This window comes from Esox lucius, chromosome 8 (assembly GCF_011004845.1).
Source record: "Esox lucius isolate fEsoLuc1 chromosome 8, fEsoLuc1.pri, whole genome shotgun sequence".
Classification (NCBI taxonomy): Eukaryota; Metazoa; Chordata; class Actinopteri; order Esociformes; family Esocidae; genus Esox; species Esox lucius.
The window spans coordinates 17,202,890-17,779,605 of NC_047576.1; the positions used below are offsets into that span (position 1 = coordinate 17,202,890).

At 41.3% G+C, this 576,716-nt stretch overlaps 11 protein-coding genes and 1 long non-coding RNA gene across 38 annotated transcripts in view; 7 read left to right on the plus strand and 5 right to left on the minus strand.

Annotated features, from left to right (window-relative positions):
• Positions 1-15,170: 15,170 nt before the first annotated feature.
• nlgn1 (neuroligin 1) lies at positions 15,171-246,739 on the minus strand. 4 transcript variants are annotated; one of them, XM_020049326.3, is made up of 8 exons: positions 246,228-246,739; positions 195,829-196,679; positions 195,092-195,151; positions 139,667-139,729; positions 136,189-136,341; positions 23,412-23,624; positions 20,721-21,510; positions 15,171-20,210 (listed from the first exon to the last, which is right to left on the minus strand). In XM_020049326.3, the coding sequence occupies exons 2-8, from the start codon at positions 196,328-196,330 to the stop codon at positions 19,382-19,384; spliced, it is 2,610 nt and encodes an 869-aa protein (XP_019904885.3). In that variant the 5' UTR covers positions 196,331-196,679; positions 246,228-246,739; the 3' UTR covers positions 15,171-19,381. The 4 variants fall into 4 exon arrangements, with proteins under 4 accessions (XP_019904885.3, XP_019904886.3, XP_034149675.1 ...); XM_020049327.3 differs by lacking the exons at positions 195,092-195,151; positions 246,228-246,739 and adding an exon at positions 209,350-209,723; XM_034293784.1 differs by lacking the exons at positions 139,667-139,729; positions 246,228-246,739 and adding an exon at positions 209,350-209,723.
• Positions 226,390-318,680, plus strand: LOC105011714 (spermatogenesis-associated protein 16). Its single transcript, XM_034293785.1, has 12 exons — positions 226,390-226,604; positions 261,720-262,293; positions 263,468-263,613; positions 274,271-274,360; positions 292,816-292,900; positions 294,754-294,904; positions 294,998-295,111; positions 296,615-296,767; positions 300,403-300,515; positions 307,814-307,978; positions 314,708-314,791; positions 318,206-318,680. The coding sequence occupies exons 1-12, from the start codon at positions 226,591-226,593 to the stop codon at positions 318,476-318,478; spliced, it is 1,962 nt and encodes a 653-aa protein (XP_034149676.1). The 5' UTR covers positions 226,390-226,590; the 3' UTR covers positions 318,479-318,680.
• Positions 318,681-329,806: 11,126 nt separating this feature from the next.
• ect2 (epithelial cell transforming 2) lies at positions 329,807-352,507 on the minus strand. Of its 5 annotated transcripts, none has more exons than XM_010871942.4 (26): positions 352,176-352,505; positions 351,263-351,421; positions 351,034-351,113; positions 348,971-349,066; positions 347,371-347,553; positions 346,570-346,659; positions 346,310-346,417; positions 345,627-345,700; positions 345,352-345,482; positions 344,765-344,880; positions 344,380-344,442; positions 343,640-343,856; positions 342,861-342,985; positions 341,973-342,092; positions 341,801-341,869; positions 341,542-341,652; positions 341,074-341,170; positions 340,804-340,885; positions 340,593-340,671; positions 339,851-339,970; positions 338,921-339,059; positions 334,476-334,630; positions 333,621-333,728; positions 333,322-333,462; positions 332,421-332,778; positions 330,689-330,777 (listed from the first exon to the last, which is right to left on the minus strand). In XM_010871942.4, the coding sequence occupies exons 2-25, from the start codon at positions 351,390-351,392 to the stop codon at positions 332,446-332,448; spliced, it is 2,967 nt and encodes a 988-aa protein (XP_010870244.2). In that variant the 5' UTR covers positions 351,393-351,421; positions 352,176-352,505; the 3' UTR covers positions 330,689-330,777; positions 332,421-332,445. The 5 variants fall into 5 exon arrangements, with proteins under 5 accessions (XP_019904575.2, XP_019904576.2, XP_010870244.2 ...); XM_010871941.4 differs by having other exon boundaries at positions 351,263-351,471; XM_020049016.2 differs by lacking the exon at positions 332,421-332,778 and having other exon boundaries at positions 329,807-330,777; positions 352,176-352,507.
• A 3,861-nt stretch (positions 352,508-356,368) lies between these two features.
• On the minus strand, positions 356,369-444,195 carry mcf2l2 (MCF.2 cell line derived transforming sequence-like 2). Of its 9 annotated transcripts, none has more exons than XM_010871951.3 (34): positions 443,723-444,195; positions 420,479-420,562; positions 417,037-417,151; positions 411,262-411,352; positions 409,909-410,022; positions 409,067-409,183; positions 408,824-408,973; positions 405,836-405,960; positions 405,565-405,679; positions 404,857-404,976; positions 404,426-404,617; positions 398,957-399,148; positions 398,689-398,875; positions 398,166-398,272; positions 396,548-396,636; positions 386,131-386,197; positions 385,635-385,750; positions 384,371-384,440; positions 384,185-384,277; positions 382,151-382,243; positions 381,739-381,864; positions 377,747-377,971; positions 374,462-374,554; positions 374,015-374,093; positions 372,906-372,960; positions 372,698-372,795; positions 364,990-365,085; positions 363,995-364,081; positions 363,361-363,435; positions 362,861-362,944; positions 362,516-362,631; positions 361,891-362,006; positions 360,330-360,421; positions 356,369-359,608 (listed from the first exon to the last, which is right to left on the minus strand). In XM_010871951.3, the coding sequence occupies exons 1-34, from the start codon at positions 443,799-443,801 to the stop codon at positions 359,517-359,519; spliced, it is 3,750 nt and encodes a 1,249-aa protein (XP_010870253.2). In that variant the 5' UTR covers positions 443,802-444,195; the 3' UTR covers positions 356,369-359,516. The 9 variants fall into 9 exon arrangements, with proteins under 9 accessions (XP_010870253.2, XP_010870252.2, XP_010870254.2 ...); XM_010871950.3 differs by having other exon boundaries at positions 409,903-410,022; XM_010871952.3 differs by lacking the exon at positions 443,723-444,195 and adding an exon at positions 437,067-437,414 and having other exon boundaries at positions 409,903-410,022.
• b3gnt5a (UDP-GlcNAc:betaGal beta-1,3-N-acetylglucosaminyltransferase 5a) lies at positions 387,784-395,345 on the plus strand. 3 transcript variants are annotated; one of them, XM_010871948.3, is made up of 3 exons: positions 387,784-388,096; positions 388,290-388,366; positions 393,579-395,345. In XM_010871948.3, exon 3 carries the CDS (start codon positions 393,870-393,872, stop codon positions 395,007-395,009), a length of 1,140 nt encoding a protein of 379 aa, XP_010870250.1. In that variant the 5' UTR covers positions 387,784-388,096; positions 388,290-388,366; positions 393,579-393,869; the 3' UTR covers positions 395,010-395,345. The 3 variants fall into 3 exon arrangements, with proteins under 3 accessions (XP_010870250.1, XP_010870249.1, XP_010870251.1); XM_010871947.3 differs by lacking the exon at positions 388,290-388,366; XM_010871949.2 differs by lacking the exons at positions 387,784-388,096; positions 388,290-388,366 and adding an exon at positions 388,399-388,462.
• Positions 444,196-444,964: 769 nt separating the features above from the next.
• Positions 444,965-448,742, plus strand: rfc4 (replication factor C (activator 1) 4). The gene is made up of 11 exons (XM_010871958.3): positions 444,965-445,179; positions 445,412-445,528; positions 445,721-445,799; positions 445,901-445,980; positions 446,167-446,286; positions 446,444-446,587; positions 447,549-447,669; positions 447,788-447,913; positions 448,038-448,118; positions 448,229-448,342; positions 448,426-448,742. Exons 2-11 carry the CDS (start codon positions 445,416-445,418, stop codon positions 448,519-448,521), a joined length of 1,074 nt encoding a protein of 357 aa, XP_010870260.1. The 5' UTR covers positions 444,965-445,179; positions 445,412-445,415; the 3' UTR covers positions 448,522-448,742.
• Positions 448,742-450,927, minus strand: LOC105011708 (putative nuclease HARBI1). Of its 3 annotated transcripts, none has more exons than XM_013134969.3 (3): positions 450,743-450,906; positions 450,260-450,449; positions 448,742-450,120 (listed from the first exon to the last, which is right to left on the minus strand). In XM_013134969.3, the coding sequence occupies exons 2-3, from the start codon at positions 450,431-450,433 to the stop codon at positions 448,894-448,896; spliced, it is 1,401 nt and encodes a 466-aa protein (XP_012990423.2). In that variant the 5' UTR covers positions 450,434-450,449; positions 450,743-450,906; the 3' UTR covers positions 448,742-448,893. The 3 variants fall into 3 exon arrangements, with proteins under 3 accessions (XP_012990423.2, XP_012990424.2, XP_019904585.2); XM_013134970.3 differs by having other exon boundaries at positions 450,863-450,881; XM_020049026.2 differs by having other exon boundaries at positions 450,260-450,927.
• A 1-nt stretch (position 450,928) lies between these two features.
• On the plus strand, positions 450,929-460,322 carry LOC105011710 (fizzy-related protein homolog). Of its 4 annotated transcripts, none has more exons than XM_020049023.2 (14): positions 450,929-451,248; positions 452,175-452,386; positions 452,594-452,722; positions 453,154-453,217; positions 453,302-453,432; positions 453,513-453,595; positions 453,694-453,877; positions 454,150-454,215; positions 454,339-454,441; positions 454,546-454,730; positions 456,478-456,711; positions 456,804-456,908; positions 459,057-459,149; positions 459,660-460,322. In XM_020049023.2, the coding sequence occupies exons 2-14, from the start codon at positions 452,318-452,320 to the stop codon at positions 459,699-459,701; spliced, it is 1,488 nt and encodes a 495-aa protein (XP_019904582.1). In that variant the 5' UTR covers positions 450,929-451,248; positions 452,175-452,317; the 3' UTR covers positions 459,702-460,322. The 4 variants fall into 4 exon arrangements, with proteins under 4 accessions (XP_019904582.1, XP_019904583.1, XP_019904584.1 ...); XM_020049024.2 differs by having other exon boundaries at positions 450,929-451,216; XM_020049025.2 differs by lacking the exon at positions 450,929-451,248 and adding an exon at positions 451,271-451,673.
• A 417-nt stretch (positions 460,323-460,739) lies between these two features.
• On the plus strand, positions 460,740-468,774 carry haus5 (HAUS augmin-like complex, subunit 5). Of its 3 annotated transcripts, none has more exons than XM_010871960.5 (20): positions 460,740-461,040; positions 461,169-461,298; positions 461,476-461,538; positions 461,621-461,653; positions 462,909-462,933; positions 463,067-463,199; positions 464,469-464,628; positions 464,749-464,839; positions 464,923-465,014; positions 465,103-465,157; positions 465,242-465,369; positions 465,476-465,554; positions 465,658-465,806; positions 466,100-466,262; positions 466,412-466,492; positions 467,307-467,452; positions 467,558-467,654; positions 467,764-467,902; positions 468,080-468,212; positions 468,317-468,774. In XM_010871960.5, exons 2-20 carry the CDS (start codon positions 461,201-461,203, stop codon positions 468,420-468,422), a joined length of 1,971 nt encoding a protein of 656 aa, XP_010870262.2. In that variant the 5' UTR covers positions 460,740-461,040; positions 461,169-461,200; the 3' UTR covers positions 468,423-468,774. The 3 variants fall into 3 exon arrangements, with proteins under 3 accessions (XP_010870262.2, XP_010870261.2, XP_019904580.2); XM_010871959.4 differs by having other exon boundaries at positions 461,197-461,298; XM_020049021.3 differs by having other exon boundaries at positions 460,740-461,298.
• Positions 468,775-469,218: 444 nt separating this feature from the next.
• sin3b (SIN3 transcription regulator family member B) lies at positions 469,219-488,612 on the plus strand. Of its 2 annotated transcripts, none has more exons than XM_010871966.5 (19): positions 469,219-469,754; positions 470,804-470,910; positions 471,036-471,189; positions 471,454-471,810; positions 471,974-472,126; positions 472,219-472,341; positions 472,432-472,521; positions 477,743-477,861; positions 478,036-478,249; positions 478,599-478,715; positions 478,828-479,066; positions 479,165-479,348; positions 479,471-480,182; positions 481,004-481,173; positions 485,001-485,174; positions 486,715-486,807; positions 487,049-487,143; positions 487,548-487,746; positions 488,101-488,612. In XM_010871966.5, exons 1-19 carry the CDS (start codon positions 469,647-469,649, stop codon positions 488,332-488,334), a joined length of 3,642 nt encoding a protein of 1,213 aa, XP_010870268.4. In that variant the 5' UTR covers positions 469,219-469,646; the 3' UTR covers positions 488,335-488,612. The 2 variants fall into 2 exon arrangements, with proteins under 2 accessions (XP_010870268.4, XP_010870269.4); XM_010871967.5 differs by having other exon boundaries at positions 471,454-471,789.
• A 698-nt stretch (positions 488,613-489,310) lies between these two features.
• xpr1a (xenotropic and polytropic retrovirus receptor 1a) overlaps positions 489,311-576,716 on the minus strand; it is an 88,463-nt gene continuing 1,057 nt past the window's right edge. The window contains exons 2-15 of the mRNA XM_013135088.3: positions 571,049-571,100; positions 521,359-521,460; positions 513,321-513,538; positions 512,606-512,755; positions 511,970-512,053; positions 510,897-510,978; positions 510,540-510,727; positions 510,124-510,303; positions 508,379-508,547; positions 507,321-507,515; positions 495,991-496,157; positions 495,780-495,919; positions 495,460-495,681; positions 489,311-495,248 (exon numbers count right to left, since the gene is read on the minus strand). Coding sequence (XP_012990542.1) covers positions 495,191-495,248; positions 495,460-495,681; positions 495,780-495,919; positions 495,991-496,157; positions 507,321-507,515; positions 508,379-508,547; positions 510,124-510,303; positions 510,540-510,727; positions 510,897-510,978; positions 511,970-512,053; positions 512,606-512,755; positions 513,321-513,538; positions 521,359-521,460; positions 571,049-571,100 — 2,007 coding nt within the window. The 3' untranslated portion in view covers positions 489,311-495,190. The remainder of the gene's footprint in view (positions 495,249-495,459; positions 495,682-495,779; positions 495,920-495,990; positions 496,158-507,320; positions 507,516-508,378; positions 508,548-510,123; positions 510,304-510,539; positions 510,728-510,896; positions 510,979-511,969; positions 512,054-512,605; positions 512,756-513,320; positions 513,539-521,358; positions 521,461-571,048; positions 571,101-576,716) is intronic.
• LOC109616060 lies at positions 499,495-507,370 on the plus strand. Of its 2 annotated transcripts, none has more exons than XR_002197112.2 (3): positions 499,495-499,524; positions 505,613-505,719; positions 507,289-507,370. It is a non-coding gene; the product is annotated as an uncharacterized LOC109616060 (long non-coding RNA). The 2 variants fall into 2 exon arrangements; XR_002197111.2 differs by lacking the exon at positions 507,289-507,370 and adding an exon at positions 505,841-506,680.

Genomic DNA, 576,716 nt, shown 5'->3' on the forward strand with positions numbered 1-576,716 from the left:
CTCCTGCTTGCTGCTGACAATGGCCTCATCACCATCCTCATCCTCCTTGACCTATCTGCAGCTTTTGATACAGTATCCCATACTATTCTTCTCCACCGCCTCTCTGAACTCATTGGCCTCAGTGGCACAGCACTGTCCTGGTTTCGGTCCTATCTCACTGACCGAAAACAATTCATCACCCTAAATGGCTCCAACTCTGATTCTGCACCCACCAACCATGGCGTGCCCCAGGGCTCTGTGCTTGGTCCTCTGCTCTTCACCATTTACATGTTGGTCATATTATCCGTAAACATGGACTTAATTTCCACTGCTACGCTGATGACACCCAGCTTTATCTCAGCACAAACCCCTCCTCCCAGCTTCCACCCATACAACTTGTCAACTGCCTGCAGGAACTCAAATTATGGATGACCACAAACCTACTCAAACTCAACAGTAACAAGACAGAACTCATGGTGTTGGCTCCTGCACCACTGCTCAGGAAAGTTGGAGACCTGGCCCTGGTTGTGGATGGTTGCTCCATTTCCCTGTCACCGGAGGTGCGCAACTTGGGTGTCATCCTGGACTCCACTCTCTCCTTCCGGTCCCACATCAACAAAATCACCAAGTCTGCCTTCTACCACCTCAGAAATATTTCACGACTCCGGCCTTCACTCACATTCCTTAACCGAGACACTCATCCATGCATTTTAACCTCCCATCTGGATTACTGCAATGGTGTCCTGTCCGGACTGTCCACCAAGACCCTCAGCAGACTGTAGTATGTCCAGAACTCTGCTGCCAGGGTTCTAACCCACACAAAGCCCTGGCAGCTTATTACTCCCATTTTCAAACAGCTCCACTGGCTGCCAGTCAAGTCTTGCATTACCTTTAAGATCCTCCTGCTTACCTACAAATCTCTCCATGGACTTTCACCTAAATACCTCACAGAACGACTCCACCCCTACACACAGTCACGTTCCTTGCGGTCCTCTGACAAAGACCTACTGGACACCGCCCGTACCAGGTTGCAGACTTTTGGAGACAGGGCTTTCTCTTCCAATGCTCCAAAACTGTGGAACAGTCTACCACTCCACATCCGCTCTGCCCCATCCTTGTCCACATTCAAAAAGCACCTTAAAACATTTCTTTTCAATAAGTCCTTTGATCCCTAACCCCCAAGTCCCCCCTCCCCCCTCATTTGTTAAGTGACCTTGGGGATAATGGAAGTCGCTATGTAAGTATAAGTTATTATTATTATTATTATAACTAGTTGTATGTGTGCAACATAACTAGTTGTACATGTGGGAAGGTAGCCTGGCTGGCTACCTTCGCAAATGTACAACTAGTTATATGGTTAAATTGGCAATTGTCATGTGTGATTTTGTTTTTATATTATAAAAATGCATACAGTATATAGCCTAACGTATAGCCTAATAATTATAACAAGGACAATATTGCACACAGATGAGATTTGCAAATTATCTGCTTACCTAGACAGCTACATTATTTAAAATGAACAATGAAAAATACAATTTGCTTGGTGTTCATTTTTATTTACACTGCTCCAAAAATGTTGTGAACAGTGAAATCACACATGGGGTCTCGATGAACAATACTTATTCAAGTTCAAAATCTTTACAACAACTGAGGTCTGGATTCAAACGCACGATAGCAGTCATGGTACCGTTGGCTAGCACATGGAGGTCTGTGCGACCCTCCAAGGATATGCCTCTCCAGACCATCACTGACCCACCGCTTAACCAGTTATGTCAGATGATGTTTCAGGTAGCATAACATTCCCCACGGCATCTCCAGACTCTTTCACCTGGGCTCAGTGTGAACCTGCTCTCATCTCTGAAGAGAACGGGGCGCCAATGGGGGACCTGCCACTTCTGGTGTTCTCTGGCGATTGCCTCAGAAACATGCACACCAGTAGGCTGCTGAAGGTCATTTTGTAGGGCTTTGGCAGTGCTTCGCCTGTTCCTCCTTGCACAAAGGAACAGATACTGGTCCTGCTGCTGGAATGATGCCCTTCTATGGTCCAGTCCAGCTCTCCTTGTGTAACAGCCCAACTTCTGGTATCTTCTCCATGCTCTTGAGACTGTACTGAGAGAAACAGCAAACCTGTATTGGCTGCAGATACTGCCTCATGCTACCAGTAGTGACAAGGACACTAGCAAAACACAAAACCAGATAAGAATCAGTCAGGAAGGATAAGGAGAGAGCAATTATCTGTGGCCACCACCAACAATACTATTTCCTTTGTGGAAGGTGTCTTGCTGTTGCCTCTCCAGTGCACCTGTTGTCACTTTCATGTGCGCCAAAACAGGTGGCATTGATTCACAATCGCTTATGCTTCCTAACTAGACAGATTGATATCCCTGAAGTTTAATTTACTTGTTATACTGTGATGATTATAAGTTCCCTTAATTTTTTTGAGCAGTGTAATTTACAAAAACATAAAAGATCTGTTAAGTTATTTCTGGACGACATACCGCACCTAGCTTTGCCAGAGCATTGTTGTTACTATGGTAAGCCGTGATGGTTGAACTAGGAAGATTTTTCTTGTGGGTTCACTGTGCTTACCGCAACCCGTCTGCAAGTGTCTTAACGAGAAAGAAACCAGGCCCCGTAAGCTTTGAGGAACCGATTGGAAGCGGGTGGGGGGCTTGTTTTATATGGGCGGAGCTTCCCTGGGCGGCTCTTCCCTGCTGCAGGCCACAGACAGACTCTTCTCGTTCTAAAAGGAAATTGGTGACCCTACATTCCCACTATGATCGCAAATCAAATACAAATAAATCTAAATAAATCAAATACACAGTACAGCAACGTCTAAATCATAGCTACGTGGACACTGTTATCTATATGCATCTTTTCTACATTAATACCATGTTCCTGCAATAAAATCGAAGCGTTGATTAATAACTAGCAGTATACAAACTGCACAAATGCAATCTTTCTCTATACAACCCCATCTGTAAATCGACCGAACCGAACCCATTTTACCCGCACACTGTCATTAATTTCGAGAAACCAAGTCACCTGGCAACACTGGTAGGTAGTGGATTGTTAATAAGCGGCTCTCCCTCTTGGAGAGGTCAGCAAATGATAAATTCCTCTTTTAATGTTAAAAGTTCTGATATTAGAAAGATAGCATGGGTTACATGTGTCATTGTCATTGGTACAATAACTCCGATAGCAATCATTAATTGGTATGGTAAACCGGTGGCGCTCAGTAGGCATCAAGAACTGCGCGCTAGCGTGATTACAAATTATTTTATTGATCTCCTGCCAGCGGCAGACACTTTTACAGTGACAAGTAACCTATCAGTTACATGTCATTATTTTCCCACACCACAGCCACTGTCCCCCCAGCTCTTAAACTGCCACTCCAGCTGCATGTGAGAAGCAATTAATTGTTTTTTCCCCAGCTCCTGCTGCCACTAATTACCCTGATGAGCCAAAACATTATGACCATCTGCCTAATATGCTGTTGGTCCTCCACATGCTGCCAAAACAGCACCAACCTGCCAAGGCATGGACCCTCCATGATACCTGAAGGTGTCCTATTGTATTTGGCACCAAGGCATTAACAGCAGATCCTTCAGATCCTGTAAGTTGCGAGATGGAGCCGCTGTGGATCAGACTTGTTGGTCCAACACATCCCACAGATGGTTGATTCAGGTGTGCTAGCTCTGGGATACATCTAATAGATGGAATGGCTGGGGGGTCCCCAAGAGAGGGTTGAAGACCTATGCTCTATTGGATTGTGATCTGAGGATTTTGGAGGCCAGGGCAACACCTTGAACTCTTCATCATGTTCCTCAAACCATTCCCGAACTATGTGTGTAGTGTGACAGTGTGCATTGTCCTGCTGGAATTCCATTGTCATGAAGGGGTGTACCAGGTCTGAAACAATGTTTAGGTAGGTGGCATGTATGAAATTGACATCCACATGAATGTCCGGACCCAGGGTTTCCCAGCAGGACATTGCCCAGGGCATCACATTCAACTCCATTGGCTTGTCGTCTACCCACAGTGCATCCTGGAGCCTTCACTTCCCCAGGGAAACGTTGCATACATACAAGGCTGTCTATGTAATGTAAAACATTTTATTAGAACAGACGACCTTCTTCCACTGCTCCAAGGTCCAGTTCCAACACTCGCGTGTCCCTTGTAGCTGCTTTTGACAGTGTTTTGGCTCATCAGTTTATATTTTAGTATTATTTAACATATCCTTTTTGAAAAGCTTTGTGTGAAGAGAAAGATCAAATCAATGAATTCTATTAAAATTAACAATGTTTAATTTACAAGCTTTACAAATAAGTATATGTGACATTGCAACCCAAGTGAACACTAAGTGACAAATATAAAGTAAATTAAATCTGGATAAAACGCCACAGACCCTGTTTGAAACACACTGAAAAAGCATCAGAGAAGAATAATTGCAGTGCAGTAGCAGAATTATAATTATAACAAAAGATGACATAACTTGGCATTGTTCCAGTAGACTTACTCAACACCAATACATAAAAAATTGCCTACATAATTCATTTTAATCCCATCCAGATTAAAATGTATAATTAAGCATTATCATCAGCTGGCTATAATGCCATGTCGACTGACTGCACCAACAGTGCATACCGGTAGTAGGGAGGGAGGGCGGCTGATCGGTAACTTTTCTCCAACATCGTAGACTGCAGAGATGGATTGAATGCTTGGTGGGTTGCTGCCTTTTGTCTTGCTGAGCTAATGTCTAACAGCTTAATTCCTGTAGGTGTTTTATTAAATCTTAAACAGATATGGTTGCCAACGCTTGCATGAGCCTACTTCTCTAGTTATATAGCCTACTTGGCCAATTAAGATGTCGAAAGCAGAAACTGATAGGTTCATAACTATTATTTTATCAAAACAGTCAAACACCCAGTTTTAATTGTGAGCGACACAGGCCGCAATAGTTCTAACATTTTTCAATAAAAGGAATCCAGTCCACCCTACCACACCTCCATGCCTGTCAGAAATACAATATTTAAATATAGATCGCTTATATGATCAAGACACATGCCAACAAAGATGCATAAATCTCAAAACATCACAGCGAGAAAAATTACTTCCCTTGGTTTCAGTTTGTAAATACCATATCATACTCTTTTTACCTGGCAGCCTAAGGGTGGTGGGGTGCCATTGCTCTCTTTCAGATCATTTTCTCAGTGAGATATTTCAGACACTACCAAATTTACATTTGGCTGATAGACAGATGCTGGAATAATATATTTGACAATATGAAGAAAACATCAAGACTTGTCAAGTTCATGCCATAAAAAGTCAACATTTGTAAAAGTAGAATTTGTCTTTCCTTTGCCACCCATTTAACAATTTCAAAACTAAACATGTACACAAGCGTGTGCATGCAAATCAAATGCCTGTCCAACTTATTATTTCTGCAAAAATGCTTGGTGTATTGTCAAACCAAGATTTAGCTGTTGGATCAGTGGCTGGCTTTGAACAATCGGGATGTGCTCAGAGACTTGATGTGGACTTTCAAAGCAGTGGATCCCTGGCCTGTTACGAATGCCTCCTATACACCAAGAAAAAAAACATTTAGTTACATTTCAATTGCAAATGGCGTTGTACAACGAAAAAAAAGTGTATAACATTCAGTAATATATAAACTTACGGTGAAGTATAGTCTTTAGAAACATCCCAGAAACAGTATTTACCCTGTCCGGGTTGTAGAAATGGCAAGAATGACAGAATCTAAGGTAGCATACGCCACACTGCTGACTTCAGGTCCATGACATCATTCACAGCCAGAAACCTAAGATATAAATACAATGTTTTCAAAATGACTCTTCACATACTCCCCTCCTCCAGACCATATAATCTATGAAAGACTGTAAAGGCCATGTTAGATTTTAGGCCATGTGAAGTTTACATGATATATTCACCAACCACTTTATTAGGTAGTCACCTGCTTGTTAATGAAAACAGCCACAAAATACACCATGTGGCTGCAATGCAATATGTGAAGCATGCACATTGCACACATGGTAAAGGTTGAATTGTTTGACCCAACATGAGAATAGGGTAGATGCATGATTTAAGTGATTAAGCATGGTATGATTGTTCCAGCATCTCAGAAACACCTGACCTCATGGGATCTTCACCACACAGTCTCTAGAGTTTACAGAGAATGGTGAGACAAAAAGAACAGTTGTGTGGATGAAAACACCTTCATTTTGGAGGTCAGATGAAAATGGCCACACATGGTCAAATAACCACTCTTTACAACAGTGGACTGCAGAAAGGCATTTCTGAACGCACCTTGTGTTGAACCTTGAAGCAGAAGGGTCCTCAAATGGCGTCCTATCTGACATGACATAGGTATACCAAATGAAGACCCAACAACAGGAAGAAAGTTGAATGTCTCTTTCCCTTCCATAGTGAAGGCTAAATAAAAATGTATTTTCAGCAAATTTACAAATCCCTCTTTGAGCTCATGTCCTGGCTCAATCTAGTCTTAAGTAGCTCCAGATCTTGCAACCTATAGGACAAATAAAATAAAGAGCAGTTAATCACCGCCACATTTTAGTCCTTTAGGAAACAAATCCAGCATAGTGAGTGCATATATTTTGTACTGACCCCTGTGGGAAAAAAGAACAACACTGACATTGCAAGCCGGATGCTCTTCCATCCCATTACTGTTAAATTGAAAACTGAGTATAGACTCCATGAAAGTGTCTAGTTTCTGCATTGGATATACATGTAGTCACAGACCATGTCTAAACCAGATTGAAATAAAGTGCATACTATAAAAAAAAGAAAAATCGTTAGGCAGTCATCTAAGTTAAGGTATTGTACTACTGTATGTACCTCCATTCACCTGCTACTTAAATGATATTCAACATCATGTGCCTTGAAATTCCTCTTCCTCTTTGTGGGTTTTGGGAGGGCCTTAAGGGTCATGGTACACCAGAAAAAGAAACAGGCAAGCCTGAATCAGCCAGCCCACAATTAGAAATGATGTTTCCCAGTTGTCCTCACTGGATTTGAACCTGGGGTCTCTCAAATGAGAGGTTTTGTCTTCAACCACTACACCACAGAGCTACATGTTGGCTGTGTGTTGGTATAGCGTCTTGTCATTAGATCATTTTGTCACATATTAACATCACGCCAAGTTTGAATATTTAACTTTCACTGTTAAGCAGTGTGTTAAACTGACTAACATTTCTTATTACATTGACCTCCACCACAAATAGCATCTATGAGCTAATGGCTTTTTGCCACAGGCCATTTTAACAGCTACTTAGCCAGTAATAGGCTTACTTATTAGTATCTACTAACTTACTAATCGGAATAGTCATAAGAATTGAGCAGATGCTAGCGAGACTGAATATGTACTTTTTAGTCTATTCCAAATAAATCTTAATACATAATTTGTCTGGACTATGATGAGGCTAAAACACAGGATCTCTGGGTTCATAGTCCACATCTCTAACCACTAGGCTGTTTAACAAGGTCACTCAGTGTCTCTTCTTGGCCGGCTCCGCTCACATGGTCCGGCAAAGAAGAAAGACAAGCAAATCAGCTTTGTGAATCCCTTCCCTTCCCTAACCTTTCCATTTCATTCTCTTTTTTAGGAATTTCTTCAGATCTCACCTGTTGTGTAGACATTTCAGGAGTAAAGGCATAATATTTAATTCATACAATTTTAAGTAAATTCTAATTTCTTTGACATTCATTATTATTTAAAATGTGTAGGGCAGATGCTTAGTGCTTAATTTATTTCCAGATTTGTAATTGATTATCTCCAAAATAACATCCTCATGGCAGGCAATCTTTAGCAGGTCGAATAAAAGATTGTTGAAATTACTTGATGCTTTCAAATGAACAAATGACTATAGCTTGGATAGCTATTTTCATTTGTTTGTATAGGTTGGAAAGCTGGCGTATCTCCCATGAGGTATGAACCAATTAATTCAGTGGCAAACGTCAGTCCCCTTCCTTATGACACATACCAATAGCTGTGAGCATAGGGATGGTGGAAAATAGCAAGCAAGCAGAATTTTTTTGTTATCTGGGAAAGTGTGTTAAGTATGACAATAGGAGTGCTAGTTCTATCCAGTAACTGGAACCAGGCTGTTCTGCTGTATTGGAAATGTATGTCTGGATTAGACTTTGTTTAAGTGGAAAGCAGCTGGGTATTTTTGCATTGCTCATCTCATAACCAAGAGCATGGTTATGCATTATTTGCTTTCCTAATTCAATGTTGGTTCCGTGACTCTGATCTCTGTGGTCTGTAAAGACGTCAAATCGAAAACAAAAAAATCTGACTAGTCAAAACATTTCATGATTTCACCTGGTATTGTTAAAATTGTGTTGTTTGAAACCATTTAGATATTGTTAGATCTCGACATGGTTACAAACAGCCATGTCCTAGCATCAGCTCATATGGACTGATTCTAATCTACATTTATGTCATAAAACTGAGTCCTTCAAAAATCTATACCAAACCAGAAGCTTAATATGTGGAACATATTCTGCTCAATGGCCAACATTTTCTATATATCCCTTATGACTTATCATGTGAAGTGCCCCCAGTCTGTCTCACTTGATTTGATACCATCCACAGGAGTAGCTAAAATGTTATTTAGTGATATCCCAGGTATCCTCTGTCAGAGCAATCTTCTTCTAAAGCTTGTCAACACTGTAAATGACCTCCTCATGCAGTGAAGGATTTTAAAGAATGTGAGCATGTATCTTCGCTCCAAACTTATTTTAGCGGCCCCTTCAACACTCATCGATGTGATCAACACTTACTTTAATGTAACACATTTCAGTTCTTTGCTGCCAGTGACTGGTATGAAATCTACAGGCTGGAGAGCTCCTTCAAAACTAAACAAGCTGAAATCCAATCAATGCAACTGCTGAGTTCATCGAACCTATTTGTATAATGTCTCACTGTATTTAGTTTATTTGCATGCTCACTGTTTTAAGCAATAAGGAATGAGGGGTGTGGCTATATTGCCAATATAGCATTACTAAAAGCAGTTTATAGGCACGATGCATCACAGACTGTGGTATATTCACAATGTACAACAAAGCCCTGAGATGCTTTATTGCTATTATAAACAAGTTGCCAACACGAATAGTGTCACAATTTTATAGTTTACATTTTCCCAAGAGTTCATGCAAAGTTAAATGCTGATGAAGATGACACAGGCCAGGAGCGCAATATGAAAGGACTTTGCTCCTATTGATCACGAGGCCAATCCCACATGCCTGGCAGTTAGCTGAACATGCCCAAACACACATTCACCTGCATTTGCACACCAATGGCAGAGACGAAATACATGATTATGGTGACTAAATCAATGTACTGTGCTCTATATATATCATAGTAAACATATATTTTTGATCAATGGTTGTGAGGTTAAAAAGACAATTTGAGTTTGGTACCTAAAGCCTTGTTCATCAAGTACGTACACTCACATATGTGAGTAAACGTGTGCTATAATTTCTACCCAAAGAGTGGGATTCATGAATATTTGCTTGAAAATGTCTGTAAATTTACACAAAGCAAAAAAACATGCATAAGAACAATGCCAAGGGGTGCGATGAGGGAACTCCTTGTAAAAAGTAGACTTCTTAATGTTGAAAATATATTTATTTATCTAAATTTCTATTTCATGTCGTTTGACCAATTCGTTAATTTGTAGTAATAATAATGCAAAGTAAAGTCCCTTGTTAAATATAGACCTGTAAAACCATTGTTGAATTATAATAACAGACTGAGATAATGGGAAATCGGTCCTCCAATGGAAGATTACACATACTCTACATTCCAGAGAGCTAATTTTTTGAGACAGATGGGGCCGTCTTGCAGAAATGATAGTTACTCAGCAGACATCGTTTTGGTGTAAAATAAACCTTAAACAGATTCACAGAGACATATTTACAGAGATATATAGATAATAAATGAGGCCATTGCTTCTAGAACGGCTGAGGTGATTAAAGCCCGCAAAACAAAGTTTCATTCACTTTCATACACTCTATTGCTCAACAGGTTGGAGTCAAGAGAAGTTTGTTCATTTACATTTATGGGTTCTTTAAAATGATTGGAGACAATTACAGCACCAAGAACCAGTGAGAGACACCATGATCATTTGATAAATCACATTATTTCTGTTGGTACAAGCTTTCTCAATTCCATTTGTAAGTACTAATTTAGGATTGTTTCTAAGCACACTTGATAAATGATTCAGGTCAAGTAAATCTGTTAAATACATAGCAGCTATAACTTCCTGTCAAGTTTACTCACACAGGCCTTGCATACTCTAGACTTTTACTTTACAAGGTAAATTAAGGCAAGGCAAGTTTATTTCTATAGCACATTTCATACACAGGGCATTTCAAACTGTTTACTTTAGAAAAAATAATACAACCCTGTTTCCAAGAGAGTTGGGATGCTGCGGAAAATGTAAATAAAAACAGGATGTAATTATTTGCAAATAATTTCTTCCTATATTTAATAGAAAATAGTACACAGACAACATATCAAATACTGAAATTAAGAAATGTTATTGTTTTTGGATAACTACATGCCCATTTTGAATTTGACACCAGCAACATGCTTAAAAAAGTTGGGATAGAGGCATGTTAACCACTGTTGCATCACCATTTCTTTTAACAACACTCTGTAAGCGTTTGGGAATTGAGACCAATTGCTGTAGTTTTCCCCATTTTTGCTTTATATAGGATTTCAGCTGCTCGACAGTTCGGAGTCTTTGTCAAATATTTTGTTTCATAATGTTTTCAATGGTTTTAGCACCCAGACACTTACTAAGGAGCCATGCTGTTGTAATAAGTGCAGAATGTGGTTTGGGATTGTCCTGCTAAGATAAGCAAGGCCTTCCCTGAAAAAGACATTGTCTGGGTGGCAGCATATGTTGCACCAAAGCCTGTATATATTGTTCAGCATTAATGGTGTCTTCACAGATGTACAAGTCACCCATGCCATGTGCACTAATGCACCCCCATACCATCACGGATGCTGGTTTGTAAACTCTGCGGTGATAACAATCCGAATGACGTGGCGTCCTCTTTGGCCCAGATGACGCGGTGTCCATGATTCCCAAAAGACCATAGGAAACTTTTCCAATTTGTCTCAGTCCATCTTAAATGAGCTTGGGCCCAGAGAAGGTGAAAGAGTTTCTGGATCTTGTTTATATCTGGTTTCATCTTTGCATGGTAGAGTTTTAACTTGCATTTGTGGATGCAGTGACGTACTGTGTTCACAGACAATGGGTTTTGGAAGTGTTCCTGAGCCCATGCAGGATGTCCACTACAGTGTCATGTATGTTTTTAATGCAGTGTAGTCTGAGGGCACAAAGATCATGGCCATCTATTATTGGTTTTCGGCCTTGTCCCTTGCGTACAGAGATTTCTCCAGATTCTCTGAATATTTTAATGATATTATGAACCGTAAATAATGAGATCCCCAAGCTCTTTGCAATTTTACGTTGAGAAACGTTATTCTTAAATGTTTGCACTATTTCCCCCATGCAGTCTTTCACAAAGTGGTGAATCCCTCCCCATCCTCACTTGTGACAGAACCATCCTATCTGGATTGATTTTTTAATATCCAATCATGTATCTGACCGGTTGGCAAGTAGCCTAATTAGTTGAAAGATGTTCCAACAAGTTTGTTTTTAGCATTACACAACTTTTCCAGTCTTTTGTTGCCCCTGTCCCAGCTTTTTTTTAAATATGACAAAGGAGACCCCGAACTGTCGAGCAACTGAAATCCTATATAAAGCAAAAATGGGAAAACATTTCACTTTCAAAACTGCAGCAATTTGTCTCAATTCCCAAACACTTACAGAGTGTTGTTAAAAGTGGCGATGCAACAGTGGTTAACATGCCTCTATCCCAACTTTTTTAAGCATGTTGCTGGTGTCAAATTCAAAATGGGCATGTAGTTATCCAAAAACAATAACATTTCTTAGTTTCAGTATTTGATATGTTGTCTTTGTACTCTTTTCTATTAAATATAAAGAGAAATTATTTGCACATAATTGCATCTTGTTTTTATTTGTATTTTACGCAGCATACCAACTTCTTTGGAAACAAGGTTTAAGAAATAACAGACAAAAATGTAGCATAAAAGACAAAGCGGACAAAAAAAGATTCATGAAAGATTAATAATGGGCCAAAGAAAATAAAGCTTTTTAGCCTAGATTTAAAAGGGATCAATGTTGGAGCAGGTATAACATTTTCTTGCAGTTTGTTCCAGCTCTGTGCAGCATGATGACTAAACACTGCCTCACCAGCCTTTGTCCTTACACTCGGAATGGTTAGCAGACCAGACCCTGATGACCTGAGGGGTCTAGACGGTACATATTGAGATGTAACGTGGGCCTGAAGCATTCAGTGATTTATAGGCAAGTTGTAGTATCTTAAAATGTATTCTGAGATACAGGGAGCCAGTGCAGAGACCTATAAATTAGTGTATTGTGTTGAGCTTTCTTTGTTTTTGTTGGAAGTCGAGCAGCAGCATTCTGAATGAGCTGCAATTTTCTGCTGGCTTTTTAGAGAGACTTGAAAACAAGCTGTTACAGTAGTCCAACCAACTGTAAAAAAAAGGGTGGACACGTTTTTCAACTACTTGTCTGGACATGAATTATTGTACTCTAGCTATGTTTTTAAGGTGATAATAGGGTGATTGTGTTATTAATTTTATGTGGCTATTGAAATTCAGATCAGAATCGATAATTACACAAATATTTTTTACTTGGATTTTATTCTTAACGGACAGTGTGTCACGGTAGTTAACTGACTGTCAGTCTCTTGTTTTTGGCACCAAAGACAATTATTTCAGTTTAATCTTTATTTAGTTGCAGAAAGTCCTGGCACATCCAAACACTGATTTGTTGAAGGCACTGGTAGAGTGAATCTATGGGACCATAGTGGGCTACCACCGTAAATGCCCTAATGGGAACTTAATTGAGTTACACCATTTATTGTCCCGTCCACCATGCTTCAAGTTCATACTAAGATCTGTTAATTTTATGATAGAAAACTGCACAAACCTGCAGTGCCAAAGAAAATCTCATGGAGTGTTCAAGATCTGTTGGACTGTTAGTTGTTTTTCTTCAACATTGAAAGTATTCTTTAGTGATCCACAAAAGTGGTCTGACTATTGTGGATAACTATAATAAGACCACTATTAGGTTGTTTGCTTTTTCTATGTGTATCAATGTGTACCTGTGTACATGTAATGTAGGTCTACCAAACAATTGATTTTGGCATGCTTCTAATTACCGTATCTTGATTTATTTGTCTCATGGTGGCGGAATGATTTACATTGGCACTTTTTTATATTTGGTCCTCCTGTTGTCAGACACCAGGAACAGACTAATTTTCCCTCCCAATTTCATTATGAGGACCTCATTCTCCATCCAGCAGTAATGAGTGAGCTTGTAGGCACCCAATCTAACATAATTAGTCACCAGAGCTCGACGAGACAAGGCAATCCTGACTTCTTACCCATCCACACGGACTCACTGCCCTCTGTGTGATGAGGATTTACACTTTTGTCAAGCTGTACTGCGAGGCAGCACCAGAACACAGGAGGACAATAGTCTGAGCAGGTTAAAAAATACAATAATATTTATTAATGATTTTAAAAATGCTCATGGATGTCCACACACAAACTTAATTCACTGAAGTCAAACATAAGCCTTACCATTACATATAAAATGGTTCGGATTAAAGGAGGCTTTTAACTTTATTTTGAACCTTCTAAAGAGAACAAACCACAAGTAATGCAAATAACATTGTCTATTGACAGAGTCAGTTGCACTGGCTCACACAGAAGTGGATGATATGCTGTTGACTCTACATTGTTAATGAGCCATTTAAACAGAAATGTGACGCCAGCTAGTTTCCCACAGTCAATCAACTCTGGAATATACATCAGAACTAGTATAGGTAAACTCTTCTGTCCGGTTACCCCGACGCTCAGAGAATTTTGCACTTCTGACAGGATTTTTGATCTAATTCACAAAATATGCTACTACACTGTACTGTAGGTAGAACAAAGTTATGCAACAGTTTTATTTATAAAACATTGCTTAAGGACATAGCAATTATCTAATGTTATAAAAGGCTTGCAAGAAATGGCCCAGGGATAAGAAAGCAGATAGATCAAACAGGGCTGAGGAAATGAAAGACTGGTTATCAGAGGCAAAAGTGTTTGATGTTGTGAATTACTCCATAATAGGAAATGGCAAACCCTTATCAAAGAGGATTTGAGCTGCTCTTTGACAGGAGCATCTGTGCCCTTGGTCAAAACCACGTGGGGTAAACAGCTCTGTGTTTATCCTGTTCTCAGTCCCAAGGCTGAATCCCTTGTCTGCTCGCAAATGTCGAAGTAATGCAGTGATTGGTTTTGGTAATTGGTTTTTAATCATTGCCAGCAAGTATAAATGTCACCATTTCCAAAGTGGACGAGTCTCGATTGATTTCCGATTAGCATGAAAGGAAATGCCAAGTATTCAACAACAAAAAATTCTAATGTAAAATAAAACAGGGGTATATACCAGAAAAACACAGCAGTGTACATCAAGTTAATTAGCTTCCATCTCTGTCACTTAAAACGAGTGAAACGGTCTTACCCAAAGAATCCATCATTAGTCCTCGTTGACTGCTTTAAAAGGCCAGTTGAAAAAACATAAGTCACACAAAGAGCGCAAAAGAAATAAAGCATGGGAATAATACTACAGAATATGACACTACCCTCCATCATTGTGTAGTGTGAATACAAATATAAAAAAAAAAAACACAGGGCAAAGTGTTAAGGGTGCAATAGAGAAAGTGGTGCTTCCATGACAATTGAGGTATCAAACAGGTCAACTTTTTTAATCGTCCAGGTTGGATTTGTATGAATACATTTTGGCCATAATACATCTTTACGGATCAACATTGATGTAAGTCTGATACTCAAGCCATTGAAGGTCTAGTGCGGGGGTGTCAAACCGGTTCCATGGAGGGCCGAGTGTCTTCAGGTTTTTGGTTTTTTCCTTTAAATTGGTTCCCAGTTCAGACCTTTACTAACCAGGCCTAAACTAACCAATTAGTGACCTAATTAATCAAGTACAAGGTGAGAGCGAAAACCTGCAGACACTCGGCCCTTCGTGGAACCGGTTTGACACCCTGTAGTGATTGTATTTGTCACCTTGCATGATATGTTATAAAATGCAGCAGCTGAAATTATGGGATACCACTATCATTGTATTATTAAGCTAAATAGAGCGTTATACACAGAAATAAATAACAGATATTGCACCCACTGGTTCATTATAAATGCAAAAAACATGGCTGTGGATTCTAGGTGTTTTGTCTAAATTAGCTCAACACTGGCATTTTGTGGAACGTATGTATAATTTACTAGTTCACAATAACAAACATAAAGAGGTATTTTCTTAATTCAAATCAGCAAAAAAATATTTTTGACATCCTTTTCTTACAGAATGTCCATACTTTGCCCACCCTGCTGCACTTGATAGTTCCCCACATGAAACATGTAAGGAAGCACACCATTACAGCAATGGAAATTGCTTCTCTGTGTTCAATAATGACATTTCAAGTTCATCAAATTTGCAGCAAGCAAGGTGGAGTAAGAAAAGTATGGGTTTAAGTACAGTATGCCGGAAAATACTTTTTTACCTTTTCCCAAGCAGGTAGCAAATGAGAAACCATTTCCTGGTACATTTAATATTACATTATAATTTGAATGGATATTATATATTGGGCTTCTGTTACTTCACAAAGAAATACAAGGTATGTAAAAAAAAATAATAATGAAATTGTCACACGCAATAGCTAAATGTCTTCTGTGTAACTAATGTGAAAACAGTTTAAGTGTTTGTTTGTGTTTTGGTTTGTACATAACCCTTGAAAAGATTAATTGTTTTTTACATATTATTGGTTGAATTCAGTTGGCTGTTTAGCCATGCAAGAGTCCAATTTCCGAGGTTTTAAATCTAGGATACATCAACATGAAGCCCTATAGTCCTAGCGAAGAAGCCCAGCGGTGTGTGACAGACCACTTGATGTTCAGTCAAGCATTATTTAACTGTGTGTCTAGAATTGAATCAAATCAGACTATTGAACAAACATAATGGGTAAATAAAGAGTTGCAGCAATGCTAATTCAGCTTATTAAAATCATTTATTGTGCTCCAGAAGAGTAATTACTATATAACCAGAAAGAAAGACAAGTGACAAATAATCTACAATACAACTGTCATACCCACTCACATAGCGCCCTTTTCAGAGACATTTTGAAAGAGCAAAAACCCTTTTACAGATCTTAAAACTCTTCATGAATCTCAGTGATGCTGTGTGGCAATTTTTTTCTTCTACTTTTTTACAAAATGGCACTCATTGCATTACATTCATTCACAATGCTTGGCCCCCCTCTGTCCAGGCCTGGTTAACATGTCAGACCTGAGTCACATAGTCACGTTATAGTTTCAGGTACAACCCTTCTCTCTCTCACCTTCTTGAAGTCCTGCATGCAAATTTAGAGGGAGGAGCCCTCACTAGTTCTCTTTCACCATGGGCTCATTAAACCTTAACAGCACTCTGAGGGAGCATGGTGGAGAGAGAGTACAGCGAGCAGCAACTATCCATATTCATATGGCTATTAACTGAATAGAAAAGGTGGAGAGTGAGGGATTTTTTTTTCGGCGGGGAGTGGTCTCATTTTTAAGTGTTTACAGTCCCCCCTAGTACGGTACGCAGTGCCGAAGCTGTTTAGGACAGACTCTGTGTCAGAGGTCTTCTGTGCCTCAGAAGCAGCATTCGGTTCTCTGCCCGCATTTCTTAAACCCCAGTCATTTATCATGTGTGCTAGAGTAAGTGCTTTTTTAGCCTCTCCTGCCAAATCTCCAATGTTGGCATCCATTATCACTTGATCGTTTATCCGTAGTGCAATTACACGTTTAATTCGCTGGGCGGTTCTCTCCCTCCATGTGTCATTTATCGGTGAGTTGCCTTATTAAGAGGTCACACCACTGCATTATAGCCTGGTGAAACTGCTTCGGTGTTAGTTTTGGGCCATGCGATGTGTCATTACAATTCATCTTTACCTCCTCCAGTAAAGTATCCCTTGTCGACATATTGTTTGGCAGGGTTATGTTAATACTTTGCATTACTTTAGTGCAACAAAATGTAAAGGATTCAGAGGGAGTGAATCATCCAGGCCTTTTCTGAAAGGAAAATTAACTTGTTCTCTAAATGCTTGATGTCTTATGGGTCCTGTAAATGTTTTCAACACTCTCTGCTTGATTGCAGCAGCCCTTTTGTCTGTTTAGAGATAACTATTTTCCCCTCAACAGCTTCCTGTAAGCAAGTATGTCTGGTTTGAATTTGGGTGACACTGTTACTCCCCTGGCTTGAGCTAACTGGCAGAGGGAAGGTTCACTCTGGCAATGAGATGGAACAACCACTCACTAAGGGCAGTCTAGGGGTTAACGGGGCCGTCATGGTAACATGCCCACAGGCTTGTACAATGTGACAAAAAGGCGTGTTTCGTGAGTAAACCATGCTATGGAACGGCGAGAGCTTAAAGTCCAAATCTGAGACAATACAGCAGAGCAACTTCAGTAGAAAATTAAGGAGAAAACAAAACCAGAACTGAAGCTGACGGCAATTACTCTGTAAGAGACTAGGGTGTTAGCTGGCTGGTTCTGAGCAGTTCTACTGCAGTGAGGGAGAATCTGACTGATCACTGTTCACTCACTGGGAGAGCCCCTGCTCTCCTGTTTTCTCTCTCCCTCTCTCTCTGCTCTCCACCTGCTGTTAGGTTGCAGGCACAACACGATGAGAGGATCCCCTAATCCACGATGTCAGCTGAGGGCCTCCTCGCTTCAATTACACATTTATACGCATGAATCTTTAAACAGCGTTACGGAACATACTTTATGAAAGCATAATAGGAAGCAAGAAAATCTAGGCAGTCAAGTGGTTTCAACTGTTCCCTTTCCCTCACCTTCCTTCTTCATAGCCTTGGGCACGCTTTGTGTTCAGGGATCATTCATACGAAAAAAAAAAATACAACAAAATGAATAAACAGTGCAGATAATTACTTTTATATGACAAAGTGGCATTGGACTACTCAAGAGCAGTGATGAGAAACCCAATATGTATAATAGCAAAGAACATTGATCCAAACTAAAAGAGTACAATGAAAGGTCCCTCCATTCGGGGTCCCAAACTGCGAGTGATTCGCCGCTATCAAAAAGTTGTACCAACACACATTGTACAAAACTAGTCCTCATACCCATGTTTCACTCAAGCTATTGTGTACGTACTGTAATTACCATAAGCCCACCCACCCCATGGCTATCCCCAAGTACGAACCATTGCCTTCACCCATATAACATTTCCCAAAATCCGGTGGTTTGTTAGCCAATCTGTAGTGTTCCTTCAAACTAATCCAATGGGGATGAAAAATATTCTTAATTATGACTTAATCAGCAGAACAGCCATCAAGCAGATAAATTGTCATGCGCGTCGTGCTAAAAATATCCAGTATCCTTTGTCCTCCAGCTCTCGGTATAGACAGCACTTGTGTGATGAAGCTGTATCTGCCAGAAAGCCAGTGGATCCCTCCTATTTTGTTCTGCTGGCAGATTTGCGGTATTGACGCCCAAGAAGGACTTAAACAGCATTGGTGCTTTGTGTACATATCTAGATATGTAAATAGATTCTATACAATAAAACTGTTCCCCAAAAATAAATTGATGAAAAGATTCCAAGACATTTGGAAATTGTCTACATTGTGCATATTCTTTAAGAGTTTTTCCCCTTTCTCCAGATAGTTTTTTGTCATATCTTACATTGCCTCTACTTGTAGAGGAATACATGCCTAAATTGGTTGGGCAGCATCTCCTCTTGGCTCTAGAAAGAGTAATCTACAGTTAGATGCCTCAGGAAAACAATATGTTTTCTTTCATTTACAAAGCGGCCCTACTACTCCTCTGAGGGTTCGTTGAGGTTTCTCTCTTTTCCAAGATAACAGGATCAAGCAATCATTTAGAAAAATTCAGAAGGTGATATCTGCAGCTGGAAAAGTTGACAGTGTTTTGTTGCGATACCAGAAATAAAAAGTATCCTTCCCTTTGTTTATTTTTATGTATTTTTTCATTTCAAATATTTTTGTACTTTTATCTCATATCTTCTTTTATAGAAAATGAAATCCTTCTCCCGTCCCAGCAAAATCGCTATATTCCCTTCATATATTCACAGGAGTAGAAGTAATTCCACATCCGTTTTGAATTCGGGCTGGGTGTGAGCACTGGCGCGTGCTGCGTGTTTCAGCGGCCGTTTGGCTATACCCTGGTGGTGGAGTGTGAGTGTGGGTGGGGCAAGGTGTGAGGCAGGGTGTTGTTCTGTCCACTACTGGGGAAGGTGTTGAAGTTATGCAAGGACGGAAGGCCCTGCATGGTGTTGGGGATCATGGTGATGGTGTTGGGGGTCATGAGGGGGATGTCGTCGGGAGAGCGGCGCATGGCCAGCGTGTAGTCCGGCGGGCAGGAAGTTCTCAGGACCACCTCGTGCGGGTGCATGGCGTCGCATTCGTGGTCCAGGTCTGTGTGCTTCATCTGCAGGGACATGATCTCCTCCTCCTGTGTGTGCGCCAGGTCGTTGGCCGTGTTGCGCTGGGGGCTGCAGCGCCGGTGCACGTCATGCCGCCGCTTGTCCTTCTTGTAGTAGAGGGCGGCAAAGGCCAAGATGTTGAGGAAGAGCAGCGAGGCGCCCACGGCGATGGTGACACTCAACTCAGTGGAGTAGTCCCTCTGGTCCACCAGGAAGGGCTGGTTTTGACTATCCTGCGTCTCGGTGGGGAATGGCGTGGGGTTAGGCTTCTTGGTGTTGACCGGGATCTTCTTTGGCGTCCTGGGGGTGACATCTGGCGGAGGGACCTTGGTGGTGGTGGAGATGATCTGGGTGACCTCGTTCAGGCTGTGGAGGTGGGGAACCAGCTCCAGCCAGAGGTTGACTTTGTTGGCCCGGTAGTGTTCCTTGACACGGGGCTTCAGGCCGATGTGGAGGTATAGCTGGTCCTTCTGGTTGTAGCGCGTCCACGCCACCTCCTCAAAGCGGTTGGGCTTAGTATGGATGAACTTGGTGTCCTGGGGGACTGGCTGGTTGGGGTCACTGCAAGGGAAGAAGGAGCTTTAGTATGAGCACCACAACTACATGAAAAATGGAGGCTCATTCCAGCCAAACGAACACTATTGTCGGGGAATGCTATACAGAGCCAGTCAGAACACATCATAAACAGGTTTAACCATGCAAAATGAAGGCATAAATCTCAGAAGTGCTCTGTGTTATATGTCAATTTACAGTTCTATATGTAGATCATTTGTAACCTTATGGTCCCTTCAGGCTCTTTGGCTGCAGAGGGAAAGCCTTGGTAGCCCATTATGCTCCAAAAAACAATTACTTCCATGATTACATGCTTAAAGGCAAAAAAATATATTTAAATTTTGTCCTCTCCAGGCAACTGTCATTTGCCATTAATTAACAGCATGTCTTTGAATGTGGGATGAGCCAATGATATGCACTGATAAGCTGTCCAAGCTTTAAAAAACAAAAAAATGAACACAAATGATATTCAAACACACACACATAACAGCTTAAACTATCTCTCTGTACTACTCGTACCCAGTTTTGGCGAAATTTGTCCAGTAGGTCATCACCACAGCGCTGAGCATGACGTCATTCTTGGAGAAGTTACACGGGAACAGCTCTGTGGGGCCAATCATGGGCAGGCCAAACACATAGGGAATCTCATCACCGTGGGCTGCGTCAGCCCAGGGGGGCACCTGCTCCGTCTGGCAGTGATGGTAGAAGGCATAAAAGTATGTTGGCGATCCAAAGCTGGAGTGGAGGTCTGCTGTAGCCACGGCTGGAGCCACCCACTGGTGGTCAGTGAACAGGGCCAGTAAAGTCTTCCTCCTGGTTTCTGGGTTGTGCCTGTCAGCCCAGTCTGTGTACATGAACTTGATGGTCTCCCTCAGAATGTCCTTGCCCTCTGGGTAACCATACAGGTCGTCCACAAAGCTGGATACGGCGTAGTCAAAATCGTTGGCCTGGACGCCGTTCTCATTGTCTACGATGAGCTCCACGAACTTTAAGCCCTCACCTTGGTTGACACCCAGCATGATGTCATAGTTCAGGAACTCGCCCTGCTCCATAAGAATCTGGGGGTCGTCGGGGATCACGTCACCGTCAATAACAGGACCGAATGCAATGTGATACCGTGCAGGCTGGATGTCTTGGTCCACCAGCTCCTTATAGTGCTTCTTCTGCAGACATTCCACCAGCTCCACAGTGTCCGGCGTGTTGCAGCCCACCTTCTTGGCCAACATGCGAGCGTACTTAGCAGGCTGGAAACTGACAGCCCAGCTGGACAACGCAGTGCCGCTCTGCGCTATAGCTCTCTGAAAGAGCCCTGCAGAGAGCGACAAGATACAAGAGCACGACAGTCAGACAAAGCCTTAAAGAACCACAATGCATCACACTCACTCCCATGACATGCCGATCAAGAGGAACTACCACTGAATTCAAGTCATCACTAAAAATATCAAAACCTAACAGGAGGTTGTTCACACACATCAAAATACTGTTTTTTTATTTATTTCACTGAACAAAAGCTTTTTTAATGCTATTGATGTAGCTACAGTTTCACAATTGCTGACAACAGATTTAACACTCCTGACAACCTTGAAAATGTAAAGCTGCATTTATCTGGCTTAATTTATTGTACCATTCCTGCCTGAGCAGAAGGAAACATTTTGTGGTTTGCCTCGAAAGACGTCTGCAATGTCAACAGAGATTAGTGCCTTACAAACTGAAAGACTGCTATTTCAGGGCTTGTCCACCGAGGTTAGTAAACAAACATGTGACCAAATAGTATATACATTCCACTATGCATAGGGATGATATTGATAAAACATACTACTCTTTTTGGATTATCCTGATTCAACTACCCAATTGGCTAATTATTAAAAAATGTCTTCATGCTTTTGTCACACATGGTTCTCTTTGCTCATTAAAACTTGCTGTCATATAATCTGATAAAACACAAACCCACACAAACATGCGAACACACACACCACCACACCTCATACATGCCAGGTGGGAAGACCCCATTTAATGCACCAAGATAAGGGTTTGGATGGAGAGAGAGGTACAGGGAGATAACTAGTCTGTGTTACTATGACAACAGACAGTCTCCTCAGCACTGAGGAAACCGCAGTAGGTGTCCATTTTATTATCTAATTCATGCTTTTGCTCAATTCATCTCTTTATCATTCTAATTAGTGAAAGAAAAACAATTGAATTATGTAACACTCAAATACGATGACATAGAATCTCTCCATCAATCCAACCCACAGATTTGGAACATTAAAGAGAAGATAGAAATGAGGCGCATTCAGATAGCGGTGCATTGAGATGCCCTTAGGTGATGAACTCATGTGCACAGTAACATTTTAACATCTCCCATCAGCTATGTGTATCTCTACATGCATTTTAGGAACTGTGACAAAGTTGTTCGAGCAGGGCCCTCAGAGACCCTGTGATGAGGACTCAGAGGAATACATGGGAAACTATCATCGCTGTAGAAAAAATTACAATGTCAAATAATTTGTTTATGTGTAGGTGCTGTTGTTCACCTGCAATGGCGGTGGTGGATTAGATTTGTCATACTGTGTGGATTTGTCATACTGTGTGTGTTTTTGTAGGATGAACATGAATACTTTTTAGTGAATTCAATCCTCATCTCTGTAGACTACATGATTACAGGTAGCGACCCCCCAACATGGTAACATTTGCTGGGCCTTCCTTGGGATCGTGAATTACGAAGTGAAGGGGGGTGCACTTCAAATAAAGTGAGGTATTCTGGTTCATTGAATGTGTGGTGTTCTGAATGTGTGGAATAACATCAGAGCCTATGTGGTCAGTGCTTTAGTTAAATGTAACCTTCTCCTTAGGACAGTAAACCTTCAGGCGGTTTACACAATATAATGTCTTAGAAAATATGGGCTAAATTCAAATGCCAGCCTTATCCAACTGAAAGGTTGGAGGGAAAAGAATCAGGAAGCAGCAATGTCTATATAATAGTTTCTTGTGGTTGTGAGGTTAAGTGTCATAAGAAACATCGGTGAGGACTATATACGTGCAAACAAGTCTAAGAGGAGGGAGAGAAAAAGAGAGAGTACAGAATCAAACACATCTTTATATAACCATACCAGAACGGCAATGCAAGACAACATGAACTCAAAATCACACAGCAGTGAAATAAGCATGCGACATGGAAAATGTTCAAAAATTGCAACCTCTGCATTATACCTTTGGTTGAATTGCTCCAACGGTTACCTTCTGAATAATGAGACAGGGTCAAGAGGTTGACACAGGAGGCGCCAGCCCCTGATCCAAAAACAGTTATTCGTAAAGGGTCACCGCCAAAGAAAGCAATGTTCTCGCTAGTCCAGCGCAGGGCTTGGATCAGATCAAGAAGCCCGTAATTTCCCTTGGCAGCTTGGTCCCCTGTGCTTAAGAAACCTAGAAGACAGAGAGAACAAAACAGAGAAGAGATTAATAACCCGGGATGTCTCTCAGAGCATGAAGTGGTACACAGTTATGCAATGTTCATATGCAAACGTCTCTACAAATTTAGGCCTACACCCATTGTACATACCCTATTTTACATTTTGGAATGTAGTTTAAACATTATAAGGAAATAAACCTAAGTGAGAGAGCCATTTTCTAAATCCCTTTTCTGTTTTTTCATCGTGTTTGATGATTAAACATCTTGGTTCTACCTGGAATTGACTTACAGCATTCACATGGGCACAGCACACATCCAACAAGCTTGTGTGCATTTAATACTTTTAGCAATAAAACAGGAGTTATTACTCCAGCGAGTCAATCTAAGGGATGCTACGCTAAATATATTTCTGGAAATCCAATTTTGAGGCCGACAGATTTAAATCCATACCACATGAAAAATACAATATGGATAAAATAATAAAATGCACTCATGGATTAGATAACATAACATGCAGGCTGTCCCAGCCACAGACCTGCATAGGGAAACTCTTTAAGAATGTATCATATGGAGTCATTAAATGCCACATAGGCTAGGCCTAAGTCATAAATAGCTAATGCTATAAAATACCCAGCCAATTAGCAAAAAAAATTAACAAGTACATGCACCATGCAGTATGTTACCATATGAACACATCAGTGTTTTAGAAAAGTACTGCATTCAAACATTGTGATTTATATTTTTGGAGACATAAGTAACATATAATGTTTTATATATGACACTCAGGATTAATAAATCATTTAGAGTATTGCTTTTTGTTACATCAAGACCCTATTCTATTGCAGTGTCTTGATTATACTGCATTACATCTTATAAACCAGGACCCTTTGGACCCTGAATATTAATGAACTTAACACTGTGGTATATGTCAGCTGTATAGCACAAGGGGGTGTGGTATATATCAGCAGTATAGCACAAGGGGGTGTGGTATATTTCAGCAGTATGGCACAAGGGAGGGTGGTATAAGGCAATGTCAATGTATGACAATTAAGCGCTGTTCATAGGCACAGGGAGTGCCTGGATACAGCACGTAGTAGTGGCATATTGGCAATATATCACAAACCCCTGAGAGGACATATTACTTCTAAACCAGTTACCGATGCAATTAGAGCAGTAACAAGTGATGTGATGTCATACTTGTGGTATATGGTCTATATATGGTCATATACCACAGCTAAGTGCTGTTCTTAGGCATGATGCATAACAGGCACGAGTATAAGCCGTTCACCTCACTTAAAGCAGTAAAAAGGGATGTCATACCCATGGTATGAGGTTTCATATGAACTGGGGTGATTTGAATACTGAATGCTGATTAGCTGAGAGCCATTTAAAAACCCTAAATGCTTTGGTAACCGGTATTAAAAACACAATAAGGCATCTTGGGTGTTTTTTTCCGTGATGAGTTGTCTTGAAGAACAGCTCTTAGATGTGGTATACTGGCCATATATCACACCCACTCATGCTGTACATCTACCATGGCTATCAACCAATCAGCATTCAGCCACCCGGTTTACAAGAGACCTTATACCAAAGAATAATAAAAGGGAATTCTAACTCCTCCACCTGCATAAAGTACAATAGGTACTAGCTGTATGCAATCATTAATTTAAGCAAGTCACTCAGGATGAGACTGTCAACTACATGACTAAAACATAAATATGGCCAATATCCCACGGCTAAAGTCTGTATCCAAGCACTCTGCATTGTGTCGAGCATAAGGACAGCATTTAGCTGTGTTATAATGGCCATATGTCATACCCCCTAATGCCTTATTGCTTAAATAACCTATTTCTGTGCATGCAATATTAATGCATTATTTTGTTATGGGTGCAGAGATTAGTTTAGAAAATACACAGAAACATATCACCAGTTTAGTTACTTTTTTCAGTCTCACCTGAGGCAATGTCGGGCAATAGCTACGCTCTATCACTTCAATAAGTCCTCTGAGTGTTGTGATAGCAGAAAGAGACGGTACATTTAAAGGATTGAGGAATCATCATTCTTCCCTGCTGCTTTATTTCTGTCCTATCCCACATGGTTCTGTCTAATTAGGGACTTGCAGGACTGTGGATCAGTGTGGACCCATATATAAAAGATGGTGTCAGTGAAATATAACTGATTAAGTCCATGCATCCCAAAGGAGCAACAGTGGAGCCATTCAATGCCAGTCCTTATTCCCCTCACACTCAGATTTCCATGCTAAAAGGTCCATTACCTGGAAAATCACCTCAGGAGTACTTTCCCCTATAGCCCTGAGACATATTTCCTTGTATGGATCCCTTTCTATTAACTACTTCCTCTTTCTTATTGGATTTCATGTTGCTCAGAGTCACCTATAGAACTACACAGAGATGCCTAGGTTGTTATGATAAAATGACTAAATAGAGAAATTCTGCAGTATGAAAACGCAATCTCGGGCTCAGAACCATTCTCTCCTGCAGAAAGTGCATGCAAAGCATTGGGACCTGCAGTTTGGCCGACTTTCTAATGGACCTTTTCCATTCCATTCCAATTTATTTATTTATTTGTGTTCCTACATCAAAGACAATTTCCTGGAAGCAATAGTAATCTACAAGAGCGTGTTTAATGGATTCAGTTTAGCTGGGTTAGGATGGGGCAAGAATAAAAAAAGACATGTGGGCTAGAAAATGATTAGCAATGAAACGATGGGTCTTGCCACTGGTGGGGCCTGCCAATAACAATAGACAGCAGATCAGACTTATGTAAATGTATCCCAATGTCCACACGGAACACAACACTGTTCATGACAAGGAGCAAGGCCACCAGTGAGATGACGCAGATTTATGACAGTAGCTCAAGATCGAGGCACAAACTGCATTGAAACGTACTGGCTTAAAAATGTACAGCAACAGATCAAGCCAACGCCAGAGTGAAAATCCCTGAAAGTCATAGTAGGGACACCGTTTGCTTGTCGACCTCTTGTCTATTCTTCTCTCTGGTCTAACCCAAAAGAGGATTCTGTGAACTGTTCAACTTCGCATTAAAGAAACAATCCACAACAATCCCCAAGACTATGGCTTGGTGTTATGCTCTGTCTCTTTGGGGTAACTCACGGCCATCACATGATGTGTATACAATAATACTAATAACAACGTTAATACTGTAATATTATTAATACCAATACCTATGACAATGAGCAAGGTATGCAGTAGCAAACAACCCGCGGATGGAAACGCTGAACGAAAAAGGTGGAGGCTGGAGTGGTGGGTGGGTTTAGACAACAAGCAGAGCAGCGGACAGAGTACCCGGATTGACTTATAAATAAACCACCATATTAGATAAGGAATTTTTGTGACTGTGGTAGGAACAATCCTGACGTCAGCTGATGCTTCACTGCGCTAATGCCCACTCAGGTTATGCACTTCATTGCTTTGTGAATGAGTAAGCTAAGGTGAATGAACCAGAGAGAGAGGAGTCTCAATTCAATAATCCATATTAGAATGACTAAAATTGCTCTACAAATTGCATACTCTTAGATGGCGTGTTTTTACAAAACATGGAGAATTCTGTTTGGTGCAATCTCTCTGATTCCTCTTTCATATTGCTCTATGCAAGATTCCACAGTCAGGGCTTTGGACAGGGTCAATTCCATTTCAATTCAGGAACTACAGTACACCAAAATTCTTACTGTAATTCTCCTCAGTGATTTTCAATGAGAAAAAAATGCAATTTGAATAGTCTGACTTAAACTGACGAGAATGTAAATGGAACTGACCCCAACCCTGGTTACAATGTGTCTGGGGTTGGCTTTCATACGACCACAACGGAACTAAGAGAAAAGGCCGGCTATCTGCACCGATAAGCATTTGTTTTACAATCATATTCTGTAGCTGATAATCCACTCCACTGTCTTATGACTGTCAAAAGAGATAAAATAAATCCATCCATAACCGTCACACATAAACTACATAGTACTAAAAAACAAACCATTAGAGAAGGACCGTAACCTCATGGAAAGTAATTCATAATGAAAATAAAAGTTCTGGGTTGTCTGCCTCCCCGCTAATTGAAAAATCTAGAGCTTGTGTCAAAAACAAAAAAATGTTTTACTATGGAAGCTGCAGGGATATAACAAATAAGACAATTTGGTCCTAACTAGAAATTCTGATTGTGGGAAGAGTTCTTTGTATCTAATGACACAACACACACTACAGTAAGAGATCCACAGAAAACTGTGGGCCCAAATGTCATGTACAGTACTTTGATCATTTCATCTCTAAACACCAGCAAAAAGCAAAAAGGGCAAATTGATTTCCACTTTGGCTGGAGAGACAGAACGTGAATAAAGAGAAGGAAGAGGAAGACAATACAAGGCCTGATATAAAGGAAAAAGCTGTCTGAGACATTGTTTTTCAGTTCTTTCAAGGTAAAATTATTGGCATTTGACTGAATATTCTTGGTTTAAAAGTGCACCATTGTCCCACAAAGAGCACACTTGTGAATTACTTAATTAATTTCTCTAAATATGATTCCAGAATAGTCATTTTGTCTGTGGTGGAACTCTCCATCAAATTGTTACTTTTCTATGATGACATAATATAATTTTATTATAATAATATGAAACAAAATTCCAGTACTCTATTCAATTTCCACAGTATGGTGATATCAATACTTAAGTGTAAATGTTAGCAGTCCATCATTTTGAAGACAGAACAACAGTCACTACAGTACATCACCCAATTGAAATTGCAAAGCTGCTCCAAAAACACGCTCTTTTTTAAAAGTGGTTCAACAATGTCTAAAATTGAAATGGATGATAATGTAATAGTTGTTCCTCTTGAACACTATTTAGATTATGAGAGGGTGCCTCAGGTGGTTGGTGATTGAACTGTGTGGCGATATCCACATTTATCCCAAAGATTCCCCTGGTGGCCCCTCCTCTGTGCCCGTCCCTCCCTTGGTGGCCCCTCCTCTGTGCCACTCCCTCCCTTGGTGGCCCCTCCTTTGTGCCACTCCCTCCCTTGGTGGCCCCTCCTCTGTGCCCTTCCCTCCCTTAGTGGCCCCTCCTCTGTGCCCCTCTCTCCCTTGGCCCTCTCCATTTCCCTAGAAACCTGTCCACTCTGACGCTGAGGTTAACAAAAGTAAACCTACTCATTATCCTGCCGGTTTGTGACTTGACAGTCAACTGTTGCCCCAGGCAAAATACATGTGCGTTTGTGCACATCCACACGCACGCGCACACACACACACGCGCAGGCTCGCTCACACACTCACACACACACACACACACACACACACAATAATTTCCATCTTTTCAATGCACCATAAAAAGAGAGAAATCAACAGAAATTCAACGCTGCACTTTCCCTCATAACTACTTTCCCACATTTGTTTTGTCTTCTTATGTATTCACATTTTGGTATCTATTTGTATGCCAGTTTGGGTAGTGGGGCTAGTGTCTGACTGAATATGAATGGTAATATATTTTTTAATAACATGGAAAGGGGATGATTTTCACAGGCAAAATGGATGCACATTCAGTACATGGTTTGAGTGTATTAGCATATGAAAAGCCATTCTGAATGCAATCCAAACACAGGCAGAATTATCTTCCGAGGGTAAATGAGAGCGATGAAAGTTAAATGTACATTTCAATAATGAGGAAGATAACGTACAACGTAGAGTGAACATGCTGCATTATTCTGCATACATTAGCCATGTTGGATTGTTATCATGCTAACGTCCCTGTCATATCCCATTTCTGTAGACAGTGTGAGTCAAATGAACTTGGGTGAGGCTCTCTGTTTGCTGATGTGAATGAACACATCACAACTCCACGCTGGCCTTCCGCTCTATCACTCGCTCCATATTTCAATAAATGTAACTGGTAAGAAAACACATAGACTGGTTCAGATACTTGAAAACAATTCCTTCTATGTATTACCTTCAATTCTCCCAACCAAGCGTTAATGTATTCACATACAGAACCGTGTGTGTGTGTTTGTGTATGTGTTTGCTGTTGGTGGGGTTTGGTGGATCAGCTATACTTTAATTATATTCAGTCCCAGTTGAGGTGCACAGAGGAGACTAATGAAAGCTAATGCAAACACTTGCACTGCACTTATTCCACTTGGCTAACTTTGGTTAATGGATGCACAGGATCCAACAGAATGGAAAACAGAGGCGCTTGGGCAAGCCTGCATAGGCTGTAGCTATACAGTATCCATGTTTTCTTCTACCACAGACAAGAATAAAGCGAGGAACCAATCAACTACGGCAAGAGGATCAATATGTCTCTCTATCAGTCTAGTTTTTTTTTGGCCACAAACAGAATCAGTGACTACATACCATTTCTTGCTGAATTCTGGGCTTTATAAAATATTTGTACAAGAAGCCAAGTGACTGTAACACAGTGCAACAGGCCATAATGCAGCCCATCACAGTGCAAGATATCTTTCAATTACTATAAATATTTTATGGTAAATGCTGAATGTTGCGCCTTCGAGAGAGAGGGCATATTTCAAATTCCAATATTCTATGACACCCATTTAACAGTGTATGTCGAGCAAAAGGAGCCAAAACACGCATGCTGTACAAACATGGCAATTTCTCTCTCCCTGGGTTACTTGCTAAGGCAAATCAAATTACTCTGTCAGCCTCACATGAAGTAATGTACACGCATCGCTATGCATAAACACGTGTTAATTTGTGTTCAGTACTCACCCTGCAACCCACCCTTAAACAAATTCCTAACCAAGGCCATCGACTCAGTCTCGTTACTGGGTTTCTTGAGCTGCTGAGCCATATCCATGGGATGATAAGTAGTGTTAGTTATCCATCTAGCTAGGGCCCAGTCAATCTGGGCCGAATGCAGTGCAGCACTGTTAATGGGAGAACTAATGACAGCTTTGCTTTTGATCAGTGTGTGATTAAGCTGTTTCACAGGCCACAAAGGCATTGTTTATTTTGTCTATAATTAGTAGGTCTAGACTGGATTCTAATTCAGTGCCGGAGAAGAGAAATAAAAAGATGGTTGAAGAGGAAGTTTTCATCCATTCGAAACAGGTCCCATTTCTGGTATATTATTAGACGGCTCCTTCTGCGGTTGTTACATTAGAGTGATGTCATCAGGGAGAGACCTCACTCTGACTCAGCAAAATCTCAATCTTACAGAAGAATAAGCCTGGAGCTATCGCTTTCTACTTACTTTAATTGTAAAGTTAGAAAGAATCTACAGTAAGTGTTGTAAGATATATCATTTTTCTCTAAATGGGAGTAAGCAGTTAACTTTCAAACTTTCAACCGTATCGACATACAATAACAGCTACTTATGTACAACCCCATTTCCAAAAAAGTTGGGACACTGTGTAAAATGTAAATAAAAACAGAATGCAAATATGTGAAAATCATTTAAACACTATACTCAAATGAAAAAGGTACAAAGACAACACATCAAATGTTGAAACTGAAATGTTTTTTTTTTTTTTTTTTTTTTAAATTTTTTTTTTTTTTTTTATTGAAGCTGCAGGATATAAATACACATTTGGTCATATAGTACAGATTTTGATCTTGTCATGCAACATCGTCTTTTTTCCCCAGAACTAAATGAACCCCCCCTCCCTCCAACCACAATAAAAAAGAAAAGATTAAACTAAAATAAACTGGTAGCAATAGCAAACTGGGGGAGTGTCACAGGTATTCTCATTTACACAAAGTCCGATCTTATTGGCCTAATAAATTCCAAGAAATCCTTCCACAACCTCTCAAACTTATCCATTTGAAATCTAACAGTGTACGTAAGCTTTTCCATAATGTATATATCATGCATCACATCAACCCAATTTTCCTTTCTTGGCACCTCTACCTTTAGCCACTTCCTAGTAATTCCTTTTTTCCCTGCTAGTACCATAATTTTAAACAATTTACAATTCAGAGTTTTTTTGCCTTGCATATTAAGTCTTCCCAAATAAAATGTATCAAAATTGAACGGGAGATTAATCCGTAATATCTTGTCCATACATTGTTTGAGTTCCCTCCAATATTTCTCCACCAAAGGACAACTCCAGAAAATATGAACATAATTTGCATTCTGTTCCCCACATTCCCGCCAACAGCTTGTATCCCGATATTTTGTTTGAGCTGGAGTTCTAAAATATCTCACTAAATTTTTCCACCCATGTTCCCTCCAAGTTAAAGATGATGTCACTCTCCAAATTTGTTGAGTGAGATCCTCCCATTCTTCATCCATCAATTTTATATTTGCTTCATTTTCCCATTTTTGTTTTATGTAGTGTGTATTGTCTCCTTTTAATGTTACTAACCCTGAATATATCTTCGAAATTAGTTTCTTATTTAGTTTAGATTGGTACGCAGAAATAAAAAGTTTAATAATGTTTAACTCAACCTCAAAATTTTCATTTTTTATATCATGCTCTAAATAATGCCTCATTTGCAAAAATCTATAAAAATCTTGATTTACCAAACCATATTGTTTCTTGATTTCTTCAAAACTTTTACACTTTTTATTTTCTAATAGTTCCCAAAACATATGAGGGCCTTGTTCCCAATTTTTAAATCTATTATCTCTTTTATTCGGGGAAAAATCTGTATCATATCCTATCCACCTTAGCAGCTTATTTTTGCGTGTCAAGTTATTCTTTGTAACAATTTCAAACCACACTTTAAGTGAAATGTCAATCCATGGATTGGGTATATTTTCTGATTGGTGCCTGAGTTTGTTATCCCCGATAAAGGCCTGTATTGGAGCTTCCGTTGTCATTTTCAGTTCAATTTCTTTCCACCTAGCAGAGTAGGAGGGATTACATAAGTTTAACAAAGGCTTTATTTGCGCTGCCTGATAATAACTTTTTAAGCACGGGAGAGTTAGCCCCCCCTTCGCCTTAGACAGTTGTAATGTTTTATATCTTATTCTAGGTTGTTTTCCTTGCCAGATATATCTTGAAATAATTTTATTCCATTCTATAATTTCCTTGTCCAGTATCTCCACTGGTAGATTCTGGAATAGATATAACATTCTGGGAAGAACATTGGTTTTGATCACCTCTACTCTAGTTGTAAGAGTCATAAAGGGGATTAAATTCCACCTTGCAATATCTTCTTTAATTTTGGATATTAGCGGGTCGTAGTTTGCTGATTTCAATTGGCCAATTTCTTTTGTTAAATTTACTCCTAGATATTTAATTGATTTTAAATCCCACTTAATTTTATAATTTTCTTTAACAGCTTCAGCGGGGCTATAATTAAAAGTGAGGACTTGTGTTTTCTGTACGTTTATTTTGTATCCGGACATCTGACCAAACTTTGCAAATTCTGACATGAGTGCTGGCATGGACGTATCAGGATTAGACAAGAATATTAGAACATCATCTGCGAAAAGTGCAAGCTTCTGACATGTACCCTTTATCTCTATGCCTTGTATTTGTGCTTTTTGCTTTATGGATTGGCTAAGTGGTTCTAAAAAAATTGCGAAGAGAAGGGGACTAGCCGAACAACCCTGCCTACATCCGCGCTTTAATAAAATAGAACTGGATAAACTACCATTAATCTTAATCCTAGCCGTTGGTTCAGTATACAAGGCTTGTATTGTCCTAATTATTATTTCATGGAAGTTAAATTTTTCTAACACACTGTAAAGGAAATCCCACCTGACAGAATCAAACGCTTTCTCCGCGTCCATTCCCATAATCATTGCTTCAGTATGGTTTTCTTTAATATGCTGCAACACATGTAAGGCTCTTCTTATGTTATCTTGCGTTTGTCTTTCTTTAATAAATCCTGTCTGGTCCAGCTGAATAATACCCGGTAAGATGTTTTCAATACGCCTAGCTAATATAGCAGTGAAAAGTCTATAGTCCTGATTCAGGACACTAATAGGTCTATAACTGGAACAGTCCAATTCATCCTTGCCCTCTTTAGGGATTACTGAAATTATAGCTTCCCGCCATGAATATGGTATTTCCCCCTTCTTTAATACCCAGTTAAATGTTTTTCCTAACATTGGGATTAATGATTCCCTGAACAACTTGTACCATTCTGCAGAATATCCATCTGCTCCCGGAGACTTATTCACTTTGAGTTTAGAAATAGCAGATCGTATTTCCTGATCTGTAATCTCTGATATCAGGCATGAATTTTGTTCGTCCGTTACCTTTGGCAATGAAAGTGTATCTAAAAAGCCTTCCATATCTGCTTTATTGTCAATGAATGGTTGGTCGTAAAGTTGTTTATAATATAGTTCAAAACATTTTTGTATATCTTCTGTCTTATGTTTTATTGTTTTATTGTGAAAATCCCTAATTTTGTATATATTACTTCTAGCCTCCTGCTTTCTTAACTTATATGCCAGTAATTTTGTTGATTTACTACCTGCTTCATAATACTGTTGTTTTGTGAACATTAATTTTTTTTGTATATCTGCTGAGTAAATATCATTTATCTCAGCTTTTTTCTTCCTAATTTCCTGATAAATTGTGTCACTCGGCCTTTCTTTATGTTCCTTTTCTAATTTCTGTAGGTCCAACTGTAATGCAACAAGATTTTTTTGTCTCAATTTTTTTAAATAAGCAGATTTGGCTATTATTTTCCCTCTTAACACTGCCTTACACGCATCCCATAGTACTGGTGGGGACACTTCCCCATTATCGTTCTCCTCTAAATATCTTTGAATTTCCAATTTTAGTTCTTCTTTAATGTCTCCTTTTAATATACTGGTATTAAGTCTCCATAACGTCGTTCTTTTTTTAGATGTCAAAGTAAAAGTTGCATAAACCGGACTATGATCAGATAAGTCAGCCACCCCTATCTCACAATTCCCCACCATATGTCTATCTTTATTGTACATTAGGATGTAATCAATTCTTGAATATGTTTTGTGTGGAGATGAGTAAAAAGTGTAGTCTTTGGTTGTAGGATTCAGTTCCCTCCATACGTCCATGATACCTAATTGCCCCATCATATCTCTAATTTTATTTGGAATCACATTCTTTTTTACTTCCCTCCCTGTGGTATCTAATAGAGGGTCCAGCCTTTGGTTCAAATCCCCTCCAGCTATTAACACCCCTTCCCCCTCTGATGCCATCAAATCAAACATTTTTCTATAAAAGGACCAATCTGATCCAGGGGGTGCATATATATTCAGAAGACTGATTAATACTCCCTCTACTCGTCCTTTAACCCAGACATATCTTCCCTCTTTATCACTTACCACTGACTGTTTTTGAAATGGGATTTGATTTGATATTAAAATCGCTACCCCTCTCCTGTGACCTGATTCATATGAAGCAGCATATACCTGGTTATAACCATTCCGCTTTAATTTTTCATGTTCCTTTTCTGTCAGGTGGGTTTCCTGCAGGAAAACTATCCCCGCCCTGTCTCTCTTCATTTTACTTAGAATTTTACTTCTTTTAATTGGGTTGAGAACACCATTTACATTGTATGAAATTACTTTTATTACGTTTTTTTGTATAGCCATATTTTAGGTCTAATTGTTTTTATTACAGTCACCAATCCACCCCCTATGCTACCATATAAACCCACAACCATGAGCCTAACAGAACCAGCTCTAGAACAATTTTTCCCCAAATCCCAAAACAAAAACACAAGGACTTCCAATGTTAAGGTCATTCTCTCGACCTCAACTGAGCCTAGAAAAGACTCGGAGGGATAGCCTCTGGCCCTAACGGCCAGGGGGCCCTCGTTACAACCCAAATCTAACAAAAAGTGCATACCGTAACGACAGTTCGAAGAATACAGTTCCGACAATTGTACCTTAATTTGAGGGAATTATTTTTCTATCTCTCGCCTTGAAAATAAAATTAATAAATAAAATAAAAGAAGTCCTGGAAACAGCTGGAAATCCCTGGATCAGTCGTTTGCCTCCGGCGTCCTTCTAAAAGCCTGCAGTCTCTGCTTATATCCCGATCTAGCGTCCGCTTGTCTTCCGTCGTTCGCGCCTCGGTCACGGCGCCACGTCAATCGCTTAATCCTCTCCATCACGTCCTCAGTGGACTGCACGACCTTCACCTGATAGCCCCTGTCAGCCATGTCCTTCGTCGCCTCCTCCGCTGAATCATATGTGCGCGTCCCGTCAACATAAAATACTCGGAGACGTGCTGGAAATGGTGTTTGGAAGCGAATCTTCTTATCCCTGAGCACTTTCTTTGCCTCAGCGTATTTTTTCCGCTGTTTCAGGATCTCCGGTGCATAATCATGGTCTATAATTATCTTCTTGCCTTCATACTCAAATCCCTTTTTCTGCCACGCCGTCCTCACGATTACTTCCTTGCATCTGTAACTTCGAAACTTCACCACTACTGATCTCGGTGGTGCGTCTTTTGGGGGCAACGCACCTAACGACCGGTGAGCTCGTTCAATGGTGAGTTCAAGGGACGGCGGCAATTCGAGTTTTTCTCTCAGGAGGGTCTCGATGAAAGCAACCATTGACTGAGCCCCTTCTTCCGCTCCTTCTTTTAAGCCGTGAATCCTGATGTTGTCCCTTCTCAATCTGCCCTCCTGATCCGTCAGTTTAGCTGCAACTTGATTTTGTAACTCTAAAAGTTCCAAAGTGGCGTCCTCGATATTTTGAATCCGGTCTTCTGATTCCGTTATGCGCCGCTCTGCCTCATCCATCCTGTTATCTATTTTTTGAATGTCCTCCCGAATTATTCTGAGGCTTTCCACGTTCTCACTGCGAAAATCTCTGATTTCTTGCAGCACAATGTCCAGAGTTGTCATATTATTAGATGAATTATGCCGAACCAACGTTAGCTCGTCTGCTTTACTCGTAGCTTTGCTAGCATCGTCCTCGGCTAACGTTGGCCTCGTTGCTATTCCTGACTGGTTTTCTACGTCTCCCATATTTCCAGTATTGTTTCCAGTCTTCCTCGCTTTCCCTCTTGTCATGATCCTCCCCCCCCCTTCCTTTGATACACTAATTTTGATGTTTCTAATCTGAGACGAGGGGTATTTTTAAACTTCAATCGGAGAGCTGGTACTCTATGCTGCCGCCATTACCGACGCCAAACCGGAAGTCGAAACTGAAATGTTTTATTCTTCCTTGAAAAATATATGCCCAATTTGAATTTGATGCCAGCAACACGTTTCAGAAAAGTTGGGACAGAGAAAACAAAACACTGGAAAAGTTGTGTAATGCAAAAAAGAACCTGGTAGAAAATGTTACAACTAATTAGGTCAATTGGCAACAGGACAGTAACATGATTGGGAATAAAAAGAGCATCCCAGAGAGGATCAGTCCTTCAGAAGTAAAGATGGGGAGGGGTTCACCACTCTGTGAAAGACTGTGTGTGCAAATAGTGCAACAGTTTAAGAATAACATTTCTCAACATAAAATTGCAAAGTGTTTGGGGATCTCATCATCTACGGTACATAATATTATTAAAAGATTCTGAGAATCTGGAGAAACCTCTGTACGCAGGGGACAAGGCTGATATTAGATGGCCATGATCTTCAGGCCCTCAGGCGGCACTACATTAAAAACAGACATGATTCTGTAGTGGAAATCACTGCATGGCACAGGTAGACTTCTGAAAACCATTGACTGTGAACACAGTTTGTCACCAAGCAAAGACACCAGATATAAACAAGATCTAGAAACGCCACCTTGTTCTCTGGACCCAAGCTTATTCATAATGGACTGAGGTGAAGTGGAAAACTGCCCTGTGATCTGACAAATACATTTTTAAAATTATTTTTGGATACGTTTTTGAAAACCCTGTAACACTAATTGTATCATATTTGCTACATGAGTTTCTGAGACCTCTACGTCGTCATGCAATTATCTGTGAAAAAGTTTGCCAGTGGAAACGTTTAAAAAAAATTTAACTTGTCGATTAGTGGCACCCATTAATTAACCACTGTGGTTGAAAATGTTTTCAAAATCTTTGAAAACAATGGGAAATTACACTATCACCCCACAGTTCAAAAGCCAAAATCCAAGTACTTTATGCGGGTGCACTAGTGCACATGGCATGGGTGAATTGCACATCTGTGAAGGTACCATTAATGCTGAACAATATATACAGGTTTTGGAGCAACATACGCTGACATCCAGACAAAGTCTTTTTCTGGAAAGGCCTTGCTTTTTTCAGTAAGATAATGCCAAACCACATTATGCACATATTACAACAGCATGGTACAAAGTGTCTGAGTGCTAAACTGGCCTGCCTGCAGTCCAAACCTGCCACCCATTGAAAACATTTGGCGCATTATGAAACGAAAAACACGACCAACTGAACTGTTGCTGAGCAGCTGCAATCCTATATCAAGCATGAATGGGAAAACATTTCACTTTCAAAACCACAGAAATTGGTCTCCTCATTTCCCAAATGCTTACGGAATGGAGACGCAACACAGAATAAATATGCCCCTGTCATAACTTTTTTGAAACATGTTTCTGGCATCAAATTCAAAATGGGCATATGTTTTCCAAAAAACACATTTCTCAATTTCAAATTTAGATATTTTATACTATTTACAATTAAATATAGGAATTAAAAGATTTGCACATCATTGCATTCAGTTCTTATATGCATTTTACGTATTTTAAGAAATGGGATTGTATAATGTCAGGGGTCCGCTGGTAACAAAGATGTTTATCGATCAACCTAACCGCCAAACAAAACAGCTCCCCTTGCCGAAACTGCAGCAACAAAATTGTGGCCATGGCTTGACGTTTTAATTATGCCATGTCCTTGCATGTCTGTCATTTTGCCATTGCTTGACGTTTTAATTGCCCAATGTGGTGGCGTTTCTTTTGCCGTCACTCAACTATGTCCAAGTGAAACTGTCATTTTGCCATTACTTGACGTTTTAATTACGCCATGCAGTGGTGTTTCTATGCTGTCCATCACATTTTGCAATAGGGAAACCTACAGCACATGCACTGAGGTTAGGATTAAGGTTAGGGGTAGGGTTAAAACAGAAACAATTTGACAGTTAACGTTAGGTATTTTTGTCTGAATGGTTAAGTTGGAAACATTTTGAGGTGATGTTAGCAGCTTAAATGTCCATTCAGCATCCCCTAGCAAACTATGAGCCTACTTGAAAGTAATAGGCCCTCATGTTGCCCCTAGTGGAAAGTATAGCTTATGTGTTTCGCCAGGTCCAAGCCTAATCTAGTACCTGCAGAATCAGCAGGTCATGATGATTGACCGGGATCAAAATAGATTCTATTTGATGATTAAAATGTCTATGGGAATAACGGCTTGCATTATGTGAAACAAGCGCAGGATGTGAAACAAGGACAAAACTCACATTACATAGCACTGTCAAAGAGATTGTTCCCGAAAGTAACATTCAATCAAAGCCCAGAGACAAACCTGAAAAATAGAGTATGCGCGTCTGCAGAATTTATCTCCCATCTCAATGGAGGTTTATGCGTAAGCATCAGTGCATAGAATCTGTACAACATACATGCATCCCCCAAAAACTGGATCCCTGCTCTCTTTGAAATGTGCGTCTCAGTAGCAACACATTCTGAGCCTGATCTGAATTGTTAACCAGTTCCCTTTCTTAGGAAAAGAACAACATTTGCATACAGATAACAGGTCTCCACAGACTTACACATAGAGGCGAAAGAGGAGAGAGGGATGAAGAAGGGAGAGATGGAGGGAGCGAAAGATAGAAAAGTGTGATAGGGAGAAGGAAGACAGAGCAGAGAAGGAGAGCAAGGAGACAGAGAGAGGGAGAGCAAAGAGAGAGGGGGGAAACAAGAGGGGGAGGAAGAGAGAGGGAAAGAAATTGGATATAGAGAGAGAAAGAGAAGAGAGAGTGGGAGGCTATTGGAAGGAGTAAGAGAGTATGAAGGGAGAATACAGAAATCTCTGCATAATAAGCAAGCTTTATTTTAGCATAATAAAACCACACATATACAAAAACTAGAGTTCACTACAAAACATATTCCAAAGCCTCTGTTTAATGTAAGTGGACCAGTGGTGGTTAAGATGGTGGACAGGCAAGAGGTGGAAGGATGACCTGGAAACAGATCGACTGTCAACAGAGGACAGGCTGATATTAGAGACTTCACATGGGTAATGATCCCGGGGATGTCTGGGCGTCGCAGACATCACAGTGTCCGTCCCTGAGGAGAGCAAAGAGGCACTCCAGAAACCCTGGGAGTGAATGGAAGAAACCTGCAGGCTCCCGGCAAGGTGTCCCTAATGAGCCAAGGCAGAGCAGGAAATGATGTTGCGGTGCCTTCTCCCTCCAGTCATAAACAGCATGGCTGAAAATGTCACCAGGACAGCAGCATGGAGAGGCATCGGTGTGGGATTATAGTGAGGTTGGCAGGTCGGCATATGAAGGCAGTTCAAAGACGTGTTTGAAAGGTAATTCTGGATTGCGTACAAGGATGTCTTCCTGTCTACACAGACTTTCACTTAGTAAAGATTGTCTAGGCCATATGTCTTTCGTTTTGGTCTCCTGCACTGTTGATTTACATGGTCACTTGAGGCATTAGCCACAATGCCCTTTTCTGGCAAGAGACTTAGCGCCGTGACTAGTTTATCATGTTGAAATAGCAGATGCTGTAGTGTAGACAGACAATGGGCGCCATATTTCCTGACATGTAGCCAAGTAGCATGGAGGAAATGCGTCTCTGCCAAATAAGGAAATATCTCCGCAACAGAGTTTGAACAATGATTAAGGTAAAACCAGCAACACATCTGTTTTGGTTTTACAAAGCTCTCACCTGATACAACGAAAGGAACATTTGGTTGCATCCAATATTTACATGAGAATATTCTCGACAATGGACTAGAAATGTGTGCATCAATCTGCAACTGCCTGAGAGACATCAGAACATTTTCATTAGGTTATAGCTTAGTTCTCCATGTCTTTTTCCCAAGACCCAAGGTGACTAACAATTGGAGGCATTGAAAGAGAATCTATCCCACTTGGCATGACTGAGCAAATCTCCGCAGCTAGTCGCCTACACATTTGAGGAAAGATGCCAGAACAGAAAAACGGAACCAGCTTGTATCTGTTTGTCACCCCAGAGAGCCTACGTGACAAAGGCATGCACGTTTTTGCAACTAGTCTACTATGCTTTTCCCCTCAAAGTGAACAGTCGCAGCACTGCATTTAACTGTTGTTCACTACCCAGCTGGATGAAGCTACTAGAGTGAGGCGCCCGAGTCCCAAATGGCAGCCTATTACCCACTTTAGTTGTAGGTTCAGACTGAAACCAATGCAAGAAAGGTATTTCACTAAAATGATTCTTCCATAACTGGTGGCACAGTTATCGGAAACAGGGATGGCAAGGGGGAAGAAAAAGGGACGGAGAGGAATGTAGAGAGAGCGGTGTGACACTGCAAGTTAGCTAAAGTTCAATTTAAAGTCTAAAATCGAACATTTGCAATCCTGCTAAAATACACCAAATGAACTGTAGTCTGAAGTCCGTCCGTCCATCCGTCTGCCTGTATGAGGTCCGTTGGGGAGGAAATGAGAGGAGAAACCAGATGTAAGAGACAGGCAGGTAAGGGAGGTGAGCCAACGATACTGAGTGCAGTCTCAACGTCCGGAGGAGCTAACTGTGTTTGACAGCTGTGCCTGCCAGGGCCTACAACTGACATGGCACCTCCCAGTGGGAGGGGAAACTGTCTCTAAGCCACAGCAACCCCTGCAACACCACCAGACACCTGTTACTGTATTCACTAAGACCACCTTCTCTCTCCCCTTAGCTGACATCCTCTCATCTCTCTCTCTCCCTCTCCGTCTCACGAAATGTCACTGCCTCTTTGCGCTGCCTGTTTTCTCAGATACACACGCACAAACATCATTCATCGATCCGTTCCCCCCACTAATAACCAATAATGCTCTTCGTTATTCAACACTCTCGCTAAGCCCATTGACTGCCGCTGACTCACTCAATCCCGCTGTTGGCCTTACCTAGGATGCACTGCTTTCTCCAAGTTGTTTATTTTGTCAACAGCAAGGCACAGTTTTTTTCATGCGAGCTGCACTGAAAGTGTAACAGAGGCCTGGAAAGATTTTACTCAGATGAACACATAAATGTTATAGGACACAGCTATTTCTAGCACTGTCTGATATGCTTCATCAAGCATTTATTGCATCCCTTAGAACTAAACATTATCGTAAATTAAGCGACACATCGCATGAATTAAGCATGCTCCACCTTGCCTCTGTTTTAAGTTTGTTTCATTAATTTATTTCCTTGTGATCCTCTTGAAACATACATGAACTGAACCAATGCTGTTTGATTGCATTAGCAGGGCGAAGCTGAGATGGATCCTTGGTTGCTGTGCATCAACCATCAATGGGGCCCACCTCAAAGACAAGCGGGCCCACCACAAAGTTGAGTAGGCTTCCCAAAGAAATCCTAAATATTGCAAGCTATCAAAGATTTAAACAGAGAAGGAGCCTCTCTTCTGGGACTGGCTGGCTGTCAAACCTGTCTTGGTATTTGAGATGCACAAACAGCTTGCACTGCAGCAGCACGGTGAATGACGACTCACAAACCTACAAGAACAGCAGGTCTCTGTCTGCTTTCGGATTCTCTCAAAGTATTCAAACAGTGCAGCTAAAAAAAAAGCTAATTACAGTAAAACATACCCTAATATTTTGACAGTGGCAGATCATGTCACCCGTTCATTCTGGATGGTCAAATACTACTGTGGCAAGGTGGCAAAAAAGGAACCAGCAAAGCTACTGCTGGCTCAAAACAAAGTGGATCACATAGCCTTTACCTGCACTGGCAGAACTAGCATTAGCTTCTCATCCTTGGTTGAGAGTTATATTTGTATATTCTGCGTATTTTACCATTGCACTTTCTTCAAATTCACAAGTTGAAGTGACCAATGTATTTGTTCTCCACAATTCAGTATTTTAGGTTTAATATTACAGAACCTTTATTTTTGATTCAGGACCATATATATATATTTATTTTTTATTTTTAAATAAACAGCAATGAAATTGACATAATTATCAATACCTTAGGCTAAATATTTGGTAGCACCATCTTCAGCCAAAATAGCAAGCACTTCCTATAGCCATGGATGAGTTTCTTGTACCTCTGTATTGTCAGATTGAATAAAACTGCTATTTACAGATCTCTCTTTCAGTGGGATTTAAATCTCTGGCCATTTCAGAACAGTTCAATGTTTTGTTCTGGGTGCTTTTGAAGTGTGTTTGGGGTCATTGTCCTGCTTGAAGACCCATGAGAGCCCCCTTTGAAGGAAACCCAGGAGACATGCGGTCGACAATGTGCTCTAAAATGCCTTAATATTCTCCTAATTTTATGATGCCATGCACATGTTGAAAGCACCTAGTTCAAGGCATCCAAACATCCCTGAACCTCCTCTATGTTTGAGGTGTTCTTTTTTAGGGCTTCATTGTGTTTTCTGTAAACAAAGAGATGGCACGCTTTACCAAAAAGCTCTAATTTGGTCTCATCTATCCACAGAATATAAGAGATATTGTAGGTGGTTGCCCAAGACAATCTCCTAATACTTCCTGACTGATTCTTCTCTTGTTTTGCCAATGTCCTTGTCACTACTGGTAGCATGAGGTGTATGCAGCCCAATCAGGTTGCACAGGCAGTCCAGCTCCTCCTGGATGGAACATCCATTAGTGCCGTCGCAAGAAGGTTTGCTGTTCCACCCATTACAGTCTCAAGAGCATAGAGGAGATACCCGGAGGTGGGCCGTTACACCTGGAGAGATGGAGAGGGCCGTAGAAGGGCATCAACCCAGCAGCAGGACCAGTATCTGCTCCTTTATGCAAGGAGGAACAGGAGGAGCACTGCTAGAGCATTACAAAATGACCACCAATGGCTTACTGGTGTGCATGTTTCTGACCGAACTGTCAGAAACAGACTCCATGAAGGTGGCATGAGGGCCTAACATCCTCTAGTGGGACCTGTGCTCGCAGTCCAACACAGTGCAGCTCGATTGGCATTCGCCAAAGAACGCCATTGGCACCCAGTTCTCTTCACAGATGAGAGCAGGTTTGCACTGAGCAGATGTGACAGATGTGAAAGAGTCTGGAGACACCATGGTGAACGTTATGCTGCCAGCAACATCATCCAGCATGACCAGTTTGGTGGTGCATCAGTAATGGTCTGGGTAGGCATATCCTTGGAGGGTCACACAGACCTCCACGTGCTTGCCAAAAGTACCCTGACTGCTGTCAGGTACCGGAATGACCCATCATGAGACCTTACACTGGTGCAGTATTTTCTATTGGGTTCAGATCTGGAGACTGGCTAGGCCACACCAGGACCTTGAGATGCTTCTTACGGAGCCACTCCTTAGTTGCCCTGGCTGTGTGTTTCGGTTCGTTGTCATGCTGGAAGACCCAGCCATGACCCATCTTCAATGCTCTTACTAAGGGAAGGAGGTTGTTGGCCAAGATCTCACGATACATGGCCCCATCCATCCTCCCCTCAATACGGTGCAGTCGTCCTGTCCCCTTTGCAGAAAAGCATACCCAAAGAATGATGTTTCCACCTCCATGCTTCACAGTTGGGATGGTGTTCTTGGGGTTGTACTCATCCTTCTTCCTCCTCCAAACACGGCGAGCTGAGTTTAGACCAAAAAGCTCTATTTTTGTCTCATCAGACCACATGACCTTCTCCCATTCCTCCTCTGGATCATCCAGATGGTCATTGGCAAACTTCAGATGGGCCTGGACATGCGCTGGCTTGAGCAGGGGGACCTTGCGTGCGCTGCAGGATTTTAATCCATGACGGTGTAGTGTGTTACTAATGATTTTCTTTGAGACTGTGGTCCCAGCTCTCTTCAGGTCATTGACCAGGTCCTGCCGTGTAGTTCTGGGCTGATCCCTTACCTTCCTCATGATCATTGATGCCCCACGAGGTGAGATCTTGCATGGAGCCCCAGACCGAGTTAGATTGACCGTCATCTTGAACCTCTTCCATTTTCTAATAATTGAGTCAACAGTTGTTGCCTTCTCACCAAGCTGCTCGCCTATTGTCCTGTAGCCCACCCCAGCCTTGTGCAGGTCTACAATTTTATCCCTGATGTCCTTACACAGCTCTCTGGTCTTGGCCAGTGTGGAGAGGTTGGAGTCTGTTTGACTGAGTGTGTGGACAGGTGTCTTTTATACAGGTAACAAGTTCAAACAGGTGCAGTTAATACAGGTAATGAGTGAAGAACATGAGGGCTTCTTAAAGAAAAACTAACAGGCCTGTGAGAGCCGGAATTCTTACTGGTTGGTAGGTGATCAAATACTTATGTCATGCAATAAAATGCAAATTAATTCTTAAAAAAATCATACAATGTTATTTTCTGGATTTTCGTTTTAGATTCCGTCTCTCAAAGTTGAAGTGTACCTATGATAAAAATTACAGACCTCTACATGCTTTGTAAGTAGGAAAACCTGCAAAATCGGCAGTGTATCAAATACTTGTTCTCCCCACTGTACATTATGAGTTGCAGTGACGAAATTCACGCAAGTTGGAACAGCCTATGATGTCAACTGTTTACTTAGATTTTTTGTGTGAGTTTGAATCTAGCCTTCAATCAGTTGGTGATTTTAGATTCCATTGACTGTTGTTACATCATTTTGTTCTCAACAAATACACAATGTCGAGTAAAGACTTGGATCTTTAATATATTTCCTTCACCATGACCTCATGTGTGATTTAAGTGTGTTTTTTTTTTTAGCTGGTTTTACATTTGAACAGTTTTCCTGATGTTGAATTATTTGAATGATGTGCAAGGGTTCCAATGCTTTTGGCCATGCGTCTAGTTGTATTTTACATGATGTTTCACTCCTCATTCAGCAGGAGCTGATGGGGATCCAAAAGAACACAGGAAAGATACAGCTTTCAGTAAGAAATTATTGCTTAGAGCAGTCAAACACAAAAGGTTGTAATCACACCTCAATTTCAGAGATGTTTTTTTATTCTATTTTACTGAAACAATGGTTGGTTCTTAGTGTGGAGCAGCTGCAACGAGTCATAATGTCATGGTTCCTGTAAAGCGCTTGCTTAAAAAGCCCTGGGTGGAGTGTGTTTATAACTTGCCCTTTTCTACTCCACCATTATCTATTGTTACCCTTTTTCTATTGCCGTCACTTCAGAGCTCCAGAAGTTAGCCGGGGAAGACTTCTCAGATAAAATGCTTCGGGAATAAGCATTATGAAGTGTGGCTTTCAATTGATCTCTTCAGCAGGGAACATGTCTCATATCAATAACAATCAGAGCCGGGCTGCTATGGGTTAGACAGACAGACAAACAGAGTGTGTGCAGCAGGACTAGCTGCCATTTTCCTTTTTCTAAATTGAAGCCCTGTACCCAGTATCAATGATGCACTTGATTTAAGTGCCCTCAGACAGATAGATATTCAACCGCAACCAGGAACTATTGATATCTGGATACTGAGCAATAGCAGTGATTTTCCATGTCTACCTACATCCTGCTCCCAAGGACTGACTTTAAACGGTTTAACCTTCACAGCTCTTAATCCATTACACTGCATCGACATTAAAAAGATCACAATAAACCCAGAAAGTTCCTCCCCGTATCCAATGGCGGTGCAACTAAAACCAGTGGCGTCAACGGAGGCAACAGGCAATGGGCGGACCAGGGAGCCAGCTGATATTACCAGGGAGGATCGTAAAGTGAGCCATTAGCTTGACTGTTAGATCCAGCTCATGGCTTTCATTGAGCGTGACAGGATCTTTGTAGGAATGAGAATGCTGACAGACAGACAGCAGCACGTCCGAGCTGTTGTGTGGCTGCAGGCCTGGCTTCCATTTTCCTTTTCTTAAATCGGCCCTGTACCCTGTATCAATGATGCACTTGCTTTAAGTGCCCACGGGGGACTCTTAACCAAACCACAACTGCTGAGTGTGTGTTTGTGGGTACATGTGTGTGTATGTGCTTGTGTGTGTGTATGTGTGTGTGTGTGGGCATTCAAGTGTGGCATTTCTGCAGACCTCTGATGGGGAGCGTTCTTCTTCTGTAGGTACACTGGGCTAGGTTGTGATGAGTGTGTTTTTGTGTTTGTCCACACACCCATGAATGAACTCTCACATACTCGATTAGTCATTGAAAAGAATTCTGGGGAGGAATAAAAAGCAACCTGCAGAAGAAATATGGGCGGCGGCGTGCAGCCCGTTGAAATGTCCCCCAAAATGTTTTTTATGTGAATTTCAATGACCGTCTCAAACAACCCGTAATGACAGGATGTGTATGACTCGTTGCTTTAACAACTCCCTTCAGTGTGCCGTTCACAGGAAAGTAGCGCCATTACAGTCTAAATGTCCACACAGAGGAGAGAAACACCTGGCGCTGTAGGCAAACATCCCCAACCAAACCTCGGAAACAATGCAGCAGACCACCATCAGAGCCAGCCTGTGATGGAACACTTTGATGAAGGAGCCACGCACCAGGCTAGATTCCTCACAGACATCTGGGACTGGGATAAACTCGGTTTCCGCCGGCTAATTCCCTCATTCCCTTTCCCAATACAGCGGGAATGCAGTGACACTTTCTGGGCGAGTCTGCGAGGGTGCAAATTGACGATGTCTCAGAGGGATGACCCAGGAGTCCAGCGTAATGTCCGCAGGGTGGTATAGGTGACAGGGACACACCCAGCACAGGGCCGAAAACACACTTGGCATATACCATCCCTGGGTCCCCTTGTCTGAACTCTCCTCTAATTAGTGCTGCGATTTAAGAGAAAGACGTCGACAGCATCATTTTAACTCACTTCCCCATTAAGCTCTGTAAGATCCAATTCTCCAAGCGTGTATGGAGAATTAAGCCTGAGTAAAAGCACACATCTGCACTGTAATGGGTGAAGGGGCTTTCAGTGAGCTTACATTCGTATTCATATGAAATAGGATTGGGAACTGGCCGGCTCCCTATTCCCATCCACAACAAGGCGATTTGCGATTAGTAGGAAAAGAGAGAGGAAGAAACATTGAGAGAACGTCCTAATTGCATTATCCGTTGGATCATTAGGAGAAAATTGCATTTCTCCATCTAGGGCCTCTGAAAGGAGAGAAACCACACCTGTCTAATAACCTGAAGAATTCATCTGTTGACTCCAATGGGTTTTTCCACTAATCTACTCCGGTAATATCATTCCTGGCTTTGTCCTGATCTTGGGGGAGCTGAAACTATTTAATTGATGGTAGAAAACAAAAGCACAACAGAAAAAAGAAAAACTAAAAACATAAAGTAATGATTTATGCAGAGGTCTGGTTAATGACAACATCTGTAGAGATACGGCTTTGCTTCTTCTGTCTGTACTGGTGCATTAAGCCGGCTTCCAACAATCTGTTGTGCTGAATCCTGTACAAATCAAGCCGTAGACATCATATTGACCCACATAAGGGCCATAGAGCTCAACACTTATTTATTACCTCTGTATTCATTTCCTGCTGCCTGTTTGTTCATCTTGTACACTCCATTTTTCATCTCACTTGGTCATTACAGAAATCTATATGGCTCTGCTGTAATATGCTATGCATCACTCCTAATTGGGCAGATAAAGATAATGAAATCCACTCCATTAGGAGCAACTCCTATTGGTTTTTACTGTTGGTATGGTTACCAGTCAGACTATATGGTAGCATTCAATTCATGAGATGCTGCTTGAAAACATGTGTCTCTCACACTTTGAGCCCCCTCACAGATGAAAGCTTATATTGTAAATCTGACAGTGTTTTCTCTATCCATCAAATGTCTTTAGAATACAACAAAAGAGCCAAAAGACATCTGTGTATTCAGATAAGACACCAGAAATGGCAAAATTTAGCTTTTAAAAGGTTTGAGATTGCTATTGAAAACACTTTTAGACCAAATGAAGTAAGAACCAAATAATGGAGTCTAGTTGACATGGACATTTTCTGAAATTCTGTGACGCAGAAGCAATGCTTTGAATCTCATTTTAGGGGTTAGGCATAACAATGCTGTTATTTGACAGGCTTGAGCTTTGGATGCATCGATTTGAAGTGAAAAGGAAAACTTGCCTACACTCTGGGGGTATATAGGACTGTGAGCATTGCTTTTCAAAAGAGAATTTATTTTAAACCCTGAAATCAATTTTAGGGTAAACAATGCCAATGCTCGCATCGAAAACCTTTGTCATTTCTGTTTTATGATACAGAGAAGTGGCAATATCCAGCATCGTGGTAAAATAGAAAATATAACATCTGCTGATCAATCCCGTGTGCAGTGATTGACCTACAAAAGAAATAAAACATTAAATTATACATGCTTGCTATTTCATAAGAAGCAGACATGGCAGTTTGAAACCTATTGAGAGCTCCAACCCTTACAGAAAGTAAAAAAAAACACCTTAAAGAATACTTCTTCTGACATAAACCCAATCAACCCTCCTGTGAAATCTCAATTCCTTTAACAGACAAAAAAGGTACAGATTTGTCATGTGTGATGTTGAGGAGAGCTTTAAGCAGATCTTTATCACGTGTGCAATGCAGGTAATTGTGACTTCTTTCTCCCTGGAGAGGAATTCTCCTTCCCAATCCCGTTATGCAAATAAATCTGCCCAAAGTGGCTTCACACTGTCTGTTTATGATGAGGTTGACATGCTAGAAAACTAATCACAGCCCAGACATCTGGAGTGAACAGACATGTACGGTACAACTTGAGGATGACAGCTCTCTGACAGACGGCTCCAGCTTTGCCACATGCATACCGTACGCACACTCGGGCATGCGCTCGTGCATTCTCACTTTGCACACTAACACAGAATGCGACCCATGGCATGCAACACCTCAACCCTGTCTGGAGACTGACACAAAAGCTCCGACAAGTACACACACATTTTCGTTTATGTAAAGACACTCAAGCAGGCGGACATGCAACTACACACAGCCCTAAGTGAAGTGTTGACATTTTAAATGCCCCTATTCTCCTCCCCTCATCCATTATGCCACAGAATGTGACCAGATCTTCTCTGACAGCTTAATGTCATTGTTGAGATTTCCTCAAATGTACAGGTCCTCTGAAATATACAGCTTTCCAGTTGTAGTCCCTGACCTTTTGTACCTTTTTACACTGCTTGTGTCCTTGTAGTATACACAAAGAGTGATTGTAATACATACAAAGAGTAATTGTGTCCTTGAAGTGCACACTAAGTGTCCTTGTAACACACACTAACGTTTATAGTCTGCATCACGGACCTCTCTGACAGGCGCATTACAACACTTCGTCTGACATAATCCTGCAGCAACACTACCCCGGAATGAGAAACAGGCTTCAAAACCTACGACCTTTATGGAAAAGTACCATAACAGAATATGAAAACTGGATATTTAAAATCACGCCCGTATTCGCTGTGTTCTGAGGTGACGATCCATTGATTCTTTGTGGGCCAATATTCCCCTTCTAATGATCCCCCAGAATCTTATCTTAAACCAGTCGGTATGAAGGGACTTTTATCCACAACAAGCCCTATGTGCCACCTAGTGGAATGGTGGACGTGTGTTGATGCTGAAATCTGGTGATTTATGACCCTGTGTCAGAGGGGAGAGAGGCGGAAAAAGACTGTAACTAGTGATTTGGCAGGTTAAGGGTTTGCTTTAGCAAGGAACATTAAAAACATGTGTACAAGGTTTCGAAATGATGGAACTACAAAGATTATTATGATTAATAATTCAAATGAGGGCTACTGTAGTTCCTTCTACTAAACACAGACTTGTATACTGATCGAAATGTTTTGGGAAACTTTTGGTATCGTATGAATATAATGATTAAACGGGTTTCTTAGTTTGCAAATCGAAAAGTCAGTTAGGAGTTTTGAAAAGGATATAGGAATCAAAGTACTGATCAGTGTTTCCCAGAGGACTCTGATAGCATTTACGAGAGATGCATTGATTTTTCATTTAGACAAGGATTTTAGAATAGGCTTATTCTGAACATGTCGTTGCACAGACATGCTGATATACGCCAGCATCACATTAGAATTTAAGCTTGCATTGCCCTAGCTAGTGCAAAAGATAGAGCATTTAGCAAGCCAGATAACTAGCATTTAGCATAATTAGGCACATGCCAGCTCACGTTTTGCAGACAGCAAGATACAAAAGATATGAAGGAGAAAACATGGATTAATATCTTGAAGAAACGTTGAAAGCGGCATAACAGTTGTTTTGGAGAAGTCTGTTACGTGCTAGAGAAACAGGCACAGCACGGAGGAATAATCTGTGTGCTGTCTGCATGTGTTGAGTGACATGGGCGGACAAGCAAGGCTTGGTGTGTGTTACCCGGGCCCTGGCAGCCGCAGGAGCAATTGAAAGGACTCCCGGAGGCAGTGTAGAGAAGAGTGTTGCACTGAAATATTGTTACATATTAAATGTTTTATTGCACGGTGCTCCCAAAATAAAACTCTGAAATAAAAGTTGCATATACAACCAAATTGGTCGCACTTTGGTACTCTGTATGCGGAGACGCCGGCTGAGAGAGGACTAAGTTAAGGAATGTCAGATGAAGTTGGTATGGCCGCCGATAGTGAACTGTCTTCACAAAATGTAAGGTATGGGTAATCGGTTAAGATTAATTGTGTGGGCATTGACATTTCTGGATATGCAACACAATGTAACTGCAAATACATTTTTTGGCATTTAAACTGCCAAAATCCCAAACTATCCCTTCACAATACACAGCGTCTACAAACTACAAAACAAAAGTTGCAGAGCAACTGAGACAAAATAAAATCTATATTTCCTTGTTCATAAATTATCATCTGCTATATAGGGGGTTCGTTCTGGCTTTGTGTGCATTGGGGTTTTGAAATCCAGCTCTACAGACGTGTCCGTAGGTCTCAACATGACCCCTGTTTGCTGTAGCCCCAGCCTCATCCATCAAAACCAGACAGATCCCAGTGGCACCAAGGACAATGGCGCCTCGATGCGTCCCCTTTCACTGTAATAGTAATAGCCTGCAATTTACAGCTTACATGCTGAGAATTCTATGGCATCACATGTCGCATAAATACCAACGTAGACAAGCGGGCGGAGCCGCAGCGACGTGTCTGGAGAGGGGACTTAGCCCAGCTGAGTATGGAGCGTTGCATGAGGAAGGGTTGATTGCAGGGCTAATTACATACACGCACGGGTCAACCTTTATCTGACCCCCAAAACCGGACAGTCTCAGGCCCCCTATAGTTCGTCAGCAGCTCTGTCCCCAAGTAAATATAATCAGGGGATCAAACAAGCCTGTGCAAAGTGAGGCTGTTTCTGCAGAAACCCTGCTGGGAACGACCTGTGTGCGAATCAACAAAATCAAAGAGCGTCCGGCAGCTGAACACACTGGACACGTTAATAAAACATCAACGCAGCCCCGGCAGCATCTCTGAACATTATTGCTAGGCATGATGTGAAGCCCTGTTTCGGCAGAACACTCAGAGGAGCGAGCGCCATTTCCTATGGGAATCAATCACCAGCCACCACTAGCTCAAATAGGAACAAATCCCAAATGGTGATGAAGTGATCCTTTCATGTTTTATTAAAACACTGGCAGTGTTTTCTCATTCCTGGGTATATTTATGGTCAATTGGGCTCGAGAAAAAACCCTCGTAGGCTCCTGTGGTGAAAAATGTCCACCAACAGAGAGATCATGACTATAAATTGAAGCCGACTTATATAGATGACTGTTATTTCTTCTCTCAACTTAAATGATGGCGTGGGCTTGTCGAGAAAAAAGCTCAGAATTGTAGATTATGTGGAATGACACTGATCCACATGCATGGAGCGCTTTGACCCAAGCACATGAAAAGATACTGTGCCATCGATTCATTATAAATCGTCTTGGCAGAGAACAGAAATAAATGAATAGATCATCGCTCGCTGTGTCTTGTGCGTTTTGCAAGGCTCCCTCTACAGAAAGGTTAATTGGGTGGGGTACAGTCAGCTCTGAGTCAGACAGGATGGGTGATTTGGAACGGCTGTGACATTCCAGCCTGTTCCCCAGCACAGCCACAGCTTGTGCCTCGCTCGTCAACGGATTGAGGGGGAGGTAGGGAAGGAGGGAGAGGAGAGGGGCAGGAGAAAAAGAGCGTCCGAAAGGAAGAAGGTGGGAGAACATCGGCGAGAGAGGGAGTAGAGAGAGCAACAGATTGGGAGAAACAAGAGGAAGGCTGAGACCGAGGGGGCAGAGATGTGATAAGGGAGGAGGAGGTTTGGGCAGGGAGGAGTTGTGGCTGGCTGGTGGGGGTGGGGGGGGCAGAGCTCTCACGATTTTAGAAGGGGACGAGTTAAAAGCCTAGCAGTCCAGTCTGGGGTGGTTAACATGACGGGAACGCGATCCGGCCCGAGACCCACTGCCTCAAACTGCCAGCTTGAATGCGTTGTCATTTTCTCCATTATTCAGTACTGCGGAATCAGAATAAGAAGAGCTGGAAAGCTTATGGTCGCCAACCTGGAACCAATGTGATTTGGAAAATAATAATAAGGAATTGCTTTCGAAGTGACAGTTAATGTGGCCCAAGCCTCCGTAACATGTTTCACGCAATGCAATACTGTATGCATGGAAGGGAATCATTGGCTGCTAGTTTGTCCGTCTGTGATGTGCGCGCGGGCTGTGTTCATACCCTATGCCTTCATGCCAGTGTTAAGTCAGAAATTGCAAGGCCTTTTAACTTTCTAAGGAAAGAGCTGTCTCACAAGCTGTCCCTGGTCGACATTAAACAAATTGTCAGGAAATACACCCTCCCCTTTAGTGCCGGGAGCACACACCCACACCTCCCAAATAATACCACCCCCTTTATATGAGAAGGTCAAGTGCACCCTCCATAGTCGCACACATATGCAGGGGGAGTCATAAATTACAGCCAGGGAGAGAGCTCCACAATCAGCCAATTAACTCAGCCTCCAGAAAGGCCAATGTAATTTCATGTCCATAGTGCTGCACAGAGTCATTACTGCAGATCCTGCTTGCCTTTCCTTCCCAGGCTTCCTCCAGTCTGCACACACACACACACACACACACACACACACACACACACACACACACACACACACGATGCTCAGACAGAGCAGGGAGCACAGTCCACATCTTAATGCCCACGCCATTTCTATTTCTCTCTTCACTTTCTCCCTCTTTCCTTCTCAATGCCCTTCTTTAATACTCCTCTCCTCTTCTAATCATGCTGAGTATAGGCTGAAAGAAGACAGGTGCTTAATTAAATGCTGAAGAAATAGAAAGACTATGCACGAGGCTTTCTCCGTTCCACTGAGCCTCCCCTACACTCTCTCCTCATAATTGCCATTTCTTATGTGTAAGTGTACCATCAATGCATTAAGAATCACAAGAACAGACTTTCCATTCTGAGCAAATTTTCAAGTGAAAGAGCAGAAAATCAAAGGGAATTAAAGCCCCCATGCGGTCTTTGTAATTGTATTTAGAGAGCATTACTGTCTGTCTAATAAATCACTGTATGTGCTTATTTAATTGAAAAAAAGTTAAATATATTTTTCATCCACCTGAGCCTCCCTTGGCCCTTGAAATTTGAACGTATTTAAGGAGACAACCCTGATTGGTGAATGGAATGGAACCCACCACCTCACCCCCCCATAAAAGGCATGGGCCTATTATGAATGTGGAAACAATGTCAATGGAATGCAGACTATGGGGAATGGAAGGACAATGTTACTGTCAAAAACTATGTTGGTGATTCTCTCAAAATCTTCACTTTAAAGAGACTTTAAATCAAAATCTTTACAGTGATTTAGATTTTGTTAAAAGATACTGACTTTTTAATTTGTTTACAGCCATTTTTCTCAACAACTGAAAACTATCATTACCACAACAACATAATACATAATACAACAACATAAAATGGATAACTCCTTTAAAAAAAAAAAATTTGGTTCTAGCACACCAGTGCTCCCCTTCCCCAAACAGCATGCTGCACACTTGATCTTGAATGGTCTTCTTATTGGTGTGTAGATATCTAAAACAGATTGAGGTAACTTTTGGACAAGATGAGACCACTTTTTAAAAACTGTATTTTCGGAGGAGTTTGGCAAATTAACATTGGTGATCATGTGACCAGAGTGCACCTTTAACACTGTGACTATCTGAAAGGGATACTATATTGTTAATACGAATATTTACCAAGGTAACATTTTCTGATTGACTTGAAAGCCATTAAAATGGGGCCAGTAGGTTCTGATGTTAAAAAGCAGTAATGCTGTAATGAGCATTTGTATTGTCGAAATGAAAAAACCTAGCGAAAAAATGCTAAATATAGTTATTATGACTCATCAGATATGATTTCATAGTTAAATACTTTAATATTGAAAGAATTTTGTTTCATTGTCACTATTCTTTCACATTGTTAATACAATAACAGTAATGAGAATCAACAGTGTTGGGAACAAGGGGGGTAGAAAGAAATACTGTTTGTTAGTGCAACAAAGTAAAGAGGGTATATTACCTTGTGTCATTTTTGAACTTCTCTTTTTATTGATGCGATCATGGGAAACAACATCAATTACAAAATCCTTGTACGAGAGTGCAAACAAAATTACAAAGATGATACATTTCTGAATGGACACAATATATTTTCTTTATTGTATTTATATTTTAATATTAGATTTTGAAATGCATCCATCAACTGTTTCGAATAAGAAACAGAATGCTGTATGTTAAAAATATATTTTTTTATGTTAAATTTCATATAAAATAACATTTTAATCTGGACACATTGTGTAAAATAATTTGAGAAACTTTGAAGGGTCCCACCTTATATAAAGATTTGAAATTTGATATGGTTTGTTCTTATCCATATGGGAGTGTGGTAACAATACCAAGATCAAAAGACCTATCCAATACCCTCAGAGGAAAAACGATTGATGCCTATGAGCCTGGGAGGGATTACAAAGCCATTTCCAAGGAATTTGAACAAAATCATTCCTCTGTCAGACAAATCTTCTACAAATGGAGAAAATTCCAGACCACCAGCAATCTACATAAGACAGGTCATGCCACCAAATTCAGCCCAAGAGCTGACCTGACAACTGCTCACTGAAGTCTCTGAGCTCAAGGGATCAACAGGCCAACATTGGCACAATCAATGTTGAAGTGCATGCATCAACTGTCAGAAAGAGACTACACAAACTTCGCCTACAAGGGAGGTCAAAAAGGAAGAGGCCTCTGCTCTCAAAAAAAGTACCAAGACAAGAATAATATTTGCCATAAACAGCTGGGTAAAGACCAAAACTACTAGAACAATATGGTCTGGACAAATGAATGAGTTGATAGGCTGCAATGCCATGGCTGGTGAAAACAAAAGACTGCCTTGGAACAGAAGAACCTAAAACCAACCGTAAAGCAAATAAGCTGTGGCATTATACTTTGGGGCGGCTTTGCTTCCTGTATAATTTGCCATCATTGAGTCAACCATGAACCAGAGAATTCTTGAGGCCGTCTTTCAAAAAGCGCAAATCAAATGCATATACAGTTGTGCTCAAAAGTTTGCATACCCTTGAAGAATTGAAAATGTATGTACCATGTGTAAAGAAAACATGAGTGAACAGGTAAAATATGTATTTTATTTCTTATGGAATTCATATTCAACTGTAGGTCATAACAGAATGGCACAATCATAAAACAAAACATGGCAACAAAGAAAAATATGAACTGACCCCTGTTCAAAAGTCTGCATATCCTTAGTTCTTAATACTGTGCATTGCCCCCTTTAGCATCAATAACAGCGTGCAGTCTTTTGTAATAGTTGTCTGTGAGGCCCTGAATTCTTGCAGGTGGTCCATTGTTCTTGGCAAAATGCCTCCAGGTCATGCAAAGTCTTTGGTCATCTTGCATGAACCGCACATTTGAGATCTCCCCAGAGTGGCTCAATGATATTAAGGTCAGGATACTCTGATGGCCACTCCAGAACCTTCACCTTTTTCTGCTGTAACCATTGGAGGGTCAACTTGGCCTTGTGCTTAGGATCATTGTCGTGCTGGAAAGTCCAAGAGTGAACCATGCGCAGCTTTCGTGCAGAAGAATGCAAATTGCCTGCCAGTATTTTCTGATAACTTGCTGCATTCATCTTGCCATACATTTTCAAGATTCCCCCGTGTCATTACAGCTCACACACCTCTAAAACATCAGTGAGCCACCACCATGTTTCACGGCGGGGATGGTATTCTGTTCACTATTGGCCTTGTTGACTCCTCTCCAAACATAGCGCTTATGGTTGTGACCATGAAGCTTTATTTTGAAGCTGTGAGGCATGTCAAGGTGTTGTTGGGCATACTGTAACCAGGCTTTTTTGTGGCATTGGCAGTAAAGGCTTTTTTCTAGCAACTTGACCATGCAGCATATTTTAGTTCAAGTATCGTGGTATTGTGCTCCGTGAAACAACCAAACCATCTTTTTCCAGAGCAGCCTGTATTTCTCCTGAGGATTTTCTTTGTATCCCGAACAATTCTTCTGGCAGTTTTGGCTGACAACTTTCTTGGTCTACCTGACCTTGCCTTGGTATCAAGAGATCCAGAATTTTCCACCTCTTAATAAGTGATTGAACAGTACTGACTGGCATTTGCAAGGCTTTGGATATCTTTTTATATCCTTTTCCATCTTTATAAAGTTCCATTACCTTGTTACGCAGGTCTTTTGACAGTTATTTTCTGCGCCCCATGGCTCAGTATCTAGCCTGCTCAGTGCATCCACATGAAAGCTAACAAACTCATTGACTATTTATACACAGACACTAATTGCAATTTAAAAAACCACAGGTGTGGGAAATTAAGCTTTAATTGCCATTTTTACCTGTGTGTGTCACCTTGTGTCTGCAACAAGGCCAAACATTCAAGGGTATAATAAACTTTTGCTCTGGGCCATTTGGGTGATTTGTGTTACCATTATGATTTAAACAGAGCCAAACAACTATGTAATAATAAATGGCTTCATATGATCCCTATCCTTAAATAAAAGACAGTTTTTTGCATGATCAGTCATATTTTCAAAATCAGTGCCATAATTTCAAAATTTCTGCCAGGGTATGCAAACTTATGAGCACAACTGTAGTAAGTACATAATAGAATGAATACTAAAAACATGAATATACATAATAAAAATGAACAATAACATATTGTGAGGTAATTGATATCTTGTCAGCTGATCAGAAGAAATGTCATAAAGACATTTGAGGACAGTGGGCAAGTTGAAAACAGAAAACACAGGACTACTTGAAAACATTACGCAACAATCTAGTAAAGCAAATTACTTCATCATTACGACAGAAAATACTGGTTTGTATTAAAAACAATATATTTTTCTTAGTTGTCATTGTGTTAATATGTCTTTATGTTAACTGCAATGTTATACATTCCAAAAAAATTATGAGTTACTGTTTAGGGGAAATGGCTTTGATTGCCAGCTCTAGCCATTTGGGGTCCCTAAGCAAAAATTGATTTGGGGCCCCCTCTTTTGTATTGGCAGTCGGAGGTCCTAAGCGACCACTTATGTTGCTTATGCCTGGAGCAGGCCTTTTTAGAGTGGCCTAAGACTTTTGGACCGTACTGTAGGTGCACCAGATAATTTCCATTCAGAATGAAATTGGTTGCATACTGTACACAGTCGGGAAAATTACACTAGCAAAAGAAACTAATATGTCAAAATGAATTCAAATAATAATTAAATCAAATAACAATATCAATAATTTAAATGGTGATCCATGTGTTTAATTTTGAGTTAGATGAATGCAAGAGATCATAAGAATGACAATGGTGTACATGAGTGACATGCCAGGATATTGAACAACTATTTCATTGGACTACTTGATTACATATTACATTCAGTATTTTCCCATGCACAGTTTGACACTACGAATTAACCTGCCCCATAAGAAGCTGAAATACCAGACTTCAGAGAAAAACAAAAACAATATTGAGAAAGTCCTGAATTGTATACAATTAACCAACCCGTCATTTTAAGGATTGAATTAAGTATTACATTATCTTAGACATCAATTGCACACATGGTCCAACAAACACTTTACTTCCACTTCATGCCAGGGGAGCATAGGCTTAACTGCCTTGCTCAAGGGTGGAATTATTTTTATCTTGTTGGGTCTAGCAATCTCTGGGTCTCTGGCCCAATTCTCCTAGGGTCACTGAAATGCACATTTGCTTATGAGGCAATACCACTGAAATGGATAAACCATGCCACACGTACAGAGATGATGCCATGTTTAAAGGTACAAATTATTATTACTTATGACTTATGTGGATTATTTGGTTATTTTCTCTGGCAGTAATTTTTTTTTTTTCGTTTGTAACACTAATCCTATTCAAATCAAAGGATGGATGTGTAAAATAGCTTACCACTTACAATATATGTATATGATTTCAACATGATGCACAAAGAAATGCTAACATTGGTCCCGTTACTTGATTCGGGGCGCATGTGCAGTTAGCAGTTGAAAATAGCGGCAGCTGGTGCCAAACAAACTAAACCAATGATCGCTGTCATACCTTCTACATTGATTGCTTACAGTGTATGGAAACCAATTAGTCCTTTTGCAATTTGAGTGAACTACCCCTGAATAATAACGTGATTACACCATTAGACCAAACCGGATTACAGACAGTTTGCCATCGCATTGCTCATGCATTTTTTACAGTGGGTCCGTCTCACACTAAATAAGACAGTGATGAATAGTTTCACACAGTTTGCCAGCAAAAAGGGGAAAAGAAACACTGCTTTGAGTCTTCCGCTTCAACAGAGTGCCAGTTGTTCAGAAATTTTCCTTCAGCACTAAGGGGGGAAATCAGTGCTTGTGCATGGTAGGCATTCAGAGGGATCCTAAGTTTGTGGAGAGATTATTTCACATTTTAAGACTTTCTAGATTTGTGTAAAATAGAGCATTAAGATTCGTACTGTAGCTGTATTTCAATAGGTTCAGCTTGACTATGAATAGGGTTCACTTGTGCTTCTATGCCAAAACCCTTGGCCTGCCTTACAGCTAACTGGGAGAGATACTGTATGCCTGTTTGTGATTCCCACTTAGTTGTTACTCTGACACTATAATAAGGCTAACCAAATTTTGAGCTTAACCTTACATAAATAGTGACATAGAAATATTGCAATACAATGCACTAAATGTGGTATAAAAAAGGAAGTCACAAATAAAATGTAAATGACTAGTTGGCAAAATGGTACACAATCTATGGATTGCATTTAAAAAGTGGTAAAGAGCAACATAGTGCTCTCTCCTCATGAAAACCGGTCTGCTTCAATAGAGCTTGACTTCTTATTTAAGTGAAATGTATTACTAAACAAAACAACAAAGTGTTTTGCCTGCATCAGCCAGTCCCTTTCTTTAATCTCCATGTACACTACATCCATCTAGTTATTCACAGACAGTGAGTTTGATAAGGACCCATAGTTCTCTGGTAACACTCTATCCCCCATGTTCCACAGCCCAGCCAGGCATTTCATATACTTTTAATGTAAGCCATTTTGATCGTGTTCAGTATCTGATCTTGGAAACAACATTTACATTTACTATCAACTCTGTGGTTGGGGTGAACACGTCCTGATGGCTCTTACCTTGGTCCTAAAACGAAGCAGAACTTCAAAATCAACACAAGTTTTTATGAGTTAGCATTGATGATCATGTACGTATATCCAAATCGATAAATTGTTGTGTTGCCAACAAGAAGTAGGCTTATATATCTGCTTTAAACTGGCATCTTCATAACGCTTAAAAAAAAACGAAATAAAACTCACAATGCAGAAACGTGAATTATTACTTAGGAGCAACTAAGGAGAAAGTGCAGACAGAAAATGCAACTATCTGGATATTTACTGTCATTTCTCCATATCTTTGGATTCACCCCTGGTGGAGCAGCCAAGCAGATCTGTGTTTGGGCCTTATTTTCTCTTTAGTGCAGCCCATATCTGCCCATCAATAATTCCGTAAGATGCCTCCATAATTCCACAAGAGGAACTCTCTCCTGTTTTATTTCCTTTTAGAGCTCATTTCAATCATACCCAGATTGCAGTATTGATGCAGAAGCAATTTTTCCCCATGGTCAATTTAACTCACAGACTGGTTTTGGGTTCTGCATAAAAACTAGAACTACTACTACCAGCCCTAAAATGCGTTCATTTTTCAGATGTAGATGTTTGTGGGCATAGGATGAATATTGTAAATAAAGAGACAGGTTTGAATGAATCACAGCCTCCAGTTGGTTCCTCAGTACGGGCCTAAATGTTAGATTAATTACCCATGTGACATTTCTATGAAGGGGGCATGCCCACTTTAGTAGATTTTCTTGTTTGTTTGTTGGAAAGTCATACCATGAATCAAACATTTGTGCAGTTGCTCACAGAGCTGAAAATGAACGACGAAGTTCTCATTAGCCACAGTTGGAAGAAAATCTGCTTTTTGGGGAGTTCAGCACTATCTGTCACCAACAAGGTCTAATGGGTCCAACCACTACTCACTCTCACACTCTCTTTCCTCAACCTGACCTCACCTTTCACAGTTGGATGATCATTTTCAACCGCAAAGCATTATCTACTAAGTTAAGCATCACTTTTTCCTCTCAGTCTGCATTTTCTGGTGGGAAAACCCCTGCATTTGACGGTCTTCATAGAAGACAAAATCCTGTAAGAAGATTCTGTGAAACCCCACCCCAATTCGGCTCCTACTGCTCCTCATAGTGAGCTCAAAGAAAGGCAAGATGGCATGCCGCGTCCTCGTGCTTTGGGAGGTGTACGTTCTGGCTGTCTGAAACATTAAGCACACCGCTGGCTTGGATGCAGAGAGAGTCATCCGCGTGGCCAATTGGGTGCGTTGTGATGCCCGGCCAGCTCATGTTGAGAGAGATGTCTGCGTGTCCAATTGGGGGTGTTGTGATAGCGGGCCAGCTCTTAGGGCCACTGAGTGATGTCCCATGCTGGGAAAGGTAGCTCCAGGATAAAAAAAAAAACACCATGAAGAAAGAGGATTAGGGTTTCTGAAAAGCAGTTGTAACAGCAAAAATCCACCGTAAACAAAACGGCTGGCATTTGGCTGGAAGCAACCAACTACACCGCAGGTTTCTCCATTAAAGCAACATTTTCTCATGACCGGAGGTGACATAGAAGTGTTTAATAGGGGGGTGGTAAACAGTGTTTACGCTTCGGTCACATTATACAATACATTACTCAGATTTCCTTTCAGAGTCCAAGCAACTTGAAACGTGGGGTACCACGGCTGGGAAACAAACAGAAGCTTCCCCGTGGAGTCTTATCCTGCCGCTTGTGAAATTATTCCTAATTGCATGTGCATCATCCGACTCCTGTAAACTTTACACACACAAGGCTAGAATACATGATACCATAACGAACTCAAACCACAGTACACGGAAAGGGAAGCTATATGGCTCTAAAACAGTGTGGACCTTTTTGAAGTGAGGAAGAACATATCAAAAGTGCTCTCAAGTAACTTTTCTTCAAAGAAATTCCAGATAGTGTTTGAATTTGCAGGAATGAAAGAGAGTCGTAGGCTGGAGAGTCATAGTTACCATATTCCTGATGGAGACATGCAGACGTGGAAACCGTTGTTTTTTGAAATTGTCAGAAGGTTAACAAAGTGATAAAAAATGCAATACACATACTGTATTACTGAAGCGATTTGCATCAATATGTAATTGGGTATCAATTAGCATTATATTTCTATGCCAGCAGGCCTGTTGAGAATAGCTGTGTGCTTTTCTGACATCAAAACCTTAATATATCAGTCTGTTGAAGTGTTCTAGCTAAGAGAGACTGAACAATGACACAACTCTGAGGGCATTTAATGTGTAAAATAATGACATCAGCACCACTGAGAGATCTCGGCCACCCCAACCCCCCCCCCCCCCCAAAAAAGCTATTTTAAAACCAGAAAGGGGCGGGGACGTGTTCTCATGCCAGAGAAAGCCTGGGGTAACGTTTAATATTTCAACACGGAATGTAGGAGAGCTGGCCAGGCAGGTTAAAAGCACAGGTGTTGGCAGTGTAGCCATCAGAGTTTTTCTGGACCACGGCCAGATATATCCATGGAAAGTGCATTGGCACACATCGTAGCAGTAAAAGACAAGCAAAAAGTCCAGGCAAGCCTGACCTGTGCTCATTTAATAATGATGCTCAGTAGAGAACGTGGTTGATATAAGCTTTTACTGTGGCTATTAATCATGCATAACAGTAGCAGCAGTCACACCACTGGTGTCTCAGACACAGGCATTCCCTCTGTCGTAGAAATGTCACTTCATGCAGCTTTTGGTATTTTGGGGGAAATGAAGCAGTCTCTGGGGAAGAAAAACGCATTCATATTGTAAATATCAACCTTTCTTTAGAAGCTGCTCAGCCCTGTCACTAAATATAGGAGTCCAACAAAGCCATGGAAATGTGACTTTTTTCTCTTTGAGTGGGTCGTGTGCTGCCTTGCCCTATGTTAAAACACGTCAATATACTTGACTTGAAACAACACGAGAGAAAACCTGTAGAAGCATATGGGGTCTACTCTTGGTTTTACAGTAGCTAAGGGTTGCTCTTGACCTAAAAAGGCCTTGCAGGATATCCTAATTTTACAAGATGCTATGCTGATCCAAGGTGATTCCAGGCTGGGAGGTATATCAGTAGTGTGAGTCCTCAGTTTGTTGGTTGAACATGCACCAATCCCAGACGGCATTAGTGGCCCCTGCCAGGCTTGGGTTCTGTGGCTTCGTGGTTAAAGAGCACCATGTTGAGCCACTTTCAGGTCAAAACCTCCCACCCAAGTCCCAACCCAATGACCTTCTGTGCGTGTGCCGTATTCCCACTGCGCCCCCTGCTTTGCTTCGCTTTGTGAAATCAGGACAGTCAGGAGAGCTATGAGATCACTTCGCCCAGGGGACTGTTCGTGCCGATACACCAAAGCGGCTATGACAACGCCTCAGCAGTCCCTGTGATGTGGTGGGAGGCAACAAATGTAGGTGGCTTGTGCTAATGTCCTCCGCCTCACCGACGGGGCATCATTTCATCCTCACACGTGATGAGAGTGTGCAAGTGGCTGAGTTGATGAGGGTATGTTAGCCGGTGAGGAAGAAAAAGTGTCACTCCTTTATTTCTCTTTTTTTGCCTCACTAGTTAATCTGTGTTCAGAAGTGGTCCTCTAGGGAGACCTGGGAGCTTTTCTGTGAGGCACAGGCAGCCACAAATCACTTTAACCGTATCTGAACTCGAAGGCCTCCCTCTCCCCTTGTCGCGAGGAATCTAACAGAACTTAAAGGCCGACATACCGTATGGCTTCCTGCTGCATCACACGCCAGGCACACCAGCCAAGGGCAGGCAGGCTGTCGTCCCGGACCAAATGTTGATTTTCAACACGGAGGCTGAGTTTGTCTTGACAAACTCTCCCTGTGGATACCCTTCAAGAGGAGAGTAGGCTGAAGTCTTCAGAGTTTATGGAATTGTACCAGGGGCAGTGAACCTCCAGCTGGTAACAGACGGCTATGCATGCCTGCCGGGGGATTGTTTCTTTGCATTGGTCGGTGTGGGGGGGTTGGGGGGGTTGATAAAGAGGTTTCATTGTCTGTCAGCATGCCTTCTGGTGTGGGAGCTTCATCCACTGCTGGCTATCTCTGGCTTCTCATTACCACTTCAGTCCTGCGGGCCATCCCGGGTCTGGCAGCGCAGCGCGGCGGCCGCTTCATTAGCGGTTAGCAGGGCTGGCTGGCAGGGAGAGTGTGAGGCTGAGTTCCGGGTTGGGGATGCAGCGATGCGATAGGCTTCCCCTCTCCTCTTCCCCCTGCCCCGTGGACTCTAATAGACTATTGATTTTCCATCCACCGACGGATCAGACTCCACTTTTACCGTTCACTCATGATATTAGCTGTCCATTAACTCCAGGCTCCAAGGCCTAACAGCTTGTCAGCACATTGCCGGCCCCCCTCACACACAGCCCTCCAAATCCTGCGTTCCTTTCTCCAATCAACTGATTACTGTGGGACTCCAGCATTAGCCAGCCTGCGTAACCCCCCCAAACTCTAATCAGATGTCTTTGAACCTAAGACAGGAGCGGCTACAGTCAGTAGCATTGATTCACTCACCTGCAACGAACTGCATTACCTTTTTTTAAAGGGGCTAAAACCATAGGGGAAGAGAATAAGGCTGCTAGAGGCAAAGAAGAACATTTGAAAAGAAAGGCTCTCAAAATGGCAATTTCTTTCAGCAGTTAGGAGTTCATTACATTGCATTTAGAAGATCCAAATCTGCCGACTAATTGTGTCTTCCTCCTTGGCTCCCTTCGGCAATGATTCTGATCATAATAGAGATGGAATATTCCCCTTGCTGGTTCCTTAGAACTGCAGATCACGGTCTTTACCGTTTAATTAAAGATTTGCGTTTACAAGTCTTCCTGTATATATTGTGACTGTAATAATACAAGTATTAATATTTAAATAAAACTCTCATAAGACGGTAATGTGCCAAACTATGTTCATGTGCCAAAACGTCATCCTAGCATTATGAAGTCTATGTCATTACCCACGCGAAAGCAGGCCCAGTTGAGGGATCTTTCCAGGCATATTTTTCCTATATTTGATGGTTGCAAAGTCCACTTGATATTTACACCTCCCTAGTTTGATTGTTTCAGTCTCACTTGTATCCAATTTGTTTTTACAATTAATGTAACAACCAAGGAAATGTTATGATTGAAATGAACTCAATGGAAATTAAAACGTATTTGTTGCATTTATAAAAAACGACTTGGTAAAGAGTATAATGAATTCACAGTTACCTTTAAAGAACATTTTAACCCTTCTGTTCCTCACTCAAAACTTTCCTTTTCAACCTTTTTGGAAAGGAAAGAAAAAGGTGCAGTGGTCTCTTCATGTTTTACGGTGCTGTAAATCTGTTTAAAAATTAGATGAAAAAAAGTCACAAAATTTGACTATAGTGATTTATAGTAATTTCTAATCTCATTTAGCTTTTAATTTCCTTCTTTTTGCACATGCATTAACTGATCCAAGAAAACAAAAAAAGTTACAAAAACAATAATGAAGGCAGAGTTGAAACAGAGCAGGTATGTCCTGGCACTGCAATGTCCGTCTCCCTCGTTTGGAGCATGGACACCAGTTACATGTCGTTATTGCCCTCATCTGTTCCTGATCACCTTTACTATTCAAGTGCCTTCTTTCCTCTTGTGTCTTGTCGGTTCATGTTTCTGTTTTTATGTTCTGTTACGTTTTGGTTCTTGTCGATAAAGTCCTCCGTTCTTGCTGGGCCTGTGTCCTGCCTCCATGAACAATGATACAGCAGGTGACTACAGGAAGGCCCAGACAAAGCACATTTTTCAATGTTACACCCCTAAACAACACCCATAATTTCCTGTTATAAGAGCATATAGGTCCAATCTTAAAAATATCTAATTTAAATGTAATAACAGAATTACTTCCCATCCCAAATGATTAATCAGTGAATTCACAGTGCCAGTAAAATGTTTTATCTGCTATAATCCAGTTGATATCTGATAGACGTAAATATCTCAAAGTTGAAACTATCTCCATTCCTTCTTTTAATGTTGCATGTATTAGAAATGTTTTAAGAACCTTTAAAAAAATTCAATAGGCATCACTAATTTCATAGTTCCAAATGCAGTTGCCACATAAATGTTTTACATTTAACATCAATTAATAATGTGTATCCATTGACTGTTAAATAATATAATGTATAAATGCCTCATGAGCTTAGTTCAACTGTCGTACCATATCAGAACTCTGTTTGAAAATAAAGTAAATGTGAACTAAGTCTATATAGTCTAAAATCTAAACTTGGTTAAAACTCTAACTTCAGTTCCATGGTCTGTCCTTGCATTCATAGTTCTGTTTATAAATATGAGAATGGATCCATTTTCCAACTCTGTCCCTTAACTTTGCAACGAATCAAGCCAGGCAAAAAGCTTTGTAAATGTTTCACTGCTGAATGCCACTATAAATGTATAATATTCCTTGAAAATCCTGGAGAAACCCCTTCACTTTCGACTTGCCCTGCCCGCCCGTAAGGTGGGAGTGACAGCATGCCTTAATGCTCTCTACAGATGATGACGTCGGTCTGTCAACCGGGGCATACATCAAAGTATTGCACCAGCTGTGGCTACAGACATTTGTTCACCTTGTTATGCTTGAAAAAGTTCAACTAAGGTCTAGCTTGCTTGTGAGGCATTGGTCTCTCTGCAATTATCTGCTTTAGTAAGGTGTTTCAAAAGCGCAACCATGACAGATCCTCCTAAAACTCAGAGAGGCTACCGCTCATCTGTCTGTCAGTGAAACATAGCCAGGGTTAGAGTGACATCTTCAGAGGTCTTTCTCCTATAGACCACAAAGTACAGTACAAATCCCACCTCAGTATGGCAAGCTGTTCCCCGGGCCTGTGATGCCTCTGTCTCATCCCCAGTGCTCCGCACAGTCAGTATGTCTCACATGCCTCTGGGCTGGTGAGCATACCTCTTCGTGTGTCAGATTACCCAGAAACCCACAGTAGCCGTCACAACAGCCAACCAGCCGCGGGGACAAAGCGGCACTGCGGAGGGTGTGGTGTCCGACTAAAACCAGAGAGTGTCTTACTAAAACCAGAGAGTGTCTTACTAAAACCAGAGAGTGTCTTACTAAAACCAGAGTGTCTTACTAAAACCAGAGAGTGTCTTACTAAAACCAGAGTGTGTCTTACTAAAACCAGAGAGTGTCTTACTAAAACCAGAGAGTGTCTTACTAAAACCAGAGAGTGTCTTACTAAAACCAGAGTGTCTTACTAAAACCAGAAAGTGTCTGTCTTTGGTGTCAGTGATTACTGTGGGTTGCTAACATACACATGTTTACATTTTAGTCAATTAGCAGACACTCATATCCAGAGAGAATAACAGTTTGTGCATAAAGATACAGGATGACCACACAACCAAGGGAATGTATGTTTTAATCAATGAAGTAGATATCGCCAAAGTCAAAAAAGAAAATAAACAAATATATTTTAAAAAGTACATAATTAAACCAGGGCCAGTGTCAAATGCTTCAGAATTTTTCATAGTCCTCCATGACTGCGGAACTTGGATTCACATAGTGGTTGTTCTTCTTTTCTAGTGCACTGTGGATTGTTCTGATGAATGATACGCGACAGACAGGACATACAGATGACTGAATGTGCCAATGACAAGAGGGAAGATGCTGGAGGGATTTTCCGCCACTTTGCTAACATGAGGTAGCAGTCATGGCCATGCCACATCTTTTTATGTGTTGCTGACAACACCTTAGTACAACACTCTCCACTTCCAACCCGTTAATCAGACCTTCAGAATACAACCTGCAGAGAAATGCTTCAAATAGGCCCTTTAAGCCAAAAAAATTTAACCAATTCACATTAACTTGAAGGAAAGTCTTCCATACGACATATATATTATATATTAAAATCTGATATTTGTAATCATTCAGATGTAGTATCGGCTCATTCTGGAAATGGAGTCAGGAGGTAAGTGTTGGCGATACTCCAACTCAAAAACTACCAGTGATTGTTACTTATACCTGGCTGAGCTTCGTCTATTTCAAGCATGAGTTGTCAAACCTGATCAAATATAATACCAAAACAGTACAGTAATGATATTCTTAAAATCAACACATATTTTTCGAGTTGTATGAAAAGATACCGGCCCGAAATGGAGGAGAAAGAGGAGACGGATAGAGGAGAAAGTGTCAGAACAGGGGATTAAACCGCTGCCATCAGGGCCATGTATGGTCTGCCGCTGGACCTGCCCCTGGCACCTAATGATGTTCTTTGAGGAGCAGAAATAAAGCAACATGTAATGGCATGAATGATATATGTATTTCTACCTGATCTTGACATGAGCGTGAAGGCAACAATTCGGAACTGATTTCCCTCCAGATAAAGATGCTGCAGTACCATTGAAACTCTACAATGCCAGAAGCTTCTGAAAATCCATTTTTATTTTTTATCTCAGAGAGCAATTGATGTCGCTCTTGCTGTTCAGAAAGGTATCTCAGTCGGACCTGCAGATGTCATGTACACGCCTGAGGAGGGTTATCGATTTCTCTGGATGCCTTTCAGGGCCCAGACGTTTTTCTGACCACAGCTGTCACATAGAATGACCCCGCTTCAACTGCGCTTTTTGGCACAGCTTAACCTAATCCAAATAGCATGACAGAGGCACACTGAGCACCCCCTCTGAGTTTGTCTGTGGCAGACAGCAAAACACATCATGTCAACCGCCCAAACATCTGTCTGAAACAGGCAACTTAATAAAATCAAAATGCTATAGATTTCTCAAAGAGCAGAACTACTGCCAGGAGAATAGGTTTTGTTAGAGCTCCTTCATCCAAAACACAACAATTGCTTTATCCGCTCCTCCCAAAGACATCCAGAAAATTTTGGTTGGATAGTTTGGGATGAACAAACCCAAAAATGATTAGAGGTTATTGTTAGCTTCATTTAGATGGATGCACAACTAAATTGGGCCACCTGCAGGTGCAGATGCACGCAGCAGACATCCATTACAGGCGAGGCAATTGGAGACACACGCAGCAGATATCCATTATAGCACGACAGGAAATCTTAGTCTACCAAGACATCCGCTAACAGCTCATTATCATCAGCATACTATTCAAGATCAGTCATAATCGATTCTGGACCATAATATCATTGGCCAACTCAATGTACTTTTCGACTATCCAATCCAAAAATAGCATCTTTCTTTTGGTACCTGTCTGTGTTATTTGGCATACACGTCTGAGTGAATTGACCGTTAGGGAATCATTTCAGAAGCCGCCAGCTCCGAGGAGAACCATCACCACTGTGATCTTTAATCCAGCCAGGCAGTTTAGAGGCTGCCATGCAGGTACAAAACTGCAATATCACCTGCGGTTCAATGTTTATTTCAAGTAATGATCTACCTATTGATTTTTCAAGAACATCATTTGTAGATGCCTCTTTAGATTAATACCACTAATAATAAATGGTTTGCTTTACTCAAATCCCATTTGAGAAATTGTAAAACAATGTACAGCTTCAACATATGTTTAAAGCTATTGATCTTATGAAGTTTGGTGTTGGAAGGACTAGAGTCACAATCTTTTCTCCTTTTGTCTCCTATAGTTTCAAAAGGTGGGGGAGACTAGTGAAAGTCTATCATTCCAGCTGAAGCACTGTTAAAATGTCCTGTTCCAATCCAAGTAAATGATATCCAGATGAACATAGTTGAGAAGAAACTAAACACTAAACTGGTGAATTATTGGAAACTTGCCCATTTCTAACAAGCATGGGACTGCACCAAGAATTTCATTACACCTCTGTAATTACCATCATTACCACCAGTTAAGTGTTTTACTTTGAGTTGATACTACAATACTTACACTGTGTAATTATACTTATACTTACAGTATAATTACACATATACTGTACTTGTACAAACTGTTATTAGAACCACTTAAAATGATGTTTTACAGAAAACTCTTGAACTCCATAAACACCTACAAAGCCCTTCAAAGATCAGCTGGTTGCATTGTTGGGCTAAGAACAGAGGGAAACAATAGCATTATAAGAATATTTGTTGTTCTTTGTACTAAACATTCAGAGGATGCAGCAGAACAAAAGTGAAACGTAAGTCATGTAGGAGACACTCTTATCTAGATGGCCTTAAAGTATTGAATGCCTACATTTTCATCCTGGCCCTCCATGGGAATCAAACCCACAACCCTGGGAATGTGCCATGCTCAACCAACAGAGCTACATGGGACTGTATTCGCACTTGAGTTCAGTTCTCTCTGGCAGCGATTCAACATGGTCCAGCAAAAGAGACTCTCAGCAGCCTGGCTCGGCTCCTCTTTGCCCGTGACTTTTAGCCATTACAGGCCATGTTGTCACTTCTTTATTAGGACCTTGAAAGGAACGGAGCAGTCAGGAGATGGGCCATCGCACAGGAGGCTCGGTCTCACGCCAAGCCTAATTAGTTCCAACTTCAGAGGGCCGGCGTGGGAGGAAGGGGACAGCCCCCCCCCCGCTTAAAAAATAAAACGGATGAAAGGGAAAGACCCGCGGGACGGGAGCCACAAAACAAAAACCCCAATCTGTCCAGAGCATCTCTACCTGCACAGGGGAGGAGAGGTGTGTGGAGAGAGGCCGGCGGCGCAGGAGTGGCCAATGAGGCAGGCTCGCACACAGACAGACACATGCCAAAGCCTTTCCAATTTTCCACACACAGGCTAGGAAAGCAGAAGGTAACGGAAAGGTGGTGGAACTGGCCTGCTAAAAGGATCAGGGGGGACATGCCAGAGTTGGCAGAGCAACTTCCTTCCCTTGCCTGAAAATGTAATAAAGATTGAACAAACTGGTTGAAATACCTCCCCATCTCATGCCATCCATTTGTTAGTTAAGACTCTTCTGAGAGGAACCGACTACAGGTGAATTTATACTTGATGCGTGGTCACCGCTTGTGCATGGCTTGTGTACATTTGGTACGGTTTGAGGGGGTTTGTGCTTCGACGGGGTATTTGGGCAGATCGGTACAGCATTCCTTTCCCTCAGCGTGAAGCAACTGTTTACCGGATCAGCGTCCCCCATGGAGAATACCAGGTGAAATCCAATGAATGCTACACTAACAAGACCTGGTGGAAGCATCCATATTATCCGCCCCTCCCCTAAGACGCTCCCACATGGAGACAGCGGATCTTAACATGTGGTATATTTAAAGCTGCTACAATCCACTCAGATCTGTCTCATCCCCAAGGTGCGCGGGTTACTTACCATGAGATGTGCTCCCTCTTTTCATCATCTGTTCCTAATAACATAATCCACCTTTTTCAACCTTGTGAGCACGCACAGCGCCACCAAGACCCACACAATATCACAAAGTGAATGGATGAGGGGACATATTCCTGCTGAAATGTTTCTGCTACCTCCCCTGCTCCTTGTACCCTGATATGTGTGAGGCGCGCATAGTAGGTGGCCGAGTAACAAAAAAAGGAGCCTCTGTAACCCCCCCCCCCCCCCTCAGCTCTTCTCCCAGGCCTTTTCATAGTGAACAAAAAAAAAAATGCAATTTATGGCAGGAATCAGAATGTTTGCGGCTCAGCACTCTGGCTGGAGAGATGGGGTTATCACCTCCATCTAGACGCTGGTGGGGGATGCAATAAAATCATACCACAACAGGACCTAGGCAATGAGATTTGCAGGACAGTTGTAAATGTTCAATAGCTTTTTTTCCCCCATCCTATGCAAGGGCACTCTGGCATTTAATGTTGTTTTTAAGTCATCACTGTATGTCTACGAGATCACTGCATGTGTTTATTTAATGACAAAAACATCTTCTAGCGTTTATTTACTCGAGCATTCTTTGGTCCATGAAATTATCCTTCCTGATTGTTTCGCTTTCTGTTCCGGAGCCACAGACCCTTTTCCGATGAACAGTCATTAGTGTGTTACAATCGTATCAACTTTGTGACACAATAAAAAGGAATTAAATTCCAGGCAAGCAGTTACACACAAAGAGCATCATTTGAAAGTTCTAATTTTGAGATCAACTTTTGAACTGCACTGGCCTTTGACTGGACATGCTAAATAGCATGTAGTCCGATTTGGAATGCTGCACAAAAGCCACACAACATTGATACAATAAACAAATCAACAAAATATCATATTTAATTTGAACTATTACTCTGAAAGCATTAGGCCAATTGCATAACCTTATTCAGAGGGGTAAATAAACACTGATCAGACTAACTGCGTTGGCGCACTAAAGTGTTTATATCAGTAAATCTGCATAAACAGGGCGAAAAAGATGTGTACTCTACTTTCAATAGAGAGGGCAGAGCCAAGCAGGGAGCTCACAGCCAGACACAATGAGAGGAACACAGAGAACCGGAGCGCTCAGCCAAACATGGCCATTAAGGGAATTCAGCCCATCGGCGTGTCCAACTGATTCAGAAGCAGAGCAGATCAACCCAGGGAATCTTAGCTAGCTGAAGCATGCAGGGCTCAGGATGGGATAATCACAAACAACTGTACCAACAAGGAAAAAAAAACAGGGATTTATCGTGGATGTACGTATATGAGTAGTGGTGGATCAGAGCCAACATCTGTTTTGTCTACGTGCGTTGTACTGTATTATACAATAAACTAAGGAGGTGAGGACATGGAAGCCGACAACACTGACCTGCAGTATAAATGACCATTAGACAGATATTACAATGCTTCTCCACCTTTGCCTAACTGAACTTTTCCACTGAATTGTTGTTCAGACAGAAAACGCCACGTATTAGTTAAACCATTTATTGGAGAACAATGCACAACAATATAATAACAAGTCGAGGCATTAGGTTCTGCCCCTCCGGGCAACTCACTGGTATCACACGATTGTTCGCACAATACCACAACTAACAACATCAACACCATAATATAATTAATGTCAATCCCCACAAGCAATGAGCAAGGTTGCAGTACTGATCCACCCCATGAAAAGGAAACACAGTACCAAACAGGTGGAGGCGGGCGGTGGGTGGGTTCGCACCCCGCGTTCCAGTAAGACCAGCACCCATCAGACTGAGTGAGTAACCTGATGATTAAATAGTCAGTACGAAATCTGATATTGTGATTGGAGCGATCTCTGAAATCAGCTGATACATGACTGGCCAATGACCAGGGTTTCATGCACTTCGCTAAATATACAGGTCGAGACTCCTTCCACTGCAGTGATGTCAAAATGGGGTGTGTGCTGTTTAAAACCAGGCCACAATTGACTGTATCAACTCAAACCGTGGCCAAGCCAATGAGGAGCTTTTAGGATGTCGCTTTACCCATTCAACACGTTGCAAACTTTTTGGCAATCTAAAAGGTCGTGTCAGAGGTGTTCAAATACAAACTACTTGTGGAGGAGTAACTAACCTACATGGGTACGGCATAGCTTTTGGCTGGCACAAGGAGTTTGGGTAGCCAGACAACCTCTATATAGTGCTGGGGGGGGGAATCGTTATTGAAACACTAAAACAGTGACAACAAAATGTCACCACCCAAACTACTGTTCAGTTGCCAATCTCTGTTGACACGCCGAGAAAGTGAGAATGAAAAGCAACAAAAGGATTCTATATTAAGAAATGATTTATGCAACACCCAAAGAATAAAGAAATGTGATTGTGCTCAGTCTTACAAAGGCTGTCGGAGAAATGTATTTTCGCCTACTTTCCAGACAGTAATTTCCTTAGGCTCATTTGTTCCAGACTTCTGTAACTTGAATGGCAGCGCAGTTCTTCCTATAGAAGGATGTGTTTCATACACTGTTGTGCTGAAATTGCAGCCAATCGTCTTCTATCAATCAGGGCAAATCTAAGGTTTAAACTAACATGAATGGAATTGATTATCACTGGATACACCCTGTTCCGATGGCACTCACATTATGACATCTCACATTTCAGTGAACGCCACCCTTTCTCAGTCCCCCCTCCAGTTCCGTGCTGATGTATTGGACGCTCAAATGGGCCATTGGTCTGGGCATACGTCTGTGTCAATGGCCCGTTTTCGTTACAGCGATACGCCGGAGAGGTAAAGTGCTCAAAGATCAGAATCGAAATAAACAGCCCAGCATATAGGTATTGAGCCATCTGTCATAGGAAGTGGACGAGGTCCTGTGCATCATTCCATTCTAAAGAGTGGACTTAATCTCAATAAAAGGGCTGCTGTGCTGGTGCTTTTGAAAGAGGATGAATATGGAAATTCATTCGGGAAATAGGTCCCTTTTTTTATGGGTTTTCCAGGATGACACAAACGGTCTCAGCATCCCCCTATCTCAGCCTAATGAATCAGGCATGAGGAACGCAGCACTACATCTTAGAAATGCCAATGCATAAATAATGCAGGGGATCGGCCCTTCCTGTGCTGCCGTAGATCTGGAGAACGCACGTGGCACAAAATGGATGGTGTTGTGTCGTAACAAGGTCTCGCAGTCATAAAAAGCTTTCAGACAAATGCCATTCCGTCCTTTATAATAAATGATGTGATCCTGAGAAACAAGGCAGAGTGTGGCAACACAAATAGAGTAATGAATGGGGCCGATGTGTGCCGTGGCCTCTCCGTGGCGAGCCCATCCGACTTTGAATAATCACAGCAACGCATCGTCCCCCAGTCCAAAGTTAACAGGAATTATTTGGCAATGATACCTTGTTTTATTTCTTTCTTTCAAGACGGCCCGTGGCTCCGCACACCTCTGAGAGAGGGAGTGCCACGGTGAGCGTTTTCTTATTCAGCCCAAAGTGATGATTTTCCTCTGATTCATGGGGAGCCATTTCCTCCTCTCTTCATCTTTCCCCTTCAGCCTTTATCTTTTCCCTCTGTCTATTCTTTCTAAGTCTCTGCCTCTCTCTTTTTGGCCATCTCTCACGTCCCCTCCCTCTCCCATTCTTCTCTCTGCATCCGTCTCTCTTCTTCTATCTGGTCTGACACCTTTAGCCTCAGGGACGGAGAGACAAACAGCCAGCCAGACAGCCTGCTGCCTATGATTCCTGTCAGTTCGCTGTGGGGCGCACTGTAAATACCTGCCTCCCTCTTTCTCTGTTTTTCTGTTGTTGTTGTTGATGATTGGTTTGTATCCTCTCTTTCTACATTCGCATTTTTTATTGTTCTCATACTTTCCATCATTCTCGGTCTGTCCATTGATACCTACTGTAGCGGAAGGGAAAACTGAAAATACATTTGTGTGTCTTTAGCATCCAGCCCCATTGTAATGTTATATGTATGGCTGAGATGGCAAAAGAGAGGATGTGGGTGAGAAATAAGTGACATGATTAAGGGAATTCAAGTAGTCTCTGGCCAGTTATTTTTCTAATAACATACACAGGACCACTTCCTGTCCAATGACGTGAGGCAGTTTAGCTTGGTAACGGAACAACGCAAAGTCTAAGTTAATTGTCAGTCGGGATCGCAAATCTATTGTAAGATGACGATTTGGGGGAAATATTAGTACAACTCATCCTAATGATGTCAAGGGTAAGCATGGATTGGGAGCGGGGCTGAGAGACTTGACCAGCAGGATGAATAGAGAGGAATACATCTCCTGCCTATAATCCTTACAGTACAGCATTCACACAAGCACAACATTTTAGAAACTCCCATGAGAGTGTCTTCTGTTCATCAGTTTCATATGCTGAAGAACATGGACTTCCACTGAACCAACAATGGTGCTATTGATCTGAGTTTGTGACATGACAGCGTTGAATTTTTGGCAGGGTATTAATAATGAAGCCAGGGTCATTGCGTGTATTACCATTCAGGCTCTTGTGAATCTCGAAACAATTTAGTACTACTTAACTTAATGTGATCGACTGAATTCTATATCCAATAGTCACAACTGAAATGCATTGTTTTAGTTTCTATTGTGTTGTCGTTGGCAGTTATACATGGTCATTATAATACAATGACAGTGATGCTGAATGCTGCCCACACTGGTATTAAATACTGTTTGGATAATGCATGTAAGCCTCAATGTCTAATGCATTTAAGCCTTTATGATTTTGAATCCATTTTGAAGCGTCAGATGACTTCCTGAATGTCGTGGAATAATGTATTTACAAGTATGAATGAATCGGGAGGACATAAGACTGCAGTCTAAAATCATGAATCCTGATGGAGAATGATGTTGTTCGTTTTACTAATGAAGGCAAAAAAAAAAAAGCACAGAACTGCAGAATGCCCTCGACTCATTGCCATAATGGGATGTGCAGCGACGGAGGTTTCATTTTCTTCTGGCGATTTATTCAGACAATTTTGTCAACATGTACAAGTGCAAATCCCTCAGCATGATTGGTTTCTAGTAGGCAAAGAGCTTCCTTAGCTCCGACTCAGAGTCCATTGTCTCTCTCAGCAGCTATCCCTCAGACGGATTAGAGGAAAAGCAGAGTCTCAGCCAATTAAACAAAGGGGACTGGGACAGAGGCATGAAACACATCACAGAATGGATCCGGCGCATGCACAAAACTCACAAACCGTTTCCCAAACAGACCCCTGGGTGCCAAGACAAAAGCAAAGGGGCAAGTGAGAGGAGCTATGAGCTCTAAACAGAACACAGCCCTGGGTATGTCAACAGCCCAGGGCCAAGCCTCTGAGGCCCTGCCTCCGGCCGTACCGAGGCCCAATAGATCACCAGCACGGGCCACCAGGCCTGAATAATATACAACATACGATATAGCTGCAGTCCAGGCAAGCTCAAACAATCGCAGCTCTTTTGTTAGGATTCAATCCAGTATTTTAGGTTGTATGGGCCTTACTTGAGACATCACGTTTGAACTTGATGGAGAGCAATTGAAACAATCATTGGTGAGACCTTTCGCTTTCCGTTGCCACCAATACATGCAAAATAGTTATTTTCACCAGGTTTAGCAAGGATCCGGCGGTAGACAAAATCCCAGGGGACCTGGTCATTATTCTGTAGAGAACAGCTTTCTATCAACACCTCTAATTGATATCTCAATTGCATTCCAGCCTCCCTCCCAACATCTATGGCCCCAGCTCTGCTTGACCTTTAGCCACGAAACTTTACAAATCGCACTTACAGATGCATCGCACACTGCAGTGGAAGATAAATTAATAAGTAAAGAGGAGCAAGGTTGAGGCAGAACTGAAGACATACACTCACTGACATAAACACAATGGAAACACCGCATCCAGGCTAGAGTCTGGCACCAAAAAAAAATCGAACCAACACTTGGCAGGGAGATAGAAGTGTGAACGAGACAGACTCCCATTTTCTAGTCAGATTGGTATTCTCCTGGGCATGGAGGCTAAGCGGTTCCCCCCGCTGAGAAATGATTGTGGTTTTTTTCTACGAAAGGCTTGTATGTAGATGTTGACATTGCAGCCAGGAAGCAAGGGCAAAGGGACTGGGTCTGGAGTGGGGCTGATAATTCTGTTAGCGCGGACGCAGGCCCCTTTGCATTCAACCTGGTGCCCTTCAATTATCCCTCCGCGCCGGCCAAGTCCTTGAAGATCGAAAGGCCCTTCGGTGGTGAGGCAAAAAGAAACAATGCACAAAGACAGCCACTTCTAGAGGAAAGCATTCTTTGTCTTACCATTCTGCTTATCATAATCAATGTCTCCCCACTCAGTTGTGGACTAATATTAAACAATAGTCAGACTGGTAAGTTGATCAAAGCGTTAATATAGTTTTCTCTGCTCGAAGGTCAGCCAGAGTGTCCAAAGACTAGAAAAAGGAACTATTTAGAGTGTGTAATTCCTTAGTGTGAATTCAATTTAGTTCCAATTAAAGCTTCCATTTGCTGCTATTCTTGTTGGGCTTTGTTGAGAATAGTGTTTATCTTTGCTGGTAGAGTGGACCTCACTAGTGAAAAGGGCCTCATGCTTTACATGTTGTAACAGAAGGAGAAAAAAATGAGAACTGGAGACAATGACAAATGTATCATATTCCTGTGGCTCAATACTAACATGATCGCAAGACCAGCCATGGAAGGCTATCAATATTATCACTCGTCTGCCCATTATTACCATTTAGTGTGCTCTTGTAATATTGATAAACAGTAATTAGTCCTTTCTAACAGAATGACAGCGGCTCTGAGTGGGGGCCTTCAGTCTCTGGAGAGTTCAGAATGGAACCTCAGAGCAACCGATGAGTGCCAAAATGAAATCAAATGGCGACAGGGGAGTCATCATCCATCAGAAACAGCCGCATTACCTCAACACGTTGTCGGTGACACATAAAAGACTCAAAAGACTCCGCTCCCCATTCGACGCAAATCGGCGATGTTTGATGGCCTGTTTGGCAGTCCTATGTAGCGGACACACTGCGTGAGAAATGGAATGCAATTACAACATGTCAGGCGCCTTTGATGTGCACCTCTTCAGATTGTTTGATGAGCTTTCATATTCAGATTGGAGCCTTCAAGAAGTAAACAAAGTCTGTTCGGAATACATTGTATGTGTTTCAAGACGCACAGGCACAGCCCAGAATTTCTAAGAGGGGAAGAGTATGAGCTCGTTAGTAGAGCTACTGTAACATACAAATAATGCAGCTAAGCTAATTTTCTCATGAATTATCAACTGGGTTCATGAACTCTATATTCGGATGGAACCCAGTCCCAGCCTGAAATCTGATGTAGCATTGGTTTTTCCACCCACAACACATTCATATGCCCCCTTAACCTCCCACACACCCTCCCAAGACAGAGGAGGGGGTCATGGCTTGTCATGGATGACTATGTATTCTGTGAGAGAGCGATCACTCTGATTATTGTAATTAACATGGAAAAAGCAAACAAGCATGCATTACAATGCCCCTGACTGGCCACTAGACCATACGAGGAAGAAGCGGCACAAAGAAACACGTCTGTTTCCCAAGACACCGATAGAAGTTATCGCTCTCCCAAGAGGATTCCAGCATTACCAGATTAATTGAGTAACTTATTAAAATTCATTGGATGAACGGAGTGACTTTGTATGGTTACAGGTCCAAAGGTCACTTGAGATTATTTAAACGCCCTTCACCTTTATGAAGACATTTTCTGACAGAAGTGTCCGAAACAAAGAAAACACAGCCTGACAATGTGACGTAAGGCATCAATTACACCGGAGTGCAGCAGTGACACATTCATCTCCCCCCTAAAGAAAAGTGGTTGAACAGATTACTGTAAGTGTATTCCATCAGCATCCGTGATAGCGCAGTGTGAAGGAACAAAAGCGAGGGAAACACGTCAGGCAACCCACACAAGCAGCCTTCACACTTAGATTACATATTGGTTTAATAAGCCTGCGCTGAGTGTTTAAAACACAAAAAAATGTACGAGAGACCATTCCATACCGTAGCTTATCATGCACACATGTCCCATAACCTGTGTGGTCCTACACCATGCTACCGTCAAAGTAGCGCAAGGCCTTCGCGAGAAAGCTGCATCATAGTCCACTTCCTCCTCCGCCTCTCCCCACACAACAGAGCAAACATGTGTCTAACTGTTGGGCTGATGTAAAAGAGGGGCTCTCTGGTTAAAGTGTTAATTACACTTGTGTTCCAGTAGTTGAGAGGGTGACTTGAGTTTCTGTTCCAGAGAAAAATCACATTATTCAACTAATTAATAACTTAATTAAAGTCTCTCACATGTCAGGCCTGGTTGATTACATAATTATTTAAAGTAATTGGAGAGTTATTTAATGGCACCTTGAGAGGAGATAGAGGTGAGCCACACTGTGATTCACAGACACAAATTGCTCGTCTGATGCATGCCTTCATTCCCGCTTTATCCCGTCTGCTCTGGGTTTCGCTTTGTATCACAAATGAGAGAGAGAGAGAGACCGAGAGAAAGAGAGAGGGACAAATTGTGCAATACTCAGAGTGCAAACGAGAGACAGAAGTAAAGTGAGCGAGAGACCATGTCTATCACATGGCTGGTGGAGAAACAGAGTGAGAGAAACTGATAGAAACAAAGAGAGTGAAGGAGAAAAAAAAGGCAGAGACAGAGAGTGAGATATGAGAAGAGGTTCACTAGGCTTTACAGATGTGATCATATTTTCACTTGGCAGATTCGGGAATGGAATCACAATGCATACCATTGTGTATGGGGAAGTGTGGGTGGCAAACACTCAGTTCCATTTACTTTAATAACAGTAAATCATTCCAGAATTCACAGGTATCCTCTCCATATGGACTTCTAAGGCACATTTCATAAACACAACCATTTGGTACCTGTCTGTCCGTAAGTCCTGCTCCAGATTATTATAGGATGAGTTGTACAGTGCTTTATCTGTCCTGGGAATGATTAACTGCAGACAATGTTAATAAAATTAGCCAGACAAGTCGTTTAATTCTCTTTGGGCCTATTAAACTCTCTGCCGATTCTCAATTCACTAAATTTCTTTCAATAGATTTTTCTGGGTAATAGAATTTTCAATAAATCCTATGACTAAAATGAACCGAGTTGAAAAGAGGGAAATGCCCACATTGGCCATGGCCATTATAAATCATGTGTACAGGCTTCTTTTGTTTTTCAATTGAAGTGTGTGTGATTGTGTTCCCAGTCCTGGTTAAATATGGTTACAGAAGTGGGATGCAAGTGTGATTATGATTAGGGTGAGATTCATTGTACCATAACACATCCACGGACATTTAAAAGTAGCTCAGGCATTAAAATTAGCATTTGTGTAGGCGCGTGCAGTTAGGCTGCTAATGCAAAATTAATCCTTCACAAATGTTTATGGACCTTTCCAGACCCAGTTATTGTGATATGTTTCTTTATTTTAGACAGTTATTTCATATCATGTTTGAATAAATAAGCACAGATTGCTTCTGTGAGGAATTGCTCATTGAGTGTGAGGGTTGAAAGAAAGAGGACGCTTGACTAAACATGCCTAATCTTGAATAACTGAAAAATAATGCAACTTCATTGGATTGGAACTATTGACAGAGGTTTTGAGAAACAAATTCTCAAGGAAATGAAATTGCTGTTCATAGTCTCATATTGAAATTCTTGGGTGAAACATTTTAAATTAGAAATCAAATCATCTGTACAAATGTTGTGGTTTGAGTACTGGAAATAACGCCAAAAGAAAGTGGCCTTGGATAATAATTTTGTATAAAAGTCCACTAGAAAAACTCAAATTGGATGAAATGAAAGGAAAGAGAACATTGTCCTAATGAAATGTATTTCTGAGGCCACCGTCATTGTTCAAAGATTCGCACATTCTAGACCTCAGATTGGCTAAAGAATCCAGCAAGGCTGAAATAATGTGTGAGGCAAAACTCTTATCAGTCAATTTGAAATCATTTCTTGCTAAAGTATGTGCAATTACCAGCGGCTTTGCTTTCCCTGGACCTCACAATGTGGGTCACAACTTTCAACACACAGCTAGGTTAGCATGGATACCATCAGTTAATAATAGGTTGCTTTAAGGGAATGACTTATTCATGTTTTATAAAGATGAGAGAGAGAGAGAGAGAGTAGTAATACAGTTACTTTTCTCAAAGGGTCTGGCTGAAAATCAAATATTTCGATAATACCTGGAAACCTACAGTAGCATATCACTAGGTGTCCTAGGGAATGGCAAAGACATTCCGAATGAATGTGAGGTACCTAGATGGAGGATTTAAAAAAAGAAAACTGTGATCTACTCTAGTGCTTCCTTTGCCACTCTTCAACACAAATCACATATCCAAGTGTTCACAAGCCCATCCATGCCTCCTAAAACCAGCCATGGATTTCCATTAAGTAGATGTGTCCGCTACCAGCACGGTGTGCAAACATTTTTCTTCACTTCCTTCGACCAAGCTTTAAGAGGTCATTCCACCCGTCCGAACATTGCAGAGGGAATATGAGAACGCTAATAAATAACAAGATGGCTCAGTTGAGCCACGTCAGGCGAAGCCCCCACTTACTTATCAACATAATATTGCCAGCTTATCGCCCACTCTCCCCCACACTCCAGCTAGGCTCTATTTTCCTCAGATAACGGTCCAACAAGCAACACGTATGGCAAATAGATGAATATGTAGTGGCAAAAGCAGGAGCTATCACTGGCCGCCCACCCTCCCACCACCCCAGCTGTTTCCCTGACTCTAAAAGCAAGATCATTCATTAACTTTGACGTCTACTGTAGAGCACTACGAAGATCACATTCGTAGCCAAGGCAAACGCAACGCGTCGGACAGTGACGGGCTTCACCCTGTGAGAGATCGCGCCGTGACGCAACACATCTCCATCAGATGACGTGAAAACCGAGAATATGTGTGCCTCCACAGAGATTTGTGTCAGGCCCGGGCCTATTCAGAGAGCAGGCTATCTGTCACATGGTGTCCGTTGTCAGAATGGCAATAAGCATCCCTCACATCTACAAAGATCCGGGTAGAATCCTGGGGAGTGATCGGTTATATGGACCTGGCAGCACAATAACCACATCATATTCATGAATCTTTCCTGTAGGTGAACAGACCTTCTGTGGAGCGAGCAAGAGAAATAAAATCTGGTGTAAACTTGTAACCTTAGAAACAGTTCCCTTGGAAACAAGAGGGGAAAGTGGAAGTGCAAGTTGTGTGAAGAACGAATAGATGAGGAACACAAGATAATGCAGTTAACTTTGATGACAGTAAATTAAAAAAGTATATGTAAAATTGTAGCAGACACATTGTGAAAATAATATTTGGAACAAAGGCACATGCTAAAATGGCAGAGAATGCCATCATATAATCATAAAAGCATTGTCTCTTCAGAACTGACAGTGAAAATGGTAAAAGCAAGTTCAAGCAAACACGCCCACAGACAAACATGCACATAAACAATGTAAAATAAAGAACAAAAACGAATAGGAATCACTTTGTCATATTCTGCTATTCTGTCCAAAAAAGGAAAATATAAATATTCCCCTCTTAAAATAGACAAGCTAAAATGACAACTGTATCCCTCTCCAAGTAAGATAGAAAAGGAAAATACCTTGTTAAGTTGTTGATTAATATCCGTAGTCAGAGCAGTGTCATGTTGATGAACATTCTCTCTTAACTAGATTATTTTTAGCATGGCACGTGTAAACAATGCCCTACCATCTATGCCCTTTGGCACCCATCCATCCAGAGTTTTGTTGGAGAGTGAGAAGCAACTTTCAGGAAGAGACACATGAAGTCCACTCTTCGGGTTCATTACACACATTGGCCACCACAACGTTAATATACACTACCTCATATGTTTGTGTCTGTGTGCAGCAACAGAGACAGCGAGAGAAAGAGAGAGAGAGGCTGAGTTCTGGCTTTAAAATGTTTTCCATGTTTACCCATCCCTACTCTCATAAAAAAAATTGCTAACATCAGAAGCCAAAATGCCAAAAATATTATTTTTTGGCCACCAAATTTAATTGGCTTTTATTGCTGCAATGAATGAATGCACGATGCAAATGTGCATGAATAAGTTACTAGATAAACCCATTCACAGTCTAAGAGCTGGGAGTTGTTTCTCTAATTTCCATTTCAAATTGAAACGACATGAATGCACATAATTTGTGTTCAGCACCATCTTAGAGAAGGGTTAATATACCAGATAACCGTCGACCCCTCCTCACCAAACATGATTTCACTTTGGAGGATTGTCTCAAGAAGCATACAAAAGAATTCTAGGATCAGAAAATAAAGAGTTTGTAAACTCTACCGATTGGTTGCAAAGATCAGATAATCAAGAAGTAATATTCAACACTTGAAACACTGAGACAAATACACATACATTACCGTTTGATGTTTGATGTCACTTATAAATGTCCTTGTTGTTGAAAGCACCAAATGTTGTTGTTAATATCACCACATTTTTCAGAAAGAGTGTAGAAATGTTTTGTGTTGCAAATGACTATTGTAGCTAGAAACTGCAGATTTGTTATGGAATATGTACATACAGTGGATATAAAAAGTCTACACACCCCTGTTAAAATTCCAGGTTTTTGTGATGTAAAAGATGTAAAAGAATGAAACAAAGATAAATCATGTCAGAACTTTGACCACTCTCAATGTGACCTATAATGTGAACAATTCAATTGAAAAACAAACTGAAATCTTCGAGGGGGTAAAATGAAAAATAAAAAAACCTTATAATAACCGGGTTGCATAAGTGTACACACTGTTATAACTGGGGATGTGGCTGTGTTCAGAATTAACCATCAGATTCAAACTCATGTTAAATAGAAGTAATTACACACCTGCCATCATTTAAAGGGACTCTGATTCATCACAAATTAAGTTCAGCTGTTCTAGTAGGATTTTCCTGACATTTTCTTAGTTGCATCTCAGAGCAAAAGCCATGGTCTGCAGAGAGCTTCCAAAGCATCAGAGGTATCTAATTGTTGAAAGATATCAGTCAGGAGAAGGGTACCAAATAATTTCCGAAGCATTAGATATACCATGGAACACAGTGAAGACAGTTATCATCAAGTGGAGAAAATATGACACCACAGAGACATTACCAAGAACTGGACCTCCCTCCAGAAGTTATTAAAATAACTGGCCAGGGAGGCTTCCAAGAGGCCTACAGCAACATTAAAGGAACTGCAGGAATTTTTGGCAAGTACTGGCTTTGTGCTACATGTGACAACAATCTCCCGTATTCTTCATATGAATGGGCTATGGGGTAGAGTGGAAAGAAGGAAGCCTTTTCTTAAAAAGAAAAACATTCAAGGCCCGGCTGAAGTTTGCAAAAACAGACATTGAGTCCTCTCAAAAGCAGGTGGGAAAATGTGTTATGGTCTGATGAAACCAAGGTTGAACTTCCTGGACATAATTCCAAAATGTACTTTTGGCGCAAAAACAACACTGCACATCACCCAAAGAACACCATTCTCACTTTGAAGATTGGTGATGGCAGCATAATGCTTTGGGGCTGTTTTTCTTCAGCTGGAACCGGGGCCTTAGTAAGGATGGAGAGAATTATGAACAGTTCCAAATACCAGGCAATTCTGGCACAGAACCTTCAGGCATCCGTTAAAAAGCTGAAGATGAAGAGGAAGTTCTCCTTTCAGCACGACAATGACCCAAAGCACACATCCAAATCCACAAAAGCATGGCTTCATGCAAAGAAGAGTGGGCAAATATTAGTCAAGATGTGCCATGCTAATAGACTCCTACCCCAAAAGACTGATTGCTGTAATAAAATCAAAAGGTGCTTCAACAAAGTATTAGTTTAAGTGTGTGCACACTTATGCAACCAGGTTATTGTGAGTTTTAATTTTTTAATTTTTTTCCCTCAAAGAATTCAGTCTGTTTTTCAATTGAATTGTTCATGTTATAGGTCACATTAAAGGTGGAAAACATTCTGACATGATTTATCTATCTTACATCACAAGAACCTGGCATTTTAACAGGGGTGTGTAGACTTTTTATATCCACTGTAGGCGCACAGAGGCCCATTATCAGCAACCATCAGTCCTGTGATCCAAAGGCACGTTGTGTTTGCTAATCCAAGTTTATAATTTTAGAAGGTTTATTGATCATTAGAAAACCTTTTTGCAATTATGTTAGCATAGCTGAAAACTGTTGTGCTGATTAAAGAAGCAATAAAACTGGCCTTTAGTTGAGTATCTGCAGCATCAGCAATTATGGCTTCGATTACAGCCTCAAAATGGCAAAAAAAAAAGAACCTTTTTCTGAAATTCCTCAGTCTATTCTAGTCCTGAGGAATTAAAGCAATAGCATGTGATACATTGTCAAAAAACTGAAGATCTCGTATAACGCTGGGTACTACTCCCTTCACAGAACAGTGCAAGGCCCCGACGCACAACTGAGCAAATACATTAGAGTGTCATCATTTAACAGTACCTGCAAAACACCAGTCTCAAAATCAACAGTGAAAAGGCTCCAGGACGTTGACCTTCTCGGCAAAGTTGCAAAGAAAGCCATATCTCAGACTGGCTAATAAAAAGAAAAGACTAAGATGGGCAAAAGAACACACTGGACAGAGGAAGATTGGAAAAAAGTGTAATGGACAGATAAATTAAATTTTGAGGTGTTAGGATCACAAAGAAGAACATTGTGAGATGCAGACCAAATGCAAACATGCAGGAGTAGAGCTTGAGACCATCTGTCAGGCATGGTGGAGGCAATGTGATGGCCTGGGGAATGCTTTGGTGGTGGTAAAGTGTGAGATTTGTACAGGGTAAAAGGGATCTTGAAGAAGAAAGGCAATCACTCCATTTTGCAATACCATGCCATACCCTGTGGATGACGCTTGACTGGACCCAGTTTCCTACTACAACAGGACAATGACCCAAAGCACAGTTGCAAACTATGGAAGAACAATTTAAGGAAGAAGTATTCTGTGTGGCAAACACAATCAACGGATCTCAACCCTATTGAGCTGTTGTGAGAGGGACCTGACTGTATACATAAGAAGTGACAAACAAGCAAATCCAAATTGTGGGAGGTGGTTCAGGAAGCATGGGGTGAAATCTCTTCAGATTACCTAAACAAATTGACAGCTAGAATTCCAAAGGTCTGCAAGGCTGTAATCACTGCAAAGGGAGGATTCTTTGACGAAAAACCAGTTTGAAGGACACAATTATTATTTCAATTAAACAATGTCAATTAATATATTTTTTTATTCATTTTGTGATATTTCATATTCAAACTCATTTCATGTATGTTTTCATGTAAGAAAAGGACATTTATTAATCCCACTGACATTGCTGCTGATACTGCTTCCATATGTCAGATAGGTGCACAAACATCAGTGGCAAACTATTAATTAGAAGACAAACTTGTGCTATCTAGAGTGAAAAAGCTCCCTTACATACCTTTTCTCCATATACCGCAACAAAAAAGGGCATTGAAATCTTTTGAATTAATGGTTCACCACAGACATCAATGAGTGGCCACTTCATTTACACATCCATCTAGGGGGCGGAGCATGGGAGCTCTATTACTGCTGCAGATAATCAGGCGTTCAGAAAGCTGCCTGGCTGACTGTGTCTTGTGGGCTGTCACGCATTGTTTTGTGTGTAATCTGTGCTTTCAGCCACCTCCTCTTGTCAGTCCAGAGCCTTGGCCTAATCAAGCACCCATTTTGCTGTGGTGGCCCTGTAGGTCTCCTGTCAAGACATTGACAGTGGCACAGAGAGAGGCAGCCAGTGACTGCGCCATGCACCACACACCGCCATGCACTGCCTTTCTCTCTGACAGAAACATAGCCTTGATAGATCTCTAAAGAGTCCCCAGGAAATCTGCTCTCTCTCTCCCTCCCCATATTCCCCTCCCTGTCTTTCTCTTCATCTGTCTCCACCTCCCTCAATGCACAGCTGTCACTCATCTTTTTCCATCTCTCTCTTTCTGGAGCCTCTCTGTTGTTTTCCCCTGCTCCATCCTTCTCTCCGTTGCACTCTTTCCACAGCTGTCTGAAGGGACCAAGCCCAACTCTCAGTGTTGTTATTTCAGAAAAGGCACTCATTCTCCTCCAGCTCGATTATGGCTAAGGCAGAGAGTGTGGCGCGTGTTGTGTGGTGGCCCTGGCCTACATTTTACAGCTCATTTAAAAAGACAAGCTGCATAAAATATAGAGTTACATTCCACAGATCCATTATCGTAAACCTCAACGCCTCCCTCCCCACCACACAAAGAGCACCAACAGATTTACACTGACAAGCATGTAGCAATGTCAAACACAAATAACTGCACTAAACCTGATTTCTGCCTGTTTCTGGGAGCTGGTAATCACCATAATTTATTCTCAATTAGATCCCTCCCTCGAAGACAGTGTGAATGTGTTCCTCCACCCCTCATTTCATTCAAGGTGGCCTTCTACTTCACCTCTGCTAATGGCTAAGTCAACTGCCGTCTGTCGCCCCTCCACACGTTTATTCTTTTTTCCCCTTTCTCCATTGCTCTCTTCCCTTTTCTAAGAAGACTGTTGCTCCACCAGGTCCCCAGAAACACCCTTTTCACAGCCCAATCCCATCACCACACCTATATTTCTACTTCCATGTTCCACCTCTGCTTCTGTCCATACACAATGACCCATCTGGGATAACGAACGAACATAGCATGTTTTAACGTGACTCATTTCATTTGGAGACAGGTGAGAACCGTTCTCAAGAGGACGAGGGTGGAAGGGATTGATTTTTCGCTGACATTTTCCTCTGAACTTGTCATACATATAAAAAAAGCATGGCTAATATACCACCATACTTCAGTTCAGTTTCTTAGCAACAGTATTTTTCTCAGGCCAACTACTAGAGACAAAATCTGATCTCATATAAAACTGTTTGCTGAGACCACAGTACTATATAGTACATTTTGTATTTAGTTAATGTCAAGGAGGGTCTTGTGAAGCTTCGTAGGTAAAGCCTGGTTTTCGCAATTAATTGCAAATGTAGGTAAGTATCCCATGGTGAACCAGTACAAAAAAGTCTATAAAATTTTTAAGTAAGTGGCTCTGGATAAGAGCATCGACTAAATTACTTTAATGTAAATTTCACAACAATCCTAATCATAATGAAAAACCAACCAGACATGCTTATATTGTATACATTACACATTAGGGCTTAAATATTGTGTTTTCACCTTAGAGAAGCTTGGGTTTGCAAATTACTTTTACTGTAAGGACTCAGAACTACTTAAACTAAATCAGTGTTGGCATTCTACTATTTTGTATGTCTGGCCATTTGAGGACCATGCAGCGTGGTGGTTTGACATTTATTTTATTGCTTTTTCAAAGTATTTCAAACATCCTCTTTCATTAGTATTTTAATGGTTGAATATCAGGTTTAGACAGTCCCATTTAGGAGTAGCTGAAGTAAAGCTACAATAGCAATCAGTTCAATAGTGACCTATCTCATTTTAGGGTCTTTCCTTCAGGGTAGGACAGAGAATGAATGACTTTTCATTTTCTGACTTTCATTCTCTGAAAGTTTTTTCAACAAAATTCCTTTAATGCAAGGAAAAGCAGATCATTTCGCAATTGTCATAAATGATTTTACTAAATCTTACCTCAGGGCAAACAATTTCTTATACATTTTTTATACAAACTCAATCAGTATTCAGTCTGGCAGAGATTATGATTCTAATAATGTGATGTGCAAAACCACTGAAAATATATACATTTACTACTAATGGAGTTGTGGTAGATGCTGTTTACTAAATAAATCGAAGTGGTCAGACCAGAGTCTTGTTACAGCAGGTAGAATAAAGCAGGGAATCTTTTCCCCAACCTGCCTCCAACAATTCATCGCAGCATTCATATTCCTGAATTCTTTCTAACGTGCCTATTCCATCCTAGTACCAGGATGCTACTTTAAAGTACAATCCCATTTCCAAAAAAGCTGAGACACTGCATAAGATGCAAATAAACACAGAATGCAATGATGTGCAAATAATTTATCCCTATATGTAATTATAGTACAAAGACAACACAAATGTTGAAACTGAAAAATCCTATTATTTTTGAAAAAAGACATGATCATTTTGAATATCATGCCAGTAACATTTCAAAAAAGTTGGGACAAGGACATGTTTACCACTGTGTTGCATCACCTCTTCTTTTAACAACAATCTGTAAGCGTTTGGGAAATGAGTAGACCAATTGCTGTAGTGTTGAAAGTAGAATGTATTCCCATGTTTGCTTGATATAGGATTTCAGCTGCTCAACATTTCAGAGTCTCCTTTGTCGTATCTTTTATTCATAATGGGTGACAGGTCTGGACTGCAGGCAGGTCAGTTTAGCACTCAGACTCATACTATGGTGCCATGCTGTTGTAATACATGCGGAATGTTGTTTGTTTAGTCGCTTGATTTTAACCCTTCTGTTCCTCACTCAAAACTTTCCTTTTCAACTTTTTTGGAAATGAAAGAAAAAGTGGTCTCTTAATTTTTTCCAGAGCTGTATAATGTTCAGCATTAATGGTGTCTTCAGATGTGCAAGCTACCCATAGCGTGTGTACTAATGCACCCCCATGCCATCACAGATGCTGGCTTTTGAACTGTGTGCTGATGACAGCTAGATGGTCCCTCTCCTCTTTAGCCCAGAGGACATGGCATCCATGATTCCCCAAAATAAGTTCAATTTTGATTTGTCAGAACACAGGACAGTTTTCCATCTCACTTCAGTCCATCAAAAATGAGCTCGGGTCCAGAGAAGGCGGCGGCAGATTTGTTTTTAGCCCTTCTGCTTTTGTCCCAACACTGCTCTTTCAACCAGGAAGTACATGTCAGTGTACTCTAACTCATCTGACAACCTCATTTAGCTCTTTTAGGACCCAAACTTGGGCACAATAAAAACCAGGAATATCGCGATAATGATGTCTCATTGCTCCCCAGGCAATGCTGTCCAATTTGCATCACCTATTAGCCTTACCAACGACTCGCCAGATAGGGGCTCAATCAAACTCAAACTTAGACTGTGGTGGTCAGCTTGGTGTTAAAAAAGACAGACCACTATACCCCCTGGGAGACCCGTTAGGGAAGATTGCACTGTGTAAACCATTACATCTTGCCAGCACAAACATACATGGCCCATATTTGATAAAACAGGGATCAATTCGGTCTTACTGCCTCCAACAAATTGTGTTATATCATGAGGGATTTTATTAGCCTGCTAAAACTTCAGATCATTAACACTTCAGGAAAAGAGGAGGAAATTGAAACACTGCTTGAAACACTTTTAGAATTCTAATGGGAAAAATCCCCACCATCTTCATCTTTCTGCAGTCAGGGTTTGCTTTAAATTGAACTCCTGGAAACTACATTTAGCAAGATTAAATACCAGTTGGAATTAAAATATTACTTTGTACATATTTCAAGTTGAGTTGTGATGGAAGATGGCTGCCTTTCTTTTGACTCATTGGGATAAACATACTTATTATGCCCATACACCCTTTAAGCCCACTACCATTATTTGATTGATATTTTTTGGGGATGTTTAATGTCCCTACCAATATTAATGTTGGTTACATCATGTAACTTTTTGATTTCAAACAAATCAGATTTGCCAGAGGCACCCTCCCGTGAAGGCAGGGCTTCCAAGAGACCAGCGATTGCAGAACAAAGAGGTAGGGTAAGGATTCTATGGTTTGAGAATAGCCTGAAGGTAGGGAGGGGCAGTTTTTCTTGCTGCCCCGCGGGAAAGAACCAGGGTCTTATAGTGGATGCCACCTTTAACTGGTAACCAGCTGTGTCACTCTTTGTGAGAACAGACACATGACAATCTTCACCTGACCCTTCCCTTGCCAGTCAGATGACCCAAATCAACAAACCAAGTTTATTTTTCGGTGACTTTGAAGTAACCAGAAAGAAATTGAATAGTAATGTGGATTCCTTTTTAATTAGCACGACAGATACGACAGGTACGCGGCCCCTACCTTAGTGGCTTCTGAATGAAACAGCTGAGCTGAACTGAGTCTACACAGGACACTGTTGCAGATGACATCGTTTTTGAGGGATCTAATGTACGAGCCGAGAAAGATTCAGGGCCCGGGAATAAGAGCCGAACATGAAGACCCGTTTCTATTCTCCTCCAGAAACAGCAGAGTGCAATGCCTTCGTGAAGGGCAACCGTGAATAATGCATTCCATTCATTGTTGTAATAACTTGCCCACTCCCACCCTGCCCTTCACTCCACCTGCCTCAATCTGTCTTTAGTGAGGTGAAGAAAAAAAGACACCTTGTGGCCCTAAAACAAGGTCACTGAAATGAACACTCTTAAGCACATTAGCTACATTTTAAACAATACGCCCCCGCCCCCTGCCCCCCCCCCCCTTTTTTTGCATTAGCTTAGTGTGCTCCGCAATAAACACTGCAATTAAAATATGCATGAATCATCCATTGCAAGCTGCCATTAACGGTTGCCTATGTTACAGTATAGCTCCTAAACATCAGCCAATCTGGGTTTTGCAACTTAGAGACGGAAGACGACTGCCAAATGTGTTTCAGGGATGCCGCTGGACCCTACTCCCTCTACTGGCCAAGGAAAATCACTGCAAGACCTCAAAATAAATCTCCCACCCACACACACACACAATATTCCCCAGCCACTGTTTACTGAGCCAAGGGATGGTCGGGGTTGTGTTTTCTATTAAGTCTAATCAGGCGAAAAGGTGCTGAATCACAGTTTTTTTTTGTGTTGAAAATAAAGTGTTTCTTTTCTCCTGTGAATTACTTTGACAGCAGCTGACTTGCGGTGGAGTGTTCTTAAGTTGTCTCCATGGAGTCTCAGCAGGAAAGAAGTCTATGTGCGATATTATTTTAAGCGGAGTAAACCTAAACAGCCAATCACAATTCCATGGCCGTTCGCCATAATGAAGGTGCCCAGACATCAGCTCTTTAAATGTTTTGACATTTAAGCCACAATACACTCCCTTGGCGGGAGGTGAGGATGATCATTTGCGTACGGAAGTGCTGGCTAATTTTCTTTCGGGAAAACAAAGCGCAGTTTGGGGAGGGGTGAGGACGCTTCTAATGGGGGCCCCACAGATGCCAGATAATATACCCCAGGACCTCCCACAAAGCAAACGAGACAAACAGAGGCTCATTCTCCTTCCACAGCTGCCACCGCTACAGAGCTTTGCTTAAAGTGACACACACAGAGACCCACATGCACATAGAAATTCATCAAGGACACTGTTGCACAGTCATACGTAAACATGTACGATACGTGTGTTATAAAACATACGGACACCTACTATATCTATTGTACATAAATAGCGAGGCAGCTAAATAACGATGTCAGCTAGTGTAGTCTTTGTGATATAGGAAAACAAACGCACTTTTTAAACAGTATGCTGGACACTGATGGAAAATCAGGGGATCTAAGGTCAGTTTGTGTTCGTTTATGTGTGTTTTAATGAGGGGGCCAGATTCACCCTTGGTCCCCTGTTGGACTGGAACCTCAGCTGTTGATGCTACTCGGCAGACCCATCAAGGCTCAGTCCCTGGGCTCTGGCCCAGAGACACATGCTCATACAAGGTCAACGCTCACTGCCTCACTGCCGTGCTCCCACCCCCGCCTCGCCCTGGATGGACCTTACATGTCAGATTCACTCTCCACTATCCATCATATAGGCTATTCCAATAAAGGCTGTGAGTACAGTCAATTAAAATTCCCTCGCAAATGTTTGTCATTTGGGGTTTTCTTACTTCCAGTGAGTTATGTTAGTCAATTGTTTAAAAAAAAAAAATCGATTACAAAACAAACTGTCAGAAAAGGAATTTGAACTCTGAATTTAAATGGGGTTTTTCGTTTTCGATTTCATTTTTTTTGCCCGTTACCAATGCGATTAAAGTTGTACTAAGGGAGAAAATTCTCGGCCCAACCTGTTTGACAAATTTCAACCATGTTCATCATGGCCAAAAAGCTTTTTTTTTTTCATTAAGGTTGACTTTGTGGCCGTGGAACTGAGGGGAAACAGTTGCTCATGCACACAAGGGCAAAAATCGACCTCCCAGTTAAAGCACCTCCATCTCCTAATCCTGGTTTGTCCAAATAACTCATTAAAAAAGTAAATAATGCTGTAATCACACAATTCTGTATTCACTGGCTGATTTCTCTTGATGATCTGGATTGTATTTGGCTGATCCCTTCTGATTAGTCCAACTGGGTCTTCAGGCAACTAAGAACGGATCATCAGGAGGGATCAGCCAAATTATCAGTCCAAAATTGATAACTTGTACATAGAGATGACCTTGGCAGATTTGTCTGTGCTGTAATAGATGCTATACTACGGTGGCCACATTTCCAAAACCCCAAACCGGGACACTTGTGTAACCGCATGTTAATGCACGCGCACATGTATGAAAGGGGTATAATTCAGGGTTCTGGCAGGGAAACAATTTACCTGCTTTCATCTCCTACTAATCTGCGTTCAGAGATAGTTGCATTAGTGAATTTCTAACCAGTATCAGCACATTGAAATTTCATTGGAAAAGCTAGCAAGCTTCCAGACACAACTAGCTAGCATAGGATCACAGGACTATCTCTAACTTTGTTCACACCGGATTCAGAGACACAGAAATTGAATCGGTGAGTTAATCTCTCAGAGAGTTGAATAGAGGCATGAAACCAGATCTACTTCAAGACAGTTTGGGGAAAATGTTTGTAAATGACTTCTGGTGCTATTAGTTCTATTCGAATTAAAAAGATTGGTGGCCTTGTTGAGTGTTGTGTTTGGGGAAGATGAATATGAGGGTAACTTTTTTGCTTGTGCCTTCATCCTATTATTTTTGCTTAATTTTAATGTATATATGTAGCGTCTGGAGGCGGGAGAGGAAGTGAGCCTTTATCCTACTGTATTAGATGGAACTTTAACTAATGGTGATAGGAAGCCCAATTTATTCAAAGTTCAGGAAATGTCAAGATAATTTCTAATATGCATACATTCAAATTTTCCAAAGTCACTTGCACTGCTTGCACTTTGAAGTATGCAGTGTAGGGGGCAAATTCACTAAGGTGATAGACTGAGAGATCTGCCAATTAAAATCAGAGGTAGTCTGCTCCTGTCACAGGCTTCCATATTAGGTTCCATTCTGAGGCACTGTGAAACCAGACAATTTGACACAGAGAGACGGCAGGTGGACGAGATTACCATGGGCCATAAACAACTTTCAACGAGGCCGTGCAATATTTTAAATCTAAGTTATCGCCGAGAGCAGGTGGAACTGATTGAAAAGAAATGATGAAACTGGAGAAACACCATCTGCAGTACCTCAGTCAAGACATTGGCTCGAAAGATTGAATACAGATTATCGAATCGGGACCAGAATAAATCACTTTCATCAACCTCTCAAAGCCCACCCGGGACACAAAGAGAATAAAATAATGCTTTTAAATTAACCCTGGTTTGGCACGATCGTGTTTCTGCCCTTGTCACTACCTCCCCCTGACAGTCACGACTGCCTGTTGTTGCGGAGGCATGGGCTAGTAAACACCAGGTCGGAGCAGGCGTCACCGGGCCTCGTGACGAGATACCCACAGGCTCTCACAATTAGTCCCACACTTGTGTCTGAAGCAGGTATGGTAATTGTTGGAGGGCTTGACAGACATCTTAATGAGATAACGAGAGAGGAGAATTAAAGCGTCGCCCGTGATAGGAAGGGACAGCCAGGTACACGAACACAGAGCAAGCTGCTGTGCATGTTTACCTCTGAAATGAGCAGTCAGGGACGAAGATGTGCCTCAGTGTAGCTCAGCTGGTAAGATCACTGACTACTGTAACACCGGGGTGGTTGGTTCGATTTTCACAGGAGCCGGTACGAAAAGTATGAAAAATGGCAAGGCAGGATCCAGAACATGTGAAGCTGAGGGACATGGGTTACATAGGTCCAGGTTGGTGGTTTTGTGGCCAAGAACTCCTTTAGTTCCTTAGTTCCACTCCATTTCCCATCAAGCCTGGTGTCAGTGTTGCAAGTGTTACATTGTCTATCACATTTGCTGGGTCACATGCTTTATGACCCAGATGTGTTCTGGTCCAATAGCTGCCACGGCCTCACTTCAACTTTACTGACTGCGAGCATTGTTGAGTCTGCGAGATCATGCTTTAGTTGACCAGGAGCTCTCTTCTCTAAATAAGAATGTTAAGGAAAATACTGAGCCAGGGGGCAGCAATTTCTAAAAGAGACTTCTACAGATTGAGCAGAGATGAAAATACAAGGAGTCCCTTGCTCAAGCTGTTATCCTATTATGTTTTTTTTCTTCCCTTTTCGCCCTAAAACTCAGAGGGATGTAAACGGATAACATGTTAAGAGGGTCCTGGAGTAAACTAGGGCTCCCTGTACTCCACAGAACATTCACACCATAAGACAAACATGATGTTTTTGTCCTACAGTTGGTATTTTAATTAATCAAATTCACTATCCAAGACATATGTATCATCAACACATGAAAAGCACGACCATTTTCAGTATTGCTAAACAGTGTAAATCAGCCTCAACAGTACTGTGCCAATGATTCCCGTGAGAATGCCATTTTCCCTGCCAACACTGGAATGGTTAGACAGAGTATTACTAAATCCTCAGGGGACAAAAAATATTTAGTGCATATTATTCCATTCACCCTGTGATAAGACACACAAATATGACAAGGTGTAAGGCAGAATCAGGGAAAACATTTTCTCCTCACAAAACCCAGATGATGCTTAAAAAACTGAATACATTTGTATATATCCCGTAAAGTGTGCCATTATGAATTTCCTCAGGGGGAGAGGTGATGACCTAATACAGAGAGAAAGTCATTCAGCCATTTTGTCATCTCTCTCCCCTGCTAATGTCCACTCACAGAGCACAAACCAAAACCACCCCGGCAATCCATTTTTGATAGCTCGACCAGGGCATCGAAAATCCTCATTTTAAATGTAATCTCTCAGAAACAAAAGCGAGAGGCTGTATCATTTTAATCATAAAAATGCATATTCCAATATTTTCTAGATGTTTCCAAAGCCCGATCCTACTTTTCCCCAGTAAGAAATAATGAGGCTATTCGATTGTAGTGTCCCCTAAAGCAGAGCAGACGATTCAATGCCATCAACAAGCCCACACATTCACGTACCCTAGCTAAAACTTAATATCATTAGCATATTTGCATATCTGTAGGGTTGCGGCTGATGCATTGTGTTCAATACTGCTGAATACAGTCCCTGTCGGTGCAGCTCTGATCATAGCATCGATCATGATTTATTGTGGAAACCATATTCTTCATGGAGATGGATGCAGCACTCCTGGTATTTTAATTTATCATTTTCTGTGGCTGACCCACTTATTAATAACCAGTGGAGAGAAACAGGAAGGAGAAAGGCAGGAAGTATAGAGGAAGAGAGACTGAGAGGGAAGCAGGGAGGGAGCATGGTTAAAGAATAGAAGGAATCTTTTATAACCGCTCCCCACGTCCGCTGACAACAAGGGAAGTGCTGTGATAAAAATGAAACAATGACTTTCTTCCTTATCCCTATTGATGCAGTTATATGGTACAGTATGTGCATTCTTCATTCCTATATTGATTTCTGGCCTCACTTTTTGTCTCCCCTTCATCAGATGATGAAACAAACAATGTATCTGGACTGTTGTGTTTTCAGTAAGTGCATTATTTTTCTACCCCTGAACAGAGATTGGATTTCGTTGTTCGTCATGGCGTTATTACTGGTATTCCAATCTGCAGAGGCAAAAGGCAGGTTAAAACTAAAAGATATATAACATTAAACACTAAAGTGTTCCGTATACAAACACAAAGCATTCTACAGCCTCCAACAGTCAAACTTTAACTAGAAAGATTTTCCGCCATGACAATTTCAAGGTTAAGGACATCAACTTCTCTTTCAAATTAAGGGAAGGTGGTTTAGGAAGAAATAAAAAACAATAGGTGAAATGGAAAGTATAAAATAATCTATTAATATTTTACAGATTACCGACACTATACTTCACAGGGCTCCAGACTAACAATTTCTTTTTCAGTTGTTGGCAACAGCACATTGGTCAAACCACCAAACAATGATCTTATATAATAGAGTAAAATACATATTAGGAAATTCAGTTTATTTCTATATAAAAATGCAAGCCTCTTATTTAGAAGAAGGGCTATTGCTGATATGTTTCAGACTTATAAAAATGTGGTTTAAATTAAGTACATGTATAACTACTAGAAAAACAAAAAAGAGCATTTGCAACTACAATATGTCAAGTTGCAGCTTCAACACGAATAGATTGAAGTGTTTTGCTTGAGAGCTGCAAGGGTTTTGCACTGACATCACCTCACTGACTGGTTTCTCCTACCTCACGACCTGCACATAGTTTATTTAGCATACTGTAACGTTTGACAGGCAGTGTTCTGAACCTGCAAACTTTCAGGCAGTGTTCTGAACCTGCAAACTTTCAGGCAGTGTTCTGAACCTGCAAACCTTCGGACAGTGTTCTGAACCTGCAAATTGTCGGACAGACTACCAACTGCTCCAGATAGAGATATCCCTTTTGGAGGGGCAAGTAGCGGCCTTACCAAGGTCGCTACAATACGTTGGATGGCATGATAAACTGTAGACATGTTGAACTATGACAAACTTTCATCCTTGCTCGGTTTGCGCTATCATTCTGGCTCTTTTGACACTTCATTTCGAAAATGTTAATTGCATATTGCTGGCGGCCTGTTTCGCACGCCAACAGGAGGCTGTTTACAATCCCTCATAAGGAGTACGGGTAAGTGACGGGCATTTGGAGTCTTTTTGGTTCTCCTGTTAAAAATGCTTAAAAGTAACCCCATAACAATGAAAAACTGCAAATCAACAACGTAAAGGTAGAAAATGTAGGCAATTATTTAAAAAAATTGTGAAACATATGCACGTTCAAATATCTAACCAGTCCAAATTATTTGATCACCTTGCAGAATTATATGAATGTATGCTTGTTATGTTTAGATTACTTACCGAATTGCTGATTTCTTACAACGTTATGGGCAAATAACCGTGGTTTAAAAACATAAGGTAATCAAGGAGCCAAATGAATGTCTCCAATATTCATAACAAAATATTATTTCGCGAATGACCCATCAAAGTTATTAGTTGTTGAAGGTCAGGCTGGTGCAACCAATTAAAATATTATCCCGAAAAGCCATGAAAAAAGGTTACAGTCTGGAGTCCTGAGTATAAAAATATGGAATACTTTTGGCTTAATTATGCATATTTAACTTGAGTCCCCTCTGGCCAGTAACAATGTATTACAATTGAAATTGTAAAAAACAGGTTCTCTAAAACAGACTGGACAGTCATTAAGTAAGACCATACAACTAAACCGAGTAGATGTTGCAAAGTTTTAACAACTGATCTTTTTTCTACACAGGAAGTTCACAAAGATGTAAAACGTGTTTTCACAGGCACAGAATAATTAAACATTTAACAGCTAGTTTCTCAGACCATTCAATAATTCCAAAGATAAAACAAAAATCATCAAAAAGATAATGTCCAATATTCTTTTGACGGTAGGGGTTCTCAATTTATGAGCCATTTCCCTGGACCGCCTCCTAGGTTGAGTAATTGATATGCCAAATGGAGAAGGGATCTTAATGTCACCACCAAACCTCATTATAAGATAGGAGCAAGTTAGAAACCGGGATTCTGGGAAAAGAAAAGGACACTCCTTTATTGTCTCCCCACAGTTAAAAAGGTGAAAAGTATGAATGAAGTACTACGTCACATGTAGAATAAAAATTCAACTGGCTTAAAATAGCAGCAGCAATTCATTCAAGATATAGAAGCTAGCAAGGCTGGTCAACATCTTAAAAGGATGACCAATTGACTTCATTATTCCAGTATGGATTCCATCAGATTGTTGCTCTGTAGCTCACTTGGTAGAACATGGCGGATGCAAAACCAGGGTTGTATGTTTGATTTCTGGGGGGGGGGGGGGGCAGCAGTATGAGGAATAAAAACGCAGGAAAATATATTCCCTCACTACTGTAAGTCACACTGGAAGAGAGTCTCTGCTGAATGACTGAAATATAAATCAAATAGTACATTATCATACTAATGTAGAGGATAAGCTATCCCTCCCGCAAGGGGTGCCTACTAAGCAACTCTGTGAACGAGGCTTGCCTAATTGCTTTGTCACTGATAGGGTTTTAAGTATTCCGTAGAGCTCAGAGCTCTTACAGAAACACACCTTGGTAACACTGATCCACTCCGATCAGCTATGGCAGAGGTACGCCTTTGCCAATGGCAGCGTCTCCCATTGTGCCGAATCTGAGATCCGCAATCCTCACGGCACTTGGCTCTCTGCCTTCAAAAACTCAACTTAATGTAATGGCTCTTGCTCATCCACGCTGTTTGGCTTCTTTGGTTGTTGTCCAGTGGTACCAGAGTCAGACGTTATTTATTTTCTGCTACCCAACTTATTACCCCCAATTAATGCTACCGCGACTCACACCTGTGTTCTGGTGATGGGGGAAAACACTTGGCGAAGCCTGCCATCATCTCCCTTGTCCGGGAGAGACATTGAACCCCACCACCTCCAGGAATTTCATATTAGGTCTGGAGTGAAAATTAATGGGAATATCCAAAGATAATTAAGGGTTAACCTCAAGCCATTTGTGTTCCACAGAAATTAGAGAAGGTGCACTTCAACCCCCATCGTGTTGTTCATCTATTTTGGAGACACTGCTTTACCTCACAGCGCTGGCATCCTTAGCGATGTCATTTCCCCTTAAATTAACTGCCGTGTGAATGCACTGCTGCTGGGGATGGTAGGCAGCGAATTATAACACCCGTTCACTGTAAAAAGTCCCTTTTGCAATTTAATTTCAGGAAAAAACACAGTCTTTGTTTCCTCCTCCCCTACCCAACACCTAATCTTGAATATGTTTGGGGACAGCTTGTCCGGAAGCATTTAGCAAGCAGATTTTTCGTGACGATATTCAGGGACCCTTTTCTTGCGACCTAGCGTGCGGCTTCTTCAACTTCATATCTATGGAATATGATTAGCGGTTCTGTCAGTCAGTCACACAAAGATGCCATGGAGCCAATTTGAGCATATCTGGGCCCGGCTCCTTGTTTCCTGCAGACAAAGGCGTTTGTCTCTTTGATAAGGGCTCTTGTGCTAAGCAGGTTTAAAATGCTTTTTTTTCTAGTTGTGTGTTTTTCCCTGTTTGAGTGAAATGTCGTATACTACACAGATGCACACTGCCATTCTGCCCCCTCTAATTGGACTGCCCCCCGAAAAAAAATATATATATACATAGTTGGACTTTCAATGACAAGAGGAAGCAACTTGACAAAGGTCATGGCAAACTAACACAGAGGGCAAAAAAAAAAATCTCATGGAAGAAACGACAACTGTAAACAGTTACGGCTGAAACAGTATGTTCAGCAGTGTGGAGTCTCTTTTTATTTATCAAGGTGAAGTCCTCAGAACAAATTTGCTTCAAAAAAGAACTATCTGTAATTTATGTAAAATCCCATCAAAATATCCACAGAAACAAATAAAAGCACCTAAACAAAAAGCCCCTAATAAAGGAAGGCTCAAATAGTGTTTCCAAGGCCAACAACATGCCTGTGGCTGTATCCAGGCTGTTTCTAGGTACTGTGAAACTACCAGCAGAGTAACACTGGTGCGATAGCAGGAAACAAGCCAGGTCAATAAACTCCTCCCCATCCATCCATCCATCCATCATAGCCTAAAGGAGGAGTCATAAACCATCTGCTAATTGTAGGCTTTGATAAGATCCCACTCTGTTCCTGTCTATTTTCCTTGCTCTTCAGTGCCTTTTGGGTCTTTCTGCTGGCTACCCAAAGCTACTAAGGTAATACAGTAGCAGCCAAGGTGGTCCACGGGGCTTTGGTGAGTTGGATTGGCAGTTGTTGAGCAGAGTAGGCCTTTCCTGAATGGACATGCAAAAAGTGATTAATGCTGGGCCAGTGTAAACCCAGATTACAGCGCTGGCTTAAGCTGCCTGTCATGCAGACTAACCCAATTAAAGCATCATATTACATCCAGAGCACCACACAGGCCTCAGAGGCTGCTACCCTGTCCTTTCCCCTCATGCAGGCTAACAGCATCAACACTAACATGACAAAGGAGATCTGAAAGGAGCCATCAATTCAAGGATAAAAGTTCATTCCATGGATTATCCCTGTACCTGGAAACATATCGACGAGATGGGCGTTTGTTTTCAAATATCAAGGGGTGAAAGATGTCTGAATATTAATAGTGTGATTATCTGAACCAAAGGTAAGCCATGCAGTGAAGGACACTTGGCTGTGGAGTCGAGTTATGACCAAAAAAGGATTGAGGTAAGCAGAGAACCACAATGAATTAGGCTTAAGCATAGTTTGGCCTCTCAGTGAACCAAAAAAGTGTGTGTTCTATTTTCCGCAGTGTCTGACTTTCAACGGTAATGAAAATGAGTTTTAAATAGATGTTCTAATTTCCGTTAAATAACTTCAACCTTTTTTAATAACCTGGATCTTCATGCCATATTTATGCTAAATGTGCCGTTTGCCTTATGGTTATGCAAGGGTTGAGTTAGAGGAATGATTGGAAAACATGTTCAGGTGATATGACATATGAATCCAATATGACTGAATCCCTATCCCATTTACCAATTGGTTTATTTAGGATAAAGGAACTTTTTTAAATGCATCTTGTCCAAATAATTAGCCCATTTTACCATTCTTTGAAAATGAAGTCTAGGATCAATCCAACCCAGCATAACAAGTCAAACATAACAAATCTGATAGAGTATTTATCACTTCCACCATTTAGCCGCGTCAATGTTTGAGAGCTTCCCTCTTAAAGAGCATTATCGCTGAAGTGGCCAGATTCACAAGAGATCAAGTCTTTATACCCTGCAGGCAAAGAAACAAAAACAAAAAAAAATAACACCACCACTACGACTGCTCAGAGAGTCTCATTTAGTGAAACCTAGTATGCAAACACCAAATGAATAATTCTCTTTGAGCCGCCTCCACACCCCATAGGAGGCTCCAAGCTTTTGAAGAAAGAGACCATTTGGACTATGCTGTGAACTCCAGTCATGTTCTGCTTTAGGTTAAAATGGGTTCTAAGCTCATTACATGGCACCAAAACAAGTGGCTGAAGCAAATGTCTGTGTACACACCTGTTCTCAGGAGGAGGGCTGTTTGCTCTCGACATGCGCTCTAGGCTGTGTTAATACAAGGGGAAAATTCTGAAGCAGTGCTAAATTAGTATACCTCTATATGCTACTCTGCCAACTTCATCCTTAAATTATTCCTAAGGTATTTCGTAGGGCAATTTCTGTCTGCAGTGTAGCGATTTGGCCAAAGCTTTGGGATCCTAGCCAGAACTCAGCAAAAAGCTAAATAAAACGACAGCTCCCCAACACAATCCTAACACATCAGAGTGAATCTACACAACAACAGGAAGAGAAAGGCGAAAAAGCAGACAGTAGACAAATATTAGCAGGCATTGACACTTCCCCCACCACCTCTCAATGCCTGCATGCAGGGATGGAGCCGCTCAGTTACAGAAGCCAGGACCAAACCAAACCAAATGAGCAGACACAATCGCACCAGGGCTGTCTCCTGTGTGCCAGAGATCCTGCAAAAAAAAAATATATATATAGTGTCTGGAAATGTTGCTGCTTCACCGGTTTTAAACTAACCCATGGACAGGGGGACATGGAGCCTCTAAGCAAGTGTAGGGCACCAAGCCAGTTTTTCACAAAGAGAAAGTGTTGCGCGCTGCCCCGCGCTCTGATTTAAATTCATCTGCCGCTGACACCCAGGCGAACATGCACAACATGAGAGACTGTAAACACAGCATCCTATTGAAACGTTCAGTTAAGGAGACGTGTGGGCGATTTCCTCAGCAATCACAACAAATAAGGAAACAAAGACATAATATTTTTCATAGCAACTGACTCCACTCGTGTTTGGGAAAATGTCAGTATCCATCCTATTTTTTCCTCCTCCTTGCTGGTGGAAACAGAGGAGCCCCTCTCTTAAGACGACAGTCACTCAGAACTAGTCAACAGAAACTGCCTGGGATCATGTGATTCCCAAGAACTCCCGTTGCCTTAGCAACAGGACTATGATAAATTAGTATGTCAGCGCTAAGCATTCGGCTGAGAGAGCTGTCCTGCTTTTAGCTTTGAATGCTTTTTCTACTCAAATCTCAAGCTAATTTCTTTAATCCAAGTTATTTGTTCAGATCGGTGAAACCTCACATTGTAGAGAGGGAGAGCATCCGCATGTTACTTCCCCTGTAAGAGCACGTGCGCACTGGAAGATACTGAATTGAGGAGGTTCTACTTGCTCGCAGGCGTTTGGGGTTATTTCCAACAGGTTTCCATTTAGATCAAAACATTGGCCACTGACCAAAGGATTCATGTCTGTTCTTTGTCAAGAGGGCTCGGACTGTCCATCATTCCGTCCACGTGTGTGTGTGTGTGTGTGTGTGTGTGTGTGTCTGAGTGAGTGAGAGAGGTGCTGAATACTGTGAACACAGGGCTAATTCCTTCTGTTGACCCTCTAAGAATGAACTTCCATTCCCCCGTTTTTGTCAAATGAACTGGAGGGATAGTAAATATTGGTGCTGGGGTCGCGAGCCAGATGGCCGGCTTGTAAACAAGTCAGGTCCCTTGGAACTGTGCTGACGCAGGTGGATTCCACTTTTGAAGTCATATCCTTCTCATAGTTATATTAGCTATAATATTATATATAGAGAAAAAGTCATTATACTACCCACACCAACATATGAACCTGGAGAGACAACTGCTTTGATTGAAAAGACAATATAAACAGGACGTAATGCAATCCTCCTAGACTGCGCCCACACAACGCACCATTTGTTGGTACAACAATATCCTTGTTGTCTGACAACAACGGGCGACAAAGATAGTCTTGTCATCTGCTGTTACCACTACAGTGCTCTGAATTTCATCAAAATTCTTCTAAAGTCAAGGCGCCATGCCAATGACAAAACCAGGCATAAAATATTGTAAAACAGGTGATACATGCACGGGTACGTAACTGCCATTCTCTTAAAGACATACTCACCTTTAGTTAAGTGCTATGACTTCACTGTTAAAGCCCTTAGAGCACGACGAGTGCATAACCTTAATTAACATATTACATTGTGCAGGGGGAAGGACTGAATGAGCCACAGCCCGCTGCCCAGAGGCCTAACTGGGATCTATTTTAAACAAAAGCAACCACATAAAGCCTTTCTCCCCGACCTCCCACGTCTCCTATCGATTACCGCGTGTTTATTACCCGGGCAGAGAGAACAAGCGACGGATGGAAAATAACGAGGGGCCCTGCTTTTAATAAACAACGCGATGAGGCACAGTACCGCTCCATTAATTCCTGGAGCATGGAGTGCAGTGAAGCCAGGCGGGGGTTCTAAATCCCACCAGGCCCCGGGCGGCGAGCCCCGGCCTTAAACCCGCTTCTATCTATCTTGTTTCCCTCCAGCTGTCAACACAGGTCCTGACTGCACCGATGCACCCCACAGACCCTCTTTAAACACCTTTAAACACATTTAAAGGACAAGCTTGGACGGGCCGGAATTGCAGAAGAATATTGGCTCATAGATGGTTAGGGATGACCAGATGACAGTGGATTTCACATAAAAACATTGCTTGTTGTAGGATTTGGTTATATGCAGGGAAAATATTTTCTACTTTCTTCTTGAGCTAGACCGGTTTCTTGTGAAATTTGGATGGACAACTTCAGGATTTGATTAATAAAAAACAGTCTATACCTTCCAACCGCCTTAAAGTCAAACAATACATGATTGGAAATAACATTTTAGTACACTTAAAAATATACTCCAGATTTATTTGAAATATATTTGAAATAAAATAGGAGTATATTGTAAGTGTTCAAAAATGCTTTTTCCAATCACGTGTCATAAGTATACTCAAGTATTAAATAAGTCGATCCATTTTACACATTTCATTTTTTTGCTTGCGAATCTGGACTAGCCAATAACTAAATAACAACTAGAAACAAATGATCAACCATAAAGGGCCTAGCACCATTGGAGGGGGGTGGCATCTTGCCCTAATAATACTAACTTAACATATTACTTTAATTTGATGATATCAACAACTTTTTCTAAATAACAAAATGTGATAAACTTACCTAAAAATAATTTTGATATATATATATTTTTTTTATAAAACAAAATATATGTTTTGTGTCTCAAGTATATTGATAGCCATTTTTAGTTTTTTCAATAATAGTTAGTGTCCTTTCGGGATCTGTCTCTCACTTCCCTCAGCCTTAAGGACATCTCGGGCCAAGTGCCTGCATACATCCACTGATTCATCGAGAAGGGTCACAGCTACTGTGTCGGATGAAGGACCTGACGCCTTTAAAAGATTTCCTAATCCACAGACCTGTGAATGAGCACACCCAGACATGTGGACGCCCACACTTACAGGCACTGGTAGCCTGCACTAGCGCGCTCACAGTGCTAAGCGAAAGGCCTTGGCACAATAAATAACTGAGGCAAATTACGTCCCTGTCCGCCCCACCCTGCCTGCACTTCCCCTTGGCCTACTTGTAGCCTATACTGGTAACTAATGACACACACAGGGAATGAGGGAAACACTGTCTTCTTCCCTCTCTTTTTCTATCCATCTCTCTGGTGGCTATGCTTCTGCTCTCCATCTGACATAACACTGGCTCTCTCTCACACATTCTCTCTTCCGCTCTCGCTATATCTCTCTGGTGGCATTCTTTTTCTCTCTCTTTTTATTTCTCTATTTGGTGGCTCTCTGTCTACTTCCCTCTTTCCTTTGTGTATCTCTCTCTCTCACACACAGCCAAGTGGAGAGATGAGTGATGAACCCCAGCCCTCTGTTCTCCCAGCGCCGCTTTGCTAATTCATCACTGATCACGGCGACACGCACGTCAACACTGCTGATCTTCAGCCTCTGCCCACCAAGGGCTCTGTACACCACGGCCCCGGCAACCACGCCGCGCTTTGACAGAGGGAATTACACAATGAGATTCGTGACAAGCCAAGTTCATGCAGAGCCACTGTGGAACACTGGGTCTGTGGGCCCAGAAAGGGCAATAAGAGAGCCAGCTTGCTCCCTGTAAACAGTATTCTATGGTTCAGCTAGGATATGTATGTTATACGCATATTGTTACTATTAGAGCACAAGGAGCACTGGGACGAAAGCGTCTTTTTTTGTTTAGTCCTCAAGTCCGAATTATGACTGTCAGAGTCAGATCATGTGGAGGGCAGTTGCAAAGATATTGCATGTGACTGTGGTCTGTATCATCATATCAGGCTATCAAGATATCTATTATCCATCCGAAATGCCTGTTACCCCCCAAAAATGCTCTACACCTTGATTTGTAATCATACTGCGGTATATAATCATTCAAATCTTAGATTTACAAGATGTATAAAACTGTTTCCATTTAAATAGGCCACATTTGTGTATTTCGTCCTTTGTCCAGGTCTAAATACTGGAGATGGGGGGCGGTTGTACGATTGTAAACTGTCTTAATATCGTGCCGCACAGCAGGTTTAATGCTGGGTTGTTAACTCATCGGCCGCTTCCATTCATCAACACAATGAGTCAATAACATTAATTGCAGCGTGCAACTGGTGCATGATGGGACGGCAAGTGAAGGGTCATAAACTGTAAATCTGCTGTTGTTGTTTTTTATCTCTCTTCCTCCGGGACAACAATAACACTGAGGAGCCTCCGGTCACAGATTATCTTATCGGCAGGCAGTCGGCCATGTCTGTGTAAAAACTGTTTAAGCATCTTCCTAACAATCAGTCCCTGAACTCACCCTCTCTATCGTGTTTCATGGCCCCAAGGCTACATCGGAGTCTGTTGCTTTTTGTCAAATGTATCTACCTGGATTTTGCCAATCGGATAGGATTAAACTCATGCAAATAGAATGAATAGAACAGACAAATCCTTTACTTAAATGGGGCCTCCTGTTCTTTTCATCCTATTTCTATACATTTAATCCTATCCGATAGGCGAAAGCTAGATAGATAACTTTGAGGGGGAAAAAAGTATTCTGACTCAGGGTTGGAGAGATTTTCCCCTTTAAAGGGCCAGTCTCCTCAATAAGGACACCTTGCAGGCTGGTAATGGCATATCTGTTTAGGCAGGATTCATTTAGCATATTCATTCAGATGGGATTTTATCAACTCTCCTTTGAACAGAGAGGGTACGGATAAAAGGGGATGTGCTAATGGCCAAACAGGCCGAGCTCTATCTGGCAACGCATGGAGGGTAAATGTTCCGACATGACAAGCAGTGCCCCAGTGTGCTGAAATGATCGACTTCCAGTCCTCAGGAACAGTCAGAGGTCTCCAATTCCATTAGTAACTAAAGGCAACATTGGCAATGCCTGTTGCAACACTGGCCACATAGAGAGCCTATGTGTTCTTTGTTAGCCTTCTAGAGGTAACATTGGCGCATGACCTGCGGGTTTATTAGCACAAGGCCCTTTCTGACGGTAGGCTAATGGCAGGGTAGTTGTACATTTTAAACACATACGAGCAGAGGAAGGACAGCTATTATAGGTGCACTATGGCCTCAAAGGGGGCCCAACCATACCTGTGGGCAAAATGTCTCATTCACAGACGCTTTTACCATTCACTCAGCTGGAAGTACAATAAATTCCTAAATTGCCACTTCCCAATGGAAAGGACCGTGATGTATTTTGTTGGGCTTTTATGAGAAAAGGGGGAGAGCTGAATAGGATTCTAGTGGTGGTTTTTGGGGTTGTGTCACAATAAAGTTCTCATTTTCTTTATTGTGCAGGTGACAAATTGAACATTGAGACAAAAGCTTGGCTCTCAGTATTGAAAGGTAACAATTATTTCGAAATCACTTGGGGTTGGGGGTGAATGCTTAATCTATTCACAGAGCAAATGGACCCCATGGGTCCTCCACTTTACCTTTAGTCGAACAAATGTTCATAGAATCCAATTGATTCAACCCATTTTAGTGACTCATGCTTCAACAGTCCCTTTGAAACATTTTCGGACTGGCATGTTTTAGAATTTATCTTTATAGCTGAATATTGTACAAAGTAGAAAAACGATATCTGTCTTCAGTGTGGACCACTTGCAACATCATTTACAGTAAGAGCGTCAAAAAAATGGCGTCTGTGGATAAAACAACCGTAACGTCGAACCTGTGGTGGTATAAGAACAAAAACGGGACTTAATGAAGATGGATCCCGCTGCTTCCCTGTGGCTGAAGGCACTTTAATTAGAAGCCTGGCTTAAACACCCTGCACCTCCCTACAGGGGTAAGGCTGAGCTTGGGTAGGAAATTCACACCAACACTCATGTCTATACCATCATCTCCTAGTCTATCTGAGATCATCCTGATAAAAGGCCCTTAAGGCGATACTCTGGGATATGTTCAGAAAAGGCCAGTTTAATACCCTGAACCTAAACCAATAAAAGTGTGAGTATAAATGCAAACAAACCGTCAGCCTCGGTAATATGAAAGCATCAGGTCAAATGACCTATTCTAAATGTAAAACTCTTATTGAGGAGCCACAGAACAGCAAACATGAATTTCCAGTGGCAGTACCACGATGAGAATATCACTGTTCATGTGGAAATCATCAAGGAGTTATTAGGCACACACAGTGACATGCCAAAACTGTACCACATTCAACTGCTAGCATGACAATGAAATCAATAAGAACAGCAGCCAGTGCACAGGGAAGCAGGATGAGGTTTCCTGAAAACAACATCAACTACAGGAGGCCAATTGATTTCCATCTCAGCTTAAAACAGCCTTGTAGAACAGTTTATTTTCATGGGACACCATGCTGATGAACATGGCTGCATTGTGGTGTGTGAACCCTAAACATATTGTGTACAATGCTAATTCAAGCAGTATAATGCCAGACATTTTTCTTCATTGTCATTCTTAGACCCAATGAAGGTGATCTACTGTCTCAAGTGCCTAACTCTCTTCACGGACCTCAGGGGAAATCAATAATTCAAGATCAAATTGTTATTTCAATCAAGTCAAATATTACACAATGAATAAGACCTTTCAGTTTAGTTCCAAGAAATCCAACCAGCACGTTAACCCTGGCAGATGTGTGCCCATTCCTTTCACTCACATCTTTCTCCTCAGTCCTCATCACCGTGCCTGTGGTTTTGTCGACTGACATGCTCCCGGGCTTTGATTATTAAAGGAGCATTCTCTTCATACTGATAGAATAATCTAACTAAAACCATAACGGTCAAGCTTGTTCTTTCAGCAAATCATTCCAGGTGGATAAAGGGAGCTCGGCCTGAGAAGGCCAACGGCAATGATTTCAGAGTGAGGAATGAGGAGGCCTAGCCGACTCCTGGGAAATCGAAAAATCCTTGATTATTTTGCGCAGATCAATCTGCAAGTAAATCCAGTCCACGTAAACAATGCTCTGCACCGCACAAGTGAACAGAGAGCGATGTGGGGGGGTTTCTTTGTGACAGGCAACAGAAGAGATTCAATCAATGTTTTCACGCAGTCATGTTGCGGTGAATAATATGCCTTACAACCATATTGGATGGCAGATAATGAAACACAATGTTTGTAGCACAATTTGAGTCAAATTTACTTAGCTCTTGTACAAGGTCAAATGTTCAGCTGGAGCTGGTCCATTCAAGGCAACTATTCGGGGCAAATAAATAAAAAATGATTATCTTTAAAACTATTATTGATCAGCGTTGCACCGATGTTAGAACAGCCCGATTAAAGAATTTCAATGGGATTAGGATCTGGGCTTTGCCCTTCCATGATCCACCATTTCTTCTATTAGAGACATTGGGTGGTAGCTTTGTTGGTGTATTTAGGAAAGATTGCCTCAAAATCTTCTCAAGAATTCCCTGGAAAATTTTGAATCCATGGTTGACTCAATGATGGCAAGTTGCTTAGGCACTGAGACCCAAACCACAACATAAGTGAGTTCCTTGGTGCTTTACGGTTTGTATCGTTTTTGCAAATATGGAATCTGGCAGTGCGCCCAAACAACTCCACCTTTCATCTCTACAGAGCGTTCTTCAGTCAGGTGTTGTATTTTTCTGTGTGTAAATTGTTGAATTGGGTTACCTACTGTATGTCAATGACTGTGGTTAGAGTTTAGCTCAAATACCCATGAGTATGTAAAAAAGAAGACAACTTTCTTCCCTATTATCATCTGGTACAGTATAGCCGAGGTCTCTACAACATCAACCAAGGTCTATACAACTTAAACCATGCTCTCTAAAACGGGGTGTACATGCTTTTTTACATAACTGTACAGCAAGCCAATGATGTAAATACAGCAAGCCAATGAAGTGGACATGTCTAAAACTGTATTCCATATTAAATACTCTGAACCTTATGTTCAACCTTACTCACTTTAGAAATTCAAGGGTTTTTTGCAAAAAATTAAGGCTCCAAAAAAAGTATTTAAACATAAATCTCAGACATGGAGAACATTATTATGTTAAAATAAGTATTCACAGTATTCTGTCGTAGCGCTTCTTTTCTCTGAGTGAATCGCAACGGAAAATAACTACACTGAACAAAACTATAAACGCAACAAACAGCTGTTGCATAACCTAAGAATTTCTGCACAAATTGTAAAAAAACATCTGAGGGAAGCTCATCTGCATGCTTGTCGTCCTCATCAGGGTCTCAACCTGACTGCAGTTCGTTGTTGTAACCGACTTTGAGTGGGCAAAGGCTCACATTCGATGGCGTCTGGCACTTTGGAGAGGTGTTCTATTCACGGATTAATCCCGGTTTTCACTGTACAGGGCAGATGGCAGACAGCGTGTGTGGCGTTGTGTGGGTGAGCGGTTTGCTGATGTCAACTTTGTGGATCGAGTGGCCCATGGTGGCGGTGGGGTTATGGTATGGGCAGGCGTGTGTTATGGACAACGAACACAGGTGCCTTTTATTGATGGCATTTCGAATGCACAGAGATACCGTGACGAGATCCTGAGGCCCATTGTTGTGCCATTCATCCACGACCATCACCTCATGTTGCAGTATCATAATGCACGGCCCCATGTTGCATGGATCTGTACACAATTCCTGGAAGCTGAAAACATCCCAGTTCTTGCATGGGCAGCATACTCACCGGACATGTCACCCATTGAGCATGTTTGGGATGCTCTGGATCGGCGTATATGACAGCGTGTTCCAGGTCCTGCCAATATCCAGAAACTTCGCACAGCCATTGAAGAGGAGTGGACCAACATGCACTGCGTGAGGCAAATGGTGGTCACACCAGATAGTGACTGGTTTACGGACCCCCCCGGACCCACCCAATACAGTGAAACTGCACATTTTAGAGTGGCCTTTTATTGTGGCCAGCCTAAGGCACACCTGTGCAATAATCATGCTGTCTAAACAGCATCTTGATATGCCACACCTGTGAGGTGGATGGATTATCTTGGCAAAGGAGAAGTGCTCACTAACACAGATTTAGACAGATTTGTGAACAATATTTGAGAGAAATAGCCCTTTTGTGTACATAGAGAAAGTCTTAGATCTTTGAGCTCAGCTCTTGATAAATGGGGGCAAAAACAAAAGTGTTACGTTTATCATTTTGTTCAGTGTAAGAATCTAGCTTGATTAAATGGGTACATCTGATGTTGCACTAACCATCGTTGTCTGGAGTAGGCCTAAACACCACAAATTGCGGCTGTATGCCATTCCCAAAAGCACCCACTCTGGCTCTTCAAGATCTGAGTACACCAAACAAACAGGATTGGCACAAATAGCTAGGGCTTTCGGTTATGCACATCTGTGTTGTGCTGTGGCCAGTTGCAAATTTCCATTACAATTTGCTGATGCATTGGACAATCCTAGCATTGGACTCCCACTCTGATCTACTCTAATAGCTTTCGTTTGAGTGGCACAAGTACAGCGATGGGAGCTTATCGGACCCGCATCAACGTTAATATAGTGGATGACTGCCTGGAATTTGGGGCAGTTCCCTGTGAAGGATTCCACACGGCAGATTAACCCAGCCAGGATTAACCATCATTATAAAACTGGCGACTGGATGAGTACCCTTCCAAGCAGCAATGTATTGGCCTTCACAGGCAAACTTTGCTTGATAACGGTTCCTTGTTACTGTAGAGCCTCCATAAGAATATTCTCATTTTCATTATGCTGTCCCATGTTTCTTGTGTTTATTCCAAAACACAAGGCAACCTACTGCTGTCACATTGCTTAATATAAGTTTAGCGGTCTGTCAGTCCTATCACAAAAGACCTATCAGTCCTATTTACTTTAAAGCCTCCTTTTTAGTCTACTGGAGAGCAGATGGGTTGACAGATAAATTGGGAATATCTCCATTGCACTCATTAAAGTCAAAATCAATTGTACACTTTTGCATTAGGCCGAAAAATTATTGTTGTGCCTTACAGCTTAAGAAAACGTACAAATACTGTGGCTTTAGCATTAGTATATAAGTTGCTACAATAAATAGAGTCATTAACCAGAGCACAATTCCACCATTAAAATCACCTTGCACAGATGCAGAACCGATTCCCAGTTCTTCAGCAAGAAATGTAAAAGGATTAATCAAGTTTATGCAAATTAGAATTGAAACTAAACATTTTATTCTGATTGTTGTTGTTCTGATCCTATGCACTTGCAAAAATTTTTCTTTATGTTGTCTTTTGTGTTTTACTATTGTATTTATGCTGCTTTCTTGAATCTGAAATAAAGAAAAAATTAAACAATTGAAAAGATTTCAACCACCGACTATCATGACAATTATAAAACTCAGACGTAAATAACAAAACATTCACAGATAAACAGATACACTGGATTTAACAACTACATTTTTACTTAAGGTTCATTATAAGGATCTGGTGGAAAACACGCGTTGAGTTAACTTGTGTCTTGCTATGTTAGTAACTAAAATAAAATGACTGTTATTGACCAATCAAAATTCACATGGGTGTGGACATATATAAATCTTAATTAGTATCAAGGTTCATCATCATTGAATTAAGGCCACAATGACTGTAACGTTAATTGGAACTGCCCAAAAACATCCTTGTCCCAGTATATCAATTGAGTTGATGTTTCCGCACAATAGCCAAGCATCAGCAACACAAAAATAAAACCCAGCCTATTTCTTCTGCTCAACGCTGTAAACGCTGTCATTTATAACAACACAAAGTAATTCCCCTGTCTCGTTTTTCCAGTGCAATGCTGAACAATTTGACGAGCCAATGTATTTTCAAACATAACCTGTGAGTTCCGGGAACCTGCTGAGGTTCTTTTCTACCTAATAATTAACTGCACCCACCTTGTGTACCAGGTCTAAATCAGTCCCTGATTAGGGAACTAAGGACACGAAAATGCAGTGGGACTGCTTTGAATATGCTCCAGCGATTTGAATATAATGTCCCTTCAAGACGATAAACTCACCTTCAGAGCGATAGCCTAATCTGTTTCTGAAAATATTCCTGATGCTTTTCACACTACACAAAAGGGGAATTTGTCACTGCAGCCTGTCGCAGAGCGTCAGGGGTAAAAAAAGAGGGAGAGAGGGTTTCCAATTCCTCGTCTTGTAGGGCTTAGTGAGCACTAGTGTCATCCCCCAGGTGACTCCATCCAGCAGACAACTGTGATCCCCAGTTGGTAAGAGAGACCCAGGGACTATTAGAAGCATTACACATAAAGGTCCCTCTTCAGAAGCTTTAGTGGCACAGGGATCTAGCATAACACCCATTTGTCATCTGTCATAGGGAATTTACGTTCACGTGTCATGTGTAGAAGGTTACACAAGTTAAAGTCAGGCTAAACGACATCACGAGGGCTGTTGAAAAGACTGCCTGTGCATCCAACAAAGAAGACGATGGCACAGGAAAGGACGTGCCGCGACAGCCTACGCGTGTCAGAGCGTTTCGATAGCTATGGTAGCTTCATTTACTGTAGCGTTTTAGGAAACAGAACGAGCTAAGAGGCTCATTGACTGGAGTGTTATCTCCTCATAACACTAATCCTGTTTTGCTGGAAACAAGGGGACACAAACGCCTTTTCTTCTACTGTATCATTTAGTACAGGGTCATGTTTGCAAACACACGCAACAAAAGGGGATTTGAGACACACACCGTCTGTTTTAGTGAACAGCATGCACGGAGAATGGTTCATGAACGGAGATCCTAGTGCTGCTCTTGGAACGAGGTGGCATCCCTGTATGAGGGGGCTATATATTTAGCATTTGCCTCTTCAATGAAGTCGAATGAGGATAAGCGGTCGCAAGAAAGGCCACGGCGCGCGGTGCAACACACAGAACAATGCACGGTAGACCATACACACTCAGACACCACCACGCACACATCCATGTGAGCACACAGACACACACAGACACACACACGTACCCACCCAGGCGGCTCCCAGACAGGCGGCTCCAGGGGTCTGTGGTTGGAGCAGAGCACTACCATGACTTTGCCGAAAGGGAGAGAAGGATCTAACAGAGGTGTTGGTTGGGTGTTGGTGGGGGTAACGGCTTAGCTGAGGAAATTAATGAGCTGAAACCTGGTGTCTCTCATTCTATGTCCCACTCTTTCTCCCTTTTACTCTCCACCGCTATGTCTCTTTATCTCTCTCCCTCTCTCTCTCCCTTTTTTTCCATTGTTCTTTCTCTTCATCTCTCCCTCTCTCTGTCTCGTTTTTCTCTCTGTCTCTCTGAGAGTGGCAATAGCTTTAAATGATGCACCGGAGCCTTTTATCTCCTGAAGATTAGCTCGTTTACAGATGAAGGAGTATTTCCGCCCATTCCCCTCATCGGGGTGGATATGATTTGGTCAGATCAGGTGTGCATATCCTTGGAAAAAGCAATGCTGGAGCTAAGTAGGATGGCGCAAAGCAGGGTACCAGCGCCTCCTGTAGAGAGAGAGATTTAACCCCTATAGGACAATGGCTGCATCATCCCTGGACCTGGAATAGCACATAATTCCCACGCTACAGGAAGAGCATAAATAATACAAATTAAACAGCACAGAGTGGTAGTAATGTCTAATTTAATATAGAAATAGCTGATTTTGTTGTGAAAACCATTTAGAAATCCATTAAAGAGATGCATCAAGATAATTTGTGTTTGCTACAGAATAAAAGTAAAATGTAGTAAGCAGGACTATAGTAAATTATGATATACATGTATTTATATAAAGTGAGGGAAAAAAGTATTTGATCCCTTGCTGATTTTTTACATTTGCCCACTGACAAAGAAATTATCAGTTTATAATTTCAGTGGTATGTTTATTTGAAAAGTGAGACAGAATAACAACAAAGAAATCCAGAAAAACGCATGTCAACATTCTTATAAATTGATTTGCATTTTAATGAGGGAAATAAGTATTTGATCCCCTCTCAATCAGAAAGATGTCTGGCTCCCAGGTGTCTTTTATACAGGTAACGAGCTGAGATTAGGAACACAGTCTTAAAGGGAGTGCTCCTAATCTCAGCTTGTTACCTGTATAAAATACACCTGTCCACAGAAGCAATCAATCAGATTCCAAACTCTCCACCATGGCCAAGACCAAAGAACTGTCCAAGGAAGATTTTAGACCTATACAAGGCTGGAATGGGCTGCAAGACCATCGCTAAAAAGGTAACAACAGTTGGTGCAATTATTCGCAAATGGAAGAAACACAAATGAACTGTCAATCTTCATCGGTCTGGGGCTCCATGGAAGATCTCACCTTGTGGAGTTGCAATGATCATGAGAATAGTGAGGAATTAACGAAAACCTACACAGGAAGATCTTGTCAATGATCTCAAGGCAGCTGGGACCATAGTCACCAAGAAAACATTTGGTAACACACTACGCCGTGAAGGACTGAAATCCTGCAGCGCCCACAATGTCCCCCTGCTCGAGAAAGCACATGTACAGGTCAGTCTGAAGTTTGCCAATGAACATCTAAATGATTCAGAGAAGAACTTGGAGAAAATATTGTGGTTAGATGACACCAAAATCGAGCTCTTTGGCTCTTTTACATCATGTGGACAGCCGATCTGTGCACCATTTACCTGGGGAAGAGATGGCACCAGGATGCATTGTGGAAGATGACAAGCAAGTGGAGAGACTGTGATGCTCACAGCAATGTTCTGCTGGGAATCTCTGGGTTCAGGCATGTGGATGTCAATTTGACACGTGCCACCTACTGTACCTAACATCGCAGACCAGGTAAACCCCTTAATGACAATGGTATTGCAGCGCAGTGGCCTCTTTCATCAGGAATATGCACCCTGCTAAACTGCACACATTGTTCAGAAATGGTTTAAGGAACATGAAGAGATCAAGATGTTGCCCTGGCCCCCAAATTCCCTAGATCTCAGAAGGCCCCGGTGCACAACTGAGCAGGAGGATAAGCACATCAGAGGGTCAAGTTTGAGAAACAGACGCCTCACAGGTCCTTAACTGGCAGCGTCAATGAATAGTCTAAGATTAAATGAAATTATTAAGATGCACAAAAGAACACATACATTGGACAGAGGAAGATTGGAATACAGTTTGAGGTGTTCAGATCACAAACAACATTTGTGAGACGCAGACCAAATGAAAAGAGGCTGGAGGAGTGCTTGACGCCATCGGTCAAACATGGTGGGGGCAATGTGATGGTCTGGGGGTGCTTTGGTGGTGGTAAAGTGTGAGATATGTACAGGCTAAAAGGGATCTTGAGGAAAGGAAGGCTATCACTCCATTTTGCAACCCCATGCCATACCTTGTGAATGGCACTTGATTCTTAAAACGAAAGCAAATTTTGAAGGACACAATTATTTTTTCAATAAAAAAATCAGTCCTTCTTACCTTGTCAATGTCCTATTTATTTCTGCAATAATTCATATTCAAACTAATTTCATGTATGTTTTCATGGAAAACAAGGACATTTCAAAGTGACCCCAAACTTTTGAATGGTAGTGCATTTAATTTTATATAACAGGATAGCCATAGTTTATTAGTCTGTATACCATGGGTAACACATCATGCTACGTTTTACTGCTCTAATTGTTGGTCATCGTTTTTTTAAAAGCAAAACAACATCACAGGGGTTTGGCAATATACCACGGCTATGTGCTGTGTCCAGTGCCTCTGCAATGCACTGTGCCACAGAACAGCCATAGCCCGTCGTACACTCACCTAAAGGATAATTAGGAACACCATACTAATACTGTGTTTGACCCCCTTTCGCCTTCAGAACTGCCTTAATTCTACGTGGCATTGATTCAACAAGGTGCTAAAAGCATTCTTCAGAAATGTTGGCCCATATTGATAGGATAGCATCTTGCAGTTGATGGAAATTTGTGGGATGCACATCCAGGGCACGAAGCTCCCGTTCCACCACATCCCAAAGATGCTCTATTGGGTTGAGATCTGGTGACTGTGGGGGCCATTTCAGTACAGTGAACTCATTGTCATGTTCAAGAAACCAATTTTAAATGATTCGAGCTTTGTGACATGGTGCATTATCCTGCTGGAAGTAGCCATCACAGGATGGGTACATGGTGGTCATAAAGGGATGGACATGGTCAGAAACAATGCTCAGGTAGGCCGTGGCATTTAAACCATGCCCAATTGGCCTAAAGTGTGCCAAGAAAACATCCCCCACACCATTACACCACCACCACCAGCCTGCACAGTGGTAACAAGGGATGATGGATCCATGTTCTCATTCTGTTTATGCCAAATTCTGACTCTGAATGTCTCAACAGAAATCGTGACTCATCAGACCAGGCAACATTCTTAATTTTGGTGAACTTGTGCAAATTGTAGCCTCTTTTTCCTATTTGTAGTGGAGATGAGTGGTACCCGGTGGGGTCTTCTGCTGTTGTAGCCCATCCGCCTCAAGATTGTGCGTGTTGTAGCTTCACAAATGCTTTGCTGCATACCTCGGTTGTAACGAGTGGTAATTTCAGTCAAAGTTGCTCTTCTATCAGCTAGAATCAGTCGGCCCATTCTCCTCTGACCTCTAGCATCAACAAGGCATTTTCGCCCACAGGACTGTCGCATACTGGATGTTTTTCCCTTTTTACACCATTCTTTGTAAACCCTAGAAATGGTTGTGCGTGAAAATCCCAGTAACTGAGCAGATTGTGAACTATTCAAACCGGCCCGTCTGGCACCAACAACCATGCCACGCTCAAAATTGCTTAAATCACCTTTCTTTCCCATTCTGACATTCAGTTTGGAATTCAGGAGATTGTCATGACCAGGACCACACCCCTAAATGCATTGAAGCAACTGCCATGTGATTGGTTGATTAGATAATTGCATTAATGAGAAATTGAACAGGTGTTCCTAATAATCCTTTAGGTGAGTGTATATCGACTATAAACCATACCCCCTTACACCTTATTACTTACATATGCTACATAATATATATATGACATATTAAAAACACTATCCCTCAATCGTATAGTGTTCCCTCTTTTAATATAGTATTTCTACCTTAAAGTAGAGAATTTGGTCATGTGGGGAGGTTTCAAAAGTATATGTTTCATTATCTTAACATCCAGAGAACACAGTAACTGGGGAGGTTTTCCGACTTTGACACTTTTTTAGATGACCTTTTAAACATTGGGGACGGTAGTTATGTATGTCATAAAAGCAGAGCTTGGCTGTTGACACGTCTGGCTGCAGTACAGATGCTGTAATAGATTCAGAGACATCAGGAGGATTTGTTTCCCTGATTTGGTTGAGGGAAATCCAAAAGCATACACTGTCAACTGGAACAAGGGAACTCAGGGGGAGGAAAAACATCTCCATGAAGGCTCAATCCTGTTCAACTGCAATATGTTCCAAATAGACATTTGACACGGGGTCAGGCAACCTCTAGTAATTCAGGCAACCATTCATGACCGATAACTGCCCAAGCATCTTCTACTCTCATGGAGCAAACATTTACCAAAGATGCACAGCATTCTTGTCTTAGAAAAACAATATCCTCTGCACCTTGTAACAAATGTGTGAATGTCGCTCAGTTATAAAGGGGAAAAGATTTGGGGTTATACTTCAAATTAAACTAAAGATGAAAAACACGGGATGCTCTGGGGAACAGTGGGAGGACGGCTAGCAGAAATATCCAGAACATTCCAAATAGCAGCAATCAATCTGATGTAAAAATACAGTTAGCCCACCAACATACTAGCCAATACTTCCAGGCTTGTGTTTTTATAGATTGTCATAAATATTGTCCTGCCTTGTGAACTTCGATTGACCTCTAGGTGCATACCAGTCAATATTCCCCCGGTGTGGAATCATTGAAGCTGTTAAAACAGGACCAATCACTGTTCCTTCTCTTCCCGCCTCTCTCTTTAATCATTCCACAGGCACATACTACACCAAGATGAAAGTGGCAGTTTACAGTTCACCCTGTCTGATGCCTATTGGCTAGCAAAGTTTCCCAGCTCGTCTGGACTATTGTTCAGTGCCAAGGAGGCGGAGGGCACCTGGGTGGAGCTTTGAGAGAGGGAGGTGTCGTAGTGGGTCAGTCCCTGGCCAATAAACAACGGGACTGAAGTAAAGATGTTGTAGAGAGCTTGGTGACCCTGCCTGTACTGTACCAGACGATGATAGGCAAGAAACACAGGAGTCTTAATCAAAGTGAGTGGGCCTGTCGTCAACGTGCTCCCCCTAACACTCAGGCCCCTCCTGACGTGAAGGGCATGCAGATTAATAGCACAGCTGACATCCCTCTCTAACCTTCTGGGTGTGCCGGTGATACCGACAAGCAGGTATGAAGGAACCCATCCCCTCGGTGGTACAGGATGGGGTCACCAGCTTCACAACAGCCTGTTCCGTTCGGTATCAGTTTAGGATTAACTGCACATACTCAACCACGCTGGTGAAGAAGCGCTCTCGCTGGTGATTATTCAGATCACAAAAAATAGCTTCCACTGGATAGGAGCACATAAACACGCACAAGAAAACACACGCCGAACGCACACTCAGGTATTCATTTATGCAGCAACTCTGTGAGAGGGTGGACAGCTCTAGCGTGGCTGTGGTCTTGAGACCCTGTTGTGATGCCTCCTGGGAGCCAGGCAGTTCAAAGACCTCTGGATGGAGCTGACAGCCAGGTACTGGAGGTGTGAGCATACAAGTGCTGTTCTGAACACTCCCAGAATGACAATTAGCATGGGCTTGGATCAATGTCATTCACCTACGTGTTCGAAAGCCTTCATACCCACCTGGCTGACCCAAGCCCTCCCATAGAATACTGTTGCGCGTCATACATTTGCCATTAAGCACAATTTGCCACCTTTTCGAGTCAGGGATTCAAACTAGTGATCTTTTGGCTACTGGCCGTGTACTCTAACCGCTAGGTCACCTGCCACAAATATATTATTAAACGTAAATTTAGCAGATTGCTGTTGAGAAAGAAGCAACAACTGTCGCTACTCTGCTGTGAGAGAAACTGTTCAATGTTTGCTTCCCAGTGAAATGATTCCTCTGCGGGAAAAACAACGGAGCGCAGTGATTTAGTGGGGCTGCCTGGAGACTTTCGTCTCTTCAACCCACAAGCAACCAGCTTCTATCTCTCATACAGAGGGCTGCGGTGAATGTTAAACAGACAGACAATTAAAAGGTATCTGCTTGTTTGCCGTTGAGGGGGTCCAGACCAACAGGTTTAATGAAAGTATCCTCCCCACCCACCTAATGAGCAGTACCTGCTGCCTCCTCCATCTCCCCTCCACACTTAACTGTCTTCATTTGTAGGCCAGAAGACTGACAAATAAATGTTATGGGTCAATCGCTGGTGCTCCTTTAAGTGACTGGCTTATGCTGGTTGTCATCAACATTTGACTAAACCCTCAATCGGTTTCCTTTGGCCTAACCCGGGGTTAAAACCGTCCGGGGCCATGGTTAGGCAGTATAACGGTCTGCCGCTGCTTAATGCTACTATACACCTTGTCACTGAATGAGGCCATTTCTATGATTTGCGGAGTGAAGCCCGTATTTAAGGAAACAACACGGTGAAGTGAGAAAACACGTGAGCCGTATCGTAAAGCTAGGACGGCCGGAACGTCTCGCAATGAAAATCAATCTGGGCACGCTCCAATCGCCTGGCCCTGGGAACCCGAGCCGGAGCCAGGAGCAGCCAGCAGCTCACCTCAGCGGTCTGTGTGACTGTGTTAGGCGGCGGGGCCGAGAGACTGTCGCTACTTTAAACAGCAGCGGGCGGACACGCCTCGATCAACCTAACGCACCCTGGTCCACCCATGAACTTCATCGGGATCCGTGGCTCACTTCGCATATTGTACCTCAGCCCGTTGGGAATTCAACAGGTGTACCCTGGGTAAGGGTCAATGATGACGTTTGCGCCAGAGTTGAAAAAAGGCAGAATTCATCCCATTAGGATAACAGTGTACGCATTTATGTATTTCAGCCCAGATGAAAGCAGTGCCTAAAAGGCGTCAGTCACTTTGTGTGATGCCATCTGGGCAGTGGCGGTATACTAGGTCAGCGCCACACTGTAGCAGAGCGCACGGCAACACAATTGGATTTCGCCAGTGTGTCAACAACAGGAGCCCTCTGAGCAAACTGGGCGATCTGTCTTGTACTGAGAGTGATGTCTGGGAGAGGGGGCTATCTCTCCTTACCCAAACCGCCCACTCCAGGGCCCTGTCACACTGTAACCGGATTCAGCCAGCGACAATGAGGTAACTCAGTGGCTATACCCGAGAGAGTGGGAGTTAGGGCGAGAGCGGGGGGGAGATAATGGAGGGGGAGAAGGAGCTGAGAGAGGCAGGAGAGAGATGGAAAAAGGAAGAGGATGAGAGAGGGAGAGACACAGGGTGGGAGGTTTATGAGGGAGAGGAGTTGAGGGAGAGAGGGAGGGGAAGAAAGAGGACAAGAGAGGTATAAACAGGAAGGGAGAGAGAAGGATGGAGAAAGGGAGCAGAGATGGAGGGAGAAAGGGAGCAGAGATGGAGGGAGAAAGGGAGCAGAGATGGAGGGAGAAAGGGAGCAGAGATGGAGGGAGAAAGGGAGCAGAGATGGAGGGAGAAAGGGAGCAGAGATGGAGGGACAAGGGGAGCAGAGATGGAGGGAGAAGGGGAGCAGAGATGGAGGGAGAAAGGGAGCAGAGATGGAGGGAGAAAGGGAGCAGAGATGGAGGGAGAAGGGGAGCAGAGATGGAGGGAAAAGGGGAGCAGAGATGGAGGGAGAAAGGGAGCAGAGATGGAAGTGAGGGAGGAACGCCATCTGAGGCAGTGTTCTTCTAATCCGCCGGGAACATTTGTCACTATCACAGAAAAAGTCTGGATTCAGGGAAAATTGACATTTTCTAGACAACTTTGGAAGAAAAACACACATTTTTGATAAGCGGCAGCATGCTGTGTAATCATAATGGGAAAATAATTAGCACGCACAATTACACTAAGTAATAGAAAATGCACAGCGCTAAGCTTCAATGGTGGTGGAGGGAGATGGATCACTGTGTGTGTTTATTTAATGAAAATAACAAAAAAAAATTCTATTATGTATTTTCCTGAGCCTCCTTCGGCCCTTGAAAAGCAGAGTTGGAAGCGTGTTGGCGTTAGGAGTTTTTGGTTGCAGATATTTACACAAAAAGCCATGACCATATGATGGTGTGGAGCCCACCCCCTTAACCTAATGGACAGTTATTAGTTTAATATAATCATATCACATTTGTGATGTGTAATCTCATTTGAAAAAGGTGAAATTCCAGGAATTGTTTTCAAGTAACCATCAGACAATCTCAGCAAACACACAAACAATTGTATAACTTCAAAGCACTATGCAATTAATAATGCTTGTAGGTTGCTCTGGATTGAAGCATTAGCTAAATGATTAAAATGTAAATGCTTTTGACTGCATTGGGACCATAAGGTAAATACAAATGTACATTTAGAGGATAGGTTGGAGAAGCTTATCTTGACTCTGATGAGGTATGACGGCCTAGTCACCACGTGTTGTAGGTTTGTGAGATAGTAGTGGTATTTACAATACGTTGGGGAGTTAGATATGACATTAAAGGTTTGCAATATTATTCCCATTACACAAAACAAACAATCAGTTTTCACAGCCGTGACAAGGACAGGGTAAAAGAAAGAGACAGACCTTGATGATTTAACAAAGAAGCATCCGGAAAGCACAGAGGAGAGTCCAGCCCTTCTAACAGTGTGCTATTAAGACTCAGTGAAATCAAGCAACTGCCACGCCACTTTGACGTTCAGTAAACCCATGGCTTATAAAAACATAGGGCGGATAGTAAACTAGGGCCCTTTTATGGGACGGCCCACGACGCCATGCAGTTCACTATAAATAATTCCATTACAAATTGGAAATATATGATCTCTCATAACGGTGGGCGTTTTACCTAGTGTTTTTAAAGTGGTGGACCTGCTAAAGAGAATCAAGTCTGTTCATCAGCAGTCATGAAAGGGAGAGAAAAAGAGAGAGAGAGAGAGAGAGAGAGAGAGAGAGGGAGAGAGAAAGAGAGAGGGAGAGAGAAAGAGAGAGGGAGAGAGAAAGGAAAATGGACTAGAGCCATCCGTCAAGTAGTGTCAAGCAATCTAGGTTGGTTACATTTGTATTGATTTACTCAGGAAAAGGTCCTCAAATAATTGCAAGAACAATCTATACAAGTCAAGAGGACAAATTTAGAGTGTCCTCCCACCCCTTCCCCCCCAGCTCGGTGCACTACAGCCAACTTAGGGAGACATTAATGGGCACGCTGGCGTCGAGGGCAGAGAGGCAGCCCCATAAAGACTTGAGCAGTACTACAGCCCTCGCAAACATTACGGAAGCCAAATGAACCGAGGTACTGGGCGGAAAAAGCCAGGCATACGTAGCTCGGGCTGGCCCCTGTGCATCACTAAGCCCCTCAATGCACGGACTAATCAAATGAGTGGATGTGATTTCACCATAAAAAGACAGACCCCTCTCTCTATCAGCCGGATTATAGAAGCCATATGAGTCCAGCTCATTCACCCAAATCAGATCAGTATCATTTCAGAGAAGGGTGGTGAGACTGTCTCCAGTGGACTTCTCCACAGAGAGTCTGGCTGACTTCTGGTGCCTTTGAGACACATCACCAACCCCTTTGCGCCGTCCAGTTGGCCAGTCAAATGGTCAGCCTATTAGTTAGTGGAGAGGGAGATAGGGAGAAATAAACAGGAGAGAAGAGAGTGGTCTTCTCTGATGGGCCCTGTCTGCTGGTGAATATAATGATTCTACTCCCTGAAACCAGACAGCTTGCCCATTTCTGCCAAAACTAAATTAAAAGTGTGATGCAGGACTACACTGCTGGGAGATTACGGAGCGCAGGGGGTGGTGGGCACGGCCTCCACTGCTCATCTGTTCCAGTTCCTCTAATGCAGTGCGCTGTTTACCCAGGCTTTGGAGATATTCCCCCAGAATGAGCCCCAGCACTCACCTGTCACTCATGTCCCCACCCAACCACCCCTTCGTCCGCCACCCCGCCCTCACAGTCCCCCCCATAAAAAAAAACATCTTCCAGCCCAGGCCCTTAACTCTGTGATGTGTCTGGCGGGGGAAAATGACACAGCCACCTCTTGGCTAGTCAGAAAGCCTGAAAGCCCTCCTACTCTTGCCCTTGCTGATTATCCCCTCGTGTAGGACAAAATACCCCCTCCTCCAGGACTCGGGATGAGTTTAATGTTCCCTGTACAGCCCCTTCCCCTCCACCATGTCCGCCCTGACACGGGCTCTTGCCAAATATGATGGATGTGCTGTTTATAATAGACCGATCCAGGGCTATCACGTCTTCATGAGCCCTGAGCTCACACACAGTACATCTGCCCCGAAACATAGCAGCCAGCATCTACATTTTTCCTTTTTTCTGTTATTGGTGCAGGCCTCCCGCTTGTGTGTACTCATAATGTTCACGTGATGCTAGCATAATGTTGGCAGTATTTTAGCGTATTGCTAACTAACTGTGCCCTAGAATATTGCTAGCATTACATGTTTTGATATCGTAATATTAGCATGTTATCTTAATGATAGTGTTATTTTAGGGGTATGTTAGTATAATGACAGCGTCAGGTTAGCAATACAGCAGTATGTTAGTGAAGGTTGCAGCTATTCAAAAAGCAAGAATAAAGGCTAGTTAGTCAGGCACTGACATCAGATGGTGAAAATTGGATGTTACATTATATTGGTTTAGACTAATGATCTCTGGTGATAGTCAAAAGCACAGCAGGCTCTGATGAGGGTGACGTCTATGCATTAATGAAGAAATCCAATGTTGACCATGCCTCCTTGTTCCCAGAAAATGAATGGGTATAAAATTAAATCCATCCGGGAATAATTGCAGCACATCTCTCCTCAGATCCCCTCCCCAACAAGGAGTCTGTTGTGAGTGCCAGGAAAGCTTGGAGAACCAGGCTGAACAGATTCCGCTGGAACACAGCACTGACGGACAATATTCTAATTAGCCATGCACTCATGACATATATCCGTCTGCTAAATATAGGTTGAACAGCATGAATTAGGTGGACTGTGCATGGAACAGCAAAGAGCTCCAAGAGGTTTTATCTGTGTTGTCCTCAGCCTCAGATATTCAACATTAGATTTTTCTGACAATTTTTCTTCGCGTTATGACATTTTATGCAATCTCTTGGAAAAAAGAGAAAAGGGTCAGTCCGCTCTATGCCCATAAACAGCCTGTTTTAATCCATCCAAACACTCTTTTCTATGCCACCCTAATCCTTTTGACTGACCAGTAGAACTATAACCCGACAGTTATTTCATCGGAAATATGCCTCCTCAACGACTAAGCCTTTTCATGGCTCACAGGGAATCCATTTTAGAACTGTGTGCTATGCTATGCCATAACGCCCTGGACATGTGTACTCCACTTTAACTGACGCATCCATTCTCCAGGAGTGTTTTTTCAAGAAATGGGATGTTAAAGGCTTGAAAGGAGTCTCCATATGCTGCTGTTTCTGACTGAGAGTCTAACTAATAGTGTTAATAACGCTGATGAGACGAATTAAACACGTAGTCGGAGAAGAAACACTTAAATTACGGCCTCTGACTAATGTGCATTAGTGCTAGAAAAAACATGATTGGCGCTCCTTCAGCCTTTTCGTGGCAGGCCCATGGTGAAGCACAGCACATCCGAGACAGGAAGATGAAATTGAAAGCCAGTCATCTGTTTAAATATCCACGTTATTGTCAGTCGCTAATGAAAACAATCTTTCATTGTTCAATTTGAATAGGCAAAATTGCATTTAAAAATACCTCAACCACAAGAGCCTGACTGATGTGAGAGAGAGAGGAGTGGGAGAGGAGGGGATTGAGAGCGAGACTGCTTGAGACTGCTTGATTCCCCCTCTGCCATCTTGTTAGTGCATTGCCGCTGAGCTCTTGGAAAATTCCAAGACTGGAATACATTTTCTGCTCAATGGAAAGCAATATACTCTGTTGTGGTATATGGCTCCATCTTCTCTTGTCTCAGTTTTAACCACACAACTAAATGAGGAAACGCATTGTCCTTCCACATCAGGTATCAGCTGTTAGCCCCGACCCCATCCTAATTGTTTTCTTTCTTTTTTCTTTTTTACAGATTATACATATTTTCTATTTTCAAAAGATGGAATTTACTTAATCACACCTGCTCACGTTGGCAATGCACAGTAGACATTTGACAAAAATGGTGTCCTATTTCCCAATCCTATTCCAGTCAGTCACCCAGTGCAATAGTAATTTTTCTACCATGGTGTAACAATCCAACTCCAAAGCCACACGTCAGTGTAAAATCAATCATCGCCGAGCCCTGGCAATCACTTTTCAGGCACAGCGGTACTTCACTCCTCGGCTCTTTTACTGTATCCGTGGTAACGTTATAAGGACTGTACCAGCTGCCATTACGGCCAATCCATTTGAGTCAATCGGTTGGTAAGTCAGTCCGTCCGTTAGTCCGCCTGTCCTCGGCATGCTCCAGGAAATTCATAAAGCAGCGGATGTCAGGAGAAGACAGGACAGAAGAACAACGCAAACAGTTTCATCAACTACTTCTGTTTACATCAGCCGTTGTCACCCAGTTGTTATGGACAACCACTACCATTACTGGACTCACTATGGTCAACGAAACAAGTCATCACCCCTCTTACCCACTGGGATCTACAACTCCGGAAAAAAACAAGAGACCACTGCATCTTTTTCTTTCCTTTCCAAAAAAGTTGAAAGGAAAGTTTTGAGTGAGGAACAGAAGCGTTCAATTCGCAGTGGTCTCTTAATTTTAACCCTTCTGTTCCTCACTCAAAACCTTCCTTTTCAACTTTTTTGGAAAGGAAGGAAAAAGGTGCAGTGGTTTCTTTTTTTTTTTTTTCAGAGCTGTATTTGAGTTGGTGGTTCTGGTTCTCATTATCAACATGTCTTATCTGAGGGATGCTAACACAGCTGCTCATGTATTTACAGTTAAGTGACTCTGTAAACATTTATTCAGAGCGGACTGAAGTTGTGAGTCAATACATTGCGATGCGCATCCTCATTGGGATTCGAACTCACAACTCTGGCATTGCAAGCACTATGCTTTCGCCAGGTGCTCTAGCAGTAGTGGTGAATGCAAGTAAATCTACTGTCTTAAACCTTCCAATTTAGTAGAATGACTACGAGCCTTTGGAGGATAAATGCCAATGAAGTCGCCAGTGGTGGGTGGATGAGCTTCATGACATTAAGCGAGGAGACATATGGAAAAGTTTCAGGTAATTGGATTAGTGTGAATAATACAACTCCTCATTTGCAATGTGTTAAATGGTATAAATCACTGCGATAAACATCCCACTCAGTCCTGTCTGTTCGACTTAGGGAACAACCGTGGCAGCTGCTACTCACCACCACCCCCAACACACACACATTAACACAAATGAAAACACACACACATATAAGGTCTGCCTGAGAGGAGGTGTTTTTGGAGTAGCACTTCTACGTCCCACAGCACACTCTGAGATCATTGGTGTGACAGAACATCAGAGCAGTCACAGAGGTGGAAACGAATACTAAAATATTTTCTCAAATGCAGCCTCAAACAGCAAACAAAATCTTTTGCACCAGGCCTGATGGGCGGTTCAAGGGAAACCCCAGAGAGGTCTCCATGCCACAGCCACCGGTGCTGAGAGACGTCTCCATATCCCTTCATTGACGGAAGAAACCCTAACCAGTGCCTTGTCTACAGATGGTCAACCTTAAATTTTAATGTCCGTCCCATCACACCCTCGTTTTCAACTGGTTTGCACTCGTAAAGAGATGCTATTTTTGGCTCTTAAGTGAATATTTATGAGTTTAACAAACCTTGCTGCGAACTGCGAAAGTGATCACCGCCAACACAGCAGCCGGCATGAGGATCATTTCCGGCTCTGCGAGATTCTTTTCTTTGGCAGAGTTGAGCGACGTTGCTGGCCTGGAGCATTTTCCTGTCTCCCAGCGCTGGGAAGTGGCCTGGGAGAACCGCTTAAATCTGCGGAGTTCGTCTGGAGACCATTCAACATCTGTCCGGGCCTATAGCGCTGCATCCGTCTCGGATACACACACAAAGGCACATGCACGGAGAGACACACGCAGGAGTTAACACACTAATGGTGACAGTTACAGACACACGTGCCCACACACACACACACACGCACGCACAAAAAGAATGACAACTGAGTCGAGTAAAAGCGTGTGAACACGCTTTTCCCGGCTCCAAATCTTCCCAGCAGCCCCACTATATGTCTCTAAGTGTGTCTAACCTGTTGACATCTCCTCAGCATCTGGAGCGGAACCTGTTATCAGTCTTCAGGACAGGGGACCTCATTACAACCTGTCTGCTCAAACACCTTGTGTCACCGCCTCACTACACATGGTCTCCCTCGCCCTTCAAAAAAAAAAACACTGCACAAACAACGTGTACCAAGCCACGGGGCAGTCTGCTCCCTTCAGGCGTAATCCACGGCGCTTTGGTAAGGGGCGAGGAGAGCGTGGCGTGTTAGGAAACACAAACAGTCTTCCGCGTGCGTCACTGTGGAGAAGCAATCATTTTGGATGGGGCAGTGTTGGTCCAGAGTGGAAAAGCTGTGCCTGCAGCCCTTAAAAAGGGTGGTTGGTAAACATATGGTAATGTGCGTCTTGGCAGATCTCTGTGTTCACATTTCGATCCTGACTCACCCCCCGAAACCCATAGAGCCAGCTTCCCTTATGGCTCCCCAGTGACAGGCGCTTCATCAGAACACCGGACCTAGGGCCTTAATACAAAGAAACGTCACTCTTTAAACACGCCCCCAGCATCCCTCTAGCCCCGCCTGCTTGTCACCCTCCTCAGCATTTAGCCCGGTGGGCAGTACGGACTGATCTCTCATTGCACTGTGTGCAGGGCCATGTAGGGAGAGGAGAACTCGGTCAGTTCCATCGAGGGCATCCACCGGGAACGCCCAACATACCGAATATGTAAGCCATATGTGGGTGATGGGGCATAACAGAGGGCCCACTTCCAATGACCGCCCTCGGCCACGTCCTAGTTAAACCACAACCAGAGATGAAGGGGCGGATGTAGAGTGTGATAATAAAGAATAAGAAAGAGAAAGAAGGAGGGAGAATTAGGGAGAAGAGAAAGAGGAGGAAAAAAAGAAAAGAGACAGGAGGGAAAGAGGCAGACAGAGCGGAAGAGAGAGAAAACAATGGTAATGAAGACAGATGTTGATAATGCATGCACTGCTGTGACGCTTCCTAGTGGTGTACGAGAGGAACAAAATTAATAACAATTACCTAGATTAATATCAATGATTAAATGTTTTATTAATGACTATTACACTAATTAGAAATCAGCAGGACTCACTAAAATGCTGTTTGCATTTTCTACATGCAAATCAAGCTGTGATGACATCTCATGTTCACCTCCAAAATGAATCACAGCCTGTCAACCTAGGCAACATGGTTTCCATCCTCCTGGCACAAGGAGGGTGCTTGGCTTGTTACACTATTCACACAGTGTGGATACAGAGCTTGATCACTACTCCTTTTATGCTCCATATTGTGTTGGTTCTTCTACAAGGACATTACATGTAAACACAGATTTTCTTTATAACATAATGTACCTATCAAAGAAAAGACCAATACCACACACATTACAGTACTCTGAGCTAATTAAAAATGACTGGGCCAAAGCCAAAGGCTTTTGAAAAGGAGTTGACATGACTAAAATGACACGTAACGTTCAGGCCTGACTTTTTTGCCTCCATACTGTTATGTCAGTCACCGACAAAAACGTTAGATGGCTAGGTAGGTTGTACGGTAGTCTACCCAGATATCTAAAGTTTATAGAAATCATGAGAAATTGAGCATACTACAGGACACATGGTCACGTCGTGGCGGGCCAGCCGGGCCAGTGGAATCCAACTCTCTCCCTCTTTAAGAGCCCATACACCGGTATGTTGTTATTGCCCTCACCTGTGAGCCTCATCACTGTCCCCATTTAAGATCCTCCTTCCCCAGTGTATCTTGTCAGTCATTGCTGGTTCCTTGGTTTTTCCCGGTTTTGTTACTTTTTATTAAAAGTCATCCGTTCTGCCGGAGTCCTCCCTACTGCTTCAATGTTCCGCACTTGTCCAGGAGGCCTGCCATTATTGATTTTGTTCCCTCTCACTCAGACATCATATGAACATGCCATTAGTTATGGCAAGTAGCTGAAAGATTGCACTTTTGATTACTTTCTTATTTTTCCTGCCATGGCAAAAAAAATGAAGTTCATTGGGAGATCCAAGTATATTCGAAAAAATCTAATTACTAATGACTGAAAGACCAGTAAAACTTTGTTTGAAGCCAATCCTGAAATAATAATGGCAATGCGTGTCTGTTACTAGGAATTAGTCAGTCACCTCATTATCATCATCAACATCATCACTGACATCACCACAGACAGCTGTAAAACGTGAGCTTCCGTCTTTAGGGAAGCATGGGCTATTGTATACTGACATAAGTTAAACCAAACCGCAGTAAGCCTCTATGCAATCTCTGGCCTCAAGCTCAGGCCTGTGGTTTCAAGATATCAATCTTCTAGGGCAGAGTTTCACCTCTAACTAACCACATTTGTGGACAATTTACAGCAGCAGATCTCCAGTAAAACCCACCAATAAATGGATCTGGGGGGTTGTTGGGCTGTGGGCCTTCAGGTGGCCAGGCCCAAGATAAATTGCTGTAAGGTATTGCAGCATCTGGTAATCTTAATCCCCAATAATCAAGGCCAGCAGAGTCAAGGTGGAGTTAGAGTACAGAGACATTGGGCCCAGGGCTGTAGAAAAAAAACATGCAACTGATATTTCTCTAGCTCTGTGAGCTTACCCTGGTCCCATTACTAAGTCTCTCGCAGGCTATAGTCACGATGAGAGACTAAGGGCTTGTTACAAGCACAGAATCTCACCTGCTTGTTCAAGGAGCTTTACACCCCAACTGGTTAAAAAGTCCTCCAGTTATCAACAAGTTAGGTAACATATACAATTCACAAGATTGACAGAAAAGCCTGGAGGGAGTGCGATGTGACCTGCGCCCGTGAGATTACAAGCAGACGGAGATGCCAGTCTGACGAAGCCTCCCCTGAGCATCTCTTCAGATAAGTGACCATTCCACGAGCGGGCAGGCATGAGGTCATGATTAGGACAGCAAAGATTCGACATTCTTCCTCCCCATTTACCATCAGCTGTAAGAATGGGGGCCAGACGGGAAACTCTCTCTCTCTCTCTCTCTCTCTCTCTCTCTCTCTCTGTCTCCCTCTGTCTCTCTCTCTCTCTCTCTGTCTGTCCCCTCCGCAAGATCGAGATTCTCTGACCTCTAAAAATATTCCAACACCCGCCCAGCCAATCAGCATCCAAAGCCATGGCAGCGGGGCAGACAGATGCTCCCACCGACCTCGAGCCAAGAGTTGACAGGAGAGTGGGGTTTATTCAAGCAAGGCAGAAAAAAAAGAATAGCTTTGCTGTAACAAAGAGAAAGACACCTCTGGGCTGTGTCAAATTACTGGAGGAGATATGAATAATTCATCTGCAAAAAAAAAAAAAAGAATACACTGGATCAAATGTTGAGTAGGGATTACAGCGAGGGAAGGCGGTTAGTGTACGGTCTATAAAAACCTCTGAAAAGGGGCACTGAGAGGTTTGCTCTCTTGCTACATGTGTACATATGAAAATAGGGTGCCCCTCCCTTTGAGCTAAGAGGTTTTTGGCGCTTTGATCTTCCAGCACCCCTCGTTTCCAAGGTGTTAAACATGTCCATCTGTTTTCCAGGGAGCAAACCCACAGCAGCCCGGTGCCCCGCTCCCAGCCCAGGCCCAGAAAGCACCTTGATCATTCGCTCTGGCAGTTGGTTTCCACAGAAATGCCCAGAAGCCAGGCGAGCTAATCCCTGTGGCAAAGATGGATGTGTCAGTCGGCATCCATCCATCCCCCCCCCGCTGCCCGTCAGCTCGCAGTATCTCCTATCTGCGAGCAAAATGAATGCCGCAGCGGGCTGGACGAGGGTGGTCAGCTTGACAGGAACGCCAGCAGCCATCGCCGTGATAACTCCCGAGGCTTTGGCTGTAAATTGTAGGAGCTTCACATGAGATGGAGCCACAATGCAATTTTCCCCGGCACTCCAGATGCAGTAAATAAAGGCGTGAGTTGGTGGGGGTGGTGGAGTGTACAGTCAGATAACCTCCCGGTGAAACTGGACCAATACTCACAGCAGGCCCGGTGAGATCTGGAGAGGATTACGACACTAGAGTGACAAAGAGGAACAAAGCCACACTCATCCCTGTGTGTCACTCCAGTGTAACGGCGCATGCTGAAGGAGAACTTAAGTGTGGCTCTTTTGGTTCTGACTATGCCGTCCCCGAGGTGGACCTTGCGTTTCGGGGCGGGCATTCCTCTGAGAGGATCTGGCTAACAAACGCAAGGTGGGGACGGATTTCGAAGACGGAAACACCAGCCGCTTATGGTGCCGAGACGGACATCTGCTCGTCTCTAACAGTCGGCACGGAAACTCTGCTGCGTCTTGCAAGCTGAGGACACATGCCCCCCAATCCTGCCACATCCTTCAGCAACAGTCCTTTGCTACCTCTACAAAACCACTTAGTAGCACGAGGACAATTCACAACAGATTATGGGGACGAACAGAAGTGACCAGATTAGAGAGTAGGTTACATATCTGCTGTGTTCTAAGGTGACGCAGTTGGATGAACACGCTTTATATACAGTAAACAATAGCCACATAATGAGCAGCGCTGTAGTATGTCGAAAATATGGCCATCGACAACGACCGCTGGATTATTACAAATGAATCAACGCACTCAAATTAAGCATCTCCCAAGACACACTGCTCAGAGACTGGTGTCAGACAGTTCCTGTGTCCTCTCTGAGATCCTTATCCAAGCTGAGAGTCACCAGTCAGAGAGTGGTGCCAGCAGCTAACAGGAACTTGCGGGCCAGCCGTGAAGGAACAGACAGCAAAGAGAGGCCGGCTAATGAAACAAACTAGCCAGGGTATTTGTTTCAGGGAGAAAAAATTAATAAGCATGAAAAATAATAATCCCCTACACTGGGCCACATGCAAGGCTTTTTTCCCTTTTTTAACAGCCGCCCAATTACTTCAGGGAGAACAAAAGGCAGCAGTGAAGACTGTTGAAATTGGTTGAAAATGGGGAGAATGCAGCTCGCTCCAAGCAAACACCTCAGATGCAATTAAAACCACGCTGGCTACATCAGCTCCCTGTCTGCTGCGCCTCCTGCTAGGGCAGAGTAGTGGAACCTGGCCTCCTTACCTGGTTAATGCCAAGATAGTGGATGTGGGCTCACTTTTCTCAATTGTCATAACTCCTGTCAGGGCATCAACGGATGTTATAAAGAAAAAAATGGTTCTGATAAAGTGAGTCAAGAAGTTGACCTATCCTGATTTAGACATAAAGTTACTGATTTCTTTAATGGCATCAGCTTAACCTTTTAGTCATCTTTTCAGGCAATGACACCTTTGGTTTTAGAGGGAATTCACGATTCAACAATAGAGAATGATGGATTGGACCGGCACATTGTGTTTGATTAAGGATGCCAACACTACAGTGTGCGCAGCTCTGTTTTAAATAGATCTAACGTGGGTTGAAGCGAGGCCAGAATGTGGTTTTATATAGGAGGGTATGATGAGTATGACTCGGCCCATGAATTCAGAACCATTCAGATAATGACGCGCCGACAGCAATGTGTGCTAAATTCCATTAAGGCGTCCTACAGAGCCTGACCCATCTGCACAACCGGACGGGCGGGCAGGCAGCGAAGCTGGCAGTAGCCTCTGGTCAAATCCCCACCCATGCTAAGCACAAACTGCTAAATAAAGCTCACGTCAGCCACTCCGCCTATCTAGGGTTCCTAATGACTTTGCGTGCCTCGCCTGGTGAAATGAAAACAAATCATCAGGTGGCCAGTGTGTCATAAACGTCGGCCTGGCCTCCAACAGGTGCAAAAACATCGTCTGGATCATTAGCTGGTTGAGAAAAGTGCCATGTAGCATTTGCTCTTTCTTTCACTCTCTCTTTCGTCTCTCTCTCTCTCTCTCTCTCTCTCTCGTGTTTTTTCCAGTCCTCCTTTTTAGCTTTCCTCTAATTGTCAGGTTAATTAGGAGGACTGGCAGTGCTGGTTAAATAGCTGCTCCTTGTCTCCCACACCCAAGCAGCCGCAAGCTGAAGGTGCCACGTTGACAGGGCCATTCAGTTACGCCCAATGGTACATAACACGCAGCCTTCACTACAAAGAAGGCCATAGAGGCCAAGGCATTTCTGGGCCTTGTTAGACAAGCACCTTGATTGGCTGGTCACACGAGCTGAGAGCTGGCTTGTCACACTGCCTGCTCGTGTGAGGTTACCCGGCTCTCATCACACTCCGCAGAGCATGAGTGGTTTGATCCACTTTTTCCTACTGCTAGAGGGATGAATAAACACTGTGGAAAATGTCAACAAGACTAGTGATGATGCTGAAAAGGTGTGTAGATACACATGCTTCCCGTTCTCTTATAGCGTCTTACCCAACAGAACAACCAGCATTAGTGAAAACACAGACTCACCACTTACCTGATCATCACCAAAAATAGTGATTTTCACATCATCACTACTGAAGTTACAAACCTCCAGAGGAACCTAGTTTGATTTTGGGAGGCGTTCAGGTAGGTGCCAAATTGTTCATAGCAAAACAAAACTTTCTAATATTCACAATTTGTACAAATTAAGAGTGGTTATGAAGAGAAATCAATTTGGAAATAGTCGTTTGTTGGGGACAAAGGCTGGGACTCATGCTGGGAGCTGGTCATAAAGTATTAACCGTTATAATTATCCTCCATATTTAGTATAATCTTAAATCTTCTGCCTCCAAGCTAGTTTTGCTCTGACACATATGCTGGTGTGAGTGAAAGGGATGTTGCCACAGAGTTGTGTGGGGCTCCTAAGCCTTGATGCTCTAAGTAGGGGTAAATCAGAATATAAAGGTCAAATTAAAACAAGTGAAGCTCTAATCTCATTGAGGCTGAAATCATGGTACCTTCATTTCATGTCGTTTCACACTGTTTTGGAAAATAGATAGCACTGACGGCAGCTATTGTGTATACGTAGGCAGCAAGTGTTGGCGGATTAGCGATAAGGGAAAAAAGCTAAGAAAGCTTACCTAATACTCCGAGCCGGTAGTTCACGGTGATGACGATAACATTGCCGTAACTTGCCAAGATGCTGCCGTCAAACATATTCCCAGTGCCTTCCATGTAGGATCCCCCATGGATGAACACCATCACGGGCTTGGGGCTGCCACTTTCACGGATGTCTGCAAGGAGGGGAGAGAAATCATTAAAGGACAAATTAAAGCCGACAGCAGGAGATGCTATCTGAATTGTGGACGCTTTGCTATTCTCATTTGTGGCACGTTGACATTGCTTTGAGAAAATTTCTGCTTTGCGCGTCAGACTGCTCATTTCCTACATGACATGTATGACACGTTCCTGGTGATTGAAAATTCTTTATTAATGCCTTTTTTTTTGCTTTCAGGAAATTTGATGGACTCTTTTTAATTTTGCTTGTATTTTCGGGCCAATAAACTGTCAGAATTGAATAACAGCAGATATATTTAAACTGACATTTCAATATTTGTGGCACAGGTAGCTAGTTTTATCCTTAATTTTTTAATCAAATGAACAAGACTGATCCAAAATATTTCCCAATAAACACTGAAGAAAACTTTTGTAATTCTATTTTAGCTATCCAACGTTTTTATTTCAACAATGTGTTGTGCTCACTGCTTACTGAACTTCATAATGATATCAGCTCAATTGATTCTTTGCAGTCTTTTCAAGGGAGGACATCTAGTTTGGGGCGCTGGTTTAGAATTAAATAGGGGATATGGATGAAGGAAAAAAGCGTACAATTACTTTCATCTTCCACAAAGGAAGACAGGCTTTTCATCTCGGGTGAAAAATATCTACATACAGTACATGTTCAATATTTTATTGATGTTTGGTGTTGAGGGAATCACTTGCAGGAGGTCTCAGTGCTGAGGAAAGTAATTAAATAGTGAAGGAAATAGGATAGAATCTTCCAGATTTTTGTCTCTAAAACGAGGCCGTATTTGCCCATCTGTGTTCTTTTAGTTGATTTTCTTTCTCCAACTCTCTTTGCTCTCTTTCATTGTCAGTGAAAATGAAGGCTCCTAGAGAGGTAGAGAGAGAGAGAGGAGCCGAGTACCTCTCATCTTCTCAGTAGGCAATGCACCATAACTCCTATATTATTGATTAGGACGGAGCAGCAGCTGTGTGTGTGTGTGTCGGTGGACTCATAGTCCTATGCATGCGTGTTTGTGTGTGTGAAAGCATACATTGGTTTCTGAAGAGTAGAGAGAGATAAAATAGAGGGAGAACGAGCGAGACATCCGGAGGGCAAATCTAGATAATTTTTTTTGAAATGGGCCCTCAGAATCCTAAGATCTTTCATTTGAGTTGGTGAATTAATTGAATCACAGAGGGGCTAGGTTCCTGCAAGTGTGTAAAATAGCGCAGCAATGAGCCGGGAGAGTAATGCGTTATCTCTCCAGATGCAAAAATAATAGTAAGGTAAATTATGACATCCGTTAAGGAAGCCAGAACTGAAGATTAGCTGGAAAGAATGTGTGTTAGTGTGTGTCAATACACGCGTGCATGAGTTTTATACATCCGTCACCCGCCTCTAACTCTTGGGCGGATACCAGCAGAAGATTTAACTGACGCACATCTGGCCAGAGAATGGAATGGCCGAGTACGTTCTGTCTGGTTGCCTGTTACATCCTTCATGTCGTTCACTGTCCTGTATGCCTTTTGCCATTTTTATCACTTCATCTTCGTCAGAAACAAAAAAGGCAACATTCAATTTCCTTTGGACGCACTTCAGTCTTCTCTGACAAAAAAAGAATGCACTCTAAGGAATAGAAGTCAGGGAATCTTGTGGGCTGGTGTAATGGAGTTAACAACGTAAACTGGCGTCCATTTTACTGGATTGATGAAGACCCTGAGATTGATTCCACTGGCTCCTCAGAATAGGAGGAAATATTCTTAGCTATGTAGTCTAAACTGGGCCCACTAATCACAGGTTGGTGCATCCCAGGTGGAAACCATAGTGTGTAAGGTTCAGCCTAGCTGGAGGTAAATGGAGGTATGTGAAGACAGGTGCTCGCATCAGAGAGGACTAGCTGTAGAAGCACTGCACTCCATCCTTCCAATGCCAGCCTACATCAGGATGACCTTACAAACAAGATATGAACAGAAAGCTTCTCACAATTCTCCTGGGCTGAATCTTCTGTCCAGAGAATTTGGCAAGGTTTTAGAACGACCGCCATGTTAGCTCACAGTACATTGTGTAGGTGTAACAATGGGAGAGCGCCACTTATAATTCCCTATGAAATGACCATCTGTAAAAGTGCAAAAAAAGTGCAGAAAACATCAATAGATGTTTTTGATTGGTTAGCATTCGGGATAATGCACATCCAGTAGGTATTGCGTTGTGCTGTGGATACATTGCATATTTGTATGACCAGAAGGCAGTATGCTGTTGTTAGTCTTGCTTTGGTTTGTTTTTTATTCTATATCTCTGTCCTGTCCAGAGATTAGATGTCCAAAGATCAACTCCAGTGAGACGGCAAGCCGAGTGGTCCTTGGGACACTTCATTCACATATAAGAGTGTGTTGGTTCTGCCAGTATATTGTCTTTTGTTTTAAAGATTTGAATTTGTCTGGCCTGGATTCTTCATCAAGTGAATAGGCCTACTTCAGTGGCTTGGTGGGATTTTGCTGTGTATTTGTGCTGCTAATCTTTTGATGTGTGTTTTCAGGAAATCGCAAGTTGCTTCAGATCAAAGACAGCTGCTGCGGTCCTAGTTTAGTTTCCTGTAATTGGTGCTTATTTCACCAGTTAATACAGAAGATGTGCATTATTTAATCTGTGTTCTATCTAAAGTAGGAAATTCACCTTCTCACTTTCCCTGTGAATAACTTCATTTTGAGGTTACTTGTGTTCTTCCTAAAGGCTTTTACATTTCTGCAAGGAGCCCATTTAATATTTGCCTTGATCGCTGTGCCACAGTGAAGTTGAATTGGTGTAAAATAATGATGAATATGCCTCGTTAAGAAGGAACTTTGTGATCAATACATTGCAGGTCACTGCCCACATCGATCCAGGAACATCCATACATGTTGCAAAGGAAACTTTTTTTAAACACAACTGAAGGTGACTGGTGTTAGTATTGATCAGGGTATCCAATTCCCCAGGGTTGGAATAGCACTATCTTTTGTTTAAGAGCATTTAAAAATCATGCAAAAATGTGTTACAGTTTGATTGAAGTGTTAATAGTTACTAGTCTCTTTTAGGTGGGATGCAACATGTAAAAATACAAATAAAAAAATCAAAATAATTCAAGCAAAAGCCTACATTAGATTATAATAGGTTATGTACGTTGGAATGACGGGAGACATTAAACATACTCTCTTAAAACATCAAGCAAAAAAGACAAAAACTACGAAGAAAAAAAAATCTTCACGTTCAAAAAAGGACAAGAAATGTAAGAAAAACAAAGAAGAAAAAATTGGAGGGTTCCTTGTCATGCAAATCAGTTTGGCATCAAAAAATACCTTCATCCTCCGCCCCGTCATTATCACCTAAATCATCATCATTGTGTTTCTTTGTAAGGGGACCTAGGATCAAAAATGGAGAAGATGGAGGAAACAGAGAATACAAGAATGCAAACCTTAAAAACGCTCAAAAGAGAAAGAAATATTAGGTTATTTTCCCTGTGAAAAATCTGACTGAAAGAGAAACTGAAACAGAGACTGAAACAATTACTCAAAACAATTTGATACATAGACTGCGGTATATGTGGAGCTTGGAAGTTACAAAGTACTGACAGAACAAGAAGGGTCTTCAAGTTCAAAATAGGACCCTTTTTCTCAAAAAGATTCAAGAATGTGGTAAAAGGGAAAGGGTGTTGTCAGATCAAAGCTCTGTCATGTCATTCTCACACCTCTTTCCCCTATCTTCATAATCATATTTGTTAACTGTATATGATTACCCACAAGGAGCCAAAAACAATATTCTCTGCATAATTTTGACTCAACGTGTAAGGTTTGTGTAACCTTGTGTTCCAGTATATGTTGCCAACGCCTGTAAATGTCAATGGAGAGTAAACGCTAAAAGAGAATACGCAAGATTGAATCATCAGTGGACTAAAGAAATATTTCAGCCTCCTGAAGTAAAGAGGATTTATGCTAAATGAAACCTACATAAATGGAGTTCATTTCACTGCATGATCACAGAGCCAAAATGTAAACTAGGAAAAAGCAAATGTATTAGTTCTAAGTAGCTCCAAACACACACAGAGGTTAGTTGCTTAAGTCTCAATAGCAAAATAATGTAGCAGAAAATAGCTCAGAAACGGCAGCAGAGTAAACGAAAATGAGCAATTCTTCACAAAACCCAGATAAAAACAACCTTGATTTAAGGATATTAACCACCTTGAATCTATAGAATGGTTGTTAGGAGGAAGGATTGTTGTCATATTTCACAGTGGATTTTTTTTTCTCAAAGTTGGCAAATTACCTGTTGATCTTAAACTTAGACTTGCATGTGTTGGTGACCCAAAATCCAGCACCAATTGAACAGTATAATATCTTATTGTTATGTTTATGATTTTCTAACTTAATAAATTCAATTTGAAATCAAAATACCACTCTTACAGAGCATCTGGTTAAGCTTTATATGACAAAGGATTGTTTGCTTTTCAGCAACTATAGTCACACATAATTTTTTTTACATAGCCTTAAAGTTGGTCTGGGTAAGACCAAAATGTCCTAAATATGATGACTTGGATTAAGTATTTCTCAATCATTCTTAGATACAAATGTCAAACATATGTCAACAATCCACCATACAATGTGTGAAAATCCATCAAATCACGATCTGGGTTTTATTTAGCCACAGCACATATCATATGCCGAAGCATTCGACTAAACCACAGACAGTGACACACGGACAAGCAGACAGACCCACAGAGAGACAGACAGGTACACAGACAGATAGAAGGGCGGGGCACACACACACACCGGCACACAGACACACGCGCTCAAACGCACACAATTGCAAGGCTGACGTAGCGCTGGTCGATCCAAATGCAGGCATATATTAAGGGTCAAGAATGCGAAAACAAAGACAAGCACATGCAAAAGTGAAACACAGTACAGCCAATGAAAGCATTTACACACAGGTGCACGCACGCGCGTTCCGCACACACACACACACACGCACCCCACTCCAACTCATTCTGCTTATCATTCTGCTTTAACGCGACAAAACTGGACAGGGGATCCTAAAATAGGTACCAATGAGAAAGTAATCGGACGTGACATGGAAATGAAGTTTCCTGTTCATTCTACTTAAAAAGTACAGCCATCTATTTTCCTGATGTCTTGATAGTCAGAATTCCTGATAGTCAGAATTCTAGAGCAGTAGACAAGGGAATGACACGCCTTTAATTTGCAGCAACGTTCTGCAGAAGAAAAAAGGAGGTCATTCAACAATGGAGAACATTTGACCGTGTTAACATCACATTTTCACCCAGCAGGCTTGGTGAGACCAATTTTGTGACACACAAGGCAAAAAAACAAACAGTCAACTGTCACAGTAAGGTACACTGTAGTCAGAACACATGAAACCATTCTGTTGTCCCCGGCCTGTATGGTAACTGAATTAAGATGCTGAAGTAGTGTCATACCGTGATATGACAGTGAATGTTGGATCACAAGTCAGGACAACAGCATTGGCAGCTTGCATCCGGCATCACATGTCACTACTAAACTTTCAAGTGACAGAAGGCCAGACAACACACAATGACCTCTTAACCCCCTGGAACCCTCTGGAACCTCAACACTTGTGTGTCACACCTGGATCCACCACACTGATTAGGGAAGCTCTCCTATTTTTTCACTACCTTTCTCTCCTAGGACTCTGTGCCTGCAACCATGTAGTGGCAGGCTTGAACAACGATTTGATAAAACAGTAAAGAGCATCTAGGCGCGACCAAACAGTCCGGTTGATTTAATTTCTGATGACCGATTTCTCAACCAAAGTCGTGTGTTGACAATCAGCAGAGAAGACGCATCCGTATCCACACAATTTCTATCCATTTAAACAGACGTACAGATAAGATGAACTTTCGTAAGGGCCAACAAATACATTAGCTAATTAGAAAATGAGGAGCATGTGCACGGACCGAAATGAATCAGTTCTGATTTGGTGTCCATTCTCCATGGATCAGCCTGGCCAAACCATCATGATTCCTGTAGGGACCGTGTCTACTCTGCCACAGTGCCAGTTTAGCTGGGGCCTGCTGCAGTGATGAACGGTCCACTCTCACTGCCTCTTCCCATAAGCTCCAGAGAGAAATATCCATTCTGATTGTATAACATTTTAAAATGCAATTACAGGTAAAATACCGCATTGTCCCTATGGAAGAGAGTCGGGTCTCAGCTTTCTGTAGGTATAGTAAAATCAAGATAACTGACGTATAACAACTATAAATCTTTATAAGCTCAATATAAACTATTTTACAAACAAGATCATTATAATGGCTTTGACGTACAGAACAGACACATCAAAACTAGTGCATATACGGTAGGTCTATGGGCATTGTAACAAGGCCTCTGTTAAATACATTCAAACTATGTAGGATGTTCATTGCCTATCCATCTTTATTCCCAAAAACAGTGAATCGGTCAATTTGTGTGACCATTCAAAATATATGACCACATTAACTATACAGCTGACATAGGTGAGGTTGCCAGATTTTATTCAAATTTGGATAGGCTGTTGCTCAGCATATATCGAACTCTCTCTGAATGTAGTGTGTTAGCCAATTTGCTGAGCAAACATTTAATTGATGGGACATATTTCTTTTTCAGAAGAAATAAGATTTTTGGGGGGTTGAAATGAGACTGAGTTAATTAGTTCGTGGGGCTTGGGTCCTCTGTCAGGAAGTTTCAAAGAAGTCCGAAAGAATCTGCAAGATTCCAGACCAGATTTTGCCCAGGTTAGAGCACAGGGATGCAGTGGAGCAACGTGGCCTCTGCAGTATTATACACATCACACAACAGAGATCGATTTGAAAAGATACTATGCCATTTGGTTTTGGATTAGTGTACTCTGACAAAAATCTTGTATTGTATAAGACAATGTCTATAGATGATTGAACAGCTATCCTACCAGTCAGCTATGAAGACCTAATACCTCCTCCTAATAAGATCCGCCCTCCTTACCTCGCTGTTTGTCGGACTGCCAAACTGTATTTCTTCATAGCTGTCTGCCCCACCACCCCATCCCCATTCTCTGTCTGTCTCCCTAGTGATGCTGTCACACAGTGAGATGATAGATTGATTTATTACTGCAGCCTAACTCTTACACACCAGTTCCAAATTAATTTCCATATCCCTCTTTCTGGCGATATTGATTTCTGTTCATCTCTGACTGATAAAGTGCAACTTCACGCTTCAGTACTCTGTAATGCAGAGAAGCAGGTGGGCCAGTCCAGTGTGGTGCAGGCAGCAGATTCTGTGGCCCCGGGCCCTTCACTCTTTACTACACTAAGAACCCTGAGGGTCCAGCAAGATAAGGTAATTAATGCTTAGAGCTCAATCGATCTCACATTATGCACACAGGCATCTGTTGTGACATATTAGTCAAGGATCTTTCGTCCATCCCAATGGAAACAAACCGACTCAGTCAATCATAGAAAGATAAGGTATTTTGGCATGTTTAAAGTGCCGATAAAAAGTCCACACTCCCTTGAACATGTTTAGCTTTTGGTTGCCAGGGCTTTAAAGTGTAATTCATTTAAATAAGGATCTTCTCAATCATCTACATATCCTACTCAACATACTTTAATTTGTTATTGTGAAAAGAAGTTACATACACACTATTACAAAATAGAAAACAGAAAAAAAAAATATTAGGTATGTCCCCCTTGTAATAACAATCCTAAATTAGTTCAGGTAATGAATCACCTTCAAAATCACACCCAAAGAGAATTGCCCCCCACCTGTGTAAAACTGTAGAGATTCAAAGCCGTTTCTGTAGGTTCCCTTTATTGGGTAGTAAATTGCAAAGCAAACACTCAACGATGAGTACCAAGGAGCTTTCAGGAAAACTCAGGGACAAAGTTGTGAAAAGATACAGATCAGTGGAAGGGTGTAAAAACATTTGAAAGACCTTGAAAATCCCATGGGGCATGGTGCAGATGATTAAAAAGTAGGGAAAGGTGTATGGCACCACCAAGACTTTGCCTAGATCAGGCGTCTCTCCAAACTTCAATAACCAAGCAAGTAGGAAACTGGTCAGAGAGGCTACTCACAGGAAATTGCAACTGTGACAGAGCTCCTGGCTTTTATGGTGAAGACCGTTCAAAGTGTGCATGTGTCAACAGGCCCTTCACAAATCTGGCCTATATGTCAGGGTGGGAGGAAGGAAGCCATTATTGAAGCTTACCTGGAGTAAATGTCCTTGAGTTGCCCATACAGAGCCACAAACTAAATCAAATTAAACCTGTGTGGTATGAAGATTGATGTCCATTGAGTTGGCTGAGCTTGGACAGTTTTGAGAAGTCCAATATTGCTAAATCTATGTGCGCAAAGTTGGTAAAGAGCACTGCAGACACACTACTAGGTGTAATTAATGCTAAAAGTGCTTCCACCAAGTGTAACATCACCAGACTATGTGTTTTTAGTGTTTTTTTCATAATTAAGTTTTATTTCACAAAGAAAAGAAAATCTCCCCTTCAAAGTATGGCGAACGGTGTGTTGATAAATAGAAAAAATCATCCTTTAATCTAAGGAAAAGTTCAAGAGGGTGTAGAATTTCAAATGGCACTATATATCACATCCCTTGATAAATTTGTGTATGTGGTGAACTATACAGTATACAGTGAAATATTCCAGACCATGCAGTTGGAGCCATAAAAGTTTGATTAAGAGCAGAATACACAAGAACCCATCTTTTATATGTAGTCCTGCAATACAATTGATTCCCTCATGCCAGCTGCCCTCGGGACATATATAGCACAGAATACATGTCAATACAACCCAATGCAGGGCTCACAGCTCTGTGGATATCATTGATGCACGACTCAGAACCAGGTGTTATTCAGAAACATGATGCTATGGATTATATCCACTCATGTAATGTGCAGTTGTTACAATGACATCCTGTTCTCCCAGTGATTACACGAACATTCTCAAACAACATAGTAACCTCCACCTGCATTCATCATCAAGTTATATGCTAAGCCAGATATTCATACATATCCTACTTTGTAGTCACTTGGCAAACCCTGAAAAATTTGAAAAAGGCAATCAAGTCACATGATCATCCATCAGAATTCTCTAGAAGGCATGACCGTTATTTGGAATAGGATTGCGATTGATGGTGATACAGCTGCTCTCAAAAGTATTTTTCCTACTTGGACTTTTCCAAATGCTACTGTGTTATGACATGAAATTAAAAAGGATTTAATTAGGAGGTTTTGCCTATCATCAACACAAAAATTCCCATAATGTCAAAGTGAAAAATAAATAAATTACAAATACAAAAAAGAAAATAATTGATTGCATAAATGTTCACCCCCTTTAGTCAATAACTTGTAGAGGAACTTTTTTGTTAATAAAAAAATTTCCTCAGTTCCTCAGTACAGTAGATTAATCTATTGGTTTTTAAGCCACTCCAGTTGTGGCTTGGAAAGTATATTTGGGGTTATTGTCCTGCTGGAATTTGAGTCTTCTCCCAAGTTCCATGTCAGGATTTCTCTGTACTCATCACAAGATTTGATCCAGGCCCTGACTCATATCATGATGCTGCCACCCCCACGCTTTACGGCAGGAAAGTTGTTCTCCGGATGATGTGCGATGTTAGGTTTGCACCAATCATAGTGATTATCATTGACAACAAAAAACTCTATTTTGGTGTCATCAGACCATAATATCTTCTTTCACTTGATCTCACAGTCTCCCACATGCCTTTTGGCAAACTTTAGTCCCAGTTTGGTGTAAGTTGTTTTCTTTTTGCCACTCTCCCAAAGCCACTTTGTGAAGCCCCCAGGCTATTGTTGCAGTTTGCAGTGACCCTACTTTGGAAGACTAGAACTCCTTTAGAGTTGCCATAGACCACATGGTAGCCTTCCTGATGAGTGCCCTTTTTGCCTCACATTTTTTAAGTAAGTCCAGTTCTAGACAAATTCACAATTGTGCCCTATTCTCTCTATTTCATAATAATGGACTTTCCTGTGCTCCCGAGGATATTCAAAGCCTTGGAATCTAATATCCTCTATCATATAAATATGTTCTTCCGGATTGGCTTTTAATGTTCCTTCTTCTTTTTAATGTATATTATTTTTGGAATTTTAGAAACTAACTCCCAGAGATGGGTGTAATCAACCCAAAATCATTTGAAACACCTTAATGGGTTAATTGCACAGATGAACTCTTGCACAGATGAATTATTTGGACATTGAACTAATTATGTGACCTCTAAAGACAGTTGGTTTCACCACTGCTCATTCAGGTCTGCCATAGTATTGGGGGGAATAGTCATGCAATCAATTATTTTCTGTTTTTATTCAGATTACATTTTTCACTATGATATTATTTAGATTTTGTTTAGATCAGTGGCAAAACTCTTGATCAAATTTTGATTTCATGTTCTAACAAAATAAAATGTGGAAAAGTCCAAGGGTGAGCTGTCTTTTAAACAATTTTGAGAACTGTGTGTTTTTGTGACCTGACTGCAAAATATCCACATACTACAAAAGTGTGTCTGTCTGTTGGCCTGTCTCACTGCTCATCTGCCTTCTTGTCTGTTTGTCCTTGGAAACTACCCACGGCATATGGATCTAAAAGCCTCAGCAACAGTCCTGACTTCCCCTGAGTTCTAAGCCAATCTGTCACAGTGTCGTAACAGACACCCTACTTCCGGTCAGGCCAGATCGGGAGAGGGAAACAGCATACTCAAGCCTCGCAGAAAGGTAACACATTGCATGCTGCTATAACGTGTGAAATCTAAAGCACAAGACGAGGGTGAGAGGCTAGGAGGACGTTTTTGTGTTTTCAACAGATCCTTACGAAATATTCCTGGATGTCACTATTATAAGGCTGCTGAAATTCTAAATAATAATAATGACAATAATTGTAAAACACAAGTCAATCCGGTTAGTCTCAGCTGTTTAACTGTTATTCCACTGACACATGGATATCTTCCCCGATGTTCTGTTCGCCGTCTTCCAAACAGCGATTGGTGAAAGTATCCAAGAGGCCTAGACCTACAGTACTGCACCAGGGCACAGTGTGAGATCTGCCATCGAACATGTCTTTCTTCAATAAGAATGAGTAACCTTGCCAGCATTAATATTTCAGCAGGTTACATGAATGTACTTGTACTATGTACAATGTTTTATCTTCTAATAAATGCAGACTCATGCATCCACCTTTATATACACGTATATATTCTGATTTATTTGACAAACACACAGCAAACTATGTCACTGTGTAAAACTTTAACATCAGACGCAAACTGTAACAACAGGAGACTCATGAATATTTGATTTCCGTAACACGGCTGACATTCTAATGACCGAAGACTAGGGTCTCTGGACCCAGCAAGGAAATGGTCTGACGCTGGGTTTCAAATATCAGTAGAGAATGTCAGCAAAAAGATGGCTTATTTTCTTGGAAGCGCCCCCCCCTGGGGAGAGCGGAGAGGACCTGGGGATCCAAATGTCACGGCGCCTTTGGATTGTGAAGGTGCTGCTGCTCATTAGAGCCAGCCACTGACAGGATTTAAAGGCAGGTAACATCGCTGCGCGCGCGTGTGCGCGAATAGAAGGGGATTTCATTAGGAGCTGTCAGAATGATAACGGGGACATAGGAAATGACACACCAGGTAATGAGCACCCTTCCTGTTGAAGGGAAGTTGACAGGGGAGGGGGTCAGCGACTCAGTGCGAGAAGAGCATAGCAAGATAAATCATCTAAAGGAGCAAGCCCTGTAACAGCTCTGTTATTGGCCAGTCTGGGCAGGACATTTCAGGGCCTGATCATTTGATCATGAGTAGTGGCACCTCCATTCGATACACACGCCAGTAAGCACACAGAGGGAAAAGATTTAGTGTGACCAATTACCAAGCAGAAAAAGTTATTGATCCAATTAAAAGTGCAGGTACAGACAATGCAAATGCAAGTGGAATCACAAGTTGGGGTATTGGCAATTCCAGCATGAATAGTTCTCGCCACTCCTCAATGTGTTACCATTCTTGTTGATTATAAAGTCCCACTCTGCGGTCACTGTTCTTCAATCTCGTAGAACACAAACATTGTCAAGTCGTTGCCTTTCTGTACCAGGCATACAAAAGCTACTGTAGTAAATTGTTTTGCAAATCTATAAATACATTTTTTTTTGATGTGGGAAGTCAGTCCACAGCCTTTTGAAACAAGTTGTTTTACACTCTACTCACTATTCTTCGCTTTTTTAAATTCAAAACAGCTTGAAGTTTCCTCACTCAACATCTTTGCAGTTTTTAAAAGAATACACATCATTTTCCACAAATTGTAACAGAATGCATCTGTTTGTTCTCACTTTGATACATCAAAAAGGCTCAAGAATCAAGCATGGAGAGGGCTGTGGTTGCGTTCACCCTAAGGTTTACCATGTGAAATCTGCCGTAGATACAGAGATCAAACAAGCAACCAGACAGACACTGAGCTAATACCCCATCAATCTAACAAGTCTAAGAGGAGCTGCCACACACATAAAACAAACCTCATGAGTCAAATCATTTATTAAATATAAATATCACTTTCTGTATGATCTACGTATTCTTTTTGTATCTGTCATTGCCAGGAATGCAGCCTGCTGAAATTGGTTTGGTTTCTCTGCTCTCAACTGGGCCTTTTATGCCACAGCTGAAAGGAGATTCTCAGGGATTCTACTTAAAGATGTTTAAGTCTGTTCAAATGATGTTTCCGCACTATGAGGTTGAAATAACACTCCTTGTGTTACACTTTTCATCTAAGAGCTCTTTGAAAGAAATGCCAATCAGGTCTGTGTATAAAATTCTTCAGCCCACATGATCAGACCGGTCAAATGAAATTAGTTCAAATGAAACTCAGGTGAATTTGTTTTTTAAAATACCTTTTCTGCAGTTATTTTTTAATTTCATTTTCCAGATTTCCATCACATATAACCTGTAATTCCTCAACATTTGAGTAATATTGTTTTTCTTACATTTTGCTTTTATTAAAAAGCAGTATTTCATTCTAGGAATGTGTGTGGGTACGCAAACCGGTGCGGGTGTGAAACATTGATAAATAAAATATTTACATTAGTAAATATATGAGTGCAGCTAGTTCAGCCAGAATACCCGAGTGGGCATTGGCTCAGCGATGCATAAGCTGTTGTCAGAATCATGCCTACCACAGTCTCATCTGATATGGCGGTCTATTTAAGTTGGTCAGGGTACTCACTCTGTCTGCTACTCTGCTGGTCGTCTTGCATGCGGATGCTAAACCCACCCACCACCCCAGCCTCCACCTGATTGCTTTTGTTTCCTTCTGTGCAGGGATTGGTACTGTGTACATTGCTCATTGCCATTGGTAGTGTTCAAATAATATTAGTGTTAATGCTGTTAGTAGTGTTGTATGTACCATCTTGTGATGGCAATTAGTTACTCCAAAGGAACAGAACCTAACGCCAAGAGTGTATTGTTCTATAATAATGGTTTAAACAAAGAAGGTGGTGTGTCCTGTCTGAACTGATCAGCCTGCGCATCCTTATCTAGACTTTAAATTGACTGATTCAAACGCCTCATGAGATTCATTTCTAGTTTCTGCCGGACCATGGAAGCGGAGACGGCTAAGAAGAGCAAATGACTCTGACTGACTGATTGACTGAGTGCCTGACTGACTATCCCTTGTTAAATAGCGTAGCGCTTAGAGAAGCGGACTTGTGCACTATAGGTCCCGAGTTCGTATCTCCTCGCAGGCCAAGTGAAGTACCCATTTTGAAACTTTGCTGGTTAAAACTGAAACTGTATACGGTCATATTGCGACTGTTTCTGGCATGGGATAGTTCATCTTCAATCTCGCTAGAAATTGCTAAATTCTTATGATTATTCCTAGGAAGTTAGTAGATACTAGTAAGCTTATTTAACACAATCCTCAGTGGAGTCTAGTGATTGCTAAAACAAAGTGGTTAAAGACAGTGCCTCTCATATGGAAGACCTACGTTCAAATCTATTGAGAGCAATGACATTAATTATTTCCGGTAGATTCCACGATTCTCTCATCTTTTCACTTGATGAAAAACATATTTATCGTCGCCTTTATTGTTTTGCCATGAAAGAAAAAAATACTGTCGCAAACGCAATAGAAACATTAGTCAGTTTAACTGTATCAGTGTCATTCATGAATGGACAATTAAGTATTAAAACGGCCAGTGGCAAAAGAGGATTTGTTCAGGATAGACACAAGGCTATACTGACACCCAGCAACTGCATAGCTCAGTGTTGTAGTGGTTAACGACATAAACGTTCTATTGCGGGCCGTCTGAACTAGGCTTGCCTGGTTTCTTGTTTTTTCAAGTGTTAATTCCTCAACTTAAAGAATTATAGAAAACTTTTACATAACAATATAAGGAAATGTCCATATATCTACAGTAACAAATTGAACAATGGTGTTTCACTACATTTTCACACCATCAATTATTTTGGGTGCATTCAAAAGTACATCCTCAAAATTCAGAATGTCTTTTGGTCAATAGAAGGTGCAGCAGCTTTTGTTGTCAAATGGAAAACCTGCAGCTTCCCTCTTTTTTATTAATGTCACTAAGACACGATTGTCTCTCCTCAGTCGAACAAAATCTAAACTGTTCATATAATTTCTGTGAGAACACAAACACGGAATACTGTAGGACATCACTGAGCAATCTAAATCTCTTTTTAAAAAGTGTAAAATATACCCCCCCAAAAAACAATACATATGTGTATGTCGGTTGAATGCCCAGAGGCAAGAGTTGGTTTGAATGTGCTGTTGCTGTAATTCTACTTAGTTCCACAAGGTCATAGCAAATTAGGGATATCCCATTGAAACTTTGTCAAGAAATAGAATATGTAACAGTAGTGGGTTGTCTTCAAAACGTCACTATATGCCTACATCGTGCCACCTGTTAACTATCCAGTTCACTGCCCCTGCCCCATGACTCTGTCGGTTGAAACCCAAGATGCAGTTGAACAATGCACCCACTGCAGAACAACACACGGCAGCATGTTGATAAGACGGACGCACTCCGTCTCTAGACTCAGGCTGAGTTGTACTCTGACAGGAGTGGGACAGCCAGGATTCATCAGGGTTCTAGTTCAATCTCCAAAACCCGACACAGAGCATGCCTGTGAGACCAGGCCCTGGTGAGGGGAAGCACGGCAGGAGGAAAAACCCCTGCACCGACGGGACAGCAAACGGGCTCATTTGACAACGTATTCTATTTTCAAATCATTTTAATTTCAAAGCACTGCATTACCATGCAGCGGGAAGGGAAGAGAGGACTGCAGTGCGTTACTCTGCCGTCAACATCCCTCAGCCCAGGCTCTTCTCTTCTTTCCTCTCAAACAGCACATCAGCAGAATTAAGCATCGTTTCCCAGTAAAAAATAAAATAATGAATTCTGTCTTTTTGCAGTGTGTCTTCTGATGCCTTTGTTATGGACCTACAAATTACACATTTAGCTGTTAATCAATGTTTCTCTCCTAAAGAACCTGCATACATCCCACTCTAACTCACGGAATGCCAATCCTAATAGTTTCCAAGGGAAACCGTTTTGGGTTATGTGTTTAGGCCATATCCTTAGTAATGTTTAGAGATCATGGGGGAAAACAGTGAACATATTAAGCAAAGTATATATTTTTTTACATTACAGTGATAGGTGATGTAAAGATGCTAATCGTTATCATAGTCCTAAGTAGAAATGTGATAATCAGACATCGGTCACACCTGTTTCTGTCTTTTCCTGAATCTGTTAGAAATAAACCATTATGTGAAACAGACTACACCTCTGTCAATGGACTCCTGCTTACAGTTATAATGCTGTAATCACAGCCAAGTGCTGCAGACTAACATCCACCAAATGTGTGTGCATTACCTGTTGAGAGCAGTGGCCAACTGGCAACAAAAAGAACAGCTCCACAACATGGCCGCCACCTTGTCTTTCATAGTAATGTCAGGCTGAATAATGGATGGCTCCTCCAATTTCCCCCTTAATGTTCTCCAGGAGAAAGAGGTTGTGTGTCTATCATCCCAAGCACCTTGTTCAATCCTGTCTCATCAATGCTACGTTTAAATTCTGTCATCCACTTAAAACGAACGGCACTTTCCGGAAGAGGAGAAGATGAATAACAATGGAGCAAAGGTTAAAAGTGAACATTACATCTTGCCAAGGAGACAAAGGCATCGGTAGAACCAAAGCATCAATACCCAATGAAGATTATTTTGATGTTAATACAATTGCAGCCTTTAAAATATATATATATATATATATATATATATATATAAAGGCTAAAGTAGAAATTGAGAAATAGCATCTTAAGAGCGATAAGATGAAGAGATTTTACTTATAAGGGAGTAAAAAAAGATTTATTTTGAATTTGGATTTTCTCCAATGTTCTTATCTTCTGTTTCGGTTTCGGTTTATCAGTGAAATGTACACGAAAACAACACAACAGCAATCCCCTGATGTGCTGCAGTACAACAATAGATAGGCACAGAGGAGAAGCACTCGCTTCTTTGAAAAATGTATGTATGAACGTATGCTAATTCACCATCAAAGCCTTGTTTTTCTGCAGTTTTACACTCGCAAGGAGGACAACTATTTCCATTACGAATCCCCCATCTATTAACTCATCTATACACCTATCCACTGCCCACCTATCTAACTGTGAACCTTCTCTTTCATCAAACCCAAACATAAGTTGGTTTAGTTAAGTGGAAAGGAATCTTCACCAAACTACCACTGCCATAGTCAGGCCAAATTTTCAGTATTCTCAATCCCTGTGGCCAGCTGTCAGATGCACAGGGATTGAGGCAGTGGTAGCTACTGCACTGCCAAAATATTCACCAAACAACCACTGTCAGAACACTTCCTGTGTATCCCGCGGTGTCCGCCTATGGTCAAAATGTAGCAAACAGCATAGCGCCGAATCAATTTCCTCCATTTGCAGATCACTCAATTACATCAGCAGCACCCAAGCCTGTCTAATTAATCTCCTCCTTCCCTGTTTTAAAGTTAATGAGCACATCTCTGCAGCATTGCATCCAGACTGAACCACGCAGCCTCTCATTTGGCCGGACTGGTACAGTATTGGCTGGCTCCACTGATTGGACGAATGGGGAAACACTGAAAAAACAACATTGTGATGAATCATCCTAGATTTGTAATTAAATCAACAAAAGTCTGATTATATACGGGAAACCAATGTGAATGTACAGGACTACGAATAATCTACAGGTTACCTATATTAGGTATGGACGTACCAAAATGTTTTGATACAACTTTAACAATTTGACATGTTAAGGTTACTCACCTGAATAACATGCCTGACTGACATCTAGCAGTGACACTGCTAACCGTTGATAATGCTATAACACTGCCGCCATCTTGTCTGAATGCCAGAACATTCCAAATCTTCCAACTCTACATTATGCCACAAGCCATGTATGAATTATACGTTAAGCATGCATCAAAGTGCATTTAGTATACATACAATATATCTAGCGAAATCAAGGCAAGGAATAACTTATGCCCATACGGACATTCGTCCCCAGTTAGGAGCTTTGTACTGGGGATTAATGGAAGGGGCTTAGTGCTACATGCGAAAATTGACATCTGCATAGACGTAGGCCTATTGCACAGTGAATCGAGAACACTTCGACTGTGGGAAAAGCGTGTCATTCTTATCAGATCTACATACGGAGGGGCACACTGGTAAAAATAGCTACGACACTGAACCGCTTGCCAGCTCCAAATTCATTTCAAATCCATTTGCTGTTTGCCTTGAAACTGTATAAATATGTACCAGGGCAGTCCCTGCACAGACAAAACCTACTCTGTGGAGAATGATAAAGGAGTTGGCATGAAAACAGACGGCAGAGGGGGGTGAAAGAGATACGGGCTCACAGGGGGATGGAGGTATAGACATTGGGGGAGAGAGAGGCCGAGATACACAGATATAGCGGATAGAATGGGAGGAAGAGAGAAAGAGAGAGGCAGAGGACTGACGAAAGGGGGTTATAAAAGCAACGTGGGGTCCTAGCGTAAATGTTCTTTTAAACGCTGAGAACCCTGTGCACTCATTGGAGAATTATCAGGGTAAACGCCCACATATCACGACTCGAGGGAGGGGTAATGAACTAGTAAATTAGTCTCAGAAAGCTTTAATTAGTATCCAAGTATGAAGCCAACCCATTTATCCGCTATCCCCCCTCTGCTTTTTTTTGATGACTTGAAAAGCACAGGCCAATATAAGACAAAAGGAAAATGGATATGGATTTTCTCACGCAAGTGACCAACTGAGATGAATAAGTAGTTCATCACACAAAAATATAGAATTCTTCCCACGGAGGCATCGACCTGTTCTATAGATACATTAAAAAGCTGGCAGGAAATCGTTGAGCATACGGTCGGCTATGGATCACACGGAAGACGGTGACCGATTGATCATCTCTCGGTGTGCGATGCAATATACTGGAGAACCTGGCCAGTCCCCAGTCCCAGTCCCACAGAACCCAGAACAAGCATGGAGTCGGAGAGCATCACAACATTGCAGTATCATAAACCAACCACAAAATGATGACCTATCCAAACCAAAAGATGTTTTTTCGCGATAAAGCAGGAAGAAGGCCTGACGTTTTAGACATTTAAAAGCATGTATTTACACGGCAGACAGCTTGATAAGCAGGGGTTTATTCTGTTCTTCTCCCCAAGGAGGAGAATCAAACTGACTACAGACTCTCCCTGCAGACATGCCCGTAGAGAAGACAGGGATGACAGAGCATTCCTCAGAAGAAACACAGACAGTCTGAAGGAAGAAAAGTTGTTATTTGTGGGTTCCTCTAGTTGAACAAACAGGGAAACATGTAATGCAAAGAGTGGATCTTACAACATGTAGAGCCATTTTAACCTTAACTGTCTGTGCTATTTTAAAATTGGCATGCTAGCCCAGGAGAAGGAGAGAAATGGAGGGGATGCCGGGCAGAAGGATAGAAGGCAGCATATGTTAGATTGAAACTGAGTGCTTTGGCAAATACATACAGATGTAGGATCTTAATTTGAGACACTTTGCTAAAGCGAGAAAATAATCCTGCAGCAATAGGAAATGTGAATTTGTGATTAGAATTTGAATTAATGAAAACATTTTTTGTTAGGGCAAATCAGGTCTGAAAGTGTAAATTACACACATTAGAAGCCTCATTGAACCCATAATAAGCTACAAGTCTGCCTTTCCTGCAGTGGAAAAATCCTGCATCAACAGGATGATCTAATTAAGATATGAGATCTGTAGAGTATGTACCTAGTACTTAAACACTTGGCTCATCTTAGTCCATTGAAGAAGTCAGTGGGAAGGAAGTGGCAAAGATTGAACCAATTTCCACAGAATATCAGGGGACTTTTGACATGGCTGGCGTACATATTTTATTCCCCTGCTATTTCAAACACTCATTACTTTCACACCTCCTACTCAGTGCTACAGGTAAGCTCGGAGTTGCCATGGCAGCCTCCAGCTACAGCCCCCACACTTTGGTACTTAAAGGGTAGGTAGTATAGATTTTACTCACCAACATAGCGTTAGAGACTTAGTAATTTATTTGTTGTAACAATCTGGTTACCTCCAAAAGTAGTTATGTTTTAGGGTTTTGAAAATGAATGAACTGATTTTCATGTCTTTAGAAATACCCACAATCTATTGTGAACGTCATATGGAGAACTCATCTAGGCCTAGTCTAGGGTCGCTATCCCTGGCAGTGACCCCACTCTCCAATGGGGTCCCTGGGGGTGACTGAAAATGCAAAAAACGATCAATACATTTTCATTTCACAACAACAAACAACAGGACAAATATAAGCCTGCTAAGGTTAGCCGCTAGCAATGAACTGTGCAGTTGTGTAATTACTTCAACATACTCGGAGACTTTGCTTCTAGATTACTGGAATTGACCTTCCCTGACATTCTCAGAATTTTGGGATGAGGGAAATCGATTTTGTTTCTGTGCTTTATTCCACATGTTTCTTTCAATACAATGCTGCTGGATTGGATTCAGTATAATTATCATTACGCAAACGTTAATGATCAAGATAGAAATGTTAGCTGGCGACACAAGCAAGTGAAAGATGGAGAAATGCCAGCTAGCTAGCTTTACCACTCTGTGTTATTACTGTGTGATTAAGTTTCCCTAATAAATGCTTTCAGTCTGAGACTGTGAATATAAATGTAATGTTTTGATTTATAATTAATCTTAATCTTTGTCAAATCAAAGCTTTGCTGTTTGCATTCTCTCAACTGTCTTCATGAAGTAGTCACCTGGAAAAAATAAAAATAAAATGTGCCTTGTTAAAAATTGGTTTGAGCCTATCTGTTGTATTCTGACCAGGAAGGGTTGGTATTCTGCACAGAAGACCATCATTATGTCAGCACTGTAGTAGACCATATTATGGCAAAAACAGGCAAATAGAAACAACCGTACATCACTACAATTTTTTTTTTATACAAGCACATAGAGCACTAAGCAGATTCAAGGGCAGTGCTAACATGAGCCCACGCCCCCTGGAAGATGAATGCCAAAATAACACCCTGACAGCGAAGTTGGGTTTAAACACCTGGAGTTGAAACAAGAAAAGGAACAAGGCAAGCCTAGTTCAGGCGGCCCATGATTAGAAAGGATGAATGTTGTTGCCCTAGCTGGATTAGAAAATGGGCCTCCTGTGTGAGAGGCTGTCTTTAACCACTACACCACAAAGCTATATGTACGCTGTGTGTCGGTATAGTGTCTTGACTTTAGAAAGTAACATCACGCCAAGTTCAAATATTTCGCTAGACACCATTGAGCATTGGGTTGAACTGACTAACATTTCTTATTAAATTTACTTCCACCACAAATAGCATATATGAACTGTATGGTTTTTGCCACTTGCCATTATAACAGCTCATTTGCCAGTAATAGGCTTACTAGTCTCTACTAACTTACTACTTGGAATTGTCATAAGAACTGAGCAATCGCTAGCGAGACTGAAGATGGACTTTACACTGCCAGAGCTATTTCATTTCATGGCACAACAACGTTTTATTTTCTTTCATTCTTGAATTACATTGATACAATAACTATCAATATACACTCACCTAAAGGATTATTAGGAATACCATACTAATACTGTGTTTGACCCCCTTTCGCCTTCAGAACTGCCTTAATTCTACGTGGCATTGATTCAACAAGGTGCTGAAAGCGTTGTTTAAAAATGTTGGCCCATATTGATAGGATAGCATCTTGCAGTTGATGGAGATTTGTAGGATGCACATCCAAGGCACGAAGCTCCTGTTCCACCACATCCCAAATATGCTCTATTGGGTTGAGATCTGGTGACTGTGGGGGCCATTTCAGTACAGTGAACTCATTGTCATGTTCAAGAAACCAATTTTGAAATGATTCGAGCTTTGTGACATGGTGCATTATCCTGCTGGAAGTAGCCATCAGAGGATTGGTACATGGTGGTCATAAAGGGATGGACATGGTCAGAAACAATGCTCAGGTAGGCCGTGGCATTTAAACCATGCCCAATTGGCACTAAGGGGCCTAAAGTGTGCCAAGAAAACATCCCCCACACCATTACACCACCACCACCAGCCTGCACAGTGGTAACAAGGCTTGATGAATCCATGTTCTCATTCTGTTTACGCCAAATTCTGACTCTACCATCTGAATGTCTCAACAGAAATCGAGACTCATCAGACCAGGCAACATTCATCCAGTCTTCTACTGTCCAATTATGGTGAGCTCGTGCAAATTGTAGCCTCTTTTTCCTATTTGTAGTGGAGATGAGTGGTACCCGGTGGGGTCTTCGGCTGTTGTAGCCCATCCGCCTCAAGGTTGTGTGTGTTGTGGCTTCACAAATGCTTTGCTGCATACCTCGGTTGTAACAAGTGGTTATTTCAGTCAAAGTTGCTCTTCTATCAGCTTGAATCAGTCGGCCCATTCTCCTCTGACCTCTAGCATCAACAAGGCATTTTCTGAGAAATTGAACAGGTGTTCCTAATAATTCCTAATAATCCTTTGTATTAAGGTTGTAATTTAATAAAATCTTAATTTAACAGGTAATATTAAAATGTGTAGTTACAAAAAATAACTCAGTTAATGGCATTGTTTCATACAGGATTCTATCCTAGCGGCAGGGGCACCAACTGTTCTGAGGATCCAGTACTTACTTTTTTCTTCTTCATTGAATTGTATTTACAACAATAAAATGTTGCCCTAAGATCGACAGGAGGAATTAAAACAGCTGTTATACCTTAAGGCAGGGCCTCAAACGAAACTTTTGGTTGACACTATAATGAATGAAGTTCATTATAGGATGCAGTTATATTTTTCCAAATAATAATAATAATGTATTCCAAGTAACAAATAAGTAACAAGTAGCAAACTATATTGGGCTTGCTTTAATGCTCTCAAAGTAGTTTTTGGCCAATACATTGGTACAGCAAACTTTGATCAATCATACGTTTTTAAAGTATGAAACGTCTTTGAAGGCTGATATCCATGTTTTTGAAAAGTAGCAAAAAATCCTGTTGCTATGGTTACTCCGGTTCCAGTATCTTGAGTCATATTATTTTTTTTTTATTATGATAGCTGAGAATTAGAGGAATATATAAAATACTCAAGTTTTTGTCTACCTTGTGGGAGAAGTGGGTTAAATGGCAGCTGTTTGGGAAATACTGCTAAAAACAGATTGCTATGGTTACTGCGGTTGCAATTCCAATTTGACAAAATATATTTTCATATTTTTTTCAGATTCATGTAGCTGAAAATAGAGCTACATTAAGGTAAATCCTGGTGCTATGGTTACTCTGGTTACAGTATCTGAAGTTTGGAAAGAGATATTTATGTTATTTATTTTATTTAAATAGCTAAGAAGTAGATGAAGATATGAAACAATGCAAACAAAATCGAATCATATCCTGACAGAATGCTACTGTATCCCCAGGTATATATGGGTAATATACATGGTACCGCCGTTTATATTATGACATATACATTTTATCATAGTGTAAACGGCTGTACCATGACTAACAGATCTAACTTTTAGCCTCTCATTTGCAAAGTGGTCATAATTGCAGATATTTGTAAAAAGCTGTGTGATTTTTTGTTAAAATACTTTTTGTCTCTCTTGCTGGTAAAGTGGGTTAAATGGCAGCTATTTGTGAAATATTGCTATGGTTATTGCGTTTGCAATATCTCAAGTTTGGCTAAAGTAATTTTGGTAATTGTTTCAGATTTGTGAAGCCGAGAAGTGGACACAGAGAGGAAACACTCTAATTTTCAGTCTCATTACAAACTAGTTAAAATTTTAGATATTTGTAAAAAGCTGTCTTATATTTTGTTAATTTTGTTAATTAAATTTTTTCAAAATAATCTTATTCTTAAAAATAAATCAGATTACAATAGCTGAGAATGTGAGGACACTCACAATCTTTTACATTTTTCTCTAAGTAGTTTAAAAATATATAAAAGCAGGTGGTTTACGACTGTGACTTTCCAAAAAGTCATTCAAATGTTGGAGTCAAAACTTGACCCAGGCTATTGTACACATCACATTTGAACCTGGAACCCCTTCCATTTAAAGTTAGCCTTAATTTTAGTGATTAACAATACTGAGACGGGCCTCCAAATGGGAATACAACCCATTCAAAAATGTGCCAGATGTGCGCCTCGCTTGTCAAGGAATCTATCTCATAGCAGTAGCTATGGAGGCGGGACAGACCGAGCATGGCACATCAAAACCCCAAATGTATGTAAGATGAATGCAAATGATAACAAAGAGTTGAACTGCACGCTTGCACTTCGGCCAAAAGATACAATTGTTTTTGCAGTGGAGATTCAGCAGTAGTGAACTACCACTTCAATACAGTAGTGCAGGAAACAATACATAGCAGAACACGCAAATGTGTAATAAAATCAGTAGTTACATATGTGGAATAACATTCAAGATATCAAAAACATATCAAGAAGATATGTATATTCACAGTAATGGTTCCAAGTTCCAAACAACTTTATTACCATAGTTACATGGTATTAGCTACTACAGTATGTTGTCACTGAAGTTATTACTGCAATGGTTATATTATAATTAGGGCAACTTAATATAGTGTTACCAAGTAACATAGAGGCTTTGAGGTGCAGCTTCAGGGGATATGAGCTGTAGCGCATACCGACTACGCCTCCCTGCCTGGCATCATCTAAACCACTGCTGACAGCCTACAATCCCTTTACATCCCTAAACAGGCTGGAGAGGGACACACAATGCATCCACAACCCAAAACAACAGCGCCAGATATGAGGCTCTAAACCTCCTATGACAACGCGAAACATCAAGGCCATATGGTATACAAGACAAGCTGACAAACTGGCCTCTGGCAGTTGAGGGGACCACCAAGCTGAAACAATAGCATGGAAGCCAGGTTAGAACATACTGCTAGCCAAGGGATGGGGGGGTCTCTTCAAACACAGTCCACACTACCAGAGACAAAAAGAAACAAAACAAACAAACAAACAAACAAAATTGTAACAGCCAGTTCAGGAAACCTCTCTTGCTATTTTGATCTGTTTATCATGGTAATTCATTAAACAAAAATCAAGCGAGGCTAACAAGGCTTCCTTTATGACAGACAATTCTGACTCAAATTTCCAATTATCTTGGATGAGAAGGAGTTCTCCTGTGAGTGTGCTTCATGGTACTCCATGACCTCCCCTCAAATTGAACCGCTGAATCTTAAGCAAATGAATGTAGACGGTCTCCCATCGGACCTGAAGGGCCATGTCAAAGTTATTCAACGTCTGCCTTGCATTCATGTGGAGTCTAGCTTTCAGAGGAAGCATTTCCATTCTTCCTCTGTAGGCAGAATAAGAAGCAGCTACCAACGTTTTTTCTTTAGCTCTGACATTGTAAATACATGGTATCAGATAACATATATTGCATAACTTCTAATAATTATGTGTTTTAATTTTTCTTAATTAAAAACTTACCACTGGTATTTTATTAATTCATTTAAAAATGATACAGCATCCTATCCATCCTATCTGCTCCCTCCTGTATCACAACTGTAGAACATCTGGAGGAACCACAACACCTACACCATTGTCCACAGCAAAATGGGTACCTATAGTTCAATAGTGAGGTTTCCATAGTGGACCCAACTGATTCAAACTCAAATCCTGATCTAAACTCAAATGCTCAGATAAGGCCATCTTCTCCAGTAATTTTGATTTTAGTTATATTCTCTAGCAATACAACTCTCAGTTTGACTAAGGTGTCACCCTGATACTACGACACAACAGCTGTTGCTTGGATAAGAGATTATTCAATCATTTGGTTTCCTTGCAACATAATCTGCACAGTCCAGGCTGTTCAACACTCGATTTGCTGAGCATTCTTTTTGTAGTGATTATATGTTGTATATCAGAATAAAAAATTCAAAACTTTGGTCAAGACCCACTATGACTACTTTCAATGGTTCACCAGTCATTCACAATATACTAATATGTAGTAGTACTTGACACATATTCCTGGAATACTAGAAGTTCTGAGTGTCCATCTTTTATTAGCTTTAACACTATGGACTGGTACATTAGCACACCGTTTTTCATTATGATTGAGGGACATGCCGTACATACAAAACCTGTTGGCCTACTAAAACACAGCCAGGAGGAGTTTCTTCCACAGCTTCCCTTAAAAACTTTTACCATGCGGTCTCACGAGGGTCTTGAACCTACCTATCTATAGCTTATCTTGGGAAATTAGCCATAAAATGTACATTTTACCTGCAAGTTATTATATTTGCCTACTAATTACGTTCCTTCAAATCTCCCAACAGTACAGTTGACAAGTCCAATTGCATCCTGACGTTTTCTGCAGCAGATTACTATAATTTGTCGGATTTTGATGTTCAATTTTATTTATTTCTCATCTGTTTTAAATTAGTAAACTGCTGTGATGCATTTTAGAACCAAGATGCCCTATGATAAATAGTTTTGACCAGTAACATATCTTATTTTTCAAAAAATTACTTTGACCAGATCACCACAGGATGTACAATTTATTTACCAATTGCTTCAAAACAGGCTTTGCATATGACAAATAAATTCTCTCATCTGGATTTGAGGCTGCAATTTAAAAATGCAGTGATTTAGCTAGATATGATATGATAACAGAGAGAAAGAACAGACTATTATATTAGCTAATGTTCATTTGAATGTTGAAAGGTTATTGCAAGTTAAAAATAGGGAGAAAATAACCAACTGGAGCCCTTTAGGCAAAAGGTTTTGTTATTTTTCTTGTTATTACATAATAAGCCTATTTTGCCTTAACTTGTTTAGCTTTCCCAACAAATGTAATATCTTCGTAGCACATCTGGAATTATTCTCCTGGGTAATACAGAATAAATATGAAGATGGTTGATTTGTTGCTGCATTATAATGAAAAACACAGTGAAGAAAGGGGCCTATTTTCTTTACAGGTCATACACAAGAAACACAGAGTGACCATCAACAGCAAGAAATCACCCAACCTAGTATTATTGTAGAGTGCATCGTCATCATGTTTGTGACAGGTGCTTGCCATATCGGGCTTCCTGGTGTGTAAGACAGGTCATGTAGAACAAGCAGTCAGGACTTTGCGCACCCCGCCCCACCCATATTCTCTTAATGAAGATCTGATATTCACAGGAGGAATGGAGAGGAGAGAAAGCCGTTCGTCCCCTGCATCCAAATGTTCAGATTGTGTGCTTAAACATCAATTACGGATGAGCTTAGCCTTGATTAATCCAATCCCTTCACGAGCAGGACCAAAGACAAGAGATATCAACTCAAAATGAGCCTGAGATTCCCATTAAACTCCAATCTCCCAGCCCCAATCATTTTCTTTTCAGCACAGCTCACAGCAACTTCTCAAAAGCTCCCTCCTTGAATTATAATACATTGCAGCCCACTCTAACAGTAATTCAAATTTTAGTAAGAAGTATATTAAGGCTTCATCCACACTATTAAGCATTCTAAGTAAGTGCCTAATGTTATTCAGCTTTTTATATTGCAAGTCTGCAACTAAAATTGGAAGTCTCTGATAAAACAAATTATGCAAAATGATAATCAATTAAAAGCAATTCCAGAAAGAAAACAATAGTCCTTTGCCTAGCCCCATGAAAAAGGGCTGGAAAAGTAGAGCCACTGCTTCAGCGGTGAAGTACCTACAAATCAGGTATTGAACAAGGCGTCTTCTTCTCAGAGAACAATTAGGCCCATGCTGACAATTTTTATAAAAAGACAAGACGTACAATGAGAGACATTGACCCTGGGAACTCTTGCACCCTCTGCTCGTCTAATAGTAGATGATCTTGTCACTCAGGGAGGACGTGCATATGGCCAAAATCACGTAATAAGGGCTCCGGACTCAGTCGTCACGGCAACAGAGCAGTGGGTAAATCGCTGTAGCAATGGCCCCAAGACGTGATGTGCATGGGAATGCAGGGATCCACTGAGGCTTCCACCATCTGTGGGAGAACGGCTCCGTCGAGAGACTGGTGCGCGCTCCCGTGGCTTTGTGCACACTTACACTCAACAGTAAGCAGTGGCTGAGAGGGAACTAATAATTCCTTCTGCAAACCCATGGCATGCTGACCCTGATGTCTTGAATAAGTCCTTCAAAACCCGGAGGACAAACCACTTCTTTGCTTAGATATGACTTCCGAAAAGGCAGATGGTCTAGTTAACTAATTAATTTCAAGGTCATAATGTTAAAACATAGCCAGGATTACTTTTAGTGATTCACCTGTCACTTCCATCAAAATGGTTCTTCTCAATAAACAGTAATATATTTCTTTCCAGGATACACTCGTTTTTTCCCTTTTCCCTGAATTGCATTCTTCTTTTCAACATCTGTAGAAGTACTTGAGACATATTCTTGGAATACTACAGGTAGGCTCTTGATCATCTTTTATTAGCTATAACACTGTGGGCAGGTACAATACCACAAGGTCTTTTTTCCCTTCATGAATAAGGAGCATACAATACTGACAAAACCTGGCGACCTACAAAAACATAGCCAGGAGTATCTTCCACCCACACCTTGCCTTAATAATTTGACACAAGGCGTTTCCAAGCACTCCAATCCAATCGGACACTGTTACCTATAATCATAGCTTTAGGTTAGTCTAAACACAAAACCTTTAAGATCAAAGCAGAGTCTAAATTATTGATCCATGACCATTTCCCAAATACCAGTGCTTCACATTGCCCATATCCTACCTTAATGTCTTTCTCTGGATCTGTAGCACAGACAGGAAAGCTGATACAGCTGTAGCTGCATTAAACCAGGGCACAGCAGCACCCTGTTAACAACTGGTAGCTTTCTGATTCTGTGTAAGTGAATGAGGCGAAGGTCACCCTCTTTGGTTCAAATACACTCCCGTACCGGCAGAAAGATTCTTATTGCATGTGGCTGCCTTTCATATGTCTCTGTCATACTTTAAGAATGGGGGTGATGACGGCAATGTGCATACTCTGCAAAAACGAGATTAGACTGGTGGGGAAAAAGACAACGCCCTTCCCTTGGGTTTAGGTTAGCCTTTTGTTCTCCCACCCCATGGATCTAGGTACATCTTGGCCCTGCTTTGAGATGGAGGGGCATGACATGGTTTGAAGATTAAACCTTTGAATCATCATGCAAGATACTACACCTGGTACCGTGCTGATGTCAACACTTCCTTAGCTCTGAAGAAACGAGTCCCATTCCTTAACAACTCTGGCTTTTTAACTTTTTTTTACACCTACATGGGTGTTTCTGTCTTTGGACACAACGGTTTCTGACGCAGAACATTCTGGCAAAACAGGCGGCAATGCAAACAATACAGTGGGGAGAATTATTTGATACACTGCTGATTTTGCAGGTTTTTCCACCTAAAAAAATCCAGAAAATCACATTGTATGATATGTAAGTAATTAATTTGCATTTTATTGCATGACATAAATATTTATTACATCAGAAAAGCAGAACTTAATATTTGGTACAGAAATCTTTGTTTGCATTTACAGAGATCATACGTTTCCTGTAGTTCTTGACCAGGTTTGCACATACTACAGCAGGGATTTTGGCCCACTCCTCCATACAGACCTTCTCCAGATCCTTCAGGTTTCGGGGCTGTTTCTGGGCAATACAGACTTTCAGCTCCCTCCAAATATTTTCTATTGGGTTCAGGTCTGGAGACTGGCTAGGCCACTCCAGGACCTTGAGATGCTTCTTACGGAGCCACTCCTTAGTTGCCCTGGCTGTGTGTTTCGGGTCGTTGTCATGCTGGAAGACCCAGCCACGACCCATCTTCAATGCTCTTACTGAGGGAAGGAGGTTGTTGGCCAAGATCTCGCAATGCATGGCCCCATCCATCCTCCCCTCAATACGGTGCAGTCGTCCTGTCCCCTTTGCAGAAAAGCATCCCCAAAGAATGATGTTTCCACCTCCATGCTTCACAGTTGGGATGGTGTTCTTGGGGTTGTACTCATCCTTCTTCTTTCTCCAAACACAGAGAGTGGAGTTTAGACCAAAAAGCAAAATGTTTGTCTCATCAGACTACATGACCTTCTCCCATTCCTCCTCTGGATCATCCAGATGGTCATTGGCAAACTTCAGACAGGCCTGGACATGCGCTGGCTTGAGCTGGGGGACCTTGCATGGGCTGCAGGATTTTAATCCATGACAGCATAGTGTGTTACTAATGGTTTTCTTTGAGACTGTGCTCCCAGCTCTCTTCAGGTCACTGACCAGGTCCTGCCGTGTAGTTCTGGGCTGATCCCTCACCTTCCTCATGATCATTGATGCCCCACGAGGTGAGATCTTGCATGGAGCCCCAGACCGAGGGAGATTGACAGTCATCTTGAACTTCTTCCATTTTCTAATAATTGTGCCAACAGTTGTTGCCTTCTCACCAAGTTGCTTGCCTATTGTCCTGTAGCCCATCCCAGCCTTGTGCAGGTCTACAATTTCATCCCTGATGTCCTTACACAGCTCTCTGGTCTTGGCCATTGTGGAGAGGTTGGAGTCTGTTTGATTGAGTGTGTGGACAGGTGTCTTTTATACAGGTAACAAGTTCAAACAGATTCAGTTAATACAGGTAATGAGTGGAGAACAGGAGGGCTTCTTAAAGAAAAACTAACTGGTCTGTGAGAGCCGGAATTCTTACTGGTTGGTAGGTGGTCACATACTTATGTCATGCAATAAAATGCAAATAAATTATTTAAAGATCATACAATGTGATTTTCTGAATTTTTGTTACAGACCTCTACTTGCTTTGTAAGTAGGAAAACCTGCAAAATCGGCGGTGTATCAAATTCTTGTTCTCCCCACTGTACGTCTCAAACATACACCAGAGTACTGTTTTCAATTATATTTCAATTATATTTCAGTGTAGTGTTTCTATAACTATATTCACTTAAAGGAAAAGGCTTCTGACATTCAAATTGGGATAGGAAAGCCATGTGAAACAACATTGGTTAGGTCATTTTTGCTTGAATGGTTCAAGTTTTGTGCTTAATTAATGCTAACAAATGCAAATAACGCTAATTCAGACATTTAAGTTGGGATTGCCTAAAAATGTGAATCAAAATGTATTTGGTCTCTTCAGCTTGAATGGTTCATTTGACTAAGAATTAATTGACACTAATTATGATTATTACAATGACTAATTAATAAAAAATGTAGGAACACGTGAAACAAAGTTTGGTTCAGTCTCTCTACATGAACTGTTCAAGAGATAGCAGTAGAATTTGAATTGATGCCAATTAGGTTAAGTAATATAGTAAAAGTCAATAAAAGTTTAACAATTGGATAGCCAGGCCATGCGAAACAATGTTGGATTGTCTGTCTAGCTTGAACGATCCATGAGATACACTTTCATGGAAAATTAATACTATTTATGCTAATTGCGTAAATGTATATTTTCATACTTGATAAACGTTTAAGAATTTTAAGTCAGGATAGCCAACACATGTGAAGCAAATTGTTTGGTTTCTCTTTCATATACAGTAAAAAATATATTGTTAATGGGTTAATGAATGTTAATTATGCAAATTACGTTACTAACAAAGTCATAGTTGATACCTGTTTAAGAGTTCTATGTTTAAATAGCCGAAAAAAGTGCAACCAACTGGGTTTTGTCTCTCTAGCTTACCAGGTTGCAGAAAATTTAAGTAATTAAAGTCAATGGATGTATTAAACATGTAATTAAAGTAAAATTATTTAAAAGTTTAAAACATATAAAAAGTTGAATAGAAGCAAATCAATCTGGACCACACATTTCCAAGTTTGAATAAAAAGATGTATGCCAAAGACTGAATCTGGAACTTCTTGCTACGCAAGCCCCAGTTATAAGACTTGCCTTTGGCAAGAAACCTAAAAACCCAGGAATTTCACACTTTCTCGAGTCCCTGACATGGCTCAGAGCACACAGCCAGGGTAACATAGGAAAATACAACACTGTTTCCAAAAAAGTTGGGACGCTGTGTAAAATGTTAAGAAAAAGATGGACTGAGGCAAAGTGAAAAACCGTCCTGTGGTCTGACAAATCATAATTTGAAATTATTTTGGGGAATCATGTACGTTGCATCCTCTGGGCTAAAGAGGAGAGGGACCATCCAGCTGGTTATCAGCACACAGCTTGAAAGCCAACATCTGTGATGGTATGGGGGTGCATTAGTGCACATGGCATGGGTGACTTGCATATCTGTGAAGATACCATTAATGCTGAAAAATATAACAGGTTTTGGAGCAACATATGCTGCCATCCAGACAACATCTTTTTCAGGGAAGGCCTTGCTTATTTCAGCAAGACAATGCCAAACCACATTCAGCACATATTACAACAGCATGGCTCCAGAGTAAAAGTGCCTGGATTGCTAAATTGGCCTGGCTGCAGTCCAGACCTGTCACCCATTTAAAACAATTGGCACATTATGAAATGAAAAATACAACAAAGGAGACCCTGAACTGTGGAGCAAATGAAATCCAATAACAAGCAAGAATGGGAAAACATTTAACTTTCAAAACTACAACAACTGGTCATCTCAGTTCCCAAACGTTTACAGAATATTGTTAAAAGAAGAGATGATGCAAGACAGTGGTAAACATGCCCCTGTCCCAACTTTTTTGAAATGTGTTGCTGGTATCAAATTCAAAATGGGCATAATTGTTCCAAAAACAATCAAATTTCTCAGTTTCAACATTTGATATGTTGTCTTTGTACTATTTTCAATTAAATATAGGGATAAATGATTTGCACATCATTGCATTATTTCTTATTTGCATTTTACACAGCATCACAACTTTTTGGGAAACAGGGTTGTATAACGGGAACTGAATTTCAAGCAAATTCAAAACTAAAATCCTAAAAAGTGATAAATATGTACAATTTAGATTTGCGTCTTTAAAGTGGCATTTCCTAGCCCTCTGACAGAGCATATCAGAGCTTTTCCGTTAAAGTTAACCATTACTGAGTGGAACCAGTTTTCTGTGTCACATCTAATTAAAAGTCTGCTTATTCAAGTTGGTTGGGATCAAATAATTATTGGAGAAAAGCACAAACTATTTGTAAAGTATAAACAATCATTCTCATGATTGCTTCATTAGCTGACTAAGATGCCACATTCTGTTTTTTTAAGTTTTAAATCATCAGGCAAGTGAATCCGTCAATACCCTAATTAATTACATCAATTAGCTGAGCAGACGTGAAAAATGGGGACACAGACAATCTCTTGAGAAAGGCTCAATGCTTGCAATCAATTTTATTCAAGCAGTGTAGTGTAACTTGATGTCTCCAGACTGTCTGAATCCACATCCAGAGTCAATGACCTCCGAGTTAGAGTCCTTGCTAACTCTCACACAGGACGAAAAGACAGGCTTAGCAGCAGTTATTAGCCCAAAGTAACCTAATTAAATCTGCCACAGGCTTGCTGCTAAACAAAATTCAAAAGGGCATCGAGTGAATATGTGTCGTTGTTTATGCCTCTACTCTTCAGCCATCTGACCAATGTCACACCTGCAAACATCTGGGTATCTAAATATTCAATGAATATTAGATAAAACAGACCACTTATTGCATCCACATTTTTATATCACTGCCCACCTAAATTCTTGCACCACCTTCAAAAAACATGTCCAGAAGACCCCATGAGATTCCCAGCTTCTATAAACAAGAAAATTGAGCAATTTGGCTTCAGACGGTAGTGTAGTCATGCCGGTAGAGACATGAAAGACTGCTCTGATGTATAACTGATAAGCCCTTTGGAGATCCGCTAAATAGGATGGAGATGAAAACGCAGTGTGTTAAGCCTCCCACTTACATGGTCTAAAGGGCTCAGCTCAGAACGCCCAGCTCCAGCTCTCTGCCCAGGCTAGGGCGACTCAAATTATTACAGAAGAGACCTAGGCAAGGGCATGGAGGCCAGGGGGACACGCATTACCACTCACACAATCCAGCAGGTGAATTTAAGGAGGGGGGAATAGACTAAGCATTTGGAGTCATTAACTAAACACAGTTTGCTGGTATTTGCACTGAGCTTCAGCTCTAGATGAAATGGCGCAGTTGGAGTAATTGCCTGGCTGGGGGATCGATTTATCAACTACCTGGTAGCTGGCAGCATACAAAGATAAACAGCAACACTTCTATTGTTGGAGTAATGGGGTATGTGTGTGTGTGTTGGGGGGGGGGGGGTCAATACTAGAGCCAAAGAGACCTGTTGACAAAATTGCATCAGAGATACATTACTTTCAAGTGTAAACTGATGAAAATGTCTATTGTCGCTTATCTCCTTCAGAGGTAACATGAAACAGTTTTCCGCCATATACTCTCAGGTGTCTAGAATAGTGAGGTCTAAAGATGTCTAGCTCAATGCATATGGAAGTGGAATGAGCGCTGCATATAAAGTCTGGTTGTTTAGGTCTTCCAGCTCCTTAAAAAAAAAAGAAAATAAAGAAAAACGTTGTCACTTGCAAGCAGCTATAAGTGTTTCACACTGGCACCGAAACCATTTTATCACCATTTTAGCACGACAAAGTGCACCAGCAAGCACAGCACACAGCACATGGTGCACGACAAAGTGCACCATGTGAGCTACCAGGTAAATGGCACTGTCAGTGACTTTCTACACCTTCTAGAGCAGCAGTCCAGCAAAAGTTATTCATACGCAAAGTATCTCATTGCTAGTGTGAATTAAAACATTTTCCTTTATATTAATGTTATTTAAATTAAAAAGTTCTCACAACAACTGTTGTGGTCTAAATAGGCTGTAAGGAGAAAGCATGGATCATTTCTATGAGTTGATAATTGCTGTGTACTCCATTCTCTCTAGGCGTGCCAGGATTGTAGGGACCCTTCTCAGGGGGGAGACCGTTAATGTGGTAGTTTGTTAAGTAGAACAACCTTATTTTGTCAGTCAATCCAACTCCACAGAGTGTGGGAGGATCAATTTGATGATGGTTAGACCTGCAGTTAGAAAAAGAATTAGCCGGGCAAATCATACAGCACAATTGAGAAATCCATGAAAAGCATTAAATTACCAGAAAATGCAAAACAAACAGGAATCCCACCTCTTATTTAAGACATTATATACATAGTTGACATCAGTCCTTAGATCTTAAATGTCTTCATTCAGAACCAATAGTCATTTGAAATCAGCAAGGCTCCACCCACAAGCTAAATTACTGGAAAATTGCATGTCATACAGCAGGTTGAGACCAAGAGCATAACGGTGCTTCAGACACAGTGATAATAATCCATTGGTTTGAAAGGGACGAGGAGGGGGACGGATGAGCTACAAATGCTTAAGTCGTACTAATTGCTCTTTAGAATAGGAGCTGATAAAACCGTGTGGGCTGTCTGCAACCACAAAAAGGCTGGTTTGAGTAACACTATAAAACCTAATTATGCTTCACAAAAGCAGCCCGTTCCATTTGGAATAAAAAAAGAGAACCCAGAGCAACAACGCCAGTGCCATTAACAATTAGTCTCTACCGCAGCTAATTAGACAGGCAAGATAAAAAAAAATACAGCCTCTAAATTTAAACTGAGGACCCCTTATATTCTCCATACCTTCTCTGAAGCTCAATACTCACAGCTAATAGCATCTAAAGATCCCTAGCATCAAAAGGCAACTCGCTGCTGAACACAGGGGGATAACATTTCAGGGATTTAGTTTCCCTTTCCATAATGACAATAAACTCTTGTAATTAAACGAGCAGGTTAGACAATGGCCAGCTCCCCTGAGACTGAATGCTTCTCATGGGACAGAAGTGCATAGCAGTATTGAAAATCCATGACCAAAGGATATCTTTTTAAAATAAAAAGAAATCAGGTGATAGACTGCGCCGAGCTTTCAACAAAAGCTCCCTAGATCTGGCATGGGATTCTGGGTAGTAGGTTTGACATGAATCTATGGGGCCCTTGTTCACCATTAAGAGTATTTGCTAGAGAACAGAAAAGTAATCTCAAAACAGTTATGATGATAATGATCAGTAAACGAACAATTAAATTTTTAGGGGAACATTAAAATTGACAAGACTATGTCACCTCCTCTTGTGTATTCTTTGCAGATATGGATGAAGAATAAATGTAAAGTACTTCAGTCTCCACACTGTAACAGTAATTAAATCATTATCATCTACCCAAGTGTGTTGGTAGTGGAGGACAGGGCAGGAGTACTGCACCTGGGTCCTCAGGGCACAACTTCCTTATGTTTAAACAATATGATAGCATGTACCATGTCAAAAATAGAAACAGCAGCAGTTTTATAGCTCATCTTATGCCACTGGTCACATTTTGTAATGAGACTGAGAGACAATTTTGCCATTATAATGCACATTTCCTGCAATTCTCCATATTAAAGCTAATACAATTTTTCTGTTTTAAAGCTAATTTCCTTAAATTCTACACATTCTGAATGCTATTTGGGCCCTGCTTAGCAAATAATAAAACCCAAATCTTGCAGTAGGCTACTTGTAAAGACCAACAGATAGATTGGAGACTTAGACACTTACTACACTATCCCTATCCAAATACAGAGCCCAATAAATACTGAAGTTTGAACAATCACAAGTTGATACCAGCTAGCTATAAAACAGGACTCCTCCTGACCAGCCACACACTTCAAACCCGTTCTATCAAGCTCTTTGCCTGCCAGTGGTTCTGGTGGCCAGATTGTTCCCCCTAACACTGCAGCTCCCATCCAACTCCTCCAGATTGTTTTCACCTAATTTATTGCAGAGGGCACAGGGTATTACATCGGCTTCTGGCAATAAAACATGTGCTGATGATGTCATCATTCGATGTTGGGGCCGTTGACGATGTCCCTGTGAACTCCTCAAGTCCCTCCATTTGTCAACCACAAATTATCTGCTACAAACATTCGAGGCTGGCCCTAGCCTTTCAGGAGCCCTAAGCAAGATTTAGTGTTCTAAACATTTTGGCAGAATGTTAAAGCACATTTTCGGCATTTCTACTTCAATTTATTTCACGACTTATGGAATTTGAATATCTGAATAAGAATGACTAACAAAATGAACAATGCATCACTGGAGGTTAGGACAGCTGTCCATGTGTCCATTGAGCCTGGTATATAAATATAATAAAAAAACACTGTTAGTTGACAATTCTAACTGTGTGTGACTGATAGTAAAATAACGAGAATTGCTTTCTGGGGGTCCAGGTCTCCACTTTGCAGGCTATATCCACCCTAACAATGGTCCCATCAAATGTGGTGTTAGGCATTATAAAAGGACAGACCCGCTGGTTCGGTTATTGGATCATGAAATGTTTAGCCCTTTTTGGGTTTGAACTCTTATACAGAGCAACATACATTCTACATTTTCTTCAATACTATACTTTTTTTTTCAACCTAGCTCCTCATTGGTATAGAGACCACAACCCTGCACTGCAAGGGCCATGCTCGAATGATTGAGGTAGACGGTACCCCTGTTAAGCTGTATTACTAACCAACTGGGAAGTTAATAATAAATTACAACACACCCCAACAGGTATGTGCTGGTGGAACACTTGTCAATCATCCATAAACCATGACTTTGGATGTCCCCTACTAGGGGAATAACATTAACAACGCTTTTGGCAGTTAAATCCCCCAATAAAATATGAATTATAATAAAGTAATCAATCAAAATTGTTTTTGAAATCTTTGTTGTGTTTACAGGCGTCATACTGTAGCTGTACTTTTGAGTTAATGGCTGATGCAGCACGTTGGCCACTAGCCAATCAGCATTCCTCAACAAGTTCTTCAAATGCAGATAGTTCTCCCCTTTACAGGGCTGTAAACAAAAAAGCTTTAGCTACTACTGGTTTTCCTGAGACACTTCCTTGTTTTATAATGCCTTTCTCAGGATAAATTGCTAATTGCAAAGTGGGGTGGGCCCCTCAAAATTCCCAGAAGATATTCTGCACTAAAATCTCTCATCCAAATACCTGCTGCTGCAACAACCACATCTGTCTTATGTGATTTCCAATCAATCAGAGCAGTGTAGTTAATCACTATGGTGTTAAATGCAAGAAATCCAAGCAAAATAAAACACTCCTGTCTGCTCACTGGGGGGTTTACTAGTCAAATCCCTCACCCTTAGGCAATTCTGTTCTTAAGGCCTTAGAAAAGGAAACATGCTGACCCAAATGAACTCTTGCAATCTAGTCTCTGAAGTATTAGATTCTAAGCTGCAAATTTGCACCCAAATACATTAATCACTAGCTTGATCTATATGACTTAAATAACTATCTTGACTGTGCCTGTTTTCATTTAAATTAAATCCTCCATATCTGCTGCATTCTGCATACAACACGCAACCATGAGTCTATATGACTGTATTACCACTGAAAAGTTAGGAGTTGGAAACTTATGAACACGTTTTTACAGTCACCTCCAAAGTGAACGGCACCCTTGATAAAGATGAGCAGTTACATAAAGGCAGAAGGTACAGGAGTATTCAGTCCAAAACAAACAGGCTACGGGACAGCTTCTTCTCACAGGCTGTAAGGCTGCTCATCTCAGGAACCTCTTCTTCCCTTCCATTCATAGTCCATGCACACCCGTCACTTCATATCATGCACATCTGCCACTTATATCATGCACACCTATCACTTTTACATTGCACTATAGTTGTATAGTTGTATAGTTGTTATTGTTGATTTCTGTTTTTGTATATTGTTATTACTGATTGATTGTGTTATCTTATTATTTTAAATTATAATTACTGTTACTTTTTAACTTTTAACTGCACTGTCGGGGAGTAGGAAAACCAAGCCTTTCATTGCTGTAACTTGTTATTGCAAATGACAAATAAACCTTTTGATCTTTGAACTTTAATAAATAATTCCTTATTACAGTGTAATTACACATCTTCTAACAACATAACACGCACTGTAATTAACTGTAATAATTCATAGTTACATAGTTAATAATTCATAGTTCAATATACAACCAACATCTAACTGGCGCAATTCAAGACTAATTTCAGAGGTGTAAAAATTACTACTTGTTGCAACCACGCTTGTTACAAATGCTTGGAACCTTTTTCGGCCTACAAAAACATCTGATTGACACAGCACAGAAAGTGTCTGAAGTACGTTCCCCAGGCCAAAGTCAAAGCTTTAATATCAACGCATGGAAGATATGTAACTGAATGGAAACGAACAGGAGGTTTGTATGTACTGTGTTGTATTTGTTCATTATACTGTTCCAAGTGCTGCACTGGCCTGCTATTCTCATCTCTCCCCAGCATGGGTCATGTGCAAGAGAAAGGTGCAACATGTCATCGGTCAGTTTAGAAGTAACTATCTACTGATAGAAATACTCTTTCTGGGCCTAACCACTTAAGTGAATGTTTGCTCATTTCACATACAAATCATGTGCTATAGGTAGGGTACGCATTAGAGGAGAAAAGAGGAAAACAGTACAGTAAAGTAAATTGTTCTGATTTGAAACTGAAACTTTAGAAAAAGGCCTGTGTGTATATGACTTTTTTTTTTTAAATCAAAAAATTTGCCTCTAACCAAAACCTGTGTTGATGTGACTCCAAGACGCATTTCTTTCAGGACTCTCACGTCTGTGGCATGAGACAGCTGAGTTATGTCCACACCTTGGTGTCCTTATAGTAAAACGACCCTGCTTGTATATAGGAGCGCAAATAATGTGCTATATTAGGCAAACTGAAAATAAATAAAAAAACGGACCATCCAAAGAACAGGGGCTAGAACAAAAAGGCAGTGGCTATTTACATCATTTAAAAAATATATTATTTCTAATAATTTCTCTATGATAATTGGCCTACAATGCCTCTCCCAAATGTAACAGTTGCATATGAAAATGTTCTATTTAGAATAAAATACACCTAGGTTAACCTATTTTAAATTAGGCCATCATCACTTACTCACTGTCAAACCTTTATTATAGCCTAACTAATTATTCAACTTTGAAACGTTGCCGCTTCGTGCCAGCTATTTGATTGATGATTTCCAATCAGTTTCAAGGGATTGTGCATTTCAATCGTTTTTTTCATGAATTGCATTTACATTTTAGTCATTTAGAAGATGCTCTTATCCAGAGCAACTTACACTAGCGACTGCATCCATTCTCATACTTTTGTAATTTATTCATTCATGATTGAACGATGTAAGAGAACTACTGTATCATTTCATTTGAGAGAAGAAAGTGTTAAGAAGCTCCACTAACACCTGCAATCCGTTTCCATCATGGATTAGTGGTGTACTTTATTGAGTTCTTAGTATGATATATATATACACATATATATATTTATATACATATGCATGCATTTATTGACCTGCTTGTCTTTCACGTGGCCCAAAAAACATTCACGTAGCCCAAAAGGTATAATCTTCACCCAGCACCGTCAGAAGAGTCCGCCTGACCGCCCCTCAGAGTCTGGTTCCTCTCCTAATTTTGGACCCTCCTAGGGAGTTTTTCCTAGCCAAAGTCCATTACCTCTTGCTGAATTGGTGTTTCAGGATGGGTATCTGCAAAAGCACTTTGTGACAACTGTTGGTGTAAAAAATAATTTTATAAAATAAATGTGATTGATTGATTTATAGGAGATCGTCAAACAATAGGACCAGAGAGCCACAACCTTCTATTTAGATTTACATGGGCTACAGATAGAGGCTGCAATTATTGTGGTAAGTAGGGGGCTGACATTTAAGGGCTGTGACACCCGCAGTTAACTACAAAAGATTATGCGATTAAAAGCAATTAATAATTTCAATCGTTTCACAGCACTATTTCATACATAGATCCACTGTAGCGTGGAACCTAAGACCAATCATCAGCACCAACCCAGCATGTGAGTAAGGGCCAGTCAGGTACAACCTGTGGCACCTATCGGGATAATTATCTCCCACAGTCCTCTGCAAAATAGGTGTTTGAGGAGGCCAGTCTAGAAGAGACCGAACCACCGTTGTTTCAAAGGGTTAAGCAAGCAGAACAAGACACTCACAGGCTGGAGCTGCCCCCCCCCCACTGCCTTCTGTTTAGATAAGCTTTCATTTGTGCCACAAGTGTTAAGCACCTGTAGTGGACTACTGTACACTGCTCAAAAAGATTAAGGGAACATGTAATCATCACAGTATAACACCAAGTCAGTTTAACTACAGGGAAATTAATCTGGAAGCATAAGCGATTTTGAATCAATGTCACCTGTTTTAGTGCAAATGAAAGTGACAACAGGGGCACTGGAGAGGCAACAGCAAGACAACCCCCCAAAAGGGAATGTTTTTACAGGTGGTGGCAATAGACAATTGGTAATTCCTTATCCTTCCTGACCGATTCTTCTCTAGTTTTGTGTTTTGCTACTGTCCTTGTCACCCGTTCAGTTTGCACAAGTAGTCCAGCTCCTTCAGGATGGCACATCCATGCGTGCCGTTGCAAGAAGGTTTGCTGTGTTTCCCAGTACAGTCTCAAGAGCATGGAGGAGATACCAGGAGATGAGCTGAAACACAAGGAGAGCTAAACAGAGCAGTAGAACGGCATCAACCCAGCAGCAGGACTTATGTCTGCTCCTTTATGGTGAGGAGGAACAGGAGGAGCAATGCTAGAGCCCTACAAAATGAAAGGCTCTGTGAGGGTGGCATGAAGGCCTGACGTCCCCTAGTGGGACCTGTGGTCACAGCCCAGCACCGTGCAGCTCGACTGGCATTCGCCAGAGAACACCAGAATTGGCAGGTCCGCCGTTCGTGCCCCGTTCTCTTTACAGATGAGGGCAGTTTCACACTGAGCACATGTGACAGACGTGAAAGAGTCTGGAGACGCTGTGGCGAACGTTACGCTGCCTGCAACATCATCCGGCATGAACGGTTTGGTGGTGGGTCAGTGATGGTCTGGGGAGGCATACCCTTGAATGGTCACACAGACCTCCACGTGCTAGCCAACGGTACCCTAACTGCTGTCAGGCATCTAGATGAAATCCTCAGACCCATTGTCAGACCTTACCCTGGTGCAGTGGGCCCTGGGTTCCTCTTTGTGCAGGACAATGCCGGGCCTCATATGGCCAGAGTGTGTAGACTGGTGTGTTGACTGGCCCTCACGTTCCCCAGACCTGAATCCAATTGAGAACCTCTGGGACGTTATGTATCGGTGGATCCGACGCCACCAAGTAGCACCACAGACTGTGCAGGAGATGGTTCAATCGGATGGTGATTTTGGTTTCCATTAACCGTTGTTACTTCATTTTGTTCTCAACGAATTACACAATGTACAATAACGTTTTTGATCTTTAATATATTACGTTCATCGAGACCCGATGTGTGATTCAAGTGCTCCCTTAATGCTTTTGTGCAGTGTATTACAACAGGCTCTCCCCTGTTGATTATGTAAAGCCTCTGTTGACTGTATTTTTCGCAGTCACCCATTTCTTCAGGTTTATACATTGTGGCACTGTTTTGTGTTAACGGGAAGATGCTCTTTCTACAACCTCAGTACATTCTATGGCGCTCATCCTACCCTTTTTTATTTTGCTGAATAAAACTTTGCTTTCATATCTTCCTTAACTGTGCTCAATGTGTTGAAAGAGGAAATAGCTAATATAAATGAAAGTAAAGATCACATGAACATTTATAGAAGGAAATCACCGAAATATATGATATCACTGTTTTGTTCTCTGGATCCTAAGCCATTTTCAGGAATAAAATTTTGTCAAACATCCTGATTCCAGATGTCTAAGATGCATGTATGTTCTGCATAGCCTATTTCTATCTGATCATTACAAAACGTTTGGTCTTGCTGAATGTGCCCCAGTTTTCTTCATGACCTGCATTGTAAATAAATCCCACCTATTTTTGTACCTGATTGAGTGCCTCAACTGTTGCTGGATAACACCAACAAAATAGGCTGCTAGGTCCTCAGAGGGCCTCAAAAGAAATATCTGGAGTCCTGCTTTGATGCCTCTATTTCTCTGCTTTATTCTACACAACCAATCTCTCATCTATGGGTCTATGTGTGTTGGTGAGGGTACTGTGGTAGAGATTCTTCTTTACAACAGTATTATTCAGCACACACCTAACAAGGTCATAGCTAATTTGGTGTGAACCTATGATGTGTGGAAAGGCTTGGACACAAAGGCAAATATAAATAGGTGATCGTTCAAGTCATGTTAGCACTTTACTTAACCGGAAAGGAGACTAGCTGTGAGAACGAATCTCTCAGCGGGCAATGAAAATGTAAATTCTGTTGTCCCATCTCCTGTAAGTCACTAAGAGAGTCTATTAAATTATGCTAATGTAAATATCTATCAAAACATTTATTTTACATTAATCCCTTCACACAAAAACATCCCCACTAACCTTTAATAGTGATTCCTTTAAAATGACTAGTACTATAAATGGGTGAAGAGGGTCACCGGTTTGACGATAAAGCCGATGTGAGGACCCACTTGATCACTAAAATGCTCGTGCAGGAGGAAAATTGGAGGAGCTCTCGGGTGCGGATGCGTCACTGAAAAACACGTTGAGGGTGACATTCCACAGACCGAGAAACAGTCCCGGCAGGACGTGTGGTAATGAAGGGCAATGAGGTCTGAAGATCCTCATTATCCACACCTAGGTGAGGCCAACTAAGAATGGCAGAACGGGAGGCAAAGATAAGACCAGTGAAAGGAACAAATGGCTCCCAGAATAGAATAGCGGCTGAAGAGAGGGCGTTCAGGCAGCCAGTACAGTATGTCAGATATCTTCAGTCCTCCATTGTGTGAGGCTACGGCTGGCATGTCACAGCGTTTACCCTGGTCCCTGAATCAGGGTGTCTCTGTAGAGCGCTCCTGACAAGCGGAGGTAATTAATAACTGTCAACACCACCTCCATGTCTCTCTCCCTTTGTCACAGTAACAAAAAAAAAACGACTAATTGACTCTTGACTAAGATGATCGCCATAGATCAGCTAATTAATGTATTCCTGTTCTAAAGTCATTAAAAGTGTCTCGACCTAGCAACGAAGACCTAGTGACTGGGACCTTCTGTTCAAGCATCAAAACACCTTTAATTACAGGCAGCCAGGTTGGACTTCGGGAAAACAAAATGCAACCTGGTTTTGGATGGAGCGCTGTGACCTGAAATACCTCACATATCCATTCATTGGCTGGTGATCATAACATAAACCACAGTTTGGGTGGAAATAAAAAGGGTATAAAACACCTGTTGATGTTAAGTATGAGCACAGTCAATGTCAGTTATAACTAATTGATTCCATGTTGTTTTTATGAACAGACAGAACTGTAGCCAGTACTGTCACTTTAACCTAGTTTAAAGCATAATTCTGTCAAATGGACAGAAAAATTCAAGTCGCAACAGTGAGTTAGTCTGCATAGGGAAAGATTAGCACAGGCATGCTAATGCCATCAGATTACCATGAGAAAGAGATCAATCCTGCTTAGAAATTCTAACTTCTGATTCAATTAATATCCCCTCCATTTGGTTTATTTTAGGCCGTTTAATTCCTTACAAACATGCACGGCAGGGCTTAATACGTCGCTTCCTACATCACTGAATTCAATTATGCCCCTTTCATCACACAATTACTGTTTCCGTGAATACACAGCTGTTGCAAATGCGGATGCTGCTTCCAATAGGCCATCACAAACTATGTGGGAAAAGCCTCCCTCTGCCTGAAGCCTCTTTTCAGGATGTTTTTAAAATTCTATATTTAAATCGCCAAAATGTGAAAATCCTTCCAACTGACATCTCAGTGGATATAAAAATACATCTCAACTGAACTTGTACCTGAAGGATTACCAATAGCTTTCCTCTAAGAAACCCCCAAATAGGGAAACAGAGGACTACACACACAAGGCAGGCTGGTGTGACGCTAAAGAAGCTAAGGCGTCCCCATCCCCGTCGCCCCCCCGTCCCTGTCCCTCAAACCCTGGAACCAGCTTAAGATGGAGCAGAAATATAATAGATAATTTGGCCAGTAAACGGCAGGTATTATGGGGGCCATCTTCACTCTGAGGCATATGATTTCGAAAGACACTAAGGTAATAGCTTTGCAAATTTCCTCTGCCATTTGACAACGGCTTGCCGCACTGAAATGTGGGGGAAAAGGTCACAAGTCAATGACTATCCATCACAACATCAATCTCCCTTTATTCTCCTCTCAAGTCTTAAATACCAAACATCTGAGGGAAATCACTGTTTCACTTCCCCTGCGCAGAATCTCCAATCTGGCAGGTCAGGCTGAAGGGGCCCGATGCTGGGCCAGATGTGTCAGACGTCACCCCGGAGTTCATGCATTCCTTTCAAGCTTGTTGCTCTCAACAAAAGGGAAGTGCTTGCCCTGGTGGTCTCATGTGTGTGGCTCAGACCCAGGGGAAAGGAAAATAGGAGAGGAAGGGGACGTCATAGGGGCTTTCTAGAAGTCTCTGGCTGCCCCTAGAGGCTACTGATGTGCCACTGTGCAAAACGAATACAGTTCTGAAAACATAATGTGCTAAATCTAATTATGGTCAGCCCTAATACAATCTACTGCACTGACTGTATAGATGACAACAGAAAGTATTTCGCTATTCTGCTATCTCCTATTTATTGACAGTACCATGAGTAAGTATTGAAAAAAAATGTTTTTAACACAATGTTGATGATTCACTGGTTTTATTCTATGGTACTTGTGTTAAGTATTGGTCCACCAAATATGTTCCAATACTTTTACAACCAAAATTATTGGAACATATTAAGCACTCATATTTAATCTTGACTACGTCAAAATGATGACATTACAAACACGTTGGCAATAATTCGTTGTTGAGTAGTGTTTTAGGAAATGTGGTACCTAATAGAAAAATTATGGTAAATGATTTATGGAATTTGGAAACAATGTTTTTGCAAATCGGATTAGCCCATGTTTTAGAAATATGTTTCTACATTAAATCATAATTGTGGATAATCCTGGATCAATCGGGAATACTAATGAGTGAGAAAGTTACAGAGGCACAAATACCATACCCTTAAGACATGCTGACTTCCAGTAAGGGGGAGGTGTATCTATGCCTTAACTTATAATATAATTTAGCATTCACATATTAAGGAACACAACTATATAAAACCCAACCAAACAGAAAACATACAGAAAAAAGTAATTGCGTGGAAGGAACGTAGGAACAAATTCTAGTACAAAATTCTATTAACCTGTTCTATTACACAAGGTGCCCTGAAACACAGCTGAAAGGGGTTCAGCGCCTTTTCTAGAAAATGAACCTGCAACAACAGAAAATACAGATTATTAAGCAGATTATAAGGATTTAAATTTTTTACACAATTCCCTCTAAAAGTGGAAACTTTACAAGCCTTTTAAAGCTGAAATGCACTACAAGTTTTCTTACAACAGGATGATCTAATGAGGATCATGTATCTTTAACTGGACTGGCCAATGTCTAAAACTGTCCTTAGCTGTGCCGTAATACCAAACAGCAGATATAGCCCAGAGCTGTGGGGCGAGTGGGCGAGGAAGGGAACCTTCTTTCTGACACCCCAGTGCCTGTCTCTCATGCTGGGCTGGCAGCCTGACTGTCCTTCAAAAGGTCTCAGTTCCCATTAATCACCAGCTTCTGTTCTCCCCTGGGATCATTAGAGACCACAATGATTTATCGTCCACCCTTTTATTGTGTCAAAAACATATTTCGTCTAAACACTAAAAGGCCACTGCCTGTAGGTTATTAAGTCTGTCAAATCATCATTAGATTTTAAAAAGAGGTCAGTTTTTTTGCCAAGTGCAGAAATAGAGGAGGGGTGGAATACAGGCACATTGGCAGTGCAGAGGGACCCAGTCATGGCTTTGGTGTCTCATTCTTACAGGACCACATGATCCCAACAAATTGGCTCCTGTGAAAGGGTCTGAGAACAAGGCCTGATCAACGACTGGCTCAAGGAAGATGGCAGTGGCAGATATCAGAGGAGTGCGGTGCACTGGGATGTAGACAGGCTGCGCTTTATCATTTTAGAACCGGAGGAAACAAGCTGGCCACCATAAATTCAGAGGGCTTAAGAGGAAGGCCGGAAATATAACGATTTGAAAAGAAACAGCATTTCACCCCATTTCTTTGGAACACTTTTTATCTCCCTGACACACCTGGAAATGCTTTCGGAAGTCGAAAGCCACGAATCAGTCAGGTGCAAATGTGCCTTTGATATGTGGGAACGTTTGTTAAACGTCCTTTCTGACATCCTAAGGTTTCCATCTTCATTCTCATTATTGAGACATCAAAAGATGAGAGCACTGTGACAGGTGTCATAAGAGAGGACGATGACAATTTGCAATTCCTGCATCCTGTGTTACCTTGCATTAGGAACTGTTGCTCCAAGCCAGAGATACGTTGGGGAAGATGGTAAACTTCAATGGAATCCCTAATAATGCACACTGGCTTTGTTACCTGTACTTTGTCAATGGACTGTGTGCATTGAGGGTTATTCTAGGACATGGAGTACAAAGCTTCAAGAACTAAATGGTAGTTAAAGTAGCACTCGCTCAAAAACCCCAAAATAGGAGGCTACAAAAAGAGAATTACAATGCAATTGTTATTAATTAATTTTAGACATGCAACTTGTTCTTTTGAATATTGTTTGGTTTTTTCCTAAGTAACAATACAAATTTTTGAACTGACCCTGATGTTCTCTTTTGTATTTTGTGATGATTAGCTTGGTATGACACAGCATGACAGCCTGAATACAAAGGGTTAACAGTCTGCTGGGAGGTAGCATTATACATTCCTTCATTATTTGTCTACTGGGATTCAAATCGAATCATTTTCTGTAATATCTCAGTGCAAGCTGCCTCACATACAATAGCATAATGCTCCTGCTCTGTTACAGCATGGCGTTGAAAGACGATGAGCAGTAAGTGCCCAGTGACATCAAACTCAGTTTGAGCTGTTTAAAGGTCCTCCCTATCAACAGAAATAACAATTAACCCAACTTCCTGGCATAATGGTGCTCCAGAATCACAAACAAAGAACCGTGAATACAATTAAACAGAGGCCTCTGTGTCTGTGGCCAGATAGAAACATTTAAACAGCGGAACAAATGGGCCAAGTTACAGTGGACCGCCATCAAGCACATTAAGAGTCAAAGCCAGACTGACGGCCTGTGATTACTCAAACGTCAGGGACCAGTGGAAGGCCAGTGCGAGTAACAATCATGTTATTTCAAATCTGGGGTCTGCTGTGGCTCTGGCGTCTTGAGATGCTGACCTGATTTTCAGCCTGATTTTTCTAGTCTTCTCTAAGGAGGTGGAGAATTAGCAAGCTTGTCATGTGACTTTCTAAATACCACGCCCCAGGTTAATCAGAACCAACAAAAATCCTGAAGGCTACAGAGGCTAAATCCCTGCTGGCTATTTGGGTAACATGCCGTATTTATAACACCACCCTCCAAGTCATAAATCCCCCGAAAAAGAAATGACATGGAAAATATGCTCCTTACGTTTGTTATAGTCTCCCACAAAAATTATGTGGCCCCTTTGAATGGAGTGTTTGCCAAGTCTGAATGTTGTTGCTCTATTTCTCTGTGGTTTGGGCTTGGGTTTGTGTTGACCTTCGGTCCACGCGCTAAGGCTTTTCCATTCAGCTCTTTATGGAGCAACGCTGGAGGGAGACGGCAAACGTGACCCTGACCATTGCTTGTCCAATACTATTGGTATTCTTCTCAGTGACCCTGAGTAAAACTGAATTTAGTGCTCTGGGAAAATGAACCCTGATGGCATGCCTGCAGTACCAGGGTCCTGTGCTGCCTGCAAGAGACAGACAAATTATTCAAGCTGAATTCATTGAGAAGATCCTGCTGTTTTAAAGGTTATGCTACAATTACTCTAGCTACAGGGTGGCAGAAAGCGGCATGTTGGATAGATATACCTCATGTAAGAGCATACAAATGTATGATTTACTTACACAGAAGGGCTCCACAGAAAAATTCCTATGTCATACCACAAAAACATAACTAAAGTATATGAAATATCACACACAATCTGTTAGATATTTGTTTAAACACTGAAGCTAACAAGGACACAGTTACCTTACCATTAACCACCACCTGTGAACCAATACAATTGTTGTCACATTTTCTGGATAAAAGCCCCACTGTTAAAGATCATATATATAATACATTTTTGTGCTGTATTTGAAAGATTGAGAAGAGAGTTTGCTGAAATAGCAGTAGGCTGGATTTGGCAGCAGTACGTGCACTGCCGGCAGAAGCTTAGACCGCGGGCTAGGCCACGCATTCATTATATTTTGAACATATTCATGAATAACTATTTTTATTAACATCGTTTTATACAAGGTCATGTAGCTAATATGACTAATTCAAATTTCAAGACATTGCTATAAAGTATATGCTGTTAAAATCTTTTTGTCACAAAGTGACAACACAATAGGATCTTTTAATGATGCTATCCTAGCTCAACACGCTGTGTTCTGCTTTATGAAATTATTGATGTCAGACATTAACTTATTGGGGCTTAGATCTTTTACACACAGACACTGGTAAGCTCAGCTGCGGCAAACCCCCACAAACACTAAAGAGAAAACAAAGCACCACATCAAGCTCGGGGTGCGATATGAGTGCAATGATCCAACGTTAATCTCAGAAAAACATGAGGAAAGTCTGACTCAAAATGGTTCTCCATCTATAGTATATAGAATAGATTACTGACTCAATAAAGTGATGGAAAGTTAGACTCTGATGTCTGCTTTTAACTTTGCACTGACGTGCTTTAAAACCTCTGGGAGCACACTAAGGGGAATAAAACTCTAACAAGTTTCCACTTCAAGTGGATTCAATATGCGCTTGTATGGCACCCAGCAGCGGTAGGATGCCTCTAAGTTTGTTGATCAAATGTTGAGCAAACTCACAACCCTATCGTGGCTGGTGACCATAGAACTTACAGTTGAATCAACCTCAGTGCCATTTAGTTAGGAAAACTCTCAAACCTCTCACAGCGTGTTGCCAAACAATTGTACGTTGAGTCAACCTCCATGTTAGCCAGCAAACTGGGGTTTAATACCTAGTTGAATGCAGCCAGAGTTAGGAAATGAAAAAAACGTACATTTTAATCACCTGCTGCAACACGCGTAGAAAATGACTGCGACAAATACTGAGACAACTTAAATCAATGATATTCGAGCAGCCGTCTCAGTAACGGTTTGGGCTTATTTAGTAAAGATATGTTATGTATGCTTGGGTAGCACTTTATGGTCAATTAAGTCTCTTAGTTATTTGCTAAAGACGTTGTTTGTCATTGCCTTTTGCTAGTCATACTCACTTGGTGAGTCTTGACAGGGAACCTGCGCAGACCCAGTTGATATTTACAGTTTTGAAACCCAAGAATGAAACTCTTATTTTCCCCTTTGGATTTGGCTGACAATATCTCAAGATGTTTTGGTCTAATGCATAGTACTGTAGAAATAATATGTTATTTTGAGTTGCCAAACTCTGACAAACAAAACATTTCATTTTCCCCCTATTTTATCAGTGTCTACTTGCTGAATAGATATTAACAGAGATTCTGTTTCTTTGCCAGTGGGTCCAGCAGGTCCCATCAATCAAGAACTCTTAAAAATGCCTGCTTTTATCATGGTGAAATCTCAAAGGGAGAAGTATATCTAACGTAGGAGGATGCCATCATTTTGTAATTTTAAAACAGAATAAAGAAATTTGATTTGTAAAGTGTCTTGTTACATCTCCATACTTTCGCTGCAGTTGGACAGAAAATATAATTTTATTTGAATTGTCCATTGTGGCCACGTACGAATGTGCTGTGAGCAGACTGCATAGTTGACACAGAATAATCACAGCGGTGTGATACTGACAGTGCCCGTACCTCCCTCTCCCCCTCCCTCTTCGCCGCTACCTGGCTGCCACCGGGATTGATGGCCCAGCCTGGCCATTAATATTCAAGGTGAACTCCTCATAGTTTCAACTGCTTGTGGAACCTGCTCTGCACACCCGGACCTCAAGGCTCTGGCTGATTTCTCCCAGTCTGCCGGTTTACTGACCATCGTTTAATGTACTTCACCGCCCCTCAATTATTCATCACCTTTGCCTTTACCTGTCAGACCAGAACGTCGCCTGGCCACTAGACGAGGAGAGGCCACCCACCTGAATGCATGTAACCCTCTCACCTGTGTGATTAAACGATCCCCCCCTCCTCCTGCTTTAACGACAGCCACTGTCGCCAACCGAGGGACGGATGACATGGCGAGCTGATGAATCAGTTGCGGGGGGGGGGGGGGGGTGCGACGACTCACTGCAGCCCATTTCCTGGTAGTCAATATGCTTAATGACGGGAGTGATGAGTTATTGACGGCTGTTGTCTAATTAGAGGCACAGAGGTGTCTATTGCAGCCTTGGCACTGACAGCAGGCACAAAGAGGACCATCGATTTCACTGTGTATCTAGACACTTTAGGGGGAGCGTGCGTGTGCGCGCGCGTGTACTGTATATGAGTGTATAAGAGCAGGCTGGACTGGGAAGCCAGTGGAATGCTATCCCTTTGACTGGCAGAAGCCTTAAATTCCAATTAGTCACACTTCCGCGGATTGGTGAAACTAATTACTGGCTTTAACTCCAGGCCAATAATGAAATGTTTGGTGGAGAGTGGAAGCACGGGAGACCTGGGAGCTGGGCAATTTGTGCCTTGGTCTCTGATGCATTCAAGTCCCCCTCGTACCATTCTCGACTACTCCTGATTTTATTTTGGAATGAAACCTTAAAACAGGTGGACACAGGGTGAAAGTACTTAATGATTTCCAATCCCCATGGATTTCTCTTTAATACGCATCTCAAAGCTGCCCGGGCAACTGCTGGGGTTAAACATTTATTAATGGCACCCTCTGGTATGGCGCACCTTTAGTAGAAGGTGGCTCCTGGCTAAATGATTTATGGACAACCGCATGTGCAAATTACATCGTATTACTCCTTATTCCAGCACTAACCTCTCTGTCATTTAAACGTATTAGTTATGGGGGACCGTAAATATTACAAACGAGTGTCTACATGAGAGTGAAAGTGTGCCAATGACCTTTCTCCCACTCATATGTGACTACGGTAAACAGGCAGGCAGTACATGAGAGATGGATTATGAGCTGGGAACTAGGGGAAGCAGCTGGAAGATAAACTTGGAGCCTAGTGATCAACCTTCTGGGTCAGTTGCTCTGCCTGGTTCCCATTGTCAAGTCAAGGTGAAGCCTGCATTTACTTAGATTCCCCGGCCCGGTAGCCATCTGCAACAGCTTGTCGCTCCGACCCGCTCTCTTTCCCTCGCCCCCTCCCAATACGTCGCCAGGTTCAATAGTTGTCACTTACTTTATGAGAAAATGCACTGTGCTCAGCCGGGAACAGGGCCAAGTGCAGCACACAGTCTGTTTCCTCTGACGCTCCACGATTTAGCATAAACCGTAATTAAAGTGACTTGGCACTCGGCTAAAACCAAATTTAATATTCCCGATCACAAGAATGGTTGCACAGTTGGTAGCCAGAAAAAAAAACCCTGATGCTCTGGACCTGTTATGTAAATACTCATCCTGACAGCGATTAAATGGGTTCAAACTGATGTACAACTATCAATGGCAAATGGTTAATGTACAATGACAAACTTCTGGACTATAATGCAGATACAAAAAACACTCTGCTCTGTCAGGCACAGGACAGGATACCCTGAGGTTATGGTCCCAGATATCCATGATACACAGCCTGTATAACACCTATTCATTAAAAGGTTCCCTGTGGGGTTTTATCAGTCACCGGAACAACAAACAAGCCGTTTATCAATCCTACATCATCCTGAAATCTAGGTTGCTGCACCCTCACAGGATTGATCAGAGGTCGCCATTAGCAGTGGTGTTCCGTCTCCAAGACTTCTCACACACATGTCCTTTGGCAATTAGTGGATTTGAAGTCAAGAAAGATGAAGTTTAAACAGCTTTCCAATGTAGTTAAACAAAAGAGCCAAATGAGGCACGCACAGCAGCTCTGCACAGAAGTGTGGCCTGGCCCTTTAAAATGGGCCGCAGTGAATTGGCGTTTCAGAATTTATCACAGCTGCCACCGACCATGTCGGTCCAAACATTATATCACCAGCGGTCTCTCTCTCTCTCTCTATTTCTCTCCCTCTCCTCCACTGCAGCAGTGAACATCCGGGACTGAGACACTGTTCTATTCTTAAAGAGACACTATTCTATTCTTAAAGAGACACTACTCTATTCTTAAAGAGACACTACTCTATTCTTAAAGAGACACTACTCTATTCTTAAAGAAACACTACTCTATTCAATCCGGCTCCAGAGTTCCGAGGAACAGGCCATCAGATGACACTTTTTTATGAGTGAGTCCAGTAGATATGCATAAACCTGAACAGAAGTGCAGTGTTTGTGTCTCTCTATGTCACTGTACTATACAGTCGGGATACTGTTTGCTAGAAGGAAAACAAACTAAATGTAGAAATGATTTCCCTCTCTACTCATTGCAATGCCATTGTTAAATGTTGTCCAACATCATGGGAGTAACTGGCCCAATTGCATTACATGGTGTAGCAGCATTTTGGAAAAGCCCGTCTGTGAATATGAAATTGAAACTATGGTAAAAAGCTGTTACTTCTCAGGCAGCAATATCTACATTATTCCAATGTCATATTTTTAATAACCGTGATAGCTTGCGATGCATTTTTACACTGCAGCAAAACATCATTTTTGAGAAACAAATGGTACAGAAAGCAACATTAGCTCTGTTGTTGTCAATTTATCTGTTTAATGAGTATAAAGCCTACAGTCAGATAAAAGCGTCCAAAATAAGTTATTGGGCTATCCCTGTCACATTTTAAGAGCTCTTTGGGTTGTAAGTATTACCATTTTGGGGGGTCATAACCCCCCTCCCCCCAAATCTACAGTTTTTCTGTTTCTGTGTAGAACAGTTTTGGATTTCATCTGGAAAGTTCAGATGATGTTGGAATGCTACTATCACAATATCTGATATGCTGATGGAGTTACCAACATGCAGGTGCAAATCCATCCATCACCCCTGTCTCCACCTGTTTGGTTTTGTGTTCCTTTGTGGGGGATCGCTGCTGCATACCTTGCTCATTGCTATGGGGCCTGATATGTTGTATATTATGAGGTTTTTGTTAGTACTATAATGATGTCTGGGCAGTGAGTTACCCTACAGGGGCAGAACCTAATGCCAAGACATTGTATGTACATTGTTGTGCATTGTTCTCCAATAAACGGTTAAACTAATACATGGTGTTTTCTGGAGTGTTGGGGAAAAACCAACAGTCCAGAAGAATGGGCAGTATAGGAATAATTAAACATTCATATATATTATTTTTATACATTAATTATATAGTACCTGATAACAGTTTGGTAGATGAAGATCTAACCATCCAGCTGCACCAGTAGTTTATCTTTCTTTTTAACAGAAAAGTTGACTGGCCAATGCAATTGGAAGAGAAGGAGCAAGGGTTTTTACTGGTTTATTGGTACTTGGCAGTGTTTTCACTGAATAGTATGAACTGTATAATCATAGTAAGGATGTGACAAATGGATACAGTTCCCTAATGTTTTAATCGGTTTTTCATTTAAACCAAAAAAATTCATCATAATAATTACAACATAGCTTGTTATTGTTCAATCAAAATCAAAAACTTCACTAAACGTAATCCACATTAAAGCACTATTAGGAGATATCTGGCTAATAATTTGATGATGATCCTCAGATAATTTACAACGTATAACGTACGCACTCATTCCCCACTGTAGCTAAACTATCCAAGAGTTACTAATACAGATTTTTTCGTTTCACCTATAGCATTGTGGAATTAGCTGTCACGTCCTGGCTTTGCATGCTTGCCGTGCCAGTTAATCCAATGCCCTCTCCATCCGGCATTGTTACATTAGCAAGGAATTTGTAACTTTTTATAGTGATTGGGACCATTTAGTTGTAATCTATAAAAACATTTTTTTAAAAGAGTCTGTGCTACGATTAGAAGAAAAAAGAAAAAAAAACTTTCTAATTTAATTCATTAATCCCACAATGAACTTCAGAACACTTTAGATAAGGTCAGTTTTGTTTAGGCTCACAGTGGCTCAGCCGATAACCGTACATTTGTCAACATATTTGCTTCAATTAAAGCAGCCATATGTAACATTTTTACTACTAGCATGAATACATCCATAACAGACAAGAAGACATGTACGCTAAATGTTTTAAGCTGATGTTTCTAAAACTCTACAAAATTGCTGCCTGTGATGGAGATATTCCCCATTGTAAATTTGCCAGTCCGTTTCAGTTTGCATTGACTTGGTGGTATCCTCATACTCGCTTTAGACACACTGTACTATCATACTACTGACTTAAAGTCAATTTGTCAAATAGATATTTCACAGTTATTAAAATGGCAAGGAATATTAAGCTTACACAAAACACAGACCTTATTTGAAGCAGATGTAAAAATCCACTATGGCTGAAATGTATGGTATAAGAAAGCAAAAATACACTTTCTTTTTAGTTTTGCAGCAAGGTTTTATTGGGATGAAGACTCATAATATTTCAGTCAATGAGCATGGGACCTGATGTGAAAGTTCGGCGGTTATATAACTTTTGCAGAATCTGGACAGTATGGGACAAATATTTGCAGGACGGGAATAAAAATGTATTCCTTTCATTCCAGTGTCAGCATCTACCTGAAACCTCAGTAGATCTACCTGGAATCAGAAGATTCAACCAGGAACCAAAAACATATCTACCTGGAATTAAAAACATGTTTACCACACAGTTTATGCCTGGAGTGCAACTGACACCTCAAAATCAATCAGTTGAATATTAACATATTTCATTTCATCCTCAATGATTGTCTAGAGTTCATCTCCTGAGCAGTCCATCAACTAGCACAGTATTGAACACTGTGGTGGCTAAAACCTTTATGTGCAAATAACAAACCCTGCAATCCTCAGAGAATACAATCCGCCATGAATAACATTGAGAGCATTCTCACTGTCCACCAAGCTCTAATTCCTTCAGTCAAAGACTGATTTTTATTCCACCCACTGAATTTTACAAAAAAATGCTGAGCCCACCACTGAACACTTCAGTTCAAATTGAATACACTTAGCACAAACTACAGGTGATTTTCACAATCACAACTGGAATAATTCACCTCTGATTTCCTGAGAGAACATGGCTGTGTGGGTGTGTACAGAAAAGTCTGCAACTACACAATTACCAGCACAAACCACATACAAAAACAGGTCTGCTTCTTCCTCTCCGACAGAGTGACTGGAACACCTGATACCACCAATATTTCCAGTGCCACACCTACTGTACAGTATGCACACTTATATATATATACACACACACAAAAATACAATCATATACACATTTACCCACCCATAATGGCCTGCAACAGGTGTCCCGTGTCCCAAAACCGGCCTGGCAGCAATTTCCTTTGGTCTCCCAGATATATATTTTTTATTATATGTTTGGACTGTAAAATCATCCAGACTCACCATGTCACCATATATTTTTAAAAACGTCTAGACCGAAGTATAGTAATTATATAATCAATGTACAACATTCTTACTTTCTGGGCTTAGGCTCAGTCAATCTGCAGAACACATATTGTCAATAATGATTAAAATGTGTTCCAAGCCCCACAACCCCGGAAATCTGCGGTGACATAAATCATCCGGCAGCTATATCTAGTCGCCAACCTCTACCACAGAGCTTCACCCCTCATGAACAAAGTAACACCACACCTCTATAAACAGACAGAACTTTAGCCCAGGCTTTTCTCCAGAGAGACGGGAGAAGGCTGGAACGGTACTGGAGCTGTAAAAACTATTCCTGCCTTCGTGCGAGGGGCCTGCTACTCCCACAGGAATCCCCCTTCAACCAGTAGAAAACTGGGACGAGGCCTCAAAAATGGAAGAAGGGTGTGAGTGAGGAGGAAGGGTTTTCATTGTACTACTGACAAACTGGGTGTTAAGGCATATAGAGCCATTAGACTCAAATTCAAATTAACCCTTGTCAGACTGTAGCCAGACACTGCCACGGGAAACTGTCAATATCTGTGTAGCTTACCAACCACCCAGTGACCAATCCTATTGCCAAAGAATCTGCCATCATCCTCTTGACATTAACTGCACTTGGGTTCAGTTATGTACCGACCGGCAGGCCTACTTAAAGGATTATTTCCAGTGAATGCTGTTTGTTATTATGACAACTGAACCGTAGTCCGTAGCAACCATGCTCATGCCTATTACAGAGCTGGTAGAAAGAACTTCTTTTCAGCTTCACGACTTTCCACATGAACACAGATTTATTCTAAATGAGCTTCTTTGTAAGGTCAATGTCGATGCCAATTCAGAAAACAACCTTACCAATATTTTAGTGGATGGGGAGTCAGCTTAGCAGAGCCCTCAGTGTGGGTGCCACACTTTGAGTGGATGAGGAGTATAGCCTGTGTTTGTCTTATTCTGACAGATGAGAGCTGGCATATCCTAATGTTGCATAATACTGTAGTACATCACGTCATAATACTTCTTCAATGGATCAACAGATGCTGCCATTAAAAAGGATCTTTGAACTGAAATAACACCAAACGCTCCGTTTTAAATGGGATTTTCTTTTATATTCCTATATTCTGAAGCAGAACTTTGAATTCATTCTATCCACGACTGAAAAGATCTACATTATCAAGGTGGCAAATCACAAAAAAGAATCAATGAGTCTGACTGAGTAAATCTCATGCGTTGAAATCCTGTTAACAATGTGGGCTTTATTTATGACAGTTAGCCTGCTAACAAATGTATAAAAGATACTAAAGGCACAAAACATGAGTCTTCATTGCCTTACTGCTGTCACTGAGGGATAGTCATTATCTTGATTCTGTGTGCTTCCACAGTGACCCCAAATACTGGCTGAGTAGATAATTGCAGTGGCAAAGTGCTGTGTGATCAGTGCCAAAAAATGTCTCAGACATGTCAGCGTGTTGCAACTGGTGGACTCCAAAACATCCTCACATCTCCACGACACTGCTACATTAGTGTAGCACTAGAATAAATAGCACTACCGCTTTAAAAAAGCTGTGTCATTTCAGGGGAGAAGAAAACGTAACACAGTAACACATTCAGTGCACTTTTTGCATCATAAATTGACCATTGACAGGAGAAAACATTAAGAAACTGGCATCAGACACTTTTTTCATCTGCACTTCATGTGATGTCTGTCATAGTCTTTCTGTGTTCTGTATGTGTGCGTGTGTGTACAAAAAAATACAATAATGTGTCTGACTGGCAGAAGGAGAGGTCAAACGGTATGAAATCAGAGGGGCCGTGTTATGATAGGATTAGTTTGTGAACTTCAGTTGAGTATCTGCACCCCTTAAAGAGATTGGAGCAATATTTTTACAGAAACACTACACATTCATGATTAATTCTAGTGTATCTGTTTAGCATGGAGGCCAGCTAGTGACATGGAATTCCTGAGACGATGTGGAAGGTAGAACACTGTTGGAGCGTAATATCCCAGGACTCAGATCTGCGTAGGGCGGGGTTAAAGAGGGATTGCCCTGCCCCCGTGTGTCTTATTACTCAGCGGAGAGGAGAGAGAGCAGAGAGGCTGTTTAATGAGCGCCTCCTGCCTGCCAGGGGTGGGGGGGTGGATTAATGCTACACGCCTTATCAAGGGCAGTGTCACCGGCCCAGAGAAGGAGGCAATGCACAATGCAGCCAGCAGAACAGAGAATGAACGAGAGAGAGGGAGGGAGAGAGGGGAGGAGTGGGGAGGGAGCCCGGAGGACATTATCTTGATGAAGCTATGATCGATACGGCCAGAGCAAGCCAATGGAACAGAGATACCATCCCTTTTAATTGAGATTAGACTCCGTGGGGTTCACCGCGCGCCCATCTAATTTAAGAGTGTCCGTCATCTCTCCACAGTTAACTTCTCACACACGTCATCAATTACAGGACACTCTGACCTGGGACCTGGCAGCCAATCGGAGGGGCCCCACCTCCTCTCCTTTCAGCTGAGTGTCACCCTGGGCAATGGGAGACTCCTCTCTCCAGTGGGCCCCATGCAGTTGGGCACTTTTCTGGAATACTCTTCCCTCCTCTGAATTCTCTGTTATTAATTCCAGTGCATACATACCTCCCGGTCTACATATTTTCTTGCCCGGTTTCCTGGCACATTCCTTGGATATTCTTTTGACTGTAAAATGAATAGAAGAACTAAAAAATAACATGGAGCTCCCGTTAAGCACAGTTGGAGCATGCAACACAACTATCTGACTGCCAGGGAAGGACAAAGAATGTGTTAACAGAGAGAGAGAGAGAGAGAGAGAGAGTTGCGCTTACTGGCTCAAGTACATCAATCAATTGCTTAGTCAATCGATATTCATCATTTACATGAGCTTCCTCGTTGATGAGCCCTATTCATTGTGCTACACACAATGGACAGATGATGAGGGTGAAAGGGGGAAGAGCCGAGGGGGGGGGGGGGTCGGGGTCTCACCTGGATGGACGTGCTGTGGTGGAAAGGGAGGGGTTGTGCGTGTGGTGGGAGGAATTGGGAAACTGATGAACAGCCACACGCTCGTCAGCCCACACACGCTCAGTCAGTCGCTCAGTTACTCACTCACACAAACCACACAACAACTACACACACCCATACACAGAGGCGCACACACGAAGAGCAAAAACACAGGCGCGCGCGCACGCACACACACACACATTCACACACACAAAAGCAATGTCATGCATATAATAAACATGCAGAGATCATGCTCACTCGGCTGCCAGCACAGAAAAACAGACAGGAATACATTTCAAAATGGCTGGTTGCTCTGTGTGTGTTTTCCCTCTCTTTTGGCATCACTGTCAACTCACCATCCTCTGTGGGGACGTATATGTTTAAGAAAAGGCAGTCCTCGCTCTGGTCCTGTACGTAAGAAGACACTATCTCCAGGCTGTTAGTAAACCACACAGGCAGCATGACGTCCGGCAGTCGACCCTCCACGATGGTCTGCGGGCAGACCGGGGCGAACTGCGTGGCGTTGCGGACCTCCGGCCACGAGATGGGCGGCTCCGGGGGCTGAAAGCGCCTCTCGCCGGTGGGGGGTGCGGCATAGGGCACGCCCAGGAACTGAACGACGGGTCCCAGGATCTCGTTATTGAGCTCCTTCTTGACACCCCGCAGTTTGCCGTAGACCGTGGCGACAACGGGGTCGCTCTCGTCCAGTTTCTGCGAGGCCGTGACCAGGGCCTGCTGGGCAAGGCTCAGTATCCAGAGCAGGAAGGTGAGGTCCAGGCCCAAACCTACGCCCAGCCGCGGCTGCATGGCCCTCCAGGCGGGGTGCAGCCTCAGACGGCCGGGCCTCTGAGGGGGCATGCTCCCTTTGCCTCACCAGCAGAAACACACTCGAACCGGGCTTCACGGCAAACACAGCGCTAGCAGCAACAATCCACTTTAGATCCGCTTACAGGCAAGGCGTACAATCAAAGGCAAAGTATCGGGCCTCCCAAACGTGCAGCTGTCAAAACCTTCAAAGGCTCTTCGCATTGGCAAGTACTCCCCATTGATTTCACAGCGGCGGAGGCGACATCTTCACTTGCCGCTATTCGTCAGGCCACGTTGTATTGACAATCCTGTTTTCCATCTCGGTGATGCAGGGAGGGCAGCCATTTGCAGCAGGTCTTCCACAGATAAATCAACTCCAGTTGAGGCGTGGGTCTATATCCTGAGGAAACAAAATAAAAAAATAATTAATTAGTGCTGAGGTGGAATGGAACCAATATGAACAGAGAAGGATTTTATTGGATGTACAGTCTGGCTTTGTTGCCGTCAAGCAGAGCACAGGGGAATTGTGGGTTTGCTTAGTGACATCTCATCAATCATGTACAAGCAGATGGACTGAATGACTACAGGTATTAGTTAAGGGATCTCGCCACCCTCTCCAGATCTGGGAAGTAAGATTAAGAAGATCATGTTTCACAGAGCGAAAGAAACAAACTTAACAATATCTTTCATCAAAGCCCAAGCAGATGCACCCATACACTATAACACAGTATCGGATTTGAAATGTGGTGAGAAAATGGAAACATCTCTGTGAACACCCACATCCTTACAACTAAAGCACACGTAAATATGTTTAAATCCATAGGGAAAACACACACAGGTGAACAGCGTAGTGCATTCGCAAACCGAAACATTGAGGTAAAGCTTCTAATAGCAGATTAAGTTACCAGTTCCAAATGTATCGAAGGAGAAAGTCATTTAAACCTTCAATGCCGTGTGATATGTAACTCATATCTTTCAAAGCTATATTTGGACGGCGCAAAACAGGACCAAGTCTTAATGGAGAATGAGAGGTTGTTTTGTAACTGGAGGCAACTGGCTCCCTCCGTCCCAGCGGAGCCAGTGACAGGCGGATTCAGATCAGCCATTCATTTAGTCCGGCAAATGAACTCAGCGCCAGATCTCCCACCCGCAACACAAAGCGGGTTTATGTTCTACCACAATGGAACACTTGTCCTCAATATTACTGTACTGGGTCCACCACACACAGACCCCCAGACACGGGCAGCATCGGAGCAGACACATTCACTCAGGCACGACATCCAGGAAACAACATCCGGAGTGAAGACCAAGGTTCGGTGAAACCATGTAGTGAGACTTTCAAATGAGTCGCCCACGGGTGGTAGGTTGACACCACTAGGAGATGAAATGATCTCACAGCCCAAAAACACAAGACACTAAGCACACCCTAAGGTTGGACATTTTTAAACAGCAGTTCTTAAAATACACTGTGGCTGTGGGCGTGCTGAAAGAAGCACTTAGGCGGGTTGAGCCAACTCAATGTTTAATGGTATTCCTATACAACTAAGTATACTTAGGTGTGTGTTTGTGTGTGTGTGATAATACAAGTCACAGATTTGTAGCTTACCACACTAAATGTAAATAAAAGGGTCTGGGTTGGAGGAGTTTAGCAGGCCCCTTCCATCCTATTCACTGGACATTAGTCTTCCTTTTGTCCAGGGGTAATATTTGTAGACATTTCTATTTTGTCCATCACCAAACACATTCAATATTGGCATCACTTTCTAATCGACCCTCTCACCCAAACCGTATTTCAAAACAAATTGCATATATTGACAGAAACGTACAAATGATATGCATCCAAACACATGCAAACCAGCGGGTGCTCTGGAATAATTAGGCAAATATATAAACAGAGGAATGAAATGGAAAAACTTCCAGCATTGATTGTGTACTGTATAGTTAATGAGGCTATAAAAGTACTGTGAGGTTTTTACAACAGGGCTGCTAAGAAAAACTGCACATGGGCCTTGCCGCAAGCCTTTGTTATCTCTCATCCACCAGCCAAATATTTAGACTGCAGACAGGCAAATAAAAAACCAAAGCTTTGGCTCTGATCTGAATACATTTTTTTCAGAGTCCAGGAGGGGCGAGGTTTGGCCGGAGCCATGATAGCTGGCTGGTCATCGGAGAGATCAGGATTTCGTCCTATTGTTGTACTGCACGGTGCGCGCGTAGTGAGGGAGATTAGGTGAGAGAGTGTGTACACAGAGAATGAGATCAGATTTTGGCCCTTTAATCTCTACCACAATCAAACTCAAACAGGCCTATGCAGAGAGGAGTTTATCAAGGTCTCCACCGCAGCTAAATCTCTCTGGGGTAATAATGTATCTGTCCAATGGAATATTTCCGTGTTTTCCTTCGAGACAACACTAAATGTTACATTTTCCTTACCTTTTTCCTAAAATGGTGACAGAAAGATGGTTGCCACTTTTCCTTTCTATTTTCCATGCTTTCTGTGTGTGATTAAACTCCTCCAGGTGTTGAGAACTAATTTCACACGTGACCAGGATATCCATTTAACAAATCCTTTGAAAATCCCCTGCTTAAGAACCTTAGCACAATAAGCTCATCCAATCAAGCAGAAAGAGGTGCTCAATGATATCCCCCTTTTGCAATATATTTTGCATGTGTAGTCACTTGAAAGTTTGTTTCCCTGTTCATTTGTAGTTTCTCATACTACATGGGGAGATGGGCATTGCTTAAACCCAGCCCATGGGAACTTCTCCCCTGCGTGAACTGAAACGCTAACTCATTCGGCGAGCCAGGTTTCAGTGCAGAAATTACAAACCTCAAAACGGGAAACAGTGATATGATTTAATAATATATATGAAATATCATACTACATCAAAATATCTAGAACTATGCATTTATTCCATTATCGACAATCAATACCTGATGCATCACAAAACGCCGTGCCCACATTCTTTATTATCCCATTAATATACTGATGGGTCTATAGTTTGCCGAAATATCCCGGTAAAGCATTGACATACACAGCCGAAGGGGAGATGGTATAGGAAGAACATTTAATGAGGTTCAGCCAAGTTTTCCGCGTAGAAGCCACTGGAAGGTCCTCGATTATATAGAGCCGCCCTCCAGAAAACAAACGGCCTATTATTTGAGACTAACCTGTCAAAAGCAGAGAACATAGGAGCACAGAAGAGAGTTATGGCTGTAGTCGGTCAACAGACTAAACCTTCCATCACTGCGTGGTTTACTTCCCTGCGAGCTTTTCACTGACCTTAATGATCTCAATTTCACCTCCAATAAGGCTTTTGGGGAGAATTTATAGTGGGCTGCTTATGACTATTTCAGTGGATATGCTTAGCCAGCAGGTGCACCTTGGCCAGAGTGTGATTTCGGGGGGATTTGCAGCGAGAAAGAGGGACGTCGCCGCGAATTAAGAACACAAGTCGGAACTCTCCCCGACGCTCATTAAATATTGAGTGCCATTTGTGACTGTGCCCATTGTATTGCCAGCCTTCAGTAAAATGTGTCATTCAGGTTGTGAGGAAGACTAGATTTGACTGCAGCGGGTCCACCAAGGCCCAACTTCAAGCTGGAGGGAATCACAGGGCTGGGGTTATTAAACACTAATGAATCAAGGCCAGTATTCAGGCATGCATGCAAAGAAATCCGCTAACTAAATCCATAAAAAAGATGGAGAAGCAATTATGATCATATTACAAATTAGCACCACCCGCTATGCGTGCAGTGCCTCTAATAAAAATGATAGAATGCTGATACAGATAACCGCGCAGTTTTCCATTGGTAGCAGACTTAGTAGTAGAGTCAGAAAAACTGGTATCGAACGTTTCGGTTTTCAATCATTACTACCATCTTAATTATGGCTAATGATAGTTAACAAATTCCACGATTTACTCAATTACTGCTTAATTCCTTCTGACTGTAGCTGGTTCTAGTGGGCTGTCATGTCGCATCAACTCTGATGGCCCCCAGCTTAGCGGTAACGGAAACATGGAGGAATTAAACTGTAACAGTGAGCCGTGAGCCTTTCACACTGCACGCACACACACACGCAAGCATGCATGCAAGCACACATGCACACACACACACACAGAGACACACACACATACACACACATGCATATGCATGCATATAATGCAGGGACCTCAAGACGCGTCTGCATCCAGTGGCGGAGCATGACGACATGGATGACTCGACTCTGCATTATTCAACATGTCCTATTCCCAGCGTGGGCAGCAAGCCCTGGCCAAGTCCTGCATCAGCCTACACTCTTAACAGCCCCCTAACCCTCCCCCCTACCCTTCACTCCCTAACCCTCCCCCCTACCCTTCACTCCCTAACCCTCCCCCCTACCCTTCACTCCCTAACCCTCCCCCCTACCCTTCACTCCCTAACCCCTCCCTCTTACCCTTCACTCCCTAACCCCTCCCTCCTACCCTTCACTCCCTAACCCCTCCCTCCTACCCTTCACTCCCTAACCCCTCCCCTTCACTCCCTAACCCTCCCCCTACCCTTAACTCCCTAACCCTCCCCCTACCCTTAACTCCCTAACCCTCCCCCTACCCTTAACTCACTAACCCTCCCTCCTACCCTTCACTCCCTAACCCCTCCCTCCTACCCTTAACTCCCTAACCCTCCCCCTACCCTTCACTCCCTAACCCTCCCCCCTACCCTTCACTCCCTAACCCTCCCCCCTACCCTTCACTCCCTAACCCCTCCCTCCTACCCTTCACTCCCTAACCCTCCCTCCTACCCTTCACTCCCTAACCCTCCCTCCTACCCTTCACTCCCTAACCCTCCCTCCTACCCTTCACTCCCTAACCCCTCCCCCTTACCCCTTCACTCCCTAACCCTCCTCCCTACCCTTCACTCCCTAACCCTCCCCCCTACCCTTAACTCCCTAACCCTCCCCCTACCCTTCACTCCCTAACCCTCCCCCCTACCCTTCACTCCCTAACCCTCCCCCCTACCCTTAACTCCCTAACCCCTCCCTCCTACCCTTCACTCCCTAACCCTCCCTCTTACCCTTCACTCCCTAACCCCTCCCCCCTACCCTTCACTCCCTAACCCTCCCCCCTACCCTTCACTCCCTAACCCTCCCCCTACCCTTCACTCCCTAACCCCTCCCTCTTACCCTTCACTCCCTAACCCCTCCCTCCTACCCTTCACTCCCTAACCCCTCCCTCCTACCCTTCACTCCCTAACCCTCCCCTACCCTTCACCTAACCCTCCCCCTACCCTTCACTCCCTAACCCTCCCCCTACCCTTAACTCACTAACCCTCCCTCCTACCCTTCACTCCCTAACCCCTCCCTCCTACCCTTAACTCCCTAACCCTCCCCCTACCCTTCACTCCCTAACCCTCCCCCCTACCCTTCACTCCCTAACCCTCCCCCCTACCCTTAACTCCCTAACCCCTCCCTCCTACCCTTCACTCCCTAACCCTCCCTCCTACCCTTCACTCCCTAACCCCTCCCCCCTACCCCTTCACTCCCTAACCCTCCTCCCTACCCTTCACTCCCTAACCCTCCCCCCTACCCTTAACTCCCTAACCCCTCCCTCCTACCCTTCACTCCCTAACCCTCCCCCCTACCCTTAACTCCCTAACCCCTCACTCCTACCCTTCACTCCCTAACCCCTCCCTCCTACCCTTCACTCCCTAACCCTCCCCCTACCCTTCACTCCCTAACCCTCCCCCTACCCTTCACTCCCTAACCCTCCCCCCTACCCTTCACTCCCTAACCCCTCCCTCCTACCCTTAACTCCCTAACCCCTCCCTCCTACCCTTCACTCCCTAATCCTCCCTCCTACCCTGCACTCCCTAACCCTCCCTCCTACCCTTCACTCCCTAACCCTCCCCCCTACCCATCACTCCCTAACCTTCCCTTCTACCCTTCACTCTGACAGCTTCACCGCAGTTCTACTTGAAATAAATTATCTTAAAAACAAAATAAGATATCTGAAGTTCATTTTACGTGGGTGACATGATGAACAAAAGAGCAAAATGTAAAAAGCCCAGCAAAACTATGCTAGGGAATAAAAGCGCGATACACATTGATGATGTGATGAACTGAGAAAAACCGAGCAGGCAAGGGGGCAATGATCAGCCTTGTATTTTGCATACGTTTTCATAATTTGAATGCGGCATGGCTGAATGGTTGCGAGGGCGTCATTTCATTCATTTTTTATTTGGTTTGGATTACCTGGTTTCCGTCTTTGTGACTTCTTGCCAGGGGTCAGAAATGAAGCACCGGGTTGGCGTGGAACAGCGCAAGAGCTTCCTGCCTGCTCCCTGCGCTCAGTGAGAAACCCGACCTCCTACTCTCTCAGTGCCAGTCAGGAGGATGCGTGGGGAAAATCATTATCATACATTTGGAAAATGATAAACTCTGCTACTAGATTACATATATTTTTTCCCACCAATGTGAGTGAAACCGAGCTGGTTCTTCCCAAGCTCTGCTCTCCTGAGGCATGCGGGTCTTTCGTCTTCACTTCAGCCCGCCCTCAGGATCCAGGTTGCCTCCTCAAATCGGTTTACATCAAAGCAATAATTAGTCAGTTAGTTACTGCAGAGCTAGGGGACTGTGATGCCCTCAAGGGCCGAGCCTGTGAGCTGGGGAGAGTAAACACGGAACCTGCTCTAAGCTAGTCTCCCCTGGCGAGACCCAAACTTGAGTTTGGTATCTAAATGGGCACAGACAGGGGGCAAAACTTTCTCCACAAAATATAAATGTGGCAAAACTTTAGTGGAGGGACTGGTAGTGCTCTAAATTCTCATGTTTATCCAATATAGTTCCACTTTGCTCCAGTCTGGTTTAAAAGCAACCACCCTGACTGGAAAGACAAGTGCTTATGTTCATAAACGTTGCCCAAATGGGCTGACCTGGGAGAGCGTGAGCGCTGCTCTGGCTATCTCACCTTTAGAGCTGCAGGACTCTGATCGATCGCCTGAGATCTCTGTTTCACTTCAGCAGCTGCTCAAAGGTGGAAAGTGCCAAGAGGAGCCCGGATGCAAGACGGCAAGCATAAACTTCACCCCTCCCAGGAACAAGGAAGTCCATTACGGGTGTTTAGGCTTTCTCTTGCACTCTGTCTCTGGCATATTATATACTGCGTTACATTTCTGTATAGTTTTTATTGTTGTTTCCCAGGAAATAGAGAGGAAATGTATGAAAGCACTGAGTGCCCTCTAAGGTGAGAACCTGAGTCATCAGACACAAGGGGACGGCTAGGACCCACAAGTACCTCTGCAGACTCATTAGATTGAAACACACACACACGCACACAAACACACTTCAGACTTGATTAATGCCCCATTTTCTAGAGCCTTATATGCTCCCTGTCAGAACTGAGGCTCTTGTGGCATGTGTTTCCAACCTCAAATCAACCTCAAACACCAAAACACCACAAATGACCAGTAAACTAAGCTCTCAAGCTGACAAGAGGAGAGCATCAGCCACTTGAGTTGAAGAAACACTGTTGGGGCTGAATAACTGACAAATTGTCTAAAATGGCTAGGTTACATGAACAACAACCTTCCCAAACACCATCCATACTATAGACCACTCACCAAGTCCTTTTCAGAGAGGCCATTTTGTACAGGTGTTTGAAAACAGACTAAATATTGTATGCAGATAGATCCAAAACAGTCCCAATTAAACAACACTTCCATATTAGAACGTTATTTGTCAATTTCAACAAAATATTCAAGTGATTTGGCTTACACATTTAACCCTACCTCCCTGATAGTTAACTATCTTTCTGAAGGACTGAACAAAATATTTGTTTCACCTTGTCAGCCCAGAGATTCATTCAAGCAGGGTTTTTGGTAACTGGTCAGATGATCTCGCTGCTTGACTACATGCTGCCCCTAAACTGACTGTATCACAGCAAAAGATAGTCTTGATAAATACTGAAATCACACAACATCCCATCAGTTCTTCACAGAATTTTCCTGTTAATCCTTCTAGTGTTTTAGTACAACTACACAAAATCACATTAGGGGTGTGCTGACTACATTTCCATTAGCTGGCTGAATTATCCTTTAAAATAAATTAAAAGCCATACTTGCTGTGATTATGTGCCAAAAAGTTCTGAACAAGCTGTTAAGGGACAATATCACAAAATAAATAATTCAAGGGCTATTATAAAAACAATAAAAAATCTGATTATGATAGTACTGTTTGTAAATGACACTATTTCAATGTAAATGGTTCCATAATAAGCACCTAAATGTAAAGATAATAAGAGCATTTCAAAATTGGTGTCAAATGAAAGCAAAGTTTGCGTGAAATGAAAGTCCATGAGCTGGCATTTCCTCGTCTTTAGCTGAGGTGTCTTAAAAGGCCAGCTTGAAAAACCATGATTGAAATCTAAGACACAAAGTGTATGTAAATACCACAATCGATTGCGTTTCCCAATTGTGTGTTTTTGCTGTGACATACAGTGACCTCCACTAATTTGGCATCCTTGGTGAATATGAGTGAAACATATTTGCTCATATTTACCAAGAACAAAAAGTATAGTTGATCAAAGGCAGACAGGTGATCTGCTGGTACTTGATGGAGTCCTTGATACCATGTATCCTGACAAGTTGAAGAAAAACAGTTCAACAACATACTTTTCACAATGACAATCTCTCTGTCTACGTCAAACCCACCTCTGGTGTTTGTTATTAAAAAGCTCTACTTCATTCTCATCTGACTATAGAACCCAGTCCCGCTGAAAGTTCCAGTAAGGTTTAGCAAACTGTAGGCACTTGAGTTTGTTGTTTGATGCAAAGACATTTTTATGGCAATCCTCCCAAACAATGCGGTTATTTTGGTGCCGTCTGATCAGAGTTTTGGAGACTTTCTGACCCCGCAACCCAACTAACGTCTGCAATTCTCCAGCACTGATCCTTGGAGATTCTTTGACCACTCAAACAATCCTCCTCGCTATGTGGGGTCAATATAGACACACATCCTCTTCCAGGCAGATTGTTAACATCTCAAGGCGCTTTAAACTTAATTATTGCCCTGAAAGTAGAAATGGGCATTTTCAGTTGTAGACCCATTTTCTTACAGGCATACTGATTTGTGCACCTCAACAATGTTGTCTCACATCATTACTGTATTATCTGGTGTTTTCCATTGTGATGACTATAGGAATTTGGCCTGTGCTTCTCCTCATATTTATACCCTAGTGAAACAGGAAGTCATGGCTTACCACTTATCTGTTCCCAATCGCTGAGTGTTTTTACAAATAGCAACAAATGTTTAAAAATGGAAGTGAAACAGGAAGTGACAATAGTGTCAGACCACAGTTTGGACAACCACTACCTACCTTCCTTCAACTGTTCAGCTAATAATTCTGATGAGTCAGAACATCAGCTCCTTCTATCAATCCTGTTCACTCCATCTACTTTCACTGTCCCTCTCTCTTCCTCCATCTTTTACGGACACCTCCCTTTGGCACAGCTCTCTATTTACTGTGACCAGTGAATTTAACCACTGAGCGATGATCGACAACAGATGTCAATGGCTGTCAATGGACATCCAGGAAGGTTGAAAAGTAGTTGAAATTCAGTCTTCAATCTCAAAAACAATCATAGATGTCTATCTTTCATAAGGTTGGACATTTCAATAAAATACTATAGACTAGAACACAAAATTCTGTACATATAGAGTATAGATTATACTGTACAGCAGATATTAGTAGATATACAGTAAAGTAGAATATAGGTCAGTATAGCACAGTCAAGATGAGTAAAGTATAGTAAAGTTCTGTATACATCAGTGAAGTGCAGTAGAGATTATAGCAGCAAGGTAGAAAACAATAACTGTGTACAATGAAGTACAGATTCATACAGTACAGCACCATCGTATAAATCAGTAAAATACAGTACTCTACTATGGTATTTAAACTCTTGAACATAGACTTCTACGATTGGTCGGGGTAGATCAGGGATCCATAATGTGATAATGTTAAAGTCAATCTGTTATCTGATGTTAATCCTCTTACAGATGCTGTAAATCAATAACCACTTTTTACTCAATATATCTTATCATTGCTGACAGCACATTTTTCTGCAGACATCTCTGAAATGTAATTCAAATTAGATATGTAACAGAGATTTTGGAAAACTTTGTCACAAAAAAACTGAGGAAGATATTACAGTCATTCTGCCATGAAACTTTATATTTGCACTGCTCAAGATAGTGTTTTAGATTTTTATTTTTTTATGAAAGTTGTTGAAAGTAGTTCTTCTGCATGGTTTTATGTTTTTTTAAGGTGTCATATGTACTATTTTTACTTGAACTACTAGCATAATGTAATGTACAAGTTATTACTGCAAAAAAAAATCCCTTGGAGTCCCTTAGATGTTACACTTTTAAACATTTTTGCCATTACATCTAGAGGTATGCAGTCTCCTCATACTTGCTTTCAAGTACTATACCCGAAACCTGGACTAGGGGATAGTACTGTTTTTCGCAGTAATATCCACCCAGCCTAAACCACCTTGGACTTGTTAGTACTGTCATTCAGTAAGGGAAGTCAAATTATTGTTTAATTTCAGTCTTGTAAACGTCAGAGGCACAATTCCCACACAATGCCCATTTAAATGGCTACCTTAAAATCCCTCTTAAAAAAAGCTGATGTTCTGTTTTCAGACCCAAATAATGTTGACTTACGCTATATAGTTATTTGTGAAAAACACTTTAATTTTATCTATAACAGACCCTTTTAGAAATGCCATGGTGTATGACATAATACCCCAGAGGAGAATGAGCTAGCCAATCAGAGGTCTAGAAAAGGATGAGTTGGCCAATCAACAGTCTTCTCACGTTCAGATTTTTAAAGACCAACATATGTCTTCACAATTCTGTTGATGGGGTAGCCCACAGCTTTCAAAGACAGAAAAGCTAATTTTTAACATAATTATCCCTTTTTTGGAAAGACAAGCATATATGTATATTTTAAGTAATTATAGGTCATATGAAATCAGAAAAATCGGCCAGTTTTAACGTTTTTAAACAACTGTTTTTCCAAGTATGGCAATGTTTATAACGGTAAAATATATTTTCTTAACAATGACATGCAACTGTACATTCTTTTTTAAAGAAAGCTTAATCGTCTACTTTATTACTTTTTGCAACAGAGAAATAATAATAATGTATTGTGAGACCTGAAGTCTACATATTATAGAGTAAAATGCCAACGGAGTTCATTGATGAATTAGCATCCACTGTGCTGTAGTGTACCATGATCCACTGAAAAACGTTCCACAAATTTCAAATCTAAGTTTTGCATGACTTAGTCCAGTCATATAACTAAAAAATAACGAACCTGAAACACCAGAAATGCAGAAGTGAAACTTTCCATTATTTATGAACTAGCTCCCTCCAATGTACAGAGAGGGTAGCTGAGTTAGATGCTGCCTTGAGCTAGAGGAAAGTAGGAGGAACCTTTCAGGCTGGCTTGACAATAGATCAGTTGTCTGAAAAATAAATCCTATTAAAACAACTCCCCTTTTAAGTGGCGCAAAAACAAAACCCACACATTAACAATAGCCTAGGCATTAGGCGTCATAGCATCCCTTAGTCGTTTGGACTTCCCGAAACATCAAAAGGTTCTGTCATGGTCTCCTGAACGTCTCCTGTTTGCTGGGTCCAACCCTCAATTAAGTGAGTTGAGTCACGGTCATATCTTTATTAGTTGCAGTCAGGGATCACACAAATCAATAGGCCTAATAGATGTTGTTTTGTGTTTGTGTCCATGTGTTACAATAGAGCTATCATAAGACGGCATGTTTGGAATCATATTCAACTGTGTCATTGACTCTAATATGTTGTTGGACTCGATTGGATACCTCATTTTATGAGCTTTTACAGGACTCAAATTAAATGTGTCTACAACCACACAACAAGCGGTGTTCACGTCTGAAACACTAATAACCGCACCACGCCAGTGCGCACTGTAGAGCCTATTGGAAACATGGCATCGTTTGCAAACATAGCAATGGAAGTCAATGACTAATATCTTAGAAGATCACGGAATGATAACGGGGTGAGTTTATCCTCCGTATCAAACATGCTTTAAATATCCAAATTGTAGATAATGTCATTAACGAATATTTGCCAAAGCCAAATACAATAATCCAGTCAGCCTTTTACTGCCATGACTAGTCTTGTCTGTGGGCTATGAATTGAGCTCACACAAATACTGCATTTATCCAGTTTTCTTGTGCCCTGGCTGTAGGCTACTTATACCCCTTTATCGTCTATGCTAATAACCAATAGTGTGGAACTTTTCCATAAAATGTCGCCTAGACAATTTACCACAATGCATTCAGTTCCATAGAAAACAATGTTTTTACACATTGTGTAAGAGTTAAGCGTATATTTAGTCGTCTCTGAAAATAGCCAACCAATGGAAATGAATGAAGGCAAAGACATTCTGACTCAACATGAAGTATATAATTAATATTTCAATTTAGGCGGATGAAAATATATTGTTCTATATAAACAGAGAAGGATGTTCAAGTACAATTCGTTGAGCAATGAATTAATAGTTCTTAATTTCATTGAATAAGGTTAGGTCTCTCCAGAGGACTGCAGGTGGTATAGCCTATTAAAATGGATGGTGATTTGGACCTAAGCACCTATTGGCAACTGGCATCAGCACAACTGACCATTACGAAAGTAGATTAATCACATTTTCATATTAAATATGAGGGCACGTGATTGTATGAGCTTCTAAAAGAGAGACTTTCACTAGAGAACAGGACAAGAGCATACGTGCTAAACATAGCCAAATATGCTCTTATCGTTTAGCAGAATAGCCATCATGCCAGAATCCTAATTTGAAATTCGTTATAACTCCATAGGCTATAACATACAATATGCAAGTCTAGAACTTGTTTTCCCCTCTTTCCCAATATCGTAATAACATCGACTTGAAATGCCTGCATTTTAAAGCGACATTTGCTAAAAGTATCCGTCACAAAAACTGACCATATAACATGTTTGAACCTTCATACATTTCAATATGTATACTTACCATCAGTCTTGATCTCCACCAATATTCAGGCAAATTCCCTCAGTGGCATGTCCCGTTATTTCAGAGTGGATTGCTCTTTAACTCCCGCAAAATCCGAGGCAAAAGCCTTGCCAGAAAAATATGACTTTTCACTTTAAAAGGTTATAAACTCGCCTCTTCATACTTCGTCATAATTCGGTCCAAGACAAACTAAAGGATCCCCCTTAGCAGAAATTGTGTTTTAAATCCAAAATGTTTTCCTTCATCAAAGACGACCATTTGCCAAAGATCTTACGCATCCTTATTTATCCTAACGACATGAATAAGAAACAACTAAAATATTTTCTATGCGCTCCTCACGATTCAAGATGCACTTGCTTGCTAAAATGCCGAGGTCTCCTCACGTCCCTGATGGAGAGGATGAGGTGATCGAAAAATGGAACCGAGACACACCTAGTGGCCCAGGAAGGAACTTCAATAGGACTGATACATATTTTTAAAGAGACATGGGATGTTAGTTTCCCCTACATGTCTGCAACTAAACTTCCTAATTTTTACGCAATCACATTAAAGCTTACCATATTGTTTTGAGACTTTTTCTGTGTGGTCATTTCTGTAGTAGCTATTATTCCCAGATTGAATCACTTTACTAAGGTCACTGCTGTTCCATAACACTCCTTGGTACTTGTTGAAGGCATTTTATTTACACGATTACTTTTCAAGTGCAATTATGAGCACCTTATTGAATATGAGCACTTCAGAAAACAGTAATATTTATTTAGGCTATGGAAAGGGCTTTCAATTCCATTGAGACAAAGCCAATGGCTCTACTTGTAAGGTGCTTCTTCAAGCACTTTAAAAATGATACTTGTGGCATATGCAGAAGGAATACAATTACTGTAGAACTCCCAATGTATACAATTTCAGACACAATGACAACGTTTCGACATGCTGAAAGATAGCAGGGATCACTGAATGCAGATAATGTATTACGACTAAATAGCAACTGTGTCAATCCAATTGCAAGAAATGTTCTCTGTAGTTCAGCTGGTAGAGCATGGCACTTGCAGCACCAGGGATGTGGGTTCAGGTCTCACAGGAGGCCAGTACCAGAAAGTACTGCAATGAAAATGTCATAGAGCCATTCCTATGAAGTCTATTGTGCAAACACAAACTGGTTGACATTTAATTACCCTTAAAGATGTGTAGAAATGCTGTAATTACACCAATAACAACAATTTATTAACAAGTGGTATTACAGAAGATCAAACAATGGTGATTAGCATGCTTTGTCCTTAACTGCACCCAGAAAGCATCAAAATCATGATTGACTACTTCTCTTGTGTGTTGACAATTCCTAACCATTTGTGTTGTATATGTGCATACACTTCAAACAGACATGCATAGCCCACCTGACACACCACAATGGATTTCTTCACTGTACCCAAATCAAAAACGGATTTCATGCATTGCACGTCCCACGAGGGCCCAGTATGAAAATGTTTGCATACTATTGTAAGTTGCACCAGATAAAGGCCTCTGTTAAATTACTTAAATCTAATGTCATTGGGGAATGATCTGCCACAAAAGGTTACTAGGGCTAAAAGTACAATGTGTTTAGCTTAAAAAAAAAGATTACAAAATATATTATTGCATAACAGCGCTTCCTAAAGCAAAAAAACAAACAAACTGTAATGTAAATAAGAATGGGTACTTTATATGCAATATTGACAGTTAATAATAAGTTGGTGTCTTTCCATTATATTGCTTTTTTTAATTTTTACATTTGGAGATTTATTGAATGTAATATAACCAATAGTACATAGTCTTGTCTACCAGTTGTACTTTTGTCATTTGTTTGAGGTTTTATGTGGACCCCAGGAAGAGTAGCTGCTGCATGTGGAATGGCTAATGGGGATCGTAATAAACTGAAACTGTAGTACCCAATTACTGTAGTAATTAATTATCACAGATATCTTGAAGCGGTGCTGTCCTTTTGTTGACAGTCATCAGTCTGCCAGGGGAACCCGGGACTGATGTTTAAGCACAAAACACCTCAAAAAGCACTTGAACAGAACTTTTGATTGTGATAAATGCAATGACAGACAGCAAGTATGCTACAGCTGATGTGTCAACTGGGTCGTTTTAGTGATACAGACCACATACTGAAAACTGGAAATGCTTCTTAACTATAACGTTTAAACCTATGAACCACACCCTTTCAGTCCACTATTGCCAATAAGGTTGAAACCTATGAACCACACCCTTTCAGTCCACTATTGCCAATAAGGTTGAAACCTATGAACCACACCCTTTCAGTCTACTATTGCCAATAAGGTATTGTAAATCTCGAAGATTTGTTATGTCAAAAAGGCCACTGCTTTGCTAGCTACTCATATGCTGTGGCAACCTGTTGCTTTCACCTAATTAACTTAATTAATAAAATCTGGGTATTAATTAAGGTATTGGTTTAATATTTAAATAATGCATAATACTTGTTACCCATTTCAATGAGCTGAAACATTTGAAAGGAAAGATATTGCCTTCAGCTAACTGAGTCTTCCTAGTTACGTTTCATTGTGTCTTATATCATTTCATTAATATTGTATATTTTAATTGACATGCTCCATTTTTATCACAGACAAACGGATAACCCACGGAAAGTTTTAATGCGTGTTTCACGTTAATGCACTTTGGTCATTAGCAGTGCAATGCTGCCCTGACCTCAGCCATGATTTATTCTACCCAGTAAATCTAAAAGCAGTTTTTTCCCGGGTCTATACGCTGATGAAAGCTCAGATGAAACCTTCACATTCCATGTGGACCTTGGAGTCTAATATCTGTTAAGAGACACAAACAATGTCAATTACAGTGACCTATTTCTCATCAGTGGATGTGTTCACACTTCAACACCTGAGTGCAACACGTTCCCTTCATAAGACGCACACACGGTTCTGTATAGCACCACGGCATCCCTCCCGTCCACACTGCATGTCACGGCCAACCAGATGATTTACCAGATGGAGTGGCTAATGGCAGACACTTGAAATTTACTCGCTGGTTAGTCATTCACTCTGCCATTCTCTCCACCCAAGTACAATGGGCCAAGCTGGAGAGTGGTCCTCTCTGGAATCGCACGAAGCGCCGCCGGCTTGTTCACGTCAGCCTGAGCTGTCACTCTGATGTTGGTCGGTTTTAGCACACTGTGTGGAACAAGCGGCTAGACAGATGTTTGGGGAGGCACAGAGGAGGATGGGCAGCAAGGCAGCGGGGTTGGGTAGAGGCAGGGGAGGCAGGCCTGGGTACACTGCCACGTGGCTTAGTAGCCCCAAGGGGAGAGACGAGAGACCGGCGGCGAGCAAATGCTGGTGTAATAACCAGGCTCCGCTCAGGGGGACTCTGAGGATGTGGCTGCCCACGCACAGCTCTGACTAGTTGTCTCTGTGCACCCCCCCCCCACCCCTCCATCTCTGACCTGTTCTTCTCAGCATTCTTGTTCTCCTCTTTCTCCTCCTGTTTTTCAATCCACAGAGTTACCCTTCAAGCAAAAACGTGTATGTACATTTGAAAAGAGCAGCAAAAAAAAAAAAGGCCACGTGATTCTCTCCCACACAACACCGTCACATGACTGCCTGCCAATACTATATGTGTTAAGGATATCAAACACCACTTCCCCCTGATTCAGCAATTTCTGGTAGGGCATTTTACATTTCATACACTATAGGCTCTTGTCCACACTGACCTACAGAAGCATCCAGTGTTACAGACCTTGCTCATGGGGACAACAACAGATTGTCCGTTCTGGGTTTCAAACCTGTAACCTAATGCTCACTGACCAAATAATCTGCCGCCCTCCTCTTTGCTTGCACATGTGAATGCCCTCATTAACAAGGTTCCAGGGGTTTGAGCCACCTAAAGGGTACATTTGAACAAACCGGTGAGTCAACATTATGTTCTAAAGTCTACATACATTGCTACAAATCATAGCGAAGATTTGAACCCACCCATTCACACCTGCTTCCAGATGGTTCCGGATTCTTCCGGATGCTTCAAGAGATAATAGTTACATGGTATAATCTGTCTGCCGATTAGGTCAACAGCATAGAGACTGCAACCATGCCACAATTAGTAAATGGGTCGGGTTTAAATCCATAGCAAAATTAATGGAAAAGAAAAAATGCCTCCATTCCTGATTGCTCACAGCGCGTGTCAGAAAGTACTGTCAGTCACAATCAGTTCCTCAGGTACTCTGGTAAAATGGCAGTGTGGTGTGTTTCCTACTCACTGGCTGCTCAAACACGTCTGCTCATTCTATTCTGTAAAACAAAGTAAACCCATTTATATCAGTCTCCCCAAATGAAATTACAACTGCCATGTTGTACTTGGTCAACCAAAACGAGAACAATAGCGTGAGACGATCTGCAACGTCTACTACTGAGCTGCATGCTGCAACAGAACTCTGGGTATATGACTACTTCCAGTGTGCGGTATATCAATTGAACATTAGCTACAGAACCTAGTAACATAGTAAAGGTGTTTCTGTACCAGACCGTTCTTGAACAGACTGCCATACTTGGTCATTTGGCATTCGCCATTGAGGTCATATTGCCCAATACAATTGGTTCAGTAACAGAAATGCTGCTGGCTCGAATCCCAGAGTATAAAGGTAAACAAAAGTGGTTGATGTGCCCTTGAGCAAGGCATTCAACCCTAATTATCACTGTAGGCCCTGGATAAGAGCTAAATTACTCAGATGTAAATGAATGTCTTTCTCCCTTCATCTCTAGCCAGATATGGTTAGAGGCAGACATGTTCTGGCAAAGTGACTCATTGACGTTAGAGCGAATCGTCTGTCAAATTTACATCTGATGCCAGCGGGACCAGCAGCCAATTGTTGCAGGAGTGGAAGAGCAATCATCTGATATCATCAAACTGTAATGAATCTGTATGCAAGAGTGAAATTAAAGGCATCTTACAGAGCAATTTCACCACCAAAGCACAGCAATTCTCTCATTGGCTCTGTAAATACAGAAAGACCACAAGTACAGAAACACATTTTTTTGGGCACTTTTTAAAAGGGGACAAATGCATTGCAAACTAAACTTTGAAAAGCATTATAAGGCTAAACCATCAAAGTTACAGGACCTGTTTCCATCATTGGAAAATATTTACAAGCACAACCATTGTCCATTATACAATCTCAACTGTGACTCAGTGGGTCGATCAGTGTTTCGTCCCAGCCAGACGACCTAGCGCTGTGCACGGATGTTCAGCACCTCAGAGAGACACCGAATATTCTGGACCAGCCATGCACGCGCGGAAAGAACACAAGGAGAGCCTGGAATACTCTGGACGGTGGGTGAGCTCCGACGGGGCACCCCAACCTCTGATTAGAACTAATCAGGTGGCTATAAAGGGGGGGGGGGGGAATAGACAAGCCAAGTCTAAACAGGCGTGGTGTTTTTCTTCTCTGTTCGTAGACGGTGACTATTAAATCTGCTCCTGTCCGCCTACGTGAGAGCCCCAAGGCAGAGTGATCGTCAGCTTTCCAGCCAGAAGCCGTTTTCATTCTGAATTTGCTCCATTTGAGTTCTGTTTTATGTTAATAACTGCCTTTGGGCACCTCACCAATTCACTCGTGTTTGTACTCTGTGCTCCTCACTCGCTACAACTAGTCGCTGATTTAAAACATATTTTCTGCAAGTCTACAAATTGTACCATGGATTAGAGAGAGCATTTTAGTTTCAAAGGTAATTTCCATGTGTTAATCTGATATCTTTATTTTAGAATGTTCTTCTGTGGTTTGAGTGACTCAAACATTACAACAAAATCAAGGATTTTAAAAGCATTACCCAGGTGGTTGATTTGGACAAGTTATAAACAGCTGTCCAAGGTCTACAATAACTTATACGACAGGAGGAAAACTGCTGAAAAAAAATATTAAGGGGGGGGCTTGACAACCCACAGTTCAGAACCGTTGATTTATAATATTTTAGGAGTTTGTCCTCCCGTTGCGTCGTATGGGTGTTTGTCTGTGCCCAACGTCAGGTAGAGTGAAATGGGATTCATTGGTCGTGCAGGATCTCTCTTTCCGTCACTGAGTGCAGAGCTGAGAGACTGTGGATCTGCGGTATCTGAGAGCCCTTTCCAATTACATCAGGACGGGGAAGGGGCTGGGGCTGCCTGGCACATATTGACTGCCCACTAAATCTTGTTTATACTGTGCCATGGGGTCAACAAGTGTGACTGCTGCAGCCCACTACTGGCAAAACAGATTGCAGTGGGACGGGGAAGGAAGGCGCTAGCTTCCAGCCTCCACCCAGGCCTGCTCTGTCCGGAGATATCTATGGTGCTGAAACATCAGTCAGTCCTTCGCCCTGTCTGAGGAACACACTGACAGACTCAGAAACTCTGAGATACTCACAGAATGTGCCTACAAGGATTTATGTTCCCACAATAGATGCCAGGAGTGCCTACAAAGGAGGAGGGCAAGGGCAAAACTCTGAATCTATCAGATCAGTTCAAGCAAGGTTAATTGTAGGGAAATGATTATGATGTACACAAGGCCGGTTTAGTGGCGACCTCATTCCTCAGATCAAAGCAGTCCCAGTCTGAATAAGAAAATAAAGGAAATTCATTTCTAAAGATTTTTATGTGAGACAGTTTTATTTTATCTGGGACAGCCAAGGATATATTAGCCCCTTGACCTCCCATTTCCTCTTGCCTGTGAGTCTCAGGAGTTTGGTCTGGCCATTAAGCTGGCCAAACTGTGCTGCTAAACATAGCAGGACGTCCTGCACTGTGGATGTGGTGATACATTAGTGCACAGAGAACTTGCACTTTCCTGAGTTGATAAAAAAAAAAAGCAGTTGCCAAAATCTGAGGGGTTGCAAGACAACTGTTTCTTACTGGATGCAAGGTCAAGCAGGTTTGGGTGCTTCAGAATTCTGTACAAACTCCCCACCCCTCCCCCAACATACTGCCTGACATTAAGATCACGTTCAGTGTCCTTGTGGGGCAGGGGTAAACTGTCTTTGCTAGACACCTTTTGCTCATTTGTATTCCAAAACATGCACGACGCCACCTTGATCAGGCTGCATCATGATGCTTTGGCTTTCCGTCTACTTTGATGTTTAAAAAAAACAAAAACTCTTACTTAGTTTTTGACATCGGAGGAAAGAGTGCTCAGACAATAAACTCTCAGAAACCAGCTCACACTCTTCCCCCCTCAAAGGTTGTCTCAGAACACCTCAGTCTTTCCTCTGTCTTGCTTAGGGAAAACCTTGGGAAAAGCATGGCTGAATTTGTCAACCCCAATGAACCCGTGAGCTCTCCCGAGCGGCATAATATGTTTAAACTAAGTGAGGAAAAAAAAACAGCCATGAGATTGAATAACCCGAAAGTTTGAAATGAACCTAAATGGATTTTTACACGGAGAATGGAGCCTTTTAGGCTGAAATTCCTGCATGTGTTGTGATATTTGATAGATACCTTACATATTCCATTCTTCATAATTTCATGTGTGGAGGGAAGTCTGTCTTTTTTCATTCGATTTTAAGCTCTTCATTGATGTAAATGGTCGTGGCATGGGAAGATTGTGAGCCCTCTGAAAAATGTAAAATGCTTTTAACAACACACAATTGTATAATTTACATTTATGTCTGTAATGGAACTTTATCTTGTTTGATTCCTTAGTAATGGAGATAAAGACACTACATTACAGAAGGATTACTGACTGCACATAAAAAGTTTATCCTTGAGAGACTGTCTGAGAATAATATTAAATTGTGTTTTTTTTCTCCATTAGGTTTCACCTCCATTCCAACACCCAATACAGTTTTAGGGCCTTGAGGCATTAGTTCATATAAAGAGTGGGGACCTCATATAAAACCTATGCCTGAGGGATATTTTGCTTCTTGAAAGGGTGACTACAATACAATATAGTGTTCGTACACACAGCCAAGTGTATTTATTTTAAATCAATATCTCCAGTATTCATAGTAGCAGTGTGTCAGTAAGCTGCTGTAGTAATATGAAAATGGGAGATGACAGTTGAAAGGAGGATATGAGTGCTTGGGGGTTCAAGAGGTAACTGCACGAGGGCTGGGGGGTTGTGGGGGCGCAAGGGGATTTTGTGGGGTGGTTGGGGAATGTGAATTCTCACACCATTACAAAGACAGCCATCTCATTTAACACTGGCCTTTTTTAAAGAAATACATCTGTATCACAGAATTACCCACAATGCACGAGTTCGGCTATGGTAGTAGGGAAAATCGATAGCAGAGGGCTGTTATGGAGAGTGTTACAGAGGTAGAGTAAACACTGTGGGGCAGTAGGTGCACAACTAGCAGATAGAAGGACTTTTCCTGTAACCACTTTCTGAGAGAATAGAATGTATAGAACAGCTGTGTTTCGGTGGTGGGTGACGCTGGGTGGGGGGTGGGGGTGGGGGGGGGGTCTGTGTTGCACATAGTTAATTCAACATTCATCATCATTCTACTAGAGTTCGGGGGTGGGGGGGGGGGGCCCTCTACGCTGGTGTCAGCAGCCGCCGCGGACCGATACAGCGACAGAGAGGCAGTTTTATGACCAGTAACCACGGGCCCTGCGTGAGCTGCACAGTAAAATAAAGCCCATTGTGAAGACACAATTACTTATAGAAATTAAAAAGCCATACCAAAATGTGAAAATGGTCTCATGGTGGTTTTCAGAGAAAGTGGTTCCATTTCCAAGACTTTCCCTCCTTCCTACCTAAGCCTCTCTCCATCCCTCCCTCCTGAACATTCTTGGTAAATCTCTGCCGGTCCTTCATGATTAAATCTGAAATGGGAGCTGAATACCCTCCATTCCAAAGATAATTAATATGAACTCCCTCACCATATCGGCAGACCTTCGTTAAAGACCTCAAAGAGGCTCGACTGTTGATTATGTCAAACGCCCTCTTCTACAGAAACAGGTCATCAAGCAAGGTGAGTAAAACAATATTGCAAAAAAAAAAAATATATATATATATATACAATATTGTAGGATAGACATATAAAACTGTGCTGGGTCATTGTGAATTCAGAAAGGATGTGTTTGTGTGTGTGTGTCACCAATACAGATGTTCTGTCAGGGGATTGGACCTTACAAGGCACATTGAGGCAACAGCAGTGCCATTACACATCAACCCATATGCTGTGTGTTTATCATACTTGTATAGCTTGGCTCAGAGAATTTCATTTATCAGTCCTGCATTATTTAGTTCTGTCACTGCAACTCCACAAGGTATTTTAAACATGGAATACATTAAGGATGAAGAACGCCGCGCCGATTCATGAACATGAATATTCCTCCACTTTAATAAGCATATTGCAGCTGCCCCTAGAATAATTATCTGAGCACCAATTTCCAAATAACTGTACTAAGAGTTAAAATAATCTGCTCTTAAATCATGCTGACGGCAGCTGTTTTTGCTTAGAGACCCAGTACAGTATGCACATTATGAGCCTGTTCTTGGCCAATACATTATTACTATGTGCAAGAGGACATCTGTATGGATGAAATATTACTGGAAACTGTCTTCCACGCATTTTACCTTCTGGAAGTGAATTCCACTCTCAAAAGAAATGAGAGTATAGAGACTACAATGCAAAGCTACTATTGTTTTATGACCTATGACCTGAGAGCATTTTCGGTTACTATTTTTTTACATCACCATTTGACTTAGAGCTGGATTCGGTAGTTTAACTGACGACAAAGCATTCTCCCCGTACCTTTTTCAGTGAAAAGCTGCGGTATGAGTCTAGATAAAAGTAAAAACTCAAAATGTTAACTCTGACATCAACAGACAGACCTACAAATGCAAGGACTAAGGATGTTGTAAACAAATGTACTTTGAATTATGTTTTAAGGCTGTAGAGTTAGTTAAACTTTATTTGAGTTGAGAAAGCTGATATTTTTGAAATTGGAAATAAAATATTGTATTGTTGAGCTTGTCAAGTAAGGTCTGATTAAAAGTAAATAACTATTCTGTAAAGGTGCAGTATATTATGTTAAAAAAAGGTCTGGTCTAGTATCAGGCCAATAGAAAAGTAAATGCGTTGGCGTGTGAAAGCCATCAGTATGACGATTATATTTCACTCCCAGTCTTCTCAACAAACAAATCACATACCCTAGGATCTACATCTCAATATTCTCATGACTTCTTCCGCTCAAGAGTGTATTTCTTGATAGTCACAAATGACAGGCTATGTATCATGCTGGCGCCTTAAAAGAGACCCGTTTAATAACCATCCACTACTAAATAATGCAAATACTAAGAAGCTATGGCGAACAGGATTAGAAATCCGATGCATCACAGAGTCAGAGTGGGGAACGTCTGCCCTATTTACATGACATGTGACTGCCCTAATTCTCATGGTAAGAGGAAGTCTCGGCACGCGTAACAACGAGATAATTCTCACCAGCCATCTCTGCTGCGCTGCGCCACCTGTCAACAGCGGATTCGCGCCGAGGGACTATGACGGTGCAGAATGAATGAATAATTATGACACACAAAAAAAAAAACGTCCGTCTTACATGAGGGAGTCGTATGCGCTTTCATATGTTAGAAAGCTAGAAGCTCTCCGTTTCTGTGGCCGAGCACTAGTTTAATCAGTGAGCCGTGAGCACAAGCCTCAAGACCCAGATGTGCTGAATACAAAAGGGCAAGTCAATTGCAGCTTCTAGCCAAGCAAATTGTTTGTTGTTTTATTTACCCCTAAGTTGCTTAAGAAACATGTTGAGCAAGAAAATACACTTTCAAAGAATAAACAGAAAAATACCTCATCACTGCCTTGACATTTTTTTTTAAATATAAGATCTGGAAAAAGGAGAATGGATATGAAAGGGTGCAGCAAATGCTGTACTGATAAGGTGAATATATGCGCCACCATAATTAGTCAACCACTATGTGAGTCACATGGCTGAGCAACAGAACCAGAACCTCTACACTAGACACATAGATAAGAGAGAATTGGGCTGAATGAGTTCCCAGTTGGGAAGAACTGCCAATGGTTCACAACTTATTTTTGCTTTAAGACCCAAAATGAGCCCATTTGGTATTCCACCATCCCAAGTCCTCCCATGTCACCCTCTCCGCAACCCACTACAAGACATTGGTGCTTGCCTACAGAGCAGCATGTGGAACTGTCCATCCCTGTTTTCAGGCTATTCACAAACCTTACATGCCTACACAATATCTACCTGCTACCTCTGGTCTCTTGGACGTTACACCCCTACAGGAGGACAGCTTGTAATGATCATAGTGATTAAAGTTAGTTTAATGTATGTACATTACAGTCTGGGCATTGTCTGTCTGTTAGAAATACATGTAAATTGCTTCAGAATGAACGCAGCATTACATTTGTATTGTCACTGACTTGCTCGACACTCACCTCATACCTGTATGAGAGTCATGGAAGGAATAGAATTAATGTCGAAGTGGCATCCCCTTCTGCGAGAGTAGAGAACCTTCAGAATCACTCAGTTTTGACAGCATTGTTAGCTTTTCCTCACATAGAATGTTAATGTTGTTGTTTCTATGAAAAATGACGAGGTGATTTAGTATTCACCCTGATAGTGAATATATAAACACTAGTTACTTTTGCATGTACATTAGCAGATTTTAATGTATTCATTTATAGGTAATACAACACATACATTTATAATATTTAAGATTTCTATTCACTGTCCATATTCCCATTTCTACATTATTTGAAATAGCTTCTAGTCACTATGGTTATGTATATTTGTTATTTTCTTTTATTATTTTTTATTTATATATTTCTTAATTACTATGTGCCGTGTCACAAGAATTTAATTGTTCAGAATTTGGCATGTTATTCGGTGCACTTGAAAAACAAAAGACTTTGACTTTGAGTAGACTAAGTGAAAGACACGGACTCTCCTAACTTACTGTAGACTGAAAGGCACGTGGTTACCACCAATAATGTTGTATAGTATTCCACCAAGTAGGCTACTATTCATTATTCCTGTACACTTCTATCCTATTTGAATAAAAAAAAAAAAGAGAAGGTTAGCTACTGATGGTGACAGGGCTGTATCTTTAGATTTTTGTCTGTCCGGGGGTGACCTACTCACCGTCGGTAAACAACGGTAAACTGGTCATTTCCACTGACATTGTGAACCCCCCGGGGCATCGACATTACATACCGCTCAGTCATCACAATAAACACAACTTTTTGGCACGTATCAAGCGTATGACCTATGACCGGTGAATATCCTTAGTCAGGAGTGAGACTCTGACTTCACTAACTTCAGCTGTCTACATTCTAGCCATGGCTGTCTGTGTAGGTGTGTCTGTGTGTGCGTATGTGTGTGCGTGGGTAGAATAGTCAGTTGGTTGTCAGTCATCTTGACCGTGGTAATGATGAGATGCGGGAATCGTCTGATGGGGGGGGGGTCATCGGAGGCTGATTCCGTAAATGAGTCGTTTTTCTGTATATTTCTAATTATAAAGTCTATGACTTGGTATTTGATAGAGCAGAAAGTATAAACTGAGCTGTGGTGGATAAGGTAGCTAGCAGGCTCTGTAGCACATTAATTCAAGCAGCTCTTTAACTTAATTGCCAGCAGCGCTTATTGCAATGTTGTGTTGCACTGCGTTGTTTGTGACTTGGAGCCTATAAACTCCCCGAGATAAGGTTGACACCTTTGGTGGTGTAAAGAATTTACATTAACAACAATAATGATGGAATACTAAGCAGTCTGTACACTAAACAATCAAATTGTTATTGATTATTGTATTGCATATTATTGCACCCCTGTCGTTTGCCTGCTTAACCTTTCACTTAAAATGTCTGTAAATCCTAGAGATTGGGAAGCTATACATTATGAATTGTAATGTATATGCTAGGTGTCTAAGTGTCTCTTTTAGGCCAGTGTTTCCCAATCCTGGTCCTGGTGACTCCGAGGGGTGCATGTTTTTGCCCTGGCACTCACACACCGGAATGTTGCCATAACACTTACAGACTTGATTGACATAATCAACCTATCACCAAGTCATTCATTTGAGTTGGGTGTGTGAGTGCTATGGCAAAAACAAAAACGTGCACCCCTTGGGGTCCCCAGGACCAAGGTTGGGAAACACCGTTTAAGGCTACACAGGCGACACAACCTACCCTCCTACCCACTCCCTTTATATCTGTCGCTGTCAGCCCCTAACATTTTCCATTATTTAGAGCGGTTAATTACCTGTTATGGAAGTTACACACTCTGCTAAGTATGTTACAGAGTCTGAGATATATGCACTGCGATAATGCAGACTTGATCAAAATATATCATGACACTAAGATGTGCCATTCAAGAGTCCCCCATTACTGTTTGTCAGTTGTATGGAATGTATGTTGGAGTATCGTTAAAAACAATTCAATAAACATAATCTGAAATCGGTTTGCACGCAAATGATAATTCTAGCTAATTCCTTCTCTCTCCAATGTGGATGCAAAGCTTACTGGAAACAGCGCTTTATTTGTGATATCCAGTCATTTCCATCAGACAAAGAAATTTAGGTTTGTATAGATTTTTTCCGCACAAAGCAGCAAAAGAGATAACTGCCAGCTTTCCCTTTGTGTCTTCTCCAGCCATGCTTAAATGCCATTATGCGAATCTTCAGGAACAAAAGTGTCCCAAATCTTAGAGGGATCTGTATTCAGCCGCATTTTCACTCTCTAGTCATTTAAAGAATCATGGATAATAACAACGACTACACCCAGAACTGATTCACAATCATTACTCCGTCTCTGATCACTGTGATTTTGTAAGCCAAGCTTGTATCTAATGTCTAGAGCACATTTCTATGTCTGTATTTCTGTGTCACACAGCATGTGTGAATCCACAATTAATAACATGAATCATTGTGGCCTTGGCTGGTCCAGTGGTCTAATCCACTGCCTCCAGTGCTCATGTACTGCTGCATCATAGATTGGAAACCGTCCGACTCTCCCGTCTTTCCCCACTGTCTCAATCTAGCATAAATGTCTGAAAAAGCATATTTAAAAAGATAACCCGAAAGAGCCAGTGGGATCTACGTTCTTACAGTGACATAGACAAACAGCTCTGTGGTCCGCTATGACTCCAGTGACCATTTGTTCAACTCCCGACCCAATCAGTGGCCAGCGGACATGACCACCTATATGACTATGAGGAGACCTGCCTTGCAAACACGGGGGGGGTGGGGGGGGTGGTCGAACTTTATATTGCCGTTGTTTTACTGTAGCCGCACGTCATTGTTTGTGCAGCAGTAATGGTGGCCGAAGGGGCTCCCATTAGGAGAGCCTGCATAAGAGTTGAAGACCACTCACTCGGCTCGCAGCGCGCATAAATGACTCAGGACCTGGTTCATTGAAACACTGGGATAAAATAACATATTGCCAACGAGCTGCGCTGTCAATTACTGTCAGAGTGGGAATAGATGAAGGATGGGATCAGTGCCATTTATGACTTGTGAAGCCAATATGTCAAGGTGGGCAGAAATTCATTCATTAGCAACAGCGGCAGGAACAGTTTAATGGAAGCCCCGCCCCACGCCTGGCTTTCTCAGCTGTGCTCCTGTTCTCTCGGCTGGAAAGCGTTCATCCCGTAAGAGGGCCGTACTCAGCGGCATGCATTTTTAACAAGGGGGGGGGGGGGGGGGGCTGCGTAAGCGAGCGCAGGAATGCATGATTTATGCCCGCCATTTCCAGGCTGGCTGCCTCCTCCTCTCGAGGCCTGAGTGGTGCAGCTCCATTAGCGACGAACAGACCTGGCTTCGGCCGAGGAGAGGAGGGGCGGGGGAGGACGCACAACGGCACATACTGGGGTTCATATCGCAACACGCGGAGAGGGAACTGGGAGTCCCACACACACAAGCCCACTTCGATCCGCCACTGAGGTGAGGATGTGGGCACCCTCACACTGCCTCCATCTCAGCACGAGCATGTGGGGACCTGGGATGAAGCCATGACTGATATATGGTCGCCCTCTTCCGTTAACCAGTGTTGGTCCCCTAAGCAATGGGCGGGGGGGGGGGGGGGCTGCAGTGGTTATGTGAGCAACTGCCTGGTTCCTCAGCCAGCACAGGTCCCTGGGCCCTTCTCTGCCTGCATGTCCCTTCATGCCCTGCCCATTCCTCTCAGACAGAGGCTTAGCGGGACCCAGCTCAGTGTTTCAGTCCTGCAATGGGAGAATTAAGGAAGTGAGAGTACGTCCTTACTGTTCTTACAGGCAGAGACAGAGCCATGGATGCATCCTCCATTTCACATTTTTTGCCACCCATTCATTTGACATATACATTGAAGAGAGGGCTCTTATCCAGAGGTTTGAGAGGGCATACATTTTAACACTTTTTTTTGCGTCAAACAACAATGGGGATCGGCCCCCCAACTGCGAGGTAACCAGTGCAATGCTTTTACTAAGTGAGCTATAGTGGAATTAAATTGTCCCAAAGAAGCTTCACAGTCTAAAATCAGCAGGAGAAGCATCAGGTTTCCATCTCCAAGATCTCTTTCTATGAACACACATACATTCACATTCCGACAGCTACAGTCCATTCACATTCATTGGCACTAGACTGAGGAATATCGATCCACACCATGAAACCTTAAAAAGACTATTGCAAAAATGAGCAGTGTTTTTTTCCTCCATCTCCAGCTTTATTTGCCCACTTCTTATCCACCTGCTAGTTTATAGAGCGAACGCTATATTAATGTCTATTAATTCCATTGTATGAAGTCCTGCTGTCCTAGCACGCCTACAATCTTTGGAGTACATTCAAAGGCGCACATCCTATACAACGCCCTACACCTGTTCTGGCATCCTTCTTCCTCTAGCTCAATCGTACTGACCCTCTCTGACAACAAAATAATGAGGTTTTGATATTTAAAGACATTTAAGTGGGATTCTGGGAGTCGTGGAGTTCCCTCCAGCGAAATATGGATTTGGTTTAGGCGCTCAACAGTTTGGGCTTCATTTCAGACATCAGGCTGTGGCAATCGAATAACCTCCGCCTCTGTACGGAAACCAATCCCTTTCCTGACAACGACATCTTCTGTTCGTCGCTATATCCCACCCCCTTGACTGAAGACAGACTGAATTGCATTAAACGAACGTTAAACTTGCAAACCTGAGGCAAATCTTCATAGGTTATGCAAATATGTCAAGCAGAGACAGAAAGCATCTACAGTTTATAGCTGGGGGACATTGAGGATTGGACAATATCAACTCAGATTTTTACACGGATGATGTGTCATGAATTCCGAATTAAGGAATGTAGGCCCAGGGCTTGTCACAAAAAAGACAGGGGTTATAATCCATTCACATGGTGCCGGACCGGTTTCAAATCCCAACAAAACTTCAGTCAAGGATATGAAACGCTGGCCGACTGCTAATGACAGATTTTCTCAGATTAATGCTAGAAATACTCACTTCCTGTAAAGGCAGTCACAGAGGATCTGTTGCATAATGAGGCTCTTTGATGTGAGAGCCAGAGATCAGTGAGTTTCTCAGAAGAGGAGTTTTTTTTTCCTTTTCTACTGTCCCGTCCTCTATCGAGCTTGTCTGATTTAAGCCGAGTGAGACGGCGTGTGCTAACATAGCTTTAGCTCCTCTCGTCTCAGGCGTACTGAGGATCCCCTCCTTCCTGACCTCTGACATTTGTCACAAGGTGGTGGCTGGAGTTACATTTCTTCTGGCATCGTGCCCAAGAGACCTTTAGCTTTAATGCATACTAATCATTCAACGACATCAACCTACTAAGAAAAACTTTTCTATATAAATATGTTAAATGCCAATAATAAGAGTACCCAAACTGTAAGGATGTCTTCAATATTATTGTAAAACGTTTGATTTAAAAAAAAAAATTTTTTCTTACTATACACACAAAATGTCAAAGTGGAAGACTAACACTATTATACCTCGAAAATTTATATGGACTTCGCAATATCTGCACATTATTATTACTGAATATGCATATCTCAAAGTCTTTCAAACTGGGGATCATGGCTAGAGAGCAATTCTCAAGACTAGCTATATAGCCGAACATTTTAAGGCGCCCACGGGTGGCTCATCTCTGCCCCGTTGTAACATAATTCCATCCCGGATTAGAAATTCTACCTCTAGTTTAAGTTAGCGAGTTAACCGCAAAAAGGCTGATGCAGTTTGCTAACATTTTCACAAATGGAGAAATAAAAATGTGTTGCATGTCATAGAACCCCAGGATGAAGACCGACAGAATGCTTGAAAATGCCTGCATTAAGGTAGGGCAAAACAATTAATCTTGTTGCAAAGGTAGTGTTAGGTTCTGTTTGGTTCCTTTTAGTTTTGTGCTTCTGTTTTTGTACGTAGCCTGTTTTGTTTGGTTTTTGTCTTTTGTTTCTGAACGTGCCCTGTCCCTTTTGTTCCGATTGTTTTCATCTGTTTGTCGTTTAGTTTTCGTTAGCTCCCTATAGTTTGCCCTCTTCTGTTAGCCCTTTGTCAGTCATTGTTGTAGGCTTCGTTTATGTCCGTCCATGCCACCAGTCTTTACCTGCCGTTTCTTGTTTTTTGATTGCCTCCTTTCCCTCATTAAAAGCCTTTTCTTTGCACTTCTTGCCCGCGCTTGAGTCCAGCTGAACTCGATCGTTACAGGTGGAGTCTAGTTCCAAAATGAATGTCATGCAACGACTTCACTATTTCAAACTTTTATTTTTAATTTAGACAATCTAAAAAGGGATCAATTATCTGATGTATTATCTCGGTAAAAATGTAGATGTACAAATGTTTGCTTCCCTTATTTCAGTTTGATCTATGACAATGTGACCTAGCACACTCTACTGTGTAAAGATAACTGTCAGTCGAACTTGGAAGAGGTTTTTTCCATTAATTGACATTGCCATGCTTTTGGGTGATAACATTTAAAATAAAACCCGTACCTTAACCAAAAGTTGAGTGAAAAGAGCATTTAAAATAAAACCCATACCTTAATCAAAGGTTGAGTGAAAATAATATCAGAAGAAAAGACAAATCCAAAGATGAACAATCAGATTTGCCACTTCAAGGTCAAATATATAATACTTTGACCACAATAATGAAATAGAGTTATATTGTTGTATAACATCATAGGTATGCTTTGGCAATCATCTTTCATGTTGATTTACTGTGTTTTTAGTAGCATATTTTTGACCTTGTGTTGTAGGTTATTGTCTGGCTGAAAGCTGAATTCCTTTACCAGTACCTGGAGTAAATAAGACATGTAATATCTATGATTTTTCATGTGCTTAGCTCCAGCCCCTATATTTATTTCTTGAAGAATTTACCCAGTCCATTTATCCTTTGACAAGCATACCCATAACATGATGTAGCAGCCACCATGCTTGAGTATAACGGGGTAGTTACTCAGTGATTGTGTGGATTTGCTCCAAACATAAGGCTTTGCATCTAACAGCCAAGGAGTGTATTTCCTTGTTCAAGCCTTTACTATGCCACTTCGAGGGGCCGGGAGTCCCATGGGGCAGTGCCTGTGTGGTTAAAAGCAACATCTACCGCATAACAATTAACTGAACGCACCTTCAAATATATATAATGTCTGATTTGTTGTTGTTTCCCTTCTACCACTGCCCTATGAGGCATTTTCGAATGGCTCCATGCTCTTTAAGGTTGAATGTGTCCTCAAAAAATCAATACTTGACTGAGGGAATGTGAAGATGAGACAGAAGGAGAGGGTAGGTATTCATCAGAGTAATGCCAACACAAATTATTTCAGACAGACCAAGTCCAAGTCCATCAATTATCATATAATTTGTTTTAAGGTGGCAGACACTTATGCAGTTACAACATTTTAGCTATGCAAATTGGATTCATTTTGTAAAATTGTGTATTCGGTTTCACCTTATTATCAATGACAGATGCTAAATTTAGCACAGTGGTCCCATTTTTGGGAGCTTTAAAGCTCTACCAGTATGTTGCACCAGGTAGCATTTTTATGAGAACTTGTAAAATCAGTGAATATGCCCAGTCTACCCCGATTATTCAGAACTTAAGCACCTGGAACTGAATCTGCCTGTATGTTAGTGTTACTTCTTCAAAAGTGTTCATGGTCTGGGCTTGGACTCTCTGGGTTAAGGGTTCAAATTCCCGTTGGGGCCAAAACCAAAGGTATGAAGTACATACGCCCTTCTAACTGTAATTCGCTGTGGACAGGAGCATCAACTAAATGGCATGTAAATGATTTGGAAATGTCAGAACTATTTGCCGCCTGAAAGTAACACATGCCACAATAAGTATTCCACCGGATGTCCTACTCGTTTTGGTTCCAAAGCTGAGCCTCGATCGGCTATATGAGAATGTGGATGACCTGCCAAGAACTACCGTTAAAAATGTAAATCCTCTGCTACTATCAACTGAAAACACACCGCACCTGCTCACAAAAAAAAGCAAGCCTCTTCTTGAACTCAACAATAGGTCTGGACAAGAGCAAATAATCTCATTATTGGCTGAGCACTTCCTGGTTCATTCCTGGCATACCTGCAATTCATCAAACCCTTTGATGAAGGGAGAGAAAAAAACTAATAAACAAACCAACTTGGCTCCAGTAGGTGCTCCTGTGATATTTCTTAAAGCTCTCATTAGAAATTCATAACTTGACACCTAACAAAAAAAATTAACTAGAGACAGCCTAAATGCAATTTACATGCCTTCATTAATAAGATTGCTTCGTTCTGCGTTTGCTGAAGCAAACACTGGGCAGGGCACATTGAACTAAAGACACAGTGTATCGCAGCCCTGTGTAACATCTGCTAACAAGGCGAAGCACCATCAAGCTGGCAGCTGGGCCTCCTACAGGCCTCCTATAGGCCTCCTGAATCACTAGAAGCAGACATCAAAGTGCTCTGTCTGCCTATCGGTCTGTTTCTGTCTGCCCCTGCATGGACTCAAGCTGGCCAGGCCAAAGTATTCGGCAGGCCCCTGCTAGAACTGTAACGGCTTTACTGAATCATTGTTCAGCCTGAGGGAACTTATCGGTGGCCTCTGTAATCACTGGAGCATGGCTATTCACGTTTACATACTTTGTTGTTGAATGCTGCCTCTGGAGAATGTTCAATCTTGCTGTTAATGGATCTTAATGCAGCTTTCGACACTATAGACCACAAGATTTTAATTGACAGACTTAGAAATTGGGTTGGGATCTCAGGGATTGCACTAGATTGGTTCAAGTCGTATCTGTCAAATACAGCATTTGGAGTGTCCATTAACAATTATATGTCTTCCTCTGTGCCTCTCATATGTTGGGTTCCACAGGGTTCCATCCTGGGGCCAATCCTGTTTTCTCTGTATATACTTCCATTAGGTAGTATAATTCAGCAGCATGAGATTTATTTTAATTGTTATGCAGATAATTTGCAGTTGTATTTGTCGGTTAAGCCAGTTGTGTGTTCTGCATAACTGCCTGGAAAACGTTACAAACTGGATGTCCAATCATTTTCTTCAGTTTAACACTGATAATTTTAATTATTGGCCCCCCATCTATTTCGGATTAACTTTGGTTGGCTCTAGGATTAATAGCAAAAAATATTGCGCCTCTGGCCAGAAATTTGGGAATCCAGACTTAGAATTTGAATATAACAAAAACTGGTACAGTCATGCTTTTACCAACTTAGAAATATTGCCAAAATAAGATCAGTTTTAACTTTTGAGGACACCTAGAAAATTATATATGCTTCTATTTCATCTCGCCTAGACTACTGTAACGCTTTGTTTATATGCCTTAACTTCTTACAAGGACTAAATCAAGGTCTCATATAACCCCAGTGTTGGCAGGTCTACATTGGTTACCTGTGTTCAGAGCAGATAAAAAAATTCTACTTATCACTGTTAAGGCACTACATGGTCTGGCACCTGATTATAGTAGTGACATGCTAAACCCATACTGCACTGTTAGACCTCTCAGATCAGCTGAAAAAGGACTACTGGCTGTCCTGGAGTCTAGACTGAAAACTGAAGGGAACCAAGGCCTTTGCTATATGGGCCCCTAGACTCTGCTACAGCCTACCACAGAATGTCAGAGATGTCTTTTTTATAAGATGGCTTTAAGGAATATTTTATAATTGTGATTTTATATGTTGTTTATTCTTTTTACCTTTTACCTTTTTAAATAATATATATGTTTTTATATATTTTTTTATTCTTATTTTAATGTATTTCTGTTTTTTTATTGTGTGTAAAGCACTTTGTGTAATCGTACTAGAAAAACACAATACAAATAAAGTTATTATTATTATTATCATTATACCTCAGATTTGACTTGAGAACTATATAGGGCCAGGAAAAGTAGACTCCATATCTGGCTATTGATTCTTTTCCATATAACGTACACACCACCTCCTCCCACATCAACACACAATCCCACAACCATCAGTAAGTTAAAATGTCCAGCCAAATCCTTACGTTTTTTAATTTAACGGACGTCCTCTTCCAGAGCAACTAAGTTGCATACAATTACATATTTTCTGGTATTGGCCCCTTGTGGGAATTGAACCCACAACTCTGGCAGTAAAAGCATAATTTGCTTATGAAAAGAGTTACAGTGCACCATTTCATTAATTCTGTTAAACAATTACGTTTACGGCAACAGTCTCAGCTAGGTCAGGTTGCAACTCCCACTAGTCCCCTTCAAAAGGTACACAGCGAGCTCATAAAATATTTGATGAACAGTCAGTGTTTGTTTGGTCCTTCATAGACCAATTCAGGTCTGTCCATTGCTGTTACCAATGAATTCTCTTCTGAGCCTGCTATATTCTATTGATTGGTCATGTTTGTTTACGACAAAGTTAACCCTAGAGAGAACTTTTGGGGGTAATAACCCATTCACTAGCCTCTTGAGTGCGCAAGCGATGTCAGGGCCCACGGCCTTGACCAGCGACCTTATGGATTCTGCGGTTGGCAGCTTTTAGAAGGGAGCCAGAGTAGCCCAGAATATGATGCAAAGCTTGGCTGTAGCACATGAATCAATAACTAAAAGAGTTCTCTCTTCACACATGATATTTCCATCAGCTATGTCGTAGAGGGCAACTTGAAAGTGGTTTATAGCATGTAGCGTTTAACCTCCAGTGAGCAATAGGGCAGTGGGGTGTACAGTGGCATTTAGTAACTATTTCAGGGTACACTGGCATGTTTTGGAAAGCATCCAGACGCAATAAACCTTTGCAACAACCGTGGAACTCAGAACAACTGTCTGCACGTGTTCCTACCTGGTCTCTTGAAAAAACAACTCCCTGCTGCTGTAGTTGCAACAACCGTGGAACTCAGAACAACTGTCTGCACGTGTTCCTACCTGGTCTCTTGAAAAAACAACTCCCTGCTGCTGTAGTTGCAACAACAGAATGACTGTGCAGCATCATGTATCGACCACTTTGTCATGACTTGTCAGGCTGACAAGTCATGACAAAGGCCAAATTAGGATTAAGGCCATATATGGGGTTAAAACAGATAAAACATAATGGTTTAATGCAGTTTAAAGAAAGTTTGAAACTAGCTGAAAGATTGTCCACCATCCCAATCCATCCCAATAGCAAAGTCCAGTGGTCTAAGCTGCTGCCTCTGGTGCACTTGTTCGGCTGCAGCGTGGGTTTGAATCCAAGCAACTGGTCTTTAGGCAATAATAATCTTTCACCACTTTCCTGTCCAATAAACAATGAAGAGCCAGAAAAAACAAGAACTTAAAAAATATATAAAGTAAGACATTTGGTTTTGATTCACTAGCTGACCTTCTTATCCAAACGTATTAGTGACTACATTCATTTTAGTACCTATTACTTTTTTTATTCTTTTTCTGTTATAGCGGGGACAATTGGGATGCATGAGCCAGTTGGATGCTGGGGATGATTAGGAGGCTATGGGGGCTAAATTGGAAATGTAGCCAGGACATCGGGGTTTAACATTCCAACTATTAGAATATGTGCCATGAGATCTTTAGTGATCACAGACAGTCAGTACACAGGTTTTAACATCCTTCTGAAAAACAGCACACTATGTAGGGCAATGTTTCCTTCCCTCACATAACTCAGAGTACATGGCATAGTTTATATGTTTCACCACATCCAAACGTAAACTGGTAACAGAAAGAAATGCAGAGATCAACCCATCACACAAACATAAACTGATCCCCTGTCCTTGCATAAATGTACACAGTAAATAAAGAGCATCCGTGCTCCAGAGGGAGCCCCATGCACAGCATATACAGTACTTTAACATGACACCAATGACCCAGTCTCACAGAATCTCTGTCCCTCAGGTCCTATGTGGGTTGACAGTGGATATTCATTAAAGTCCATTCTGAGAGCCGGGACCCGTCAAGCCTTTTACCGGAGTTCATCTCTCTGTCTGCTACCAGCCACAGGGCTACAATCCTGTAGGAGCTCTATGCTTCATTATTAACAAATCACAATACAAATGGGTAAACTTCAGGTCCTAATTCTAATGCCAAATCCTGGAGCCATTTAGATGTGTATATTTAACAAGCGAGAAAAAGCTACTCGGATTGTTTAACTCTAGTGTGTGCACTTTGTACGCTCTCCATTGGGCCAGCAGGCAACACACATGGAGAGCAGTCTGACTCAGATAAGCCACTCGAAAGACATGACGGTTTTATGAGTCGTGACACAGCGCCACTTGATATGAGATTTATTATTGTACTTTCGGTGCCTCACAAAATGCATAGCAGTCTCCTCATGCAGCAATCAAGGAATTCTCATGTGTTGAGGGATCTGTTGAGGAACGATTTAGGCCTGATCCTCAGCCAGTGCTCATGTGTTGAGGGATCTGTTGAGGAACGATTTAGGCCTGATCCTCAGCCAATGCTCATGTGTTGAGGGATCTGGTGAGGAACGATTTAGGCCTGATCCTCAGCCAATGCTCATGTGTTGAGGGATCTGGTGAGGAACGATTTACGCCTGATCCTCAGCGACCATGAGGTACGTATATATTTCATACTTGTCACAAAGACAGCATCTTAATCATTTTCAGTTTTGTCCAATGCCAGCCTGCTTAGTTAGCTGCCCGCTTAAGGTCTGTGTCAGCTCCAATGACAAAATCAACCAGTAGGACAGGGCATTATTGCTTCCCATAATGCAATTGTCGCCTTGCTTAAGATTAATTGTCAGCAAGTTTAAGCAGTGTTTCCGAGGCTCAGGTCGGCTGCTGCTCAGCCGCGTTAGTGGTACATTTGGCATAGTTCCAGGATGATTCTTTGAAAAGGCAAGTCAACCACGGGCCAACATTAAACGGAGAGCCCCCGACAGATGATATCATCACAAGCTGGGAACCAAATATTGCCCCAGCCATACACATTGCTGTATTCGTGTCCAGACGACCTGTTTGGTTCCTACAGGGTTTCTGAGCCATTTTGCTTTCAGCGTGTATATTGTACTACTGTTTTGTTTTTTTACAGCTAAATCTAGCCTCACTTTCTCTGAAATCTAGTATTCCTTGCTTGTCAGTCTTAAATAATGGAAGGATTTATTATAGATAAGCAGGTTGTGAGTGGTTTACCGTAGTCTGTTTATGCCACCACAAGATGCTGTTTATTCCAGAAAACACACTGTTAAATTACTCTGGAAAACATTAGACATTTTTACCACACCTCAGAAGAAGGGAAATAAATGAATAAAACCAACATGGAACTGGTAATGCCCAGGCCATAAATGTTCGTCTCTAGCCATCAAAATGCAATCCCGCCTCCCTCTTTTACACACAGACCCGTCTTTTTATGGTTCACGCAGAAGGTGTGGTAATTTTGTCTAGGCGAGCAAAGCAGGGCTGAATGGTTTAAGAGGGACTCACTAAAATAACCAAAAAGCTGACATAAAGCCATCCTTTGGTAACATATACTCTGTAATTAACTATATGGTGAAATATCCACAGTCACCTGTTTGTGTTTCATTTAATGCGATGTTTCATTGATCAAGCCCTTAGGTTGGTATAAAGGGTTTTAGAGGGCGATGTCTGAGGGTTGAGGGGGGGTGGAATCACATATTAATTACCAGAGACACTCAGTCCATTGCTGATTTACTCTAGTAAAAGCCTGAACGCTGGTCCACACAGACAGAGAAAAGCTGTTTTCCCTGGTACGCCTCTTGATCCTATCAAACAGTCAGGTATATACCAGGGAGAGTTTTTACTGGCCAACCAGTGTCTCGATTTTCACCTTGAAGTAAAATGGATTCGCTTTTTCATAAACAAAATTATAGCAAGAAGAGAATGAGAAACGCATTTGCTTTTTAGGCATGTCCTTCAACCATATCTAAAAAAATAATAATTAAATAGGATAAATCAGACTTGAGAACAAAAGGAAATGCTGAGTGGTCAGCACCAGTCAACGTGTGCTTTGTCTGGCTGGAATGATTTGATTGTCTGATCAACCCTAATTCCCAGTATTTCGCTTCCATATTCACATCGGCTCTCCCCAGAGATAACCTTTGAGCGAAGAACTCTCTTACTCTAAAGAGGCTCAGTGCTGATGAGAACAGAAGGCACGCTAGAGCAGCGGAGTTGGCTCAACCCAAAGTGCTGCTTTGAGTTCAAAGTGTGGCAGTAAGTGGAGTGCACAGCTAGGTGACGGAGGTCTTATTCTCGCTGCGGTGATCCCCACTGCCCCAGACCTTCTGTAGCCAGTGGCAATTCCACTTCCTGCTGTCTGCTCAGCAAACTAAGTATGCCTCTGCCCCGTTCCCAGCAGTGACCCAGAAAGCCGTGGGGAGACACGATACTCCAGTCATTATCAGGCCTGGCTTACTTCTCCTAGCAGTTGTGTGCCATGATCTATCCAGAAAGGTTCACTCAAACGTTTTTAAGGTCTTGTAAGTTTGCAACAAAATCGGGATGAAGGATGAAGGAAGCCATGAGAGAGTGAGGCACACGTTTAAGAACTTTAAAAAAGCAGGAGGCAGCTGTATCGATGTACAAATTCTCTCCGGGTGTCGAACAGAGGCTCTCTAGAAGACAAGGCTTCCCTAAAACACAGGGAAGTACTGATTTCTTTAATTCCTCAGAGTGTAGCTCAATAAAATGTTAAACTGCTGCTTACTTTGCCAGGTAGAGTGGAGGGCTGCAGGAGCAATGGGCTGAGACCAGAGTCAAACATCCACTTATGTAAATGGAGAAAGGAGAAAGGCGGTAGAGAAGAGAAAGGAATGTACAATGCCTTCAGTGCAGAAGATTTAGATTAATGCAGTGAGTGCAGGCCATTTGCTCAAGATGGGGAGAGAATAAACAATTAGAATAATTACATTTCCAACTCTACTTAATGCTAGTGAGAAGGAACCCTGAGCTTCTTGGTTTGGCCTGTTTGTGGCATCTTCCTCCAACAAAAAAATTTACACAGAGATTCATTAACAGAATTGTATTGCCTATAAAGGGAAACCTGAATGAAGTGTCCATTTTTCGAGAGGCACCGTTAATCTAGTCTCACTAAAGTTCCCATTCCACTTATTGTAAGAGTAGGGGTGTTAACCCTGGTGTCCTGACTACATTTCTAATCTGGCCCTCATACCATTTTGGTCTCCTATTCATCCACAGCTTCTAATTGGCTCATTCATGCCCTATCCGTCCCCCTAACAGAAATAAAGTACAATTGTACTATAGGTACTAAAAGTATGCAATCAGTAAGTCGCTCAAGATAGGGCGTCAGCTAAAAGACTAAAACGTAATAGAAAATAATTGTTCTCAAATTAATAGCATAAAGGTGAAGAAAGTCTGTATTCAAAAATGTAAGTACTGTCTGCCCTCATCAAGTCGACCCAGCGGTTGCAATGTTAGCTGATATCACAATGACGCTCTGGCTCAGTCGCTGGTTGTTTCAGCCATGAGTGCCTGCATGTAGAGCAGTGTGCTGCCATCTGTAACCTTGGCAGTGGCCCTGCGAGGAAGATCTACAGCCAATCGACAGGTGCCACAGCATATAGCGCATTATCCCGCCGGTTGGACTTTTAATCTGGCGGAGCGCGCAGTGTCCCTGTTAGGAACGGGCAGGTGGACGAGCGTGGCTTGGGTCAAGGCACAGAGAGGTCACGGTCCTCATCATTTTACCTTGTGCAGTGACCACGGAAGGCGCCGACACGTACCGACCAACTGAAAGGCCACTTCCTTGGCCCCAGCCAGGCAGACGCGTCAGGTCACCGTCACAACTTCTAAATCACACAGACACCCTGGAGCTCAGAATAAGAGTCAATCAACAAGCACCCATTTAACCCAAATGTTCAGTTACTTACACATAGGGACACACAAACACAAAAGTGCAGAAACGCACACAAAACACACAGACAAAAGTTGGCGTCACAGTCAGCCGCGCAACTTAATTAGTTGCGGAGAGCCAACGTAGGACTCCGGGTGAACTTGGACCTAGAAAGTTTCAACAATATCCTCCTATTGCCATTCAATTAATCAAACTGAAGCCAACCACAACTGACTGCCTGCAAGCAGCGGTTGACCTCCCCCTCAACAGTAAGACCTGGCCCGATCACAATGAAGTACTCTACAGGCAGAGGTCCCCCTGCTCGTAATGAAGCAGCCATTTTCATAAGTGAGTCAAAGAGATGGCTATCTTCTCCAGTGTGGGAGGATATGAGCTTCCTTGCACTGCTTGCTGTAATAATTCAGATAAACTGCTAAAGTAAAAACCTTTTGCTGATAATTGAGTTGACTCCAGTCTACTGTATTCCCTTGGGGGGAAACTGGTTTGATGATCAATGTGGAAAACATTTGCCATTCGCTTCAGGATTACTTCTCCCTCAGATCTTTTTTTCATTGTCCTAACAGTGTGCAAACAATGCTACGAGCCAAAACCACAGACTAAAATGAATAAGTACACCCCATTAGTTAGTAGGAAGCGCATTTTAATAAATAAACTTTTAAATCTTGCCTTGAGCTCAGCATTCAATACTTGAATGCTTCGTCGCTAGTAATTTTCCAAACCACATTTAGAATCACATTATGGCGTCATTGCTCAAGCCATATCCTGGAAATTGTTGCATAATTGTACATCTCTGTGCTGTACATTAGTCCTAGAGAGGATTCAAACAGTAAATGTAAAGTTTAAATTGCCTGTTTTCATGAACCAGACCATATATCTTAAAGATCATAGGAAAGTAATGATGTGAGCACTGGGAGTAATATGTATATTAGTGCCTGATTCCTCACTAGGTTATTTATTGGTTTACCAAATTCTAAAATAATGTACTCCAGTAAAGACGATATCCACTAATTCTGTCCATTTTCACCCGATTGCGTACGGAACCCTCGGCTCAACTCATTAGTGTCATACTATCCATATTCTGCAACTGAATTATGCCACTCCACGTTTTCACTTAACGTGGGACCTCCTTAATGGTGAGTATTCAAACTTAACTAATGCTGTCTCATCAATTTGCTCACTGAACCTGACCAGTCTGACCGTCAGCAGTGTTACATCATTTTGCTTTGCCCCCTGCCATACTTCAGCTCTGGAAATCTGGGCTCATCCTAAATTGCATTCTATTCCCTAACTTGCCGTACATTTAACCAGAGAGAGTCCCAGTTAAAAGTAAATTCACTATGTAGGGCGCGTGGCACTGTTTAGGGCGCAGCCTCTGTCTCATCTCCCGGGTTCCCTGACAGACTGCTTTAACATTAACCGTGACCCCGAAGGCTAATCGCAGCGTTTCACATACCGTGTCACCGAGGTGGAGGAGCTGTGCTCTTATTGACGTGACCGGGACGTTCAGGAGCCAAAGGTGACCATAAATGTTCTCCTGGGGCCGTTTTTTTTCAGACGTTATTTACCCGGATTTCGCCTAGGATTAGATACATAAAAATAGAATGACTAGAACGAACAGATCATTGACTTGAATGTGGACTGTTCTGTTCTATTAATTATATTGGTATTTTTCTTCCCTATCTGAAAGGCATAACCCATATAACCTTTGACATTTGCGGCAGGGCTTTAACAATGAGATGGCAGCATTTCACGGTTGTGACCAGAAGGTTCAAACATTGTAGCTGGATCCTAAACTAATGAAATGGTAACAATGTCATTAGACTATTGCACACAGGGCAAATAAGCCTGGAACAACAACCATTTGAGGAAGTTGACCTCTATTGGGACTGACCTTACTGACTAAAGTTGCTGTCATATTTGGATTTCTGCTACTAAAAAAGACTGCATCATGTAGGGACAAATGGAGCAGTATTCCTAAATTAAACCATAGTGATACTTCGATGCACAAGACATGTGGAGGAGGGGTTTGGAGATGGTGAGTTGGTACACTATGTTTTACGCTTAAAGACGGCCAAGTTTGACACACTTATTATTATGATACACCCAGGCCTAACATTATTCTAAATCTAATCCTGCCCTTACTCTAAACATAACCTTATTTTAAACCTATGCCTAACCTTATTCTAACCCTAAACCATTCTCTAAACCTAACCTAAGCAAGCAGTTGCACATCACCAGATGGAAGGGACTCTCAAGGTATATTGTAACTAGCAAGATGAAAATAGCACTTTAGAGCAGACCATCATAAATGACCTATTCCTCCATATTTTCTGTGGACTGCTAACGGACATGACTAACACAATGAGCATGAGCTACAAAAAATAAACCTGTGAATTATTTTTTTAAAGAATAGACACAGCTTGACTCATTGACGCACTGTCTTCTACATCAAGTCAGTCATTAGTGGAGCACTGGGTGGGCGAAATGTGGTGCAAAGGCACCAATCAGGTCTGTGGAGGACTCAAAATACATGCGTAATCCTGGCTAGGGAAGTCAAAGTATTCAGAAGGTAGGACTGGGGAACACTCCTACACACCAATTTGGCAAACAAATAGAGACATAGATTAACCAACCACATAACAGTGCATCTCCTTCAAAGGTGGAGGAGGAAAATCTGCTTCAGAGAAAATTGGGTTCAAAACCCAACTCCATATTTCCTTCTTTCTGTACACTATGTAACAGTCTAAACAATGCAGAAGTGTCTAAAAAATATTCGACAAAAAAAGAGAAACACAATATTCAGGCTGGTAGTGCTTTGGGCCGGAAAACGGACCCACCAGTGATCAAAAGAGAGGCCTAGGTAAATTCAGAGAAACGTCTTAATTAAGGTGTTGTGTTCCTGTGCCTGTTACGTGATTTGTTGTTGTGCTTGAGGCAGAGTGAGGCAGTGACCCTTTATAGTGAACACATCCTGCTATGTAGATTAACTACAGTACACTCACGTGCTTTGGGAAACCAGTAAACAGTCAGAACAAAGCTACAGTGTAAGTCAGGATCCAGCAGTACACCAAGCGTAACACGTAATGCAATTACAACACCGCAGTTCCACACGATATGCGTTTCAAACGTGATACATTACCTTTGGCCCATTAGCCAATGAGGCTTGCAATCTCATGTACTATATGAACTGAATAAAGTACATCTTTATAACTGAAACAAGTTTAGCTCAACCCCCTACCATCTCCTTTAACAAAAGAAAGGAAAACACCTCAACTGTATAACATTTTTTTATTTAAAAGGCCTGATTCATTCTTCTCAAGGCCACTGGCCACATGATCCGTCAAGTTGCCTGTGAACAACTGCTAAGTCAACTCATAAACATGTAGCTCTTTAGGACGAGGACGTTTGTACACCAACCCTCTTTAACTTTGTGCCCATATTCAAAATAAATTCTAAAAAGGCCTTTGAGGACTCTTGCTCTCTCTCTCACTTCTCTCTCACTTCACTTCTGCCTGTTTGACTCGCCTTCTCTAAGCACTGCTCTGCCGCCTGCATCTTTAAGCACAAGCACAAACACTAGAGCAGACATTCAAACTGAATCAACCCATCTCTGCATGTAAGCCGCAATTCAATAATGACGTTCAATGGGACATCTAGGATGGCCAGACAGCATGACCCCTGGGTGAAATGGATGAAGTCTGAAATGGAAACACAGCTGTTCACATTGTGAATATTCATTATAATGGAGTTTTTTATTCATTATAAAGCAGTTATCAGAAAAATACAAGTTTTCATTGTGGTTGGCTTCAAAGTTGTCTGGCTTTCATCTCTACCAAAGAGGAATACAGGGTCACCAACAGGTTGCCAACACAAAATAATTCCATGTGACTCAGACAGCCAATAGTGTAGAGTAAAAAAAAACCTGTGCGTTGCGTACCCAAACCAGATATATCAAATATGCCTGTTTAATTTCATACTGAGTTTAGTTCTCTCGCCTTATAAGTGTTTCACCTGCGAAGCCTAAGGTGAGCAAGAGTTCATAAAAAACCTTTTCAGGTCTGCTAAAATCAATTATAAAGTAAAGACTCAAATGCCTGACTGTGTTAACCACTGCATTTAAATGAAGGACTCATATATTGTTGTCTAATGTGTAATCATAATTAGCTAGACTAACCAGTCTGCTCATGTTTAGCGTTGGCCATTGGCTTCCAAAAGTACTTTTAGAAGTAATATATGACTTTGTTGTCATTACTAGCCACTGCTGAGATGACATCCTGTTGTTAACTAGCGTGGCAACCTCAGTAACAATTTTAGACAATCCAAAGGGATTGTTAAATTAATATTTTAATAATTCACATGTTTGTGGCAAGCATGTGTTAAACCCATGCTTGCCACTTGCATGTAAACACAGCAAATGATTACTTATTATACTTTTCATTTATTTTAACAATATTTGTTTGCTTGAAGAGAGAATTACATGTCTTTTGATATAAAAACTCCATTACCATTTGGCACGTCCCCAACACACATCCTTTCAGGAGCCCACACTTACGCATTACAAAACTAACCTTGCACATACACAATCACAAATGGTCAAACTTGGAGCTACAAACTGTTATGAAGTATGTATTTTCCTACATGTGACATATGTGACATATGTATGCATCTCAGTATAACCTCCATTGTCTTCTATTTTTATTTATTCAGTTTACAAGCAACTGAATGGAAGTTAGTCCTTTATCGGTGCAGACTGCCAACTTAACAAGAGAGGGTGAAATACCTGGTTCTCATAGGCTAACGAGTAAATACATCTAGAAGGGAACAATGCCTGATTTGAGGCATGCCGACTTCTTACCCATCAATAGTAATTAAGCTTACTCAAAGATAGGCTCCAATCCATCAATTGGACAACACAATTATTTTCAACTCAACATATCTAGGTAATAACCCAGTTAGATACAGCCGAACCATTTCTAGAATAAAACAGAGTTTTTTCCCCTTGTGCACTTCTTGTTAATGAAAAAAATGAACAGGTAAAAAAAAACCTTAATCTACAGTATTAAGGAATCATAGAGGAAGAGGAAGTGGTAGCTACCTCCCTTCTTCAAACACTGAACTTGCGAAACACAAGTTCCTGTTAACTCTCACTAGCAAAGGTGCTAAATAAAGTCTTACGGAAACTGGATGCAACCTTCCTGAAGTAACAGTTGCATAGCCAGATGCTAAACATTTAGCAGATGATGTTACTGCGGTGTATATTTCCGACATGTTCGGTCATGTTGCGGCTGGTATGACTGCGCATTGTTTTCTTTATAAGACATGGACGTTTTGGTATACATTCCAATACACTATGCAATACAATGTTGTGATATTTGTTTGAATGACAACAAATGTGCTGTCAAATGATTACTGATATGCAGTGAAGTGCTGTTAATGGTCTCTTGACTATTGGTTTATAATAGAAATGGGTTTGGCATTTCATATTCTGCCTGCACTCAGTCCTTACCTACTGTATATTAGAAACACATCCCTCCAGAGTGGTAGGATTCAGAACACAAGCATTTCCTGCTACCTTCAGCCATAAACCATGCCTACAAAAATGGATGACCATACCTAATCCTTCTAAAGAGGTTGCGAGTAATTTATTTGTCCAGATTATTATTCAGTTGAGAAGCAGTGCTTAGCTGTGAAAGTCATAGATACTGACACCAGAGAAAACTACATAGAAACTAACAACACATCATAGATAGATAAATACCAAATCAGTAATGGCTGCTGTTATTCCAGAACTCAAAGTGTCTTTAGGAATCTCTCTGATCCTGCTGAGTGTTTTTGTCAGCCTGCTTCTGTTGACTAGAAGACACCCAAACTCCTCTGACAGAGGCCCTCTGCATGCACCGGACTTCCTGCCTCTGGTGTATCCTGCCAACCTGCCAGCCTGCTCATCTTTCCTCATCCAGGGAGATACGGAGGATCTGGATGAAGCTGAAGACTAAGAAAAAGAGCCAGTTGCTGTCAGAGGTGTTCTATCATAATCTGACTCTGGACTGTCAGAGGTATGTCACAGACAAAGGGTTTATCACTGTGCCTCTCAGCCAGGAGAATTACTTTCCCATCGCTTACTCCATGGTCATCCACAACAAGATTGAGATGTTTGAAAGGCTCCAGAGGGCCCTATATACTCCTCAGAATATTTACTCCGCCCATGTCGAAAAAACATCTGAAATCTTCCAGAGCGGAGTAAGTTCTATTGTGTCCTGCCTGGCCAATGTGTTTCTGACCAATAAGATGGAGAGTGTGGTCTGACCTGAACTGTATGGAGGATATACTGAAGTCACCTGTCCAGTGGAGATCACTGAGCACTGTGGAACAGACTTCCCCTTGTTGTTTCCTTTTACCGACGCTGGTAATATGAGGAGTGGATCCCCGTACACAGACTGCTCAGGGGCCTTTAAGAGGGCGGTGTGTCTACAGAGTTGGGGACCTACAGTTGCTGCTAAAGCAACCCCATCGCTAACAAGTTTAACCCTGAGGTGATTGATGTAGCTATCAGATGTCTGGAGTCATACCTGCACTTCAAAACAATGTATAAGGAATTACTAAGGACAGTGGAATCTGGGAGAATCTCATAAGAATGTTGAAATGTTGCAAGTTATAAATATGGGACATTCATTTAAATCAGTTTGGATTGTTGTATATTTTATGGTGGTAAGTGGGTAGTACATACAGCAATGTGTTTTTCAAAGGTATTTTGTTCATAAAATGGTTGTACTACATGGTGCTTGCCAGGGCACAAGACTGAACAAATATGTCTACAAGCGGCAGTATGTTGCTGTAAAACATTTTGATTTCCAACTTTATAAAATGTATAGTGATGTGTTCGTCCAATTACTAACTGGCTGTGCTCTTTTCCTCACTAGATGTTCACGATGTAAACCTAATCTAACAAACTTCAAGCACAGAACACCATGCAGACTATAAAACAGCAGTGAGATTGTGGAGCAGAAGGGTCTACATCAGGGGATTTCAAGGTCTGAGACAGCATGGCCCCATCAGTGAAACCTTGTGTTATTTTGTGATTTATTACAACACAAATGCCAGAAATGAAAGGATACTCAGAGGCTAACAAAATAGAGATTAATAAAACATACATACCGGCTTCACAGAGGGCCTAGTGAATGCAGTTTTTTTCCTTTCAATTGGTATACAATTGAGACCTAAACAACCATTTGAGGGGAGCTCCTAAATAACTAGTGACCTAATTAGTCAATCAGGTACAAGGTAAGAGCAAAAACATGCATACACAAGGCCCTCTGTGGAACCAATCTTACAACTATGGCATAAGCCAATGAAAAGAGTTGAAGCAGATTGTACAATAGGACAACATATAGTCCAACAACTTTCTAGTGACACTGACTGATCCAAACCGTTTTATAGATACTGAGAGAGGTACTGCCTTGCTGTTCATTAACAACAACATTGAAAGCCATTATAACTATCAGCTGTTTGATATTTACTATGCATATTGTCGATTGGGGACTTCCAGACCGGTGCTAAATAATCGGCTAGTGTAGTAGGCCAGTGAACAGCAAAATCAGACTGGCTTGTGGCAAAGTGTGTCTAGCCACGATTCTCTCCCCTTTTGCGTAATGGCTCCCGCCAATTCATAGCATTTAGCCTACTGGTGTTTTCTCAATTTGGTTATCTAGTTTAGGAAGCATTTTCCTTTTGAAGACTAAATTCTTAACAACAGTGTATGAAGTAGCCTATACTTACCTTTGTAAATACCATTAGTATTTGAGGCTTCATTTTACAAGCCATACATCGCCAGCGCTGTGTAAACCAATTCATCCACCATTGAGGCAACCATATGCATGCTTGCCTTATGTCGAATCGTCGTCCTGGCGACGACTAAGGTCCCTATTTTACAGATACACATATACTGCTGAAGTTAATTGTTCAGTCTTAATAAGCAAACTATTGGCCTACAGCCCCGCTTTATCAAGCATTCAACAACAATACATTTACTTAACGTTACAGTAAAAACAGATGCAAATTCAGCTTTTCACTGCTGCTGGCTGTATCAAAATCGGTAAGATCATTGAATAATATGCATGCTATAACATTTATTGACGATTGCAATTATATGAATTCATTATTAGAGAACGTGGACTTGGGCTTCACAGTTTGACTTGTATCAGAGGAGGCGCCAAAGAAATTAGAAAGCAGTCACCTATTTTTTTAAACTCTACTCTGAAACGTCCAAAGACGTTTATGATTTACATTCATCTCCAGCCATCCAAACACGGATATTCATTGCCCTGAAAGAAATAAATGCCGTGTGTAGGCTATTAATATCTGACCTGTACTGCCATCTACAGGAAAACGGTCCTGAGGGTAATAACCATTGAAATCAGTCTGCTGCTAATTGAGTGAATCTACAAAAGTTATACTATATGATCACTATCAGGACATTGGCACGCAGATTTGAGGGCCTCAGGCTTATGCTACATTGTTCTCAATAGCCTACTATCCCATGTTCAGAGAAGGGAGCGTTGTCTTTTTAAGGCGAACTATCAACTTCGCTGTGGCTGCAGGAGGTAGTAATTGTATTGAATATTACAAACGTGTCATACAGCCACGCAACTGATGATTTGAGTATCCAATCAGTGCCTCGGCTCCGACTGTGCGTGAGGACCGTTGGTGGAGCAAGCTGTTGTTCTGACTCATCGTGTAAAATATAATCAATCTAGCGTTTGCTCCTGAGAGAGAGGTGTAGGTACTGCCTCCGCACGCCGTGTGTTGAAGCCAATTAAACAGGCAAACTGGAGAAATGTCTTATGTACCTAACACATACTAAACTCCGGTAACTTTTTTAATTATAAATCCCAGTTTTCCAGTAAACCTTCGAAAGATTAAAGGTATCAACAGAAAATACGCAGGAAAATCCAGAATCTTCCGTCCAGGATTTCTAGAAAACCTGGGGATATGGGGAAAGTAACTGGATTTTTTGAAACCCCATTCGTATTGGAACACCAACTGCAGGCGAGGCTCGGTATTGCCTCTTCAATCGTCTGAATCTGCACCATGGACAGCGACGCAGTGCTTTAACCGTGCTACAACTGCTCTGACTAAAGTGCAATATGTGAAGGAAATGTAAAACACCGTGGAACTTGGCAAAGCTCCTTATTGTCTCCACTTGAATGGAACAAATAATAACATTTTAAAAACAAAATACTTCTGTATTGAGACAGAACGCTTTTATTTTATTTCTCCTATAATTCTAGCGACAGAAACGGCTCCGATAATGGTCATAAACAGTTATTATATGTCGTTAATTAATTTAGTGATTACATTGTTGTGGAAGGGAAATAAAAAACTTTTTTTCTAAATAATAAAAGATTGTCATATGTCATCAGTTAACATAGTTACAGCTATCTTAGCTGAAATTATCACCATGTCTCACTCTCTCGCACACATCATCATAACCGCCAACAGTAACGTTGTAGCCAATCCTTTTAAATGTTTTCTACCAGAGGCATGAACCTACAGTTGCATTATGCAAATTATGACCGTATAAACATAATAGATCACATGACCTAAGATAAACAAAGAAATATTTTAAATAACTACCCTAGTATTTTGTAAAACATACCTGAGTTATGGAAGAATCGCTCTATTTCTCGTCAGCTCCGAGCAATCCTAGATTGAGTTTTCGAGCTATTTTAACACCAGACATTCCCATTAGTACACAGTTAATGACGGTTGAATCCTGCGATGACTGGGAGAACGGGAGTGGTTTTTCAACGCCACTCGGTTTCTGCTGTCAATAGTCCCAAATAGCTTTATCGACGAACATATTACTTTTTTCAGATTGCCTTGAAGAGACTACATTTGGTGCAACCGTTGTCCATGCCTAAAGTTTGAAGACAGGTAAAACAGCCGACTCCCGATCGTCTGTCAGTTGGTCGCCTATGTGTTGGTGATTTGAATAAGAGTCCGGTAAAGAAACCAAGTCAGGTTTGACGTTCCAAGGAGAGTACTGCTGACATGGTTTAAAACTGAATGTTGACAGAACAAGACCAGGTAAAAGAACCAACTCTAATCACCAGTGATAATACGAAAACATTTGCAGTTAAGCGCAGAAATCCGACACGAGATGGACTGCGGGTCATCTCCGTTGCAGTAACAAAACTGATTTGGGATTCTGCAGAAAGCAGAGCGAACGTGCGAATGACGCAGATAATGTTTAATCAAGCAAGAGCAGCTCTGGGCCAGAGTGTCATAGGTTAACTCAAATCTCAAACTGCGACAGTTACTTTTGCCTCGCAAATTGTTAAGGCAGTAATGCATTCAGAGATGCTAGTAATTTTGACCATTGTCTTTGAACGCTATCTCTGCAATACTCTGAAAAAACACTATAGGTTTGGCTCAAAGTTCGAGGCTTTAGAACCCAATTATAGCCAATGAATAACTTTTAGCGTGTAGCAATGCAAAATGTATGGATGCTTTGAAATTCCGAGGTAAAAAAATCTAAACTTTTAGCTCCTGAATGTAAAATCCCTTTATGTTCATCTGTTTAAAAGCTTATCTTATTATCCGATTGAATCGAAAGACAACCGCATTATGGAATACAACTGCCAATTGTATGTTCTCAATGTTACGATACAGATGCTTATAGCCTATGTAACTGTAGCCTATTGCATCTCCGCATGAAACTATGCCTTATTATGTATTTTAGACTGCATTTCGTTTTATAAATCAGTTTCCTACAATAATAATTTTGACAGTTTTTCCAAATACACTGCTCCAAAAAATTTAAGTAACACGTAATCATCACAGTAACACCAAGTCAGTTAAACTTCAGGCATATCAATCTGTCCAGTTAAGAAGCATACGTGATTGTGAATCACTTGTTTTGGTGCACTAGAGAGGCAACAGCAAGAAAACCCCCAAAAAGGGAATGGTTTTGCAGGTGGTAGCCACAGTACTGTGTCTCCCAGTACTGTCTCAAGAGCATGGAGGAGATTCCAGAAGACCGCCGTTACACAAGGAGAGCTGGACAGGGCCGTAGAAGGGCATCAACCCAGCAGCAGGATGAGTATCTGCTCCTTTGTGCAAGGAGGAACAGGAGGAGTACTGCCAGAGGCCTACAAAATGACCTCCAGCGGGCTATTGGTGTGCATGTCTCTAACCAAACTGTCAGAAACAGACTCCATGAGGATGGCGTGAGGGTCTTCTCATGGGACCTGTGCTCACAGCCCAGGACCATGCAGCTTGACTGACATTTGCCAGAGAACACCAGAATCGGCAGGTCCACCCTTCACTGATGAGAGCAGGTTCACACTGAGCTGATGGGACAGACGTGAAAGGGTCTGGAGACGCCACGGTGAACGTTATGCTGCCTGCCATATCATCCAGCATGACTGGTTTGGCAGTGATGGTCAGTGATGGTCTAGGGAGGCATATCCTTGGAGGGTCGTACAGACCTCCACGTACTAGCCAATGTTACCCTGACTGTTGTTAGGTACTGGAATTAAATCACACCTATCGTCAGACCTTATTCTGGTGCACTGGGCCCTGGGGTCCACCTGGTGCAGGACAATGCCTGGCCTCATGTGGGCAGAGAGTGTAGGTAGTTCCTGAATGACAAAGGCATTGATGCCATTGACTGGCCCTCACGTTCCCCAGACCTGAATCCAAATGAGAACCTCTGGGAGGTTATATATTGGTGCATCCAAAGCCGCCAATTAGCGCCACAGACTGTCCAGGAGCTCACTGATGCCCTGATACAGGTCTGGGAGGAGATCCCCCAGGACACCATCCACCGTCTTATCAGGAAAATACAGGCCATTCACATTACATTACGTGGGGGCCATTCACATTACTGAGTTACATTATGAGTTACCATGATGAAATTTACGCATGTTGGAACAGCCTGTGACTTCAGTTGTTTACTTTGATTTTCGGTGTCAGTTTGAATCCAGTCCTCAATCAGTTAGTGCTTTTCCATTGACCATTGTTACGTCATTTTATTCTCAACAAATTACACAATGTACAGTAAAGATTTCCCCTTACATTTTTTGAGCAGGTTACTTTATTGCAGATCTTGAATCAAAAAATATTGTGTTTCATTTCCTTCCAAGAAATTTTTTTTATTATAAAGTAGCGTTTTTCTCGAACCTTACCGAGGTCAATACACTACCCTCAACAACGGGAGTGTTTTTTCACACTTTACTATAACAAGAGATTTCCTCTCCTAAGCCCATCTGCCCTATCGCATCACTGACACAGATGTAGCCTTTAGTGGGGCAGGTTCCTGATCCTGCAACCTTCAGTGTCTCAGTAGGTGCACTACACCCTGCTTCAAATAAGAATGTTTCATTTGAAGTGGCGAGTAGTGACCTTATCAAGATCACTACAATCATTTGTAGTTCTCTATGGCATAACTTACAACATTGCCTAAATCAGTTTGTAATTAGGCTAGTTAGGTGTAAATGGGGAGCTGTGTGTCAGAATGAAATCAAGCACATCTTCACAGTAGCTGAATAGAAGCAATATGTTATATTAATTGAAACAGAGTGTTTTGCTAGAATCAAACTGATTTAGTTAATTTGCTAACCTCGATTTCTGAGTGGAAATGTAATCTTTCTAGTATTTCATTATAGGCGATATAAAGATGGTTTGGAGTCCATCAATACCTGGTCTTGATATGGTACTCCAGTTTACAGTAGGCTACAGTGATGGTAAATTACAGACAGCATTGATTGCTTTTGTGATGCAGCGTTTACACAGAGAGACTAATCTTCTTTCTGCTAATTGCTCTTTTGACCAACAGATCCGATCTTTTAACATCCAATAGTTTTTTCAAGCCGATCATATTTCAATCAAGGTCAATTTGTGAAAATAAGATCCAAATTGGGATACCTGAATCAGAGCTTACTATATAGTGGTAACATTCCCTGTTAGCCACATGTAAAAAGAAACTGAAGACTGGGGTTCTCCTGGCTTTTAGTTTTTTAGTGTGTAAATGTGTAAAACTATATATAGTACTGCTTGAAAGTATGTGAACCCCTTGCGCAATTATAGCTTTTTTTAAGTGTTCACCATGGAAACTTAATCAGAACCTGTAACAGCTGGCCACGGCCTGTGACATGCCGGTTGTCACATTTCTATGTTCTGTTCTAGTTTTTCTGATTCTTTGTTGAGTTTAGTCTCATTAGTGTATTGCTTTCACCGGTATCTTGTTTGCCCTCACGTTATGTCCCTATTTAAGTTCCTTCTGCCCTAGTGTTTCTTGTCAGTCATTGTTGTCGCTTTTGTGTGAAGTTGTGTTTGATGTTCCTGGATGTTCTTTGAGTTACTGAGATTAAACAACCTTTATTTTTGAACCTCTGTGCCTGTCCTGCAGCTACCACCTATTCAAACGTGTCTTTTTTACCTGACCTAACAGGTTTGTAGTAACCAATTCCACGCAGTCAGTTAGAGGAAATCATGTGTGCATGTACAAAAAAAAAAAAAAACTAAGAATTAATTAATGCTGGTGCAAAAATAAGTGAACCAAAAGTTGTGAGAAAACTGTTTCAAAATGGCCTTCACGGGATGGTTGCTAGTAAGAACTAAACTGCCTGTCTTAACTTTGCCAGATACCGCCTGGAGGTTTCTGGAAGTGCATTCCCTAGACAGATGATTCCAAAATGTACCTTTTTGGTCACAATCAAAACCGCTATGTTTAGCAAAAACCCAATAGTGAAAACCCAACAGTCAAGCATGGTTTTGGGAATGTCAGGATTTGGTGCAGTTTTTCCTCGTCTAGACATAGATTCTTGAACAGCACATCAGGCCAACAATCAGGGAAATAAAGCTGGGGCAAAAAATTGGTCTTTCAACAAGATGACCCAAAGCACTTAAGCAGGAGAAAGAACAATTGTTTTATGGATTGTCCAAGTCAATGTACTGACCTTAATCCAATCCAGAAGCTGTGGCAGAATCTGAAGCGGGCAATACATTCCAATTACCCCTCATACCTCACAAAATTGACAGACCTCTGTGAGGAGGAATGGGCATTAATCCCTCTAAATTGTCAGAGATTGATTAGTGGCTATAGGAGATGTTGAATTCAAGTTATCGCTGCTAATGGAGGTCCCACAAGCGATTGAATGAATGGGTTCACATTGTTTTGCACAAACGAAATCAAATTTTTGTTAAATAAATAATTAAAAAATATAATATGTTTTTGATTTTGTCCTTTATTATGTCTTTATTACAAATTTGGGTTTAGATAAGGATTTTATGGGTTTATTTTAATATTTTATATAAAAATAATGACCATCCATTGAGCTTTTGTGGGAGCAGCTTGGACATGGCTTCACAAATGCTTTGCTGCATACCTCAGTTGTAACGAGTGGTTATTTCAATCAAAGTTGCTCTTCTATCAGCTTGAATCAGTGGGCCCATTCTCCTCTGACCTCTAGCATCAACAAGGCATTTTCGCCCACAGGACTGCCGCATACTGGATGTTTTTCCCTTTTCACACCATTCTTTGTAAACCCTAGAAATGGTTGTGCGTGAAAATCCCAGTAACTGAGCAGATTGTGAAATACTCAGACCGGCCCGTCTGGCACCAACAACCATGCCACGCTCAAAATTGCTTAAATCACCTTTGTTTCCCATTCTGACATTCAGTTTGGAGTTCAGGAGATTGTCTTGACCAGGACCACACCCCTAAATGCATTGAAGCAACTGCCATGTGATTGGTCGATTAGATAATTGCATTAATGAGAAATTGAACAGGTGTTCCTAATAATCCTTTAGGTGAGTGTAGATAGGCTTCATGACATCATGCAATTGTTTGACCACTTAAAAGGATAATTCGTTTTTTAGCATGTTAGACCCAATTTGCCACTTCATTTTAGTGTAATTTAAATTTTAGCATCATCCATGCAGTAGTTTTGGTCAAAGTTACATTTCTGAGATTTGGCTTTCTAATTGCAGTCATCTGCCATATACTGCAGTTGGCGGACACAGCAAAAATAAATGCTTCAGAACATCACCAAAAGAAAGTACACAATCACTGCATGTCTTTCAGGTCTATAAAGACATGTCATTGCAAAAACACTTCACAATTTCCACTATTATACGCCATCATAGATTTGTATATAACTCAAACTGTGTTTACTTCCTGCTTTGCCCTTGTATCAGTCCTCAATTCTAAATCCGTTCACTGCTAGTTTCGTGTAGCCACGTGCAATTCCGAAGAGCCTGGTTATCCAGGCTAAAATAGTGTTGACCGTTACTTTCTAGCATTACACAGTCTAATCCATATTTAAGTATGTGTAGACACATTTCATTAGTGAGGGGAACACCACTGAACATACCACAAAGTAGCTAGTTTGATTTTTCTTTCCTTCACAAAGGTCTCCTGAAATCATTTTAGTCTTTAGGATTTTAAGTGGAGGTAGTTTAGGATACATTTTTGGGTGATTCTGATTCTGAAATCTCTGAAATTTAACATTGATCCAAACCAAGAACTGTCCAGATGATACTTCAACACTAAAGGTATGTGGAAAAATAGGTCTAACATGCTAAAAACCAAAATATCCCTTTGAGATTGTGGAAACAAAACCCTGTCAGCATCCTTTATGACCCAGATGAGATCCTTATTTGATGTTCTCAAAGGATCACCATGGTGACCACAGAACTGGATATGGCTTTCGGAGAAATCAATCATGTGAGCTCTACTCAACATCCATCACAACTGCATCTACGTCATTGCCAAATGCTGTGTACATTAAAACAAATCACCTTTAATTGAAAGAGCCAAATGACTTACTAAAACACTTCAATGACTTTCACACATAATGCTGGTATAATTGCATAACAATTAATTGACTAACACTATCTGATAAACATAAGCATAACCCATAGAGGTCCAATATTTGTTATGAAAGAGGCTCTGCTCAGTCTCCCTTTTTTGATATGAAATGTATTGATATTTTCTACAGTCTGCCAAAAAAATACATTATACAGTAAATCACATTCACCCATACAAACATCTGTAATGTCCCTTAGTCAAGTATTTGTTTTCAAGTACAGACTGAACTATAAAGACCATGGATGTATTCTATAAGTCTACTGAACAAGGTCAGTGATGGGCAGATGGGTAACAGTAACAAATCAGACCTTGAATTTCTCTGGTCAAGTTAATAATATGCCGTGGATGGGGTAGAAAATCACAAAGACACAAATATCGTCCTACTTCTAAACTGCACCTTTTAGTATTGGTGATGATGTTCTCACATCTGCATTTTCTAGTTTTTATTTTCTGAACAAAATATGATCAACATCTTTGTGTCTAGAGCATCTGATCTTTCAAGAAAGTCGTGAGAGTAGGCTGTTTGTTAATTGAGCACAGTAATGACACTTTCCCTGTTGGTCAGGGGGAGAGTCTAGCACTCAACAACCACACAGGGCCATCCATAACACAGAATCCTCTGTGCCAGAGCCCCTGTGGCAAACACTGAAATCCACAACCGTGATGAATGCACTCTTTCTTTGGCATACTATAAGAAACTTTCCCATACTTTTTTCAATTTTTTACTCATACTCAGTTGTGATTGTCTCGTCAGTTTCCAACTTCTTTTCATACTGCATTTTGTATTACAGGTTTCCAACCATTTTTTCCACAAGCCCCCTTTTCTGACATCAGATAAAGCTCACGCCATACTTTTTATTATTTTCGTATTGAGAAAAACTGAGGAAATTAAATTCACCACAACCAGCTTAGTTTTGTTTAATATAAGGGACCTTTGAACATTTTGTGTAGTTCTGAAGCTCCTTTCCTGCAATTCTATGTAGTTAAACAAGGCTTATGCCTTTTTTTAAAGTTATTTCATTATAATATTACTGATAATAATGGACAAGATTTTCGCAAATAGCACTCCCCTACCAAATACTGAATGTGTTGAACCCTCAATTTAATATCCTACACACATTTACTCTAAACGCTGACATTTTGACATTTCTGTAAATTTGATGTAGACTTCTTTTAGGTACATGAAAGGGGCTTTAAGGGAACGTGGAAACAAAGCCGATTCATTTCTTTTCAGCAATCGACTTTACCAATTTTGTATGAATGGAGTAGCAATGCAGTAATGACATTTCTTATGCACTATGCTCTTTCACACAAAGACTTTAAGGTCTTGATGTATGATGCATATCTACAGTGAGGAGATCAAGTATTTGATACACTACAGATTTTGCAGGTTTTCCTACTTACAAAGCATGTAGAGGTCTGTAATTCTTATCATAGGTACACTTCAACTGTGAGAGACGGAATCTAAATCCACACGAAAATCCAGAGAATCACATTGTATTGCATTTTATTGCATGACATAAGTATTTGATCATCTACCAACCAGTAAGGATTCCAGCTCTCACAGACCTGTTAGTTTTCCATTAATAAGCCCTCCTGTTCTCCACTCATTACCTGTATTAACTGCACCTGTTTGAACTCGTTAGATCTCCACACACTCAATCAAACAGACTCCAACCTCTCCACAATGGCCAAGGCCAGAGAGCTGTGTTAGGACATCAGGGATGAAATTGTAGACCTGCACAAGCCTGGGATGGGCTACAGGACAATAGGCAAGCAGCTTGGTGAGAAGGCAACAACTGTTGGCGCAATTAAAGTTCAAGGTGACGGTCAATCTCCCTCGGTCTAGGGCTCCATGCAAGATCTCACCTCATGGGGCCTCAATGATCATGAGGAAGGTGAGGGATCTGCCCAGAACTACACGGCAGGACCTGGTCAATGACCTGAAGAGAGCTGGGACCACAGTCTCAAAGAAAACCATTAGTAACACACTACACCGTCATGGATTAAAATCCTGCAGCGCACGCAAGCTCAAGACAGCGCATGTCCAGGCCCGTCTGAAGTTTGCCAATGACCATCTGGATGATCCAGAAGAGGAATGGGAGAAGGTCATGTGGTCTGATGAGACAAAAATAGAACTCCACTCGCAGTGTTTGGAGGAAGAAGAAGGATGAGTACAACCCCAAGAACACCATCCCAACCGTGAAGCATGGAGGTGGAAACATCATTCTTTAGGGATGCTTTTCTGCAAAGGGGACAAGACGACTGCACCATATTGAGGGGAGGATGGATGGAATTGGCCATGTATTGCGAGATCTTGCCTCAGTAAGAGCATTGAAGATGGGTCGTGGCTGGGTCTTCCAGCATGACAACGACCCGAAACATACAGCCAGGGCAACTAAGGAGTGGCTCCGTAAGAAGCATCTCAAGGTCCTGGTGTGGCCTAGCCAGTCTCCAGACCTGAACCCAATAGAAAATCTTTGGAGGGAGCTGAAAGTCCGTATTGCCCAGTGAAAGCCCCGAAAACTGAAGGATCTGGAGAAGGTCTGTATGGAGGAGTGGGCCAAAATCCCGGCTGCAGTGTGTGCAAAACTGGTCAAGAACTACAAGAAACGTATGATCTCTGTAATTGCAAACAAATGCAAATTAATTATTTAAAAATCATACAACGTGATTTTCTGGATTTTTGTTTGTTTTAGATTCCGTCTCTCACAGTTGAAGAGTACCTATGATAAAAATTACAGACTTCTACATGCTTTGTAAATGGGAAAACCTGCAAAATCGGCAGTGTATCAAATACTTGTTCTCCCCACAGTAGGTGAACCGATCACAATAGCAGAACATGCACACTCTTTACTGAGTGTGGGTTCGATTCCAATCAACTGTTATTTCAACAAAAACAAAAAACTCTCCTCCATCCTTCAATAAAGCATGAAATGACTGAAAATATATACTTTCTAAGCAGAGACAAATCTTGGATCATGTCTAGTACAACAGCCTCAAATGTTATCTGACCTAGTATGAATAAAAAACACTTCCCATGGTAATCCCACCCATGCAAAGAGATGTCATAGCATGACAGACATCTACCCTGTTATTAGAGAAACAGACACATGATACAGATAATGAACCCAGCAGTTTTTTTCTCTCTTGCTCTCGTTTAATTTGAAGTATAACTGCATCGTTTGAGATGAAAATATATGGCGTGGAAGATTGTAGGTCTCTTGATGTGGCCCTAAAGCATTTTCTCATCCATTTTTATTCTTCACCATGGTCTATTAATCTAAGAACCAGATACTTATCTCCATGGTGATTTAACTCCATATAAATCTGATGACATATGGATTGGATTAAGCATTGGCAAAGTTTAAGGTTTATAGTAAAGGTTTATGATTTGAAGTCAAGGGTCAGTGCCGGAATTGGATTCAACGCTCTCTTAACTCAGAAGAATCTATTAAGATTGTTGAAAAAGTTGGCCTATTAACAACTACTCTTTTTGTTATAACAAAAAAAAAAACAGAACTACCATTTGATTATGTTTATCATTTGGAAAAAGGAGTCTCTGAGCCTTGTTTAAACCAATTTGTTTGTAATGTTAATCAGTTCCGGACTGGTGATTTTAATTAATATGATTTGTTGAAATTCATTTCACATTAGCCCACCCCCCACCTTTAACCAGAAACACCATCATAGCACTTGTTCTAACTTTCATAGAGAGTGTACTAGTTAGTCTCTTTATGTTGGTTGCTGTTTGTTACACTGTAGCTACAACCAGTTTGCATTATTTATGTAATCAGCCTAGTCAGCCTTTGTGAGCAAACTGAATTTTATATGGCTCTGCTTTCTTCATTAAATACCCACTCCAGATATTGAGTTTACTTCGTCATGGCAGGTAAGCTTTAATTAGCTATAGGATCCGGCAGAAGACCATCCACGGGTTGGGGAGGGGGTCCACCACTGCAAGGAAATGCATTCCACTGTAGCATGTCTTCAGTATTATCTTTCCCAAGGTACTGTGAGCAAGGTCTATGTGTTGCGCTCCAATTGCAATTATGACATGAAACAAATGAAGCGGGGAAGAGCTGAAGGGTGTCTTTGCGATATGGCTTTTTATTTCACTGAAATAGGAGTGTTTGATTTGTATTAGACTTAGATTGGTCGGAAGACTCAGCACAAACAGACTCCCAAGGACCTCCTCGGTAATGTAGATGCATATGGATGAGCTGCTATCTCATTATTAGCAAAAGAGCTGTAGAAAAAAAACTTAAAGGCTTGTCTTTTAGAAAGTGCAGGCAGCCATGTCCAGGAGCACTTCTTTAAGGTGAAATATATGACATACAATAACAGCACTCCTTTTACTTATCCAGGAACTGGTATAGCTCCTAACAGCCCTCTAGATAAATATGGATGCAAAGAAACTGCTCAGTAATAAGAGTATTTCACACTACTCTGCACTAGTCGTACAGCAGCCATTTACAGCGACAAAACACTGGCTCTAATGGACTACTAATCATTCAGAGCTGAGATCTTTTTATACATTTCACTTTGCTGGGCTGACACCGAACACAGCCGCTAAAAAGAGTGCTAAGCAAAAGGTGGAATAAACAGCTATTTGTATGCATCAAAGGGAAAACAATGGGCAGCCGAGAAATAGCTGTGTCTGCGGTTCTGCGCCGATTGCCCTAGTCCAATCTGCTGAACACTGTGTGTGCCTCTACCATGGCCCTGTCGCAAGGTACTTGGGGGGACAACTATGGCTTTCTGGCACCAAAGACAATCTTAGAAATATCACTTGCGGGGTAGGGGAAGGGGGTGAGTGGGGGGGGGGGGGGGTTACTGCTTTTAAACAACACCTGTCGCAATGTTTGAAATGAAGATGACTACTTTATCGCATGTTAACAAATGCCCTACTGAAAATGTGCTGCTGAATCCACACTTTGACTATCAAGCAGAAAGGAGGTCATGTGGCTCTACTGGCATCGTCGAAGCGGTGCACGTCTAGGGCTTCCTGCACTGTCAACAACTGTGAGGCCTGTAGCCCAACGCGGAGCGTCGGTAAAAGGTCATTGACAGGTTGAGTATAGTCCTAGCAGAGCTCAATGTGACACTTGAGCACCCTCCTGCCACTTATGTAATTACTAAGCCAAACTGTCAACGTCAAATGATAAATCTTCACAATGGCAAAAGTCTTATACAATACCAAACGTTTAGTGTTCTTTTAGTATCACATTCTTAACGAGAGAATGAAGAAGAGATGAAAAAAGGACTGGGGGCAATCTGACGACACTGACACATTTCCTTTTTTAATTGGGTGTTTCAATTTGATGTGACATATTGATGTAGCAGACTAAAAATGGCAGAATGACAGCATTTTTAAAAGATTGGGATGGGACCGTGGTCCAGCCATTTTACGAATTTAATCAATTCCCTCTCCTGCAATTGAGAAGTATTACAAATCCTCGAGTCCTAACATTCTCTGCACTGTTAAAACCTGAAATGTTGGCATGACAATACGTTTTTTTTTTAAGAGTAATATTTCAAAGATTGACACAGGTACACGCAGGTACACGCAGCTACCCAAGTCAGACAGATCCATGGACATAGGTATGCGTCAAATAGAAACTGATGTGTGTAGAACATTCATTCATCTTGAGGGGTTGGAATGTTAACTACCTCCACTGGAGACAAATCGTAGACCCGCTCTCCTTAGAGACAATATTATACATCTGTCATCAAGCTGTTGCTGAGGTACAATGCTGCTGTGAGTTATGGGATGTCTATAAAAATAGCAAGCTGCTGTCAAGCCAGCTGAGCATCTTCATTGTCACTGTTGAAATTATAGAATGTTTTTCTCATACACTCAGTTCTATGTTACAATATGAATCCCTCCAGAGTCTATTCAAGTGCTTTGTGCCCATCTCAAGAGGCAAATTGTATTTACATTTTAGTTTTAGATTTGGCTTCTGGTATCAGGATAATCAACAAAACCATATTTAGCCAGCTAATCACAGTCCAAAGTAATTACCAATATTGTGGACTGGGACCTGTTTTTCCCAAAATCTTAAAGTAAATGACCAGGGTTTCCAGATTTCCTTGAAATATTACTTACAATTATTATTAATAATAAATAAATATTATCAGTCATATTATCAGCTTTTTCCAAGTTATAAATCACTTTTGTCATCTACAAGTGAAGAAGCCCAGGTTAGAAATATCTTAGTTTTTTTTTTAAAGAAAAGCATGTTTTTTTGTCCTGATCATTGATCAGAAATAGTGTACACATTGTTTGTGCTCATTTCTATTGGAATATCTACATAAGTGTACAGAGGCCCATTATCAGCACCCATCAGTCCTGTGTTCCAATGACACGTTGTGTTTGCTAATCAAAATCTATCATTTAAAAAAGCTAACTGATCATTAGAAAACCTTTTTGCAATTATGTTAGCACAGCTGTAAACTGTTATGCGGATTAAAGAAGCAATAAAACTGACCTTCTTTAGACTAGTTGAGTACCTGGAAAGAGTGGGAGGTCCTGTTGCACAACCGAGCAAGAGGACAAATACATTAGTGTCTAGTTTGGGTCTAGGTCCTGAACTGGCAGCTTCATTAAGTAGTACCCACAAAACACCAGTCTCAATGTCAATAGTCAAAAGGTAACCACGTTATGCTGGCCTTGCAAAGAAAAAGCCATATCTCAGACTGGCCAATAAAAGGAAAAGATTACAATGGGCAAAAGAAGATTGGAAAAACATGTTATGGACAGACAAATCTAAGTTTGAGATGTTCGGATCACAAAGAAGAATATTTGTGAGAAAAGATGCTGAAGCAGTGATTGATACCATCTGTCAAGCATGGTGAAGGCAATGTGAATGGTCTCAGTGTGCTTTGGTGGTGGTAAAGTGGGAGTTTTGTACAGGGTAAAAGAGATCTTGAAGAAAGAAGGCTATCACTCCATTCTGCAATGCCAAGCCATACCCTGTGGACGGCGCTGGATTGGAGCCAATTTCCTCCTACAACAGGACAATGATCCAGAGCACTGCTCCAAACTATGCAAGAACTATTTAGGGAAGAAGAAGTCAGCTGGTATTTTGTCTATAATGGAGTGGCCAGCAGAGTCACTGGATCTCAACCCTATTGAGCTGTTGTGGGAGCAGCTTGACCGTATGGTACATGGAAAGTGCCCATCAAGCCAATCCAACTTGTGGGATGTGCTTCAGGAAGCATGGGGTGAAATATCTTCAGATTACCTCAACAAACTGACAACTAGAATGGCCAAAGGTCTGCCAGGCTGTAATTGCTGCAAATGGAGGATTCTTTGACGAAAGCAAAGTTTGAAGGACACAATTATTATTTCAATTAAAAATAATTATTTCTAACCTTGTCAATGACTATATTTTCTATTCATTTTGCTATATTTTCTATTCAAATTAATTTCATTTAGGTTTTCATGGAAAACAAGGACATTTCTAATCAAACCCAAACTTCTGAACATTAATGTATGTCAGTAATATAGCGGATGAACCAAGGTGTAATCTGAACAAGATTACCTTTCTTCTTGGCCTCTCAATTGCTCCTCTATTGATTCTCAAGCAGGGTAAGGCAGGTGCCAAACTTATCAATGTTTGTAGTCGCAACCTAAAAAAAAAATTTTTGTTAAGAAATTAGTAATTTATGGTAATTATACATAGGACATTGCTTTGAAATGTCAGTTTTAAATGTCAGTTTTAAATAAATGTTATTAAAGTTGCAATTGACCAACTGACTCAGACCACTTGGGAACAGCTAAATGTGTTGCCAGCTGGGGGTTGTTTTTGTGGCCAAAGTAAAAAAAAAAAAATACACAAATGAAAAACATAATTAGTAAAACCTTTTTTTTATTTGCACCTTTGTCTTCAGTATTTCCACATGTTCAACTTCCCTTTAAGGATAAAAGCACTCTGCCTTTTGGCTGCGAATATTCTGAGATCAGAGAACACACTGGAAGGGATTTTAGATCATTCCTCAGCACAGAATATTTGCAGAGCTGTAAAAATCCTTTAGTCTGCATTTATGGCCTGCCCTGTTCAATCAAAACCACAGGTTTTCAATGGGATTCAAGTCCAGAGATTGAGATAGCAATTGCAAAATGTTGATTTTATTGTCGTTTAATAATTCTTTTGTGGATTTTGTGATTAACTTGCAGTAAGACCTTGCAGACACATTTCACTCCTGTCTGAGAAAACAGAGATATTGTGGTAATATTGTCTAATGCTGCTTAACATATTCACTAAATCACAGATTTAGCACACGTTACATCACCATTAGACGTGTTTAATATTCCCTTTAAATAATGGCCAAAATGCCACCCATGCGGATATAATAGTTTCGCTCCGACCGTCCTACTCTGGGTCAACAGGCACCACTGTAATTTCGATCGTACTCAAACCAGAAATCCTCCTAACACAATGAACGCTCACAATCACGAAAGATCATTACCGTCGCCGAACAATGGCGTCGGAAACAATTTCAAGGTCTCAGAATAACTGATTGAAACGCTATCAGAGCCGATCGCGGTACTAACTGACTAGCCATTTCACACATCTTATTGATCTATATCTGGGGTCTTATTTGACTAAAAAGGTTGCAGCATTTTACAAATATAGCCTTCTGAGATCATAAGAAAATACTGGAATCCAATACTGGAATGCCGCGCAAATGTGCCTATAAGATAATAATGGAATCCAAACACCTATTGAACGTTTTCAAAAAGACTGTTATTTTACGAACAATAATGCAGATGATCGAATGCATCCAATCAACAAAACAAACTGGTTACCTATAGGTGAGTAACACATGCGCTTGTCGAAATATATTTAACAGGAAATCTTTCGATGATTTGGACAAACTACCATATGTGAAAGTGTTCAGCTACAAAACAAGTTAGCAGATATTCCCAATGGAAGTTATATAGGCCTATACCTTATGTAGATAGTGCCAGCATGACTTTAAAAACGTATCTTAATTTGGTAACATTGTAGACAAGTTACAGGTACATTATTTATCATAACGAAAAATTTGCATTAACAGGGTATTGAGCCTAAATGTATCGTATTAATGTGATTTATAATCTAAATTGACCGTTTCTATTTGAAAGTTGTTTTCACACACAGTAAAAAAACGTTAGAAAAACTAAGCATACTACAAGTATATTTCTTGCTCTGAACATTTCCAGTTGAATGCACTGTGAGTCTTTGGCCTCATAAGCCTGTTCATATTGGTGATCATCTCCTACAGGCGCATCATGGTTCAGTCGGCAGAAGTTTCACAGCTTTCAGATCATCAGGCTCAGCCAGGTTACCCCAGATCAGCTGCAGCGAGCGAGGAGGATCTGAGTCACAATATCCAGGCACCACTCTCCAAGGAAAGTGGTCCTAATCAGAGTAGGAAGACAAGAGGGAGGGGAGACACCACACAGCCGAAGGAGAGAAAGACCACCCGATCGAAGAAGAGAAAGGCCGGCGGGGGAGTTCGGCAATCAGAGGCAAAGCAAAGGGTGTGCAAAGAGGGAACCCCCTTGTCACCACCCGTCCGCATCTCTTTAAAAAACATGATGGAGGCGGAAATGAAGCTAGTGTACGGTGACGAGCTGCACAACATTACCCAGCAGCCCTCCGAGTCCCCGGTTGTCCCTTCAGTTTCGCAATTAATGTGTCAAGCTTCTGAAATAGTAGGCCCTCCAAGTGGACCTAATCTCGGCTTTCTGCCTCAAATTGACAAATGGCTGGATGTAGCCTTACAGGATGCCGACTCATACTACCGACAGAAGAAATATGTGATTGCAGCCAGTCGTTTTACCACAGCTCTGGAGGTACTTGATATTTAAATTAAATCTGGCCGTAGTCTTTTATTTATGTTTTTATTCACTTTCTAAACAAATAGATTACATCATTATTTATTGTTTCTTTTATCCTCCCCTGGTCTAGTAAAATGATTGCCAAACCTTTTTAAATCAAAGTGTTGAAAACCTCAAATTAAAACTGCCTCAACTTATGGTAGCTACTGTTTTCCCTCGGGTATATAGACTTCGTTTTCACGGATGTAATGTGCAACGAAATGTCGTGGCCTTTAATGTAAAACACCAGATACAGTTCTCCTCATCTGTTTGGCTTGTTATAATTGTATCACAATTGTGTGTGTTTAAAACAGTTTTGAGGGGTTAATACAAAGCAGCAAGCAATGTTTGGTCTATTGTTCAAGGTAAACGTGCGCACAATCTCGGTAAATGATTTATGCCCACTTCAATAGTGCATCGTCAGGTACATCTCTCAGTCTGTGATATGCAAATGAATCCCTTCCCATACATTGTCGAGAGAGGCCCTCTAATTAGTGTGTGATGCATAGATCTGCTAGTGGCACTAAAGTGTTGTCGAAGTTATTTGATTAAGCTCCTCTGATATCTAATTTCTGGGTTGCAGTTTGGTCACCCCAACTACAACTCAGCCTTGTTTTCCATGATCCCTAGTAAAAAGACAGGACACGTTTGAAATGTTCCGACGATAATTACAAAGGCAATATAAGCAGGCTAGAAAATGATTTCTTAGACGGATGTCAAAATGTGCTAACATTCTGCCTGCTGAGATTTCACTAATTTGAAGCTTTGTGTTGAAGTTATTATTATCGAGGTTATTATCGAGGGAGAGACTGTACTGTAACTCAATTTCAGTAATGAAAGCCTCTTTCTCTGAGGGTTGAGTGTACTTATTACAAGATGATGTGGAAGCTTGGGCTCTTCATCAGGACGTCGAGCCTTCAGGGACCTTGTGCTCTGTCAAAGGAGTGAGATCTGGAGTTGTGTTTTTAAAGCTTGTTTACCATGGGTGTTGGTTTCTTGCAGGCTGGCACTTTTGTGCTTGATGTCTGAGAGCTGAATGGTGATGTAATATATTGTAACGTGGGGTCTTGACCCAATAGTGGGTTTTAAAGTGAATTTTTAACATTCCCACTTTTTCTCCACTCTCTCTGCCCCTCTCTCACTTCCTTAGTTGTGTTCAAAAGGTGCTGCATTTGAACAGTCTTTGCATGCAGAGTATGAAGACATTTCAAAGATTGCCAGTTTGATTGAATCCAGACTTGCTGTCTGTTACCTGAGACTTAAGAGACCGGAGATGGCCCTCAACCACTCGCACAGGTAAGCTTGTCAGAGTATATATTAAAAAACCTAGAGAAGGTCTCAACCGTGAGAGGAGTACATAATTACCCACAACAAGCCTGAAAACAACCCACAAAGACATGTACGGTTGATGCAGAAGAATAACAGCACCGTCGCCTACCATCTTGTGTAAGCCGAAAGCCACCTGAAAGGTCTTGGTGTGTTGTTGATTTGAAGTGTTGGAAAGGGATGTGTGTAAATGGAGCATGGATAAAGCTAGTTATTTCTGAGCAGTGTCCATGTTGCCCGCTTGCCTTTCCGCCCGATGTCTCTGTCCCTTCAACCTTTTAGTCAGACCATTACACCTGTTCAACGCCCCCTCCATTAGGACCCGGTCCAGGCCCTCCATAACTCGCCCCGTTCTGGCCTCACTGTCTTTACCCTTGAAAACCAACATGTGAAACTTTTCATCGCCCCTAGGATTTATCTATGGAGCTACGTATTACAATGTAGTTATGGGTTTTAGTGCCTGTGTTTTTTATTTCCCCTCTACTCCCGTAACACTACATGTCCAAGGTTGACGTCCATTGTTGAAGTGTGCATTGACTATGTCAAAACCAAATGCAGAATCTGACTTGAAAGTATTGTTTTGTTTTTTTGGTTTCTGTCAACCTATTGTATCGGTTGACACTGGGAACCTTCTATTCACTGTATTCCCTTTGTAACTTAACTTTCCCTAGTTTGTAAATGTCTTTAAGATGTTGGTCGAGATTTGGGAAAGGTTGGTGTGCATAGATGAGAAAGAAAGTTGCTTTCCAGTGGAGAACCAGAACACATCAACTAGTAATGAACTGAAGATTTGGTTTACCATGAAGTCATCAGTGTTTGGTAATATTTGGATTCCATACTGCTAACCATTTATTTTCTTACCTCAGGGCTACAGGTGGTTTACAGTAGCACTGTTAAACTGAAAACAGGTTTTGGGAGTATATTAAAACATTCAAACATATGAAAGGGATACTGTCCAGAAAAGTTTCTTGATGGGTTGGTATAGCAGAGCTCTTATCTCGTTATTCTTAAACAATATGTATTATATTTGTCCAACCATTAGAATCATATTTTGCCTTGGCAGCAGAACCAGGGGACATTATTGTTCAACAAATAGCAGCTGCCTTTGTTTCTTTCATAGGCTGTAGTGCTGTTGGCCACACACAAAAAAGTCTGAATTCAAGTTGAAGTTTATATTTTGTTGTTTACATTTGTAAAATGGACAGGTTGAAAGCATGCGCACATGTTCACAACTCCTGAAAACCATTATAAATGACAATTTATTTTCTTTTTATAATTTTTGTTGTTGTGCATTTACAGGCTGTGTCAATCGTGTTTGGCAGAAGCTAACATCTTTGTGGTGCATTCTATATTTTCTGTTGCTTCGTAGGAGGTGATTTTGAGAAGGATGAATGCAAAGGTGGTATTTGATCAAAGGCAGCCATGTCGATTCTCCCAGTAAAAATGGATTTTGTGCATTCGTTTATTTTGCAGGAGGCTGGAACCTGACAACAATACCGATAAAAATATCATGGTGTAGTCTTTGAACCAGCTGTGATGACAGTGTTTGCGGAATACTTTCTGTTCCAGTGCTGCGTCTGTCTCTTGTCTTCAGGTTGTAGATGCCATCACTTTCGAAAGCTATTCTGTATGCACACTGTCAAATCGCACAAATCGCACATCTACAAACAGTTATTGTGGGATCCCATTAGCATTTTCAGACTGAAAAAAGGCAACTGAGGGAACTGAAGTCTTCCTCATGTTAGGAGATTTCCATTTGTAATTCTTCACTGTGGATTAATTGGTACACCGTTACAGATGTAAACGTGGGACTTCGTGTTTATGTTTTACCAGTTATTGCTATTCATCATTCATCACCTTCTGATATTGGACTATATTTAAGCGTTTTATGTACTCGAACAGAAGTATTCATTTTGTTAGATCTGTGACTGAAGACGTTTTCCTTTGCATTCCTTAAAGCAATGATCCTCACTTTCATTGAACAATGACCATTTACTTGACATTTCTGTCTGTAAAGTTTTAAACAGAACACTTACGTACCAGAAACTATAGCTTAAAAAGTTGTACGTTCATCTAAATGCAGGCCATTTAGTTAAGGCAGCAGATTAATGGCTGTAATTATCTAGGAGGCTTTAAAGAGCCAAGCCCCACTCAGGTAATTGTTTCCATTTAGATGAAATAGGATGGCCATAAACAGTTTTCAGGAAGGATACTGAACATTTATCCTTTCTGTGCAAGAAGTTTAACAAAACTTTCCCAAAGTGATAGGCACTGACATTTTAACTGCATGATCTCACTGTATAGGGGACTTCTTTTTTACCTTCTATAAATGCAGGTATTTGTTTACCATACATGGAGAGTCATGCTGGGATATCTGCAGGCCTAATTCAGACAAGCAGGCTTCAGAGAATGTAGTAGTATTCTGCTGTTAGGGAGGGACCAGAACTAACTAACCCATTCATGGGTAAGTGTCCAGTGAATGGGTAAGTGTCCAGTGAATGGGTAAGCGTGTCCAAACTTTTGACTAGTACTGTAAATTGTTTGGCCAGAAAAAATTAACGTGATTTTAAAAAATGTAGAGATATCATTTAATTAATTTCAGAAATGTGTAGGCAGCTCAGCAAAACCTTTCCATATGCTCAAATTATCCAACATTTAAGTTGTGCCAAAATACCCCTGTCTTTATTTTTAAAAGTTATGTTTTTAGAACTGTAAAGTTTGCATGAATTCTGATTATTTTCATGGATATGCAACATCCTAAAATGCATGTGGGTAACTTAAAAAAGTCTCAACATACCCACTCTTTCCCATACCTCACTTATGCCTGCCAGGTCCAATGTGTCTGGTTTTGAATGAAAAGTTTCTCTGAGAAAGGTTGGCTGGCAGACCCGTTTTTACATCTGTGTGTGAAGCTTTTGCCAACATTTTTTGGCAGCAACCAAACTTGCCTTCAGAGACATTTACCTTTTTTATTTTTTACACAAGGTGTTTACTTTCCAAAAAAAAGAAGAACCATTTTTTTCAACCCCAAATGCCCCATATTGCTGGAGAACATCTCTGACATGAATTCTGTTGCACACATTAGGCTCATTTTCTGAGTGTGAGACTATTATGCATGAGTTGAGAAGAGCCTGCTACTGTAGCTTTAGATATAGTAGAAAAGAAGCGATATCAATCTCTTTGATTAATGAATAAAGGAAAATACAATATAATGCTCCCACTCAGCAGTCACTAAACTAATCATGTTCAGGTTCTGATTATAGTAAGCTAATCATGACAAAATCCCTTGAAGAAAGTCAGGGTTATTAATCGAGAAACTGCTAATCTACTTCAAATGTATGTCAAAATTGAAACACAATACAATTTTGCAAAAGAACAATAGAAACTTCTCATGTCTGCAGATACATTACAAGTTTTCTTTCAATATATCTGGTCAAATAAGGGTTCATAAATTACTATAAAGGGGGGTCTATAAAATGTTAGATTTTGTTCCTGACACACTTTTTCCAAATTCAGTACTCAATTGCATTTGTACTGGTTTCAGATTTTTTGCTTTTTTAAGAATTGTTCTCAATGATTATTAGTAATATTTGTTGAGTACATTTTAATGAGTCAAACAGACAAAAAACAAATCTAGGTCTGGAAAATATAATGTTATAAATAAATAAATAAATAAATAATAGCGAATCTGGCCCATTAATTATGCTTCTAGCAAAGGTGTTAAAAACATGCTTTTCAGTTACCTACTATCAATTACTTGCCTATGAGGAGGGCTGAACCAATGAGATACTATGGATTTCATTACAGGATTTTTGCAGCATTGTGTTAATGAAACACCTTTGGGGCATTAAAATGAATGCTCATATTGCTATATATTCATTAAGGTATAGCCTAGATGGTGCCAAAGAGCAAGAAATATAGTCAATCCTTCACTGTCATCATAGCGTACCCCAAGGCTAGGAAACAAGATTGGACAAGCTAAACAGTACATCTGCATCAAACAAGCTGCAGTAAAAAATTACATAAAACAGAGGATGGCAATATGCTCATAACATAAAAATATACTTGTTACTGGAATGGAAGAAAGCATGGCTGTGCGGTTACACACTTCGGGAATACTTTGCAAAGCTATGTTAAATATTAATGCCAAATCTCACACAATATACAGCTAGTCTAGGCTGGACAATTGCTGATTTTTTTTTACTATCAAGTACAATTTTTTAGCTGGCATATAGCAGTTAAGAAACCAGTAAAATAAGGATTTTCAACTTTGGGAATTTGGACAGTACAAACAATGAAATACCACAAAGTGGAAGTTGGACTGAATTCTTTTATTCTAATAATTATTTTATTATGAATTCTTGCCATAAAATAAACTGCAATAGCTTGCTGAATAGATCATGTAATTTAGATGGCAGTCCATGAATGCAATAAAATTTTCAAAATCTCAAGTGTATCCCAATTATAAAGTAAATAAACTTGCTACAGTCAACCGAGTTTGCAGATTAACTGGAAGGAATCCAAATGAATTATTTTTTATTTGTAGAAACATATCCAGAATAATTTCAGATATTTTGCACAACCTCAACCAGTGACTATCATAGATCTTGGCTTTGACAATAAGGAAATTGTTGTTTTCTTAAAAAAATGGGGATATGGGGATATATGGGTATCTGAGTACCTATAGTATGCTATGTTCATGTCACCGTCATAAATTAACTACATTACTGATAACGGCATCAACTAAAGTGACCTATTTCCTATGTTCATCTATAACAGCAGCAGTGGATGGTTAAACGAAAGTTCATTTTAAAATGTTGAACAATAATGGGTTTTTTTGTGCCACAAAGGAGAGAGAGAGAAAGCACAGTAAGCAGGAATTCAAAGGTCCTGATGACTGTCTGATTGACCAGTGGACCAGGTGTCTTTGTGGAACGTACCTATTAATTCAACCAGTTTGAATACAAATCAATCCACTAAATGGTCAGTCAGTAGGACAATAGAATCTCAGTATTTGAGAAGTCTTGATTGTTCACTAAATAACACCTATGGTAACAGTGTTATCGAATGTTCCTATTGATAATTTATTAACTAAACCCCAAATGTAAACATGTTTTTAGGAATCTATCGGTAATAACAATGAAAAAGTAGAGATAGGTAATTAGTGACTTCATTTTTCTAACCATGCTACATAATCCCTGCTACATGCAATCTGTAAGGACATTATTTGGCGCCTGTGATCATGGCTTGACATTGAGCACAGTTCACAGAAGCGCATGACAAGGAAAACAGAATGCTTTCATAGATGAATAGGGCTTGTGCTTAATAGCAGTAATGTTTTCAAAATGATGAATAATTCAGTCAACACAGACAGCGTGGGATGAGGATGGTTGGTTTGGGGTGGTGATGGATGAGTTGGGGTGGCAAATGATACATGTGGGAAAAAAAAGGCACGTGGGCGCTTGCCAATCCAAGGGAAAGGAAAGCCAAATATCTCATTCTAGCACTGTCCAATTTCACATGCCTCAGTGTTCCTCTGCTTTGTTAAAAGGGCAGTTTTGGTTCTCCCGAATGACTCAGTGCCAGTCTAAAGAACTGTTTTGCAGTGCAGCTGCATGCTTCCGCAGCCAAGGTTCATGTCTTAGTTGCAGTATACCAGTTCTCTGGACTTCGGCAATAGGGCAAACAGATTTGCTCAGCACCACCCTGCTTGGTGGAAAGCATGTCATGCCACGTTGCGTTCCAGTGACCCCTTTGGCGGGTCAGGGGCGTTCACGCTTAATTGTAGCTGTTAGTCATAGAAGAATTCTCCTCCAAGCGTGTACACTTTGGCTTACTTCCTGGATGAGCAAGCAGGGTGATAAGAAGCAGAACATCGTCAGAGGACATGTCCTATTAATCAACTCACTCGAGCCCACAGGGAGGTTTTTGCGACAAGACCATAACAACAAATTGGACACCAAAAAATAGGCAGGTGTCACAGGCTTTTATACTAAACAAAACATATAAAATAAATATGTAAATTGTTACTCCAATCAGCATGAAACAAGCACAAACCCTTTACATGTTGCAGTCATTTGAATTAACTGATTTCCTTATTAAATGTAAAATGATTTTTTTCAGTTGATGGATATTCCTAAAACAAACTATGGACACCGCTCAGGCATTTCATCCGTACGAGTATATCATCATGTTTCTGTGTATAGTACCACAGAATCTTGTGAACCACGCAATATAAGCCATTACAGTAAATGCATTACCAGAATGTGTCATCTGCTGTCTTTTTGCAGAGGTCGGGTGCCCTAACGAGAGAGCAGGGTTGCCAGATTTCCTTGAGAGTATACTGTACAAGCACCAAGGGACTCCACAAAAAAGCTGTCCAAACGTAATTTTTACTGTACAACCGTATCTGAAAATCGACCAGCCCAAACCTTTGCGCCAGTGGAGTAGGGTCAGTTCTCCTTCTCCTCTGTAAATCCTTGTAAACCTAAGGAATGCACTCTTAAAATGTTCCTTGTCTCCTGCTCTGTTTAAACTTAGGACGACATGAGGTTTTGGCCTACACCTCCCGAGTACCAGGTTCTAAAGACTTGTTGTTGCCCATGTCCAAAGTCCTCCTGGCTGTGTTGCAGATCAAGACAATACTTGACAATTCCAGCTGCCAGGCTGCTGATCACCCCACTCCCGGTTGTCCCTGTCCTTGTCCATCTGGCCATGCTTCTGACCTGGATTAGGTTTTATATACTCTGGATACAGCCCAAATACATTTATTAATTCTTACAACTTGTACTCTTAAAATGTCCACCCGGCACAGCCCGAAGAGGACTGGTCACCCCTCTGAGCCTGGTTCCGCTCTCGGTTTCTTCCTATATTTCAGCCCCTCTAAGGGAGTTTTTCCTAGTCACTTTCCTAGTCACAAAATAAACTTGGTTCCTCTTCCAGGTAAGTTTGTAACAGTTCCAGTAACTTTGAACTTTTTTAGTATTGCCCTAACGCTAGATAAGGGGATTTTCTGGTGAGTAGCAAATCTTTATAGCCATTCCCTGACTGACAAAGCGCAACACAGTTTTCCCTAATTTGATTTGTTCTCTTATCTTTCCCATGTTGATGTATCAGTAATGGAATATGGCCTCTTTGTCACCTAATATTTAAACACCAGTGAAACAGGATGCCATGGATCACCACTTGAAAGCTCCTAAACACTCGGATTAACGTAAGAAATTATCTAATGGAAAACATGCTTCAGTTACATTTTGTTATTAAGAATTTCTAGGGGTGCCAATAATCATGGCAGACATGGTTTTATAAGAAATAACTATTTCTTGATATTATATATATTTTCATAGTAAATTAACCTCAATTAAAGGTTGAATGTATCTCATTTATTTCAGTGTGACATTAAGCTAATTCACCAAAAGGGGAATTTCTATATCCTTTTTTACTCATCTTTACTAGGGGTGCCAATAATTGTGGAGGGCACTGTAACCCCATATCAAAATACTAAATTATCTATGCAAAATGTATCTTAAAATAGTTGCATGTTAACTTTTTGCTGACAATTTATTGCCTTGGACCTGTATGTATTGTGGAAAGCAAAAACAGGCAATTTATTTACCAGGGTTTACGGAAGTGATGCTGTGGGCTTACTGGGCTGTGTGCTGCAGACACACCCCATGTGTCTTTCTACTGGAAGACTGGAGAGAAACAGCAATTAATGGGCCTTCAAAGGCAGCCTGGCAAGCTGTTGAGGAAGAGCTTAATGGGGTGGATGGAGTGCAAGGCGGACTTGTGCAATCATTGCCTTCCCTCTATTTTTTCTATATTCATCTACTGACAGCTATTTCTATTTTTTGGGGATAGTTGTACACAAGTAAAACCAGATATGGAGTATGTAGACATGATAATGTAACTACACCTGCATTTGTAAACTGCTTCTAGTCGAGATCTGCTAGTACATGGCATCAGGTGCACACATTTAAGGCAGTCCTGGTTCCAAACAAACAACTGGACACAATACACCTTGTGGCAAAAGTAAAAACTGCCACTGAATCCTTGAAAGAGCTTTGTCAAAGAGGTTCTGATAAATTAAGAAAATGTATGAAAAATTGTGGATATTGAATATATTTGTTTCAACTGTACCTCTCAGGAATAACGTTCATATGGAACTATTTTGTAAACCGCGTTTACTTTTAGTATGAACATGAATCGGTGCAATTATGATCCCCAGTTCTATTGGTCCTTAATCACTCGCTATTACGTTGCTCCTTATAGTAAAACATTTTTTTTTAATGTAATCAATAAAAAATGCAGAACACCCCATTCGACCTGAAAGCATTACATATAGAAGGTCAAACATTTTTTATTCCAGTTATTGCAAAGTTAACACATTTGTTTTAAGATGGAGTTTCCATAGATTATGTAACATTTTGAAATGGAGTTGTAGAACCTATGTAACGGTCCCAAACATTAATGGAATATTACTAGGGATAAGAGCCTTTTGTGTTATTCTACTAGTAAAAGTTTATCTAGAAAAAACAGGATAAAATAATAATAATAATCATCGGTATACCTTATGGACCCCTCTTTGTGTACAGGGAAGTGTCCCCACCCTCCCAAGTTCTACTGTTACGATTTCCTTCTAATAAATTGCATGTTTCATTTTCATGAACTACAATGTATGGTGGACAACAGTGACATATGTTGTCGTAATATGTTTGTTATTCCCCAAACACTACAATGATATAAACACTACAATTCCCAAACATATTTTGTCTCAGGAGGGTATGCTTGCGATTGGCACATTTTTGTTTTGGCGAAACAGCTATGGCTAGATTATAAACCTAACAGACTTTTAAATATACTAGTCAAATAAGATATGGGAAAGATGTCGACAATGATGGTGTATGCTTTGTTTAAACAAATGTATTTATAGGCTAATACACTTGAAACAAATAGCCTAACAGAAAAATGCACATTACTGGTGTCTCCCACGCAAACAAACAGTGATTATTTTCTATACGAAAATGGGTAAAGTACTGTTGTCTGTAAAGATAAAAATCATGTTTTTTCCAAATAAGATCTGTGAAACAAAGGCTGAATTGCCAACTGAATGAAGGGCAAACATCTTCATAAGCAAGTTGCAGCAATGGAGAATAGAGTGTGTGTGCGTTCATGAGAAAGGGGTGCCGATTCTGGCAGGGGGGCGATTGTTGGCACAACACCGGGAACGTTGGTTGGATTTTGGTTATGTTTGCTTTATCTAGTCAAACTTTAGTGACTCCCTGCAGTTACTCCCAACCCCATGACAAGCTATGTAGAATTACAGGAAACTGCCTTTAAAACTGTAAAATGTTATGTCTGCTACCAATAAGGAGACCATCACAAATGTTTATGTTGGCCACACCCACTACCACACCTCAACACACCATCCTTCGAAAAAACACTAGCCATACACCTTTTTTGAAATGATTAGGATTAACAAATGTTTGCTTTACATTAGTAATCCTCAAGGTTTAAACGGAAGGTTATAAGGCATATAAAATTGCAAATTCGTCAGGAACACTAATTGCACCAGAAGAGTACTCTCACATTTCAAATCAAACCTATCAGGCCTTAATTCTTTTCCTTCCTTGCTTTACAGTTCCTTGCTTCCATTGAAAGTTTCATTTCTATGATTACCTCATAAATCTTCATAACTGATCTGCCATAAAAGTATATTTCTTTGTCTGAAAAAGCTGCAGCCCTCATCACCTTAAGCCTGCACAATGACAACATAACATTTCCCATGAGTCATACTAAGTATCTAAAAGAATAGCAAAAGTTTTTGTGGTTTTACACTTTCAGTCTATTACTTTCAAACTGATTAGCAGAGGTAAAAAGGTTAAACCATTCCAGTGGGGGAGCTTAGCTTTCTCTCCCATGTTTATGAAACTTAGCCACGGAGCCCCACCTACCACCACCCCCCCATCACAAAAGTCTTTGTTCCTGATTTCCCAACTAAAAGATAGGCAGATAATATAAATATTTAATACTATTCTCGTTTCACGTACCATGATGAGGCTACAATCAAAACGTACCTGCAGTTACAAAACTTTGCCTCTACCTGCTTTTTGCACCTGGATCATAACTGTAATTTAAACTCTATTTTTTTTTCTCTGAGTGGCAGAGTTCTACGTTACATTTTTATGTTTTGTTAATTAATTTTCCACCGTTCAAATCCTCAGCAAACGAGCCGACAAAGTCCGACATTATACCCAGGGTTGCCAGATTCACTGACTATAGGCCCAATCACCCGCAGACAATTACGTGGAAAACTGTCCCATCTGGCAACGCTGGCTACACTCCCATGGTCACAGATATGTCGATCATACAAATGCATTATGGAATCATAAAAAATATAGATGTTTATCACTTCAATGTCAACTAAATAGTACGTAGCAGATTAATCATAATATAATTTTATTCTGCTTGCTGTAATTTTTTCAACAATAAGATACACTTCTTGGGGTCCCCTGTGATTGGCTGCCATGGGTGCCACGCACCCATTAAAGCTCCGCCTCCAAACTATACTGAAGTTATCAAATCTCTCTTTAACAGAAGTATTTCTTTATTTCTCTGTTTCTCCAAGAGCCATCCAGCTGAACCCCATCTATTTCCGCCACCATCTACGCCAGGCCATGGTGTACCGACTGCTGGGGAACCCATGTGCAGCGGCGAGGTAAGAGTTAGTGGTAATGTGAGGGTGTAAGGATGGGGGTCCTCCACGGGAAATTAAGACAGATTACTTTGGCTAAAGCGCCAAGTCATTTACAGGAGGAGGATGAACACATGTCCACCCAGCGGGTTGTCACAATCGGCTCGCCTACTAGTGGATTCATCTTTTCCAGGAAAAATATTAACTGCTCAATATTAACTGCTCAATGGAGTAGTGGGTAGTAGACAATTAGACTTGTAATTACATCCTCTGGTAACGCAGCCATAACCTAGATATTCAACGCCATCACTTCCTCTAGCCCCAGTTAAGTTAATGCGCCATCTGCATCCTAATGATATGATTATCAACTTTCTTATGTGCCCACTAGTAGGTCCTTACATATGACAGTACTTATTTTTTATTGAATGAAGATGAAATAAATCGCAAAAGGGCTCCAGAGCCACAGTCGACCACCCACAATTTATTTTGTTAATGTCTCTTTTTATTTCATAATTTTTGAACCACATCATTGGAATGGGCTGGAGCAGAGAGCAGGTTACGCTGGTTAATCTCTCTCACCATTTCCCCCATCCATTGCTCTTCTTTTAAATTGTCTGGGGGTCCAATTACATCATTTAGCAGAAAAAATTTGACGCTTATTTATTTAGGAGTTTTCTGCTTTTATCAGGCTCTGATGAATGTTCATTTGGAAGCTTAGTCCCGTTATCTCTCTGGGTTGGGGTTCTGGTATTGAGCCTGAATGGACAGACTACAGTCTCATCAAAGATGTAAAGGAGGGGGAGAGGAGGTGTAGAAGGAGAAGGATGGTTCTCTTCAGTGGACACATCTCCAGACTCCTGTCTGTAATTCCCCACTGGTCATCCAATGCTGACACAGCTAATCAGCATCTCCATTTCAGCTCAAATCATCGTGGATTAGTGAAACTGAGGGATGCATCCTGTCATGACAATTAATCTGCAACCTGAGATATATCTTAAAATTCACACAGACAATTCAGTTTGACAAATTCCTTCTTTGACCATTTAGATTAGCTCTGAAAAAGATATCTTGTGAAAAGATCTTACTTGATTGGTCAAAAGACCTATATCAGGGGAAGAATATCAGAATTAGGTTTCATGTTTAAAAGTCATATATGATAAAAAATAAACATTTTCTGGGGGGCATAAGTGTGAGAACTGGAATATGTTTCATACAATAGACTGAATCTTATTTTAATTTGGAATTTTAAGAGATTTTGTGCTTAGCCTTGCTCACTTTTAAGGCACTTCATTTCAACTTGGAAATTATATAAAGTCATAGTGCCATATCAAAGCTAATTACATGGATAAGTGAATGCATTCCTTAAGCAGTTTCGTGTGGACAGATCATTTACGAACGTCAATCTCATTTGATATTTATTTAATGATCTTTTCCTATACATGCCAATGGTGGAGAGATTGTAATGGATTCTCCCCTTTGTTCCATGAAGAAATCATGTGGATTTCTCTGCTAGCAGTAGGCTCTTACAGTGCTTCCACTGAATTGTGCTTTGTAATTTTCCTGACATCTGGTGCACTTTCCATCATTAGATAGGCATCTGCAGACATTTACATTACAGGTTGCCACCTTGAAGATTGAATAGCGATGTTTATTTGACCACAATGACAGCTTGTACTGTATGTTATAAAATGTCCTTGTTAGCTTTTCTTCTCTGGAAAAAAAAGGCTTAGGGAAGAATGTGATTTTAGACAACTAAATTAGTTCTTTTAAGCAATTAAATCATGGTTTCCATTTTGTCTCATGTCAGAACGCCTTGAAACAGACTTTTCATAAAAACAGTGTTTTATAGAACTATCTCTGAATTATTGAATATTTATACAATGCTACAGATAAATGTGTACTCACAACCTCCTTCTTACATTTATCACTCGACATAATTTGGCCAATAGGTGTAACTCATTTCTATCAATGGGATATTTCCTTCTGCATTCACTAGGCTCTTAGTCTTGATGTGTTCTGCTTGCCTTACAACACACCCCTGTCCGTTTTTGGAGTAGAACCCACAACAGCTAAATTTTTCATACAATTCTCTTCTTTTGCCTTCCATTATGCATACATCCAGTTTGCCAAGCCCGGTACTTGTATTTGTGTACAAAAATTGTGTTTAATGCCAAACTTGTTTTGCACTTGGGAGCCAATAGTGTGTAGAATGCTGACAACAGTAGAAAACATTGCAGAGTTCCCAGTGCCATTCTCTACAGCAGCGGGATGTTTTATGAAACAGGTGCAGAGTTGAGAGGGGATGGGGCGGTTGTTTTTTCCCCCTGCAGATTTCAAAGACAATTTTCAATACTGTATGTCAAAGAACACCTGAGTAGCATAACATAATCTTTTATTTAGACAAGTGTAGCAACAGGTTGGTGACCCAAAAATGATATCTTAATATATTCCTTGTTTTTTAGAACGCAAATGAAATTATACTTCAATATCTTTTCAGGCAATTCAGTAGCCTGGCTGATGCGACCCATGAGACTCACTTTGCAGGGAGTGCTGTGACTAACTGGTCTGGACAGTCTACTGAAGTCTATGGAGTCTACTGAAACTGCAGTAGTTGTTCAGAAAATGTGCAAGTGTTTTATTTGTTCTTATTTACAAGCTATTTGCATGCACAATGTTGCAAGCATCCTCATCAAATCACAATGCCAGAGATTTGGGAAATAAACATGTTTGGTTTTGTGGGGCGGTGCTTCAATAAAACCTAGATCCTTTAGAAATAGGGATATCCAACCAGCAGTGCTCATCCCTGTTATTACCAATGCCTCTTGCCGACATCATCAAAACACCATGCCCAAACTCTGAAGTCTGGAGAACTTTGAGTCAGATGTCAGCCAGGCTAACACTGAGTTTCTACTTGGTGGAACCACCTTTTACTTGAATTACGCCCATGACATATTCTCTTTGAATATGTCTCTACTAACTTTGCACATCGTGACTGTGCAATTTTTGCCCATTCTTCCTTGAAGAATTGTTCAAGCTCAGTCAAATTGCATGGTGATTGCTAATGTACTGTTCAAGTCATTCCGCAGATTGTTGATTGGATTTAGGTCAGGGCTCTGACTAGGCCACTTAAGGACATTGGCCTTCTTGTCCTTCAGCCACTGTATGGTTGCTTTGGGTTTTTGTCATGATGAAACGTGAACCATCTTCCCTTTTTCAAATTCCTGGCAGAGGGCTGCAGGTTCTCCTCAAGAATCTGTCAGTCTTTTGGGCTGTCCTTTTTCCCTTCTATCCTGACAAGTGCTCCACTCCCTGCTGTAGAGAAACACTCCCACAACAGTATGCTGCAACGAATGTGACTTACTGTAGGCATGGTTCTTTTGGGGGGGAAAGATGTATTAGGTTTTCGCCAGACATACCTTAAGTAACATTTTGGTCTCATCTGACCATTTTGTCACTTGGCCTCGGAATCTCCAATATGCTTTTTGGCGAAGTTCAAACATGACTTGATGTTGCGTTTTTTTTCTTGCCATCCTCCAATAGAGGCCAGATTTGTGGAGCACTTGTGGTCACATGCGCACATTGCCATGAAGTCCTGAAGCCCTGAAATTGCTATTGACTTGTTGGCAGCCTCTCATCAGTCTTCTCATTGCCTGGTCATCCAGTTTGGAAACTGCTTTTATTCTATACCAATCAAAGTCACTACAATTGATCGTAGATGGAAGCCAGTTATCTTCAGTTGTGATCTGGAAGGTGGTATGTTATACAAATAGGGTATTTTACTGTTTTGATTTTAATTAATTTAGATTTCTTTGAATTTTGTCTTTACTTGGATATTGTGGGTTACTATGTGTAAAAAAAAAAAAAAAAAGTCAGATTGTATGTGTTTTCATTTCAGGCTGTAAGGTAACAAAAGGAGTAAATTTTGAATGGGGGTGAGGACTTTCTATACCCCCTGCAGATCCTCTCTAGCTCTGTCAGATTGAATGGGGAGCATAGGTGAACTGCGATCTATCTCAGATGTTCAATAGAGTTCATGTCCGGGCTTTTTTCACTGGGTGACACAAGGAGATTCACAGACTAGTCCCAAAGCCAGTCCAGTTTTGTCCAGGCTGTGTGCTTCAGGTCGTGCTGAAAGGTGAATGTTCGCCCCAGTCTGAGGTCCTGTGTGTTCTGGATATTTTTTTATTGATGGTGCTACAGAGATGGTTGTCCTTCCGACAGGTTCTGCAATCCCTGTAGAGAAACTCTGAAGGTCTGATAGTGGCCATTGACTTCTTGCTCACCTCCCAGACCAAGGCTGTTCTGGCCCAGTTAATTCGCTTGGCCGGATGGTCAGCCGTGGTGTTTCCAAATCTATTCCATTTGACAATTATGGAGCCCTCTGTGCATATGGGAACTTACAGTACAATGATTTATCAATGTTTTTATAACCTTCTTGGCTTTTCAAAATGTTTAAAGGCCCAGTGCAGTCAAAAAACAGATTGTTGTGTATATTTGTAACTTAGATTTTCCAGACTGTAAGTTAAAGTTTAATAAAATTAAAAAGTAATGGATGCAAATGGATTTTCTGTCTGCTTGGATGGGATGGTAACTGCATGATGCAATCCAACTGAGCATTAAAGGGCCAAAAGAGCCTCAGGCAAATATATTTAAACAAATATATTAAAATGTTATTTAAAAAATAAAATAAACAGTGATTTATTAAACATCAAGGGACTTTAAATTGCAATTCAAATTACTGCATGTACTTTAAATAATCTAGTATAATTTACTGTTTTGCTTGTTTAATGAAATAAAACTCCATATACAGTGGGGAGAACAAGTATTTGATACACTGCCGATATTACAGGTTATCCTACTTACAAAGCATCTTGAGGTCTGTAATTTTTATCATAGGTACACTTCAACTGTGAGAGACGGAATCTTAAACAAAAATCCTGAAAATCACATTGTATGATATCTAAGTAATTAATTTGCATTTTATTGCATGACATAAATATTTGATACATCAGAAAAGCAGAACTTAATATTTGGTACAGAAACCTTTGTTTGCAATTACACAGATCTTACATTTCCTGAAGTTCTTGACCAGGTTTGCACACACTGCAGCAGGGATTTTGGCCCACTCCTCCATACAGACCTTCCCAGTTTTCGGGGCTGTCTCTGGGCAATACGGACTTTCAGCTCCCCCCAAAGATTTTCTATTGGGTTCAGGTCTGGAGACTGGCTAGGCCCTGAGATGCTTCTTACAGAGCCAATACTTTTAAATACACGTTATAGACTGAGCTTGGCCTTTAAGGAATTTTTTTTATAATTCAACATTTCCTACTATGTTAAATTCTATTTGTCTGGATTCTGCATATCCCTTTCAAATGGGAATTGTGGGATTATTGCACAATTTCTTTCTGAAAAGAATTCTGTATGTTTATATGGTCACATTTTATGCATACTAATGTTTATTACAACATTTGAACGCATATTGTTGGAGTTTTATACAAACATTGTGTTAGACATGAATTCTAAGATGTGCGTTTACCACAGCCAGTTCAGTAACATAACCCAGCATTTCCAGCTTGTAGTGTTGTCTAACATTAGTTGGCATGCTAAGCATGTGTTTGGTATGAACTATTAACTTAATTAGCTAGTGAACCATATATGCAATTGCATAAGGCACACTGTTAGGCTTTTTCCAGTGCACAAACTTGTAATGTTACATTTAGAGCCTTGTTGGCTTAGTTTTGTGGACATTTCCACTTCTTCCTTTTCATATCTTAACCTTTATCCTAACCCTAATCCTAACCTTACCCTTACCCTCAACCTTCTTCTAAACCTAACCCTAACCACGGCAAAAAGTTTCTTATCAACATTTTGTTGAGCGTTTTTTGATGGTATTACTATCTATAGAATATCATCAGATGGAAATAGGGGCTTAGAAAATCAAGTGCCAAAACCACCTAACTTGTGTCATTGTCCAAATACTGCGCTGTAATTCACAGCATGTTAAAAATGCCAGCATTCAGGCTTTGTTCGACTGGAATACAACCTTCTACTTTTTCTGCATGGCAGGTTTTAGCCTGTTTGACACAGGTGGCTCAAAAGGCAAACAAACCTGCTAACATATTTTTCCTAACGCTTCCAAAGCTTTTTTTAGTGGGGATGAAAGATGCGACAAACTGTACCACAAAACACAGACACCTGTCATTATTCAATCAAAAGAACATGATGATGAAACCACCTTGCCAGGGCCTCATTTAGTTGGAAATTGTTCTTGGTTGTTGCTGATTGAAATTCCATTAATAGTGTAGAAGTGATTGCCAATCTTAGAGTCCTGAATAGCATATTGAATAGCATAAGTTCCATAACATAAAATGTTCCTACTGTAAGTTGCACTTTAATAATTTAAATTACTTAATATGTATAAGAACTTTTTTACCACATCCCTCCATTTTGGCATTATCTCAAATTCATTTGATGGAGTATGTCTTAGACTGAAGAGCATGTGGACAACAGAACACCAGAAGAATTCCGGTTGAGTTGTCATGCAGGAAGTGATCATCCCCCAGTCCAGTGTGTTGTTGGTTTACTGTGGCCTTCTTTTTGCTTCCCCGTCACCTCTTTTTTTTTTCATACCTTAAACTTTAATAGTGTGTCACGTTATGCAGTCACTACACAAGATGGCACGTTATGCAGTCACTACACAGTGGCCCTTTTTCCAGGCCAGCCGTCATAAACAGCCCAATGCTGTCAAACTGGTCATTATCTTGATATGAGGGGCCAGGGCTAGGAAATGCCCCCCTCTATCCACACTCCCTCCTGCTCCTAAATTTTTTCGAAGGTTTCTTTTTCAGTCTTTTTTTTTTTTTTTTGGTCTTGTCCTTTTGACAAATGTCTTTTTTGTTTGTCCACTCACCCATGTGGCAAGAGTGAGAGAAATAACAGGAGCGTTTTGAAATGAGCCCGAGTCCCAGTCTTCCTGTTGGGTTTAACACTGTCATGTTGACTGCAAGGCCAGCGGCAACATTGTTCTTTTGTTAGATTCTCTACACTTATCAAGGTGTGCACATATCAAGACTTTCCTCTCTAGCAGGCTAGTCTCGGAGGGCAGTTACAGTGCAACAGGAAAGGTTTACAGCTCTCAAGTGTTTTGAAGGTGTTTTAAAAGGGCTTGTGATATCCACAACTACTTCCCTTGGACTGGGCCTCTCATTTAATAGAGTTATTGATTGTGATCACCCCTCTGTTACCTCGGACCCCGAGAAGAGGGGATTAAATGGTCACTTTGCATTATTGGCAAGGCTCATTTTATTGCTCTCTGTAACAAGAGCACTAGTTCCATGACAGGATTTTGAAATGACATTAAACGTGTATTTGCTCTCACTGTAACAACAAGATGTGAAACTGTGATAGATGGCTGAGAGCCATGACACGCCACTTCCAAACAGTGACCGTTCCTATATGGAGCTTCATACCATATTCCTACTCAATGATTAGCATCACATTACTTGATTCTTGATGAGGGGAATATAAGTAGAAATAAGATGTTGTGGTTATTCCAGAGAAAGCATGCTGTAGATGATGGAGAGTCAGGCCATACATATTGGCAGCCTTGATAAAGATTGTTACAATGGAAGTTCTGTACAAATGCCTACATAAACAGAAATCAAAAAAATAATCATGAACTCTGTTGTGTATTCTCTAGTACCCCTCCTTGCAAGGATAATAATGTGTTATGAGATTGGTGAGCACATTGGGAGGAATCTTTAACAATTCTGCCATTTAAAATGTCAGGATATTTCACAGGCCTTCATAGTGAACACATGAGTAGTGAATTATGTGTAAAATCTTGAATTTTGTAACCCAACGTCTGGAGTTGAACAGGTATTCATGTAAAACAAGCTATTCTCTCTTTGCTTTGGAAATGTCAGTGCAGAGCTCAATGAGAAAGCCAGTGACCTTCTTTCAACCTATTTGGATTAAATCTTTGAGCAATCCAATGGTATTGGGAAATTGCCACCTAGTTATTAGTTATTAATATAAAGGGGAGGGGTTGGGAATAAGTTGGTTCATTTAGACCGATCAAAATATATTTGCAAAGACTTTGGCCAACAGGTTTAGTACTTTGGTGAACAAATTAGCCTCTTTAATATAATGTACTCTTCAAGGTAACCTAATTTGTCATGTCTCTAGGTAGGTACACTGGAGAGATATAGAACCCAGACGCAGAGAGATGGATTCAAGAAGCAGCGTTTAATCCCAAAGGGATAAGGCAAAGGTCGTAGTCAAAACACACAGCTAAGGTCGTAAACTTCTCTAAGCAGGCAATCACAAGGGTTAGGCAGAATCGTACTCGAAGAAACACAGGGCTAAGGTCAATACATGTAATCACTACTAAATAACATGCTCAGTATGTCGCTTGCACAAACAATACCTGACAATGAACAACAGCAAACACAGAACTAATATAGAGGGAGCTAATGGGACACAGGTGCAAACAATAATGACAAATGAATAGGCTACGTTCAAAAACAAAGAAAGAAAACAGAACAGGCTACATTCAAGAACAAACGCAAAACCAAAACCAAAGAACACAAAACCTCACAATTTGGACCATGCTGTCTTATCTTTTAATTATAAAAAACATTTGATCAAGTTGAATGGCTCTACCTATTTCCAGTCCTACAGAAATGTTAAATTTGTGATAGGTTTATAAAACTAATACAACTTCTATACAGGAGTCCTTTGCCAGAATACTCACCAAACTCATCAAATTATAACCTCCATAGAAAGATTAGGTATAGTTGTGTAGTTTCATGACAGTTTTTATTTGCTTTGGCCATTGAGCCTCTCACTCAAGCTACAGTGGATATAAAAAGTCTACACACCCCTGTTAAAATGCCAGGTTCTTGTGATGTAAAAGAATAAGACAAAGATAAATCATGTCAGAAATTTTTCCACCTTTAATGTGACCTATAACGTGATCAATTGAATTGTAAAACGAACTGAAATCTTTGAGGAAAGTGTGCACACCCTTAAACTAATACTTTGTTGAAGCACCTTTTGATTTTATTACAGCAATCAGACTTTTGGGGTAGGAGTCTATTAGCATGGCACATCTTGACATGGCAATATTTCCCCACTCTTCTTTGCAAAAGCACTCCAAAGCCCTCTTCAGATCCCTCCATAGATGTTCAGGTCTGGGCTCTGGCTGGGCTATTTGAAAACGTTAATCATCTTCTGGTGAAGCCATGCTTTTGTGTATTTGGAGGTGTGCTTTGGGTCGTTGTCGTGCTGAAAGATGAACTTCCTAACAGACGCCTGAAGGTTTTGTGCCAAAATTGCCTGGTATTTGGAACTGTTCATAATTCAAAACATAATTCCCTCCACCCTGACTAAGGCCCCGGTTCCAGCTGAAGAAAAACAGCCCCAAAGCATGATGCTGCCACCACCATGCTTCACAGTGGGTATGGTGTTCTTTGGGTGATGTGCAGTGTTGTTTTTGCGTCAAACATACCTTTTGGAATTATGGCCAAAAATATCTTTGGTTTCATCAGAGCATAACACATTTTCCCACATTCTTTTGGGAGACTTGATGCTTGTTTTTGCAAACTTCAGCCAGGCTTCCGTCTTGCCACCCTACCCCATAGCCCATTCATATGAAGAATACTTGAGATTATTGTCACATGTAGCACACAGCCAGTACTTCCCAGAAATTCCTGCAGTTGCTTTAATGTTGCTGTAGGCCTCTTGGAAGCCTCCCTGACCAGTTTTCTTCTTGGAGGCAAACTTATGCAACCAGGTTATTGGAAGGTTTTTATTTTAATTATTCTCCCTTGAAGATTTAAGTTTGTGTTTCAGTTGAATTGTTCACATTATAGGTCACATTAAAAGTGGAAAACGTTCTGACATGATTTATCTTCGCCTCATTCTTTTACATCACAAAAACCTGACATTTTCACAGGGGTGTGTAGACTTTTTATATCCTCTGTATAAGGTCTCATGTAACAATTAATTATTATATTACTAATGACACCCAGTCATACTTGACTTTGTTATTTTCTTTGATACCTTTTTTGGATATATAAACAATTCGAATAAGAGCAGGTTTATCCCCTTACAAATTCAAAACTGGCCACTCCTGCATCGTCCAGCTATTTTAGAATGGAGCAGAAGTATAGCCGTCCCTTCTGTGTTGGTGCTATGGTCATGTCAATCTGGAGTAATCACTTAATAATTATAATACTGTTACACATAAGAACCTTCCAATAGGAAAGCTAATTGAGGGTCATTATGTCCTTTGATCGATATTGCTCCCAATAGCAAGAACGTCTCTTTTGTACCCTCTGACCTTAATATGAGTGATGGAGAGACCTGGGAATTCATACCATGGAGGATTTATACATGAGACTTTGCCTAATTTAGATTTTTTTAAGGAAACCAATGACCTTCCCAAAAATCTCTTTTTTGATTACTTAGAATATAACTTCACAAAGTGCCCAACCTCAGAAAACATGTCTTATCTTCATGGCGTATTTCAATCTGTCAACCTATCTTTAACAAATACCATCAAAGGGAAATTGGAAGAAGAATAGGCACTGACATTTCCATAACAGACTGCTTGGATAGCTTGGAGTGCATTCAAGCTTGTCCAATCAACTCTTTACACACATTACACAGATTCAAAAACAAAAGCAGTAAATACAGGGTTTTCCCCCACTTTTTCACTGTGTGCAATATTTTATGTTATAAAATAATTTTATTTCTTTTTTGCATACAGTTAACCTCACTATATTATAGACCATTTTTGCTCACAACAATATATTTCTAAGGTTGCCAGTAATTATGGACTTGACTATACGTAGAGAGCTATCAATGCTTTTGGCCAGTCACTTGTGGGACTGCTGTGAGACTCTGGGGATTAGTAGATGTACTTCACACCCATTAACTGGGCATGAGTCCCAACCTCCCTAATATCTATTGAGCTCACTGGAGTCAATAGAGGCTAGTCCAACACTGAACAATCAGTTGTGTCCCTCTCTGGGGAGAGTCAATTGAGTTTCCCTTTCTCAAACATCCACCAGTGAGTGCTCTCATGAGATTCATTGATTAGGCCTGTGATGATGGCTTCCACCATGCTTGCACCCCCCCCCCTCCCCCCATCTCGGCCTGTCTCTCACACACTCTCTAAAAATCCTGGCCCATCCATCCCTCAGAGCTGTGCCATCATCACAGGAAACAATAATGACCAATTACAAGGATTATTTTCTAGTGATCTCAGCACAAAGCATGTCTGGCAGCTCTAACCCGCTGGAAACAGGGGAGACAAAAACCTGACAGGCCCAAGCATTTCCCGAACGTCTACAGGCCTGGATCAACCTCGTTGAACTAGACCCCTTGAATGTTATATAGATGTTTGATTACGTTTTGGGTCCATATGTGTTTAACTAGTCTGCCATATGCATAAATAATAGCTAACAAATGGCAAAATAATTTTTAGAAAATTTCAGAAAAATCTCTTAAAATATGTTGTTATATATTTATCAAATATATTATAACATTTGTTTAAAAATATCTTGTACACATATTATGTTTGAAATTCACACGGACAACAACATATCATATGGAATGTCACCAGAACAGAACTGGACTTGTTCCACTCATTTTAAGTATTTAAGTGGCTCTAATTTACTTCAGTTTGAATTAAACTTGAACAAGATACTTAACATTGTCTGAAAACACATACAGGTCTTCATGGCACTACACTACTTCATGGCAAATCTACAGACAAAAATGGCCTTTTACATTCACCCAACAACCACCACAGGCTTGCCATATAGCCAACTTTTACTCATCGGACAATTCTCCACTGAAAGAATTGTCATGCTAAAGGCAAAAGAGTTAATGTACTAAAATGCAAAATAGTTAATGTACTAAAAGGCAAAAGCAAAAAAAATCTGTTTCAGTGGTATGTTGCACCACATATACTTTATATCATGGACATTAAGAACATTCTGTGTAAACTTTGGGATTTATTATAAACTATAGGTTCTGGTCTTTGTTGTGATGCTCACCTGTTCAGTCAGTCCATGTCCCACAGTGTCAGGAATGTTTTTACGCACAGATATTCTATGATCATTGTTCCCTCTTACACACCTGAAGCCATTCATATCAACCAGAGTGCAAAGCCCTTATAAATGTTTTGTAAATGTAGATCTTTAAGACGTACAATAATTTATTACAATAACGTTACTGAAAGATGTTGGGTATGCTTCATTTGCTCTGAATGTATTTTTGTTAATAGCTGCTAAAATTAGCTATTAGCTTTGAAAACACATTTTATTATATTTGTAATAGACTGCTCAAGAAATGTATAGAACACATAATCATTACAGTATAACACCAAGTCAATTAAACCTAAAGTTAGGATGCATTAGTGATTGTGAATCAATGTCACCTGTTTTGGAGCAAATGAAAGTAACAATAGGTGCACGGAAGAAGCAACAGCAAGACAACCCCCAAAAAGGGAATGGTTTTGCAGGTGGTAGCGACAGACAATTGCTCTCTCCTTATACTTCCTGACTGATTCTTCTCCAGTTTTGTGGTTTGCTAGTGTCCTTGTCACTACTGGAACCATGAGGTGGTACCTGCAGCCAATTCAGGTTGCACAAGTAGTTCAGCTCCTCCAGGATGGCACATCCATACATGCCATTGCAACAAGGTTTGCTGTATCTTCCCGTAAAATCTGAAGAGCATGAAGGAGATACCAGGAGACGGCCCGTTACACGAGGACAGCTGGACAGGGCCTTTGTGCAAGGGGGAACAGGAGGAGCACTGCCAGAACCCTACAAAATGACCTCCAGCTGACTACTGGTGTGCATGTTTCTGACCAAACTAACCAGACATTGTCAGGGGTGCATACAGGCACATGGGGGGCCATACACACTACTGAGTCACATTATGAGTTGCTGTGATGAAATTCTCGCAAGTTGGAACAGCCTGTGATTTCAATTGCTTACTTTGATTTTCAGTTTGAGTTTGTATCCAGCCCTCAATCAGTTAGTGGTTTTGTTTTCCATTGACCATTGTTACTTCATTGTGTTCTCAATGAATTATACAATATACAGTAAATAGTTTGATCTTTAATATATTTCCTTCATCGAGACCCGGTGTGTGTTATTGTTTCCTCAATTCTTTTGAGCAGTGTATTTCAAGCTTTTAACATAACAATAACATCCTAATTGGATGCAGTTGTTGATACAACTACCTATAGCATTCTTCAAATTGTTTTTCTGCCATAACAATGTAATAATCACTTACCCATTGTTCCAGAGACAGTGGAAGACTAATTAAATACTTGTTTACCAGACTATTGTTATATATTAATAGACTGCATGCTTCTGCATGCCTCTAGTGAACACATGTAGGTGGTTGACATCCAAGTTTTGTTGTTTCATCTCCTATCGTAAAAGCAAGTCCTTATAATAAGAGTAAAGATTTTGAGTGCAACATTATCAAATAATAAGTAGGCCTATCATTGACACTTTCTTTTTTTTTTTGGAGTAAGGCAGTTTCAGTGCGGATTCCCAATGGCATTATGATTGACATTGATATTGTTTCACATACAGTCTTAGTCACATGACCTGACTAAGTAAACTCTATGCACCAGCGGATGTGATTCAAACCCACTGATAAAGGCTGTTCATGTGGTACCAGAGATAGTAGAGTCTTGCCTTTTGATTTGTTATTTATTCAGGGGTATTATATTGTGTTTCAAATAAATCTAGAAATAAAAAAAAGGAACCAGGCAAGCCTAGTTTGGCCAGCCTGTGATTAAAAGGGATGAATGCTGTTGCTGGATTTGAAACCGGGATGTCTCCTGTGTCAGGCTGTGTCTTTAACCACTACGCCTCTAAGCTACATTAGATCATTTTGTCTCGCATTAACAATATGCCAAGTTTGGATATTTTGCTGGACACCATTAACCATTGTGTTAAACTAACTATTGTTTCTTATTACGTTTACCTTCACCACAAATAGCATCTATGAAATGTATGACTTTTGCCACTGGCCATTTTAACAGCTTATTAGCCAGTAATAGGCTTACTAGTATCTACTTACTACTTGGAATTGTTATAAGAATTGAGCAATTGCTAGCGAGGCTGAAGATGGACTTTACGCTGCCAGAGCTATTTCATTTCCAAAAAGCATGCCCAGATAAAAACTGTAAACAATTTTATTGTAGGCTTACTATAATGTTGCTTCTGAAGGTTGTAGCCAGCAAAGTTGTTCTCTATCCTGAACAAATCCTAATGCATCATTTGTTTTATATTAGATGCTCAAATAAACTACATGATTTTACCACGGGAGATACTGTGGGAGGTGCTGGGGGAGTATGGGTTGAGGAGGTCCTTTCTGAGGGCTATCCAATCCCTGTACATCCAGAGTGAGAGCTGTGTTCGGGTTCTCTGTAGTAAGTCGGACTCGTTCCAGGTGGGGGTTGGCCTCCGCCAGGGCTGCGCTTTGTCACCAATCCTGTTTGTAACTTTTATGGACAGGATATCGAGGCGTAGTCGGGGTGGGGAGGGGTTGCAGTTCGGTTCCCTGGGGATCTCATCGCTGCTTTTTGCGGATGATGTGGTCCTGATGGCATCAACTGTCTGTGACCTTCAGCACTCACTGGACCGGTTCGCAGCCAAGTGAGAAGCGGTTGGGATGAGGATTAGCACCTCTAAATCTGAGGCCATGGTTCTCAGCAGGAAACCGATGGAGTTCCTCCTCCGGGTAGGGCATGAGGCGTTACCCCAAGTAAAGAAGTTCAAGTATCTCAGGGTCTTGTTCGCGAGTGAGGGGACAATGGAGCGGGAGATTGGCCGGAGAATCGGAGCAGCGGGGGCGGTATTGCATTTGCTTTACCACAGCGTTGTGATGAAAAGAGAGCTCTCGATATACCAGTCAATTTTCGTTCCTACCCTCACCTATGGTCATGAAGGCTGGGTCATGACCGAAAGATGGGTTTTCTCAGAAGGGTGGCTGGCTTCTCCCTTAGGGATAGGGAGAGCTTCCCTGAGAAGCTCAGCCATCCGTGAGGAACTTGGAGTAGAGCCGCTGCTCTTTTGCATCGAAAGGAGCCATTTGAGGTGCTTCGGGCATCTGGTAAGGATGCCCCCAGGACGTCTCCCTAGGGAGGTGTTCCAGGCACGTCCAGCTGGGAGGAGATCTCGGGGTAGGCCCAGGACTAGGTGGAGAGATTATATTTCGACACTGGCCTGGGAACGCCTCGGGATCCCCCAGTCAGAGCTGGCAAATGTGGCTCGGGAAAGGGAAGTTTGGGGTCCCCTGCTGGAGCTGCTGTCCCCGTGACCCGATACCAGATAAGCGGATGAAGATGAGATGAGATGATGATGATGATGATGATTTTACCACAATAAAAGCAACAGATTAGAACAACACCCACTACTTTAAAAAGTAGAATTTTTCCTTTAGCTGAATTGTTCCATTGAATAATGCCTAAATGTCATTGCAAATACACAAACAAGATTTTACTTTTATTTGTAAATACCTGAGGCCGGATTCACAAAATGGTTTAAAAGTAGCTCCCAATTTGCTGATTTAGGAGAATCTCTTAAAGACAATGGGTGTGTCAGTCCTAACTTTTTGGCCTAAGAGTATTTCACAAAGTGTTTTAGCACAAAAAACGTCTCCTAAATCTGTGAAAAGTTAGGAATAGTCAAGAGGACTCCTAAATCACTAAAACCAACCTACAAACAATCCTAAAAGGGCTGCTGTCGGCCATCTGCCTCGCAATCAGCCCCGTTATGCTGGTGTTTGAGGACGCTGTACACCACGGAGGCAATAGGATAGTCCTGGGTGCTGAGCATCCTCCTAATAAATGTATAAAATTATAGATTACATGTTCATATAATCTGCAATGACATGTATAGCAAGCTTTATTTATATATATATATATACATTTATGATAATTTTTGAATAGGTTAAATACATTGACTGATAAGTCCTACTACCTGTGGAAGTTGTATGTCTGCCCTTGCCTGAGACTACAAAGAATACCAGCGCTTTTTACACTCGTCAGTGGTTCTGCACAGAAGTGGGAAAGACACATTTATTTGCAAGCAAATATTTTCCCACCCTTTTTGGGTTTTTAGAAGTTACTCCAACTACATATCTTCCTTTTAATAATGCCTTTCAAGCACAAGTTGGCCAAGAAGTAAAATCTGTTTTTGCATCCAGTTTGGTTTGCTCAACAGCCATGGTGATTCTAGTGTGGTAATTAAAACGCTGCTTATATGCATATCCCTTTTAATTGTTTACAAGCTGCCAGACATGTAAGAGGCTGACAATTAGCTGAAAATGTACTTGACTAGTCAGTATATCATTCTTGGTTTCATGTTTGGTCAGTGACACTTCGTCTACATTTTTATTTGGGTGTTATTTGGATATTTAATTGAACATTATTTGATATTCAAATCATTTGAATATTTATTTGAATACTTTTATTTCAATATGGCAACATGACACATTCTTTTACAGTATTGCTATGATGAATTAACTGACAGAGACCCCTCCCCTATAAGAACAATCACTATGGGTATAGTCAGCTTGTTCGTGGAACATGACATCATCCACAGCATCGGCGTCAACCCCGCCCTTTCTCTTAGCTTAAGATTTCTCCCTGTTCCTTAGTAATAGTTGGTCTCAGCAGCTTTGGGAATAGGTTTTAAGAGAACACTCTTAGCTTGGAACTTTTACTGCTGTTTTGGAAGCCTCTTAGAGGGAAAATGTTTTGTCAGTACGGCCCCTGGTTTGTATAACCATTGGCATTTACTGGCAGATACAACTATCATAATCTGGAACATCTGTAATGCTTTTCTCTGTTGTCAGTTATTGCTCAACATAACTAGCTTGTTAGAGCTGCCCGCTCACTCTGCAGGACAGTTTATGGATAAATAACTGTCTGGCCTGTTTGGCTGGATGGCCATTTATAAGATTCTTGGTGCTTCCTTACATATTCCATTTCACAATGATTAAGCCCACTGTGCTTTGGGAACTTTTAATTCTTCAACAATTTTTTAAATAACCTTCCACAGCCTATCTATTCCCTGATACAATTCACAATTTAAATCTTAGAGGTCTACAGAGAGTTCCTCGGACCTCATGGCTTGGTTTTGTACTCTAAGAAGCAATGTGATGTGTGGGACCCTATGTAGACTGGTGTGATGCCTTTCTAAATCATGCCCAATCAATCGAATTTGCCACAGGTGGACTCCAGTGAATGATCTCCAGGATGATCAAGGGACATAGGATGCATCTGGCCTCAATTTGGAGTGTCACGGCAAAGGGTCTGAATTCTTGTGCACATAAAATATTTAAGTTTTAAACATGTGTTTTCTATGGCAAAACATATGTTTATTTAATCAATTATGAATTAGGTACCAAATGTGGAGAAAGTGAATACTTCCCGAAGGATCTGTATGTTCATTATATGTATGAAATACATTAAAACAATTACAAATACATACAAACATATTTTCTGTACATACATGTAGCTGTAAATATTATATGTTAACATATGCTATATAGGTATATATGAATTGACCATGTGTGCATGCATACCTATGGGCTGTCCATGGGATTACCAAAGTACCGAACACCACAGTTAGGTTGAGCGAATGAACGAAATTCCACTGTTCCTACATTAGAACAGTAGCATGGTTGTAATGCTGCCAAGACGACGTAACATGACTGCATCGTGAGAATGATCGGTGAACACGCTTGCGGAGGAATTAGGGAGCATCAGATGAGATGTGCTGTAAGCTAGCAGTGTGCTACATTGGAAGCCCTCAGCCACGGATGGGTTTTGGCATGCTAAAAGTAACCCAAGGGGACTCTTTGTAAAACAAACAATACCTGACCTTGCAATCGCTTATGCTATACGGTTACTCATGTGCAAAATCTACTTACAGGCGTAGTGCTCCTGAGATGATTTGTGACAGAATGGCTTTTTTTTCGTCCCTTATGTTGGTTTTCTTAATATGTCATATGCACTTTATTCTAGTATTTTTTGGCAGCCTGATTATTCTGAGAACATGGGGCAAATTCACAATTAAGAGATGAAAGTTTTTGAATGCCAGTTTTTGCAGGATGCCAGGAATTTACTTTCCTCTTGACAAATATTTATCCTGACATCGCAGGAACATTGGAAACTGGGTCTTGTGTCTCTGGCTGTTTTGCTCAACTTTTTGATATTGCTTTTGATATTGTTGTTTTGATAATGTTATCAGCGTTGTGCTGTTCCATTTTAGAAAACGAAACCCCCCCTCAGTTCTTTGTTCTGCTTGCCTATTGGGTATGCAGTCTTCACCTAGCTATTGAATGTGTGTCTCTTGTGCCTCTCCCCTACAAAGTGTAACATTGGGATTGAAAGTTGTCTAATAGTGTCTGCGTGTATCTCTCCTTGTCATTAGGAGTGCCATGATTGCTGACTGGGTCTACTGGCTGTCGGGCGGCTCAGAGGAACACATAAGCAAGCTCATCAAACTGTATTGGCAGGTGAGAATAGATGGCCCCGGAGCATAGGGGTGGGGGGGGGCAACACCGCCCAATCAAAAGCCCAATGAATGATTATTGCTTGAAAGACTGCCGACTGAGGTAGCTCTTAGCATATCAATCAGGCAGAACGCTGCATAGCAGTAAACCGTTTATAATGAACCTGAGAGAAGAGCGCGTAGTGAACCTAACCTAAACACCGACATGCAAAGGTCATCCATGAGTCGTCATCTTCAATCACACAAACTGGGTTACATTACGTGGTTCACTTACGTTAATGATCTACACCACCACCATCACACAAGTTACAGAATTGACAAGTCCATGTATAGTCTTGGCTAGATTTGACCATTTTTACCTGCCTGGCAAATGTCAAGCATAACAACCACACTAAAGCCCAAGTTTCTTTAGTGTTGGAGGGATACATGCAAACCCATAATGTTGCACCCACTGAAGTAATTTTTCTTAACTTCAAGTGTCAGGAAAGTTTGCAGAGTTTTAAATTGGAGGACAAAATGAATGCTTTTGACCTCGAAAGACGGTTCAAGCAGATCTGCATCTGTGCCAGAATTTGCATCCGCTTGAAGTAATAGGATCGTGGGATAGCTTTTAGTATACAGTACATCAAGCACCTTACGTTTTATTCATTTCCGCCCCATGTGAATTTCAATACGTTTGTGTGTGTGTGTGTGTTTATCCTGACGGCCCTTAAGAAGGGTGCATTTCTATCTCCTGACATCACAAACAACCTTCTACTCATTCTGGGTTTCATGTCCCTTACTAACAGTCCCGCATTTAGAATCTCCACTTTTAATGTTTTCTTTGTCATATTATCAGGGGAGAAACTTCTGACCACCATTGATGCCGCTTCTTTTTTTGGTTGATTTTAATCTTTTCAGCTAACTCATTCCCAGTTTTGAGGCGATACTTTCTCACTAAACATGCACATGGAAATTAATGTTTAAGGAAGTCAGTTCTATTAAGGGCATTGGGATATATTTCCTTGACTGCAGACTAATGGCTTGGAAATTCTATGTTGTTACATCATAATGCCATATCCCTAAATGTAATAAGTGTACTGTAAAATATAACTTTGTTTATTAGGATGAGACTTACTGTGTCACAGGTCTTTCATCTTTACTGCTATCAATAGAGGTGGTTAAAATGTTGCTAGCTAGCTGAAAGGCAGAAATGATTTTGTTTTCAAGTAACCGTAATCTGCCTATTTAACAAGAATAAGTAAATGCATAGAGACCTAAATAGTAGAAGGGTATGATTTTTTTCTTAAAATAAAAAAGTAGGGTTCACCATATCGGTTTAGTTTCAGATAAATGTCAAAGGTCATGGTAACACCAAAGTCATGCTAATTCCCAATCTATTATCTGTTATCGCTCATTCAACGTAGATTTAGTGGGGAATAGATTAGTCCAGAAACATAACTATTTTCCCAATTGAAACATGACATTTTTCACATCAACCCATTGGAAAGTATGGCAATGTGAGGAAAAATAATGATTCAATATTTTGTTCTAAGTGGAATTTTTTTTCAGTCCAGTGAATCAAAGAAATCAGCGGGAGTAAACGCAACCTTTAATGGCCAAATCAGGAAATGTACTGTAGAAGGTCTTGTAGCAGCATGAAAAATTCAACTCAACATAGTATCTGAAGCAGCTCTGCTTTAATTAACTCATTTTAGAAGTATCTACCTCTGAATAAGGAAATCAGGGCTATGAGTCACTTTGACAACACTAGTGCTCTCAGTCGTCCCTTCTCCTCCCCCTCTCCTTCTCCTCCCCCCCTCCTTCTCCCTCACCCCTCTCCTTCTCCCACTCCCTGTAACGGCTCTGCATTCCCAGGCTCTGTTGGAGGAGGCAATCATTGTAGAGGACGGCTTTTCTGTCATGTACACCCCGCTCGCCGCCGGGGACTCTGTCGGGAATTGTATTGCCAAAGCTGAAAAGACCTTCAAGACACAGCACCCCGCCTTTACAGGCTACCTGTTCACAGGTACGGAATAAACCAGGTGGAAGGGAAGAAGGCCGATTTGTCTTACATCTCTCCGTGATTCGACCTTTAGAAACACACAGCCCTCCCTTTCAGATGTAGCTGTGAGCCAGATGAACCTCATTCGCCCCCACACCTTCCTCACGGCAGGGGCTGTGAGGTTGCCTGTCCTCACTGTCGGCCCGCAGGCTGAAGCACAGACTAGACGAGGTCAAACACACTCACAGCTACTACCTTAATTAGCCGGCCATGCCTTCACATCTCCTCATCTCTGCCCCATCCGCTCCTATCAAAACCGTTACACATCTTTCACACCCACAACTCACTTTCAATAAGCTGCCCCCCTCCCCGTGTGATTCAGCCATGTTAAGGTGTTTCTTTTTAGCCTCCCGTGCCCTTGTTCCATTAACCCTTATTTACCCTGGGCACCAAGACATGGGTTCTGACTGGGGCATATGTCCATGGAGCAGGTCAGATTTCCCAGACTGCTCCAGGGCGAGGCTTGAGCTGCAGTCCAGGGAAGGGGGGGGGGGGGGCGCTGAGGATCTCTGTATGTCTTGATTTAAAGTTACAATTCAGGCTAAGGTAACTGCTGCTCCCACCACAGTAAGACTGTGACCTGCGTTTGCAAACTACTGAACTACACGCGATTTTGTTCCACACATCAAATATGGGTGAAGTAGCCAATACTCTCTTTTTTGGCATCAGGCATCCCAATTCTCACAAACAGTAGTTACCATTGTTTAAGCACGCATTACACATTCTGTGGACATATGACCCAAAAGATATATGTTGTGGCAACGTAGTCAGTAACATTTCAGATATAAGTGTGAAATTGCTCCGTAAAGTACATTGAGAGCTATGCTACACACTACACACTAGCAGCTATCTCCATGGTGACCTCCGCCAGCTATAAGCACCAAGATCTTTACAAGCAACAATAACTGAATAACTGGAGAAACATTCAGTTTGTGAATTAGCTACAGTATCACTATAATACACCTCAGCAGCTGGGTTTCTGAGTATTACTTCACGTTTTTTACACACCCTACACCCTAAATGGCACCCTGTTCCCTATATAGGTCCCCTATTCCCTATTAGCCCTCCTTAAAAATTGTGTACTAAATAGTGTTTATGTTGACATTTGGAATGCAAAAGAGTTGTAATCCAAACACTGGAATGTCCTGGAGAAGACATCCACCCCCTGCTGTGAGTTGTATTAACATGAATTACCCTGGCCGATTAAAAAAATATATATTTCTGAACTTTAATGCATTTATGGAAAAAAACATGTGGACATTAACCAATGAAAGGGAAGACATTTGCGTGCTATTGAATATACTGTTTACAGCCAGGTGAAAGCCTGTAGCACATAAAAAGTCCATTCCTATTTCAACATTTTGTGAGAATCAGCTGACTCAAGCAGACACAGGGTATATACCATTCTCACACAAACAGTAGATACAGCAACAATTGTACTGGATTATATTGATTTGACAGGAACATGGGTTGTACCCAGAGTACATTGAGTTCAATGCACCAGTCAGATACATAAGGTGCGAACATGGTGGTCGTTCTGAAATTTGGGCAAACTGTGTTAATGCTTGTCTCTGGGTGGTACCTGTTAAGTGTTTTCTCAATGCAGTGTTGAGATTAAGATGTACTTATGATGTTTTTGACCCCATCTGTCCTGTCTCTTTTTGCCTGCCCCAGACCCCAGTGGTGGTCACCTCTTGCCTCAGACCACAGATTGGAGAAACCCCCCATCTGCTCAGCAGAGATACATCGTCACTCTGGGCTTCAGGAACGGAGAGGATGGCAACTTCCTCAGCAAACTCACCAACAGGACCTGGCCCTCTTTCACAGGTTCTGTACAGCTCACTGCCTAGCACGTTTTACTGTTAGCTAGCACATGAAAATCAGCATAAAGGCTCAAAATTAAATTTGTTGTATAATTTTATGTGTGGAAACATTGCAGCTGCTTACTTTCACACTCAAAGACAACGTTTAAGATGGCCAGTTTCAAGATTGGCCATCCTAACTGGTTATCCTGACTGGTTTGTAAAATTTGTCTTTGCACAATTTTCATATACTACTACATTTACACATCTAATAAGATGTCCCTAAAACTATAGACTATCTATCATTCAAATAGTATTTCTAATATGTATTTCACATGTAATACAAAAAATGCTTGGAATTAGTTGTGAAAGATAAAATCCTAGATGGATTGAAATTGTTAAACAGCATCAGACAAAATGGTTTGGAGATGTACCATTTTTATTTATAGCTTTCAATAGTAAGTCAAAGACATATAATGTTGGTTTCTCCAACAAACAATTTACACATTTGTGTATTGGTGCAAATAATTCACTCCCATTACTGATAACAAATTTGGCTCAAATTCATAAAGAATTTCTTAAAATACTTACATTTCTGTATGTCCTTCCCATCTGAACATAAGGAAAGAGATCATACCTTTCCACTGCTGTGCACACGGGTAAATGGTCACTAACCGTAAATAACAAAATATAGGCTCTAAGCACCTGTGGACTAGCTACTGATTATTCCACAGTACACTACTGATTACTGTGTAATATTTCTATTTACCAAGGTAAGTCAGTTAAAAATCGACTCATTTTCAACACTCTTTCCAAAGATAACACAGACATAATAAGAAAATGACATACAAGGAAACACTATATACTTAAGCAAAATGTGTTGGATACAGCCATGGTATATTGGTAATATACCACAAAAACCCAGAGATACCTTAAAGCAATTACAAACTGGTTACAAATGCATTAAAAAGCAATGTGATGTCATACCCCTGCTATACAGTATCATACACAGCTTTTAGTCATTCAGGCTTTAGGATTTGAACCTTCCTGTTTATAAAAGAGAATTGAGAATAAACATCAGAATATACTAAATGAAGAGGTATGTTGTCTAGTCCAATATTTACCAACTGCAGTTGACTGCCCTTCTAAACCTAGTTTTTCTTGTGAGTTTGTACATCTGTCTAAGTCAACTGGAGTGTGTATGTGAACAAAGCACTCGCTTTATTATGGACGTGTAACTCCAACAACTGAGAGTCAGTCGAGTGGTTTTCTTGGCTCCAAAAGCGGCCGCAGAGATGATGCAGAATACTGAAGTACATAGAAGCACATTGAGGTGTTCAAGTCACTCGCCCCGATGACATTACACATGAGGGAAGCGACTGTGACCTTTGCCCTTGATCTGCTGATCGTGTCACACTCTCAGCCCCATGTCCTTACAGCACCTTCACACTCACAACACCAAAGACATCACCGCTCTGTCGAGGGTTGCAAAATCTGGGGACTTTCAATAAACTCCCGTTCCCCCCCCCCAATACTTGCTGCAGGGTTTCCAGAAACAGGAGGGAATACATTTCTGGACAACCACAGAAATGATTAAAAGTTCCTTAAATCGTGTAACCTTAGCTGAGGCATATTGAATGCTCAAGTGGTGTCCATCTGTCAACTGTGTTCCCCCTATGTTTGTTTTCTGTTATGTAAAAATGAATAGCATTTAATTCTCTGCCCATGAGTATGATTGATCAATTGCTTCCGAAACCACAAATTTGACAAAGGATATTCAATAAGGCTATTCAGGTTGCCTGTTGTTGTTGCACACTACAGTGCCACAGGCTTATAACAAATGGGTTTGAGGCTGGTATGAAAATTGACCATGGTTTCAGATCATTACCTCAGCTGCCGGGTTTGGGTCAATACCATTTAAATTCTAGTCAATTCCAGAACTACATGAACATTACAAATTTCCGATTGTGTTCAAGGCTTTTCTATGAGGAAGAATCTGAATTTGGTTTACTTGCTGGAATGTAAATTACATTTTTGTGTCAATTTTGTTATTAGTAGTTTTGCCTTTTGTACCCAGTCATGTGGCAATCATTGCATCAAGGGGTGGCCCAATATTCCCAATGTTTAGATGAGACAAGTTTAGGCTGTTAATAACACAGGCACCCACAGTTGAAAATCTTTTTCCAGTAATTTATCATTTGATCAATCACATAATTTTACATCAGCTCTTTTTCAGCACTGATCTGATTTCTCAAAAGAGCAATTAGTGAACTGAAAAAGAATGACCTGAATCGTGTTACAGATTTAAATGGAACCATAGAGCTTCTGTATTGTACATTTATGTTTCAGTCCACATGGTCTAGGGAGCACCCAAGAGAGATGTTGAAGAATTGACCGTGCTGCTCTGACAAAACAATTACAGATGGAGTCTCCATTTTGGTGGCTGAGCGGGCTTCTATCATTGTTTGTCAGTTCATTTCTTCAGTAGTGCAACAGACAGACCAGGCTGAGGAGGTCAGCAGTGTTTGCTCTCTTCAAAGGACTGTGTGGGGGATCGATGCCTTTGTCTAAAGTATCAAAGACATGAGCGCTGCATGGGTCTTTTAAGCCACTGGTCATTTGCCGGTGGGGCCGGTGGGATTGTGTCTCTGAGCTCACCGATAGGGGACATGACCGTGGCAGTTGTGGGTGTTCCACGTCATTGTGAATATGATATAATATAGTTTAGCCTGAAAAATAGGTCCAAACAAGTTTTCCTGGCATGTCACCACTAGGAAAAATGAACAATGAGAAAGTGTTAGAACTGGGGTAACTTAGGTTTAGGTGAAATTGGTTTGGTTTAGGGATAGAATTACACATTAATGCTAGGCATAAACATTTATTTTTGAGGTTAAGTTAAGGGTTAGGTTTAGGGGGAAGGAATGGGGAATATGGATTTCTGGTTAGGTTATTTAAGAGGATACAATTGCGTGTGACACAAAGATTGCACCAGACACCCTGTAGATCCCACATCTAGAATAAAGAACAACAGCCACTGCACGTTGTTCTGTCATATATATTTTATGCTCATGAGAGACAGTGGGTAAAGATATAGTGGACAGTTTTTGCTGAAAGAGCAGAGGGAAAGATTCCAACCCATGCTGCAACCGTACATGAGCACCAGAAGGAGTGTGTTAAAAGTCAGGAGTTAAAGTCTAACCTTCCATAATTTCCGTGTTCTAGCGTGAACTTATAGTAAACTAACAGGTTGTGCAGAGACATGGTCCCTGCCCATGGTCCCTGCCCATGGTCCCTACACATGGTCCCTACACATGGTCCCTGCCCATGATCCCTGCCCATGATCCCTGCCCATGATCCCTGCCCATGGTCCCTGCCCATGGTCCCTGCCCATGGTCCCTGCCCATGGTCCCTGCCCATGGTCCCTGCCCATGGTCCCTGCCCAAGCCCATATGCAGCTGCCCATCAGACACCAGGGTTAAATACCTCTCCACACCCTTCATACGTCTCCACTTCGCCTGCTCCCTCTGATTCCTACTGTCAATAAAAGCCTTGAGGAAAATATATATGGACAGTGAATGTCCACTCTCCTTAGAAGAGAAAAAGTGTACACTAAGGTTCAGCTGCCTTGACTGACTGTATTTACTTGTTTGTTTTGTTCAGGACTCAGCGTTCCATTCGGCTGCGGCAACCCAGAGGACATAAGGAGACTGTGTGACACATTCAGCAGGCGGATCCTACCAGTCTTAGATTTTATTAAGTGCACCAAACTAGCTGTGGGTATATGGCAACTTGCTTTGAGTTGAGGAAAACTGAGCAGCATCGGAGGGGGGAAAGAAACCCAGAAAACGTCCTAAAAAGAGTGGGACTATACTGATTATTAACCTGCAACAAAAGGCGCTGGCTATCACCATCCTGGAACACCCATTCAACCTGCGCTCAATCCGTCAATTACCCTCTCCTCTCACTGAGCAGGATCCTGTGAAAGTCGTCACGGCCCAGCCGCGGCTCAGTTGTTAGGGCTCATTTCTCTGGCAAGCAAGGCAGCAGCTTTTAAGAGCTTGAGTAGCTCCCCGCTGTGATGTTTAGCCTATCAAGTCAGGACGCTCTGTCACATTCTCCTAACAAATTGCGTCTGTTTCAGAGGCATTAACAGTAACTATATCTTCATTTCAAAACCCTTTCTCATGTTGGGACGCTGTGTAAAATGGAAATAAAAACAAAACGCAATAGTGTGAGAATCATTTAAACCCAGTATTCAAAGGATTATACGACAAAGAGAACATATCAAATGTTGAAACTGAGAACTGTTATTGTTTCTTGAAAAATATAGTCCCTGATGCCAGCAACACTTTTCAAAAAACTGGGACAGGGCAACAAAAGACCAGAAAAGCTGTGTAATGTTCACCATTAGTGGTGTTCACCGCTACTAATGTTCGCAGCTATTTTAAGAATAATGTTTCTCAATGGAAAATAGGAAAGAGTTTGGGGATCTCATCATCTACGGCATGGGCGAGGCTAGCCCCTTTTTAGGGGTGCTTCAGCACCCCAAAAAAGGAGCTCAGCACCCCTAAAACTTGGAGTAAGAAATGTTGTTATTCTAACATTTTTGTTCGTCTTTCACAAGGTTAAATAATGTCCAAAACATACTCTGTAGTTTGTGGTTTAAAATTGTATGTGTTAAGGATGAAAATGAAAACATCCTCGCTTAGCAAATGGTTTCTCTTCTTCTACTTCTCCTCTGTACCTGCACCGCTCAGCACGACCGTCATCCAGCGCGAAACACACGCAGAGTGAGAACCCGTTATGTAGTGTTGTGAATCAGCTAAGTTGCTCCAAAGCTGTGTCTCACACTTCTTTCCTTTTACCTAGAGTTGTTCCGATTCCGAAACCATATCGATGAGTACTGGAGTCAGTATCCTGAATCACGGTACACCTATAATAAGTGTTTATTATAAAAAACTGCGTACGTGTGTCTCTGTTGTTAAAGTTTATCGTTAATTTGATACTCATTTTAACAATCGGGAGTCATGTAAACATGACATCACGTGCGTCTTTTCTGGTCAGTCATCATGGAAACATGAAGCCCTGGCGTTTGGCACAGAGTGAAAACAAACATATCACTGTATACCACCTGTATGTGTGAAAACACTCACTGTGGCTTTTTAAATGAATTTATATCTGTTTTTTTTCAATTGTGGCTGACAATCAAACTAGACAATAAAAGAAAGTTGATACAAAATGAGGCACATGGGGTTAACGGTCAGGAAAACCAGCTGAGTGAAGATGGTTTTGTGTTTGTTACAGGGGGCTGTCTGTGTGAACTTTCACAATTAAGCTGGTTCTCAGAAAAGGTCTCAAAAAAAAGAAAAGAAAAATCTGGATTTTGGAGTTGAACCAATGTTAAAATGATAAAGTTATTTTTCATTAGACATATTTTTTGTTTTTGTATGAAAAGAGGGTGGGTGGTGGCAGTGGGGCTCATTGGGTGCTCAGCACCCCTAAAGCTCTGACCCTAGAATCGCTCCTGATCTACGGTACATAATATAATTAAAAGATTCAGAGAATCTAAAGAAGTCTGTGTACACAAGGGACAAGGCCAAAAAGACGATTGGATGGCCGTGATCTTTGGGCCCTCAGACGGCACTGCATTAAAAACCGACACGATTCCGTAGTGGAAATCACTGCATGGGTTCAGGAACACTTCTGAAAACCACTGTCTGTGAACACAGTTTGTCTCTGCATCTACAAATGCAAGTTAAAACTCTACCATGCAAAGAAGAAACCATATACACTCACCTAAAGGATTATTAGGAACACCATACTAATACTGTTTGACTCCCTTTCGCCTTCAGAACTGCCTTAATTTTATGTAGCATTGATTCAACAAGGTGCTGAAAGCATTCTTTAGAAATGTTGGCCCATACTGATAGGATAGCATCTTGCAGTTGATGGAGATTTGTGGGTTGCACATCCAGGGCACGAAGCTCCCGTTCCACCACATCCCAAAGGTGCTCTATTGGGTTGAGATCTGGTGACTGTGGGGGCCATTTCAGTACAGTGAACTCATTTTCATGTTCAAGAAACCAATTTGAAATGATTCGATCTTTGTGACATGGTGCATTATCCTGCTGGAAGTAGCCATCAGAGGATGGGTACATGGTGGTCATAAAGGGATGGACATGGTCAGAAACAATGCTCAGGTAGGCCGTGGCATTTAAACCATGCCCAATTGGCACTAAGGGGCCTAAAGTGTGCCAAGAAAACATCCCCCACACCATTACACCACCACCACCAGCCTGCACAGTGGTAACAAGGCATGATGGATCCATGTTCTCATTCTGTTTACGCCAAATTCTGACTCTACCATCTGAATGTCTCGACAGAAATCGAGACTCATCAGACCTGGCAACATTCTTCCAGTCTTCAACTGTCCAATTTTGGTGAGCTTGTGCAAATTGTAGCCTCTTTTTCCTATTTGTAGTGGAGATGAGTGGTACCCGGTGGGGTCTTCTGCTGTTGTAGCCCATCCGCCTCAAGGTTGTGCGTGTTGTGGCTTCACAAATGCTTTGCTGCATACCTCGGTTGTAACGAGTGGTTATTTCAGTCAAAGTTGCTCTTCTATCAGCTTAAATCAGTCGGCCCATTCTCCTCTGACCTCTAGCATCAACAAGGCATTTTCGCCCACAGGACTGCCGTATACTGGATGTTTTTCTCTTTTCACACCAGTCTTTGTAAACCCTAGAAATGGTTGTGCGTGAAAATCCCAGTAACTGAGCAGATTGTGAAATACTCAGACCGGCCCGTCTGGCACCAACAACCATGCCACTCTCAAAATTGCTTAAATCACCTTTCTTTCCCATTCTGACATTCAGTTTGGAGTTCACAAGATTGTCTTGACCAGGACCACACCCCTAAATGCATTGAAGCAACTGCCATGTGATTGGTTGATTAGATAATTGCATTAATGAGAATTTGAACAGGTGTTCCTAATAATCCTTTAGGTGAGTATATAACCATATATAAACAAGATGCAGAACCGCCACCAACTTCTCTGGGCCCGAGCTCATTTAAGATGGACTGAGGCAAAGTGGAAAACTGTCCTGTGGTCTGACTAATAAAAAAAAAAGTATTATTTTGGGAAATCATGGTCGCCGGGTCCTCTGGTCTAAAGAGGAGAGGGACCATCCAGCTTGTTATCAGCACACAGTTCAAAAGCAAACATCTGTTATGGTATGTGGGTGCATTAGTCCACATGGCATGGATGACTTACACATCTGTGAAGGCACCAATAATGCTGAACATACAGGTTTTGGAGCAACATATGCTAAATTATTAAACGAAAATATGACAAAGAACTGTTGAGTAGCTGAAATCCTATATCAAGCAAGAATGGGAAACATTTCACCTTCAGCACTTGGTCTCCTCAGTAACACAGTGGTAATGTAACACAGTGGTAAACATGCCCCTGTCCTAGCTTTTTGAAATGTATTGCTGGCATCAAATTCAAAACATTTTTTCTGGCATATAAGCTTTCTCAGTTTCAACATTTGATATGTTGTCTTTGTTCTATCAATTAAATATAAGGATCAATTGTTTTGCACATCATTGCATTCTGTTTTTCATTACCTTTTACGCAGCGTCCCAACATTTTTGGAAACGGGATTGTACAATTCCCACAGTTTATAACTTGTGAATTCTTTGTTTTATCTCAGAACGTTTTCTAAATTGGTGATGAACACCCTATCCTTTAATAGAGCAACAATGGTCATTAATTTTAGCTCGTCATCTGGACATAATGTTGTGACGAGTACATTTTCAAAGAGCACATTTTTATAATGCAGATGGTTCAGAGTTCTGTGAGGACCGCGGCATCCTTGATGTCTTTTGTTGCTACTTGAATCATCTCGATACAGAGGAAGACTGTAGATACATCTAAAAGGAAAAGCACAGGTTCTGTGGAGAGCAGAACTCAATGTACATGAGGCCTAGCTCTTTGAGATCTGAGAGGAACTAATGGTTGAAGCCATTTCAAAAGGAGCCTTTGGTGTCCTCTTATCTGTAAGGAATTGATTCACTCATAGCAGCTCTCGCTCTCTCGCATATACAGACTTTTCTACCCAATTATGTGCCATAGCCTTTAGTTGTATGGCTATTCAGGGATGAATTAAGGTGTGTGTTTTACAGAGTGTAAGACAGGATGAAAGGAGTAGCATGGAGCTTCAGGGTGGCTTGTGACAAAGACTTAGTGAGGAGGCTGTTTGCACTGTTATTGTCATCACCGTCGTCATTGTTGTTGAGATGTGCTCGTCCCTTTGTGATTAGCGTGCTCATTTCCTTCAATGCAGACCAGGTTAAGGATTGGTGTGCTGTTTCTCTGTGTCCTGTCTCATTAACTTAGCAGCCTGTGGCGGAGATGCCACAATCCCAAAGCCTAAATTATAGTCCAGGGAAACCAGTGTCTGACTGTCCCGTTCTAACATATCAAGGAGGCTCTGAAACTACAACCTGAGTGTCCACGCACAGCCGAAACCTTCACGTCTCCACATGTCCCAACCAACGCAGCTGTGATAGATGTCCAGAGTTCTTTTGAATACGTTGACAGCTTGAGTCGCCCTGAGAATTCCGAAAACAACGCATGCGATTCAGTCTTCTAGGACATGGCCCATGCATGCTTGTACTTGTTAGACACTCTGATAGACACTCAACACACACACGCACAATCATGTGAGGACATGCAGAGAGACACGCATTCAAACAGTAAGAGACAAAAACAGAATTGCCCACACAGAGACAGAGAGACATGAAAACACAGAATCACATCTACATAGAAAAACCCACGCCGCTCTACCCTGTGGCTTCTGGCACGTCGGGCAGACTCCAACACCCTCAACACCATGTAGACGGCCCTGTCACCCACAAACCCGCTTTCGCCTCCCGCTGCTCTCAATAATTCAACTGGCTGATCGCTGAGCCCTTTTTTCCCTCCTCTCCTCGTAAGATGAGCCAAAGCAAACCTAAAGAAGAGATTTAATTTGGAGCTGTACAGCAGAGCCCTGGCTGTCGATTTCAGGAGCATCGTGATTTGATTACATCTGCGTCCGTGGCACCGGCTCAATGAGATGCAGGAGACACAATGGTTATTAAATTAGTCACTCTGCAGCTGAGAAGCCTTGAGGAAATCCTATCATGTCGCTATTGAAAAACTTGATCTCTCAACCGCATCTGACAGAACCCCTTTCGCTCTGTTACGACACGTCTAGACATTGGACTTGAACACACTCCAACAATTTTTGTATATAATTATTTGTTGCATGTTTTTGGTCGAGCCGTGAAGGACACAATGCTTCTCAAATGGGGATCGGTTTTTCGTGTGTGTTAGGCCAGTTTTTTGCATTTTGTGAAGCACATCTCTGTTATGTTCAGGGTCGTAGTTATACTCTTCAGCTTGTGATGATATGGAGACAGTGGCAAATAGCTTACAGTAGACACCAACAACGCGATAATTTGCGTAGTTTAACTGGCAACACAGAGGCAGAATAATCACAGAGGTGAAACAAATGGTAATGGATGAAAATTAAATGAGGATGCAGCCCTGTTGGCCCTTGTGCTGCTCAGGTCTGAAGCATCCCCAACGTGGATGGTTAGAGTGTAGGTGACCACTACAACAAAATAATTCTATGAAATATTCAGAGGGAGCAAAACAAAACAGCAATGCTCAGAAAGTGTGGCAGTGTTGTTGTTTTTTTTTTTGAGGGATATTGAAAGTAAACAGAGATGGCTGGCTGTTCGGGTCAAAACGAGCAGGCACAGACAGCGGTGCTGGCTGGAAGAAATTATGCTTGCTTGAGGATATGTATCTGTACTAAAAAAATGACCGTAAAGGGGATGAATGACAGAGGGGATAATTGCAGGCCACGCTCCCATTGAAGAAAAGGGCTTTGGGAAGTGGAGCAGCATCAGTGGCCTCGTTTATACACTGACCTTAGCAGGGCAGAAATCACCCCACGGGAGGAGGGGGCAACCTTGAGGCCTGTGCCGGGAAGATATGGGGGGGGGGGGGGGGGTTCAACATTTTTCAACATGATTTCCAGCCTTTTGTTGCCTGGGAATAAAAGGGCCGAGGCACTTTGTTAAGTTCCAGTGGTCGGAGAAAGAACACAAAAGAGATGCCAAAAGATATCTACAGTGATGGATCGCTTCAGGAAGCGTAGGTTTTTTACATTCGATTAAGGTGAACAGATGTCCCCGTTTTTGGTGGCCAGGCCCGGGTCAGAGTGGCCATGAAAAACATCCTGCCTTAGCCCTCAGGACGAAAAACAAGTAAATCAAGGCGGAAACTTCAATAATCAGAGCCTGTAGTATAATCGGAGGCTGTAGTATAATCGGAGGCTGTAGTATAATCGGAGGCTGTAGTATAATCAGAGTTGCTTGTAAAAATGTCTTATCCCTACACCAAACCTTTTTACGGGCAGTATCAATCGTTGACCCACCACGCATACACAACCATATTAAAGGAAAAAGACTGTTACATTCAGTATCAGGTCTTTGGTGATTTAAACAATTTGATGTAACTTATTGAAAGCTTAAAACATTAAGGCAAATTTGGGGTATTTATGTGTAAATAGATAATAGAATGTAGTTTCTGGATCCTATAGATTTTCTAGGCTTACAGATATGTCAGATTCCACTGGCGGCATGACTTTTTTAACTAAAGCTTGGAGAAAGTCGTTAACAGCTGTAAAAGCTCCGAAACTCTGCAACGTGCTAATCCTGCTGAAGACCTTTCATTCTCCTTCTGTTGTGTTACATTTCAGAGTAGACCGTGGAGTGGCAATCCTCGTCTGCCACCATGCCGTTGTCGCTTGAAATATCAAAGGCGTAATGAACAGTCACAGACACGTGCACAGCGTGACAGTGACAGATGTAGCAACCAAAGGGGAGCTGTATCAAAACAGTGCCATTAGGGATCACCGGCGCCGACTACAAAGACGGGGGTTGATTGGGGTGCGGGTCGTTTTTTTCTCCCACGTTTCCCTGGTTTTCACATACTATGTTTGTGTCGACACAACAGGCAGGTTTTTCCCCAGGCTCAGGGCTTGTGGAGAGGCTGCAGTACTCGGGCTATCTGGAGCAGGTCCACCGTGGCAGGGAGCAGACCGCCATCCTCCACCAGACGCTGGCCGAGCTCGCCGTCGCCCCGTACTTGCAGGACCTCCACCACGTGGACGCCACGCTGGTAAGCAGCCTGCATTGGGCGTCGGCACCTCTTTTCCCCTTTATCTTGTGAGATTATTTTATTGACTCCACGGTGAGGACATTGCTAACATCCCAGCTCTGAAAGTCACTCCATTAAATCTAAAAAGGTTAAGGCTAAGTTATGGGTTATATAAGAGTATGGGATAGGGTAAGGACAAGCCAAATGTTCTCTTAGAGCAGTGGTAATCAAATCTGGACTTTGAAGCCAGTTCCACTCCATTCTTTCATTGGAAATCTCTAATTAGGGACTTTGTTTAGACCTGGCACACCAGGTGGGTGTAATTAATGATGAGATAGTACCAAAAGCCAGCAGGTTCCAGACCTTGTAGGGCAGGTGTATTCAACTCTTACCCCTATGAGGGCTGGAACCTGCTGGTTTTCTGTTCTACCTCATCAATAATTGCGCTCACCTGGCGTCCCAGGTCTAAATACACTGAACAAAATAATAAACGCAACACTTTTGTTTTTGCCCCCATTTATCATGAGCTGAACTAAAAGATCTAAGACTTTATGTACATAAAAGGCCTATTTATCTCAAATATTGTTCACAAATCTGTCTAAATCTGTGTTAGTGAGCACTTCTCCTTTGCTGAGATAATCCATCCTCCTCACAGGTGTGGCATATCAAGATGCTTATAAGACAGCATGATTATTGCACAGGTGTGCCTTAAGCTGGCCACAATTAAAGGTCAGTCTAAAATGTGCAGTTTCACTGTATTGGGGGGGTCCGAAAACCAGTCATTATCTGGTGTCACCACCATTTGCATCACGCAGTGCAACACATCTCCTTCGCATAGAGTTGATCAGGTTGTTGATTGTGGCCTGTGGAATGTTGGTCCACTCCTCTTCAATGGCTGTGTGGAGTTGCTGGATATAGGCAGGACCTGGAACACGCGGTCGTATACGCCGATCCAGAGCATCCCAAACATGCTCAATGGGTGACATGTCCGGTGAGTATGATGGCCATGCAAGAACTGGGATATTTTCAGCTTCCAGGAATTGTGTACAGATCCTTGCAACATGGGGCTGTGGATGAATGGCACAACAATGGGCCTCAGGATCTCGTCACGTTATCTCTGTGCATTCAAAATGCCATCAATAAAATGCGCCTGTGTTCGTTGTCCATAACACACGCCTGCCCATACCATAACCCCACTGCCACCATGGGCCACTCGATCCGCAACGTTGACATCAGCAAAACGCTCACCCACACGACGCCATACGTCTGGCATCTGCCCTGTACAGTGAAAACCAGGATTCATCCGTGAAGAGAACACCTCTCCATAGTGCCAGACACCATCGAATGTGAGCATTTGCCCACTCAAGTCAGTTACGATAACAAACTGCAGTCAGGTCGAGACCCCGATGAGGACGACGAACGTGCAGATGAGCTTCCCTGAGACGATTTCTGGCAGTTTGTGCAGAAATTCTTTGGCTGTCCGGGTGGCTGGTCTCAGACGATCTTGGAGGTGAAGTTGCTGGATGTGGAGGTCCTGGGCTGGTGTGGTTACTCGTGGTCGTGGTTGTGAGGCCGGTTGGATGTACTGCCAAATTCTCTGAAACGCCTTTGGAGACGGATTATGGTAGAGAAATGAACATTCAATTCACGGGCAACAGCTCTGGTGCCAATTGCACGCTCCCTCAAAACTTGCAACATCTGTGGCATTGTGCTGTGTGAAACATTAAGGCATCACATATTTTCTGACAGACATTAAGGCATCAAATTGCACTTGCCTCCCATAGCAGAATCTTTGGCCACACTTTGTCTTAGTAGAACCATATTATTAACATTTTAGTTATTGAGCAGACTCTTTTATCCAGAGCGACTTACAGTTGGGAGCTAGGTGGGACAAACGCACGACAAAAGTAAAAGTAAATAGACTTTACTCAGTGAAGTAGCAATCAGCAAATTCAATGCTGAAAAAGTACATTAACAGGCAAGCGTATAAAGAAGGATGAGCTCCGAGGAGAAATAGTTAACGTAGGCACTGCGAAGAGCATCTGTGATACAGAGTAGATCGTCTCGGTTTAGCGATCCGTCTTGAAGCCTGACTGGTGAAAATAGAGAAGATTGGTCTGAGAGATAACATTTGGAGTTGGTTAGAGCCAGCATGCTCGAGTGTGTTGGAATTAAATGATTGAAGGCATATTGCATTTTTCAGAATGGGTCAAATATTTGTTTCTTGGGGACAGGAGAGACTCTGGCCTTTCTGATGTCAGATTGGACAGGGACGATTGGATGAGGGAGGTGAGGAATGGGAGAAGATGATCTTGAGAAGGGAGGAAGGGTTGAGAGGGGGCAGGTTTTTGGGAGACCAAAATATCACTAGCTGTTGGAATGAATCTGATGAGGATGGGGAAACACTTGTTAAGCCGTAGACACGTTTACTGTCTGAGTGACCAGTGGACCCTACAGGGTTGAGTGAATTAGGTGCGGATGTCAACAACCTTCATTTCAAAGCGGTTGACAAACTCAACCACCAGAGAGGGAAAATAGAGGGGGGCAGGATTAGGGCGTGAGGAGAAAGCAACGACTTTCCATGGGCTAGAGGATGAAGGTGGACATTTTGAGTGATAGAAAGTGGCTTTAGCAGCGGGTTGACAGGAAGAGAAAGGATGATAGGTCATTTGGAAGTCATAGGATTTGGAAAGAGGGGATTAGGGTCAAAGAGGCAGAAACAGGATAGAAAAGGGGAAAGTATTTAGCAGATGGGAGAGGTGATAGGATAGAGGAGAGAAACTTTGGGGAGGGAGAACAGAAATTGTGATGACTCACAACCATTTAAGTAAGGGTGATCAGAGACCTGTAGTGATCACAAAGTAGTGGGGAAGAGAGGAAATGTTCACTTTAGTAGCCCTGTGCAGACACCACGATAACAAGACACTATCGGACTATGGGAAAAGACACAGTCAGATGAAGAGTGAGTATGTGGATTAGTAGTATTTTCTTGGGTAATCCATGTCTCCTTCAAGGCCAAAACATCAAGGGGCTGAAGGCAACATATTTTGAGACTAACTAGCCTTGTTGACAGCAGACCGACAGTCGGATGGGATCTTACTGTCCTTCCTGCAAAACAACCCTGCAGAACAACTCGGCAGAACTGTCTTTGTTTCAGGATCTTTTCAGCAAATATACATCAACTTGAAAAGATGGATGCTTCCTGCTGCTGCTGAAAGAACCGGGGAGGCTTTCGTACTCAAAATTATATTATTAATATAAATATTTCCCAATTTATCCTGGCACTGATTTCCAAAACAATGAGAAATTGCCCTGCCTCTTAAACCTAGTAAATCAGCCAACAGCAAGTTATGAAACATTTAACTATTGAAGTAGGCTACTGAGAAGATAGAAGGTACTTGGCTCTAACTAACAAAACACAGTACTAGACAACATTAGATTAAGATAGAAATATACATATCACCTCTTAGTAAAGCATGGCTCCACTAGCTGCAGTTCCAAACCATTTCTGGTACAGGGGTGAACAGGGGGCCTCCCCTGGGGCTGAGGTGGTGTTATCTAGGAGCACTTTAACAGCACACAAGCAAAAACAACTAGGCTAGGCTTGTTTTAATAAAGTCTTAAATTATGCACGCCAATAAGAAGAGCTTTGTTTTGAATATTTATGAGACGGGAAAAATCAGCCAAGTGAAAGCCGGGTCTTTTATGTGTGTGTACGGAGAGAGAGAGAGAGAGTGAGGGAGAGGCTGAATTGAATAGACACCCAGGAAACATAAGGAAATATAGAGATGCCATATGTAAGTGTAATTGGGGTATACAGCTGGTGAAGCTTAATAATTGCCTCTTTACTAGATTAGTGACGTGCAGTACTTAGATTAACCCCAGATCAATGCAGCACAATGGCTGTGATATCACAATCCAATCGGCCATGAATAGATCGGGGGTTCGGGGCAGGGGGCTCATTTCAGCCAAGTTTATTCAGGCAACAGCTTTTGACCAAATTCTTCCCATTTCAAATGTTTCATCTGGCTCAATACATACACCTTCATATCTACCAACACGGATATAACAGTACAGTAGAGGGGTTGTCTGGCGCATACTCCGCTGCCATGACGATGAGCCTCCATTTAGCAGGCAAGTTAAAAAAAACATGTCCAAAACAATGCTATTTCTGTCAGAGAGAAGATGCTTAAATATCTATCTACTGCTCTTCTGGTGGATGTTAATGGGTAGTTCCGTCCAGTCACTCAGTACTGGGAGCAGGGTTTTCTTAGCTGCTGAGTTCTGATCTGAGTTCAGTGGATGTCCGGCTGGAGTGCACAAATAACGCTGTTTTACCAGCGAGTGCTTAATAATTTAGAACACATGCTGCAGGTGGAAGAACTGGCCCACAGAATAGCCTCCTGTGACTGGAGATATAGAAGGGAATAAAAGTGTTGGCCAAAAGCAAATGGTGAAGGCAGGTGAACCAGGTGTCTTGCCATGTGTGTGTATGTGCATATACAGGTGCTGGTCATAAAATTAGAATATCATCAAAACGTTGATTTATTTCAGTAATTCCATTCAAAAAGTGAAACTTGTATATTATATTTATTCATTACACACAGACTGATATATTTCAAATGTTTATTTTTTTTAATTGTGATGATTATAATTGACAACTAATGAAAATCCCAAATTCAGTATCTCAGAAAATTAGAAAATTACTTAAGACCAATACAAAAAAAAGATTTTTAGAAATGTTGGCCAAATGAAAAGTATGAACATGAAAAGTATGAGCATGTACAGCACTCAATACTTAGTTGGGGCTCCTTTTGCCTGAATTACTGCAGCAATGCGGCGTGGCATGGAGTCGATCAGTCTGTGGCACTGCTCAGGTGTTATGAGAGCCCAGGTTGCTCTGATAGTGGCCTTCAGCTCTTCTGCATTGTTGGGTCTGGCGTATCGCATCTTCCTCTTCACAATACCCCATAGATTTTCTATATGGTTAAGGTCAGGCGAGTTTGCTGGCCAATTAAGAACAGGGATACCATGGTCCTTAAACCAGGTACTGGTAGCTTTGGCACTGTGTGCAGGTGCCAAGTCCTGTTGGAAAATGAAATCCGCATCTCCATAAAGTTGGTCAGCAGCAGGAAGCATGAAGTGCTCTAAAACTTCCTGGTAGATGGCTACGTTGACCTTGGACCTCAGAAAACACAGTGGACCAACACCAGCAGATGACATGGCACCCCAAACCATCACTGACTATGGAAACTTTACACTGGACTTCAATCAACGTGGATTCTGTGCCTCTCCTCTCTTCCTCCAGATTCTGGGACCTTGATTTCCAAAGGAAATGCAAAATTTACTTTCATCAGAGAACATAACTCAGCAGCAGTCCAGTCCTTTTTGTCTTTAGCCCAGGCAAGACGCTTCTGACGCTGTGTCTTGTTCAAGAATGACTTGACACAAGGAACTGAAACCCATGTCTTGCATACGTCTGTGCGTGGTGGTTCTTGAAGCACTGAGTCCAGCTGCAGTCCACTTTTTGTGAATCTCCCCCACATTTTTGAATGGGTTTTGTTTCACAATTCTCTCCAGGGTGTGGTTATCCCTATTGCTTGTACACTTTTTTCTACCACATCTTTTCCTTCCCTTCGCCTCTCTATTAATGTGCTTGGTCACAGAGCTCTGTGAACAGCCAGCCTCTTTAGCTATGACCTTTTGTGTCTTGCCCTCCTTGTGCAAGGTGTCAATGGTCGTCTTTTGGACAGCTGTCAAGTCAGCAGTCTTCCCCATGATTGTGTTGCCTACAGAACTAGACTGAGAGACCATTTAAAGGCCTTTGCAGGTGTTTTGGGTTAATTAGCTAATTAGAGTGTGGCACCAGGTGTCTTCAATATTGAACCTTTTCACAATATTCAAACTTTCTGAGATACTGAATTTGGGGTTTTCATTAGTTGTCAGTTATAATCATCAAAATTAAAAGAAATAAACACATGAAATATATCAGACTGTGTGGAATGAATGTATACATTATACAAGTTTCACTTTTTGAATGGAATTACTGAAATAAATAAACTTTTTGATGATATTCTAATTTTATGCTGTATATGTATACTGTATATGTTTTACTCTACTTGTTGGGAACCAAATTCCCACAAGGATGGTAAACCAAGGAAAAGGTGCCCTTTTGGAGGCATCACCGGTCTCTGTGAAGAAAAGGGCTTTTGATTTTAGGTTTCACATAAAAGTTCCAGTTGGGGTTAGGGTTCTACATGAACTGAGTTAAAGTGAGGGGTTACGGTCAGCCTTTTGGGGGGTTAGTGTTACGATTAAGGGATATAGTATTTTGATAGGGAATAATGTTTGGGGTCCCCACAAGTGTAGTAAAATGTGTGTGTGTGTTTGTGTGTGTGTTGGGGGTGGGGGGGGGCTGCTCTTCCCTCTTCGCCGTCACACACAGCGCTATAGATGAATGGGCTCCAGAGTGCAGCCCCATGTATATTACCTCCTCCCACGCACCTTGATGGACGAGTGCTGTTTGACAATTTGTCCACATTGTCTTCCCCTCGCCCACTGCTGCCGTAAAAGGCCTCAGCCTCTCTGCAGAAAAAAAGACAAGATGGCAGCCCTCATTGTATGAGGAATGAGTTATAAAAATCATCATCCGACAAATGATTTTTTAATTAGCTTTGAAGTCTGTGTATTTAGAGAAGTTATTGCTGGTGTGCGAATTGTCCTCTGATAATCTTTATCTCTGGCCCACAGCTGGAGGCTCTAATGGCAGACAGCATGGACACCCTTGAAGGAAGGCGGACTGATCGAGAACGTGTGTGGAATAAAATGCAAAAGGTAAATAGAGGGAAAGGGGGGAAAGGGACAATGAGAGCGAGAAGGGGATTGAATAAGCATCGTCTCCTCTGTCCTCTCCCAACACACTTAGCATTCACACAACCAAAATCAAAAGAATGATTTGACATATCACATAAGGAAAGGGGAAAATGGCAAAGGCGTCACAGGGATATCCTTCTGGTACGCCTGTCACCTCCGAAGATTAACAATACTGAACTTTGAAATGGCATGGCTCACGGCGGGGGGGACATTTTTCCCTGATATGTTTCTGGTCATTTCTTTGTTAATTAGTGAGGCATTTTAGCTCACTACGGTACGTGGCGCTGCAAACAGACCTGGCTGTAGACCAAAAGCCCAAAGCGAAGCTACCGGGATACTTTAATGCGCATCAGCGTATAAACATCGAGCCCTGCTGGGCTGGAGCCTCGTAGGACGGCTGGAAATCAAAGAGAAACACAATATCCTTGATTGCATTTCCATTCTCTCGCCGTCTCTCGCTCCTGCGCGGAGTGGTCGCCTGGTGGGTGCCGGCGCGAACGGTGGAGGGCGAGGCTTCCAGCGGGGGAGGCGGCGGGGTAGTCAGGGTTGATGGTGAATGGGATGTGGGGGCGGGTGACACGGGGGGGGGGGGAGCGGGGCAGAGCATCGTTGGGTCAGTCTCTCTCACACCCGGCGGAGCATAACCGGCCCGTCGTTGATGCACCATATTAATCACTCCATCAAGTCTCTGCGCCCCCCACCCCAACCCAACCCCACCCCCCCGATACACACACCTTAAAGCCAGCTGCTGTAGGATGAGCCCTGTGCCGTGGGATGGGGGGGGGGGTTCGCTCTCTATCTGACCCACATATCATTGCCATTCAGGGTCTGCCAAACTAAGCCGGAGAGGGTTCAGCCGGGGAGCTGTTTCAGTTTTAATGTTTAAACATGTTCTCACTGTAATGGGTTCAGTAATAGATGTCATTTACCTGAATTATTCAGCGGGACATCACAGTTCGTTTTGATATTAAACATTTTTGCGGAAGGGTTAAGCATTCCACACGATACCTAATATAGGGTTCCAGGAAACACTATTGGTCATGTTGAATTGGCATTCTCATTTACTGACATCGTAGTAGGTGCTGTGTTATTGAGTTGTCTGGAGTGTGTGCTGTGGCCGGGAGTCCCTGAGGATAGTGTGCATTGGCCCGGCACCATCCACGTCAGGTTGGGCATGGTCATTTGCATCTGGTAGGCACTCGTGTTATTTCCTGAACGAGCGAGAAGTTCGCAAAGCAGCATCCCGGCTTGGAGGGTTATGTTTCAGAAGAACACGTCCTGATCTTCGACTTTCCTGCGCTGTCATTGTTACTGCATTGAGACTACATGACGGTGGACATTAGTCCATTAGGTTATGGGGAAAAATGTAAACTAACAAAGTGGGTCTGCCTTATCCTCCACAGGTATTTAATCCAAGATCCATTTGCACTGTTCCTTTATGTTCCTGTGTACTAGCGTTCATGCACCAGTCCACTCTATGAATTGTATAAGGTCATAACATTTCCTATACCCAGACCTGTAAATTCTATAATCAATGCCCGCCGCTATTTGCTTCATGTATCCTGTGAGTGGCAACCAACCTTTTCTCAATACCATAATTTATTGAGTGCGGCTGCTCCAGAAATATTTGAGGTGGCAAGTTCATTTTCCCTCCTCCACAGCTCTCTTCCACTCGCATAAATCAGCAGGGCATTAACTGACAAACACAAATGACGACTTGATTCTGACACAGCGAGGTCTGCATACACATTGATTTTCCTGTTTGTTTTTTGGCTAGTCATTATAAGACATTGGCCCTTGCTGTAAATTCCATTACATAAAAATAACTGCACTTTCCACAGTTCCGGCAGATGGACGGCATCAATGTTTTCTGCTCCATAAAATATCTCTAAGAAATGCGGAATGTGCCGCAGCCTGGTAGTGTTTCACCTTAACGTCTGACTACTTCCCCCCCCAAAAAATGGAAAAGATGGCAAAGCATTGGATCAGTGCACCTAGTGGTGGGTTCTTGTACAGGACTCTTGTGCTTAAATGACACGGAGCAAAACTACAAAATAGCTCTAAAACCTTGACTCACCCCAATGTTTCATTGCTATTGATTTTTAAACTAAGTTTGATTCTTAGACAGCAAAAAGGTTGGCTAAAACATCTGAACTCCCTAGTTGTGTTGGGACCGGGCCCCTGTTTATTGTTGGTGTTGATCAGGTAACACTCCTCAGACAAGTCTCTAATAGCATTCCCCGCCCTCCCGCCCTCGCGCTTATGCCCAGCCCCTTTGTTTCCTTCGCTGAGGTAATGACGGCTGACAGGTTTGATGGACACTTGACAGGCATATTGCAGTGAAACCCTAATGGGTGTGGCGTGGCTGCCTTTCAAGAGACAGCATCACCGCCTCATCCAGGAACCCGCTTCAAGCTGCCGCTCCTTCTCATGTACAAAGTGGGGTGTAGATGCAGCGCCACTCAATGAGGAGGGCCTAATAATGGGAGTTCAACTGAAATCCCAGGTTCCAATCCAAGCCGGGAGGGGTGTATGGAGTGCCCTGAAAGTGCAGGGGGGCAAACTCAGCCCTATTTCTCCTGCTCCGGGTTCAGGCGACTCTCCTGAGTATAGCTGTGGAGGTGGGATCCCGCTGATAGAAAAGGTGCACCCTGACAAAGCTCTGCCGTCAGACCAGCTCCACTGTCAGTCACAACACACACGTTCCCCCTCTTGGCCCGTCTCCTTCCTTCTCTCTGCCTTTCATCTCTCTGTCTGGCTCCTTGCTTTTTCTCTCGCTCTGTCTCTATCGTGCGTCTAACCTCTCTTGCTTTTTCTTTGTTTTTCTCCTTCTTTTAGCTCCGTCTCACTTTCTCTTGCTCTCCGTCTCCCCCTCTGTATCCCCTTTTCTTTGTCCCTCATTTATTTCCCCCCAACTATCTCTCTCTTTTTAATCTCTTCCTCTCTCTCCCACTCACTCCATCTCACTTTCTTTGTTTCACTTCTTTTTTGTAACCACCCTCCCTTCCCCACTTTGACTGCACTCCCTCTCCCTAGTACTTCAAACAGGCATTTTCTAAATTCATGTCTTCATCATACCTTTACCCTTCATATTTCACTCCCTTTCCTCCCCACCCCCTTCAGCCGGTATGAGCGTGGGCTGGGCACAGTAAATTCCCATGCCAGGACTTCACCACCCAATTGAATGAGGGAGGCACAGCCCAAACCCTACATCTCTACCAGGAAATGACATCCCTGGTGGGGTGGATAGGAGGAGGCTTTGCTGTTACCACAATCTAGCATATAACCTCGCACTACTGGAATAATGTGTGGCATTAACTATATCACACTGTAACATGTTTGGTTCTCTTGTGTTTTGAATTGGTTCCTGCTTAGGTGGGGATGTTGGAGGATCTGTTGTACCAACTGGAGGAGACCCATCTTAAAAACAAAGCTCAGAGGTCCAATAGCAAGCAGAGGGCCAGGTCCCGGGTCCCAAATGGAAAGTCCAGAGAGAGGTCCAGAGCTCAGGCCAAAATAGTGGCAAGTGACAGGACCAAGGGCCCTCACAAAGCAGTAGCACCAAAGAGCTTACCAGACCCAGGGTCTGACAGTCAGAAGAGTGGACTTGGAGCGTCCTTCTTTCCATTTCACAAAGAGTCATCTTAGACCTGAGCATCTTCCATAACATAACTCTAGGTTGGCAGAAATAACACATTTACTAGGGAATGCCAGCAAGCAGGCCAAAACCCAATCTCACCATAACAGGCAGAAAATCTGGGTGGTATTTTGAGTCTTACAATAAAACAGACATTATCATAATGTTCACAATGTCAGAGTATTATTCCAATAGTGTGGAAATATTGATAAAACATGCACTGGGCCTTTACTAGTCCTTGTTTATTCATTACATTTCTCCAGCCCCATGCTCTAGAAGATGAAAGCTCAATCAGATTCAAACGTGTGGGAGTGTTCAATTTATGCATAAGGAGATGTTTGAACTTGGTCATTACGCTTGTTCATGCGAGTTCTAATGTAAAGCAGCCTAACGGCTGGTTTGTAAACACACCAGAATTTCCATGGCGTAGTAGCATTATCATCCTAATGTATGCACAAACATCTCAGGAATCCGGCTACAAGTTCTGTCTGTTTTGAGAACTAACATGACAACCTTCTTTAAGCCTGGGTATTATCTTCATAATTCATGTTTGATTAATTAACAATTTATGAAATTAGTTAATTGTATTTACTAAAGCTGCACTAGGTAGGAGTTTTTCAGTAAAAAAACAAAACAATTATGGCATTTTGCAGTAATTCACCGGTCAGAAAGCTGTTCCGCACCATTGCCCAGTAGAGAATGAAGTTCAGAATAATAATCTGAAAAATATAATTACTTGTTCCAAAAAAAAGCAATAACACAGAGGTAAAATGCACGTTCACAAAACAACCCAAGGAGGATGGCCGGTCTCGCCGAAGGGGATTGGCTGGAAAGGGATTGCTGGAACAGAATTGGCTGGAAAGTAGCGGCATGCTCCAACAATTATTGCCACAATGCCACAGAACTGTCTGTGTTGCTAAACAACTCTTAGAAGGCCTCATAGCTTACACAACATGTTTATAGGGGACACAGTTTTGTTAGTTTTACTGAAAACAAATCCAACATTGTGCAGCTTTAATCTAAATATTGTATTAATTTGACTTACATTATTTAATTTAATATATATATATATATATATGTGTGTGTATATAGTCTGTGCAAACTCAAAACCAATGCAATTTTAAATTGATTTAGTTGGGTTTAATTATCCAACATCCATCAAGGCAAATAAATCAAAGTGGTATCAGCCACATGTGTAGCTAACTATCTATTCAAACATAATAACAAATACCTGTAATGTAAATTACAGCAGGAAGTACAATCAATACACTGAACAAGAACATTTGATCAAAACATTAACATTTTAAATATATAGTTTCTCATTACATAAAAAATATAAAATATATATATTTTTAATTTAACCAAATGTAAATGGTTAAGGTAAATCACTGTCAGGGGTAGCCTAACAGTGAACATTGTATAGTGATCATGGGGAACATATTTAAGCATTACCTCATGGCTAAATATATGGTCTATGTTTGTATGCTCCCGTTCAGGGCAGATGACCAAAGGCTCGGCCAAATAAATGGGAAATAGTATTAATTGTGTCAGCAGATTCTGTAAATACTGCAAACACTTTAGTTTATTCATTGTGAGATTGCTAGCTGGGCAAACCACATAAGCCACTAATAGTAACTGTAGTTTACTCAATAAATATAAAAAATAAACTACTAAAAAAGAAGCATTCGTTTGCGAAAGGCCACAGGGAGGCACTCTATGCTCTCCATCAACAGCTCGCTTCCTTTTCTCCTCCGCAGGCCAGCCTTAAGCAGTCCCAAGGCCTGGGACACCATATTCTGTGAACCCTGAACAATGTTCCTGGTTCCCCTGACAGTGGGACTGCTCCTTCCCTCAACGAGGACCTACATAGTGCCTATCACTGCTCCTATCTTCATCCCTCTTTCACGCCACCCTCCATCTGTCCTTTCCTTCCTCCGTTTCCTTCATATAGATGTGTAATACCTTAGAGATTCTGTTGACACCCGAGCTGGCTCGGGCAACGTTGTGATCAGCAATATGAGCATGCATTCATTTCAGCGCTGAATAAATTAATGGCATTTATCGAGTGGTCGGGGAGAAAACGTTGGCATTGTATTCTATTGGCATCTTTAAAAGATTAATTATGCCCAAGGTAGTTTCCAATTGGTAAACAATTATTATAATCCAAGCCTACATGTATAATAAATGAATGCATTAAAGGCCATTGGCTTGATTTTCACAGATTTGTGTAAAGCTGTTTGTATGTAAATAGAACTGAGATATAGAGCTGGTACTGAGAAATTCTCTTTCACTAGTGTACAAGAACTCAAATTAAATCAAGGCATTTGTGCTATTACTCTGTATTTAAACCAATTTACTTTAACCTACTGTAGATAGTTTATGTTTAAATTAGTGTACTGTGTTGCAGAGCTGTCCCACTGCCCCACAAATGTTTCAGTAGTTTATAGTTGACCTAGAATTAACCTCATCCCCAGGCCTTTGAGCATAGTGCAAAGAAGCCAGGTTTTACTTAAAACGTTTGCCATAAAGGCCAAAATGTATGTGATTGGTTGGATCTCACTTCTCTCCTAGTCAGAAGTTATAATATTCAAGTTTCAAATTATAATGGTTAAGGTGAGGGTTAGGTCAGGTTTGAGATAAGAAAAGGGTAATTGTAGCCTCTTAGACCAGGCCATGTTACACTATGCTAGGCCCTGGCTAAATTATATTGACAAAAATGTTAAAAGTGTGGAACCCAGTTACAGTAAACACTGCTGAAAATTTATATTTTTTAAAGAAGGACACACTATACATAACCATTAAACAAATATGTGAACCTCATTAACTGCTGTTCCAATGAGATGCCCACAGAATAGCAGCATTTGAAGCAGCCAACAAAGTTTAGGGTCCCAAAGACAATAGTTTACTCTTCTGCAATTTTCTACTATCCTCCATCTCATTTGGACTCGCTTACACAGCAGAGATTCCTTTCAAGTGTGAAATGGGTAGCCATCAATTGATTCAGTCTGAGATGCTGAAGTCGTTGTGTTCCTTGGTTCTGATGGGCTGCGGCTTTTGTGGGGCAATGGTTATGATCCTTCATAGGCGACATTTGTCAAGTGGTTTCAGAGGACTGATGGATCACAGTTGGACTGTGGAGGTTAGGATACTGTTACAATAGCCTGTATATAGACACGCCAAACAACTCTTAGGTTATTATAGGTAAATGTAGGTTAGTAAATTTTTCCTCCTTGCTTTCTTCCATTTTCAGAAATGTTGCAAACTATTATATGGAACAAACAATTTTCCGGAAATATTTTCTATCCGGTTGGAAAAGTGTTGGAAAACACTAAGCATGTCTTCAGAGGTGTTTGGGCAGAGATTTCTAGAAACGTAACATCCAATAGAAATCTTGGCGATCTGAGCCCTTGCACACCGCTTAGGAGGCATGATGAAATTTGAAGGTATGGTCTTGAAAACTAGGTTAATTTCAGGTTAGGATTGGGACAAGCACTGGTCAAATGACTTCTCAGAGCATTCAGCCCTTTAAAGTGGAAAGTCCTCTCCATTGAGTCAACCAGTCACATTTATTTCTGCCTTCAGTTAAATGCTCATTCATTTCTTTCACTCAACTATCCCACACCAAAGTTAGCTTCACAACCTGGTGATGGGGACACAACACACATGGTGGAAGGTGTTGTGGGATATGCCTGGTCAGTAGAGTAAGGTGAATAATTACACCAGTATCTAATATATTTTCTGGGGCTAACCTTGTCACAATTTGACAGTCCCATTTAGTTATTGTTGAATAAAGAAGCATGTGTTGACAGACCAGGACATGGACTGGGGTGGCAGGGGAGGATCATTTGAACAGACCTCAGAAAACCATTGTCTGGAAGTAGGTCACAGGTTGAGTTCACACATCAAATGGCAGCTTCACTTTTCAAATGTCATTTTGTTCTGCAGGCGGAAATTCTATACTGTCATTTCGGTGCTTGATGAATATTTACAGGAATCGGAAAGAAAGAGGAGGCGGGAGTAGAGTGTGGGTTCAACTCTGCGACATGCAAAATAGTCCTGGGAAGATACGGGAAGGGTGTGCTGGCAAACCCATCTGTTTGACTAACGCATATACAGTTGTCAGTGAGATGCTGCAGCAAGCTTGGCTGACAGACTCAGGAGGGAGGCAAGCTGCTTTAGGAAGAAGATAAACTGTTTGCTCTGCGCCCAGAGGAACGCCGCTGTAAACATCTCTACTGCCATGTTTTCACAACACGGTTGCTGTGGGGAGGAGATGCTCACAGTAGCTAACTCTGCGGTCTTAAACAAGACACAAATCAGCACCGCAAATCTGCAATGATCCCAGGACTAGATCAGAGCTTTAACTCTAATTACCCAATGCTGACTTCCTGGAGAACATTCATGCAGTTCTTCTGGGACAATTGTTTTTCACGGCTGCATCCCAGCATACTGTTCTCGGTGAAAAGACTTGTAATGTTACACCTAATGTTATGTTTTTCCATTAGTTATATGAACATTCGATCTACATAATGCCCCATGTAGCTCCGCTCAGTAGAGCATGGCACTTGAAACACCAGGTTTGTCAATTCCCCACATTCACAACCTGACCAATGATTCTTCACCAAAGAATTTTATCTAGAAAATGTGACAGCAACTTTAATGGTTCACAGGTAGACACCAATGGGAAGTTAAATCCAACATCCAGAAAACAGAGAAACAAAAAAACAACAGCCCTGGGCCTGAAACATGAAAACTAGTCTATAAAACAAAACCAGAATACACATAACCTACTGTAAACTCGGCGTGCAGGTGCAGACTGCAAAGCCCTTCCTCTAACAGACACAGATAATCACCAACAACGCACCGGTGTCAGCCTACATCCTAAATACCCCCCTGATTCCCAAATAAAACACAGGTGCGTAATGCTCAGTTCATGCCCTCATGGGACCTCGCGCTTCCCTGGTGACTGTAACCATTGTTAATAGGAGGGAGATGCCGAACACTGGATTGGAGGAGGAGGGCCAATCCAGCAGTGATGTCACCATTTCTTTCATCTCTGTAAACTGGGAGATTCCACAGCATTTGGGTAAATACTAAGGCAAACAACAACAGTGTTTATTTTTCTTACAAATATTTCCAACAACTTGTTTTGATTTTCAGTGTTTAAAATTCAACTTTAAACCAGAATGAAATGTCAATGTACCATTTTGTAGGTCAGTAAGAGGAGAGAATTAGTCGGAGGTCTGAATATTTAGCAAGGCACTGTATATGTATATAGCCGAGCATTTAAAATAGTTGTTTTTAATCTGCATGTTGATTAGAGCAAACTTACATCTTGATCACTTGGGAGGGGATTCCATGGTGTCATGGGAAGCTCTGAACTAAGAGTTTGGGAGTTTAAATCCCAGCTAAGGACATGTGGAACATTAATTTCTATTTAAATAATCATGTCCAATGTAAAAAAAAAAAAAAAGATTCAACCATGCTAACAGACTAAATACCTATGAATGGATCATTAGTTCACAAATCAGGGAGTTATTAGCTCAGAAACCGAAACAAGTGGCAATTTTGGGAGGGAAGAATATATCTTTGGGACCATCAAGCAATATCCTGAGAATCGATAAAGAAATTATCCAGCGACATTCCCATTAATATCATGTAGAACATGGCAAACGTTCTGTGTCTGTTGGGTGGGAAACTGATGGAATGTTCTTCCAACCCTCAGAAAACTGGAACCAGGAAAGAACTGCTTCCTACAGGTGAGCAAGTTTTCACGGAGAGCGAAAACTACAAGGGGGAAAAGAACGACATGTCTGAGAAGGACAGACTGAGCAACAGAAGGCACACAATCTGATCCACCTTGAGCAGCCTGGTTGAATCTGCAGGGATTACTACTGGCATTGCAATTCACTGAGCCTTTTCTCAATTTGCTGATAACAGACTCTGATAAGCAGCAGGAATTCAGCACAGGGACAGAACACTGATCTAAAGGGGAGAAAAAAAACTAAGAATATGCTCAATGGAAGCCACAAAGTCAGGGGGTTGGTGGTAGCGTGGGTATCCATATGGGCAGGCACAGGTGGAACAGTTTGTATGCAATTTAATCACCTAGAATGCCACATATTTGTGAAAGGATCATTCCAGTGGCACAGAAAAACCAGAAAACCAAGGTTCAACCAACTTTGGTGTGGGATGATACTATTTCATTATTTTAGAATAAGAACAAAAAAGCTAACTGTAGCACACATTTGAATAACACCTTGGGAATATGAAGGCTTGGTTTGTGGTAGGCCTCGGATCACCCAACATTCACAGACAAAGCAAATCATGTCTCCATCAAAGAGGCTGTACAGGCCTGACCTTTGGTGAGCTTTTTGATGGCTGTGCAAACCTTCATCAGTGAACGGCTGCTGCACTGTCGCATATAAAAGTGGCACAAACACAGATTATTTTCCTCCCCCTCCATTTGCTGTGTTATCCATTCAACCTGCTCACGACAAAACTATTTTACCCTAAGAAATGCCAGATACCCTGAGAGAGTGGAATTATACTTTATAATTATTTATGAACACAAAGGAAGGGTTAGTCTGATTCCTCTAAGGCTCTGAGACTTACCTTAAACAGCTTTGAAAAGGTGCATTGACTGGGACATCTTTGAAGACATCTTCAGGAGGAGCAGTAAAGTGTCTAGGCTCATCTGGTAATCCTAAAATGGAGCAGGAGGGAGATTTATTTAGTCAGCCACTGACATCTATAAATAGCACGAGACATTCCTTCAGTCTTTAAATAGCTAAAGATTAGATGTTAGTTGGTAAGAGGTTTAAATATAAACTTCATTCACCGAGATCATCTGTACACATCAACATTGCACAAGGCATTAATTAGTGCTTTGATCTGACAAGGCCAGGCAGTTGCCGTGTTCCTCACACACATCAGAGTTCTGTTCAAGCTGGGATCTTTAGTTTCTACATACATTTTTTGACTTATAAATATATTAAATATACCCATTAATACTTAAAAGTATATAACTTATGCCTCATGCAACTGCAACTGTCATACCCATCAGAACCTAAAATATAAGCTTGTTTTACTCCAGTGTTTGTAAATAATAAAATGTAAAAGAATGTAACCTCAACATTTTTTATTTAGAAAAAATAGAAATTCCTTTTCCAGTATTCCCCAGCATTCGAAGAAATTGCCTGTGGCACAAATGTACTGCTGAAACATGGGATTGAATCTGTCCCACTGCTCTTTATCTTTCCTTCAAATAAAGCATGAAAAACACCTGAAAGTAATACACTGAATAAAACTATAGATTTTACTGATTTGAAGTTTATGTAAGGAAATCAGTAAATTCAATTGAATTCATTAGGCCCTAATCTGGACAAAATTTGTTTTTTGTGCGCATGGGAAAAAAATCACAACATATTACATGTACATTTGTATTTAGTATACAGTGCCCTCCATAACTATTAGGCCAGTAAAGTAAAAATTGCTATTTTTGCTGCAAAAGCATCCACAAAGCACTTTGATTGATTCTGGAACTTTTGGAAGAGGCAATTACTGAAAAAAGATGGGATGAGACCCAATATAGACGTGAGAGAAGGAGTGGATGAAAGAGTGCCTACCAAGTATAAACTATTAACTCAATCTCCAGACTTAATGACATTTCATAAACTCATTTGATTAGCTATGCAGTCACACTGGCAATGTAATTCTGTCACTGTGTTTATAAGTAACCCGATTCTAAGGGACTGTGGCATGCCATGACAATATCCGTGATATTTGTAATTTTCATGTGTGCATAAGTCATTTGTTATTATGACCATGATTAGACAATCCCTCAAGTGAGATCTTCAATGGGAAGTGCAGAGCCCTCTAGGATTACATCATCAATAATAAATCATTAGCCTTTTATATGCTGCGGACCCACCGCCATTCTAATGTAGGACGCACGCGTTAGTGTTCCCTTACAAAACAAAACACACAGAATGACTACCTGATGGCTACAAATCTCAAAATAACAAGTCAATTAATATATACCTTTATGATTCGTAATGGCCATCTCTTCCTAGTCCTTTGACCTTTGCACCCCTACGTGTTGAAAAGACGAGGAAGCGCGAGAGAACTTTGCTGTGAATGTTAATGAGTCACTTAGACGAAAGTGCTAGGCATTAACCACTACTTCTGGGATGCTCACATCAACAAACCAGTCATTCAAAGTTTACCTCAGACGGTTACTTTTCGCTGTCCTTTACTACAGTGCCCATAGCTTAGCCTCTCAGATGCGAGTCGGTCATCGTCGTCACAAAACCAACACGCTAAATCCATACTTCCTTCCTTTCTCCAAACACACATCCATTACTTATTTCTATGAGACAAAAAAATCCATATCTACAAGCTTAGTCACACAGGTGTCGAATGTCTTGAAATGAAATGAGCTTACATACTGTGGGTAAATGTCATGCTCTGCCAACACCATGCTTATGTAAATAGATATCTGTCCAATGAGCATATGGTGTTTGACCTGGAGGTAAAAATACCTCAATTTTGGAAGGTTTGTGTGAAGAAAAACAATTTGAGGTAAGGGAATTGATTGCATACCGCAACGGCTGATCGGTTCCATGAAACATGTTCTGAAATTATTAATTAAAACACTATCTGAAGTATGAAAGCGAGTGTGGTGTAGATGTTGAGTCAAATGCCCTACTTTATACGAGCTGGAAACTAAGATCAATCAGCAAAAACTGTCATGGTACGTAAAACACACAGCTGGTAAAGGTGTGGAAAAATGCTCTAACCCTATGTTAAACATGGAAATATCTTGCCCTCTATCTCCGTTTATAGTGGGGAATGCAATGTCAAAAATAATGTGCTCATTCTACTACATCAGTTTGCATTCAGATTTCACAACAAGATGTTTAAATAAAATTTCACAAACACAAATATTGTAAGTTAACTTGCCAAATAATAATTAATTATTCCAAAATATTGAATTAATTCCCTTTTATATATGCCAGTGCATTGTAACAGATATAAATGGAATGGAAGACCCTCATGCAATAACCAGAGGATAATTGCAATCAACAATTTTTGAACACACAAATGAAGTAAAGGTTCAGGAATTTGAGTAAATCCAGAAACCGCATTTTTATGTATTTCTTTTTTTTTTCAGATAATATTTACTAAGACTGTTTTTAGTGTGGCTATGCTGCATCTTCACCTATTAAAGCAGCAAGTACTACCTTCTGCAATGGATCAGCTTTTCTTAATTTGAAACATTGATCCAAGTTGGGCTATCACCTATTTCTCCAATTTCAGTCTAATTTAGGTGTATTGGCATGACCTTTAAAACATATTGCCAAAGCGCACTGTTACAATAGCCCAACAATATTTATTTGCAATAGAAAATGAATGGGGTCTTAGACCAGCCTCTCGATCGTTCTCTCCCCTGTCACCAATCGACCGACACCGTTTTGTAACACATTGATCAGGACGAATCTAGCCATATTGTCCAAATAAGGTCATATAGAGCGAGTTCCTAATTACGTTTTCATCTATGCTAATCTATCAAGGGCTTGTTGCTAACAGACAATAACGTTGCAGTACAGAATGAGGTATGACAGCTGTTGCCAGAATGAACCCTTAACTGAGTTTAGAAAAGGGTGGCACGTCTTCATTGTTACACACGCATGGGTGTTTGCGTGGATTTCACTTTGCAAACAGCAGACAACCTAATTGACAGCTGCAAGGTATGTTCAAACAACATCATTAGGCATAATCAATAGGGGAGAGCCAATGTCAGGTCCTTCGTGAGAATAAGGAGCTATCGGATGACCTTGAAAAACTACTGAAAAGTGTCTCCAAGTGAAAGAAAAGCATGAGGGGAGAAGAACCTTGTTTAGATCTAGTGCTAATGTTTCCTGTGACTATATATTTTGATATTGCCCCTATTTATAGACTGGTATAGACTATTAATAAAATATGCATTGTGACCACTGGAGGTAAGCAGAGATGGATTGTATCAGGTTATTCATCTTGTGTAAACCAATCTAGATAGTCAAAACACTTAAATCACTATCTTGACATTTATGGGTAACAGGAAGACAGCTGTGTCTTAAGACATTCATTAACAGTCTTAAATACAACAGTGATTTGATCATACAGAAAACCAAATATTACTTCAAGGTTAAATGACGCCTGTACAGTTTAAGTGACCACATCTGATTCAGATGACAATCCAGTCACATTACACAGACCTGACGTTTCAACAAAGGATGATGTTTGAGTCAGAACGGATTCCATTTCTGTAATGGTTGACATGGTGTGAAGCACGGAGTCTTGGGCCCTGAAGGAGTTTTCAACCCAAATAAGCTCACTTTCACTTAGACCCGAGTCCTTGAATTGGTATGATCCGCTAGATAACAGACTCGGATGATGTCCTGGACTTTTCTTCAAGCAGAACACAGTGGTGCGCAAACTACTGATAAACAGGGCCAGGTTTGAAAAATAAAAAACAGAAGCACAGCCCTGCCAAGAGTTTAGACCTCTACAGAAAGTGTAACCTTTCCGAGGCACATCCTGATACTTCACCCTTAACTGGCCTGACTGATCTGCTTTGAAGTGGAGAAAAGGCAAATATGAAAAGAGTTGTGCGTCCTCCGCCGGGTGTCTTTCCACTGTGGTATTCCCTGCACTCCCTTTGCCTCGGGGCTTTAGCGTTGGCTCACTATTCAGGAGACTGCTTATCGTCTGGCTCTTTGAACGGACTGGATTGGGGGACAAATTCGTTTGCTAAACTGAGCATTGGCGACTTGAATATAAATGTAGCGAGAATAAAAGGGGGTAATATTAAAAAGACACCTTTCAAGTGAGTTACCTGCAGTGCACCTAATAAGCCAGTTGTCTTGGCAGAAAGTACAAAAACAAGGACGTTGATCACTTGTTGCTTTACGTGATAGCCATTAGTCTGCTTGCTTTGTCCTGTTATACACATGACTCGGTCGGATAGGGACAAAAGATGAGGAAAATCACTGCTTTGGTCTTTCTGGAGTGGGCTATTCTTAACACTTCAATGGAGTGGGTGGTCAGGGCCAGCAAATGGCATCCAGTTAACATTTCTCCAAATCAATACTTCATTTCTGGCAGTCATTTATTGCTTCCTGGTTTCTTTGCAGAAACTTCCATAGGGTTCTGATTTTCACTTTTTCCCTCAAGTAGGATATTTCACATAGAAGAAACCGACTATCTTTCTCTTGCATTGACTTTGCTATCGACATGAGATGTATGTTTTAGTTATATTAAACCTAGCCAAAATAATGCACCACATTTACATAACATTCAATCGAGGCAATTTTATTAAAATTGAGTCAAATTATTCATTTCCAAACCATAATAAAAGTGACTGCATAATAGCCACTATTCAATACAAATGAATGGGAGGGATGCTTATTTCTTTTTTTCCATTCATTGTGTGTTGACTAAAGAAGTAATCAGAAAAAAGCCTAAGTTGGATCATGTACATTTGTAAGTGCATTTGATACAGAGGAAGACAATGAGACCACCGGAACAATTACAGATAATGACTGACAAAAAAGAAAAATACATTTACACATAAATAGCAGGAGCAAGAGGCTTTTTAAAGACTATTTATAAAGAGATTCTGGAGAATAAATATGTACTTTAGTGAAACATATCCTTAGTCCCTTTCGAACATAAACACCCACTTGACAACATAAAACAATCACTTATATAAAAAAAGGGTAGACACAATAGACAGAGCTTATGCTAATGTATGCTTTTGTTCCCCTAATCCTGATAATTTGTATCAAAAGTAAAAACACAGAGCTTTATAAAAGCTGGAGACTATAGTAAGAAACTGACAGGCTTTTCCCCATAAAACAAATTAATACTTTCATTGGTTAATCATTCAGTGAGCTAAACCTCTAAAACGATATAAATATATATATAAAAAAAAGTGTCAGTGAATATCGTTTCTTTAGCTGTTAATCAAATGTGCCAAAAAGTCCAGGACATGAGGCTGGCTTAACACAGTAGCAATCCTTCATTTTCCCAAATCGGGCAATATCTGTTGGAACTTGTCGTAATCAAACCCTCACAGGACGTACCGATCTGCAGTACCATTGTGGATAGGTGAGCTAATTGAACTGGAGGGAGAATTTCACAATGCATAGCACCGATTCGCTCCTCCGTGAGTCAATCAGAACAGGTGGGTTGTGGAGCGGCTGAACGTGTGGTACTTCCTCTCGAACATGGATGGCAGGTTGACCATGGAGGGTGAGTGCATCGCCTGTAGGGAAACAGGAGACAGGGGCCCTGAGTTAGGAAATGTTATTCCAAAACGTAAAACGACCCCTGGAGTGCTCGTTTTAAGGACAATGACTTGGACTGCGGGGTTAAAGATGATAAGTGCTCACTTGAGTGCTTAAGTCATTCGACGCGAGGGCTTTCTGATCACATGTGTACGGCCGGGCTCCTAGAGGACCGCTTAAAAGTCTCAACGCCGAGATAGATTGCCGTGTGGGCCGCAGAAGCAATCTTGTGTGAAGTGCTTCGTGAATGATACAAGGTCGTTTTATATACACCAGTCTTCTTTAATTACTTTTACATTCAGTCTTCCTGGCCAAATGTTGGCATTGAACTAAACGAGCGAGTGACGTCAATATCACCGTTCTGCACCCGACTTGCAAAAAAGAAAAAAAAGTTTAAAACCAAATAACAACATTGTATCAGGTGATAAATGCACCGTTCTCTCTGTCCATTTGATGCTTATTACTGCTGATGATTTTGATCCATTTTTTAAAAAGGAACCATGGATGCGTTACCGCGGCAACTTAGGGAGGCCAATGTGAAAAGTACCGAATTAAAAAGGCAGGGTGATTTCTTTGAAAGCGCTGGCTAGTTAAAATTGTTCCATATGGCCGCCGTTGAGAGACTCCCCGATGGTAACGCAGGTGTTAAATATGGAATGTTGGTACACTGGCACACGTCACGTACACTCCTTCATTAAGGCTGCTACCGGTTAATACTCGGGTGAAGGGAAAGGCCAGTCTGAATCGCCACCTGATTTATGCACCAGCAGTCATCCGCTGTGTCCTTGTTGCCATAACCACTGTGAGTCTCACTTGAACAGGGTCTGGGCAGGTTAATGAGATTTGAGTTGACGTTATGCTTTAATTGGAGGGCCTAAGACAAACAGGCAGTGGCACAGCAAGGAGCAACATAATAGGAGCACACGTGTAACCCCGGGACTTATTTGATTTTTTGTCTCAAATTTGCAGTGATTGATTTCCAAAAGGCCCAGAGTCTTCAGAGACAGAAACATGTCTTGACTTAAATATGGTGCCACACAGATGTGGCCTTTATTGGATTATATTAGTGAGAAGACTGATATTAAAAAAATAATTTAAATCACTGTCTTCGCCACATTTATTGCTTCAGAGGCCACAGCTCATAACCGAATCACGGGCTGCTGTGACTGCTCTAAAGAGACAACCCTCCTCTGTTCCAAAGGGGATTGGGAGAGACTAGCTTATGTAAAAGCTTGGAGTGAGTGTGTAGCTTGGTGCTGCTGGTTGAAGTTAGTGGGGAGAAGTGAGAGGTATGCAGCAGGAAGGAGACCACAGGAGGACTGCCCAGACAACAGTACAGCTAGAGTCGGGACAAACCTAAATGAGTCTGTTGGCTACAGTGAGTTGCCCGTACCAGAGAAATATGGTGAAACAGAATCAGCTTGTGAATATGGGTCAATGTTGATGGGAAAATTGATAGCAACACCAATCACACTAGTAGTAGCAATTTAAAGGGTAATAAAACATTAAAAACCAGTGCACATTATTATACGCGTGCCGCCCTATTTATAGTTAGAGTCACCACCCAGCACCTATCCCTGTGAGTTAAAAGGGACATGACAACCAGAGTAGGGATGCTCACGTCAGTCCGGCGGTCTGTCAGACGTTTAGAGTAGGGTCTCTTTGCGGGGACTCGGGCAGCCTGCCTTTGGGGGGTCCCTGCAGCCCCCAGGGGGAAGCCTCCTTTTGGATGGGACCCGTGAAGAAAGAGGGCCGTTGGAGTTTGGAGGGCTGGTGGGAGAGGCTTGCAGCCTAGACTGGGTCTCCTCGCAGCAGGGCGGACTAGGGGCACGGTCAGGGGTGCTGGGGGTGCGAATACAGACGGGAACGCGGGGGCGGGGACAAGGGGCGTGGTCCAGGGAGTTAGAGCGCTGCACCACGACGCCCGGAGAGGTGCTGCTGGAGGCACTAAGGCTGAACGTAGAGGTGGAGCGAGCCATCTAGTCAGAAAACAATGCATTGGAGAAGAGGGTCAAAGCAGATTGGTTTTATCCCACCACTGCACTGGTGTACTTAAAACACCAGTTAAAGAAAAACTGCATGACTCTTCAAATCTTTAATATTATATAAATCATCTTTTACCAGTCTGGTTAGGGTAACCTTGCTCAGAAAGCGAGACTTCCAAGATGGCAACATTTAAACCGCCATCACTTCTAACTCGGCAAGATGGATGGAAAATTAATAACTAAACAGATTTGTTTTCTTTAAAAGGGAGGAAAACGTTGAAACATTGTTCATTGGAAATTGCAGCCGTTCAACTCAATGGAAATTACTTGCACTGGAGGAACAGCAATTTTGACATCAAACATCGCCCATGTCAGCCAAAAAAAAAAAAAGGGAAAACATGCAGAGTGCCATTAGACTACCTCCTCTTGACTTGGAGCACGCCGTTAGCCTCTCGACTAGCCTTGTTCAAGGTCAGACCATTTGGCGTAGAGGGGTGGGTGGATGGGGTAAATAGATGGATGAATGGGTGCACTTACAGACAGGGTGGAACTGCTTCCCACATGGCACATGTTCACAGAACTGGGGCCAGGGCTCTTGTCTTCAGGGGTGCTGTTGGCCAGGAAGGCTCTCTGGAGCACTCGTTTGGGTGTTTTGGTGAAGGAGAATGCCCTTGTTACCTAAAATGGGGGTGGGGGTATAACAGTCACGCAAACACTCAAATCAGAATGTGAATGGCTTTAACATGTCTAACAGGCAGCTGTGATTTGTAATATCTGCCTTGTGCCTGTAAGGGATACAGAAGAGCTTATCTAGTTGGAAGGTCCCTTTTCATCACCTTCTTTGAAGTCTTTTTGATGACCCTGGAGGCTTTGCTCAGTGTGCTGTCCATATCCTTGGTGCTCACTTGGACGGAGTCGGGCTCAGTGCACTGAATGAGATCTTCCTATTTAAAACAGAAACAAACTTAAATAAATACATCTGTCCGATTCAGCCTGGCTGCTGAAATGCAAAGAGTGAGAAGCTGACGCCGTTTCTCAAGCAGCAGCAGCCCATTGGTATTCAGGCTGCAGGGAGGAGCCAGTGAATCAATTAAGACAGCAGGCTTAGCATGTTGTAGAGGTTTATGTCGCCGCCTAGTGGAAGGCTGACACCTCACAGCCAGGACTGCCTGGGCTTACCACAGCAGCTTTACATCGGTTTGTAATGAGGACAGAAAACATGTCAGTCTAGAGCAACAGATTTCTAGTTACCGTTCTAATTCAAAGCCTCAACAACTACATCAGGTGAAAAACATTAGGTACTTTAGAGGAGATAAACCAAATCAGCATGTGAGTCTGAAGTGTTAAAGTTCAAGTACAACTCCAGTTCTAATTACATTCATCGTTCAGATTCACAGATGACAATATAATAGGATTACAATTACAAAAACGGCCTCTGGCACAACATCACTCGTGACTGTCGAAAATAAAACGAGGGTCTGACTTTAAAAAAAATAACATTATAAAAAGTATGTCCTCATCAACCTCCAGACTAGATGTTTCAGGACATGGAGATGAGGCCCCTCAGGCCATTCCGACTACACTAGTGAGAGGCGGAGCAGACAGGGAACGTGTTGCAGTTGGTTTTCTAGGGACAACCTGTTCCACCCAGCTCCTGTTGGGCCTCAAGAGGCCCATTCTTGCTCTCTTACCGCGTCTGCCTTGCAGATGGTGTTGGCCACGTGGCGACAGAGCATCTTCAGCCAGGCTGACTTTTCCGTGTCCTCGGTGGTCAGCTGGAAACTGAAAAGGAGATTCTCCTGCTCCGTGGGCGGCCGCACTACCAGGGCAAAGGAGTTTTGGCAATCTGAGAGAGATGGGATGTGAGAGTAGGTTGAACAAGATTTGGAGAGCATTTATGGAAGTGGTCTCTTGCCAAACTAAATGGGTATTATCAACATCCACTAGCTGAAGGACACTGTGTCCATAGACTAAATCTTAAAGTTAATAAAAACATTCTTAATACATATTTCTACTTTGTTTGGGGACACATTATCAGAAAGCATTAGACAGATGGATTTACGAAGTTGAATTTGAAGAAAATAGTTAAAATAATGAATCTTTATAATGCAGATATACTTAATTTCTGCATGACAAAATGTCAGAGGTTAAAATACACTGATGTTGTCACACACACACACACACACACACACACACACACACACACACACACACACACACACTTTTTTTAAAAAAAAAAAGATTTTTACAGGGTGAAAGGGATCTTGAAGAAGGAAGGCTATCACTCCATTCTGTAACACCATGCCATCCCCTGTGGATGGCACTCGATTGGAGCCAGTTTCCTCCTACAACAGGAAAATGACCCAAAGAATGGCTCCAAACTAGAGAAGAACTATTTAGGGAAGAAGCAGTCAGCTGGTATTCGGTCTATATGAGTGGCCAACACAGTAACCGGATCTCAACCCTATTGAGCTGTTGTGGGAGCAACTTGACCATATGTTATGTAAGAAGTGACCATCAATACAATCCAACTTGTGGGAAATGCTTCAGGAAGCATGGAGTGAAATCTCTTTAGACGACATCAACAAATTGATAACTAGGATGCCAAAGGTCTGCAAGGCTGTAATTTCTGAAAATTGAGGATTCTAATTTATAACAAAAGCAAAGTTAGGACAATTATTATTTCAATTAAAAATCATCATTCCTGACCTTGTCAATGACTATATTTTCTCTTCATTTTGCTATATTTCCTATTCAAACACATTTCATGTAAATACTAAGTGGCCCCAAACTTTTGAACGATGGTGTACATAACCAGGTAGACAGTAGAGGGGACCAAAAAACATGCAGTAAAGATGCAGTTTAGGAGGATTTAGAGTACACATGATCTGTTTTGACAGCTTGGATTAACAGCTAGCCAGCTATATGCCATTTGCTTAACTCACCGTTTTCTGCACTCTCAACCACCTTTCGATTTCACAGCTAAAAACAGTGTTTTATGGCCAAATATTTTTTCCAGAGGTAACATTAATTCAGTAAATATAATCCATCTTCCCTTGAATTAGTTGACTTTCGCCCACTTGCTAACAGTAGGCTAAGAAATATATATATTGTGTCATTCTGACTGGCTGGGCCCGACCACACTTCTACTGCTTTGATTGAGGAACGTAAAACAACAAACGTGTGAAGGAGCGAATGTTATAAAAATTACTTAAAACTTTATACCATAACATTTTTTAAAAGTATATTGGCATATGTAAAAACAAATCTTGGAATTTTAAAAGTATTTAGAAAAATAACATTCAAGTATATTTATTTCAACAACTAAAAAATATACACATAAATGGGGGTTAATATTGAATATACACACAAGTATTAGAGTACAAAATACATTTCGGGTATTCGAATATTCGACTATGCATGCCCATCCCTAATTATTACATATGCCATTATGCAGGTTACTGTAAATATATATACTAAATGTCTTTAGATAACTAAATGATGCTGCTGCTATTATTCTTATGACTGCTTGTTAGCTATACCATAGAAGCTTTCCTTCTTGTGTTTCTAGCTGTTCTAACATGGTAATGGTTTCTAGCTTGTTTCCTAAATATCTTTCTAGCATTATTATGTCCAGGGGTGAATATAACTCTGTTCTTCTCTGTATTTGGGGCTACAATGAAATGGGAGAATACATTAAATTAATCCCTAGAAGGTTCCAGCAGGATCAGAATACATCTGTTGTCACTCCAAGGTGTTAGTCATAAAGATGAAGCATGTACCTGCATTAAAATAAAGTTAAATCCATTAACTCCAGTCAATCTTTGTAGATCTCATAAACTACACTAAATTTGAAAACAGGGTAGAAATGTCAGGAGCCTTATAATTCACGCTAGCATCATGCAGCTTGTTTCCACATTCCCAAATGCTTCCAGATGCATGAATTTTGTATTATTAAACCATTAGATTCCAACTGATTGTTTCAGACACAAGAACTGTGAAGATCAAACAATGTATTTAAATGCTAATTCATTAAAGTTTACTTCCCGACCCCTCCGCCACTCCTGAAAATTGTCAATAACCCTAATACAGTACATATTGACAGTGAAATTATATCCAGCAGCTCCATTACAAGGCCAAACACAAGCAGAGTTATTGCTGGTGGGAGAGAGATGTTTGCCTGATTGTGTCAAGGCCCCATTTCAGACACTGTCACTGTTGACTCCCAATATTAGGCTGTCTAGTTTGCTTGCTTATGAATTAGATTTCTCATTAACAAAAGGATACAGGGAAGACGAGGAAAAAGCCAACCAAATAAAAACATGCTCGGAGTACACCGCATTCACCCAAAGGAAGCACAAACAAGCAGTGCTCTTGTTGCTTAGTAATGAATGTTAAGCAGGTTAGCCTTTCTCCATATGAAACCTGTTCTGAAGGCAGATTTGCTCCGGAGGCAGAAATGATGTGATTGCTCAAATGACTTTTAAGTCTGAAGTGACGCCATTCAAGGTAAAAACGCTGTGGGTAAGGGCACAGATGGCAATATCATGTTGAGATGGTCCACTATTGGCCTAAACAATGAAGGTCTTAGTCTTCATAAAGCAGGGCACTAATCTGTCAAGTAGACACGATAACACCACAGGTTGTTTCTGGATAAGACAACACTGTTCTAACTACTTCTTTAAAGTTTAACATTTGGATATTAGTAGATACTTTAAGACGGTTATGCAATACGAGGGGCCCCAAAACTCACTGCCTCGCGTCATTGCGGCAATATTTTGGAACGAACATTGGCTCAGCACTAACTACAGGGAACGCTTGGATGTTGGAAAGGGTTGGCTTGTTGTGTTGTCACACTCTAGCGACTCCTAGTGATAGGGTGCCTCAAATGTTTTATTGGTCACATTGGAATTTGAGGTTCATTCTTTCAAGTAATAGCACTGAATCAGTCAGGTCACCTGTGTGTGTTTGTTTAAAGAAAACAACTCAGCAGGAGAAAGTGCAAGCTGGTAAGCTTGTTTGTTTTCTGCAAAGAAAAACAACAGTCCATAATTTCTTTAAGATGTCAAGAAGTTTGAACATTTCTTCAAGTTCACTCGCAAAAACCATCAAGTGCTATGATGAAACTGGTTCTCATGAGGACTGCTCACAAGGAAGACCCAGAGTTACTTCTGCTGCAGAGGTAGGTTCATTAGAGTTAACAGCCTCAGAAATCAGCTATTAACTGCACTTCAGATTGCAGCTCAAATAAATACTTCAAAGTTCAAGTAACAGACACTTCAACTGTTCAGAGGAGACTGTGGTAATAAAGCCTTCATGGTCAAATTGCTGCAAAGAAACCACCACTGAAGGACACCAATAAGAGACTTACTTGGGCCAAGAAAAACATGAGAAATTACATTAGACTGATGGAAATGGGTCCTTTGGTCTGATGAGTCCACATTTCAGGTTCCTACCACCGTGTAGCATTGAGACGGAGTTGTGATGGCGTGGCGGTGCTTTGCAAGTAACACCGTTGGTGATTTACAATTTAAGGCACACTCAACCAGCATGGCTACAACAACCATCCCATCTGGTTTGTTCTAAGTGGGACTAGAATTAGTTTCCAACAAGACAATGACCCAAAAAACACCTCCAGGGCTATTTTTGACCCCCCACAATCACCTGACCACAACCCACTTGAGATTAAATGGGATGAGCAAAGAGAAGGAAAAGCAGTCAACAAGGGCTGCGCATGGGTGGCAAGTCCTTCAAGAATGTTTTTTTCTTCTTCAAGAAAGCATTCCAGGCAACTACCTCATGTTGACAGAATGCCAAGAGTGTGCAAAGCTGTCATTAAGGCATAGGGTGGCTACTTTCTGAATAGCCTAAAACATATGCGTTTTGATTGGTTAAACACTTTTGGTTACTAAATGATTTTTTTTGATGTCTTCACTTTAACGCGGGGAAAAAGGCCCAAAACATTTTACAACACTGTTAGCCTACACCTGGTGTTATATAAGCGCGTGACAAATCACATTTGAACCAGTGAGATCAGCCGCCAAAAGAGATCCACATCACAAAGCTTAACTGCAAATGTAAACAACACTGTCTGGAAGGTAGGCAGGGAAAATGCCAGGATCTATGGCTCACTCACCATCCGTGTCCTGCAGATCCAGGACCCTCCTTATCTGAGAGAGGGGCATCAGGGTGATGTGTTTGAGCTGGGCTGCGGGCCGCGTCTGGCCCACAGGGCTCCGGAATGAGCTGATCACTTTGTGTCTCTTCCTGGCAATCTACAAATACAGAGCCACAGAGACATGCACTTGAAGTAGGGGAAGACTTCAGGGAACCTCAAGCCTTTAGTCCGGCCTAAACTCTCCCCTAGAAGTGTGAGTGTGAGTCTCACGGGGAGGGGTCATAGCGCTTACGCTGAGACAAATCGATAGGGCCTTTTCATAAAAGGTAAACGGTGCAACTTGTTAGCCGCATGTTAAATTGGCCAGGACGGAGGGGCCGGGGGAGGGGTTCTGGTCTGTCCAATGAGGGCAGGGAGAGGGAAGATATGAATACAGAGTAGTTGATCAATGAATAATTTAAGAGCGTAGCCCCTGCTCTCCCAATGCTCATTACCAGGCTGTTCTGAACACTCCTGGACCAGGCCGGCATCAACAACGCCCATTCCCGGATTTCATTGCAACCTCCCATTCTAATGCAACACTTCGCTAATTAGGAAACAGATAAGAAGCTGTGTCAGCAACGATAGATTGCACACACATAAATAATTCAGTTTTTTTTCCCCTCAAAAGTCTCCCTGCAATTGAATTAGAATTTTTTTGCAAAGCATCTTAAGTCCCAGATGTCATGAAGGGGAGGAGCAAGCGAGATATTCTGAAATGACTGAGGGCGTTGGCATGGACAGCGTTTTTCGGGAGCGTTGTATAGTCGGAACCCGGACAGCCATGTCTTGGTCATCAGCCATTTGGGTGACCATGCGTTCAAATATTATAATTTTCTCCTTTAAGGCATGATATCTGCCATGCCTGCCTGGAGGCTATGATCTTCAGGTAACTGACGCGGGCGTTACCTCAAGACAGTCGTTGAATAGAAACAGGGTGACGTTTTCACCCCGGTCGCAGGGTTGGTCTCCCAGGGCAATGGTCTCCACCCTGTGAACCAGGCTGCGGTGTGACGAAAGCAGGTTGGCCTGCAGGGATAGAGACAGGATGAATATCACACACCCAAAAGACATCAAAGCAGCCATTTGTGAATAAATAAATTAACACAGTCACCGGAAAGACATTCATGATTCAATGACAGGCCATATTCGCTATTAATGAGTTGTCTACACATTTTTAATTTCACTGCACGGCTGACGAAGGGGCTTTCACATCTCCTCCTGTTAGTCGTTCAAACCCCCCCACCGTCATTAACTGTGTTTATTCATTTGGCTGCACTGCTTATTCAAATGGAGATAAATAGGTCTATACTAACAGCACAGTGCTGGAGGTATACTAATTCAATCCCTCTAATATCATCTTCCACTATAGTCACGCTAGCACACAGAAAAATGGGTTGGTTCACACATACAGTTACTTTTGGTTTGAATGGAGCTTGAATCGCATGTTATCAAGTTGATTCTGGTGCAATAAGCCATGCATTTACAAGATACTAATGTGAACCGTCAGTGTGAAATATACATCCCAGGGAAATTCGCTGAAATAGATAGGGATATCTGTCTGAGTGCATAGTGGGGGGCCTGGCACTGCTGAAGAGCCATTTGCGGATTAGAGGACTGGCGCGTTCCAGTGAGTAAGCAGCTGACTTACAGGACAGCCGTCGACTTCGTAGACAACGTCAAAGATCTGCTTCTGTCCTTCGGTCTTCCTCTTATCTTCGTTAATGTGACTGCAGAGTTAGAAATGTATTCAGACCAAAGTGCCGCTACAACGACTTCCTAGGCAAACGCAGGGAATAGTGGGCGTGGCCTCAACTTAACAATTGAGCGCAGGCATGTCTGGTGAAGAACAGAAGACTCACGTCATAACCTCCTTGAGCGACTCGATGGCCTTCTCTAGCGTGATTTTGTCAGGCCTGTCGTCGGCCGTGTGTTTTTTTATATCTGCAGGAAGGATAAACACAGTAAAGTCAAGAGCGGGCAGATTTGACAAAGACAGATTTTAACACCGGATAACGGCTGGGATTATTTCTGCCTCCTACTGCAGGGCACAACGCATTCCAAGGAGTACGTCCATGTGTGTCACGCCTACAACCCGCTGGTCAAGACGATGCAGTGGTTGTGGGTGGTACCGTTAAGGAGGAGGGCCACACTAGGCAGTCTCTGCACTGGGCGAATCAGCAGCTCCACAAGTGTCTGCCGCCCACACTCAGGCTTCGACTGATTGATCTGTAGGCAAGGAGACAGCGGTTGAAGCCTGACAGGCAGGTCGCAGCTTATACTCAAACACTCACGCCGACAGACAGACATTTCCTCAGAGCTTATGGTACATAAGTGACAAGCCATGCATGACCTTTAAGTTGAGGCATATAATGGTAACTTTTAGAGCCCCAATAAAATGGAGCCTATTTATAAATAGACACCAACAATACTTGATATAGCACACATGAATGATTAAAAAATAGAAATAAAAATCCAACTATGTTGGTAACTAGTTTCTAAAAGCAACAAGGCACCTCAGAAGGTGTTTTATTGCCAGCTGCCAAAGAGGTTTTTCACTACGCCTTACTGCTTCAACAGTTTGGCCAGTGGAAACGTACCTTCAGGAAAGCATGGAACCTGGGCTTCTGCTTCTCACATCTCACTATGGTGTCCTTGCTCATCTCAAAGAAGTTGACAAAGGGCGGGTATGCCTTCACCAGGTCTTTAGACTGACAGACAGAGGAGCAGCCAAAAGGCCCACAATGGTTCAACACAACATATTTACATTAAGGTCATTTGGCAGATGCCGTTACCAAACGTACCCCTCTCCAACGCTTACAACTGATCTTACACAGGTAGAGTGCCTGTTACACTTACATATTTGAGAATGATGTCTCCGACACTCTTGTCTTCGGACCAGTCCATGACCAGCTCCTCCAGATCAGCCTGACAAAAGAGTCAACAGAGTTAAAGACAGCATTTAGACAACCTGTTGGTCTGGTCGTTCAGGCTCGGTCATCTTTGACATTTCAAGGCAACAACTACCCACCTTTATCCTGGTGTGTACATCATAGATCTCTGGGATGCTGCCAAAGATGGTCTTGATTTCTTCCTGGGCCAAAATGGGCCCTCCAACTTGGTCCTCTTTTTCCAAGGGGAGTTTGAACAGCTAAAAGGAAAAGACATTTCAGGTGAGCCTCAGACAGCCTAGAACCCACCATTTCCTTATACAGCACATACAAATGGGCAGAGGTCAATCAACTGGCTTGGACTTATAAAATAGTTGGTATGGATAAGCAATCACTATGTCAAATTGAATAGTAGTTGTGCATGAAAAATGCATTTTCTCGGGAAACCGAATAATGAATTTAGAGGGCAGGTATTAATTGCAATAACCCACATTCCCTCATAAGTAAGAATAGGTGATAGTCAACTGCAAGAAATTATTCCCCTTCAGCCTGGAAGCATTAAAGCTATTACTTGACTTTCGGGAAAGGGGACAAAATGGCTTATAATTGCCAGTGTCCTAAAGAGGCATTTTAACACCACAAGTGGATCACAATGGAGGAATGGCTATTCCACTTTTCGGCAGGATCTTTCCTGAGCTGACTGTAGATTGCAGAGGGCGTGAGGGTCGACTAGTCAGCAGTCTATGTGAAAGAGGTGACGCCAGCCATCTGTCTGAGCAGGCCTGGTGCAGTGTACTGGGCCATGGTACTAAGGACACTGCTGGGGACTGTGTCAAAGTGGGGATTGGTGAGAGGATATGTCAACGCGGGTGGGGCGGGGCGGGGGGGGGGTCTGGTGCTTGTAAAATCCGGTGGTGCGGTTTGCAGACAATTTCCAGGGAACCGAGGAGATGCCATAGCAGAGATGGAGAGCCGCCAAAGTGAAAGCGATGGGACAAAGAATGGCCTGATCAACAGCAACAACAAACCTTCAAGACCGTGTGCAGAATATCCACGTAGTTGCTCTCTGTCTGGTACAGCTCCTTGGAGACCTGCCATCTAGCGGACTGTTTCAGGTTGGTGGGGGTGGAGCTCTTCGAGGGCCGGGAGTGCTCTGTAAAAGAGCCAGGGAGGTCAAGAGGTGAACTGTGATGGATACATTGGGAGGGATTATCTCCGTTCGGAGGTGTGGTACTTATTTTTGACTTCCTCCGTGGCTCGTAGTCTAATTCTGACAGGACAACATGCACTGCAAAGGCTGCTCTGTTTAAGCTTTGGGGGTTTTAATCTTAGCTAGTGAGAATCATTTTGGAATGCAACAAAATAAAATGCATTTCAAAATAATGTCATCCTCTACACACCAGCCACAGATTTATTTCTAGTATGGTGCCACATAAGATTAACTGCTCAGCTCTGGTAACCTGTCTTCTCCTGCCCTGCGCTGAGACAGACTGACTCCTGGGACCAGTCCATCCATGAAGCCTCAGTGGCGTGGCACTGGGCTGGCCGGGGCCAGGGACCCTTTGGGGCCCCTAGGATCCCTTCTTCCAGCCGAGGGATCGGGGTGCTAGTACAGTGGAAAGGCCACTCATGGTGGGTTCCTCCACTGGTTCTGTCCCTTGTACTCCTCACGCACCTGCCAGCCTCAGCATGGACCCTGCTGCGTTCTACACTGTACTCTGAAAGACAAACCACCAGCTCACAGCCTGGTTCCCTCAGCCCTGTGAAACCCGCGTCAGCCCCGGGGCAACATGACTGCTGCTCTCACCTGCCAAGTCCTTGCAGGTCTCCGGGGTGTTAGAGATATCCAGCAGCGAGCCCATGGAGACCTCGCCAGAAGGCCTCTTCCGGGGAGGAAACGGGGAGATCTCCGTTCCCTTGGTGAGCTGGGCAAGGGTGTCCCGGAGACGCCGCCTCTTGCGGTTACTGTTGGGCGTGTTGAGGGACAACAGGGACACTGCCTTCTTCATCACAGGACTGTCCATCTGAGTGAAGCAGAAATAAGGCACATGGTGATGTATGGATTGAACCCGGGAGTACAGCGTTGCGTCATTTGGTCATTAGAAACTGAAGTTATAATCCTAGTAAACGGAAACTAGATTTGCCTAACTTATCACCGTGGCCATCCAGCAGTCAGACTAGGAAGTGTCAACAGGTTGAAGTATACCGCCCATGTTGACATGCACAATTCATGGATTGTCAGAATGCGCTAATTTAGTTTCATTACATTACATCATTTCTGACAATCCAGACAGAGACGTCTGGCAATCACGCTACATGATAGGAAAATGTTACCAGAGCAGCAATATCAATTTGGAAGCCATTTCAATACTATGACATCGAACATTTGCATTTGAATTCAGTTGTTCAGATTGACCCAACCATATTTCTTTGAAAAGGGAAATTCAGGATGCTGGCAATCCAGTTCTAAACAGTGAACATTCTATAGGCTTCTGGAACGGCACCGCTAACAAGAAATCAGATTTACTCAGACAGTCAGAAGCGTACTTTCTCGTAGCAGTACATGGACTCCCCAGCTCTGGCATCCATTTGTATACTTCCCCAGAACCACTTAAACAGGAAGAGAAACAGAGTATTAATACAACAAACATCAGTGCTCTGTTCAAATCATTTAAGTAGTATAAAAAAAAGAATATATTGATCTATCCAAGTGAGCATCTACTGACACAACCAAACACATTGAACACAACCAAAACGCATTTCAATCGTTATTTTCAAGACAATTACAATGTAGATGTGACAAATTGAGGTGCGTAAATGCATGACATTGTGTTACACAAGTCCATTTTTGTTTAAACACCAACAGCGTTCATCTCTGACTTCTGCTGGTTCGGTGGAGCCTTCGGATGCCTGCTACATGCAAGTGATTTACCTCCTGCTTGACAACATAAAGCCTCTTTGATGGTACAAATGGAAGTTCCTTGACAGAGTTTTCTTCCACCACCATGTGAGTGCATTTCTCATCTCCAACCTCCAAGTAGCGACCACCTTGGAGAAACACACTGGGATAAGGGTTTCAGAAACACCAAAAAGGACTCACTCATATGAGGAAGAGGGGAAAACAACAACAGAACATTAAAGAGGAATATGTGCATTTAGAGCAGTCTTAGTAAAGCCTAGATGGAACGTATCAAACAATGAGAAAAATGCTGAGCGACACCAGTTAGATGATTATCCATTTCAAATGACCTTGCATCCAATCAGGGGTTGAGATGACAAAAGTGACAATTGATTCAATCCAATTGAAACAGAGCATCACTCTTCCCAAAGAACCTTCTGCACACCTGAACTGGATTTTGAACAGGACTAATTGGTAATGTCTGAGACACGGTGAGATGAGATCACTTTGTGAAAAGAGCATTTAGGTGGAGCATGATAGATTCAATGGAGGAACCAAATTAGGATAGCACCTATTAACAGTCTAACTAATAGGAACCCAGCAGGTTTCAGGGCTAATACCGTGTTTTAGTGTCCTTTCCTCCATGTTGACCTTGTCATCGTCGGAGAAGCCCAGAAAGCTCAGCACGCAGTCTTGAAACGGGGGCACTTTGAACTCTGTGCGAAACGCTTCATCTCCGGCATGGAACTGACTGTAAGAACATGGGATGTCAGCACTCCTACTTCTACATGACGACATTCATTAAATTACCCAAACCATGTTTAAAAACCAAAGTCTGTTGGGAAAGGAGGGGGAGTGCAGTGGGCCTAAGACAGTGTCTGGAGGAGGTACTTGCACATCATCTCGATGTTCCCACGCCTTATGGATCCATGTCGGGGTGAGGATGGGTGTGCCCATACACACAGCAAGCTGTTAGAGACAGAGAGGAATGTCATATCATCATCATCTACTCTTTAAAGCTGTGGGCTGTGTCTGATATGTAGGTAAAAAAAGAAAAACTTCCTCCTTAAAAGCCTGGGATGGGTGGAAAAAGCCATGTGTATTGAAACTGACATCATTCTTGTACTTTGTTAAACAGTAAGACATTTTCCAATGTAAAATGTCTCAGTCTGTCTGTCAACAGAACCAGGCTGCTTCCCCCCCCCCGTTTAAAGTGCTGGAGCAAAACACATCTAAACAAGTTAAGCTTTCACTTCAGAAAAAGAAGGGGTGTTGAGGAAAGCGAACGAAACTACTGAGAATCAATAAACCGAAAAACTTCAGCTGGCAACTGAAATGTCATGTAGGGAAGAAAAGAAGCTAACAAGAGTTAAGAACAACTCCCTGAAGAGAATCTATCGACTTCAAAGACCAAGTGATGGAATCTATTAGTGCTCAGCTAGTTTTGATGGTTTAAACTGTACTGCGGAACTAAGTTCGAAGAACTTCAGCCTAAAGTACAGGGGGGAGGAAACAACTTTTGGATTAGGCCTACACAAGCTAGTCCATGTGGGAGGAAAGATGGGGTCTTCTGCAAACCTTGTACTTCTCGCCATGAGTTGAGTATGCAATGAGATGAGTGACTTTAGCGCTGAAATCTTTCCGAATGGCACCTCCCATGTGATGCACCAGATTCACCAATTTCTTCTGCAAAGGAAAAGGCACGAGTGACATTTGACACAGACGACTATCCCTCTCTGTAACATGCTACTTGGTATGTGCTTGGTGTAATGAGGCTGCCTCAGCCCAAAACCTTGACTGTTACAAATAAGAGCCGACTCGGGACGCCTTCCACTTACAACTTCCTCTTTGTTGCGGAAACCGGTGAAACACAGTGATAAGTGCAGCATGGTGGTGGAGTACAAAGGACGGGAGAAAAACGGCAGGGGCTGCGGTGAACAGGAAACAAACATGGATTTTAAAGGTCTCAGTTAAAACAGAGCTCATGCATCACTTCCTCCACACATTTTCAGGAGATTCATTTGTTGTGTGAGGGGGTGGATTTAATGGTCAGTCGTAGTGTATCTAAGGCCGATGCATGTTAAAGATGCAGCATGTTACATAAACCGAACCATTTTCAGGGATGCCTTTTGGCTATACACTGCCACCTTTACCAGTGGCCAGAAATCCCAGAATGCATCTACTCTGTCGTTACATATTCAAGTTACAAGGTTGTGTAGATGGTGGTGGTGGGTGGGTTCTCATTCTGTAGATAAGGGAGGGGATATGTCATTCTGTGGTTCATATTTTAAGCCTTATGTGGCAGCTCAGGTCCTCGTTGATGTATTCCACCGTAGATCTACATTCACCTCACAGCGGTGACTGAGGAGATCTGCAGTGATCTGTGGCCAGAGGTGGGTGGTTCCTCTGAAGTAACCGGACCATGTTGAGCAGGTGCTCTGCTTTTCTCAGGGTTCACGACAACAATCGAAACCATCCAATAAATCTATTTCACGTGAAAGGCCAAGTTTTTCGCCTACATTGGGCTGTAACAAAACCTCTCATCTTGAACTTGTGAGGGGTGATACATGGCACCGTGAGGCATGCTAGTGAGCAGGTTTATTCTGGGAAGTGATTTGCTCCTCAGTCCTGGTCCTTACCTCCTCTCGTAATGCACAGTGCAAAACAACCGGGGGCCCCACGATCCGGTTATCATGTTTGTAAAGGTAGCTGTAGTCAGAGGAATCAAAGTCTTCGAGAACAAACACTGTCTCAAACTCTGTGTTTTCACCATCGCCAAACTCTTTCACGTCATCAGTCTTTATGCAGGAAATATTGATATCCTGTTGATTAAAAAAGAATTAATGCCCGACAAATCTCAAGTTAGGTTTAGTTAGAAGAGTAACTATAGTTAAACAGCAAAGCTCCATCTTAGGTTATTGCAAATCTCACACAATATTTGACCTCTGGTAACGACCGAGCCCATTTTAGTAACAAACAAGTCCCACATTGGCCGGTAACTAGTGGAAAGCGTGAAATACAGGTGTTGTACAAGACCAACTCCTCCACATCAAAACATGTTGTCTTGGTTATTGCCCACACCCATCTGTCCATGGCAGCAAGGCGGTGGAGACAGCTCACTACTGAGACAGCTTGTTACAGAACACATGCCACCATATCTTTTTGTGGAGGTGTGAAAAATGTGGCGCATAGGTACACAATGAAAACAACGAATGCTATTAAGCCATAATCCTTCATTTCACTCCAGTAAAAATTCCAGCTTCCAGGAGAAAATAATTCTGTGGATTTTTGAGTAAAATATGTGCAGCGTAGAGTCCTGAAAATGATTGGGGAACATCTGAGTGGGCTGTCTCGGGACCTGTAAGTTCTTTGGGCGGCACACTCAGTCGGTTAATGAACAAACACCACCCATTTCATCAAAGCTGTCTACTGATAACTGTTCACAGCAGGCAATGCGTTGCAGTAACCGGTAAAGAATCACATCAGGAAACGTAACTTCTGCTAGAGACTGCTCTAATGCGATTAGACATCTATTCCATTATATTTAATTAATGAAACAAATCAAATTCATGGGCTATGTTAAAGTAGAGTACACAAGCAGCTCTTCCTTAATAAGGGGTTTTAACATTGTGATCTGCAGCTAATCATGAGTATACATTATCGATTTAAAAATTGTGAAAGCAGCACATTTAGGCGAGTTCACAATAAACAAGAATGTGTTCTTTTGGGACTTTGAAAGCCTTAAATTAATTTGCAGAGATGGACGGACAGACCGACAGAAGCCATGATGACATTGTTCAATGCCGCGTGAAACTATTTCCAGATTGTATTCAGATAAAGGTGTTATTTGATTCTGATTAACTCACTAAATCCAGTCAGAAGCAGAAATTGATTCAAGAGCACTTCACATAAAATCAGAGATAATGGAGTTGAAAAAGGTGAACTTATGCATGACACCTGTAAACAGTATTCAATAAATAAAATCCTCCAAATAATTATTCCCACCATGAATCAGAAGGCAAAGGATTAAAGGAATGAATGTGAGCATGTTAGATCAATATGTTAGAGACAATTAAATCGGACAGCAGGTGTTAACAAAAGAAACAAGTGACATTTACCAGTAATTGTGGGTACAGGGCTGCAGTCACACACCAATCACCCCAAGATTGACCATGCAAAGAGACCCCCATGGTGTATTAAAGCATGCAACAACACTCCAGGTCCGGACAGAAGACATACCATATTGACTATAGATTTTATCAATTTCTCGCCAGCCTCGGCGCCAGGTTCCCCGCCTTTAATCTTAACCACAGGGACTTCCATTATTCTGACGGCCTGTAAAATGAAGCACTGGTGTCAAGCTGGCGACACCAAACTGACAAATCTCAGTACAAGGGGGCCTGTGTCCTTGCAACCCAGAAGACAAGGACTTCAAACAAATGTCAAATGCGATCCAGGGGGGCGGGGGATTCAGCTAAATTAATAAAGTTCAAAGAAACAGGAGGACTTTTTTGACGATTCAGTCGGCAGACTTCCCCCTCTGATTAAGCCATTGGCGGATGTGCCACTACTACAGATTGGCAAACGAAATGGATCATTTAAAGAAGCCTTCAGATCTGACAAGCGTCTCAGATGATCTCCGGGGGTGAAAGCGTTTTTATTCCCCAGAAGTTAGGCCTGTGCCGCCGCGGCTTCACCTTCACAGACAAAGCCCATCCTTTCCTGCCTCCCTCCCCTGACTCGCACCACAGACACAGCTCCCTTCCTGCCTTCATCATGAGGGCTTTGACAGCAGCGGGTCTCTAAAGGCTATGGACAGGACACAGTCTGAAGTTTAACTGGAGGACCATTTTGAGATTCTTCTCATCTTGGCCCAGACAAGCCAGCCCTCTCTCTCTTGTGCATGAGCTCAACTTTCATAGTACTGGAATAAAAATAATGGAATTTAGGGCTAGGTAATCTCCCCTCGTTCTATCAAATCACTAATGTAAATCCCCTCTAAACACCACAACATCTTGCGACTTCAAATTCCTTATGAGAGCATACAATTAAGCAGATAGTTAGCCTAAATTATATGATTGCCAGGAGGACAAGAAGATTAACATAACCAACAGCCATAAGCTGTAAACAAATCAAAATGTCCTTATTTATATGCAGTGGCAATGATTTAACAACTCTCCAGGAAGAAGTAGACTGCCTAATATCATTCCTACTATTGGAGTTAACCATTCTTATCGCTGCATACAGATGTAAAAGCTTCCAAAATGCAATTTATTCATAAAGGTAGAAGGCTAAAGACTCAGCCACAGGCCAAATATTGTCATACTAGGCGGCTGGATGACCGGAACATAATTCAAATAATGTGTACAAATTGAAACCAACAAACCACAAAACAGCATTCCATGATAACATTAAGAAACAATGTCATCTTATTACTGGGAATGCTTTAGAATAACTAGCTTGGTGGGACAATTTCACCACCCAGTAATAAGTAGTATGCCTTGCTAAATGAAGTAGTTTTGAGTAAAGTTAATGCTAGAAGGAACACCAACTGTATTTATCTGAATGCAGTTGAAGGAAACCGTTAACTTAGCGCAGATAGTCTGATGGGTACTATCCAGCTCATAAAATCAGGTCAAGCAACTGTTCTAAAGCTGGGTAGCTGCTATTTTAGTCATACAAAGATATACATATTAATCAATATTCTACACATTTATTAAAGGATTTTGTAATTTAGTGTATTTTCCGGAGTAGGACATGTATTTTCCTACTTACCCAGAGCTGGACAAACTGATGGACAGCCTTTTTATACTATTATACAGTTTACGTTGCACGGGATGCACAGTTTCAATTCATGAATTTGGGCGATGCCAATTCCAGGCAGGGACAGAGGTGAACAATGTCGTGATGTGAAAAATGATTCCAAGGGCCTTTAACAACATCTCAAGGTGTCCACCCAAATATGAATCTAGGACAAACTATCCCTTTAACAAGGTAAATATTGATGACCATATCTAGCATTGTAAGCCTATAAGCTTAAGTAAGAAATGCCATTTGCTGCTTTTGAAATGAGCTGGCTAGTTTCCCTGAAGGTCCCAAGCAATTGCACTAAGTTAACCCTAGATTACTTGCAGCAAAATGCAAGCAGAGAAATGTGGTATCATTAGTTTGTCTGAGTAGCTATGTATGAAATTATGCAGAATCCCCAAGTATCTCCCTAAAATAAAAACAACATTAACCATGCAATAATGTTTTCACTATGATAACCTACACAACAGGGCAAAAATATTAGGTAACACTACCTGCAGTGCTTTGACAAGTGCTCCATTTTTGCCAGCTTCTCCCACAAGAACAACTCTGGTTACGACCCGAGGCAGCATCTCTAAAACAGAATACAGAGGACGAAGGACTCAGTTAATCTCCAAGGTAATGTAAAAGCAATCATAGAAAGAAGTCCTTCCTGTTTTGAGTGACAGCCTAAGGTAAAAGGCAGTTAAAATCACACTGATTGAGGGTAGGGGAATCTCTTGCCTTCCATGTCTTCGGAGCCCAAACCCAGGAATACATCCTTAGTTGTCTCAGCCATCCTGGAGTCATACACAGAGCAGTCCACCAGAAGGCTCCGAGCTGTCCCCAAAGTAACTATGCTGCTGTCAGCCATGGCAGTGTGACAAGGGTGGTGTCACAGTCCTGTCCAAACAATCCAAAGTTAGGAGTGAGACCTTGGGGGAGGGGGTCAACTGCCAAACCAATTGGAATGAAAAAGATGGAAATAAATATTATTTTGAGTCTGAACTGGCTTGGTGTGGTGTTGATTTGATACACTGTCAACCGTATATTGAAGAACAATTTGCCACATTAAATGTGTTTAACTTTGATGGCTACATTTAAGCATTGTTAACTAACCATCTATGTGCACATTGGTGTCCGAGTTAGGTGGAGCAAGAAAAAACCAGGTAAACCAAACGGTTCGCTGGCTAACGACGTTAGTTCGACGTAACTAAACGTCAGCTATTTTCAGGTTCGGTGTCCAGATTGGGTGTTAAATCTCACCGTATATTAATCGTCAAATGAAATGTTCCCGTCCCTCAACCACAACGTTGGATTAATTTACACACAGTAGCGAGTTACGAACTAGCAAAAAGCGCAAATGTCTGAGTGAATTCACAATTAAAGTTACGTTATGGAAACTGTCCGTGGCTATTTGTAAAACGCAGCCAGACTGGATAATGCAGTTAGCTAGCTATAGTACAGGCGTACGCAGCACAAGAACGTGTTAAACTTTACCTGAATAACTTTAGTCAACACGCTTACTTGGTTAATAAGGGGCTACCTAAATAGCACACAAATAATGTAATTACCTTCTACAGCTATGTTAATTAACTAATGTTATTTAAACTATTCATATATAGAAGATTAATAAATAAAAAATTGAATGACTTACCTTTGGAAGTAACAAAAAAAATACTCGTAGGTTACAGCGGTAAACTGGCTAGTCGACCAGTTCAGCTAGCTATATTGCCGCTAATAGCACACTGCTATCTCCGGCAGACTTTTATATTTATCCTTTCTCTAAAACTATCTATAACAACTTATAGTGCAAAAACAACATTTGTAATCCCTGTTTTAAATTTTAGTTAATGCATATTGAGAACGCGGAATAAAATGTGATACTCTAGATTAAATAAATTGTTTTTCAGTCTAATCCATTTTGTTTTGGTCATTGATTGTACTGTATCCCTCTGAACTGAATTCAAAAAGCAGTGCAAACAAGGTGGCTGTAATCTGATTGGACGACAATGGGAAAGCATGCGCTGAAGCGGCAATATACGGTATGTGATTGGCTCGTGGATTCAAACTACGATGCACACATGAAGATGGACAGAGGGATGGTATTTCACGGTCCAGCTTTTACACATAATTATGCTCGTTAATATCGTGCTTCCAGCGGTGAGCTAAGTGAAACAAATCTCAGCCGGGAAACATTAAAACATAAGATTAGAAATTACTTTTTGAAGACAGAGCGGAATTAAAGGGGCATTATGTGTATGGTGGCATAATGCTGCCATGAAAAAAACGAGACCGCTTGTACTAAAGATATCTTTATTTTGGTTTTTTCTTCCTTGCTGTCAAAAGAAGCTTAGTTTGTCGGTTTGCTTGACTTAATTTTCTCGTTTAGAGGCATAGGGAGATATTGATTGGCATCATCTCATTTCATGGTGTCACTACGATCTGGCCCAGGGGTTTGTCAAGGTGATGTTGGTCAACATATTTGCTTCAATTAGCTCTACAAAAAATATATTTGCATTTATTTAGCAAATATTTATAAAAGTCATCTTGTCCTATATATATTTACACTGTTATCAAAATGGCTGTGTCATAAGCCTACATGAAACACAGACCTTATTTGAAGGGAAAATGAAAAACAAGTGAAAATATGAAAACCAAGTGAACAAAAATGTTACCAGTTTTCTGGCCGTTGACAGTAGGGTGTGTGCCAAAATGTAATGAGATTTGGAGCTATTTATTATTCCCCCTGTTCTGACCAGAGACCCTGTCCTCACTAAATATAACAGCCCCATAGCATGATACCACCGTCTTTAACAGTAGGTACTGTGCTTTAAAAATGTATCCCCTACGTTTCAGATGAACTGATTACTCTGTTATATCATGGTTTCTCAACATTGAGTATGACTGTGCATTTATTGGCTTGCAATACCTTTATAGTTAATTAGGTGTAGCCCAGATCACATGAATAATAATAAATTATGACAAAGTTTAATAGCAATTATTTGATATACACTCACCTAAAAGAGTATTAGGAACACCTGTTCAATTTCTCATTAATGCAATTATCTAATCAACCAATCACATGGCAGTTGCTTCAATGCATTTAGGGGTGTGGTCCTGGTCAAGACAATCTTCTGATCTCCAAACTGAATGTCAGAATGGGAAAGAAAGGTGATTTAAGCAATTTTGAGAATGGCATGGTTGTTGGTGCCAGACGGGCCGGTCTGAGTATTTCACTATCTGCTCAGTTACTGGGATTTTCACTCACAACCATTTCTAGGGTTTACTAAGAATGGTGTGAAAAGGGAAAAACACCCAGTATGCGGCAGTCCTGTGGGCGAAAATGCCTTGTTGATGCTAGAGGTCAGAGGAGAATGGGCCGACTGATTCAAGCTGATAGAAGAGCAACTTTGACTGAAATAACCACTCGTTACAACCGAAGTATGCAGCAAAGCATTTGTGAAGCCACAACACGCACAACCTTGAGGCGGATGGGCTACAACAGCAGAAGACCCCACCGGGTACCACTCATCTCCACTAAAAATAGGAAAAAGAGGCTACAATTTGCACAAGCTCACCAAAATTGGACAGTTGAAGACTGGAAGAATGTTGCCTGGTCTGATGAGTCTCAATTTCTGTTGAGACATTCAGATGGTAGAGTCAGAATTTGGCATAAACAGAATGAGAACATGGATCCATCATGCCTTGTTACCACTGTGCAGGCTGGTGGTGGTGGTGTAATGGTGTGGGGGATGTTTTCTTGGCACACTTTAGGCCCCTTAGTGCCAATTGGGCATGGTTTAAATGCCACAGCCTACCTGAGCATTGTTTTTCTGAACATGTCCATCCCTTTATGACCACCATGTACCCATCCTCTGATGGCTACTTCCAGCAGGATAATGCACCATGTCACAAAGCTCGAATCATTTCAAATTGGTTTCTTGAACATGACCCCACAGTCACCAGATCTCAACCCAATAGAGCATCTGTGGTGGAACGGGAGCTTTGTGCCCTGGATGTGCATCCCACAAATCTCCATCAACTGCAAACATTTCTAAAGAATGCTTTCAGCACCTTGTTGAATCAATGCCACATAGAATTAAGGCAGTTCTGAAGGCGAAAGGGGGTCAAACACAGTATTAGAGTGGTGTTCCTAATAATCCTTTAGGTGAGTATATATAATACCTTGATACTCTTTTATATCCCTCCCCTGATCTGTACCTTTCTGAGTTTTTGATAGTTCCTTTCAGAATCAGAGTAAATGTCAGGTGATGGCTAATTACCTTTGTACATGATTTGGAATGTGATTGTTTTTATCTGGACAAAGTCACAAACCCTGCTACATGCACTTATGCAACAAAGCCATCTTTATTTTATCAGAATTGTTGGAACACATTACTGTATTGACACCATTTTCAGGTTAGGTTCATATTTTTTTGAGGGGAAGATCAAACTGACAAACAACAATTTTTTTTTTTGTTCAAATGTATGAAGTTATTGATATAAACTGTTCTTGATTATTTAGGGGCTTATCAGTTATACAGTCAATTAAATGAGTGTGGCATTTGCAGAACTGCTCTAAAATTCAACCTGATCCTGTCAGCGTTGTAATGTAGCCTCCCTATGCCTACCTCTTTGAACTACCCAGGATTCCCTTGTGTCATCACTGAGAGTTTGTTCCGGGGGGCAGAAGCTGTTTAATTCCTCCCAGGCCTTTCTGGCTGTGGTGCAGAGTTTGTCTTCACAGGGCCTCTGAAAACCTTCACCAAGCCAAAAGGACAAGCAAGTACTTTACTCTTTCTCAGTTTTTTTGCCTCACGTCCCAGCTCCTATATGCCTGTCACATCTTCAGCTCTTTGTGCCAACTCCTCTCTCCCATGGTATTTCCATCTGGAGCTTGAAAGACAGTGGAACAAAGCTCAGTGAAGCCTTACCTTGCCATCCATACCAGTCTACCCGTTAGACATTCCCAATTTTTACTACATTGGCTGTAATTGGACTACATTTCAAATTGCAACGATGAGCACCAACTTCAGTACAATTCAGATTTTTTGGAACACTATATAGAAGTCAAAATATAGAAGGTGTATTGTAAGCCAATTGAAACTAAACAGACCAGAAATCAATGGAATAATGATCAAATTGTGCGTGCAAAATTGTGTTGTGTAAAAACAATGGTAAGATATTTGTTGATGTACTTAGATGGCATGTTTTGTTTGAGGGTGAACATGCCTGTGAAGGAACTGACTAAATCTGTCATTCTGAAGTGCAATGAATAATGCTATTTCCTAGATGTCACTGGTACCAGAGACTAAATATCTTGAGCATTTTAAACTTTATAATGAGCTCGTCTTTAAAATATAATTCCATTTAGTAGAGGAAAGCAGATAAAAAGTTAGTACCAGTCACCAACTGAGGGAATAGATTATACTTAAAGTCTAACATTAATGGCTCTCTTCCTCCCCATGAAGGAGTAGCAATGGGTATGCTGAAATTATAATGATGTAGTGTGCTGGCTGCGTTGTGTAACATATACCTGAAAAGCAATTGATCATTGTAGAAATTTACCAGTAATTTACCAAAGATACTGGAATCTTAAGTACATTTTGTAATTACTGCGATTTAGGTAATTTACTTTTGATGAACTTAAACAAAATGTACTGTCTGTCTGTCCAAATAGTCCACAAACACAGCATCTACTCTTCTAACTACTGTCAATGTGACAAATACATGTTGACATAGACAACTACATAAGTGCAAAAAACTTTTTTTTTTAATGATGAAACCGTCCCATTAAACATTGATTCATTGAGTGAATGGTTTATATTTTAAATAACGTTCTACAGCTTTGTCATTCTACATTTTATTTTAAAATCATGTAATTTGATTATTTCACATTTTACATGTGATAAGGCCACACAGTGGGCCAAAGAAAATGAGAGAACCCATGGCTTTATTCTGAATAGATAACATGAAATTGTTTGAATAGATAAAATGAAAATGCCCAGCAATAAACCCATCCCTTTGAAACCATACAAAAGACCTTGAATAAGTACATCTGGTTTTCAAGATATGTATATCATATTTATAAATGGTAAAGAAAGCTAATTTACATTTATCACTTACAGTACATATATGATGGTCCATAGAAAACAGTCACAATTTCATTCTGATTTCAATGTAGCACAGCCTTAAATCATTTTAAACGAGTCGAACACTTCTGCTTGAAAAAGCAATCGCTTTGTGCTTTGTGAAAATGAATTGTCTTTTGGTGGACTTCAACAACATCTAACATACTGTCTGCAGAGACCCTGTCTCAAAGATTAACAAGACAATAAAATTGATTGAAAAGAATCAAGACGTATTTTTTACGTAACTTCATCAGGATTTACTACACTAAATCTAGTTACCTCTGCTTTGTGCACATGATAACTTTTAATGTCTTCCAGTTCTTAAACATGTAAAATTGTAAACATCAGAACACAGAAGTACTCCTTATTGGGCATTCAGAAGAGATTGAATCACATTTACATGATACAACAAGTTAATTGTTATTTGGTCGTCCAAAATTAACCTGGGTATAAAAGGGTCAAATAAATAAATAAATATATTTTTTTGTAGTAGCAATACAGCTTTTTGATGCTCTCTATACTAAACAAATGTTACACTGTATCCATATACAATATCAGGTATGTTGTTATACAATGTCTAGGGCATTCACTGCCATTCTATGGCTTTCAAACATTGATAAATACAAAATTCACATGATTAACAATTGTGGGATCTTAAGTCAAATCATTGATGGTAAAGCCAGCTCTTAAATAAACATAACAGTTCAATATTCTATATTGGGCTACAGCATATAGCCATACAATTTCAAACTGGCTGTACAGTAAATTCTGAATAGTATTGTTTTTACAACGGTAGCACATTATTTGAATGTAGATTAATTAAATATAAAATATGTTCATGCTATGTTCAATGCCTATAACCATAAGCTACTTTTCTTAAGCCACTGTAAGACGCTATTTCATGAGTGAATTCACTACGATGAACCCAGGACAAACATTTGAGATAATGCCACAAGAGAGAGGCAGAAGCCAAAGTCTGAAAGAGGGCGTCAATACATTTACAATGATCAGATGGAAATTTATAGTTGTAGAATAGTTACACACATAATACAAATATGTTACATTAGTAAGGAATAAGGATCTACATAAATGGTGTTTTAAAGGAATAGTATCTTTTGCAGAATGAGAAATCCCCTCAGTCATTTATAAAACAACTGATCTACAGGGTGTGGACAAAATAAAAGGAACACCTAAAATATAATCATTTCAAGGACCTAATAAAGAGTAGGGCCAACGTTTGCCTTCAGTACAACTCCAATCCTTTAAGACAAGGCCTGAACTGTATGTAGTGGGATATTGCACCATTCTTCAAGAAGAAAAGCCTCCAGTTCTTTGAGGGATGAAGGAAGTGGAAATAACACTTCAGAACCTCCCATTGATGTTGATGTTCAGATCTGGTGATTGGGGAGGCCATGGAAGGCATTTGACATCACCCCAGTGTTCATAAAACCACTCTTGAATTTGTTCAGCAGAGTGTGTGGAAGGATTAACATCTAGGAATACAGGAACATCATGAACACTGTTTGCACCACAGGGTGCATCTGGTCCTGTAAAATGGTCTCATATTCCTTGGCCATTATACAACCATGCAGAGCAATCATCGGACATAATGACTCCCACAGGATGGCTGCCCATACCATTACGGATCCCCCACCATGTTCAGCAGTTGGCAGTAGACATTCTGGGCTGAAGGCATCCTTTGGCTTTCTCCAAACAAAAAAAGTTAATCATCAGACCATGTTACTTTTCCCCCATTGCTCAGGGCTCCATGTTTTGTGCTCCTAACACCAAGTTAAGTGTCTTTGTGTGATGGCCTTGTATAGTAGTGGATTCCGAATGGCAGTCCTTCCATAAATTCCAGCTTAGTGAAGCTCACCACAAACAGTTTTTGTTGAGGCTGGGTCACAGAGATACTGAGCCAGTCCTGGTCATTTTTGAGACTCTGCTTTTGGGGAATTTAACTACTATCCTGGTAAGTGTCCTTGTTGGTCAGCTTTGACTTGAGAACAATGTTCCCCATTGTCGCGGCAATTTGTCCATGTTCGGCTTATGGTGTCATGGTTTTATAGACTATTCCCCTTCAAACATTCAATCATTTTGCAGATTTTTTGATTGATGTACCGGCATCCCGGTCACTGAATGCAGGCCTCTTTGGATATCTGTTAGTTGCCTCATGATGCCTAAAAGTGCTAATTATCACACCTCTTTTATAGCTGACATATGTATTGCAAATTGTAAATCAACATAATGTGACCTCTGCAACTGAGTTTGTAATTGTGGTTTAGTTACTTCAAAGCAAATGTTCTTTTATACGTGGTCTTGTTGTTATTTTGTCCACCGACTATAGCAGGCAATTCAGCAGGACAAAACAGCAAAAGTTGACAGAATCTTACTTTTTAAGCACTTTCAAAGTATTAATACAATCAAAGCCTGTCTCCTATCTTATCTATAGGTTAAGGATATGTGCCTTAATGGAGGGAGGTCCAGTTCCTGTGGTGCTACTTCATGGTCCACTGTGTCCTGGTCATGATGACGCTCCACACGGTTACCCCATAAAGCCACAGGAGGGAGTGTGTTGTGCAGCAAAGGCACAGCAGAGCTCAGACAGAAATGATAAACAGACCAACTTCTAGGCTTCGAGATGTGGCAAACTGATGGTACAAGTATTTTTCTTTAATATTGGCAGCTGAAGCAGGGCAACACGGGCATATTTTCAGTCTAGCATAGCAGCAACAGACGTTTGACTGGATTTCAGACGCAAAGCTCTCTGTCTGAGCACAGCAGCTAAAATTTCCTCCTGAACTGTGAAGTTAGTTGGTCAACTGGCATGTTTCAGAACTTCATGGCCAAATGGTCCATCAAGCTTATCTGCTGTCCTGAGTTAAATGTCCACGCGTACTGTTTTCATTTTCCTCTGAGTCAGACAGAGCTGCTGTGCACATGTCACTGAAGATATCTGGAATGTAAGGAAAAGCAGAGTTAGACACACTGACATGCAATACATGGAAGCTAGCATCTTATGTAATGGAGGCCAAGCAACAGGCGAGATTGCAATGGTGATTTGTGGGATTCAAACAACACCATCAGTCTTTTTAGAAAGGGGCGGCATAGCCTGGATCCAGTGACTGTCCGAACAATAGTGTTTAGACAGCAGTGTCAGAAAAAGGACATGATGGCTGCACAATATTAAGATCAATATTGGCTTGTGCTTCCATTACATTTTATAGGAACAAACCAGGATGCTGCTGAAATGCTGCTTATAAGCAAGTGGTTTCAAGTCAGAAAGCCCAGAGCAAAAAACTGTCTACTGCACAAGCATGGAACTCTTCTAGAATATTATTAGATGGCATTCCTCTTGTTGCAGCCTGAGAGAGCAGTTGTTTTTAGAAGACAGAATGCAAAGACAAGCGAGGAGGCCGCAAACTGAACACTTCAAGGGAAGGCTAAACTGAGTAAAGGATGGGGAGAGAGAGCATGCTGCAATGGATGACATCATGCTCTGCTTGTTAACTGTTGCCTGTTAACAGCCAAAACCTTAGTTACCCATTACCCTCCCCTGAAGCACGCATCCCACCCAATCCCCCAGCACAGAATCAAACTGCTGCTGGTGAGTGTTTTTCTCGCAATGCAAGGAATGCCTCATCATTTTACAGTGGATGTTGGTTAGTCAGAAATACCAGTGTTACTGTATGAATGATCTCCTTCTGCTGTCTGCAATATACTGGGCGGTACCAGACCTGTCTTCTGAGTAATAAGATTCTTGACTAGCCTAAAACATGAAAGAGAACGCAAGCTTTAATGGAAAGGCTGGTGTAGGCCGTCGCCCTGGAATAGAAATGATCAGAGAGTGAATGAGAGTTGGATTACCGCCACTGGGAGTGCTGGCGGGACCTTAGGAGTGTAACATCTCTCATATTTACATAATATTTGATCAGGAGTTCTGTCTGTGATCTTGACTTTGAACTGTCAAGTCCAAAGTTTCCGTTTTTGACGCCTTGTGTCATACGACGGAGAAGGTGCACATTTGTGTATTCATCGGTTGTGCTGCTGCTTTGCTGCGGCTTCTGACAGTCGACTCTGTCCATGGAGCCTCTGAACTGCTTCATATGTGTATTTAATCCTCTAGCTGTCTGTACACTCTGAAGGCTCAGCAGCTGGAGCTGTTCCTGGCAGAACAACCACTCTTTGGCTTTGGCCTGCTGCAAACCATTCACATGCTAATTTAATGAAAGGACTTAGCAGGTGCACCGGACCCATTTCTCATGTAAATATTCTGTCAACAGTGAGTGGGCCGGGGACATACTGTAGCCCACATGTGGATTCTAGGTGTAAGACTGAACACCTTAACTGTATTTCTAGTGTGAATAAGACCATTGCCCTAGCTCTTGGACACACTTGCGAACGCTCTAACAAAAATGGGTGAACCGGATTTCAGTTTGAAGAACTTAGCACTTATCATAAATAGAGTTCCACCGAGTTGTGGGATGTTCTCCACATTGTGTGTTGACTTCCATCCATGAAATGTACAAAAAGAAAATACATCATATCACAGACGGCTGAAGAGGGGAGGAGAGAGGGTTTGTGTGAGACGTTTTAGTACCCAGAAACCAAAGATGCAAATGATTGAAGACGGTTTTAAATGATGAAATATGCATGAGGTGATGAAATGTGAGCATATTCAAAGCATTTTTTAAGTGCAGTTTTAATCTAATGGGGTATTAGTCACCCATAAATGCACTGCGAAAGCTTGTGTGAAACCACAATCCCTCTCTCATCCACCCTAGCTTGCAATAGATTTTGGAGGCCATTCCTGTGAGAAGGCAATAACTGCTGCTCATACAGTAGTTGTGGGATGAATCAAGCAGAAGGATCTATTATTCATTTAGACATTATGCTTTCATTGCCACTATACTGTACAGTTTGACTGAACATTTAGGCTTTAATATACTTAATGCCTTATTGAAATACGTTTACGATGAATTAGCTTTGAATCGAAAACAACACAGCACTAGCTTTTGGTCCCGAGGGAACCTGCAACAACATTGTTATTAGCTACTCATTTTTTAAAACATGGTTTTAATCAGTGATGAGAAAGGAATGGGCAGTGTTGGAAAATAGTGGCGGTACCAAGACGAATGACTGTTAGGTTCCTCTGACTATGGCAGAAAAAAGGGTTTCTCACTGGAACTCTCATGGAGTGTACTAAAGATGGAGAGAGTAGGTGCTACTATCACTCACCAGTGGCCATTCTCTGCCTCCTCCAGGAACTGTACTAAATCTCCTGACTCCAGAGACAGGTCCTGCGCCGTCCTGGACTCGTATGTCAACTGGACACAGAAGCGATCATGGTCGTCCTTTAAGAGCAGGTAGAGTGGGGAGAGAATGGAGAGGGAGGGGTGATTTAGGGGAAATACCCTATCCATGTAGCCGTAGTTTGTCTTTGTATTTGACGATGTGTGACTTAAGTGTGTGTGTGTGTGTGTGTGTACAGCAGGTCCATCAGTCGCACGTTAGACCCATAGAGAATCAGTCTCAGGGTGGTGGAGTTGTGAGCATTAGTCTCAGTGTGGTTGTTAGTTGTGATGGAAGCCCTCCATTAAAACAGATCTCCGGCTTTCATACATCAGACAGATTATGATGGAAGGAGAAATCCGAATGCAATGGGGAGACCCACACTAGGCTAATCCCCAGTCCTTTTTTGTCTTTTAAATGTCAAGTAGTCAGCCTGCGTTAACAAGATGGGTGATGGAGTAAAATAATTAAGAGGAGACGATTCCTTTACAAGGCACTGGAAGGATTTTGGAAGACGAACGTGATGGAGGGGGATAAAGGTATCTGTTAGGAATTATTCAACACATCGTACATTTTTATTACTGGACTCGTCCTCGCCATCCGAAGAATTGGAGAGCTCCTCTGCACTGGAAGGAATGGTTTCAAAGTCCTCTGTGTCTATTGAAGGCAATCGGCGCTGGGTCCAGCCTGGAAAAATAAACCAAAAATAAGGCAAAGGGGTTAGTCCTTCCTTTGATAAGCAAAAAAAACTGATCACCCTCTTCTGTGGACATGGCATCAGGCATCCACTGCTTACGAAACCAAAAATATGAGAATGATTCAACCAAAACCGGCTAAATATAAATAAATAAATAAAAAGGAATCCGGACGAAATTCATGAACACAGCACAGTGTGACTTCAACATCAATATGTTACCTGGTTGAGAAGTGGACCTAGGCACCGCTGAAGCAGTGCTTGTGTTGCCTTTGCTCACGGCAGGGATAGCGTCACGTAATGTATCTGGGAGAAAATAAGCTCTTTACAGACCACTATGATGCCATTCTATCTCACATTGCAGGAAATTGATGTACGCATGCAGAGATCAATTAAGAAGCCGACATCGCTCCACAGCCTCACTGAGTCATTACCAACAACACAACACGCAGAGGCCCGTTCATTTCAAGTCATGGTTCAGCACTTGTTGTGCCACAGTAATACATACCATGCATCACATTGGATCACAGCAGAAATGCCAATACGCTGACACAGACACATACCTATTCACAAGCACATTATTCTGTAAATGCACACGCTCACGTGCACGCACACATACACACCCGTACACAACACACCTCACCAAAATGCAAGCAGTTCCTGTTAACAAAGACAAATTTGAACATGCACGGATCCACTGCACACTGTGACGCTATAGCTACCTTCATAACCGAATGGAGTTGGATCGCTCTTTATCTCGTGTCTTTTGGTCTTTTTAAGGTTAGTTGAAGGAGGACCTGATAGGGCAATGAATGCAAGATGGAAGCGTTAGAGGGTAATCAGAACTATTGAGACAGTGAAACAGAATTTACTGTTTGATTGTACATCCTCAGTTTTCATTGCTCATACAGTATGTTCATGAAATGCTTGATTGTTCGAAAGAAGGAAGGAAATGTAGCTCAAGAGAAACGTCATTTGAATTCCAACAACAAATTGCACCTGTTTTGCAGCTCTGAATGTCACCACACATTTCAAATGTCAGCTTATCAAAATTCACATGCTATTACAGTGGTTTGACTATTCAGTTGTTGCCTTTTCTTCTTCTTTTCATTTCATAGACGGACTGATTTTATTCATGCATCTCATACATTTCATGAGCCATAAATGGGCAGGATATGTTGAGAAAATGACATTTTTTTCTCATTACCTTCACTGACTCCATCCCTCTAGCTCTCTCTCCCTTCTCTCTAACTGGTCTGTACCTGCCCTTGGGGGCTTTTGAAAAGTGTAATGCCTATGGGAGGAGAGCAAAAAAAGAAAAAGAAAGAGAGAGGCCGACTGCCAGCAATCAGCTACCTTTTGTGCGTCTTGTGGCGGAGACACTGATAGAGGAGGCTAAAGAGAAGCGGCGCGTGACATCTGTCTCCTTAGATGGAGGCTCAGCTGTGAAAGGCAGGGAAGGGTTATCAATTAGCTGGACACAGAAGAAGAGGAGGCAGGGAGATAGGAAAGGATGTCACGGCAGACACAGAGAAGGCTTTCAATGGAAAGGCTAAAAGAGCATATTGCTTTGCGGATTCCTGCTATTTCTCTGGATTGATTTCAGATCTGATACAAGACTTGTTGATAACTGACACTGTTGATTCCTCGCTAAACACCAGCTGACTGGGAGAGTCAACATTAAGGCAGTTAACCCTCACAGATTCAAAACTGCTACAAAAGAGCAAATACTAACAAAAGGTTGTGCTTTCATTTCATTCTTCTTTCAGGTAACTTGGAAGTGTAATTACAAAACATGAAAGTGGGTAGTAACATCAGTAGTAAAAAAAATTGAACACCATTCAGCAAGCTGTGTAGTACACATCCTTATTCCCATTGTGTAGTAACTGTTGGGCAACACCATCTTAATATGTTGCTACTTTCATTAATACCATGTTAATTACATAGGAACTAGGACAACAAATTGAACTGTCACTAAAATGTGATATGAATGAAGGAGACATGAGCAGGTGGCCACTTCCCTACAGGCTTAGATAAGAAATCGATGGCTAGGATATGCTAACAAGATGAAATCTATTGACAAGTTCACAGCCAGTCATTACGTCAGCAGGCCAATAAGTACAAAAACATCACTCCCACAGTGTTAATTTCTCTTCAGCTAAGTCTGCTCTGCAGTCGATCAAGCTTGGAGCCAACTAGATGATATTAGATTATCACCATGCAATATTTGATGACATATGGTGCACGCTGCTAATGTTACGGCCCCTTTAAGATCCACAGAACCCCTTTAAAAGTCCCACAGTGGAGGTGATCAGTTGAACAAGTCAGTGAAGAAGTCATGGCTTCTTTACCTGCGGGAAGAGACCTTCTGTTGGAGAGGCCCTGCAAGGTGAAGCGCTTCCTAGCCGAAGCAGCTGAGTGGTCAGGATTAGTGGTGGAAGCATCAGCTAGGGTGGGAAAGGAAGAGTACAACAAGAAAGGAGGTAGAAGCGGCCAGCAAAGAGAAAGTTCAACTACAACCCTGTTTCCTAAAACATTTGGTACAATGTGTAAAATGTTAATAAAAACACAATGCAATGATGTGCAAATTATTTAAACCCTATATTCAATAGAAAATAGTACAAAGAAATTGAGAAATGTTATTGTTTCTTGAAAAATATATGCTCACTGCATTCGATGCCAGTTGTGTAATGCTAAATATAACAAAACCTGGTGGAACATCTCACAACTATTTAGGTTAATTGGCAACAGGTCAGAAACATGATTGGGTATAAAGACTCATCCCAGAGCGGATGAGTCTTTCAGAAGTAAAGATGGGGAGGGGTTCACCCCTCTGTGAAAGACTGCGGGGGAAAATAGTGCAACAATTTAAGAACGTTCCTCAGCGTAAAATTGCAAAGATTTTGGGGATCTCATCATTTACGGTACATAATATCATTAAAAGATTCAGGCCGAAAACCAGTATTGGATGGCTGTGTTCTTCGGGCCCTTCAGGCAGCACTGCATTACAGACATAAATAATTACATGGGCTCAAGAACACCATTGTCTATGAACACTATATATACATTGCTGCATTCACAAATGCAAGTTAAAACTCTACCATGCAAAGAAGAAACCATATATAAACAAGATCCAGAAATGCTACCATTTTCTCTGGGCCCAAGATCGTTTAAGATGGACTGAAGTGGAAAACTGTCCTGTGGTCTGATGAATCAAAATGTGAAATTATTTTGGGGAATTATAGACACAGTGTCCCCCAGACTAAAGAAGAGAGGGACCATCCGGCTTCTTATCAGCCCACAGTTCAAAAGCCAGCATCTGTGATGGTATGGGGGTGCATTACTGCACATGGCATGGGTGACTTGGACATTTGTGAAGGCACCATTAATCCTGAACAATATATACAGGTTTTGGAGCAACATATGCTGCCATCCAGGCAATGTATTTTTCAGGGAAGGCCTTGCTTATTTCAGCAAGACAATGCCAAACCACATTCTGCATATCAAGCAAGAATGGGAAAACATTTTACTTTCAAAACTACAGCAATTTGTCTCCTCAATTCCCAAATGCTAACAGAGTGTTGTTGAAAGAAGAGGTGATGCAACACAATGATAAACATGCCCCTGTCCCAACGTTTTTTGAAATGTGTTGCTGGCATAAAATTTTAAAAAGGCATGTATTTTTCCAAAAACAATAAAATGTTTCAGTTTTGACATTTGATATGTTGGCTTTGTACTATTTTCAAATAAATATAGAGGTTAAATTGCAAACTGTTTTTATTTGCATTTTATGGAGTATCCAAAATCTTTGGGAAACAGGGTTATATGTAAGAGCAGCATGGACAACACGATAACCCTGATTCAAAGATCAGGTTAGACTAACCTATTTCTGATATTATATTCAAACTGTCACAAAGATCTCCATTTGTTGGAGGCTTTAACAACATAAGATGTTCACCTCTGACTGAAAATCATAGTCCAAACCTCTTTCATTACTGTTCTGCCTTTTTAAGTGCTTTGAGAGTCTTTCTGTAAGGAAAAGCGTTATAAAAGTTAAATATACAAGTGTGAAGAGTTGTAAAATGTCACATACAAGAGACAGATGGTCCTTTATAATAGCTCTTTATCAATGTGTTTCTCATCCCCACCAAAAGGGTCTGGCTGTGGTCTAAACATAATGCTGAACAGGCTCAGCGAGTAATAAGCTTGGCAAGACATTTTCTGGAGCCTTTCACCATATGGACTCACTTGACCTCTCTGTGCTCCATCAACAACACAACCTGCATTGGAAAGAGAAGAAATAATCTTCCACAATCATTCTGAAATAGTATGTTGTGTATGAGACTACCTAAAACACCAAGGCCAAAACAATGACTCATTTTTATTTATTACCAACCATAATGTGCGACAATCTCTGCCAGTCTCCCCTGTTAGTGAAGGAAATTAAGATAAACACAACAAGGTTTAAGGCTATCTTTCTACCAAAGGGCCATGTTCAAAAGATCAAAACAGTAATGTGTCATGGGTGTGTCATGTCTGATGGTTCAACCAATGATAATAGTATTAAGTGTTTATTTATAGTGATTTATATCAGTCAGTGGGCTGTTGGCTGCACAGTCGGCTGCAGTGTCAAATAAACCTGAGGACAGTAATTCGAGTAAACTTTGAAGCCCAAGTTGTAATTGCTATAAAATATCAATAAGTCCTAAAAGGATTCAGGATATCCAGCTTGGCAAAGCAGTTTCATTTGTCAAGTTTCCTGTCCTTGACAAAAAAAGATGAGTCCTTATTGTCCAAAAACTAGTAAACAGATATGTATCACATCTCAATACAAAACTATAAATGTGGCATTGAGACCTGACTAAATAACCTAGCTGACTTGAGTATAATCAGTTTCAGGCTAGCTTAAATCCGATGAAGACTTGGACAAAGAATTGTTCTGACTTCAAAAGAACGTTCATGTCCAGCCTCCTACTAATGAGATCCTATTTCCAGCGACCACATGGAGCCAACCCAAGACCAGACTCTATTACACTGCAAAGTCCACTGCAAAGCCAACATTAGACATTTTACAGCATAAATATGGATATTTTCTAAATGGATTGCTTGTCTTTAAGTGGTGTGATTTCAACCTGCCCTGGAGGACTGCTCAAAATGTATATATTATGTTAAATTAAATTATCACCTTGTGAGAACACAAAATAATTACAACTTCCAAAATCAGTGGCTCCACTAATACCTCATCTTACAAACTCACACCCCTGACAGGACTGACAGAGATGTCAACTTGGTTGTTGCTTCTCTCCTGAGTTTACTCTGGCATTCTGGAGAACTTGATAAAAAGAAAATCTGTTCACTACTAGTGAGAATCCAGTTGAAATTCTGAGAATAAATAAGCCATCAGTCAGGCTATCTGACTGTGTTGCAAAACAAACTGCACCATTGTCAGAATCCATCAGCAACTGGTCAGATGGAACACTGTAGACCAGAGGGTAAGGGCTGGACGATATGACACAATATGAGTCTGTTGGTTCACAATTCGATAACTGTCCTAATATCAGTAGCATAAGTATAAAGTATAAGTATAAATGTAGAACAATTATGACTGAACAAATATTACATCTTTATTTTTACTTATTATTAAACTACTTTTCCCACATTATTCTTAGTAAAGTGCTACTGCTTTAAATAATAATACATATACAATGTATTATCTGTAAATAATAAAAAAAGAAGAAGAATTGTATTGTTTTCCATTAACAAAATAACTTGCTAAAAGAGTTTAGTCCAGTTTAAGGCCAAGGAGACAAGACAGCTTTCAAATCATATTTAGTTATGTACAGTGAATGGACAAAGTGATGGAAACACCACATGGAAATGGACTGTTATTCTAAAGTAACTAAATCACAATTGGAAACAGTGCTGTAATTGACAATCACAGGTTGATTGTCAATTAGCAGTACATATGTCTCAGCTATAAAAGAGGTCTGACACTTAACACTCTGATGTTTGCGCTTTCAAAGTAATATAAAGCAACTAAATAAATTCCAAAGAGTCCAAGTGAATACCCGAATTGCAGGTGCGTTGGTTAAAAAAATAATAGCAACATTACTCAATGAGACATAGGGAGCAGTCTCAAAAACCATGACAGCATATGCTGAACAGGGACAGATTGCATTTGCAAATAGGAACAGTGGTCACATGTCGAAGCTGACCGACTGGGGAAGGACATTTAACAGGACAGTTGCTGAATTTTTCAAAACTACAGCATCAAAAATTACTACAGAATTGATACAACTCCTCTGTCACCCATAATAAAAATAACTGTATGTTGTGGGCTTCACAAAGCTAGAATTTGGGCTGCATTCAGAAACAAAATCCAATGCACATAGATGCATAACTTGGTGTTAGGAGCACAAAACTTGGACCGCTAAGAAAAAGAAAAGGTCAGATGAGTCATCTTTCACTCCATTTCCTATATCTCAGCAGGTTTACGTTTGGAGAAAGCCAAAGAGTGCCTTCATCCCACAATGTCTGCTCCCAACTGTAAAAACTTGGTGAGGGATCCGTAATGGTATGGGCAGCCATCTAACGGGAGTCATTTGGTCTGATGATTGCTCTGCATGGTTGTGTAACAACCATGGAATACGAGGTAGTTTTACCCTGTGTTGCCAATAGTGTTCATGATGTTCCTGTATTCCAGGATGTTAATGCCTCCACACACACTGCTGAACAAATTCAAGAGTGGTTTTATGAATACCAGGATGGCATCAAATGCCTTCCATGGCCTCCCCAATCACCAGATCTGAACGTCAGTGAACCTTTGTAGGACGTTTCATCCATCAAAGAAGAGGCTTCTCTTCTTAAACATTTTTGCAATATCCCACTACACACAGTTCAGGATTTGTATGACAGCATTCCAAGAAGGATTGGCGCTGTTCTGAAGATAAGGTCCTTCAAATGAATATTGTTAGGTGTTAACTTTATTTTGTAAACCCCCTGTACAGATATTTCAGTTCTTAACCAGTCATGTATTTAAATCTTTGCAGGCTATACATCTGCCCTGTGGCCAGTGACAATATCTGAAAGCTCTGTCTGAGACCCCTCTTTTTCCACTGTGCTTACAAAGTGACAAAATGCTAAGCTTTAAGCTTTGATACTGTCAAATGATTAAGCTTTAAGCATTGATATTGTCAAATGATAAAGCTTTAAGCTTTGATATTGTCTCATAAGAAGCAGCACTGGTTAACAGAATGCCTTTGCATCTAAAAATTACAGAAAATAAGACACAGTAAGACACTGTCAAATAACATTTCAAAGAAACATTGATTACAGAAGAAGCCTGAAAACAATGACCAGGAACTGCAGTCATATTTTTATTTTCTGAACAATTATTTAATATGTGACGATATTCACTTGTTCCATTGAAACAAGCTACAGTTCATGAAAATAAACTTGATAGATCGCTAGATGATGAACTAAACAAGCTAGTTGTTGCCCCAAGCTAAAGCTAACATTGTTAAGCAGATCATCTACATACATTGATTCAACAGATTGATTCCAAACATATCCATGAACAAAATTGTCAAATATATATAAGGGTGATTGAGATATGTTTTTTTGGGACAATGTTCTTTGAATCCATCAGCTAGTTAATTTTCAGCCCCAGAGATTGGCCTTTCAGGACCGAATTTCCATAGTATTCCAGTGACATAAATTAATGTGATCATGTAATAGCCTTCCATGAGAGTGTATCCACAAAGCTAAAAGGTTTGTACATGATAAATTATTAATTGGAGTGCAGCATATACACTGACGAGCCAAAACATTATGATCACCTGCCTTAAATGCTGTTGGTCCTCCATGTGATGCCAAAACAACACTGACCCGCCAAGACATGGACTCTACAAGACCCCTGAAGGTGTCCTGTGGTATCTGGCACCAAGACATTAGCAACAGATCCTTCAAGTCCTGTAAATTGGATGTGGAGCCGCCATGGATCGGACTTGCTGGTCCAGCACATCCCACAGATGCTCAATCAGATTTTAATCTGGGGAATTTGGAGGCCAGGGCAACACCTTGAACTCTTCCTCATGTTCCTCAAACCATTCTCAAACAGTCTGTGCACTGTGGAAGGGCGTATTATCCCGTTGAAAGATTCCACTGCCATCAGGGGATATCATTGCCATGAAGGGGTATACCTGGTCTGCAACAATGTTTAGGTTGGTGGCATGTGTCAAATTCACGTCAAATATGAATGCCCAAACCCAGGGTTTCCCAGCAGAACATTGCCTAGAGCATCACACTCCCTGCACCGGCTTTTCATCTTCCCACAGTGCATCCTGGTGCCATCACTTCCGCAGGTAAACGGACCACACGTACACAACCATCCACTTGATGTAAAAGAAAACAGTACTCATTGGACTAGGTGACCTTCTTCCACTGTGCCAAGTCAAGTTCCAAAGCTCACGTGCCCAATGTAGGCGCTTTTGACAGTGGTCACAGGGGTCATCATGGGCACTCTGACCGCTCTGTGGCTACGCATCCCGATACGCAACAGGGTGTGATGCACTATGTGTTGTGATACATTCCTCCCATAACCATCATGAACATTTTCTGTCATCAGTGCTATAGTAGACCTTCTGTCAGTTGGAACCAGACAGGATAGCCTTCATTGCCCTGATGCATCGATGAGCCTTTGTTGCCCAACACCCTATCGAAGGATTGTGGTTTGTCCCTCCTCGGACCATTGTTGATCAGTGGTCACCACTGCTGACCAGGTGCATCCAACAAGCCTGGCCGTTTCAGAGATGCTCTGACCCAGTCATTTGGCCATAACAATTTGGCCCTTGTCAATGTCACTCAGGTCTTTACTCCTGCCCATTACTACTGCATCCAACATGTTGACAATGAGAACTGATTGTTCACCATCTAATCTACCCAGACCTTGACATGTGCCCTTGTTAGGAGATCAACATTATTTGCTTGACCTCTGAGTGGTCATAATGTTTTGGCTCACTATTATAGCTCTGATCCAAACAGTGTTCCATGGTGATCATAAGAAAGAAGCATAGATTGGCGTGTCTAAATATAACAGCAATACAAATTATTTATTGTGTAACTAATATTGGTTTTTCAGTACTAGGATTCTAATCGTCATGTTGTGACATTTGAATTAATCAAATGTCTATATTTTTGCACAGTAGAGGTGATGGAGGGATGTTTACTAGTGGGATTACAGTGTTAAGGGTCAAGACCTCTGGAATAAATTCTGCTAACAGCTTATAAGGAAACAGTCTCAGTCTGGATATGGTGGGCATCAGCTGCAAAAGGGTCACTGTGAAAGCATCCTTCCATTACCACAGTGCTAAACTAATTGTAGCCCAGATAACGGTGCGCAACTTTCATAGTTTACATTTTACACTCAGTTACTCCGCCACATTTCTGGGTGTGTGCTAGCTCATGCTTTTTCCTTGAATAAAGCTCAACCTTACAACTGCTTTTGTCATATTCCTCGCCCACAGAGGAGATACGAGGAGATATTTTTTTCCTGAGTCTTTGGTGGGAACAATAAAGGCCCCCACGCACCCAGGACTAAGCGCCTGTCGGATCCACTTACTCCCAAAGCCGGTGACGTCCAGCCACTGACCACAAACACAGCAACTTTCGTCCTCTAACCACCTCCGGCTTCCTAGCAGACAACTGTTTGCAACCCCCCCCCCCGTATGTAAGCCTCTGCCGCTGGGCTCTACACAGCGTGAAATCGTACCTGTAACCTGGCGGGGGAAGTGAGGGGTTGCCGCCGAGACTGAGAGGAATAGAGATGGAGCATCCATCCTCTCATGTCTGACTAGCTAGCTGTCAACATTACAGCTCCAATGAAATGTCCCAGCTAATTGTGCCATCAGTGTGGCGTCTTTCATAATGCCATTATGGGATAATCTGTAGAAGGCAGATGCTGCCTCATATTTCCAGCGAGCAGAGCTAAGTGGATGCTGCTTTGCCGGGCAAGGGGGATTGGGGGGGATGGGGGGGGGGGTGATGGTAGTGCGATCTCACCTCGTTTCTGTCGCATGGTGGGACTGGGGTTGCTCCTCCTGAAGCCCGTCTCTGGGCTGGACGAGTCTGACTGTCTCAGGGCCATTTTGCGCATGTTTCTGAGCGGAAGAGAGAGAGTGTTACAATCGCTACTCATGAGAGCATCTGCGCGCTGTCGCCATTCAATCACGCCGCACGATCCAAACTTTGGCTGACAGGTGTACGCTACCTCATGGGAGCATGATGGACACTCTCAGTGATCTTCTGATGGAGCTGGCTCGCCTCTGTCATCGGAGAGAAAAGAAAAGAGTATTGGAATAGAACACAGATTTATTATTGATTTAATGACAAGGGCATTATTTTAGGTTCAGCTGGCATAAGAAGGTCAGTGAGCAGAATTACTTGTCTGAGGTATTTGGTGTGTGTGTGTGCGCGCGTGTGTGCACTCATGTAAGTTTGTCATTGGGTGTTTGAATTCTTGTGTACAACACTGTGCAGGACCGGGTGAGAAACCTGCAGTCAAAAGCAGCTTGATAGACCGATGTGTTTCAATGCCAGGTAATAAAACCGGAGAAGTCCCGGGAGCCACATGAGCCCATGGACCGAAACAGTGCCGTCAGACCTGAAGCCGTGGACCAAAACAGTGGTTCAGACTGAATGGGAAGCCAATAATCTGTGTCTTTAACAGGAGGACAGGACAGTTGACTGCCAGGGCCCGGGGGGGGGGAATCAAACCAAACAGCTGCAGCCTGCAGCCGCAGTACAAACCACTGCTGGGGCCAGACTGTAAGCTGGCCTTGTCCTGCTATTACACAAACCTCACGTCATTGGCCTTTTAATAACTCACACCAGCTTATCTGGCGCGCTGCTCTGTGCTGCTAACGCGCCGCTCTCCCTTCCCCTTCACCTATTGGCCAGGCAAGACGGCCGTAAATCACATGCAGCCCCCCGACGGGCCGGAGCCGCGCCTCTCCCTGCTTCATATGAGGGTGTCTTTACTCAGCCCTCTCACACATGTTCTCCCTGACACAGCTTGTCAGTCCGACCGCAAGTTGACTGCTCGCGGAGGGACGGGTTCTTAACTGGTAGGATCTCCGGAGCGGCACAGTTGCCGATTGGTGCATACTGCTGGAGGGTGGCAACAGGGGGGTGGAGTGTGCATGTGCGGGTGTGTAAGAGAGAGCGTGGACAGTCCGTCCGTCCGCCCCCCCGCCCCCCCGACTGCTAAAGACTTGTGTTCTGGGCAGGTTTAGGGGCTGTGTTCAGGTGTCTGGTGCTGCATGAGAGATTTTGGGCTGGCTGGAATATGCCTAGAGAGAACCCCTACGCGGTGTATACCTCTACAAGCTTCTAGCTGGCCCGTCAGAACTTTCCGGATCTCTGACACCCACATGTTCTTCACATCCATGGTGGGAGCCTGGGGGGGGGGAACACAAACACACACTCAAATACACGTGTGTATATTTTATATTATATAAACACACACACACACACAAAATATATATGTACCCTGGTAGGATTTCGAGCCTCCTAAAACCAGACAGTGTGAGCATAACTCAGTGAGGCAACACTTCCACCAAGTGGTCAAAATGTGAAACTCACAGACAGTAGGCCTTAGTTGTCACTACGCCAAATGTCTCTTAGGAGTGGGAAAGAAATGCTGCCATACATAGTAAAAGATATCTTGTAGTATGTCTGTCGTCTTTCTAGACAATATCATGCCAAATGTATGTTTTTCCAGATAATTGTTTTTACAAAAATATATATAGACATAGTAATGTGTACCTGAATGATATAGACTTCCTCTCTGCCATTATACCAGACCTCAAACTTCTTAATGTCTCCTTTGACATTTTCTGTGATTCCCACGGAACTCATCTGAAACAGAGGCAAGACTTTGGTAAACAGCAGACAGCTTCATATTTCAAACTTACCCTGTAGCTTCACACAAACACACATAAAGAGATACATTTAGCCTGGAATCCCGCTTAGGCCACAACCTTTTTGTTGTGTTCAGTTATAATCCCAATGTAGTGGTTAAATTGAAGTAATGTGTTTTTTCACTTCTACTGATTTTAAATCACTCTTTGACAGTTTGTTGCATGGCACTGTCAGCAAGTGAGAGAAGAAAAGTTCATTAAAGGTTTGCTTTAGAAAGGAAAGGGTTGTCCAGGATCCCAGTGAATCTGTCATCTGTGTTTCCTGCCCTGACTTTCCAGGCGGTCAGATAAGCTTGGATGGTCAAAAGCATCATGACAATGTTGCTTATAAATAATGCTGTAATGGGATCAGAATAGGACGTTAAAGTAAACATTTTAGGACATGGGAACAATTACATTTTTATTTAAAGTTTAAAATCATGATCTGGCAAGAAGGCAAGAAGGCGTCCTGTGGGCGGTTTGGATTAAAAATAAAACATCTAGGATGAACAGTATCTTAAAACAAAGTGGATCAGAATTTATGGAGTGGACTGGGCTGCATCCCCAACCTCATTTCTCACAGTATTTTCCTCCCAGATTCGGTGATAACTTCAGTGTACAATAAGATTCACACGGTGGAAGGAATGCACACACACTTTGAACTAGGTGACTTCGACTTCTAAATCCAATTTAATTTAACTCTCAAAACCGTGAAACAATTTATGCTAAAATGAATATAACTGTTGGTATTTGGAAAAGGAGCAATTTGCTAAGAAATAATTTGTTCCAGTTAGTTGTGTTTCTGAAGATTTAAAAAATACAAGATATTCATAGTAATTGCCCAGGTTCATAAATCGCTTGAAGCAATTGTTGGACAGTTGTCTCTAAGCAACTCTCTCACTCAGGAAAAGCAGGGTCGAGCTGGCACTAGTGAAGCGTCATGTTTGTATTGCCCTGCCCCAACCAAAGGGATTTGACAGAACTTTATGAAATAACTATTATCAATGTAAAAACAAATGTTCTGTCAAAGTGAGAACACAAAACTGAGGAAGCGTAATCGATCTTGGTGATAAATGTCAGTCACAGGTTATACATTTTACCTTCTCTATCCTCACCATAGACAGCTTTTTGTTGAGACAGATCATTCGTTTTACATGTAGATATTCGTAATTTCACAAAGTTATATCACATAGCTTTAGTGAGAACAGAGCTATATAACCAGAATGGAGCTATATAACCAGAACAGAGCTATATAACCAGAACGGAGCTATATAACCAGAATGGAAGCTATATAACCAGAACGGAGCTATATAACCAGAACGGCGCTATATAACCAGAATTGTGCATCAGTTTCTGTTGTTCCTTGTTCTTTGGGGTCTCAGGACGAGTATCTGAAAAAGCACTTTGTGATAACTGCTGATGTAAAAAAGAGCTTTATAAAATTCATCTGATTGAGCTGACACTGCACTCGCGCTAACTTGACCCTGCCCCTGTCTGAGTGAGACAGTCGCATGCATAGAGAGACAGTCCAATAATTACTTCAAGCAATTTATAAACTTTGAGAAATCGTAGATATTTGTTGTTATTCCTCTTTAAGAATTTTTAAATCCCCATTGAATCTAGACAGGTGCCAGATTGGAAAAGGCAACCAAAAAGGAAGAGTAATTATTCTATTTTCTTTCATGTTTAACAAGCCTGTACACTAAACTTTAAGCTAACAAATCATACACAGGCCAAAAGAAAACACCTGCTAAATGGACAGTATCTGGAATGTAAAAAGTAAATATGTTTTACTGATAAATGTATACCACAACTAGTGCTGTGCTGATACAACAATTTTCACAAAATTGTATCAACACTGATCTCTAGAATCGATATCATGACTGCAAAGAGGAGTGCACACACATCAGAGCATATTAACCAATTACTGTTATTGAACAACAATCTTGACTCACAGAAGTAATTTATATGTAGCAGTTTTTGCTGGACCATGTAAGTGGAGCCGGCCAAGAAGAGTGAATGTCTCTAGCCTGCCTGACTGACATAGTGGTTAGAGACACGGACTGCCATGTGGGTGACCAGTGTTTGTTCCTCGCCTCCGACAGAACCAAGTATGTATTAAGATTTTTTCAGGAAAACTTTGCTGGCTACAAGCTTCCATTACTATGTTATATAGAAAGCCTACAATTAAACAGTTTACCGTTATATTGCGACTACTTCTGGTGGATTTTCGAAGTATGCATCCGTGCATGCTTTTAGGGGTAATATAGATCACAACCCCTGGCTTAGTAAAAGAGGAGGGGTTTCCACAATTGTTTTGTCTTTTCACTCGACAAAAAAGTACGTTATTGTTACCAATTTTGATAGTTATTGTATCAATGTCATTCATGAATGAAAGAAGAACTCCCTGCCCTGAAATTAAATAGCTTTGGCAGTATAAAATTCATCTTCAGTCTCGCTAGCAATTGCTCAATTCAGTAGAAACTAGTAAGCCTATTACTGGCTAATAAGCTGTTCAAACGGCCAGTGGCAAAAGCCATACAGTTCATAGATGCCATTTATGATGGAAGAAAAACTTAAGAAACATTAGTCAGTTTAATACAATGCTTAATGGTGGCTAGCGAAATATTCAAACTTGGTCTAATGTCGAGACAGAGTTTTATGACGAGGTAGTATGTCCCAATTGGTCCCTACAGTAATCTCTTTCTAATTTAACATGTTGAATGTAGTGTATCAACCCTGTTATACCTGTTGTTGGTTTGGATGTTAGCTAATGTAGGGAACTAGTTGAGAACCGTGGAGTTTCAACTAATTGGTTAAACAATGCAGAACACTCTGCACACATATAGCTTAGTGGCATAGTGGTTAAAGACACAGCCTGTCACATAAGAGACCCCGGTTTGAATCCAGCGAGGGTCGGACAAACCACGGTTGCATAGTAAATGTTCTTATTTCAGGATCTAGTTTACTTGTTTTAATTTCTCTATATTATTATAGTACAGAGCATAAAGCTGATCTATGCAACAATTTAGCATAGCTTAAGTTTTCAAAATTACACACTGCAGCCCTTGAGTTAATTTTAATGTGTATTTTTGTTCAGTGCAAAAAGGGTTTTGTTCAACAAGAACTGACCTCCACCAACCAAACTCACCTTTAGAGAGTGTTTAAAGCTATAAGAAGGAGATGGCTTCTCATGGCCATCTGTGGTATCCTCCCGCTTCTTACAGAAAAGTAGCATCTTGTTGTAGAGGAACAGGTGTCTTTGCATGGGTTTAAATCGGGCCAGGTCCTTCACCTTGGTGTGGCCTTTCTTGTGGTCTGTCCACACATTGAATGAGCCTTGCATAAGGAGTTTGCCGAGTTCACCCAGGTTCCCCTGGGGGACAAAAGAAGCACAAAGAGGGTTTCTGTTCCACACCCTCAAACATACACTCCATGGTCACTTTATTAGGTCCACCTGCTCGTTAAAGCAAATAACCAAACAGTAATTCAATATGAAAAGCATGCAAACATGGTCAAGAGCTTTATTTGTTGTCAGAACAAACAATAGAACTTGGAAAACACGTGATCTAAGCCATTTTGACTGTGGTATTATTTTTGGTCCTAGACGTGGTGGTTCCAGTATCTCAAAAACGGCTAACCTCCTGGGATATTTACGGACCACAGACTCTAATTTACAGAAAAGAAAATACATCCAGTAAGCAGCGGTTCTGTGAGGGAAAACACCTTGTTAATGGGAGAGTTCAGAGAACAATGGTCTGACTCATTGAAGATGACAGAAAGGAACAGGAAGATGGGCTATGGCGGCACAACGCTGGTTTGTCTGATCAATCTTGATGTCTGTTGTAAAATGCAGATGGAAGGGTCAGATGACTCCATCCTACCTTGTGTCAATGTAATGGTATAAAGAATGATTTCTTGGCACACATTAGGCCCCTTTATACCAGCTGAGCATCTTTTCTATTTTGAGGTTGACTGGTTAATCCGTGCTGATCAAAACAAAAGGAAATTGTTGTTATGACAACAACATTTTCTGTATGTGACCATCAAGTCATTGGTCTTACATAAATTATAGTTGTGACCTTCTCAGTCAATCAGAAATATGTAAATTACTTCATAATAAACTCAATTGCTTCAAAGAACAGCTCAAGATGACTGCATGATCATGTGAGTGTGTCCGCATGCATTTGTGCATCAAGCTGTTAGCTGAGCAGCAATCAGCTAAAACACTATGGTGGTTTACAATGAGACAAGGGACAGATTTCACAATGGCCGATTCATATGGATAGCGGCTTTTTGAGTATACTAATGAGTTGTATCGGTCGATCTCTAATTTGAATGCCATAGTGTACCTAGCCATTACTGCTGACCATGTGCATCCGTTTATGGCCATCCATTATCAAATGAATTCTTCCAGCAGGACAATGGGTCATGTCACAGTCATCTCAAGCTGGTTCTGTGAACATGACAGTGACTTTACTCCAATGACCCGCACAGTCCGCAGATTTCAATGCAAAAGAGCACCTTTGGGATAAGTTGGAACGTGATGAATTGTTGGCCAAAACATCTTCAGGGACTGTGTGAAGATATCTCTTAGGAATGTTACCAGAACTTTCTTGAATCCATGTTGATACTGGATAAATTAATACAGTAACACCAGATAGTACATGCTCTATACAACCTGTATATCTGTCTCAACCCGATTACTTAATTTAAGGCAGAACTTCCTCGAATTAGAAGATGTGATTTTAGGGACTTTTTACAAAACAATGACATGTATTGACAGACATGTACTGTATATGCATGTAGCACCTTGGCCAGCATCCGATCAGTTTTCACAATCCAAACAACTTTTGGCTAGTCTGAATAGTGAAAACTTTCCAATGGGTAGCACATTCAGACCTCGTGTTATGGACTTTGTGCCATTGATCTACACACAATAACCCATAATGAAATTTTTATGAATTAAATGGTTTGAGAGTTCCTGTCTTTTGTTGCGACTGTTTGACATGGTGAAGTGCTGAACATTTTATACAATGGGGGAGATTGCTGTGTTGGTTGGAAGAAAAGAAAGTGTCATGTCTCATGCAGAATTCTTCAGCAAGTCCGACACATGTACATGCTCTACATCAGATTTGGGCCATTTTGGTTAAAATTATGATTGTTGGTATGTGACCAAGGGTTATTTTCTTGCTTAAATGTGATGAATGGAATAACTTTTAAATTGATCAGAAACCATGTAGCCTAATTGTTTTTATTACTTACACAAGTAATTGTGTTAGGCACTCTGAGGTCAACATTTGGCTCAGATTTTGTATTTCAAGGATCAGCTGTGTACATTCATAATTACATGAATATCATGCACTTTCTTTATATTACTTACATGGGCCTGTGGCAAAAGAGACAACATATCACTAGACCTTGCCTGAAATGTTATGCTGCTTATGACATGACAACAAATTATGACGTTACTAACTAACTATCTGCCTTGAGTATTCGGTAACACTTTATTTGAAGGGGTGTGCATAAGAGTGACATGACACTGTCATGATACTGTCATAACCATGACATGACACATGAAGGAATCATTTTGAACGTTTATGAATGTTGTCATTAGGTGTCATTCGGTTGATTGTCATTTCTTTATGCAAGGTTGACATTGTTTGGGATGTCTTTGTTATGACAACTTGACATTAACTGAGGCAACATAACCTGTCAGTGTCTTTTTTTTATGACAACATGACAGTAACCAAGACAACATAACCTGTCATAAACATGGGCCTAATTATCAAACATTTAGCCATTGTTAATGTTGATGCAGGACATGCATTCATGTAACTAGTGGTTTGCATGAACAATAGGCTAAGTAATATACATTATTCAAGAGATAATATACATAATCCCATTTGTTAATATGATAACAGTGCGGTAACCATTTTTAAAAGGTAGACTGGCTACTTTCGTCTTCAAATAGGTGTGACACATACAAAATGTATGGTCGCATTTAGGGTTGACATAGAATTTTGAAGGACACATTTGGACATTTTCACTTTTGGGTGTACTTACTTTTGGGTGTACTCACTTTTGTTGCCAGCGGTTTCGACATTAATGGCTATGTATTGTGTTATTTTGAGGGTACAGCAAATTGACACTGTTATACAAGCTGTACACTCACTACTTTACATTGTAGCAAAGTGTCATTTCTTCTGTGTTGTCACATGAAAAGATATTATCAAATATTTACAAAAATCTGAGGGGTGTACTCACTTTTGTGAGATACTGTATATTGAAGGACACTTAAAACGGTTGGCCTATAGGGGGCAGTTTGACATGGTCGTGTTGCGTTGGGACTGTTAACGTTCAAAACACCTGCGCGTTCTCTGAACTCTTCAAGGAAATGCCATGTCTTTGTTTTCTTGGTCGGTAAATTACAAAAGTTCACTGGACCTTTCGATACAGTTTGATAACTTGCCTGTTAAAGTGTATGTAGAGGGTTGGAAAAGTGTGGTAATTGTATAACTATGAGGCCCTAAACATTTTATAACATGTTCACCTGGCACAGCCAGAAGAGGACTGGTCACCCCTCTGAGCCTGAGTCCTCTCTAGGTTTCTTCCTAAATTTCAGCCTTCTTAGGGGTTTTCCTAGCCACTGAAATTAAACACTTCAGTTGTTTGCTCTTGGGGTTTAAGACTGGGTGTTTTGTAAAAGCACTTTGTGACAACTGCTGATGTAAAAAGGGCTTTATAGATAAATGTAATTGATTTGATTGATAATCTAATGTTGTCGTGGTTAATGTCAAGTTGTCATAACAAAGACATTGACAGGTTGTGCTTACTCAGTTAATGTCAAGTTGTCATAACAAAGACATCCCAAACAATGTCAACCTTGCATAAAAAATGACAATCAACCGAATGACACCTAATGACAACATTCAACGTTCATAATGATTCTTACATGTGTCATTTCATGGCTATGACAGTATCATGACAATGTCATGTCACTCTTATGCACACCCCTTCAAATACAGTGTTAGCGAGTATTCTTTGATAACCTTTGGAAATTACATTGCAGTATGAAAAGGCACAGGTCTGATGTGCCTCTAACAGGTGCAAACCCTTTTCCTTCAACCTAGTCATACTGACCTCAAATCCAGTGATGGCGATTTGATGCATGGAGTCATTCACAGACTTAATGATGTCCAACATGGTGGACAAGGCCTCTTCTAGCTCAGCAGTACCGTCCTGGTTCTTACTGCACTTTAACATCTCCTAAGCCAGAGAAAAAAGTCAACTGGGATGATGCATTTATCCTATACTTCAGTGTTTGTTTTACTGCTATGCTAACAACAGAAACTGAAAACAATAGCTTTCAAAACCCACAGGCTAAGGCAAAGACAGACAAAGCTGGGTGGTTACTGAGCAAAGTAACAAGATTGACTAGGTGTGAAGGCATTCGACATGGATAAGGAAGTGATCTGCCTGTTAGCCCTACACAATAAAGTAACATATCTGAGCAGTGATATTTGCATAAGGCTGAGATGAGATATAAACTTGCCTTCAGCATCAGCTGGTACTTAGTGATCCTCTGCACAGGCTTAAGTAAATAGGCATCAAGGGATAGTTTGTGGTCCAGCTTCTTCTGACATTCCTGCAGGAACAGATAGTTTAGTTTAAAGTTGTAATTCCATTTAAATAATTATGCTGTAGGAACATTTTACTATTATACAATTAGATGTTAAACCACCCTGAAAGTACTCTATCGGACAACAGAAACTTGAATTTTTTCTTTATAATATATACTTTATAAGTATATTAAATAAAAAATAATCCTTAAATCACCAGAAATCAACTCCATGTTGTGTTTGATGTTACTTTATGATGATTTGGTCATGTTGTCATATAACTTTTGTTTGAAATGTACTGTTTAAAGAGCCACTCTATCAACAAGACTCTAGTATTGACTTGAAATCTCATTCTACCAGCCTTGCAAACCAATAATTGATTTACATCATAGGAGTGAAAACCGATTCTATCCAATTTAAACAGACACTGTGCATCCCCCCCATACAATCTGTCGCACACCATAACCTGATTCTGACTGGGATAGTGATTGGTGCTTGAATGATAGCCAACAAACAAGGAAAATGCTGATAATTTTTTAGCTTAATTGCCACGTCAGACAGTTAAGCCGATGCCACAGCCGTGCAATTTATCCTCGTTAATATAAAAAACACTTTCATGTCACACAAACAATCACGTAGCAACTGTCAAAAGCATGTTGCCACAGACGTTACTAGTGATGGGGTTCGACTCTTTCTACTGACTCAAGTCATTTCGTTAATTTGAGTCAGTAATGCCTCAAATGAGTTAGCACTGCTAACTATATTGCCTCATTCATTTCAATTATGGCTTTTATTTTGATAAAGAAAATCTGAGTGCTGCCAGCATAATATCCTGCTGCTAAAATAACGCTAATGAAGCCTCGAATGGCCATCACTAGTTATTGTAAAAAAAAAAGAAAGTCTGTTATCGTCACCTATATTGATACAGTAGTTATTGTATCAATGTCATTCACCAATGGCTAATAAGCTGTTAAAACGGCCAGTGGCAAAAGTCATACAGTTCCTAAATTAATAAGAAACGTTACTCAGTTTAACACAATATAATGGCGTCTAGTGACATATTACTTGCTAACAAGCTTTTAAAACAGCCAGTGGCAAAAGTCATACAGTTCATAGATACTATTTGTGGTGGAGGTAAACTTAATAAGAAACGTTACTCAGTTTAACACTAGTCAATGGTGTCTAACAAAATATTAAAACTTGGCGTGATGTTAATAAAATAATATAATGCGAAGAGGCTATACCAATACCCAGCATGTTTACAGTTCGGTGTGTGTAGTGGTTAGGGACAATGCCTTTCACGTGGGCAACCCGAGTTCGATTCTCGAGAGGGTGGCCACGATTAACACATTTTATTGCGGGCCGGCTAAACTAGGCTTGCCTGGTTTCTTGTTACTTAGGCAAAGGCTCTGTGCTTGTTTTTATCTGTGTTTTTCAAGACATCAGTAATCAACTAACCATAATTATTATAGTCTGTGTTCAATTATCAGTTATAAACATGTCTTTATGATGTTCCTGCCTTGATCTATTTCCTATTTGAAGCAAGTGATCATGTTGTAGAAATCCGCTGTCAAACATTCGAATGAATGATACAATTGAACGAGTCACTAGAAAAAAGGACTTGAGTCCAGAGTCACTAAAAAGATTTGTTCAAAACGAACGAATCTTTCGCCAAATGCACCTTACTAGATGTTCCCAACAGTGGAGGATCCATGTGCAGTGCAAAATGTGGCACACAGTGCACAGTATATTGTACAAGTCAGTGTATATTGGGCTGAGATCAACCTTGAACAGGGAGCTCTTGACATGACTCTGCTGAGTGTTGGTAACTGCTCCAAGTTAAACTTAAATTAACGCTTTAATTGTTTTAAGGATCTTTAGTCCCTCTTAGGGTGACCACATTTTCAAACCCCCAAACAATCTAAAATCATGTAGAAAAATAGTGACATTAAAGTGTTATGATTCACCTGGAAGAACAAACTATCTCCACAATGTCTCCAAAGGGCCTCTGAACGGGGCTTGTTCTGACAATACTTCTCATATATCTGCAGCTCTTCTTTCTGTAGAGAGAGAGACACACCGAAACTTAGAACTGCAACACACCATAGCAGCTTCAGTTTCTAAATAATAATAACTCATTAAACTCAACTCACCCTTTTCAAAAAGCAGGTCCCCACCAATTCTGGCCTCTCCATACAATTTTCAAGCTCTTTGAGAAATGTCCTGTGAACAAGTAAGGGAAAAGTCAAAGTCAACTCAAAAGTTGTAACATACTTCCTGCCCGCCCTTTAAAGAATACAGAAAGTAAAACATGGATATAATTATGTATAAACTGCACATTCAGTTAATTCAGACAGCATTTATGCAATACTAGGAAGTAGAGAAAGTCTAGCGAAAGGATGGGGTGGAAATGATAGCTGGTACTGAGTCTGTTTGGAATGTCTGGGATGTGTCAATTTAGAGAATCTGTAGCTGCCTGTCTGAAAAGCTTTCATTTTTGTGAGGTCTTACAGTCTGTTGTATTTGTGAGGCCCTAGAGCCTTCCTAATTAGAGTCCCACTTGTATTATCCCTAGGCAGTTGTGGAGTTCTGGCAATGCTGACACCTGTAACATTTCCATGTGTTATATAGAAGGTATTTCAACAAAGTACACCGGCTAGCCCTAAGCTAAGTGGAGATTAAACAATTTGTTCCACAAAACAAACAAATATCTAGCCTATTTATACTCAAATGACTGTGTTAGGAGCTAAAGCCATGAAAACTCTATACATGACATACATTTGTTATGGATTTAGTCATTGCTTTAGAAAAATGGAAAGACAGAAACTGGCAGTAATGTCCGAAGCTAGGGTCAAAGTGAATTATGAACGAGAGTGTCTTTCTGCGGAATGGAGCTTTGAGTCGCAGTGGAACCTTTTATAATCACTCAGTTCGCCCTGTAAGCCTACCCCACCTGAGAAGGAGAGCTAGTTAGTATGGGGCCTGACAACAAATAGGGTGTCAACCGAATAAAAGACTATAAATAACTTACGGTCCATGGAGCTCAATTCTATTTTGTTTCCTTGTTTGGGCGATAACGTGTCTCATATTAATAATTTATTGCTGATATAGCCTTGCAATGTTGTCTACATGGAGCTTCCAGGGAATTTACATGTAAGTAAAAAATAAGCCAAACCGGTTGGTCCATGTGAGCGCCAGCGGCAACTGAAAGCCCGGCAAAGACATTGCTAAATGCTGGACAGAATCAGAGCAGTTTCTAGCAGAGATAGATCGGGGGGAGAGTAAAAGGCTATCTCTTAGAACTGCTATTAATTAACACAGGGCTCTAGTTCATGTCAATCATTCTGATGTCACAGGCACATTTGTCCCCTCACTGAATATGGAAATGCAATTCCAAAAGGAAAGGAATTAATTTACCTGTTGTGAAATTCATATATTTCAGGGAGATTACCAAACAACACGTCTTTCTTGTTCTCCAGAGCTGTGGGAATGAGGGGGGAAAGCTCGGTATTGTCCAGCTCATTAGCATAGCCCTGGCGAAGACAAATGCATTCAAAGTAATGGTTTAGTGAAAACAATGGTAATGTAAACGTCACTGTAATAATGTGAATCCAATCAAACCTGATCCTCCACAAAATTATACAACAAACATTTGAATGAAGGTTTGAGTAGTCTATTGACTCATCTAATTGATGAAAGCAAGCACTTTGGAAGTAAAAGAAGTTCACTGTGTTCAGAAAAGGACAGATCTGATTTACACTGCCAGTCCATTTGATTTATAACATGGTTGAATGGTCTCTAGGCACTGATGGCAGAGAAATTAGAGCTTTCACTTACAGTCTCCTTGACATTAGTTTCACAAACTGACACTGTTTCACGGTCACAAGAGTGACAATTAACGTAACAAACACACCTCCATAATGCTCTGTAGCTCCTCGACGTACAGCCTCTCTGTTTCAATCAGCTCGTTCATTATGTGTCTGGGTAGGGTAAGGGGGAAAAAACACAGGAACTGTCAATACACACCAATTATGGACAAGCCATTTACTGACATATGTAGACACATTAATGATAAACCAGAATGGAGACAGAAGCCACCACTCACATCCTCAGATATCTCAAATTTCTTCAACTAAACTGCTATTGTAACCCCCCCACAAAAAATAAGCTCCACTACAAAGAACAGCAGTCATGGCAAGACGTGCATGGAGGGGATAAACAATGCCTTTGGAGAATTAACTGAGGAGGTTGTCATAAAACAAAAGAGCTTGTGCAAAGATAACAATCCCAGACTTTAATGGGCCCTTTAATGTTCACATTTGCATGAGTTCTGAGGTCTTGATTTTTATGTGCCATCACGAGCCCATCGAGACACTGAGTGCTGTTTGACGTATGGACACATTTTATCGGTCAATAAAGATCCTCCCAAAGCACCCACCAACCTCACGCAGGCAAGCGTCTTTCATTTCTTTGGAAACTGCATCCTACGTCTAAACACAAAAGAAGCTTTGCATATCCATTTTGGGGAGATAGGAGAGCATCATGTGAATGAACAGCATGGACAGAGATGCCATCGCTGATGCCCTGGGGAAAAATGTCTTCCACAAAGTCATGGGCTTATTTAAGCTCCTGCTTACAAATACAGGGGGTGGGCAAAATAATGGAAACACCTAAGCATCCAATTCTGTGATCATTTTCAAGGCGTTGCGTTTTGGGCATTGCGCCACTAAGTGTCGGTCTATCCTTGTTGGTCAGCTTCAACTTGGAACAACAGTTCCTCTTTGCTGATGCAATTTCTTCATGTTCCACAAATGTTGGATTTTGGAGACTGTTCCATCTGTCACAGTAAATAATTGTGTTTATTTTTTTTTATTCTGTTTCTTATGACTGGTGTGCCTACATTTCGGGGCACTGACTATTTGGGCTCTTTGGATCTTAATAACTTCTTTGAAAACTCAAATATCAAATTTTCTAATTGTCAGACCTCTTTTACATCTAACACATATTTTTCTTAAGCACCCCAGTGGACAGTCTTTACATGAACGATGCATGCTTGGCGATTTAGCGTCAACTTGCTTACATTACTGCTTGTTAAAAGGTACTTGTGCAGTAAAAAAGCCTACAATATCTCTCCCTAGGGCCATGGAATGGAAGTCAGGGCATAAAGATTACATAATGCCACAGCCAAACAATCTCTGTTTAACTATTAAAAACAAATAATGAATACATGGTGTGTACTAAAGACAGTGCCTGTGTTTTTCCTATGCATACCTGGCTTTATGTCCTTATAACCCCCTTTTCCTAATTGGACCCATGAGAACGCTGGATAACTGCATGGTTTGTAGTAACTGATGCAATTCAGATGACACGAATTCCAAGCTCCGGCACTCTGGGATACTATCCTGCTTCAGTCCTGCTGGTTGATCTCCCTGATATGATAATTACTTTGAAACTCATTTTAACGGAGGCAGGCAGGGACAGAGGCTGAGCCCCAACCCCCAACCCAGCCCAACCCAGGATGTTGCCTCCCCCACCATTCCGGTTCTCATGTCTCACTTTCAGTCACACGGAGAAACATACAGACAGAGCAGCTCATGCAGCAGCCCTGAGCCCTGCCTTTACTATTTGGGAGACAGAACAGCCTATTTCGGCTCCTACTTCTTGTGCACAGAGGAGCGGGTCCTAAGGAAAGGAGAGAGGAGGCTGGAGGGTAAAAAGTAAAAATAAAAAAGAGGAAGGTAGAGGGCAGAGAAAGATAGCAAAAGTAGAAAAAAGAAAGGAGAGAAATTGGGACAGTGCTTGTCTACTGGCTTGTCCAAACAGAACAGGCTATTTCCGAACTTTTCCCAGCAACACATGGATGGAAATCTCACAGGCTGGTAAGTGATCTGGCAGAAGGAAGTAATAGGGAGTTGCATGCTCTAGCTGACTGAACGTTTGAAAGTGCTCAAAGCAATAGATGTCAACTTTCAAGGGTTTGACAAAGCAAAGACAGATGGCAAAAATGAAGATTTGACTTTGTGTGTGTGTCCTCATGTCAGGCGCACTCTAGAATTCACACTTTATTTACAGATGTCCTGTGGCGAGATGTCAACTAATGATACAACCTTCTCAGGTATGAGGGCTGGAAAGGCCAACGCCCTTTCATGGTATGGAACCGTAACCTAATTTCTCATAATGGGTTTTAAACAACAGACACAGAAACTCTTATTCATTTGGAATTCAAGGCATTTTAAATATTATTGGTAGGTGTTCTTTTCTGCCCCTTCTACACTCGGGTGATTGTATCCCCCATTTTTCTTGGGTCCAACAGGCATGTACTTTGTTTTATCTACCATTTTGAATTTCAATCATTTTGTCCAAGGCAATCTACGAAAAACAGATAAGTCAGAACAACTGAGAAATAATAAAGATATCCAAAAACATTCAGAAATATTTGCGGAACCATACTCATAACTCTTTCTGTTGAACACAATTGTATCCATGTTGTCATTTAGGAAGTATATGCCATTCATTATAGCAAATTCAAATCATTGCAACGCTTAACACCCCTGACACACAGTTGTCAAGTTATAAACACTAACAAGAATACTTAGTCAACAAGCAATCCGGATGTTGGCATGAATGAACAATAGGTGACATCGGAGAAATGGGTAAAGGAAGAATAAGAGAGGAGGTGGACAAGGAAGAGGAAGAACAATGATCTGTAATTGAATGTGTGACGGTGTACTTGAGCAAACCTGAGCTTGCATCAATGCAGACTTTCAGAAATGAAAATAGGTAGCTTACTGTAAACGTATCTGACGACTGTGCTGACTATCCGGTTTCTGTACTCCTTATCTGTAAGCATTAGCACAAGCAGGCCAGTACAAGAAAAGTACATATTCTATAACATGTATTTAAATGTAGAGGGCCTCCATATGTACTGGGACAGTAATGTCAAAATTGCAATATTGCTCTTATGCTGTAGAGCCATATGAAGGATTATGAAAACACGATTAAAAGATGAATGACGCAAACTTATGTTTTGCCGACTAATATTAACAGAACTTTCTATCTTCCATCCCCTCAACGAAATGTATGAAATGTAGTTATTGTACACTTCAGAATAAACAGCATATTTCATTCATTGACTAGAATGTCAGGCAAAGTGTAAAATTATTACGGAAATTCTAACGTTATGGTTACTGATTTACTAACAACTTGTAATAATTTTGTAAAACTGGATGCCAGACGTTCAGTTCACGAACAACAAAGAGTTTAATAACTAAATTGAAAAAGTAAAAAAAGAATCTTGCAGGAATACAGGAACCAAGCAGGCGGGTAGAAACATAACTGCAGGCAAGACACACACAATAACTCAACCAGGGTCGAACAGAACTGGGAAGACTAAATAGGGAGGTAACGAGAAACAGGTAAAACCAATAATGACAAAAGGACAGGCTATGTTCAAGAAAAAAAGGATAAAAACCAAACAGAACAGGCTCCATTCAATCACAACGGCAAAAACTAAATGGAACAAAACAGAAATTCACACAACTATTTAAGCGTTTTAAATTAATCAGCAGTATGCAATTCATATTCAGTAGTTTCACTGTATCTCAGTCTTTAGTCTGACCTCTTAGGGTAAAGTTTCACTTCTATGGTAGATAATGAAATTTTGTGTTTCACAACGTTTCCTTTTTATTGCACCAGATCATTGTATCTTTTTCCACTTCTAAGAGTCTAAGAGTCTTTCGGCATTCTCTAGCCAAATTGTTTTCAACAATATCTTTCTTTTTGCGGCTCCCATAAAGGCCCATCCAGGCTGTTTGATGCACCCAGGCTGTTGTTGCAGTATGCACAGTGTTTCCCAGCTCAGCTGTGGAAGACTGTAACTCATTTACAGTGGTCACAGGCCTCCTGGTGGCCTCCATGACTAATGCCCTTCTTGCCTGGATACTCAGTTTTTGAGGACGGCCTATTCTAGACAGATTCAGAGTTGTGTTCACTCAATTTCTTGATAATGGACGTTACTGTTATCTTGGAAATATTCTTATATTCCACCTGTGATTGGTGCTTTTGAAGAACTTTATTCCTTAGAATTCCTGTCTTCATGATTATTTTTGTTGGGAATGTTACTAACCAACGGTGGGACCTCCAAGAGACAGGGGTATTTAACCTGAAATCATGTGTAACACCTTTCTTGCACACAGGTGGACTTAAACCCATTTGGATTTTATGTTGTAACAAAATAAAATGTGGAAAACTACAAGGGGGGAAATACTTTTGAGAGGCACTGTAAATGTTAGTTGGTGAACTGTAACTGAAACTGTGTTCTTTGGCCAGATGAGACAAAACAAATTCTAACCAGAAACACCAGAGGCAAGGTTTCGTTAGGAAACAGGGATGGTCAAGGAGAAACACACATACTCCACTGTTAAGCATGGTGTTTAATATGTGATGTGGGGCTGTTTTGCTTCCCAATGCCCTAGGAACCATGTTAGGATGGACTTGTCTAGTACCAAGAGATTCTATTGAAAACTCTGGCAGATTGTGCCAGGAGCCTCCAACTGAATCATCATGGGATCTTACAGCAGCACTATAATCCGAAGCGTTCCCCTAGATCCTCACAAAATGATCTCACTAACAAGACTTTAGCAATGGCCATCCCATTTCTTTGAACTAAACCCATTTTAAATGTGGTCTCAGATCCCGTTCTATGTGTTCTCTCACCTCACCAAACATAATGGAAGAGTCAGGGTTATTATCTTAGCAAGTAGTTACTTATCACCAGTAAAGTAATACTATCAACAAACGTTCAACAAACTATCCATAGAACATCTACCGATTTGGGTCTCTCAAAATAAAAGTGTAACCGACACATACAGCAGATATACAACACTCAGATGTATAAGGAAGCTGTAACTGGTAGTTGATGGTTATTCTCCTACAGACAATTGAATGGTATTGAAACAGTGCTATATGAAGCCTGCTGTCGGGGCAAGTTATTGTGGTCAGCCTCCGGTTTGCCTCAGTCTGCTGCGGTAATGACATCTTTTTGTCATGGTGATGTTTTTTTTACAGAGCTCAGCAATTCCATTAGCTCTGTTAGATTAAAGCCCCTCCATTATTGAACTTAGTGCTGGGTTGGCTTTTGCATTCATTCACAAAAGATTTGTTAACTGCAGCTAAATGGTTGAGAGGGTTATTAAGGTACTGTAAACAAGCTCCTAAAGAGGAAATCCTTTGACAGTTGACCATAATGAATAGGCCATTCTTGTTTTACAGATCAGTTGAGTAACTCAAAGGAAGAAGAACACAGAAATGAACAACTTCCCTGAATAATTGTCTTAACGCAAATATATGCTAAGACAAATATTTGTTGTATGTGAATATTTACTCACCAAGTTCACATATTCACAAAACACATCCTGACCTCTAGGGCCTTTCTTCGGGTTTGAAGAAAAAACAGACATGAATTAAGAATGCATTCTGGGACTTTGGCGAATAACATTCATAACATAACATTTATAACATAACATTTTTTGTAGAGGAAGACAAAGTGGAAGGGTACAGACAGTCGGGCCCCTGAGCTAGGACCCCATCACCAGGGGGAATGTTTGGTCTAGAGTTGGGAATGTAGACCTCTAAAACAGATTCTGGCACAACAATTCTTTGAACCTCCCAATTTGGAATGGATGTGTAATATGTTGTTTATATGTCCATAATCCATTAGCGTAATCACTATCTTACTTCAGATAGCCATGAAAGTCCAAGTTTAACAAGCGCACTCCCTTGTTTAATGAAAATTGTTTTATAAGCCCATGATTTTGTAGCATACAGTAGACATTTCAAAAACATACTGGTTATGTTTGTTTCTAATGGTAATTACACAAAACTGTGAACAAAGTGAACAATTAATTCAAAAGATTAGAAATCGCTTTTGAAAAACAGTGATATATTGAAAAATATCAAGGGTGCAATACTGTTTAATTTTGGGAATGAGGGGGAAAAGCAAACAACTCATCCCATACTGTACAACATACAGACCAGTTAAAAGTCACCTGACCACAGGACTATTTCTTAGTGGGGACACACAGTTCAAGTGTTTTCAGTGAGCCTGCTCTTGTGGCTCAGTTCACCTTAAAGAGAAGGCACATTTGGCTCCCAAACAGCTCTTTGGTTGTTTAAAAATAACATGAGCACAATGGAAGTGGAAATATCCAATGTTAAAAACCATACATAATTAAATTAGAGCATGAAATTGATGTTCACATAGGTAACATCTTACCAGTCCTAATTATCAGATCATCTGAATACATTTTTAACTGATGTCACCCAACTGGAAAAATGCACTGGAATAGAAATATGCAGTCTGTCTGTTATGTACTGTTTCTGCAGTGCGGATATGCAATCTTTAGCAAATAATTTAATAAGTTATGCATAAATAATCGTTACATATGCAAAAAAGTAAGGAAATCATGGAGCCAAATAACTGTCTTCTTTCACCAATGAGATTCGGTTCCCAGTGTTCACCAAAAAGAGCTACTCAAAAATAGCTATTTATCTGCGAGTGAGTCATTAGTAGTTCTTTGGAAACTTGTGGTAGTTTGACCTACATTCGTATTTGGGTGAAATAACGCTTATCTTTGTTCTTGAAGGCTCATGAAGTCATTTTTCATAGCAAGTCATTATCAAAATCACTCAGGTGCTTTAGCTGAATGGTTTGGGTGAATGTCCTACTGCAAGGTGAAGTGCCATCCAGTGGGTTTTTAGGCATTTGGTTGGATGTATCTGAGCAGCACTGAGGTATCTGTACATTGCATTCATGCTACTGCTGTTGATAGCAGTAAGATCATCAATGAAGACAAGTGAGCCAGTTCCAGTGGCAACCGAACATGCCTAAGCCATAACACTACCTTTTTTCACAGGTGAGGTGGTAGGCTATGGTTTAGATCAAGAGCAGTTCCCTTTTTTCTCCATGCTTTTCCCTTTCCATTACTTGGGGACAGGATTATCTTCGTCTCATCCATCCATAATACTCTGTTGTTTTAGTGCTCTTGTGCATGAACACACAACTGGCCAAGAAACAGCAGTCCAATTACTTTTGGTCCACTAAATTATGCGGACTATTTAGGAAAACTAATAATTCTGTAATTCTACACAGTTCAAGGTTCATGGATTAAAATATTAAAATTAAAGATGTCAGTCTGCTCCCTAATGTATTTGTTTAATTTAAAATCCAATAAGCTGAAGTACAGAGCCAAAACGATAAAACTTGTTTCACAGTCCAATACTGGTATGCACTTTATTTCCAGTTTGTGTCATGATGTAATCTTTGGTGTCATATCTTCATATTTTTGTTTTCTCTTTTATCAGATCCTGTGATGTGGAATACTTTGGGACCGGACTATGTGACATGGATGCTAGTAGCAAAAAATGTATCACTTGATAGATGACTGTCTCAACATTATAGTCACAGTAGTGCGACAGGGGAGCAGTGTTGCACCAACAACTATCCACATAGCCCATGTCTATGGTTAGGCCAATATGAAAGAGCTTAGACACACCGAAATGGTTTGGAAAATCTGTGCAATTAGGAATCTGTCAAAGGTTATCTGTTGGACGTAAAGGAAAGTAGAGAGGGACAAAGGCACACAAGATTACAGAATGTTTATGAACTTTAGAAGGATCCGGAAATGTCAATGTGTGCAGCTGGTGACGACATGCTTAGTTTTGTCTGTGGTCATGGTGTGCTGGGAGCAACTGGACCACCATGTAGTCAGCCACATGAAGTCCTACTCCTACCGCTACCTTGTCAACAGCTATGACTTCATCAACACAAGCTTTGGAATTAGCCGTCTGGAGGCTGAGAGCATAAACAACTTCCCATACCTCCTCAACCACCCCAACAAGTGCAACAGCAAAAAACTGCTTCTGCTGCTGTTCATCAAATCTTCCCCTGAGAACCTGGATAGGAGGCAGGCCATCCGGGCCACCTGGGGGAATGAGACTTACACTGAGAGGGAGCTTGGGGCCACTGTTAGGGTGGTGTTTGCCCTTGGGGTTCACCCTAGTGCTGAGCGTAGGGACCATTTGCAGAAGGAGCTACTGAGGGAGGACCACATCTACAGCGACCTAGTCCAGCAGGACTTTTTGGATACCTTCCACAACCTAACCATGAAACTGCTGCTGCAATTCCGCTGGAGCCACGCCTACTGCAGCCAAGCACGCTTCCTCATGTCGGCCGACGACGACATCTTTGTCCACATGCCTAACCTGGTAAGCTACCTTCAGGGACAGGCCCGGCAAGGGGTCCGGGACCTCTGGGTGGGCCACGTGCACCGGGGTTCCCCCCCTGTCCGCCGGAACACCAGCAAGTACCACGTGCCTTATGAGCTGTACCAATGGCCCTCCTACCCGGACTACACAGCGGGGGCGGGGTACGTTGTCTCGCGGGACGTGGCTGACAAGATCTACCAGGCCACTCTTTGCCTCAAGGCCTCGTTGTATATCGATGACGTGTTCATGGGTATCTGTGCCAACTCCATGGGTGTGTACCCCCAGGAACATGTTTACTTCTCAGGGGAAGGGAAGGCTCCTTATCACCCATGCATCTACAATGAGATGATGACTTCTCACGGACACGAGACAGATGTCCGGAACATGTGGAAGGCAGTGACGGATCCGCAGATACAGAACATTTCCTCTGGCCTGGTGGGAAAGCTGTATTGCACAGCAGTGAAAGTAATGCTCCTTTGTAGACCTTACCATTTCAATACCTACTCATGCAAGGCAGCCTTTTCTTAGTTTACAGTAAAGTGCCACAGGATATCTTTGCAGTCTTTTTATTTGTATATATTTCAAGGACCTGGCCGGCGTCATGTTCAAAACACGACCAATGTCATGTTCTCAATCTTATATTTTCACAATTCCTGTCTTGGCTTGATGGGATACTGCAGTTGCACTTTGTGGTTTAGCTAATTGTGTGATGGTAAACAGACTGTACCAGTGCTCCAGTACTTGGCTGCAGTAAGGAACTTTTTGGCTGCCTGAAAGAAGTCATAAGGGAGAAATCCTTTGAATAAATTACCTCACAGTTTAACTGGGAAATTCAGTCTAGGGTTGCCAGCAGACATAACTGTTTTTATTCTGTTTTTAATTAAATTAAACTGATTAAACCTTAAATCTTAATCTTACTCATTATTTAACTATTTCTAAAACTCATTACTTTCCCACATTCTATGATTCCACATCACCTAAAGTAAAAATATCAGGCTGCTAACCAGGAGCAAACATTTCCTGCCACAGGCATTTTACAAGACATCACAAAATCTACATCTGACCACTTCCTGTTCAGTAAATCATCCCAGATGAAATATTTTAATCTTTTACAGCTCCTGTAAACAGGAATTCACTAACCTTCCACAGAGTGGTGAGGTGTTCTACTCTCTAAGCCAAGAGAAATAACCCACATTCAAACATACAGCAATTCACACTGTTTTCTAGAGGTCTTCAGTGTTCAGAGGTCTGACTTCCATAATAAAGATAATGATTGGCATTCCACTGCCACTGTTAGATGCCTGCATAGCAGTTTCCATATACCCAGTATAACCAGAACATTTTTAAAAGTGTGCACGCAACAAAACCAGAAAAATGTAAACTGTGCCTACATGATCAAAACCCCAAAAATAAAATGGGTACGATAAGAGCGCCTGCTAAATTACGTGAATCTCAAAAAGGCTAAAGACGAGTTAGGACATGGCCATGCAGCCATGGATTGAGGCATGCAACATCTGAGCAAAGGGAACACAACTTTGGATTTACTATGATTCTTTAGAGGCACTAGTGTGAAGTAACACGGTTACATGCCTCAGAGACTTAAGGCAAATAACCAGCTAATTGCTTGGTTATTTGCCTTAACTATGGTTGAATGAAATGTGCATAATGTGAGGAAGTCCACTGGCCTTTTCTTGTGTGCAAAAATCTATCCCAAGTGGTTAACACATATCACATCACTTGGTTTCTATTCACAGACTGTACAATTGATAGTACAAAAAGACATAACAGTTACATAAAATGATGTGAGGGATAGTTTTATTGCTCTTTCAAGATATAATTATCAGTGAGATCTTTGAGGAAGTGCTTCATATGAAAAGAATAATATAATAATGCAGGAAGAAGTAACCACATAGTAGTTACACAACACAAAAAAACGACATTATTAACCACTGTTTGAGTTCAGACAGCAGTAACTCTGCATCAGCTTTAATGGAGGGTAGAGGAAATGATTGTCATTCTCAGTTGACATATTCTAGAAGGGTGGAGAAAAGCAAATATGAATTCACCTTCGCCTGCTCCAAAGACTCTCCTCCGTTTCGTGCATCACCAGGATGTGACTGGATCCTCCCTGGCTTGCCTCATGCATTACTTCAATCTGAGGACAAACATGGACAGTGCTGTCAAAAAGTATTTGCCTCTTTCCCAATATCCTCTGTTATTGCATACCTGTCATGCTGAATGGTTTCAGATTTTTATTCAAAATATAATTTAAGACAAAGAGAACCACAGTAAACACCACATTCAGTGTTAAAATGCTAATTTGATTGCCCCCTTACTCAACCAACCCATTAACCAAATTCAGTTGATCATTGGATTCAATTAGAGCAGACACACCCAGGCTTCATTACTGTCAGCCCTGTTCAATCTAAACATGACTTATATAGAACCTCACCATTAATGTGAATTAGGCTACAAGGTCTCAACAAGCAGCACACCATAAAGCCATTGAATGAAATTCCAGAAGAGTTGAGCTCTAAGTCTGGAAAGGGATACAAAGCCATTTCTAAGACTCCAGCACTCCAGTGAGAGCCATTATCTCCAAATGGAGAAAACTTGGAATAGTGGTGAATCTTCCCCAGAGTGGCCAGCCTACCAAAATTCCTACGACGACGCAGTGACGCCACATCCAGGAAGTCACAAAAACACCCAGGGCAACATCAAAGGAACTGCATGCCTCTCTAGCCTCAGCTAAGGTCAGTGTTCATGATTCGACAATAAGAAAGAGACAACCCATAGGGATGCTGTGGAAGGACTTGCAGTTTATGCTGCTTAAGGTGGCACAAGCAGTTATTACATTCGGGGGGGCAATCACTTTTTTTACACAGGGCCATGTTCATACAGATACACATTAAAGCCATCATCGACAGGTATAGAAAGTGTCACATTCTGTAAATAAATAAAGAATATAATGCAGGGCTGCCCAATCCTGTTCCTGGAGAGACACCAGCCAGTAGATTTTCTATCCAACACTAACACCTGGAAGAAGCTACATCTGTCTATTTACATTATGAGAGAGAGAAGATGAAACGCTAGATAAATACATTTTTGTTTGCATAATAATTTCCATAGAGTCTGAATTTACACTTTTGGCAAGTTTGAGATGTGTCACGCAGAATAGTGGATGTCAGTTGAGCAATACGTTTGCGCACCGCACAGAAGCTTGATTCAGTTCAGACACAATTGTCTTCATACTTGCAAACCTCCGGGGGGCTCGATTAAAGGTGCCGCAAACTAACTTGGAAGGTGGTATCTTGAGCTATTGATAACAGCACGTTTACACTGCATAATAATTGATCATCTCAAGTTCTTTTAAATGTAAAAAAAAGCCCCTAGTCACAACTGTGGTGGCAAAGAAAACCAATAGGGTGGTAGCTCTCCAACAGTACACTATGGCCCCCTTATAAATATCACCCTCTTGCTCAGAGTGCTAACGGCTGTTCTTGAGACACTATTAACTATTAACTATTGAGACACATGACACCTCATAAACAAGATGACAGATTGTTCTTAGTTGTAGTAGAATAGGTTGTGTACACACTGAAATACATTTTGCATACATTTAAACGTAACAACAACCATCGTTTCGGGAGTAATTGTCTCTGAACAGCTGTCCCCAGATCTTACCTTCAGACTCCCTTTGACTTTGCGGTTTAAGTTTTTCTTTTTGGCAAGTTCAGTCTCTGGGGGCTGCTTTGTGGCAGTGGAGTTCTCCGAGAGCCTTCGACTGGAGACTGGACAGTGTTACAGGACAGTGATGGAAAGAGGAAGACAGAGGAATTTATCTGATACAAAAGCTGATTGTTTGTCATAGCAACATTTAGCGATCCCAGTTGAAACTATTATTTTTCTCTGTGTGGAATAAGAACAGGAGGCCCTGGCCAAAATCTATTTCCTTATAGTATAGTATTATAGTGAATACATTAGGTTTTCTTTACCAGGATCAGGATGTAATGTTTTAACACATGCTCAGTCTCTACCTAGAAAATTACTTACCTCCTGAGATGTGCATTACCGACATTACGAATTCAGGGGGTCCACTCCGGCTAGACACTCAAAGTTTTGTTGCTTTTTTCGACACATCCGCTCTACTTCCATGGCCTAGTATTAAGGTCAAGTTTACGTTAGGCCAGAGTGGGTCGAGACTTACCTGAGGCCGGGCCGGTGGTCCTGGGCGTTTTTGGGGGTGCAGGCCGTTTGGGGGATGACTCGGGCCGGGGCGCCACAGGCTGTACCGGCCGGGTCTGTTTAGCAGAAAGCTTCTTCAGACTGACCTGACGCTTCTCAAACATCTCCTTTACGTCCTCTAGCCTCTTTAGTGCCTTCTGCACGTCTGCCTGGTGGAAAGCACAACCAGGGTCAGCAAACAGGACTACTGTTCATCTGTAGGCTAAAATAGAATTCTGCAGTCGAGTTACCTTGACTTCAGCGGTGAGGACAAGCTCATACTGGTTGTGGATGTTCTTGAGGTCGCTCAGTTGGTTCTCTTTAGCTGACTCCAGGAACTTCTCAATGTCCTGCAGGGCTGCCTCAGCCCCTTCCTGGGACTGACACTTATCTACTGATTGAGAGGCCAGAATGTACACCCCCGACTCACACCACTGGTTCACCTGCAACCAGTACAATCACATGAATGAATAGCCATGATAGCCATGAATAGTATGATACATAAAGACTAGGTTCCATATCTATACTAGAAAGGCACTAGTGAGTCTACACACCCAATGTGCAGTCTTCCCATTTTGATGCCTTAAAACTGAATCTATACAGTTTCTCCTATACAGCCTACCCTTGTTTTATAAAAAATGATATAATAGTTTAAATGATACACAATCAGGATGTCTTGATTATTTTGGTCCTCACACCCCAGAGTTAATAAGTTGAAACCTTCAAACTGGAAGGTGTTACTGTGAGGTTTTAAATAAGAAAATTTGTTTATGAAACACACTAGCGTAAATTTTGGAATAATCTCTTTAAATTCAGTCTGGCTTTTTAACCAGACATTTTGATGAGTAAAAACTAAGTTATCACAAAAACATGATCCTGATAACTAATAGGCGATAAACCAACAGCATAATGTTATCCCCATAACAGGCTTGATTTGCTTGTGCATAATTAGACAGAAGTGAGCCTATTGCTGAACAAGAGTCAGGAGTATCCAACCTTTTTGTACATGACTACTGACAAAACCACAAGCTACTTTCAATTCGGCACACGCTTATCTATTATTACAACCATAGAGCAAAATGTGTGAAATAGGAGTAAATCTAACTGATGAAATCACATCCGAATAAAAAAAGGTCTGGCTGGAATTTTTTTTCTTTTTTTTGCATTAACAGTCCTTTAATAGCAAATCTAACCAATGAATTGTGCTTCTAGGGAAACAGAAATGTGAACACTGTGAAGCTGTAGCCTATTGCTGCAGTCATAGTATACAAATAACACAAGATGTACTTACTCAAAAAGTAGAACCAGTATTATGTACTTCTGCAAGGACTGCTGTGCTTTTGATAAGGTTTGGGGGAAACTGATAAGTGGACCGACTCCAATAAGCTGTTACATTGGCGCTTGCCTAAAGCAGCTCATTTGCGCAAGTGCAATAAAAATGTGATTGTTTAATTTTCTTTGATCCATGCATTTTTGATCCGCAGATACAGTGGTTTGATGCACTGACAATTTTGCAGGTTTTCCTACTTACAAAGCATGTAGAAGTCTGTATTTTTATCATAGGTACACTTCAACTGTGAGAGACGGAATCTAAAATCTCATTTTATGATTTTTAAATAATTAATTTGCATTTTATTGCATGACATAAGTATTTGATCACCTACCAAACAGTAAGAATTCAGGCTCTCACAGACCTGTTAGTTTTTCTTTAAGAAGCCCTCCTGTTCTCCACTCATTACCTGAATTAACTGCACCTGTTTGAACTCGTTACCTGCATAAAAGACACCTGTCCACACACTCAATCAAACAGACTCCAACCTCTCCACAATGGCCCGAGAGATGGGTAAGGACATTAGGGATACAATTGTAGACCTGCACAAGGCTGGGATGGGCTACAGGACAATAGGCAAGCAGCTTGGTGAGAAGGCAACAACTGTTGGCGCAATTATTAGAAAATGGAAGAAGTTCAAGATGACGGTCAATCTCACCTCGTGGGGCATCAATGGTCATGAGGAAGGTGAGGGATCAGCCCAGAACTACACGGAAGGACCAGCTCAATGACCTGAAGAGAGCTGGGACCACAGTCTCAAAGAAAACCATTAGTAACACACTACGCTGTCATGGATTAAAATCCTGCAGTGCACGCAAGGTCCCCCTGCTAAAGCCAGCGCATGTCCAGGCCCGGTCTGAAGTTTGCCAATGACCATCTGGATGATCCAGAGGAGCAATGGGAGAAGGTCATGTGGTCTGATGAGACAAAAAGAGAACTTTTTGGTCTAAACACTCGACGTGTTTGGAGGAAGAAGGATGAGTACAACCCCAAGAACACCATCCCAACTGTGAAGCATGGAGGTGGAAACATCATTCTTTGGGGTTGCTTATCTGCAAAGGGGACAGGACGACTGCACCGTATTGAGGGGAGGATGGATGGGGCCATGTATCGCAAGATCTTGGCCAACAACCTCCTTCCCTCAATAAGAGCATTGAAGATGGGACGGGCTGGGTCTTCAAACATGACAATGACCCAAAACACACAGCCAGGGCAACTAAAGAGTGGCTCCGTAAGAACCATCTCAAGGTCCTGAAGTGGCCTAGCCAGTCTCCAGACCTGAACCTAATAGAAAATCTTTGGAGGGAACTGAAAGTCTGTATTGCCCAGTGACAGCCCCGAAACCTGAAGGATCTGGAGAAAGTCTGTATGGAGGAGTGGGCCAAAATCCCTGCTGCAGTGTGTGCAAACCTGGTCAAGAACTACAGGAAACATATGATCTCTGTAATTGCAAACAAAGGTTTCTATACCATATATTAAGTTCTGCTTTTCTGATGTATCAAATACGTATGTCATGCAATAAAATGCAAATTAATTACTTAAATCATACAATGTGATTTTCCGGATTTTTGTTTTAGATTCCGTCACTCACAGTTGAAGAGTACCTATGATAAAAATTACAGACTTCTACATGCTTTGTAAGTGGGAAAGCCTGTTTGAAGAGTAGATAGAAAAATGAAGCACTTGTATATTAATTGAGTGTTAATTGATGAAACATTTAACAAGGGCTCATATTATTTTCTTAGCATAATGGCAGGACCTAATATCATTGTATAACCATACTGTATAAAAATGTGTGTCTAAGGTTTGGAAGTCGGTTGTTCTGCAGACCAACATGGATTGGTTGCTCTGCAGAGCAACATGGCTTTATGACATCAATAGAATATTTTATAGGTCATTCTGAGGTCACTCAGCCCCCCAACATGCTCCAAATTCACCCAAAATGTTTCATTTGTGCTCGGTTTGTGTTGTGTGACATCCAGTTATTCTCACAAACACAATCCAGTTATTCTCCAGTTACTCAGTGCTCATTCCTGTTACCCAACATTCCTGTTATTTAATTGTTTTTCTTATTTTTCAATTAGGTTTGGTCCATCTTTTAAACAATTGTATGTTAAATCACATTATATAAATGAAAATGTCCAAATTGGGCCCAATTAGCTATTTTCCCACCCCGGTGTAATGTGACTTGTTAGTGTTACATGGTCTCAGATGTGAATGGGGAGAAGGTGTGTTAAATTTGGTGTTGTCGCTCTTACACTCCCTCATACTGGTAACTGGAAGTTCAACATGGCACCTCATGGCAAAGAACTCTCTGAGGATCTAAAAAAAATAATTGTTACTCTACATAAACATGGCCTAGGCTATAAGAAGATCCCCAAGACCCTGAAACTGAGCTGCAGCATGGTGGCCAAGACCATACAGCAGTTTAACAGGACAGGTTCCACACAGAACAGGCCTCGCCATGGTCGACCAAAGAAGTTGAGTTCACATGCTCAGCTTCGTATCCAGAGGTTGTCTTGGGGAAATAGACGTATGAGTGTTGCCAGCATTGATTCAGAGGTTGAAGGGGTGGGGGGTCAGCCTGTCAGTGCTCAGATCATACGCCACACACTGCATCTAATTGGTCTGCATGGTGGTCATCCCAGAAGGAAGCCTCTTATAAAGATGATGCACAAGAAAGCTCACAAACACTTTGCTGAAGACAAGCAGAATAAGGCCATGGATTACTGGAACCATGTCCTTTGGTCTGATGAGACCAAGATAAACTTATTTGGTTCAGATGGTGTCAAGCATGTGTGGCGGCAACCAGGTGAGGAGTACAAAGACAAATGTGTCTTGCCTACAGTCAAGCATGGTAGTGGGAGTGTCATGGTCTGGGGCTGCATGAGTGCTGCCGGAACTGGGGATTTACAGTTAATTGAGAGAAATATGAATGCCAACATGTACTGTGACATAATGAAGCAGAGCATGACCCCCTCCCTTCAGAGACTGGGCCGCAGGGCTGTATTCCAACAGGGCTGTATTCCAACCTCAAACACACCTCCAAGACGACCACTGCCTTGCTAAAGAAGCTGAGGGTAAAGGTGATGGACTGGCCAAGCCTGTCTCCAGACATAAACCCTATTGAGCATCTGTGGGGAATCCTCAAATGGAAGGTGGAGGAGCGCAAGGTCTATAACATCGAGAAGTGGAAGAGGATTCCAGTTGCAACCTGTGAAGCTCTGGTGAACTCCTTGCCCAAGAGGGTTAAGGCAGTGTTGGAAAATAATGGTGGCCACACAAAATATTGACACTTTGTGCCCAATTTAGACATTTTCACTTAGGGGTGTACTTACTTTTGTTGCCAGCGGTTTAGACACGGCTGCGTGTTGTGTTATTTTGAAGGGACAGCAAATGTACGCTGTTATACAAGCTGTACACTCACTTCTTTGCATTAGCAAATTGTAATTTCTTCAGTGTTGTCACATGAAAAGATATAATCAAATATTTACCGAAATGTGAGGTGTATATGTGTGTGAGTCAGGGCATCAGGATGCGCAAAAAGAGAAACTTCTATGCTGTTCAAATAAATAAATGAATCATCATTTTCATCTTCCTAGGTTGCTGCTCTGGGAAAAAATAGGAAGAAGTGCCAGGTCTGCAAAGCTTTTTCCGGTTTCCGTTTGTAAACATTGTTTAAAAATGAAATGTTGTTTATGACTCATTTGGATTTTAATTGAAAGGGTAAAATTGACCTGGAACAGAAGAGATGATTTGTCTGTATTAATCAACATGCCCTCATGACAGAAAATATATATTTTTTAAAACGAAATTGTGTAGTTTTTGCCAAAGCTGCCAAACTTTAGAAAATATTGTTTTCATGAAAAACGAATGAATTATCATGAACCATGATCTGAAATGGGTGATCAAACCTGATTATGCAAAATACTGATTAAACTGATATTAATTGAGCTAAAGATAATTTTTATGGAGAAAAATATTTGTTTTAAATACTTTTGGGTATGTGCCGGGTCAATTTAACCCTGGAAAAACATTATTACTGCTCCTTAACTTTACCCATTGTTTCTTATAAAGCATGAATGTATAAATTATTTTTGCAAATGATAGCACAAACTACCAAAAATGATGGGAAAAAGGGAGGCTCTCATATACCAGCTATATGACACCATAGTTGTCTACAGGGGGAAAATGTAAATGCATTCCCCAGCTAAGCAGGGTTGGACCCTGAACAGAAACGTAGATTCTGCCTAAAGAGATGCTGGAGGTGAAAGTGCAATTTTATGTGCAAAGGCTATGTGCGACTGTAACCATGCATAAGAGCTCTCCAGGAAGACTGTATATTTTCTTTCGGAAGGAAACATAGAAAAGCCTCTGTAATCCACCTCACCTTGTCGATACCCATATGTATTTGTAGCGATTTGGACAAGATGTCGTGTTTCTTCCTGGCCTCATTGGCAAAGTTGTCACAGATGCGTCGTAGTTCCACACACTTGGGCCGGATAGAGTCCACAGCATAGTGGTTACTCTGAATCAGCTGGTCTCCATGTAGGGCATGGAGCTGGGCTTTCTCTAGTGACTCCTGACACCCACGCAAACACACACACACGCGCGCACACACACACGCGGCGCACACAGAAAAACAACCCAAGAAAGAGAACCATTCATCACATATGACCAACACACTGGGCCGCATCCATGTTAGGCTCACACTCAAAGACTGACAGTCATGTGCTCTGTGAAAATATATCACAGATGTTTCTTATAGACAGGTCCCAGTGCAACATCTCATGCAACGTTTGGTATTGGGACTGGGCTGACCCGGGCCTTCTCTTCTAAGGTCTTGAGGTCCTTCAGTAACATCTCCACCCGGACGACACAGTCCCCAATGTCAGACAGGACCGGCAGAGCCTCCATCAGGCTGTCCAAGGACACTTTCACCTAGAGAGATCGAACAGAAAAAACCACGTCACGTGTTTTGACCATTTATTCAAATACAACATTACACATTAGATCTTTGCGTTAGGTACTGTCCTTCCATGACAATTCACTGCCAGGGCGAGCGTCGTCACAGAGGTAGTGAAAGTATAGACAGGCAGCATGTTAAACTTTACACAGCCCCTTTGTAGAGAGGAAAACCAAATTGGAACGGCACGCAGGAAATACCAACATGTGCTAGGAAAGAGCTGCAGTGGCAAACATTTATAGACATTTTTGTGTCAAAAAAGCATGCAAGTATGAGTTTAAGACTAAGTGTTTCAACAAGGTGTTACATTATAACATTTACTTCTAATCACTATCTCTTTAGAAATAGCCAGGCTTTGTTCTCTCTTAGTGTAATTCATTTAAACCTACTGAACACTGCAGTTGGAAATCGGAACTCTATTACAGAAAGCCCTCCAAAATGTATTTTAAATATGTCATGCTTGAAATACATTTAAAAATGCATTGGAAACCCAAGTCATGCTTGTCAATTTATATGCATCCCAAAGGGATTTTACTATTCTTTCAGTATAGGAACATACACACCTCTCGGAAGTCATGCTCAAAATGTCGTAACTGTAGGCACTGCTCTAGTTTGAGGTGATGTTTACACCAAAACTGTTCAAACGCATTTTCTGTCTCGTCCAGCTGAGCCAACAATCTGAAACACAACATGGACAAATGACATCATTACGCAGAATCTCCCCCTCTTTATCCAGCACTCAATTCCACTTTCAGTGAAAAAAAGTCATTTCAATAAACTATGCACTTAAATATATGCTTTTATTAGAAGGTCCTGTAGGCCCCAGCCACCAACCTTTCCACAGTGGTCTGGTTTTCCATCTCATCTGGGTTAAGTTTGTGGTTCTCCGACTTGGCGGCCTGCTCTTTGATACAGCCCAGTAGAGTGGTTCCCTGTGTCATCGCTAATTTCAGTTCATCCTGTCAAAATGGGGGGTCATGAGATATGGTCTGCTTCTGATCAGCAGTCTGGTTTGGGAGTAGAGAACTGTGCTTGTTATCGAAGCCTACACCACTGATGATTATGGTTGTGGTTTAAACTAATAAGCCAAAGGCTGATAGAAGCCATTCCCCTGTTGATATTGATTCATAGTAATGGATAAATGTCTCAACTTGAATGTAACATGTTTTAACATAGACATCACTAGGCAAGGCAAGGCAAATGTATTTGTACAGCACAATTTCATACACGTGGCAGACTCAATACGCTTCACATAAAAACGTTACAAAATAAAACAGGATATAAAAAAGTACATAAAAGATATTTCAATAAAATAATAAAATAAAAACATTTATTTTATCACACTGCTAAAAATATATGACAAACAATATGTCTCTCTCAGAGTATATGCAAGGTTTGTAGCCTAGCAGAAAGGAATGGTGAACATTAAAGTTTTTAGTCTGGATTTCAAAGAAAGTCTCAAATCTTCTGGAAGTTTATTCCAGCAATTTCCTGCATAGTTGCAAAATGCTGCTTCTCCAGGTTTTGTTTTGACTCTGGGAATAGTTAACAGACCGGTCCCTGATGACCTGAGGGGTTTAGAGGGTTCATATTGTAAAAGAATTTCAGTGATTTATTTGGGCCCTACACCATTTAGTGATTAATAGGTGAGCAGCAATATTTTGAAATCAATTCTCTTACACACTGGGAACCAATGCAGAGATTTGGGAATTGGTGTAATGTGTTAATTATTTTAGTCTTTGTTAGAACTCTAGCAGCAGCATTTTGTCCATGCAGTAGCTCCCTAAGAATTTTTTTAGGGAGACCTGAAAAGAGACCATTACAATAATCTAACCTACTAGTGATAAATGTTTAGTCAAACGTTAGATGCTCAATTTCTCACCTAAAAAAGGGAAAATGCAACTGGTATGACAAGTAATAATTTTGGGTGAAAGGTATACGCTCATTCAGTTAATTTATGTTTACTTAACGTTTACGATAAATGTTATCCATAGTCATTTGTTTATGGATGAAAGGATAATGTTTAAGCAGGATACAATGTTTATGTATGGAGTCAGAATATTAAGAGAAAATTATCTGAAAAGTGAGCATTTAAGCAAATGAGGATGGTTCATAATGGAGACATTGTGTTTTTCCTTTTTCTTTTCTTTCATGTTAATCAAGCTAACTAATTAACTAACCTAACCATGCAAATACTGAAAAGTAACTGGTTTTAGAAGAAAATCACTGAAACAGAAAAACCCTAAATAATTTCACAATAAAAGCATGAGCAAGTTTTTCTAAGTCTTGTTTGGACACAAGTCTTCTAAATCTTGCTACGGTTTTCATGTGATAATAAGCTGACAGTAATAAGTACTGACTTGATGTAGCTGTTGAAATTTAGACCTGAATCCATAATAACACCAAGATTTCTAACATGGTTTTTAGTTTTGAAAGACATGGAGTAAAGGTGTGATGTAACATTTAGCCTTTCTTTGACACTGAAGATAATTATCTCAGTTTTGTCTTTACTTTCTGGTGCTTCCAGTCATAGACCTGCTCAATGCCCTGGCACAGCATATCCATAGGACGAAAGTCATTTGGTGATAGAGCTATATAGATGAGTGTCGTCTGCATAATTATAGTAAGTGATATTGTTGTTATGTATAGTTTGGCCTAGTGGCAGCAATGAGTTTGAATATAGATGGCCCTAGAATTGAACCTTGGGGGACTCCACACATCAAGTTTGTTAGCTCAGATACATTGTTGCCAATGGAAACAAAGTAGTTCCTGTCTAGTAAATGTGACTTGAACCACCTTAAGACTGTGCCAGTAAACCCAACCCGATTTTCCAGCCTGTCCATAAGTATTCAATCAATCCATCAATCAAATGTATTTATAAAGCCCTTTTTACAACAGCAGTTGTCACAAAGGGCTTTACAGAAACACCCGGCCTTAAACCCCAAGGAGCAAACAACAGTAGTGTTGGATTTTATAAGTATTGAGTGATCAACAGTGTCGAATGCAGCACTAAGATCCAGTAACATCAGAATTTGGATGATCCAGATGGATTAGTCCACTAATTATCCTCCCAAAAGAGGCAGTAATTCTCAAACAAACCCCCATGCACATGTTCATGTGTTGCTTACCAAACTCTGAGGGTGACTTCGGGACAAATTCCTGACTTCATTATCCACTTTTATTTAATAACACAAGCATGATATTCTAATGGACAAATCCCTCCAATAGTTTAAGAAGAAACAAACAATTTAACATTTAATTTAAGAATTTTATGTATATGCGTCTCAAAATCTGATTTGAACAAATGGCTATCATATCATTAGGCACGCCTATCCATTCTTTTGTGTGAAAATGCACAAGCTCAAGAATAATGTGGTATCTTACAGGATTCCATAATGTAGTAGAGGTTACATCATTGCACATATTCCCTTGAAGGGGCAACTGGAGAATGTAATTAGCACCCATACCTTTAATAATTTTTTACTTCAATAATTTCCCTTTAGCTTTGGAACACTTGTGCAAATGGCGGAGGTCCATTTGAACATGCAAATGAAGGACCGAGGGTGAAATGGAGGCCATTTTGGATTTAGTAAGAAAATGTAGTCAGGACTGCCTCAACGGTGCTGCTTGTGCGCTCATATGTTGGGACAAGTGTAATCTTTTCTGCTCTATCCATTTCTGTAATTTTATTACACTAGTGTATGTGAATTCAACTACTACCGTACTGTCAAACAGTAACACAGGTGTTAATGATGCTAACCAAGAGTCAAAGTGAACCTTGGTAGCAAGCCATGGTTTATTAATGCTGAAGCAGAGCCACACCTTGAGTTTGTCGTGCTTCTCAGTGTGAGTACTGAGCAGGCCTTTGGTACACAGCACGTCATTGGGCAGCTCTGTCTCAGCCAGATCGGCACCAAACTTTTGCAGCATTTGGGCAGTGGTCTTAACCGTCACAGCAAAGTTTTCAATGGCCTGAAACAAACAAAATAAACACAGACCCGTTGGTATTGGCTCCGTAAATTCCAAATATACTGTAGGTTTATGGCCATTGTAATGGTAACTGACTGTCCGGTGGTGGATCCATTGGCTGTGGCAGTACTCCAGATTCCCACCAAGCTCGCATGTTAGCTGGCCCTTATCAATGTAGCTGTGTAAGTCGGACAGGGAGTTAAGCATCACAATCTGTAGGGAGACATATTCAAAGACATCACTGCATGTTATGGATGTAGGTCAATGTGATCTGTGTTTTTATAAGTGACTGGTTGTAATTCAGGAGAATTGTTGCCTGGGTAGCAATACATAACTTCTTGCTCAGGCCAAATGCTATACCACACTTAGTTTGGAGCCTGGATGGTGTTACTGTACCTCCAACATTATTTTACAGATTGGAAAATCAACAGAGGAATTGATTGGTCCCATTTGTCTGGTTGCAAATACTGATAGGTTGGCTGGGAGCCAGAACTCACCTACGTAAAGCAGGTTTTTAAAATGTGTAGGTATTGGCTTAGGTTCTCTGGTTAGAGAAGATCCAATCTGCTAATGACTATGTTTTAGTCAAAACACCACATTTTTATGTCATTAAACAACTGCAATGGAAGGAGTCTCAGACTGAAAAACAAGTAATAATGCAGTAGTTTGAGTCATCAGGCAACAAGAATTGGTCTTTAACCAAAATTCATGACCAAAGTAAGGGAAATACAGTACATGTAAATAAATACTGCCACATTCTACACAGCTCTACATATGCAAAACATGCAGTGAGGACTCATGGTTCAAACAGTTCATTTAGAGATAAACACCACATTCATGCAACACAGGAATTTAGGGCAATATCCAGACACAGGAGAGGTTTCAAAGATGTAAGACTTGGAAAAGGGTGAGTGGTTGCAAAGCATGCTTACCGGTACCTTCATTTTAAAGTCATCACGGTGTAGCTTAATACCAATGTCAGCGATGGCCCTATGGATGAAACGTGAAGGCCTCAGCACCAAGACGAGCTGGAGGTTCCCTGGAAATGCTCCCTAGTGGACACAGGTTCAAATCAAAATTTAATAGCATCTCTTAGCTTTGTCTAAAAGGGTGTCAGATTCAATATTGTTATGATATACTTGAATATCAAAACAAAGTACCAATTTGAAAGCAAAAAGTAGTACTGGGATTTGCATCTGACTGTGATATTTTGCACACACCTTTTCTAAAACCAATTTGGCCTAACATCGTTAATTCTTATGCTGCTGGCATTAACTCACTAGTACTCACTAGCACCAGCTCTGTGGAATGCTCTCCCTGTTCATCTAAGGGCCCCACAGACTGTGGACTCTTTTAAAAAGGGCCTGAAAACCCATCTTTTTAGAAAAGCCTTTTTTGTTTAATTGTGTTATTTTAATGTCGCTGTTCTATGCTTTTAGGCTAATGCATTGTAGCACTTTGAGGTCATTTAATTGATATAAAGTGCATTATAAATAAAATGTATTATTATTATTATAGTAGTATGCTGTAAAAAGCCGATTCTGGTAAAGTAAATGATTTTGTTTCTGGGCAGTGGATGGAGTCATGGAAAAAGCCAGATCGGTTTTGAAAACTGTGATGTGGAACTTAGCGACTGAAATGTGTGGTAAAAGTGTTGTAATCTGTTGCGAAAATCTCGGTCAGACAGAAAATGTTCTACAGCCAGACAGATATTAAACAAGAAAACAGCTATACAGGACATTTAACAAGTTATACTAGCACACCTATAAAATAAATATATTTGTGCTAAAATATAATATTTTGGGCTTTGATTGAATTCCACGTATGCAATTACAATAGTTGATAATGTTTCAATTGTATATACATTGCTATGTTTTGAATACACTAATGTATGTGAATGCAACTAATAGCATATTGCCAAACAGGAACACAGATGTTAAAGATACTTTCCATTGGGTTGTGTAATTTTGCCCCTATGTGTAACACAAAACTGAACGTTTGGCACAAAACTGAACGCTTTCTTGAGTTTGAAAAATGTTCATACCTCTTTTTTAATGAAGGTATCTGAATACTATTTTTAATATGACATTTTTATGTATAGATATTCAAACAGTTTTAGGGAAATTTTGACAGCCCTGGCTAGCATTCCAACAGACAAGGAAATCCCAGCTGACAATGCCACTCCCCACCACAGGGAACTTCTTAAATCCCTGTGGTAGAACCCAAACAGGCTGGAGCACCAGGCAACAGACAATAACCCAGTCTCTGAAGTGAAAGATGTACATTCATACCGCTATCCGAGTCAGCGAGGCCTTCACTGAGCTCCATTTGTCCCGCCTGCGGTCGATGATAATAACAAAACCAATGCTGGCAGCATCCAAGCTACACAAAAGAGAGTTGGAAATAATCATGTGGTACATGAAACTATCCCAGCATGCAAACTTGTGCACATGCAGACATATACAGTGGATATTAAAAGTCTACACAACCCTGTTAAAACGCTGGGTTCTTGTGATGTAAAAGTGTAAAACTTTGTCCACCTTTAATGTGACATATAACGTGAACAGTTCAATTGAAAAACAAACAGAAATCTTTGAGGGAATTATTTTAATCAAAACTCACAATTACCTGGTTGCATAAGTGTGCACACCCTTAAACTAATACTTTGTTGAAGCACCTTTTGATTTTATTACAGCACTCAGTCTTTTTGGGTAGGAGTCTATTAATATCTTGACGTGGCAATATTTGACCACTCTTCTTTGCAAAAGTGCTCCAAATCGGTCAGATTGCGAGGACATCTCCTGTGCACAGCCCTCTTCAGATCACCCCACAGATGTTCAGTTGGATTCAGGTCTGGGCTCTGGCGGGGCCATTCCAAAACTTTAATATTCTTCTATTGAAGCCATGACTTCCTCTTCATCTTCAGCTTTCTAATGGACGCCTGAAGGTTTTGTGCCAAAATTGCCTGGTATTTGGGACTGTTCATAATTTCCTCCATTCTTTTCGTGATGTGCAGTGTTGTATATTCCAAAAGGTTCAACCTTGGTTTCAGCAGACCATAACACATTTTCCCACATACTGTTGGGAGACTTGATGTTTGTTTTTGCACACTTCATCCGGGCTTGGATGTTTTTCTTTGTAAGAAAAGGCTGTCTTGCCACTCTACCCCATAGCCCATTCATATGAAGAATACAGGAGATGGTTGTCACATGTAACACACAGCCAGTACTTGCCAGAAATTCCTGCAGTTCCTTTAATGTTGCTGGAAGCCTCCCTGACCAGAGGGACATCCAGTTCTTGGTAATGTCTCTGTTGTGCCATATTTTCTCCACTTGATGATGACTGTCTTCATTGTGTTCCATGGTATATCCAATGCTTTGGAAATTATTTTGTACCCTTCTCCTGACTGATATCTTTCAACAATGAGATCCCCCTGATGCTTTGGAAGCTCTCTGCGGACCATGGCTTTTGCTCTGAGATGCAACTAAGAAAATGTCAGGAAAATCCTGCTAGAACAGCTAAACTTTATTTATGATTAAACAGTCACTTTAAATGATGGCAGGTGTGTAATGACTTCTATTTAACATGAGTTTGAATGTGATTGGTTAATTCTGAACAGAGCCACATCCCCAGTTATAAGATGGTGTGCACACTTACGCAACCAGGTTATTGTAAGGTTTTAATTTTTCATTTTTCTCCCTCAAAGATTTCAGTTTGTTTTTCAATTGAATTGTTCACATTATAAGTCACATTAAAAGTGGAAAACTTCTGACATAATTTATCTTTGTCTAATTCTTTTACAACACAAAAACCTGGCATTTTCACAAGGCTGTGTTGACTTTTTATATCCACTGTAGGACAAGACTGCTTTGCTCTTTCTTGGTACTCTTGGTCTTCTTGGAGACCAATAAGATTACTCGCCACATCAAGTCACCACCAGACTCCTAACAAAACAGCTGCACTATACTGCACTCAAATCTCTGCTCATCTTGCTGCTTTAAGATAAATACAACAACTGTATATCTGTGAATCTACTATATTCCCCTGTATATTATATACTCACCCCTCATATCTCATAATCCTGTGTGAACCACCACATTGTATATAATTGTATTTCATAAAGCCACCGCATCCATGCTTTATGGTTGGTATGAGGTTCTTCTGATCAAAGGCTGTGTTGTTGTTTTTGCAAAATGATCTGGTTTTACAGCAAACAACTCCACCTTTGACTCATCTGTCCAGAGCACATGGTTCCAGTAGTTTTGTATTTACCAAGATATTGTCTTGAAAACAATAGTCATGTCTTGATATTAGTTTTTGAGAGCAAAGGCTTATTCCTTCCTGACGTCCATGTAGACCACGTTTGTCAATGTGACGGTGAGGTGACAGACAGCTCCATCATCTCCATCATCTCTTCCCGGATTCCCGTTGTACATGAACTCACCCCGGACTCCTTCATTTGTCTTGTCTCCAATTTTCGCTCACACCAGGTCCCAATCAAGTCATTAGTGAGTGTTTTCGTTTTGGTGTATACCTATTGTTTAAGAGTTCGGTGCTCTGTGTTCTTTTCTATTAAAACGATTCAGAGGCATCAATAGTCTATTAGCCAACTGCATATAAATGCCCATGGATTTAGAATGGGATGTCCAGCTATCAGAATTAGAGTTTTATTGCAAAGTAAGGTTCACAAAGAATAAGTAATTTGTTCTGGCCGTTGGTGCAACAATTTATACAAAAGGAATATATATATATATATATATATCTCAAGAACAGAGGACTGTGCATTAATACATTTCAAAAAAATAACTAAAGTACAGTGAGGAAAAATATATATTGATCCCCTGCTGATTTTGTACATTTGCCCATTGACGAATGTTATACTTTTAATGGTAGATTTATTTGAACAGTGAGAGACAGAATAACAACAGCAAAATCCAGAAAAACACATGTAAAAAATGTATGAATTGATTTACATTTTAATGAGTGAAATAAGAATTTGACCCCTCTGCAAAAAATGACTTAGTACTTGGTGGCAAAACCCTTGTTGGCAGTCACAGAGGTCAGATGTTTCTTGTAGTTTGACACCAGGTTTGCACACATCGCAGGAGGGATTTTGTCCCACTCCTCTTTGCAGATCTTCTCCAAGTCATTAAGGTTTCGAGGCTGACGTTTGGCAACTCCAACCTTCAGTTCTCTCCACAGATTTTCTATGGGATTAAGGTCTGGAGACTGACTAGGACACTCCAGGACCTTAATGTGCTTCTTCTTGAGCCACTCCTTTGTTGCTTTGCCTGGGGTGTTTTGGGTAATTGTCATGCTGGAATACCCATCTACGACACATTTTCAATGCCCTGTCTGAGGGAAAGAGGTTCTCACCCAAGATTTGACGGTACATGGCCCCGTCCATTGTCCCTTTGATGCGGAGAAGTTGTCCTGTCCCCATAGCAGAAAAACACCCCCAAAGCATAATATTTCCATCTCCATGTTTGACAGTGGGGATGGTGTTCTTGGGGTCATAGGCAGCATTCCTCCTCCTCCAAACACGGCAAGTTGAGTTGATGCCAAAGAGCTTTGGTCTCATCTGACCACAACAATTTCATCCAGTTCTCCTCTAAATCCTTCAGATGTTCATTAGCAAACTTCAGACGGGCCTGTACATGTGCTTTCTTGAGCAGAGGGACCTTGCGGGCGCTGCAGGATTTCAGTCCTTCACGGCGTAGTGTGTTACCAATCGTTTTCTTGGTGACTATGGTCCCAGCTGCCTTGAGATCATTAACAAGATCCTCCTGTGTAGTTCTGGGCAGATTCCTCACCGTTCTCATGATCATTGCAACTCCACGAGGTGAGACCTTGCATGGAGCCCCAGACTGAGGGAGACAGTTCTTTTGTGTTTCTTCCATTTGCATATAATAGCACCAACTGTTGTCAGCTTCTATAGCTCATTCCAGCCGTGTGTAGGTCTACAATCATGTCCCTGACATCCTCAGACAGCTCTTTGGTCATGGCCAAGGTGGAGAGTTTGGAATCTGATTGATTGATTGCTTCTGTGGACAGGTGTCTTTTATACAGGTAACAAACTCTCAGCTCGTTACCTGTATAAAAGACACCTAGGAGCCAGAAATATTTTTGATTGAGAGGGGATCAAATACATATTTCACTAATTACAATGCAAATCATTTTTGACATGCGTTTTTCTTTGTTCAAATAAACCTACCATTAAAATTATAGACTGATAATTTCTTTGTCAGTGGGCAAATGTACAAAATCAGCAGGGGATCAAAAATAAGAATCCCTCGCTGTATATGTAAGGTTGAGGGTTGTGTGTGTATATTTGAGGGTCTTTCTCCTGAAGTCCACTATCATCTCTACTGTCCTATGAGGTGTTAAGCTCCAAGTTGTTCTGACTGCACCAGGACACCAGATGGTCAATCTCCCTGTAGGCGGACTGGTCTCCTTTAGAAATAAGTCAGATGAGGGTGGTGTCAACCGCAAAGGAGCTTGACAGAGTGGTGACTGGAGTTGCTGCTGTTGGTGTAGAGTGACCTTTGTAATGAGGGGTGGGGTTTAGGCACTGCATCCCTGCTATAATATCCCTCTCTGTGTAGTTGCCAAAGGACTGTTCTTGCTGACAGTCTAATCACATCCTGCACTGACATTCTCAGTCACTTCTGAGCAGAGTTCACTTTTGTATCACAGTCATTGTATGTGCGCATTCAACCAAAACTTCCGACCCTGTTTACTGATGTCTATACCATACACTCACCTAAAGGATTATTAGGAACACCTGTTCAATTTCTCATGCAATGCAATTATCTAATCAACCAATAACATTGCATTTGCTTCAATTCATTTAGGGGTGTGGTCCTGGTCAAGACAATCTCTTGAACTCCAAACTGAATGTCAGAATGGGAAAGAAAGGTGATTTAAGCAATTTTGAGCGTGGCATGGTTGTTGGTGCCAGACGGGCCGGTCTGAGTATTTCACAATCTGCTCAGTTACTGGGATTTTTACGCACAACCATTTCTAGGGTTTACAAAGAATGGTGTGAAAAGAGAAAAACATCCAGTATGCGGCAGTCCTGTGGGCGAAAATGCCTTGTTGATGCTAGAGGTCAGAGGAGAATGGGCCGACTGATTCAAGCTGATAGAAGAGCAACTTTGAATGAAATAAACATTCGTTACAACCGAGGTATGCAGCAAAGCATTTGTGAAGCCACAACACGCACAACCTTGAGGCGGATGGACTACAACAGCAGAAGACCCCACCGGGTACCACTCATCTCCACTACAAATAGGAAAAAGTGGCTACAATTTGCACGAGCTCACCAAAATTGTACAGTTGAAGACTGGAAGAATGTTGCCTGGTCTGATGAGTCTCGATTTCTGTTGAGACATTAAGATGGTAGAGTCAGAATTTAGCGTAAACAGAATGAGAACATGGATCCATCATGCCTTGTTACCACTGTGCAGGCTGGTGGTGGTGGTGTAATGGTGTGGGGGATGTTTTCTTGGCATACTTTAGGCCCCTTAGTGCCAATTGGGCATGGTTTAAATGCCACGGCCTACCTGAGCATTGTTTCTGATCATGTCCATCCCATTATGACCACCATGTACCCATCCCCTGATGGCTACTTCCAGCAGGATAATGCATCATGTCACAAAGCTCGAATCATTTCAAATTGGTTTCTTGAACATGACAATGAGTTCACTGTACTGAAATGGCCCCCACAGTCACCAGATCTCAACCCAATAGAGCATCTTTGGGATGTGGTGGAACGGGAGCTTCGTGCCCTGGATGTGCATCCCACAAATCTCCATCAACTGCAAAATGCTATCCTTTCAATATGGGCCAAGATTTCTAAAGAATGCTTTCAGCACCTTGTTGAATCAATGCCACGTAGAATTAAGGCAGTTCTGAAGGCGAAAGGGGGTCAAACACAGTATTAGTATGGTGTTCCTAATAATCCTTTAGGTGAGTGTATATCTAAATGCAATGTTCCTTCATTCATTTATTCTAGTTTTTCTGTAATTTGTCACCCATCTGTACATGCAGGGCTCCTATGGTACCTGGGGATGCTGGTCAAATATGTTACAACATTCTGGAAGTCCTCGTCCAGGAGGTCACCAAAGCCTGAGTACTCAGGAAAGGTGATGATTGGAGCGCCATCTTTTCCTCTTCCTCCTGCACACAAATGATTACCATTAGTTTTCTTCCCTCAAACTTCAGAAAAATTTTGTGACGTAATTATACAACTACCAATAGTTGCTAATATCACCAGGATTGTGCCTTTATATGCTGGACAGTGGACGTTGAAGCCAAAAGAACAGGAAATAAAATAATGCTGGTATAGGGAACTGATTAGAAAACAATGACTTGGGTAGGCTACATAAAAACAAGATTTGATATACCTGGTCAAATAGACGTTTTATAAAATAAAGTTAAAGGTTAATCCTTGTGTGATATGTGTTGCTAAAATGGAACTGGTATTTCTATGTAATAAATATGTATAAATTAAGTCACTATGAACGAGAATAAACTAATATCTACAGTAATTAAACTAAGTAGAGGGAGACATGCGAAGGTTTGATATAAATCAATAATTATATTATACTAAAAAGCAGTTTAGAAATGTTACCCATCTCTGGATGCAATCTTACATTTTGCTGTTATAAATATGGTTGATTTTATACGATGCAAAATGGAAGAGGGTGAAAAACTCACTAATGAACCACAAGGTGGTGGCATTGGGCTAAATAATGCCTGTACAATGGATTTTTTTTGTACTGCAGTCATTATTAGCATATAAACATAAAACTATGCCTATTTGACTAATGAAAGTGCTTCTTTGACAGTTACATCTGCAGACAGCCAATAATACATTTTCTCAAAAATGAAGGAAACAACATAAAAAATCATAGGCAGTTATATTACAATTAATGATTTCTACAATGAAAGATATGTTAATGTCCCACTAGAAAGCATAGTGGATCGTTGAAAGTACTGCATAGTTGCATAGTGCATAGTTAAAAGTACTTATCTATATCAGTGTTTTCATATTTAGTTTGCCCCCTTAAGGTGCATCATTATGCCACTTCAGCAAAGCTTTGAGGGACAAACAGATTTAAACATTTATATTTTCTCTTTTGAGAAAAATACACAGTAAAGATATAATAATAATTAATAATTATAATTATTATTATTATTATTATTATTATATATTCACATATTTTACTCAAACCATCTGCAGGTTGGAGTGCCTGCATTGCTCACATTCCTGAGTGGATTTAGGGGTTGACTTTATGATGTAGTGTGAATTCTCAGTTTTAAGATAAATGGGTTAAAAATGATTAAGAATGAGGATCTTTGGATATGTCCGCTGCTGAAACTGGCCCTCTGGCCTCGCAGACTGATTTTCTGCTTCAGACTCAGTCACTATCACCTAACATTATTATTACACTAAAATGATTTAGGAGCATGTCAAGAAACCCTGCCTTTGATAGTTGAGGTGAGGCAATGGTATCACTTCACTTCTAATTCAACAGCTCTCTGACTAAACCCCTTCTCCTTTTCCTTTTTTTGTCTAACCATTCTAAAAACGTGCCAACACTGAATTACACAGACAAGCAGAACATCCTCCTCCCAAACTCCAAATGTTGTTACTTTCTTGTGCCAGAAGCTGCATGTTGTTAATTTCCTGTGTCATCTCTGCTATCCCTACTGCTGGGTGACACCTCACCCGGTATCTGTAGTCCTGGCCAGACACATCTAATTACATTCTGATGGCAGAACAATCCTGTCACCACAGGCAGGGAACGTCACATTAGGGCTTCTGTTGCTTACCTCATTGAACACACTACGTCAGATTACCAATCGAAGCTGTCCAGAAAACGCAGCATAGAACAGCTCAGCGTCACCTCCTCAGTTGTAAATTATTTAGCACATAATGTTTCCACAGTAAAAAAAAAAATGTGTTTGTGATCTTGTCAGATTTCAGAATCACATGTGGAGAAAAAGGAAAACTGAGACAACAGTTTGGCATGAGCGCAAGCAAGCTGTGCCCTGGTGGGTTGACAGAGGGGAGAAGGAACGGAGACAACCCATGGGGTGCTAGTTGCTGCAGAGAAGACATCCGCCCAATAACTAGCCACAACTCCCTGTTTTTGTCCCAACTTAGGCCTCGCCTGTTACTTATGTCTCCAGTAACTTGACTAAAGTGAGTTGAAGTACAGACTCATTTATTAGAAGAAAAAGGTTTAGGAGAGTTGTGGCATAATCCAGTGAAAAGTAGACATCCTGGCAGGAAATAGAATACAGTGTAACAAGATAATGCTGTTATTGTACTGAAGCCATACAGATTTCTGTACATTGTGACAGGAAGTGATTAAGAGGCAGTCCTAACAATCCTAAAACATTTAAGTTTGGTCACAACTCAATCATCACAATGTCAACCCTAGAAAAGCCATTTTCAGCAGATTATACAACAAAGACTTGCAGTATGTTTGGTCATTTTACTGTATTGTGCTAACAACCCAAACAAACATTTTATTGTGCAGTATCTGATCAAATTGGACTACTTCTAGGGACACCTAATCATCACAGTAACACCAGGTCAATTAAACTTCAGGTATATCAATCTGTCCAGTTAGGAAGCATAAGCGATTGTGAATCAATGTCACTTGTTTTGGTGCAAATGAAAGTGACAACAGATGCACTGGAGAGGCAACAGCAAGAAAACCTCTAAAAAGGGAATGGTTTTGCAGGTAGTGGCAACAGACAATTGCTCCCTCCTTATACTTCCTGACTGATTCTTCTCTAGTTTTGCATTTTGCTAGTGTCCTTGTCACTACTGGTAGCATGAGGCTGTACATGCAGCCCATTCAGTTTGCACAGGCAGTCCAGCTCCTCCAGGATGACACATCCATACGTGCCATCACAAGAAGGTTTGCTGTGTCTCCCAGTACAGTCTCAAGAGCATGGAGGAGATACCAGGAGATGGATGTTACACAAGGAGAGCTGGACAGGGCCATAGAAGGGTATCAACCCAGCAGAAGGACCGGTTTCTGCTCCGGCCTCATGTGGCCAGAGTGTGTTGGCAGTTCCTGGATGACAAAGGCACTAATGCCATTGACTGGCCCTCACGTTCCCCAAACCTTAATCCAACTGAGAAGCTCTGGGACATTATGTGTCAGTGCATCCGATGCCGCCAAGTAGCGGCACAGACTGTCCAGGAGCTCACTGATGCCCTGATCCAGGTCTGGGAGGAGATCCCCCAGGACACCATCCACCGTCTCATCAGGAGCATGCCCAGACATTATCGGGAGTCCATACACACTACCAAGTATTGTGTATATTCGTTCAGACCCGATGTGTAATTTAAGTGTTCCCTTAATTTCTTGGAGCATTGTATTTTCCTCCCACATTGTGCTGCTATCTTCCACAAAGGGAAAGAAACCAGAATGAATGCCTGTTTGGGTGTTACAGAAGCTGGGATGAAAAGGGGAGACCCACCTGATAGAAGGGCAAACTGCCGGTGCAGCTGTTCTATGATGTCAACCGCCAGCAGGGGCCTGATCTCCTGCTGCATGATCTCATCTGAGGAGATAAAACCAGAATGCTTCCAGTCAGCAACCACCGGCGGAGGAGACACATTATATTTAAAAAGTGAAATAAGAACAATAACAGTTTTTCATGTCAACCTCATTAGTATTTAAGTATATTTAAGTCTTAAGAAAAAAGCAAGATCGCTCAGTGTCTCTTTTCAGACTGTTTTACATGGCAGTCTCGTGTAATAAAAAGAGCACCATCATTCTCACAAAACAGGCTCTGCTGGTCCATGGTAAGGTGAGTGCAAATGTATTACAATGCTTGTAAAACACTACTAATGTTTGGGCTTTTGTACACTTTGACAAACATAAAAAGGATTTTGGCTGAAAGAGTAGTGGCCGTGAATACCAGCCCATGCTGCCACAATATGTGCATACTAGAGTTAGCAGCTTAGACAAACGAAAAAACTAAACTCTAACCCTACACAAAATAATATCTAAAAGACACACTACCATTCAAAATGTTTGGGGTCACTTAGATATGTCCTTGTTTTCCATGATAACATCCATAAATTAGTTGGAATAGGAAATATTGTAAAATGAATAGAAAATATAGAAATTGACAACAGTAGAAATTGTGATTTTTGAACAATTGTGTTCTTCAAACTTAGCTTTTCGTTAAATAATCCTCCATTTGTAGCAATTACAGACTTGCAGACCTTTGGCATTCTAGTTTGTTGAGGTAATCTGAAGATATTTGACCCCATGCTTCCTGAAGCACCTCCCACAAGATGGACTGGCTTGATGGACACTTCTTACGTACCATACGGTCAGCCGCTCCCTCAACAGCTCAATAGGGTTGAGATCTGCTGACTGTGTTGTCCACTCCATTATAGACAGAATACCAGCGGAATGCTTCTTCCCTAAATAGTTCTTGCATAGTTTGGAGCCGTTCTTTGTCCAGTTTTAGGAGGAAACTGGCTCCAAGCAAGTCCATCCACAGGGTATTGATTTCCTGCCTGTTGGGCCCTGTCCGGGGCCTCCCCCGGGTAGGGCCACAGTGTCGCCGGAGCCCCCCGTCTCAGTTCCAAGGTGTTACGCTGCTATATTATTGTGCTGGGGGATATGAGGAATGCACTTTCTAACTTTTCTCAGTCCCCTCCAGTTTTACATTTTAGGAGGAGATGAGGTCCTGGTCCACACCTGCGGAGTACCTGGTTTGGGGGGCCCGTTGCTGTCCCTGTCCTTGTCCACCTGGTCATACTTTTGACCTATTCTAGAATCAAATAGACTCTGGATTTAGCGCAAATAAATGTATTTATTATTCCAATTGGATTCTTAATATCTCACCCAGCACAGCCAGAAGAGGACTGGTCACCCCTCTGAGCCTGGGTCCTCTCTAGGTTTCTTCCTAAAATGTGGCCTTCTTAGGGAGTTTTTCCTAGCCACTGAAATCCAACACTACTGTGGTTTGCTCCTTGGGGTTTAAGGCCGGGTGTCTCTGTAAAGTACTTTGTGACAATTGCTGCTGTAAAAAGGGCTTTAAAAATACATTTTATTGATTGATTGTTGCAAAATGGAGTGATAGCCTTCCTTCTTCAAGATCCGTTAAGCCTATACAAATCTCACACTTCACCACCACTAAAGTACCCCCAGACCATAACATTGCATCCACCATGCTTGACAGATGGCGTCAAGCACTCCTCCAGCATCTTTTCATTCGATCTAGAAAAGCCTTAATTTCTCAGAACAAGAATAGACTGGCAAGTCTCTGAAGAATGTTATTTGTTTCTGGCCATTTTGAGACTGTAATCGAACCCAAAATTGCTGATGCTCCAGTCTAGAGGAGGACAGTTTTTTTTGCTTCTTTGATCAGCACAAGAGTTTTCAGCTGTGCTAACATAATTGCAAAGGGGCTTTCCAGTGATCAATTAGCCTTTGAAAATGATATATTTGGATTAGCAAACACAACATGCCATTGGAACACAGGACTGATGGTTGCTGATAAAGGCCCTCTGTAAGCCTATGTAGATATTCCATTAGAAATCTGTAATTTCCAGCTACAATAGTCATTTACAACATTAGCAATGTCTACACTGTATTTCTGAGCAATTTTATGTTAATTTAATGGCCATAAAATTGCGTTTCTTTTGAAAACAAGGACATTTCTATGTGACCCCAAACTTTTGAACCGTAGTGTATATGTAGAAATATGTTAACATTTCCTATTTGTGAATAGAACAACATGGCCGACTTTTTTTCATATTACTGTAACAACAGGAAAAGCAGCATTTACAATTTCATAGCAGAGAGAACTCCATTATTACCCCAGAACACCAAGAAAACATGATCAAAGCCCATACATTGGCCTAGTAATTACGGGTGGACATTCCATCTGTGCATCTGACTGCTCATAAAATGAGGCCAAGTCCGAGGCAATGCCCTTGACATGTCTATTGCCACTTCTCTCGAACAGTGTCCTCCATGTGTAACAATGCCCCTCACAGTCAAGACCTATAGCTGTGAATGCAAATGAGGTCTATGTGCCTTTGTCAGATTTCCATTATATGCTACTGTGGCGACTGTCTCTCCCCTTTTACGAAAGACTGTTCTTTCATGGTGAAATTCAGTAGCCATTCCGGCTGCTCCGAGGGGATCGGTAGTTCAAGCTCCAACAGCTGGCCTAAATGGCTTGGGGTCATCCTGAAGTACACTGCAGTTAGCTTTCCACAAAACACTCTCTGTCTGCTCATGGCATAAAGGAAAGCATTAACACTACTTCATCAATGACCGAGACTGCCTTAAGTGGTGGGTCTTGCTGCCAGGGCTAAAGATAGCTCAGAGAAAGAGAAAATGCTTCAGAGAAACAGGTTTATATTGTACGTTGTAGTGTTACCATTAAACTGCACCTATAGGTTCCCACAAGGATTCATGCTCTATTGTTTTCTAATGCATCAAATCACATTAAAGGAGAATTAGACTTTTTTTACAACTTAATGTCGTAAAAGCCTAAAGACAAGGAGAAATTGCAATCCATTGCGTTCCTTTTTCCCAAACCTTTTTCCTATCTTCTATGATCTCATCATGCTTTCCTTATATATATATATATATATATATATATATATATATATATATATATACGCGCAAAGCCATTCTGCTTTATTCCACACTGTTCTTACAACCAGGAAGTCATAATGAGGGAAAAGTCATTCACCTGACAATCTTGGCTTTGCAGGTGCCCAAGTCTTCTGAGGGAAGTGCTAAGGTGCACTGAGACAACTAAATCCTAGCTAATAATGCATCCCTGTTCACCTGACAAAGCTAGACAATTTGCACTAGTCAGTAGTTAGAAGCAGGGTTAATTTTGGCACCCTTTTTTTATTTAGTGTAGTCTTAGTCATATTGACTACAATATCTGAATGTTTTAGTCACATTTTTATCATTTGAATAATGATTTAATGTAGTTATTGTCAAAATGAAGAAAACAGTCAACAGAATTTTTGTCAACAAAATGCCAAAGAAATATTCTAATGCCAAATCAAAATACATGCTTTTGATTGGACAAAAAATATCACTGAGAAGCTGTCTTTCCAAAATCCTCCTATCCAATTATGGTAGCTTGACAAGACTTTTGTCACAAACAGATAATTTTGTGTGATCTCTTTTTCAGTCAACCAAAATGAAAAAATATTCTTGTTTAGTTATTGTCTTTTCTGGATCTATTTAGTCAGTTATTGTCTCGTCAACAGCTACTGAAAAAGAGGTATTTAACAAACATTTTTGTCACAATTTCTGTTGACGAAATTAACACTGGTTAGAGGCTATGGAAGGAACACATTAGACTGCTACAACAAATGTGTGGTCATTGTTAATCGAGAAATGGGTACAATGTATTCTCCAAGTGAAGGGTAGGTGAATTGTAGCAGAAGTTCAGGAGGCTATGTCCATGCTCCTAGTGACACTGATGGAAGAGACAGAGCAGCTTTTCCCTTTCACAACAGAAGTCGCTCTGTGTGTAAACATTGCTGAAGTTCTTTGATTAGCTCCTACGAAGTTAATTTTAAACAGGCTCACACACCCTGATTTCTTCCATAGATAAAGTCAGCTGAAGATCATTTAATTGCTAGACAATAAAGACTAAATAACGTATTAAAGTTTCTAATGGTCGATATATTTTTTAAGGTGAGGAATCATTATACATCAAATTGGATAAAGGGAAAATTAATTCAACAGTAAATTATTATTTGAATGTTACCTCATTCACTTAAACATGTCGATTTGTGTTACAACACCCTCACTCACACAGGCACGCACACACACACACGCACACACACACACACACATCTAACAAAGGGATAGGAAGATGTGCATCAGGGAGCATGTTAACACCAGGTAAAATATATCTTATGTCCTATGAATCACAACCTTGGAAAACAAGGCCAGGTCTCTCAATGATCTCTGCAGGCTTCAGAGAAGCGTCACAGTGTTCCCTTCCAGAGGAATATGGAAGGCTCTGGAAGGAATTATCTCTCTACGAACATACATCAGATGACATAACACAGACTGAAATTTAACCAAAACTATTGTCAAGATAACAACCTAAGATCACAAATTAAGATTAGGAAACAAGACAATTAGATATTAATTCCAGCTGTTGGCATTACTAATAATTATATATAAGGAATAAGGCACGGGGGGTGTGGAATATGGTTACTATACCACGGCTAAGAGCTGTTCTCAGGCACAACGCATTGTGTTTTTTAATACAGTTACAGAGGAAATGAAGATAGTACAAAGTGCTGTGATGTCATACCGGTGGTACACAGTCTTATATACCATGGCTAACAGCCCATCAGCATTCAAAGTATCCCATTTATAAATATTCCACTCACTTTACTTGTTCATTAAATTTGTATCCCTTTCTTCCATTTCTTTGGTATCCAATTCAGAAGTTACAACCTTGTCTTATCATGGCAAGGTGTTGTTTTTCTGCCAGGTTGTGCATGGATTAATGCCATGGCAAGTCTTAAGGGCTCTGTCCGTCATTCTCCACACACTTAAATCCCAGTGTTCACCTCACCTTCTGCTAGGCAGCCTTCGGCATACTCCATCTGCTCCAATTCATCAGGTTTTAATGGGCAGAAACACACGTGCATACTCTCAGCCCCACACATCAACTAGTGATATAAATACTTACAGTACAATACTGTGTTTTTCTGTAGACATACAATACACTGCTGTAGTTTTCTCTAAACTAAGCTATGTACACTATACCTATTTATTTCACCTATTTAATATTGTAGTGTGCCATAAACTGGGCATATTAAAGACTGACAGTTTCATGAGTGGACTGTTTGCCACCTCATCTTAATAAATGAAATGGAGTGAAACCAACCAGGGGCTTTTCCTTTTAATCAACAGATATGTTCAGTGGCGTTATTATATATACACATTTTGTGGGGCACAAACCATTTCAAAATATAGGATACATACCAGTAAAGCTAGAAACTCCCTCTTGCTATTGATGTGTTTATTTAACACATCAACAAACAGCGTGGCTCCGCAAAACCCTTTTAACGACAGAGCGGCTTGCTTCCACCAGGTGTTGTAGCACACATACTGGAGAGAGAGACACCTTCTTGTGTAATTGCTCTCCTTCTCTCTCACACACATGTAAAATTACCAAAGTCACATTTACAAACCTAAATAAGGAATGCAACCAAGCTCAGAACCAATGTGCCTACTGAAGGCCACAACAAAGTTGGAAAGACAACTTTTTTAAGATACAGATACATTCTATGACAACAACCTTAATATATAAGCATGGACACACTGACACTTGTCACCATCTATATCAATCGATCCAGCACAAAAATATGCACGGACCAGCACCACAAAGGCAGGATGATAAAATATGCTTTCACTCTCCAAGGCTGAGGGCTCACTTGAAGAGAAAGGTGGCAAGGCGGTTCTTCCTCTGGGCAAACTTTTCAATTACTGGGAATTAAGTCATGTAGCTGCTGAATCAGCTGGCTTTCGATGGACAACATGGCCAATGCGTTGAGTCGCTGCTGTCCTATGGTATTGCAAGTGAAGGTTTTTACCCTCTTCAAGGTGGAAAAGTTCCTCTCTGACTCGTATGTCATCATATGTGTTGTTATGATAATTTTCAGCAGAGTGACGGTCTCAGCAAAAGCCTCCTCTAGGTTGTTCTCATGGATGGATCTGAACAGAGACAGGGCCGTCTTACCACTGTGAAGCTCAGTGTGGCGGTGCAGAGTGGTCAGCTCAGACTTCTACTTTTCCTTGTTTCCTAGAGGCCATAGTTTCACCGCACAGTCAAGCTCAGATGTAGGGAATGACAGGACAAATTGTGGGAAGAGCGAGCTGTCAACCAGCTTGGCAGCGATCAGGTGGTCACTTTGTGAAAACCTCTGCTCCACCTGGGAGATGTCTGTGTCGCATGCCTCCTTCATCACCGGCGCTGTGTTGGTTACTTGTCGGCCTGGCTGCAGAAAGGCTCACTTATGGTGGCCTCATACCATCCTGGTTGTGTGCGTATGTCCTCCATACACAGGAGCAGCGCAGCTTTCCCAAACTGCATTGAAAGTTCTACTTTTAAAGTTCCATCATACAGTGGGTGGCCTTGGAATGCGTCTTTGTGTTGCCTCAGCAAGTACCTTCATACATAGTCTAACAGTTAATTTTGTACAGTGCTAGATGTCCCTTTGAAGATGGGCTGAGCGTCATAGTGCCTCTGAAGTCTTGAATCGCCCTCACACATAGTCTCGAAAATGCATCTGATTATTCCAGGATTCAGTGAGTCCACTGACTCGTCGTGCCCCCACAGTTCGGTTTCACATTTTCCACACAGTTTAATACGTTATGATCCGACTGAGAACGTACCTGTTTTCCTCCACCTGTTTGTTATGCTGCTCAATGGAGCGCCTGTATGCACTCTCAACTTGGGCTGCGACATTTACATGGCTGATGGGCACCAAGTCGCTTTACTTCAAGTGTCTCCTCCAAATTAAGGGTTTCAAACTGGTGCTCAAGTATGAAATTCACTTTATTCATTTTCTCAAGTTATCTGACGTTTGTGACGCTAACAAGCTAGCTAAGACAATCTACCCTCCTCGCTCTTCTTGCCGACTAATGGTGGCACCAGACAGACAGACAGCCAATCAGGTCTGAAATATGAAATTATGCTGTAGTGGGGCTACCGGCTGTCAGCCCCACTTGGCATCAAATTCGTGTGATCTACATTGATCACACAAACATTCTGAGTATGAATATTAATATTTTCAAACGTACAATGTACATTGTATTGTGAGAGAGGGGCTAGCCCCACATTCACGATTAGCCTATGGCCTACTACTGCAAACTTGAATTGTCAGAATGCAGTCGGAAGCTGCAAGGCAGGGACCAATGAACATGAAATAAAATACTAACACAAATGATATGCTATTTAGGAAGATGCTATATTCATAGATAATAAATTATAGGAAGTAATCTTTGAGAAATAAAAATAACATAATTTTGTTGCAGTTCTTTCTGCTGACAACAGGTAGTGCTGTGACCTATGTCTAACCTATGTCTTGTCTGAACAAATGCTAAAAAAAGCATCACTGCTTAGCCTACAAATTAACAAGGCAGATGTGAAATAATGGGCACAGAACTGTAAATATAACACAAAGCAATTACAACACATGTTATATATTTGTAGCCTATATTAGGTTAATCACGCAATATATTTACAGCTGGGCACCATCAGAAAGTCACAAAAGCCCCAGGCAAACTTGCAACCCCCTCACCAACAAAACAATTGAGCTATATTATCCCAAAGCAATGAGCATTAGACAAGGACGAGTATGTTTTAACAGTCACTTGAGTTCCTAAAGTGCTTGGGACTAATATCAACCTCTTGGAAAATATGTTATAATGAAAATAAAGTTTAGGATCAAGGCCAGCAATGTGTGTCTATGTTTGGCAAGAAAACACTATCAGCTCCCTGCTAGCGGGGTGAGGGCAGATACCTTACCTATGACAGATTTGGTCCTCTTCATCATAATGCCTCGCAAGCCCCGTTGTGAAAATAGTCAAAAATGCACTCTATTCCAGTCGACAACTGTGAAAACCACATCCAGCAGCAGAACTTTGACAGAAGTAGCTTTTTGAACATTTTCATCCCTTTGTCATCTTCAGACTTCCTCAGTGACTACACCGACAGACAAAAACACACCAAACCACCCCCGCACCACACCGCTGTTAGACCGAAGAGTACTGTCTAAGGAAAAGCAGTCTGTGTCTTTCGTCACTTTTTCCAGCTGTAGTTGTTTCTCACAGCTACGCTGTAATCCCTCATGAGACTCACAGCGCACCAGCCACACAGGCAACCTATCAGGACTCAGGCAGGGAGAAAGAAACACGGCTTACTGCCCCTTTAATTAGGGGGCAGCCCCTAAATCTTAACCGCATTACTTCTTCAGAATGAAAAGAGAGAATTTTTTATTTTTTTATTTTAATAATACTTTATTGGAACATTCCCAACAACACTCACTCCCAGATCTCATTCCCAACAACACTCACTCCCAGATCTCATTCCAAACAACACTCACTCCTAGATCACCCAAACCAAAATAAAGTAACATCATAACGACAGCACTAAATCTACATCCCCATCCACACTACAAACAACACCTTTCGCTTCCCTAACATTCTGCAATATTATAAACCTACTGAGGGAGACACAGAGAAGGAAAGAGAGCGAGAAACACAGAAAGAGAGCGAGAGACAGAGAGGAAAAGAAACAGAGAGACACAGAGACAGAAAGAAACAGAGAGACTTCGGAAAGTGAAGAAAATGAACAAATCAGAAACTTGTGTGTTGTGCTCTGGTGTTCTCATCCTGTTAGCATCATTCCTCTTCATTAAAGTGCTGACTGTGCACCGCTCTCCAATATTTCTCCCCTCTGTCATCCAAGCCCCCCGCCCTCCCGTAGGTGTAGCTGCCTGGGAATCCAGGATTGTTTATGGTCCTAGAGGAAGTATGTTCCAAAACACCGGTGGCAGCTACAGAGGCATTGTATATTAATAAGAAGCTTTCCTTCCTATTGTACGCAGGATTCCAAAACACTGAAACACGTGCTGTCCAACTTGTGTGTACAATGTGTTACAGGGATTACATAAAGGATAATATCAAGAAAACATTCCCAGCTGGCTGGGAATTCAATGAGAGCTTACATTTTTAAGGACATTAAGGAGGCGGTTAGCAGTTGAAACCATAGTTAAGCGTTCTCCTCACCCTTGTTTAGGTAAAAAGCTGAATTATATGGCTGGAGAAATGTAACCCCTCAATACCAGATAATCTATGGATCCAAGGAGGACTCTGCAGCCAGGGGATCAAATCCTGGTTGCACCAATGCTGAGCGCTGGATTGTCAGACAGCTATGCCTGTGGCAGTTTCACACTGTGGCGGTTTCTTGTCGTACATCAGGTGAGCTTAATTGTGGTTGTTGTACAGGTGAAGGCGTTCGCCTCCTTCATTAGCTGTCTGTTAATCATTTGGCGGGTTAACAGCAGTTTAGGGCAGGCAGTACAGCTTTGTCTGAATGGGGAGACGGTCAGTGGTTAGACTTTTTCTCTGCTGTGCTCCCAGTCACCATGGTCCTTACATACAGACAATGAGCCAAGTGTTGTTGAGTTACGTAACAAGCAGCCATTATCAAGGAAAGGATAAGGAGACAGCCGATACAGGAAGAATCAATATGCTTTTGAAAACATTTTGTGTTGTTCTCTTTGCAAATGGAAGATTTGGCGCACTTGCTGCAGAAAACTAATATGGCATTTAAAAAAAAAAGTTATATATGTTTCATCATGTATATTTATATGTATTTTATTTAATATAATCAATAATACAATCAAGAGTAACTGTAATATACACTCATCAGTTCTACATATGTAGTCTCATGTGATCAGTAGTACATCAGTAGATGCAGTAGTACATGTGCACCAAAGACACGACCGTAGACTGATACATCGCCAGGTCAGAAAATCATAACCAACTAGACCAAATATTCACCAAAGATTTTCTACGGGTCTAAGCTGCTACCTCTGGAGCTGTCACGTCCTGTCACGGCAGGCCAGTGAGGTCCAACACCCTCTCTACCTCATATGGACTCCAGACACCTGTTTGTTGCTTTGGCCCTCACCTGTGTTCCTCATCTCTGTCCCTGTTTAAGGTCTTCCTTACCTAGTGTATCTTGTTGATCTTAGTTTTGGTTTCATCCATGTGTAACGTTGTTTTCTTCTCTTGTTTTAGGTTTCTTTGTTTCCTGCCTCCTCATAAAATGTTCCCGGTGCACATTCACTGCTGCAGTGTGGGTTTGAATCTGGGCCAACAGCTCTTTCAGTAAAAACGGTCCTATATCTTCCTTCACTTCACTTATCAAATTAAATGTTTATATGAATACTTAAACAATTCAGTTTAAACGCTTCTTACTTGTTGCTTACACTAGCCTCAGAGGATATGAACCATGTATTTGACAAACTGAGCCCTGGGCTGAGAAGTCGATTCCTTTAACAAAATCTGTCCTGCGGGAGAGGACAGTTAATAGGCTGAAGTGGCCCCATCTAATGAGCTTCTTAATGCAGAGTACTATCTAACACAAACAATCCCCTCAGACAACAGCAATGTTTAAAAGGTCCTCTCTCAACAACATGTGACCGCCAAGACACTCAGCCAACCGGGCCTGAACATCCCATGATGTTCCTCAACCAGTCTGGTCCCTGAAACAGACATTCACACGCACATGCACATTTACTTGGCTATATAAAAGAGGACACCAGCTGATTGCCCTTTTATTAATCCTTACCCATACTCCAATCAAAACCTCTACCTAACTCTAGCCTTAACATAATAATCTAACATTTATACCAGTACCTAGACCTAATGCCTATCCTTAACTGGTAATCTTTACAGGTTTAATTGTGAGTAAAACTTACAGTCGGGCATGTTAGGCATGCGTAAACCTAAAGTAATCGCAGTTCTAACACAATGCCCAATTGTGAGTTATAGCCTTAGCTGGAAAGGAAAATTGTCCTAATGGGGATCAGCCCAAAAAACCCTGCAGGGATAGATTTGGTTTACTATCTCTGTGGGGACATCTGGTGTGCGTGCAAACACATCAGTGTGATTGCATATAGAGTAAACATGAACAATATACAGTTTTAAAACAGAAGCACAGTCATGTGACACGTGTAAATGTTTTAGCGCTGTGATGTTAATGTAATTTCACAGTGGCTGAAACAGCCTCTCCAGAACAAAAGCTTCTGTCTTAACTTAAGAGACACGAGAAGCTGTGAACAGTTGTCAGGTCTGCAAGGACACAGTCGGGTAGTGTTGTATAGTGATTTTGGTTTTGCCCAGTCACAAATAAGTCAACAGCAGGCAAAGAAGTTGAAAAAAATTTCCTCTGCTGCGTTTCTCGTCAAGCAATTCTGCTTTTATCACATGGCTCACATAACCAGAACATTTTACTGGAATTCCATGGGCACACAACCATGACTAAGTTACCCCAGGCGGCACTTAGTAAAAAAATTAAGCCGTAATGACACAGCAGTATTCCATGGCAGTGACCATAGATCCACTCGGGCACATTTGTGAAATATAACATCTTTCTGATACAACACATACTGTGTTACTCCATCACTGAGTAAACAATGCCTTGAAAAGGTGAAGACTCAATATAATTAAAATGGTTTTCCCCATGCAATTATTTGACCTCTTCCAGAATATTCCTATATGTATACTTTAGCCATTCATAAACAACTGGTGTCAATCTTCAACCCATCAATCTGAGGTAAAACACACAGGACAGGTAAATGGAGTGAGTTTGCCTGTTCTGAGGGAGGTAGTGGCGTGTGTTTTGTCGGGTGGCTTTTCATTTCTCGTATGTTCTTTTTGGGCAATAAAGAAAACACGCCCAATACAATTCTGGTTAAAATTCCAGTGCTCTATGTATATTTGTGTGTTTAAAATATGAATATGTGACCTATGGTGATCCAGCTGTTAAGGATAGTCCCTCCACCATAGCATGGCTTCTAATCCGGCCCACTGCCATTTCAATACACTTGTATTCTGTCTTTATCTCTACTTAGTAAAAGCATAAAATGCCCCCCAAAAATGTTTAACCAAATATGTTCGGGTAGATCCTCAGTCTACTCAATTTCACTTATGCTTCTTATTTTTTGCAGTGCAGTGCTGTGTGCAAAACATTTAGTGAACAATTCCACATCTGCACTCAGCAAATCAGTAGATCATTATATCATTAGGTGACTGATTTTCAAACATTACTGATGTTAATGCCTTTAATATTTACATTTACATTACATACATTATGTCCAAAAGAGAATGCTTCCAAATCAAACTGACAAGTTAAAATGGAACTATCACAACTACCACTGAAACTAGTGTATTTACCAGCAATTCCCAGCAAAGTTGCATACGTGCAAAAAAAACAATTACAGGATGTCAGAAAGGTCGATTCATCTCCCAATAACAAAACTCCCTTAGTGATGGATATCAAATGAAAGAAAAACCAACACTGCCTTGAAAAACCAACACTATATTGTAGGGTCAAAGCAGGAACGGTTATTGTGTTATAGTTCTACCTGCTAGTTAATAGTTTCATTTTGTGTTCTTGAGGATCTATTCAAAAGGGTTTAAGTGTTCCTCAAGTGACTGCTAGCATCCATTTTGAATATCTCAAGGTTAGAACTTCTTATGATGTCACCCACAAATAGACTATAAGCATAATACACATGAAATTGAAATGCTAATGTTATACTTAAATGTTATGTTCTAACTGTGTTCATGTCAACTGCTATAGTCTTAGAGGGGTTTTACACTATTATAGTTTTACAGAACTGAATGTCATTTAAATACTGTTAAGATAAAATATAAATAACATTTTCAATTCACACTACCAATGAGTTACTCTTGCTGAGCCATAAGGTGAAAGACATGCCGTCTCCTTGTCCTCCCTCTCCCGTTGCTGCTGTTAGTAGAACATCTTCGGAGCCAATGTGAGATGATTTTAGTTGCTTCCAAATACCTTTTTTTCTGATACTGTTCATACATTGAGTAGGACCAGATTTCATACGTCACCTCTCATTCCACTCCAATACATTAGCCGTGGGGTGCACCTATCAGAAAAGTGTACCACATAACCTTGGGAAGGTAGCGTGACAATTAAGATGTCTAGTTGTTAACATCTCTGATGCAACTCGGGCCACAAGTTTCATTAATCTGGATAAAACTATCAACCCTCTAAATTGGCTCAAGGAGACATAGGGAGAGGCAGGCAGAGGGTCCAGACACGATCCAAGGTATGTTGTCATGAGGCTTTGATTACAAGGGGCAAGGTTTAGGGAGACCCAGGAGAGTCAGAGTTTGTTTGAACTCTTTGGAAGTTGAATGATCCCCAGCTGTGGAAGAATCTGGACTTTGGGTGGAGAAAATATATGATTTTTTCCATGGATTCCACCCAAATCATGTAAAGATCTTCATAAGAAACAAATTAATAGATGTCATTATGTTGCTATGAAATGAAAGGAAGGAAGAATTTCAAACTCAACCTTGACCCCTGACCCTAACCACTTACCCCTTAACATTCGTTCTAACCATGAACCTAATCACTACCCAAACATTTACCCCATCCTTAAAAACTGCAAAATCAGGTCCAGAAAAAATACACAGAAAAAAGTGTAGTCACACACGCATTAATGTGCACAAACACACGTTTGTTTTACTATCAAAGTGAGGGCCTGCAATTTTACACACTTAAAAAACACCCAAACCCCTAAACCTAACAATACAATATTTTTTTAACTGCCATCAATGGCTTAATGATCATTTTTCTTTGTGATATCACTCAACTTTGGGGATTGATAAATACTGACTGCTTGTATTTTTCCACACCTTTAATACAATCATACAGTAAATGTTCAACCAACCGTAAATTGATTTGTGTTTTTAAGTAACCTCCCTGACCTATGCTTTTCTGCTGTCATTGCCACATATCCACATCAGGAACCAATCAAAATGGGACATGAGATGATGTGGGCATTTTCAACTCCAACAATGCAAGTATAACATGGTGTTAATAAATGCATCAGTCTAATACCAGGCTGATTGGGAATGACATGGTGTTAATAAATGCATCAGTCTAATACCAGGCTGATTGGGAATGACATGGTGTTAATAAATGCATCAGTCTAATACCAGGCTGATTGGGAATGACATGGTGTTAATAAATGCATCAGTCTAATACCAGGCTGATTGGGAATGACATGGTGTTAATAAATGCATCAGTCTGTAACCAGGCTGATTGGGAATGACATGGTGTTAATAAATGCATCAGTCTAATACCAGGCTGATTGGGAATGACATGGTGTTAATAAATGCATCAGTCTAATACCAGGCTGATTGGGAATGACATGGTGTTAATAAATGCATCAGTCTAATACCAGGCTGATTGGGAATGACATGGTGTTAATAAATGCATCAGTCTAATACCAGGCTGATTGGGAATGACATGGTGTTAATAAATGCATCAGTCTGTAACCAGGCTGATTGGGAATGAAATGGTGTTAATAAATGCATCAGTCTAATACCAGGCTGATTGGGAATGACATGGTGTTAATAAATGCATCAGTCTAATACCAGGCTGATTGGGAATGACATGGTGTTAATAAATGCATCAGTCTAATACCAGGCTGATTGGGAATGACATGGTGTTAATAAATGCATCAGTCTAATACCAGGCTGATTGGGAATGACATGGTGTTAATAAATGCATCAGTCTAATACCAGGCTGAATGGGAATGACATGGTGTTAATAAATGCATCAGTCTAATACCAGGCTGACTGGGAATGACATGGTGTTAATAAATGCATCAGTCTAATACCAGGCTGATTGGGAATGACATGGTGTTAATAAATGCATCAGTCTAATACCAGGCTGATTGGGAATGACATGGTGTTAATAAATGCATCAGTCTAATACCAGGCTGATTGGGAATGACATGGTGTTAATAAATGCATCAGTCTAATACCAGGCTGATTGGGAATGACATGGTGTTAATAAATGCATCAGTCTAATACCAGGCTGAATGGGAATGACATGGTGTTAATAAATGCATCAGTCTAATACCAGGCTGAATGGGAATGCCCACCCCAGGAATCAGCAGCATACACATGAACTTGCCATAAAACATGAGCAGGGCCTAACCAGCACCAGCATCCAATCCATCAGTAACCTTACAGAGGGAAGCAAGAGGACATACTTGTAGATGTGTCTTAAAACATCCCCAGGAAGTGGTGGTAGGACTCCATCTCTGCCGCGGATATATGCACTTCAGAGGAGCCACCACAAGTGTACCAGACACCACAAGGGTTGGCTCTGGTGCCGCTTTGAGATGTCTGTCCTGTCACCACAGCAGAGTGTCCAAACAGAAGCACTGCACATTTCTGAGAGCGAGTCTTTGTGGGCAGATGATGTGAATCCTGCACAGGAGCCAGTTTAGTTTCTCTCTACGCAGTGCGTAGCAGAACCAAGGTTGTTCCAGACTCCACAGAGACAGTAGGGGCAGAGAGCTCCGTGACCGCCAAAGCGGCACTCTCTCTGTGCTTTGTTCCCTTCAGTCCCCACCCAGTCTGCTGTTCACGTTATCCAGGCGTTCTTCTTTCACAGTGCCTTCCATCTGATAGCACTCACCCTCAGCGCACCACATCTCTAACACAAATAGGCCCATTGGTACATACATTCGCTCCGCACCAGAAACCCCTCAACCCTTAAAATCATTTCTGTAGTTCTCTTCAGATTCAGTCTGCCGCTGCTGATTTACCTCTATGATCTCTTCTGTTGCTTCCCTCTCGTTGCACAGGCACCAAAGAATAACGACAATCACGTCTCACCAAACCAAATCTAAGCTCAGGAGTCTTTGGACTCAGGGGAGATTCTAACTGCTGAATTCGATGTGTGAACTCAGTAACCCTGAAAAAGAACTACACATTCCAACGTGAATTCATGTTTTGAACTCTTTGAAAGTTTAATGTCACTCATTACTACAAATAAACCTATACTAAGACATTTGAGGCAGTTGATGGCTACAACAACCAAACTAGCCATACTATAGTCCATTAAATGGCAGTCAAATAAAAAGGAAGTTGGTATACATTGCTAGATATATACCATAAATAATCGGCATAAAGATTTTGTTAATTTGTCCCGGCTCTACCCCAGCCAACCAAGTCCCCAAAATGTGTTAACTGGGTAAAAGTTTTCTTCTCTTGTTAAGTCAAACTACTGAACGCCATAAGGTTCCAAGCTCCTTTACTCAAGATGTCACAAGGACATACCACTGCACTTAACCTCCAGGCCCTACCTGCTTACTGCTTTACCATGATATCTACAGTTCATAACATCTGTTTGCCACCTCTTGAAGCCAGACGGCCACAAAGCTTTAGAATAGATAAATCCAGTCACTTACACATAACTGATCCCATGGTGAGGTTATCCAGTCTGGACCGGACCTCTTGATGCGATAGTCCCACCCTGAGGGCTTCAGCTGTAGCTACCGAGTGCCTTGCAGAACACCGCAGAGCAGATTCCTCACTGTGTGAGAGTGTGTGTGTGTGTCCCTGTGTGTGTGTTCCTTGTCGGGGCTCTCGCCAGAGGACTGAGTTCAAGCCTTGTGACCAGTGGAGCTCAGGAGACTGGCATGGTTAAAAAAAAATCTTCGACAATACAGAGACACTGGGGGCTTCCCTTTCCTCCCCCACCCAGCCTGACATTCAGTCGCCGTTGTGGACTGGAGGAGCGCTGAGTGGCCACTGTGCGTCAGGAACTGAAGCATTAAAGGCACTGCTATTCTTCCTTCTGGCTGAAGCTCATTCGCTAGCCCATCCATGTCTCAGGAAGACTTTCTCATCCCTCCCCCTTGGAACAATTCATGGGCTTAGTTATTAAGGGCATTGCTCCAGTTCACCAAGAGTTAACAACAATAACACGTCTATGCGTCCAAAATACAACCAGTATGTGTGATATTCCTTGATTTAGAAACCATTTGTCGGTCACTAACACACTTCATGAGGACTCTTCGGACTCCTTATGAGGCATTTATAAACTATTCACGAATAATTTTTTTGTTGATGTCAAATCAAATCAAGGGCTGTACTTCAAACTTACCTCTTAGAAGAAGGATAAACACTGATCACAAGATAGATCTCATTACAGCAATCTTTTCAGGGAGGACTTCATCAACAGTGATAATACACATTTGGCTTTAGAGTTTGCATGCATGTGGAACACACGTTTACTACAACACCACAGCTCAGTCAACACAGTCTCCACACCACTGACTCAACATATCACATTATCTAATATGACTCATTTTGCAAACCACACAAACAATAAAATAAATCTTTACAGATACTTGAATTTCCACTGTCAACAATATTGCCATTGCATGCACCATATTATACCAGCTCTGCCAGAAGCAAGCTATTCCCATCGTGATGAGGCAGACGATGTCACTGGTCTAGTATAAATATCCTTCTCACAGTGAATCCTACTCAAGTCATGTAAATCTTGTGTTTGCTCAACAGTATTATCTCACAGTAAAATACCCTAATGAAAACGGCAAAAAAAGCATCCTCCAAAACAAAAAGCATTTGAACTGAGAGTTAGGTCAGATCCTATCATATGATTTAACCACGTGGCTATGTCAGCAGTAGGACCAAACAGCTTAAAAGACCAAAAAAGCAGCCTCTAAAAAAGAAAATATCTGAGCATTTGAAATGACGGTTTGGTTTTTCAGTAGGTGGTCAATGCCATTATATGATTTAACCATGTGGCTGTGACAGCAGTAGGACAAACTTTACCACTGAGACATGGACTGCAAAATAATTTAAACAGGAACTAGACACTGGCGCATTGAAAGAAGCAAACAGCTCATGTTTGGATCACTCATCCTGCTGGCCTGTCCTCTCTGTTGATACTCCCTTAACCATCACATCTTCAGGGTTCACAGCCACAACCACAGAAAATGACAGGCTAGCTACATACTACAAACCTGCATAAAAGTGTTTGCAGCCAAACTAGATTCTCTGTATCACTGGCTGCCTGACTGTCAGTCCTCCCACCAAATTCTCTCCAAAAGTATTCTTCGACTGCACTTGTGGAGTTTGTGTTTCAGTTAAAAACACAGATTTACATTGGGGTTCAATGAAGACTGTTATGGCCTTTGCAATTTTGTGGTAAAATTTTTGTCCAGGCCGAAGCAGCCATTTTGGCAACCTATGTTCTTGGCTAAAATAAATGATATTCTTTATTATATACAGTATTTTTGTTCATCTTCATCAAGGTTATCAATAATGCTGGACCTAACTTTAGATGTGAGCTCTAACCAGCAAAAGGCCCATGCACACTGTCTTTTATTGCTTCCTGCTATTGTAATGGGGCTCACACATAAACAGTTTATCGCCATGTCAACAAAAGGTCACTCTGTTACGAAAGCATAGACAATGGAATGCTTAAAATTGAACTCTTTTTAATTTTCTCTACCGCTAAGGCATAATTAATTAATTACTGTACAACCAAGCATATAGGTATATAGGTTACTGCAATTATTTTTAATGAGAAATACATGTTGATTAATAATTCTTCACTTACCAATTAAAATCAATTCTGTGAAAAAATAATTTAAAAAGCTTGCTTCTGTGCTATTTAAATTTTATTTTATTGTCACATCCGGGCAGGCCTGCAGTGCCACTGAGATGCAATGCCCTCTCTCCTTTGTTTGGACCACAGATGTTTGTTGTTATTGCCCTCACTTGTGTTCCTCATCACTGTCCCTATTTAACTTCCTTGTTCCCTAGCGTCTCTTGTTGATCATTGCTTGGATTCTGCAGGATCATGTTCAGAAAATATTTTGTAATGTTGTTCTTTTCATGTGTTGTTATAGTTATGTCTGAATTAATTTTATTAGAAGTCTTCCATTTTCCCCTGTGCTTGTGGCCTGCCTCCTACAAGCAACATTACAAGTATGTTATCCCAAGGATTTAAAGTGTTGTGAACATCTGTTTTATTATTTTGGGTAATCAGTCTCAGAGCAGCAAACCCAAAGATTTGGCCTGCTTTTACTGCATACAATACTACAACAAGATAGATAAAGTTTGTAACCTAAAACATCTGTCGTGACTTTGAGCTTAAGAAAACGTGCTGCAAACCTTTCTATGTAATTCCACAGGGTCTGGGTTCAACGTCACAGAAATAAAATGGAGAAAAGGAATCCCCATTACACCCTCAGAGCATTGGCTAGCATGGCCTGACTCCTGTCTTTTACCCTGGAGTTGAGCCAACATAAAGCTTCTTAAGGACTTGAGAAATTTCTGTATTCAATATTCTTCAGGAATTAAGCCAGACTCTTAAATAGATTTGTATCTCTCATGGCTCTGTGGGCTATTGTTCCATTGTTTTACAGCTAGCGCAAGTCAAAATGGGGCCAAAGCCCAAAGGGGGCTGTATGAAAAAAAAATAAACGTTTTCCAAAGGATGCAGAGTGCCGCTTTTCACGTCAGACAGGAACAAATAGGAAGCTGTGTGAATACAGCCTACGTCATAACAATAAGGTAGGGCTGGCTGGATAAACAAGGCAAGAGTGGTCTGAGGCTAGAACACCTGGCTAACCTAAATTAAGTTCAAACACGCTGATGACCTCTTGCGTGGTACAGAAAAACGAACAGGTAAATTTTTTAAGATTCTAAGAACTCTGCAACTGTGTGACATTTATAAACGTTTATAAACTGCAAATACCATCCCCGATTGCACGTACAGTAAATACCATCCCTGATTGCACGTACAGTAAATACCATCCCCGATTGCACGTACAGTAAATACCATCCCCGATGGCACGTACAGTAAAATTCCCACAACAGACAGACGATGGCCTTGCCGCGAGGGGATATGATTTCATAAGTCAGAGGTGAGGAAGGAAGGCATCTGCTCAGGCAGTTTGAGATGATGCAGACTAAGGGCTGGTTGAGAGGATGACCAGATGACCTTTCCTATTGTTCACCACTCTGTGTACAGGCTTTTTATAGATCTCAGTTTTGTCTCATTGTCTGCCAAGGCATATGAATACACTAGTGTCAGACTGTCATGTTGGGATCTGGTATTGATTTTAAAGGATAGCAGCAATTACTCTTTTACTGATAAGCAGGGGAAGGTCACAGACAAAGGGAGAAAGAAAATAATTTCCTTATATTCAATAGAATTTCTGTCCAGTTCTAGTTATCTACAAAGAAACCATGCAGATTTCCAAAGAACTTCAAGAGATTTCGTTTTCTTACGCAAAACAAACTTGACTCATCGTTCAAAGGATTTGTTGAAGTGATGTGAGTAATCAGGCAATTTGACAGTCAGGCATGTAAAAATAAAATAACAACCTTTTCCCAACAGTAAGTAACCTTGTCAAGACCACATTGTTTTCAGAAGTGGAATAGTATAATTCATTTCCATACTGTATGTTCTTGATTGATGCTTGAGGACATTGTTTTGTCAACTTTTCTGATTTGTAATTATCTTTTGTTAACATGGGCATCTGTTTTTATGGCATTTCTGTAAGAAGAGGTACAATACCAGAGTTGCAAGCAAACAGAGTTGCAAACAAACAGACAAGTTAGCCCATTGTTTGTACTGAGAGAAACCATAAACATGTTCAAAGAAAATAGTGTCTAGGATGGAGGTTCATGTACATTGTCATATCACTGCTCGCACTCTGACCTTCTATGGTGTTTTCCAATGCATTTATGGAAGCCTGTTTGCTAAAAGCTGGGTCTTTATTTTGTTCTTGGGTTTTCAAGTGGAGGTACTTTTCCTTAAATCCTTGATTCGCTGTGTTAGGCACAGCAGATACTTTCTGAAAAGCACTGAGTAGCTAGACCATACTAATCTTCTTAGTTCAATTAGCAACAGATGACTGATGCCACACATTCCCATTCCTCTACATAATGATACAGAGGGCAGCGTGATGTTAGGGTTACCTCCATACCGTGCCAAATCCTTTGCAACACAACAAGGTGAACAATTCAACACTTGTCACACTGAGTCTGCATTTTCCTGTTTGATCTGGAGATATCATTCCTTATTTTAGACATCCTTGGGATGTGTTACCTTGCACACAAGAGGCATTGTACTACTGTAATTCCTCAGTTGCTACTGGCAACAAAACATAACAATGTTTTGCCTGACCTTGTTTTTTTTGCTAAAAAAAGTATTTGCAGTTCCATTTCAACTAGGTAATGCATTTTCTTGTGAACATGATTTATTTGGGAGACCTGTAATCGGCTACAAGGACTACAGCCTGAATTCAGATCATTGTAATAACTTGGTTATTTACAGAAGCCAGCTGCTTAGATTCCACAATTCTTTCCCATTCATTTTTCATGAAATCCATGCAGTGTTACTCTAAATTACACATTCGTCATGTTCCGGCAACTATGATTTCACTTACCACCAATGAGATTTGTCTTTAATGTATTTTTCTCTTACGCTCTGTGTCATGGAACTTGACACTTACAAGGTTTAATTGCCTTAATACTTCTGGATTAGCGCTGCTGACATCAGCTGCCCAGCTCCCCGTTTTCCAAACATGGCTTTAAATGTCAAATGGTGTGATTGAAGTGGCACAGTTCTACAGCCCTAATAGACGAAGCTAGGGGTGTTCCCTGGATCTTAAATGGATCAGTAGGGGAAAGAAAATGCTAGTAGGAAAGTGTTCCATTTGACAGTGCTAGGAGCTAATTAGGAGCAATTAACCATTGAAGATATCTAGGTTAGATTTATATTACAAAGCATTATCACAGCAGCCATCAAGAATGTTTCCCACTGAACATGACACTGATGGTTATTCAACAATAGGTTAATGAGGGAAAGAGGGGTCTCCCATTCTGTAGATGTAGGGTAAAGGATGAGTGGACCATAGAGCACCCTGCTGGTGTGATGGTAAATTAATAGAGGGGTCTCTGATAAATTAGGGTGGGGGGGTAGAGAAGGGGTGGGGTTAGAGATGCAAGCTGCAACAGAGGGAAGGCTGTTTCCATATATCAATACAGCCAGTTCACAGTCACACAGCCTTCCTGAGCTATCTCAGTTTCTATGGTAACTGCTTGTGCGGCCCCTCCCCCCATGGTTGGCTGCTGCCTGCCTGCCTCTCACTAGAGCCATGATGGAAGACAATCTGTAACAACCTCCAGCGTGGCACAATAACCTACTTCCTTTCCTATGCTTGGAAGACCCGGACGTAGAATATGGAATGGGAGAAATCAAGGGGGAAGTGCTGGGGAAGCGAGGGCGGGGGGTAAAGAGGTTACATCTGTATTAGGTTTTGCTTTTTTCTGTGTCCAATAGCATTGACGATTGTAAAATATTGAATGTTGAATAAAAAACCCAGTAGATAACGGCAAATACAGTATTTTATCTCCACAAGGATACAAATATTAGAGTATCCTAGAGGATCAGTTGGTTAAGCATGACGTTTGCCACACTAGGGTTGTGGGTGAATTACAACAAAAAAGCTTTAAAATGTATAGACTTGTTGTCTGGAAATTTACTAAAATGTAGAGAAAGGAAATACTATGGAACAAATTTCTACATACGACACACAATGACATTCACTCTCATTGTTCTTGGACAGTAAGTTATTAAACATTACATCGACTGGCTTTGGAATGAAAAACTGACATGGGGAATGTGATATGTCCATAATTAATCTACACAAGACTCAAACATAAATCCACACACCAGATTGCAATTTTGAATACCAGATAAAAACATAAGCATTTTCCTGGATGATCCATACTTTCTGGATATTGTTCATACCACAAATAGTACTTAAAACAGAAACTCGGTACATGGACAATTGAAAAACTCTAACCCTGACCTTGATCTGTGTAGTTTGCAGCAAAAATAATCAATATACAAATATATTAAGACACTTGTCAAGGCTGTACATCTGTACATCTCTGAAGATTCTGCTTGGAACAGTGAGACCATCCAGGGGGCAGGTGCTGGGTATCTGCCCTCTCTCTCCCCAGTAACTCACATCCCCGGTATGGTGGATAGCTGATGAATAGATTCACTTACCGACATGTGTGATGACACAGGCCACACGTTGCTGGAACTCCTGCAGAGACATTTCGTCCTCTCTAAGCCAGCCTAGCATCTCAGGGTGTGGGCAGACAGCATCCGCTCTCCTCTTGCCTCCTCATCCGAAGTCTCCTCTCTCCCCTCCGCCCTCCTTCGCTAGTCTGCTCCTTTTACCGGAGGCTGAGGTACCCTCCACGCTAGGAGCACAATACCCCTCCCAGTCCGGACCACTGAGGGATGCTGTGAGAAAAGGATACCTCTAACTCTTCTGAAAAGATCTCTTCTCTACCAGAATGACGACACAATGCAGCATAGTATGTGTGTGTCGTTAATAATGGATGAATACACACATAATAACTGCATGAGCCAATCAGGGGTGTTTCACATTGCTTTCAGGCTGATGCTCAGCTTGCTGTAATAAAGGCTGAGTCAGACACCAGGAAGCATATCTGAAACAAGCTACCTGCCTCTAGGGAGACGTAGCTCATGAATTTCCTAACACAAAACCTGGAACTATGGATTTACTGGAATGGAGATACAGTTGCACATGGTCCAGGATGGTAACAACTTTGCTTCATTAACATTATGCTGAATTTAAATTGCAGACAGTAGAAAGCAAATACATTCACGCTGTAACAAAATTTTGATTAATATATTGTACTGAATATATTATTTTCAAGACATCTATTGATGATCTATTGATGGAAATGGCTAGGCAGAAATTGGCAACTAGCATTACTAAAATGGAATTTGTTAATATGAAACTGTTTTTTCATGGTCATGAAAATGCATGGCTCCATTGTATTTGTTATTTATAAGACAAAACGAAACAGACTAAATGTACATTTCTTCTTGATTTTGAAACTCCATACAACAAGGGCAACCCATCTCTCTACCATTCTGTCCCTCATTTTGATTTAAGCAAACATGCAAGACGAGGGCATTATCATCTTACCACACGTCATTGCCCTTGGGACAATGGCGATTACCTAAGGGACGGAGTGGAGCAGTAAGCAGCTGCCTTGCAGCCATCTGAGATCCTAATGGCACGCCCATGACAGACAAACATGCATCACTCACAAATGGTGTTTCTAGACTGGTGATGAAAGGCATAAAATAATATCAGTGCGTATGCTATCAATTTCAATGTCACCAATGTGTCACTATGAAATATGTTCCAAATATCATTCGACAGTTGTACAACAACATGAACTAGCCTGACTTGTTCATGAAGAGGAGACGAAGGGGCGTAGCGTTTCTGACTATTGAAACGCAACGGACGCTCAACTCACTGATTGGAGGAAACGGAATGTCGTAAGCGGAAGAAGGCTTTGTGTCCCTGCTGTCAGAGCGGGAAATCTACCTCGCATGTCAACAGTGAACTGCAGGAGTGCAAAACTATTTTATATAGCTACCTACATGTTATTGGTTCGGTGTAAGTGAAGAAACTTTAGGTAAGTTCATTCGTAATAGGAAATTTAGACTGTAAGCTAGCTACTAATAAGCTATTCTTGCTAACTGGTTATCAGCTAGCTAGCTGCCATTTGTGACATTATTGTCCGGTTGTCATTGTTTACTGTATGTAGCCAGCTAGCTTGTCAAAGGACTGTAAAACTTACAACAGTCAAGTATGGCTCATTGAGTAATGGACAGGTGTCTGTTCTCTAAATGCTGCTTTTATTGAAGAAACATGCAGGCGTTTTTGAAAGGAACATCTTCCCAAAGCACCAGACCTTTGAAAGAGAAAGGTGGTGGGACCAGTGGGGAGAAGAAGCAGAAGTCTGTTCCCTGGGTTGAAAAATAGTAAGTTATCAGTGGCTATACGCCCATGTAAGGAAAGATCAAATGTTTTTGCCGTTCTAACATAGAGAGAAAACTGAGTACTAAGATTCTGTTATTCATGGGCTAAAGTGTTGGTTGGTACGTTTTGTAAAAAAGAACATTTCAATAATTTGCACCACTATGCGCTGACGTGCATTTTTTGGCTATTTGCAGCAGACCAAAATGTATGGAAGAGGTGGCTTATCAAGAAGAGGTTGTTGCTGTGCTTAAGAGGACTATAGAGGGCGCTGATGTAAGTATTGATCCCAAGTATCCTACACCTAGTGTACTCATTTTTGTAGGTTTATACTCTCTGTCTGAGGTACTGTTAACCCAGGATATATTCGGTTGCAGCTCCCCAATCTGTTGTTCTATGGACCACCTGGAACAGGAAAGACCTCCACCATCCTGGCTGCTGCAAGGGAACTTTATGGGTGAGAGTGACAGGAAATGTACAGCCTTACACTACCATCTGGAGGGATAAAACCTCAATAAACATGCCTCCGTTGGTATATTCATTCATGCCATTTTGCCACAGACGCAAACACTGGCCAAGAGGATGTAAAGTTGTAAATTGCTTGTGCACATCAGTTAGTGTCCCTTTCCGTTCCTCTCCGCAGACCTGAGCTGTACCGTCAGAGAGTGCTGGAGCTGAATGCCTCTGATGAGAGAGGGATTCAGGTGGTGAGGGAGAAGGTCAAGAGATTTGCTCAGCTGACTGTAGCAGGACACCGCACAGAGTGAGTTCCAGTTTGATAGAGCCCCACCCCCTCAAACCCCAGTGGAACATTCCTAAAAGCTTAATCTACACAATGAGTGAATGTCATACATTGCACCTCCCTGATCCCAACTACTGTTATGCAAATAACACCCCTGTCCACTCTGTCTGTGTGACAGTGGGAAACCATGTCCGCCCTTTAAGATCATCATCCTGGATGAGGCTGATTCTATGACCAATGCTGCTCAGGCTGCTCTGAGACGCACCATGGAGAAGGAATCCAGGACCACCCGCTTCTGTCTCATCTGCAACTATGTCAGCCGGTGAGGGGGTTAATGATTCCACAAATCATTTTGGAATTTAATTTGTGATGACAGTTTTTGGAAACAACTCTGGAGACTTTTCTGCTGACACCTATTCAGAGTTGTAATATAATTTTTTCTACAACCAGTATTAAACCAAAGTTAATGGAATTCTTATGGTTTTTAATTTACTGAATATTTGGTAAACGGTGGGTACATTTTGTAAAAAAAGAAATCTCTAATAATTATTGGCAAAAGCTCTTAAGCTGGCATCTTCCTGACCTGGTTGGGGTCCCCTTAGAAGGAAAGGTCAATCCAAATCCTTACCAAGTTATTCTGAGTAATCACCTTTATCCTGTTGTGAAACATTTCTATCCTGATGGGAGTGGTCTATTCCAGGATGACAATCCCCTCATCCACAGGGCATGAGGGGTCACTGAATGTTTCGATGAGTATGGAAAATTATGTGATTCATATGATTTAGCCTGGCAGTCACCAGATGTCAACCCACTTGAACACCTTTGGTGATTTTGGACTGATGTGTTGGATAGTACTCTCCACCACCATCGTCAAAAAAACATAGGAGATAAAATATTTTGGAAGAATAGTGTCACATTCCTCCAATAGCGTTCCAGAGACTCATAGAATCTATGCCAAGGCACAATGAAGCTGTTCTGGTGGCTTGTGGTGACCCAACACCTTACTGAGACATGTTATGTTGGGTTTTCATTTGTCACCTGTCTATACACATAAATACAGATGTTTTACAGCTTTTTAATTCGGTTTTGACATTGAAATAATGATAAGGGCCTCAATGCCCTGTTGTAAATTACAATAAAATTATTGATAATTTCATTTCTGGTAGTTTTGCTGTTTACTTAGAATGCTTCCAGTTATATACCCTTTCTTGCAACACTACTCTTGTCAAAACATGCTGGCCTAAATGTGATCATTTAACTCCAATTAACTCTGTTATTTTCAGGATTATAGAACCCTTGACATCCAGATGCTCCAAATTCCGCTTCAAACCACTAGCCAATCAGGTCCAAGAAGAGCGCCTCCTGGATATTTGTACCAAGGAGAATTTGAAATACTCAAAAGAGGTATGTTAGTGATTGGTAACTGTCTGTCTCTGGAAATGAATTTTTACGAAGAATTGCACTGTTACATGCTGTATTTCTTCCCCCTACCCATTTCCCTTCCAATTTGGTTTTTCTGCAGGCAATTGCAGCGTTGGTTAAGGTTTCAGAGGGAGATCTGCGAAAAGCCATAACCTTTCTTCAAAGTGCAGCGCGGCTGAACACGGACAATGACATCACTGAGAGTGATGTAATTGAGATTGCAGGGGTGAGGGCTTTTACGGCATCATATTTTATAACAGTAATAGTTACAGGTTTTATGCACTGTGCAGTCTTTACAAAGGACAGCTAATTAACTTTGCTGTGTGGTGACTACGCTTACATCCTTTAAGGTAGTTCCCCCAAAGATGATTGACAATTTGCTGAAAATCTGTTACAAGGGCACATTTGAAAAACTTGAGATTTCTGTTCGGGTACGTATGTTTGCTTTCTGTTTCTGCTTCATCACATGGAGATCTATAATTACTCATTAGTATCACTCCTTTCAAGCAGACTAATCCCATGGACATTCTGTTATTTGCAGAACATGGTAGATGAGGGCTATGCCGCAACACAGATCATCAACCAGCTACACGAAGCTGTCATAGAGGAGGAGCTGAATGACAAGCAGAAGTCTGCCATAACAGAAAAGATGGCAGTAGGTGTTTTCAAAATCGTATTATTCTGTATCTTTTGAGAATGCCTAGAGTAGTGATTCATTGACTTTTCTGTATTTTACAGGAGGTCGACAAGTGTTTAGTGGACGGTGCCGATGAGTACCTGCAGATGCTAAGCCTGTGTTCAGTGATAATGCAGCAAGCCAGCCAGCCTAACTGACCACACATCCGTATTCACCATTGACTGTTCCTTTTCATAGATATCTTGACCAATTGCTTTATCCAATTCATTTTTGTATGTTTCAAGTGGATAGTAAAATGTTCATTGTTTTCTGTAAAAACTGTGCTAGTCATTCCGTGCAATTCAAGGGTCCGTTTTCTGGGAAAATTACTCATTTAGAATCTCTGGACTATCAGTCAGGAAACAAGAATGAAGCCATGTAATTTATTTTATACCCAAAAAAATGATACAGCCAACAACAGAACATAGAAAGTTTCAAAACAGATGAGTCCGTAACACACAATATACTGTACCGTGGTGCTTTTCAATGTATATCAAAAGTAGGATTTTGGCAGTAACAGATCAACACTGTCATTCAAGTGCAGTCAGTACGTTCACTGCCTGAGAGCACTCTGAGTGTGTGCCAGGGCGAGGGTCTGCCAGGTCCAGTGGCATCGTCGGTGGATGTGCACTGCCCTGCTGTTGTGATTCTGGTAGCTGATGAAAGTAGTCACATAGTAAAGACCTCACCACCTCGCCGTCAGAGTCATCCAGACATACTGGGGCTACATCAGAAGGTTGGGGAAGGCCTTGGCTCGTCTCTTCTAGCCACTTCTCCATGCAAGGATCACTATTTCTCTCACACATATTATGGAGAACGCAGCATGCTTGGGTCATTAAAGGGATGAGGGCAGCATGGCTGTTGTTGCGCTTTAAGCACAGCCAGCGGGCCTTCAGGCGACGGAACGTTCCCTCAATAGGAGTCCGTGCGTGGATTATTTTACCGTTGAATGCACGCTGCTGGGGCGTAAGTTGAGAGGACTCTGGGTAACATTTAAGCAGCCAGCTCTGCAAAGGGAAGGCTGCATCACCCAACAGCACATACCCCAGAGGTTGGCCCATGAGTTTACAAGGTGTTTGTGGCATCAGTCCCTTTTCTTTTGCCAATGTCCATAGTTCAGAGCCTTGCAGTAGGGCCCAGTCATCAGTGCTGCCTGGAAAGCCTACTCGGACATCCCAGAATTGACTGTGTCCATTCACAACTCCCTGCACAACCACGGAGGGCCATTCCTTGCTGTTCCAGCTGTCACTGGTCCGGCTTTGTGATTTCACAGAAATGTGAAGGGAATCGATGACACCCACACAATGAGGAAAACCCCAGAGTGTGTTGAACACTGTAGCCATTTCTTCCAGCTCCTGTTCATTTGGGTGATGAATGTAGAATGGCTTCAGCCTTGTTACAATGACATTGCATAGTTCTTGTATACACCTGACTACTGTGGCACTGCTTGTGCCAACTAGGTCACCGATAGAATGGTAGTCCAAGTTGGTGGCCAAACGTAATAGCAGTACTGCCACACATTTCTCCAGGGAGATATGATATGTAGGTATGCCTTTTATCAGTCTAAGTTTGTCATAGAGTTGGTAAAAAGTATCCTTGCTCAGATGGAATGTGTTGAGCCAATCTTGTGGTTGGAACTCCATCACAACCCTTTCCCACCAGTCTGATTTAATCTCAGCAAGTGAGTAAGGAGTCAAGGGTGATAAGGGTTTTGAGTGTATGGATGATCTTGAAGTTGAGTTTGATGCTGTCTGAAACTTAAAGACAAAGCATTAATAGGGTTTTGAATATTTTGTTTTCCAGGGCAACTGACGTTTGGTTTGACAAATTTGTCTTTGCATTTAAAATGTTGATGTTATGATGGGTTCTGACTTCACATCAATGTTTAGTACTTACTGTATGTAAACATCTCTTCATATTGTTTAGGATATACATCCTACGTCTGATATGCCGTTGAATTTCCATTTGCTTTTCCATGATTGTTTTTCTAATAGTCTCTCTACGTCTCATGGACAAAAACTTAAGCCTCGACCTCCGTTCCACAAGAGCTTTCTTCATAGAACTTTCCATGGCTCGATCGGGTTAGCTAGAATTGTAGATCCAACAAAGGTAGTAGCTAACTACATTAGCTATAGATTCAAACTAACAATGGGGACTAACTTCAGCAGTTTACAATTACAGTACATGAATACAAGAAAAATGTAGATCAGTACTTTTTCAAATACATTTCATAACATACAACAGTAGTTAATTACAGTACTGTACTGGCTAAATTCTGTCGATTGTAAGCAAAGTATAGTACATTATGGTACTGAGCTACCTGGATGCCTGCAGCTATCCAGTTTACGTTAGATACACAAGCACGACTGGGTAACTTACAAAATATCTAACGTGCGTTTTCAATTCGCTTGATTCTGCAAACTTAGATAAGGGTTTCTACCCCGATCTGAGAGAGTACAGGAACCAAGAAACCCCACTAGATGATAGCAGGCTATATACCAGTTAAAGACGCGTCCACTTTTTTTTATTTTTTTTGACCAGGTCAGCTCCATTCTCATGTCCCTGAGCCACATCTCTCACTGGCTATTTTTAACGGAAGGGGAGGGGGCAATTAGTAGAGTAGGTTCCTCTTGCTTCACAGTGCTGATCAGAAACAATTTGCCATCAAGATACTAGTGTTGATTTCACTGCTCTATTAACTACTGGTTCAGGTCGTTAATACGTCTAATTAAAGGACACTGGTGTATTGTACGACCAGTTAAAGATTAGAAGGTGTTGTGGCGCTTTTCCACTGCATGGTACCGGCTAGACTCAACTCGCCTCTATCCGCTTTGGGAGCTTTTCCACTGCATGGTACCAGCTCGCCTTTTCTGGATAGTGGTTTGGTAGGGGCTGTATTTTAAACATGTCACTCACTTGGAGCTACAGCATCCAAATTGGAGTACCTCCGTCTCATTCAAACAGGTTTTATGTTATGTACGCCCACTCGGATTGAAACGGAACTCAGATGTACTCTTTCGGGCCAATAAGCAGCGAGTGCTGCCTTGTTTAAAAATAAGTTTGGATCTTGCTCTCTCTCCTGATATCTATGGGGCAACTAACAGTGTGGGGTGTATTCATTCCCCTTTCACTGCACATCATTTCATTTAAAACAGTTTCTATTGGACAATTTCAGCTGTGTTTTTCTCCTTTGACAAAACAGGGAGGGACCTAGCTGAATCTGTCCAATAGATATGTTTGAAACGTTTTGTATAATTGAACAAATCCCAAGCGTAGGTTTTCCGTGTTTTTATTTGAAGAGCCTAGCTACGTAAGCATTTCCCATGATACATTGCAATTTTGTCAATAATATTGTATGCTAGCATTTACTTATTTAATTTGTAATATAATCTAGTTGCTTGTCTAGAGGAGTAAAAGTTTACCGCTGGGTTCGGTTTTTGATTATTTACCTCAGCATCCAAGGCAAGTAGTGTGGTATGTAAATGTACAGTATTTGGTTGAGCTTGTGTGCTGCAGTTTTTAGTTAGCTAGTTAGCTCGGGTGCTTAGCTAACGTTAACGATATACAGCAGTACAGTCAGTAGCCGAGATATTTTTTTTTACCAGTCTCTCTATTAGGAGTAGAAGCTAGCTAGTAATTTAGCAGCTGACGGGTCTCGCCAAAAGTAAACGTCCCGAATTACTAACTTGCTAACTATTTCTTTGGTTCAGTCATTGACGTTTACTAGAAAGTGTAACTAGATTACAAACTTATAGCACACTACCGGGCTGTCATGAAGTAGCTAGCCTAACGTTCGCGTATGTTTTCTTAGCTTTCGATCGAGGCCGAAACCCAAGCCAAGGGGGCTAGGAACGTACGGGGTACAGCTGTGGTCTGCTGCAGCCAGCGGAGTCAGAAAGGCAATACGTTTTCCGGACTGGATAGCTTCAAGTACTTTGACCCAAAGATTTCTCCATGGACCATGAGTATCAGAGTCGCCTGCTTCGGCAGATCAACATTCAGAACGAAAACACCAGCCCCATTGTGAGTATTTCTACTGTATCTATTCATTCTAATATAACCTCTTTGCTTTAAATAGTTTTTTCTTCCCAGGGTAACTAATGATTATAAACGGGAAGGTGCAATGGTACCCACCATACTATGTTTGAAAAAAAAAAAAAAGAAGTAATCTTTATTCTTTTACCTTTAATGATAATTTGATATCAGTCTTTTTTTTTTGACATTCTACAGAAACCGACAGAGGTGATGCGCAATTTGACGCCCAACAACTCCCCCATGTCCTCTCCAAGCAAGCATGGCGACAGGTTCATCCCATCCCGTGCCGGGGCCAACTGGAGTATCAACTTTCATAGGATCAATGTATGTCAAATAATAATGTATCCTCACAGCCCCCTTTCTGTAAAGGTTTGATGGGAATGGAGAAATTTAACCATTCTTTAATCCATAGACCATCCGTATCACTTATAGTTAGAAACATGTTTTTAAAGTTTACCTTTATATTGTTTATTAACATTGGAGAAAAACAAGCTGAGATTTTGGGTTTGGATGGAGCACAACAAACTAAGCTGATGATGCATTTATAAATATATAAATATATTTCAAGGGTCCAAAATGTATGTAGCAAATTGCCCCTGTAACTTAATATTATATGAATTATGACAACATTAGCTCAATTCTTTTGACACTTTAGCCTGCTCAGGGATTTTTATTTTACCCGGTAAGCAAATAGAAAACCAATTCTCATTTGCAGTGATGACTTGGATACTTAAAAATGTAATTTATCTTTGTAGGAGAATGACAAATCACCAAGTCAGAGTAGAAAAACAAAGGATGCGACAACCGATAGCAGCAAAGGTAAGAACCATGAAAAATTGTATTAAAAAGTCTTAACATGCAAGTTAGAATATAGTAACATGGGTACTTTTGGTTGTCTCTTAGCGGATGGGCTGGCTTACTCTGCTTTGTTGAAAAATGAGCTGCTCGGGGCTGGCATCGACAAAGTGCAGGACCCCCAGACAGAAGACAGGCGATTGCAACCCTCCACGCCGGAGAAGAGGAGTCTCTTCAGTGTATGAGTGCCTCCCAAATAGAACCTCTCATTGTTTTATGTAGCAATGAGCTAACCCAAATCCATTTCCTCTTTGTGCAGTACTCCCTTAGTGCCAAGAGGTCCACAATAGATGAGGACAATAACATCTCTCCCTACTCGCTGTCACCTGTCAGTAGCAAAAGGTGAATAAGGTGTTGTCTTGTTAAAGGAGTAGTGGCAAACTGTTATAACTTTGTATTACTTTGTATGTTTTTATTTAATTGATCCTCATTTTCTGCAGTCAAAAGTTGCTACGCTCACCCAGGAAGCTGACCCGTAAAATCTCCAAGATCCCATTCAAGGTCCTGGATGCTCCTGAACTACAGGATGATTTCTACCTCAACCTTGTTGACTGGTCTGCTCTAAATGTGTTGAGCGTTGGCTTAGGAACTTGTGTCTACCTCTGGAGTGCTTGTACCAGCCAGGTACTGCTTTTCTTCTAAGGAAATATATTATTTTAGTTGTCAATTTCCACCACAAACTAATATATAAACCAGCCCCTGCAAATGTGGGAGTTGTGGGGGATGGCCACATCTCAGAATCTTTACACTGTCAGCTAAGGGATTTAATCTATCAGCCTTTGGGTTACTGGTCAGATACTCTATCTGCTGCCCTAATCCATTTCATCATCCTGCTGGTACACATGGGTGTTTCTTCCTGTAGAAGTTCAGAGAAAAGCATTTATTCCTCTCATCAGGTGACTCGTCTGTGTGACCTGTCAGTAGAGGCTGATTCCGTTACATCCGTGGATTGGTCAGAAAGGGTGAGTTTAACTACGATTTAATTTGTTAGTTTCTAAATCCTTTGTCAGTTTTCACCATTTTCGAAACACTAACAGAATGTGGTCTTGTCTACCATTTGGTCTGCTAACTTGTTTTTGTTTCAGGGCAATCACGTGGCAGTGGGGACTCACAAAGGCTATGTCCAAATCTGGGATGCCGCAGCCGGCAAGAAACTCTCCACGTTAGAGGGACACACTGCTAGAGTTGGTGAGCACGCCCCTGGAAATCCCCTGTGATCTGCGTAGCATGCGCACTGTTTCCATTTGTCAGCTTCTTTCCCTTCCTTCATTCCCGCTTCCGATCCATCACAGGTGCGCTGGCCTGGAATGCCGACCAGTTGTCGTCAGGCAGCCGCGACCGCATGATCCTGCAGAGGGATGTTCGCACGCCGCCTCTCCAATCGGAGCGCCGGTTGCAAGGCCACCGGCAGGAGGTGTGCGGTCTGAAGTGGAGCACAGACCATCAGCTGCTCGCGTCCGGCGGCAACGACAATAAGGTATTCAGGCATGCACCATTATTCCGTGTCAACATCCATGTAGGGCAGACAGTACCGGCCAGTCACAATCTCGTTGTCTTTTTTGACTCCGCTATGGACCCCCCTAAATCAGACAGGACTATGATCACCAGATCAAAACGCGTACAAACCGATTCTGCTAATTAAGCAGTTGCACTGTTCTACGTCTACATCTGGATGGACGCATATACAATCTAGATCAGGGGTGGGCAATATTTTTCACTGGGGGGCCACACTGAAAATGCCAGAGAGCATCGTGGGCCAGATTACTTTTTTAACCAACATGCCTAAAAAACCCACAACATAGCTAACTCTGTTAACTTGCATATTATATTTATGCATATTTATTTTCCATGCAACACCGTTTTTCATCATCATCATCTTCCGCTTATCCGGGGCCGGGTCGCGGGGGCAGCAGTCTAAGCAGAGATGCCCAGACTTCCCTCTCCCCAGACACTTCCTCCGTTTTTCATAGTTGAACTTAATTTACTTAAACAATGTTTATTTTTTATTTTTATTATTTTGTTAACAACTGTTATTATGGCAGGCAAAGGCCTAAAAAGATCCCTTTTTAGGGTTGTTACTCAACAGAAATGTTGCAACACATATTTGCCTTAAAACTTAACTTCCAACTCAATTGAGTAAGCTACATACATACATAAGGTATAGTATATACCAGTTATATAGGTATAATAGTTATTAGGGCAGACATAAGTCTATGAAATCACTACTGAAGATTTTCACTCAAAGCAAATGTTGGTATAATGGACGTCATCTAACTTCATACAGTATATTTTCTGTACTACGTGCTTTTAACGACAGCGATTCCAGCAGCCCAGACCCAAGAAATCTACTTTTAGGGCTACTCACTCAATATGAACAGGAGATCCTCGTATGTGTGTTGACAAGTGAGGTGAAGTCAGGAGTCATTTCTGTTGAAGCAGTGTGCGGTTCTGTTGATCTGTTCATCAGTGAGGCTGCATCTGCGCTTGGACTTGTAGAATTTTAGCATCGGGTGACAATTTTTGTATTTCGCTGCATGCTTGCTCTGGAATTGCCTCTGCAAATTGTACTCTATGATGTTATCTTAACATATTAAGCAAGTTGCTTTACCTGCGACATCTGAAAATCAATATTTTCCTATCGATTATTTTTTAAATACCCTGCTTTCATTATCAACTTTTCTTAGGCTCATTTCCAGAGATCGCTAGCCATCAATTACGTATAGTACGTACAAATGATAACTTCCGCGCGTGGATTGTGGTGCTGGTCCCTACGTATCATAGCAACGCAAATACATTGTTTAAACTTAAAGTTATTTTAAATAAACAGTGTGATACTGCCATACTTATTACTGGGAGTACCACGGGACTTTTAATTTGAAAATAAATAAATATGCAACAGTAAATAAAGCAACGTAATCTGCGGACCTCGTCAGGTATTTTTTATTATTTTAATAGTTTTGGATGTATCACGGGCTGGATCCAGTCCGGGGGCCTCCATCTAGATGGAGCTGTAGTTGTAACTGTAAATTTACCTACAGGATACATCCTTTCGTCTCACCACCTAGTTTCTTGGACATAAATGTTCATTAATCTAAAAAAAATTGTAGCCTGTCTATGTTGTTTTTTTTTTTGTTTTTTTGCCACTAGCAGCACCAAGTAAAATTATTGGTATGTGGACATTTCCTTATCGTATTAAGGTGATTCTGACTTTGCGTCTCTCTCAGCTGCTCGTCTGGAACCACTCTAGTACGGCCCCGGTGCAGCAGTACAATGATCACCTGGCTGCAGTTAAAGCCATCGCCTGGTCCCCCCATCAGCATGGGCTGCTGGCATCCGGGGGCGGAACGGCTGACCGCTGTATCCGCTTTTGGAACACGCTCACCGCACAGCCACTGCAGTGCATGGACACCGGTTCGCAGGTCTGCAACCTGGCCTGGTCGAAGCATGCCAATGAACTGGTACGTTCTCCTCATGGTATACCCTGGGCACCACAATGTGAATTAACACTGGTATTGGTACTTGACGGTCTGTTGACACTCACTCCACTTAGGTCAGCACACACGGTTACTCCCAGAATCAGATCTTGGTGTGGAAATATCCGGCACTCACACAAGTAGCCAAGCTTACCGGCCATTCGTACAGAGTGCTGTACCTGGTGAGTTACAATGTTTCCCAAATGTACTTGTTTTACTGTATTACGTCGGTTGAGGGAACTGTTAAGTGGTCCGTTCCTGGTGTACTCTTTTCCTATGACAAATACAACTTGAACATTGAATGGTGTAATATATATTTATTCAAACCCCTATTTGACTAAACTTTACTGAGAACATTCTTGTTTACAGCAATGACCATAGAAGAATTTATGGTTAACTGCCTTGCTTGGGTACAGGGCCACATGTTTTTCCCTTTGCCGGCTTGGAGGTTTAATTTAGCAACTTTTCTGTTACTGAAAATTTGCTTAGAAAATTTGGTCATGAGAAAATCTGGTTTGGTTTTGTACCTAGCACCAGAGTAACGTGAATCTCTTACCTTTTAAAATGTGTCTTGATTAAACACATCAGTTTCTGCTTGCTTCTGACTAAATGAAGCCATCCCCTTTCAGCTCTCCATTTGTGTGTTGCGTGATGTGCTTCCCTGTCGTTTTCAACAGTGTCCCAAAGCTGAGGGAGTACCGAGCTGAGTGTCCCAAAGCTGAGGGGGTACCGAGCTGAGTGTCCCAAAGCTGAGGGGGTACCGAGCTGAGTGTCCCAAAGCTGAGGGGGTACCGAGCTGAGTGTCCCAAAGCTGAGGGGGTACCGAGCTGAGTGTCCCAAAGCTGAGGGGGTACCGAGCTGAGTGTCCCAAAGCTGAGGGGGTACCGAGCTGAGTGTCCCAAAGCTGAGGGGGTACCGAGCTGAGTGTCCCAAAGCTGAGGGGGTACCGAGCTGAGTGTCCCAAAGCTGAGGGGGTACCGAGCTGAGTGTCCCAAAGCTGAGGGGGTACCGAGCTGAGTGTCCCAAAGCTGAGGGGGTACCGAGCTGAGTGTCCCAAAGCTGAGGGGGTACCGAGCTGAGTGTCCCAAAGCTGAGGGGGTACCGAGCTGAGTGTCCCAAGGCACAGAAGCAGCAGCATCATGCTATGGTTCTTTCTAGCAGTGATAGGGGCTCTGTTTGAGATGGAAGGGACAAAGGACAGTTGAAAATATAAAGATATTTTGGTGCAAACCCAGCTGATCTCTGCAAGAAACCTGCAGTTTAAAAATAGTTTCACCTTTCAGCACAACAACAGTCCCAAGTACATAGCCAGATAAACAAAGAAATATCTTCCAGAAAGGACAATGTATGTACTGGAATGGCCCTGTCAGAGCCTGGACTTCAATCCAACTGAAGATCAGTTCCAAGGTCTTACGCTGTTATACTATTGTGCTGGGGGATTGGGTCAGTTCTCCTCCCCTCCTAAGTTCTCCTCCTCTACTATAAATCGTTGTTGATATGAGGAATGCATTTTCGGAATTTTTCCAGTCTCCTCCCGTTTTAAACTTTAGGAGGACATGAAGTCCAGGTCCACACCTGCAGAAGTACCTGGTTTGGGGGGCCCGTTGCTGTCCTTGTCCATCTGGTCATACTTCTGACCTAGTCTAAATTTAAATGGACTCTGGATTTATACCCAGATAAATGTATTAATTATTTCAATTGAACTCTTAATATCTCACACGGCACAGCCAGAAGAGGACTGGTCACACCTCTGAGCCTGGGTTCCCTCTAGGTTTCTTCCTAAAATTCGGCCTTCTTAGGGAGTTTTTCCTAGCCACTGAAATTCAACACTACTGTTGTTTGCTCCTTGGGGTTTAAGGCCATGTGTCTCTGTAAAATCACTTTTTGATAACTGCTGTTGTAAAAAGGGCTTTATAAATACATTTGATTGATTGATCTTTGAACTGCCTTGAAGAGGACTGAGCTTGAACTTTTTCATAAAAGAGTGGGATAAACTTGCAAAAAGTTGAGACCTATCCAAACTAACTGTTGTAATACAGTCAGTGTGATCCCACAAACTATTAGTTGGGGACAGTGCACACATGCAATTGACAGACTTAAATATTGTTGGTTATAATATATTAGCACATTTCTGACATGATTTGTCTGGATTTATGCCTTTTCATAACCAGGTGTTGCATTACAAGTGTACCAGAGGCAGCAGGCTAGATCGTTGGACCAACCTATGCCACATACTCCCAGTTGTAGCTTAAGGGGTCTTGTCACTGATGCGAATATTCCTGACCTAGCTTTTTCTAATGTTCTGATTTTCTGTCCCCTGCTGTATAAAGGCACTGTCTCCTGATGGTGAGGCTATTGTCACAGGTGCTGGAGATGAAACATTACGCTTCTGGAATGTGTTCAGTAAAACACGATCAACAAAGGTACTGGTTGGTTAGTTCATGTTTGTGTTAAGTATGTACACTAACATCTGACATGCATTTTATTTGAATATACAGACTAGTTTCTAGAGCATCAGCAATTGTGGGTTCGATTACAGGCTCAAAATGTCCAGAAACAAAACTTTCTTCTGAAACTTGTCAGTTTATTCTTGTTCTAAGAAATGAAAGCTATATAGATATTCTATTAAAAATGTAATACATTTCCAGTCATTTACAACATTAACAATGATTACCTTTCTGATCAAAATGTGATTTTCTTTCAAAAACAAGGACATTTCTAATAGACCCCGTGTGTGTGTGTGTGTGTGTGTGTGTGTGTGTGTGTGTGTGTGTGTGTGTGTGTGTGTGTGTGTGTGTGTGTGTGTGTGTGTGTGTGTGTGTGTGTGTGTGTGTGTGTGTGTGTGTGTGTGTGTGTGTGTGTGTGTGTGTACGCGCGTATGTATATTTTACAGTCTTGTTGCTCTGAGATTAACTTTATTTTTATTCTTCTAGGAGTCAGTATCTGTTTTGAACCTCTTTACCAGGATAAGATAACTGCAATTCAGGAATTGACTTTGATCGGGTGTCTGGAATTTCTCATGACAATTAACACAATGCAAAGAGGATGACCCAACATCGACATGGCGTCTTGTCATGAAGGATGGAGAGGGGAAAAACGTTACTTTGTCAATCCTTTGCTCTGAAACAAGTTTATCTGGACTTTTTTCAGAATGGAAGTGTCCTCCATGTCTCTTTGTTTTTTGCAATTTCAGTACTGTTCAATCTACAGTTATGTTTTTTTGTATGTTGCTTTTTTGTATTTTATCATGTCTGTGTCAAAGGTGCTTTAAAGTTCAATGGATCTAAAATTCAAGTGTTTGTACGCTCAGGTCTTATTTATTTACTGTTTGAAATTATGTATTTTAATGTTTTATATAGGCTGGTGCAAGTTGTATAATAGGACAATGATTGCAGATGTTTTGAAAAAAGGGCTTACCATTTGGAATAGAGGGGGGGGGGGGAAACAAGTGCATGTGTTTTAGCACTATGTTCAATACAGTATGGTTAATGAAACATGTTGTCAGTTGTAATGTAAGGAGAACACTCAATTATTTCAACTCAAGCAAGATAGAACAACAGTTAAAAATAGTAATAAAAAAAAATTGTTTTCCCTTCTACACCGCGGTTTTTAACTATAATTTTGTGGCGATTTGTTTGGAACTTTTGTAGAACAAATGTTTTTTAACTTCTATTATAACTTCAGTTTTGTGCTGAATTTGTAATATGTTGTTTATGTGTTTAATATGTAGAAGAGAATCACTATATAATTACTTAGTCATTAAATTCCAAGTTTTAAAGCCAGGATCTTTGATATGGGGCACAAGTATAACCTGGTAAACAATGTCGAGCATCCGTTCAGGCTCGACGGCGCCACTTATGCAAACAGTGGTGTATTATCCCGGAACGCATTATTAAGTAGGCTACTTCTGATTTGCAACAGGGTTTATTGCAATTCCAATTCCGTCTTCATTGACCAGTGTGATTTCAGCCTATTCATTTGTAATTATTTTCTTTCATATGTACAGCAAATTGCTTGACCTTGTAGAAGATTGGGTTTAGACAAGCAGCTTATGTTATATCATTTCCTTTTATTGTAGGGTTTGGACAGGCAAGCCAAATGTGATTCCTTTTTCTTTATAAAAAATGATATTTTTATAGAAATACATGATCAAATCTTAAATATATGTTGTTAGGTTGACACTGACGGTCATGTTAGAGGTTGTAGTTTTTCCTTTTCGGAAACGACATCATACGTCACCTGATGAGTCTTTGCTCCCAACAGAGCGGGAAGTTTAACGAGCAGAAAAATCATAACAAACGACCAATTGCACAAGTAAGACAACTGACGTTTATGATCTGATATAGTTAAAAACATTTTCTATTAGACTTACAGACCTGACAAACTTACATGTATTAGCTGTTATTCGTTCTTTGCTAATACAAGAGTCTACCCGGATACAGCTAACGTTGACTCGGTTTATTCGGGTAGGAGGATGGGGGACAGGGCCCTGCTGCGGGAACTGAAGCGTTGGGCGACTGAGGAATTTAATCTACCTGCCCAAAGTCTCCCGAACGACAACTACTTTAAAACGTAGGTAACGTCAATAGTAAAAGTATTATTTACACGTTCGGCCGGTTTTGTTGAGCTAACCTGGCTATCTTTCGTGTTTTCTGTTTCGTAAAGAATGAAACGTTAGCGAACTATAGCTAGTTACCTAATTGTCCCAGCAGTGAGTTCACACGTATAATGTGTTTTGTTTTTGTTTAGGTTATGTGTTGGGCCAGGTGCCTCCATCTGGAGATATGTTATAGAACATATTTTCAATCAGAGGTGGGTATGCAGATTTTTCCTAGTGTTCATCTCAAATTATGTTTATTCTTCCAGTATCTTCACCTCTGTTCTTTCTCTGCAGGAATGTAAGGGTTATGCGTGGAAATCTCCAATGGTATCCTTTGTTTATATTCTCTTGTTTACCGAGTTATTTACGGTAACCTACAATTATTCGAAAATTTGGTAAAGAGCAAAAAAGTCTCCAAAATACTTTTATTGATTGCATTATGAAATAAATCTAACCTTTAATTAAGGAAAAATAACAAAGTAAGTTATCTTTAATCCTTGTAATATCTCTTCAGATTCATTGTGGACTCTTGTCTTGTTCACCCCACCTGTTTTCAATGAGCTGTAGGCCAGGGGATTGGGATGGCCATTGACAAAGCCTAATTCTGTAGTCAGTGAGTCATTTTTGTGTGTAGATCCAACAACCTAGTTGTAGTCTGTCAGAAAGAGCAAGATTTTGCTTTAAAATATCCTGGTACTTCTGTCCATGATGCCTTGCATCCTAAAAAAATTCCCTGGGACTTTGGAACCAAACCAGCCCCACATCATCACAAATCCACCACCATATTTCACAATGCGGTCTTGGTTTTCAGCATTGCCATCCCTCTTTACATATCAAACCCACTTCTGATGTTGAAGAAAAATAACATTGAACCTGGCTCCAGTTAAAAGTTCTTGTGATGTTTGACAAACTCCAGGCACTGACGTTTATGTCTTGATGAGAGTTGAAGGTTTCTGCTGCCAATACATCCGATTAGCTTATTGGCATGGATGGGATGTCGAACTAGTTTTTTTTTGCCATTTGTGTCAATGCATAATTATACCCAAGTAAAACAGGAAATCATGACAAATGACTCAGAACCAACTTTAAAAAAAGATATCAATGGGTAGGTGCTTTTACATTTGGTCCATGAGAATTTCTAAGGGTGCCAACAATCCTGACCTGTGTCTTTGAGTTAAATACCTATGTATTGATTAAGATTTTTTTGACAGAAATCTACACCCAGTCTTTACCTAAATCAAAGGTTACATTTCTATCACATTATGCTGTAAGATCAGACTGATTAACTATATACAGCTCTGGAAAAAAGTCAAAAAGGAAGGTTTTGAGTGAGGAACAGAAGTGTTAAAATTCAGCGACAACTGGAAATTGAACACTTCTGTTCCTCACTCAAAGCTTTCCTATTCAACTTTTGTGGAAAGGAAAAAGTTGTAGTGGTCTCTTAATTTTTTATGGAGCGATATATATCCTTTATAGCACATCTTAACCAATAATTGTGGAGAGTAATGTACATCTGGTTTCATTTCATTGTCTCTGTTATGTTCAGTTGCACAAGACTTTCCTTAACATTGTGATGTCTCAGGTACAAAGTACTGGAAAATAAGAAGGTAAAAACAAAGATCTTCAAAACAGTTCTCAATATAATTTAATATAGCTTTGATATCACATTTTGAAAACCCAATTTCTGTTAGGTTTTCTCTATGAACATTCTTTCACATTATTCTGTGTATCTGTGTGTAGTTGAATCAGGTCACGGGGCAGAGTGAAGATGCAAGGCGACTGGAGCTTCAGGAGCAGATAGAGGAGCTGAGAGCAGAACTAAACCACCTTGACTCTCAAATCAAGGGAACTGAAGCACAGCTAGCTACTGAGGGTGAGCCGTTTACCCATCATAGTGATTCTATTTAATTTAAATGCAACATGCTAAAATGGGCGGCAGATTCCCAAGTGGTCAGGATGGTTTTAATAAAAGTAAAAAGCCAGTACTTTCTGTGGGGTTCAAGCCGTTATGGTGGAAATGCAGGGAGAATGTAGTAAGGAATAGGAGCGCATACTGGTCATTAGCTAATTTTAATTGTGTCATTAATAGGGACACTGCAATTCTCTGTACTGAGCTAATTTTACACACCCGCTCCTTCCTACAGCCTAGCCTGAGAGAAAGCATTCCTTCTCTCACTTTTTTAATACTACTTGTTTTTTGTAAGCATCAAGTGTCCCATTAGCAGTCACTCTACATTCAATTTAAACTTTTATTTTTTGTAGTATAGGCTTTACTGTAATGGATTACTGTGCAGGGGTTAAAATACTTTCCTTTGGGGTTATTTCCATCAATTTTGGATGAACTGTTTAGAAATATCAGTGTTTTTTTTTTTTTTTACATATTCTCCCTATTTAAAAATCAACAGTTTAATATGTTAATATGATAAAGCACTGGTTAGCTCAGCAGTGACACACCCTGTCACTCTACAGTGGATGTCCAAAGAATGCGCTACATTATGAAGAAAAACACCTAACAGAACTGTCCGAGGCAGGCATGGATGTGTCAGCCACTGCTATTCGTAGAACACTTCAACTCAAACTACTAGTTGCTGGACTGCAAGGTGCAAACACACTATTTAGCTCTACAGAGTTCTGGAAATAGTTTTTATGGACAGATGCTCCAAATATGAACATGTCCCAGACTGATGGTAAGAGGGAAGGGAAGATACCCAGCATCTGGTGATATCTGTGGTTCACAGACTTTAGACAGTCATTGGCTGCAAAGAAAAAGCAAACGTACTAAGTGTACAACACTTTTTAAAGATTATGTTCATTTGTCAAATTACTTTTAGTCCTCTAAAAAAAGGTATGTGTAAGGACTATGTGTATAACGCAAAAAAAAAGAAGCTATTATTCCTACATTTTATGGATGTAAATACCTTCAAATTTAAGCTCTTAGTCGTTGTTTAGTTTTAAATCCAATGTGCCGGAGTACAGAGCCAAACCAACAAAACTTGAGTCTCTTTCCGAATTCTTACGAGCTGCACTGTATATGTGGTTGGTTGTTTTAGGTGTGTTATCCCAGCCCAACTACACCTATGACATAGATGATATCCACTTTTCCCCTTGACATATTGTGCTGTATCGTTTCTGTATTGGTTAGAGGAGTCCATTAACCGGAGCTGGGAGATGGTGGAGGAGAATGAACGCCGAAAGCTGCTTTTACAAGCTTTTAAACAACACTGCCTGAAGGAACGCCACTCTCTATCAGAGGACACTTGCAAAATTATTGGCCATTCCCAGGCCTTGGAACAGCTGTCTAGGTGTGCTTGCTTGAGCCTGCCATTGTCATTTCTTGGCACACATTTACATGCACTTCATGGCTCAAGCCCAAATCCATTATTTAATTATTATAATGTTTTTGTATTGTACATTTGTTGTAGGAAGGAAGAGATGGAGTTGGTGTTTAAAAAGGAAACCTCAAATAGCAGCAGAGAGGATCTCAACCCAATTGGAGCAGAGCCTATGGTTCTGGTAAGTGATTTTATTTTAGAGCTGGGAAAACTGATGCTTGTGTTGTACAATATTCATCTTTCTTTTGCATTTGGCCTCCGTAGCGCAATGTCAGAGAGCTGTGTGACGAAAGACTGCTCTTCTTCCAGTCTTTACAAGAGACTGAGCTAAGGATGACATCATCCACCGCTACACCGTAAGAATGATCCAAATCTTTATGAACAGAAACTGTAGTCTGTAGTGCACTTACACTGATAAATCTGCAACTGTTTTGGTTTCTTCAGCTTGAATCGTGAACAGAGACAAACGGTGTATCAGCATTGGTTAAGTGCTGTGGAGGTAAGTTGCACCCTATGTTTTTATGTAGTGCGAAATGTTTCAAATTTGTTGTTTACTGAAAAAAAAAATTTGTCACCTCATCAGGACCTGTTGCAACGCCATCCTCCAAACCAAGTGCTGTCAGCTTTGCAGTACCTGGCCTCGGGGCAGGAAATGGCGTTGGAGGAGAAGCTCTCTTCTTTGGATGTGACTCGCGATGTAACGGCATTAAGGTTAATTAGTTAAATGTGAATGAAAATTAGCTGGGATTAATCTGGAATTCTAGGAACATATTTCTAGGGAATCTGGAATTCTAGCAACATATTTTTGTTGTTTCAGGTTCCGCTGTGAGAGCAATCGCCTGCTGGACATCTCCAAACAGGAGGAAGAGCTGCCGCCCGTTAAGAATCTTCTACAGGTGCGTTTCACACATTTCATTTCATATCAAAGTACCATGATGGGTAAAGACCTTGCATAAAATACAACAGTATTGCCATTGGTTACTGTGTGGGGTCTTGTAGTCAGCCTGGGAAGAGGTGGAGCAGAGTCTGGTGGACCTGGCTCAGACACGCTCACGAACTCGGCAGCTCAAGGACCAGCTTCAGGCCAAACAGGAAGAGGCAAAGGTGGAGCTGCTTGGTAGGGAATCTCCGATTGAAGGCCTGGCACAGTAAGTCTGTGCACTGAAGCGGCTTCGTCCGCAACATTTTGTATTTAATAAACCTGCTCAGTTTCTAAAGTTCTCAGCATAGTGGTTTGACTTTTGGTCCAGGAGCTGAAAGGCTATTTGTTGAAATGCACAATAGGACAGGGTTGAAAAGTCTGTTGAGCAAAGCACTTAGACCAAATTGCCCATGACCATGCCCTGGATAAGAGTGTCTGCTGAATGACTAAAGTGTAGTCTCCCAATTTTGTGTACCTCTCTTACCTGGTTTAAATCATACTTTTTTCCATGGTTGCCAGGTCAGTGTTGGAGCTGGAGATAAGGTGTGTGATCGAGGCAGCAGAGAGAGACTGCCTGCGGGACCAGTGTGTTCAAATGGAGCAGCAGGCCAGGGACCGACAGGAGGGCCTGCGCAACCTGCGGAGACAATGGCAAAGCATCATGGAATTTAGACGGCTTGTGGTGAGAAAATGTGCCACCTGGCAACCCAAAAAGTGTATTGGTACACGCACAACACCAGAGCTCTTTACCGTCAAAAGCACAGCCTTTCTCCACTTACCAAACGTTAACTAAAGCGATGTTAAATAGTTTTGCCATATTTCTCTTGAAAGGACATGAGGCAGGAACAAATAAGAGGTCTCATCAAGGGAAACTCGACAGCTAAGACTGAACTGACTCGCACACACAAGGAGGTAAGCCACCGCTATATGCGGCTGTTGAATGTAATGGATTCAGAGAAACAGCTGCCATCTAACTCAGCAATCTGCACGCCCGCCCACCTGAGGATCTCTCCTTTACAACCAGCTGGTCCTGTGTTTGAGGACAGAAAACAGTGCAACATATGTATAATCAAGAACCAAGTGATTTGATTGTAAAAGCATGGCAATTTTTTATTTATTAGATGTTGAGTTATGCAGGGTGACAACAGTAATACTGGTTGGTCTAGGCAGAACAGGTTATTGGTGGTCGCCACTCTGCTCCAAAACCCTTTTTATATTAATTTATGTATGTAAATACCTGCACGTTGTATATGCAAATGAGGCACATTCTTTTTTTAGCCTTAAAACAAAGTTAATAAAAAGACTGTTCTACAGTATATTTTAAATAGTGTTTTAAAATGCACAAGGAGTAGCAGTGCCCCAGGGATATTACTTGTAGAATAGCGGTTAGGACTGTTTGGCCATATTCAGCCAACTTAGCCACTTGATCCTTGGATGCTCGATGTGACAGCCTCTTGCATCTCTCCCATGCAGAGGGGTTGAATTCAAAGGGTTGGTAACATTTTGGTTGGACCTTGATGGCAATTGATAATTTAAAATAATGATTTTATTACAGATTCTTTCCTATTTCATAAAATACAGAATACCTACCAAAATATTTTTTTGTCGATGCCAGTAAATGTTCTGTGTGCTGTAATTAAATTAGCATCTAAATGATAAAAAATAAGGTCCATCTTTCGCATTACTTAAACTATAACTTTGCCTTTCCTCTCCGGTCTGACCCCAGATTAGAGAGTTTGTTCAGGAAAAACTCTGCCCCCAGTTTGGCAATGTTCTTTCAGCAGCCAATGGCCTTCGCAACTCTGTGTCCCAGGAGGCCAAACAGTTTGGAAACGTGTCACTAGTGACACTTGACCGCAGGATTGTTGAAGGGTAAGAGCTTCTTATTTGCCTGTGTTAGGTGGTTGAGGTGTTGTTTTTATCAGTCATTGGTGTAGCTAAGTCAAACTGACATTTTTCAACTGCTGTATATTTCAGCAAGCAGAGAATTCCAGCGGCATGGTTGTCTATCCATCGCCTACATTCCTCGCCATTCCATAACCTCTGTCAAAGTCTGGATTTCCCAGTGTACAAGGTCAGTCCTTACAGATTATTCCATGATTCATTAAAATGCACCTTGAGATGTCCTGATCATTCTATCAACCTTTTAAATATTCTATATTTTATCTTTGTCTTTCTGTCAGGCCCCTGAGAAACTGTACTCACAAGCTCTTTCCCAGCATTTGGATCTTCGTTTTTTGCGTCGTTTGCTGCAGTTGCACTCCTCCTCTTTAGCAAATACAGAAAAGCAGAGAGAACTACTACCTGCACCTGATCAACAAGGTAAGGATGTTGCATGGAATTACCAGGTGTAAACTAAGAAATGGAATGGGTAAATATCATCCAGTCAGATTCCAATTAAACTCTATCACTACTATCTTAGCTGGCTAACCAAAAGCAGATTATGCCATTTTAAATCTTGATATTTTGGATATCTCCTTCTTTTCCATTTTTCTTTAGCCCTCCTGCAGCGTGTCCTGGAGGAAGACCAGGAGATGCTTCAGTCTTTGTTGCCCAGGGTTCGGGAGCTCACCCAGAGATGCTCAAAGGGCCTTTCCTATGGGAACCAGGTTAAGACTGGCATTTGTCATTGGTAAGTAGGAAACACTCAAACAAAGGTATCAAACTCATATTGGACCTCTGTTTTTCAGAAGCTAAATTATTAACAATTAACATGATTCTCCTTCTGATGTTTAGGTGGGATCAGCCTGCTCAGTTTGTTCTGCCTGAAAAGCGTATAGGGGGACTAACTTTTCAACAATGGTTACAAAGGTGGAAATTTGCAGCCAGTGGGCTTCCTTGAAAATACAGAAGACTGAAGTGCAAAGCTTTTTGTACCCAGATTGATTTTAGATCTATTCATTTGAAGATGTTTCTTTATATTAGTTCTAAAACTGCAGGACTCCCACTAACATTAATTTACAATATTGTTTGTTTCCACACACAATGCTATTCAATGTGTGCCAAGTAATTTGCTTTTGTCTTTATGCCATTAAATTAACTTTTCCTGCACGTTTGTCGGAATGAGCTTAATGGTTAACATCAACCAAGACAGTTTTATTAGCAGTTACCCCCAATCATCAAAACATAGACATGCTTTTTTTTGTTTTTTGTTAGAGCAATATATTCTAAATAAATGTCATTCCATAAATAAGACCGCTTGTTTTAAATGTGTGCTGTTATTTCTATGAATAATGTTATGCGTTATCGTAATAGACTATTAGTTCTACTCAAGACTTATTCCTGAATTTTGTTTTTTGATCTCCTGTGTGATTTGCATTGTTTGACCTATTTCATGTCACGCCCTTCCCTTTACTCATGGTTGATCATCATGGATTATTGGGAATCACATTGTTTAGGATGGTCATATCTCCAACTTGGGAATTGGATGCATTAACATTAAAGAAAATAGGCAAATTTTATATGCAACGTGGACATACTACTCTACAAATGTGACTTTTCTTCTGGGTAAGGTGTGAAAACTGAACAAGGGCTATACTGTTGTAGTAGACGAGGATGTACAACAATCTCAGTTCCTGAAGGCGTCTCCACCCCTTTCTTCATGCGTCTGCGCATTGCACATATCGCTGGTCAAATGTGCTTCCGGACGCCAAGACTGACTGCACAGCTGCCGCCGAATTTAAAGAGACAGGCAATAGTTTATTTAAAATAACATAATCAGCAACCATTGTCTCAAAGCTTGTTTTCCGAAGCTTCACCCTAGCACAGCGTACCAGCAGTAGCTAGTTACTCGTTGGACGGATAATGGCGTTTTATTAAAAGTCGCATCGAGTTGTAGTGTAGCTTATCCTCATACTTGGCTGGATTTTCTCTCTTTTGCTTGCTGGCAAACGTTAGCTAGGTAGCTACCTCTTACTAGCTAGCTAGCCAACTAAGCGTTGCTAGCTAGCTAGCTAGATTCCCGACGAAGACTAGTAAGATTTGTCGGCTAACCAACAACCAGATACCGAAGCATTTGATCAAGTAGTAGTAGTGGCTCTATAAGCCCGCTACTATCGCTGGAATAATGGCGAAAATTCAGACACATAGCAACACGAAGCAAATAAACCAAATTCAAGAAAAGGCCTATGTTGTACAAAAGCAAGTGCAACAACAGCACTTTCAAAAACTGAAGGTAAGAGACGTGAACATAAAGGGAAAAGTGTTCATCAGAACCATTTTGTGTTCGTCAGATATTGGTTTCTCTCGACGCTAACGAGTTAGCTGACGTTCGTTTGCTAGGTACAGTAATATTAAGGGTCCTAGCTTGCTACATGTAATTTTACGAAGTTAACTGTACTGTCATTATATGGCGTTTGTTGTCGCATACATGCTGGTACTTGTAGGTTAGCTAACGCCAGCTAACTTACAGTAGCGGTTCTTTGATAGCGTTGTTCATGATTTTTGCAATCATTCACTTGGTCGTGCAGATAACGTTACAGGCTACAGCACAGCCAGTAGTACATGTTTGACTACCTAGCTAGTAGCTCCATTGTCAGACAACTTCGGACATCTGAAGTTGCTTGTTCACTTTTTCCTCACACTGCCGGAACAAAGTCACATTTGCTATGTCTATAACGAGGTTGTGCTCTGTGTTGGCACAAACCTGAGGAGACCTTTCTTTAAATAGCTATTATTGCTTTCTGGTTTACACGGTTATTCAGACGACCGCTAACGTTAGCCAGTAACATACTTGCCTGCTCAGATTTTATGAAGGTGGTTTTGTCAACAATACCATTTGTCAAATGAGTTATATTCCGTTTTAGTTCAGTGATCAGTGTGCAACATGCGACCTTCGTTTTGTTAGCTTAGTTAGTAGTCTCTAGTTGACGATTTTATGTACTGTATAGCTAACGTTATCTATGATCCTTTCTCTTTCTCAGCTATATTGTCTGTTTGTTGCAGTGTAGGTGCAAATAATACTGTTGTTAGTTGGATACTGTAGCTAGTTTGTAGTGGCCAAGTCAGTAAGATAGACGTTATTCAACTAGCTAATGACTGCATTGAGTAACATCAAATATTAATTTGCCCGATTGTGAATGTGAAATTAATCAACGATAGTTACACATGCACACTGTTGGATGATAACGCGGACTCGCTCATTTTTTTTTGCATCTTACGGGGGAGGGGCACTTTGATATCCAATAGTTAATTGTCATTTGGCACCATTAACTTTACCTGCAGGTTGAGGATGCCCTATCATACTTGGACCAAGTTAAAATACGATTTGGGAATGACCCTGGAATATACAACAAATTTCTTGACATAATGAAAGAATTTAAATCACAAAGGTACAGTATCTGTTCCCATTCATTGATATTGAATTTACTGATTGTACCGAAGTTACTTAATATGTCTTATTTTAGCTTACATCTGTCGCTGTGAAATGTTACTAAAACCATTCTATTCTTTGTAGCATTGACACCCCTGGGGTTATAAACCGTGTGTCTCAGCTCTTCCACGGCCACCCAGACCTTGTTTTAGGATTCAACGCCTTCCTGCCCCCAGGGTACCGAATAGAGATTCCCAAGAATGGAGTGGTTTTCCTTCAGTCCCCTTTCTCTGCCCAGGTGGGTTTATCCAATAGTGTATTTGTTGGGTTTCTAGACATTCTAGACTTCTGTTGGCCACTGCACATTTGTAACCCTATTTTATTAATCAGTAATTAAACGTAAATAATACTAGTACTGCTGAAGTCATGTATGAATATATCAGAGTTTGACAGCTCTTCTCCAACAGAGCAGACCATATTGATCACCCTTGCTCTTAAGACTGAAGTTCAAGTCCACTGGGAAGTTTACATTTATGTCCACCTTTTTCTTTTTTTTATATAGGTTTCCCCAGGTCAGGGAAAGGGTATAACAAGCCCTGTGAGTGCCACTGGCTCATCGGTTGCTGAAGCTGGATCTGCTCAAAGCGAAGCTGTGGCATCACCTGAAAGCATCTCCTCGTCCTCTGGACCTCCAGAACCTCCTAGTAGACTGTCCTTGCCACTCCCCAGCAGAGACAGTCAGTCCCAGCCACAGTCGTCCTCCGTGTCCCCCCCAGCCTCGGAGCCTAGCCCAGTAGAATTTGACAGTGCTATCAGCTACGTGAACAAGATCAAAAACCGTTTCTTAGACCATCCAGAGATCTACAGATCATTCCTTGAGATACTACACACTTACCAGGTACACTGTGTCATCAATATGGTAATTAATTTGCTTTTTTCCTCTGTCAATTGAAAACACTGTCTTAGTTTATCTGCTTCAAGTGAAGTTAAAATTGTCCACTTCAAATGGTAGCAGATTATTGTAGATCATGTTACTGTTCCTCAGATGTAGTAACATTCCTGTTTTGTTTTTCTGTTTTCAGAAGGAGCAGCTTGAGGTCAAGGAGAGTCGGGGTCGAGGTAGTAGTGGGATGACAGAAGATGAAGTTTTCTCCAAAGTAGCCAGCCTTTTCAAAGGCCAAGAAGACTTACTGGCTGAGTTTGGACAGTTCTTACCAGATGCTAAAAGATCACTGGTTAGTAATTCCCTTTAGGAATTCTCTTTAGGAGCGTACATGGTCATCATAAATTATTTTCAGTGGAATTAGTGTTTTTTCTGTCCTTTCAGTTCACTGGCAGTTCCCTGACAGGGAAGGACCACCTAAAGAGAGCTGATGATGAGGACATCAGCAAACAAAGCAAGAAAAGACCCAGACCAATGCTGCTGCCACACATGACACCACTGCTCAAGGTTAGAATTTATTTCCAAATGTATGCACGTAGCATTTTCCCCAGAAGACTTTTACTGTATGTGATTGGTTATATCTTTTGTTTTTATTAGAAAAAGATGAAGTTTTCATGCTCCAAAGACCAGTCCTTTGCCTCAGTTGGGAAGCATGGAGTTGTACGGGAGTTCACATTTTTTGACAAGGTAATGCCATTATTTCCCTTATATTTAATTAATTGCGGGCCACTACTGCTGTATCATGGGGCGGAATAATAGTATTTTCGGGTCGACAATTACATTTTTAGGCAATGGATATGTATATAACTGCAACATCTTAACAATTTAGAACAAGCAAATATGAATTTTGTGGTAGAATTGACTTTGTCACTATTCTTCATAAAATACCACAAGTTTTTGAATTCACAGTGAATGTAGATATTGCCTCTAACAAAATATCAATCGGGGAGTACACTAGAAATATTATTTAGAAAAATTTAAAATAGATGCACTTTTTATATTATATAAAACATTTTATAGAACAATTGTTTTTTTGAAACACCAAAGTATTTGCTTGAACAAATTACACGCAAGTGCTGATTAGTGCTCTTTTGCGTTTTATTGGCCTGGTACCAGTACCCTATGCACCAGTATTTACAAGTATTAAGTATATGTATATTACTAGTGGAATGTGTAGATGAGCATTACTAAATGTGCGATTAGGCAAATGGAGAAGGGCAGACATTTTACTACAAGTATTAGGTTTTGTGTACAGTGGATATAAAGTCTACACACCCCTGGTAAAATGCCAGGTTTTTGTGATGTAAAAGAATGAGACAAATCATGTCAGAATGTTTTCCTCTTTTAATGTGACCTATAATGTGAACAATTCAGTTGAAAAACAAACTGAAATCTTCGAGGGGGAAAATTTAAAAATAAAAACCTTACAATAACCTGGTTGCATAACTGTGCACACTCTCTTATAACTGAGGATGTGGCTGTATTCAGAATTAACCAATCACATTCAAACTTCAAAGTCATTAATCACAAAGTTCAGCGGTTCTAGTAGGATTTTCCTGACATTTTCTTAGTTGCATCTCAGAGCAAAAGCCATGGTCTGCAGAGAGCTTCCAAAGCATCAGAGGGATCTACTTGTTGAAGGATATCAGTCAGGAGAAGGGTACAAAATAATTTCCAAAGCATTAGATATACCATGGAACACAGTGAAGACAGTCATCATCAAGTTTAGAACATATGGCACAACAGGGACATTACCAAGAACTGGATGTCCCTCCAAAATTGAAAACTGGTCAGGGAGGCTTCTAAAAGGCCTACAAAAACATTAAAGTAACTGCAGGAATTTCTGGCAAGTACTGGCTGTGTGCTACACGTGACAACCATCTTCTGTATTCTTCATATGAATGTGGTAGGGTGGCAAGATGGCCTTTTATTACAAAGAAAAACACCCAAGCCCAGCTGACGTGTGCAAAAACAAACATCAAGTCCCCCAAAAGCATGTGGAAAAATGTGTTATGTTCTGATGAAACCAAGGTTGAACTTTTTGGCCAAGAAGGTATGTTTGACGCAAAAACACTGCACATCACCCAAAGAACACTATACCCACAGTGAAGCATGGTGGTGGCAGCATCACACTTTAGGGCTGTTTTTCTTCAGCTGGTACTGGGGCATTAGTCAGGGTGGAGGGAATTATGAACAGTTCCAAATACCAGGCAATTTTGGCCCAAAAATTTCAGGCGTCCATTAGAAAGCTGAAGAGGAAGTTCACTTTTCAGCACGACAACGACCCAAAGCACACACCCAAATCCACAAAAGCATGTCTTCACCAGAAGAAGATTAATGTTTTGGAATGGCCCAGCCAGAGCCCAGACCTGAATCTAATTGAACATCTGTGGGGTGATCTGGAGAGGGCTGTGCACAGGCGATGTCCTCTCAATCTGACAGATTTGGAGCGCTTTTGTAAAGAAGAGTGGGCAAATATTGCCAAGTCAAGAAGTGCCATGCTAATAGACTCAAAACCCCAAAAAGACTGATTGCTGTAATAAAATCAAAAGGTGGTTCAACAAAGTATTAGTTTAAGGGTGTGCACACTTGTGCAACCAGGTTATTGTGATTTTTGAATTTTTCCCCCTCAAAGATTTCAATTCGTTTTTCAATTGAATTGTTCACATTATAGGTCACATTAAAGGTGGAAAAAGTTCTGACATGATTTATCTTTGTCTCATTCTTTTACATCACAACAACCAGACATTTTAACCGGGGTGTGTAGACTTTTTATATCGACTGTATTTTACAACTGGGATGTTCGGGTACAAATGCCAATTTCAAAATGGCATTCAAATGTGCCAACAAGGCAAATGAAGAAGCAGTGTTTAAAGGTAGCCATTTCAGGGCTTGACATTAACTTTTTTTTGGACAATTGGGGCAGATTTGTTACGTCCAATAGCAGAATATCTTGACCTAAAGTGGGTAATTAGTGTGGGCTGACAGCGTTTGTGAATGTTTGTATGGAATATAACAGAAATACAATTCCTGTGGTGCTCAAAAACTAACATTTTGGTGTACCAACCGCATTTTAATGTAGATTTATCTTTATATAGCTATCTGATTTCTTACCTGTCAAAATAAATTTGACACTTAGAAAACATAACACTTGAATATGCTGTGTAATATTACTCACATAATAAATGTAATCCCAGTAAGTAGTGACGTGATATATTGGAAAAGGTCCTAACTTTTGTGACTAAGACTCTTAAATATCAGAAAACAAATGTCTGCTGCCACTCTAAGGACAGTAAGGTTGCCATGGTAACGGAATCACTGACTTGTCTCTGTTGGTGAATGTATCTGTCACTCACTAGCTTGAATCCGTCTAGTCTTTGTAAGCAGTTGCAGTTTAAACTCTAACATTCAAATACCACAAACTCTGTAAACAACACAATGTCAAATACTGAGAAACACAGGAGTTAGTCTAATTTAAGGAAATAGTGTCCTGCGCAGGGCTTCTAGAAATCTATATTTGAACTCTGATCTTTCTGGTAGCTTACAGCAGCCTGGCTACCACTGCTGTTGAGTAAAATAAAATCCTACAATTAAATAAACGACAGAAATACCGTTGTCATATTGTGTGCTATAAGTTTCAACCTGCGTACTCATACTTAAGACAAGTTTTTGATGAAGTATGAGTAGCTCTTTCAACCTCTTTCATTATGATGTTTGAGAATTCAATTGGTAAAATTGTAGGCAGACACACATCTTGTGACAAAAAAAGAAAAGCTACCAACTTGCAGTTGAATTCATTTGGTGCATGCAATCTCTGTAATTTGTGGTAAATAAGGATTTATTTCAAGCATAGCCTACATTCTTCTTGTCCGACTATTGTTTTACTTGTCCCATGATAGAATTCTATCCAGATTCTTAGGTCACGCTACAATAATATTGTGATTGTTTTGCTAAATTCTCAGTATTGCAATGCAAGATTACGATTAATTATTCACCTTTTTGTAATTCATTTTTCTCATTGATAATTATCCATAAGGACAAACATTGTAAAATTCCACAACACCTTATACTTTTTTTTTATCAACTGCTTCATTTTAAGCTTTTGTTTGTTTGGGTGAAGACAATGAACAGTTTTGATTGAACACATCCAAGGGGAGCTCTTGGCTTGCTTAGAAATGTTACTTGGATGCAGTTTACTTGAAGTTAGTGAACCAATTGCAGGGGGTAATGTGTTTATTGCTGCTCAATTTCCCCCAGATCTTGTGACATTAGTCTAAGCCACAATATCAAAGATCTTTTTAGCTGTCCCTGAAAGGATGTTAACATCAGTTGTCTATGGTAGAATGTCACTACTGTAGCTTGATACTGTTAGTAATTCAACGTCTTTGTTAGCATGTCCTTTTTAAGCAAAGTTACATTGAAAACCTCCAAGCATGTAAACAAAACTGTAAATAACCTAGAAAACTCACTTCAGGAGATTCTTTTGTAAAAACTACCTCCTGGGAATGAACCATTCAGTGCTCTTCTGTAGGCTACAGATTTGTAGGTGTAGTGTTGCAACATGTGGGTGAAATAATGCACTTGTTAAACTTAGTCACAAATACTCCATGTTGGATATTTTTTGTTGTATGAATTGCATATACACTTACTTGACTTCAGAGTATATTTATGTCCCAAAAGAAGCAAATGAAACACTTGCATTATATAGAGTCCTGTAATAATCTAACGCATTTAATGTTAATAAAGAAAATATTTTTTGTGTTTCAGTGTATCGATAAAATGTTGTGTTGAGAGAGCATATTATTCAAAAACTTTCCAGTTGTTTCACTGTTTTATCCTGAGTGAGTTTTATATGGTTTTGCATACATTGTAGTCCCTATAATACTTTTTTTGTAAATGGGAGCAGAGGGAATTGTTTTTAGGTGCCATTGATTGTATATGGGGCAGATTCACAGTTTAGCCAGGACCCTGGGGTAAAACCCTTATTATGTTGCATATACACCATTTGCATCATGCTATATGCGGCTGCCAGAAGTAAATTAATTTCAATGGAGGGCGATCTGTGCGCACTGCAGTCTAATCCAGGAGATGATTTTCAGTGGTGCAGTGTCACGTGTTGGATTTTTTCTTACTTTTTGTGTTTTTGCTGTGCTGTATCAAAAGCGGAAGGATATAAACCACTGAAGAAGGTTTTGATGTGTGTGTTTCAGCTGTGTGTTTATTTATGGGATTGTACTGAGCATGTTGACAACTTCACACTTACTTGGTAAAATGGTTGAAAAGATGTATGCTTTTTATAATCCATGAAATTCACACCTGGCCTCTTACCACATTTAAATCCTATTATCCAATGAGTTGATTTTGTGTGATTTCTGTGGCATGTGGATTGCGAGAAACACTATCATTATTTACTTTATTTATTGCAACTTTTTTACCACCTTATGCGCCTACAGCTTTACAATGAGTGACCTGAGATCTTTAGTGGCCATAGAGTTAGGACAACTGTTTAACGTCCCAACCACAAGACCAAACTATACAGGGCAATGTCTCCTTTATTGTGTTGGGGGTTGATGCTTAGACCAGGCAGAGTGCCCTCTACTGCCCCTACATTGCAACCTAAGCAAGGTGTTGGATGCAGGGTGCTATGTTGCTAACAATTCTGTTACATACAATCCAACATTTTTTATATTTTTCTCATATTGCCATGCCTCAGTAAGAACACTGCATGAAAGTACCAGTAATACCACAGATCTTCTCAGCCCCCTGGCAATGTGTAGAATTCTAGGAAACCATGTGGTAATCCAAGACAGCCCTAATGTTAGCATTAGAATGAGTCAGAGTTAATGATGTGACAAACATGAAAGCTTTGCTGATCAATGACATTTCCAACCTGTCAATTTGTTTGCAGGTTCGCCGTTTGTTTAAGAGCCAGGAGGTGTATGAGAACTTTCTCCGCTGCATCGCTTTGTTCAACCAGGAAGTGGTTTCGGGATCAGAGCTGCTGCAGCTCGTCACCCCCTTTCTGGGGTAAGTGGACCATGGGACCTTGCAGTGGACCGTGGGAGCTTTCAGAGGGAACAGTCACTGATGTCTCTCAGTAAATAAATGCATACTGATATTATTGTACTGTATGAAGGGCATGTTTCGCCAAGTCTCCCCTTGAGCCATTCACTCATTTGTACATGTTCATTATTCTTCCAGGAAGTTTCCGGAGCTCTATACTCAGTTCAAGTCATTTCTAGGAGACAAAGAGCTCTCTCATTCAGTGTCTGGCCTATCAGACCGTTACATGGAAGGAGGCGGGGGCAGGGAGGTTGACTATGCCTCTTGCAAGCGTCTGGGTTCCAGCTACAGGGCATTGCCCAAGACCTACCAGCAGCCGAAATGCAGCGGTCGCACCGCAATCTGCAAAGAGGTGTGCATAAATGAAAGGTGTCCTTTGCTTCAAGCAACAACAAGAAAAGATTTCCCATTCCTGCCCTGACATTCCATTGTGGAGGGCTTTGTCTGGGGCTTCGTCTGGGATGTCGATTGCTCTCTTATGTGTGACTGCTTTGCTGTTGGTTATGTTTGGTCTGCAGTGGTTTCTTTAAATGTATTCAGAGTTAAACTTGGCAAAAGTGTTTTAAGTGCATTTTACTTATGTTTCAGGGTGTTGTGTATGGTGTGATTAGTAAAGTCAAATCAGGCTTGGGTATGCCGTTGGGGTGTTTGCAACATTCTCAAATGGAAGTGAAGCAAACACTGTCTCCCTGTAATTTCAGGTACTGAATGACACCTGGGTTTCCTTCCCCTCATGGTCAGAGGACTCTACGTTTGTCAGCTCAAAGAAAACCCCATACGAGGAGCAGCTTCATCGCTGTGAGGATGAAAGGTTTGAGGTAAGCCGAAATGCTTCAGCCACCAACTAACCACCAATTACTTATCTTTCCACCCTGAGCAGAACTGCATTACTATCACCCTACCTTCTAGTTATTGACCTGTTTCCTCTAGTTGGATGTGGTCCTAGAGACAAACCTGGCCACCATCCGGGTCCTGGAAAGCGTTCAGAAAAAGCTGTCCCGTCTGTCGCCTGAGGACCAGGACCGTTTCCGTCTGGACGACTGTCTTGGTGGTACCTCTGAGGTCATCCAGCGCAGAGCGGTCTACCGTATCTACGGGGACAAGGCCCCAGAGATTATAGAGGGGCTGAAGAGGAGCCCCGCTACTGCCGTGCCTGTGGTGCTCAAGAGGTCAGTGTGTGTGTCAAAAAGCTTAGCGCACCCACACACTTGAATGAATTTAATCCAAACCCTGCATTCTCTCATATCCTCTATTGCCATGTCTGTAGATTGAAAGCGAAAGAAGAGGAGTGGCGAGAAGCCCAGCAAGGCTTCAACAAGATCTGGAGGGAGCAGTATGAGAAGGCCTACCTCAAGTCTCTAGACCACCAGGGCGTCAACTTCAAGCAGAACGACATGAAGGCGCTGCGATCCAAGAGCCTGCTCAATGAGATTGAAAGCGTCTACGATGAGGTGAGCACTCCGGTGTCCATTCAGATCGACATGTTCCTGCATCCGCCCGCTGCTATATCAAACTGTCTTTGAGAAGGTGTTCCTCTGTGTTCGGCGTCTAATCTGTATCCTTGGCCCGTCAGCGGCAGGAGCAGAGCACAGAGGAGGGGGGTGTCGGACAGCAGGGCCGCGACGGGAGCGGCGGGCCAGCGACCAGCGAGCCCCACATGGTGTTCACCTACGAGGACAAGCAGATACTGGAGGACGCCGCCTCGCTCATCATCTACCACGTCAAGCGCCAGCCCACCATCCACAAGGACGACAAGGACCACATCAAGCGCATCATCCAGCACTTTGTTCCCGACCTATTCTTCTCCCGCCGCGGCGAGCTCAGCGAGACGGAGGAGTGGACGGACGAGGAGGCGGACGCGGAGGAGGGAGGAGGAGCCGGCGGCGTGCCCGGAGCAGCCGTGGCACCAGGTGGCCAGCCTCAACAACAACAACAGCTCAACGGGGAGTCGAGGCGGCGGCGCTGCACCTCTCCTCGGACGGCGGAGCAGGGAGGCGCGCCCCTGGCCCCAGAGGGTGGGGAGAAGGTGGACCTGAGAGACCCTGAGGCAGAGCACCAGAAAGAGCTGGATGGGGTCTACAACCTATTCTTTGTCAACAATAACTGGTACTTCTTCCTGCGGCTGCATCAGACCCTGTGCCAGCGGCTGCTGAGGGTGTATCGACAGGCAGAGCGGCAGCTCTTGGAGCACCGGGCTGAACAGAACCGCGAGAGACTGCTGATGGCGGAGGGTCGCAGGGATAAGGCCAGTGACCTAGCAATGGAGCTCCGCCTTAAACAACCCAGTAAGTTCATTCTTTTATTCGTGTCTGTTTGTGTATCTGCACATGGCAGGAGAAACATTTGGCCTTCTTTGACAATTTCTGAAATATTTTTCAACCGTAAAGCTGCACTAGGTAAAAAAGCTGCATTTTTCAGTAGAAAAAATAGTTTTGTCCCCAGAAACATGTTGTGTAAGCTAATGAGGCCCTCCAAGAGTTGTTTAGCAACACAGACAGCTCAGGGCCAGTGGAATGTGAATTTATAAATTTTGGAGACTACCGCTACTTTCCAGCCAATCCTGTTCCAGCAGTCCCGTCCTAGACCAGTCGCCTTCAGCGAGCCTTCCAGCCTATCGCATTCTGTGAGGCGGCCTTTCTCCTTGGCTTATTTAGAGAAAGCGCATTTTACCTGGAAACCTACGAAATCTGCATACAGCAAAAGAAGACTGTCTCTCTATAGCTAGCAACCAGAAACCCTAAGCTAACATTAACAAGGCTGAGAATGACATTGAACTCAGAGTTCACTTTTTTTTTGGGACAGGTAAAAAAAAAAAGCTTCATTCTCTATTAGGCATTGGTGCTGCTTTCTGACTGGTGAGTAATTCCAAAATGCTGTAATTTATTTTGCTGAAATTCTTACTTTTAATTAAAACTAAATTTTAAATGTTTTCTGGCCATTTTATACTTCATTTGACAGCAAATTAGGGAGAGTGCAGTGGGCTGAATTCTCCATGCAGCAGACTCCAGGCAATTTTATATCACATTTTGATAATGGCTACAGAATCTGCTGAAAACTTTAACATAGCTAGTGTCTGATCACTGACCTTTTTGAACTTGCTCTACAGGCGAGGTAGAACTGGAGGAGTACTACCCAGCGTTTCTAGATATGGTGCGCAGTCTTCTGGATGGGAACCTGGAGTCTACACAGTATGAGGACACGTTACGGGAGATGTTCACCATCCATGCGTACATCGGATTCACCATCGACAAGCTCATCCAGAACATCATTAGACAGGTCAGACAGCTGTCCATCTCTCTGTCTCTCTCCATTTTCAAATTCATTAATTTTTGGCCTGAAATACAGTTTGTTGGTATTGTCAAAGAGCTGTAATTGTATTGTGCAACAGTACAATACAATGATGAACAAACCACATTTGATTTAGATTACTGTAGTAGTAATAGTCATAGTACATATATAAAAGTACGATACCATTGTATGAACTTCAGTCAGTATTAAAATATTATTATTATTGTTACTCTGCTCTCTCATTCTACTAGTTTTCCCAAAAAATAAACACTTAGCAGTGGCACCAACAAAAAGACTCTTCAGCTGGGCAAAATAATTTTTTACTAATTGTGTGTTTACATTGTTTATTTCACAGGCTTTCTGGTTTTTCACTGTTAGTTTAAACTGCGCTGGCTAGCTAAGACGTCAGATTACTACAGTATAGTCAGATTCAAGCTAGCGAATAGCAGCAGAAGGAATTCTCCTCTTGGCTCGGTTACTATGGTAACCTCTTTCCCTTAAAGGTGTAGCTGAAATGTCTGTCTCATCTGTGATATTGGCTTACACTCAGGTCAAAAGATATTTGGGAAATACAACAATGTAATTGCAACCCGGATGCGTATTTTGATCTGTGTTCTCGGCTTCTTTTTCAGTCTGTCTTTTGGATAATTTGTTTTGTGGATTAACTACAATGTTTATGATCCGTGACAACTGTCGCTTATGTGTAGCTCCCTTCTAAGGTTCAGCTTTGGGTGTGTGGGTTCAATTCCCACATGGGGCCAGCCTAGAAACGTATGTACTCACTGCTGTGTTTCTCTCTGGATATGAGAATCTGTTAAATATCTTGGTCTAAATCCAACTTCAGTTCTCTCCTGTAACAGTTCTCTTTTTGGCTTCGGAGTAAAATCTCATTTCCTTTCTCTCAGACAACTGAGTTAGGAAGGATGCATGTATCTGCCTAGTGAAGAAGGCTATTTACTGACCATCTTAATATCTCTGCAATGCTGAAAGAGCTTCTTAGGCTTTTTGGCATTTGTATAAATTAAATTTGGTGGACTTCAAGCAATAATGTGTAGATTTGTGACAATCCAAATGTAATTCAATTTATATTCTGACTGTATAGCATCCATTTGTGAAAGGTTTGAATTTTAATACTATCTAAAGGTACTAGAATTGGTCAGAAGTCACACACAGACGCTCCACACTAGATGGTGCCCTTCCTGCGCTTGTTGTGGAAGAATCCCTTGACCTTTCTAGATTGCTTAAGCGGAGCCCACCAAGAAGAGCGAATGTCTCTGAGTGACTGACTACCCGTTATCAAACAGTGAAGTGGTTTGAGACGCAGTCTGCCACACAGAAGACCGGGTATCGGATTCATCCAGGAACCCCAAAAAAAAGAGGATTAGTTGAGGATAAACTAAAACTTCACTGGCTCCATGTTTAAATGGCTACATGTAGTAAGCCAACAGTAAAACACAAGTAAGTTTATGGTTATGTTGTGATGGAATCTGCAATTTTCTTAGAGTTGTATACAGAGAAATAGTCTTAGTTTCTGTTCCTCTTCTGTCTTTTTAAGAAGGATTTCAGTGGTTGGTGGTTTAATGGTGCTGCGGCTGATTTGTTTTTAGTGCACACCTTAGAAGTGGGCCATAGGAAAATTCCTCTTCCAAATATGCCTTGGGTAATTCATAACCCTGGGGTGGCCAAGTGATTTCCATTAGTCTTCTTCAATTCTGACTAGGAAAATCTAAGTTTAAGATGATTGCTAAGCCAGAGACAAATTATTGTGAGAAGATGGGAACCAGTGTTTTGTTCAGTGTTTCCCAGAGGAAACTTTTAGATTAAGGCTCTTTTCCCTTACTATGGTTTTCTCTCCAACCCCATTTGAGACTTAATTAGCTTTTCATCCAGCTAATTATTAATGAGTCAAGTGTTAAACCAGAGTGGAAAAGAACCTACTGGAAGGTAGATCTTTAGAAACAGGTAGTAACCTTTTACTTTTGCTCCAAAGGCATTTCAGTTCGCATTAGTGGCTAATCCAGTGTACTTTAGCCAAAAAAGGTAATACAATCTATTGTTTTCAGACAGTGAAAACTGAAAGTGTAATTAGATAAATGTGTGTTGTGTGTGTATTAAAATAAAGAAATAGTAAATCTACTTTGGGGCCACATGGTGTCCTAGTGGTTAAGCCAGTAATTAACAATTCTCAATTAACTCATCAATGTGTTTATAAATCATTTTAATTTAAAGGAACGGGAGATTAATGTGTAGTGTTTATGGAACAATCAAAACCAGGATCCCCACTATTGTATTTATTTGGTTCCAGAGGGGAGAGTTAACTGCTCCAACTTCTAGTCCCTGATGGTTAAGATTGGAATTACCATTTGAACTGAGGGGATCTTTTGCACTCGTTGCACTGATGAGTCTTTTAGAGAGTGTGTGGAACAAATGAAAGCAGTTCCAGGTTTCTGGCAGCTGTTGTGTTTGCATATTTTTCACTGAGTTGTTGGGGTAAAGTTTTTGTTTCGTATTTTTTTTTGTCATGTTTGCATTCATGTGACAAATATTGCAGTTGTCCAGGTTGTATTGATTACGGTTTCTTACATCCAAATGACAATAGCTTCTACTTCTGCATTGGTCCAACTGATCCTGTTGTGATGTTTTATAGCTACAGTGGCTGGCTAGCTAACCGACATTATCTGGCTTGGTTATTTGGTACTATGCAGATATGAATCCTATGTTTAATGTAACTGGTTAAAATACATTGTAAAAAATCTAATAACTGAGATAATTGAGGATCTATGATTACATACAGTAGGTTGGATAAACATTTGTCTATAATTTTTTCAAACACAGAACGTACACTACACTGGAGGTTGAGGTGGGCTTGGTAAAGGAACATACACTGGAGGTTGAGGTGGGCTTGGTAAAGGAACATACACTGTATACTGGAGGTTGAGGTGGGCTTGGTAAAGGAACGTACACTGGAGGTTGAGGTGGGCTTGGTAAAGGAACGTACACTGGAGGTTGAGGTGGGCTTGGTAAAGGAACGTACACTGTATACTGGAGGTTGAGGTGGGCTTGGTAAAGGAACGTACACTGGAGGTTGAGGTGGGCTTGGTAAAGGCTTTGTTAGTATGAGGTCTGCAACTTAGAACTATTTGGATCCTCTATCGATTATTACTGTGATTAATCAGATTAAATAATATTTTGGGATTAAATGCAGGTGTCGTATACGTGTACTAATGGGTGTCCTTCCTCATCAATGTTCTCTTTAAAACAACTTGATGGTAGTAGCCTAATAAAACGCACACAAAGGATGTGCAAAAATATTTTATGAAGTGCGTATGGCACCAGCTGTTTTACAAAGCCCTTTCACCTTTATGTTAATGTCAAATAGAATGCTTACATGCCATTATGCTTGAACGTGTTGGAGTTCACTCAGAATGGCCTTAATGAAAGGTAAGCTAACTGTTATGAATCAAGAGGTTAGGTCTAAACCGACGGTGTTTAACTAGTGGTTGAATATAATGACCCTTATGAACAGTTTTTGCCAGATTACGTGCAATACGTTAGATTACTGTCTACGAGATCAGGTTATACTTCACCAAAATATTGTTTCCGGAATCCTAGTGATGTTACATACTGCCAAACTGATTGTAGAACAATCTGGGCATGTTGCTGTCTGTCATTGTTTTTGGGCTTGTTGAGGTGGAGTAACTCACCAGTCACTACCAAGTCAGTCTTGACTTCTGAGTAATGGGATCCTAAGATGTTGATTTTTTTTTTCTCTGGGCTGCCATGTAACGTCTGTCTCTCTCCTCTCCTCCTCACAGCTGCAGCACCTGGTGAGTGATGAGGTCTGCTTGCAGGTGGCTGAGCTGTACCTGGCAGAGAGGAAGAGAGGTGCTGCCGGCGGTAACCTGTCATCCCAGTGTGTTCGAGCCGGCTGGGAGACTAGCTACCAGTGGAAGTCAGAAAGGGTCATGGCTGAGGAGAACTGCTTCAAGGTAACAGCCTGCCCTTGGGGGAGACAAGTTAACCTTTTTGAGCTTGAATGTTGAAAATGTTTTCTGCTTAAAGCTGTTAGCTGTTATATACGGTTTTGTACATAATGTATGTATAATGGTATTACACCTGTTGGTTCTTGAAGACTGTATAGTATGTCTCATGACCTTAAACTACACCATCACATCTCCAAATATGTTCGCTTGTTTTACCCTGGAAACGTAAATGCTGGGAGTGCACCGATCTCGTCCTACTCATGTCCTTTTGTCCCACTTGTGATTGGAAGTATACCTCAACTGTGTGTTATTGCACCATTAATTAGTGGTCACCAGGGCCATTCAGATGTTCCTTCACTCACTAAAACATTGTTCTTAGTTATCCTGAGAGCTCAAATGGCTAATTACATTTCTGTATAGCCCTATCTTGTATTGAAATATGATAATAAATATGCATGATTGAGCTCCCTTGTCCCACTGTAGGTCTTTCTCATCTAACACTCAACCTATGCCACAACATTTGTACATTCTGCTGACTAGAATTCTCACCCTCTAAATGTCATCAAGACAAATCAATCATATGGTGAAATAAAGCAGATTAGCTACAAATTCTAGATTTAGATCATGCTTCAACTGGGGAGAAGTTTAACCCTGTGAAGGGTGAAGAATTGGGAGCCTCCCACGTGAAACAGTGCGTTTCGGGAAGGACGTTAACGTTAAGAGCCTGTGGCAGAGCAATGAGTGGAATGAATCAAACTCTGCTCACATACTATGCATTGAAACATAACCCTTAGAAGGAATGGATACATACATAACCTTTTTAATCTAGGTAGATTATTAACTTATGTTATTTATGTCCCTATGGTTGTTGATGGCACACGACTCTCTCCAAAGTTGGTTAGTAACAAAACAAATGGCCCCAACAATGCATCCACAGTGATATCGCATCAATAAATTCAACCAAAAATAGAACTACTTTAATGGGTAGCTATCAAAGGATTCTGATTTACAGTATTTTGGGGAGAAGAAAGTTTAGTGTGGGGTGAAGACAAATGCAGGAGCCGTTAGACGTTTGTGTAAGTCACTTAGCAAGCACTTCTCTGGAAAAATGAGAGTGGGTTTGCCTCATTAGAATCCAATCGTAACCGCAAGCTCAGTGTCATGGTCGCCATCCGTGTCTTTCGATTTTAGCTAAATCAACCAATTGAACACTCCGCATTCCACAAATTGTGGGTATGGAATAATACAATCACAGATAATGTCATTAAATAATCATATCCGGCAAATGTTGTCCAATCATATGCAAATGTTGTCCAAGTACTCTGCACTCCCCATATAAACCTTCCGAACATTATAGTCTCAAAACATGAATAAAACTTTCATCAATAAATTGTGCTTTTCAGTGTATGGATATCTGGGAAGAGTCTTGTGATGTTAAGGGTTAATACGTTACTGTTTGTAGAACTGAAGCGGCTAGAGTTTGTGCATTCTAAAACCGACATCATTTCATGTTTACCTGTTTGCTGCCGTGGGACCTTTTTTGTAGGTAATGTTCATTCAGAACAAAGGCCAAGTGACCTTGACCATTGAGCTGCTGGACACAGAGGAGGCCCAAGCAGATGACCCATTGGACATACAGGTAAAGAACCCAGTAGACATTCGCACTGCTAGCCCTTGTGGAAAGTCATTGTATTGCCTTTTGGAATTTAGACCGATCAGTCTGTGTCGGTCGTGTCCTCAGGCAACCCCAGAACAATAGGGCATGTTCCAGGTTTTGATGGCTAGATTGGTTGAGGTTATTATTACATTAGTAACATTGTTAGCGCTCCCAAACATTATGACACTGTTCTATATTGATGGCATTTTCTTTACTTTTCCAGTGTCTGTCCAGCTATATGGAACAGTTTGTAGGGACGGAGTCAGCTCTTTGCTCGCAGACGGAAGGCTATTATTTTAAACCTGTATTTTTGCCCAGGTAAGACAGGGTTTCACGCATTTTGGTTGTGATGTCCGTATGTTTGCCATATAAAGCCAATTGATTTAACTAATCAAACAGCAATTCTCCAGTTCTTCCATCATTTTGCCAGTCCATTATCTTAACCTTGCTATGCCGTAATAGTGAAGCACTTAGTAACTCTTATTATATTGGTTTACACAAGTAGTCAACCAGTTGGTCTTTTTATCAATCACATTAGGTATTTCTAGGGGGCATTTACCGAAGTAAATCTGGTTTGCTTTTCATTTTGTTTGCATAAAGTTCAGAGCTTGAATTTAAACATGTGAATCAGAGTTGGTTTGGTCTCTAGCTTGATTGGTTCAGGAGAAACTGTTTTCGGGGTTAATTTACGCTATTTATGGAAATATTTTCTTTGTCTGTAGGAACCTGAGGCACTTCAGACGTTGGCAGGTGCGCCAGGTGGAAGCAATGCGCTGCAGACGGGAGTGGCACCGGAAACTGGGGGTGGAGAGTGCCGGCAGCTTGGATTGCCGCTTCAAGCTTAACACCCACAAGATGGTGTTCGTCATGAACTCTGAGGACTACATGTACCGCCGCGGAGCGCTGGTCAAAGCCAGGAAGGTAGCTATGACTATTCCTTTGTGGTTTAAGGTAACTAAACTGAAGGTAAGGTAAGGTGGCCATAAAACCGGAGCAGGGATATATTCATTTGTGGCAAGGTGTTGTGTTTGTGCTGATGTATTTAGTTAGTGATATTGTTTGTATTTAAAGGGTTCATGTCAGTTGACAAAGCTAATAGGAATCAAAATGAACTTTTCATAGCGACCCATTCTAGACCAAACATCTTATTCTACCAATTAAAGTCCTATCTGTCTTGGTTTTGGCATCAGCTACACACCTTCCAGGTTGCTTCCAGACAGGTAGATTATAGGTTATCTGAATGTTCGGCATCAACCATTTCTCACCCCCTCTCAGTCTCAGCACAGAGTGGCGGTGAACCAGCACGAGCGCTTCGACAAGTGGCACCGCGGCTGGCTGGCGGAGCACGTGCCCCCGGTGGCCGAGCGCTCGGTTCACGACTGGCTCATGGGTGAGGAGGAAGAGGACATGATCCCCTGCAAGACCACCCGCCTCAACACACAGGTCAAAGGCCTGCCTGTTAACAGATACCAGGTGCATTACAGTAGCAAAGCCCCGTCCTCTCCCTAGAGGTTGCGGCGTAGCCTCGAACACACACACAAACAAACAAACAAACAAACAAACACACACACACAGAGGGAGACCTAGTGGACTTGACAGACTTGTTGAGACAGGGCGATCCTGGGGAGGTGGGGTGGATCCATCACAGCACATCAGAGGCTTTTCATCCAACGCACCCAATGCTGCTCCTCTGGCCAGGGTCGGCCATGCTAGCAGAGGGACAGGATATTAAAATCATTCAGTTTGTTTATGAAATGTGAATGTCTTCTCTTTTTTTTTTTTTTTTTAAGTCCATTGTAGTTTTTAGCTTCTGAAGCCAGAGGGCCTTTTTGTTTGTTTGTATATGTTTATACTGAAGTAATAAGAGAGTAAAAAAAAAAAAAAAAAGGTGTCCTGCTCCACTATGTCTTTTGTACAGTAAGCTCAAGTTAAGTAATTTACATTACTGTATGTGCATATATACAACTGTACACATTTTATATATGCATTTACATCAATATGATGAATGAACATTTAAAATTTACTGGATCTTAGTGTTTTGCTGGCAGCCAATTCTTGATGTTTTGTTTTTTTGGTCATTCTTCTTTTTGTCTTGTACTAATCTGAGCAGTCTGCCAGTGTGGCGAGTCCTCACAATGAAATCAATTTTGTTCATTTTATGGAACATCAGAAATATGTATCATATTCATGCTTTCACCAGATCTACTTAGGTTTGTCATTTTGCATACTAAAATAAACAAAATATCAGTGTTAAAAAAAAGAATGTATAACATTTATCCTGTATCAGTTATCATGAAATAAACAACCTAGTTGTGAACTTCTTAAACAGCCTGGAAAAGTCTAATTCCCACCCCTCCCCCCCTCCCCATTGAATGAGCTTGACAACTTTTGAGACATTGTGGGAAGTGCAAAGGTTCATGTTTGTCCCTTTAATTTAAGACCTTCCAAAGATGGAATGGAAAATAATTGAAACCGGAGCCAGGGCGACAGTTTAAAAATAAGCGTGGTTTATAAAACCCAGATATCACAGGATCACCAAAGTGTATACAGAAATACAAATGAGACCATTAGTAAAACCATCATAGTACAGCGCTATACACTCAACATTTACAAACTACTCTGTAAAAGGGGGGTTGCAAGACATTTCCTTTGTCTTAAACAATTACAATCTACCACATCTGTTTATCAGGTTTTTTTTCTCCATAACATTCAAAGTACATCCATCTAGTTACTACAGACAATAAGTGTTCTACTTTGGAAAGAAAGGGTACAAGAACATCAAGGAAGATGCAGAGATATCAAGCACTTAACATCATGGGATTTAACAAGCAGTAAAATCAGCAAATCATTGAGGGGTTTGACCCATGAGAAAATGTGATGTCAGGGCTTGCGTATCATTCAGATCTTACAAAATAAACTGTACAAAGTTACCCTCAATGTCAAGCGTTAGAACTTTCTGACCATGTCTTATGAGACATTGGTCAGTATTTTATAAATTAGTGAATAACTGCTATTCAGTCATGTGTGTTAGAATGCTTCCGAGATAATGTCCTAGGAAACTTCATTAGTATCTTGCTAAGATGTCATCACTCTGGACTGAGGCTTGTGTCAACCCCTAGTCCATCCCTCCAGGAGCCCTGGACGCAAACCCTGAGAATGAGGAGCCAGGAAAACATAAATACACTTACAAGATACAACCAAGATACGACCAATTACAATCCAGATTGTTTCTTCAAATTCGTCTCTTCTTTTTCTCTTTTTTACATACACAGTTCAACAAGTTTTACACTTAAGAAAAGAGTGCAGGATTGTGAACAATCAAAATGCTCGACACCTAGAATACTGCTTGTTTTAAAGCTTAATGACCAACCTCCTCAGACTAGACATTGCTAAGTATACGTAAATCTGCGACACCAACTGAAATGTGATTTGGGTTAATTATAGCCACTAGGGGCAGGGGTGAGCACTTGTATATTTATTTAGACTGGCAGTTTGATAGGGTGTTGCAGACAGTGGATGGGGGGTAAAGCCACAGAATCCAATTTATTTTTTTAAATCCAGAAAGTATTCTCTAAAGGACACCTCGACTATGTTGTTCCAGCCAAATATGTGCTATGCACAACAGCCTGGGGACAAGGTTAACAATATCTTACCCATTAGGAATGAATACCTTACATTTTTGGAATTTGGTAAAGCCACAGACTTTGTCTCCAGTAGTCGAGTTCGAATCCACTGAGAGACTAAAATACTCACTAAAAACCAACTTGAAATAGGTTGCTCCAGGCAAATATCTGCTGTATGCAAAAGCCTGGGAATGCGTTACCATACACATTAGGAATGAATACCTTAGGTTTTAGCAAATTCGTAACATAAATTTTTGCCCATACTATCTAAAGTAAAAAAAAACGAAGTGTCACAGATTTGTATACTATGTAATGCTTACCCCTGAGACCAGGTTGTAATGGAAAACAAAAGTTTTCCATTAAATGTTATCAATAAACATAGGTATGGCTTGAATAAACTGTTTTCTCCATGTTATGAAAAATCTGTGTAAAATGGAAAAAAAGCAACATGCAGTTAATAGTCAGAGCGATAGAAAATAATCTCCTGAAGTTGAAGGGAAGTTTCTCGGCTTTGCGACAGAATGCTCTTTGATGGAAAAACATGTTGACTGACCTGTTTTGTTGATATGAGTGTGGGAGGAAAATGCCAAAAACGATCCCTCCAACAAAGAGGATACTCATTGCGTCGTTGAATTTCATTTTTTGAAAATACTTCATGGCATAGCCATAAGTATTTTCATAGCCATAACTGCCATATGTTGGTCTGACTGCAATCATCATCACCCTTGGACAATTATATCAGAAGCCACCATCCACTGTATGCAAGTGCTGTTGGTGGTGCTTTTATACATTTACAACACATTTTGTTACTTACGTTTTTGTAAAAACATTTTGTGCTAGGTCCCTAATCGTAATTTCATATTAGATTCATCAAAAGTCTAAATGATAAAGGAAAGCAAAGTGAAAGGCAAGAAAAGATCATGCTGGTCAAACACATCCAGATGGGTACAGCATCTACTGACTTCATCATGTAAACACAGTTTAGTCACAGGAGAGATAGGATGTCAAAGCGAAAGGAGAGAAAGCAGGCAGCCACATACACTTATCCTTCCTTTGAAAAGCCAGGAGCTCCCACGAAAAGGGGCTTGCCCACTTACATAGCTGATAAAGATTGTGCTCGCAAATTATATTTGACTACAAGTAATGCATGCATGTGACAAAAGGGTTGAAAATACAATGAGAGCCAACAGATTATGTTTTACACTTTCCTTAGTGTCATTTTTGTTGGCAAAATCAAAACAACACTATCAAAGTAATATAAAAAGTACCAAAAGGAACATGGATCAAGGAACATTAAAGTAAAAAAAATTGAGCTTTTTTGCCAATTGCATTGCCTAAAAAAGATGTACTGTAGAAAGAGCTAGGAATATACTGTATAAGGTAACATTGGGTAAGACACCCCCCTCCACCAAGAACAATGTCAAAATTCTAACAACAAAAGCAAAGTTTGAAAAAAGATCTAATGGCCATGCATAAGGGGGAATAAATGCCTATGATAGATGGCATGGATTATTTTTAATTTTTTTACTAAAAAGGGCATTTTGCTCAACTAGTGGGGTAATACACCCCTTCTCCTCGGGTAACTTGCCCCTCTTATCGTCCTTATAGAATATTGCGCCATAGTTTTTATCAAAGTTTCCTTTTATTTAAGCTCAGCTCCACATGAATTCCATTCATTTTATTACTTCTTCCTTACACTCCGTTATGTTCAATTAAACAAAACTCTTTATTATTTTAAATTCGAGATTTTAAATTCCAGCAGTCTTAAGACACACTAGCAAATGGTTTGAAATTGTTTGCAGTACTTTATCTATACATTAAGACAAATTAATTTCTGGAGGACCTCCCAGATGGCTCCAATTTTTTAAATCAAATGTTATCTTGAGCTAGAAGGTAATTCTGCTCTATGCTTCATAAAAATGTAAAATCAGTCTAAGCCTGCCAAACCTCTTTCCTATTTTCTTATATTGTTTCCCATGCTCTCAATCAGGTCAAACATTTTCAAATATCCCATTATGTAAGTGTGAAAGGACTCTTTCTATTTTATGGGTATGAACATATTTGAAGGACCAAATGAAGACTGGTTACCCCCTCCAATGATTGTGGCCGGGGATTTAGACCTAGTTGTTGGTGGCACCTCAGGGGTTTGGGTGGCACATTAAAAGCATTGGCAGCTACCTTAATGCCCTGCCCATTTTCAATAGCATTTATGGCACAACAAAGCGCCTCTACGACCTAGTCACCACAATAAATAATTTTCTTGTAAAAACTAATTAAAAAAGAGATTTTTTTTAATGTATTCAGAAATGTTAGAGATCCTAACCCCTATTCTGACCCCTACTTTGCCATTTATTCTAACTCTGAGCTATACTAACCCATTACTCTAACCCTAGGTTGCTGCGCTAACAGGTTTAAGCTTAAGCAAACCAACTGGTTAGCATTTATTTCACCTCAGATTTTCTGCTAGTGAGGTTGCTAGTAAACTAACTGCCAGCTAGCCAGTGTCTAAATAACAGCTAGAAAATAATTATCAACCACAAATGAAACTAGCTGATGGGAGTAGATCTTGCTCCCAACATACTAACCTAACATTACATTACTCAAAAAACATTAAAAAGTGGATGATTTAAGGCTTCCCTATGTGTATACAAAATTCAGAAAAAAGTTACTTTTTTGTAAGAAGTAGGGAGGGGGTTGTCTTACGCTATCACCCTCACAACACAGTTAGAACTGCAAAACCCTGGAAAGTCATGCCCATGTCATGGCTATCTCATCTGGAAAACACTATTTTAGAGCAAAGTCTTAACAGCATTAGAGATCACTTGACAGCAGGGCTACAACAGTCTTGGTCCCTGTTCTAGTCAATAAGTGTGACAAACCCTACCACTATCGAGTCCCACTTATGACACTATGACTATTTTGAAAATAAATGAGGCAGCAGCTATGTTGTAAATAAAGCAGATCCTTCGAGGGAGCTTGGCCTTTCTTTTCCCGGAAAATTCCACTCGACAGTGGAATATCCAGTGAAGATTCTATAAGAGCCACTCATGCAGTGGCATAGTCCGAGGAACCCCAGTGGAAAAGCTGATCGCTGTCGGTTGATGTCTGTCTCGACCGCTTCTGAGAAGGCTAATAGCAGAACAACAATAAATACAAAGTGACCCCATACAATCAGTAGAAAACACAACAAATAAAAGAAAAAAACTGTGCCGTTTTAGTTAGTTGTTGATGAGTCAAAAGAAATTGCAGGGGGAATTACTAAAAAGAAGAGATGCAAAATATGTTATCTTCTCAAATCAGCTACTTCTCGGATCAGAATATTCTTCTTGTGCTAACTCGATGGTGCTGTGCTAGTTAATAATATTCATCAACAAAACACTTTGTCAGACAAGTATCGTTATAAACATGTAGAGCACTTGACATGAGCTAATTACATAACTGGGATTAATCAAGGATTGATTTCTGTTGTTTTTGCACAACTTTTAAGTTGTAATTTACTAACCGTAGGGCCAAATGTGTGGGAGAATGATCCACCTGAAAAGGTTAGACTTCTACACAAAACCCCAGAATAATCATTAGCCACATTAACTCAAATTAACACAATGGACTTACAATGCAATTAGTGTCAGACCAGAGGTCCAAAAATCTTTGTATTTAAGCACCCAAATGATAGCTGTTATTTACACACAAAATTGTGTAAAGGCAGCCTATTTTTGGGTACCTAAATTCATTTAACATTGTAATGGGTTTAAGTTATCTTGGCTTGGGAAACAGCAGCTTTTAAAAAGCATGGCACAAGTCTAACAAAATTCCTGCCATTGAGAAACATCATTGCACAGATGCTCAAGCTATCCTAATTCTTATAAATAATACACAGAGTACAGCATTATGACATCCAAATAATGCACAATACACAGAGTACAGCATTATTACATCCAAATAATGCACATAACAAATATACAAAGAAACTTTCAAGACTAAAATATATTCAAATGATATTTCAAAGCTGTATTTTGTAGGTATTAAATGCACTTTTCCTGCAAGTGTCGCCAGGGTTTTTCACTGACTTCAATATTACAACTCAATAAACAAAATCAATGCCAAAAGTGGCATAGAAAAAGAACCAACAGGTTGAACCCAGTTGATTGTGTTGATATGCTGTGGTTGGCTTGGCGTTCCAGAGTCCATGCTCGGGCTCCGAATTTCTATTAGTCTTTTTGAGTAATGTCTTCTCCCAGTTGATCCTGATATTCTAAATGCATGTAAACAGTTGTATATTCTCTATTAACACATATTCAGAAAAGGCTAAAAAAAAACAACAGAAAACCGATATACATACTAGAAAATATAGACAAAGAAAATTAAAGTCTGTTGAAAATGTAAGTACTCGTTTTAAAATCCCTGTGCGGTGTGTTTTTATCCTTTTCTCCAATATACGCATGTGTGCATCCCTCTTTGCCTGAAGAACTCGTAACTGGGTTTGTGTATTCCCTCCTTGTCTATTCCAGCACGTTAAACGGAGCTTGTGCTTGATTAAGCAAATCTGTTTTTGTCACTGAGTTGTTGTGTATGTCTCTTGGTATGTTTGTGTGTTTGCCTGTGTATATGTGTGTCTTTGTATGTGATTATATGTGTGAATACAAGGTCTGTCTGTCTATCTGTATGTGTGTATGTGTGTGGGGTGAGACAGCTTTGTGATGGACTGAAAGTATCACTGCGGGCATAGAGCTGGTATCCTGGGCTCAGCTGAAGGCCTCATCATCCGTGTCCTCTATTAACACCTTGGTGTCCTTCTTGGATCTGAAGGAGAACATTGCACACATAGACACTGTTAGACAAACACAAAACAACCACGTTTAAATAAAATGCAGATTCCTGGCATTGACTTGTAATGCCTGTGACTTTTCCTGACCATGTGAACTGAGTGGCCAACAACTGATCTGGCCAAAGTCATGTGTAATTTTGGTGCATGTGTGTGCGGCTGTGCGTGCAAGAGGTTCTTTGTGCGTACTGGGAGGACAGCAGAGGACGCCGTAGGGACAGGCTGTAGCTGCGCTTCCAGCTCTTCTTGCCCTGGCGGTTCCTGACCCCGTCCTCCTGGTCCATCATCTGCTCCAGCAGCGTCTGGTCGTCGGCATTCAGCGGAGCCACCGAGATATCCCTCACGGCACGGAACTCGCCGCAGTTATTCAGGTGCTCGTTTTCCAGACGGAAGAAGTTCCAGACAAAACGCCTGTGTGTAGGACATTAGGACAGAGAAATAAAGGCAGTGAAAAAGAGACCAAGAGAGACACAGACTTAGAATTCAAGACATGGGATGCTGCAACTCACCTGAAAACCTCTAGAGGAGCCAGGAGGGTGGCCACCATGTCTCCTATGGAGGGGATGTTGGTCATGGTGGTGAGGGAGATCTGGATGGTCCAGGCGAAACGCAGGATGATGTCCTCAATGATGGCACAATAGTAATACGCCTGGAATACATTAGAGTCAGAGGACAAGTCTGCGTGTGTGTGTGTGCATGCAGGTATGTGTTCGCACTCACTTTGTGGGGGTAAACAATCTCCTCCCTGAGGAAGGTGTTCTCCCCAGCTCCACGGTCAAACAGGCCCCAGTCCATTTTCAAATCCCAGATTAGAGTGTAAAGGGAGCTGATCGCTGAGAAGATTATCAGCAGGTAGAAAAACATGTCCTTGTCTGAATGATTTTGTTCTGTGAAATGAAAACACAAACAAAATATGTTATCGATAGCCATACCGGTAGTTAAATAAAAAATGATTTGACATAAATGTAAAAAAAAAACATAATTATGAAGAAAACCTACATTGTCTACTTTGAACAGCAAACAGAAACTGAAACATACCCCTAAATGGTTGCCTGTGGTGTTTACTGTTCCCACTAGAGGGAGAATGTCTACCATAAATGTTACATTCACAAAAACACTTTGCCGTGGGTGGAAAATGCCACTGGAGTCCTTATCATACTATTTAGACGCTCTTGAAACATGTTGTGTGCTTCAGTCTGCCAATTCACGGATCAAACTAATACATGTAAATAAGTATTTTTATATTGATTTATTATTTTATCTGGAACATTGACCTTATGCCAGAAATAATGATGTGACCATCTATGCGGTGGTGTCATATTGATTTAGCTATGTCATAGCTGTGTGTTTTGACTGGGCAATACCCCATGCTGCTCCAGCAGTAGCCTGAATGCCTGGGGGATTATCCATGACTGAGATATTCTAATGTGCTCTGGGCTGAACCCAGCTTTCTCTCCTGCTGTGATAGAAAATAGTGTGTGGCCTGACACTTTTTGACAGGCTCTTACGCCAACATGGTGTCAGGAAGTCCTGGCTTGGGGAGCCACTGTACACAATGTGATGCAACCACTCTTACCGTGCCAGCATCATTTACTAAGCCAGGTGGAGATTTCAGACTGGCTGAACTAAAAATACACTGACTGAAAATTATTAAGGGAAATCTGCTGGGTATGTTTCCTGAGTTTTATTTTGGACAGAAATGTGACAAATAATCTGTGATCGGAATGGTAGAAATTGGAACTTGATCCTAAATTTACAGAAACTGTGTGTGTGTTTCTCCCTTAACTATATAATGTGGACAGAATGTCTCGAAACTGGTTTAATTCAGAAAGATTTTGACACTTAAGCCAAAAAAATATATGTTTTTGTTTGGCTTAAGTGTGAGTTTTAGGGCATAAGTAATGATTGGTCTTAGGGTTAGAATTCTGGTTAGGCATTACCAGGTAGGGTTTGGCAGTAAGGCTAGGTTACGTTTACACATAAATGTTGTTTTTTAAGGTAGGGTTAGGGCATGGTTGAGGTTAGGGTTAGGATAATGATTAGTAAAAGTAGCATTTTTTAAGGGGAATCAACTTTGGTTTCCCCAGTTATATAGATAAATAAATGTGTTTTTGTGTTCTCCCCAGAGTATGTGTGTGAGTAGACGGTTATTGAGCGACGATTCACCGCCTCACTGCTCTAACCCAGTCTCAGATAGTTGGTTTTGACTCGCTCATCCAGTGCTAACATTACATTACCCCTGCTGAGATGAATCCTAAAAACATTAATTTAATTTGTTTTCTTTCACGTATTGACGTACCAATTGGGATTTCATGCTGTACATTGTAACATTCTCAGTGAAATGTGGGACAAATTCCTATCAGTCAACTAGGAATATGGATGAAAATTATTCCTCCCTAATGATTCATTTAGAGTTGATTTTTTTAGAACAACTATATGAGCGGTTGGATTTGGCTTTACCTGTAACACCTGGCCAACCACTGCATCAAGAAAGTGAAAATGAGAAACTTTAAAGGTGATCGCATAAAATACCAGTCATCTATCTCTTAAGCCTTTCTGGCTGGACTCAAGGGCTCAGTATGATCCATGTCCATCCAATAACCTCACAACAGAATCTCATCCAGTTGGTGGCTTGTCTTTTATCTTAAACCCAATAGTGCATAACAGTGGTTGGGAGCTTCTGTCACTTTTACTAAATGCTTGTGTCTTAACAGGCACCTAAGCGGTTAAAAATCATTTAAGAGGGTTGTTGCAGTGACAGGCTCACTTTATATGGCCACAGGCCCAGGGCTGGCCTCCTACTGAAGGTAATAATAAGCAACCGTGAGAAGCAATCATCTGTCTTCTGGTTGTTATCTGCCGCCTGCAGAGACTGTCTTGTTCTGCTGTTCAGGTGATAAAGAATCTATTACCTGCTGTCACTATCACCAGACCCTTTTCTCACAGAGCCAAACTGAACAGACACAGACTGAACAAGATAAAGGTTATTGATTCAAGGAATCGGGGAAGGTGACCTCATGTTGATAAATACCTGTCAGGTTGGACACTTGAAGTATAATTTACATGTATATGAAATTCTAGCTCCAACATGGGTAGTTACGTCTGATCTATTCCTAGAACTGAGTATGATGCTAACCATAATAGACAGCACTTCCCATTAAAAGAGCTTGGTCATAAACAAAGGTTGAGGCAGAGTTCAGTCAGCATCATGACTCCGCCGGCTGGGGTTGAGGAGTGTTAGAACGACTAGGCAGTAAGCTACATTTTCCTACACAGTGGTTCAGGCAGCTCCATGAATGTCTATGGGAGTGATGAAGTCATTCAGACAGTTAGCCCTGACTTGGCCCAGGGTTTCATTTCAAATTCGGCAGCATGTGCCAGAGATGTGTTTTGCCGCAGGCAGGGGTTATTAAGCTCACTTTTCTCAAGCCAGTCCACCCTCTTCCTCTTTTCCCATCATGCCTTCCTCCCCGCTCTCTTATCTCAATCCACTCTCAGTATCAGGTTTTCGCCAGATCATTCACACTAGTTCCATTTCTTCTATCTTCATTACTCGCTTACTCAGCAGGAACACCTAGAACCTAGAGCAGACCTGGGCAAGGATCCGGCCCGTTGAGTCATTCTATCCGGCCCGCGATACATCCAAAACGTTTAAAATAATACAAAATAAAAAATACCTGACAAGGTCCGCAGATTACGTTACTTTATTTACTGTTGCATATTTATTTATTTTCAAATTAAAAGTCCCGTGGCACTCCCAGTAATAAGTAAAGAAGTATCATACTGTCTGTTTAAAATACCTTTAAGTTGAAACAATGTATTTGCGTTGCTATGATACGTAGGGACCAGCACCACAATCCACGCGCGGAAGTTATCATTTGTACGTACTACACGTAATTGATGGCTAGCGATCTCTGGAAATGAGCCTAAGAAAAGTTGATAACGAAAGCAGGGTATTTAAAAACTATCTACAGGAAAATATGTATTTGCAGATGTCGCAGGTAAAGCAACTTGCTTTATATGTTAAGCTAACGTCACAGTTTTTAAAGAGTACAATTTGCAGAGGCACTTCCAGAGTTTCGCATGCAGCGAAATACAAAAACTTTTACCCGATGCTACAATTCAACAAGTCCAAGCGCAGATGCAGCCTCACTGATGAACAGATCAACAGAACCGCACACTGCGTCAACGGAAATGACTCCTGACTTCACCTCACTTGTCAACGCACATACGAGGCTCTCCTGTTCATATTGAGTGAGTAGCCCTAAAAGTAGATTTCTTGGGTCTGGGCTGCTGGATTCGCTGTCGTTAAAAGCACGTAGTACAAAAAATATACAGTATGAAGTTAGATGAGGGCAATTATACCAACATTTGCTTTGAGTGAAAATCTTCAGAAGTGATTTCATAGACTTATGTCTGCCCTAATAACTATTATACCTATATAACTGTTATACACTATACCTTATGTAATGTAGCTTACTCTGTTGAGTTGAAAGTTAAGTTTTAAGGCAAATATGAGTTGCAACATTTCTGTTGAGTAATAACCCTGAAAAGGGATTTTTTTAGGCCTTTGCCTGCCATAATAACAGTTGTTAACAGAAAGTTATTAAAAAAAAACATTGTTAAAGTAAATTAAGGTCAATTATGAAAACGGTGTTGCATGGAAATTGAAATATGCATAAATATAATATGCAAGTAAACAGATTTAGCTATGTTGTGTGTGTTTTTAGGCATGTTGGTTAAAAAAAGTTATCTGGCCCAAGATGCTCTCTGGCATTTTCAGTGTGGCCCCCCAGTGAAAAATATTGCCCACCCTACCCTACACCCTGACCTACAGTGTCATTCTGCATAACTGTATGCATGCATCATTGGATGCGTGTGTGGAACAACAGCTCATTCTTCCACTGCTACTAATTCCACCAAGCCATTTCCGTATACAACGTCAGATCCACCGCCATGCGTTGCCACAGGCAGTGTAATTGGCCAGCACATGCTGGTTTGGTTAGGTAGTGATTCAATATGGTTGCCTTGTCTCATTGCGTTCTTGTGATTCCTTATGGCAGGTTGAGAATAATTGAGGGAAAATGCATTCCTTCCAGCGCATAAGGATTCAGGCTTGACTTCCTGATTTAGTAAATAGTATGATAATAACCAGAACAGCAACAAATGTGCTCCGGGAAGATATATCTTGACATCAACATATCTTGACAGTCCACTGGGTGTTCCTGAAATAAAGCCTTAATCACAAATTGGATATAAAAATAATGTGGGACAAAAAAAAAAGGTTTGCCTCTCATGTAGACCATGTCTTCCAAACTACCTAAACCATTGTCCTTTCCAGACTTCATCAGCCAAAAATAGTATTTCCCATCAGAAGTATGCTGCTCATTTCAGCTTACCACGCAGTAGTCCATCTCCATGGCATGGGGAGTTTATTAAACATTTGCATTGCTGCTCAGCCCTCTTCCATATACAGGTGCTGGTCATAAAATTAGAATATCATCAAAAAGTTGATTCATTTCAGTAATTCCATTCAAAAAGTGAAACTTATATTATATTCATTCATTACACATAGACTGATATATTTCAAATGTATATTTCTTTTAATTGTGATGATTATAACTGACAACTAATGAAAATCCCAAATTCAGTATCTCCGAAAATACTTAAGACCAATAGAAAAAAAAGATTTTTAGAAATGTTGGCCAACTAAAAAGTATGAACATGAAAAGTATGAGCATGTACAGCAATCAATACTTAGTTGGGGCTTCTTTTGCCTGAATTACTGCAGCAATGCGGCGTGGCATGTAGTCGATCAGTCTGTGGCACTGTTCAGGTGTTATGAGAGCCCAGGTTGCTCTGATAGTGGCCTTCAGCTCTTCTGCATTGATGGGTCTGGCGTATCGCATCTTCCTCTTCACAATACCCCATAGATTTTCTATAGGGTTAAGGTCAGGCGAGTTTGCTGGCCAATTAAGAACAGGGATACCATGATCCTTAAACCAGGAACTGGTAGCTTTGGCACTGTGTGCAGGTGCCAAGTCCTGTGGGAAAATGAAATCTGCATCTCCATAAAGTTGGTCAGCAGCAGGAAGCATGAAGTGCTCTAAAACTTCCTGGTAGATAGCTGCGTTGACCTTGGACCTCAGAAAACACAGTGGACCAACACCAGCAGATAACATGGCACCCCAAATCATCACTGACTGTGGAAACTTTACACTGGACTTCAAGCAATGTGGATGCTGTGCCTCTCCTCTCTTCCTCCAGACTCTGGGACCTTGATTTCCAAAGGAAATGCAAAATTTACTTAAATCAGAGAACATAACTTTGGACCACTCAGCAGCAGTCCAGTCCTTTTTGTCTTTACCCAGGTAAGACGCTTCTGATGCTGTGTCTTGTTCAAGAGTGGCTTGACACAAGGAATGCGACAGCTGAAACCCATGTCTTGCATATGCCTGTGCGTGGTGGTTCTTGAAGCACTGACTCCAGCTGCAGTCCACTCTTTGTGAATCTCACCCACATTTTTGAATGGGTTTTGTTTCACAATCCTTTCCAGGGTGTGGTTATCCCTATTGCTTGTACACTTTTTTCTACCAAATGTTTTCCTTCCCTTCGCCTCTCTATTAATGTGCTTGGACACAGAGCTCTGTGAACAGCCAGCCTCTTTAGCTATGACCTTTTGTGTCTTGCCCTCCTTGTGCAAGGTGTCAATGGTCGTCTTTTGGACAGCTGTTGCTGTGAATTGTGTTGCCTACAGAACTAGACTGAGAGACCATTTAAAGGCCTTTGCAGGTGTTTTGGGTTTATTAGCTGATTAGAGTGTGGCACCAGGTGTCTTCAATATTGAACCTTTTCACAATATTCTAATTTTCTGAGCTACTGAATTTGGTTGTCAGTTATAATCATCAAAATTAAAGGAATAAAACACTTAAAATATATCAGTCTGTGTGGAATGAATGTATACATTATACAAGTTTCACTTTTTGAATGGAATTACTGAAATAAATCAACTTTTTGATGATATTCTAATTTTATGACCAGCACTTTTAATACAGAAATGTTGACTTGTGAAGAGCTCTAATTAACTCCCTTCAATCTCTCATTCTCTGTCAACAAGAAAGGCTTGAAATTAACATGTGACTTTAATTTGAATTTCGGGACAAAATTAACTTTTCCACAATATTTTTTTAGATGCACCTGTAAAACAGCATTTTCTTAAGTTACTGTGAAATAGCAAAATGTATACTGATCCCGAATAATGTTTAACTGAACAGCTCCCCATCCTGAGATGCTGAGCAGGTATTCTAAAATCAAAATCAGGAAATGCTTTGCACAACTTCACTCTTTTCTACCTGTATTAATTAATATTAACCAGACCACTAAAACAAGGGTTAAACAACAATTGACTGACTGTAAAATCACGAGGAAACATTGTTAAATTTAGAAAATACTGTTCCCAAGTTTTCCCAAAAGTGAAACTAGACATGATGTCATATCACATCTTTTTCGAGACATATGATGAATTTGACCTATTCATATACAGTCCCTGACAAAAGTCTTGTCGCTTGTGTACAAATTGACATGAAGTGCCGCTGAAATATATTTCTAATCAAGATGTCTTTACAAGAAATGGCTCATTTTAATCCCAACAGCTTTTGTAATAATGTTTCAGTGCAAAACAAAACTGTCAAAAAGTATTCTAATATTCACAGCTTGGTAAAGCCCATTGAGTCAATTTTTGCAAAGACACAAGTGTTGTCGCCTTGTCATATGAGCTTCACCTGTGACTAATAATGGATCAATTAGGTCTCAGGTGTGTATAAAAACAACCCCAGTACACTAGACCTTCACATCAACTGCAACTAGACCTCTGCGAACATGCCTAAGATTAACCCAGAGACCAAAGTTTTGATTATCAAGAGGCTGAAGATCAGATCCACTGCTGATGTGGCAGACACCTGCAGGGTGGAAGGTAACATCAATAGTCTAAAATACCAAGAAATCTTAGCTACTTCTTATATTCCCAACCATAAAAGAGGCCAAATTCTGCAGCAGGATGGTGCTCCATCGCATACTTCCATCTCCACGTCAAAGTGAAGGCGAAGAAGATCAAGATGCTCCAGGATTGGCCAGCCCAGTCACCAGACATGAACATCATTGAGCATATGTAGGGTAGGATGAAAGAGGAAGCATGGAAGACGAAACCAAAGAATATTGATGAACTCTGGGAGGCATGCAAGACTGCTTTCTTTGCTATTCCTGATGACTTCATCAATAAATTGTATGAATCCTTGCCAAACCGCATGGATGAAGTCCTTCAAGCTCATGGAAGTCATACAAGACATTGCATTTGGATCTCACAGCACCACTACTTAATTTGCTGACATATTTTTGTATTTGCAGTAAATTTGTTCAATATCTGTATAGGCGACAAAACTTTTGTCTTGCCAAAATTTGACCTTTCTGTCTTGATTAAATGATAAATCTTTTTTCAGTGAAACTAATTTATTTCAGTGCATTAAACATCATTTGGGAGGGTTTTAGCTTTTCATATGAGCTATTTCTAACACCAATTGATTAATTAAAAGTTAATAGCAGGTGTTTCTACAAAATAGATAAGCAACAAGACTTTTGTCAGGGACTGTACAGTGGGGGGAACAAGTATTTGATACACTGCTGATTTTGCAGGTTTTCCTACTTACAAAGCATGTAGAGGTCTGTAATTTTTATCATAGGTACACTTCAACTGTGAGAGACGGAATCTAAAACAAAAATCCAGAAAATCCCATTGTATTATTTATAAATAATTAATTTGCATTTTATTGCATGACATAAGTATTTGATCACCTACCAACCAGAATGAATTCCAGCTCTCACAGACCTGTTAGTTTTTCTTTAAGAAGCCCTCCTGTTCTCCACTCATTACCTGTATTAACTGCACCTGTTTGAACTTGTTACCTGTATGAAAGACACCTGTCCACACACTCAATCAAACAGACTCCAACATCTCCACAACGGCCAAGACCAGAGAGCTGTGTAAGGACATCAGGGATACAATTGTAGACCTGCACAAGCCTGGGATGGGCTACAGGACAATAAGCAAGCAGCTTGGTGAGAAGGCAACAACTGTTGGCGCAATTATTAGAAAATGGAAGAAGTTCAAGATGACGGTCAATCTCCCTCGATCTGGGGCTCCATGCAAGATCTCACCTTGTGGGGTATCAATGATCATGAGGAAGGTGAGGGATCAGCCCAGAACTACACGGCAGGACCTAGTCAATGACCTGAATAGAGCTGGGACCACAGTCTCAAAGAAAACCATTAGTAACACACTACGCCGTCATGGATTAAAATCCTGCAGTGCACGCAAGGTCCCCCTGCTCAAGCCAGCGCATGTCCAGGCCCGTCTGAAGTTTGCCAATGACCATCTGGATGATCCAGAGGAGGAATGGGAGAAGGTCATGTGGTCTGATGAGACAAAAATAGAGCTTTTTGGTCTAAACTCCAATCGCCGTGTTTGGAGGAAGAAGAAGGATGAGTACAACCCCAAGAACACCATCCCAACCGTGAAGCATGGAGGTGGAAACATCATTCTTTGGGGATGCTTTTCTGCAAAGGGGACAGGACGACTGCACCGTATTGAGGGGAGGATGGATGGTACCTCCTTCCCACAGTAAGAGCATTGAAGATGGGTCATGGCTGGGTCTTCCAGCATGACAACATCCTGAAACACACAACCAGGGCAACTAAGGAGTGGCTCCGTAAGAAGCATCTCAAGGTTCTGGAGTGGCCTAGCCAGTCTCCAGACCTGAACCCAATAGAAAATCTTTGGAGGGAGCTGAAAGTCCCGAAACCTGAAGGATCTGGAGAAGGTCTGTATGGAGGAGTGGGCCAAAATTCCTGCTGCAGTGTGTGCAAACCTGGTCAAGAACTACAGGAAATGTATGATCTCTGTAATTGCAAACAAAGGTTTCTGTACCAAATATTAAGTTCTGCTTTTCTGATGTATCAAATACTTATGTCATGCAATAAAATGCCAATTAATTACTTAAAAATCATACAATGTGATTTTCCAGATTTTTGTTTTAGATTCTGTCACTCACAGTTGAAGAGTACCTATGACAAAAATTACAGACATGCTTTGTAAATGGGAAAACCTGCAAAATCGGCAGTGTATCAAATACTTGTTCTCCCCACTGTACAACATAAGAGTGCTGCAAGCATTTTGTGTTGTTGATTTACTACCGCTGTGCCCAGCATTAACATGATTCAATACTGAACGATGATCATCATGCATCTCTGTTCTGCTTGTGAAACAGATGTTGTTTCATTTGTGTGCTAGGCTCCGGTGCAGGCCTCACTGATCGATCCCCTCCACTGATTGGCACAGCAGACTCACCAAACTCTGCGGCCAAGATGCACTGCACCATCATGTTCACATCTAGCTAGGTAGGTATATCTGCTGAATAAGCCAACATATTTACTATAACTATAGTCAATACCTGATACATATTTTAGATACTAGTTTATTTTTAATAACACATATTTTTTATTAATATTATCTCCTTAGATTTGTATCACCTTGGAGAGGTCATGGGAGGACATGCTTCAAATTTCTATGCTAACAACATGCAAACACTTAACGTATATCCCCGATCTGGTAGCCATGCCAACGCAAAAGGAAAAGAAACACCGGGAGTTAAGTGGGCATGCTAGGCTGGATATTCCCTTCATCCCTACTCACTTAACGCCCCCTCCGATTCTACCTCTCCATTCTAAAAGAGGGGGGTGAAAGAGGTCTTCACACAGCATATGAAATGAAGAGGACCCATTAGTGCAGAGGCCTACAGGGCTGAATACCAGAGGAACGGCCTGACTGGAAAAGCAAAATTCCATAATGGCCTTATTTCCTAACAATCTAAAATAATCTCTTAATTGCCTACAAACATGAGAGTTAGGTTACACCAGAAACACGAATATTGATCGAAATGGACTGCATACTGAAAACACAAAGCGAAAATCATGCTGTGAAGTAACATTTAACATTTTCAAAGCTCAGGCTGATGGTAAAAAGCTGGCATTTGCACAAATAAATATATAACCATTGATGGACAAGTGTATAAATAATGAAGTGACGAAAAACTGTTTAGCGTGCTGCTTTAAGAGGATGACTTGGACAAAGATCTATCCACCCAAGATAAAACAGGCTGAAATGTGAAGTGATGCATTTGGAGATTGAGAATCATGTCTTTCCTCTTTTGTGATAACAACATTTAGAATTATCACTGGCTAACTGTTGCGCTGGAGAATAGTGCATTGACTTCTATTGACAAGCTTTGTCATGTCTCTTGCTCTCTCTCTTCCCTTCTCTCTCTACTCCTCTCTCCAATCCTCACTTTATTCCTGTCTCTCTTTTCCTCTCTCTCATGCCCTCCCTATATTCTTCCTCTCTCTCCCTACCTCTCTCTCTCTCTATTACTCCCTTTCTCTATTCCTCTCCCCCTCAAATCCTTTTTCTATATTCCTGTCTCTATTTCCTCTCTATTTCTCTCTCTAGTCCTCAATCTCTGTAGTTCTGTCTCTCTATTCTTCAGTCTCTCTATTCCTCTGCCTTGCTATTCCACTCTCTCTCCCTATTCCACTCTCTCTCTCTCCCTATTCCACTCTCTCTCTCTCTATTCCACTCTCTCTCTCTCTCTCTCTATTCCACTCTCTCTCTCTCTCTATTCCACTCTCTCTCTCTCAGATAAAATGCCTGATTTGCAGTCCTACATTGACAGAGCAAAACCCTTTTCACCCCACGCTGTGCCGTTGTACTTTCCCATTTCCATTATACTGAGGCACTGAAAAACAGAGAAGAAATCCAGGCTTGACATCTTCAAGTGGCAAACCATTTGCACTCAGGGTCAGCTCTGCTTTCATTTTCATCACACTGCTTGTGATGCCCAGCATTCAGGCTGACACACGGGTTCCTATCACTGCAAAACAACTGAATGTGGTCCACAACTCTTTTTCCAGGGAGCTCAGAAAGCCGGGGTACGCCTCCTTACCTCTGTGGGTGCTGTAGAGTGCGGCAAAGGTGACAACAAAGAAGGTGGTGGAGTATTTGCCAGCGTTGACCAGGTGAGGAAAGGCTCTCTTGGTGTCTCGGTACCGACGAAGGCACTGGACGAAACGGAACCAAGCGGGCAGACACTGGATGATTGCTCGGACACCATATGAGTAACTATGGCACAGGTATTGACCTGGCAGAGTAGAAAGAAAAAAAAAAGACATTTCAACAACAGCACAAATATTTACAACTTCATCAACCACAACCACATGTGTATTTTGTAGACGGTTTGAGTATTAAACATTCTTACAGTTTAAACTGTTCAGTTTAGTTCTGTTGGTATGGGATGAACCACGTTAGTTTATATAAGGTGGCTCCACAGAGATAAATGTTCGGGGGGTGGGGGGGGCATCACTGGTGGACTAGCTGTAGTCTGGATGGTTGGACTTGAGGCATTCCACTAGACTAAACTGCTTTATCTCCCATCTCAATCCCTCCCCCTCTCTACTGCATGAAAATACATGCGCGTGCAAACACACGGCCGCAGTTGCAGTCCTCTTTGAGTGGACAGCTAATCAGTGTGTTATTCAGATCGCTAAATGCAAGCGGTTCCATTTAAAACCCTGGTTGCTTATTCGCTGAGCCACAGCCGAAAGCTGCACTACGGAGTACTGAGGAAAACCATTAACAACTGATTTACCAGACAGGCAATCAGGCGGACAGACAGATTCTGAAAGGGAGACAGAAAAGTAGGTGGGCAGACAGACAACAGACAGGTCAACAAAATGACAGACATAAACAAACAGACAGACGAACCAACCGACACACCAACAAAGTGACATTGAGAGACTTGACACACACAGACAGGGCAGAGCTTGACCAGCCCATCTCTGTACGGTGTTTGCCAAGAAAACGGCCAGTAAAACGGATGTGCTTAAACTGATCAGTATGACATGTAGGTTTGAGTTAACCTTAAGCAGTTAGCTCAATTAAGTCCTGCTTGTATCGCAGTGGCTGTCTTCAGGAAAACACAGTACTAATTGTAATGGGACTTACTATTTAACATGGGCAAGAGGCCTTTGCGGTTGGTCCATTCGAGCTCGAAGCTGTAGAAGCAGATGAGATACTCCAGATCCATCAGAACGATAACAAGAGAGTTGAGCTGATCGGCCAGCCAGAAGTCTGCAAACTCCACCCGGTGAAACGGTGCTGTGAAAACCCGGAACTGGGGAGAGGACAGACTGAGTTAACAGACAAGAATTTCAATGTCAAATACAGTTGCATACTGCACTGAACACACCGCATACTGCACTAGATACACTGCATACTGCACTAGATACACTGCATACTGCACTGGAGGGGGAACAAAGTAGAGAAGTAGAGAACAAAGAGCAAGATACTTGTGCTCTAAGCCAGCTGGAATGTGTAGAGGGCATGAGCACTGTACCAGCCGGGAGTCTTCATTTTTCCCTACAGTAATCCTTAATGTACTGGTGAATAAACATGGAAACCTCTAATGAGGCTCTGTCTGAAGTGATTCAATTTGTCCCTCATTCAACAGGCCTTTTGTGAATGGCTGGTGGAGCACTGGAGTATGTCACTTTCCATTGTCCCACCAGACACAACACACATACACAAACAGGACGATCCGGGAGCACCAAGAGGTCAGCCTCAGAGCACTTAATACAGACTAATGCCATCTGGTCAAATAATGTTTGGGTATGTTTTCTGAAGTCTGTGAAGAAGACTGTGGGTGACTGGCAATGATACTTTCCCCCTCCTGCCTCAAGCGTTAGCCTGACATTTCTATATCTCTCTGTGGGTTAAACAGCCACACCTATTCCTAGATTGTCTCAGCTGCAAATGTCAAACAGGATTGATTATTCCTGTTTTATATTTGGGCTAATTAAAAATGTCTACCTGTCAATCTATGTCCCTATCGATCTTTAGCTCTCACCATCCTGCTCGGACACAGCAAATCTTGTCAACCAGAGGATGATGTTTCTGCTACATGTATTTATTGCATAAACAAAAGCACCAGGCAACCAGGTCTTGATTTGTGAGCGAGGCCCCAGTGAAGCCCAATCAGAGCCAGAGAGGGGGCTATGGAAAAAGTCTGGGAGGGCTGTGTAGCTGTGGAGATGAACCGGGGGAGGGGTTGGATGGAGGAGTAGGGGGCAGCAGAATACTGATGGATTTATCCCTGTAATGATTGCACAGTCACAGCCGCCACCTCCCCAGGGACCCGACTGCATTCTATTATCACTTACCCGCCTGGCCTCAGTCTCTCTCACACACACACACACACATACACACACACGCACGCACGCGCGCCCGTGCACACTCATGCATGCATGCACGCGCACAAACACACACACGCACGCACGTGCGTGCACACACACACACACTCCTGTCGGCACCACATTCCTTGGCTAGCAAACATAAGACAAAAAAGGGCCCAAAAACAACACAGCATCAGAAAGATATCAAAATACAGTTCTGCACGCACAGAAGCACCAGTCGAGTACTCTGTTGATACTGATTTAAGATTTTGTGACTTGTGAATACTGCATTCCTGTGTTTTTTTAAATATCCACCCTCTGATACACTCCATGACAGTTACCAATTTCATACAGTGTACAGAGCCGAAAATACTTGACACATTACAAACAAGCAAATAAGAGATGTCGACACGCATTTATAGTTCCTTAATAAATGTAGCTCTTAGATTGATTCATTAATTGTATTTGTTTGTAATAATACAATAAAAATCCACATGGTCTAGTTGAGGAGGTGCTCACCAGCAGTTTGAGCAGCCAAAAGCGGGACTTGTGGTAGCCGGTCTTGAAGGGGTTTATGAGGAAGAGGAACATGAAGCCGTAGAGGATGAGCGGGTTGATCTGCATGGGCAGCATGGTGTACTCCGAGTACAGGCAGGACAGGATGCTCATACACCACAACACGCCCAGAAACCCTGCAATCTATGGAAGACATGAACGCATGAAGGTGGCAGACTGATTTCCAAGTCAAACTCTGTAATAAGGAGGCATAAGCTTTGGTAATGTGAATCAAAACCAAACACTAGCGAAGGTCCATAGATGGAATATCCATTCCATTGCCTCTTTCTGGTGGTCGGGCAGTCTAATATTTTCTCGACCTTTTGTATTTTTAATTCTGTTTGCTGTCCTCACGCCTCCCCTTGTTCTCTCTCTCTTACCTCGAACAAGTGCTGGTGGGAGAGGTTGCTGCGTGGGTTCAGCTCAAAGATGAGAACGTGGTTGACCCCCGCCTGGCGCCAGCCATAGGTGTTGATGCCCAACAGGAAGAGAAACTCGATAAGCAGGAAGCCACCTCGGTAGATGCGCACCAGAGGCCACACGTTCTCGTAACGGATGAGGACAGCACCTGCAAAAGAATGGAAAAAATTCTGAAATCTCATTCTCAAATATCTGATGTTAATATCCTGACTTAATAAACTAGGCATGGACATCTTAAGTTTCCCTTTAAAGCCTGTTAGTCTGTTACTAACACCCACCACAATATGTTTTATTAGCATGCTTGTGTGTTAACGTACCAGTGAGGATAAAGGCAATGGCGAGGACGATGAAGACCCCACAGTACAGACCAACGCGGAAGGTAGTCCAGGCTAAAGCAGGCTGCCAGAAGAACGATAAGACAATAACAGAGATGAGCAGCAAGCAGTTAGTAGATTTGCCTACTATGCCATTCTAGGAGTAACTTTCCTAATAGCTACTTCATTGACTGAAAGTAACTTTTACAAAATGTTATGGTTTTCCCACATAGCCATCTTCAGACAAATGCAATTGTAAATTGTAAAACAGCATCTGCTAAATGATAAATGATAAATGTTCTAGGCCTTATTTTAATGACATCAGGTGCCCAGCTGGAAAACAACACCATGCGATCTCAAATTAATTTAGCTTGACATAAATTTTGCTACACTTATCCAGTGTAGCTAAACCATTCACAACATACAGTTAACCTTTTCCCGGGTTACACTGCAGATCATTTACTGTACCTTCATAGGAATGTTAGTGTGCTTACATCTAAAGGAATTAACATCAAGGGTTTTTTCTGTGTTAAAGGTACACATGAAGGTTCCCACTGGGAATGTGGACAAGCCATTTGGATCAGGTGTGATTCAGCGTGGATTCATATTAATACAGCTATGAATATAATGGAAATATTATTGGGAATGTGAGGCACTCTATAGGTCTTTCTCATCATCCCCAGTGGAACAGCTTTTTGTCCAAGCCTGGCTTGGAAAGCCTTTTACAGGATCGATACCACTGGGATGAATAGGGTGTGTGTGTCATATACACACAGAGTAGGAAGGACATGAAGAGTGGGAAGAATTCTGCTCTGCCGAACAACATTGATGTTGATGAGATCCTGGAATGGGCTGGAATTACGGTAGCTGGGGTACCAATCTCTTTAGCTTAATTCCATGCTCTATATCATATGTGAAAAACTTTTGAATAACATGTAGTGGCGGGGATTGGAATCTTAGTTAATACGACTGGTACTCAGTCAAAGTGATGGCAGTACTAACTTGAAAAGTAGTTTACTTAAATGACCACTGAATTATAACAGATCCTCTATAAAAGCTCTGGTGTGGTGTCTCACCTGTGCTGCCCCCAGTGGAGGCACTCTCAGCCTCTTCATGGCCTTCTGACGGTCCCCTCCCTCCAGCTCTGTGGTCACCAGAGCCTGACAAATACATAAAAGATATGTTACAAGAAAAGCAAGACTATTGATTAGTGATGATTAATAATGCAATATTCAATTGGTGTTTAGGGTCCATGTGAAGCTAAGTTGGTAGAACATGGTGCTTTCAACACCAGGGAGGTGAGTTCGATTTCCATGGAAGGCCATGTACAAGAGTATCTATTTCCAGTCCCTAAATTAATGACATAGAAATGACATCAAAGACCTGGTTCACAATTTGCTGGAATGAGAAATGTGCAGTTGAAAATATTAATATTTACTGAGTGGCCTTGTAATTAGACTGTTTAACCTGAGACGGCAAGGTCGGAAGATCAATCCCCGGGTGAGTCATAACAAAGAAGTTAAAATGAGACCTGATACCTCTCAGATTAACATGCAACATCAAGGTAATGGGTATTCTGTGATGAACTCGCATGCTTGGTTTACTTGTACATAAGCAGCCTTATGCTACAGAAAAAAAACGTTTTGGATCCAAAAAAGCTAAATGTTTGTTCACTGTCTAGTCCACTTGGGGCTTCTGTTCCAAGTTCGTACCTCTGTCTCAGAGATGAGCTGGGTGATCTTTTTACAGGTGTAGAAGGGTGCCACCTCGACCTGAGCCACACGCCAATCAGCCCCGCGGGGAGTCTCCAGGATCTTGTCATGCTTCTTCAGGATCTTACGGAAACCTGTGAAATTCAGATTCTGGAAGAGACAAACAAGTCTGAATTAAGCAAGAGATTCAGAGAGAAATGGACAAAGAAACAGACACCCTAAAAGAGGTGGAAAGATGTGGATAAAGCGTGAGAAACTGAAATACAGAGACTTTAGATTTAGAACCAGCATCAAACAGAAATATGGAGTTGTGGATGAGGCTGATGTTGTATCTAGGGATAGTGTTTGGAGTTTTGGTCACTAACCTTGTAGGTGTGCAGCAGGATGAGGCTGATGTTTTATCTAGGGATAGTGTTTGGGGTTTTGGTCACTAACCTTATAGGTCTGTAGCAGGATGAGGCTGATTTTGCATCTAGGGATACTGTTTGGGGTTTTGGTCACTAACCTTGTAGGTGTGCAGCAGGATGAGGCTGATGTTGTATCTAGGGATAGTGTTTGGGGTTTTGGTCACTAACCTTATAGGTCTGTAGAAGGATGAGGCTGATTTTGTATCTAGGCATAGTGTTTGGGGTTTTGGTCACTAACCTTGTAGGACTGCAGCAGGATGAGGCTGATGTTGTATCTAGGTATAGTGTTTGGTGTTTTGGTCACTGACCTGGTAGTTCTGCAATAAGATGAGGCTGAGGTAGAACTCGGAGAAGGCGAGTTGCAGGTCCTTGATGTTGCGGTGTTTGCAGCGCTCCTCCTGGGACAGATGGAACACCGTCTTGCGTTTACGGATGCCTGGCGCGTTGCTTTCACGCTGCGCATCAAGAGAAGACTGTAGCTCATTCTGCAGTGTGGCAAAACGTCTCTGGGCTTCAGCAAGTTTCTCTGCAAGAGGGAATATATACATTGTCCGAATTCCAAAATCACCAAATTAAAGCAAGTTCCCTTCACACGTTCACTTGGTTTACAGACTCAGATGTGACAGAAAATAAAAAGATTTATCATATGAACACAAATTTGATTGCTGGACATTTCAGCTTGATGGGTCTACAGTCAAGTCAAAATGTAATAGTGAAGGCCATAGCAACACAAACTTCACACTGGCTCACTTAGTGCATTGTAGTTCAAATGAGAGCCTGTCCTCTTCACTCAATTAGGTAATTTATCCATAGACCTGGATGTGACTGGCATTGTATGAACATCTGAACTAAGTCATGTTAACTACTTGCAAGGACTGGAACCAACTTTTGCCACTGTTGGAACTACTGTACCTCATCACTGAAAACAATATCTCGACCTGTCGCAAGACAGAGACAACAGACACAAACAATAAATTATCAAACAGAACCAGGAAGAAGCGTGTACAGCTTGGAACTATCTTCGGGTGATCAGACAATTACACATTGGAAGTGCACTCTGGGTTATATTGATCTCAAATTATTTTTTGATTTCCTCATTTAAAAAAACAGCAAAGGAAATGTAAGCCTTCATACAACTAAGCCTTAATGGCACAGATGCCTAGGCCTTCTCATAACAAACACACCGTTATTTGGCCCAAACACAAGGAAACACTAGGCCTCAACGTGCTATTTCATTCTGATGGTAAAAATAGCCAAAAGCTCTGGCTATCAACCTGGCTAAGAGTTCTGTCAGCTTCCCAGCTACAAAGCTTTGTTTTAAACAGGAGATAGGGATAGGCAAATTGTTACCTAACTATCGATAATTCTGATCCTGACATTTCACTTTTAAGACCGTAACTTCTTATTTTCAATCGTAATTCCACATTCCACCTGAGATTCATAATTCGAAATGTGATTGTGTCAAAGTTTCATGGCCAAAGTATCCCAAGACAGAACTCAACTTCTGAGATCTGACGGCGGATAGTTCTAGTTTTGAAAGTAACCTCTTCCATACTGAGAACTTTAGAAACAGGTGTCTTTAAATGTCGCTTGCATACAAACACAGTATCTGGGCATGTGTAAGAATTGGCTTCACAATGTTACATTGCAGTAGCCAAAATAGGCAGAAAGTAGTGCATGGGGTTTAACACTCTTAGATTTGGTGGAAATTGAACCACAATGCTGTGTACTTTTTTAAGTCCACCATAGGAGCGGGCAGCTGTTTTGATCAGGGCGTAATAACGGTCATGATAATGGTGTTGCCGTGTTGATATTAAACTTCTCGCCAACCGACACAAAGCTCACCGGTGGTGAACAAAGTTAATTTTGAAATCTTATCAGGGGGTGCTGAGGCTGCGTCAGGGGGTGCTGGGGCTGCATCAGGGGGTCCTTGATTCCCCGCCATACTAAAATATCTGATCTCTGACCCCTTCTGAGCAGGGAATGCCCGGACGGACAGAGAATCAGCAATTATGCAGATAAGAGTTTTAAAAAGGGTTTGTGAGTTATAGCTGGGAAATACCCACACCTTGGAGAAAACCAGAAAATAGTCTGATCGGACAATAAGGGGACCTAAAGGCTATATAAAGCCAATGCAAGTACGATAGGGGCGACTCTCAGTACCTCAGGCTCGGTGAGTGAACCGGTTCTAAATAAGCACAACCACAAATATTGTTGAGCGTTAGGAACCGCCGGGTGGCAACATAAAAAGTTCCTCGGTCGGAGGATTGATCGATTGGACCGTTCCAGACTTAGGACGCGTGTCATATGCCAGGGTGGAAGTTAACTGACCTTGCAGTAGGTCAAGTTACGCCTTACGCTACATTCCAGTGCCTGGTAAACTGAGTTCGGTGTAACCCCTCCAAAGACGTAAAATCTAACTAAAAAGATCCTAGGGCAAGTGTGAAATAACCAAAGACGCTTTGCGCCGTCACCCGATTAACACTGAGGTCTGATAAATAAAAGGAGGTAAGTTGATCGGGTGATCCCAGAGGTAAAGGCCACGAAAGTACCTGAGTTATAATGAAATGCCCTTTTAAGGATATATATCCTAACAGAAAGAGATCAGATTCCAACCAAATGCAATATGAACTGAATAAATATGTAAATATGTTATGATTAGTGAAATTATGTTCTTTATACAAAAGTAAAATAAATGTAGATCGTTATAATAACCTGGTTTGCTTTTTCAGTAAACCACACTGTGTCATAGACAGGACTATACACAGAGATGGGCCATCTTCAACTAAGCAAGCAAATATTTGACAGTGTTATAAACATGATGATCACAGTGTTATAAACATGATTATCACAGACATCCTTCCAATTTCTATGGTGGAGGTTGAAAAAAAGTTTTAAAACTGTTTTAAGTAGCAAAGGCTATAGGCTAATAAGTGTTTTCTTTTCCTAACCTAATAAATTATTTATAGAAATAACTAATACCAAAATAGTAATTACTGACAGACTGCAATAGAGAGTTATGTAATAGTAAATCCTGTAGTAGCAAGTCATATAGTAGATAAGACTCCTGTCAGAGAGTCCTGTCATAGAGAGTCCTGTCACAGAGTCCTGTCGTGGTGAGTCCTGTCGTAGTGAGTCCTGTCGTAGTGAGTCCTGTCGTGGTGAGTCCTGTCGTGGTGAGTGCTGTAGTGGTGAGTCGTGTCGTAGTGAGTCCTGCCGTGGTGAGTGTGTAATAACCTGTAGTAGTTGTGTAGTAAAGTATTTCACTGCTCTCCTTTCCATTACATGGAAGCGGAAGGAGAGTATTAGGTTCTTGCAGACATGAAAATGTGGCACTCAGCAGTCCAAATGCCAAGATCAGTACACGGTTAATTTCCCTCCTGAGAGAGCTAGAGACAAACAAGTGGCTCTGGAGCATGGCCCACATTCTCACCCAGAACCTCCCCCCTCCCCAAGCCTCATCGCATTTCCCCCAGCTTTCTATAGCTCTAACGGACACATTCCTGGACTGGCTAAGATCCAGTATCAGTCCTCTCAGCCTAGTTCCGCGGTTTGCAGCCCGCCACACATTCTACTCATAAGCCAAAGCCAAGCATGGTCTCAAACTGCCCATTGAGGACACGGGTGTTGAGTTCAGGAACACCGGGTTCAACGGTTACTTTAACACACCGTTGCGCACACAGCGTTTGGATTTCACAGTACCTAATTCACAGGAATGCTAGAATAGCTGTTCTTTTCATGCCTAAAGTACAGTAATCCTTCACAGAATAACAGTAGATTATGTGAACCATTCTGCCCAAAAGGTCTCCAATCGTCTGTACTCAAGTCATGACATAACAAGAGGCGTGAGAAAGTCAAGAGTCACATACTTCACCTAAGTAGGTAGGAAGAAATTAAGCCTCGGTAGATTTATGTATACAATCAAAGATGTTAGCATGTTAGCTGAAAAGACGAAAGGATTCCCTGTTTTCACATTAGTGTTTGGGTTCAGTAAAACACTGACATTAATGTCAGTGGTGAGAACAACTGTTGTTGCATCTGAATGTTCACTACAGAGTGTATTTCTGAAATTAGTGTTTCAAGTTGCATAAGGTAGTCCAGCGGCCTAAGCTGCAATTTTGAGTACAGATGTATTTACTGCATTTGAAAGACAATACACAGCAGGGAAAACTATTCCTTGTTCCCTTGCTAAAAACAATCTGAATTTGAAACTTAAACATATTATAATTAATAATTACACACACTTTATATTTCCATAACGTGTTCTTTTCAATGGCAGAATTTTTTTTAAGAACCTGGGAAGATAACCATATCAAGGCCACGCCCCCACATATGCGATACCATTGAAAAGCCCAGTGACATTTACAGTATGAGCACTACATAGGGGAAGCGTATTGAAGGATCTCAGAAGGATAATGACAAATGTTTTTCATGGAAAACAACAGGCAAAATGTATATTTTCGATACCGTAATAGCATTTAACAAAGACTGCATTGTGATGTAGTTTTCTCACAGAAATAAAGTACATTTTAGTGCTAGAAGTTGACTTAAGGGGCCTGATGACCTTTTTCAGAAAAGGGAAGCTACTTGGCACAGCTCTTTGCTCTCTGTGGAAGCTTGGATTCCCTTATGTAAAGCTCACACATTGAACACGACATGAAAAGAGGGAGATAACGATGTCTGTGCAACAAGATTCAGTAATTGCTTGTTTCATCCTACAATCCAGCTTGGAGAATAAACAGGAGATCCAGGCATGGAAACTGAGAGATTACGAGGCTGTAGTCAGGAGTTAGTTTATGTCCAACATTTTCTCGGCTTTTGACCCACAATGAGTATCCAGGGAACAATTAGGCTTAACTGACCTATAGGTTACTGGTTTGATGTTCTACCCACTAAATTACTTGGGCTTTTACATGGTGGCAAAAAAGGCCTGTTACTGCTGACAACATTGCCACAATGTGGCAAGCAGCATATATCTTGTTTGGGAGAATTGGTTGACTGTATTTCATCAGAACATCAAAAAACTAATAATCTCACAACAAGGAGTAGGATTGGCACCGCTTGAGTGACAAGGGGCATGGGCTGGTGTGTGCAGGAAACAGCCAGAAGAGGTGAAAAAAAATGTCAAATGTAAAAAAACACACATTAAGCATAGCTGACATATTTTAAAATCCCACATGCTCTCATGATATGGAAATTGTTAATACCGCAATATAAATGCGATTTCATCTACTTTTGCAGCTCCACCACACAGTGTTTGATTCTAATAAGACCAGTCTCCTAGCCTGGATTTGTGTACTGGTCACTGAGCAACAGGTATGGCAAATCATTGGGGGGAAGGATAAAAGAGAGAAGCAACAGGATGCTGGTCAGAGTCCAAGTTCCCTTTGGCAAGCCAACCTGACCTGAGTTTATTTTAGGGCTTCTGGCATAGCCTCATCTTTAAAGGAGATGAATTGGAAGGCTTATTCTAGAAGAAAAGCAGGGCATTTTAAAATATTTCAGACTTTAATGAACGGCAAATTAAAGTAGACACTAATGAATGCACCTTTTGTAGGCTTTGTTGACTTGCTGTCAAACTCCCATCTGTACCAATAAAGTATGTTCTTGTTAGTAACGAGATTCACAATATATTGAATGTCCATGTTGCCAGGCAGTGTCAGCCTGTTAAAGATTATTCTACAAGCAGCCTCTGGGGCAGCATTTTTTCTTAATACCACAAACTAACAGGTGGAATGACATCTCTCATAATCTATTTGAAATTAACCAGGCCTTCTTTGCTATTGTTACAAGACATGATAAAAACCAAAACACCAGTGTCAAACCAAATGTCACTTAGATTGCAAACAAGTTTGACATTAAAAGTGACTGAGTTAACAAATTGCAGATGCTCACAGTCAATCCTAGTAATGGTCTCACTTGATCAGTTTCAGAGAGGAGACATGTATAGCCTGTAACATAATGTGACATTTATATGATCCTTGTGGATCCTTCTTGCAGGTATTTTCGCAGCCTTTCCTGTATTCCGCACTTTTTCTCAACAGTACACACTTATATACACAGTGCCATTGAGTTTTATCTTACACTGAATAACTCATATGAATCTAACATTTAATTGAATGGAAACTGTCAAAGAAAAGAAAATCCTCTAGAAATTATTATTTTACTCAAAAACGTGTGCCAATCATTTGCAAACCCAAGAAAGTCTTTCTAACAAAATCTCTCTGACGTATACTCTGATAGATTAGACATTTTACAGTTCATCTGAATCTTTGGGAAATTTTAAGTGGTTCTCCATGACCCATCAACATGAGAAAGGCCAAACAACAGACGAATAAAATGAGACAAAGGTTGTTGACTTTCACAAATCATAAAAGGATAGCTACACACTCAAAATACCCATCTCCACTATTAGTCCAGTAATTAGGAAACAACAACTGTCTCTAACCAAACCACAGATGCAGGAACCAGTAGTTCTCGAAATGTCATTAGAACCAGGTTTTACGGTCTGAAGAGAGCCAAGGTTATGAAGAAAATAACCTAATACCCACTGAGAAAGTACATGTATGGTGGTGGATCTGTGGTCTTGTGGAGATGTTTTACCCTGGGAACCTTGTTATTTGCATTTCACACAGCATCCTTCAGTCCATGTTACCCGCGCAGGCAAATGGTGCAACAGTTTCCCAACATAAATTTAGAAAGAGTTTGGGGATATCATCATTTAAGGTACATAATATCATTAAAAGATTCAGAAAATCCAGAGAAATCTCTGTATAAAAGAAAACCAATATTGGATGGCAATGATCTTCGGGACCTCAGTCAGGACTGCATTAAAAACAGACACAATTCTGTAGTGGAAATCACTGCATGGGCTCAGGAAAACTTCCGAAAACCATTGTCTGTGAACACAGTACATCGCAGGTACTGTAATAACAAAACTAACAATGCTGAAGACAGGTGAGTACATGTAACATACGGAAACAGGTACTGTAATAACAAAACTAACAATGCTGAAGACAGGTGAGTACATGTAACATACGGAAACAGGTACTGTAATAACAAAACTAACAATGCTGAAGACAGGTGAGTACATGAAACATACGGAAACAGGTACTGTAATAACAAAACTAACAATGCTGAAGACAGGTGAGTACATGTAACATACGGAAACAGGAATGAGACTAGACTAGACTAGAAGTTAACATCACACTTAAATAGATATCCTAATGAACTCAAAGCAGCAAAAGATGCGTTCAATACACAAGAGACGTGGTGCAGGGAAGCCTAAAAACCAAGGAGTCGTTGGGGGTGCTTGAAACAGACTCCCATGACAGTACCACTGTGACAGTACCATTAATGCTGAACAATATATACAGGTTTTAGAGCAACATATGTTTGCCATCCAGGCAACGCCTTTTTCAGGGAAAGCCTTGCTCATTTCAGCAAGACAATGCCAAACCACATTCTGTCCATATTACAACAGCATGGCTCTGTAGGTGCTAAACTGGCCTGCCGAAAACATTTGGCGCATTATGAAATAAAAAATACGACAAAGGAGACCCCGAACTGTTGAGCAAACAAGAACTGTTGAGCTGCAATCCTAGATCAAGCAAGAATAGGAATACATTTCACTTTCAAAGCTACAGCAATTGGTGTCTTCAGTTCCCAAACGCTAACAGAGTATTGTTAATAGAAGAAGTGATGCAACACAGTGGTAAACATGCCCCGGTCCCAAAAGTGTCACAACTTTTTTGAAACAGGGTTATACATGTGTGCACTGTGGGTACCAGGCAATTTGGCTGCTACCCTTGGAGCAGTTTGCATTTCAAAGAGATGGGAGTGTTTTTAACAATGGGAGTGTTAGGAATTTAGCCAAGAGCAGAGAAAGATTCACAGAGATGGCACAAAACCTGTATTTTGGTTAGAAACTGAAAATGCTGGAGTCATGAGTAGGACTGAGGAATGTTCATTATTGTACATAATTGAAATTGCTAAGGGATGAACTGAGTTGTGGGCAAAAAAAAAGGTGTCCAGGGTGTATGTACAAACACAATGTTGCCTATATAAAGTATATTTAGCTACGAAAAGTCAAATAATAAACACAGGCTTCTTGGCATTTTCTTGCTCTTCTTCTGCCACAAAGGCATGTGGGCAGCCTTACAAGATGTGAAAATTGCAGCAGCAAAATCAAGCATTTCAAATATCGCAGAGTAATCCTGGAGGAACTGTTAAGTACACTCAATTGGTGGGATTTTAGTCTGTGTGAAAAACAGTTATTATTATTCAGAGAAGGCTGGGCCTATCACATATCAAGCTTAGTAGCATTACTAAATTAAAGAAACTTACCTGAATAGAATGTGTTGATCTTTAGGAGCTCCTTCTCACAATTCTGGAAAAACTTCTCCTCAAACTTGGCGTAATATCTCTTGACAGTGTCCTCATCAGTTACTGGAGGGGAAACAAGAGAGAAAGAGAGACAGAAAGAGGTCAGTTTCCAATAAAACATTTAGCCACAAACACATTAAGTAACCAACGAGAACCAATGAAGGGTCACAAAAATATAGAAACCAGCTTTTTGTGCAAATATGCATGCATATGCTAGCCACTCGTAGACCTCTCAGATGGATGTAAACAGCTTTACAGGTAAACAGGCAACCATCAGTTTGTGATTACATTTACAAGCATAGGCTGAAACAATGCATTTTGCCATTCAGACCAAACAAAACTGGCTGAATGGGTTTTAAAGAGCAACAAAGTGCACTTTTCATCCTAAAAAAAGAAAACACTGCCCTGTCTCTCTCTCCCCTCCTTGAATGATACAAAAGCACTTGTTTTCCAAAGAGGTGATAGAATGGGGGATGGCCAGTTCCTGTGGTATGGCCAGTGTTGATATGAGTCAGGTGGGTTCACTCTCCCCTCCACAGAGGTCTGTAACTTGGACCAGAACTGGCAGACTCATGCTGGATCAGGACTGTCATTCAGCATAGAGTAACCCAACACCCCGGTGTGGCAGGTCTTACAACCACACCTCCATGTTAGCCAAGCTCTTCCCACTGATAGCCAAGCCCACAGACAACGGCAGCCAAGAGAAACAGGGCAGCAGGGTGCTGTCCCCAAGAAGCCATCTGTCTACTACAGGCGTATTTGACTGTTAACCCGAGAGTTAAAAAGCCATAGTCTAAGAGACTTGCCTCAATGGCCTGAGAAGGACGGACAAAGGGAATCTGCAAACTGAGAGAATGTGGTTTCTAAATCCCCTCCAAAAATATTAATATTCATCACAATCCCTTTCTTATCGATGTTGTCCTGGCCAGACTTGATGTTTGGTACCAGTATTGATGTTCTATCTCCATATCACAGCCAGGGATATGGCACACATACCGTCCGTCACACTTTCTCAACAGTAAACGCTTGGGCAAGAATGGGGTTATAATAGAAATGTTAGCTGGCCTATCATATTAAATAAACCTCTGATGCAAGCGGAGACCTTTTGATGGAGAACGGTTCAATTCTGTTCTCAGTAATAAGAAAAAGATGCCCAAGGCTGTAAGCTGTCAATATCCCCAACTCTGTTCGGCCACAAGCAGAGTGAGAAGGCAGGGAGAAACTGATTGTCCTCTGTAAAAGACTGGAAATGTTTCTCGGTGCCAGCGATCCAGTCAAGCGATGCAGAGATTTACATAAAAAATGTCAAAAACATCTGTACAACATAATTAGTTGTGCATGCGATCAGTTTGTTGGTTAAAAATGCTTCATTAAGCATTTGTTATTCACCAATCCATTGAGAGATCTGTCCCGATTGTTCAGCCTGTCCGCTTCCCGCGGTCCTCAGTGTACATCCACATCAAGATAATGACAAAACAACTTTCTAAACAGAACCAGATCGGACAAGGGCAGATACTTAAACTTATTTTAGTTGGGTCAATGAGGTACAGAGAGAGAGAGAAGCAACAAAAGAAAAAAGAATGACGGGGAGTGATATATTAGAGAGAAAGGAGAAAGAGAACAGAGTAAAGAGAGAATGGTTGGGAGAAAGAAAAGCGAGAGTGAAAGAAAGTGACATAGACGAGAGAACACAGAGAGAGAAGACAGAGTGCTGTGTAACAGCGGGGATTAGTGCGTTGAAAAGGTAAGTGTGGCGTGAGTGCCATGCAATTTGTACCCCAAGGCCAAAAGTGTGTTGGTTCAAATCTCCAATCTACTAAGATGAAAAACCTGTGATTGTGCCCTTGAGCAATGAGCTAACACTGTAATTAATGAGCTTACACCCAAATTGCTAGTGTGAGTGTGAACAAAGGACAGGACTAGGTTAAGACTCAAATTGAATGTCAAATCCTTTGAGAAAAATGGGACTGGAGCAGCACAATATTACGACGATACAATATCATAATGATTTTAAGTGCCAATACAATATAGAAATAGATTTTCTAGCTTCTATGTATAGGGTTGTGGCCAAATCTATTGACCCCCTGGAACTTTCTTTAAATAACTCACAATTGCCTGAAAAATAATAGTTTTTTCATAAAAACTGGATATATCCTTTAAAATCACTGATATCAAGTGCTTTCTGTAGCCTTGGATGCCTTCACTCAACTACCGTTTTCTAATTTCTCCACAGGTTTCTATGAAATTTAAATCTGGATGCATTTACCAAAAATCGAATTGGTCTAATCTGTCCACAAGAAATTGTCCCAGAAAGATTGTGGCATGTTCTCTCTGTCTCTCTCTGTCTCTCTCAGTAATGGGGGGGGGGGGTCCCTACCTTACAACCCCTTTTCATTGAGTTGATGGATGGTGTGATTTGAAACTGTTGTACTTGTTTCTGAAGGTCAGCTTCAATCTGTATGGAAGTTATCAAAGTGCTTTCTTCACCATTGGAAAAATCCTTCCTTCTAGTATTCTCTTGCGGCCAAGTCACAGAAAAAAGACCTCCTGACCTCCTAAGACAATTCTCTGGTTTTCTTTCTTTTCTCCATGAGAATGCATAATTTGCTCCATTAAAATTGACTGAATGAGTGATTTTCATATTGAGGTATGTTCAATTCCAAAGAAAAGGAGAACCCCCTGCTTGAAATCTAATTATTTCTAACTACTAGAAAGTGCCAATGATATTCTGTGCCATTTTAGGATTTTGTTGTGGAATGAGCTAAGATTTACTATATTATTAAGATTTTTTGGTTTAATCAACTCCAAACCAAATAAATACATACGTGGATACCAAAAGATTTGCACAATTTCATAGAAGAAATTTTGTATTATTTGATTGATTGTTTGAAGGGCAAGGGTGCCAATACTTTTGGCCATAACTGTTATTGCAGAATCTTATGGATGTTAAATTGCTGAAGAAAACAAGTCCCTTTTTAAAAGGAAAGAAATTTGAATGAAAAACAATATAAAATACTAGGCAAACCATCAAAGACAAAATATTTATATATATAATTTATATATAATTTCATCATGGAACATGTCCACATGAAAACAAGGGGGAGGGAAGACCCATATCATGAAAGAAAGGTTGTGGACTTTTGATGAAGTGAGCCTAGAAGATTTTATGAGAGAAAATGGAGGAGATGATTAGTGAAGAGTGAAGGCAGTGACCCCCCTCGCCTCCCCACAGCCCCTCCTTCCTGACACTCTACCGAAGAACTCTGCTGGACCCCAAGAGACCGTCTGTGTGTTAGAGTGTGTGTCTGTGTCAATGTGCATGTGTGTTATGTGTAAGAACAAAGGAGCACGAGACAGTGCAGCTGTAAAACGTCCCTTTCCCTCCAGCTCCACATTGACTATTCACCAGATATCCAACACAAAAAATTAAAATGTCTCTATAACCATCATTCCAGCCTCATTCACTTCACCTCAACCTCAAAGGCTCAAATCTGCATGAATCAACATAATTAGGCCCCCGGAGTTAGAGTAAAGTGCAAACTGTCTCTGCTCATTTATTTTCAACTGCAAGGACTGATGTAGATGAACGGCTCAATTGTAGTGGGAAAAAATTCTAAACAAAAAAATCCTCATCGTCTAGACCTTTTATTACAATTAATCTAAATATGCCTGTATTGGTTTGAATTTAGCTGCTTCTCTTTCAAGCTTCCAGTCGTTTCTTCACCCATGACTGGTAAGGGGACAACCAATCCCACATACTCCAAAGGTATCATCTCCATTGTGCTTCAGACAGACTGCTCTGGAGGGCCTCTCCCAAAGATTGTTACACTGGAAGAGGCCCAGCAGCACAGATAACAACCAGCACCCTGGGGGACACCGCCACAAAGACTCAGAGCCACGGGGAGCAAACATGCAGCGGCACAACAAAGCTGTCTCAACCAGCCATTGCTAAATGCCATCCTGCTGCAGTATTGGCCATGACATCACGGACATGAGCGAGCACTTAGATGGATCGTGATGTGTGTGTGTGTGTGATGATTGAAGACTAAAGATAATGCATCGTTTGATAAAATTGTGTTTGATAGTTTTTGACATAGATACAGTGGATATAAAAAGTGACAGAACTAAATTGTGTCAGAACTTTTACACCTTTAATATTAACTATAATGTGAACAATTCAATTGAAAAACAAACTGAAATCTTTGAGGAAAAAAATAAAAATCACAATAACCTGGTTGCGTAAGTGTGCACACCCTTAAACAAATACTTAGTTGAAGCACCTTTGGATTTTATTACAGCACTCAGTCTTTTTGGTCAGGAGCAGTGGCATTTTTCTATGTCAGAAATTGGTGGGGCACAAACCATTTCAAAATATAGGATACATACCAGTAAAGCTACAAAACTCCCTCTTGCTATTGATGTGTTTATTTAACACATCAACAAACAGCGTGGCTCCACAAAACTGTTAGGTCCTCGAAGAGTCCCTGCCCCAGCTCCATCCTCTCGCGCCCTCTACCCGCTATGCACTCACGACATAGTGCACCTGAACGCAGCTCTCACTCCAGATCACAATCACAACAGAAGTGTTGTATAAAACACAGACGTCTGGCATAAGGAAGAAAAAAGATTCCAGCAGCTGCAGAAAGGCTCTGCCCCTGTGTTTTTTTGACAGGCTGTACGCCTCACTTATGGTGGCCTCATCCCATCCTGGTTGTGTGCGCTTATGTCCTCCATACACAGGAGCAGCGCAGCATGGTTTTCCCAAACTGCATTGACAGTTCTACTTTTGAAGTTCCATCGTACAGCGGGTGGCCTTGGAATGCGTCTCTGTGTTGCCACGTTTTGGAGCGCAAGAGAAAAACATCTGCAAAAACACCTTCAGGGTGTTTATCCTTGCTGAACAAAGTTGCTGCAAGGTCAGGTTCAGCTGGTGAGTATAGAGGTGAACAAACTGTGCATCCGATTATTCCAGGATTCAGGGAGTCCACCGACTCATAGTGCCCCTGCAGTGCGGTGTCCACACATTTTCCACACAGTTTAATACATGTTCCGACTGAGAACATACCTGTTTTCCTCCACCTGTTTGTTATGCTCCTCAATAGAACATTTACCCTTCCAAGTAAGCCCAATTTCACAGCATTGTCCAGATGACACCCGCTGCCCTCATGTTTTCCTCGACCAAGTACCATCTCCACCAAATAGCAGACATGGAGTTCCTTCTTTTTCGTTAGCAACTTTTTCTTCAAAAAACACTCCACGTTAAACATTTGCCAGCAGTTTGAGTGATGACAATATCCCATGGCTGATGTGCACCATGTCGCTTTACTTCAAGGTTCTCCTCCAAATTAAAGGTTTCAAACTGGTGCTCGAGTATGAAATCCACTTTTTTTATTTTCTCAAGTTATCTGGTGTTTGTGACGCTAACAAGCTAGCTAAGACAACCTACCCTCCTCGCTCTTCTTGCCGACTAATGTTGGCGCCAGACAGACAGACCACCAATCAGGTCTGAAATACGAAATGACGCTGTAGTGGAGCTACCGGCTGTCAGCCCCAATTGGCATCAAATTCGTTTGATCTACATTGATCAAACTAACATTCTGAGCATTCGTATTCATATTTTCACATGTACAATGTACACGGCATTGTGAGAGAGGGGCTAGCCCCACATTCACGCTTAGCCTATGGCCTACTACTGCGAACTCGAATCGGCAGAACGCAGTCTGAAGGCAGGAATCAACGAACATTAAATAAAATCCTAACACAAATGATATGCCATTTAGGAAGATGCTAATAAATATAATAAATTATAGGAAGTAATCTTCAAGAAATAAAAATAACAATTTTGTTGCAGTTCTTTCTGTTGACAACAGGGGGGCTGTGCCCCACCTGCCCCAAATGACCAGTCGCCCCTGGGTAGGAGTCTATTAGCATGGCACATCTTGACATGGCAATATTTGCCCACTCTTTAAGTCGTCGTAGTGCTGAAAGGTAAACTTCCTCTTCATCTTTCAAACGGACGCGTGAAGGTTCTGTGCCAAAATTGCCTGGTATTTGGAACTGTTCATAATTCCCTCCACCCTGACTAAGGCACCGGTTCCAGTCTTCTCGTCTTTTCATCAATTTTGGAGGGACGTCCAGTTCTTGGTAATGTCTCTGTTGTGCCATATTTTCTCCACTTGATGATAACTGTCTTCATTGTGTTCCATGGTATATCCAATGCTTTGGAAATTATTTTGTACCCTTCTCCTGACTGATATCTTTCAACAATGAGATCCCTCTGATGCTTTGGAAGTTCTCTGCGGACCATGGCTTTTGCTCTGAGATGCAACTAAGAAAATGTCAGGAAAATCCTATTAAAACAGCTGAACTTTAATTAATTAATCAGAGTCACTTTAAATGATGGCATGTGTGTAATGACTTGAGTTTGAATATGATTGGTTAATTCTGAACACAGCCATATCCCCAGTTATAAGAGTTTTTATTTTTCATTTTCCCCCTTCAAGGTTTCAGTTTGTTATTCAATTGAATTGTTCAAATTATAGGTTACTTTAAAAGTGGAAAAAGTTCTGACATGATTTATCTTTGTCTCATTCTTTGACATCAGACTTTTTATATCCACTGTATGCATTTCCCTTTTTTTATTCTAAAGTTAGGTACATTGTTACCCCAAATTTTTATCCTGTCCCAATTTTTGTTTTAATTTCCACTCCTCACATCCACATTTTTCATAGCTAACATATCAGAATCACCTGCCAATTCTGTCGATGCAACAACATTTCATGTTGGGCTGGGAACTGCCATGAAACTCAAAATACAATATTATAATAATGCCCACTGAATTGGCATTTGAGTGTTGTAATTATTACAGTTTTATATGTATTTTAATTTGGTACTGTGGTTTTATTGTGATTAGATGTTCGAATCATTGCACACCATGTTTGTTGCATCGGGATAATACAGAACCAAGAGAAAATAGTTTTTAGTCATGAAAGTAACAGTGCTGACAACATACTTATTCCATATTAAATTTAAGGAAAAACACTCAACAAAATACAATATACAATGGGGAGAACAAGTATTTCATTTGTTTTCCTACTTACAAAGCATGTAGAGGTCTGTCATTTTTATGATAGGTATGACATAAGTATTTGATCACCTACCAACCAGTAAGAATTCCGGCTCTCACAGACCTGTTAGTTTTTCTTTAAGTAGCCCTCCTGTTCTCCACTCATTACCTGTATTAACTGCACCTGTTTGAACTCGTTACCTGTATGAAAGACACCTGTCCACACACTCAATCAAACAGACTCCAACCTCTCCACAATGGCCAAGACCAGAGAGCTGTGTAAGGACATCAGGGATAAAATTGTAGACCTGCACAAGCCTGGGATGGGCTACAGGACAATAGGCAAGCAGCTTGGTGAGAAGGCAACAACTGTTGGCGCAATTATTAGAAAATGGAAGAAGTTCAAGATGATGGTCAATCTCCCTCAGTCTGGGGCTCCATGAAAGATCTCACCTCGTGGGGCATCAATGATCATGAGGAAGGTGAGGGATCAGCCCAGAACTACTTGGCAGGGCCTGGTAAATGACCTGAATAGAGCTGGGACCACAGTCTCAAAGAAAAGCATTAGTAACACACTACGCTGTCATGGATTAAAATCCTGCAGCGTACGCAAGATCCCCCTGCTCAAGCCAGTGCATGTCCAGGGCCGTCTGAAGTTTGCCAATGACCATCTGGATGATCCAGAAGAGGAATGGGAGAAGGTCATGTGGTCTGTTGAGACAAAAATAGAGCTTTTTGGTCTAAACTCCACTCGCCGTGTTTGGAGGAAGAAGAAGGATGAGTACAACCCCAAGAACACCATCCCAACCGTGAAGCATGGAGGTGGAAACATAATTCTTTGGGGATGCTTTTCTGCAAAGGGGACAGGACGACTGCACCGTATTGAGGGGAGGATGGATGGGGCTATATATCTTGGCCAGCAACCTCTTTCCCTCAGTAAGAGGATTGAAGATGGGTCGTGGCTGGGTCTTCCAACATGACAATGACCCGAAACACACAGCCAGGGCAACTAAGGAGTGGCTCCGTAAGAAGCATCTCAAGGTCCTGGAGTGGCCTAGCCAGTCTCCAGACCTGAACCCAATAGAAAATCTTTGGAGGGAGCTGAAAATCCGTATTGCCCAGCGACAGCCCCGAAACCTGAAGGATCTGGAGAAGGTCTGTATGGAGGAGTGGGCCAAAATCCCTGCTGCAGTGTGTGCAAACCTGGTCAAGAACTACAGGAAACGTATGATCTCTGTAATTGCAAACAAAGGTTTCTGTACCAAATATTAAGGTCTGCTTTTCTGATGTATCAAATACTTAGGTCATGCAATAAAATGCAAATTAATTACTTAAAAATCATACGACGTGATTTTCTGGATTTTTGTTTTAGATTCCGGCATGCACAGTTGATGAGTACCTATGATAAAAATTACAGACTTCTACATGCTTTGTAAGTGGGAAAACCTGCAGAATCGGCAGTGTATCAAATACTTGTTCTCCCCACAAAATATCAATAGTCACAATATATAACTGTATTGATATTTTCACCCTTTACTACTTTCATGCAGTATTTCCACTAGGTTAGTGGAAGCAGCTGCATTTAGTGGAGGTATATACACATTTTATTGGCAATTCTGATTAGACTAAATCATCATATAATTATAATATTCAAATTTGTATTACTGAAGATCCAATCTCCAATCTTGAATAACAAAAATGACCGTACGAGGGAGAGAAGAGGAGCAGACAGTCAAATATTCAAATACTGCACATGAGCTAGCCAGTCGTTGGTAAACCATAGAGTAGACCTTTTTAAACAACATTTTTACCAAATTCCTTATCCCTCCCAGTTTTCATGATATCCAATTTCTGATTATGGCCTTTCCTCACCATAACATTTCCATCAGGATTAAAACATGTCCTAAGCACATCTCACCATGCTTCTTATCACACTGCTTGCTCAACACATCCAGTTATTTCATCTAGTGGATCATATCACGGCAATAGAATTCCTTCTCCAATCATTCCCTTCCAACCAGGGGACATGTTACCGCAAGACTATCCCAGGCCCAAATACTTTCCTGCAATGTCTGGGACACAGGGCTAGGACCAATTACACCGATCAGCCATAACATTATGACCACTGAAAGGTGAAGTGAATAACACTGAGAATCTTGTTATCATGGCACCTGTCAGTGGGTGGGATATATTAGGCAGCAAGGGAACTTTCTGTCCTCAAAGTTGATGTGTTAGAAGCAGGAAAAATGGGCATGCCTAAGGATCTGAGCAACTTTGACCAAAAATGGTTCAGGAATCGTTTGAGGAACTCAACAATGAGTTCAAGGTATTGACATGGCCTCCAAATTCCCCTGATCTCAATCCAATCGGGCAACTGTTGGACGTGCTGGACAAACAGGTCGGATCCATGGAGACCCCACCTCGCAACTCACAGGACTTAAAAGATCTGCTGCTAACGTCTTGGTGCCAAATACCACAGCACACCTTCAGAGGTCTAGTGGAGTCCACGCCTCGACGGGTCAGGGCTGTTTTGGTGGCAAAAGGGGGACCTATGCAATATTAAGCAGGTGTTCATAATGTTATGGCTGATCGGTGTAGCTCATGTTTATGAGGCATCAGAGGGAACCATATATATTTCCTCCATTGTGAATGACAGAAACCTCATCCAATCAAGGCCCATGTACATCGCTTCCACCATACAGGTTGATTTTGACAAACTAGCAGAGTGGTCACAACTAAACTACCTAAACCTGACAAAGTGCAAAATCATGTACACTAGCCAAAATTGAGACCCACCATTGTTTTTATGCATCTCCATACACCCACTTGAGGTGTGCAGCAACAAACCGCTTAGCAGTACATTTTGAAGCCAATCTAAACCGGGACACATACAACTCAAATATGACCACCAAATGGAAGGTGAAGGCTCTTCATAAGGAAACATCCTCCCCTCTATAACCTGCCTTATTAGTCCAGTCCATCTGGCCCAGGCCCAACAGCCCAACAGCACAACCCCCTTGACAGGATCCAACAACGTGAATGTACAAATAAATCACTTCATTTCCCATTGATAGAGAAGTAATAAACAAGCAATTTTTTCAATAACTGAAATGTCATTTCTGTTTACTTCATGAATTGACTGCCTTCATTCCAAATTGACCTGAGCCCTCGCGAAACCATTACCAACATGTTTCAGCCAGCCAAATGGTGACCCTCATAGCAGTCACAGGGGGGAAGTGAGAAAACCTTAAGTGCTTTAGGGCAGCCATGAAAGAGAAAGTCACTTGATTATTCTGCAAAAGGATTGGTGAGCAGAGTTGGAGTGTTTGTGAGTTCTTTGTGTTTTAATAAAGATGGATGCATGCTGCTTTCACTATATCGTCTAAAAAGAAATAACATCTTAACCTACACAAACCATCACACCTCAGAGCTAGTGAGGTGCAGGAGCTGTCCAAAGTGCTGAAAGCTGTCCTACAGTACCATTGGAAAACCAGTGAAGGCACATTGGATTCATTATCAAGCCGTGATTACGGACGGAAGCCAACAAGTTATACTCCATTATGAGAAACCAAAACGACAATATACAAGAAACCATCAATCCTGTGGCTTGAATATCCTCTTGATTCTTATTCAGAACGTAAGTGCATCGAAAAGGGCAACAATTAGTTTTTACATATATTTGAAGCCGAAATTTACTAGCTTTACTGCCGATATGGTGTTCTTTTTAATGCCTTCATGATGAAAATACTATGAGTTTAACAATTTGTTCTCTGTGAAAAACAAGTCATGTTGATTTCCCATGCAGGTTGCATAAGGGCAGACAGCCCTTTTCCTTCTCATGGTGTAAATAAATCATGAGCAACTTCTCCAGACAACGGCTCCAATCTCCCCCTCCTTAGACAGGCGCTCCCTGACCCACCCCATCAAATCTCTACATAAATCCTGCATGCTTACCCTAACCCCTGTGGAGAAAATAAAGAATGAGCTCCCGGCATATATATATATATATACACACACACATACAGACTGAAAGAAACAAAGATCTTTCAGGCAAAGGAGAGAGTTGTTTACAAAGCCGGGGTTCCCAGTTGGAACAGTAGTCTATTACTTTCATAGTGCCGAGATGTACTTGACGGTCTAGGTTCCAGGCTAGACTGTGGTGTGGGCTAACTAGTGACAGGGCACTACACAGTGCAACGCTAATATATTTTAGTGCTAATTATGTCATATCATATTACCCTGAAGGTTTACTCGGGGGAGGGGAACATGGTATGTATCCTTCTCTTATGCCTCATACAGCTTTATCACCCCCAGTCATTTTACACTTCATTTAAGCCAAGTAATGACACCTCATTGCTGTTTTTTACCCACGTCCTTAAGGCATCGTTATTAGTGTAAGTGAACGCTCGGTTACCGCCATGGTATTCATTCCACTTATTTCCCTTGTCTCTTTCCCTTCAACCTGATTTCAATTATTTTTTATAGAGGTACTGTACTGGAGGATGCTGTGAAATACAATAAAAGCTCTTATGATGGGTGCGGCGAGGACTCTTGGAGCTGCCCAAATTGGACAGGATCCTTTTCATAACGTATCACCTTACTGTATCGAACTAAGGGAACGAGGGGTGTGCTGCCTTAGCTGGTGTTGTTCTAAGGTTTCACTCTATCTGAGGAGTGAGGAAGCACCATTGGAAGAGAGAGCCAAAGAGAGAATAAGAAAGTGGGCAAGAGAGACAAACCAAAAGAGAGTAAGAAAACGCAAGCAAGAGAGAGCGAGAAATCACTCACACATTCATTCATACATCCTCTGGTTAAAGGCATTCAAGATCAGAAGAACACAAAACAGAACCAGGCAGACATTGCCCCGAACACCCACCCAATTCCCTCACCCGCCCTACCCCCCCCTACCCCCTTCCCATTTCCCCTTCAGCCACAATTAATTCGACCAATCACACAGCTTGTGGAGCCAGGGGACCATTAAGAATGCACATCAACTAGGCTAGCCTGCCAGGCCTGGAATATCAGTAGAAATAACTACAGACCAGATAGTGATAGGTCCAGCCCAAACAAACAGCTGTAGTAAGGGATGATTCACTTTTCAGAGAGCATTTTTTCATTTGAAAGCCGTGTGTTTAACCAGTAGCATGGGGAATGTGTTGGTTTATGTGTGTGTGTGTGTTTCTGCCTGTGTGTGTTATGGAGGATTCCCGGCAGCCTGCAGATATTGCACCAGTTGAATACATTAACGGCAGGAAGGAGAGCCAGGGCCAGATGGGGATATGAAATGATCTGAGGGACCAGGAGAGAGTGAGAGACAGAAGAAGGATGTTATTATGGAATATAACACCAGTGAGACAGACAGACACAGGGAGAGTGAATCATGTTCACTACTTAATAAAACACACTGCTGCAAACTATGTAGATCATGCTGGAGGTATGGAATGCTTCTCAAGATACTCTTTTGTGTATATGTGAAGACAATCCCCATGTTTTTTGTGTTGATAATTAGTTATTCAATGGACTGAACTGTTGATTGAAATCTTTTTTTTCTTTGCTGTGGATGCTGTATCTTCACTCCCCAACAGCAGGACGTGTGAGCTGGTTTTGTGTTTAAGGTTCGAATAAAACTTCCTAAGTCATTTCCACATTAAAATGTCAGGCTTGATTTGTCATGAGGAAAAATGTTGACCAAACCCCAAACAAAGAAATCCTGATAACAATTCACATTTCCTGTTGCTGTTGGACCATTTTGCTGCTGTATGAAACCATCTCAAATTCAGATTTGGTATCTATAGAGTGCTATCCATGGTTCTAAACCACACTGGACTAAAATCAAACCATTTCAGATAAGAAAATATCCTTATATACAAAAGTAGTTTCTTTCAGGCATATATCTCACTGTAATCGTAATGAACATCCAAAGACTGTGTTAAAGACAGATTTTCTCAGCAACTCATCAATGTATCCCTTTAAAATATCCTGCATCCCCTAAACAACATTAGAACGCAACAAAACCTAAAAGGGATGTTTGTCCAACTGTCATCATTTCATCCATCTTCCGCATCAGCTACAATAGTAAAAAGTTAATTTTGAAAGTTTGCTTTGAACCAATTACCTTACAGAGTTTTTCTTTCCCAGCCTATATGAATCAAGACAATGACCAACCAGAGTCTGAAGTACATGTCCATCAAAACTCAGTCCATTTATTCCACAAGTATTATTGCGGTGTTGCTCCCTTTGGCCTAAAGGATCTCCTGCAATAGTTGGGAGACTGATGAAGTAGAAACACTGCGTTGGCGTCTGATTTTCAGAGTGCACATCTCTGGCCCTATTTCACCACAGCCCTGTCCTGCTTTGTCCTGCACAGTTACTCCTCATCACTATGATCTGGTCGGACAGTCACAGGATTCAGGGCTCTCCAGTGGATATACAGCCTTCAGATTAGCACCGGGTCATAGAGGCAGTGGGCCTCTACGCTATGGAAAACTGAGTAGCATAGACTAAGGGGCTCATTTAACAGTAACTCTGGGGTTAGGGAGAAGGAGGCAGAGAGAAGGAGCTCTAGGGACCGCACATCCCTTCAGCCAGGCATAAAGAAACCCACAGCACAGGAAGCATATTTACCATGGGCTGATGGGAAGGTTAATCACTTCTTCCATTTAGCTAACAGGGTACTAAATCTCCACTTACTGGATTCTCTCCTGTTCTTATAAGGGTAGGAGGTCAATGGGAAATAGAGAGAGTGGTGTACTAAAACCAGATACAACTAGGCTCTCTCGTTATCTTGACTCACTGGGCTTAGAGTTGGATTGATTACGGATCCCTTATCAAACATATTTGTGTGAATGCGGACAGAAGTCTTTCCCCTACACTGAGAGAGAGATTCTGAGTGAAAAAATAAAATGATCCATTGTACAATTTAAGGCATCCAGTTACAATAGGATTGTTAGTTTGAGGCACAGCAAAAGTCTCCACATACACCTCGCCAAGCCATTCTATTCATCTGACTACACGCTCAATCAGTAAGTTCATCGGTTCATACGCGCTGGAAGAAGACTGCGTCTTCCAGTCAAAAACCTTGATCGAACTGGGTCTTCATTAGCCAAAAAGAAAGCTCCAAGAATGACCCACCACAATAATCGATTTGCTCCACCAACCAGTGATCTCCCAAAACACCTTCCCCCACAGGTCCAAGCAACAATTAATACACTGACATTTTGTAGTGGGACTGCTGAGAATAAGGTTTAGCTAAGCTGTCTTAATACAGGCACTTACTGCTTCATTTAAACTTGTTAACTGTGGACAAGGTTACCTTCTCTGGAAAATGCCCCCTCTAACCCTGGACAATGCTCACCCAATTTGCACCTCCCCATGCAAGGTTCCTGGGCATTTTTGGTACGTTACGACCAGGATTTGAACCTCCCCCCTAAACCAGTTAGTCCCCTTGGTCTCAAATAAATCTGGAAATTCCCTTTCAACCTTTCTCTTTGTCTTAATAAAACCTCTCACTAGGCCACATCTTGTCACTTAGTTATCACAGAGATATCGTAGAGCAAACTGACGCACATCCGTGCATATCACATGGGTTAATCGATTCCCTTTACCTGCAACAGCCTGTCTTTCCATCTCCAGGTCTCCCGGACTGAGTCTTTGTGTCTCTTTTCCCTGTCTCACTATGTCGGCCTTTCCCTCTCTCTCTGGGAGTTTCAGAGGCATCCAGTAGAGACCCTGCAGAGGCAGGCAGCCTTGCCTGTGGCTGTGAAGTGTTATCTCCTGCGCTTGCAGCCAGAGGAACTTCACTCCAGACCTAACCCTGCTAGCTCACAGTTCCCCATGCCGCTGCTTCTTGAAGATCAGGGCCTCCTTTGCATCTCGTCTCGCTCCTCTCACCGCTCCATGGGTAAAGGCGGAAAGGAAAAGTCAGACTGATAACAGAACGGATTTTAGGGGTTCTTCTGGCTAGAGTCTGTCACTCTCCTATCTCTTCCCAGCAAATAGTAAGAACCGATCAAAGAGAGCTTTACCTGATTGGAAAACAGCTTTGTAGAGTCTTTCCCTGAATTTGCTTTCGATTAACATTTCAGACAAAAATGTGACAAATGTTGTACATTTACTCAATATGAACTACCCCACATACGGAGTGTATAAGTGATGGTGAAGACACTGATATAGTACAGGGAGGTCTTTGATGAACGAAATCAAACAAAAATCATCTACAAAAGGGTATACAGAAAGAAATGCTGGAGATTTCCACCATAAGCATCTGACTGTGACTGTGAAATCACTATGATGCGAAGGTTCCTTTACTCTGTAAATCATTTCATATAATAAAGTTTCAACGTTATTAAATAAAGCTTAATAATAAATCTTAATCATATTGCAAATATTTTATTAGTTTGGTGCTCCAATAATGGAAGAAGATAAGTATTATTGTCTCAGAACACACTGTCAGGTATTTCACAGATCCATCACCCCAAAATGAATGGGACTCAATTTAATCAAAGAGATTAAGGGGGATCTTTAAAAGGAAACAAATCCAATGATTTCAGACAGGGCTGTATTCCATGATGAAGGACACAGGACTGTTTCCAATGATTTCAGACAGGGCTGTATTCCCTGATGAAGGACACAGGACTGTTTCCAATGATTTCAGACAGGGCTGTATTCCCTGATGAAGGACACAGGACTGTTTCCAATGATTTCAGACAGGGCTGTATTCCATGATGAAGGACACAGGACTGTTTCCAATGATTTCAGACAGGGCTGTATTCCTTGATGAAGGACACAGGACTGTTTCCAATGATTTCAGACAAGGCTGTATTCCCTGATGAAGGACACAGGACTGTTTCCAATGATTTCAGACAGGGCTGTATTCCCTGATGAAGGACACAGGACTGTTTCCAATGATTTCAGACAGGGCTGTATTCCTTGATGAAGGACACAGGACTGTTTCCAATGATTTCAGACAGGGCTGTATTCCCTGATGAAGGACACAGGACTGTTTCCAATGATTTCAGACAGGGCTGTATTCCCTGATGAAGGACACAGGACTGTTTCCAATGATTTCAGACAGGGCTGTATTCCCTGATGAAGGACACAGGACTGTTTCCAATGATTTCAGACAGGGCTGTATTCCCTGATGAAGGACACAGGACTGTTTCCAATGATTTCAGACAGGGCTGTATTCCCTGATGCAAAAGGCAATGACCAATTCCCCTCTCCTACCCCAACAGAGCTGTGCAGTCCAGCCTGTGAATTAACAGCTGACTCTCTCTGACTCCTGCATACTGCATACATCCGCATGGCGCACGGCCAGAGTTAAATCAGGTGGCCTGCTTTGCCTCCGGAAACCAGTTTCATCCTAAATGTCACCCGAGGGACGGAGGCACCGAGGCACGTGACGCTCTCAGGAAAGCCGAACCGTGCCGCACCGCGCCGCCCCAGACCCCAGACAATATGGCTCCAGGTGCCCCGGGGCCATGTCCTACGTGTGGGTGCAGTCCGGTGACAGGGGAGGGAGGGAGATGCCAGGTCTAATCAGACTAGGGTTCTTTCCCAGCAGATGTCCAGAGCCTGGCAGTGTTTGCCTGCTCCACACATACACACCAGCGCCTGGGGTCGTCTTGAGGCACCGAGACACAGGGAAGGGAGACAGCCCGTTCATCAGCCCAAACAGGACAGTTCTCTCTCACCGGTACAAACAGGGGCCGCTTGCCAGCGTCCATTTCCATCTGGATGGGATCCGCATCTATATTCACTATTATCAGATATGAGGACACTTGAAATGATGAATCGAATGCAGGTAAAGGTCTGCCAGCCGTGTCAATAAATAAAAGCAAAACGTAAACATGTTCACGGGCCAATTTCGGAGGGCAAAGTGTTACAGTGAAGCTAAAATTGAAGCTGAACTTTGAACTGGGAAATCTAGTGGTTGAATAAGGCCACGGCTGCATCTTCCCATGCTAATGACACTCTGATCTTTGAGATTAGCCTCAGTCTGGAATGAGATCAAAGTCCAGTTGGAGTTGAAGAAGTCAGTGCAACCGCAGTCTCAAAAAATCAAACTAAGGCATAGCGAAATTATGTTACTATTTTACCAGCTTGAATGACACAACATCGCTTTTATGAGTGCATTTGCATACATTGACTGCACCTGCATACCTTGATGACTATGCTCAAATCCTACATACACTCTAAAAATGGGTTACTGGTTACTGGAGGATTTTTTAGGGGATCTTCAAATTGAAACTCTGGTGGAACCCCTACAGATTATCTGAAGAACCCTTTAGAAGTGTTTTTAAAGAAGCCTTTTTTAATGTTTTGTCAAAGAACTATTTAAAGAACAATTTGGAGTTGACTGTTGAGGGATATATATGAAAATATCTGTTTACATTTCCCCTTAATAAAACTGAGGTGGTTCCCACACAGTATTATTGATGAACCTTGAAAGGATCCTCCAAGACCCTTTTCCTTTTACAGTATCTACCCAAAATGTATGTTTTGCTACTTGAGTGGTCAACCCCTGGTCTCTTCCCCTATTGGAACCCAGTCAAAACGCTGTGCTGGTATCCAAACAGTGGAATAAGATTCCCCTTAAAGCAATGAAAGCGGAGTCTCTGCTTATTCTCCAAAAACAAAGATCCTTCTGTCTAGTTACTTAATTGAGTAATGTGCACTTACTTATACTGGGTTGTGTGGTTGTCCACCTAGCTATCTGTATGGCAAGGTAGGACAGCCACACAACCTGAATGCAACTTGAGGCTGCTCCATATAAGATCCTGCTAAATGACTAAAACCTTTCATTGGTATTTACTAAATATTTCAGGATGTCTTTAAATAATATGCAATCGTAAAGTCAACTTTATCTCCTATTTAATGACCATTTAATTGTGTCCCATGAATTGAAACATCCCCATTCCATTCTATAAGTGGGTGGATTATGAGGCGGTAGTCACTTTGGAGCAGATCATTTAATTAAGGCGGGTTGAAAAATGACTGATAGGGAAACCCAGAAAACTCCCCTCCCTTATTATAAATCCATCCCTTCAAACATACATGAGACATCCTAGAAGGTCAGATTGTAGCGCCGTGGAATCCTGGACGTCGTTAGGATGCACCTTGTGGGCTGGGATGCCTTCACTGTACCCTATTGTTATCTGATGTGAGGATCTAATCCATTAATAATCACATTTGGAGCGCACGATTATATGGTCACGATTCATTAGGGATCAGCTGACATGAATGTTACAACTATGTTTATGTTCTTACCCCGTGACACAGATTGATATTAAGAACCGTGACACTTTTGTGACAAGCACATGGGTGATGGGAACCCGTCTGCCTGGCTCTCTCCACTTGATGTCTTATTTACTGCCTCGATGGAGGACTGACCATGGAAAAGCCTCTCTCCTTTGCTCTCTGTGTGTACTCAGGTGAAAGGTATGAGGGAGGTGTTCACCCAGCTAGGAGGTTTACTCGAGGCAAGGCGCTACTGCTATAGCAGCAGCATAAGGAGGTCAACACATTGGACACAGTTCATTTTGCCATTTCACTTGGCCAGATACTCACTGGTCAAACATCATATTTCATCATCCAAAAAAACATCTTAGCCCAAGTCTATGGCGTCTGATTTTGGAACAGTTATATTACATTGCTCCAGTACATTGGATTTGATATGAAAAAATTACTAACATTTTAAAGAGCTTTCATTTAAATGTATTTAGATCTATAAAATGTGAACTGTATAGGAATTACAGTCCTTTCTATACATAGCTCATCATATTTTAGGGAACCAAAAATGATTGGAAAAATTAACAAAATCGTAGTTGTCATAGTTATTACTTTGTTACAAACCCTGTGACCCATAGACAACAACAGAAGTTGTGAGCCTTCCCTGCTGATGCTCTACCAGGCCTGTATGGTAGCCGTCTTCATTCACATGTTTTACAGCATCTTTGCCTTCAGCCTTCAGGAAGTGAAACATTCTCAATTTGATTCACGTCAGGTGATTGACTTGGCAAGTAAATATTATTCCACTTTTTGGCCCTGAAAAACTCCTTGGTTGCTTTAGTGTGTTTGGGCTCATTGTGCTTCTGCAAGGTGAAGTACCATCCAATATGTTTTGAGACATTTTGTTGTGTCTGAGGAGACAATATGCTTCTGTACATTTCAGAATTCATCCAATTGCTGCCATCAGTAGCTAGCGTCCCTTGTTAATCGGCCACTCCCTATTATCAGCTGTTTCTAGCGGTTGGAGAACTGAATCCTCTCAAGTTCAAAATCTTAATGCCCTGGAAAACAATGGTGCATTTTGTTATTAAAAATACCCTTTCAGCTAGCCCACCATAATTTTTATAGAGATGTATGAAAGTTAAATAGTTTATTAGATATAAAAACCCTTGTGTATGGAAATTATGAAATTCGCCTTGCGCGTCAGACCAGACATCATGTAATATCAAAGTGATCAGATGTAATTACTTTTTTTCCACCAGAAGGCATGAAAGGTAGCTAAAACTTTCTAGTACAGTAAAAACTTGAGAGAAGACTGAGCTGTCATTTTTAACCCAAATAAAAAGGAAATAAAACGTTACTAAACAAAATATTATGGTGACCGATATTAGGAGGTCGAATGTTGTAGCCATGTCGCTAATCAACTAGCTGAATAGATGAATATTTCCACAAACAGTTCAGAAATGCTAAATAATGCATGCTAGTTAACACTTGTATTTCAATAATAAAAACTAAGCATTGACAACTTGATCAAATGATTACTTGGTACAAGAAGATACAGCTCTGGAAAAAATTAAGAGACCACTGCAAAATTTCTCTGGTTTTGTTATTCATAGGTATGTATTTGACCAAAAAAAACAGTTTTGTTTTACTCTATAAACTACTGACAACATTCCTCCCAAATTCCAAATAAAAATATAGTCATTTGGAGTATTTATTTGTAGAAAATAACAACTGGTCAAAATAACCAAATAAATATGCAGTTTTCAGACCTCAAATAAAGCAAAGAAAACAAATTCATATTCATTTCTCAACAACAAAATACTAATGTTTTAACTTAAGAAGAGTTCAGAAATCAATATTTGGTGGGATAATCCTGATTTTTAATCACAGCTTTCATGTGTCTTTCAATCTGTCACATTGCTGTTGGGAGACTTTATGCCACTCCTGGCACAAAGATTCAAGTTGCTCGGCTTTGTTTGATGGCTTGTGACCATCTTGATCACATTTTCAATAGGTTTCAGGTCTGGAGATTGGGCTGGCCATGACAGGGTCTTGATCTGGCGGTCCTCCATCCACACCTTGACTGACCTGGCTGTGTGGCATGGATCATTGTCCTGCTGGTGTTGGGGAACATTGTCAGAGCAGAAGGAAGCTGCTGTTCTTCCAGGATAACCCAGTACTTGGCTTGATTCATGCGTCCTTCACAAAAACAAATCTGCCCAATTACAGTCTTGCTGAAGCATCCCCAGATCATCACAGATCGTCCACCAAATTTCACAGCGGATGTGAGACACTGTGGCTCTTCTTTGCTTCTCATTGATGAAGGGCTTTTTTCTAGCTTTGTACGACTTTAGCCCAGCCCCTAGGAGCCTGTTTCGAACCGTCCTCGCCATGCACTTCAGCCCAGCTGCTGTTTGCCATTCTTTTTGTAGTTAATTTGATGTCATCCTACGGTTGTTGACTGACATTCGAATGAGTTGACTGTCATCTCGGTCAGTGGACAGTCGTTTTCACCCTCTGCCAGTCTGTAGCTTTGTTGTCCCCAATGTCTGTTGCTTGACCTTATTCTTATGAACCGCTGTCTTTTAAACGTTCCCTCTGTCAATAAAACCAGAATTGAACCCTTCTTTTTCATGCTGAATAGTTATTTTTATTACCTTTGAGGTACTACTTGCACTGTTCCAGCTTGTCTTATTCCAAGAGAAAAGTGATGACCACAGCAGTTGTTTTTATATTTTTCCTCGTTAAATTCGATTTGGTAATCACCTAATCAGTACCTCATTCAGTAAAATTAGGTGTGCCTGTGTTGGAATTTAACAGACACTGGAATGGAAGCCATACATGTAGAGATGCTGATATAAGAAAAATTAGGAGTGGTCTCTTAATTTTTTCCAGAGCTGTATTTCAAAACTGCTGTTGACTATGCCGATAATAGGGGGTTCTATGTTACCATAGAAGGAAGACTGTAGAGGTCTTCCTTGGTCTAGGACGTCATTTGCCATTGCTGAGCAAAACACTGCTTTCTTTATTCGACTTAATTAACCAATATTTTATTTTGGCAACAACTAATGCTTAGCTATATCTCTGATTCATTTATTCAGATTTATCTGCATCATGATGGCCTGTTTGACATGCATTGACACTTAAATGGACATTGTGCGATCAGACACCAACAACAACTATAAATACAGATCCTTGAATCAAGACTAGACACATACAGCTCTCTTCTGCATGCAAATAAACATACTTGCCAAATAAGAGATCGCTGTTAAGGCAATTACTTTTGGTCCCCTTAAATAGGGGGACCATGTAAAAAACGTGCTGTTATTTCTAACTGATTAATCTAGTCTGAATGAAAATATCCTCCAATTAAAGCTGAAAATCCTCAACCCTGTCATTACTCTATCATTTTAGTCCAAAGTATTGGAGTACAGATTAAAAACAACCAAACTTACATGACTGTCCAAATACTTACAGATATTTATTATGTAGGGTGAATGCTTGTTCTCCTAATTTTCCAAATTCTTTTGCAAGGCATTTTTAACAGTAAGAATCACAGAGAGACAGGTGAAGCGGAGAATCAGACAAGACAGGTGGAGACGGTATTGCAACCTTGTCTCTGGCGGGAGCCACATAAGTGCATGGAACAACAGCGTAGGTTGGTATTTTATATTGAGGGGTTTTGGGTCAATGAATCCCAGGATTTTCACTCTTTTCCAGGCGGGTCACGTTGACCGGCCTGTAATATTGGAGGGGGGGGGGGTCATGACCCCCGCGTTCCTCCCAAATTCTACACCCCTGGCATGGAGTCAGGAATGTTACCAATGGACCAAAGCTCGGCACTGAACAGTTAATTTAAAAAAGGGCTTGTATACCTTTGCGGTGGTTTTAATCTAGTAAATATGCATAATTCATTTTTATGAAATCTGTTTTTTCTGCAGGCACAACAGAACATCTGGGCCTCAGCCAGAGTCAGAGGACGAATCACTCTTCATTTTCCAACCTTGAGACATTGTCTTGTAGATGGAAAGAACAGTGTTTGCTATTGTACCACGTCCCCTTGGAAACAGCTGGCACTGTCTGCAGTCAGTCCGATGGTGTGAAGAGATGACGAGTCGCAGCCCCGTCTCCAAGGCTCCTCTCTGTTGGCCGGGGGTTAACAAGAGCCTCTGCCCAATCAGGGATGCTTGGAACCCATGTCCCTCATCAATTAAAAATGCAATTACAATGCAAATTAAACAAATCTCATAAAAATAAAAATGCACACACTTTGACATTGCAGTTACCATTCTAGAAGAAATCTGGTGATTATACACAGAACAAAAAGAAAATCCTTCTCTCTCTTTATATTTCGCTCTCTATATGAATGATTTGGATGAAAATAATGTAGCTGTCAATGGCCTTCCTGACAGATAATAACTGTTCCAATTTTGTGGGTTCACTGGGCGTGACATTGTTATTATGGACATCTCACTCCGTGTTCTCCTCTGGATTGTGTAGCCATTAGCAACCATCTACAGGAGTGAGCCTTTTCCACTGAGGGAGCCAATAGCTTTCGCATGAATGTGTGTGCATGCATGCGAATGAGCAGGTGTCCATGCTGTGTGTGTGTGTGTGTGTGTGTGGCTGTTTGTTCTTGTGTGTGGGTGTTAGCTACGTGTGGTTGTGTAGCGTTGAAGGGAATGATTGAGAGGATCGGGGAATTGTTTCAACGATTTTACTGACTGTAAATGTTTCATTATGACAAAAAAAATCCCAATTGACAGGAGATAAGGCCTACATCCATATTACACACATTTGTCGCAGAAAAGAGACAAAGAAAAAAATCCCCCTTCTTTTGAAGAAGATAAAGAAATCTGCAGGCTGCAAGTAGTCAGCAAAGAAATAATCAATAGCCGTTGTATTGCATGGCAAGCAACACCTCTTTTAGTATGCCTCTAAATCAATACCACACTCTCCTATCATGGCTGGATTGACAAATCTCGCTGAGGGCTGAAACAGCTCAGCACAAATGATTGCCACAAAATGGGATCATTTGGTAACACAGAATTTGACGTACAAAATGAATTTAGTATAGACACAGTTTGACAGAAAGAGAAATCAACCTGTCCAGCTGCCCTCAGCAACGGGCTAGTGTGTAGGTAAAGGATGACTGCATGTTGGCAGAAATGAACATGAACACTCTCAGACAGAGCCTCCTCGTACTGTAATGTGGAAAGAAAAGAAAAACAAAAAAACATCCTTTTCCTTTTTTACGGTTCTTAAGCAAACAGAGACCACACAGCCCACAACTGATCACCCTGCTACAGGAGAACATTCCTGCATTGTAGTCAATGTAAAACAGTAGTTCATTGGTTCAATGTACTATATTATGGTACTGCACTTTAAAAGGTTGAATAAATCTTAAAGGATAATGCCCTTTTCATGTAACAGTAAAAGACACCTACAATTTTGTCCTGCTTGGGGGGGATGGTACTTTTGGCATGATGTCACAGGCTTATTTAATTATAAATCCCCGTTTCAGCAAGAAACCTGCCTCAAAAGATCCATTAAAGAACAGACTGGACTTAAATCAGACTGCAGTTCTGGGAAGAGCTTGTTGACACAGTGGTATATCACAGGACCATTTCCTAATTACGATTGGCTAACGAATCTCTGTGCTCTTTTGTCTTGGGGAGGTAGAACCATGTGGCGCAGCATGGGCGTGTCTGTGTAGATCGACGAGGGCCTGTGGACACCTGTGTGTGTGTGTGTGGTGGGCAAGCATGTGTAGGAATTGAAAGTTATGTGTAAGCGTATATACATGCATGTTTAAGACAGCGAGACTGAGCATGTGCCCGTGTATAATATATAAAAGAGACAAGGCAGGTTAAGTGAGTCTGCACTACAACATTAATCATAGCAGTAATAAAAACACAGCTGATGGAGGACGGAATCCCCTGGAGGGAACATGGTCTTTGGGGAGGAGGGGGTTGTGGTCGCCACCCTCTCCTCCCTCCAGCCAGGCCCAGGGAGATCAGCCTGCTAAACCCACTGATTGATGTGACAGACACAGCCTTTCATTGGAGCCTGGGAGCACAATCACATCTGGATCACTTATTCATTAAAACGGTTCTAACAGTCCTGAAGGGACCCTAAAAACGGCCGCACGTAGACAAAGTGTCCTCAAGAAAAACACGTTTATCGTGATGGATGGGATACATTATTGCTACGACGCGGAATTTATTTACAGGTATAATTTTCGATGGTCCATAACATAATTGCATTCATTTAATGACATTGACCCAGCTCAAAATGTCCTCTATGGATTCAATAACAGGACCGCCGTGCTGTCTGTACATGTTTAAGAGTATTTAGATCGAAAATAAAATAAACGGAGCTGCTCTACTGCCAAAATGGCCAACCGTTGTTTTGAATGAGTCGATTCATGTTAACGCTCAGTCTGATGGAGCTGCACGTCATGATGTTCTCAGCGACATCGTCATCAAACTCCCTCACCTCAAGTGTTCCCCACGGTGCTGTTAAAGTTTATTAAAAACTCACACACAAACTCCAGGGTTGAAGCTGCTGGGTGTGCTTGACAAGAGGTGAAGGTACCAGGAGATCAGTCAGGCCCTGGCAGGGACCGGTGAATATTGCCTGGCCAAGGGAAACATTGACAGATGCACGCTGCTGCTGGCTTATATCATTAACCCAGTCATTAATAAACAGCGGATTGTCTCCGAATCCTGTCAGAATCTTTCAGGAAAGGCCAGTGTACACGTCACGTAGTGAGCTGTACATACCTAGTCTGAATGTGATCTGACGCCAGTGAAACTAATTGGAGATTCATTTTAGGCAATGAGCCGAAGCATGAAGGATGTTTGGATTCCCTGGCATACATTACGGCCAAACTGACAGCACGGAATCTGAACGCTGATATGGATGTCTTTCAGGTCGTGGGAGTAGGTGTTATTTTTCTTTGTCATTGGGGTGTGTGTGCACGCGTGTGTGTGCGCACGTCTTCCCACTTTGTGGTGGGGTGTCAGTATACCGGGTGTGCTGGCGTGCTTCCTTTTGGCTGGCTCCCCATCCCTCATATAAAGCCATCGATCCTAGAATTGGAGCTCAGGTGGATGTCAGCAGTCCTACACACCACTACATTACCACAGACTGAGGAGACCCTACGCTCTGTTACTGCTCTCTCTGTATAGGGAAAAGGTCTTCTGTCCGGTCATAGGTTAAATGACAGTCGTTAGACAGAGCGGACTGCCCTTGCCGTTATCTAGCCTTTAGGCCAGGGTGTCGGGCCTTTGGAACAGCAATGTCAGCCACCCTTTGGGAGAGATTTCCATGAAGTCTAACCAACATTACTTACATTTTGAGAACATGCATCAGAGGAGTGGGGGAATACATGATCAATTAATACATTCAAAATATTCACAGCGGATTGGCTGTCTCATTATCATAAAGGACATGATATCATGTTCTATGAGTGATTTATTTGGGGGGGTCTTTCTGGGCTACGTTTCAGTTAACAGCATGTAAAACGACTGGACATTTCTATGTTTCTTCTCTGCAGCAGTTACCTGCGAAACATTCGTTTATGAGAAAGGCAAAATGGCTTTAGAGCAATAGAACATGCTAATGTATTTTCTCTAAAACTATCATACACAATGGGGAAGGCAGTGGAAGCCTTTGCTTTTGATGCCCCCTACATCTTGATTACAAGGCCAGCCCTCCTGAGTCATTCATAATGAGACCCACTCCCCCTCACTCTGCTTTGATTGGTCCCGCTGTTTTGACTGAAGGCTGCCTTCTGTCTGAAAGAGCTACATACTGTGAACCAGCTTTATTCTCTGGGTCCAAAAGGTGGAAGCGGAGGGGAGTAATGTATTGTGGGTATACTGACAACACTGTCCTAATGCTCTAACAATTAGGCTAAACCAATGGAATGTTTTTTAATAGAACCTTCTAAAAAGCAGTCTGTATACATTGCCTGGCCTGAAAAGAAGTTGCACACCAAAAATATTTCATTGCACCACCTTTAGTTTTGACACATTTCCTGTGGCATTGTTTTGATAACCTTATGCACCGTCACAAAAAACATTTCCACCCAGTGTTGCATACATTTTTGAATGGGTTAGGCCCCGAATACATTTTTGATATTTTTGAAGAATATAAACAGGGCTCTTAGATCCATGAACACAGGTCAGCTAGTAGAACCCAGAGTCCAAACTCAACATGGTCAACCTGTGTTTAGCAGTTATGTTGCACACACCTGGAATAAACAACCAGAAGATCTTAGACGTGCCCCAAACGTATACATTTTTTGATCCAGGACAAAAACAATTCTCTTTTCTCGAGCCTATGACTGAGCGCTTGAACTTAACCATACTGTTTAGCCCTACAGTTTTTATAGCTTCCAATGTTTTTATCCTGTTTTTATTTTATTTCGATTTTCTTATTCTATGTTTTATTATTATGATGTTGTTTTGATGTTTTCATTTGAGTATTTGTTTTATGCTATTATATTGTTATATTTTTTCTTTTGCTTTGTAAAGCACACTGAATTGCTTCTATGTATGAATTGTGCTATGTAAAAAAAACTTGCTTCCTAGCTTGCTAGACCTTATTTGTTTTAAGTGGCCCAGCAACAGCTGAATACGCATGCATCACAGTGCCTACATCGGACTGCTGACCTCCAAAATTCTATTATTTGTGTTTTTCCTGCTGGACTCACCTCAATAAGGAAATCATATATCATCATTATTGGATAATTGCATGAATAAGCAGCCAATTAAGAAAGACATCACATTTCTCCACATATTTTCTGCCATTCTGAGTGAAAAACACAAACTACTTGCTGCACAATGTAGATCTACAATGTTCTCATGAGAATGTCGTCCTTTCAGAGATGCATTTTGTTGACTCTTATATTACAGGAAAGAGCCTAGGCACAATCCTTAGATCTGCTTGCTTTCCGGACAAATGATTTTGTTAATTTTGTTTGAATACCCACATTTAATTTTGTGGTTTTACAATTCCTGTGTCAATCATTAAGAGCTTGAATAGATCTCTCTGGGTCCGCACGTCACTGCATTGCATCAATACAGTTAGCAGACAGTGTGTGGGTGTGTGTCTCTCTCAGGGGGGTGAGGGGACCAGTCACTGCTACTGAGTAGAATGCTAATGCACACATGATGTGCTGGCCAGCCCACGAATGACATTAAGACGACGGGTTAAAGGTCAACTATGTTGTTGCTCTGCAAACATTTATTTCATTATGGTTTTCATCCACAGCATTTGCAGACACGGGGCACATTTTACATTCATATTTAGTAATTTAGCACTTTATCGCTACAGCAGCGAGAGCATAGCAAATTATGTTATTATTGTTTCACGGTGAAAATCAAACCCACAACCCAAGCAGCATGCCCGTCCATCCAAGCCACACGTGACTTAAGACACAGGAGACACGCCCACTGCGCCACAGCCCAGACAAAGAGCCAGCAGAGCCAAGGCAACAGCAATAGCAGCAATCGTCACGGTTACACAACCTTTTTCAGAGCACCTGCACTTCTATGGCCAGGTGGAGAGAATCACACACACACAAAAACACAGAAGGAGTATACAGTCTTAGACACTGAAGCACGAAAACACACACAGAACACATTCAGAAACAAACACACGCTCCCCACACACACTCCCATGGAGGAGCGTCCTGGATGAAAGTGATTCAGGCCGTGGAGGGTTATCCATAGAGCTGGGTAAGGGAGGGGGGGCAGACTAAGGGATGGACAGACAACAGAAGCCTGGAAGTTCTAAAGAGCCATTTCAACCGTGTGTCTACAGAAGTACACATGCCAGTACACTATCGAGCTTAATAAAACAACATTGTCTTTAATAATGTATAAATACAGTATACAATACAAACAAGTGTCCATCTTGGAAAACCCCTGGAAACCTTTATGAAAGGAATATTATTTTGGTCTGGTTGTAATAATTTGGAATAAGACCTCTATTTAGTTTGACAATATCTTTCCCCTGATGGTAACTGGGCTGTGAGTGAGACAAGAGCCCAGTAGACAGACTGACTTATGTGTGATGTAGTACCACCCAATGATGCTCTTTGTTTCCTTGAGCACATGGAGAACACACTCTTACAGATGTGTGTTTATGGGTATGCACTCATAAACACACACGCACGCACACACACCCACACGTACACACAAACACCAAAGCATCATCACGCTTTACTAAACTGTATTTAACACAAACATTTCACTCTGTAAGAAGTACGCATGTCTTTGAACAGTGGCACTTTGTATATGCCTTGTGGTTTTAAGCCTCTGATCCCGGCACATAACTACATGTTTAATGTTACCAGTGCAGCGATCAAAGAGGCTAGATAGACTCTAACCAGGTATTTGTCTTATTTTAGAACCAACAAACAGAGCCTCGGGGGACGACTGATTCTTGAGGAGAGAAATCTTTCTATAACAGAGGAACAGCTCTCTTTCTCCTGCCTAGCTGAAAGCACCATGCTCCGTATTCCCAACTGGAGGGAGACTGCGGTGCTATTGTAACCCGGGCTGCCCTAGAGAGCCACGGAGAGGTGGTGAATATTCACAGCCTAACAGGATTTACGCTGTCAACAACCATTTTGCTGTATACAAAATCCTTGGACCTAAGAGGAATTTAGAATCAAATGCATAACTGAATAGGCAGATTACAATTTTATGTACTTAGAAAAAGAGTAAGTCAAAAACTGAAACTACAGGGACATTAACTACAAGCTGACAAAACCTTAAACTTTTGGCAGCTTGTCCAAATCCTTACCTTCAGACAGCAAAGAGAGCCAATGTCACAGATAAAGTAGAGACAATAACCTGGAAAAAGTCTCACACATTTACACATTTACATGAAACCAATTGAAGCTAGGTTGGACTGTGCCGGACTCTAGTGGTCTAAGCTCCTGACTCGAGCCCCGACATGGCCGACGGTCTGTGCCCTTCCTCTTCATCTCCCACTAGATACCTGTCTTCCTAGCCTTTTGTTCCTACTGTCCTATAATAAACATAACGACATGGCATACAGCCAATAAACTACAGCTAAAGGTTGTTTTTAGGCACAATGAAGCACTGCAGGTTTTGTCATACCCATGGTATAGTGTCATGTAAAACGCCTTTCAGCCAATCAGCTTGCGATGGGTTTGTGAGAAAGGGAGTGATGAACAAGGACTAGGGGAGGAATAACAAAAAGCGACAGATGTGAAGTACAAGAGCCCTCATCTCAAACCATCACACAGATAGTCGCATTGAAAGTCATGGCAAATTTGCAGCAACACTTTGCCTGCGCAAAATTTTTTTTGCTGAATTTACATAATTGCAGCACTTATCACACCATCACAGAAAAGTGAATACTTTTTTAGATTGAGAGCAGTTGTCACGGCAACAGCAACAAGGGATCACCAAGAGCATGTCATGGGCCTCCAGAGAGATGAAGGGCGGGGTGGAGAATGCAGGATAGATATTACACGCTCAGCGGACAGGAACGGTAAGTCACTGAGGTGTGGTTCTGTGATCCAGTAAAAACAATGTAAACTAGGTGAGACTATTATGAAAATACAAATCTCCCTTGCATAAGTATTCAACCCCTACACATTAAAGGGATATTTTGTTTTTTAAGCAAATTTTCCTCTGACTTTTTATATTGAACCATCATCCAGACAACTGTTTTGATCAAAGTTCCATTTTGCTGACTAATGCAAACTCCCAACAACTAGAATTTTCTTTCGCTGACTAGTTGCGTTCACAAGCCACATACTGTAGCGGTCAGAGGAAGTGAGATGCAGCTTCCACTTCCTGATTATTGATACAAATGTGCTCACTGGGCTATCCAAACACTTCAACTTTATTTAGTTCCTATTTCCTAATCAATTCATTTATATTACTTATCTCTAACTTCTGTAGAATGCTATTTGATCTTCATCTTTCTTTAGATTCACAGCCTGACAAATTATCCTTCAACAGTGGATATTTTATACAGAGAATATGACAGCAAATGTAATTGTCCATATGTGGAGCTTAATGGTATGCTAACGGTAACCTTTATTTTACTTTATTTATATATTTTTACAAATATTTCCCAAAATAAAACCAATGTCATCTTAAAATAACCGCAATTGAGTGTGTTTTCAACCTAAATATCAAAAAGACCTAAATATCAGTCTTTAACGGTTTGTTTTGACCGCAGTGGTGGAAAAGCATCAGTCAATATTTGTAGTGTACCAACTGTTCCATTGACCTTGCAAGAGATTCACTTAACGACTTAATCGTGTTTTAGAGGGCTTGGATGAATGAGTGTGAAACCAGGCCATCCCTTTCTCTTAATCCCTCCTTCTCCAGTGTTTTGGTTGTCCAGCAGGAATAAACAAACAGAAAAACTGATGAATAGATCAGTATAAAAGAGAAGGCACATTTTAAGTTATTTAAACACATATACTTCCACGCAAGAGTTCACAAAGAGTTTAAAAGGAAGGTGAAATATGTACATATATGTACAAACATGAAATATGTACAAACATGAAATATGTACATATATGTACAAGCATGAAATATGTAGCTGCATTGAACAGTGTTTGGGCTCAGAGCAGCTCATCAGCCAAAAGCAGAAGACTTCATTGCATGTATAACATTTATCTGGATCCCCATTAGCTTTTGCCAAAAGCAGCAGCATCCTGAGGTCCACAAAGAGGATTTAACAGGACAACAGAGGATGTGGCCAAGTTCCCAGACGGAGAGAAATAAGCAACCGATCTCCACTGAGTCATCGTCTGAGTCTCTGAGTCAGGAGACTGTCTGGAGTTAGCCTGAAGGAAAACATGATCCACTATTAGGACAAGAGCGTCATCTTCCCATGGAACTATGTGTCACACACAAGCAGGGACACATTAGCAGGCATTTGAACTCCAGTTTGAAACATAACCCTGACTGTGTAACTCCGATGAGAGACCACATAAGGGCTTAAAGAGTTAGGCCATGTGCGCTTTGTGAGCAGGACATATTTTGGTGCCTGTCAGTAGGTCTGTGTTACAACGAGACAGATTTGTTCTTTTGTCTGTGCCCTCAGTGTGATGTCAGTGCAGTAAAAACTTAACGTTAGATAGGTAACAAAAACAAGCAATATGTCAGTGAAGAGGGAAAAAAAGTACTTGAATAATTAGCATCAGTTGAGGTTTATCAGCTTGTCAGCTGACACATTTTACAAGTATTTACCTGATAATGACCCCAAAAAGATTGTTAAAAAAATCTGTGCAAGCAAAATACCACAGGTCATTTACTCCAAACCGACCACTTTGCACCACAGCAACATAATAATTGGTACTTGGTTAGAAAGTACCCCTCAAAATCCTTCATGCAGTATCATAAGGAATGGCATCCCTTCTCCCATTTTAACAATGCTTTTTATAAACCACCTTTACAGTTACTTTAAAATAAATGAACATAACACTCACAGTTCCAAAACAATGCCACAAAATGTTGTGGTCAGCTGGCGGACATAACTCTAATGTGAATCATTAGACAACTGCGTTTCAGCACAGATTCACAGTTAAGGGGCTTTATCAATTCACTGAATTCTGAAATAGTATTAATGTGTTAATATTTGCTATTCATTTAGGAGTGAGGCATTCCTGATCGTTTCATAATTTCTATTTGTATTGGAAAGATAGCAAGCCGCTGAAAAGAAGAAGATATTGGGCAAGGTCATTTTAAGAACAGGAGGGTTTTTTTCGAAGCCTTGCTGACTCATGAGTGCCCAAGTTAGTAGTGAACACTGCCAGGTCACTGTAGGGCACATTGGTCTCTACATTTATATTTTAATTACTGGGGCATTTACTAGCATTTTATTTAATGGAATACCAGGGAAACAGTAGTGAGACTAAAAGCAGAAGGAAAGGAGAGCGAGTGGATGCCTCAGACCACTTATGCTGTCACTCATTCTCAAGGCCACTCACACAACAAGGGGACGATTGTATCCAGGCAACATGTGGGATTACTGCGCCCTGCCTGGATGTATCTACCGGCCATCAGCCAATCACACGTTAATTCAGCTATTTCACACCGTGCTCATAAGCCCGCCCTGAGGGTGTGTGCGCGTCTTACTTGACTCTGCTGCGTGCCTGAATTGCTTCACCCAGTTGTCATTAATTTAGACAGATGCTGTATTTCAATTTGATCATCCTGTTGCGACAGAAATATTATTAACTTATACACAAGGTAAAAAAAATGTTTGTTAGTGGAACCCCTAAGAAAAAAGGTCCACTTCCTGCTGCTGCAGGGCTCATTTCCTAGTGGAGCAAAATGATCAAACTAAGGCATCAATAAAGTAGTTAGCATCATTGACTTAACATGTCTATACAACAGGCTGTATAAAGGCAGCAAAAAATTATAATTATATTATGATGTTTTTCTTTTTGTAAACTACTTCACTAAGTCAAAGCAGTTTCATATTCGGTTTGGACTTAATTGCCAACAGATCACAAGGAAAAAGAAAACACTTACAATCATCCACAGACTTAGAAACAGAACCACAGAGATTATTATCAAAAAGTGTTTATGGATACACTGTACAATATTCAAAAGATTCAGCTTTAGTCAAATCACACACAGGTGACACCAGACACAGTCTGGTTAAACTGATGAATTTTTAAGTTTGAATATTGCCTTCTCTTAACCAAAACAATGGTTTTTTTTTAACACACAGGTGAGCAGCACAGGAACCAGTACCAAAAATAAACCCCTTAACTGTTCAGAATGAACACCCAGCCCTAACCTCAATTCCCTAACTTTTATACCCATCTCAAACATTTTTGCCTAACCTGATCCTTCCTTGTGAAGGGGCCATGCACATGTTCTCATCATCTTAACATCTTCCACTTCAATTACAGACATTTGCTTTCACTTCACCCACAGACATTCATCTCCCCTGGATTTAACATGAGACTATGAGACCATGTTAAAAGCCACCTACTTGTTCAATAAAAGACACGTTTAGACAAGGCAATCTGCTGGTATCATTGCCTGTGACAGGCCCTGTGATGTTCTCCTAGGCATCTGCATTTGATCTTCCCGGTAGAGAGGAATCAAAGCCTAAAAGAGGATCTGCTCTTTATTCTTGTTTAGCTGCTGCTGGCTCCTTATGAAGTCACACAACGACACACAGAGACCCCAAGGCTAGTTTGTAACCCAGAACCAGTAACGGTCAGTAAAAAAAAAAAAAAACATATTACGAGGCGTAGGGGACAGGAAAGTCGTCAGGATAAGAACAGCAGATGAAGAACATAGAGTACCTGCAGGGCTGAATCACAACTGTGATTCTTAAAGATGAGTGCACCCCGCGCAACAGTGGGCTCGTAAACGCTCAGATAAGTGTTGTGTCAATAGTCAAAGCCAGACCCATTAATCTTGAGGGAACGAGAGTCTTGGCTACAGTTAGGATGGGAGACATGGCATAAGCACAGATCCTGAGACCTGCTTCCATTAACCTAATGTGGCCAGGCCATTAACAGAGTGCTCTGGGGTTCAAACTAGCCTTCCGGGGGTTGGAGTTATCACTTGTTTTATAGCCATGTTCCCAGAGACCTCGAAACATCACTTCTTATAGCACTTACAATACTGCACAATGTTATCACAGGTCTTCTGTGTTTGACATACAGCTCTGTGTGGGTCAATAACTTATTAGTAACTTATATTGTTAGGTTGAACCACACAAATAAAATGTTTTCTTTCACTAGTGTTCATTTTTGTCACTGAGTGCAAGTTTGGAGGGCAAAGTCATTAATGAAATCATTAGTCAGCACTGCAGGGCATGGCTTGTTGAGCCTCTCCCTTTGGATCAGCCTAGCATTCTCACTGCTACGGTCTGCAGCCAACTGATAACAAAAATAACCCTATCTTTGAGGACAATAATGAGGTAGATAGCCAATGCCCACGCGCACAAACACACGCACAAACACGCACACACGCACACACGCACACACACACACACACACACAAATACTCAAACACTACCACTGACATGATTTTTTTATTGACAACTCTCTTCCTGATGGCCATGGAAACGATAAGCACATATTTTTGCTGTAACTCAACTATTTGTAGCAACTATTTTTTATTTTCCACCTATCCCTCTCCTTACCTCTCTAAGAACAACTTCCTAACCAGTCTGGATGCAAACAGGCCACTCCACCGAGACTACTCTCCTCTATGGAACAGAAGCTCTTCGCAATGCCCAAGCTAACTCTCTCTCTTCTGTTCTCATCCTCCTTGATCTGTCCGCTGCCTTCGACACTGTGACACAAAGCATCCTTCTCTCCACCCTCTCTGATTTGGGCATCTCAGGCACTTGCTCACTCTTGGATTGATTGCTAGCTGGCAGGCCGCTCCTACCAGGTGATGTGGAGAGGATCGGTGTCTGCCGTGCAGCCTCTTAGTACTGGTGTTCTTCAAAGCTCGGTTCTTGCCCCGCTCCTCTTCTCTCTATACACCAAATCTCTTGGCTCTGTCAAATCCTCACATGGCCTTTCCTATCACTGCTATGCTGATGACATTCAGCTTTAATTCTCCTTCCCCCATACCAACACAAAGGTGACAACACGTATCTCTTTGTGACTGGCGTTCATTTCCGCTTGGATGCTGGCCTACGACCTCAAGCTTAACCTTGACAAAACTGAGCTGCTCTTCTTTTGTGGGAAGGGCTGTTCACACCAGGACATGTCCATCATGGTTGACACAGTGTCCTCCTCCCAGAGAGCAAAGAACCTTGGCGTGATGCTCGACAACACGCTTTCATTCACTGGTATTATCTATTCGGAGCCTCTACATAGCTTAAAAAAACATCTGAAACACACCTTTTCATAGAGTACTTAAAACAGTTCCACTCCAACCAACTCTGTCTCGTCTCTTGTTACTTTTTATTGTTTTATGTTTATTATTTGTATGATTTTCATTCTAGCTCGGGCCTGCCGATCACTAATTCAGTGATTAGATTGCATTTACTACTAAACGGTGTAGTTGTTTCACCTGGCTCTTTTAAAATGTATGCACGTACTGTACTGTAAGTTGTTCTGTATAAGAGCGTCTGCTAAATCACAAAAATTTAAATACAAAATGCAATTTTATGCTAGCTAAGCACAACACTGGTATCTGTCTAAATAATTTTGATGATGTGACAATTAAAGCATCACTGATTTCTACTTAATATTTGCCCACTTCAGAAAAGTCTGCATATTACCAAGACCATGTTAAAATCATTGGCCGTTTTCAACTTTTGACCACTATGGCTATGTAACATAGTGCCAGAAGTGCAATCCATGAATAAGATAGTAGCTTTCTCAAACAAACTCACTGTGAATCATTTATTGCTGTTACTGTGCAGTTTGCACACACCTGACAGAATGGCATCAGAAACCTCCAAAGAAAATTGAAAAATAAATCTGACAGCCATAAAGGAGGAATATAAACAACAGAACAAAAAACATGTACAGGGGAGGGTGTAGTTGAAGATTGGTTGCACGAATTTGCCAATTAAGCCAAAAACTACCCTGCTGCGAATATCTGTCACTTCACTTATTGACTACAAAGGACACAACTGTTGGCAGCATCATGCTTTGGGGATGCTTCTCATCAGCAGAGACAGTTTGTTAAAACTTAAGGAGGAATGGTTTGGGCAACAAAGAGTGAAATGCCGCAAGATAACCTATTTCAGTCCACTAAAAAACAATAATCCCAAGCATAAGACAAAAGCAACCCCGGAGTGATTCAAGAACAATAAGGGTCCTACAGTGGTCCAGTAAATGTCCTGATCTCAATACCACTGAGAATCTTTGCCAAATCTTTGCCAAAAATACAGACAGATGCTGAAACATTCTGGAGGCAGCTAGCTGCGTCAGTCCCTCTCCTACACAACCTCATCAGTGCAGATACACAAAGGCCACAGAAGAGCAGCTCTGGCGGGGAAGTGGAAGCAGAAGGAGAAGATGAAGTGGAAGATGAAGGAAGTAGAATAAGTTTGGCACCACAGCTTGCGGCCTTTGATGCTCTGCCTCATTGAAACTGAAGCTGAAGGAGGACGAAGACAGCCAGGGGACAAGGTCTGCAGAGGTTGCCCAAGTATCGACTGCCTGCACCCATTCTTCTGAATTAATGTACCATTTGTTCAATAAATAATTTCAGTAAATACATTCCCATTTGAAAACATTTGTAAGGAACGGTATAGACATCTATCAAGGTACCTAAACCCGTACATACATCATCTAAGGTCATACTAAGAAACAGGATCCTATCTGATGAAAGAAAGTTTCTTCTTCACATGGCATTCTACATCTTAAACTAACACATTCTGGATGGAGCCATGATCCATCCAAGATGTGCATGCGTCAGAAGACAAAACACTACCACAGAGATCAGAGTAAATGTTAATGTGAACATGATCAAATTTACATCAGGCAAGGGAAGGCCCAAGGCACAGAATATTCATGTTGCAGACCTAGGCTCCATGCATTAACCCCATCATAGTGAATATGTTTGAAATCGTTGGGTATTTCATGGATAGACTACAGACATTTGTGAGAAAAGGGAGTGAATGGACTAAGTATTATCTGCTAGATCAATCTATGCTTCACCACCACCCCCCAGAGTCCAACAAAGTCAATCCAATGCTCAGGCATTCATCCTAAACAAGATGGAGCACTAAAAACAAAACCTTGGCTATCAAACATTTATTGTCATATTTATACTGACATGAACGACCTACAGTGATGTTAATAATGACTACTGTAAGGCAGTTCTTATTGCTTGGCTGAGAATTCCATTGGTAAATTCAGATAAACAGATGGATAGGACATTTCTATTTTTGCAATTTCAAGCCCTAAGTAGCCCAGATGTAGGAATGGTGATTGCAATGCCCAGTTGTAGATTTGATTCCCATAGGGCAGGTACCAAAACAGTCTGAAAATGTATCCACTCGCTACTGTAAGTCACTGTAGATAAGGGCATTTGCTAAATGACTTCAAAATAAATGTAATTTACTGTAGTAAATCAAGTCACCAGGGGAAGGTTTTTTAAAGGTTATCGTCCTTGATATCCCCTATCGGATTAACACATACTAATAGAACTGACCGGGGCCACTGTTCTAACCAGTGTATTTTTATGTAATTGGTCATATTCAAAAAGTGAAATCTGGATACAAATATGTTTCCAAAAGTTGGCCCCTTGGGGGTATGAAACTCCAAAACTAATTTGAGAAAATGGGTGATATTACTACATTGTTTTGCTTTATGCATCACTTTCCTATGCAATGCATTCCACCAAATTCCCATAAGGAATGTTACCTTTGAAATGGCTAATACAGTTCGTAACCATAGCAATTAACTTTCCCCCCAAGAGAATGTATCATAGCAGGACACAGCGGGAAGGGAATTTGGAATCCGATATTTGATATTGCATTAGCTGCTATTTCCTGATTCAATTCAATCCGGAGGTACTGACCTCGTCTCTTAGAGTGACTTATGTTTCATATAATCAGATCAACGTGAGGAATAATGCATGATGTGTTCACACAATACCAAGTACCTTATATCCCAACAGATATGAGAAATGTCTGGAACATTTTCTTATTAAGGAGAACATTATTCAGGGGGCGGGTGTAAATTAAACCGCCCGAAAATCGCAAGACAATTTCATCCAACTGACAAAGCATTTACTTTGGGCCGTGATCGATCGGCACATGATTGATCTGGCCTCCCCAAAAACATCTTAAACAAATCCGTAGCCATGGGTGAGCATTTAGGCAAACAGTGGGAGGTCTCCTGGATAGGGGGTGGTAGCCAAAGGGGTGTGAGGCACACTGCCAGTGGTGTGGAGAAGGGGGGAGGGGCCTGCTGCCTTTAAACACATTTACCCAGGCAGAAAGGCTTTGTCTTTCAGTACAGCAAGCAGTGCTGCTCCTTAAGTTCATTATGATGTGCTCAGTCCAAAACAGACCAGGAGAAACCAGGTGTAAACATGAGTACTCTGTTTACAGAGGGAAAGCGGACATGTGAGATAGGGTGTCTTTGCCTTGAGATATAACATTTAAGTAATTTTGCCGACACTTGGATCTAGAGCAACAAACAGTAGTGAGTGGGTAGAATTTCAGACTGGCCCCCCGTGGGGCCATGCTTTGAGCTACAGAGGGCCAAGAAGGCTGTGTGTGGCAGGAAAAGGAAAGATTAGGCCGGTCATCAGGGAGAAGGTCATCTAAAAATGGGTTAGTGTGGCTGACTCTGTTCATTCAAGCCTGATATGATCCTGTCCTTTGTAAAGCTCAAACCTGCTAATGCGCTATAATGCGAAAGCCTGAACAAGTTCTTCCTGTCAAGTGGAACTACAGCTAGCTATAACTAATGGAAACAAAGAAAATATTCAAAGTTCCTAAAATAACACATCACAAAATATATTAGGCTAGACATACGTCAATTTGGGATTGTTGTAAAAACATTATCTATATCCCAGTTGAGAGATTAAAAGTCTTTAATAATCTATGTCCAAGCTACTTTATTGAACTATTTATTGAACTATTGTTTGACATCTTCAATGTCAAACAATGTTACAAGAGGCCTATGGTGGTCCAGCTGTCGAAGCCGCTACCTCCAGTGCAAATGTACTGCTGCATCATGGGTTCAAATCTATCCTACTGTTCTTTCTGCAAAACCACTTTGTCACTATTATACTGTTCAATACAACATAACAAGCACTAGCATATATGCCGATCAGCCATAACATTATGACCACCTGCCTAATATTGTGTAGGTCCTTCTTTTGGCACCAAAACAATCCACTAGACTTCTGAAGGTGTGCTGTGGTATCTGGCACCAAGACGTTAGCAGCAGATCTTTTACGTCCTGTAAGTTGCGCCTCCATGGATCGGACTTGTTTGTCCAGCACATCCCACAGATGTTCGACCGGATTGAGTTTTGGGGAATTTGGAGGCCAAGTCAACACCTTGAACTCGTTGTTGTGTTCCTCAAACCATTCCTGAACCATTTTTGCTTTGTGCAGGGTGCATTATCCTGCTGAAAGAGGCCAATGCCATCAGGGAATGCCATTGCCATGAATGCTTTCACACAACAAGGTGTCAGGTAGGTGGTATGTGTCAAAGTAACATCCACATGAATGGCAGGACCCAAGATTTCCCAGCAGAACATTTCCCAAAGCATCACACTCCCTCCGCCAGCTTGCCTCCTTCCCATAGTGCATCCTGGTGCCATGTGTTCTCCAGGTAAGCGACACACATGCTACCAGCCAACATGATTCATCAGACCAGGCAACCATCTTCCATTGCTCCGTGGTCCAATTCTGATGCTCATGTGCCCATTGTAGGCACTTTCGGCAGTGGACAGGGGAGCTACAGTAGCTCGTCTGTTGGTTCGGACCACACATGCATCAGTGAGCCTTGGCCGCCCATGACCCTGTCACCGGTTCACCGCTTTTCCTTCCTTGGAGATTGTTGACACCCCACAAGGGCTCCAGTTTTGGAGATGCTCTGACCCAGTCATCTAGCCATCACAATTTGGCCCTTGTCAAAGTCGCTCAGATCCTTACGCTTGCACATTTTTCCTGCTTCTAACACATCAAGATTGAGGTCCGAATGTTCACTTGCTGCCCAATATATCCCACCCATTGACAAGTGCCATGATAATGAGATTATCAATGTTATTCACTTCACCTGTCAGTTGTCATAATGTTATGGTTGATCCATGTATATCTTCAAAAGAAACAAATAATATTTTCTCCTCCTGGTTGCCATGGTTAGTTTTGGTTTGGAGGTTGTGGTCTGTTCAGCTTTCCTGTTCTTTGAAAAATAAAACCCTTACGTAAAGTCACTAATTTGCAGTGGTGAAATGTCAAGGAAATGATAGTTAGCCCTTCTCTGCAGATGGCAATTTCCTTCAATGGAAACAATAGGCACTCCATGCTCAATTTAACTGTATATTAATTGGCCAAATGAGGACTTAATTATAAGATGTCAACTCTCAGGACAGCATTCATTTTTGGGAGGTAGGTAAAAGGAAAAATACTGATCATAGAAAAAGAGTTCAAGGTAACAATGGAGCAAATCAATTATTAGAGGAAGCCAATATCCTGAAATAACTAACCTGCGTACAGTACCAACACACCAGGGAGACAGAGATTATTCTCCTTAATCGGAGAAAGGACATTAGGGAGCTTCCCCACTACATGCCTGGTGTTTCTCTCGGAGCGTCTTTCCTGGCGCTGCAGAATCAAGCTAATCTCCCCCTGGACAGGGACTGCGGCAGTACGGTACATGTAGCGTGACGCCGGATTAGACTGGTATTGGGTTGCTATTAACACACATCACAAATAAATAAACTGCGGGTAACATGAATATGCATAATTCCCGAGGCCAGCATTTAGCGGAGATGGGGAAACAGAATATTTTATGAATTGGAAACGCTCCCATTCTTGTCGTAAATCTCCTAGAAGGTTTTCCAACGGCCGGCCGGCTGAGATGCTTGAAGCGGTGACCGTGTGTATGGCATGCATGCATGTGTCCAGGATGTGTGGGAACATGGAGCTGACAGTACAGGGTTCTGAAGCGTATTGGAAGTCTGTGGAGCCGAGCAGTCTGGTCAAATATGAAGAAAGAGACAATTATGAAAAAGTAAAAGCAGATATTTCCAAAGAAAACTATCATTTAAAGTCATTTTGAAGAGTTCAATCAGTTCTCACACTACAACCGAAAAATATTATAACAGTATAGCACTGAGACAAGAGGGGATGTGGCATATGAACAATATACCAAGGCCACTTCTGTATGTTGTAAATGTACTGGATGTCTAACTCTGCATACCTTTTTACACTGTGTGCATACACTGTATACTGTGTATACATAGTTATTTAAAGCAACAGTAATTAGGGTTAACTGTCTTGCTCAGAGACAGAGTGATCAATTTTCCTCTTTCAGTTAATGGTCAGATGCTCTAACTACTAGGCCTACTACTAGGAGTGAAACATATAATAGTTATGTTTTGGTTAGTATAAATTAGAAGAAGCATAAAGGAAGGCGATATTTCCAATGTTTCAGTGTTAATAATTCAACATTTAATATTAAAAGTGAGTAACATTACTGAATAATTGATAACGCTGTCCAACAGTGCCACAGGACAAAAGAAAAATATTGCTTCCTCAATTCTGTGATCCCCTGCCCCTTAAATGTGCTACAAACGGTTGTCATTTCAGCACAAAGTAAAGCGGCAAGTGACTCCGGACCTATTCTCAGTGACATGTTAGTAACGTCATGTAAAAATACTTTATCGTTCATTCTTGTAATGAGAGCATTTAACGAAGGAGAGAAGAGTGCATCCCCAAGGCTCGTCGTTCTACTGTCTTCCAATGACTGTCAATGTCACCAGACTGTCAATGTTTCCTTTCCTGGTTTAGCCCACAGGCAACTGAATATGGGGCTTCATCTCAAAGCAGGTCTAGCCAACTTCTGTCCCTCCTTCCCCCAGCTCTTTCGTTCTACCTCATGGGACAACACTCAATTAAACAAACCGGCCTCTGCCAATAGACGCTCTTGGATACATTCAGCAAATAGTTTCTAAATAGATCTGTCATTTACATCAACCAGGGAGTGAAACCAAACAACACTTGCATTGTATGTTGCTGTCAATAGCAGTCAGTGAGGAAGCTTTAGTGTCATTTATTGTTACTCTAATCAGAGCATTTCAGAACTATTTTTTGTCTCCAACAACAATTTGTGGAATTCCTGTCATCACCTGCTCCCTGGGTGAGAATTTGAATATAGATTCAAGGGACTCCATGGGAGAGACAGGGGGGTGTCAGTGGGAGGGGCCAACAAAAACGTCTAGCAACAGCTACCTAACAGCAGATTACCCAGGAGGAAACTAGCGGCCAATCAACAGTCTCAAGCCATTTCTCCAGAGCGACGGACTGGCAGATTGGAGGGTTGAAGGACACTGTGCTCTCCTACACACTGCTGCTTGTGTAGTCACACACAAACTCTCGCAAAGGCACAATGCTTTAAATCATTCGCACGTCGTTTGTTTTCTGTGTATTTGAGCTGAAAGAAGTAAAATAGGGGGATACAACATGATTAAGAAATATACATAAAAATAGCCGTGTGCGAGTCAAACATAATTTTACAATTAATCAGCCAGTCATTGAAGGTAATGAACCATTTTTTGTATGCCCAGCTCAGCCGCTTTGGAAGATAAATTGTTTACCTGAAAGATAAGAAGAGCACATAATATGCTTGCATTTGATTGGTTTCAAAGCATATAAAAGGAAACAGCGAACATCAATATACGGTGCTGCCACCAAGCACAGCCCTGCCCCCCATAGTCAACACCTGGGTGCTTGGGCACTCTAAACGTGAGACAATGAGTGAGCAATGATAATAAGCCCACATACTACACATAAGGACATATTATGTCATTATCGTTCTGAGACCGTATTTCACTTTTTGCTCTTCCTGACATACTGTATGGTCTGTATATGAAGACATAGCAAACAAGCAGGTTTCAGTAGTTATGTTTAATATAATTGAAATCTTTTAATCTAAAATGGATATGGACTGACTAATGCTCAAAAATCTTTCTATAAATGTTTTAGCTCTCCAAAATACGGAATGCTTAAACAGATCAATAAGCCACAACCCATGCAAAATGGATCGCATCCGTAAGTCCAACTACAAGGTTGCGTTTGGCCCAATCAGACCGCTGGCAGCGGTCCAAGCTTCTGATTGGTCCTATTCCCTGACTGAAACTGCCACAAAAACTTGGCAAAGTGAACAGAAATAAAATCAACTGAGCAGAGACTGTCTCTAAGAGCCTTTTAATCCGTAACAAAGCCACTCTCCGTCTAGTGACCTGCGCCACAATCAAATAACATCTCATTCTGCCTGTTGGCTATAAGCCGGTCAATATGTTACCCGGATTAGTACCCAAAACACAGTAGACTGATACACGTTGGGCTCCGAAGACATTTCTCCAAATGCTTCCTTAGTGTGAGTGAAAAGGTCCATTGACTTACACTCCTTATCATAGACCAATTCTCAAATACCATAAAAGGGACAGGTGGCAGTTTTCTGGAAAGACCCTGTTCACCCCTCCCCCAAGCCCAGCCCAGCCCACCCTGCCCAGCCCCACCTCAACCCCACGCCTTTCTCCCCAACACCCATTCAGGCAAGATCTAATTCTCTGATGAATAATGGATGGGAAGACTTTCATCTATCAGGGTTTTCTCTCTCTCTCTCTTGCGCTGCTCACCATGGTTCAGAGATGATAAGAAGGGGAGCATGTATTTGAGATGTGCCATGGGACCTCTAGTATGTCTTGCTTTAAGGCCTCTCTCTCTCTCCGTCTCTTTGTTTCTCTGTCTGTCCGCCTCTCTCTATCCTGTTTGTGTCCTCTTTCCTTCCCCCTCTCTCCCTTCTCCTCCCTCTCTCCCTTCTCCTTCTCCTCCCCCTCTCTCCCTCCATCCCATGAAAAATGAGCAGGAGCGAGAATGCAGCATCTCTCCACTCTTCATCCAATTAGTCCCCAGCTTTTTTCATTGTTCATTACCCTGCTTCGAGTAACCTATGACCTTGTGGTCCCTCTCAGCTCTTTACTGACCCTCCCCATCTGTATGTTGTCCATTGTAGTATCCTACCCACGTCTCCTTGATATCTTTAACAATCTCGTCTAGATAAAATGCCCCCATGGCTTCTTCTGCCTCTTCTCCTACTAGTGTAAACGCCATAGGAACTTGAAGCTTTGTCTACCAATGAATGGCGAACGGGCATAGATATGGGTGGCATCGGGCGGTGAATCTGAGAAACACTAAGCAATTAGCATTTTGATCCAAATCGGAGCAGCAGCTTGTGAGGCAGCCCATCAATAATGCAGGCCAGTGGGAGACCCAGGCTGCCAGGCTACTGGCCCCACTGAACGTACAGCGCTTCCTGTGTCTACTGGGGAGGGCTGGGGAGAACTCCGGCTCTCCTGCTTATTCACTGAGGGTCCTTGTCTATACCCGGGCCTACTGTAATAATAGCTGTTGTACCTAGGCACATGCGAGTGGAATAACAATTGCTAAAATTATACCACCAAGCTTCAAATAGCCAGCCAGGTTAGTCAGTCGGCACCGATAGCTTTATATAAAATGGAGGGCTACCTATCAAAGATGGCGGAGAGCTGAAAGTGGACAGAAAAATTCAATGTTGCCGGAACAATATCCGTGGTAGCTGTGATTCATGTCAGCGCTTTCATTAAGTGGATTATGCACTTATCCCACATTCATTCTCCACCCCATGTGAGATTCATTGGCTCTAAAATGGGAAATATCAGTAAAAGGTGGCACTGTGACAAGGTTTACAACTGTGTTTATTTTTTCTTAATGAATGGAAATATCTTGCTTTGAACTGTAATTGCAAACGCGTCCGGTTGAGATGAACAAAAGGCTGCCGTGTTGCGGATGAGAGAGAGAGTGTACCAATGTTCTTTGATCATTGGAAGGCACACAGGCTAATTGCTAGTGCCTGCTCTTTCAGCTGGGCAACAAGCTTGTCACCCTCAATGCCCTGAAAGCAGCAGCACTCATACCTCCAGTCTGGATCAACACCTCCACCAACGCAGACTGGGGAGATTGTCGTGGGCTGTAGCCAAACAAAGACACACAAACTTTACAACCCAACAGAAAATAACTACAGTTACTGTCTCACATCACGTTAACTTCTGCATAATAATCTGAATGGTGGCCCCTTCTGTTTTTGTTGACTGAGTTAAAGTGTATAATGCATATCTATGGGTATTAAACCAGAGGACTGAAGTTGAGCACCAATCGCAATATCTGCCTTAATTTATTCTGTTGAATAAAACATTTAGGGTTTATGGTCTTTAGGGCTCAGAACACACCCTTGGATGTCAATATGTGGAACTGAGGAGATACAAAGGAAGAAAGCTCCACATATAAAAGAAACATTATGGATTAAAAATGGGAGGGGTAGGAGCCATTAAATATTTAATGATTATTGGCTTGTTGCAGAAAGTCAGAGCAGGCTTGGGTGCGTAGAGTATCGGGATGCATGTCCCCCAAATCACATCCAGCAAAGCTGTTTTCTCCTTATAATACTGCCTGCTCAACCAGAAAGTAGACCTAGACCAACCTGCCTGGAGGAGTGCTCCTCTGGCTAGTGGCCACAATTAAGCCTGCAGGCATCCTACCTACCAGAATGAGTCGCTCAGTCACAAATGCTAGGCAACCCTGTGTGACCACTCCTCCCCCAGTCCTGGAAACCATTGTTGCACAGCTCTTTGCCGAACTCCGGGGCGCGGTCGTTAAGCTGCAACCAGGACAAGAACACGAGTTGCACTGACCCAATGGCAATGCAGTGCTTTATTCTCCTGGCTCTTTAGGGAACCCTGCCAAGGGGCATTTTGCCAGCATCAGAGTGGTCAGTGAGACTGCTGTGAGCAGATGTCTCAACCTTTGCCCAGCTGAGATTGGTTTTATTACGATGCATCATCCTTCTGCTCCACATGGTAGTAACACACATACTCAGGCATTATGCATCAAACCTCAACAAGACAGGGACGACACTCAAGGGAAGGCACGTTAAAGACTCCCCTTCTTCCATTCACTATGCCATAAAAACACAGCGCTTCGGTCCTCCACGTGTTATAGAGCAACCTGCAGATATTATATATTATTTAAACTGACAGTTTATAATATCCTACATGCCAGCTTACCCAATGAAAGTGACTGCAAAGAAATAGAAGGAATAGATTGGGCGTCCTCGTTCATGTGGAAGAATGGCATAATTGGGAGGACTGGCGACAATTACGTGTAACCACAAGCAATCAGGAAGTAAACGCAGGAAGACTACTCATTCATCTTTGCTGTGATTTGTTGAATCGACTCAACGGACATGACAAGAAATAGATTTAATTAATAAGCCATGTCACCATCATTTGAATTGTAATTCTACATTACCATGGAAATGATGGCATCTGAATACCAGGCAGACATTGTGTGATTGTCTGCAGGACTTTATCTTTCATAAAGGTGTCATCTAGTGAGCAGTCAATAGCACAACCCTTCCCCCATGTTCCCCTTTCTATCACAGTCAATTTGCTGGGGGTAGGAATCATCCTGGATAGCCACTGATGTTATCCTTCCAAACAACTAGGCCACTGTGGTATTTAATGTAACTAAGAAAAGGTTTCAGAGGCACTCTAATTCCTCCCATTGTTGTGTTTATCTGCGGTTATTGTTTTCAAATCTCTCATGATCGACAGGCTAATTGAAATGGACTTGATTTCATTCAATCTCACTGGAAGGAGGGAGTGGGAGAGAGAGTAAGAGAGAAAGAGAGGGAGGCAGAGCGCAGAGGAGCCTGAGCTCAAAACAGCTACTCCTCAATGCCTTCTCCTGGTCAGAGCTGCAAAATGCTGTTTCAATTAAAACTAGAGAAGGAGGACAAAGGATCTGACAAAGAGGTTAAAATGCCATGAGCCTGCACAGCTACTTCAGTCCGTGGAACTAGGACAAGCTCTCTTAATTACTGAACATTCCTCAGAGTCAGGTAGGTTTCGCTGAACAAGACGTTAATGTCAAGATCAAAACATGACTTCAGTTTGGTATGCAAATCAACATGCTACAACAGTTGGCATTGTGGGAAATTTGGTTTTGAGTAAGAGTTTAGGGATTGTGTCTGGGTGAAGTATAAAAAAACATAAAAACATGATCTGCCTTTGTGCCCTTGAGTAAGGCACTAAACCCTAATTGTTGCCATGTATCACTTTAGATAAGAACGACCCCTAAAAGACAGAAATTTAAATGTAAGTACTTAAACATGCATCCCGGGACTTTTGTTCATTGATCATAAAAGCGGCACAGTCATGTCTAAAACAGGTCCCCACTGTGTGTGTGCTGATATGTGCTCCATGTCATCAAAACCACTCACTTGATAATGATTCTACCTATAGATTATGCACATATAAACAACATATTATATCTAGCACAAAATATTAGGTTTACAAAAACTATCATTTTAAAAAGTCCTGGACTGCATCGTTAATTCCCTTTCACAGTCAAAATATCCTAACATTGCCATCCACCTGACCACAGGAAAGTCTCTGGTGTTGAGAAATATAAACAAACAACCCACACTATTTCTGCTACAGATCAGGGGCAGTTGTTGACAGACTGTGGCTCAGAACTTTCTATTCCCCTGAGGCTGTCGGATTATACGTCACACACACAGGAGATACCTTAATCTCTGAAGAAGGCATCGATAAAACATAGCACAGGAATCTCTTATCCGGCAGGACTTACAATGCCCAATATCTTTGCTGGTTGGAGTAACATGCACTGCCAGAGTATCTGACAGCCTGCAGTAGGGGAAGGCTCTGACAGGGGCTTTGAAGTGGTGTACTGTTCCATTTCAAATCTCTACAATAACTATATCAGGTAGCGGGTCAGCTACATGGGACGGTAATAACCCAGTAAATTGTCTCCCGAAGGCACCAGTACTCTCACAGAATACCAAATCTGAGTCAGCCAAGGTCTCGCTGCACGAGAGAGAAATGCCATGAATCGGATTTCTGTAATTAGTCTTTCATTGGCAGGTGATTTGATGAAATCGTCATCTTTAATAAACTAAGGGGATTTTACACTCAATTTGCAAGTAGAGAAATGCTGCACTAAGCACCTTTTTTTAATGAGAAAGCCTGTTAATCTTGTTCCTCATATGAAAAGTAAACAGCGAATGGTGCTCCCTTGAAGGGGCTCAATAACCTTCAATATGTGCTCCTGTACAGCCAGTCCCCATGGATTTCTCCTCGAATTGGACTTCAATGTTGGAGACGGGGGAGTGACCTACAGTACGTATGGACGCTTTAACAGAGGACAGAAGGGAAGAGATTCATCAGCTATGTTACGGATCCAGAAAATTTGACACCCACGAGGGAATCCCTGGTGTTCAGCACTATAAACAGACAACTCTGTTAATTGGGTTACGCTCGTCATCCTCGTTTGAAATGTGAGGTGAGAGAGTATGTGTTTAATGGTATGGCGAAAAGCTGTTCCCCATTAAGGGCTCCATCCACTAAACATGCAACTCTTCACAGCTACTTTACTAGACTTTAAACCCAGGATGAGTAAACACCTTTGTCAAACATATCATTTCATGTTTCATTATTAGTGACTGTTGAAAAAGCAAACTCTCCATTCTGCCGGTTCTAGTGCTTGTTCCAGCCATGTTAGGGAGATTTTCTCCCCCACTGAATCAACCTTCTTATATTCTACCCTGTCAGCAGGACCTGACAGCTTCCACTCTTTCCTCTTTTGCCAAAAGTGTACAGTAATTTGGCAACCTTCCTGTACCAAATACACTGAAAACAAACTGTGTAAAATTCATTTGAAAACAACTAGGTTGGATGAGAAGGCTTGGAGACACCGCTCTTACATCATCCAGCACACAGAGTTTGGATCCAGTCCAACCACTATTTCAGAGGGCTCTCTGAAATAGAATGGCCTCTGAAATAGCAATTTCAATGAAGACCACCTTTTCTATCAATAAAATGCATAAAACGCCCTAAAACACATCTTTAAAAAATAAAATGACTAGAAGGAGTTCACGGGTAAGTGCACCGTTTATCCTAGACTTGTTGAGAAAGTTCACACACTTTTCCACTAAATCAGATGTGGACTATGCACTGTGGGAGTAGTGTATATGCATGTGTGTTACTTTTGTCTCCAACACTTGTGTGAATTAAACATGTTTACATATCCCAACCCTCCCAGAGAAACCCTTGGAGACACCCAGGGATCGCCAGTGGTAATCCTCGTTTATAAAAAATGCCAAGACAGCCAACCCTGGCATTAATGAACATTATGCTACTGAATATTGGCCCTGTGTCATGGCAGCAATGTGAAGTGCAGAGATGTATTTTAGGGACTTCTGTAAGAGGATCCTTTCCGTTCCTCATGAACTTTCTTTGCCCTCAGTGTCGTCACCCAGTGACTTACTGCAATGCAACTGAATAACTTTGTTTACACCGGTAAATGTGTGTCTGGAGAAAGAAAATTAAAACATTACGCTGGTTCCCCGCTACCGCTCAATAGCAGTCTGAGCATGATGTAATGTATTTATAGGCCAATGCTTTACCTCAGCACTGAAGAGCAGTGTATGTGTTAGGGCGATTGGATGACCACTACAATTTTGTCTATTCTTCGCAGGGCCTGTTATTTTGGTGTGGTGAGAGCTGAGCTCATTGTCTGTGAACCTGGAGTTTCTTACCTTCTATGGATGGTGCCTGGTCCTGGGCCGCATATAGCATATCCTTGAACGCCTGGTAACACAAGAAAGCAGAGGTATAATCACTATCCTTTTTTTTTTTTAAACCATCTGGCTCTACTCACATCAATCAACTCTCAATTTTTTTATATGGGAACCTAAGTGAAAATCTTAGCTGTGTTAATGTAATCAACAACACATTATTGTCAACTAATTAATAACAAATTATTAGTAACCAAATTAAATAGCCAGTCTCATGAATATTCAGTCTCATGAATATAAGTAAACGAAAAACAAAACAAAACAAAGAACCAAGTCTGAAGGTCTAAAAGTAGATTAGATGGCAAACACTGTTCAGTCTCCATGGAAAAAAACATCCTACTGCAATAATTGGTGTTACAACCCCAAAGATGAGTGAAGACAGACATCAATGCCCTTGCATTTAACCATGAAGTCTTATAGATAACATTTTCTTCAGATTCCACTTCTCTCCATTTAAAAAGAGACAGAAGTTAGCCTGTACTACAAACACCCGGGAAAAGTAGGTTATTTCCTTCAATCACACTGACCTTGCTGATGATACCAGATAGTTTACAAGACATATCCTAACATGATTCTCTTGTCTGTTCCTCCCAACCAATCTAAATAACTGGCTATCTGGAGCAAAAAGCGCTGCTTTGCCATCCAGCAAAATGTATCACACCTGTGGCCTTCAGTGGGATAGACACATTCTCCCATGTTGCAACAGTGTAGAGCCAGTATTGCTTTATTCATTCTTTAGAAGAAGACAAAATACTCTTGTTCAAACTCACTACATTAGAAGTGTGTCCCAATCTCTGGAAAGCTCTGGCTGACGTTGGCCTTACGCAGATGTACAACAGGAGCGGAGATTGAATACTCATAATATGTGGGAGATACTACTAAGACTGTGATCTCATTCTGTGTTCTACCTGAACAGTAATATTACATTGAAGTATTGAAACATCTCATTTGCTGTGAACATTCTTTCTGGAAACTGTAATTCACAGGAGAGCACCTGTGCAAACAGTGGGTCGTGTTAGCAGGGCTTACTGGCCCAGAATAATAGCTGGAAGAGAGCGAAAGGATGCACTCATCAAGATGGAGGCCTATCGCCATGGCAATGGCTCTGATGGGAAATGGGGCTGGGCTTCTCTTTTGGGAATTTACGTCCTCCGGGTACAACCTATTGCTCCAGCTTACATAGATCAACTAGGTATCACCACATCAAATGGGCCTGGAGGTGCCTGGTTGTCGAAGATATGAAATGATAAATCGGATGAATCTTATCACTTTAACTGAGCGGGTCTCTGAGTGCCGGAGCTGTATAACGGCAGGCAGAGCAGACTGAGACCAGATGCCCTCCCAGTAGGGGACAAAGGATGAGGTGTGGGAAGCTCGCCAGGCCAACTCTGTTATCTAAGATGACAAGGCAGACATTTACTGCAGTACATTTTGTGTCGGCTAATGGCTAGATTGATCATGTTCCCTTGTCAAGGGCAATTATTTCGGTTCTCACTTTAACCCTGCATTCCTTCCCAATGTTAATACATAGAGTGATTGGAATAAAGAAAAATTATATAAATCAACCAATCATTTGTATTTATCATCCAGTTTGTACAGAGTGCTTCATATTACTCTATTAATATTGCAGGCTTAGCTAAAACATGCATATCTGACAGCTGAAACAAAATGCACAGAGCCTTCATCGGAAATCAGCCATGTAACTCACTCACGTAACTTGTGCCTACAATTAACAGCTGTCTCCATGCCTTTGACAATTTTTATAATTTTTTTTAAAATAAGTAAATTAGCTTACACAAGCATTCTCCTGTGTATAAACCCACACAAGTGATTAGATGGCAGAGGTAAAAGCACAAGAGGCTTTGTTCTGTCATCCACCCACTCTGCCGCAATAACATCCACCTTCCTCACAGTCATGGTACAACTTCTGTTTCTCCAACAAAGTACATTAAAACACACCAAGGATAAGGGACAGACTGGAGCAAGAACCAGACCAGGGGCCAAACCATGAACCAGACCAAGGAACAGAATGGAGCAAAATCCAGACCAAGGTCCAAACCATGAACCAGACCAAGGGACAGAATGAAGCAAGAACCAGACCAAGGGCGAAATCATGAACTAGACCAGGGGACAGACCCTGAACCACATTAAGGCCCTAACCATGAACCAGACCAAGGGTCAGACCAGGAACAAGACCAAAGGATGGGCCATGCATCAGAATAAGAACTAGACTAAGAACTAGACCAGATCAAGATCCAAACGAAGGGCCAGACCAAAAACCAGGCCAGAGCGTTTGACCAGACCAAGAACTACACCAGACCAAAAATCTGACGAATGGTTAGACTGAGAACTAGATAAAGTTCCAGATGAAACTAAGAACTACAACATGTTAGCCCAAGCCAAGAACTAAATCAAGGGTCAGAACAGACAAAGAACCAAAGCAAGACCTAGACCAAGAACCTATACTAAGAGCCAGACCAGACCGAGAACCTATACAGAGAACCAGAACAAACCAAAAACCAGACCAAGCACCACACTGAACCAAAATCTAAAACACGTATAGGCAATCAGCCTATCACATTCATGCACAGGATGATCTGGTCAGAGCTGATGACTGGTGGGCCGGAACATAATTACAATAATTTGATATTATTGTGTGTTCACTGCAAAAATACCATAATTAAGCCCAAACAAATATTATATTTGAAATTAACAAGAAATTGTCACATAATGTCTCATGTCTTAACAGTTCCAGAATTCCCGCAGATTTGACTATCTTCGCAGAAAATAAAATACAATAAAACATTTCTGACCCCTCCTGTTCCAACTGCACTAGCCAAAAGAAAAGGTCTGTGAGATAAAACACACAGAAAAAAGAACAAAGTCTCATGGCATTGTTTTGTTTCCATTACCTACAACTGAATCTGTAATCATGCCAGCAAAACACACAGGAAACCTTGCATTCACGTATAGGCTCTGCTCTCCTAGGGACATGTAGACAGCATGTAGACCACTATGCTAAACAGGTGTTTAAAAAAACTCACAACTGACTTCATTACTTTGTCAGTCAATTATCTTGTCAAGTCTGAAATTCACTTGCAAATGTTCCAGTGATTAGATGCATCTTATCTCCCAAGCAGCCCACATTAGAGCATGTAATACAATCCAGACTAGAATAGAGGACAAGCTAATTAATACATGTCAATATATATTCAGAAAGTCCAAACTTGAGCAAGAGGATAAGAGGTAGATGTTATGGCTGATGTGTGCCCCAAAAAACCTTGTTCAAGATAAGTCTCTAGGGCTGAGGAATCTATGTTATGTTTTGGAAATAAGCAGACAAAAGGACATTACTTTTTTCCCTTAGTATTTCCATGACATTGAGTTATCTGGAAAGCTTCTATAAGAATCTGAAGCTCTTGGCAATCTTTGCTTGTGCCGCCCAATCTCAATACCCAGTACAGACAAACGGGTCAGACAGTGAAAGTAGACTTCAGGCGGGCACAAGCACAACAACACCCTTTTTGGCAACACTGCCAGTCTCAGATATGGGTTAGTGACAGAGTTCAGTTATGGTGAATGGCAATGCACCCATGCCATGGATTGTACGGGACACAGTCACTCACTCACAAACACAAAATCAATGTAAACACACACACGCTTAGCATACATGCACAGAAACACTCACCATGCACACGCATGCACAAACGCTTACTCAAGGTACACACACACACACACACATTCAGTCTACAGTTCTGCACTCTTAACACTCGTACATATGCTCAGCACTTATTCTACATTGTATTATACAAAAAGACATGTTGACTTTAAGTATGTATTTTGTTCTCTATCCCTATGTTATCTACCACTAGCTGCACCTTTAAACAAATAAAATATTCTAGATATTTGTAGACGTACAGTAAATTAATGCGACTCTGACCATGTTGAACTTTGGTTTTTGAACACTGGTCACATTTACTTACTTCATTATCTGGTTTTGATGGTCTTTGTACTTGCATGGAATGTACTGTATCTGTCTTGTTTTAGAGTTTCTGTATTCAACCCACTGCATTTTAGGAGCAAATACAAAAACATGTTGCTTCACTGACAACATACGCCATAATAAGAACAATATCAATTAAACACGAAAACGATTAACTACAATACATTTTGCTCTTGTGATTTGATTTGCATGTTTAATACCCCTCGGTTCAAAAACAGGCAACAGACTGCTTGGAGATTCTGGATTGACTTTGCTTGGACACAGGACAGATGGATACCAGTCTGCTTTAAATGGAGGTAATGAATGCATGGAAAACAACACAATTTGTAATGGCATAGAACACAGTAATAATGCTCGGCCACAACATATCAACCCAATCCATCACACCAACATCCAATTACTACAACTACGTGTTATGCCTGTTTTGTTATAGGGGACAGGGTAGTAAGTACAGTATCAGAATTTATGGAAAAAAGGTCCAAAAAGGATTATTTGGCAATCGAAATATATGAAAATCATCATTGTTTTCAGGTAAAACCCTATAGAACCTGTTTGGGCTTCATGTAGAAGCCTAAGGAAAAAGCTTTCCACCTGGAACCCAAAAAGGTTTATTCAAAGGCTTCCCCCAAATGTTTCCCTACTTTTCTTCTGCGGGTGCACTAAACAGTAATATTACAAAATATGGACAAAGGCAACTTGACGTAAAGTGCTTAAAACAAATGTAGCTGAATATCTGAGAAAATCTTGATACAGTGCACAAGTATAATTAAGGCAAGACCTGGCAGTTTATCTTGCACACTCAGAGAAAAAGACACAATCCATCAAACACAAACAAAGTAATTTCCTTAAAGTAACCATTTTAAACAGGTAGTTCTACATGGCAAAGCAATTGATGGCATGCCAATCTATGTCTGAGAGAATCCATCTGAACAGACGGAGGTATAAAATGGCTGATATGGCAATTTGGTCAGAGTACTCCATGCGTCAGGAAGCAAATATAGACAAAGGTTAGTACCGCCAAATCTGTTTTACCATTATTTCTTCCAAATGAAATCAATGTTTCTTTCTATAGCATGGCATAAGCCCATACTGGGATGATACTGGGATGCAGACTGAGACCAACCTCAATGTCTTTGTCTATAATTCATAGAATAAAATGTAATGGGGCAGCCATGTCAGAGTCTGTCCGCACACTTAATGTGAACCAAGAATATGTAGGATGTAACACTGAAAATGCATATCCCAACAAAGATCATGTCCCAAGATGTGCCCTTACCCTGTTCTCTCAAAACCATACAGCCAACAAAGAGTGCCCTGTTACACAAGGCTATATCCATTTCCAAATGTTTTTTTTTTTTTAATCAAAGATTGGCCATAATGGTCTAAGTAAAATGGAATTCACAAAAAATAACCTAAGTAATAACTTTATTCAAATACGTTATGCTGGAAGATTCTATATTTTTTCAGGAAAATAAATAAGTATGAAATATTACATTGTGATTTGAACGTTTTCTTGGAATATCTCATGAATAAACACATTTGTATATTTTTAAAGTTTCAAATTTCTCAGTCATTAATTAACGAAAAGTATATTTTCATTAAAACACTGCAAAAAATGACAATGGA

Bases quoted from the DNA above. Each gene is read 5' to 3' on its own strand.
- LOC105011710 (XM_020049023.2), top strand. From the start codon at position 452,318: ATGGACCATGAGTATCAGAGTCGCCTGCTTCGGCAGATCAACATTCAG. The intron at 453,218-453,301 runs GTAAGAACCATG...GTTGTCTCTTAG, and splicing joins GACAACCGATAGCAGCAAAG to CGGATGGGCTGGCTTACTCT. The intron at 456,909-459,056 runs GTGAGTTACAAT...TGCTGTATAAAG, and splicing joins CGTACAGAGTGCTGTACCTG to GCACTGTCTCCTGATGGTGA.
- haus5 (XM_020049021.3), top strand. From the start codon at position 461,201: ATGGGGGACAGGGCCCTGCTGCGGGAACTGAAGCGTTGGGCGACTGAG. The intron at 465,015-465,102 runs GTAAGAATGATC...TGGTTTCTTCAG, and splicing joins ACATCATCCACCGCTACACC to CTTGAATCGTGAACAGAGAC. The intron at 467,655-467,763 runs GTCAGTCCTTAC...TCTTTCTGTCAG, and splicing joins TGGATTTCCCAGTGTACAAG to GCCCCTGAGAAACTGTACTC.
- nlgn1 (XM_020049326.3), bottom strand. From the start codon at position 196,330: ATGCCCCCTCAGAGGCCCGGCCGTCTGAGGCTGCACCCCGCCTGGAGG. The intron at 195,152-195,828 runs GTGAGTTGACAG...TTCATTTTACAG, and splicing joins ATACGTCCCCACAGAGGATG to TCAAAAGAATATCCAAGGAA. The intron at 139,730-195,091 runs GTATGTATGCAC...TTTTGATCCTAG, and splicing joins GAAAATATGTAGACCGGGAG to GTCCCCTTACAAAGAAACAC.
- sin3b (XM_010871966.5), top strand. From the start codon at position 469,647: ATGGCGAAAATTCAGACACATAGCAACACGAAGCAAATAAACCAAATT. The intron at 472,127-472,218 runs GTTAGTAATTCC...CTGTCCTTTCAG, and splicing joins CAGATGCTAAAAGATCACTG to TTCACTGGCAGTTCCCTGAC. The intron at 479,349-479,470 runs GTGAGCACTCCG...TTGGCCCGTCAG, and splicing joins TTGAAAGCGTCTACGATGAG to CGGCAGGAGCAGAGCACAGA.
- ect2 (XM_010871942.4), bottom strand. From the start codon at position 351,392: ATGGCTGACAGCAGCATAGTTACTTTGGGGACAGCTCGGAGCCTTCTG. The intron at 346,660-347,370 runs GTAAGGACCAGG...TGTTCACCGCAG, and splicing joins ACTGTGCATTACGAGAGGAG to CCCCTGCCGTTTTTCTCCCG. The intron at 341,870-341,972 runs GTGGGTAGTTGT...CTCTTTTGTCAG, and splicing joins ATGTACACACCAGGATAAAG to GCTGATCTGGAGGAGCTGGT.
- LOC105011714 (XM_034293785.1), top strand. The intron at 300,516-307,813 runs GTGGGTATATGG...TCGACACAACAG, and splicing joins TTAAGTGCACCAAACTAGCT to GCAGGTTTTTCCCCAGGCTC. The intron at 314,792-318,205 runs GTAAATAGAGGG...GTTCCTGCTTAG, and splicing joins TGTGGAATAAAATGCAAAAG to GTGGGGATGTTGGAGGATCT.
- LOC105011708 (XM_020049026.2), bottom strand. From the start codon at position 450,433: ATGGAAAGTTCTATGAAGAAAGCTCTTGTGGAACGGAGGTCGAGGCTT. The intron at 450,121-450,259 runs GTAAGTACTAAA...TTTGTCTTTAAG, and splicing joins TGAAGAGATGTTTACATACA to TTTCAGACAGCATCAAACTC.
- b3gnt5a (XM_010871948.3), top strand. From the start codon at position 393,870: ATGTTTATGAACTTTAGAAGGATCCGGAAATGTCAATGTGTGCAGCTG.
- mcf2l2 (XM_010871950.3), bottom strand. From the start codon at position 443,801: ATGCTAGGCTGGCTTAGAGAGGACGAAATGTCTCTGCAGGAGTTCCAG. The intron at 386,198-396,547 runs GTGAATTCATAT...TACCCTACCCAG, and splicing joins AGTCTTTGGAGCAGGCGAAG to ACACATAATGAACGAGCTGA. The intron at 362,632-362,860 runs GTAACATATTGA...TTATTTTTCCAG, and splicing joins TAGGTCCACTTCTCAACCAG to GCTGGACCCAGCGCCGATTG.
- rfc4 (XM_010871958.3), top strand. From the start codon at position 445,416: ATGCAGGCGTTTTTGAAAGGAACATCTTCCCAAAGCACCAGACCTTTG. The intron at 445,981-446,166 runs GTGAGAGTGACA...TCCTCTCCGCAG, and splicing joins GCTGCAAGGGAACTTTATGG to ACCTGAGCTGTACCGTCAGA. The intron at 448,343-448,425 runs GTAGGTGTTTTC...TGTATTTTACAG, and splicing joins CCATAACAGAAAAGATGGCA to GAGGTCGACAAGTGTTTAGT.